Source organism: Gobius niger, assembly GCF_951799975.1.
Source record: "Gobius niger genome assembly, chromosome: 11".
In the NCBI taxonomy this organism is placed as follows: domain Eukaryota; kingdom Metazoa; phylum Chordata; class Actinopteri; order Gobiiformes; family Gobiidae; genus Gobius; species Gobius niger.
In genome coordinates this window covers 27,208,337-27,785,052 of record NC_136862.1, presented here as the reverse complement: position 1 = coordinate 27,785,052, position 576,716 = coordinate 27,208,337, and the positions used below count along the sequence as shown (strand labels likewise).

General features: G+C 42.7%; 3 protein-coding genes across 4 annotated transcripts; 1 reads left to right on the top strand and 2 right to left on the bottom strand.

Annotated features, from left to right (window-relative positions):
- Positions 1-2,774: 2,774 nt before the first annotated feature.
- Positions 2,775-19,496, top strand: rars1 (arginyl-tRNA synthetase 1). Its single transcript, XM_079565965.1, has 15 exons — positions 2,775-2,935; positions 3,962-4,096; positions 5,147-5,338; positions 5,482-5,590; positions 5,701-5,801; positions 5,976-6,097; positions 6,177-6,297; positions 6,578-6,707; positions 8,626-8,730; positions 9,976-10,154; positions 12,828-12,937; positions 13,341-13,446; positions 15,717-15,889; positions 16,718-16,965; positions 19,269-19,496. Exons 1-15 carry the CDS (start codon positions 2,891-2,893, stop codon positions 19,376-19,378), a joined length of 1,986 nt encoding a protein of 661 aa, XP_079422091.1. The 5' UTR covers positions 2,775-2,890; the 3' UTR covers positions 19,379-19,496.
- Positions 19,497-19,860: 364 nt separating this feature from the next.
- On the bottom strand, positions 19,861-45,352 carry LOC306970102 (rho GTPase-activating protein 7). Its single transcript, XM_079565945.1, has 17 exons — positions 45,248-45,352; positions 39,527-39,598; positions 39,352-39,433; positions 36,801-36,864; positions 34,724-35,163; positions 34,300-34,498; positions 33,076-33,384; positions 31,917-32,191; positions 30,551-30,772; positions 27,641-27,800; positions 25,230-25,428; positions 23,513-23,723; positions 23,226-23,337; positions 22,920-23,141; positions 21,122-21,351; positions 20,061-20,225; positions 19,861-19,983 (listed from the first exon to the last, which is right to left on the bottom strand). The coding sequence occupies exons 1-17, from the start codon at positions 45,258-45,260 to the stop codon at positions 19,872-19,874; spliced, it is 3,087 nt and encodes a 1,028-aa protein (XP_079422071.1). The 5' UTR covers positions 45,261-45,352; the 3' UTR covers positions 19,861-19,871.
- A 92,680-nt stretch (positions 45,353-138,032) lies between these two features.
- Positions 138,033-564,726, bottom strand: sgcd (sarcoglycan, delta (dystrophin-associated glycoprotein)). Of its 2 annotated transcripts, XM_079565997.1 has the most exons (11): positions 564,633-564,726; positions 507,599-507,627; positions 443,361-443,448; positions 353,580-353,633; positions 268,135-268,320; positions 212,651-212,752; positions 195,120-195,207; positions 189,027-189,146; positions 155,269-155,341; positions 151,007-151,130; positions 138,033-138,271 (listed from the first exon to the last, which is right to left on the bottom strand). In XM_079565997.1, the coding sequence occupies exons 5-11, from the start codon at positions 268,318-268,320 to the stop codon at positions 138,086-138,088; spliced, it is 879 nt and encodes a 292-aa protein (XP_079422123.1). In that variant the 5' UTR covers positions 353,580-353,633; positions 443,361-443,448; positions 507,599-507,627; positions 564,633-564,726; the 3' UTR covers positions 138,033-138,085. The 2 variants fall into 2 exon arrangements, with proteins under 2 accessions (XP_079422123.1, XP_079422122.1); XM_079565996.1 differs by lacking the exons at positions 353,580-353,633; positions 443,361-443,448; positions 507,599-507,627; positions 564,633-564,726 and adding an exon at positions 297,731-297,883.
- Between the last annotated feature and the right edge of the window lie 11,990 nt (positions 564,727-576,716).

Here is a 576,716-nt window from a genome sequence, read left to right as displayed (position 1 = left end):
ATGCAGTTCTTATATTTGAAGAGTTTCGTGGTGCTAGGCTAGCGCATTTCTATGGTATCAGCTAGCCTGCATTAAACAGTGTGACCCGCTCCACAGAGCACCTGAGGCAAATCACTTATAACACCAGACTAACCATATAAATGTCTGTGTCGATAGAATAATTTTCGGAATATAACTGACCTTGCATCACATGATCGCATTTTGAGGGACTATTTTCTAGCAGATCACTCCGCCGTCACGTAGCTTATAGAACCACGAAGCAAATGCTGCTCAAATATAAGGTCTTTTAAATGCAAAATTATTCTATCGACACAGACATTTATATGGTTAGTCTGGTGTTATAAGTGATTTGCCTCAGGTGCTCTGTGGAGCGGGTCAGACTGTTTTTAATGCAGGCTTGCTGATACCATAGAAATGCGCTAGCTTTGCACTAGCCTAGCGCCACGTAACTCTTCAAACACAAGAACTGCATGAATTACAAAAAAAATATCTCCAGAAAATAGCAACACTCTGGATAACGAGGAAATGAGGCCCTATGTCAAAAATCCTGAAATATCCCTTTAACTGAATTGCCATATTGCTTGGATTTGCTAGCATCCCGTTAATTAAGCTAATTTCCAGTTTCATAATATGCCGTTTCCACTACTGCCTACATGAAATATCAGTGCTGAGGTGATCCCCCAAAAAGCCGCATTCGTGCATATGTCCACTTTAACCTCTATATTTGAATTGTACAAAACCTCTATGGGAAAAATAAATGCTTTTTTTTCCCCTTCTTGAACCGTGGCAGTTTTCGAGGGGGGCGGGCATTAGGTACCAGCCGGGTTGCGAGCCCCTATTGCAAAGTCATTTCATTATAATCACCACCCAAAAATATCAAAAATCAAGTTTAAATGTGCTAATACTTTCACCCACTTTTGTGCATTGTGCCTCTTTTTTTTTTCCCCCCGCTCTAATTTTCTTTTCTCATTCGTCTTCATTTGTATCCACAGAAGCTGGAAGTGTCTGTGAAATGTGAACATTTTATCACAAAAATGTTTATCTTTACAAATTTGTTTTTTATAGATTTTTACTTGACAGAGTAACACTAAGATCTAAAGTCTAGACTCGAATGAAGGATTGTAGCTGCAAATTTGTTCAAATATCCAATGCTGTTTAGTCTCCGATGATTATTGTTTTCATTGTGTAGGATGTGATATAATTGTGATGTTTTCTTGGTCATAAAGTGCATTTTTTCTGTTTTATTTTTCTAATCTGTAAAAAAAAAAAAAAAAAAAAAAGGAGGAGTCGTGGACAAACAGGAAGCATGTATTTATTGCACTTTGTGATTTGGGTGTGCGTTTTCTCGTAATGTTTGTATTTCTTTTTCGTTTTCGAGAGTCCCGAAAGCTGTGAATTATTTTCTCCGATGTTGTACTGTCGACCAGAGTTGTAAATATTTCACCAGCACAAAGTCAAAAGCAAGACGGTATGTTTTATAGTTTCACAACAAATAAAAAAAGGTATTCTCTTCTACAGCGTGGTTGTGCCTGTGTTTTATGTGTATGTCTCCGTAGAAAATTAGAGACCAGCGCCTAACGACAGGATCGGTCTGCTGCAGTGGTTCTCAAAGACCTCAAAGACTTAATTTATTTTAGGGTGAGACACTGCAGACAAAAAAATATTAATTAATCATCCATTCATATGTGTATTGAGTCAAAACAATAAAGGTTTTGGGCCAGCTCTAATAATAAACTTTAACTTGGAAACAGATATTCACTATTCACAATAAGCTCTTTGAATATTGCACTGATTTAAAATTCTTAGAAATTGTAACTGAAAGGCCATTCTTTTGTTCTTGCATTGTGGCGGGGAAAAAAATCTCCACACAATTAGTTGCTGATTTTATATTATCTTTTTAGGGACTAACTTGTCCAAAATCCCTCCGATTTTTTTTTTTTCTTAATCAAACAATAGAATTTGTTTTTTATTCTTTCATTCTGATTCAAAGATTGTAATAAACGTTCATCATCTATAATCTGTGTCTTTGCATGGAAAACAGTGTTTGGAAATGAAATGCTATACGCAGAAGAAGCTCACACATCAAAACAAAAATAGGTCATAGGACGAAGCATGTGCTCGTTTATTCTTTTTTCCCGCTGAAAAGTCGATGGGAATTTTGAATGGGATTATCATGGATCTATTATATTAAACAGGATTATTGACTTTCAGAATTATGTGATGGGCGGGACTGAGCCCATAGAGTTCGGGAAAGTCTACAGTTACCATGGAGATCGGCCATCCGTGCAGCTGTTAGCATACATTTCCATTGACTAACATTAGCTAAAAACAGTTTATAAAGTGGAGAAAATAGCCGTGGAACAGCTCCAGTAGCTGCTGAGTTACTGCTGGTAAATACATCTAACTCACTATGGTGTCCAAGTGTTTTAAAGTGAACAATAACTCCAGTATTTTAACTTCTAAAATCTCCATTGGTTTACAATTGCTGCTAATCCCATAAGGCGTGGCGATATGACGTCACATTCCCGAAATCTACAAAATGTCACAATATTTAGAATGAAAAGTAAACGGCTAATACATTTAGCAATGCTTTCTTTGCTAAATCTATTAATATGATAAACAAATTAAATAATTTAGATATTAATATATTTGGTGAAGAAACTGTTTAAATATTAATACATTTTTACTAAAAAATAAACTTTGAATAACCTATTAAAAAAACTACAAATGGCGTCTTGATGACGTAGTGAACCCGGAAGTGCACCAAAAGTTACACGAAGCTCTTCCTCCTTTCGCCGGAGGAGTTTGTTTCATCAGCCACGCGTTTGTGCTCTCACCTCATCTACAAACTGTCCCAGACCTCCAGAGACTGTCCCCGACCCCCAGAGCCATGGGTGACCCACTGACCGAGTACCACAGCCGGCTGGAGGAGCAGGTAACGGCCCGCTGTGTCCGGGGAGCTAGCAAGCAGCCGGCGTGGCTAGTGACAGCGCGAACGTCATGGCAGAAATCACACAATTAGCCACACATCTTAACATTAAGAGGGATTGTGACGTTTTATCTTTGAACATGGATCAAAAGTACTTTCACTAGATATTGTGCTTAAATTCGGTTTGTAATAAAATCCCGTTTTTGCTGTAATTTCCCCCCAAAGTGTAGTTTGTGTCGACGGATATTGGGTTAAACTATTCCTCCCCCTTTACTGTATGTATGTCAGAACTCATATATACGCTAAGACAAAAACACGAAACCATTTGCCTCCAAAATGATAATAAAGGCAAGACAAGAGTGTTGTTGAAGTCAGAGAGAAGGCAACAAATAAACCACTAAAAATATTGTCAAAATTTGTGTCACAGTTAACTTGCTTTAACTGTATAAAGTCCATTGTCCACTCATTTCAGGTACTCTGTTTCAGCTTTTTAAAATATAATTAAGTAATACATCAGCGTAAGATTGCGTCAGTCCAACATCTGGGACCTTCCTCCCATTCATTACAAATCAAAAATCTTAAAAATTATTTGAGATGCGCCGTTTTTGAGAGAGACCTTTCCCAACAAAAGTTAATTACTCATTTATAACCACATCAAGTTATGTTTCTTTTCTGCTGGAAATTGTAAGAAGAAGCTATGTGTCAAATACGGCTGAGCATAAATAAGCAAAAGCCCTGTTAATGTGGGATAATAAATTGACAAAAATGTCCTATAATGCACATCTTTGAACTTTTTGGATTGGAGTTATATTTGAGTAATGTTGAGGACATGACCCTCTGATTACATTTCCGGTCGGTCTTGCATCACATCAACAATTTTCTTTTAGTTTCAGTCTGAGTAATAATTTACTGTTCAAAGTCCCACCCTTTCAACAAAACAGGAACCTCTTTCTATCCTCTATTGGAAAGACAAGTCAGTGACTTAGTTGTGAAGCTGTGTTGTTGAATGTAAAATTTAGTTTTTGTCTTTAGGAAAAGCAGATAAAGAGTTTGTCGGCTGAGATTGAGAGCCTAAAAAACCCTCAGAATTTGGGAGCAACGACGCGACTCGACGACCTGCGAGACGAAAACACCAAACTGAAATACCGGCTCAACATCCTCAAGAGAGTGAGTACGATGGGATCATCTCCTGCTCCTGTGAGATTCTCCTTTACTGGACTGTAGAACCGAGTAATTCATTTAGTTTCAACTGAATCGCAATCTGTACTATGATTCATCTCTATATTTTAGGATTTATTATCAAGCCAGTGTTTTTAATACCTGACAGTTTGAAGAAAACTGCAGGAAGTGAGAAGTTCAGAGTGATCACATGATGGTGATGTGGAAATGTTGACATTTCCACATCACCATCATCAACCAAATGAACCCTGAATAATGATCAGTCTTAATATAATAAAAAAACATCTCGTCTATGGTTGGTCTTATGTACAGAACATTGTCTGATTAATATTAGTTTAGCTGCTCATTCAGTCCTTTCTCAAATGTTTAACTTGTTCACAGTGAAGTGAATCTTAAATTTCTTAGAAAATATGTTTTCATGCCTCATTGTACAATTTGTACTGTGAAGTAAAGGCATAGAAAAAATAGGCAATGAATTCTTGACAATAATATTATTATTTAAATCAACAGATATTGTGTACCTTTGACTCATCAGAGTAAGGTTAAGGTATACTTTATTGTCCCCTCCGATGCTGCTGGGGCGACCTGTAAGCAGCAGTGGCTGATGGTCCGAATCACCTGTAATCACTTCAGGCAGATGTAACAACTGATGATACTTGGGGCATTCTTTCTTCAATGGAAGTTTTCCCTATGAATTTTGTACTTTAATGTGATCATTTTACAAAATTCATAGGGAATTTTGTAAAATTCAGAGAATGATCCTTTTAAAGCAGTCCTTTCACTCTGATAAATGTTTTTTTTAGATGTTTCTTTATGCCACTTCATCTAATGTATTAATCTAAAAATATGTGATGTATAATTGTACCAGCCCACGCTAACGCTTATATAATTCATGATCTCAAATTAGCACTAATATCTGCTTCATGAATAACATGAACAGCTCTTCAAACATTGAGCTGTACTTTCTCAGAGTTTTTACAGGGTAAAGAAGGAGTTGAATGCGTCGGATGATTTCATGTGTTGTTGTTTCTTGTCCAGTCCCTTCAGGAGGACCTTCCAGTCCAGGACTCCAAAGCCATGCTGAACATAAACCAGCGGCTCCAGCAGCTGTTCGGGGGCGCCATCGCCGCCTCGTACCCGGAGCTCGAGAACCCTCCTCTGGCCGTCACTCCCAGTCAGCAGGCCAAGTTTGCAGATTACCAGTGCAACAGCGCCATGTCCATGTCTCAGGTACAGACGCTGTGCTCCCAGTGGTCCGTTAAAGCTCATTGACTGAATCCACAAAAATGACAAATGCAAATAAGAATCAATCTTTGTGTAGCTATGACTTTATTATCCCCTAAATGTTAACATGTCGTTTGAACGTTTTCCAGATGCTGAAGGCTAAAGGCGCCAAAGTGAGTCCCAGAGAAATCGCTGAGAAAATCATCAAGAACCTTCCAGAGAACGAGCTCGTCGAGAAAACAGAGATCGCCGGACCAGGTTTATGCTCTTCTTCTTCTGCTCATAAACGCCTTGATTCTCTTTTCCTCAAATGTCTTTGTTGGTAAAAGTGCTTCTGAGACATAACAGACGTACCACATGTGTTTCAGGTTTCATAAACGTGCACCTGAAGCGAGCGTTTGTGTCTCAGCTGCTCAGTAACCTGTTGGTGAACGGAGTCCAGCCTCCACCGCTGGCCAAAAAGAAGAGGGTACGTGAAGCTACCCCTTCCCCTACCACTTACAACATGTACAATAGGCCAGAATGAACGAGAGAGAGTATGTCTTTGTGAGTGCTGGTGGTCGGATGGCTTCAATAGGAGCTTATCTCCGAGTAGTGAATGATTAATGACTACAGTACGGTGCTTCATGCTCTTTGTCTTCAGGTGGTGGTGGATTTCTCGTCCCCGAACATCGCCAAAGAGATGCACGTGGGTCACCTGCGCTCCACCATCATCGGGGACAGCATGTGCCGGCTGTTCGAGTTCCTGGGATACGACGTGCTCCGGTCAGGCCTCGCTCCACTCGGACCCTGGCTACTCTTGACTCTTTGTGTGATCATCAGGATTTCACTTCTCCCTCTTCAGGTTGAACCACGTGGGGGACTGGGGCACTCAGTTCGGGATGCTGATCGCTCACCTCCAGGACAAGTTCCCCAATTATCTGACGGTTTCTCCTCCCATCAGTGACCTGCAGGCTTTCTACAAGGTCGCCTTTCTCTTTTTATATCGTTATATAGTATAAGCTCTTGGATTAGAGCCACGATTTTATCATCAAAATCCTATTACAGACTCAGTAGTTTTATCTGCTGCGATAACTGAACCTCAAGGGGCTGAGGTTTTGCTTTGAGTTTGATATCGCAATAATGTGTTAAATTCAAGACTGTTATCGGATATTGCTGTTTTGTGTTTTGTTTTGTTTTGGTTTCACTTCTCGTGCATCTCCCCCTCTGAATTCCGTTGACTGACTCTGACCGTCCCGGCCGCAGGAGTCTAAGAAGCGCTTCGACAATGAGGAGGACTTCAAGAAGAGGGCGTATCAGTGCGTGGTCCGGCTCCAGAGCAAAGAGGCCGACTTCATCAAAGCCTGGAACATGATCTGCGACGTGTCCAGGAAAGGTACGCTACCCGCCCCTCTTCAGGTGATGCTTAGGGAGGGGTTAGAGAGATTCTCATTTGTGCTTTGGTTATGCTCTTTATACAAAGTGACCCAGACTCTGACATTATTGTGAAATTATCCACAAAATTATGAATCACTGTATGCACCGAAGAAGTCTTAAGGATTTTTATATATTTTTACTTTGAAACAGGCCCTCAGACAGTAAGTAACTAAATGACAACAACTCCTCATGTCTGTTGTGCCCGATATCTTTGGCCGATTTTTAAAAATGTCTCGTCTGTAATCCTGTGTATGATGCTTCTAAACCAGGGGTGTGGAACTCGTTTGGGTCGAGGGCCGAAATCCAGCCCCCACGGTGGGTCGCGGGCCACATATGTTGTAAAGGACTGTGGCCTCATAAATATAAACAGCTTATACTTATTGCGCTTCAGCCTGTGTCAGAGTCAATATTCATTTACTCCATACTCGATGGCAGGAAATTACTATTGTAGCCTCAGCCGCCCTGGGGCAGACTGACCATTTACCACATGGCTATAATATGCTGTTTATATCCTGATCTCTTATTATGTCAGTGCCCTCTGCTGGACACGAATGGGCAAGAGACTTTTTTTTTTTTTTTTTACATGCTCGGGAATTCATGCTCTACAAGGGGCCACATTAAATCACGTGTTCTAAACTCTAAAATGTGCTAGATTAGGTTGCTTTATTTTTGTCCGTAGGTGAAATTGTCTTGCAATTCTGAGAAAAACTAGTCAAACATTTCTAAACACCACATTATACAAATAATAAAATAAACATCACACACATGTTTAAATACTAAGCTTGTAAGTACTCCAGATACAAACAGGTTGTGCCTGCGCTAAAGAAACCAAGTCTAAGACGTTTGACCATAAGAAAGATGGAAATCAGTCTCACTCTCACGATTCGTATTGTATATAGGCATTAAAAACCTATGCCCTGAAGGAAGCAAACAAAGCTTTAGTCGGGGCATCGGGCTGATTTAGTCAGTACTTCAGAGGGAGCTCGTTTCCAATTGGTAGATTCCAAAACAAAAAAGTGGTAAGTCCCCTTCTCTTATGGTTACAAAGTTATATGCAAAAGTCTGCAACATAAAGTATATGAATATTAAAGCAGTACTAAGTAACGTGTTTACCTTAATAAATCCTTTCCGTAGTACCTGTGGGGGTAATACAAGTGTTTATGGGATGATTGGAGGGTCTTTCATCCCCCCCTGGTGTCTCTGGCCAGAAAACCATGTTTGCAACTTGACTGCCATCGGACCAGAGCACCAATACACACTAATGGAATCACGAAGAAAAAGCTAACAGGCTAACGGGCAAAGCTAACTGTGGGCTAACGTCACTTTAAACAGTATTTACAGCCAAGTTTGAGTGAAAAAAAAATATTTCCATTGTATATATGGATGCACAGTAACCCTCTCTCCCTTCGCCTTTCCTGTCAGCGTAGTATTTACTCTCCAGGACAATTAATAAGTTAAAAAATCGTAACTTGCTACTACTCCTGCAGTTGCGCTTATGGCCTCTAGAGGGAAGAGTTACTTAGTACTGCTTTAACAGAGGTGTACACATTTGTGACAGATATCACCTCAATGTTTCTCACCTGAGGCCTAGGAAGTTGTGGGAGGACTCATTTTAAGGCTCTGACTAAGCTCTTTCCAATGCCAAAAACTAAGCCTCTGTTCCAGAGATATCAGACTTTAATCGGCCAATAGCCGGTATTTAAATACACATGTATGTGGACCTCTACTCAAAACATTGCATCTGTATAGCCCGATTTAAATGTGACGTGCATAATGTGGCTGTTCTGAAAAAGAAATACAAATGCGTAGGGCTATGTTGACGTCGATAAAGTCCGCTACATGTTTTGCAAAGTAAAGTGTGATCCCTCTGTGTCCAGAGTTCCAGAGAGTGTACGACTGCCTGGACATTAAGCTGATCGAGAGGGGAGAGAGCTACTACCAGGACATGATGACGAAGGTGGTCAAGGAGTTCGAGGAGAGAGGTACGAAGCGCGCTAAACCAGATCTGAAAATCTCACAAAGCAATGGAGCAAACGTGGCATAAGCAGCAGAATTTTTAGCGTGATTCATTCAATTGCTCAATTAACGGGCGCAGCCTCCTGTAGCAGTAACAAAAGGATCTCTAAACCGGATAGGGAGTACTGTCCGCTCAGAGGCCACTGCTTGATACTGCAGCAGAAAATCCCACTGGGCCCAGAAAGGATTTTGATCATAGAGCCGCTCGTGTTCGGCTGACGGGGATTATTAGTTAATGTAACAGCTCATTGTTTGGAGTTTGAGTGGTTGCAATTGCCTAATCACAAAGTCTGTAATTGTTTTTATAAATACTTACCTCAGTAGGAAGTCAAATCTTTGAGTGTCTGCAGTGAACAGCACACATTACTTTTTGGTTCTGTTTTTGTATGTGCTGTAATTTAATATTCTAATAGTCAAATATTTAAACATGAAAATCACAGGAAAATTAATGTACAAATAAAACAGTTTAAGGTAAAGCTTCTCCTGCCTGAGTAGATGTTTTATCTGCAGCCCTGATGAGCAGCAGAGAGAAATGTGCTGAGTGTTGCTTGTAGGGGTTGAGTTTCGCCACATGGGGGCAGCATTGCATTATCAAATGTTCTTTTTCTGTTGTAGCCAATGCGCTCCAGGCAGAGGACAGGTGGAGGAAACGACATTCTCTTTTGTGCATTTTAAAATCTTATACTTTAGATTGAAGAACGAGTGAAGCTACAACCCTCTGGACTGAATGCCCTTCATTTGACTGTCTAATATTATCCTGACAGTCATTTGTGGCGATAATCTGGTTTAAATTGTATATAAAATGTTTAGAATATAGATACCAAAGTAATCATTTGTTTGCCTACACAGTAATCTGTTACTTGGAATTTTCAGTAATGGCACAATAAAATCCAGGAAGTCCAGATCAGAGCCCTTCAGCAGCAGAAGAAGAAATGACAGAGTGAATTCCACAATTAACCTCTTAACGGAGCACTTTTTTCTACAGTTTGATTCTATTCAAATTTAAAATCTTGAAAAAGTGTCAAAATGGCAACAAATGCAAAAAAAAAAAGCCTCAAAAGAGTAACAGAAAAGTGACAAAAGACGTGACAACAAGGCGGCAACAATGCGAGGAAAAAGATCCTTCTAGATCAGTTTTGTAACATTGTAGATTTGGGTAAAGCTGAACTAGAGAAGACGCCCTGTCGTAACGGTTTCCTGTGTGCGTTCAGGTTTTGTGGAGATGGACGAGGGCCGTAAGATCGTGTTCGCTACGGGGCAGTCCTTACCGCTCACTGTGGTCAAGTCGGACGGGGGCTACACCTACGACACGTCGGACCTGGCCGCGATCAAGAACAGGCTGTTCGACGAGAAGGCCGACATCATCATCTACGTCACCGACAGCGGACAGGTGAACATATCCCAGACTCATGGGACTTAAAGCAGTACTAAGTAACTCATGCCCCTAGAGGCCACAAGCGCCACTGCAGGTGTCATAGCATGTTACGGTTTTTACTAGTGATGCACGATGATGCCACTTTGAACCGATAACCGATAATTCCGCATGTCCCGATACCGATAACCGATAATAACACCAATAATTTATTTTGTGACAAGAACTCAATGTAACTGTTCACAGTTCTGCCCAAAATGTATTAACTCTACCAAGCAAATATACAAGTGTATAAATATAAATCAAATAATGAGTTTTACTTTGGGATTGAGTCTCCACCTTTTTCTAAAGATATGTTTTTTTACAGTTCCATCATCTGAGCAGGTCTGTCTTTGTTCATCTGTGTCACATCTTATTAAAAAAAAGAATAATGATAATATTACTACTACTACTTCCTTCCTAGTATTTTTATATACTAATATACTAATGAATTCTTAGATACAACACTGGAATATAGACAGTATTATAGTATTTCACTGAGTCTTGAGGCGTCTCTGACATGAGAGAGAAGTGATGCCAAATCTGTGACAGATTCAAGTTTGACTAATAATACAATACTACAGCACAAAAACAAGACTCTCTCCTGCATTGGGCTCATTTATGCATTTGTGCCGCGTGTGGTAAAAAAAACACGAGCAGCGGCTCATTTCATCAATGTAAAACTTCTCTCGTTCAGTCGTGTTTATTTGATCAGAAATACGAAGATAATACATGGGTGTTCAGGCCCCGCTGTGTTCCAGTAACTTACGTTAGCGGGTCTGAGGTTCACATTTCCTCGTCTTTTTCTCATGTTGTCGCGGTGCTAATGTTGAAGTGACTTCGACGTAAAAAGTCGGAAAACTCTTCCTTCACGGAGAGCGCCTGCACAGCTGTTTTGCTGGAATACTCGTCGTGTTTTTCAGCTAAAACCGTGCAGAAGTTGGCCGTGGAGAGCATATATCTGCTGCTGTAAACGTGCTGTCCTGAGTCTGCAGCAGCTCTGGGCTGCAGGACGTGCGGGCGCCGCCGCCAAGAGAAAGGCAGCGAGCGGGAGCCGCAAATTCAATGTAATTTGAGTTTATAATTATCGGGCCTAATTATCGGCCAAATTTTGTTTTATCAGCTTTATTGGGGATGGCGCCAAAATGCCGATAAATGCCGTTAATTATCGGCGGCTGATATTATCGTGCATCCCTAGTTTTTGCTCATGAATTGTCCGTGAGAGTAAATACTGCACTAACAGAAAAGACAAAAGGAGAGAGGGATATTGTACATCCAATTACATAATGGAGATAATTTGTTTCACTCAAACTTGGCTGTAAATGCTGTAAGTGGCGCCATTAGTGTGTATTGGGGCCTCTGACCCAGTGGCACAAAAGTTGCAATTGTGGTTTTCTGGACAGAGATACCAGGGGTAGATGAAAGACCCCCCAATCATCCCATTAACACTTGTATTATCCCCAGAGGAACTACGGTAAGGATTTATTAAGGCAAATAAGTTACTTTGCCTTAAAGGGCTGTATTTTTTAAATCGTAGGTTGAAACTTAAAAGGCTGTTGGATTGAAGCGTCCCAGGTGATGGCGATGTTTGTAATGAGAGAAAGTGCTGTCAAAGCAGGTCCACACTCTGAATAAAGTGTGCAGAATTATTATGCAGCCATGTTCCCTCAACAAAATGGGAAGGAAAAGGAGTCTGAAAAAGCCTCAAATCGTATATAGCTGGTCAGAGAGATGCAGTAAAGTAACAAAAATCAAGCATAAAGCCATCAGGAACCCATTATCTACCAGTGCTGCCATTTTCAGCAGCTGTAACTAACCTGAAGTGTCCAGAAGTACAATGTGGTCAGTGCTTAGAGACATCGCCAATGTAGGAAAAGTGTAAACACAACCACTATTGATCAAAACACAGAAACTGAGATGTTTAGATTGGGTCAGGAATGATCTAAAGATGATGATGATGATGAGATCAGAGCGACTCTGGGTGGACTGATGAATGGGCTCATGGCTGGAACAGTTATGTGCTCTACTCTGACTTTGTGACCAGAAAGAAATTGGAATTGAAACTCCACTCCCAAACCTCCCTCCAGTTCTTAGAGGATGTTTTTTTTTCTTCTAGTGGTTACAGGACGAGTGCAAATGACTAATAATGATAAAAGTTGTTTTGCTCTTTAAAAGCACGACTCAGACTTGGACTTGCCTCAAGCCAAATTCACGATGTCAGGATAATGTCATGCTTTTCTTGCAGTTCTTCCATTCCCAGGCGAATGTCCTGCTTTGGGCACATGTGTGAATATGGCTTCATTTACTGTAGCACTGAAAACACGCTTTTACAAGATTTTAAGCCAGGGGTGTCCAGCTCATTTGGAGCAGATGGCATTGGTCAGGGGCTCAAACGGACTAAGCCTTTTCTAATGGAGTAGATTATCATTAGACTACTTATTATGACATAGACTGCACATTTTTTAAGTTTCCAGGGGTTTTGATCTCTGCATATTTGAAGAAGAAAACAAGTATTACGAGTTTGTCCCAGCTCTTTATATAGAGCTCACCTCAGGGGTCACCGGAAATGATTTGACTCATGTGTTTTCAGTCCTTTGTGCCCCGGACTCGAGGGTGACTCGGCTGAAGTACCTTTTGTGTGTGTGTCCCCAGGGCTCTCACTTCCAGGTGGTGTTCGCCGCAGCTCAGATGATCGGCTGGTACGACCCCAAAGTGACCCGAGTGGAGCACGCCGGCTTCGGAGTGGTGCTGGGAGAGGACAAGTACGTGAGGCGAAAAATCTGCGATATTTGACCAAAAGCAAGACTAAAAGGAAAATCAAAACAGAAACTGGGCCAAAGTCAAATAGAAGAGGACATTAAACATCTTGATGTCTCTGTTGCCGGGGTAGATTTGACAGAAATATTGCTTCCAAACCGAACTCGCAGACGGTTAATGCCTCAGTGAATAAATATTATGCCAAATGAAATGGCTTTAAGACAAAGCGCAGAGGCCAAATGCTTCCGCAGTTTGGAGTCAGTTTGCTGCACCTCTGTTCTGTTCCATTCTTTGCTCTGCTGCTTAGTTTGAGGTCATTCCTTCCTGTGAATGGATTTTACACGTTTCATTTCTACGTCGCAGTCCAGGCGCCTCCTGTTTCTCACTCCGTTTGTTCCGTTTTCTCAGGAAGAAGTTTAAGACTCGATCTGGAGACACGGTGCGTCTGATGGACCTGCTGGAGGAAGGTCTGAAGAGGTCTATGGACAAACTCAAGGACAAAGAGAGGGACAAGGTCTGTGTTTATTCATTGTTTTTCTCATACAAATAAAAAGGATCCTAACTAGGGCCCGACCGATATTAATGAATGAATGAATTAATAACGTGATATTCTGGACAGCACTACTTTCGATACAAATTAGTATATAAAAGTGTCCTCTGAGCTAACTTAAGCTTTTTGTGGGGTCGGATACACATCCAATGGTCCCATAAGCATCACCTTATATGCTAATGGTAAAGAAACCACAGAAATGATATAAATGCCATTAAAAGGATAAAATGTACCTCCCCATACATTAGTATTGCGCTTGTCTTCCCTGTGCATGTGAATGGGGAGAGCATACAATTTAAATCAGGTACGGGATTCGACGGCTTAGAAAATGTGTGCATTTGTTGGAAAAGGCTCTGATAGCTAAAGGTATTTATGGGATTTCTATGTTTTTGTGTGTCTATGTGGAACGAGATGGTTCCATCAGCAGAGAAAACCTTCCAGAAATCCTAAAAACAATTGACTCTGTGGATAACTTTAGAATCAAGGTAACAGTAGCTCCACAATCCACACGGTCATTTCCAGTTACAGGCCTGCAGGCTCTTGCTACTTTACATGAAGGATATGATTAAAAACACATTTTAAGTGTCACTGTACCTCTCTACCTTTCTTCAGTGACAACAATAAAAAAAAAAGAGGGGAAAACTTGCTTACGGTAAGGACAAGTCTTCACAGGACAGATGAGCACATGTGATTTTACTTTGACTGCACAGTGTCAGAGAAGACAGAGAAGCCCAATATACATACTGTATATTGGGCCGATGGACCGATTTCTCCAGAACCGAAAGTGATAGAAACTTTGTTTTTGCATTTGCAAAAAGTCAGACCCCTAAAATGAGCCCTCTCACAACTAGGGGTGAGAACGATACTCCGATATATTGCACAAAAATAACCTGCGATACATCACGATTAAAAAAAAACATGCTACTTTTAATGATCCCTGACTTACACACTGAAAATGGGTCCATAGATCTGTCAGTGACTTCATTTACATTTAAATAAACAAGAAACCACAGTCCTATTTAAAAAGGAATAAGTCAACCCCAAATTAATCTTGTATAAAGCTGTCCATAAAAGTAAATTATTTGTGTGATAGTGTTTGCACGTCCAAGTGCTTACAACTGCAGTGCTGCCCCCTGCTGTCCTGACTGAATTCTTAATCATTATTGGCTTCTATTGTCTGTGAAAACAGTCGAGCGCTGCTGCCTCACTAATATGCACGACGTCGCTCATCAATATGCATGATGTCATCAAAAGTATCGATGTCGAAATAAGTATCGCATCGTCCCGCAAAACATCGCGATAAATCAGAAAATCTATATATTGTCACACTCCTACTCACAACTTCCTCGGCCTCAACGGAGCTCAGAAACATTGTGGTGAAAATCGGTCTCAAGTTTCTTCTTCTATATTTTATGTTGCAGAATTTCTGAGTCATAAGAGATTTTGGTTTTAAGCTCCCTCAAAAGAACCTCCTAAACATGAATGTCCTGAATAAATCAGCCCTATGAGAAGCTTTCTTTTGCCGTTATCGATCTACATTTTAAAGCTGCACTTGTATATGAGTTTAGTAAATGTAGATATAGAGGCTTTTGGATGGGCGAATGCAAAAAATCTGTCTAAATCGGTGCAATGTTTTCTGTGGCAGTCCGCCCAGTGCACCTTTCACTTCTCAACTCACTTACTTTACTTTGAGTACACATTTTGCCACTTTTTCTTCCTGTTTGTCAAACTTTTTATAAAGGAAATGCACCGTCTCTGGGGCCGCCTTACCTTTTGCCTCATTTCCTTGAGCCTTTTCGAAAATATCCCATTCTTTTGAACCCAGTAAAAGCCGTAAACACTTTAACAGTTACACATTATTCTTATCTTTTGTCTTTATCGGTACAGTACTTAATCCCAGTCCGTAATCTCCACGCCGCTTTCTGCGCGACCCCTCCTCTTCACGGCTCTGCTTAATCCGAGCCCTCTCTGTAAATGAGCTTTATTATCTGGATTAGATTCATCTCGCTGCGCTGCAGAGGGAGCTGCGAGGGGAAGCACGGCCCACAGTAATTACAAGTTTTCCCGCAAATACGGTTCTGGCAAAATCCAAAAGGTAGAAAAGTTTAGAGGCAAAATCGAGGGTAAGAAGTTGTGAAGCGGATTTGTTCACATGCAAAGTCTTTTCTAAAATGTACCTTTGCTGAACAGACGAGGCGGACGTTGGGAGTTTGTGTTTTGTTGTTGCGTCCCAGGTGTTGTCCCCTGAGGAGCTGGTGAAAGCGCAGAGGGCCGTGGCGTTCGGGTGTATCAAGTACGCCGATCTGTCCCACAACAGAATCAACGACTACGTCTTCTCCTTCGACAAGATGCTGGACGACCGGGGCAACACCGCGGCCTACCTGCTCTACGCCTTCACACGGATCAGGTAAACGTTCAGGAGCCGCTTCATTCATTTAGTTTTGAGTTGCTTAATCCACAAATAACATGGTCCTATGCTTAAATAGACGAGGACCTCAGCTATAACAGCCTGAAGCATTCCAAGTAGTGCATTAGATCTTAAAGGTCTTGAAATAGCATGATGCAAACCCTTTAATATTCAAATATACAGATTTTGACAAATTAGATGTTACTGTTTGGAAGCATACTAAAACTTTTCTTCTCATGGAGGAGTTTCTAAACACGTATCACAACTTTTAGGAAGGAGCCCTCTTAAACTTGGCCTGAGACGGTCCCTCTCTTAACTTCTGTTATCGTTGGTAAATCATGAAACCATAAAGTTAAGTCCTCGGTGACGGCCAGTTTGTGGACTCTAAAGTTAGATAGACTTGCCCGGTCCCTCCTGGTATCAGTTTCCAGATCTGGTCCAGGATTAGGGTCTGGGGGGCGGGTGGATCTCAGCGGACTGAGGTGGCTCCGAGCCCAGATCTCATCGATTTTCAGGAAAGATTCAATGTCCCCCTCGTATCAGTGCCCAAGGAGGGAGCGGAAGCAGTCAAAAGTTTGGAGGATTTCACACCGCTCAAACTCGGACATCTCTATCTTAACATCCACAGTTATACAAGGTTACAGGCGGGGTGTAGCCTGGGAACCAGTGACCTTATAATATGGATAATCCATGTATTGAACATAACATGAGAAAATACAAAACATATGATTATTAAAGAATCACATGCAAGTCTTTTGATCACCAGTGCTTTGTGAAGTAACCAAAACAAAAAAATCTTCACCCTTTCCTGTGTTGTTTTGTGTCCAGATCGATCGCTCGTCTGGCGAACATCGACGAGGCGGCGCTGCGGCAGGCGGCGCAGAACACGGAGGTGCAGCTGGACCACGAGAAGGAGTGGAAACTGGGCAAGTGCATCCTGCGCTTCCCCGAGATCCTCACCAAGATCACGGACGACCTGCTGATGCACACGCTCTGCGACTACCTGTACGAGCTCGCCACCACCTTCACAGAGTTCTACGACTGCTGCTACTGCGTGGAGAAGGACCGCCAGACCGGTACGGCACCCTCTTTTAAAAAAAAACAAACTATGCCCACATTTACAGCTGATGTCGGGCGTCTCGGTCGTCAGTGCCACGGGAAACCGTTGCGAACAGAGTCAAATAAACCAAAAATTCTCACGCTGCGCGGCCGAGTAGCTGACCTCTCCACAGAGATTGCCACTAAGTGACACACGCTCCTCATGCTTTGTGGATGTAATACAGAAAACCTACACTCCACTTCCTCCTTCGCTGGCTGTGTTCGGGGAGGGATTCCATGATCAGATTACGTGTTCTACTTTTACAAAATGAAAATTCCATGTACTTTTTAGCCATGAGGGGGCAGTACACACGTGGTTGTAGACGGCTTTAGCCTATGTAAGTGCATTATATACTTGTTTACACTAAAATGACCAAAAAAATAAGTGGGAACAGCAGATAATACTCTAAAATCATCAGATCAATCAAGCAAAGTTTATTTATAAACCCCTTATAACAACACCAGGAAGACCAAAGTGCTACACAAAAATATATAACAATATAAAAACACAAATGATTTTATCCTAGAGATAAATCGGTGAGTTCTAAGTGTTTGAAGAGATGAGTCATTAGTCTGAGTGTTCCCACAGTTTAGACTTGGCAACCACAAAACCAACAATACAATTTCAAAAGCAATCCAAAAACAGACCGGGATCCAGTGCAGGATGTGGCTGTATCTGGATGAACCCGTGAGGAGACGGGCTGCTGCATTCTGCACTAACTGTAACTGAGTGATGACTGTGGGAGGCCAGAGTAGAGAGTGGTTCAACCGTGAACTGATAAACGCGTAAGTCGCCTTCTTGAGGTCTTGGCGTGAGAGAAAGGGCTTCACCTTTGTCAAAAGGCGCAGCTGGATAACGCTGGCTTTGACAACAGCATTTATTTGTTGTTTGAAATTCAGTTCTCGGTGAAAGACAACTCCCAGGTTCCTGACTGCATTGCGGACTGGACCCACAACTCTGCACTGAATCTGAGGGACATCTCAGATTTTGTTTCATTCAGGTGGACAAAATTCTGGGCCGGCCATTGTTTAATGTTCGAAAGGCAGCTATGGAGGGAGTCAAGAGCAGAGATAGTGTTAGGGAGCACCTGTAAATAGACCTGGACATTGTCAGCAGAAAGGTGGAATGATAAATAATGTTTGGCAATGATGGACCCGAGCAGCATGTAAAGTGAGAACAGGACCGGGCCAAGGATGGAACCCTGTGGCACCCCAGATGACAGTGGGGCGGAGGAGGAGGAGGAATAGTAATCAACCATCAAAGCAAAGCTCCAGTCAGTCAGGTAGAACCTGAGCTGAGAGAGGAGAACTGCGTCGTCCACGGTGTCAAGCGCCGCAGTCGTTATCAGTCTCACTGGCTGCTTCGAATCATTGTGCACTTTCAGCAGAGCTGACTCCGATATATCAGCAGAAAAAAGTTGGTTCTGACCTTTTAGTTGTTATTTGACAGTACTCTTATCTGTACTTAGTAACAATATATGTTTTTGGTGTTTTACATTTTTACATTTACAACTAGTTTATTTCCAAATAACATTTTGATAATACATTTATTTTAAGGGATATAAAATCCAATATAAACCAAAATGTATAATAGCAAATTAAGGATTAAGTTTCCCAAGTGTGGTATGTGTTTACAAGATGGTTAAATTTGACTGTGCCTAAATGACAATGGCCCATTTTCTCTAAGTTGTCACACACAGCTTGTGTCCAGTGGGTCAGGATCGCTCTGGCCTGCACGTGGGAGCGCACACGGTCTCGCACGTTCACGTCGCCGTGTGAGCTGAATGAAGATGAGAGCGGAGGAAATCTAGTCTTTAGTTTTGCTTTTGCAAAAGCCTGTTATAGCGGGTTAGCAGCAGCAACCGCTCGGGTTTCTGAATAAGCATGCTTTGATAATGTCTTTCCCTTGTGCTTCAGAGAAGTACAGAGGGCATATTTATAGCATGCCTGTAATAAGAGACTGGAGAGGGAGGAGGCACAAAGCCGCGATGGTCTGACATTGTGTCCTCACAGGGCGGGTCGTGAGGATGAACAGATCAGACACAGGGAAAGCATCTATGAGAGGGGAGAGCATTTTCAAAGCGCTGATTTGGCCGTGTTTCATAAGGGCAACTCCTCTGCACCAATAAGAGGACCTGGGACTTATCAAAATGCTCTGTTTGATATGTCTCTCTGATTATGACAAAACACTTTTCTAAATGGGGCGGCGGTTACTGTCTCCTGCCTCTCGGTTCGTAGGTTGTAGGTCAGACTCCTGAGTGGTCTCTTTTTCTTTTCCCAGGTGAGGTGGTGAAAGTGAACATGTGGCGGATGCTGCTGTGCGAGGCCACAGCTTCCGTCATGGCCAAAGGCTTCGACATCCTCGGCCTCAACCCCGTATCCAGGATGTGACGAGACCGCTTCTGCCCAAATATCCACCTTAACAAACGGAGACCAGAGTGAACTGCAACTTTTCATTTTCTTCATAAAAAACAAATTCCACTTCTTGCTCAGATATTTTTATTAAAGAATTAAAGAAAACAAATTGGGATTGCTGTTTCATTTCATTGAAGGTAAGTTTGTAGATCTGTAGATTGCGATATTAGCTGTGAGGCGATGGCGTTCGTGTCTGATCTGTAATTGTAAATCCGTCATTTCAAATTAGGAGTAGGAAGTGAACACAACGCGATGCCAGTTTTCTGATCTTCATAATCTCCGCAAGCAAGATCCATCTTTTGGCAAGTCTTACGGAAAAACAGACGGCAAGGTTTTTTTTCCCCTCATTTTATTTGAGTCGGCAACACATCAGGAAGTCGTCTTTTAAGCGAAAAACACAGGGACGAGTATTTACAAGATTGGCAGTCGCAGAGAGCGCGGGGAAACGCTGAAACGGGAGCCTTGTCTTCTAGCAGATCCGCAGCTTCTCGTTTTCCTTTTTAAACGAGTCTCGGATCGACAGCAGCTCATTGGCCAAAAGATGTCCGCTCACTTTAACATGCCACTCCAAAGAGCGCCCCCTAAAGGAGAGACGCGATAAAAACATTAGTACAACCCTTTTCCCACAGACTTTTGAAGCGAATGTCGGACACCTTACCTGTACTCGGTGCTGCAGAGGTGGGTGAGTCTGGTCTTTTTGTCCCCTCTGGGCTCCAGTAGGTACAGACAGCAGTGGACGTGGGCCGTCTCTGGAACGTCCTGTTGAGGGATGGACACAGTGGAGACGAACAGCGGCCCAGAGCCTGGATCCGACTGCCACCATCTGTGTTAAGTCGGAGGACAAAAGGTTAAATAGACTTTATCCTTGTCCTGAAGAAAAAAGCACTTAAACAGTGGAACAGCATTGCCACCAGCTCAGTGATTTGCTGGAGTATAAGCCAGCCTTTAACCTTTGCATTCTTGGCTGCATAAATAACAAATAATGACAGCTACTTCCAGTACTTAGTAGTTAGGAAATGTAGTAAGGGCGTCAATATATCGGCTCACACAGTGCAAAGGGAAATTACTTGTCTCTTTACCTACCAGGTTTCGGAGAAAGTCAGTACTTCCAGATTCAGACAAGTCAACAGAAAAGGGGGAAAAGTGGTATGTGCAAATCTTTTTCATGTACAAACTAAACACAGTGGGTACTGTTCAGCTTTTGCTAATACAGAAGTACAGAACCACGTTAATTTATTCCATGTAATATATAATTTATCATTTATTTAAAGTGATAGTCTGTAGTCAAATGTAATAGATTGCGTATAATTGACCGCCTGGGCCTGTAATTTCACGTAACGAGTAATGGTGAAAATGAATCCCTCTCTTTGCTGATTTTGCCAACTAATCAGAATCCCTGGTGCCATCACTTTGACCAATGAGAGACGAGCTTTCCTGTGAACCGGTCCATGCCATGTCCAATCAGGAGGGATCTTTTAAATTCATTAAGGGACCTCGAGTCTCTAGACTTTGAGAATACAGTAGCTCCCACATAACGGTACCCAGTCCTAGGTATCAGGGCAAAAAAGCTATAAGATGGTTAAAAATAAAGCAACACAGAATTACTTTGTGTTCGATTTGTGCTCTTCAGTTTACGAATGAACCTCGCCCTGCCTGAAGCACTGTATCTGTCGAACCTATGCAGGCCGTAGACCGTGGGAGGAGTGTGTTTTTCTTCACCTGTGTAGGCTGTAGACCGCGGGGGGTATCGACCGCAGCTCGTGGCCCTGGCTCCACATCTGGTACTGGACCAGGTCTGAGTCCGGACTGAGGGGGCGGGGCCTGGACTCCATCCGCAGCCGTGGGTCGAACAGCGCGCGCTCAGAAAGCAGCCTCTGCAGGACCGCAGGGGGCGGGGCGTCCAGCTCCAGACTGGCTCTCCAAACGGGCAGAGGGCTGAGGTCTGAGGACTACACAGGACAGAGATGTTTTATACACAACAAAACAGAGATTATTGTACTCGCCAAATAACTGCAGTCTTTACGATTTGGTTAATGTAGCCACTGAAGACGTAGTTTTATTTTTGATTGCGAGTTCAGCCCTAAATCTTTAGATAGAGTGATAATTGGAAGCTTTGGTGGCCATATTTTTACAGTCCATCCTTAAAGGAATAGGCCACCGTTTTTACATACTGAGATATGTTCTTACCTTAGCTTTGACGAGTTCTTTAGGACCTGTCTGATCTTCACCCGTGCCTTCAGTCACGTAAACACAGCACAGACGGCGTTAGCATTTAGCCTCTCCCCCTCTCCTCTATAGCTCCAAAACAGGTCAAGATAGAAGCTACCAAATATGGTTACGTGAAGTGTTCCACTACAAAGTATAATTACACAAAATTAAACAATGTGGGTTTTCTAAGCGGATAAAAGGGGGAACTATATTGTAAGGCATAATAATACCAGGAGTAGTTCGAAATCCGCGCAGTAATCTTCACTTTACTGCGCAGTAATCTTCACTTTACTGTGCGGATGCCAAACTACTCCTGATATTATTACGCCTTACAATATAGTTCCCCCTTTTATCCGCTTAGAAAACCCACATTGTTTAATTTTGTGTAATTATACTTTGTAGTGGAACACTTCACGTAACCATATTTAAATAGGGAAAACGTGGAAGAGCTTGGTAGCTTCTATCTTGACCAGTTTTGGAGCTATAGAGGAGAGAGGGAGAGGCTAAATGCTAACGCCGTCTGCGCTGTGTTTACTGAAGGCACGGGTGAAGACCAGACGGGTCCTAAAGAACTCGTCAAAGCTAAGGTAAGAACATATCTCAGTATGTAAAAACGGTGGCCTATTCCTTTAAGAACTCGACCATTTGACTTTTCTATCTTTTCCTGATCTTACATCATGTTCAACCAGACTAATGGGAAAATATTGCTAGCAATTTGGCTGTTTTTTGGCGCTACTTCCATTATTTAGAATAGGACAATAAGTAGTGAAAGGAAAAACATGGAGGACGATGTTGCGAGTGTTAAGAAACAAATATGGAGACAAGATTGACAAGCGTGTTCAATAATGACTTAATGTCCTGGTTCTGGTTTAGTCCTGGGTTAGTCCTTATTTAGTTCTGGTTTAGTCCTGGTTTGTTCCTGGTTAAGCCCTGGTTTAAGTCCTGGTTCTTCTGGAGCCTGCCCCATTTCCTCAGGGCTTCAGGAAGGAGTTCAGTCCATACTTAATTATGGCATTATGGTTAGTATTCCCTGTTATATGTACAAATTTGCGCCTTTGGAACACTTTGCTCCTCTTCATGTCTCTGTATCTTTATTCGGTAGAGAAAATATCTATAATTCAGCATTTCATTCAAGTATTGGTGGAGGAATTGGTGATAGAGTCCTCTTTCACCCCTTTGTTTCCCCTCTCTGGTAGTTTTGACTTGACCATTTGTGGGCGTTCCCAATGGCGCCATCTGTATCTATAACATTTGACTCCGACCTGCCCTCCACCTCAGTATTGCTCTCGGGTCCTGGGTGAGTCCTGACCTTGCAGTAGTCCAGCCGTAGTCCGTCCGGTGTGGTGAAGCCGCTCCACTCCTGGTCCTGGCTCAGCTTCAGCAGTGACTCTGTGTTTCGCCGAAGCTTCAGGAGAGACTCGCTTAGCTCATCCCCCTCAGCGCTGTCCCCATGGTGACCAGGTGAGTCTGACCCCGCCCCATCTTCGGCATCAGGACGGGTGGAGGGGGGCCCGGGCCAAAACACTGGCAGCTGCAATAACAAAGTTTAAAGATTTTTGCCAGATTCTCTTGGAGTTTTTTTTCTTTTTACCCATGCCGTAGGTCAGTATAGTACCTGGAAGAGCGCGTGAGCCTCAGAGATCATGTGGGCCAGAGCCTGAGTGGCAGCCAGGTTCTCCCTCAGGTCCCTCTGATCTGGGCCAAGACCGGACTTCCTTCGGCCAGGTCTACACAACAACACATTTGTTTTTATGTCATGTAATGAATTTTAAATGTGGACGACTAGATTGAAGTATAACCAACACTAAACTGAAGTATGACTACCACCATCTGAAGAATTGGCACTGCTATCTGAAGTATCACTAACACCACATTGGAAGTATTTGTCCCGCCCCCCCTCACCTGCGCCTGTGGTTGTCCCGCCCCGCGCTGAGGTGGAACAGCGAGGGAGCCAGGCAGACGGCCATGTTGGTGTGGGTCATGTGATTCTCCTCGGAGCTGGACACGATGTCGCACAGGAAGTAGAGCAGCGTCCGCAGGGCCTCGCGCCGCTCGTCCGGGAGGAGCAAGATGGCCGCCTGCACCGCGCCCAGCTGCACCTCCTGAGGGAAGTCTGAGGACAGCAAGCGCAAACCGTAAGGGACACCAACTGTTGTTTGTTACGAGCTCTGTGCGTGAAATGTTTTTGGCTAACTTCCTGGTCAGTGTCGGGTAACGACGACCAACTGTCCACATTTTACGTTTTAGCATCATGGGAAAATGGTAAATGGACTCCACTTATATAGCGCTTTTCTACTTTTAACCCATTCACTCTCATTCATACACCAATGTACACAGGTACTGGAGGCAAGGTGGGTAAAGTGTCTTGCTCAAGGACACAACGACAGTGTGCATTTGCGGGAGCTGGGATTCAAACCCATGACCTGCTCTTCCAACTGCGCCACCGTCGCCCCACATGTTGATTTGAAACACTCCATGCACCGAGCCTATTTGCTGCATCCATGGGGTCCTCGGGAACGGGGGGAAAACTGGCAAGGGGTTGGTGGTGGTAGGGGCTGATGGCACAAATTGGCAGCCTCTCTTTAGTCCGTATGCCCCAGGGCAGCTGTGGCTACAATAGTAGCTTATCATCAATGACTATGGAGTGACTGAATAAAGCATTGTAAAGTGTCTTTGAGTGTATAGAAAAGTGCTGTATAAAACCCATTATTTTTTATAATAACAATTATATATGCCCCTGGGATCACAATACAAATAAAATAGAGAAGAAAAACATAGTGTGAAGTAATGAAAAGCAGCGTGTTGGCCATGTGCTTGTTAAGTTTCAGTTTCCATAGACACAGAGCAGCACATTTGATTTGAGACTCGTCTTTGGGCTTACGTTATGCTTGGACTTTTTTGGAATGAAAGCCTTTGAGGCAGATTTTGATCAAGATTGGATCTTATGCATTTGACAATGCGCACAGTGCACTGGATCCATCATTGACCGCAGCCTGGTCATCTGCAGGAGATTCCATGTTTTTAGAGGATGTAACTTTGCAGGTGTGGAGAGTCTGCAGACTTCAGTTTAGCGCTAAGTGATGATGACACACATGCTCCCTGTTTGGGTAAACAGGAAAACTAAAATAAAAGAGGCCTATAGACTGTGATGGTCTGCCAATTATCAGGATCTTGTGGGGGGAAGGTTTCTGCTGCTCATCCTCAAACAAAACTTCTCTCCACTCTTCAAGTTTTTTCTTATTGGTCTACCGAAAGTGACATTTTTACTTGAAGTGGGAGTCAGTAAAAACAGTAAACAATACAAAAAAAAGGAAATTACGAGAAGCAAACCACTCGCAGTGCATTTTTATGGCTTCTACAGTCTGCACATTCAGTTCATGTTGGGACAGAGGTGATTTTGTAGCGTTTGTTCTTACGCAGAGGAACCTTAAGCCTCCTCCCCCACACTGCAGCCGCTCAGACTGACAGTGAAGAACATGAGAAGAGTCGAATGAATTTACGAGTGTATCATAGTAGACTGTTCAGAAACGTCCCGCTGAGAGGTCAGAGGCTCCCCATCCCCCGCTCTCACTTAGTGACACTGAATAAACCCATGACGGCCAAATGTAGGAGTTCTTACACTGGTAGATGTTCAGGACGGTGCGGTTGAGTTTGGCGCTGAGCAGCGGCTCCGGCAGGTCGCGGAGGTACTGCTTGATCAGGTCCGCCACGTCGAAGGCGCTGAGTCCCGAGAACGAGACCCGCTCCGGACCAGACTCCAGCTGGTCCCTCAGAGCCTGGATCCTGGACTTCAGCCCAGATTTCCGGAACACCCCCATCTGTGGCATGAAAGAAAATGTTAGAGACTGTTTGTTGTACCTTTAGCAAAGACTTTAGTGTCTCCCGTGGGGGAATGTTTCATCTTAGTACACAAGTAAAAGTGCTTTAACTTATTTCACAGACCACTCCATAAGAGCTCAGAGACTGGGGCCAAATTTGACTGGAAGAAGAAGAAAAAAAAGTGACCTGTTGCCATGCAGCCATGTTATATCAATGAGAGAGAAGTGACTCAGAGGGAAAGTTCCAGAGAATTCTGTGTCACTGACTTAAAAATGTAAATAAAATTAACTTTTAATTCCAACTTTTCTTCATTAAATTGCCGCTTCACTGAAATTAAACTATGACTATAACTTCAGATATTTTCTATTAAAAAAAAATAGCATTAAAGCCTGTCATATGCACTTTAATGTCACTAATTAGTGTAAATAAAGGATAAAATAAACTAAAAACATATGGGCTCATTTACCACTGGAGCGATGCACCTCTGCACACTTAGGTATCCTATTAAAAATCACCAGTTTCCTGCTAGAATATGCATTCACAATATTAATGATGTTTATACTGTATTTCTGATTAATTAAAGTCGACTTTTTTCGAGCTTTACATCATGTTATTATGTCATTCCCTCATTAAAAACATGCCTGAAGTGTTGCCTTGGCACATTCACGTATTTTTGAGTAATCTGTAAAAACTCTGATGGCGGCCATTTTAGGGATAGGTTTGCCTGAGTCCTCCTAGGAACGCCCCAACCTCCTGGAGACGCCTCCGAGCTTTCGTCACCAGCCGAGTAACCAACCACTGCTCCTCAGCAGAACCCCCTCCCCACTGATGCCACAGACAGCGTGTGGAGGGGGCGTGTCGGAAAGGCTCAGAGGTTCTTAAAGAGACAGAGGCCTATTTCAAGACATTCACTACAGCCATTTTGAGAGAGACATTTTATACAAGGCAGTTATTCTAATTTACTGCATTTACAGACCAACAGAAGGTTTGGTCATCATTGTAGTGTGATATAGACTGGTGCTATGTGACTGAAAAAAGCATAATACCCCCTCTTTAAATGTTATCCTCATTGAAAAAGGAAAAATAAGAAAATTTGAAGTGACCCCAAACTTTTGAACAGTAGTGTATATGTAAGGATTAAACAATGAGGAGCGGTGCATTGGGCGGTTATAATGCACGACGCGGAGTCATGAACACCACGAACACACCTCTGGCTCAACAAAACAACATAAACACACAATGTATCGCCAGAATCACAACACAACAGGACTAACCCCAGCACTGGAAGTAAACACCAGAGTATGCGGCACTCCTGGGCAGGAGTTAATTCACTTTTACACTGTTTAACCTGAAGCTAGCTAGCTACCTGAAGCTCAACTGTTTATCGAAACGGCTGCGGTGGAGAATAGCGCCTTAACCGTTTTCAATAGAAATGGAAATCTCATATTTTATTAGCAGTAGGCTAACCTAGCTGCTTACTCTCCTCTACTTCACATTTATCAAAAGTTGTTTTCTGGCCAAAATGTCGAAAACAACAAGTCACTCGTCGAGTCAGACAACTTGTTACCTAACGTTAGCTAATTAAGCGTTTATCTGATTCAGCTGTGGTACACGTTGCTATGGCGATGCCCGCAGCGGAGTGATATCCCAGTGATTTATTTTTTTCAATAGGCCAGGATGAATGATGTGTGTGAGTGAATGTATGGTGGTGGTCAGAGGGTCCGTTGGCGCAGACGTGTGTAGTCGCGAAAGCGCCTCTGACAGTCTCCCCCAGGGGAACTGAAGCTACAAATGTAGTTTACCATCACCGAGTGTGGAGTGAATGTACAACTGTCTCATGTAAAGCGCTTTGTGACTATATGTCTGTGAAAGGCGCTATATAAATAAAGATCTTCTTCTTCTTCTTCTTCTTATCTTCCGGACTACGTGTGCGGTTACACGAAAATAATGCACGCTTGTTAGCCTTGGAATTCTCACTGACCGTGGTATAAACATATTAGACACTGTATATATATTTATCTTTAAAAAATGTCCCACATTGTTCTGCCTAATCCTTCTAACATTATATACATTATGATCTGGTCACTCCCTGTACCACATGGGTCAACCAGTCAAAACTTTCCTTTCAAGTCCATCACATTTAAATACTTTCTGTTACTACAGTTGAATACCTCTGAATTGTCGACGTTGAGTTTTGTGCCAGTGCCGTACCTGATCCACGCACTCGTTCCGCAGGTACACCATGGCCCTCAGGACACTAGGGGGCAGCGGCTCCCCGGTCTGCTGCATGTTCACCAGCAGAGGGACCCCGAACAGCCTGCGGCCTTTGTTCTCCGACACTTTGGGCTTCCTCTGGGGTTTGGGGACCGTCCTGCAACACAAACACACACCTTTGTTTTTCGCCTCTGCACAGGGGCGGACTGGGACTGACAAACAGCCCTGGACTCTGACCAGCCTGACCCAAATAAGCGGAATTATGCACTTCCCCAAGTACATATTTTAACCTCTCACCACCCGCCTTAACATTAACGAGTGCATTTTCCCCAGTTCGGCTATTTATTATGATTTTTTTGACTGGTATCATCAGCAAAAATAACTGGAAAGGCGGTCGTAGAAACAGAAGCAAAATCATTAATATAAATAATAAATAATAACGGTCCCAAAACTGAACCTTGTGGCACACCATACTCCACGGAATTCCTTTTAGATTCATGTTTTTTTACACCGGGCTTTACCCAAATCTAAAAGCTTCTCGACTGGAGATCAACAATGTAACGCCTCATTTGAAAGCTAAGACCAACAAAAGTGATGGAAACTTTTCGTCACGTCGCCACATTTTTGTCATATTTTTGTTTTGTTTTTTAACTATTTTTTTCTATCATTTTTTGTTGTGTTTTTCTCACGTGTTTGTAGTTTTTTTTTTGTCCGTGTTTTTCTCACGTTTTTGTAGTTTTTTTGTCCGTGTTTTTCTCATGTTTTTGTTGACTTTTCATCCTCTTTTTCTCGCTATTTTGATGCTTTTCTTTGTAGCTTTCAGATTTGGGTAAAGCTCGGTTGAGGCGGGACTGGTGGCCCTAGAGCCAGTGGCCCTTCTGTGCTCTTCCAGAATGGACATATAGATACAGACGGCATCTCCGGAATCGCCCATATATGGTCATGTTTGAAAACAGTTAAGGGGGAAAACAATTTTGAAAAAATCTAAACTTTCTCTAATTATTCAAAAACTACTTTAACAAATGCTGAATTATGAATATAGTTTTCGACTAAATAAAGATACAAAGACATGGGGAGGAGCAAAGTATTCAACAGCCCATAAATACATTAAAAAAACGGAGAATGCTAACATGATGCTACATGTTAGCATAGGGCTAATGCTAACGGTTAGCTAGCGCTTGCTACAACTGCCGTTTTTTCACTTCTACTGAACAATCTGCTGTGAGAAAATATCCATATGGACCCGATTTACACTTGACTTTATTTGTATGTGATAAATAAGTTCATGTTCCACCAGAAAATGGCTAAAAAGAGTGAAAAAGTGTGTTTCCCAAAAGATTCTATTTTCCCCCTTGGCGAGGCCACGCCCCCTTCTATGACGAGATGCCGTCTCTATCTATGGCCAGTCCGCCCCTGCCTCTCCATTTGACCCATTGAAAAAAACTTCTCCCTTCGATCCTCATTTTGTTTAATTTGGATACTGCCGACTCCCCTGTACGTGTCATTGTGATTTGTAAATGCACCAGACGACTGTAAAGCAAGCAATGTACACATTTCCCAGCGCCGTCTGCCTGTCCCTGAACGCCACACCTGCCATCAGAAGCCGCAGCGCCGGGTAAATATCTCTGCTGCCGCCTGCATAAAACACGGCCATATAAATAATGCATGCAGGTGTTTGACTGAGTAGCAGAAACAAACTCGGGCTTACAGCTGAGAGATGGAGAGGGGAGGGGGAGATGGAGAGGGGAGGGGAGTCGGCCCGGTGTGGGGTCTAGTGTTCAACCGCCGAGAACTGAAGCATCATGGGAGTTCTGTGTTTACTCTGAGCACTGAGGAATTATGGGATTTTCTGGTGTTTACCTTTTTTAAAACGGCACTGCAGGAGCGGCCTTTGAGAAGAGGCTCCAAGAGGCGTATGTGTAGGGGAACGGGACCATTTTTTTGGGAATGTGTGAGTAGGAAATGTTCATATTATGTTCATACGGGCAGAAGAAAGTCAAATTTAATGCAATTTTAATACCAAAATACTATATTACAAACATTTGAGTAAAAAATTTGGTCAATTTCAGCCAAAACTGCAACTGAATGTTTTTTTTTTTAATTTTCGATGACACGTACAGTAACAATCATTGAGTAATGTCATAATTTTCCAATAAATTTTGATTTTATGCCATTTTGAATCCAATTGAATGCTTTTTAATGACATTTAAGGCCATAATTTTGCCACAATTTATTTAAAGCAGTACTAGGTGACTTGTTTACCTTAATAAAGCCTTTTCTTAGTCCCTCTGGGGGTAATACAAGTGTTTATGGTATGATCGGGGTTCTTTCATCTCCCCCTGGTGTCTAATATACACTGATGGAATCATGAAGAAGAAGCTAACAGGCTAACGGGCAAAGCTAACTGCGGGCTAGCGCCACTTAAACAGTATTTACAGCCACGTTTGAGCGAAAAAAATAATATCGCCATTGTGTAATTGGATGTACAATCTCCCTCTCTCCCTTTGTCTTTTCTGTCAGGGTGGTATTTACTCTCACGGACAATTAATGAGTAAAAAAAACCTGCTAAACATGCTGCAACACCTGCAGTGGCGCGTATGGCCTCTAGGGGCATGAGTTACTTAGTACTGCTTTAATGCAATGCAGAAACCCAGTAAATTTTCAAATGTCAAAGAAGCATTGTAAAGGGTGAGTTTGGTCTATTTGTTACTCATTAAACTAAGATCTAAGAAAACTTGCTAAAACTCTTAATATTGACCAAGTCAATGTTTTCAACCGCCAAGTCTCGCCTAAATATAAATACATTACAATATAAATACATTTGTTGTATTTGTGGCAATAAAATGTTGTACTAACACAGCGTTCCCTGTGTGTGTCTTGTTTAGGGGAGACGGAGACAGTACTGACCAGCTCCACCGCTGTCGGCTGCTCGGGGAGAACTTGTCCATCAGAGCGGTGAGTCTGAGCAGAGACAGTTTCTGCAGAAGGGCCAGTTTAGACCAGGACAGAGCCTCCAGTCCCTGCGGATCAGAGCCGGGCTCGAAGGACCAGGGCTGAGTCCGAAGACCCTCTGGACCAGAACTTGCATCTGAGCCAGACTGAGCAGAGCAGAACAGGGAGCGTCTCACTCTGGGGGGACACAGATCAACAGAAGATGGAGGGACAAATCCACTTAATAAGAAGGTCGTTTTCAAAGTGCTGCACAAACAATAGTTGCTTTACAATAACACAAAGCATAAAACACTATTTCGATCAGAGAACAGTCTCATAACCAATTAATATATTTTTAAAAGATATTAAAACATAATATTATAAAAAAGGAGTTTCAGCAGTTGTATTATTTGGTAATGGATTAAATCCATGTTTGATGAATGAACTTGTGTTGCTCGTGCATAGTTCACACAATACCCGTCACAAGTCTGGAAACACTTATGTATCGGCTTTTCTTTATTTTCAACAATATTTACATTGTGTGATTCTCATTGAAGACATTAACTATGAATGAACGCATTCATGTAGGGATTATGTAGGAAACAAAAGAGGGTGAAATAACTCAAAAAATGTTACAACATATGCCACCCTGTCTTGTCTTTTTCTCCATGAGCTTCATAGTGTCGTCACCTGACATGGTTTTCAACAGTGTGTGAAGTCTAAACCATTTCTGGTTACTTCATCTTGAAGCTCACTGACAAAATGTCAAAAGTGTGCTAAGCAGTCATTAAAACAAAAGCTATGCTAAAGAATTCATTCACCTTTTTTGTTTATAACATTCCATTTGTGTTCATTCATAAATCAATGCCTTCAAAGAGAATCTACAAAGTAAATAGTCTTGAAATAACAGAAAAAACAATACATAAAAAGAGTGTTTCCAACCTTTTGATGGTTACTGTATGTGTCTGCCTCGCAGGGCTTTATCCTTGGGTTTGTTCCCATAAACATAAAACTGAAGATTGAACTTTATATGAGAATGTGATTGTGTAATAGACAAACAAGTTATTTTATATATTCATAAAATACTGCGTGTCCAAGGCCATTGACATTTGGTGCACATGAATAATACTAAATTGTCAATCTTCCAATGTCTGAAGCCAAAAGGTGAATCTGTATTTAATATTGGGACATAAGCACTTTTGAATGAACCACATTGATCGATCCATTTGTTAACAAAGGATTTGTGTTTTCACCATAAACAGTTTGCCTCAGACTTATTTGATCGATGAAAAATAAGAATAATGTGTTTGGCCACAATATACAAATTTCCACAGCTTCATACCTGCTGTTTTCCTCTGTCACTTGTGGATTACTTTCCGAGCTCTGCCGCTCCTCTGTTGGATCGTGGTCTATGTGCGTACACTTCTTCAGGTCTGTAGAATGTGGGTCATGGACCGTAGAGTCCTGGGTCGAGTCCTGGGTCGAGTCCTGGGTAGAGTCCTGGTCATCTGTCAGGTCCAGGGTCCACGAGGAGACCAGCTCTTGGAGGTCAGTGATCCGCTCCAACACTCGGTCCAGGGCAGAGAAGACCTCGTCGGAGTCCTGGAGACCCAAGACCTGCGGATGGAACCACAAACAACGTGAGGACGGATGACACAGGTGGCTTGTTATTAAAAGGGTCAACGTCTGAAACATACAGTGAAATTGTTTTTTTTTTTTTTTTTTTACTGTTATTTTTCTCTCAAACTCAAAACTGTGTAAAACTGAAAGTCTGTTCCTGGTGTTGGCGAAGTGTGTAATGAGAGGAAGTGTGGCCAATGCAGATCCACGCTCTGAATCAGGAGAAGAATTATTTGGCAGTTTCTTTCTCTCACACAAAATGGTAAGGAAAAGACATCTGTCAGCGGGATGCAACTTTCTGGAAATGTCAAAAATAAGGGAGCTGGACCAACTATCAAAAAATGTGTCACCAATTGCCAACAAGGTCACAAGAAGTGAGTCAAGCTATACAAATAATCTTCCGTTCTCAACAAGTTTACAGACAAAAAGTAACTGTCACAGACTGAAGAAAAATCAAGCTTGGAGCCAGCAGGAATCCATTATCCACCAGTGCTGTCATTTTCAGCAGCTGTAACTGATCTGAAGTGTCCAGAAGTACATCACCGGGGACGCTTCAGTCCAACAGCCTTTCAGTTCTGTACGATATGATTGAAAAGATGTATGTGTATGTTTGCTTTATTTAGCCCACAATAGGCAAGACACGTCACCCACCTTGACACCACAGTCTGGGACAAGAACTTTTATTATATTTACTTTAAGTTCTTATTGAAGTGGACATGATACAACTTTTCACCAAGTACCACCTTATAATATGTTTAATCTTCCAAGTACCAGCAAGTCTAAAATTGCAGATGACCCTGAACACAACCTGAAGAAGCCACTAGTGCTGTACGTATAGTTACTGTGCAAAATCATGGAAGACAGCATTTTTCCACTCTCACCTCCGTATGCACAGTCCCTGTGCTGTCTCCATCCCCAGACACCCCATCCCCCTGCACGTTGTCATAGACACTGAGGCGGGGCTCCGGAGCGGCGACGCCACAGCTCGGAGTGCTCCGATTGGCAACGGACGGGGAGGTGGCGCCCTGTCTCCTCTGGAAAGTGCTAGTCCTCCAGTTCACCGAGTCCAGGATCTCGGTCTGGTCCTGATGACTTGCACCTAGGCTGGAGAAAGTCCTGGGTTTGTTTGGTCCCAGTGGGCTCTCAGCAACCGGAGCGAGGAGGGACAGGTTCAGCTGGTTTAGGTGGCCCTGAAAGAAAACGATGATACAATCAGGTGCTATATAAGCCCCATAAACAGAGCTGTTTTTGATGGGGGATCTTCATGGCGTGGTTGAAAGTCAGTCTATCGGACACTGCAGGTATTCACTTTTTATTTGTTTTAGATTAGGCAAAAATAAATTCCCTAATCTTCACAATACGAGAAGAGAGAATCTTTCTGACTGTCCACAACAATCTCCTTGGTCTCTGCGGCATTGTGGAAGAGGTTGTTGTCCCTGCACCACTTGACCAGCAGGTTGACCTCGCTCCTGTAGCTGGCCTTGTTGGTGGTAGTAAAGCCTACTACAGTCGTGTCATCAACACATGGATAATATGGTTGTGCTGTGTTTTGTCACCCATTACTGTGGCAGTAAGTAGAATAGCAGCGGGCTGAGCACACACCCCTGTGGCACCCATCCGTTCAGAGTGATAAACTTGGAGATGCTGCTGCCAATCGGGCTTGTGGCCTGATTAGTAAATCAGTTGTACAGGAAGGTGTTGAATCCCAAATAATTGAGTTTTTGTACTTGTTCCTGACGGGTTTGTTGTGTTTAAAACTGAACTAAAGTCTAAGAACAGCATTTTTTGTGTTCATGGGTAAAGAGAAAATCCTCAATGTTGTCCACTATTCATTACACCTAAAATTTGAAAGAAAACTTGCAATATATCTATTTTTTTCTTACTGATATTTCTATATTTATCTATGTGTATACATTTTTCTATTTACCTGCAGTGTCTCACCTTAACATGACATACTGGTTGTCAGTCATAAAAGTCCAAAAACAAAATTCCAACACAGTCATACCTGCATAACAATAGTAAATGGAAACATGGAGGCCAGTGTATTCCTAAGACGTGCAACAGTTACCCACACAGTTATCATATAGTGCAGTTAGGCTACTTACCTCAATGACTTGATCATTGAGGTTTTCGGAGCTAAATCCCCTTTTACTGTTGCTTCGGACACGCGTCACTGGACTGGGCGTGCTCACCACGCTGCTGCTCTCTGATTGGCTGAGGCTGCGGCCGCTGATCTCTGACTGACTGGTGCTCTGAGGGGACGACGGACAGGAAGAGGCGGGGCTGTTGGCTGGACTCTGTGGACTGAGGAAGTTACAAATAGGTTTTGCCACTTATTGTTCAATGCTTTTGTACTTGGGTTGAAACAATGCATTTTTTTTTAAATTACCAGGAGAATGTCTAGAGGTTAGCACATGTGTGAAAATGACATGACAATTTTCCCATTGCTTTGACTCAACCAAACCATAGAACATGGAGATTTATAAAAGATATTAAGCATCTCTGATTAAAAAAAATAACACCTCTCACCTGTCGTCCTCTTCCACAGAACTCCCCAGACTCCAGAGCCTCTTCTCCGCAGACAAACCTCCGCTAGTTCTTCTGAGTTTCAATTTATCGATCTTTCTCAGCAAACTCGAGCCCCTTTTCCTCGACGATCTCTCCAAGCCTCCATCCAAGCTCACGCCGGACGACCCAGTGGAGGGGCAGCCGCTGAAGGAGGAGTCCAGGGATCGAGACTTGTTCCTGGGGGGGAACTGGGGCGAGCCCCAGGCCTGAGCACTGATGTGGTCCAGACCCTCACTGTCCGAGCTGCAAGTGCTGTTAGCATTTTGATGGTTACTGTTTGTTAAGACTTTCTTTGTGGCAGAGTTCGAACTGGATTCAATGCGATGCCACTTTTTGGTCGAACGGTCGTAAGTCCAGTTTGGGCTGAGGGCACAGAGGTCCTCCTCTTCACTGTCCACTTCCTGAAAAATACATAGTTTGCTCGGTCAGAGATTAGAGTTTGAATCAATGAAGCTTTACATAAAGGGATACAATTTCTGTACTGTAAAAAAAACTGTAAAATTCTGAGTAGCTCTCTACATAAATAATGCTATAAAAACAAGGTAAAAACTTGACTTCTGAAGTTTTACACACAGGTCAATAATCTGAGGGGAGCAAGAAGGAGTGACGAGTGGAGGATGACGCTGTAAAAGCGCGGCTACAACTCATGGCTAACCCAAGAAATTCTCAAAGTTTTGGAGAGATAAACGATGATATTTTCTCAAGCACATTGAGGAGTACACGGGGTTTATGAGGAGCTCCTTCCTCTCAAAGAAGAAAGACGCGCTGTCAGCGTGTCACCAGTTGTGCCATGGCCCATTGCCTTTTCTGGGTAAACAGTCGCCCGAGCTGCACTCAGCACTGAGGCCCTGGAGGTGTCTCCTCCAGGTGGGAAATAGTGGAGGCTTGCGTACAAACAGGCAACTCTTCTCTGAAAGTACATTTTTATAAAAGGCTCTAGAGGTGGCTGGGTACACTGAAAATGTGATAAAAAATGCTTTTAGATAAAGGTTAGCTATAGGTATAAGATGTAAAAATAGGATACATGCTCTTGTCTGCATTATCAACCCTGAATTACTGATGGTCCACACAGAGAAATTGCAAACTCATAAATGCATATACTTCCCGTAGAATCAGATTCATAACATGAATATTGTGTAAACCGGGGAATACTTCTGCCCATAAACAATGGAGGCTAATACTGTCCAAAGCCTCGCTCTCCTGAACAGATGCTTCTGATCCGAATCATTTCCTCAGACGCAGAAACACAATGAACTAATGGCTTTTCCAGAACAAACATCGACTCGGCACTTCCTTTAAGATATTTATGTCTCGGACAAAACAAGAAACAGCCCTATATGGAAATGAAAGCAACACGAATCTCACTCACCAACTAAGGTTTACTATCAATAATTGAATACTTAATCATGTCCACAGTATAAGCCTTTGAAAATATGTTACAAATTAAAGCCATGCTACAGAACCTTTCACAACATTTTCATCCTGAGTAGCAATATTGAAAGTTATAGTAGCCTAGGCTTTATGTCCACTTCCATCCTCAAAATGGTGCCATGAACTAATTTGTGATGTCATTGGAAATGCATGTACAATGATCTGATCTGCTGAACTGCTTTTTGTTAAAGCACAACTTCGCTCCAAGCGGTCGAATTAAGCATCGAGCTCAGGAATAACGCCACTACGTTCCATTTCTATCCGATTACCATGCTGATACGGGGCTGTGAAAACCCACTCACCCCCACATCCCACCAAATCTCCTGCAGCCCTTGACATGATTGTACTCGAGGGTGATTCTCTCGCACTTTCTTGCCTGATCTTTAAATGATGTCACATATAAATTCTACCGCAGCTTTGAAATTTCAATCTGTCTTTTATGTTGGAAATTGCGTCATAAAAGCCATAAGCCTTAGAAGAACCATTTGTTTAAATCAGTCTAATCCGGTTTTATGGTCGTGCTTAGCTGCTGTAAAAGCTCAGCAGTGATGTTAATGAGGCTGCCTCCGTACAGCGCCCCCTGCTGTGTTCAATCCGGGACACTCACCCTCCGTTTGGCTCTGCGCAGCTCCAGCCTCAGCTCTGCACTTTTGTTCAGTGTCTTTAATCTCCTAAATGAGCCAGAAAACAGAGGAGCAGTTAGTGATAGTTAGAACTCGAAGTAACAGATGAAAAAGATAACTCTGCCCAGCTTGAGAGCACGGTTTTCCACGGTCGTCCCCCTTCCTGATCACCCATCCCTGCTGTCACACGGCGTTCAGGTGCCAGCATGGCGTAACCACGAGAAGCAAGGCTCACTATCATAGACTGTAAAATTAAGAATGGATTTAATGTGGCTGACTTCTTCCTGAAACCGTAAAGGAAATGGTGGCTGGCTCCGGGACTTCCTGGCTCCTTTTTAAGTCTTCTGTAAGTCGGTACCTTCATGTGTTCACAATATTGGCCTAATTTTATCCTTTTACTACATTTATTTTTCCCCCTCTTCTAAATAATTGTGCTGGCTCCAAGAACCCAGTCAAATTGCTAGCATGAACGAGCTTCAGATGCACTGAACGCCCTTAGTCCATTCTTAATTTTACAGTCTGTGCTCACTATAGGGAGACAATTAGCCGCACTCCCCCCGTGTGTAGAGGCAAGCCCGGAGGCTTATCTGTAGTGTCGTGGGCATTGTAGTAGAATAATAGATAATAGATCTTTACCATGCCGCTGCGAGGCTAACGGTGTCATTTTCAGCGAACCTCAATGTTCCAGTGCCTCTCAAAAGTATTCATACACCTTGAACTTTTGCACATTTTGTCATGTTTACAACCCTAAACAGAAAGATTTTTTTTTTTTTTTTTTACTGAACGTTCACACACAAGTAGCAGACAACTGTGAAGGGAAAGCAAAATGATACATGATTCTGTTATTTTTCAAAAAATAGAAAAGTGAAAAGTGGGGCGTGCATAAGTATTCATACAGCATTTTTCTGAGTGCATTAAATTTAACATTTATAACATTCCTAATGACTGAAGAATGTTCACACCTTGGCCTAACGGTTAAACAGAGGCCACCTGTGTGTAATCTGCTCTCAGTATAATTACAGCTGTTCTGTGAGGGCCTCAGAGCTGTGGTCGGAGTGTATTGGTCACTAAACAACATCATGAAGGCCAAGGAGCACCAGAGAGGTCAGGGATAAAGCTGTGTAGAAGTTTAAAGCAGCGTTAAGTTCCCAAGATTTAAAAATCTCCCGGAGCAACTGTTCAAATATACGGGGGGGAGCATCATGCTGTGGGGCTGCTTTTCCTCAGCGGGGACTGGGGAGACTGTAAGAATAGTTGTGAAGATGGATGGAGCCAAATACAGGGACATTTTGGAGGAAAACCTGCTGGAGTCAGCAAGAGAACTGAGGCTGGGGCGGAGATTCACCTTCATTAGGACAATGACCCTAAACACAAAGATAAATCTACAATGGAATGGTTCAATAAAAACATATTAATGTGTTAGAATGGCCCAGTCTAAGTCCTGACCTAAATCCTATTGAAAATTTGTGGAAAGATCTGAAAACTGCGGTTCACAAACACTCTCCTTCTAATGTGACAGAGCTTGAGTTGTTTTGTAAAGAGGAATGGGCTAAAATGTCAGTCTCTGCATGTGCAAATCTTGTAGTCAAACCCCAAAAGACTTTCTGCTGTTATTGCAGTAAAAGGGGGTTCCACAAAGTATTCATGCATGCTGTTTGAATACTTACGCACACCCCACTTTTCACTTTTCTATTTTTTGAAAAATAACAGAATCATGTATCATTTTGCTTTCACTTCACAGCTGTCTGTTACTTGTGTGTGAATGTTCAGTAAAAAAAATCAAAATAAAATCTTTATGTTTGGGGTTGTAAAGATGACAAAATGTGCAAAAGTTCAAGGTGTATGAATACTTTCGAGAGGCACTGTACACTGGGACTCGTGTGCAGGATGTTGGGTGCGTGCGAGAAGGTTCTGCATGATTGGAGGAGCACATGGGCTCTGCAACAAGTAACACTCACAGTCGCGCCTCGTATGTCCACGGATTTTGAAGAAGAAGAAGAGCCTTATTTGTATTGCACCTTTTTGGGCGATTCTGGCTGTTGAGAACTTGGAGGCTACTGTCGGACACCCAAACTATTCTGAGAGTGGGCTGCATTGACTTGTTTTGTTGCACTGGTGCATACTTTGCCTTTTGTTGCTCCAGAGAGGGGAGGGGAGCAGTGCTACAGAGAGGAAACTGGGAGGAAGTAAGGACAGTGCTCCCTGGTTAGGGCCACAGAAGGGACCAGTCAAATGGCAATGCAGTAATGAACGGAGACAGGCATCACGGCACTTCAAACAGTTGCCACGACATCGAGCCGCGCATGAGACAAGGTTTGGGGACATTCCAGAAGTCATCGCCCACAGCTATTTCTGGATGGTGCAGTGAAACGCCGGTTTCTCGTTTAAATGCGAGTCCAGCTTCGTTTATATGTTAGACTAAAAGACTGTATAACCACCTTGATGACTGAAGACCTGCATGGCCTTACATTTCGACGAAGGAACAACATTATAATGCGGAGAAAGCTCTGAAAAGTCCATCTTGAGCATTTGTACCTGCAGAACGAATCAACAGCATCTTCGTCCAGGAAAGCATGGTCCTGTTCTGCCCACTCCACGTCAATGGGGAACTTTCCATCTGCAATCAATCCAACAATTCCTCATTTACACAAACCACATACAGTATCTATTTACCGTTGCCTTGATTTCATACTGTGCATGTGTGTAATACCTCGATAAAGCTGGACGTACTGAGGAAACCCCGCTGCTCTCAGCCAATCACAGGCCTCCCTGGCTTCGATCTCTGCAAACAGCGTCACATTTTGGTACATTTAGTGGCATATTATCGGAGAAAACCTGTATTCCTGCGGTTATTTATGACAAATACACTCCGGGAACACAAGTGTTTGCATCTAATCAGCGGCGCGTTGGCTAAGTTCATTATCTCCGCATTTGCGAGACTGAAAACATGCTCAAAGAGGGAAGAGGCTAATTAATTAAGAAGGCTCCGACGGGTTTCAATGGCAGTCGAAGCAGAGGAACAGTTGGTGAAAAGAGAACTCGAAGTAAATGTCACTCATTTGGCTGTAATTAACGGAGCGACAGATAAAAGGAGGGAAAGGAACACTGAGAGGGAGGTTTTATTCATTTAGTAAGAATGTTTTGGTTTTATAGATTTTGCTGTCCCTGAGTGGGGGAATTCTGTCCTTGTTTGACTCGTTCATCAACCAGAGCCTCGGGGCATCCCGTCAGGAGCAGTGGCCAACTATAGCGCGGCGCTAGGGGCCACTTCTCAGATCTACAGCCAGGATCCTGGTCCTCGGGAATACTTAAGCGGAGGATTATAGTTTTGCTCTGTCACTTTGGCATATCTCTCAGAGCCGAACCGAAATATTCAAACTCATTGTTCAACTTCAAGTGATTGAGCTGCTTTTGCAAGTCATGAAGATATTATCTCGGGCTACTTTACCAAAAGCAAATGATTTAGTCCATTATTTTCAAATATTTTGCATTTCTGCTGTTTTTACTCTTACTCCCAGTGACACTTTGTTGTTCCTTTGTTATACTGAGACATCATCACCAAAATGTTTATAATATGTTATATAGATTTAAACGTTTTCTCTGAGTTTTAGTGTTCCAGTTGTTCAGGCCGGAAACATTTGAGATCTTTCGTCGATCGCTTCATCTTTCATCAAAATTGCAGGATTGGTGAGCCTTCCAGTTGTAATTTCCTGATCTGGGCTTGGAATTGTACTTTTTTCCCCCACTGAGATAAGGCTTTAACAAACTCCAACACCTGCTTCAGCAAAGCAGGTGTTGGAGCTTTATAAACACTGCTGTCTTGTCTGTCTGCTTATGTTTCTGAACCACAGAATTTCACTTGTTTCAAACCCCCCCAAACAGCAACTCTCCAACCCTCCCCCAACCCAGTTTTGCCACATATTGTTCAAAACGCTGCACATTCTTTTTTCCATCTGGTCTTGTTTTGTTTTGCAATCAATACATTGTGTTTTGCTGTCTGTCTGTATGAATTGTTTTGAGATTTAATGCTATTTGTTTTGGGGAAAATGGTGGTGGTGAAGATGAGGAGATGGCGAGGATGAGGAGGCCGGAGGTTCTACTGCTGCGGTGGAGTAAATTGTGTACAACATCAGTATAGAACCCCAATAAGCATGAGTTATCCCTGCAACGTCCAACTTCTTTTCATTTCTTGTTTATCGTAGAAAAAACCTTGGAACCCTTTCATTTCTACTCTTTCATTGAACGTCGGAGTGAGCACGTATCCCAGCATCCTTCGCCCCCCCAACAAAGCCACTGTCGCGCTTCCTGTCGCACTTCCTGTCTCTGAGGCCGGGCCTTATTAAAACCTTATCTCAGAGAATCAGCCAATCAGGACGAGCGCTGAGTGGGAACAGGAAGTGGACGATAGGATCAGGAGGCAAAAGTGCCAAGCTAACCACTCTGCCACTGTGCAGCCTGTGTTGAGGTAAGACAAGTTTGTTTCCTCTTTCAACCCTGTATGCATCCGTGTATTTACACAAATGAATCACAGAGCTATAATAAAACCGTAGATTGGACATTCCAGCCGTTGCCGTGGCAAATGTGGCGGCCATCTTGCGATTAGCCAAATTGTAACCGAAATAAATTTGAAAAGAGGGTCAGAAATTACACCGTGATCGTTTGTGTCCTAAACAGGGAAGTGCATCTGTGTTTGCCAGACCATAATTTCAGTGAAGTATGAAAATTCATGTAATTATTAACCGCAAAGACACTGCACTAGCCTCTGTTTTATAAGAATAACAGTAGCTTTGCGTCAAACGTTATGGACACGTCCTTCAAGAATTTATACATTTATTTCAGACCAAACTGTAAAAATGATGACTTTAAAGGGACACTGCGTAACATTTTGGACTGTACTGTTGCCATCAGTGCAAAACATGCTCCTACTGACCAGCTCGACACAGAGAAATCCTATTACTGCAGGGAATAATCAAAGAATGGATTTGGATGAGGACCTAACATATTTTAATCTCAAATTCTACTGACTTTAGTCACATCTCCATGGAGACGAGTTGGAGACGCACCCACTTCCGATGAAGTTACAGTCACGTCTGAGGAGAGCTGAGCCGCTCAGGGCAAAAACACATGTTTGCTTGTACATTTATGAGGTCTTTTTCCAATGATGAAATGATCTATCATAAAATAAATGCTAGTATTTCAAATATATTTATAAGTAAAATTCTACACGGTGTGCCTTTAAATTAATATATTTTCCCATCAGTCTGGTAAAACAATTGTTTTAGATCAGGGACATATACAAAAGTCAAATGATCGAAGTCAATTAATAGAAAATCACAAGTACAGTCTTGAGTAGAACCATTACAGTATGGTCCCCAGAGCTGAATAAATACATGCAAACAACACGGCTAATGCTATCACAGCCCATATAATGCTAACATATATATGTAACTTTTAATGGGAATGAAGTTGATATTTCTGAGTATTTGACCTTTCAGTGACCCAGCGGCTGTATGAGTGGTTAGCATGGCGGTTTTAGTTTCCATCCCGGTGACATTTTTTCCACATAAAAAGTTACATAATGCACCTTTAAGCGCACATCTCCATGGAGACGAGCTGGAGACGTACCCGCTCTCAGGACATTCACAGTCAGGTCTGAGGGGAGGTGACTTGCTCACAATAAAGACAAGTGTTTGTTTGATTTTTTGGGTAATTTACCAGTTACTAGTTTTCTGGACCGCTGCATTAGTTCCAATCGATTACTATGGCAACGTCATCTAGTTCTCTTCATAAAAGGAAACAGAACTGGTGTTCAATCCTAACATATGCGGACAGTTAGCCAGTTGGCTAGTCCAACTGGCTAACTGGACTAGCCAACTTGCTAGGCTAACAGACTTTTCAGTCTGTTAGCCTGCTCAGTTTATTTTTCCTATAGCCATTAGCATTAGCCATCAAACAAAATCCTCTTAATACATCGCTGTTGTTCGATGTCAAATTGTTGTCATCTCTATCATATTTTACATGTTTTTTTTTTTTAATCTTCTTTATACATGCCCTTACATGCCCTTATAGCCTTATAGTTTTTATAGCTTATTTGTAAGCTAAATTCTATGCTATATGTTGCACAATTGTACCGAGAAAAATTCCTAGGTTGTGAACCTGTTCTCAAATAATGGAAATAAATACTATTCTGATTCTGAACAAAATGTGCACATTTGTAAGAACAGGCACTGATCGCTAAAAGCATTTCTACGATTTCTGTGGTTCTCTTATTCACAAAAAGTAAAGTGGTTGTGTAGAGCAGGTAGGGACACATACCCGTGCACAGGTGTTGAAAAATGCTATAGCAAAACAATGCTAAACTGTGGTTCAATCCGACAAGTTTATTCTTTCAACGTACACCTCCTCCAGGTTTTGAAACGCCGTGAGCTCTCTGCACCTCTGTCCTCTCGCATCAAAACTCGTTAGCCGCAGAGTGATTAGCTCGTTAGCCTAATTAGCCAATCAGTGTCTTAATGAAAGCCATCAGGAGCGGCGTTGTCAATTCTCATCAGCCACAGACACACGCCAGAGGAGACTCTATAGGCACTTGAACAGCATAGATCTTATAGGGCCAAACAATATGACAGCAGAGCATTACAAAGTCAGGGATGCCGTGCCCATATCGCCTCCAATTTATGTTTAATGGAATTTGTCTATGTCCTAAGATGGAGGGCAAACTCCATGTTAGAGACTGAGACTCTATGAATGTTGAACCTGGTTATTATTGAACAGTAAATGGATCCGCAAACCTGCAATGTTCATCTTTTGGTTAAACGTCCGTTCAACTGGCCAACATCAAGGAAATGTTTGTGAATATTGTCCCTGTATTCGGACTCCTTTATGAGGGTAAAACATTTAACTTTTTCCAGTTCTTTGTTTCATGTCCATGGATCCCGTAATTACAGAGAAATTAGCCATAAATCAAGTTAAATATCAGCATTTTGACAGTTATTAGTACCGTCATAGAATTTTTAGCTGTCCACCACCTCAATTTTACCCTGTTGGCTTTTTGGACTTCTGCTGGCTTCCTCCATTTTTAACCATATTCAAATCGCGGTGGCGCAGTGGTTAGCGCTCTTGCCTCACAGCTTGAGGGCTCCAGGTTCGATTCCCACCTGGACGGGGCCTTTCTGTGTGGAGTTTGCATGTTCCTCGCTCCACATCATGGAGATGGATCCCTGAGCACCAGCCCATGCTGGCAGCTCACTGCTCCTACAGGTCGCCCAGCGACATTGAGGATGGGTCAAATGCAGAGAACTAATTTCTCTACAGAGATTAATAACTTAACTTCTTACCTATGGTTTAGTCTGGTTTGGCTCTGGTTCATCTCTGCTTTGCATACTTGTATCTTTATGTTTGTTTAAGGCCAGGCTTTATACATGCCTTTCAGTCAAGTGACTTTTGTTGTTATGGCAGCCACTTTGAATAGCGAAGTAGAACAGTACTACAACATGTAACAGTATCTCTACTAAGGATATAAATGGAAGACAACTGATTGACAGTGGCATTTTTATGTACTCGTAATCATTGTTGAAGAAGATAACAGTTAAAACCCGGCCCCAGAGACGCACGTTTATGTGATATAACCAATGAGTCAGTGTTTAAGCTGCTCAAGACGTTAGCATGCTACCGGTTAGCATTTAGCTTCAACAGCTCAGCTCCGACCTCTCGGATCTGAGCTGACAGTTTATTGCAGTTTGAGCTAAATGCTAGCCAGTAGCATGCTAACATCTTAAGCAACTTAAACACTGACTCAGACTGAGACTCTGTTAATGACAAACTGTAAAAATCCCAGAGAAAGCTTTTCTGTTTCCTCTTTAATGGTTTAATTTAGTCTGAATGAAGCAGATCTTCACTAAATCCTGCTGTAGCTCGACAGACAGCGCTGCTACGTCTGTGCCACATTTGCTGGTTAAATCACATAAACGTGCGTCTCTGTGGCCGTGTTTTAACTGTTATCTACTTGAGCAATGATTACAAGTACATAAAAATGCCACTGTCAATAAATTGTCTTTCATTTTCATCCGAGTAGAGCTATTGTTACATGTTGTAGTACTGCTAAATTCTACTTCGGAATTCAAAATGGCGGCCGGAACTTGGAAACGCATGTATAAGGGAATAGATTTTGTTCAGGTTAAGTCCTGGTTTGCACCAGTTTAGTCCATTTCTAACCAGATTTTGTTTTAATTTATATATACACATGATTTCCACCTTGTTTAGACTTAATTTACTCCAATTTAGGTCTATCTTAAAATCTTTTTACATCCAGGGTAGTCCTGATTTGATCTTCATTTAGGCCAAGTGGTACTTATGAAGCAGTACTTGGTGTCAACATTTTGAGAAATAATTTAAAAAAACGCCATATATCTTTTACAAAATGTTCTGTACTCACTTTTGATCAGCATGCTCAGCAGTTTAGGAGAAAATGTAACAACTGTCCATGGTAATCCAAAGTGGATGTCCCACACTGAAGTCCGTTCGATGCTGAAACTTTGAGCGAGTGGGTTGGGGGGGGGTCAGTAGTGTTTGTGACGGGGGAAAAAAAGTTATTGTTGCGTTTCCGCCTCGGGGGCCACGCCTCTTCCTCTGCTCCAAGTATTTAAACGCAGCGAGGAGCAAAAATAACCAAAGGAAACACTTACGGCCGAGCTTCGGGAGGCTCTTTGGGAAGGAGAGGTCAGAAAACTACTGAGGAAACTTAACAAACGCCAAATAACACAAGCTTGATGATTACTGGTCTGAAAAACGAAAGCCAGTGTTGAAAGATTGTGTTCACGAGACGTTAATCAATTTGAGAAACTTACACTGTAGATTACCAACATCAATGACTAAAATGGCCAACACTAGGGACAAAATCTGAATAACAAATAGAGTTTGTTTAATGTTTAGTGGACATGTTGGATGCAAAGTTGTTATTTTCAATGTGTGTGAATTGTGGATCTCTCAGTTATTCCCTGAATGAACAAGTTACTAAAAAAAAAGCCAAAAGGTGTAGGTGCTACTTTGAGTGACTGGTTGGTTGTTGCCAAGAGAAAAATGCATTGGCTTTGAAGTAACACTTTCCCATTCCAACTGGAAAAAAACTGTTGGAATGTGTTCAGTAATAGAACAGCGTATTTTTATGTGAAACTTTTTTATGGTATTACTTGGTGTGGAAACTTAACTCATAGTACGCCAACGCGAAAAGGAGACATTATGATTTCTGAAAGATAGCTTGTTATGTTGTATTAAAGTCAAGTACAAATCAAGCCATTGTGACTGTTTTGTCTCATTCTTGCATGAGAAAAATAAACAGATTTACCAGGAGAGGTGAAACACAGGCACTCAGAGATAGCCTTTTGTATGTAGCATGAAGCTAGCGTTAGAATTGTCCGTTATTGATGTATTTCTGGGCTGTTCAATCACTTTTCTTTCTCCTCTCCATGTCGGCAGTATCTTTATTTGGTAGAAAATATATCCATATTTCAGCAGTGTTTTCCTCTGTTTTTGGAGGCAATCCCAGAGATGCCGTTTATATCTATATGTTAGTTAAGTGTGACATCACACACAATAATAAGCTACTTCCAAACTGTTGAGAGTTCTATAGAAAAACACGGCAAATAAACACAACTTTATCTGAATCTCCTGCTTAAATGACAGCAGATAAAAGGCCAACAACTGTTTTACACTTAATTACAATAATATAGCTCACCTTTTATTCAGGAAAATGAAAACATTTTAATATTCAATTCATTCATGCATATTTATTTTAATGATTGTATATGGAAAAAAGAATTTGATGGCCTGTATAATTAATGTGGAGCTCCAGCACAAACACTGCACACCAGGAAGACAGTCAGGTCAGCTGTTCTTTTGTTTAAAGTCAATGAAGCCATGCAATTGCAGTAATAATATTTAGTAAAAGTATTGACGAGTTAGTTGATGACTACATTTGCCAATCTCTCTGTTGGCAATAAACTGTGCAAGTAGAAAAAAATAACAGTTTCACAAAAATCTTTAGTTAAAAAAGGATAATAGTAAAATTATGATTTAAATAATACAAATCTTGTGGGCCTCATATCACGGTCTTCGATCTGTCGTGTCTACAGGCGTTAAACAGAAGAGGCGTTTCCTGTCCATCGGAAATGCCAGCGCTGCGTCTCAGACGTCACATTTCCACAGTGGGCACACGCAGACAGCTACTCACTCATTTCTCCTCTGCCCATTTGAAGAACAATATACTTAGTGTGTTAAGAATTTCTGCTTCTTTCTATTTTTGTTCATTATTGTGATTGTTTTTTTCTTTGGCTCATGTGGAAATGTGACAATACTTGAATTGACTCTTTGGAAAGGATCTCTATTGTGAGATTGAGATTGAGTTTTTCCTGTAACTAATGTGCACTGAATGAACACAAGAAACAGCGTAACAGCAGACAGAAAGCTTTTTGCGCTGAAAATGATTAAAGTTTGGATCAAACGGGCTTTTTATGTTGGTGACAATAACTGCAAGGTCTACTTTCTCAAAAGCTTTTTATTATTGTTTTTTTAATGGAATGTGCCAGGAATCCCAGAAAATGTAACTTAATGACACAATCCCAAAGATGGAGATAGCTTGGTAATTTAGAGTGAAGAATCATCATTATTATGTTCATACAGGTTAAGGTTGAGTTGTACTTTATTGACCCCATAGAGAAGTTTTTTGCATCTGGGCTCTGTGCGGAGCAGTGGGCGACCGAGGAGCCAGATGTGGAACCAGGCTGATGGTCAGTATCACCTGGCTGGAGGATAAACATATTGTTCTTGTTGTGAAGTACGAGCTTCACAGGTCACTCCGAGACCAACACGAGCTGCCGTATGGTCAGTGCACTTCTTTGGCAGTATGTGACGGAGAAGTTGCTTGTTTCCGTGAGTCTCTAATGGGCAGAGCTTTTCCTTCATTGGAATTGGACTCTGGGAGTGCTGGTAATTGACAAAGTCAACTCAGAATCTGGGCATTAATGCTAATGCCCTTACGGGAAGAGTTTTGAATAGATACAGACGGCATCTCTGGAATTGCCCATATATGGTCATGTTTGAAAACAGTTAAGGGGGAAAACAATTTGGAGAATAATCTAAACTACTAGACTACTTTAACAAATGCTGAATTATGGATATGGTTTTCTACTAAAAAGATACGAAGACATGGAGACGAGCAAAGTGCTTCAACAGCCCATAAATACATAAATAACGGAGAATGCTAACCTGATGCTACATGTTAGCATCGGGCTAATGCTAGCAGTTAGCTAGCGCTAGCTACAACTGCCGTTTTTTCACTTCTACGGAACAATCTGCTGTGAGAAAATATCCATATGGGCACGATTTAGACTTCACTTTATTTATGTGATAAATAAGTTGATATTCCACCAGAAAATGGCAAAAAAGAGTGAAAAATTGTGTTTCTGTAAAGATTCTATTTTCCCCCTTGGCAAAGCCACGCCCCCTTCTATGACGAGATGCCGTCTGTATCTATTCACAAGAACGGAACTGTGGGAGTCACTACACACACACACACACACACACACACACACACACACACACACACACACACACACACACACACACACACACACACACACACACACACACACACACACACACACACACACATACACACACACTGTACCAAGGGAAATTGGTTAGATCATTCCAACATCAGAGTAAGACTGTAAATAACCAGTAAATGTCTGCATTTTCCTGGTTATAGTGTGGAAACAGGGCCGCAGAATGCATCATCCCTTGTTATCCCTTACCTAAAGTAAATAAGTACAGTTTAGTCCAAAATGTTGTGGCCGGGTCGGATGTTACACACTTTCACACTCCCACACTAAACTTTTAGATTCATTTAAAATTTGACTTCTGGCCGCAAATCTGAATAAACGACACTACAGCCGAGTTTCTGCCGCATCATCAAAACTTGTTTTCAGTCCATACTTTTTCCCACTCAACAAACAAAACATTTATTCTAATTCAGTGTCCCAGTCCTGCTAAGGCAAACAGAAGAGGCTGCATAAACACAGGACAAACCGCAGCCGAATCTGTGGAGTCAAAATACTGGGGATGAAAAGTTCAACATCAGCACAAATTAACTGAATAAAACTCAACCAACTCAGTCCAGTCGACGATTTACGCTTCACGATGATGAATGCTTCCTGGACGATCGAGGACACCGCTCAGGTCTTCACAATGTCCATGGAAAGGCTTGTCCTAAGAGTTGAAAACACTGCGACTGTAAGTAAATGTTTTCGCTTTATAGATAAGTTTGAACACCTTTCTGTTTCTTACACTCTTCCCCCACAGCCAGTCGATATGCTGTCATATTGTTTGCGAACATTTAAAACTCCTCCCTTGTTCTAAATTGCTCTTTTATCCCGGGCTCAGACTTAACAAGCCGCGATGGCTGTTTGGGGATTTGTGACGGATCTCGGCGTCTCTCCTCTTGTCTTGTTACTGCCTCCGGAACTTCAGCCCTGCGCCGGTCCTTAAGTCGCTCATTTCCATATGGTCGGCCATCTTGGATTTGATGGATGGTGTTTGTGAAGTATCAGCGGCTCGAGTTTTGTTTGGAAGGACTTCCGCCTAATTACCAGGTGCAACTGTCAGAAGAACAGCCAATTGGACGGTGAAAGGATCAAGTGCGCCCGGTGCAGTCTCCCAAATCATAACAAAAAAAACAAATCAACCTTTGTCCTTGCGGGAAAGGAGATCTTCATCATTTAAAAGGTCCAGGAAACAGCTTAAGCTATCATCTGTTATTGTCTTTAGCTGGGTGGAGCCGTTTCTCTTCTCAATGCGCAGCCGATGCCGACGTTGCGCCCTCTGCTGGTGCAGTTTATTTCTGCATTTCATTGAAGTCGAGCGTGTGTGTCCTCTTCTGCAGATCGGAGGCAAAACAATAACAAAAGAGTGTAGTTGTCTGTCCGAGGTGCACTCTTGGTTTAAATGTTGAAGGTTGTTTTCAGGCAGACAACATTTTATGATATTTAAGGCGAGACACTGCAGGTGAATAGGGAAAAAATGTATATTTACAGATATCAATTTGAAAATTTTGCTGTCGATCACTGACATAAATGTGAGAAAAAAATACATTGCAAGTTTTCTGTCATTTTATCTTTACATATAAGAACAAGGTGTTTTATGCATAAAAATGACCCAAATTTCCCATTTTTTCCGCGACGAAATCTGAATAATGGATAGAGCTACATTCAAATTTATGGTTTCATTTTATTAATAAATGAGTTGTCAAGACTTTTTCAGATGGGATTTTGGATTTCTTGTTTAGTTTAAAAATAAGCTGTTTTTTAGTGGAAAAAAATTGTAAAAATGTAATTTTCACCTTATTTTTTTACATTTAAAACTCAATAAATGGGGCTTAGGGATTAGATAATAAAAAATCCCTCTGAAAAAATCTTCTAAATATTGTTCAGTCCAAGGCTGGAAAATGTGAAGTCTTTAGGTCCGACTGACGTGGACATAGTGTCGCCACAATGACAGAAAAATGTGTTTTGAGAAAAATGGCCTTGAAATTGCATTCTCCCATGTAAGTCTATGGGGGAACATCGAATCAGCGCAATATTTAAACATGTTATTGTGAAGATTAGGCATATTTTCTGTTTCCGGGTGAAAGCTTGTATGTTCAGAGACCAATTTGGCCCAAAACCTGAAAACTGAAAAAATTGAGTTTTGCCTTTAGTGTCTCCCCTTAATAGGAAAGGTCAAGGAAAAGGTGTTGAAAGTCGTTAAACACCCGACTCTTTTCCATTGGCTTCCATCATTGCGCTCCATTAAAGTGGACGCACAGTACGCTACATATAGGAGGCTTTAAAATAGGGCATAATGAAATGAATTAATGAAAAATTCATTACCCCAACTGCTCAAACTAGGCCTAAACATAAACGTTTTTTATTTTTATTCCAGCATTTTAAAATAACCACCAGCAGATTAATACAGTTAGTACAGTATTATAACTCTCACTGTGACTGGTACTTGTTCTTTGCGCGCTGTTGGCGTCTAAAAGCCTTTATTGTATCATTTTAAAAGCCTGACTCACAGCGTGCACCAGAAGCACCTTTCCACTTAATATGCGTCAACAGGACGTACTTTATTTGATCAGAGCTGTTGGACGTCTGGCTCTTCTCTAAAGGCCAAACGGAAGCACTTTAAAGGAAACAGTGCCGGGAAAAGATATTTGCCCCTTCTTACATTTGTTCCTATTTACCACCCTTGAATGTTTCTGATCATCAAGAGCATTTTTATATCACACAATTACATTCTCAGTGAATACAAAATGCAGTTTCCAAAAGATTATTATGGGAAAGAAAGATTCAAACCAAAAACATGTTTGCAGTGCTATAGGCTTTTAGACAGAGCCTCTGCAGTGAGAGTTTACTCTGCTGTGGACGTTAGCCGTAACAGCCATAGCATTTGCGGGTGTGTGTTGCAATAGGCCTAATATTACTTACTTGTTTTGGGAAATTTCCCCCCGGGCTGCCAATTGACTCTGTGCATAACTTCAAATCCTAACAACACCGCCAAAGAAGTGACTTCCTGTTTCGATCCAGCGCACCAAAATAAAAGCACCATCTCATTCACTAGTTCAGCAGTTCATTAGTTCATCTTCCTTTCTGCCAAAGTATTAACAGACAAAACTCTTGAAATGTGAGTATTTAATTATATTCTTATAATGTCACAAGTACCTGTTGAACTAATCAATTAGTCGAGCTGTGTGCTTTTATTTTGGTGTGCTGGATAAAAACAGGAAGTCACTACTTGGGCGGCGTTGTTATGATTTGAAGTGATGCACTGAGTCAATGAATCTGAAAACCTTAGTTAGAGCTGGTGAAAACTTTGCTCCTCCTACTGGCAGCCGTGGGAATGATAATAATAATAATAATAATAAGTAGCTTTCAGTTTCGATTTACGGCGCGGTTTACAGCTTCAGCACAGCGTGATAAACGCTTCAAAACCATATATTGTTGGATTATGGGTCTTAAAAATGTGGAAGACAGTTTTGGGTTTTAACAATGGCACAATTGTATCCAGAAGTGCAGAACAGAAACAGCTACAGCTTTATCTGAGGATTACTACTACTCCAACATGGCTTAAAGCTAAAAAAAAGTCGAGTTTGCATTACAGGTTCTCTTTAAAGGTAGTGTCTGTAGGATGCTCTTAGTAGTTTAAAGAAGCAATTACAATTGAATGTGGGTTAGCATAAGCATGCGTTTGTGTAGTACTTGATTGGGGACATGGGATAGTGGAAGTACATGAGAGTCCCTTTATGTTATTTTCCTAAATGTTCTTTACCAGAACAAGTAATTGATTATGAAAATAATTGATGATTATTTTAATAAACGATCAGTTGTTGATTGATCGGTTTGTTTCAGCCCTGTTGTGCTTTTTAAGATTTTAAACAATGTCTGTGTAAGGATAAGACGGTGACACTGTTCTGCTACCCGCGGGATTAGCAACTCCATGGCGGCGTGTTGGATGTGCTGCACAGATCTGCTTCAGCAGTAGAAGAAGCTTTGCTTTTGACAAGGGAACGTTATATGATTAAAAGAGGAAAAGGATGATTTTATGACTCTCCCTATCTGTCAGTATCATTTGAGTCCTGCAGTATTTCAGTTTGACTAAAGTCAGTATTAACACGGCACGGATTAACCAAGGCAGACGTCTTGATTTCAGGGCCCCACAGGCTGAAGGCAGCCATCAGGTCTGCACTGAAGAGATAGACTTTGGATCAATACGATTTGGACATCTCTCTCCTGGAGAGCTTGTGTGTGCGTGTGTGTGTGCGTGTGTGCGTGTGTGTGTGTGTGTGTGTGTGTGTGTGTGTGCGTGCGTGCGTGCGTGTGTGTGTGTGCGTGTGTATGTGTTGCTAAGTGATTCAACAAAAAGTTCAGTCTAAACTTTCCTACTTCAGCTGTACATGTTGGTCTCTGGACATTTGGGGCTTTCCTAGTGATATATTTAACGGGAACCATTGTATCTTATATCTGTATCTGAGTTTGCAGCCGAGTGTGTAGCAGCTGGGATGATGATCAACACCTCCAACTCCGAGGCCATGGTTCTCCACCGGAAAAAGATGCTTCCCCTCTCCAGGTCGGTGGGGAGTCCTTCCCTCAAGTGGAGGAGTTCAAGTATCTCGGGGTCTTGTTCACGAGTGAGGGACGGATGGAGCGTGAGATCGACAGACGGATCGGTGCGGCGTCAGCAGTGATGCGGTCGCTGTATCGGGGGCGAAGCTCTCGATTTACCGCTCGATCTACGTTCCCACCCTCACCTATGGTCATGAGATTTTGGTAATGACCGAAAGGACAAGATCGCGGGTACAAGTGGCCAAAATGAGTTTCCTTCGCAGGGTGGTTTTGCGCACCCTTGGAGATCAGGTGAGGAGGTCAGTTACCCGGGAGGAGCTTGCTGAGCCAGCGGAAGAAAATGGATGGATGGATTAGAATTCCATCACAGCAACAGCAAATTGAGTGGCAAGTAATGTTTTTCTGTGATTTGCCACTCAATTTGCAATGTTGAAGAAAGGGCTGCACAATATATCGCAAAAAATATTGCATCGTGATATTAGGTGATGCAATATTGGTATCGCAAGAAGCCACAAGATATCGCAACATCACTAAAGTCTTCATCGGACTGAGATCGACCATCTTTTTTCAAGTCAAGACCATCAAGTTTCTGCTAAACATTTCCTAATTTAGTGAAATTTTAATCTTGTTGTGGTGCTGATCGTGATGTAGTGTTTTTGGAGTCTTGTTTTGACACAATTTGCTGAGATTTCAGTTTCAATGTATAATGTGCATAGCCATTGTTCTCATTGAAATGGTGGCTGAGTAGTTAACACTCTTGCCTCCCAGCAAGGTTTGAATGGGTTTCCTCCGGTGCTCTGGTTTCTCCCATCGCCCCGAAACACACACAAAAGGTGAATCCTCCAGCATTAGATTGGCTCCACATCTGGACCAACTTCCCAACGGGAACAAGAAAGCACACCTTAACTTCATTTTTTCGGTTAGCGCTATCAATTAGCATTTTAGTTTTACATACATTCAATGAGGCTGAGTATCTGTGCCGAACTGTGCAGAGTTAAACTGTGCCATTAGGAAACAAGCCACGTATTCTCTCCTAAAGTGCTGCCCTTTGTCGCTTGTATAGATAGCCCCACAGTCTTTTGTGTTTGTTTGTTTCCTTGGTCTTAACTTTATTAAAAGCCTATATTTGCAGGCGCTTTGATCCATTAGAGATTCCCCATAATTAACTTTGGCATTAAGATAAATGTCAGAGGATTGGCCGTCGAGTGATTCAGCGACTCGGATCAATTAATGTTCTTCCTCAGACACTTTTTAAAGGACCATTTTAAGACTGGGGTCAGCTCAGTCCAGAGTGATTAATGCAGGGTATTTGAAGGACTAATGCAGTGCAGGATGACTTGACTCTGTTCGAAATGCTGCACACAGGCCCAAAGAGCAGTCTGGGCAACCAAGGCTGCGCTCAGATTCACTCTTTTCACTATTTGCACTTGTCTCGGTGCAGAAAACCAACACATTACTAGCAGAGGGCGAGTGGCTACCTAAAATTAGCCATTACTATTTTGTGAGCGTGTTGCAGCTGATTTACCATTAGAAACTGTGCGTATTTGAGTGCTGCAAATGTGAAATGTAAATGAGTTTCCCGCGACAGCAGAGGAATTGCAAAACTGCTGCTCCTCTTCACGCCTGAGCGCCTTTGAGGAAAAGAGCCACGTATACAAGTCCTCATGGATGAAGGACAAATGGCCATTGATAATAATAATCATTTTAATGAAATGCAAATAATTATTACTATAGCAAATTTTCCTGTGTTGGCTAAACGTACAGCAAACAGTGACCATTGCCACTGAATATAGGTGGGTAGGAGGTTTTGATCATAGACTAGAAAAGCAAAAGCAACGGGAATCAAGACAGCTGCAGGACACATGGCTCGCACTTTGGAGACGCCCCTGTATGAAAGGAAGGGTCTCCTCCACTGGCATCAATACGCCGTACACAGACCCTGAGCTTTTCATAAGGACTTTAAAAGGACGTGGGAAGCCGTCCTGAGGCCGTTTGATGGACAGCTGCTGTTCGCCGCTCCAGTTCCAGCTGGGCGGCACAGTAGCACAGCAGTTAGCACACGTGCTTCATAGCAAGAAGGTCCCAGGTTCAATTCCCACCTGGACGGGGCCCTTCTGTGTGGAGTTTGCATGTTCTCCACCCCATATCTGCGTAGGTTTCCTCCGGTTTCCCCTACCACAAAAAACATGTGCAATAGGTGAATCCTCCAGCCAGGTGATTCTGACCACCAGCCTGGCTCCACATCATGGAGATGGGTCTCTGGACGCAGCACTGCCGCTGCCCACTGCCCCCCACGGGTTGTCCAGTGGCGTCGAGGGATGGGTTAAATGCAGAGGACAAATTTCGTTGTACAGTTCCTGTATAGTGACAAATGAACCAACAAACAACAATAGAATACAGAAGAAAGCCAAAAGACTCGCAGGGAGTTTAACCGACTTTCTTTATAACTCCATCCATCCATCCATCCATCCATCCATCCATCCATCCATCCATCCTCTATTCCCCTCTGGGGCCAGGACTCCCCTGAAAAAGAGATTCTTAATCTCAGTGGGACTATCCTGGTTAAATAGGTCAATAATAAAATAAATAAAAAATAATTCCACTTTCTTCCGCTTTATCCGGGGCCGGGTCGCAGAGGCAGCAGTCTGAGAGATGCCCAGACTTCCCGATCCACACACACCTCCTCCAGCTGTTCTGGGGGGACCCTGAGGCGACACCAGGCCAGCTCGGAGACATAGTCCCACCACCGTGTCCTGGGCCTTCCACGAGGCCTTGTCCCACTAGGACATGCCTGGAACAGGCGACCAGGAGGCATCCGAAACTGATGCCCGAGCTCCTTTTGACGTGAAGGAGCAGCAACTCTACTCCGAGCTCCTCCCTTTATAAGTCTACATCATCAAAACAACACATTTGAGTTTATCTTTGCAAATGAGCCAGATACAAACATTTGAAAACATTTATAATCCCTTTTTGGTGTGCATTATTCTATCCTGCACAAAGGTTTACACCAGCTTCTCAAACGTACCATTTTTTCGAGCAGTTTTACTCTTCGCAGTCGTGATAAAAATGACAGCACCTGCAAACAATATCATTTGCCTTGCCTGATCTGTAGGAGCAGCACAAAATTGATTCTTGTGTGTTGTTCAACTCACAATAAACACACATAACATAAACCATGTCTCAACAAAAAAAGATAAAGATTTCGACTTAACCTGCCCTTCCAAACAAAGGCTTTTTATTTTACGCATGAAGAGTGCCTTGTTTCTTTTCTCACGGACACTAAAAAGCACCTTCACCGCAGAACAACTATTTCACCAAAAAGCGGCTGTTCTCCAAAATTAGGAGCCAAACGACAAATTAATTTCCAAAGTTCACCTCAAATTATTGTCACCTCTGTTTAAAGTTTGAGAGTTTAAAAGCTCAGATGGTGAGAAGACAGTGGAGTTTTGAACAAGCACTTCAACAGGGAAAGGTCAGTCCGGAGTGTTAGATGGAAAATCATTGTGGACTAAAGATCGTGGCATTAACAACAGGAGCACAACAGAGAAGGAGACAAAATAGTGCAGACCACAGCACAATGACCTGGGTTTTGGCGGTAACCAAACAGGGCTGAGTTGACAGTTGAATGACACGGTGCTACTTAGTGGTTGTGTTTGTGGAGAGTTCTGCAGGAGGAGCTTGGGGTAGATTGAAAAAGTATTGTATAGCTGAGCGCCGAACTGAAGATTTATTTTTCAAGGTCCGTGACCCCACCATCTACAACATCGCCAACTTTTGGACACCACTTTGGAACGGAAACCAGTCGTATCCACTACTATAATGCCCTGCTTTCCGGTCTGCACAGAACCATCAACCCCCTCAGCCCCTCCGTCTCCTCCTCCTCACCACCTTCAGTGTCACTGTGAGTGTACTTTTGAACTCTCCCTTAATCTCATCTCCGCGCCAAAGTTGAGTTTAACACATGAACAGAGCCGTGGGAAGATATTTTAGTTAGGGGGTGCTGCTGAGGGACAAAATTTACCCCCAAAATACTTTTTCTGTGCATAAATCCTATGTATTAACCTCTTAACTCCCGCCTGAACCGAGAGCATTTTCTCCAGTTCAGCTTTACCCAAATCCTGTAGGCCAGTGTAACGCCTCATTTGAAAGACCTACAAAACCAAATAGATCTTTTTCCTCACATCAGATTTTTTTTCATCACTTTTTTTGTAGGGCAGCCATCTCATTTTTGTCAAATTTTCGTCCATTTTTTCTCAATTTTCCGTAAATTTTTTGTCCATTTTTGTAATTTTTTGTAATTTTTTTGTCACTTTTTCGTCAATGTTTTCTCACTTTTTTCACATTTTCATCCTTGTTTTTGTCTCAGTTTTGTTGCTATTTTCACACCTTTTTTCCAAAAGCTTTTGGATTGGGGTAAAGCTGGAGAAAATGTACTCTGTTCAGGTGGGAGTTAAGGGTTGATATTGCCTGCAGTTCACAAACTATCCACCAGAGGGTACTGCACCGCCCTCAGCACCCTGGGTTCCCACAGCCTTGCACATGAACCAAAGTTATAATATGACTGGTTCAAATGGTGAGGGTATAGACTAGATAGAGACCACTGTCCCTCCCCTCTATTAACGGCTACTCTCACCTGCGGCTAACATCTTTGTAGTTCAAGGTCCTAACGACATGATGCCTTCTGTTGATCTGTCCTGGGCTGAGTTTCAGCCTCATCAGCATGACAGAGCTCTCCAGGCCTGGGGCGCAGAAGGCGGCTGTACAGCGGGGCCAAGCTCATTTATGGTTTTAGTCTGGTCATAGTCCATAACCAAAGCTGTTAAACTCTCAAGCACATACAGCATCCGCTCTTGAGTTCATAGAGAAACCAGGCCAGCGCTAACGGCTAACACATGCTAACAGTCGCTAACACAGACTGGGTGGAACGAAGCGATTACAGCCAGACAGGCCCCGAAGAGAGAGAGGCGGCGGAAAGTGGGTCGTTTTGGAGATAAAGCGCTGTTTGAACTACTGTAATGCACAAGTCGAGCCCGGATCCTCTCAGGTGCAAACTGGAACGGTTTGGTAGAGACTGTAAAGTGGGTCACACACACAATGTTTTAAGAACTGTTTAACTGCATGCCTATAGTATCAGAGTATATACAGTATTTAGTTTGTATGCCCGTGCGAAAAATTAACCAAGGATAATTTAGCAGCCAGGTAATTCTAGTCCTGTGCATGACTGTGTTGGAGAGTTTTTAACCCGCTTTATGAAGTCCAAGGGCAACATTGATTCTTGATGCTACTGCAAAAATACAAACCTTGAGTAAACTTGTTTATACCCTGTTAAATTAGCATAACTAACTAAAAGCACACATGGGAGGCTCATAACTGTGCTCAGGGTACAAACCCCTAAAACACCTTTTGTTTTAGGCTGAAAAATTGAACAGTGGATGGAGGAGCATCCAAATCTGGATCCTGGGTACAAACTATCTTGGTGGACCCGCACTGGGGACACAGGCTTTTTTTGCAAAGCATAATAAATGTGAGACTTTAAAACAATTGACAGGCTCCGCCCGCCCCCAAGACTGCAGGGCCTCCCGCCTTTTTGCCCTTTTAAGGAACAGGCTGCGTAGGAGGAGATTGGACGGCCATTAAGTTTCACACAGGACTCGGGACCATTACAGTGAATGGGGCTAAATGGGACCCACTCATCTCTAATTATCATATTTATGACCAAGAAGTACAGAGGGGACGCCAAAATCAAACACTTGTCTTAGCACACTAGAAAGACTTGTTTTTGTTGCCAGTCCCCCATCTTCGTCCACCACTTACTATACGACTATAAGACTGTTACACCGTGATATTTTATCGGCATGTGTGGGGTCTCCAAGGTTTAGAAAATCTGTGGACAATTTTGAAATCTACCCATGTGAACCAGGCTTAAAGGAATAGGCCACCGTTTTTACATACTGAGATATGCTCTTACCTAACCTTAGCCGAGTTAATATATCCCCGTCTGGTCTTTGTCCGTGCGCTCTGTCAGGCAAATGGAGCACATACGCAGCCACTCCCACATGTCATATAGCTCCAAAAAAGCTCACGATAGAAGCTACCAAGCTCTTCCACGTGTTCCCTATTTAAATAAAGTTACGTGAAGGGTTTTCATGCGAAGTATATTTACACAGAAATGTAACATGTCGATTTTATAAGCAGATAAAAAGGGGCACTATATTGTGAGGCGTAATGATACAGGAGCACAACACACTCCTAAAGACTTCCCCCGCTCACTTCCGTCAATAGAAAATACACTTCACGTAACTTTATTTAAATAGGGAACACGTGGAAGAGCTTGGTAGCTTCTATCGTGAGCTTTTTTGGAGCTATATGACATGTGGGAGAGGCTGCGTATGTGCTCCGTTTGCCTGGCAGAGCGCACGGACAAAGACCAGACGGGGATATATTAACTCGGCTAAGGTTAGGTAAGAACATGTCTCAGTATGTAAAAACGGTGGCCTATTCCTTTAAGGTGTACCATTTATATCCATATATATATATTGTGAAATTCTTATTCTAAAAAGCTATAACAGGTTAATAGGCACAGGCATCCCATTCATTTCAATAGAGCCATGTCAAGCTGTGCATTTATAATGAAAGAGTTTGAAAATGCATGCGGGTAATTTGCATCATTAATTCAGGCGGATAATTTGTGCAAAATTATGCCTAGCAACCATTGTATTTCATTCTGGTCGTGTTTATTTGTTATATATGAGGCATTTTAAAAATTGCAATACAGTTTTTCATAACAGCCTGTCTGAGGGCCCCAATCCTGCTCTGGGCTCTAGGTACACACTCAGTTACTCTCCCAGTCTGACGCCCCTGAGTGGCAGAGAGATTCTGTGATATCTTATGGCTACCTATGATTGCATCAGTTAACATTGCAATAATGATGCTTTGGTGAGATTTTGCACGGCCCTACACTGTTTTTTGTATTTCCTTCTCACCCTGAAGGCTCTTGTTCCGACCAGGGCACGTCTCGTCTCCTGCCGAGCTCCGAGCTTCATCCCGTCTGAGTCTGCACTGAATCTATAAAATCTATTCCTCCAAATAACTCTGTCTGTCCTGAGAAAACCTTCACCCTTTTTACCACGACCACCATGTCGGATGAAACGCCTGCCTGAGCAAGAAATCGATGCACAAGTGGGTTATGAAACAGCAGACGGTCACTACAAGAGTCTAGTTCCTGAGGTGAGTGAAGATGTTACTTTAGATGTGTTCAGGGCCAGATTGGAAGGGGAGAGAAAAAGGCGCAGATTTGTTGGAGGAAAAAGTTAAGATTTTGTACGACTTGTTCTACTTCGAGGGATTTTCAAAGTGCAGGGAAAACATTTTCGTCAAAAAGAAATCAATCTAGAGATATCAAATGATAAAAAATACTGTATTGCCAGTTTTCTGTCTAAAGAAGGTATTTTATGTGCTTACATAATCAGAGTAATGAATAGAGTCAGGTTTAAATCAATGATTTTATTTAGGATCTTGTTTAGCTTTTGAACAATCTATTTGGAAAAACCTGTAAAAGTATGGGAGTCTGTAGGAGCTAACGTGAAGATTTTGTTGTAAGAGTGCAATGAAAACTTCATTTTGCCAAAACGAGCTCTACCGTTTTGTAACGTGTGTGCATATTCATGTATATTTCTCCCGTCTTTCGCCAGCCACTGTCTCCCAGAAAGGAAATGACCATATTTGGATTACAGCGTCACCTTCGTGCTACAAGTGCGTACCAAACATGTCAATATTTGTGAATGAATAAACAAATTCCTGGAAATCTCTGGCTCACTAGCAACAAAACGTCCTAAAATAAGCACTTTAAAGGATAACTTTTGTCTTATTTTTACTCTGACATTACAGCTAAGATATTTTCCCCTTACCGTGTCTCGCCATAACATACACCGACAGCTGTTGATCACCAAAACAAGTTCTTCTTCCGTCCTCCACAGTAGACAACATGGCAGCTGTGTGACCTCTGCAGCAGCGTGGATGTTCAGGGCCGCTAAGCAAAGAAACACAAAAAACAAGTACAATAGGTGAATCCTCCAGCCAGGTGTTTCTGACCAGGCTGGCTGCACATCATGGAAATGGTTCCCCGACCTGTAGGTCGCCCCAGCTATAGCATAGGGACCTTTGGTGGTTCCTCACTGGCGATTAGGAGCAATGTGTCATCCCTTAAGCCACTGCGTAGTCCAATACTATGGGTGATGTAGTTTTTTTTTATGAAACAGCTGTTGTATCTGTTGTCTCTGCCGCTGGGTGAAGACCAATGGCCGCTGGCTGCTCTGCTTTGTGACGACGACGCTAGGAGCCGCCATTGGTCCGCCATTGCTGTAGTACCTCCATATAGCCGCTAGTCTCCCATTGGAAAGCATGTTAAAAACAACTTTAAAGCCTGGTTTCTAATTTTTTTTAAACTTTCTACAGCTAGATATTGCTCCTGTGATAGAAATCTCGCATACTAATGAGCTCTTAGCATTAGAGCTAATGGCGAGGCTACGACTGAACTACGTGCCCTGCGAGTCTACAGTGAAGATTCCGCCCTTATGCCCTTTTTAGGAACAGGCTCTGTCAGAGCAAGGTAGGAGTCTGCCATGATTTCCCCCTCGAACTTGGTCATTGTGGCAAACGGGGAGGAGTGAGGAGGAGTTGTCTATTCTTTTTAACGGTCTACGGTGAAGACGGTTGGATTGAGCAAACAGCACTGAAGCTCTAGTTCCTAACTGCATAGGGATCTAACAGTTGACCTCATCATGTCATAAGTGTTAGGATCAGGACATAGGAGCTACATATTTCAGGAATTCAGATCTGTCACCTCGCTCTAGCCCAGCTCCTGCAGCCACACTCCAAATATTACAGCCTTGACAAACTTTTATCAGGATGTTTGCACATTTTATCATGGGTTTTATGATGGGAGCCGACCTGGGAGATGGAGAGATTAATACTGTGTCCACTCTGTCTCCATCGCTGGTACTGCAGGTATAACTTATGAATACATCTCTGCTAAAACCAGGCCGATGTACATCACATGAAAGCTGGTTAAGAGTTTGTGTCCGGCAGCACCGTTACGAGAGCTGAGAGCTTTTTAGAGTAACTAATGTGGGTGCGCTTCATGCTGAAAATGCGTTGCTTGTCCACACGCTCGTCTCGCTGTAAGAGCGCACAGAGGAGTGAGGAGGGGAGTTTTCAACCTGCAAAGCTGTTGACTTGTAAATCTGAAATTCCAGACATTTTGGGGCCATTTAGAAATTCCTCTCGCTTGATATTTTTGGGTCTGAAATGAGGAGATGTTCAGGGATTATTTTGGAAAACATTTTATCACCAAAATAATTTTTGCAACAATCATATTCGTTTGCGATTTCCTGAACAAAATAGAAAAATGTACAAAATGCCATGAAATAAACATCATAAAGGGTGAGGTTCTTTTTTTTTTTACTTAGACGTTAAAACAAAGACCTGGAATTTATTTTAGTCAGAAGTGAACTGCTCTGACCCCCCCTCACCTGGCTTTCCCCCTCACCCACGCCGCTCGCTGCCCTCCACACACTGCCCTTGTAATACTTGAAAAACAGAATTCAGATTCTGTTAATAAATAAAATATGTGACAAAGTAAACATTTTGATGCTTATTTTTATTTGACTGTGTTAGTCGCCAATGCTAAACTCTTAAGGCCTATTCATACTCCACAAGACGCGAGAACTTTGTTCTCACACCCAGAGCTGCGAGAACAAAATGACGTCATTTTGTTCTCGCAGCTCCTGTTCGGCAGCTCTGGCTGACGCATCAGCTCAGCAGAACTTTGTTCGGCAGGGCTGCGAGAACTCTGGCTGTGATTGGCTGGATTTTTAGTGGGCGGGGTTATTTTTAGCGGGAAGCGAGAATCCAATGTTTTAACACCGGTGCGGAAAACGGAGACAACATGGAGAGTACTGCGGCACCGCTCGCGGCAGTAAAATACTTCGCTGAAGGATTACAAGGACACGCACATGGCAACAAAGTCCTGGAGAGAAACACACGGACATAATAAACCAGCAGGAGATGTGGCTAAACATGAAGTCAATCTTCAAAATGTTTGCAATATCGTGACTGATACATTTTATAATAGTTTAAACTCAAATAGCTCGTTTTATTTCGGTCATTCCTTGTTTGTTTTGGCTGCGGAAAAAAGGGGCGTGGCAGTTCGGCAGAAACACATCTTGTGGAGTATGAAATGTCAGAGCTCAGACGAACTTTGGTCTTGTTCTTTTTGCCTCAAGAACAAAGTTCTCGCGTCTTGTGGAGTATGAAGAGGCCTTTACTCCTCCCTCTCCTTATTTGTGTGGAGGTGAGATCGGCTGTGTCTGAAACCATCAAATTATAGCCTCAAAGAACTAACACTAGCAATTAATACTTAACCTTTCGAAGGGGGGGATTGGTGCAGTGGCTTATGGGATGGCACATAGCTCCTAATCACCGGTTAGTTGGGATCAGAGGTCCCTATACTAAAGTAGCTATGATAGTTTGCATTGAGGCTTCTTTTTGTAACTCTTTCCTAACTGACAGCCCGATTCAGACGCTTCTCATCATGGCGGATGCTGATGCACATCCGGTTTGGCATAAGACCTCTAACTAATCTGCTCATTTCGGAAGGGGCCATCGCCTGGCTTGCCTTTCCCTCACGGCTACTGGGTGTGGCTCCCCATTTGCACCCTATTTAAGAAGATTGGCTGCACCTGGTCCAGGGGTCTCAGCCCTGTTCCTTTTGCACATTTTGCTCATATTTATGAACTCTTTCAATAAAACTTGGCGCTTAACCACCCTTTTGGTTGCCATCATCGTTTGTCCTGTCACTTTGTTGAGCCGGTCGTGCAGCTATCGCCACAAATTGTAACTTAATAACCTCCACCGAGTATGTAAGGCGAGTGAAGAATGCGTCCTCGACTACGAAGCGCAATAGGAGACCCATGCGTGGTGATTATCTCCTCCGTTCAATCTGCCTCTGTCCGTACCTGCAGATTATGACAGATGAACTCACCCCTAAGATTCCTTTTTTTCCTTACTTGGTCTGAATAAAACCCCTGTAACTCCGGGCTCCTCTGACCCGAACACAATCGGATAAATGAACCCTCGCGCTGAGCTCATTAAAAAAGAGGAGCTAGACTTTGGAGAAAACAGCGGCGCTTCCCACCACAGGAAGTGCCCATTCATCTCCCTTCACATTAAAAGCCCGCAGACAGGTGAGCCGTAATGGGGAGGCATCTACATAATGTCTTTTTAAAGGCCAGCGCTGCTTATTATTCATGTTTGGTGCTTAAACGCTGTCTGGAGATGAGAATGTGCAAAACTTTACGACTTCTGGGATTGATAAGTTTCTCTCGACTCGCGCAATTGCTCCGAACTCGGCAAATGAGTTCTTAAGGCATAAACTCTGAGATAAAAGTTCATTTTATCAGAGAGTGTACGCTGTCAGTTTTGGTTTTTACGAGCAAGAATGGCACGGTCACGTTTTGTGTGTTTAATCTGTGATAAATGAAAACATTTCACGATCAAAAGTAGCTACAAAGGGTATTTTTCCTGTTGCGTGGCTTCAAGGACTTTTTCGCGAACACACAAAGGGCCAGACTTGTTCCATGGATGTTGTATTGTGTGGTTTGAGGCTCTTTTATTAAAGGAACAGTTAATTGAAACTGCTTCGGATTCAGAAAACTTCATTTTACCCCAAAGGACAATTCAGACACAAAAGCGCACAGGAATTCACAGATCAGGCTTCAGCAGCTGAGCCTCAAAATAGGAAATGCCACTAAATCCAGGTCAAACAGAAGAATAGCTGAACTCTCACCCTTCCCATCTCACACTCCCTCTTCTTCAACTTCCCCTAATAAAACAATGAACTCTAACACCTCCCTCCTTTTTCTGGGAGATTTTTTGTTTATTTATTTACCTGTATTGTGGCGCATTCTCAGCGATAAAACCTTCACAGTAAATTGTAAATTGTGCATTCATTACAAACAGTAGAATTGTCAAGAACAACCACGGCCGCCAAAACTAATTAAAAAGTAATTGTAACTTTTGTAATCAGCATTTGTTGTAGTTGACCAGAGTTTGCACAGACTCTCAAAACTGAAATGAGTTTGTTCTATCAATAGAACAAGAAAATACATTGAGCATTGAAGTTTCATTAAGGCTGTTCATTTAAGAACAACAACAACAGTCCGGATTCCGTCCGGGGTTTGTTCTTGTTTAGTCCAAGTTCAGACCCTCTTGCTGCTCTTCGGGAAACATCAGCACCTAACGATTGTTTGTGCTTATTTATTTAGATAATTACTGTCTTCTCGGTTTCATTTAGTGACCTCTGGTTTAGGTCATTATAGCGACAGCTACATTAGTGGCGCAGGTTTAGCTATGCATATTGGCCATGTGGTCTTAAGTTTCGTTAATTTCGTTATAACAGCGAGACAGTGACATTATGCACTGGCACATGATTCCTGATCTGTCCAGGTCCCCAACCTCCTCCTCTGCTGCCGACGTTTAGGTGTTGGGTGAGAGACAGAGAAAAAAAGAGGAGAGATCATGATAATCTGAGTCCATGATTACTCCTAGATTTTGAACCTGATTTTTTGGTTTTAGAAAGAGAGACTCAAGGTGACTGATGACACTCTGTCTTTGTGTCTGTGGGCCAAAAACAATGATCTCAGTTTTGTCTGAGTTTAGTCATCTGTCATCAGCATAGTTGTGGCACGACACATTGTTGCTGTTTATTAGCTGACCCCATGGAAGCAAGTTGAATAAGAGGGGTCCCAAGATTGACCCCTGGGGGACTCCACACGTCGTGGCAATTTTGTCCGAGACACAGCTGCTAATATAGACAATTTCTGCCAATTTCAACGTACGCCCTGTCCTCAAGATAGGACTTGAACCAGTTTAGAGCAGTGCCAGAGATTCCCACCCAGCTTTTTGACCTGTTAAGTAAGATCCTGTGGTCAAAGGCGGTGGATCTTACTGTAACTATAACTATCATTATTTAAAATTTTAAATTGCCGACCACAGTCAACATCGCGATCGCTTTTGTACGTTTCTGCAATGTCAAGAGATCTGCAAAAGATATGTTGCATTCAGTTTTCACCAAGTTTTGATGATGGGAGAGTGTGACCACTGCACAAAGCCTTTCTCCAGCACAGACTCTCAACGGGGGTTAAGATCTGGACTCTCTGACGAACAATCCATGTGTGAAGATGTCTCTCGCTCCCTGATCCATTCTTTCACAATGTGAGGCTGATGAATCATGGAATTGTCATCTTGGAATATGCCCGTGTCATCAGGGAAAAAAAAATCCAGTCAGTTAGTTAAATCCAGGCGTCGACTTCTGTTGTGGTCCGGCAGTTTTCGGCACTTTCTTACTAAGTTACTCTGGATGTGCGTGTCTACTCTGTTGTATGGACTGAACTCCCTCATCAAGTATTCTCTCTGCACATACACAATAGTTAAAATAACACCTAAAAGATCAATGCGGCCGTTCCCGAAAGCAGTTTTCCAAGCCACAATTATGTCCACTTTAAAATTGCTGTATGGCAAAACTGTTCGCTGCCCAAGGACCAACATAAACTCTTGACTAGAACTGTTCAGACTTCTTCACGCTGCTCCGGGCTTGGAGTTTGTATTTCCCATTAAAAGTTGTGGCTATTTCTCAGCGATATTTTTAGAGGGAAAGATTTTTGAAGTTTGAGCGGGCGAAGTGTCAGAGGGAAAATCTGAAAAGCACAATTTGAGATGAAAGAGGACAGGGGTTATAGAGTACGAATCTCCCACCGCAAATCCACTCAGACCTGGAGGAGACAGGTGCAACGATTTCCAACCCAGAAACCAATCTCTTTCCAATGTGCAGAAAAGCAACGGAAGAGGAGCAAACAAAATGCATGTTCAGTCGTTTAGTGTGCGTATTATTCAATGCGACAGTCATGGGAAAACCACTAATGTAAGCGGCTCCTTTGGTCGGGCAACTTGAGGATGAGAAACAGAACGTTGGATTTATAAAAAAAATCAGCTTGTCATAATTGAGGAGCACACAAGAGCAAACAGGCATTTAGGCATGAGTTTGAATCAATCAAAAAGTGATATGTATGTATGTTTATTATTTCTGTGCTTGATTTTATGTTTTTGTGTGTGATATAAATTTGTTAGCCACATAGCATAATTGCCTCAGTCATTTTGTATTGTTACAATAGCAATAATAAACTACCAATGTGTTTCCAATGACATCACACATAGTTCATTTATTCATTTATTTGATCTTTATTTAGTCTACAGAGAATTCCATCAATTTTGAGGACCAAAGTGGAATTATTCTGTATTACAACTAATTGACAGTAACATTTTTCATGTGATCGCAATCATTTTTCAAGAAGATAACTGCAAAAGTACAGCCCCAGAGAGCTCATGGCTTTGTGAACAAACCAGCACATGGCTATGTTTATAAGAATAAGACAAAGCAACCCAGTCAGTCCAGTCACACAACAGGATGTTGTTGAAGATCTGCTTCCACTTGTAAGACTAAAAGGTAACAAATGTGTTTTTTTACTCTCTGTATCTAGTGTCAACAGAGCCTCAGTCTGAGACAGTGTTTAAGCTGCTCGTAGTTTTCCTGAGTAGAGCGCAGGAGCGAGAAGTAACAAGTGAAAAAATGGTAGTCACTCTGCACAGCTTGAGAGCTCCCAAATCTTTTTTTAATGCTTGCACCACAAAAGTAGCGTTTCAGTGTTAGCTAACACGCCTGTGCAGGTATTACACAAAAAGCACATCTACGGCTCACATCTAACCCTCTTATATATGAGAAAACAGTAACAGCTAACTCTTTCCTCTGTCACATGTTGTATATAAGGCTTGATGTATTGACAGCGGTTAGCACATCATGGCTTCTGGAAAGCTACTGACACTAGCGTGCTTATTATTATATTCGTGGTTTAATTTACAGTGCAATCCCTACAAAGTTTGTAGGTTTACAAAGTCTACAGAAGACCAGTGCGTGTTTCTGACAGGAGGGGGCGTGGCATCACGACGGTGGCTGATGATGATGTTGCTAATCCATCACGATGGACGACCAACCCTAGTCTCCAACAACCATAACTAGGGATGCACCGATACCACTTTTTCTAAAACCGATACGAGTACGGGTACTTGGATTTAAGTACTCGCCAATACCGCTACGAGGGCATTTTCTTCAACATTCTTACTTTTTCACAGCAGATTGGTTTGTAATTAGTAACTTTACTCATTTACATTTCCTTAAGTAAAGTAGGCGACACATTTAAGAGCAGTTATATTAGAATTGTGCTGATGCCATTTATTTTATTTTCATTCAATATCATTTTTAATTTTAATTGTATTTATTTTATTTTTATTGCTCTGTCCAAAAGTTCCCCAATCTGTGCTTTATTCATTTATGTATTTTTATTTAACAATAGTATTGAGATGTTACTTAAATGATCTCTTTTCGTCTTTACTTCAGCTCCTGTAGATTTTCTCGTGTGTTTGTAGCAACTTAGCGAGTAACTACAGGGTTTTCATTGTTCTGCTGCAGCTCATTTTCGCTCAATATAAACTGTGTATGCTGCTGTATGTCTTTAGTTTGAATTTTCTGAGGCCTTTTTAGTCGCTGGGTTAGTTTTTCAGATGAATAAACCCCTGGGCATAAAACTGTGTCAGAATGGCCAAAATTGCTAGCCTCAAGTTAGCAACATTAGCCTGTATGTTGTAAACACTGCAGACGCTGCAGCACTAACAACATTTAGCTCTGGTTAAATCCAGCACAGACTCTGGTTTAGAGAGCGCAGTCTGTAATAAAGTCAGCTCTATGTGGATTATTGTATTTCCACTACAGAATTCTCTAGTTTGTTGCTTCTTCTCTCCTCAGCTGAGAGGTGCGCTGGACGCACGTCAAATGGTATCGGTTTCTGGTATTGGGACCTCATGAATGAGTACGAGTATGAGTACAAGCATGTGGTATCGGCCCGATACCCGATACTGGTATCGGTGCATCCCTAACCATAACAACAAAAGTCATGTGACTGAAAGTGGTTTGTTCAGCAGGAGACAGGCTAAACACTCTGCTACAGCAACACAGAAGATATGTGTTATACATACATGTTTATTTCTTATCCACTATCAAATAAAACAGTTAAACACAATAAGCTATAAATCACAAAATGACAAAAACTCATTGCATTCATCCCTATTGTGCCCATTTTTAATTTCGCCTCAGCAATTTTGCCTCTCCTTTGTAAAACTCCCAGCCCCAAATGGGGTCTTGCTTTGGGGTCAGGAGCACAATAGCTCGTCTTGATGCGTCCCAAAGTAGTGGCGCACGTCCCCCTTATCGCTCCTGTTTGCTTCTCCGCACATGGAGCAATGAAACTAATTTAGCCGCTAACTCCGCGGCGATGGCGTTCCAATGCGAGGTGTGCTTGGACGGATATGGAAATGAGGCGCACGTCTATTCAGGTGTTTGGGGAAAGCAATAAGAACAAGGTTAATGCTTGCGTATGGGATGTAGCCTCCTGTATTACTGTACGGAGAATAGGGAATTACAGACTCCACATCTGAAGATATTAAGATAGAGGGTTTCATAGGAGAGTGTATTTATTCATTTTCTCTGGGATTTGAAGCTCTTTACTGGAAGCCGGTGCTTTACATTCATACACTGCCAAACACTTTTAATAATATTGCTAAAATGAGCTTTAAACATATTTATATCACATTTCATATTGTGGTTAGTGACTCACATAACCTGTAAAAAGAAGAAAAGTTAATGACTTGTGTACCTCTCGCGAGTCAGTCCCTGTGTATCAGTATTGTTAATTCTATATTTGATGCTGATTGGTTAAAACAAAAGGGAAAAGGCTTGTGTTACAAAAGCATACCAGTCAAGTTATGGATGGACTCTCATTTAAAATGGACGGCTCGCACCCACTGTGAGCCGTCCCACCGCCGTACAAGCTCCAAAAAATATGGTAGTTTCTTGTGACAACTGCAACCCCATGTAAAGAAAGCGGCGTTTTCTCATCATTGCAAGAGCACATGGGCTCTGTGAACCTGTAAATTCCAGTCATGCTGTATGTCCGCGGGTTTTGGGCGGTTTTTCACATATTTTTGGGTGGGTTTGGCTGTAGAGGCCTGGCAACCCTGGCGGGGGGACCCATCCCTTCTCCAGATGTTGAGCACCCAGAGGAAACCAAGCCAGGCACGGGAAGACAACATGCAAACTCTAGACAGATTGAGCCCGCGACCTTCTTGCTGTGAGGCATGGACAAAAATTGCATTCTGGGCTCCTATGGCTCAAACCTACAGTGAGCCCTGGTTCAGTTTTAGTTAACACTGTGCTTAGTGTTTATTTTTTAGTTTAGTCCTGGACAACTACAAATAATCTGTGTGAATGTGTCTATAATTGCGGACAAATGCCCTAATATTAGCAGTATTTTGAGATGCGGCCCCAGTATTTTTTGCATAAAAGCGAAGATAAATACATTTCTTAGATTTTATGATTTGACAACAGAAATGTAGCCGGTGAAAATTGTGTTATATTTCTTCTGTAACCACAAATCCTACTCTGAAAGGTAGACATGAAAACTGAACTGAAACTCAGATACTGAACCTATTTACTCAAAATGTGAATAAATGATCCACCACAGCAGCTACTAGACAAACTGAGGATCAACACATCACTGTGCAACTGGCTGCTGGCCTTTCTGACGGGGAGACCACAGGCTGTACGTGTCGGCGGCAAGTCCTCCAGAACCATCACACTGAGCACGGGGGTTCCCCAAGGCTGTGTGCTGAGCCCCCTCCTGTTCACGCTGCACTCCAAAGTACGACTCAAACCTCTTCATCACGTCTGCAGACGACACAACAGTGGTGGGCTTCATCAGCAACAGAGACGAGTCAAACTACAGGAGTGAGGTGAGCAGTCTGACCATGTGGTGCAAAACAGAACAATCTCTAAGTGTGGAGAAGAGAAGAGATTTCTGAGAGCGCAGGTCCAGCATGTTCCTCTAACAATCAACAATGCTTATTTGTGTATTTGTTGAGGCAGCACATGTTATACACAGATATGACAAATTACATACTGTAAACTTTCATCAAGGCCACCACAATAGCATAGTAAGAAGTGGAAATAATATTGTAGTATTTAAATTTAAGCAATGTCACTGCTTTGACCTTCTGATGCTTTAATGATCTGCAGTTAATTTCAATCTAAAGTAATTTCTAACATGAATAATTCAAGATAATGGTCTCGTAAAGCGTGCCATAAAACTGAATTACATGGCACTGATGAACAAAAACGGCTGTAAAGTCCATCTGAAAGTGTTGACCTAATTTGATGTGTAATAACCTAAATATCTGACTTTTTAATGTTGACGGAGTGAAATAAGGGCGACCTCACACATGTTCCAGCTGTATTTATTTCAAAGTTAGTTAAGTCCGCACTCATATGCTCTGTCCCCCACACAAGTGAGGTCGATGGCTTTGACCAAGGACAAATGCGCCGTGTGCAAAAGTGTGCCCTCGAAACAGACAGGCTTCACTGTGCAGAGGCAGAGGGGGCACAGAAAGGTTAATCTAATTTGACTCGTCAGATGAATATTCCAAGCATCCAGTCATGTAGCGAAATAACACACTGCCCCTATTTAAGTCCCTTCTTTGCTTCAAAAATAACAAAACCCAAACTATTTTACTGAGCAGCACGGCAGCGCAGTGTCCCTGTGTCCGCCCGGTTTTCTCCTGGTACTTCGGTTTCCCCTACCACTAAAAACATGCACAATAGGATTAATGAGAGTGTGTTTGAGAGTGTGCATGGGGGACGACGGATGGAAATTAGCCCAAGACTACAATCCGGTATGGCGTGTTTACATGCATGAGAGCCATGTATGTTCATCAACATGCACTGTCGACCAAATAAACCAATGAATATTAGCTCGATGTTGGCATTTGTCCTCTACATTTGAACTATCCTTCTACCAGAGCCAACCAGTCAGGAGCAGTGGGCGACCAGAGTGCAGTGCCCGGGACCATTCTTTAGAGCTTGAGCATGGATTAGGGTGGTTCACAAATTTATTTTGCCAGATCCCTTTTTGCTTGATAGAAACTCTACACATCTGCACCAAAATGGTTTAAATTGCTGGACATTTAGGGGTGGACAGGGATGTGGGAACTTTTATTGTGAGAGTGGGGGCGGGATTCTTATGAGGGGGTTGGGCTCACCTTTCACAGTGCCTCTGTTTTGTGGAATTATTTAGTGTAGGCCTATAATAGGCTACTGTATGTGTAGTTTCTAAATAACCATCAGGATGAGGAAACCTGACGCACAGTTCAGATTCTGTCCTGAGACATGCCAGCCGTGCGCGTGCATGTGTTCTCCGTAACACTTCCAGCTCTGTCCCTACAAAAGGAAAGACATCCGTCACCCTGGTCACACTGCGATGGTCACTCTTAAAGTTTGATCAAATGATGAGAGTTTTCCAAAATGGCCCAACTCCCTGTGCAACACACCGAAACGCACGCTCTTCGGCCCATCAGTGCTCGAGTCACCGAGGGGTCGCAGAACTCTATCACTGTGCTGAGTGAGCTGAGCTCCATCTGCCAGGCTGTGGAGTCTCCCTGTGCGTACAACCAGACCCACAAAAAACATGGCCCTGGAAAGAAGCTCAAAAAACTTTGACGCCAAGTCTTACTTCAGCAAGAGCAGCACAACCACCGTCACTCGCCGCTCAGTCCACTTCTTTGATCGTTTTACTGAAGGCCAAATTAGCAGCAGAAGAAGTATAACCCTGACAATGTGAGGTCCATTCTCACAGATGAGAATTTGCAACAAAAAGTTAATTCCTTAAAGGTCATCAACGACAGAAAGAGAGAGGCATTGGCCTTTTTAAAAGCCCAAAGACCAAAAGTGTTTTTTGCACATCGAATATGGCGTTGTATCTGTTCTAATGTTCTTACGCATGTAGCATAAGTACAGGGAGACCGGGAGAGATTATTAATGACCTAACTTGTGCTGTTCAAGTTTCTGTTTCCTGCAAAAGTTATGCATTCTTAGGTCGGCCTAGAAAAATAATAATTGTGAAAAAGTGTGCCACCCTTTACTGGTGTCCTGTTGTGTCCGTTTTTAGTACAGATGTTCGAAATGTCAATAGAAGCAAGGCAACATGAAGGAAGATTATAATGTGGCTAAACTCTTTTAAACGCCTAAAGTTTCTTTTTCTCTATTCTGAACAGAGTCTCTTTTAGCTCTGGGGCAGATTGGTGTAATGAGAATTAGTTTGCAAACACTTTAAACCAAACCCATTTCAAATAGGTTGACAAGATGATAAGGAAGCCTCTGCAAAATTCAACAGCCTTTCACAATGTCAACAATTACTTTTGAAGGGAAAAAGTGAAGTTTTATTTTAGCGTGACAGGGGAAGAATGAGAGAGTTCCACTTGATGCAATTAGTCCCAGCGTTGCTGAGGGGACGACGGGACAATGGTTTGAGTTGAAACCCAAAGAAGAGCTGCCAGACCGTTCAGCCTCCTAACGACTTAATGAGTAGTAGTTAACTTCTTCATTATTAGCCTGTCCTCATTTTAGCATATCCGTTTAAAGCCCCGTGTCACAGCATTTTCTCTCATTTTTGCGACGAAATTCGATGTAACTTTTCCAAACCAACGCCAAAGACAAGGGTGTTGTGACATGGGGCCTGTTGTGTTCCCTCACGCCGGCTTGCTATGCTACGTATAATGGCCCGTTGGATTAGCTTCCTGTTCCCTGTTCTCGAGCGCTACCTTCTTTGTGCGCACCGCGGCTCCAGTCTCAGATACACACCATTGAAATCGTTTTTATCAATACAACTTGGAGATTCATATCTAATTCACTGCTCTTTAAGTGCCGGTGTATTATGTGTAGCCTAAGGTGTGGTTGGTTGCCGTAGCTGCCGTGTAACTTGTGTCGTCCAGTTTCTCCTGGTCGGACTCACCGTCAAGGTCTCTGGCCAACTTAAAAGCACCAAGCTCTGGCCTACCAAGTCAGGAAACGGTAGGTTTTGGCCACTCAGCCCCATTGGAGGTGCAGCAAAGCCTAACAAAATGCTAACCTACTCTCATGTAAAAGGTGCACTTGTGGTTTGGAGACGTTATTATAAACGTTATTAGCCCCAGAGGGGGATTTGTCTTTTTTTTTGGCGACAGTGCCGCTCATCTGCGCAAACACAATCAGACAAAACATGACAAAACAATCACACTGAACACAAAGTGCCACATCTGCAGTGTCTCTATTACATTTGTTTTAAACATAAACATGTCCCAGAGCACATGTGCATTAGGTGAATCCTCGAGCAGGTGATTCTGACCATCAGCCTGGCTCCACATCTGGAGATGGTCCCCAGATGCTCCACGCTCCTGCCCACTGCTCCTGACGGCTCACCTCAGTCGAAGGAGGGGCCACATGCAGAGACACATTTTGTAATGACACATAAATGATCTTAACCTTTAATCTGCATCATGTGTTTAGCTCTTTATGTCATGCATAGAAACACACAGGCATCAGAAGAAATGCTCTACAACAGTTTATTTCAGATTGTTTATAATATAATGATGATAATTATTAACAAATACTACTGGATATGACGTAGCTGACCCTTCAGCCAATCAGAGCGCAGGCTCACCTGCCCAAACGCCCTCTGGCTGATTCACGTGTTTTCATTGGACAGAGCGAGTTTCCGTCAAATCTAGTTCAAAAACCCGCGAGCTAAACACAGCTGTGATGTTTTATATGTTTTATCCTTAAATGACGAAACTGCAGAGAAATGAACGACATCAGTTTGATCAGGACATTTGGCAGCACGTTCTCAAGAGGAACTCTGAAAGAGACGCAGGACTTTGTGGAGAACAGCAGCGGAGCTGAGGCCCGACTTTGTCCGGGTGACGCAAGGTTTTTCCCCGCACTATATGCACTGGAACCCGGGGCGGATCCGAGGCTCACCGCGGTCACCGGACAACCGGACGTACGGGAGACACGGAGTCTGAGACACGAGGACGTTTGAGGACAGAGATAGAAGTGACAGGAGAGTTTATGGAGTTGGCAGTGACGCATATGGAGGAGAAGACACAAAGACATCAATGGTAAGTTGTGCTGTTGTTGTGAGTAAAATGGCGATAACCTAGCCTACACATATAATATAATAAATGATGAGAGTGGTGAATAGTCGCCGCTGCTGCGGTTGGGGAGGTGTGATGCGTAATAGCGCAGAGCACGCTTGGAGAGCCTTTGGCACAGCTGGACGTTCAGTTCCTCCACAGGGGTGGCGGGGGTGAAGATCTGGGACTGCTTTCCTTGTTGCGTGTGGGGCTAATTTTGCAAGTTTGTGATTTATTTCTTTGCGTTTAAGTTGCGTTCGGGTTAAATGTAATGCACATACCCTCAATGGGAGCTTGGGGGCGCTGTTTTAGCAAACGTCTTATATGGTCTAATTCAGGGATAAGACAAACGACCACTTATGTCGTTTTCTGTTGGAGGACAGTCTCGAAAAGTCTTGGAGATGCCGTAATGGTGCGTTCAGAACAAACACGTCTGAAGCGTCAGGGAGAGCATCCAAAATAGCAGTTGCTAGAGTTATGAAATCTGAACTTCTGGGGAAATTCGCGGCGTGTCAACCAGTCAGCTTTCCCAAAAGTGTGCGGAGCACCTGCAGATGTAAACACTCTTGGAGGACTAGCTTCATCTTGTGTGTTGTGAATGTGAACCTGAACTATAGCAGCTACGTTACTTTTACACAGATCAATAGTCTTTTACCTACACACCCAGGAATAAAAGCAGAGACAAGAGCTGCGGTAGTTTCAGTGGCAGGATTCCTTCAGAACCATGATGATCAGAGAAAGCTACAAGTTCCAATCACCCGCATGAAACAAGAAATAAGCACTAATAAAGTCAGTATAACCCCCAACTACATAAAGCAGCCTTTAAAATGTTCACACACTGAGCTGTGCTTGTTGAATGTGTATTTCACGCTTCAACTATGAGCCATTGCGATAGTAGCATGCTATCCTAGCCTTAAGCCACTAGCCCGCCAGTGCACAGACACAAATAATTGCCCTCTGTTTAGGAGTTTCGGCTGAACCATGGGTGTTGGTAATGATGGACTAGTTAGCTCCAAAACAGCGGTTATTTTCCAAGCGAGCTTCTTCCAAGACACATCTACGCTTCTGATCACACTTTGACACGCGTCAGGCTTTTGACGCTATCTTGATGCTTTCGATGCGTTCGGTCTGAATGCACTATTACAATGGAGCCACATAAACTTTTGAAATCTTTCCGATCTGGTTTCAAAAGATATGGCGGCCTTGTTTGGATGATCATGTACTTATTCCGTGTGGGTGCTGCCTGAATGAGCAGACTTTATTATTCTGATATTTATGACCAGAACAGCTTTACTGCAGCAAAAGATTTACCGACTTTCCTTCTAAAGTCACCGTTGACATTGTGAAAGTCTGTTGAATTTTGTAGAAGCTCAATTATGTCGTGTCAACCTATTTGTGAACTAATTCTCATTATGCCAATCCGCTCTAATGCGGAAGGAAAATATGTTAAGAATAAAACAACGCAAGTTACTTAAAAAGCCTTCTATTGCAGCAGAGTTTAGCCACATTATAGTGTTCTATATTGTTCAAGAACTCCTAACTTTTTTGATGAAACCACCCATGGGAGTCGGATCGCTCCCTCATTGTGCTGGGTTTTTGAGTTTTTCCCTCACAGAAAAAGAACATAACCATCTGCTGCTTCACTGTCGACCGTCGGACTTTTGGACGCAGCATTTGCTTGTCTTATTCACTGTTTGATATCGGCCTCATTGTTGATTTCCAAACTGTTCTTGTGGTTGATCAAATCAGCAGTATTTGGAAAGCTCTGTGAGGCAGCTGTCGTTGTGATATTGGGCTTTAGTAACTTGACTGATGATGAAAGAGGGAGGACAAACACATGAAAAGCTACAACTCCAGCTGACACAAGTTTGTATACTGTAGGTTACAAAAGACTCCGCTATTGCCTCCGTTATTCCACCAAGGGGCGCTGGAGAGGCGGAATTCCCACAAGGTCTCTCGTCTTGTGAACTTCACCTTCAGCCATTTTTCTAAGTGACTTCTAAGAGTCCAACCGTTTCAGACAGAGCTGAGTCTAAAGCTCCTCAGATCGATGCTAACTTCGTTGTGCGTCTCCATCACATTATCAGGACGTCCTTCTCTCAACGAGCAGCAGGCATCTCAACACCGCCGCCACCACAGCTGCCAGGGCTTCACCGGGTTTGAAAAGTATCCGACTGACATGTCTGGCATGCAATGTGATTAGATTTGTGATTTATTGTGTGGTTAACGTTTTAGTCCACTGCACTCTTTAAACATGTCCAGGAGCATTAGCATTTGGGAATCAGGTTTTAGACCAATTGGAATCAGACACTTATTGAAGTGTTTAGATTAAAAAGTGCAGTAACCCAACAAAATGTAGCTGGAACATGAAGTGCTGTGTAACTTCATGAAAAATAAAAAAATAGTGCAAGATGGGAATATCTTGAAACATCCAAGCCTGTAGAGCAGCCAGTTCATTGAACATTTTAAAAGTATTGAATGTATTGACCCGTCCTGGAACCGCCACCTTAACGTGGTGGAGGGGGTTGAGCACCCGAATGATCCTGGGGGCTCTGTTGTCGGAGGCTTCGTGCCCCTGGTAGGGCCTCCCATGGCAAACAGGTCCTAGGTGAGGGGTCAGACAAAGAGCGGTTCAGAAGCCCCTCATGAGAGACCAACAGGCCTGGTTAATCATGAGGCCGTCCTTCTGTGGACTCACCACCTGCAGGAGGAACCATTGGGTGCTGGTGCAATGGGATTTGGGCAGCTCCAACAGCCGCCCCCACGACCCGGCAACGGACAAGTGGAAAAAAATGGATGGATGGATGGATGGATGAATGTATTGATACTTTGATAAAGTATCGATTAGGAGTGTCCATGGTTAACCAATTACGATTACGATTAACCGTTTTAAAATAGTTAGCACGCACACTGATGGTTCACCGCTAAGGGCCTCGGGTGACAGTTAATGAAAAATTTGAAAACTTGCAGCCCTAGGATCAATATTGGTCGTACGGTGAAAATGAATTGCAAGATACAGTATTGTACAACGCTTTACAAGCCTGCGTTACCAAGTCTCTCAAAGCGCCGCACTGGAGTCATTATTAATTCACGCCGCACTCGGTGGTGGTGAGCTACTGTACCCCACAGGGTAGACTGACAGAAGCAAGGCTGCCAATCTGTGTTATCGGCCCCTCCAACCACCACCTACCACTCCCTCACACAAGCAAACATATTCTCATTCATTATGGCCTATTGTACATGCTTTTAGCAGCTAGGGCAGGGGTTTTCAAACTTTAAATCAAAAGGCCAGAAAAGTAAAGTTCACAGATGTCAAAGGTCAGAAAAATGCATTGTTTTACAAAATCAGAAGTGCTCATTGCTAGCCTGGGAGTACCCATGTTGCTGTGTGTGCTCGAATCATCTAAATAGTTTAGCCCTGAAAGTTTACAAGGGTATGTCATACGTCGTCGGATACGATTGGCTATGGCTTCGTGCAGACTCTATGATCATAGCGCCCAACAAAAGGCTATGGACGATCGCAAACCACACCACTCCTACGAGAAAATGAATTGGTGGTCCCCAGACTAAATATAACTTGTGATATGTTGTCTGGTGATAGCCAGGCTAGCTCATTGCAGGAAAAACTTAAAATTAAATGATATAATCATTTAATCATCAGAGTGCATTTTTACATGAGCAAAAATGCATAAAATTGGAATTTTAATATATATATATATATAGAAAAGAAATCTCAAGAGTAAAAAGCAGCGCTATGATTGGACGCTCAAGAGTTCTAATGGGAGACATGGCACTGCCTGTCGTCTGTAATCTTCCTAAAAGGAACTGGGACTGATTAAAATGTTCATTACTCAGCAAGCTGTGATTGGAGTTCAGTACAACATTCATGATTGAGAATGCATATTCACTATGATAAACTACATTTTTCTTTCTTTCTTCTTTTGAGCCAGATCACAGCTTCACTTTTTTAGGTATTGACTAATTTCAGGTTTTCTATTTGTTCCCCTCAAACTAAAGATCTTGCTGAGCCTTTTGCCAGTGAAGTGAGACACGGGGAGAACATGCAAACTCCACACAGAAAGATTTAACATGGGACCTTCTCGCTCAAGTCTTTTCTTCAGACGTTTTTTCAGACCTTCAAAACCTATGCATGATATGTACAATGTAATACTAAAATGGGGCTTTGTTTTTGGCTTTGATTCCTTGACCTTGTAAATGTTTCCTCCAGGTGCTTGGCTTTCTCCTGCCCGGGCACGGATTCAATCTCATGGGGACTTTCCTGATGAAATAAAAGCTAAATTGGCAGTTTGAATCATGTTGTCGTTTTTTCTGTTCTCACAAGTGCTTTCTCCAAAATCTCTCTAAATTTGTGAAGTAAACACATTCACCTTCTCCAGACCCAGAGGAGAAGTGCGCTCTTTTAAATCAAACTTAAATAACTGCGCTATTAGAGTTATGAAGACTGACAGGAGTATAACAGCCTCCGAGATCGGCGTTTGATGATTAAATGTGCCGCACTTAGACAAGACAAACACAAGCTTTGGAGGTCAGACAACTTCAAATATGACCCTGAGACTCTCAACAACTAAAGTGTTCAAAGTGAAGAGAAGAAATGAATGACAAACACGTTGGTTTAGGTGCTTGTTCTGTTCCAGGTCAGGAAGTGAACTCCTGGACAGTGTGGGGCTTTTCTGTATTTGCATGCATGTGTCTTGGTGGGCTTCCTTAGGATCAGCTGTTCTTAAAAAAATGACACAAAATACGGCCTCACATAATGTTTGACCTTCCAAATAGCACCTTATGAAATTTATGAGAAAGAAAAAACAGGACCATCTTCCTGCATCTAAATTCATGCTGTAATAAGCAAATTAAGGAAAATCTTTACAAACATTGCATGATGGAGGTTTCCTTTAAACACCATCGTCAACTCTATCCCACACATTGGTCCCATCAAGAATTAGTAATTGAAGATGTTGGAGTTCAGTCTTCTCCCTGATGGTGGGATTGAAGAGATTGTGAGATACAGGTGTATTCCTCTCCCTGATGGTGGGATTGAAGAGATTGTGAGATACAGGTGTATTCCTCTCCCTGATGGTGGGATTGAAGAGATTGTCAGATGGGTATATTCGTCTCCTGGTGGTGGGATTGAAGAGATTGTGAGATGGGTGTATTCGTCTCCTTGTGGTGGGATTGAAGAGATTGTGAGATGGTTGTAGTCTTCTCCCTGATGGTGGGATTGAAGAGATTGTGAGATGGGTGTAGTCTTCTCCCTGATGGTGGGATTGAAGAGATTGTGAGAAGGGTTTAGTCTTCTCCCTGATGGTGGGATTGAAGAGATTGTGAGATGGTTGTAACCTTCTCTCTGATGGTGGGATTGAAGAGATTGCAAGACAGGTTTAGTCTTCTCTCTGATTGTGGGATTGAAGAGATTGTGAGACGGGTTTAGTCTTCTCTCTGATTGTGGGATTGAAGAGATTGTGAGATGGTTGTAGTCTTCTCTCTGATCGTGAGATTGAAGAGATTGTCAGATAGATGTATTCTTCTCCCTGATGGTGGGATTGAAGAGATTGTGAGACGGGTTTAGTCTTCTCTCTGATGGTGAGATTGAAGAGATTGTGAGATGGTTGTAGTCTTCTCTCTGATCGTGAGATTGAAGAGATTGTCAGATAGGTGTATTCTTCTCCCTGATGGTGGGATTGAAGAGATTGTGAGACGGGCGTAGTCTTCTCCCTGATGGTGGGATTGAAGAGATTGTGAGACGGGCGTAGTCTTCTCCCGGATGGTGGGATTGAAGAGATTGTGAGACGGGCGTAGTCTTCTCCCTGATGGTGGGTTTGAAGAGATTGTGAGACGGGTTTAGTCTTCTCTCTGATGGTGGGATTGAAGAGATTGTGAGACGGGTTTAGTCTTCTCTCTGATGGTGGGATTGAAGAGATTGTGAGACGGGTTCAGTCTTTACTCTGATGGTGGGATTGAAGAGATTTCGCGGGTTTCTTGCCGGTAGACTGTCACCTTTTTCACCATTTGCAACTGTGCGGTCCTGTATTTGTGTCACAACTTGTTATCCTAGATGTGATGATGGGTCCCAACGCCATACCAGAAGCTCTAAAGCCGTATATCCCACTGTTTCCCTTCCTGTCCTCATAATATTTCACATTTCACTCACTCTACTCTGGTGAGTGTCCTCTTAACCCTCATGTCGGCTATGGATATCCTGGTATCGCTGAAAACATAGAGTAAACATCATATATAATGCTAATCACTGGTAAACTCACTGGTACGTACGTAAGCACACTCCCATCGACTGACTTCTTTAAGCAAAGCTCGGTTTTGACACCTGTGTCTGTGCTGAGCCAACAGGAAGGTAAGGTGATGGATTTCAAAGTAAAAGCGTGCTGACTCTGGAGGTGGCATGTCGGAATAAATGCAGCGGCGTATTCGTCTTCGGTGCAGCGGGGCTGAATGTCTGCTGCGATAGGAGAGCGGTGATGGGTAATGGAAAAACACAAGCAATAAACCGAGAAAAGAATGAGGTTTATTCAGTCGTCTGCGCAACTCTGTTTAAGGTGAAGGAGTCTGAAGTAAGTGTAGGTGATATCAACGATGGATGAGAAAGATTATTCCCCCAACGTCTGAAATCTGTACTTCAGTCTATGTGCAAAAAGCAGCAATAGATGGGATATCAGACAACGTGAGACTATCTTACAGTCACACACGACCTCCTGATAACCTAGAACTTGAAATATAATAATAGTAATGCTAATGGTAATAGATTTGTCTATGCCGCTTTTGCACTCATACATACAGTATGCTTTTCCAAACATTATTCTTTGGACCGGGACTTTTAACCCGTTATGTTTGAATAATTACTTGTAGAAAATGAATGTAGTTTACAAAATGTATTTCCTTGTTCTTGGACAGTTGTAGCCTGGTCTTACCATACCCTCGTACTCATTTCGTACAGAGGGTCTGGATCTTCACAATCGAGCTCCGTTTTCAGGTGGGAGGGGTGAACTTTTAAAGTTTGAAACGATTGGATCTGATTTTACCCAATCGCTAGCGTTTGGTTCGTGATGTACAGTATGTAATGCGCCCGAGTGAGTGAAGAAAGCTATCATAACTCTTGGGGCCAGCAGCCTACAATTTAAATTTCAGGATATTTGCGAGCCGAGCCAGAACGGATTGATGAGCTTCCTTTACTTTCGTATCCGCCACCATTGCCAAAGTACAACCAGCAAATCCAGCGCTCGCTGAATGGTAGAAAATTCAACCGATGTAACACGGCCACTGAGATCAGACCCAGACGAACATGTAGGGAAATGATACTTGACCTGAGTTTACGGATGGCTAAGGCCAGGCAAGGAAAGTAGTAGTAGAGGTTAATGACTTATCAACTCCAAGTATTGTCTACAGGTCAGCTAATTTTCACCATCAAACCTCTTAAAAAACAGAGCACTCTCCAATGTCTTGGATCAGAACAAACAACCCAGTCCTAGAAAAATGTGAAATAGCCCCAATGTGGTACTCAAGAAGATTCATTTCACAGTTTGACCTCTGAAACAGTGTCAATGTCTCAAATATGTATTTAATTTCTATTGGAGTCACATGACTTAAGCCGGATCACCTATCACAGCAATGATATATTTGACAGTGGACTAATCACTTCAAAATCCCAGCCTTACGCCTATTGGGAAGATTAATTCAGTGATATTTTATGTAAAAAAAAAAATAATAATCACGGTGCACTCTTTTCCTTGCACATATAATATGCTGCTCTGATGGAGCTAAAATGATATAGTGCCAACGATGATATAAAAAATGATATTGCGATAACAATTTGCGATACCACATGGCCCACCCCTAATTAATGGCTAACAAAACCACATTTCATAACATTTTGAGTGAGAAATATAGGTCTCGGTTTCATTCCGCGGTTGAAATCACAACATTTTTCATTTGTGAGTTTTGCCATTTGATCGAAAATGAAAATGTATAGGCCTAAAAGGTTTCACAAGTTAAACATGTAGAAAGATGCATATAAGCTTACAAAATGTAAGTAAGTGCTTTACTTGTCATTATACAATTGTGTTCAGGTGTTGGTTAGTCCTGAGCGGCTGCGACCGACCGCATCGCCACTGTGGGCCAACCTGACCAGCATGTTTTTGGAGGTAGTGGAAACCATAGTATCCGGAAGAAACCTGGTTGCCTGCTTTCAGTCTCCTCTGAGACGGTGCACTGCCTCCTGGGCTTGTCCCTGTTTCAGAGCGTGGTGTCCTGCACTGGTCAGCTCCTCCTCCTTCTCCTTCATTCTTTGTTTCCCGTTGCGCCACTTGTGACGCCCCCACTGTGCTGCAGGTGTGGCCTGGGGCCTCTTCAGTGTTCTGGATGAAGAAATTTGTAGGTATCAAATGTCTTTAAGCTAGCAGTTTGGCTAATATGGACTCTCTGCAGTAAATAACAACACACTCACAAAAACAAAGCACAGATGTACAAAGGTATCCAGTATAACAAAGTGGAGCACAGAAACAGCAAAGGCAGTTCGCAGCAAAAGGCAAAAAAACACTGCTGTACCAAGAAAGAGGAAGATTGCTGTTTGTTTACGCACTGCTATACCTATAACAAATATAGATTGCAACTTAATATAAGCTCGATTATTTACATTTAATCCTCATTAATCAATTACAATAGCCATAATGAACCACGGTCACCACTCCAGTAGTAACATGAGTGCAGTCTCGCCATGACTGAAGAGGGTCACAGGTCCCTTTGAACGGTTTGGTTCTGATCTGGAGTCTATGGTAATCGTACACTCTATGTTTCCAACGCGGCCTCCTTCTAATCACATCACAGTTTGTAATTGACACATCCACAAAACAGTTCCCATCTTTAATTCTCGCCTCATTATCGGCTCCTCCGCGGGTCTCTCGGTGTCGCGCGGCGTCTCGCTGGGCCGAGGCAGAGACGGGGCCTTGTGTGGAAAAAGGTCCTAAAAATAATTTCCATGTTTGATTGCCGACACGCTGCGCTCCGGGAGATGGCGGCGCAGTGGGGGGATCTTCACACAAACTCATTACAGAGTTGATACAACAGCCACATCCGAGCTGTCAGAGGGAAACCAGCTTGTGTCTTAATTATGAGAAAGACCAAAAAAGAATAAAAGAAATGGACACATCCCATTCTACTTCAACAAAACTAGCTATGCACACAGTGACGATAGGACATGGTTTTAGAAATATAAAATGTCTATGTATGAAAAAGACAGTACGGAGTTTTATAACGGCATGCTAGCGAATCGTGCTGAACACACTTTGAGCTTATAACAGGATTAAGGGCTGCAGAAATATGAAGGACAGTTTCATGTTCCCTCTTAGCCTGATAAACCACACCCACTTCTTTTCTGCGTGAAAGAAGGTGGGTCTGGCCATACACGGTAAAAAAGTAGCTGATTGGCGGCTAAGGCCGAAACAATCACGACTGTTGCAGAGAAATGACAAGGTTATGTGACCCGCTGCAGCACTATGTTGTTAGTTCAGTTAACATTAACATTAGCCAAAACTAATCATGGAAGTAGTCGAGGATTTTGCCTCTGCGTTCACAGTGTGAGTCTATATTCACTTCATATTTTGTGAATTGGACTGCAATTGTCGTCACGTCCGCTAATTGCTAATTGGTTTATTTCACCGACAATCTGTGTGCGTTACGTTCAAACTGCTCTTATTGCTCCGTGACCAGACTAATTCCCTGTGCGGAATGGACAGGGAAGAGTATGACAGAGCCAGGCAAGTTCCCTCTATGATCCAACAGAATCCAGGGAATACAGATGGAAGCGCTTCAACTGTAGAAGAAGACGTTTGACGATATGTGTCCTTCAATTTGTACGGAAAAGTTGCTTTTTCTCTCAAATTCATCAAAATATACTCTGATAAAAAGTCTGTTTTTGTTGTTTTTATTTGGCACAAGTTGGACACGCCCCGGACTATCTCACTGAACTCCTCACTCCTCCGCCCATAACCAGAACACTCAGGTCCACAGACACCAACCTTCTCTCCGTCCCCAGAACAAAACTCCGGACAATTGGTGACAGAGCGTTCCAGGCGGCTGCTCCTAAACTGTGGAACGCCCCACCACTAGACCTGAGGACCCCACAGTCTCTGGAGACTTTCAGAAGAGGACTCAAGACTTTTCTGTTCCCTTATCAACATTTTATCTTCAACTTTTGTGTGCTTTTATTATTGTCAGTTTTTACTTGTGCTGTAGCACTTTGAGATTCCCATGTAAAGTGCTTTACAAATTAAAGGTATTATTATTATCATTATTATTATTATTATTAAGTTAATTTAATTGACCTACATTTGACAATATGGCTTTCAACAATGTATTGTCAAGACATGTGTTATACACATTTTATAAAGCAATAACGTCTCTTTTATTTGTTAAAAAGTAGCTTTGTTACCATGTGAGTAATGACACACCGGCACAGCCAATCAGGTTGGCCTTTAAAAGTCAACAACATGGCCATTACTAGCTGTCTATTGGTCAAAACATGGTCAAAACACGTCGCCATTGTGGAGGGTGCTGATATTAGCCTACCAACACACACGACTGATGCCAGGCTATATCACTTGTGTGTTGATCGGCTAATATTGGCGACGTGTTGGTTTTTTTGACCAATGGCAAGATTTTTGGAAATAATCACAAAATCTTTGTTGGGAAGATATGCAGGACAAGGAAATGTGCGCAAAAGCTGTTTTTTGCCACGCTGTAACTTTGCTAGTCAATCTCTGTCTCATTTATTTATGAAGTTATTGTTTATTTAAGGGTTTATTGAATCGATATCGGGCTATTCAAAGGAAAATCGCTTCAATTGAACCCAGCCCTAGTTGACAACAGCTGAAAACATCTGGCCTCTTTCCGGAGGTAGGTCGCCATTTGTCCGTTCTATTTTTAGCTGTTTTCGTGGTAAAGCATTAAATGTAAAAACTACAAAGTCTCAAATTGGACTCTTTTTGCCGTCAATGGGGTTCTGCTCTTCTCTCACCTTGTTCCCTGTGATCACGAGGTTCGGTTCATGACTTTGTGCCGTCTTCATCAACAGTGGTCTTCTTTCACTTGGTTTTGAAATGTGCTGAAGTGGCCCTCCTGATGATGGGGGTTGCAGACAGCTGATTAAGATTGTTCATTTATTTCTGTTCCCTTGTTTGGTGTCTGTGTTAAAGCTAAATCAGTATTTTATAGGAAGCCCCATGAGGCAACTTCTGCTATGAAACCGGGCGATACAAAAACAATTTGATTTGGTTTGATTTGATATGAAAGTTAAACTCTTAAAAGTTGACTGTCTGAAACTGCCTTTCAATTTCCCAAATGTGGTGTAGAGCAAAACTTTCCAGCCGCAGACACATTAAAGTCAGTCAATCCCTTCTTTTTGGTGCCGGAGCTGTCGACCTTTGGACCTTTTCCCACTGAGTGAACCTGTTGATTACCTGCACCCCATCGGAACATGACAGGAAACTGCATTAGCCGGCGAGACGGAGCGCAGAGGTGAGCGTTTCTCAAGCTGAGGTCAGCGCCCCACAGCGGCACGGCTATAGAAGCACACGGCGGACATGGAGCAGCGGCCGCAGCGGGAGTGAAGGGGATGAATGGAGGCACGGGTTAATGACTGGGCTCCCCGAACAGCACAGAACAAAGGCCGCTCAGGTAACACGGTGTAATGGGGCTCCGAGTTTCATCTGAGGGTTCGTTTTATAACATAAGAAAAATGATCCGGACATTTCCTCTTGTCGCTCTGGCACATTTCTGAGATCTGAACCCATGTTTCCCAAACTGTGTATTTCTCATAGTATATGTTTACCAAAGTGAAACCAGAATAGACATTTTGTCACACACACATCAGCTTATTCAGTTTCCACTTACTGTATTAGCAGTGCCCTGGGAACCTGCCCCAGATCCTGTGTTCAAATATAGTTATTGCTGTACACCGTTCTGTTAACTTTGCCAGTGCATTTATAGCAACACTCATGATGACATGAGTGTGGAAAATAACCCCAATGCACAATGAAAATTGGTAAAAACAATATATGTTAAAATCAAAATCAAACTTTCAGACTTAAAGTCGCCCTCCACGACTTTGCCGGACCAGAATGGTTGCATTCCCACATTAAATCAATAGATGCACCACCTTCAAATAACACCTTCCTGCAGAAGCGGACTTGTGCCACGCTTCCCTCACCTCTCATGATGGAACACCTGGGCATCGGAAATGTTTGAAGCAGCAGAAGAAGAACAGTTAGAGTTTAGCATTATGACAGAAGTTTGTTTAATAATCCAAGATCTTTTTTTTTCTTTAAGCAAACACAGGGGCATTTGGGGGTTACGGGAATTAAAAGCCCTTTACTTGGATGGGAGACCGTTTGGGAACACCAGGAAGCCTGACAAATGTATCACGTGAGTGAGTGGCTGGTGGTGGTCGGAGGGGCCGATGGCGCAGACTGGTTGTCTCGCTTCCGTCAGTCTACCCCAGGGCAGCTGTGGCTACAATAGTAGCTTACCACCACTTAGTATGGAGTGAACAAATAATGCAATGTAAAGCATCTCTGAGTGTCCAGAAAAGCGATATATAAAACCAATTATTATTGTAGATTTAGTTCTAAATGGAACATGAGTGTTGTAAATGCCAAAAAACACAGACTTACATGAAAGTTGCAGTTCAGCAAATAAATATAAGTATCAAAATGTTTACTCTGCAACATATTTTATTTGTTCTGTTAATAATGTGTGTTGGCCACACATGTGTGTTGGATTATCATTGATATTTCCCTACTGTCTACGCATCCCAAGGGCTGCATGTGGAGGGGAGTGAGGGTTGTGGGTGAGGGGGTAAGCCTGGGGAGGGGAGAGGGGGCAGAGCAGAGTTCACTTCTGACAAAAATAAATTCCAGTATATCTGAGGTTAGCTTTAAATAAGGCATTGTTTAAAATAGTTGTATCATCGATGAAACAAAGCCGTGTGTGCCCCCCCGTCCTCCACAAACAGAGGAACAGACCAGATGACTACTCTTTATTTCACTCATTATCATTGAGCTTCAGCTCCGGTTCAACAGCATTGTGACTTCTAAGGTTTCCAGAGTAAACAAAGCACCTCACACCGCATCACATGGGGAACAGCAGTGATCTAGAGGGCAGGGCGGGAACAGATGTCACAGCCCTCTCTTCAGTCTGAATGACTTAACCACATGGACACCACTTCCTACGCACACATATAACAGGTACAATGGTTTTAACTGACCAGAAACAAACACTTTAGCAGATTTGTTTTGGGAACTGACATTGGTAACCTCTTCTAGGCCTTTAAGTACTGTGTAAAGGTGGTTCACATCACATTTTGTATCGGACATTTGTAATTGACTGTGCTGGCTTGTGTTCTGTTTGAATGGTTAATACAATTCATTTAGAAAAATCATCCTGACTACAACAACAAATGGCGATAAGTTCTCTGCACATTACACTGCGCCTCATGAGCTGCTTTTACAGCTGTTTTTTCTCCCCTTTGAGGTTAATCAAGTTCTTTTGCTTCCAAGTCCCAAATATCCCGCGCCTGATCCGCTCCTCCGGGAGACAGAATGAAGTTTGTAATGTGGTGTGTTATATTTGCCTCCTGCGGTTTATTTGATGATTGCTCTTCTCCGCATTCTCACTTTACACAGAACCACAGGATCCAATCTCACACTTCCCACTGGCGTTTTGAACAAAGACTGTGCAACAACAGTCATTATGAAAATACAAAGCCGACACGAGGGACTGGTATGCGCCAATCAGTAAACACGACGGTCCCCGGACAAACAGCCCGCCCGGCTTGGAAAGATTGTGAAGTTAAAAGTAGCCATACATTTGTTTTTCTTATCAAATTCAAAAAGTACAATTTATTGTTATTTACTCAATAATTATGGCTTTTGTTGCTTTTATAATAGACTGTTAAAAAGGAAATACAGTGTGAAAAAACCTACACATATTGTGGCATGTGTGCCATTCAATGGGCGCTGGCTGCTCTGCTTTATGACCACGACACTGGGGGCCGCCATTGCTGTAGTACCTCCATATCGCCACTAGGCCCCCATTGAAAAGCATTGGAGTTTAGACACCTTAAAAACTACTTTAACGCCTGGTTTCAATTTTTTCAACACTAGACTAGGCTAGATATTCCACCTGAGATAACGCTGGGTTAATCACAATATATGAAACCAGGCTGGTTTTCGTAAAAATATTTTTTGAAATCTCGTACTTAATGAGGCTCGGACTGTTAGCATTGGAGCAGCGCGAGCTACACGTCACGCAAGGGCCGAGTCTACGGTGAAGATCCCGCCCGTATGTCCTTTTTAGGAACATGCTTCGTCAGAGCTGAGGAGGGGGAGTCTGTAAATCCGCCATGAATTCCCCCACGACCGTGGTCATTATGGTAAACGGGGAGGAGTGAGCAGAAGACGTCCATTATTTTTTTACAGTCTATGGTTCCATTGCATTGTTACTTTTCACTCCACAAATGCAACCTAAACATGTGGCCAATTGTTGTGATTCTGTTGTTGGGATGCCAAGCTGCATATTGTATTAACACCGCATTATGTAATAACTGATCAAAATGTAATATAATGTTCAATTCTTTGTGTTATAAAACTGTTCAACTGATCAAATACATAATTCAGGGTGTCATTTTGGGTCGTGGGCCGAAGTCTGTAAACAGGAAGATATTAATAAGGAAACATTCTTTCAATAAATTAACAATAGAGTAGTATGAGCACTGTACTTTTGTAGCCACAGCTGCCCTAGAGCAGACTGACCAATTACCACGTGGCTATAATGTGTTGTTTACATCCTGATCTTTTATCATGTCTGTGTCTTCTGCGGGACAAGTGTGTAATTCTTTCCTTTTTTTATTTTTTATTTTATTTTGGCTGCTCCCTCGGGTCAGCATTCTGGTTATTTCTTTAAAAAAAAAGGTGGCGGGCTGCACATAAAACATGATTCTAATAAATGAATAATAATGAGCTGTGATTTTAAAATTGTGACAGGACTGTAATGAATAATCATAATGGCTTACACTTGTATGCGCTTTACAAGCCTGTGTCACAAGTTTCTCAAAGTACACTGTAAGTCATTATACTGTGGTCATTATTCATTCACTCCACACTGTGGTGGTAAGCTGCTATTGTAGCCACAGCCGCCCTGGGGCAGACTGACCATTTACCATGTGGCAGTAATGTGTTGTTTAATATCCTGACCTCTTATTATGTCAGTGCCCTCTGCTGGACACGTGTGGAACTCTTTCCTTCTTTTTAAATTTAAAGGAGCTAAACCTGATTTTACTTCTAGAAATGGAATGAAAATTATTTTATCCTCCTTTAGCGCATTGTAAACTCAAATGCTTGTAGGGAAAACAGTGTGCATCAAATTATAAAACATTTGTATCAATTTCATGAACTTTCAGGCATTTTTGTGAACGTGAGCCTGAAAAGTGACCCTGCAAGTTGTGAAATTTGCCTGCTATGTGCATGCTACAAATACATTAGGAAAGTTACGAATGACTTTGGACCGCAACTAACATTTTAATTTAGTGGCTCCCCCTTTCATTGTTTGCAATCAAAAAAAAAAATCAGCAATAGGACCTTTAAGTTGCCCCCTAGTGGCTGGAATGAGCACTCTGGTTATGTCCTTAAAGGGGGGGTATTATGCAAAATCGACTTTTTCAAGCTTTACATCATATTATTATGTCATTCCCTCATTAAAAACATGCCTGAAGTGTTGCCTTGGCACATTCAGGTATTTTTGAGTAATCTGTGAAAACTATGATGGCGGCCATTTTAGGGATAGCTTTGCCTGAGTCCTCCTAGGAACGCCCCCACCTCCTGGAGACGCCTCCGAGCTTTCGTCACCAGCCGAGTAACCAACCACTGCTCCTCAGCAGAACCCCCTCCCCACTGATGCCACAGACAGCGTGTGGAGGGGGCGTGTCGGAAAGGCTCAGAGGGTCTTAAAGAGACAGAGGCCTATTTCAAGACATTCGCTACAGCCATTTTGAGAGAGCAATTTTATACAAGGCAGTTATTCCAATTTACTGCATTTACAGACCAACAGAAGGTTTGGTCATCATTGTAGTGTGATATAGACTGGTGCTATGTGACTGAAAAAAGCATAATAATACCCCCTCATCAATAATGCTGCTCACACCTATTATTTTTTATTTACAAATATTTATTACAGAAGTTGTGGAGGATGGTTGGGTTAGGCGGGAAAAGCGGATAGATAAATGCAATAAGACAGTATGGGGGCTTGTCTTCAAAACAGGTACGTTGAAAAGTACGACGAAATCTACTTTATTTGTTCAAATGTAGCACTTCTAGCCAAAAACCTTCAACGCAAACCTATTTTAATGTAATATTTATTGATGATTACTCCGCACAGGAATGAGCTAGAGATGTACTCTTTTTTTTTTTTTTTTAACATTCTAACAAACGTATGCCCTTCAAATCAGGGGCCGGATTAAATCATCTCACGGAACATAATTTTGTATGAGCCGTTTAAAGCAGTACTAAGTAACGTGTTTACCTTAATACATCCTTTCCGTAGTCCCTGTGGGGGTAATACAAGTGTTTATGGGATGATTGGAGGGTCTTTCATCTCCCCCTGGTGTCTCTGGCCAGAAAACCATGTTTGCAACTTGACTGCCACCGGTCCGGAGCCACCAACGCACACTAATGGAATCACGAAGAAGAAGCTAACATGCTAACAGGCAAAGCTAACTGCGGGCTAACGTCACTTTAAACAGTATTTACAGCCAGGTTTGTGTGAAAAAAAATATTTTCATTGTATAATTGGATGCACAATATCCCTCTCTCCCTCCGCCTTTTCTGTCAGCGTAGTATTTACTCTCCAAGACATTTAATAAGTTAAAAAATCGTAACTTGCAACGACACCTGCAGTTGCGCTTATGGCCTCTAGGGGGAAGAGTTACTTAGTACTGCTTTAAGATCAAAATCGCATTTTCTCATCAACAAAGTGTAATGCAGCGACAGAGATGTGTGATTACCACCAAATACCTTTTAAAAAGCATAAAACCCGCTCTTTAACGGGAGGCCTCTGCACGCTCTTCATCTTCTCTAATCGTTTGTTGAGACTGCTTGTCAGTGAGATACAAATGATTATTTTTTATCATTACTCACGGTGCTGGGACGGCGCATCGCAACAGCGAAGTTATCAAAGCAGAGAAGTTGCTTGTCCGTATCCGCGCATTGCCTCCGTCTGCTGCATCTTTCAGTCCTGTTGCGACACAAAGCATGAAAGCGCTCATTTTCTTACAAGTCAAAATGTAAAGAACAGAAAGGAGACTGTTCAATAGCTGTCTGGGTTTTTCTGATTGAAGTTGGATCTGCGGGCCGCTGCACACTGGGCCTTTGTCATTGCAGCATAAAGTGGGCCCGCTAAAAAACTCAGTTGCAGGTCACTGTGTCGCGTGAATTCCTGATTAGCTCCTCACAGAAACACAACCGCAGTGTCTGAGTTTGTAGTTACGTCTCTAAATTAACAGTCGGAATAAAGAGCAGGCCCGATAGAACCCCCACACGGCTGCTTTTAAGTCATAGCTGAGAGAGAGGAACTCTGAAGTCGATCAAACCCTGCTCCACCAGCGTAACGGGTGCTGGTGTTGGCGTGCTGCAGTTTTGAAGTTTGACCGCGGTAAAACTTTTGCGCGTTCCATCATCAGCAGAAAACATCCCGAGTCCTTCACAGATCATTATCCCCACAGAGATATCGTAACGCGCTCATCTCTGCGAGTCTGCGCTTTCGACCGGGCGGGCCGTGAACGAGTGTGAGGCTCCCCGGCGTGAAGACAGCGGGGTGCGGGTCGCGTGATGCGTCCGGGACATCGGCAAGGGGATGAAAAGGACTTTGGTGTCAATTTTAAAGGGCTAATTCGGTTAGAGCAACTTTTTTTTTTAACAGATGTTATCTGTAATGTTCCCTTCCATGATAGGTTAAAAAATATTACATTAAAATAGGTTTGCGTTGAAGGTTTTTGACTAGAAGTGCTACTTTTGAACAAATAAATGTACATTTCCTCGTACTTTTCAACGTACCTGTTTTGAAGACAAGCCCCCTGCTGTCTTATTGCATTTATCTATCCGCTTTTCCCGTCTAACCCAACCATCCTCCACAACTTCTGTAATAAAGATTTGTAAATAAAAAATAAAAGGTGTGAGCAACACTATCAATGTGTTTTTTAAGGCACTAGATGCATGTTGTCGTTTTTACACTCGCTACTGCCACCTCAGGTCTTACGTGTAACTGCAGTTTCTATATTAAGCTCATGCATGACGGCAATTCGGACCCGAAGTAACTACTTTTGAGTGACAGTGCAGGATTATAGAGGCAGTTGTGGTGAACAGGCCTGGGCTCATTCTACACATTAGGACATGGCTGGAACATGTAGGGGGAGGAAAATACATTATTTAACATTGTAAACTCTTAACTTTTCAACTAAGCTCATCTGATAAAGTTCAAAATTCACAAGCTAATTGTGCTGTCTGAAGAGTAAAAAGTAAAAACCAACAAATCATCGATCTTTGTAGGGATGACAGTTCACACAACCTTTTTAGTTCATCCATCCATCCATCCATCCATCCATCCATATATCGATATATCCATCCATATATCCATCCATATATCCATCCATATATCCATCCATCCATATATCCATCCATCCATATATCGATATATCCATCCATATATCCATCCATATATCCATATATCCATCCATATATCCATCCATCCATATATCGATATATCCATCCATATATCCATCCATATATCCATCCATCCATATATCCATCCATCCATATATCCATATATCCATCCATATATCCATCCATCCATATATCGATATATCCATCCATATATCCATCCATATATCCATCCATCCATCCATCCATCCATCCATCCATCCATCCATCCATCCATCCATCCATCCATCCATCCATCCATCTATCCATCCATCCATATATCCATCCATCCATATATCGATATATATCCATCCATATATCCATCCATATATCCATATATCCATCCGTCCATATATCCATCCATATATCCATCCGTCCATATATCCATCCATCCATATATCGATATATCCATCCATCCATATTTCCATCCATATATCCATATATCCATATATCCATATATCCATCCATCCATCCATCCATCCATCCATCCATCCATCCATCCATTTGTCGTAGTGGCTGCTCCTCCTGCAGGTGGTGGGTCCACGGAAGGACGGCCTCACGATTCTAGCCGGGCCTGTTAGGCTTCTGAACTGCTCTTTGTCTGACTCATCAACTAGACCTGTTTGCCCTGGGAGACCAAACCAGGGGCACCGAGCCCTGACAACAGACCTCCCATCATCCCACATTAAGGAGACTGGAGTTGTCACTTGTCTAAAAATCTGTAGTCATGTCGATTAATGAGATGGCATTTGCTCAACATTAAGTATTGGGCTTAAAGTTAATTGACACAGCCAGCACAAAACAAGTTGTTTCCAAATAAAATGGTCACAGACAGATATTTTGTTGGTCCACGTTTAGCTTTGATTACAGCCACTGCTGCGCAAAGCCTTTTCCGGCACATCCTTGAGATTCTCAATGGGGTCGAGGTCTGGACCCTGTGGCGGCCGATGCATGAGTGAGACTGCTGCGACCACAGCTCCGGGTGGCGACTCTGGCTGTGTCTGACATGTGTAGTTTGATGTCTCCGCACACTTTTGAGCCACTGGCACGATGGGGCGTTGTTGTTCCTTTTGGTGTGGAGCCTCCTCAAGCCATTATCACCGTGTCTTTCCAAACACTGCCTCCTCAGAATCACAGCTGAAATCTTGTTTTGTGAAATGACGCAGCTGACTTCTGTCCACCTCCTCTCTTTGGGAGCCGTTCGAGCTGCATTAGAGACCCCTTTGTGCCGGCTAAATGCTAAACACCGGTGTTTTCAGATCAATACGACATAGGGGGATAATTAGCCTCGAAATGGAGCTTCACACCAGAAAATCACCCGAAAATGTTTGTTTTTTGTTTAGACTTTGAACGTTATCGAGCCTCCCTTGAGAGACTGCACTATTAGGCATAACTTCAAAAGGAAAGTTGCAATTGTCAATTTGACCAACTTGGAGAAGAAAGAAATCTGCTTTGTCTCTGCAAACCCAATGGCTTTGCTAGTGCACTTTGGCTAATGCTGGGCCTGGATTCCTGTGTAGAGTTTGCATGCACAGTAGGTCCTTATGTTGTAGAGCACAATTCATGTTCCCAATGTCTATTTAAAATGCTTCACAGTTTCATAAAATTAGGCAGATCAAATCAACTTGTAAAGTAAATATAAAAAAGATTCTTGCCTGGATTTGAACATTGTGTGTAGAGGTCTGTCTCACATCTTCAGGAAAACTGTTACAGATTTTAGCTGCAGTTTCAACTTGTTCAGTCCTGAACACTGAAACCAGCAGGAGACCACACCCTAAGCTTCTTAGAGCTGTGATGGCCGGTCCATGAAGAGACTTGTCCACAAGCAGAGCTGTTTTAAAGGCTATTCTACTCTGACTCACTACCAACCTTCAAATCAGTACTCAAAACCCACCTGTTCAAACTAGCTTTTTCCTACCCCCCCTTTTTGTTTTGTTTTATCCCCCATGTAAAGCGTCTTTGAGTGTCCAAAAAAGCGCTATACAAGTCTGATGTATTATTATTATTCTCTGAGCGACTGGAAGCCAGTGCACAGACCAGAGCACTGGACTAATATGGTCGTATTTCCTGGTTCTGTTCAGGACTCGAACAGTGGCGTTCTGGATGAACTGCAGCTGTCTGACAGTCAGCAAGTCGTCGCTGTATATGAACTTACTGGAGACAAAAGTATGTCTCTCTAAAGGCTTCTTTATGCTCTACATTTGAAACTCTCTATGCATGGAGCTTCTGTCTATCTTTTGAATCTGTCTGTCTGCTGCATCAGTCGCCCTATTGGTCTTGCCTGGCAAGAACAGAATGACACCACACTGTATTTTTTTATACAGCTCGGGCCCTTGTTCACCGCTTCAAGCAAACGCAAACGGATCCGCACAATCAAATTCGTTTATTTACCGTTGTGTGTTGTTAGCGATCACTCTTGTTCCTTCAATAGGATGGCGGACGGGAAAGCCGAGAGCGTTTCCCAATCCGGGAGACTGTTCAGAGTCCGTTAGCCTGCTCAATGTACTACTTTCCCCCATGGCCGTTAGCATTAGCCATCCATCATCGCAAATCATGAACGGAACGGACCCGATTTAGGCTCGACTTTATTGGTGAGTGATAAATATGTTTACAGTCCACCAGAAAACGGCTAAAAAAAAGAGTGAAAAATCGTGATTCCACGAGCAACTGAATAAAATGAGTCAAGGCGGTGGAAGCTAAAGTAGAAATATTGTGTAAAAAAACCTACAAAAATCAGGTGCTCTTCAGGTTAAGAGGTTTTAGAACAAAGGATTTAGAAATCCTTTGCAAATTCAGAGTGCTCGGCCTTTCAAAGAACAGGATAATGTTCAACAAGTCATAGTAAATAGAGGTATCATGTGTACAAAGTAAGAAAAACTTGCTGCCAATGATACTGATTTAATATGGTTGTTCAAGGTCGGGTCTCAGTCCTCTTTTTTTTAGACTTTAGAGAGAGAAACCCAAGGCGACAGACAACACTTTCTCCTCATTTCTGTGGCCAAAAGCAAGGATTTCAGTGTAGCTGGGGAAAGTTGGTTCGCATCCATACGCTGTTCTGTTACCGACCCTGGTCCAAACACATACATTGGACGTGATTCTAATTGTGGCTGCTCCATGGGTGGTTGTCCTGGGCCCAGTTCAGTGGTGAAGCACGGAGGTGTGGAATCGTAAAGGGAGAGACTGTGTGGGTGGCGAACCGCCGGGGACTCTCCGGAAACCTACAAAAAAAACAACCCAAAAAACCGCAATCAACCTCGACGTGTTCCAAATAAACTTGGAGAGACAAAGCCCGTTTTTAATTCCACACGACATTTACAAGGCTCGCATCGCTCTGTTCCTGTCAGGTATTCAAATCTCTCCGAGGTAAACAACATTAAAATTTAACGACGGCGCCCGCATAAACACAGATCCTCCCGCTTCTGCCAATGAATCAAAGAGACAAATATGTTTCCGCGTGCAATAACTTTGAACGACATCAACCGCGCAATTTTTCCACGGAAAAAAACGCGAGAGATGCCGAGTCCTCATAGAACAAAACATATCTACGAATTAGTAGATTTCCGTGAGAGCGCATCCCTTTCATTGATGCGTATTGGAGCCATGAGGTGGTGATCCTGCGTGTCACATCTTCACAAGTCTCATCTGATCTTTTTTTTTTTTGGCCCACATTTCCCCTGCCGCGCAGCATGGGCCCGATCTTCCGTCTGGCGCACAGCAGGCGGTGAACAAGGTGGGGGACGGGTTCGCCGCCTGAGACTGCGCTTAAACAGGAGGAGTGTTGGTCTCAAACTGGGGCGCTGAGCAAGAGCACGCAACAGGCAGTAGACGTGGGGCGATGTGTAGCTACATGTGGCGTTTAGCGTTTTTAAGTTTGCATGATGTTTATTCAGATCCACACAGTTCCTTAGAAGGGGTTATAATCAAAGCGAAGAAAGTGCTAAGCTAATGCAAACAACAACTACAAAATGAGGTATGGATCTGCTTGGTTAAAACACGAAATGGCTCTACAGTGGTAATTGTTTTGACCAATCTCGAGTTGTTTTTGTTCAATGTTTAAATGTACTTTTATCTAAGGACACCGACACTGTGGCCTTTTGCCATGTTTGTCCTGCTGATCAGAGTGAAACGCTGCTGCTTTGCCTTTTGGCTGACGAGACCCCCCTGGTTCTGGCTCTGATCGTGTGAAGGGACAAAGCGCGGGCAGATGAAGGGACGATACCAAACGGCCCCCGTCTCATCAGTCCGTTTCAGTAAATGTGTTTTTAGACCAAGCAAAAGAAGGAACTGCGTTTGCTTGTGTGTTTTTAAGCAACATTTCTTACACAGCTGCTTTACACTGTTCCAAATCATTATGCAAATGACACTTTTCTAAGATTTTCTAGGTTGTCAACTCAAATGACAATCAGCATCATTTTCAAGTCTTTAACTGTTAGGATAATTTGAATGTGGTTTAAAAAACCTCCCAGTGATAATAATATTCTTTTCAAAAATAAATATTGTAAAAAAACTCAAAATCTGCTGTTGAAAATTATTATAGATACAGACGGCATCTCGTCATAGAAGGGGGCGTGGCCTCACCAAGGGGGAAAATAGAATCTTTTGGGAAACGTAATTTTTCAATCTTTTTAGCCATTTTCTGGAAAAATATAAACTTATTTATCACATACAAATAAAGTCAAGCATAAATCGGGCCCAAATGGATGTTTTCTCACAGCAGATTGTTCAGTAGAAGTGAAAAAACAGCAGTTGTAGCTCGCGCTAGCTAACCGTTAGCATTAGCCCGATGCTAACATGTAGCATCTAGTTAGCATTCTCCGTTTTTTGTGTATTTATGGGCCGTTGAAGCACTTTGCTCCTCCCCATGTCTTTGTTTCTTTATTTAGTCGAAAACTATATTCATAATTCAGCATTTGTTAAAGTAGTTTTTGAATAATTAGAGAAAGTTTAGATTTTTCTCCAAATTGTTTTCCCCCTTAACTGTTTTCAAACATGACCATATATGGGCGATTCCAGAGATGCCGTCTGTATCTATGCATCTCACAGTTTTAAAAGATTTTAAAGATTGTAATTAGCTGAAAATGGTCATTTGTTGAATTTGTAGCATTAGGAGGTCATATTTACTATCCATTAAACTTGTGAGAGACTTGAGAGTTTCTGCTTGGATTTCTTTGCAGGATGTCAGAATAGCCTCCCAGAGCTGCTGTTTGGATGAAAACTGCCTCCCACCCTCATAGATGTTTTGCTTGTTGATGCTCCAGAGGTTCTCAATAGGGTTGAGGTCAGGGGAGGATGGGGTCCACATCATGAGTTTCTCGCCTTTTATGCCCAAAGCAGCCAATCATGAATCAGCTTTTAATGTAGAGGAGAGCCAGCGGCTAGGTTAGCCTACTGTTAATAATGATAATACTCCACCGCAGCCTTTTCCATAAACAATTGAGCTTCAGGTACTGTAGCTTGTTAGTGTAAAAGTTAAATAACTCCTGCCCAGGAGTGCCATATACTAGCAGTGTTTACTTCCACGGAAAAGTGCTGGGTTAGTCCTTTATTAAACCCGCAAGTACGGGGAGTGGATTGAGCTGCTGCTGATCTTACGTGATTATTTCTCCAGGTTCTCTCTGAAGAGTCGACTTTTCTCCAGCGCAGCTTCAGCAAATGATCAATAATCCCAATAATGATAACAATGATCATTATTTTGGTGTAGAGCCTTCTTGAAGGCTTATGCTGTGTCTTTCTAAACTCTCAGCGAGTTTTGTGAAACGGCACAGCTGAAAGTCTGCTCAAGTCAATTTAACCACTTTAGCCACAGTGCAACATGGTGGTTGAGTGTCTAGTGCTCTTGCCTTGTGGTCTTTCACCTTTTATGTGAAAAAAGTGGATTTTTGTATGAGTTAGCATGGCACCTTTCCTTTGTTGATCTCTATGATGCTCCAAACTAACGTAATTACTTTTTACATTTTACTTCTTGTCCACAAATTGTGGTCATTCTACCCAAAGGTAAATGCTCTGGGTAATTATGATGTTATGATGGAGATGTGCTATAATTTCCTGTTTGTCCAATCATTCTCCAGATGATTGTTGTACACTTGTTCCATTCTCTTGTGTTTTACAAAAAAAGCCCTTTTCTTTTTCAAACAAAAGCTGATAAACCCTTACAGCCCATCTGTCTCCCTCCCTGATCTCGGACTCATTTTCATCTGCTGTCTCTGCGGTGTCAGAGGCGCCGCCACTGCAAATTAAAGCCTGTTTTGGTAAATTGCTCCCCTTTTGTTGTTTGTTTGTTTGTTTTTTCTTCAGTTTTTTTTTCCTCCAGCTGCCACGGGACTAATGTGATTCTGTGAACTCAATTAGTGTCAGCGCAGAGTTCAGAGACCACAGTGGAAAGACGCCAAAGCCCAGGGGAGCGGCAGGAGCGAGTGACGGAGAAAAGCAAATCTAATGTGCACATATAGGCGAGGTTCATATGATGCTTTTTCTCTCTTCTCTGTGATGCTTTTTCTCTGGACCGCTCTCTGCTGTGGAACTGACTGACAGGAGGCGCTGTGGGGCTACGTTTGTGCCGGTTAATGCAGAGTAAGAACTACTTGCTGCTTTTTATATTCATTTCACCTCTCTGCCCCACTACTACTCATGAAGTAATGCAATGGCATTAACTAGGTTTAGAGGCTGTTGCTAAGCTAGCTTGATGCTTTTCTACGTCTTTCAGAGTCTGTTTTTGTGAGGATCGGTAGATTTTTGATTTTTGAAAAGCAACTTTTTAAAAGTAAACAAACAGCTAGCTTAGGAGCTAAAGACATTTGAGACCTACACATTTCTCCTTCTGAAACACTGAGGAGGCACCAAGAGCCCCCCACACCTACAGCCACACATGCCTCTGTCCCTAGTATTGTTGCGGCTAATGGACGCTCACTGGAGAATAACACAGAAGATGGTGAAAGACTGTTGTGGAGCGGAGGGAGCTGCACAGGAGGAAGAGGAAGGAGAGGTCCAGTGCAGGACTCTCTGAAACAGGGAAAAACCCAGGAAGTGCTGCACCGTTTCAGAGGATCAGAGGAGACTGAAGGCAGCCAGGTCTCCTCTGGGTGCCTAAGTTTCCCTGACTTCAAAAACATGCAGGTCAGGTTGACCCACATTGGCAGCGCGGCTCAGTCGCAGCGGCTCTGGACTAACACCTGAACACAGTGTTATTGTACAATGACAAATAAAGCACTTACTTACTTAATGATAGTACATAATAATCATTAAAATGCCTTCAGCTATCTGACCCTGGTCCTACAAATGTCTACATCTGTTAGCCAACGGTTTACTGGACTTGTTTGAACAGAGTGTTAACTAACATTTATATAGGAAAAATACACTGAACGGACTCTGAAAATCAAAGATAATTAGCAAGACTAATAACCCCTATAGCAACAAATGTAATATCAGGAGCAGAATATTCATTTATTTCAGTCAGAATGTGAGATACACTCATTGTTTCTTATTGGTTGTATCACTTCTCAGTCTAGTATGTCATTTCTTTGAAATGTCTCTGTTTTTAGTTGTGTTGTTTAGCCGTATTAGCATTGTTTTCTCCATTCAGTTCCCAGGGTTCAGTGGTTAGCATTCATTGTATCATTGTCCCATGTTCTATAAATATTGGTCATGTGGTGCTAAAAACAGAAATACTGTTTTAAAGTAGGAAACAAAATGTTTCATTTGAAATAAGTATACGTGGATTATTTGAAGTGTTTGACACAGAAAAAGTCTGTGCCTCCTATAAAACTAAAATAACATTTGAAAAACTGCAAGAGGTTATTTCTTGCCAGGTCTGACATAAGGTCAGTCACAATTATCTCAGACTCATGAAATAACTAAAAATAGATCAAAACATCGAGGAAATAAGTGGCGTTTCCATTTGATTACATAGCACTGGGCAGCTGAAAAGTTTCCCTGGACTAGCTGGATGGCTATCTGTCCTCATACGTTAGGATTGAACACAGCTTGTCCTTTTTTTTTCTATGACCATAGTAGCTCTACATTAACGCTGCATTCACGTGGTCCTCTGGAACTAGAGAAAAAGTTTTATTACCCCAGATGCAAAATGCACATGAGCGACTGCTCAGCTGGGGAAAAGAACTGGGAACTCGGGTCAAAACGATCTTCCTGACTTCCGCTCCTGACTGCGGAAACAATTCATTTATAATCTAATGTGAGCCTTTTAGTTAAACTCTGCTACTTTTTGACGTTAGTGTGAGCTGTTGTTGCCCTCGGAGCAACATGTCTGCGAGAGAAATGGCCAACATTGATGCTAGCAAAAAGAAAATGTACGTAAAAGATTTTATAAAATTAACAAACCAAAGTTTAGTGATGCTAACGCCAAATTTAAATAGTTAGCGAATTCTTTAAACTCTAATCAAGTGACAAAAGACCATTTAATTGGTGTCAGCATCATAATCGCCACTTTCTGACATAAAAAGCACATGAACACATCAACTGTGGCCAATGACGTCACATCTCGGGAAAACGAGCGCCCCAGTTCACATGAACGCAGCATTAGTCACCAAAACAAGTCAACACTAAATATGACAAATGCAATGTAATGTATGTGCATTTATCCCCGAGTGCATTCTCCCTCATCTCAGCATAGCGTAGCTGCACACACCGTCTCTTCCCCTGACCCAACCTCTGCGAAAATAGCAGGAAATTATTACTATTTGCGGGCATTTGACTGATGGTACTTAAACAACGGATAAAGTTTATTATGATCATGCAGCGCCAGGGGGGCTCCGGCTGGTCAGAGGCTTCAATAAATCGACCCTGAAACTCATTGTTGTGGTCTTGAACGGGTGCTTTACTGATCCCCAAGGAAATTCACTTCTTTAGCTGTTTACATTAGTCACGCATAAGAAAAGCAACAGATTAAAGAAGCAATAGAATTAGCAAGACTTATAGACCGTCCATGAATGGCACAGGGCAATGGAAAACCCCACAGCGTTCTGATCAGCCAATCACAGAGGAGGCCTTCTTTAGGGGAAGCACTGCCGGCAGATTTTGTGCCATTTTTAACATAAACTTTCACCCAGAATTGCCAAATTTTCACAATAAAGTGTTTCATTATTTTACTGAAGCACCATTTCTACATAAATTTATATTGGAAATTGTAATTTCAAAACCCGTTCTCTCTCCAAATGCATTTTCCACACATCTCTTGTAATAACTTCTGCACTTAAAAGTATTGCACCTTCAGACACTATTTTTCCAGTTTTGTACTAACAAGTGTTTTCCTTGAGGATTGTTCAATATTTGATTCCTAAACTGATTTACTGAGCAGAAAATCACAACAAAGTGAAACATTTTTTTATTTTTTATTACTAGCTTAACAAAAACTCAAGATCTTCAACCCCCACCTAATCCTCCTAGTTACAGTATATCATTCTCTATGATCATATTCTATCAGATTTGATCAACAAATTGAATAGACATTAGGCATCGGTCATGGTATTGTGGAGGTCGGCGAAAAGGAGACGAGAGATGAGCTTAAGTCTGTCAGTTTTATTTGACTCCACTCAACAATAAAACTGATGTTGGTGCCAGAAACTTTGTGATTAAACAATAGGATTAACAAATTCCGCTTTTGGTGTGACTTTACAAGGCACAAAAACAGCCTGACAAAGCAGGGATTAGTCACTCACTTCTTTGAAAGCATTTTCCACTCGAGCGCAGCCTAATCGAGCGTTGCCTTTTGATAGCGACTCTAATCCTGGACATGTTTTCTGACAGTTTTCTTCAATTCTTTACGATGGTCTGAAAACCAGAAAGTCGGTAGATCAAAAACTCTTCACCTGTACCACGTGTATGAATATGTGAGTGGGTGGAAGCGTGGGAGCTTCACTCACACGCATAGACTACTGTAATTCACTACTTCAAACTCCTGCATAAACTACATGTGGTACAGAAGTCTGTGTCACGAATAATATCCCATATCTTCAGCCCGTATCACCCCAGTTCTTCAGCGACTCCACTGGCTGCACCATCCAGACCAGAAATCCCTTTAAAGTCCTTCTGCTCACTTACAAAGCCCCCGCTCCGTCCCATCTCTGTGACCTCCTCAGACCTTACACTCCCTGTCATATATATATTATGATTGTTCCATATGACTGGAACAATCATAATCCCTCTGAAAACTCACTTATTTACACTACTTTTTTGTAGTATAACTTAAAATGATGTACGTGCCTAAATAGCATAGTTGTTTTTAATGTGCGCTTCCTCCTGAAGCACAAAAGCAAGACAGTTAAGCCACGGACAGAATCAGAACAAGTTTGGTGAAGGAGTCAACACAGTACAATAGAGGCCGATATTTGGGGATTTTACAATATCGGCTACCAGCCGATCTAGCACCGAAAAAAGCTGATATTTCCGGGAAATGATAGAGACATCCCGTTATTTGCATTGGAAAGAGCAAAGTCAGGGCTTAAAAACGAGTCCAACTCCCTAGGTCTCAGGGGAGGTGAGGAACATCACAATGAAAACTGGTTAACTTCAAGTTGTTAAACACAAGCTTCACTTGAGAGACAGATGGAGCGTGAGATCAAAAGACGGATCGGTGCGGCGTCAACAGTGATGCGGTCGCTGTATCAGACTGTTCTGGTGAAGAGGGAGCTGAGTCGGGGCAAAGCTCTCGATTTACAGATCGATCTATGTTCCCACCCTCAGCTATGGTCATGAGATCTGGGCAATGACCGAAAGGACATGATCGCGGATACAAGAGGTCAAAATGAGTTTCCTTCGCAGGGTGGCTGGGCGCACCCTTCGAGATTGAGTGAGGAGCTCAGTTACCTGGGCAGAGCTCGGAGTAGAGTCGCTGCTCCTTCACGTCGAAAGGAGCAGCTGAGGTGGCCAGGGCATCGGTTTGGATGCCTCCTGGTCGCCTCCCGCGGGAGATGTTCCAGGCATGTCCTAGTGGGACAAGGCCTCGTGGAAGGCCCAGGACACGGTGGTGGGACTATGTCTCCGAGCTGGCCTGGTGTCGCCTCGGGGTCCCCCCAGAACAGCTGGAGGAGGTGTGTGTGGACCGGGAAGTCTGGGCATCTCTGCTGAGACTGCTGCCTCCGCAACCCGGCCCCGGATAAAGCGGAAGAAAATGAATGGACGGCTGGAAATTTCACTAAACCTCTGTCAATATGGACATGCTGCATGTTATTTTGAAGTGCAAAAAAAAAAAATTGGCCTTTGAAAAACCCACATCGGTCGGCCTCCTTTGTAAAACACCTGAAATCTCCTAGTGACGTGCATCGGAGTGCGAGCCAGCTTGTTGAATGCGGAAGAGGGAGACTGACTTTGAAAGATTACTGAAAATGCAGGGATGACGCAAAACACCACTCCACGTCGGGTCTTTGTGGACGGTTTATCATTATAACATGGTTGAAACCTCGGTAAAGTTGCTTGAAATCATATTATTTCCTTCGGTCCCACTGCGTAAACCTGTCAGAAGCAGCGGGCTGCATCTGCCTGTGGGAACTCATCTCCTGAGCCACATGTTTTGATGGCGAAATCAAACTCTGGGCCTTCCAGCAATACAATGGCTCCAAGTCAATACGTGATATTTCCGAGCCCATTTCTTGGTTACTTTGTGTCTGAAGGAGTTGGAGCGACTTCGTTATGGAGCAATAACCTTTACTGCCGCTGCCTCACACTCTGCTTCACAATATCCATAAATACACCAGGTCTCGAAGGGGGAAAAAACAGCCCCCCCAAAAAACATCTCTGTCCCACTGTATCTCAATATTTATGTGCCTTCAGTTGTCGAGCCGGTAGATATCAGGGAGATTTGTAGTCCTTTGTTTGCTTCTGTTGGAGAGATGCTGGAAAACAGTGGCTTGTGTCTCCTCTCTCTGCATGAAACCGGCTTTTACTGCTCTTTTTTTTTTTTACAGCTTCAGGTGGTGTCAAAGTGTAATCAAAAGTTTTTTCCCTGCTTTAGTGCCGTTTTGAGGATCAAATGCATACGAAGAGGGATGGGGAGATTAAGAGAAATATGTTGAAATGCTCGTAGTGATATCAAAAGTCCTGTATTACATTTTAATCAAACTTTTACTGAAGAGCCCTTACCCTTGGTAGTCTTTGTAGGACAAGATAGTGCTGTTCTGATACCGAAGAGCCTTTTAAACGTCACATCTTTACATAGAGCAGGGGTGCCCAAACATTTGGTCTCCGAGGGCCAAAATGAAAAAGTGCCTGTGGGTCGCGGGCCAAATACGGCGATGTCAACCGTGAAACACATATAACTGCATATAATAATATGCAGTTATTGTGCATATTCGTGCATATTCGTGTTCTATTTTCAAACTCTTGTTCTTGTTCTATTTTCAAACTCCTGTACTTGTTCTATTTTCAAACTCCTGTTCGTGTTCCATTTTCAAACTCCTGTTCGTGTTCTATTTTCAAACTGTTGTTCGTGTTCTATTTTCAAACTGTTGTTCGTGTTCTATTTTCAAGCTTCTGTTCGTGTTCTATTTTCAAACTGTTGTTCGTGTTCTATTTTCAAACTGTTGTTTGTGTTCTATTTTCAAACTGTTGTTCGTGTTCTATTTTCAAACTGTTCGTGTTCTATTTTCAAACTCATGTTCGTGTTCTATTTTCAAACTGCTCGTTTTCTATTTTCAAACTGCTCGTGTTCTATTTTCAAACTGTTGTTCGTGTTCTATTTTCAAACTGTTGTTCGTGTTCTATTTTCAAGCTTCTGTTCGTGTTCTATTTTCAAACTGTTCGTGTTCTATTTTCAAACTGTTGTTCGTGTTCTATTTTCAAACTGTTGTTCGTGTTCTATTTTCAAACTGTTGTTCGTGTTCTATTTTCAAACTGTTCGTGTTCTATTTTCAAACTGCTCGTGTTCTATTTTCAAACTCATGTTCGTGTTCTATTTTCAAACTGCTCGTGTTCTATTTTCAAACTGCTCGTGTTCTATTTTCAAACTGTTGTTCGTGTTCTATTTTCAAGCTTCTGTTCGTGTTCTATTTTCAAACTGTTGTTCGTGTTCTATTTTCAAACTGTTGTTCGTGTTCTATTTTCAAACTGTTGTTCGTGTTCTATTTTCAAACTGTTCGTGTTCTATTTTCAAACTGCTCGTGTTCTATTTTCAAACTCATGTTCGTGTTCTATTTTCAAACTGCTCGTGTTCTATTTTCAAACTGCTCGTGTTCTATTTTCAAACTTGTGTTCGTGTTCTATTTTCAAACTGTTCTTCGTGTTCTATTTTCAAACTCCTGTTTGTGTTCTATTTTCAAACTGTTCGTGTTCTATTTTCAAACTTCTCGTGTTCTATTTTCAAACTGTTGTTTGTGTTCTATTTTCAAACTCCTGTTCGTGTTCTATTTTCAAACTGCTCGTGTTCTATTTTCAAACTGTTGTTCGTGTTCTATTTTCAAACTGTTTGTGTTCTATTTTCAAACTGTTCATGTTCTATTTTCAAACTGTTGTTCGTGTTCTATTTTCAAACTGCTCGTGTTCTATTTTCAAACTGTTGTTCGTGTTCTATTTTCAAGCTTCTGTTCGTGTTCTATTTTCAAACTGTTGTTCGTGTTCTATTTTCAAACTGTTGTTCGTGTTCTATTTTCAAACTGTTCGTGTTCTATTTTCAAACTGCTCGTGTTCTATTTTCAAACTCATGTTCGTGTTCTATTTTCAAACTGCTCGTGTTCTATTTTCAAACTGCTCGTGTTCTATTTTCAAACTGTTGTTCGTGTTCTATTTTCAAACTGTTCGTGTTCTATTTTCAAACTGCTCGTGTTCTATTTTCAAACTCATGTTCGTCTTCTATTTTCAAACTGTTTTTCGTGTTCTATTTTCAAATTGTTCGTGTTCTACTTTCAAACTGTTCATGTTCTATTTTCAAACTGTTGTTCGTGTTCTATTTTCAAACTGCTCGTGTTCTATTGCTGGGTTGCAGGTGACATCACAGCGTTCTAAAGGCCAATGCTATTGTATGGAGGAAAAATTATTTTATTTTTGAGGAAATTTTTGGTCTTGTACAGAGAGATCATGGACCCAGTGACTGATTTTAATGATCATTTTTCTAATTCATAAATTTTCTTTTGAGCTACGACTTGTGAAAGTGTAATGCTGTTAATAGGAAAAACTGGCTCCTGCCCCCCGCTGGGCCCGATGACATCATCACATTCTAGAACCTGCAACCCAGCAATTGTCAAACTGTTGTTCGTGTTCTATTTTCAAACTGTTGTTCGTGTTCTATTTTCAAACTGTTGTTCGTGTTCTGTTTTCAAACTGTTCGTGTTCTATTTTCAAACTGCTCGTGTTCTATTTTCAAACTGTTGTTCGTGTTCTATTTTCAAACTGCTCATGTTCTATTTTCAAACTCATGTTCGTGTTCTATTTTCAAACTGTTCGTGTTCTATTTTCAAACTCCTGTTTGTGTTCTATTTTCAAACTGTTCGTGTTCTATTTTCAAACTGTTGTTCGTGTTCTATTTATTGTATTTTTCGATAGCCTATACATTTGCATTTGATTCAATCTACAAAATCACATGCTATATTATAACAAATGTTAACTCTGGCAAAAGCCTAGTTTTAGTAGAACAAAATCAACAATTGTAGCAATATAGTGCAAAATGAAAAAAACAACAACACCTGTATCTACAGCACCAACAGTAACTTTACCTCATTCGTTAACTCAAAGAAAATGCCACATTAGATTATTTTGAAAGTGTCAGTTCAGCATAAATTCTTTTATAATATATTTTTAACATGTACCTTTTTAGACGTCAGCGACCTTTGCAATAAAAGTTGGAAAACTGAGAAAGTTGATGCTACAACGCTCTGTGATAAACACCAAGACACCACAAGTGTCTCCTTAACTTTTGCGAAAGAAGAGAAACAGCGCCCCCACTTTGACTCTGGTGGCCAAAAAGTGCACTGCATCCATATTTACCATTGAGGATGAATGGAAGAGAATTAGTATTAACCACAGGCAGCGCAAAAGTAGGTCACCCTCTGGCGGGCCAACAGAATTGTTTCGGTGGGCCAAATTTGGCCCACGGGCCCCACTTTGGGCACCCCTGACATAGAGTCTAGTCCGACTAGGCTAAAGATTCGACTCCAATCCGCTTTTCTGATAGAACCAGTTAAACCCGTATTGTCTCAGTTACATGACTTCCTATTTTCCTTTGGAAGCAGCAGAAGAGAAGCGCAACTCCCGGCCAACAGTGATGATATTTGCCTACTAACGGTTGTTGTTAGCTTACAGTTAGCCCCGATTAGCTCAAGATGTGTTTTGGGGTTAATTGCAATGTCCTACAGATCTTTAGCGATACACCCATGGTCTACCCCAGTATCTCTCTCAAATCCACCTAAAACTATTGAACAGTGGCCGGTTAGCACTTGTGGATAGCGGCTAAAAGCTATGACACAATGCTATGGCTCTTTGTTGATGATAATATGTAACCGATGGTTTTAATGCCTTTATTGGAACTTATTTTTTGTGTTTATCTGGTCTTGCATAGTCACTACGGGCCAATCCAATGTGCTTTGATTCGATTAGGCTGTTACATGTTGCTCTAATCTGACTTCAATCGGCCCGGGCAGGTTTCAGGGGAAATGTCGGATCAAGCTCCCTCCCAATCGTACCCGGGTTTACATAGGCTTTGGCACTCCTGTTCAAGTCAGACTAGGCGGGAGATCCGGCTTTCCCCTCAAGCCTGTTCGTCTCTTCAGTAGTGTTAGATGCTGCACAAAACAATCTCTTACTGTCCACATTAGTAGTTACTAGTTCCGCAATGACAACCGTGGTGGGAAAGCGAACTATGCCGCTGGCCCAGTATTGAAATGGGCGACCTGAGCTTGGGATCGGGCTCCATTAGATATGACTTTAGTTGAGTATGCCATGTTTTTCGTGCGACTGGACAATCTCGTCAAACAGTCTCTTCAGCCAACTCTCAGGGCTACTCACGTTGGTCTCAAGTTCCAGTTCCATTCGTGTTTGAGTTTTCCTAGGCATATTTACATGAGAAGTAAATTGTAACAGACATGGACCTGTCTTTTAAACGAGAGTCCAAGAGAGTTGCAACTGAAAACAGGGGGTCAAAGGTTTGGAATAGTTTGTTGACTGCTTCAAGAAGTGTGGTTTTCATGGTATTTAGTCCGGTATCTTCCTGGCTCTCACGGGAAATTTATCTGGAGTGAAGCTGACAGTTGATGTACTCCTACCAGCCACATGCAGATTGTGGAATGCTGTTTCGCCTATGAATTCGCAACGAGTAAAAATCCCATTTTCAACGACTGAGAGATTCTGGTCACCCAAGACGTTAAACTATTAATAATTCTATTGTGTATGCCAATAGCACTCTGGGACTCTTTGCTGTCCGCTTTTTGGTTACTGACCTTAACATTGGATCTGAACTTCGGGAAATGTTTTGGATCCGTGATTTGGTTTGTGTACTTGGTGGCACCTTAAAATTTGTCCGTATCAGCCTTAAATCAACGCTAGAATAAGGGTGACCAGATTTGGATGACCACAAAAGAGGACGCCAGATTTGTGGGGGAAAAAAGTAACACATCTGCCACTTTCTTGTCCGTGTGTCCCAATTTTGTGTATGACTCTGTATAAAATCCTGATCTGCTTGTAATAGAGACTCATGAGGACAAATCAATGGCAGATATGGGAGTAGAGGAAGTGGCTGCTGTGAAGGAGGAAATTGTTCTTCCGCTGGTGTCCTTGGCCGCTGGCTGTTCGCGGATTACGCAACACAATGAGATCTCTCAATTACGGCTTCCACATTTGATCATTAATCCGTGAGTCAGCGGCGCGCCTCTCTCTCTCTTCTCGCGACGACACAGTTTTGTTTGGGCTTATCTCCGAAACGCCCTCATTTGTCCCAACTGTTTCTTGCTCATATCCGCTCACTTTACCGATGGACTAAAATGAACACAGTGTTTAAAGGGGCAGCACATTTTATTATAATTAGAGTGACTGTCCCGTCAGCGAATTTACAAAGAGTTGTGATAATGTATTACTCTTTTTTCCCCACACCTTCAGTGGACAGGTCTTATTAAAGGTCCCAGAATATTTGAATCTGTCTGGGATGGACTAATTCTCGGACCTGGCCCCACATTCAGTATGTTGCGTTCAATTGTTTCCACTTATTTAAGACAAGTTTAAGTTCTAGTTGTTTTGTCTTGATTCACTTGTATATAATTTCTTCCAAAGCAGCAGCTGGGATGTGAATTATACGCCAAGTCCTTATGTGGCACGATGCTAATAACATTTTACCAAGGTTATTTACATATGTCAAGTTAATCCCGTTTGGTTGAGCTTTGTCTATTGGTCTGAATTCCCCGTCAGAACTTCAAATTTTAAGTTTGATATATTGTGGCCGGAAAATATCGCGATAAACCGATACTAGGGGTATTGATCTATCACAGGGGTCACAAGTTCATTTGGAGCCGGGGCCCAAAATGAAAAACACAGTGTTGGTCAGGGCCACAACAGGCTAAGACTGTTTCACCCGTTTCTTGCCGTCCCTCCGATCAGCAGGCTAGGGTTAGGGATTATGGTTATGATTATGATTTGGGTTAGGATTTAAGATTTGGAAATGCATAATTGCCAAACCTAACCCAGATGGCAGGTAAGCAAATAGGATTTACCCACTTTTTACAATTTACTATAATATTCAATTCAATTCATCTTTTTTATTCGAGCATCTGAGTTCCAGAAAGTTCTTCAGAGGAACAGAGTTCAGCACAGTAATCGAAACCAAAGAAAGGACACATGAGTAGGTGAATAGCTAAATAAACAAATAAATAACGTGGATATGATGCTCATATACAGTGGGGAAAAAAAGTATTTGGTCAGTTTCACATAGACATTGTATTGGATTTTGGCCAAATACTTTTTTTCCCCACTGTATATATATATACTTTTAAAGAGATCTGTAGATATTTGAAGCTTCCTGGGGTTTTCATCAGGCTGACTATTTGTTGTGCTTCTGATTTTTAGAAATTACAAACTGTGGCAGCAGTTATTGATGCTGTGACCTGCATGTTTTTAGTCAGTGGCTCTCTGCAGTTGCTATTAGGTTCAGGGCATCGATGAATGATGTTCCGTCCTCCGCATGAGTCATCGGTTTTGGTGCTCCTTGAGAGCGCTTTTTGTTGCTCTGTGCAGAGAGACTGAGAAAGAGAAAAGGCCACGGTCCTGAACTCCTCACTTTACTGTTGTGACATTATGCTTTTAAACACTGATTATGATGTCAGTTTTGTGCAATGTCATGTGGCTTTAACTTTCCAGCACATGATCAGCTGAGCAAGTTTCAATCCTGTATGCTGGCCTTTAGTCTGTTTCTTTGATGGCCTTTAGCTATTCCTCTGTCTGTTGTTCTCCACAGTGGTTCTATTGTATTTGTGGGCCACTTATAATATTATGAGAAGGGCCAACAAAAACTACCTCGCATTTAGCACCCAGGCCACGTGTCTGTGTGAGGCGCCGGTCCTAGATACTGTATAAAATACCACACAAGCTGCAGTGAACATGAAATATAATGTAACCCAATGTGCTTCAGTTAAAAATCTTTTTGAGTTAAAGTTTTACAAAGAAAAAATAAGGGAAAAATGCAAAAAATAAATATTGGCATTGCAGGGGGTTAATGGCAGAAGTCTTTGAAAAGTCATGAGGCGCTATTTTTCAGAGGTGGGAGACTCGAGTCACATGACTTGACTCGAGTCAGACTCCAGTCGCAATTTTCGGGACTTGAGACTTACTTGACCAAAGCTGCAAAAAGACTTGACTTGACTTGGGACTTGCTGTTTGTGACTCGAGACTTAACTTGGACTTGAGGCCAATGACTCTCAATGACTTGCTGTGAATTTATAGTTATTATTTATTTGAGTGAAACTGTGGAAAGATCAGGATTCATTGCGTAAAAGCGGCCCATCTTTGTTTACATATGGTAATTAGCCACATGCGTGTTCGGTTACCCGACACAGCGCTTCTAATTAATACAGCGTGTAAAGGCAGGAGGAAATACGACGTCGAAATACATGCATTAAAAGTTTTCTAAACAGAGTGAAGAGGTGGAGATTTACGGACAGGAAAATGTTTGAAACAATGGACTTTACCAACAGCGCAGACGGAGCCTCCAGAACGACGATGCGTAAGAGCTGGATTAATCAACAGAAATCTTGGGGCTTTTCGATGTTTTAAGGCGTTCACACAAAGTTTACAGCATTTAGTGGCTAGTTTACGTATCCACACACAGCCCAGTGACAGCGGGACTGAAGGCTACGCGGAATCTATTTTGAGCAGGGGCGAATCCGAGTATACAGGGGCTGGGGCATTACAGGGGAACCACTAACAGAAAAACTGCCAGAAACTAACAAAAATAAAAAAATATTATGTTATATTTATCTTTCAGACTGCTCATATTTAAAATACTATATTTCATATTTTTTAAGTCGCCCCCCCGGGCCCCCTTCCTTAAAATGTCCCAGCAATTTTGTACATAGACTGTTTATAATACATATATTGTGAATGTTGTGGCGTTTAAATATTAATTAGACTTTAAATCCAAATACATGAGTTTTTAAAAGTTTGATTTTAGCCTAAATTTTCAAAATTACGGTATCTTGAGAAAGCACTTGTTATTTTCAAGATTAAACACATGAAAAGTAGACACGCTGGCGTTTGTGACTTGAGGTGACTTGCCGGCTAAAGCAAGACTTGACTTGACTTGACTTGATAAAAGCTATGACTTGACTTGACTTGAGCCCATGACAGATTGACTTGGACTTACTTGAGACTTGGACCTTCACGATCTTGGACTTGACTCGAGACTTGCATTTAGTGACTTACTCCCACCTCTGCTATTTTTCCTGTTACCAAGGAGAGAATTTCTTTTTTGAAACGCACCTTTCTGCTGCGTCTCCGGCTCCTGTCAACCCCTCCTCCCCCCCACAACATTTTACCCACATTAAATCCCCGTGACGCGCCGTGTGCCACTCAACAACAACAATAACATAACCCCTGCCCCCTTGCCCCACCCACGAGAACACCATCAACGCCACTGACAAACAATCTCTCTCTCATTGCTATTCATTGGAAATGGCAGCCGATCAGGGGGTGGGGTGGGGAAAGGTTCGGGGGGTCTAGGACCAACCTGTAAGTCAGAACTGAGGGGATGGAAGAAGCAAAAAAAAAGTAAACACGCCCCGGCAGATGATGAGGTTTATGCGACTCCGTGATCCGTGTTGTTGATGGTAATGCGCAGTGTCAATCGCGCAGCAGAACGAGTCAAAAGAGCGTGAGGAAGACAACGCGATAATTACAGTGCAGCGTGGATCCTGACAGATGGAGACTGACAGCAGAATAATGCTCGTGTGTGTCTTCCAGGTGTGTTCTGACACTCGCGTGATGAGTGCAAGGGCAAAAGCAAAGAAAATACCCGTACTGTGTGCCTTGTGCAGGTCGCGCCGGTTTGAAATCAGCTACACCTCTGTCAGACTTAATGAGACTCTGCAGCTGAAGAGAAAAAAAGACAAGAGATTTGAAGTTATTCCTGTAGATTGCCGACATCAATGTGAGTGCCGGAGCATCCATAGAAATCACGGAAATGCCTTCAGCTATCTGAGCCTGCGAATGCGTACATCTGTTAGACGAAAGGAAAGAAACGACTGGAAGACATTTAATGAGGGTAAACAAACGTGACTAATGCTAAGCTAACTGGCTAATGCATAAAATCATCATATAGATACAGACGCCGTCTCATTATAGAAGGGGGCGTGGCTTTGCCAAGGGAGAAAATAGAATTTTTAGAGAAACACAATTTTCCACTCTTTTTAGCAATTTTCTGGTGGAATATGAACTTATTTATCACATAAATAAAGTCAAGTGTAAATCGGGCCCATATGGATATTTTCTCACAGCAGACTGTTCAGTAGAAGCGGAAAAAAACGGCAGTTGTAGCTAGCGCTAGCCAACCGTTAGCATTAGCCCGACGCTTATATGAAGCATCAAGCATTCTCCGTTATTTATGTATTTATGGGCTGTTAAACCACTTTGCTCCTCTCCATGTTTTTGTATCTTTATTGGGTAGAAAACTTTTGTTAAAGTAGTTTTTGAATAATTAAAGAAAGTTAAATGTTTCTCCAAATTGTTTTCCCCCTTAACTGTTTTCAAACATGACCATATATGGACGATTCCAGAGATGCCGCCTGTATCTATACTATTGGTGCATTCCAGGCAACTGGTAAATTATTTACCACTTCCCACTTGGAAAAATGCCTTGGAACGCCGCTCGAACTGGTAATTACAACTTGTAAACTCGGAAACCTGAAGACTGCTACGAGCTCGGATACGAGATGAAGACCGTAATGGCGCCCCCCAGTGTCGCAGCGCCGCTAATGTTAAAGCTGTAACAAAACCACTTCATCAGTGACATGAACGTTCCTTTTGGCCACAGCTTTCAACATAACGTTATGTTGCATGTTTGAAGAAACGTTTATATAACAAGAGCATCGTCTGAGCTAACTGTTGTAGCATTAGTCGTTTTGTTCAACTTCAATCACCTGGAACGCACTGAAGTTGTAACTGGTAACTTTCAAGTGGGAAAAACACCAGTTGCCTGGAACGCACCATATGGTTCTGAGGGCTGCCTTGTCTCTCCTCTGGCCGCCAGTCTTTACACTGCGTTCCAAATTATTATGCAAATTGGATTTTTGTGTCAAAAAGGTTAAAAAAAAAGCAATAATAATGAAACTCATGGATGGTATCGTGTCTTGGGGCTCTATGAATCACTGACATTAATCTCAGAGACCTGGGATGATTAGTTGTCAGGTTAAGCCCAGTTAAGGGAAAAACTACTGAAAAAGGGTGTTCCACTTTATTATGCAGATCATCATTTTCAAGCAATATGGTTAAGAAAAAGGGTCTGTCTACTGATGAAAAGTGTGAAATAGTTGAATGCCTTGGTCTAGGTATGAAAACCTTCGATATTTCATGAAATATTAGGCGTAATCATCATACAGATAAGAGATTTGTGGATGATTCAGAGCACACTCCGTTTTGTGCCGATAAAGGCATAATATGGACGGTTTCTGCGAGACAAACACATCAGATTATGAGAACAGATGCTACAAAGCAGCAGACAGGTATTTGAAGCTGCTGGTGCCTCTGGAGTCCCCCAAACATCAAGGTGTAGGACCCTCCAGAGGCTGCAGTTGTGCATAAACCTTCTATCCGGGCCTCCCCTAAATGGTTAATTGAATGCTGATGAACAGAAACGGCTGCAGTGGCTCAGAAATACATGAGGACTCATTTTCAAACAGTCTTGTTCACTGATGAGGCCGTATAGCCCTGGATGGTCAACTCAATGGAGTAGTGAATGGTTGGTGAATGGCCACAATGTCCCAACAAGGCTGTGACGTCAGTAAAGAGGTGGCGGAGTCATGTTTTGGGCCAGAATCATGGGGAGAGAGCTGGTCGGCCCCTTTAGGCCATTTTAGGCTCCCTGAAGGTGTGAAAATGACCTTTGAAAAATATGTGGAGTTTCTGACTGACAACTGTCTTCTATGCTACAAAAAGAAGAGCTGTGCTTTCCCTAACGAAATCCTCTTCATGCATGACAACGCACCATGTCCTGCTGTAAAGAATACCTCTGCATCACTGGCTGTTATGGGCATAAAAGGAGAGAGACTCATGATGTGGACCCCCTCCTCCCCTGACGTCAACCCTATTGAGAACCTTTGGAGGCTCAACAAAAAAAACTTCTATGAGGGTGGGAGGCAGTTTTCATCCAAACGGCAGCTCTGGGAGGCTATTCTAATATCCTGCAAAGAAATCCAAGCAGAAACTGTCCAAAAACTTACAATTTTAATGGATTTAAGAATTTTGAAGCTGCTATCACACAAGGGCTCCTATGTTAAAATATAACTTGACCTGTTAATATTTGGGTTTTTGATTGAAATAGCTTCTGATTTCAGTAAGTATGACCTCCTAATGCTACAAATACAACAAATGACCATTTTCAGTTAATTACGAGCTTTAAAATGTATTGAAACGATGAGTTGCATAATAACTTGGAACTGTGGATTTTGAGGTTTTTACTATATTTATTTTTGAAAAAAATACTGTTATCACTAGGAAATTTTTTCCACCACATTTAAATGATCCTTTACCAGTTAAAGACTTAAAAATTATGCTGACTCTTATTTGAGTTGACAATTTAGAAAATCTTAGAAAAATGTCATTTGCATAATAATTTGGAACGCAGTGTACGTCACGTTTATCATCTGCTTGGGTCGCTTTGGCCAAAACAAGACAAGAAGATTTAAAATCCTACCTGGTCCAGATTGTTAGTACAACGTTAAAGCGGTAAGCCGGGTAGATGTGCTCCAAGAGCCAAGCCGCACTGGGTTGTGAAGCACCACACATTTTCTTTAATGTCTTGTTGATAGACATTCCGTAATCTTTTCCCCCCCACAGCTTTGCCAAATGATTCAAGTAAAATTGTGCCTCTAAAGCTTGCTTGTGTCCCAGGACGAGGTGTTATTGTGAGCGACTAAAGATTTCATGAAAAGTCAGCAGTTTTTACTCTCACTTTGCCTGAGAGGAATGCCACCCGGGAGCCCTTTAAACAATAAAAATGTTCCTTCGACAAACTATGCTGTGAATGTGAAAGTGAAATGTGTTTTTTTTTACAGACTGTAACATTTGTTTAATCTCCTTTTAGAAATAATCATTTGCTCTTTGTAAAGTACTTGGCTGCTGCTAATCCTGCTGCTGTGCTACTGTAGGCTACTGTTTTTGTTATTTCTTTTTTAAAAGCTGCATAGTTTTTCTTGTAGAAATAAACTTCTTGTGTCGCCATAGATCTACATTGTGAAAGAAAAACAGACCATGTGCGCTGTCGTGTGTCAAAATATCGCGCATTTTCCTCCGGGACAAACCAGGAAGTCAGAGGCTAAATTAGAACAGCGTTAGCATTCGCGCTTCGCCCTTTATACTACCACATGTTTGTAATGTGGAGCCTGCGTTATCAAAAGCTACCACCAGAGGGCGCTGGAAAATTATTCCAAACAGGAGATGAAGAGCTCGGACCAAAACAATATGGCGCAACCCGCAATGTTTTATACACCACACTTACTGAAGAAAATGAGGTAATGTGGTTCATATCATTTATTTTACAGAAGTTTAGCCGTTTGTTCTGCTTCCCCTGTTGAGCTGTGTGCGATAGTGTCCCTAGTGGTCAGCTCATGTACTGCTTCGTTGCTTTGACTGGATAAACCAAAGTGTCTGGAGACGAGCACACAGCAACATGGAGAGCATAAATGAGGCTTTAAGTGTGACATCATCCATGACAATCAACATTCCACAGACAAACACAGAAGAAACAGCCATTTTAACTTCATCTCTTGGGCCAAGAACGGTTCTACAATGAATTACTTTGGTCGGCACATCAATCCTTTGCACCAATGACCTCTTTGACCATCACCAGTCACAAGAGGCTGGAATGGAACCCTGAACCTTATGGTTACAAGGTGACTGCTGACCTGTATAACAAACCCTAAATGGTAGCTGGTCTGCAGATATCTAGCAGCGACAGTTTGCTTGTGTCCCTTGATGTTTGTCACTAAAGTTATATTTTCAAAAGTCTGCAGTTTTTTCCGGCGCTTTCCCAGTGCGAAGCCACATGGGTGTCCTTGCAGCCAATAAATCCACAAACAAACTTTCAGACTCCTCATCTGAATGCATATAATTTTCTGTGCGGTCCGCAGAGAGGCTGAATAGCCTTGGTAGCTGAGCGTGGGTCTGGAGTTAGAGTTGGAGTGGTAATGTTCGCCCGGGGAGCTGCCTGTTGGTCCGTGCGCCGATCCCGAGGTGAACAAAATAAAACATAAAAAATCATCATTATAAGATTAAATTAAAAGCAGGGAGTGCAGAGAGATGACTTTCAGTTGTCATTACGGATAGCTATCGAATCGTTTTCAGCTTGGATATTGACAGAGGAGAGCAGACATATTTTAATCAGCTCTTTCGTTGTATGCCGTCTGCATTTAAAACATTTTTTATGTTTCAAGGGCTCCCAAAGCAGGAGTCGGGTCCCTCAGAGACAGTTGCAACATTATTTCAACATATATTATTCAAACATAATACTGTAAGTAAGTATGTTGCTATTTGAACAGTATAATTGTTGAGTTCCCCTCCTGGAACCGCCACCTTAACGTGGTGGAGGGGTTTGGGCGCCCGAAGGATCCTGGGGCTCTGTTGTCGGGGGCTTCGTGCCCCTGGTAGGGTCCTAGGTGACGGGTCAGACAAAGAGCGGTTCAGAAGCCCCTTATGAGAGACCAACAGGCCAGTTTAATCATGAGGCCGTCCTTTCTGTGGACCCACCACCTGCAGGAGGAGCCATAAGGGGCTGGTGCAATGTGATTTGGGCAGCTCCAACAGCTGCCCCCACGACCCGGAAACGGAAAAGTGGAAGAAGATGGATGGATGGATGGATGAATTGTTGAGTTGGACTAAGCCGAAAGCAGTCTTCAATCCTCAGGAGGTTCGGAGCGTTAAATAGTGGCTAAATATTCACCTTATTCTGCCCCACGCAGTTTTGCCACTTTTTGCTTTGTCTCGGCACTTCCGTTGTACAGACACTTCCGGTCGAGCGCGAAGCCCGTTCATTTAAACGGAGAACGAGGGAAAATACTCTGATGTTTAGTCGATTGATTTGTGTGAAATGGCCAATGCTTTGTTTTCATGTAGCAACTGATTTTATGTGGGCTTCTCCAGTCCCATGTTAACAGATCGGAGAAAAGGGCCGGGCACAATAGCGGCGCCCACGCGAACCTCCAGAATAAGGTGAATAGCGAGTGAATAATAGACGTGAACATTGTGTAGCTCACGATGGGGTAAATAAAGTTTATAGTTTGACCTGTGAGACTCAAGGCTTCAGGAAGAACGCAAAGGCAGTGCAATGAAAATGAATGTCAGCGGTGCTTCCATCAGTGCAGTCACCTCCTCTTGTGAATCGCACATCTAGCTCCGCCACTCGGAAAATAATTCGCCAATAGCCTGCACCCCTCCGTGTGCCACCACAAGATCTGGCCTCTTGTTGCTTTCTTTCTGCATCTCCGGGATCGACGTACTGAAACAAGTCACGTTTTCAGCACAAGGACACGTGCGTTTTCTCGCTGGAAACACGGTCACTTTTTTTGGGTCAGCATTGTTGATGTTAATAAATAATAAAGTCTGTATGAGGCTGCGCTGCTTAGGTCTTTCCAAAATGCGCGGTCATCTGGCAGTGATGCAGATGTGGACGTCTCCTGTTGTTCCCGTCGGGCTACAGTGGACATGAATAATAAACGTGCGCCTCTTCTGCGCAGAGGACCGATGTGATCTCCTTTTTTTTTCATTTCAATGCGTGAGTTTTGATCGGGAGACGTTCTGGTCATCCCTCTGCCTTTGAAAGCGTCATCAGTGAACCAAAGGCGCCCCAGGGCAAGGCTTCCCTGGCCTAAATGCAACAAACGAGCGACAAAAAAGTGACAAAAAAGCAATGAAAGAGTGACAAAAATGTGTGATGAAAACACAACAAAAAAGCCACAAAAGAGCAACAGAAAAGAGACGAAAAAGTGATGAAAAAATGTCAAAAAAGATCCATTTAGATCAGTTTTGCTGGTCTTGGCTTTCAAATGAGGTGTTGCACTGAGCTGTATATGTAGACTGCAAACTTTTTGATTTGGGTAAAGCTGAACAGGAGAAAATGCACTTGGTTCAGGCGGTGTTTTTGTTCTGGGCCATTCTTTACCCAGGTCGCCATCAATTTGTCACATTTTCAAATATAGAGACATTCCGCCATGTTTGTGGATACTGGCAAACATTTTCCATTTTCCATCGATTCAACACACTGTGGTGTCCAAGTGTTTTAATGTGAACCACTCCTGTATTTCACCTTTTAAAATCTTCAGTTTATTATTGCTGCAAATCCCATGATGCTTAGCGATATGACGTCGTGATCCTGAGCTCTATTAAGGCCAAGGTGTTTAAAAAGGAGGTGTTTAGCCCTTCATCACCAACAGGTCCTCCAAATCCATACGACACAAGTGGCCGTTTTATCCTTGCATTACGACCATATAAGACTAAAACAGCGCCCCCAAGCTCCCATTGAGGGTATGTACATTACATTTAACCCGATTCAGAAACAACTTCATTGTACGTAGTGTATCTGACCAACTGTGATGGCGATTCCAAAAGTCAAACGCAAAGAAACAAATCACAAACAGCAGTTTATTTCAGATTGTTTATAATATAATGATAATAATTATTAAGAAATATTACTGGATGTGACAAGCATTATGACCTAGCAGACCCTTCAGCCAATCAGAAGCGCAAACTCCCTGTAGCTGATACACCTGTTTTCATTGGACGGAGTGAGTTTCCGTCAAATCTAGTTCAAAAACCCGCTAGCCCGCGTTTGTCGACGTGAAAACAGGAAGTGACCTCCCTCTCTCCTGGTGCAGCTGAATTGTTTGCCTTTTTCAGCGAACCACATTGTTTTTCTGGATACTTTTGTACGTCTTTACCATGTTTTTGTGGAGGTTTGGTGGATTTGTTTACTTTGAGAGTCCAAAATGGTCCTGAAGAAAGCAGCTTTTTGAAGGTAAACAAACTGCTAGCTTATCAGCTAAACCCATTTGAGATCTACAAACATCTTCTTCTGAGACACTGAACAGTGAAGAGGCACCAAGAGCCCCCACACCTGCAGCACGGAGGAGGCGTCACAAGAGGAGCTACAGGAAACAACAAAAGGGACCAACGAGGAGATGGTGATAGACTGTGGAGGGAGCTGTGCAGGAGGAAGAGGAAGGACGAGGTGGAGCTGACCAGTGCAGGACACCACGCTCTGAGACATGGACAAGCCCAGGAGGCGGTGCACCGTTTCAGATGATCAGAGGAGACAGAGGGCAGCTACAGTTTCTCCATCCTCCAAGGTCATGTGGGTGGAGTGCAGGACAACGAGATCATCGACCCGGCTGAGGACAGGAACTTCGACATCACCGTGGACCACAACCTGATCATCAAGCAGGCGCGTCTGTCCCACACGGCCAACTACACCTGTGTGGCCAAGAACATCGTGGCCAAGCGCAAGAGCTCCACCGCCGTGGTGATCGTCTACGGATTTCCCATCAACCAGTGCTCCTCCTGTGACCAAAACAGTGAAGATGGCGGCCGCGACACAACGATCTTTCACCAAAGAAACAAAAAAAAAAGAGTGGTGCGCACTGAATGGGTGCTGCTGCCGGATGCTCTCTCATCGAATGCAATTTCTCCATCTGTGAGATCAATAAAGTATCATCTTATCTTATCTTATCTAAACACAGCTGTAACGTTTTATATTTTATCCACAATGACAACACTGCGGAGAAATGAACCACATCAGATTCATCACGGCAGCACGTTCTCAAGAGGAACTCTGAAAGACACACAGGACTTTGTGGAGAACAGCAGCGGAGCCGAGGCCCGACTTTGCCGGGCTGACGAGAGGAGTTTCCCTGCATCAGATGCACGGGAACCCGGCTCAGATCCAAGGCTCGCAGCGGTCACCAGACAACCAGACGTACGGGTGACACGGAGTCTGAGACACGAGGACGTTTGAGGACAGCGATGGGAGTGGACAGGAGAGATATGGAGTTGGCAGTGACGCATATGGCGGAGAAGGACTCACAAAGACATCAATGGTAAGTTGTGCTTTGGTGTCGCTGTTGTTGTGAGTAAAATGGCGATACCCTAGCTTACCCATATAATATAATGAGAGAGGTGGATTGTGCCCGCTGCTGCGGTTGGGGAGGTGTGATGCGTAATAGCGCAGAGTGCGCTTGGAGAGCCTTTGGCACAGCTGGACGTTCAGTTCCTCCACAGGTGTGACAGAGCTGGGACAAGCAGTCCCACATATTGCATGTGGGGCTAATTTTGCAAGTTTGTGATTCATTTCTTTGCGTTTTGGAATTGTCATCACAGTTGGTCAGATACACTACGTACAATAAAGTTGTTTCTGAATCGGGTTAAATGTAATGTACATACCCTCAATGGGAGCTTGGGAGTGTTGTTCTAGTAGACGTCTTATATGGTCGTAATTCAGGGATAAGACAATGTTGGAGGACAGTCTCTTCATCAGACATGACACTCCGGTTCATGAACTGTGGTTGATGGTTTGGGAGCACCCTATCTGTGCAGGTCCGTTATTTTATTTAGATTGCAACTTTCTGGTTGCTGCAGGCTATTTAGATCTTGCGGATGGGGCATATTTCTCTTTGAATTTAGATGGATTGTGCAGCATGCCATTCGATTTGTACAAGAGTGTCCGAATTCTGGCTTGTGGTCTGCCCTTTGTGCCCTCAGCGGCTGCCCCACTACCAGAGACACAGTCGCTTATGATGACAGTAATGGATAGAAAATTCTAAAAGTAAAAGTTAATTTCCTGTAAAGTTTCTGACAGTTTATGCAGACAGTTTGGAAAAGTGAACAAAAACACATAAACAAATCTGGCAGAAAGACGAATTTGTCAAAATTCGGGGGAAGCGGTGAAATGCACACACGACTGCGTTTCTTCCTGTCGCATCCATTTCGAAAATCATTATAAAGAATATCTCATTATTTGAAGCTGACGCACCTGTCCTTTCCCCCACAGCTCTCTGCAGATGTGTGTATTTTCTCGGATAAATCAGTCGCTTCCAGGGCTCAGGGACCAGACTGTTTGAGACGCTGCCCTCAGATCTGTGAAGTCCGACACTCGCTTATGTAAGACTCACTTATGTAACGCTTCACACCCCGTCAGATCTGACAGACGCTTGTTTTTATGACTGATCAAACTTATGACTGGACAATGCCAAGAGGACATCAAAGACAACGTAGACACAGAGAGATTAAAATGCATGGGAGGTTTTTCTAATGGATGAGATAAAGCCTGTGGTCGGTAATCACAGTGTTTACACCAGTGAAGAGGCCTTTTCATGAAGAAAGGTTGAAAAAGTTCAAAGTTTTATGTTATCTTAGGCTGCGACTGGTGAAAATAGCAAGTGTGACATACAGTAGCAAGGGCAAGGATTCCCATGAACAGGCAAGTTCATGAGTTAACAAAAATATAGATTTATTTATAATCAGTTGGAATGGTTTAGGTTAAGTTTTCATGTACAAGCTTTCAAATAGTTAATGACTGAAAAAAGATGGTATACTTCAACTTGTAGATTCTTACTGAAGGCATTTATGAATGAACACGGATGGAATTATGTTAAATAAAACAAAAAACTGTGAAATAGATGCTTCAAAAAGTTTGTGTCCTACATAAATCCATGTGTTCATTCATAGTTTCAATGAGAATGTCGCAATGTGAATAGTCTTTGGAAATAAAGAAAAGCCAATACACATGAGTGTTTTGATCAGTGCACTGTGCATAAGCAGTGCCGCTGAACCCTGCAGAAAAGGCCTAGCAGTTTTTTCGCAGTGTGAACATGAGGGATGTCAGCGTGTCTCTGGACTTCACAACGTGGGAAATGTCGGCCTTTTCTTCAGGACTTTGCTGTGAGATCTGGCTACATCTGGAACGAGCGGTGAGTTCCCTCGTGCCTGTCAGCTTCAAATGCAAATTTGGTTTGTTGTTGTGGCACAAGATGCATCCGTGGTTTGTTTATAGAGAAATGACTGTAGCGCAAATAATTTAAGCTCTAGTTTTGAGTACTGTCATTATTTTTTATCTTTATTTAAAGCAGTACTAAGTAACTTGTTAACCTTAATAAAATACAAGTGTTAATGGGATGATTGGGGGGTCTTTCATCTCCCCTGGTGTCTCTGGCCAGAAAACCACACTTGCAGCTTTCCTTGCTCTAACCCAGAGCCACCAATACACACTAATGGAATCACGAAGCAGAAGCTAACATGCTAACAGTCAAAGCTAACTGCGGGCTAGCACCATTCAAACAGTATTTACAGCCAAGTTTAAGTGAAAAAAAAAAATCTCCATTGTGTAAATCCATGTGCAATTTCCCTCTCTAACTTTGTCTTTTCTGTCAGCGTAGCATTTACTCTCACGGACAATTAATGAGTAAAAAAAACGCAACTTGCTACGACACCTGCAGTGGCACTTATGGCCTTTAGGGGCATGAGTTACTTAGCACTGCTATAAGTGTAAATATCCCCATTGACAGACGTCTTGAAATTTGACTCTCAAATGAAGGACAGAAGTACTTCATTCCAGAAATGTATTATTTCAAGATAACTTTTTGTGAAATGTGTAGTTTATGGTGATAGAATGTCGTGTCATCAGTTCTGCAAAAGATCTGTCGTATGGACAGAGAGTTTCGTATAGGGTTGGAGAAAAATCAGCATTTCTAAAAATATCAGGGCCAGCAATTAGGCGTCCTTCATAAACTAGCAGTAATTAAATATAGAAATGCCAGACTTTTAAACACACCCTAAAGATTCGTCTCTCACTGAAGACGCATAAATCCCGTCGCTGTGTTGTCCATGTTTATATTCTCGCTGTTGTCTCGTCTTTATGTAACGCTTCAAGCAGCTTCAGCCCCGACAGCCGCTCGTTTGTGAAGGATTTGATTTCACTCAAACCAAATGTGAGAAAAATAAGAACGGCTGTTATTTTCATCTTTAGAATTGGCTTTTTTGAGTTTATGGGATTCTTATTTCTGGAAAGTTTCTAAACAAATCTTAGGCATATTTTTTTAAGACAGCCTAAGCATCAGTTGCCTACCTGAGGGTCTGGTCAGAGGGTGAAGGCTAAATATTACTTGAGCAAATTCAGTGGTTAAAAGTAATCAAATATGGCTTGACTGGGTTGCGTGTTAAAGAGGGGGTATTATGCTTTTTGCATTCACATAGCACCAGTCTATATCACACTACAATGATGACCAAACCTTCTGTTGGTCTGTAAATGCAGTAAATTAAAATAACTGCCTTGTATAAAATTGCTCTCTCAAAATGGCTGTAGTGAATGTCTTGAAATAGGCCTCTGTCTCTTTAAGAACCTCTGACTCTTTCAGACACGCCCCCTCCACACGCTGTCTGTGGCATCAGTGGGGAGGGGGTTCTGCTGAGGAGCAGTGGTTGGTTACTCGGCTGGTGACGAAAGCTCGGAGGCGTCTCCAGGAGGTGGGGGCGTTCCTAGGAGGACTCAGGCAAACCTATCCCTAAAATGGCCGCCATCAGAGTTTTTAAAGATTACTCAAAAAGACTAACCTGGCTAACACCAGGCTGCTGTGTGCGCTCGAATTATTTCGAACTGCACAACAGCCTGGTGTTAGGTTTAACTAAGGAACCCCAAAGCAGAGGACAGAAGCAGGAGGCAAGTTACACAGTTTATTTTACAAACGGATCGTGGCAGGCAGTGGAGGCAGGGAGCTGGCCGACGAGGAACAGGTCACCAGGAACAAGACACCAGGAGAATCTGTACAGATGAGGACACAGCAGGTAAGTATAATCCAGGTAAGTAAAAACACAAAGTAATTCCAAGACAAGGAGCTCAGTAACGCTACCGAACAGGACGGAATTATCTGGCAGTGTGGTGCTGAGACATCCAGGCCTTCATACTGTGGTTGATTAGGTAATGACGTGCAGGTGTCCAGTCTGCAGCACCAGGAGGAGTCAGCCACACCCCCTGCCACACACTGCTCTGCTGCAAAAACAAAAAGGAGGGGGACAGCACACAAACCAAATCATAACAGTACCCCCCCCTCAAAGGGCGCCACCTGGCGACCCGCCAGGCTTATCCGGGTGTAGAACATAAAAATCCCTAATGAGATCAGGGTCCAAAATGAAAGAGCGTGGAACCCACGAGCGCTCCTCAGGCCCATACCCCTCCCAGTCCACCAAGAATTGCAGCCCACGACCCCGACGCCGGACATCCAACAGGCAGCGAACAGAGAAGGCCGGGTGGTCATCGACAACCCGGGGGGGTGGAGGGGGCTCGGCTGGAGGGCAAAGATCACTGGAGGAGACGGGCTTCAGGACGGAGACATGGAAAGAAGGGTGAATGTTCAAAGAGGAAGGCAATTTTAAACGGACGACAGTGGGATTGAGGACGCGCTCAATCACAAACGGCCCAATGAATCTGGGAGACAGCTTTCTGGACTCGCACCGCAGAGGAATGTCACGAGTGGACAACCAGACTCTCTGTCCAGGGCTGTAGTCAGGGGCTTGGACACGGTGCCGATCTGCCAGCATCTGGTTACGAGTCCTCGTTCGCGACAGAGCAGCCCGGGCCTCCCTCCATACGCGTCGGGCCCTCCTCAGGTGTCCCTGAATCGAAGGCACTGACACAGCCCTCTCCTGTGTCGGGAAGAGTGGAGGCTGATAGCCGTTAGACGCCATGAATGGAGACATACCTGTGGCCGAGGAGATCAGGGTATTGTGGGAGTATTCGATCCAGGGGAGATGAACGGACCAAGAGGCAGGGTGGCTGGCCGTAACACAACGTAAGGCAGCCTCCAGATCTTGGTTGGCCCGCTCAGTCTGGCCATTGGTTTGTGGGTGATAACCTGAAGATAAGCTCACAGTGGCTCCGATGGCATGGCAAAAAGCACGCCATACTCTCGAAATGAACTGGGGACCCCTGTCCGAAACTATGTCCTGAGGGAGTCCATGGAGCCTGAACACATGCTCAACCAAGAGATTAGCCGTCTCAAAGGCAGACGGGAGCTTGGGAAGAGGAACAAAGTGGGCTGACTTGGAAAAACGATCAACAATTGTTAAAATAACGGAGTTACCTTCTGACGGGGGAAGGCCGGTCACAAAATCAACTGCTATGTGGGACCAAGGGCGATGAGGTATGGGAAGTGGCGTTAGAGTACCCTTGTGTTGGAGGGGCTGGTAGTTCCAGCAGGTGAGGGGTCCTGGACTGGAAGGTAGGAACAAAGTGTCTGGACCTGACACTTCTTTCCCTGCGTCTCTCACGAAGGCGGTTATCCAGTCTAATAGAAAGCGAAATTAAGTCCTCTAGGTTAGCGGTCTCGTCTCTGGCCGCCAGCTCGTCCTTCACCTCCTCACTAAGACCGCGAAAAAAAATGCCTTGTAGTGCTTTATCATCCCACCCACACTCTGCAGCTAAAATGCGGAAGTCAATGGAATAAGCCGAAACTGAACCAGAGCCCTGACGTAAAGAGAGCAAACGACTACTAGCCTCCTTACCCTGCAGTGGGTGATCGAATACTCTTTGCATTTCAGATGTAAATGACTTGAGTGCGTAACAAACTGGAGAGTCACTGTTAGATAATGCTACAGCCCAAGCGGATGCCTTCCCAGAAAGTAGACTCATTATAAAAGCTACTTTAGATCTATCTGAGGAGTAGGTGAGTGGCTGCTGTTCAAACACTAACAAGCATTGATGTAGGAACTGCTTACACATCCCTATCTCTCCTGAGTACCTGCTAGGTGTGGGTATGAAAGGCTCACGAGGCTGAGATGTCAGGGGACCGGTGGGAGCTGGGACCTGGAGATTTGGATCCGCCGCTTGGTCAGAGTCTGGAGATTGTGCCTGGTTGAGAGGCTGAAGCGAGGAAAGATGAGCAGCTACTTCATTCAGACGACCACCGAGCTGATGCATTCCCGTAGTGAGTTCCTGTAGAGTTGACATAACTTCCTGAAGGGCGACGCCATGCTGCCCAACAAGCACTCCTTGTGAAACAACAGCGCGTTGGAATTTTTCAGTCTCTGCCAGGGCCTGCTTGATTTTTTCTGTCTCTGCGGGGTTCATTGTGGCCAGATAATTCTGTTAGGTTTAACTAAGGAACCCCAAAGCAGAGGACAGAAGCAGGAGGCAAGTTACACAGTTTATTTTACAAACGGATCGTGGCAGGCAGTGGAGGCAGGGAGCTGGCCGACGAGGAACAGGTCACCAGGAACAAGACACCAGGAGAATCTGTACAGATGAGGACACTAGTGATGGGTCCAGCAACACAGACGCACCGGCGCATGTGTCGAGCTCATAGAGCGAAGCCCCGTATCGACGCGCGTGTCACTTTAAGAAAAAGCCGCGTGACCGATACTGCTGCTGTGTCGCTCGTCACCGACGCACCAAACTGTGTTTAAAATGTACCGCATCTGCAAGTGTCAATGGGATGAATCGCTGTCAGTGCAACAGCTGACTCCATGACCGGTTTAGGGCGGTGCCTTTTGGTGTTGCTTGTTTAGCTCTGTGGGTAGAGCGTCGGAGTAATATGGCCAAGCTCTATAGAATCATGCTGTCAGTTCGAATCCCGGTCTTCGCTTTTTTATTTTTTTATTTTGTGGGCACCCACTGGGAAGAACATAAATCTGCGCCTATACCCCAGCTTCATCTGCACCCTGGGGTAAAAGTGTCAACAAGACGCAAAAGACCGGATGCCAAAAAATTGGACACATGTTTTTTTTTTAAATAAAAAATAAAATAAAAAGACATTTAAATTGGTCAATCACATTCACTACTTTCACTTTAATTTTCACATAACATGTAATATAATACAATAGGAAATACAGCAACATTGAATCAATGTGTTTTGTGAGTCTCAACTAAGTTGCATGCAATGTTGTATAAGATCCACCAGGTGTCAATATAGAGCAACACAGCGACACTGTACCGGCACAGCATCAATACAGTTTGGCGGATGTGCCGAAACGCTTCACGAGGCCTCATCTACCCATCACTAGAGGACACAGCAGGTAAGCATAATCCAGGTAAGTAAAAACACAAAGTACTTCCAAGACAAGGAGCTCAGTAACGCTACCGAACAGGACGGAATTATCTGGCAGTGTGGTGCTGAGACATCCAGGCCTTCATACTGTGGTTGATTAGGTAATGACGTGCAGGTGTCCAGTCTGCAGCACCAGGAGGAGTCAGCCACACCCCCTGCCACACACTGCTCTGCTGCAAAAACAAAAAGGAGGGGGACAGCACACAAACCAAATCATAACACCTGGGGACCATGGCCAAATCTCCGGTGGATTTGGGAACCAATCACAGAGCGAGGAGGGACGGCAAGACGATGACGCGCTATTCGATATATGGAAGCTTGTAGTTTATTTACGGATAATTAAAAAAAAAGTTTATTTACGGATCCAACATGACAGCAGCAAACACGATGGTATTTTTTGATCAAGCTTTAGACCTTGTTCTAAATAATTTAGCTCAAAAGTTTACAGCGGGTACGTCATACGTCATCTCATACGATGATATGATTGGCTGGGGCTACGTGCAGACGCATGAGACTTTTTTTTTTTTTTTTTCGTATCGCCCAATAAACGAGTATGGACGCTCGTAAACCACACCTCTCCTACGAGAAAATGAATTGGTGGTCCCCAGACTAAATATCACTTGTGATTTTAGTCTGGCGTTAGCCAGGCTACAAAAAGACATGAATGTGCAAAGGCAACACTTCAGGCATGTTTTTTAATGAGGGAGTGACATAATAACATGATGTAAAGCTTGAAAAAGTCGATTTTGCATTATACCCCCTCTTTAAAGGATTTTTAGCTCATTCGGACAAGACTAATGACTAGAATAATCAAAGGGAACTCTACAGTATGCAGAATGTGTTCAGGGTTTGTGAATCAGTGTGTTTGTGAGTATGTGCTGATTGTTTTCTTCATAAGGTTCCTCATGCCCCGCAGATTGCATTTGAATGTAAATATAGTAAACTGTAGAGCAGCAGTATTTCTCGCAAAACTAAGCAATTCCTTGTGTTTTCTTGTGAGAACAGCCTATTGATGTTCCTTGGATGATTGGGGCAGAAGACTGAGCCGGTTTCTTTACAGTGAAGTGCTAACAAGCTCCGGTCTGTGTTTATCTGTTGTTTACATTTTGTCAAAGGAACGAGGGAAACACAGGGTCTAAAACTATAGGAGGAAAGTTTGGATAAAGTGGAGATGTCTGTGAAGATCAGGGGGTTTTGATTAATACAAGACAACTCTATAGGCGAGACACAGTTTTTAAAAGAAATCTCCAAAAGGTGAAATGATAAATCTTGAAATTAATCATTATTTGGAAGTGATTGGATTCTCAAACCTGGCACATTCGTCTTATGGCTGAAAGTCCTTTCATCTCACTCCACTTTTGGACTCCTTTATGAGAAAATAATTGGACCTTAGTTCATTCATGCTGACAGAGAAGACACTGAACGTTGTGCCCACTTTTGTTTCATGTGTATTGTCCCAGTAATACAGACATATCAGCCAAAAACCAAGACAAAAAAATCTGCATTTTGACAGCTACCATAGCTACCATAGTTGCCATAGGCCAATACAGATATAGGACTCTTTAAAGGTCCTATATCATGCAAAATCGACTTTTTGGAGCTTTTAGCCATGTTGTTATGCTATTTCCTTATCAAAAACACCCCCAGAGTGGTTTTTGGCTTCATTCACGCAGCTCTCAGTAATCCTCCTGAATCCTGCTCTCTGAGGCTCCGCCCTCTCCTGGTGAACGACTGAGTGTTCAGTTGTGTCGTCACAGCGGAACGGAAGTGCTCGACGTCTGTAATGTAATGTCTTAATTCTATGCTTACGGCCTGATTTTAATTTGTGAACCACCCTTTTCATTATCTCTGTTGTAAGAAATAAATAGATAAAGGAAAATAAAAATAAAAAAGAAAGGATGTGCCGAGGTGCTTCCAGGTCAGCAGAGGCCAAAACAAACACATCCCTGAGGTCTGAACAGACGTCATGTTTGCGCTGCAGCTGTGAAGATGGAGCTCGTTATAACTGGACACACCTGTTCTTTATTCTTACCTAACGATCATGTCAGGGAGAAAAAGAAGCGCGTTTGGCTACGAGGACGGGACTATATACAGTCTATGATTCAACCTTCCTAAAGAAGAGGCCACTCTCTCAGAAGTTGTTTTTCTCTCCGGGATTCGGCGACTATCACCAAAATATTGTTTTTCTGTGACTGTCTCTGATGGATGTTTGGTGAACCTTCGCCAGAATCAAAGTGGATTAACTTTTATAACCAACGTCCCATAATGTAAACACCGATGGACCAGAGCGGTGAGTCAATCCAAACGCGGGTTAGCTTGTGTGTTAGCATATTAGCTTGTGTGTTAGCCATTTATGAAGCTGTGTTGCAGATGTCAACTCCGTATAACTGCATCGTGAAGTAACTTCACTTATTGCTGTTTATTTATATTACGGTAAAGTTATATGTGCGGAGAGAGGGGGCGGAGTTAACTGAATCGAAGCGTTGTGTCTTCCGGGTTTGAAAAATACCTCCAAAAAACACTTATATTTATCACAAAAATGAGTGCTCAATAGCGGTAGAGGTACAATCATTCATATAAATGCCTATACTTAACTTTGGAATGGCTAAAATAGCATGATATAGATCCTTTAAAATGTTGTGATGTTACGTGAACATTGCTATTGCTATAATTACTGCCACTTTTGTATGAGGCACGGTAGCGCAGCGGTTAGTGCTCGTGCTTCACAGCTAGAAGGTCCGGGTTCTATTCCCACCAGGGACAGGGCTTTTCTGTGTGGAGTTTGCAAGTTCTCCCCGTGTCTGTGAAAGTTTCCCCTACCACTAAAAACATGTACAATAGGCCAGGATGTATGAGAGTGAAATGATGGATGGAAATTAGTCCATGGCTACAATCCGGTGTGCCTTGTTCATTAACTTGTCCCGACCTAATAAGCCGATAAATAAATACATTTGGTGCTGGTCACAGAGATGTGTCCGTGAAGTCCCCTGGAGATAAGGCAAATTTCCAGGGAGTCTCAATGAAAGCTAACAGGTTTGATTTCAGTGGAGACTGCGCAGATGCTTTTCAAGTCTCCGCGGGGCTCAAGCAGTTTTGGCGACATCACGGACATTCCTGTGATATCCCTGAAATGTCTCAGAGACCTGTGGGATACCAAGGAGAAGTAACAGTGACGTTGCAGAGAAGTCACGGAGACATCTCCGCAATTATGAAGACATCTCAGAGACGTCACCGCGACTTAGCTGTCACATTATCTCGAGATTTCTCCGACACGTGGAGGTGATGTAATTTGGTGAGCGTACAAGCAATCCAATTCGCGGAGTGCTGTGACTGCCAGGTGTACAGCAATGCGTTCGATGTCTCCTACGGGGAGATGGGCCATCTAGAAATGGCTTCTGCCCTTAAGCTAGTCAGCGCTTGCAACACAAATCAATAAAAGGCTTGTTGTCATGATTCAGTCTGTCGTTTTCGGAAAAAGAGTCTGTGCAAATGAGCGAATTACTGATATCTTATTCTTTGCACATACAAATACCGATGTTCCCGCTTTCACGTTCGAGCTTTCATCTGCACGTACACCTTGTCAGTGTTGTTTCAGAGAACCTTCAGAAATAAAGACAGTAACATAAGCCGGGTTTAAAAATATCCACTTATTTATTAATGACAGTCACCAGGAGCCAGTCCTTAACTCCAGAGGATCCAGTCACTGTCAATGCCAACAGACTCATGTCAAGCCATAAAACAAAACTCCAATGTTCAGACCTTCGACCCTGCAGGTGACTCCTCTTTTGATTTCATTGAAAAAAAAAAAAAAGGCCGGCTAAAGTGTGGTAGATCCGATGAGAGATGTGCTTCTAGCTGCGAGTGCATCGTCGTAAGGCACAGGCTGATTCCCTCCTTTCGGAAATGAATTAAAAAAACAAAAGCCGTCATTTCCATCCGGTTTGGGTTGTCCTCCATTTTGCTATGTAAGAGTCCCAGTGGTTTGAGATTTAAAGCACTGAAGCCACAGAAATAAAATCACACCCGAAACAATGAAACCAAAACAATGCGCAAACAATTTTAGCGATTGTCAAACCAAAACGAGCAGTGGTTATGTCTTTTTGTGGCACACACACACACACATACACAAAATAATTAAAATAGGGTATGTAGGATGTAATTGTAATGTCGATTTATCCTTTACTTGAAAACAATGCACAACTTGCCTTGTGGTTCTTAAGGAGAGACAATGCAGGTGAGAGAGAGAGAGAGATCAATTTGAAACTTCTTGTAGATTTTAGACATAAATGTAAGGAAAAAATGTAATTTCATATTATGATATTAAAAAATAACTCGCACTCATGCTAAAGATTGAGAAACAGCACCATCTTCTGTCAAATCAACTGGTGAACTACTAAACTCTATTAAGTACAGGTGAGAGACGTTTTTAAGTTCATTCAGATGGATATCTCTGATATGTGATTCTGACCAGGCTATTCACCTCATTCCAGAGGCTCGCCTGGGCGCCGCCTGCAGTGTCCCTCCCCTAAGCCCCACCCACTGCCAAACGTCCAATCAGAATGCCCAGGGGGTAAGGGGGGGTACCCCAGTTATGGGGAAAGGCAACACCATTTCAAAACAGTTAGCTTGAATGCTACATACCCCAACTTTAAGCTAGATCTAAATCAAATAAATATGTTACAATCAAGTCAAATAAATGCAGAAATTGGTTTGCATAATTTTGAGCATTTTTCTTTCTTTTGGTAACAAAAGCGCAAACACTAAATCCAGCCATAATTACAGTCAGAAAAACTTTGAGTAATTCTATTTTCTAAGAAGACTCATGAACTTGTCCAGTTTACCAGTGCATATGTCGCTCCAAGACATTTTGGGGTTGTATTAAATTTTAAAGCAAGACATAAAATGGTCATTAAGTTGTGAATATGCCACGGAAAGGGCAGCCATATTTTGTTGCCTGAACTTATAGGCGTCCTAATATGGTCTGTTGTTGATATGCGCTAAGTTAAAGTGCATATGAAAGGTGAGACCTCTGCAAAGAAGCGGTTATCTAAGTAAGTTGTTTTAACTATAGTTGTGTATTAAAGCAGTACTAAGTAACTTATTTACCTTAATAAATCCGTTTCGTAGTCCCTGTGGGGGTAATACAAGTGTTTATGGGATGATTGGAGGGTCTTTCATCTCCCCCTGGTGTCTCTGGCCAGAAAACCATGTTTGCAACTTGACTGCCCCCGGTGCGGAGAAAGCAATACACACTAATGTAATCACGAAGAAGAAGCTTACATTCTAACGGGCAAAGCTAACTGCGGGCTAACGTCACTTTAAACAGTATTTACAGCCAAGTTTGAGTGAAAAAAAATATTTCCATTGTATAATTGGATGCACAGTAACCCTCTCTCCCTTCGCCTTTCCTGTCAGCGTCGTATTTACTCTCCAAGACAATTAATAAATTAAAAAATCGTAACTTGCTACTACACCTGCAGTTGCGCTTATGGCCTCTAGGGGGAAGAGTTACTTAGTACTGCTTTAACATAACATTGTTTGACCTGTTCCGGAAATATTTCTGCCTTGTTTGAACATGTTGTTTCAGATTTCAAGTCAAGATAAGTTTAAAACTTGTAGGAAGAAATGTCATAAACGAGCTGAAATATTATGGTCACATTAATATATAAATCGAAGTCATTCAAACCCCTGCATGATTTTGGTTTTCTACCCATTACCCATTTAGTAATTAAATTGAATTCAAGATTTTGAGGAAAATATTGCTGAGATTTATATGTTTTTTGGTGATGTGTTTAGTATCCTACTTCCTCATTGGAAATGAGCACAGGAAGTGACACATGCAGAGGTAAGCTTTCTATAGCTAGCTTTCCAACAAAACATCCTGCACATGAGTGAAATGAGTATGTTCTGGTTCTTTCCATGGAACATTGAGATTTCTCGAAGTTGGAAATCTTGCAGGGGTTTTTTGCAGGCAATTTTTGCCCCATAATTGGCACAAAGCTGTAACAGTGGGGTTATCCTAGTAACAACTAGAAAAACATGAAAACCAGTCATATGCACTTTAAATGATAAACTCATTTACAGCAGCCACAGCAAAAAAAAACTTTAAAAACAAAAAGAAACACATTCAAGTCAACTTAAAGACTGACTAATTCCAACCAGTAAAAGAACAAATGCACAATCCTATAGTTTTAGCCACAACAGCAGTTATGTTTGAAAAGACCATCACCTCTAGCTGTGAACAAAGTTTAACAAAATAACTTTTGTGAAATTAAATGTACGATGTGCTGTCTGAATTCCAAAAGAAATCTCAATTCATTATGTAAAAACAGTTCTTCCGATTAAAAATCTTCAAACTGAAACAATATATTCTCATTTTAACAAACAAAACACTCAGAAAGTTTGTTTACTTTTACTTTTTACCACACTCTGAAATTTGATCACAAAACCCATTAAACCAGGTCAGATATTGATATTGGGCCGGGTACCATTTTCATTTTTGTGTACTAGTCCTTGGATTATTGATGCCTGAATGACACTCGTTGCATTACCTTTGTTACATTGAATCTTTAAATTTCAATTTCAAGAGAAAAAACGATCATTTGAGCAAGTAAAAGTTTCTTTAGAGCTATCTCACAACCCTCCTGGCATCAAAACGTCTCAAAGTATCTTAAGAAAATACATTTTTTGTACCAGTTTTATCTTTTTTAAATGCAATACCTTTTAACAGAACCCAGTCCTTTCCAGATCATGTAAAAAGAAACACAAATTTGTATTAATAGAAATGTTTTTAACAACTTCACTCAATAAATAAATGAATCAATTTCTTTAAATAAACTTCTTCACTTCATGAAACTGCATTGAAAACCAAATATAAAACAAAATCTGTGGATGTGGCACATGTTAAGTAGTGGACAGGGTCTGACTAGCTCCAGCGATTCTCCATAAAGAAGTCTTTAAGTGGTAAAATCCAGGATGTTCATCGTTTAAAATGTATCTGTAAAAGTGTTGAAGTGTCCAACAGGGAGAGAGCGGTGCGTTGGAGGAAATTTATAAACATATAAAGTCCTTACGATTTCCCACAATTGTTTCTATTAATGCAGTTAGTTACATGTCAAGGGAATGGTGTGTCCACAGCAGACTTTGCACAACGATAATAAAGTTTTCTTTGACAGAAACTTTACAAAAGAAATGTTAAAACAATCTCTCTAAAATTTTGTATGTTCGACAGCAGCTGTTTATTTACTTTACCAAGTAGGAGTTTGTGTCAAGTGTAAAGTAGAGTGCAAAAGAATAAGCTTACATTTTTTTCAATATACACTAATTTGTTCATTAAATCATTTCAATTGAATTAAAATTTTAATGTAATTTCATCTGTTTTAATTACTTTATTTTATCCCCAAGCTGGTGCAAAATTGTCTTTTAGTTGATTATTTTGAATGGTTTTGTGTATTTCACAATTATTTGGAGTGTGAGATCTGACATTAAATGTAGTTACATTCATGTTAATTTAGTTCTGTTTTTCAAAACTGACAAAGTATCTAACAAAGTAAGATACTTTGTGAGATACTTTCTATCTTTAAGGTCTATCTCTATTCAAATGAATGGTAAAGACAATCCCTATATCAGACCGTATATGGCAAGTTACGGCATGTCCGTTTCATGATATTTATATCATCGATGTTTTTTCTCCATCATAAACGTATTTAAAAGAGGAGGTGTAATGGCCACTAGATGCGTATCCGACAAGGTCTGTACTGTCAGAATTTTTTTTTCCGAGTTTTGACATCACGCTTATGTGGTTAATGGGTTGACAGCAGCTGAAAAAAATCTGTAACCTTCCTAATTTGTGATGACTGATGGCTAATGCTAACGGCTATGGGAAAAATACATCGAACAGCCAACAGAATTCTGAAAGAATTGAACGTCATTTCTTTTTTTCTTTTTTCTCTCTGTTACGTAGGGCCAGGGAGGCAGATGGTATAAGCAGGAACGGTTAATGGATAACTCCAACATGCGCAAATGGCATTTTATTCACCCTTTAAGATTCAAATTGGCACTATGGATACAAATTGTGTTGTACTGTTTTGCTGTTGCCGAGGATTACAAATGTAAACGTTAAGATCCTGCATAACCTCATATCATGATTCAGTGCTCCGCCACTGCTGTAGTCCTCCTCTTTAAACTCATGTAATATTTATGGCCGATGCAGCTATTGGCTTCAGTTTGCTGTAAATGCACCATTCCTTTCCCCCTAAATGCTGTTCTCAGAGGCTTTACGAGTACAAAACGTGTGAGCTTCATTTAAATATTGGCACAAAATATCGTCCGTTGGCAGCTTCAGTGAAAAATGTATCTCCGTGTTTGTAGTGCGTAGTGATATCCTGCGTGTGACCGTCTCGTTATCGGAGGCAGCGTTCCAGTTCTTTTTTTGCCTGTTTCAGTTTGTGTTTGTCTCGTCCACGTTTTGGGAGTTCTAGAGGCAGACGCTGGAGCTGATCTGGCAGGTGGAGCCCACTCCGGCCTGGGACAGGAACAGCCGCCCGTTGGGACACACGCACACCTCGTACACCATTTGTCTTGTCCCTGATGAAGAGGAACTGCCCGAGGCCTTCCCCTCCGGCAGACGCATCAGGCGGATCCGGTGGGCATCCAGAGAAATCTACAAAACACAGGAGAAAAAAGATATATGACTCCAAAAACTTTTATTTAGTCGGTTCCATTAGGGAGGTGCCCACAGTGAACGTTCCACTCAACCCTAACCTCCACCGAACACATCTGCTACAGGCCTATAGTTAAAAAGTGCAATGTAAAAACAAACTTTCACTTCCAAGGCACCTACAACAATTTAACAAAGGACGGAGTTTGTGCAATTTTTATTTGTACAATCATTTATATAATCATACTTACATATCATAGATTTTCACCCAGAAAATTACTTTTTTAGGCCTATCCCTGATTTCTGCTGCAATGATTGGTCCAAAGCGATCACATGGCTGTGGCGTGCATGACTCGGCACTTAAAAAGCAACAGCCCGTCTGGGCCCAAAGCAACAGGCAAAAGGAAACCATTTTGAACCACTGGGACTTGAGAGAAACCAGCAAGTCAGGTCTGAAAAAGACACTGATTCTTGGGAGATATTTGTCTTTATAATGTGCAACACATTAAAATGGGGGTCACAGCTGTAATTTTATAATCTCATTGATGATCCTCTTGTTTTGAATGTGTAACAAGCCAGGGGCTTGTGTTTATCATATCACATGTACAATATACTAGTGGTGGGACTCGATTAAATTTTTTTAATTGAGTTAATTACAGGTCTGTAATTAATTAATCGCAATTAATTGCATTTTAATCGAATACCAAAAACATTTTTTTTAAACCTAATTTATTCAATAATTAGATAGAAACATGAGTTCAACAACAAAAGTATTTATTATTGTTAATCTGTATAGTTATTCAAGTAACAGAGGCAAAGTGCATTTATAGTTTTTTAGCTTGTGTTTTAGGAACTCTGATCACTCATGTAACTTGTAGAGTAAATGAAACAGTAATAATAATGCCACATTTATACAAAAGTAAAAAATAAACAAAGCAAAATGGCGTGTTTAATAATTGCTGTAAACCGAAATCAAAGAGCCATTTCTTATACTGACAAGGGTTAGGGTTATAGTGGCTCAGAGTGGGCTGGCTGGAGCGTTTGTTTGAGGCTGAACGCTAACATTAGCATCGAGGGCGTCTCTGTGTTTGAGGCTAATGCTAACATTAGCATCGAGGACGTCTCTGTGTTTGAGGCTAATGCTAACATTAGCATCGAGGGCGTCTCTGTGTTGGTCCAACATGTTTTACTTTGAGATGGCATTTTAGACTTAAGTAACTTCGGTGGAAGGTGAACTCTTTTTTGCACAAACTACACACAACGGGCCGGGTGAAGCGTCTCCGTCCATTGCTGTTGTGGGCGTATGTGTGTCAGATATACGGGCGTACCAGAAACACGCAAAAAGAAAGGTTCCGCGTTAAAATCTTGTAATTAATTAATTGAAATTGACGCGTTAAAGTCCCACCCCTACAACATACATATTAATTTCTTTTTTCTGTCTGTTACATTAACCCACTCACAAAAGATCTACAGTACAGGAAGAAAACCTTGTGGGCAAAGTTTCTTTGTTTGGTGCGCTGACTGTCTAACGATACAAAGTCAAGTGTTGTGAGAACAGAACACTGAGCTTTACAATAAAAGCATCAGATTATTTTCATACACCACTACCTGAAGGGCACGGCAGCAGTAAGTGGCAACTCTAAAAGCTTTTCTTTAAAAACACATTTTATGACTATTTCCTTGAAATCAAGACAATGAACAGGTCACAAGTCTCCGGCTCACTTTGCGCCTGCCTTGAACATTTAATTGAACCCTTCTACTTCTACTATGTCGGCTTCTAGTAATACGACTGCTCTCACTACAGTGCAATATTACGCAGCGATTTTCCAGACGCTCAAAGTCACTCGATAATATGATGCATTATTCATTCACCCTCTGTTGTCACTGGTGGCAAACTACTGCTGTCCTGGGTCTGACTGATGAATGCCTGGCTATCGATCTGCGCCTACAGTAGGCGTGGGCGATATGGCCAAAATAGAATAGCACCATTATTGAATTATAAAATCACATAATCGTGTATGCAGAAAGACCGAGGCTTGGGTTTCCCTCCCAGACCGAAGCAGGAAAAGAGCAAACTGCAGAAGTGATAAAACCATCTCACACAAATGTCAGATCGACAGTCCTAATATGGTCATATGGCCCACCCTTCGCCCTATAGCCTCTCAAACAACCACCACTTACGCCATATTCATAGAGGCATCCCGTGACTGCAGTGACTTTAATATTTACCACAGCCTCTTGACGGAAAAGGGTGAGCACACAAGGAGTAAGACTTGTTCACAGCTTGGCCTGTGCTCAATAAACCCAAGATTATTTCACCTCCCACACCGAGCTATCAGACGGAGGACCAAACTGCCTCCCCCTGATCCCAGCTCTGAGCTCTCTCTCTCTCTCTCTCTGGGCTGCGACTATCTCCTCGCATCAGCCCCACGGAGGCAGAGGACCAGCCTATCAGAGGTGGGAAAAAGAAAGAATAAGCGGTAACACAGGCCATTATGGGGACGCCCCGAGAGGACACAGCGCAAATGACCCGGAACAGGTTTGAAACGGGTCTCGGATGAGTTCCTCGAAAAAACCTCCAAAACCCTGTGGTGCAGAGGGCTTTAAACGCGATGAGACGGAGTGTGAAACTGTGAGGCGAACCATAAAACAGCAGAGGACAGAGAGACAACACGGGCTGGTAAACTGTGCCCGAACGTGTGATTGTGATTAGAAACAAAGGGGCTCCACAGGGGACTGCCCCGAGGCCTTTCCTGTTCTCTTTTTTTTTTTACGGTCTTTGCAATTTAACATTTTCAGAACTGCACTGCAACTTTTAATGTCCATAACAATGTTTGTGCGAAAGTCTTGGTCTGCTCATCCAGGGTTTTTACACTGTCGCAAAGTGTATTTTGTAGGTAGTCATCTGGATTGGATTGGTTGAAGTAAACTAGGAACAACCTTTGCAAGAATCTGCTTTTTTGGCGGTCAGATTTCATACAACAAAAATGGCATTTGACTATCACTGAAATAATCACACTCTGGCAAAAAACAAAAACAAAACGTTTAGTTAATCATGATAGTGCATTATAAAAAAAAGAGATACAATTATCAGTGTAATACGGGTTGTGCAATAAGAGTCCCATAACATGGGTTGGCAATAGGGGTCAGTGTAATGCGGGTCAGTGCAATACAGAATGGTGCAATATGGGTCAGTGCAATATCAGGTCTGTCAGGGCATGTGCATTATTGAGGTTTGTGCAATACAGTCGATGCATTTACTATTTTCTATATTCTTCTCTGTTGTCCACTCTTGTTATTGTTATTTGTTTTAACATGATGTGATCACTGTTCTCATTCCTGTCTGTACATAGTCTGTATATAATCTGTATATAGTCTGTACATAGTCTGTACATAGTCTGTATATCGTGTCTCTGTATGTTTTTACTAACTCGTGTGTAACATCAACCTGCCAGGGGGTCTGCAGATGGAAATTAGCCTAAGGCTATAATCTGGCATATTTACATTTGTAAAAATGTTCATTAATATGTATTGTCCCTCCTTTTCAAATAAATAAAAAAATAAAAAAAGCAAAACAAATAACAAGCTACCTGATGAGACCTGTGAGATACAATTGCGTCATTGTTCAAACCCAAAAAAACTGTCCTCCACATTACTATAATCCACCATTGTATCAGTTCTGAACTGATCTGCCTGTGAATTCATAGTGGACTTTGTTTTTTAATAAGTTATTCCAATAGCTCCCAGCAGGGGGAGCCCCAGGCAAGATCTTCACCAGCACCAGCACCTGTGTTTCATTGTTACTATTTCATCCTTAGAGACAGAGACATCATTTCAATCTATAAAACGTAAAGTATCAATTAGGGATGCACCGATACCGATACCTGTATCGGGTATCGGGCCGTAACCACATGCTTGTACTCATACTCATACTCATTAATGAGGTCCCGATACCAGAAACCGATACCGCTTGACGCCTGCGCTCCTACAGGACGCAGCTCTCCTCTGAGGAGAGAAAATAGCAACAAACTGGAGAATTCAAAAGTGGAAATACAACATTCCACATAGAGCTGACTATATTACAGACGACACTCCCTAAATCAGAGTCTGAGCTGGATTTAACCAGAGCTAAATGTTGTTAGTGCTGCAGCGTGGAGTCTGCAGTGTTTACAACATACAGGCTAATGTTGCTAACTAGCTGCTAACATTTCTGGCGATTCTTACGCCGTTTTATGCCCAGGGGCTTATTCATCTGAAAGACTAACCCAGCAACTAAGAAGTACTGAGAAAATCCAAATGAAAGAGATAGAGCATGTCCACACTGAGCGAAAATTAGCTTCAGCAAAAGTATCAAAATGCTGTTGGCTAAGTTGCTCTAAACTCACGAGAAAATTCACAAAGTAAAGGCGAAAAGAGACCATTTAGCTGTAGTAACAAGCAACCATCTCAATACTATTGTTAAATAAAAAATACATACTGTAAATGAACAAAGCACAGGCATTGAGGAATGCCTGTGCTTGAGGCAGAGAGGCTCTCTCTCTCTCTCTGGGCTGCGACTATCTCCTCGCATCAGCCCCACGGAGGCAGAGGACTTCCGTGGGGCTATGATGGACAGTGCAATAAAAATTAAAAATTAAATTGAATGAAAAAAATAATAATAATAAAAAGGCATCTGTTCAATTCTGATATGACTTCTCTTAAAAGTGATGCCCACTTTGCTCAAGGAAATGTAAATGAGTAAATTAACTAAATACTAACCAATCTGCTGTGTCAGTCTATAAACCGTCTTTTCACTTCAAAAAGTCTGTTGAAGAAAATGCCTTGTACTCATATCGGTATTCGGTATTCGGTATCGGCAAGTACTTAAATCAAAGTACTCGTACCCGGTTTTAGAAAAAGTGGTATTGGTGCGATAAACAATATTAATCACACTTTACTTTAGCAGCACAGACACTTTTTGAGTTTTCCTTTTTTATGGTGGTTGGTGGTTCAACAGTAAAACTCACAAAGACTGAATTTACCAAAGAACGTTACAAGTATTAGGTTAAGCCCAGCCCAGTTCTTTGTTAAGCATGTTAACATGAGTGTGCCGGGGCTGAAGTGATTTCTGCATCAGGCCACGCTCGGCTGGCGGCTAATGGCCACACTCTTTCTGTGATGACGGAGGAGCAAAGGTCTGGAGTCAATCGAGAGGAAGAAACAGACGGCAAATGGGCATTATCTGCTCTGATGAACTCAGAAGCTCCAATTCAATTTCACGTAACATTTATGAAGTCCACCAATTCAATTCGGCAACTTTTTATTGATGTGGTGTATTTGATGTGATACAAGCGCCAACATTTGTGAGAAGTGTCTTCTGGTCCTGTACTGGTCCTGTACTATTACTTTTTTGCCTGGAAAATGTCTAATGTTTGAGCAACACCGTGGTGCAGCGGTTAGCGCTTGTGCTTCACAAGACAAAAGTTCCCAGGAGGGGGGGGGGGGGGGGGGCGTATTCTCCCTGTGTCTGCACTGGTTTCCTCTGGGTGCTCCAGTTTCCCCATCCAGCTTAAATCCAGCTCGAAGGACCAGTCATTTTGGGTGTAATTCTGACTGGGCTACATGCAAGACTGCAGGGCTTAATGCTCAATTCTGATGTTTTTTTATTTTTTAAATCCAATTTTTAATATGTAATATTGTCGGTCCTTTGTATAAAATGAAAAGCATAACACTTGAAGATAAATGCATGTAACAATTTTTGTTTTGTTTTGTTTGTTTTTTTGTTATTACTATTTATTTTGTTAATTATTCCCCCCTTTCCCCTGTTTAATATATGAGGCTTTTGTGGGCAGGTGGGTTTGGGTGGGTGGGTTATTGGGTCGAGTGAGTGAGTGAGTGAGTGAGTGAGTGAGTGAGTGAGTGAGTGAGTGAGTGAGTGGTGGTCGGAGAGGCCGATGACGCAACTGGTTGCCTCGTTTTCGTCAGTCTACCCCAGGGCAGCTGTGGCTACAGTAGTAGCTTGCCACCACCAAGTATGGAGTGAATGAATAATGACAACATGGCTCTTTGAGAAACTTGGTGACACATTATTAGTATTATCAGAAAAAACAGCAGACCCAATCACTATTTAATTAACATTCTCATTATGGCTCATAAAGATACATTGGAATATAGCTAATTAGCTTTTATGAAAGACAAGGACAACATTTATGTTCCCAATAATACATTGTAGTTCAATGTGCACACTTTAAACTTTCAAGTGTAGAAAAAGTTTACAAGAATCATGTACTGCATTTTCAGAGCATGTTTGTAGAGGTGTAAACTCTACAAGCTTAGCACGTTTTAGAATGAGACCAACGAGTAGTGTGTTGCTATTTCCATTTGATTAGCTTTACTTTTTCAGGCCTATCCTGACTGTGAGGTCATCCTCTTTGGAGTAGTTTTGCCTTTTCTGTTATTTGATGATCATTTCAAACGCTTGTTCACTATCTTGCATTTGATTTGTTAGAAAATGCTATAGTAATCTAAAACACAAGATCCCTATAAATGACCCTTTCAGTTTCTTCTCCCTTCGCTCCCCTCCTAAACAAACCTCCGCTGCCTCTCGAGCTCTAAAAAGCCGATTCCTCGTGATACTTTCCCTCACCCCTTAATGCCTGTGTGAGATTCTGTGGAAACTTTTAGACACTTGTGACTTGTTAATCCTCTGTTAGTTGATGTGACCTGATCTGACTTCAGACGTACAGAAGAAAATCCCTTTATCGGCGACGAAGAGCGCGATGGGTTTGAAACGACGTGTGACCAATCAGAGATGGAGGAGTTAAAGGGTGAACTGAGGAGACAGGCCAAGGAAGAAGTTTGTGAAAGTTCATTTTGTATCAGAGTATCTCACATTATTTTGCAGTTACTAAATACTACAGCAGTGTTTTCAATAATTCTCCCCTCTGGTCCAGTGAGCTGCAGATTGTTTTCAATCAATATTTTTTATTGGACAATCCTTTTCTTAACTTTTATCAGAATGGTTTTGCAGGATAATCTTGAACATAACGTTTGTAGCTGCTTTTATTCTGAAATTCACCGGATTATTTTCCCTGGCCAGTGCCTGACTTCTTGTTTGGTTCATGGGCTTGATCGTAGACTGCTTGTGGAGGTAACCCAGGTTGCACTGCACTGGGATAATGTGCTTTTTTAAATGAAGTATTAGTCTTTCAACAAATCAATCTAAATAAGGGATGAGGGTTGACAGGCTGTACTAACCTTTTAATAATAAACAATAATAAGCTCTTGTATTCATATACATTGGCTTTTCACAAACAGATTACACCACAATAGGCTCTGGCAGAAGAGTCATTGTGACTTTTCCCAAAAGCGTCCGCTCTCCTCGTCCTCTGATCATCGCTTGGACATTTTTTATCTGCATGTATTTACAGTATTCTCTTAAACCCTTAACTCCCACCTGAACCGAGCACATTTTCTCCAGTTTGGCTTTACCCCAGTCCAAAAGCTTCTGGAAAAAAGCTGTGAAAATAGCAACAAGACTGAGACGAAAACAATGATGGAAATGTGACAAAAAAGTGAGAAAACATTGACAAAAAAGTGACAAAAAATGGATGAAAAAGTGGCAAAAATGTGTTGAATACCCAACAAAAAAATGATGGAAAAAAATCCTCTCGGTTCAGGTGGGAGTTAAGAGGTTCAAGGAATAGGTCAGCGTTTTTTCCATACTGAGATATGTTCTTACCTGAGCTTAGACGAGTTGATGCGTACCTGTCTGGTCTTTGTGCGTGCGCTCAGTCACACAAAACGACCAAAGATGTTGTTAGCAGTTGGCCTCTCTATATTGTGTATATACAGTGAAGTTAGAAGTGACCAAGCTCTTCTACGGGCATATCTTAGTCTGGAAAAACGGTGGCCTGTTCCTTTAGCCCCCACCTGAGCTGACCGGGTTTTCTCCAGTTTGGCTTAACCCAAATATAAAAGCTTCTTGAAAAAAATAAAAAAGTGACAATAAAGTAACTAAAGATCGACCAAAACGCTCGTCCTGTATGTTATCGAATAGAGTTTCATTTGTTTCAAAAGCTCTTCATCAGACGCGCTCCATGGAGGACGTACACTGACTGTAGCGCTAAGGGGAGAGAGTGGAGGTTAGATTTTAGGCCTGAGCCCGAGCCCGGCCCAACATTCGGGCATGGCCGAGATTTCACACATGACAGTCGGTTTTGGGTCGGGTCGGGCTTCAAGTTATTTCTTTTTTTCATTTTTTATTAATGTCATTATAATCTCTAATATAAATCAATGCTATAGGCATAGACTATATATAAAAAATGTGGCAATACGCAATATAAAATAGAGGAGTCCGGGGGGAGGTGGTGCAGGTGCGGGGGGCGGGCGCATGTGCTGCTGTGTTGTCACGTTTAAGCAGCATGGTCAGGCTTTTATACGGGCGCCACGCAGAGAACATCACTCTTCACTCTTTCTCTCAGGACAGCGTTTCCTTTTCAGTGGATAAATAAGCAGTTTGGTTCCTGTTGCTGCGTAAGAAGAAGCTTTTGTAAAGGCAGCGTGATGTTTATGAACAACGAGGCGGAGGAAGAGGAGAGAGAGATGGAAAAGAGGAGAGGGTAAAGAGGAGACAGAGACATTGAGCTGGCACATAACCTTCTCCGCGCCGCTTACATCTCTGCCCTACCCAGGTATGTGCGCTACTGCTGCATGCACGTATTCCGTGCGCGAAGCCGAGTACCTCGCAAACACGGTGCTGCTGCAGATGCTTCTATCCGAGCCTTAAATAAATTATTATTTACGTCAGGTTTGTTTCGGGTTTGGGCCGACAATTCAAGATAACTTATTGACTGCCAATGACGTCTCTAGACGTCAATTAGGTTTTTCAATGGGAATGACTGCAGCAAAGCCTTGAGCATGTCTGTTGTTAAAATCTTAGTTGTTGTTCTTTTATTGAGTCACTAGGTGACAGCATTGCTCTTTGGATGCAATCACAGTCACAGCTTTTTGGTCAGAAAACAGCATTTTGGGTTATTTCACCTATTTTCTATGGACAGTTACTAAAGAATGGAAAGAGGTACAAACAAACTTTTTTTTAGATGAAAGAAGAGAGTCTAATCTTTCTTTTTTGTGTTGACATAGACCTAGACGTACATTTTCTGTGGTCTTGAAAAAACAGTAAAAATCCTGAAAACCCTCTGGCTGTGGGAAGCTCTCTTGAAAATGGTTGGCAGTCAATGAGTTATTTGCTTGGGCTGGGTCGGGCTTTAGGTCCGTGGGCTCAGGTCGGCTTGTTTTTTTGGGCCCGATCTAACCTCTAGGAGAGAGGGAGAGAGGGGCGCAGCCTGCAGCATGTGAGTCCACTGAGCTGACGACGGTGCTCTCTGTCCCGTGTACCGAGTGTGTTCTCCTGCTCCGTGCACAAGCTCTGTTTGTGAACGGTCTGACGAACCACTTTCTCCCATTTTCATCTCGTCTCATTTACATGAACTCATAAAGATTTCGTCATGTTTCAGTCCCCCATCAGCTATTTTAAGCCCGTCATCGTTACGTACATCGTCATTTTAAAAAAAGGTGCATCAACGTAGCAATATCGTTACAATCTGTTGAAGAAAACAACACTGCTGGGACGAGGTAAATCAAAGAAAGGGAATTCAGTGCAATGGTTTCATGTCTATCCTGATAAAACTGTATCGCAACATAGGACAAATCAAATTGTTTTCACCAAGATAATTGTGGGAGAAAATGTCATTATCATCCCATAGTTGTCCTTCAAAGCCAGCAGTTGACAAACTGCTGGCACAATGACTGACTAGACCGTAGGCAGCGAGGAATCTATCAAAGCCTAGACTCCAAACACCAAAAAGGAAGGTGCAGAAGATGGAAAGAGACCAATCGTCTCCTCTGCCTTCTTTCTGCCAACACAACAAAATGTCTGCCGTGTTGGCCCGGGAGGAAGGGAGCTATTGTTTGGACTGGGTTCCGCCATAAAGAAAGAAAAAAAAAGAAAGAAAAAAATCTCAGTTTGGACAACATAAATATGAGAGCGAGCAGGCGGCGTGGCTCTGGGACAAGAAAAGTTAATTTCCAGAAAGTTTTCCCAGTGAATACAACCGGAGATGTTATCAGCTTTGTGGACAGACTGTAATGGGAAAATAGTTTTGGAGATCGAAAAAGATGTTCTGACCCCTGTGCGGTCGGTAAATAAAACGAGATAAAGATTTTAAGTGTCGGCAGTCGCCCAAATTGACGGTAATGTTTGAGTTCAGTCCGTGTTGAATTGGGTCATGGCCGTCCCCGTTATTGTTTAAAAACCAGGAGATGACAGTTCATCGCCGAGAATGAAAGCAATTTCCTCTTTGGCTTTTGTGACTTTGAGATACGGACGCTGGAGAAGGTCGAAGCGAATGAAGCAGATGGACAGAGAGTGCGGAATAAGTATCACGGCCATTTCGAGTAAAGAGGCTGCAACCAGTTCATTGTTTTTTAACGTTTATCTACACCAAGTTTGACAGATTTACTGAATTGTGCTTGAGTTTATCTTTGAATTTACCGTGGGTCACCGCTGGCGTAGGATTTAAAAAATAACACATTTAAAACAAAATATGTTGTTGTGCAATCGTAGTTTCTACTATTTGCAGCATTTGCTCTTCGGAGAATGTCTTCCATATCCCTGTAAAATTGGTGCCGTGTGATATCCTTAACTGAATCGAAAATCAATCAAATTAAATCGTGACGAATCGGGTCCTTGTGAAGAGAATGGAATTGATTTGGGAAATCCAAATCGACACCCAGTTGAGACATAAACAAAGTTTTTCCCAGCATTTTAAATCCCTTTAAGACCACAGCAGATGCAGTATTATAACCCTCACTATCTGCTATTTTAGTCCTATTGGCGTCTTAAGGCGATCCCAGCTCTATTGTATTACTTTGAAGGGCTGAGTCACATCCGAACCATCTGCCTCCTTATTATGCCGAAAACAAAAGGACATACAGTGGGAGGAAAATGTTTTTAACGCTTTAGAATGTCTCACATTTCTTCCTAAATTGGTCAGAAAATGAGGTCCGATCTTCATGAGAAAGAGTAAACAGTGTCTGCTTAAACTAATACCGCGCAAACATTTACATTTTATCATATTTTGAATGGCCATAACAAGTAAACATTCATAGGACAGGGAGCAATAAGTAAGTGAACCTCCAGGCTAATGATGCTCCAAGAGCTGTTTAGACAAGTTTATGACATTTACAGTCAGGTTTGAGCAAACCTGAAGTCCAGTCACTGAGGTGTGGCTTAAAGCTGCCCTGCCCACTGAAAAACTCACACTGGTTAAGAATTGTCTCTTGTTTAGAAGCATTGTCTGATGTGCGCCAAAAGACCTCTCTGAAGATCAAGAATTATTGGTTTGAATAAAGCTGGAAATGGTTATAGAACCATCTCTAAAATCCAGGGTTAGAGACATGGAGACAGTTCGGCACTGTTGCTTCACTTCCAAGGAGTCGCCGTCCTGTAAAGATGACTCCAAGGGCACAGCACAGAATATTTAATGAGGTAAAAAGAACCCTAGAGTGTCGGCTAAAGACAGACATAAATCACTGGCACATGCCAACATCTCTGACACATCTACAATACGTAAAACATTGAACAATAATGGAGTTCATGGGAGAACGCTACAGAGGAAGCCATTGCTGTTTAAGAAAATCATTTCTGCACATTTGAAGTTTGCGAAAGAGCTCTTAGATGCTCCACTGAACTACTGGCAAAATATTCCGTGGACTGATTGACCTAAAGTTGAATACGTGGAAGCACTGCAAAAGGCAAATCTTTCCTTACGATAATGATGTGTTTAACTGGAGCAGAGCCTCCTCAGTGAGTGTGGTTATAAGCTGCTGTGGACGTTGGCACTAGCGGTTATGGCTAATGCTAATGCATTAGAGAGATGGTATAGCCTTGTGGGTGGGCAATATTGACAAAAAAGGTTATTCTATCTTTTTTTTAATATTGATATTCAGTTTTTTGCGATTGTTCAAAGTTGGGTGAAAACTTGTCATGAGGATCCAGTCGCTGACTCGGACACAGGAAAGAGCACAGAGCGGCAGAGCTCGCTAAAGTTAAAGCTGAGGTGAGTGAGAGGAGGCAGGAGCAGAGGCTGCAGTCACTGCTGAACCACTGCTCCAGATGTTGAGAGACTTTGAGACCTCTCGACTGAGAACACATTTCGAAAGTGAGGAATTGAATCGTTTTTCAACACTATTTTAAGAGAATACTAATAGATATAATCTAAAAATGAACATGATGGGGCGCGCGAAAACAAAAAAAGGTTGGGAACCCTTGACCAAGCAGACTTTTGTCACTTCATGTCATTACTGTCAGGTATCAATTATTTTCCGTTGGCAATGATTCTGTATGGGTATGGGTTACCGATGAAAGTACCAATTATACCATCCCGTATCCCTGGTTTAATAACTGTTTCCCTTGAATATGGTTGTGGTGTTCTGCTTGTGGTTTGTAGTGCAACAGAAAGCGTTTTTGGTACAATTTTGTATGACGTAAACAGTGCTTTGATGCTGTGTCCACTCTCCACTATCGCCAGCAGGGGGCAGCAGACGCAAACAGAAAGCTTCCTCCAATAGCGTTTCCAAGCTTGTGCTTTGAGATACAAACAGGAAATACTAATGTTAAGAGTGTGATAAAAGGGCCCAAAGTGAATGTAACACACGGGCCCGTTAATTATGAAGAAAGTGTAAAAGCCTGATCACCTCTCCGTCCTTGGACTCCAGGCGCAGCTCGTTCCGGCAGATGGCCTGGATGTCCCCGGCCTCGGCCAGGATCTGGATGCCTTTGGGGGCCTCCATCAGCAGCGAGCGGGTGGGCGACTCCAACCTGCCACACAGCACACAGACAGATATTCACACGGGGGTTTTTCCATCGTGCAAAGGGTTTTCAAAGGGTTTTCGAGTTGTAGCCTGCTTGTTTGGGACTGGAACATGGAAAAAACATTGTGAGAAGAGGTGGCATTATGCTTTTCTAGGTATTTGTTAATGATCGCAAACACGTCTATATGATTATATGTTAAGGAAATGCAATATAAGCACAATATCCTCTGTACGGCTGTATTGTCTAATGTCCAGGGCAGGCTCTCCAGGCAGTTTAAGGGTCACATCTTAGGTTCTCAGTTTTCTTAGGCACAATTTTTGCTAAAACATAGTTCACACAATCGATTTAGCAAAAAACGTTCACCCAATTTTCATTAGCTTGACATTTTTGACAAAACACTGACACGACGTGACAAATTTTAACCTGTTGCTGCACCAACCGTGTTAAATCGATGAGTAATTTCAGAATCCAATGGAATTATCCCTCTATGTCACCAAAGCTGAGCACAGACTACTGGATTTAGTGCGATTATAGAATGACTGGGGGTTCACACATGACAACTGAGAGCGACTCACTCCAGCAGTCTCTGTTTCGAGGAGAGAAACTGACCCCAGATCAGCAAAGATCGGTGTCCCAATTGGTCCAACAATGTCATGTGATCTCTGTCATGATGCCTCAATTCTCAGGGGCTGTGGGGCCAAAATCATGAAGAATTTAAACACTAAACTGACATTAGCTAGTGCCGCTGTTATGACAGAGAAATGAAAAATATAACCTGTAATGCATTTTCTATTGTTAGTGTAAGAGCTGTATACCTGCATCCATTGTTTGGTATTTTCATAGGAAATTCCCCAAAGGAAACTCTACAAATGTTCACCCATTTCTATCAGTAACAAGGTCCATTATCCACTGCATCTATCCGACCACACCACAAGACCCGCCCCAGTCTCCGCTCCAGGATGTTTTGTTTTCCCCAGTATTGAACTGTTTGTTTACATTGCACACTGATGTGGAATCGTCTCATTGAATCAATGAAAACAATATCTTGATATCAACTTTTGGGAAAATGGGAGAAAATACACATTTTGAATGGTTAAGGTTCATGTCTTTATTTGGTCAACCCAGAAAGGCTAAATCCTTTTGCAAAAATGTTCATCGTGATTTAGTCCAGTTAATGCCTTGTGAAGCAGTGTAGAGTTTGTCAATTAATATATTTGAATTAATATATTTTTTCATAAATTTTGTCAAAGTGATTTTTTATTTCAGACTAAAACAAAATTTGAAATAGTTCCTGACGACTAAACTCTGGGGATATATTCATCGAGTGAGTTGATTAGATTGGGAGTTGCAACTTTCACACTTCAGGACCATGGACAGCGCCCCAACATTCTCTTCCAAATAACACATCGGTAGTGATTACAAATTGGCTCATTCTTTTGTAGGTTTTGTAGGTTGGAGCCAAAACTTGTGAACACAAAAAGTACAAGCAAAAAAATTATATGAAAGGAAATAGATTAACTGCAGCGTGACTGTCACATACTGAACAGCAGCCGAGAAACTGCTGCTGTTCAATCTCGGCTCCGTAATGTTCCCCGCTCAAACTGAACCCTGTAATGTCCCAACTACAGTGTCATCTGCACTTCCTATTTCACCGAACCGGACGCCTCGGAGGTCTTTGCTCCCAAACATGGCGGAGGAACTGATGATGATGAGGCTGGTTTTGGATGAATCGCTTTAGACACTTGCACCTTATTACTGACAACACATTTTCGATCAACAATAACGGTGGAGCTGCTCACGGCCGTCTTTCTACTGGTCTTAAACCTTTGATCGAGACCGTCACAGCAGAGAGAAAAAGTCTCAAGGAAATAATGTTTGTTTTGTCCGACACCAGGGTTCAAAGAGGACAGTGTTTTGTGGCCGAAACAAAGAAGAACTTTTGGAAATGGAACAGACTCTTGCCTTGTTTGTATCTATTGTGCACAATTATATTGACCGAGCGTGTGCAGTATCACAACATTATGTTGCTTTAAGAGTCTGTGTGTCAGTCTGTAGGGATCGTTCTGTAATTTCTTATTTAGTTCTGTTTACTGCAGGCCCCGCCCACTCCTCCTATTGGTTAGCGTCTGTCAGGGTCAGTGAGTTAGAGACGGGTGAATTTAACCACAGTGTGATCATGATATAAAACTTTGCTGTTAGAAAGAGTATTAAGCAGAATTGTTTTTGACATGTTGATAGGTTTCCGCAAGGCGCCCCCTAGTGGCACCAACACTGTGATCCAGGGAAAACCGGTTGAAGTAGTCTCCGAATACAAGTACCTCGGGACTATTATTGACAAGGACTTGCGCTTTGAGTCTAACACTGACGCCGTCTGCAAAAAGGTGCTGCAAAGACTCTTCTTTTTAGGAAAAATGAATTCATTTAGAGTTTGTAATGTCCTCATGACTATCTTTTACCAGTCTTTTATTGAGTCAGTTTTAACATTTTGTTTTGTATCTTGGTTTGGGGCTCTTTCTGTGACCAACAAAAATTGTTTGATGAAGTTGGTCAGAGTAGCAGGTAAAATCATTGGTGCACAGCAGACTCAGCTGCACGACCTTTACATGACCTTTACAGCCAAAGGGTTGTACGTAAAGCCCAACATATAATGGAGTGTCCGGGCCATCCGCTTTTTAAGGAGTTTAACCTACTCCCCTCCGGACGCAGGCTAAGAATGCCCTGTACTCGAACTCGTCGGGCCAGGACCTCTTTTATTCCAGAGGCTGTTGCGAAGATAAATGATCATATGTTGCTCAGTGAAGCTGCTGCAAATTAGGCTTTATTCGATCTTATGCTGATTGTCTCTCAGCTCCAGAGCCGGACTGATGATGCTGTGACTGTACGATCTTTGTCCCAAGCACAATTGTTGTCCCACTGTGTTTTTTTGTTTGTTTTTGCTTTACTATGTGTGGACTCCTGCTGCATAATAATTTCCTTTGGGACATTAATAAAGTTGAACCTTGAACCTTGAACCTTGAATTTAGCTTTAGCAAAGCTGTATGATGTTTTGACATGCTTCTATGATCCTCACAGTCCTTTGCTCTGCCCCGATCCCCTCAGAGCTCTGAAGCTAAGCAGAAGGGCCTGGTCAGTGCTTTGATGGGAGACCGTTTGGGAAACAGCAGGGGTGAATGTAGTGAGTATACATGGTGGTGGTCAGATGGCACAGACTGGTTGCCTCGCTTCCATCAGTCTACCCCAGGGCAGCTAGCGACAATAGAAGCTTACCATCCCCGAGTATGGCGAGAATGAATAATGATGACAGTGTGGCGCTTTGAGAAACTTGGTAATACAGGTACAATAAGTATCATCCTTGCATGTGTCTGAGGTGTACATTAAAATACATGTTTTATGTCTCAAAATCATAATTAATAGCTCATATGAACAAAAGCTCCCGCACACCGTCTCACTCTTTAGACATTTATTACTGCTGCTACGTTTCGGTCAAAAGGACCTTGGTCAGGCTTGAGGACAAAAATGTTATGTTTATTTAAGCGTTTTGACAGTTTCCCAGAAAATTCAAAGCCAAAGTTCCCATTAATCTGGAAATTAATCTGGGATTTTCCGCCCCTTCACAACCCTAGAAGCAAATAAAGTCGGGCAGCTGCAATATTTTCAGAGAGAAGAAATGTAGATCGAACGCCTGCTGGAATGACATTTAACGCCTTCATTTTGGCACAACTCATTTACTGACCCTGTCGGCCTGAAAGAGCAAAAAATAAATAAAAATCTGTCAAGCCAGCGCAAAGCGAATACTAAAAAAACAAGGCACTCTAACTTTTACAGCTGGCACCAAAGTTTCCACAGCATCATCTAAATCTCGTTTTTTAAGAGTCCTATAAAAAGTTGTATACGGCGGTAAAAAGCCTTAACGCTCCCCTGCCGCCATCTTTGTTTACCAAAAGGTCCGGAGATTTAAACCCGGAGTGCCCAATAAGATGGTGCTTTATAAGGAGTATCTGCTCGTACATTGTACATATTGAGCCTATTCTTTTTACCATTCTCCTTTTATTCCACTTGCTGCTGTTCTGGTACAACGCTACGACGCGTCCCGGTCCCTCGGCAACACTGGCCTGAACAGAGTAGTAGTTGTAGTGCGACTCACTTTAGCTCTTTGAAAGGCTCGGCTCGAACGTGGGGCGTCTCCACTGATTTGGCGAACACGGCTCCTTCGGCCCCTGCAAAACAGAACACACCAGGTTAGTCACGTCCTCAGAGACACGGATCCTAGTTACAGCCCGGAACAAAAGGAAAGATGCCACTTTAAGGAGGACGGCACACTGTCCTCAGTATTAAGGCTCACAAAGCACTGCTGCACTCTGTGTCAGCATCTTGGAGAGCGCAGAAACAAACTGATCTGAACGACGGCAGCGGTCAAAAGTTTGGAAACGCTTTTTAATGTATTTATATTGATCATTTACGTTGTAGATTCTCACTGAAGGCATTCAACAAATGGAATAGATTCTGTTCCTCAACGTAACAGAACAACTTCCTGTTTGTGTCAACCTCGTAAACCTGCCTGAACTCAGCACATTTTCTCCAGTTTGTCATTACCCAAATCTGAAAGCTTCTTAACACACTGAGTGCAGCGCTGTTTTGGGTTTTAGCTGTTGAGTGCCAACAATCCAGACCATTTTTTATGATATTTGTAGCAACACAGCGTATTCTATGTTATAGCTATGGACACATGCTGTAGCTCGTTTGAAAGGTGAGACTCTAAGCTCTCCGTAAGTGAAAACAGTTGAATTCTACGTGCATCAGTTCCTGAGAAATCTAAGCTAAACAGAGGCTAGTTTTTTTCTAGATTCAGAGATAATTTGTGTTTTATGAAACACTCTCCTTTCTGATTAACTCCTCTCTCCTCCTCTGTCCTCTCTGGACGGACACTGCGACACAACGTTGTGGGAAGAGGCAAATGTCTAAGTATTTCCGTTTCAAGTCAGTTCTCAACAACAACATTGTTGACACGTTTTGAAACACTGCGTGTTTCCGCAGATCGATCGCTTTATATCGTGTGTGAATTTAAACAGCCTGGTCCTCGGATTGAAGACTTTAACAGGATGTTTCTCAGCTGTCCTTGGATCAATTTTGAGTGACCATTTAAAAACTCAGAGAAATGTTAAAATCTCAACTGTTTCGATCTGTACATGTGAAGCAGCTCTGCTTTGTCAAACGTGCTCCAGAGAGCAAAAGGGAAGTGTCGGGTTTACAGCTTTGCTACGCAGCACCACACCCCCACGGACTAAAAAAAGAAAGAAAAGAAACGCAATAATATATATATATATAAAATGTCCAGATCTTGACTTTTCACAACCTGCAAAAACAAGTTTTTCCGTTTTTGGCACTCAGTGTGTTACTAGACATATTATACTCCGTGATCTTGCTACTTCCCAGTTGTCATTGCCATCACCAGTACAATATTAGTCTGTATTATATACTGTATATACATATCATAATTACAGTATATTATTTTCCCTTGTTTGTTTTTTGTGAGTTATGTATGATGTAAGCCCTACATAGTGTAGTGTGTTAAAAGCCAGGGTGTAGAGCGAAGAAGAGGTCGAGTGAAGAGGGCATCACCTCCCCATCAACAAACCCCGACCCAGCTGCCCTAACAGCTGATTTTGTGGATGAAGTTCCAATGCTGTGTGGTGCATTCAAAGACGAGGTTCATGAGCCCGTTGGGAGAGACTTGATGCCTACGCACTGTGTCTGATATAAGCATAGGGAGCGGTAGCACTGATGCTTTCGAAACACAGCTTCTTGCTATTTTTGTTACATAAACTTGGATCACAGGGGAGAAAAAAAAACGTCCTGGTTTACGCAAATATATGAAGAAACACTGCCATAGAAAGTCCAAAGAAAAATCCAACATCGAGGCGAGCAGACAGACTGGGCTTTCTTGGGTTTGGATATTCATAAAGAAAATCTCGCCCACCGTTTTGTTTCTTCCACAGATTGTTGACTTAAGCGCCGACAGTTCCTCGGGGGATTGTGTAGATAAGTGTGCATAATGACTGGAGCAGGTGCTGAACTGAAAAGCTGCCTCTGAGTGAGTTTAAACCACGGCTAAATCCATCCAGAGGGAACACAGGCTGGATCTGAAGTGTGAAAAATGCCCATAATCACTTTAAATAAGTGTTTGCTCCGACAAAAAGTAGAGCAACGCGAGAAATAACAGCACCTTTATGTAAAAATGTCATAAACGTTCAGATCTCCCTCTTGGGCTGTTGAGGATAATGCTGCTGTAGTTTGGAAAAAACGAAGAGAGTTTTTAATACCTGGAGACAGAATATAACCTGGACAGGAGTCAGGGCGGACGGAGAGCGCAGCTTAAGGCTCATTTATGGATTGTAGGCCGCCTTAAACAAAAAGTGAAGAGGCAACACATCACTCCATCACATTTCAAAATAAAAGCCTTTGTGCGTCAGAGTGGGTTTTATTCTGAAGGCTTTGAAGTCTGAGTGAAGATGAGCGTTAGAAAAGCCGCAAAGAAAAAAAGGAACCGACGGATGTGCGTTCCGGCTTCTGGAAAAAGGCTTCTAAACGCTCCGTGACTCAAGGAGAAAAGGAATGTCACAGTCGTATTTAAATATCAGCCGCGCCGGCACATGTCTTCACTCGCACAGACTGTCAAAGGCGTCGGTTGCCATGTATTCATACTTTTAAAGAGCTACCATTATTGGCCCCAAAAGCAAAAATATAACCTTGAAGAGTGAACTGGCTAAAGATGCGCTAAATTTGTAATGGGAAACACAAGGCCACATTTTGGGGAGCACAGGGAAGCTCGATAATAAATGTTAAAAGAAGAGCAAGTGTTTCCAGGCAGGATTTGAACACTGTTAAGAGTTGAGGCCTCACATCTTCAGAAAGTCTGAAACTGAAACTTAATCGTGACTCTGGGAACAAGCCGGAGAGCACTCCCTCAGGCTTTCAAAAGTCCATGATCTGTGGCAGGAGAAAGCCTGGCGGGTCAGACTCTTCATCACAACAAGTTATTCTGCTTCCCTTAAAGGAACAGGCCACTGTTTTTCCATACTGAGTTATGTTCTTACCTGAGCTCAGATGAGTTGATGCGTACCTGTCTGGTCTTTGTGCGTGCCCTCAGTCACGCTTAACGACCAAAGATGTTATTAGCATTTGGTCTCTCCCAATGCATTCCTATAGCTCCAAGCGGGGGTGAAGGTAAGACGTATGAACTCATCCAAGCTCAGGTAGAACATAATCTCAGTATGTAAAACCAGTGGCCTGTGCCTTTAAGCCACGGACACACTGGCTACTGTTAAATGATCAGAGAAAGTAGATCCATGGAGTAATCTATAATCAAAAGCCAGTGCCAAAAAGTGGGTTTCAAGCTGTGATTTGAAACTCTCCACTGAAGTATTGTATCTGCTCTTATATTTAATGTGATAAAGTTCCACAGTTTGGTGCTGGCAACCGCAAAAGCTCTGATTCATCTCCAGCATAAGAGATGAATCATGGTGGTTGCAACCACCAGAAAACAAAGCTGCTTGATCAAGTTTGAATATTCTAATCTGTGCCTGGACTATCATCTTCACCACTACTCAAACAGTTTATCAACATCTGGTCAACGATTCACAGCAGAACCGGGGTCTGGGGGGGACACAGTCACAGTCCCCTCTGGCTGTGTCATTTTAGGCACAGCCAGAGGGGACTGTGTCATTTTGGGCAAACTCCATTCTCTGTCCGAGCGTCTAAAGTAAACGATTGGAATCTCAAACCCACTACTATCAGACATATTAACACATACCGCACATTTAAAATACATCTGAAACATTCAAACTTGGCTGTAAATACTAGGGCTGGGACAAAATATCGGATCGGACTTGGATCGCAATACTTTGTGCTGCAATACCAAGAATCGATACTTTATCAAGTATCCCAATACTTAATCAATCGCAATACTTTCAATACTTTCAATACTTGTGTTTGGAGACATTTTTTATCACACACTACTTTGTTTTCCAGCAACAGTTACAGCACTTTGTGTTAATGCACTTTTCAATCTAAACACGTCAGTAAATGTCAATTGGCATTTGGTTTATAATGGGACACATTACGTTTTACACATTTTAAGGCAAACATGTCACTTGTTATAAGTATCGGATCATACCAGACCTAGTAAATACTGTTTAAGTGGCGCTGGCCCGCAGTTAGCTTTGCCTGTTAGCTTCTTCGTTATTCCATTAGTGTGTATTGGTGACTCTGACCCGGTGGCAGCGAAGTTGCAAATGCGATTTTCTGGCCAGAGACACCAGGGGGAGATGAAAGACCCCCCCAATCATCCCACAAACACTTGTATTACCTCTAGAGGGACTACAAAAAGGATTTATTAAAGTAAACAAGTTACTTAGTACTGCTTTAACAATCAGCACACACATAGCACACATAGACTGCCCCCTGCTGGCCTCTTGCCCTGTGTTTATGTCTGAATGAGGTTGTTTCTTAGGGTCTGCTGGTCGACCGTCTTGTTGCATGTAAATGTAAATGATGTAATACTTCATTTTATTGTTCTTGATTTTAGGATTTTAGACCAAACCTGGGACAACAGATGAAAAAAGCCTCGTGGGAATCTCTCCAAGCTCGCGGATTCGTGGGCTTTTGCACAAGTGACTCATGCGTCTTCCAAGCAATCCCAGCCACCAAAACCTCAAATGTACTACAACAGGTTACTTACTTCTTGTCGCCAGCGATTTGAGCGACGCTACTACGCCAGAGCTAATCAGTAGCGCCAACAGTCTAGTAACAGAGATAACTTCTGTGTCGTTGCTCCCCGTTCCGCTTCCCCGAATGTGCTGCCTCTGCGCTGACGACTGTCGACTGTAGGGTATGAATTAGCTTTGAAAAAACGCAATATTGAAATATGTCTTTAATACCCGCATTGTTCCACCACAGCCGTTCGAAAACTCCCTTATCCCAGCGTTTTCTCCGCAGCATCCATCCTGCTGCCTCATGAGTTCCAGCACACAGCGGCGCTTTGCTCCGGAGGCTGTGTGCGCTAGACTTTCTCAATCTTTTTTTTTTTTCTTCCCATACGCACAAAATAATAATACCAAAAAAAATCTCCACTTTAGGCTAGAAGTTATGAAACGCTAGTGTCTAAAGTCTGCTCCGCCGAGGGAACCCACGAGTTGAATATTAGGACATTTAGTTTCTCCGTCCCACTGCTGTTATGGGTAATATGCGGCGCTTTGGTCCGAGCCGATCCGGAGGAGTAGCCGGGAGCGCGGCACTCATGAAAAGAGCCTATTTCTCCATTGAGACTGTGGACTTGAGTTTTACAGCGCTGGAAGCACCGTGGCTGTTATTGAAGAGGCAGCGGTCGGAAAGAGAGAGAGAGGGCGGTGAGGTCGAGAGACGCAGTGTGAGCGTGTGATACATTTTAAGACCGTATTATGTCGGTGAGATCATTTGCACTGTAGTGTTTGTGCAGGTTCTCAGTCATCCAGGAAGCTTCTTCTTGTGTCTTGTGGTGAGAAAGTGTGACAACTAGACCCAAGCGAGAGAGTTCTTCAATATTGTATTATTATGATTATTATTATAACAGGCAGTGGCTACACGTTAAAGGAATAGTTCACTGTTTTTACACACTGTGTTCTTAGCTGAGCTTAGACGAGTTGATACGTAGCCTACCTGTCTGGTCTTTGTGGGTGCCCGTGGAAGAGCTTGGTCGCTTCTAACTTCACCCCGTTTGGAGCTATAGGAATACATTGGGAGAGGCCAAATGCTAACAACATCTTTCGTCTTTTTGCGTGACTGAGGGCACGCACATAGACCAGACAGGTACGCATCAACTCGTCTAAGCTCAGGTAAGAACATATCTCAGTATGGAAAAACGGTGAACTATTCCTTTAAAGGCACACCGCGTAACATTTCACCCAAAGACTAGAATAAAATACTATTTATTTATTTCATTCCAGATATTTATATTGTTGAAAAATGCCTTAAAATAATGGACAAACAAACATATGACTGTAACTTTTCTAGTTAGTGGGGACGTCTCCAGCTCGTCTCCATGGAGATGGTCACTAAAGGCAGCCAAGTGTGAGATTTAAATAGATTAGGTCGTCATCCAAATCTATTCTTTGATTATCCACTGGAAAAAAAAGGATTTTCTGCATCAAGCTGCTTATTAGGAGCATCTATTTTTTAATGTTTTTTTTTTACTGCGGGCAACTGTATACTGTATGCTTTTCTTTTACAGCATATGAACGCCATAGGCACATTTTGTTCTGCATCCTGATTGGTCGCAATCAGTCGCAGAGTGAGCCTCCTTTCGCTGCAGGGTCTTTGTGTGTCTCGTCAATACATCAGAACATCAGAGCACACACTGCTCACCACAGAGTCACAGCAATGCAGGCCGGGCATGAGACTTTACTTTCTCTGCACTTTTCCACGGAAATAAACACCGCTAGCATGAGGCGCTCGCCTGAGCTAAACACTGGCCTTCTGAAGCCGGAAACTGCTACGATAAAACTTTGTTCGTAGCTACGATTGTCTCTTTGTTTGAACCATCGCACAGCGGAGACGAGAGCAGCTCACGATTTTATCATCCCCACGTCTGTAATGTGAAACTAACAATCTTATAAGACAAAAAAAAAATCACACAGTGACACCAGGTATAAGAGAGAACCCATGTGAACTAGTGAGAAAAGTGAGTAAAGTGTGTGATGAGGGGTTTTACAGCCTTAAAACATAATATATTAATTGTAAAAAATAAAGCTGACTACTTCGCGGACTTCGTTTATTGCAGGTTATTTTGAGAACGTAACCCCGGTGATAAACGAGGGACCACTGTAGTCCAAAATGTCACATAGTTTACTTTTAAATGGTAAATGGTCTCAACTTATACAGTGCTTTCTACCTTCATGAGGCCCAAAGCGCTTTACACCCATTCACACTCTCATTCATACACCAGGGTACGCACATCACGGTAGATGTGCTGATGGCTAACACTAAATACAAATTCAAATACCGCCAAGATTTGAACGAGCCAGCATGAAAAACAATCAGCAATTATAACTCCTTGGTAAAAGCTCCGACCTTGATGAACACAGACATTACTCCCTGTCAAATATTTACATCCAGCATGATGTTTAAGTTTGCCAGTGTCCATCAGTAACTCACTATCCGTCTTCTTGAACCATTTATTGATTCTTGCGACACAACGTTAATCCCTAAAAGGGAAATAACCAGAGAGGAAGAGCAGTGGCCTCCAGAGAATTCATTTGGAAGTTACGCGTGTCATTTGTGTGCATTGGCTAATCCTCGAGTTTAATGGGAAGACTTTACCAGAACACCAGAAGAAAAATGAAAAGAAAAAGACTGGCATTAGATACAGTCGGATCGAATCCACACTGTGGGAGAAAACGGCCCATTCATTTCTACAAAGAAGGGCTGTTCCGTTGCTTCCTGGAGTGTGCCTCCTAATAATGTGTGAAAAGAATGAAAAGATAGTAAAATGGACTGGTTTTCACGTCAGACCATGCCCTGCTCTATGACGCGTTACCGGCTGTTTGCCGACATGGCACACGTACTGACTGGCCCACATTTTTCTCCATTTGGCTGACGGAGCGACAGAGCGAAACCAACAAATCAACGTGGTGGTCAAAGCCAGCATCTTCCATCTTTTTCTCCCCCTCCCCGCAATGACCTTGACAATTCCATTACCTTTATCTTCTACCCATTTACTCTGGAGCAATGGCTGTGTTTTGAAATGCTAATTTTGCAGCTTCTTGAACTTCTTTGTACTAATGACATGATGGACAATACATGCATCATCCACCCATAAACAGAGTGAGAACATCGCAGTAAAGCAGCTGCTGTCACCTAAGGTCTCGGCAGATGACACTTGATTTGTCGAGCTCGGGAGGATTCTGTCCCAAGCTCCCCTCCACGCAGAAAGGTTTCTCTCTGGTTGTCAAAGGCTGCCGGGAAAGAGACAGTCCCCCTGCATGACACTCACTGAATATAAACCTGCCAGCACGGATCGTATCGCCTGGAAAGGACAGAGTTTTCCTGTATTCTCTGGCACTTGGAGTTGACGGCATCGCACGGCAGGGGACTCTGGAGCCGCGGCTGGATCGTATCACTTAGAAGGACGGTTTTTATCCCGCTCTTTCTGCCGTTTCCAGTCGCCGAGCGCTGCTGACAGTGCGTGACATTGTGATGACAACTGGAGCAAGTAGATCGTATCCATCGCGAGGACGGCTCTGTAGTTCAGTTGGGGGTTTTGTCATTGTTGGTGTGGCAAGTGGGAAAGTGTCAAGTGTAAATTCTCTCTCTCAGAGGAACAGCTTTTTTTCACCTTTTTTTTTTTTGTTCTCGTCTGGTTGATGGTTATCGGGCTGCAGTCGGCTCCAGTAACCGCCTCATTTGGGTTGAGGATCCTCCAGTGTCTTGATGGACAGCCAATCTGATCCTCCGGCTCAGTGCTGGGGGCCTTTTTTGGGGGTCTTCCACGTAATGTTTTTGTTCCATAACCCCCTGGATCTTTTATGAAATTCTAAATGACTGTCTAACTGTGTCCCACCTCAGCAGTGATGTCAACCCGACCACGTTCAAAACCAAAACGTTTTTTTTTGTGCCTTTGCCATCAGAGCGCCATGACAGTGTGAGTACCTGACAGAAAATGACACTGAATCCACTTTTTTTTTTGCACAGATTTCGCCTTTCAAGACATGTTGTCCTAAACTTTTGATCAGCCACAAAACAGACTTTCAATGTAATTACATATTGAAGTTCTACTTGGAACGTTGTTCTACTTGTTAAGATCCATCCATGTAAATGTGAATTTTTACCATTTTTCAACTGGTCTGAAACATTTGGTCGGGACTGTATAAAACACTTAAAAATTCAGGAAACTGCATAGAACTTTGACAATTTTTTCCCAGGGGAGGACACCCATACCCCCATTATAAATAATACATGCTTATAAACAGACACAAAGTTATACTCTTATGTTGGTTCTGAATAGTGATGGGTCCGGAACTGAGTCGATTCAAAGAGACGACTCCTTTAAGTGAACAATCAGTCTCACCCATCAGCCCTTTTTAAAAAGTAAAGCTACTTGTTTATTGAGCGACGCATCTTTAACCAAACTTAATACTCAAAAACAACAAACAGGACTAGACTGGCCATCGGGACCACCCGGATTTTTCCCGTTTCGCTTTTTTACTTTTGGGCCGGTCAGACCAGATGAGTGAACAGGCCTATACTTCACCATATATCATGATATGGATGCAATCACACAACTCGTCCACTAGAGGAAACTGACGCCTTTAATACTTCTTTGTTGTCATGCTTTCTTGAGTTATGTTTCCCAGATAATCTGGTATAAAATGACTAATGGGCCTCTCGAATATAGAACATTACTCATCCCCTCACATCATATTTGTCAATATAAGTGAAAATAGTTTATTGTAACAGCCTCCAGGACCCAGAGAACCTCAGGCCTCTATTCTTATATATTTCAGACTAATGTCTGCAAAGAAGTGCATGTTGGGCGTGGTCAGGTGACTCGCCCTTCTGCCCCTCATCGTCGGTCACGCAGTTTGGAAATAGCTTCTGTTTTCCCATTGAAAAGATTTACAATGATTTTGCCTTTTTGGGATTTCTATTCTCACTCCACACCTCTCTAACTCTGATGAGAGTTTAACCATTTCATCACCCAAATCCACAGTCTATTTGCATCGTGGTCGCCAGAGATTGTTTAGTAATTTTACAAATGTCCCAGTAAGTTATAAATGACATGATTAAAGTTGCGAGTGCTCTGAGGCGATCGCTTATGTTCGGCAGAAACAACATGCCTCGGTTGTCCTCGGTTTTGTAGCTTTTACTGTTTTAGTTCAAGGGTTTATTGTATTGCTAAAGGCCTCGACTGTTACATTGAACATGATTGATTTTTTAAGAGGACCAGTCTTGCCCCAAAAGTCCCGGGCCGATATTTTATGCCAGTCCAGCCCTGGCAACAAACTATAAACCAAGTTATGGCAATGAAAAAAGAAAGTGTTTTGTCCTTGTTCATTTCTAAGCTCGACTGTAGTTGTTGTTTTGTAGAATGGCTCATTTAACAAGTCATTAATCAGAAACTCTGCTCAATTTGTCTGAAGTTGGAAATGTAAAGGTAAAAAAAAAAGAAGAGCCGTTTGAGAGCCGGCTCTTAATGGCGAGTCGATACAAATGATCCAGTTTATTAAAAAAAAAATCACATCAATAGCGCTGAACCATGATGGACGGTCGGGCTTTTTCTTGTATTGCGGTGATAATGTGCTGACGGAGCCTGGACGTGTGTTGACAGTGAGGCGCAGGTGTATTTTGAGCGGTGCGTGGATGGGATCACTCAGAAGGACGGCGCCGCACTGCCGGGCCCATTTCCCGCTGCTTTGTGCTGACAGAGCGGCGCAGGTTGCCGGTGACACAGTTTTGAGAGCGCACGGAACGTATTTTCTAGTATTTTATTTTTGCTGACAGGGCTGTGTGGCAATGACGTGGGGAGAGCGAGCGGTTTGAGTTTGTGTGTGGATCGTATATATTTTGGACGGGTGCAGCGTTTTGAAAAGAAACCGTAAAGTGTAGAAAGAACCCGTGACCTTCTTGTAACTGTATTGAGAGTGTAGGGAGAGTGAAAGAAAAATGCACAAAAAGCTTCAAGCCACTTTGAGTGTCTGTGTGAAAGAAAGTATATAAGACCGATTTCATTTCAGGAAACCGCACCCCTGGGCATCGAAAAGTATTTAAAGTCATTGAACGGTTTTCAGGTTTAGAGGGACGAGATCATTTTCAAATCTATTGCGATTTTAAAACCTCACCACACACCTCAGTTACATTGTCTCTCCTCTGTTGGCCGTAGGTGTTCCTGAAACGTGGTACGAGTCTGTTTGTGGTGGATCTGGTCAAACGCTCAGATCCAGAGCTGGGTGTTGGGACCCAAGCAGACAGTGAGGCCAATGGGCAGGTGTTCAGCAGATGGAAGTAGAGCTTAAAGGAATAGGCCGAGGATTTAAAGGAATAACCTTAGGAGCACTTCGGCTGTACTGCGTTTCTCCTATTATTACGCCTTAGAATAAAGTGCCTCTATTTATCCGCTTAGAAACTACAGCAGCTCCAGATCAAAACAATGAGCCCAAAGAATAAGATCCGCTGATGACCTGAACGTTGTATTTAAATAGGGAAAACGTGGAAGAGCTTGGTCGCTTCAAACTTCGCCCCTGTTTGGGTCCATGAGGGGAGGAGGAGAGGCTAAATGCTAATAACAGTGTTTTTACATAACTGAGCGCACGCGTAAAGACCAGACAGGTACACATCAACTCGTCTAAGCTCAGGTAAGAACATAGCTCAGTAAGGAAAAATGGTGGCCTATTCCTTTTATCCTAAGGCTCAGATCAGAGCTCTGGAAGGTCAAGGCACCGGACAGTAACAGAGCAGTGCGATGGTGCGTCCAACCATATACAGTCTTACTGCGGGTTCACGTATATTCTTTGTTGCTAGCACCCAAACTGAAAAACTACAACACAGTATAAAGAACTATTATATGTAAATACATCCTTGAGACGTATCAACGTGCCAATTCTACAACATGTAATTTCACACTTCTAAATCCATGGATGGAAAAAGACGATAGTTAAGAGAGCAATATCAAATACATACAGGGGGCAACGGAGGGAGGGAAGGGGAGAGTTCAGTTTTCTGATGGGTGAAGCTGTCCTTCAGTCAGTTGGACCTGTCACTGATGGAGACTCCACAGTCTTTTTCCTGAGGCAGGACTGAAGAGGCAGTGAGATGAGTGTGATGTCTAACTCTGAGATAACTCTGTCCACTCGGCAGCAGGAAACCCAGTCCAAAGTCCAGATCATGGCTGAGCCACAAACACAACAGTCGGACACAGTCCACAGAGAAGAGCGTCGTCCAGCTTGATCAAAAGAGCCTCGGAGTAAGTCAGGCAGCTTGTGTGGGTTAGCTGCTGGTAACCCTCTTTTTTGTGAAGATTTGAGTCACATGTGAGAGTCAACATAACTAGAGGTCTCCATTTCATGCCTTGTACCTGCAAAATGACACAAATAAACATGTGCGGGTGAAATCCTGCTTACAAAGACAGAAGCGGTTTGGATGCTGCTGTTTGAGCCAGATGGGATCATTTGGCGACTCGCATGCTTTTCTGAAAGAGTAGAACCCAGACGGCGCTCACACATAGTTTGGCGCCTGATCCACAAAATAAACACTTTTTGGTTGTAAAAGCGTTTCATAATGTCTGATTTGTCCATAGAAAAGAACCTTTTCACTAATTCTCTATTCTTCAGTTTTTGCTAAAACATATCACTGGCAGGTACGGCGCTAAACAACTCCCGAGGATGTTGTCGGGCTGAAGCTCCGTCGTTTTGAGTGGCAGTTGTGCGTGGGTCGTCTGAGGTTCGCTGACAAGTTACAAGACGTGTTTAGGACTTCACACGCGAACGAACGCCGCAGTGACAGTGATGGTGACGGCAGCAGAGACAGTCACTGACTTCAGCCCGATCCAGTCAGCAGCTGGAGGCACCTGGTGTAGAACTCTCGCCTCACCGCAAGAAGGTCAGAGGCCTGACGGCAGAACCATGTAGGGTTGACTTTGGATGAATGTTTTGTGATTATCAGCAAACTTACTTTTTGTTTCTATTTATGTTTCGACTGTTGATTCAAAGTGGATATGGGTGACGCTTATGAACGCTCTTGTGGATATCTCTGCAGTGACGTTTTACATTTTAAATGTGAAAGAATGCATATGTAAAGAGCAGACAAAGCCCTCTCCAGCACATCCCAAAGATTCTCTATGGGGTGAAAATCTGGACTCTGTGGTGGACAATCCATCTTGTGCTCCCTGAACCGCTCTTTCACAATGTTGGAATATGGCCGTGCCATCAGGAAAGAAGAAACCCATGATGGAATAACCTGGTCATTCAGGATGTTCACACAGTCAGCTTACCTCATCCTTTGGGCATATTGTGTTACAGAACCGAGAACTGACCGACTGCAGCAACAGCAGATCAGAACAGTTAGTAACATCCAGGTGGACAGTTTTTTTTTTACGCTGGAAGAGTAGGGAAATGTATTTAAAATACAATATTTGCCCTTGATTTGTGTATTTACACTTGTGCTCAAAAGTTTACATACCCTGGCAGAATCTTAGATTTTTTTGGACTATTTTTCAGAGAATATGAATGACAACACAACAAGTCAAACAACTGAGTTTATTATTATTTCAGTGCTTAAAGGAATAGGCCACTGTTTTTACTTACTAAGATATGTTCTTATCTTAGCTTAGACGGGTTGATATGTAGCTGTCTGGTCTTCACTCGTGCCTTCAGTCACGTAAACACAGCACAGACGGCGTTAGCATTTAGCCTCTCCTACTCTCGCCCAGTAATATCTTCACTTTACAGTGCGGATGTCGGACTACTGCTGGTATTATTACGCCTTACAATATTTTATTTTACAATTTTATCCGCTTAGAAAATCCACATTGTTTAATTTTGTGTAACTATACTTTATAGTGAAACACTTCACAATACCATATTTAAATAAGGAAAACGTGGAAGAACTTGGTAGCTTCTATCTTCACTTCGTCTGGAGTTATAGTGGAGAGGAGGAGAGGCTGAATGCTAACACCGTCTGTGCTGTGTTTACGTGACTGAGGGCTGAAGACCCTGACACTGACAGGCACAAATAAACTCATCTAAGCTAAAGTAAGAACATATCTCAGTATGTAAAACGGTGGCCTATTTTTTTCCACTTTTTTTTTTAACTTGGCAAATAAAAAACTCTCAAATTAAGGTCTAATAAGCTTAATTTGAGTAATTCGAAAATGCATGCCACCACACAGACGCTGTGGTGTTGGATTGTGGGCTTTAAAAACGTGGTCCCTCTATAACAAGCAATAAAATCTATAGGTACATATTGGAGCGCCTGAAAACAAGAAGAAAGGACCAACGTGAACGGAACTAGTCAAAAATACAACTCCAGGAAACATTTTTCCAAGGAAACAATGTTACAAAAAAGTTGATTTCGGAATGAAATGTCCCAACTTCATAATTTTCAAACGTCTGTGATGTTCGTGTTTCCGTCTTTCTCATAAACCACAGCCGCCATCTTGGTTCAACACGGCTCCTCCGCCAAATCCAATGTGCAGTTTCATTTCCTTCTCTGGTGCTTGAGTGTTTATTGATTTTTTTGGATGAACATTTGCAGTGGGTTTAAATGTCTCTTCTTTTCTCCCCAAAAGAGGGAAGTTTTTCCAGTTTCCGAGGTCAGAGTACGCGCCTGTACACAAGACTTTATTGGAAATCTCCGTGTAAACACCAGTAAAGTACTTTATGACGGCCTGTTCTTTCATTTCATCGAGTTTGAAAACTTTTTTTTGGTGTATTATTATTTTGACTTTGGAAACTGGAGAGCTGTTTTTGAAAGAATGTGAGTTCGTAGACTTCCTCGCTGGAAATGAACCGTCTATGTGTGCCTAATCTACAATACGACGGCTTCCCTCAAACTAACCACCCCAAAAATGTTGTCAGTTTGAGATCGTGATGGTGTCATTTACTTCATTTCATGGGGGAAAAACATGTTTTCAGTAACATCTCCGGGGAATTGATCTTGGCAACAGGCAGTAAACACACTGCTTAATAAATCAGGCGAGAAATGAAATATTCAAAATCCTTTAAAAAGACAACTGCAAAAGACCATAACAACAATGATACAACTCGACTGTAAAATTTGGTGCCTGTAGATGTTAAGAGAAAAATTGACCTTTTTGGCTTTGGAACTATGGTGCAATTGCATAAAACATGAAACCGTCCTCCACATTTTTAAAGCCCACAATCCAGCGACGGATCGGTCTTGTTCTGCTCCTAAAGTGTGCTCAACGCTGTGCCAAGGAGTTGCTAAGAACAGTGTGAAACTGGGGGGAAACTTGAGGTCTTTTCATGCACTGCCAGATGGAGAAAAAAAAGTGTCCACCTGGAACTAACAAAGTGTGTTGCTGAACCTAAACTTGACCAACTACAGCAGCTCCAGATCAAAACAATGAGCCCAAAGAATAAGATCCGCTGATGACCTGAACGTCCTGAGTGACCAGGTTTTTCCATCAATGGATTTCTTCTTCCCTGATGACACGGACATATTCCAAAATGAAAATGCAAGGATTGATAAGGTAGGGCTGCGCAGTTAATCGAAATTCGATTATTACACTAAACGATTACAAAATTAGCAAAATCGAAACTTTTTCCCCCCACATTTTTTAATTTTATTTTATTTTTTGCAAAGCAGACTTGCATTATTTCATGGCGCTGGGATTATTTTCCCTTCGCATTTCACGTGCCACGGCTCATGCTTTTGCCTGACATAAAAACAAACAGCGCTGTGTGATGATGTCATCAGGCCGCGCTGCTCAGTTTGCTTGCGCAGGTGTGAGGGCTGGCCAGCAGGGGGCAGGTGTGAAACAGAGACCTCTCCTTAATCGAGGCAAACTTGAAATGATTTGTACTTTTATGACAGAAAATATTCAGCATAGTTTTTTAATTAATAAATATATAAACAAATATATAAACAAAGACCAGACAGGTACGCATCAACTCGTCTAAGCTCAGGTACGAGCATATCTCAGTATGGAAAAACGTGGCCTGTTCCTTTAAATGATCTCCCCTGTGTCTAATAAATGTATAAATAGGTCTCAAGTCATTCCCACTGCTACCTGCAGAGGGAGCTGCGGACACACTCCTGACCAGCTCTGGCCCCTCTCTCTGTCTTTTCAAAGGAAAGAATGGAACACATCCATACCCAAAAGAATGTTTTCTATGGAGAAACATTAACTGTGTAAAAGGTAAAGTTCAAAACTACATATTTTGTTTTCACATAAAGGTTTTTATGTTATAACAGAGACAAACTGGTCCCAAAGCACAAAATTGAATAATCTGATCGTCTCCCCTTAATCTAACCCCATTTGCATCCAGAGCGTTCAGATCGATCAGCTCATCCGTCTCTGGCCTTCAAAACACTGCACTACGCCTGGAGAAAAATGACCAGAAATTACCGTAAAAAAAATATATAAAAAAATCAACGCCGTATTACGCGCCGTAAAACGATAACTCATTTGTCCGCGCTGACGACTCCGGGCCAAAGTTCACCGGCGTCTTTTGGAAGAAAAACTAAAGCGCGGCTAATGTTTCCCTTCAGCGATGATTGATGGGAACGACCCCGGACTCGAATCACCCAGGGGCCGGCCCGGATAATTTATAGACGCGTGTCAGAAAATAAAAAGAGTCGTTTCGCGGAGAGAATCGCCGCCCCCGGGAGTGAGGGGAAATCATCTAAAAAAAAAAAGAAATGAAGAGAGACATCGGGATGAGGCGAGTGACTGATTATAGTGGCATTATTGTGAGGCACAGATTATGAATGGCAGAGAAAGAAGACCTTCGCCAAGGCGCTGGCCCTTGTCAAGGCTTCTGCAGGTCCTATTACGCTGAATCAGAGCTGGATGTGTTGAGCAAAATTGGCTTTTTACACCGCGTTTTGGGGGTTTTGAGAACTCCGTCAGCACATTCTGTCCCACAGGCAAAATTCAAACGCAAGGTTTGTTAAAGAAATAGACACAAGATTGAGGCTCACCCACTTGAATTTAAGGGTAAAAAAAACAAAAAGCTTAAAGATATCAAGTTGAAACTTTAGCTGTGCAATACTGACAAAAATAGGGGGGGAAGAAAGTTTTAGTTTTATTATTATCTTTTATACTTTTTTATTTATTGACACATAAAACAAAGCTTTCATACAGCACATAGACAAAGGAAAAACATATGAGGCTAAGGGATTAAACTGACAGACAAACCGATAGACATTTGATTCTTGGGAGCATGATGGGTTGTGTATGTTGTTAGGATTTGTGGTGTGCAGGGCCACCGCTCCCTATACTCATAACGTGCTGCACGTAGGCCACCACATGTTCTGAAGGGCCCCGCATTGAGGCCGATGTGACTTAACGGCCGCAGTTTTATTAACGTAGCTGACAAAAAACGGCCAGAATTTTGTTAACTGAGCCTATGTGACCGATGATGCAGTGCACGTAGGAATCTCCATGCCGTGTGAGGAGTCTTCACCTACTGTTCATACAAACGTAGTAAATTCGCTGCAAACTTAAGTTCAGATGTCCTGACAAAACATTGGTGTCATTGGTTTTCTGGAGAGAGGGAAGGATCCTCCTGGAACCGCCACCTTAACGTGGTGGGGGGGTTTGAGCACTCGAATGATCCTGGGAGCTCTGGTGTCGGGGGCTTCGTGCCCCTGGTAGGGTCTCCCATGGCAAAAAGGTCCTAGGTGACGGGTCAGACAAAGAGCGGTTCAGAAGCCCCTTATGAGAGACCAACAGGCCTGAGAACCATGAGGCCGTCCTTCCGTGGACCCACCACCTGCAGGAGGAGACATAAGGGGCTGGTGCAATGTGATTTGGGCAACTCCAACAGCTGCCCCCATGACCCGGCAACGGACAAGTGGAAGAAAATGGATGGATGGATGGATGGATGGATGGATGGAGAGAGGGAAGGACCCGTCTGAGCTTAAGTTCACTGCAGCTGCACGGGCGGAGCAGAGAAACTCGAGGGGAAGGGGCACCAAAGTATCATATCTAATTTCAATTAATTTAATTCTACACATGTTATTGATGAAGTTTCTAAAGTGTGTTTAATCATAATGAGCTACCCCTCCACCCTGTTTTTTTTTTCTTGTTTTTTTCTTTTTGGGGGGGCTTAAACATTTTTGCTTAGGGCACCAAAATGGCTTGCAGCGGCCCAGTAGGTGCGAGATATAGATGAAAACAAATCATAATTGATTGAATGAATAAATAATCATGACAAACAAATCATAGGGTGAGAAATAAGGTGTCACTATAGCAACAAGAATGTAGTAATGATAATAAATAGTAAAATAAAATAGTAGAGGTAAAGGTAAACTGTATGGGGTAGTGTAGTACTAGAGAGTGGAGATTCAGTAGAGAATAAAAATTAAAGGAAAAAAAAAGACGTTGCCTTGTTTATAGAGAGGCTCTATTCAAAAAAAGATTAACTACAAGACTGAAATGTTTACAGTTTGTAGAAGCGAAGTGGAGATAAAGTGAAAAGAAAACCTCACATTTCTCTTGTCTGTAACCGCGAATGTCTCTCAGAAAGGAAATGACCATGTTTGGATTGCAGTGGCATCTCAATAGCCTTTCGTGCTACACGTGGATACCAAACATGTCAATATTTGTGAATGAATAGACAAGAGGGCGCCTCGCTGTTGTAATTATTCCCCAGAAAACTCTGAAGCGATATTCGACAAAACGTCACAAAACAAGCATCGTAAAGGGTGAGTTTGGTCGATCTTTTTTACTTTGACATTAAAACTAGGATGTTAAGGGAAAAACTACTTCAGCCACGCACATGTCAAGAGAACAGTACAACATTGTTAAGCGTGATGCTGTGTGTCCCTTTAACTACCGAGAGCCCAGTTATACTAAAAACATCCTCCTGACGGTCAGTGAGACTTTGTATTCCAGGGAGGGTCAGTAATTGCAGCGGTCGCTCGGGGCTCCGTGTCTGGCTTTTGTTAAATGTGTCTGAGTGGAGCATCCTGAAGCTCAGTCTGACCCTGAGTAACAACAGTCGGTGGGTTTCTGCAGAGAGATGAGAGCCGGGGAACTAAAACTGGTCCTAAATGCCCTAAATAAACTTGTCACGCCCTCTTTCACCTTCATAAAACATAATCACAGAAAATTTGATATAAAAGCCAAACAAAAACTTCAAATAATACCCCAAAAATGTCAGAGTGGCTCAATGGTACTGATGTCAGGAGTCTGAGATGGCCAGAACCTTCACTTTATTCTGCTGTAGCCAGTGAGAGGTCCACATGGCCTTGTGCTTTGCATCGTTGTCATGTTGGAACGTCCAGGTGCATCCCATGTGCAGCTTCCAGGCTGATGAGTGACACTTTCCCTCCAGTATTCTTTAAAAACATGCTGCATTCATCCTGAAATAAATCATGACCAAGTTCCCTGTAGCTCACACATCCCCAAAACATGAGTGATCCATCTCTGTGTTTCACAATGGCCACTGGCAGCTCTGCTTTGTGATGATGACACTAGACGACCGCCATTGCTGTAGTGCCTCGATGTAGCAGCTAGTCCCCCATTGGAATGCATTTCACTTTAGACACGTTAAAAAAACAACTTTATAGACTGGTTTCTAATTTTCTTAAACTTTCTACAACTAAATATTCCTCCTGAGATAACGCTGGGTTAGTTACAATTAAAGAAAAAAAAGTAGAAATCTTGTACTAATGACTGTTAAGCATTGGAGCTGCGTGGATACATGTCACACAAGGGCGGAGTCTACAGTGAAGATCCCGCCCTTTTGCCCTTTTTAGGAACATGCTTCGTCAGAGCTGGGCTGAGAGAGTCTGTAAATCCGCCATGATTTCCCCCTCTAGCGTAGCCATTGTGGCAAACGGGGAGGAGTGAGGAGGAGACGGTCTATGGTGTGTCACCTCCAAAATGTAGCGTTTATGGTTGTGGCCAAAATGGTCCTTTTTGGTTTCATCACTCCAAAGGACGTTGTTTCAGAAATGTGGAGTCTTGTCTCTGTGCTGTTTGGCATATTGTAAGTGGATACTTTGTGGCATTTGCAAAGTGATGGCTTTCTTCTGGCGACTTAACCATGCAGCCAATTTCTCATCAAGTGCCTCCTTATTGTGCATCTTAAAAACAGCTACAACACTTCTTTTTTTCTTTAAGAGTAGTGTGTTTCAGCTGAAGTTATCTCTTGTTTCTTCTTTGCATCCACAATTTTCCTGCCAGTTGTTGTTGAAACGTTTGTTGGTCGACCTGACTGTGGTTTGGTTTCAACAGAATCCTGCATTATCTGCTTGAACACTGCTGCTTCTTAGTGCCTTGGCAGTCTTTTTACATCCCGACCTGTTTTATAAGTGCCTTTTCTTGCAGATCCTCAGACAATTCTCTTGCTTTCCTCATGACTCAGAAACCTGAAACGTCAGTGCAGCACAGACACAGACCACTTACCTTTAGCGGCCATTCAAACCCCTTTGTGTCCACTGTATGTAAACCTTTGAGCACACCTGTATACTACTACACCAAAGCCTCCAGATGAAGCCCACGCAGACAGTGGGAGAACATGCAAAGTCCACACAGAACGGACAAAAAAATCGGGAATCGAATTCGTCGTCTCGCCTCTGTCCGCGGAGACTGGTGTCAGCTAAAAATGAACTAATTACGCCGAAGCACCAAGTTAACAAAACTCTGATATCCGGACGCTGTGCTCAGATTAACTCCGATAAACACCTCGGCAGCATATTTCATCTTTTGGACCCTTTCCAGTTTGACTTTTCCCCGCGTTTATTTGGAGTAAAAATGCTGAGTGTGTGGAGACGGTAATGAGAGAGCCATATGGCGGGATCCGAGCGAAATGAGGGCGGCTTCGGGGCAAGTGCCACATTTTCACAATAACAGGGGGGGGGGGGGCTGGTGTGTTTACCCATGAATAAAGGAGGAGCCCAGATGTTCACAACAAGGTCTGAACAAGATGTGGACGTGTTTCGGGCAACAACAAAGGTCAGAGTCTAAAAATGGAGAGCTAATGATTCTCGAATATGACACAGAGACAAGTGAAAAAAAAAAAAAAAAAGGACAAAAGAATAGTCAAATGCTTGCGATTCAGTGCGGGTTCTGTGCCAGAGTGGAGTGAACTCTGACAGAACGAGCGTGTTCGAGAGGCTAATGTACGTGCACTTTTGCTTTACATGCATAATGAAGTGGCCGTGTGCTTCTGCTGGTTTGCGTGGTAGGCCTTCCAAATAATACGAAACCCATCGGACTGAAATCACTTACAGTTATAATATATGCTGCTGCTGCTTTGGAGCTAAAAAAAAAAATGCTGAAAAATAAATAAAAATGTGTTTAATACTGTAATACACCATCTGGAAGAATGCATTTATATTCTCTCAAACGTGTGCATGAAAAACGTGCTCTATGGGGGTCGCAAACAGCAGTAGTTGTTATATGAGGGTCTGGCTAATGGACGTCCACTGGAGAATAAAACAGCTAAGCTCTTCCCTGATGATGGTGACAGACTGTCGTGGAGCGGAGGGAGCTGCGCAGGAGGAAGAGGAAGGAGATGGTGGAGGCTGACCAGTGCAGGACACCACGCTCTGAAACAGGGACAAACCCAGGAGGCGCTGCACCGTTTCAGAGGAGACTGTAGGGAGCCAGCCGGGTTTCCTCCGGGTGCTACAGTTTCCCCGACCTCCAAAAACATGCGGGTCAGGTTGACCCACTGTGGACCTGACACCTGAACAAATTTTTTCTCTGGGGGCCACATTATCGTTCCTGACTGTGATGGAGGGCCGGGCCGGGTTGGCAATAACACAGAATTGCATGCCCCAGACCAAAATGCAGCAGGCCTCATTGTGAAGTACAGATTACTAGCCTGGCACAGTCATCCCCACTACTATATCCACAAGATCAACACCTGAGTCCAGGCACATATTTGTTTAGCTGTAGTGCTTTGCAAAAATAGCAATCAAGTCTTCACACTTTGTTTTAGAAATGGGCATGAGACTTCCCGGCCCTAGTCTGATATTGATTAGAACATTTTTTTAATCAAATAGCAGAAGCATTTGAAAAGTGTGCCTCTTTTATTTAAAGTCAGAACATTTGTATATCTTTTTTCTTTGACTGAGTTGAGCATCAAAAGTATTGCGATACAGATTCCGATACAATTGTTACATTGCGATAGTGGAGGACGGACCCAATTGACAATACACGTGTCACAACAAAAAAGCATTGCGATCCATTGCGAAACAATATTCAATGTCCAAACCCTGATCGATAGTAATGGAGCTAGCACACAACAGCGCCATCTGCATCAGTAAGAAAACAGCGTCAAAGTGTAAAGCTGGGGACACACTCAAGGACTAGAGGATTTTGGGCCAGTTTTGAGCCCGATTTGCCTCTCCCTGTGCCTGGCTCGGAAAAAGACTTTCTCGAAAGCTATAATTTGTCTCGGTGCTCCTCGTGTGTGTTGTGTCAGTGCGACCATGCTTGTCAAGTCGGGTCCTCAAAAGCTTCAAATCGGAACTAACAAACACATTTGATACCTACAATTGTTGCTCGTGATTTGATTGATGCTGCTGTTGCAACGGCCAATCAGGAAACTCTCGCCATGGAGGGTTCTCCAGGTGGCCGACGTACATTTGGGCCGGTCAGATCTGTGATAGCCGTAAGCATCATGTAACACTTCAACACCCTGTCTAATTCAGTTCTCCCAAACTTCATACAATCTACAGGACAGTTGGCTACAATGGTCCACTCTCTGCAGCTCCATGGTCCCAGTCCGGGATCTGGTCACTCGGGGAGGCCCAGAACAGAGACAAGGGTGAGAGGGGAGCGTTGTAGCGCTGCTGATGTATGGGCCCAGCTCGCCCTCGGACACGGCTCTTGTGCTGCCTTTATTTCATTCACCCACGCCAGTCTCGCTGCAGATTGAGGCTGGGTACTATGAAACGATACCAGTATGGTTTAGTATTACTGGTATCAAAAAAATGTGTATCAAAGGCAGGTACCAAAAAATATATATATATATCTTTTGATGCTGTTGGTCCACGGACAGCATTAAAGCAAATGACTTGGTTGTTTCAGCTCAAATACATTATTTTCCCCCAGTTTTTGCCCCATTTTTGTTTTCAAATTTTATGCCCAAAGTATGCCCCTTTTTTCCTATTTTTTTTTCTAATTTTTGCTCCAATTTTTTCTTGTTTTTTTTTCAATTATTTTCCCTAATTTTATTGCTAATATTTTTCCTATTTTTCTCCAATTTTCTCCAATTTTTTCCCTATTTTCCCGCTTTTTTTTTTCCTTCTTTTTTTCCCCATTTCTTCCCAAATTATTCCCCATTTTCCAACATATATCTGGTATGTTTTTTAGGTTCTTGATCGCCCGAGCCTCACTTTAAATATCAAGTACAGACAACTACTTAAGCAACTTCTGCACGACTAAGAGCTTACGCAATCTGTTCCCAGAGCTACTTCAACTCTGCCCAGCTGCGACTTAAACCGAAAAGCAGTTTACCTAATTAGTTCTGGGATCTTTTTTTTGTTTTTTTCCCCCTTAAATCTAATTTGACCTTCTATTCCACCGTACCACTGCTCCTCTAGTAGTGGAAAACCATTGTAACAACATTAGCGCTAACTGTTTGCACACAGATGGTCCATTATGTTACACCGCTCTTCCGTATACACGCCGGCGCTAACATGCTAGTGCCGCTAATGTCTTTGGAAAACAGCGCCGGATGTGCTTTTTGACCATGGGCCGCAGATTTACGGCGATGGGGAGGCAGAATGGAGGACGCGTACTTGGGAAGATGCGAGGGTCAAAAAAACATCAGGAATGAGATCAGGAGGACGACTTGATGTATTAGGACAACAAACTTTAAGGTGAGGACGGTTTGAGGCGATGAGGGGACAGCATGATGGAGCGCGAGATGCTGGATTTTTGGGATAGAGAAGTCTCCCGAAATGGGTTAAGGGCATTTTTTTTTCCCCTCTATGTCTGTATCTCATGAAGTTACCTGACCCACAACATAAAGTATTAGCCAGAAAGTGACAAGGAAAAGACTTCAAACTACTTCAAAGTCACAAAAGTTAAGCTAGTGCCCGGGTTAAAGCTCAGCAATTGAAAGATGCCATAAGTTCTCAGTCGTCCAGGAGTTTTTGTCAAAGCAAACATTTGCAAAGTAGTCATCTATGCTGGGTTCAATATAAGAGCGCCCATACCCCCCAATAACAGTACTTTAAAGGAACAGGCCAACGTTTTTCCATACTGAGATATGTTCTTACCTGAGGTTAGACAAGTTAATGCGTACCTGTCTGGTCTTTGTGTGTGCCCTCAGTCATGCAAAAAGACCAAAGATGTTATAAGCATTTGGCCTCCCCCAGCATATTCCTATGGCACCAAACGGGGGTGAAGTTGGAAGCGACCACGCTCTTCCACGGGCGCGCACAGGTACGTATCAACTCGTCTAAACTCGGGTAAGAACATATCTCAGTGTGGAACAACTGTGTGCTCTCAGTCATGCAAAAAGACCAAAGATGTTGTTAGCATTTGGCCTCTCCCAGTATATCCCTATAGCTCCAAACGGGGATGAAGTTGGAAGCGACCAAGCTCTACCACGGGCACGCACAAAGACCAGACAGGTACGTATCAACTCGCCTAAGCTCAGGTAGGAACACATCTCACCCAAAATGGTGGCCTGTTCCTTTAAAGTCCATATGTTTTAATGCTTGAAAATATGACTTATTTAGATGGATAGCATCTGTTGTAAGTCATAATTTTCATTTTATTTCAATGAACTGGTTGCAGATAGTTTACAGTCGGACCCAGGCAGCTTTGGGACCTACACCGGGTCGGGTTATGTTTCTTGAATAGGCACATCCACATCCAAGACGTCTGACAGACAGCAGAGAGTCCAACCCGAGCTGCTGCTGGACGATGCGGTTGCTTTCCTGAGTGAGATTTCATTTGACGTAAAGCATTGAATGCTCGATTGTTTGTGCGCCTCCAGGAGAGAGAGAAGGAGAAAGAGTCAGCGCTGGGAGGAACAGAGTGGATTTACTACACGGTCTTAAGACTGAGGCTGGTTATAAACACATAGAGGAGGTCACACTCGGACAAAGAACCTCCAAAGTTTTGGACTTGTAATGTTGGCTCTACACCAATCAGTCAATCAATCAATCACATTTCATTTATACAGGCCTTTACAACACTCAAGGCGACCAAAGTGCTTTACCTTAAAATCACATAAAATCCATTAAAAACATTCATACAACCAAACATTAAAACAGTAAGATAAAACATATAAGATGTACTAAAGTGTCGTCGTGCTACTGAATGTTAAAAGCCAGTCTGAATAAATGTGTCTTAAGCCTGGATTTAAAAAGGCCAAACAAACGTAAAGAGGAATTTAAAATCAACTCTGGAAGCCAATGTAAAAAAGGACTCGGCTGACATCTGGGTGTGTTTGTTCAAAAACACGCTGCCGCAATTTGCGCAAAATGAAGACGATTAAGACAGGACTGGGGCACTCCAAAATAAATTACATTACAATAGTCAATTCTTAAACTGATAAAAGCGTGGATGGTTTGATCCAGGTCTGAGCGGTTTAAAAAAGGCTTTTTTTAAAGAAACTGGAAAACGTTTACATTTTAAGATTTTCTTGGCCAATTCAGTATTCTTTTTTGAAACAGCCGCACAGCAAAGGGGAGCCAGCCTTCACGGGAGTCAGTACTCATATTTCCCTTTCTATCAAGCAATCTGCCAGTCCCAATAGGATTTTGAGATGTTTTGGTACAACACCAAGCCGACATCTTTTGGTTCAACACATCTCTTCAACTATTCCAAAACGTTTCAACTTTTCAGCAATTGACCTTTTGCAAAAGCCGCGCCCACTTAGTTACTGTTGCTATAGGTCCATCAAACTTTCTGATGCCGAAGCTGGATTGACTTGAGTTAGTGACTATTATTGGAGAAATACCTGCGCGATATCCTCCTGATCGAGGCAAAAGGGGGTTGCAATCTGCAGCAGAGGAATACATTCAAGATATTAATCTATCTAACGAAGTTTAAAGGACAACTATTGAGACTAAAGCAAATAGGTCTCACGCAAAATCAGCGAAAACTCAGGAATCTCTTTCTTAAATGCAACCAGCACAGGTTTGTGGACCAGTCGTGCTCTTACACTGCCGGGTAGGCGCTCTCTTATTTTTGTAATATTTTTCACAATATGAGCATTGCTTCGGTTCGCTAACGTTAGCCAACGCTAGCTAAATCTACAGACGTCCCAATTATAATCAGCTGCTGCCAGTTATCGCTAGGACCGTGACAAAAAGCACAATATTTTGATCATAAAGCGTGACAGCTAAATCGGTTACTATGATTGGACAAGTACCATTTGGGGGCGGGGTTTTGTGAAAGTGATTAGTTGGTTGAATTAGCACAAAGGATGGTTGATAATGAACTCTTGCTGGCTGGCCCAAACAAAGAATTTCGATGTTATTGTTGATTTTTTTAATATCAAGAACACATTTTTCACTATCTGCTTCTTTCGATAAAAGATACAAAGACACTGCCTCCGTCCGTGTCTCCCAAAATAGCCCGTAACAAAGTCAGAATAAAACTCGCCGTGGCCCGGGAGAACGGAGTTTGTTGTGGGCAAACATTTCATCAGCGTCTGTGCACTTGACCCGCGGGGCAAAGATGTGATGTAAGGTCTGCCGCGCAGCACCAGGGGGCAATAGCGGGGCGATGGAGGTCCTGGGAGGGTCTAGGCGAGGTCTGCGGAGTCTAGAGCACAGGCCAGGGGGGGGCAGAGAGAGGGATGAGGGCGTTTTGTCTGAGGGGGTCATCGCTAACTCATTCTGAACAGGCCAGAGAGGCCAGGCCAGAAATGAACCATCACAGCGGCAGTGGAGCAGAGGTCTTTCGTTTCAATTTGAATATCTCTGCTGATTTAAAATAGTGCACCGTGTTTGAAAGTTGCAGTTTGTATGCCATAAACTCGAAAGACTTCTTGGTCAAGTCAACCGCATGCAAAGCAGAGAACTGAAAGCAAGTTGAAATGTTTTGCAAATTTAACTGATTGCGTATAACGGATCGCCTGGAACTGCAATTTGACGTAACATAGGTCATATTATATGATTGTATTTTTCTAATGTCTCGCTCTTGGTCGATCTCTGACACTAATCAGAACCGCCAGTGCCATCACTTTGACCAATGAGCTTTCCTGTGAACCGGACTGACAGGTCAAATCAGAAGGGGGAGGAGTTTGATCCTATACTTTTGAAATCTTTCTTCCTCTCCTTAGTTTTTCAATATTGAAGGGGCTTTCAGGTCCAATCAGGAGGGGAGGGAGGGGTAAGACTTCAGAGTTCACTTTTGGCTCTCTTTTGCAAGACTATCACTTTAAGTTGCGAGCAGAATTACTGAGATCTGAATTTCCTGTTTCACAATAAATCCATTGTGAAAGGCTCGAGCAGAAACGGGCTCAGATCCACAGGTGAATCGAATGATTCAGACCGACGCCATGAGCACTATTATCGGTGAAAATGAACAACAAAAAAATGTTATATTTTAGTGCACTGTTGTTGACTGATCTGTGATAAAAGGAGGTGCACTTAATCCAATCAGCAGCAAATATCCTTCCTTATGTCTGTCCTCTTCATGAATGTTTCAGACCGAGGCCTATCTGGACTGATGTTGCTGTTATATCAATCTGGCTTTTGCAAGTTATTTTTCCCCACACCTTTGGTATAAAAAACAACAATGAACAACTAACATGTAATCAACAAAGCTATACAGAGGGGAGAGTTCAGCCAAGTGGCTGAAGCTGTCCCTCAGTCAGTTGGACCTGCCACCTGCAGAACTAAAGAGGCAGTGGGATGTGGTCTCCGTCCATTCTGACGCATGAAAGCTGGGCGACCCACTGGGCGAGGACGGAGCTGTTTTATGCCCCTCATGGTGCTGGACTGGCTGTGATACCACCCCCTAGAGGCTCAGAGTGAGTCCACGAAGCAAACTATTCACCTTATACCGGAGGTTTGCATAGCCATGAATTGTGCCCGCCCCTTTTCTCCAAACAGTTAACATAGGACTGGAGAAGTCAAGATAAAATCAGTTACTACATGAAAACAAAGCCGATTTTATTCCGCACAGAGAAACGGTGCAGTGTTGACTTGTTGGTGCGAATGAACATTGGACATTTTACACACAGATCAATCTCCTTAACATCAGATTTTAGTGCTGAACATTTTCTCTCGTTCTTCTGCGCTCTACCGGAAGCGTCAATACAACAGAAATGCCAAGACAAAGCAAAAAGAGGCAAATGTGGGCGGGGTGGGACTAGGTGAATACTGGCTTCAAAGAATATTATCGTTTCTAATAATTGAGTTTCCTTGTGTGAGCACATTGAGGGGCGTACACATTTTGTCAATCATGTGGTTTCACGCGCTGCAGATTGGATCCTCTTCCAGCAGCTATTATTGACACACTGTAAATGGGGAGGCGTGACAGACAGCCCTTTATCTTTTATTAGTCTATGGGTCGAACAGGCATCGTCCAGATATCACTGTTGAGTCATGACTCCACAAACACAACCGCGCAGCAGAGAAAACATCACAGTCCAGCTTGATATCCAAAGGTCACTTCTCTTCAACTGAGCAGCCTCTAGTTTTTCATATCCCGCTAATGTCTCCTTAGGCTCCTCTGATTTTGCACGCCCAAAGCCACTGACCTGCAGTTCACTCATTCTGCTTTTAGACCCAGCACACACAGGCGCAAGGTGAGTGAAGGAGACCATATTCTGTTGCTCTTTTCCTCTTTATGGGGGGAAAAGTCCAGTCTAAATTATTCCCACGCGAGTTTCTAGCTGGACTCATTTGTCTGCGCCGAGACCATAAAGGGGCCTCCCCGATCTCTCCTTCAGCCGGCTTTATTGAAATTTAAAGTTTCTAATCCCGTTTGGAGCAGAGTTCTACGGTTTTGGCCGGATTTGCTCCATCTGTCAAAGACTCTCGAGGAGCTGAGCACTTCCAGTTTGAACAAATTGCCGAAACAGTTGAGCTCCATCGGAATAAATCAGCGGAGGCTTAAAATACTCTCTTTGGATAACAGTGCTCTCAAAGACTGGAATATACTATACTCCAGGCCGTATTAGTGGAACTGAAGTTGGTATTCAATAGGGCTGTGCAATATAAGGAAAACACTACAATGTTTGAGAACTGTCTTGGGTTCTGACAGCGTGGAGGTATGGTAAAAAAGTATCGTTCAGGTACCGGTATCATAAATCAACTACTATTATTGGGAAAAAATTTAAAGATGCTCATCCTTTCTTATTGAACCCCTAATATTGTGTTACAAATAATTTGGCAATACTGTGCAGCCCTTGTTTTCTGTATTTCTTTTGATGAGGTACCAGCTTCTCACAAAACCGGGCAGTCCAACCATTGAAACATGTCGAGAACGCTTTATCAAACTACATCCTTGAATGCTTAACATTTCTGGGGACGAAAATAGAATTCCTGGATATGGAACTAGGTTTGTTTCCACCCCATTTTTTGGAATCCAATCTGATACCGACTCATTGTGAATGGCAAACAGAGACTGCCGTGCCCAAGCGAGTGTCGCTGCTCGACTCAGTCAGAGTTCTCCCTCCGCTCTGGGGACTGAGCGAAGTCCCGAGAGCGGAGGATTAGGTAAGATGCAGCAGCTTGCATTTGTGGGTTTTTATTTAGAAAAAAGACAGCATAGTTTTCGGTGTATTGGTTTGGGTGCTGTTACTTTATTGATACTGTTTTTATTGGCGATCATTTCACTCATGCTTTAGTCATGTGTTTTTCTAGTTTAGACACATCAAAGCAATAACATCAGCAGCTTTTTATCATCTGGAAAACATTGCGAAGTTCTGAGGTAGTGTTTAAACCAGACTAATACTATATCCACATGAAGTCTGTCTGTAAAAACACTGCGATTCATCTGCCGGGCCTGTGTGAGGCGCTGTGACGCTACCACAGAGAATAGAACAAGATGTAGATAGCACATGTGCAGTACACTTTTGTGGAATGTAAACAATGTAAACAGATTCATGGATTTACGTTGTCCAGAAGTGATGAAGAGGTGCGTTTATTCTTCAGACTTAACGGGACTAAAGCAGAAAAACCTGTCAGTTTTACTGTTAGTCCCAAAACACAGACTGGAGGCCAACTCTGCCGTTGTCACCTGTGGCTCATGGACCGCAGTGAAGCAAAGAGGAGCGGAGTAAAACTCATAAGGTCAGTAGATTATGGACAATAGATACGACACTGGTGCTGTGATGTCATCGCCTGTTTCAAGTGACCAAATAGAAGCGGTATCGCTATTTGACCAGTTCAGTGCGAACGCACCTTTTGGAGACCATACATTTGTGTCCAACTGGTTAGACTACTGTAACGGCTACTCACTGGCCACAATCTACAGCTATAGTACATCCAGAACGCTGCTGCGAGTCCTGACTAGAACCAGGAAATACGACCATATTAGAGCATGTTAGAGCCATATCAACCATCTCAGCTCTCAGGGTGTGGTCTCTTACTGACCCCAGAGTAAGGACTAAACATGGTTAGATTGTGTTTCAGTTTTATGCAGCTAAAATCTGGAATGTTCTTGAAGATGTGAGACAGGCCTCGACTCTGACAAAGGCTGTAAACAGTTCTTTTTAGCTGCATATGACACTGAAAGCATATTATCCGCTTCTCTCCACTTTTAATGTAGTCAGTTAATGATTATTTTGATGTTTTTTGGATTGAATTTATAAAACTTCTTGTAATTTTATGTAACTGCGAAGCACATTGAATTGCCTTGCGCATGAATTGTGTGTGGTGAATGTATTCGTCAAGGACTCAACAACGGTATGTGCCAGGAACTGGAATTAATAGTAATAATGCATTTTATTTGTTTGGTGCCTTTCTATGCAATCAAGGTCGCCTCAGTAAAACATATTGGACATTAGCACGAACCACTGGGCCAATGTCGGCTGTGTAAACCAGAAAAAGATCTGATTCAAACCAGTGATTGTTAAAGAGCATATTCGGTTCATGGATTCCTCTGCCTTTACCCTTGTGCGTCTGTATTCTCCGTCAGCAGCAGCAGCAGCAGCAGACTTGTTCAGTATGAAGGTGACTGTGTTCGGTCCCAGCGGGTCCATGTAGCTTTAAACTTTAAATACCTCGGCCCTGTCCACTTAGGCCTGCTTTGTTGCATTTATCAGGCCGCCCTCGCTCCCTCTTTTCCCCCTGGGGGTTTCCACGCGCACACACAGCGCACGCTCGCCCTGCTCCAGCGCACCAACATTACTCCAACAGCGAGCGAGCGAGTTTGGGGTTAGTCCCGCGCACATGTCCCGGGACGCGCTTCGACCCACTGACTTACAAACGCAGAGCAGGCGCGCGACCTTCACGTTTTACTCACCGCTGAGGGAACGGAAACTTTCACAAGCAACATCTATGCTCGTACTTGTGTGGACTTTGAGTTGTGACAATGCGAAATTGCAAAAAAACTTTCACAATTGAAGGCTGAGAATACCTGACACCACGACGGTCTTTACGGATCACAAATCAAATAGCTTTATTGCCATTTATTCTGGCAGCGAAAACAAAAGCAAACGCCGTGCAGTTTTCTGACAAGGAGCAGGTGAAGCCATTGAGTTGCAACTTAAAACGGAAAATCAGACGGTAATAAAAACACAGCTGCTTAAACAGACACTTAACTCGCCTAAAGATGGGGATGTGGAGACTAGAGGAAAACATTTTGGGATCAAAACTGGCTTTGAACCGCTCATGACACGTTTCCAATTAGGAAGAAGCAAATGTGTTTACAGGCCCAAGTATTGACTTGACTTGAAGCCCTGTGGACAATCATCAAGGCAATGTTTCTGGCAACAGCTACACGATAAGACTTAAAGTGGCCACAAACGTGCACACCCAAACTTAATCCAGTGAAGTCGGCTATAGGTACCACATTATGGAACTGTATTTTGTCATACAGTTTCAAAAAATTGGCAAAGAGGCAAAGAGCACCACAATGCAAATGCTTCAAAGGGCTATGGATCTAAACCAAACCCACTCTGGTTCAGTTCCGTTCATTTTCCTATAGTTATTTAGAAATAACCTGGTAAAAGAGTTTTCCTTTGGGATTTTTAGCACTGGAGCGCTTCTGGCACGCCAAGGTCTGGATGTACTGTAGAGTTTGACGAGTGCTCTATTACTTTTGGCTTGATCCGCAAACTTTTGCTTTCAGACCATGTCCCTGAAGTTTGGGCTATCGGATTTTGCCTGGAGCAGACTGTACTGACGGCATGACATCGGGAGCGAACCCACGTGAACGCAGAGGAAAACGTGGAGAATGTTTCGTTGGGGAGCAGATTAAGAGTTCATATCCAAAAGCAGATACAGTATCTCCGTTTTGAGGGGGAAGAAATGCTTTACCGCTATGAGGATTTGATTGAGGGTTAGGGCTAGGAGTTCCAACAATCCAGGACTTACATTTTATAACACACTGGCAGGTGAACACCCTTTTCACGAGAATAGACAAAACTTATGGTTGCGTGCGTCAAACAAGAGACAAATGGTACGAAGTTGAGATCAAGAATGGAACTCCACGTCACGATTCGGATCTGCTGAATCCAGCGAGGAAATCACACAGGTTTTTTTGCACTTCTGCAGTGACACAGTCGGGTCTCTGACGCCTGACACACAAAAAGCCCTTTTCCACCAAGCTGGTGCTGGTGCTGGTTCTGGGCCAGTTCCAGTTTCAGAACCGGTTCTTTCGTTTTCCACTGAAAAAACGCTGGCTCTTAGTTCCAAAATCTGGTGCTGGTTGGGAACCAATTAAAGGCTGGACCAAGAAACGAGCACCAGTGATGTCAGCGGCTGGGGGCGTGGCTCTCTCCTCCAACAAACAATCAATATTAGTTAGTTTGTGCTTAGAACTTCCTGGAGAAGCCAAAACAGTCTCTGTGGAGGAAACTAACTGTTGCTTTGCTTTATGCTCTTCAGCTAAAACAAGAGGGAACAGTTAGAAAGAAGAAATCAAAATGTTAACGGCTGCTGTGACTGAAACATAAACTTATTTGTCTGTATTTTATAACCAGAAGTGGCTGTAGTAAGATGTTACTATCCATGTTTTATGTTGACTTCCCAAAGCGTTGCTATGACAATAGGCACAGCTCTCATTTTGGTGGAAAACCAAGTCAGTGTGGAACCAAGCCGGCACCAGAACCAGCTCTGAACCAACCCAGAACCAGCCCAGAACCAGCACCTTGGTGGAAAAGCCCTTAAAGAGACCGCAGTTAACTATGTTGGGAGGGTGCCATGTCATTGGTCCGACAGCCCATTAGTCCAACGCCTCATTATTCCGAAATTTACCATTGAGCAGAGGTGCCATTAGTCTGAAATGTTTAACCCAGTTGTGTTGTGGATGAGAGAGCCATATACGACCATTGGCCCTAACCTTAAGGTCAGTGGACTCTTGCCTGAACCTCATTTTGGGAAGGGCAATTTCAGTTTTACTTATACATTTTCAGAATAATGGGTCGTCGGACTAATGGGTCGTCGGACCAATGGGCCGACCCCAAGAGGAGCTGATAAAGAGCAACTATTGTCAGGATCCTGCTTCAGTCTGAACAAGGAAATTCCTGTCTGTTGCCAACTCACTATTAACCTGCAAAAAATGTGCCACACTTTCCCTCTCTCTGCAACAGTTTTATTTTATTTTATAGACCTAAATGTTCACCTGTACTTGAAGTGACTTTTCTTAAAAAGGCGCCGCATCCTCAGATGAAAAGCTTTCTACGCACTTTGAACTATTTTCAAGACTTCACAGCGGTTCATTCATCGCCGTTGTTCGAGCGTAACCCATGTAAACAAGTGATATGTAATATAAATAACTGATACGTGTTATTGGAAGCACTTGGTTTCTGCCCGGACCCATCAGTCAGTCATGTGTCTGATGTTCAGGTTGTCAGCAGATCTCATTCTTTGGGCTCTTAATGTTGCTGAACCGAGACCCGGCCAGCAGTTATTTACATCCAGTTGGCGACTTTTTTTTGTTCTGCAGAATCCGGCTATCACCACTCCTCCATCAGACCGACTGTGCCGAGTTTGTGAGTCTGCTTCCCATTCCCAGAGCGCAGGTGCAGCCTCTCGTGTGCCGTCTCTTTTATGAATGTGTATTTTTAGCCCGCACTGGTCACTCACCCATGACCCGGAGCCTGTCTGCGCCCACCACCACCTCGTCTTCGTCCGCCGAGAACAGCAGCTTCCCCGACGTCGACTTGACTTCAAACGCTTTCCCCCGCGCTTTGAGTCCGCTCGAACCTGAAGAGAAAAAGATAGCATCAGACTTTCGGGGCGAGACGCGGCAGGTGACGACATCGAGTTTCATGCAACGGTCATTTTTAAAAGATTTTTGGCCAGTTGTCTCCCTTCACCCTCTTAGTTTTAGGCTTTTAGAGAAAAAATGCCTTTTAGTCACATTTTAATCATTTCTGTGTGACATATGGAAATGACTAAATTGTGGCTAAGACAAATTCAACCTGAAAAGACTCAGAAGAGTCTTGACATGAATCATCTGTGGGGCTCAGACCCTGGCAGAAGTCAGTGAATGAACCTGTTACTTGCTGTCACCCCTGATCAGGAAGTTAGGGTTAGGTTTAGGGTCAAGGGTAAGACAGACAGATCTTACACATGGTTTGAGAGGCTAGAAGGTCTTGGCTTTGAAATGAGATATCACACTGGTATGAAGGCTGTTAGCTCTTCCATCAATATGCATAACTAACCCAAACCCTAACATGGTGGGAAATACACAGGCATGATGAATGATTGACGGAGTCATTTGGCCCTGGGGTCCTGAACACTGGTGGTAGAGGATGTAATCTGGGCGGCCAGTGGATATAACAAGTCTCGGTGATGAGAGGAGCGAGGCCAGGCGGTGGAGGGGCGGAGGAGGGTTGCAGCACACGAAGGGGCTTAAGAGAGGAATCCTGGGCAATGATCGGCTGAAGCAGGAACATGCAGCTGCGGTGATTTGCTGTTGCAAAGGTGTTGCTTGAGTTGGGGCTATGTTTGGATGAGTGGTGACGTAAAGAATGAGTCCTGCAGGGAGGTCTTTCAGGTTGAATCTACGCTGAAACTTCTTAACTAATTTTCGAATAAAACAAGACAGATAGTTTTGGTCTTGTTTTAGTCAACAAAAACTCCAAAAGGTTTTAGTCTAGTTTCAGTCAGATTCATTAAACCAAAAAGAACGTTTATTAAAAGCATGACTATTCAACAGATTAATTTCGGTCAACTGGTATTGGGAAATTGTGATGAAGGTTGACGTCTGATGGACCACTTTCTAACATTTCCCTCTCGTCACATTTTAGTCACCAAAGAGCCACTTTCAGTCCGTCACCGTTTCGCCGTCGTCCTGGATGAAAGGTGCGTCAACGAAATGGTTACTTTATTGTCTTCGTTGACAAAAAACCCACAACGCGGACATCTTATTTTTCTTGTTAACAAAATGCACCAGGATCGCACCTTGATTGGAAAAGAAAGTAATTTTCAAATAACCTTACAGCACATATTAGACGAAGATTCATGACAGTGAAAATAACACAATGTTTTCGTAGATAAAACTAATGATTTCATTCAGTGTGGCTGACAGCAATTACAGCCGAGCTAAAATTACTACATCCATCTGTCAAAACAAGGCCGTTAAATTGTCGTTCGCATGAATCGATGAGCACAAGCTCGCCACTTGTTCGTGAGTCCCTTGTCTTTGTAATTACTGTCTAAGCATCTTTAGCCATTCTCTAACTAATGATATAATTACTTTTTTTTTTAGAAAATACGCATATTGACATTTGCCAGTTTTATGCTTCTCACAAACTGTTGCATATTGAAAGAAAGTAAAGCAATTTAAAGTTAAGAGCATGTGACTCATAATTATAGCTTCTTGTTTAGCTGAATGGGGTGATGTCTGTGGTAAGTAGTAATCATAGTTTTACTCCAGTGAAGTGGTAATGACAATACTATATATGTGGAAAAGTTAAAGTCAAAGCTTTTATGTTCTGGAAGAGGGAAAGGCCAGGTTTGTTTGGTCGTGAGTCATGAGTCATTTTTGTCAGTTTCATTTTTTTTAAAAAGTCATAATTAGTATCTCAACAAATTCATTTTGGTTGATCAGTGCTGGAAATAAGTAGTGGAATCTGGGATGAAGGTTGACAGGCTGTACTAAGCTTCTGACAGACAGATGACACCACAATAGGCAGAAATGTCCTCTTTGCGAACACGCTCTCCTCATTCTTTGAGCGTCGCTTTGAGATTATTTATTAACAGCGCCATCTGCACATTCGTCACACATTATCGTGCTTTCTGTGTTCATACCGCGACTGCATTTAATTGACGAAAAGAGAGATAAAGTCCTAGTTTGATCAATGAGCCGCACCGAGTCCGGCTGAAACGGGTGATCTCGGACCGGCTTGACTCGAACTCTGGGTCGAAGCGGGGGTGGTGTGAAGGCGGCCGGACTCGAGCCAAACTGCTCTCGCTTTGATGCCTTTTTTTGCGTGAAGAAAGAATGCACGAGGAGCTGCATGAGGACGTTTGGAGGCAAAATGTATCAACTTTAAATCATCATGGTATGTCTCTTTTTGATCAGGAATGACCAAAAACTTACTAGATTGCAAGAAAGCAACACTGATTGTGAAATAATTAGATAAGATAATCTGACCAAACCTGCGGGCCAAGGTCAGCTTGGGAGTCTGGATGTGATATGGGAGTTTCCGCTCCAGCTTATTTGGTTCCAGAGAAACGTTGTTTATTGTTGACAAGAGATTTGTAAAAGTGTGACTCACTCATTTCACACTGGAGCAATATGGAAATTCTATATCTCAGTATGCCCAAGAGAAATTTAAATAGATAAAATAAATCAGTCATCATAGAGGACATTCATCTATGTCCCAGTCTTTATATAGTGTTTATTGACAGAGGAATGGAGCACTGAAGTTGGTGGGAAAAGATTAGGGAAAAGATTCATCAAAAAGTTTACAGTGAGATTAGTCAGGGACATACAGTGAAGCAGACTCAAATATTTCACAGACAGAAAACAATCCGTGTGCAGTGATGTACTTCCCAGACCTGCTGCAGGGGGATGAAAGAGAAGGGCTTTAACACACCAGCCCATTGATTCTGGTTGTTTTTCACGGCACAAGCCGGGCTTTAACCCTGGATCTTTAGGTTTCTAATTCTCTGAGCTTTTGTGCACAGGAGGTTTGGCGCCACAGGAACCCACGGTCTCTAAGTCCAAACATGGTCTGTTTCTCAATGGCAGATCCGTCCTTCCTAGACCACTTCAATGCCATCCTTGGAAGTGTCCTACATGTATTTAAGCGGATTTGAAACAGAAAAAGATCAATGTATCATTTGAAAAGCAAATGCTATTATAGTAGAAAGTGGCCAGAAAGTCATTTGGAAGCTTGTTTTGGATTGATAACTTCACTATTGATGATGTGAAGCTCCACGAAGCAGTGGACCTTGATTAAATATGATTATATAGAATATTATAAATGGACAGTTGACCAAATTAATCTTGAATTTAGCCGCCTCAATTCACATGCAATTTTTGTCGACAAAACTAGAAGAGAATTATTTTTAAAAATGAGTTTAGTTTAGTTTAGTTTATTTGTTTTATTTGAGCAGTATACATTCTGCTCAAAAGGAGTGGGCTGAAGTAAGAAGCTTATGAGCACCTAACCCCAAATATAAAATAAAATAAATTAAATATGTTGTCAAAATGAAAGGAACAGGCCACCGTTTTTCCATACTGTGATATGTTCTTACCTTAGCTTAGATGAGTTGATGTGTGCCTGTCTGGTCTTTGTGCATGTGCTACATGGGCACTTTTTTCAAGCATTTAGATTTGGGTAAAGCCAAACTGGAGAAAATGTGTCCGGTTCACATGGGGGTTGTGAGATTAACAGGCCTGATGTCCCGGATTTGTGTAAAGTTATTTCTCAAAATCATCTTGTGGGGCAAAGCTTCTATGCTGGAGGGCCAGGTTTTGGCCCCGGGGCCTGACGTTGCCTACTCCTGCTTTACACGATCCAAGTCTAGTTACACAAAATTAAACATTTTCTAAGCGGATAATAAGGCACTATATTATAAGGCGTAATAGTACCTTAGGAGCACTTCGCCATCCGTGCAGTAAAGTGAGATAACTTCACCCCAGGTTGGAGCTATATCTGCGCTGGGAAAGGCTGAACGCTAACAACATCTTTGGTCGTTTTGCGTGACTGAGCGCACGGACAAAGATCAGACAGTTACACTTCAACTCGTCTAAGCTCTGGTAAGAACATACCTCAGTATGGAAAAACGGTGGCCTGTTCCTTTAACACTGGTCCAGTTTGTTGCCAATTAAAATGCAGTCATGCATTAAAAACTCTACAGGCCACGGTTCTGAAGATTTTTTTCCGATTAACTTTGAATAAACCATGTTTTTTACAAAGCTTCATTATTTATTGTGTATTTCGGTGTGGCGACACATGTACACCTGCGGTTTTGGTGTATCCGATTTCTTGGGTGAAAGATTATTTCTCTGATTTCTCTGACCATGAAAGCACAGCCAGCGAGAAGTACTCAAGTACAACTTTCTCCAAATACTGTGCAGTCTCAAGAGTGCATCGGGGACGAAAACAAACTTTGAAAAGAAAACAAAAATGGCTTCAAAGTAACGTTACTCTGGGGTAAATAAGCTACTCCACCCACAAGGAAATAACCGCAACATCGGCGGGAATCAAGTCTCATCTAACACGACCGGTTTGTGCTCCGGGACAAAAGCACCAGCTCAACCCCGCGACCCCTTCTCGACTGAAGAAAATGACGAACACGGCTGCACCGACGTCGGAGCAAACGAGAAAAGTCAGAAATGGACGAGTGCGCGTGCGAGAGTGTGTTCCGGTCTCCCACGGCGACACAAGCTTGATCGATTCTGTCAGTCTTTATGTGGGAAAAGAGCGAGCGAGCGGAGGAGAAGGGAAAAGTCAGAGGTTGTTTAGTGGAGGAAAAAAAAACAAAAAAAACATCATGTCGCCTGTCTCACCGTCAGTGCTTAAGCGGAAAGACATGGACCGGAGAGATCTGCCGTCAGTTCATTCTACCAACAAAAATAAGCGCGAGGGTTCTGTTGACGTCCTCCTTTGGTGTCGTGTAAAAGCGGATGTTTGCAAAAGAAAATATGCTCCATGAAAGTTGTGAAACGTGCTGATCGTCTGTGAAGAACTGGGGTGTTAGAAATGTGTTATATTTGGAATGAGTGTTGACGAAAGGTGCCACTTCCAACACCGATGCTTAGTTTACAACTTATCCCAAGTAAGCGCAATGAGTTGGAATTTACAGTGTGGTTAAAAAAAAGGTCAAATCAAAATGACTGCAGGTTCAGAGCTACACAATGAGGTAGAGCATGTCCATGTTCACTAAAGTTGGTGGAAGTTGTGTTTATGAAATAGTGAGAACCAAATCAGGAATCACTTTAGTATTGGATATTTGGAATCAATACCCGATCCTGTGTTTTTGGCCCGATCGTATTTTTTTTTGACCACAACTTACCCCAGCCCCAGTTTAAAGAGGGGGTATTATGCTTTTTTCAGCCACATAGCACCAGTCTATATCACACTACAATGATGACCAAACCTTCTGTTGGTCTGTAAATGCAGTAAATTAAAATAACTGCCATGTATAAAATTGCTCTCTCAAAATGGCTGTAGTGAATGTCTTGAAATAGGCCTCTGTCTCTTTAAGAACCTCTGACCCTTTCCGACACGCCCCCTCCACACGCTGTCTGTGGCATCAGTGGGGAGGGGGTTCTGCTGAGGAGCAGTGGTCGGTTACTCGGCTGGTGACGAAAGCTCGGGGGCGTCTCCAGGAGGTGGGGGCGTTCCTAGGAGTTGTGCCATGGCAACACTTCAGGCATGTTTTTAATGAGGGAATGCCATAATTGGTGCAAAGCTTGAAAAAGTCGATTTTGCATAATTTAAAATGTACTCACTCCTTTTCAAAAATTTCGATTTGGCCATAGTCCATTATGAGAAACAAGCCATCGTCTGGTCCCAAGACCCACAAACCAATTTTGAAAAACTGCTTCTTCTGAAAGACTTCACTTTCATTGGGTAACAGAAGATAATAATGAGGATGATAAATAGACTGCATTAATGTGTGTGATGTTTTTTTTTCTTTGTTCATGCCACGTGAAAGATTTTGCCAGAGACTTCCTGCCTGTTTGGCACTCGCATTTGGCCGGGAGAGACCCACCTGTGACGAGCTGAGTGAGCAGCTGGTTGTTGCTGTTGTAGATATTGACGGAGACGTTTCTGGACGACTGCAGGTACAACGGACGGCCCTGGGGGGAACAAGAAACAAAACACGAAATGAGAAAGAAAACAGACACGATCACGGGCGGAGGAAACAGTGTTTTCGCAATAACAATCCGATTTGAGGTTTGGTTTAGAGCGCACACTCTCCACACACATAGAAACAGAAGAGATATTGGAATATGAAATGCTGCAACATGAGGTTTGCATGTTTGTGTAGGCTCTCGGTCGCACAGGAGTTTTTCTACTGCAGAGAAGGGTTTTTATCCAAGTCATTATCGGCCGTTAGGGAGAAAGGTGTGTGGGTGTAAGGAAACAATGGACAGACGAATTGAAATGACAATCTTTGGAGCTAAAACACCACCCACCGCCATATTGGATCTTTTTTCCAACACAAATGATGTCAAACTGAACGTGACTTGAAGTTATAAAGCTACTAACTGCTCCTGCTTTTCTCTTTTTGACTGTCACAGAGAGGAGACAGGAATGACTCAAACTGGCAGCCACACCTTAGAGTGTAAAAATAGCTATGTTACAGGGGTTTTTGCCTAAAATGTTAACACATGCTTAGCAACCGTGATCAGGTCTAACTTAATGCAGTATTAAAAGTGTTCTAGCGACTGAATGATGCTGTGTAAATGTATACAACTTTCTGTGTGTATGGAAGAGGTTCTGGACACAAAAAAGGCAATTTTTGTGTTGTTATACACTGCTCACAAAAACTTAGGGCACACTCAAAAAACACATCCTAAATGTCAATCAATTTGATTTTTCGGATGAAAATCTTTATTCATAGTGTAGGGCAATGTGTTGAGAACAAAATAACATAAGAATGATAAATGGAAATCAAATTCTCAGCCCCTGGAGGTCTGGATCCAAAATTATAGTCAAAATCAAAGTGACAAATCAGGTCACTGGTCGATCCAAATTCTGTAGAAATTTCTCCAAACGAGTCTGTATCATCCTCAGTAGTGTGTGTGGCCTCCACGTGCCTGAATGCACTCCCTACAACGCCTGGGCAGCTCCTGATGAGACCACGGATGTCCTCCTGAGGGATCTCCTCCCAGACCTGGATCAGAGCATCAGTCAGCTCCTGGACAGTCTGTGGTGCGACGTGGCGTTGATGGATGGACCGAGACATGATGTCCCAGATGTGCTCTATTGGATTTAAGTCTGGGGAACGGGCAGGCCAGTCCAGAACATCAATACCTTCATCATGCAGGACCTGCTGACACACTCTTGCCACATGTGCCCTGGCATTATCAGGCATCAGAAGGAACCCAGGGCCCACAGCACCAGCATATGGTCTTACAATAGGTCTGAGGATCTCATCCCGGTCCCCAATGCCAGTCAGGGAACCTCTGGCTCGCACATGGAGGGCTGTGCGGCCCTCCAATGAAATGCCTCCCCAGCCTCCAAACCGCTCATGCTGGATGATGTTGCAGCAGCAGAACGTTCTCCAGGGCGTCTCCAGACTCTGTCACGTCTGTCACATGTGCTCAGGGTGAACCTGCTCTCATCCGTGAAGAGCACAGGCACCATTGGCCAATCTGCCAATCGCTGTGTTCTCGGGCAAATGCCAATCGGGCTGCACGGTGTTGGGCAGTAAGCACCGGCCCAACTTGTGGACGTCGGGCCCTCATACCGCCCTCATGGAGTCGGTTTCTGACCGTTTGAGGACCAACATGCACATTTGTGGCCCTCTGGAGGTCATTTTGTAGGGCTTGGGCAGTGCTTCTCCTGTATCTCCGTGCACAAATGAGCAGATAGCGGTCCTGCTGCTGGGTTGTTGACCTCGGCCGGCCCCCCCCAGGTCTCCTGGTGTACTGGCCTGTCTCCTGGTATCTCCTCCATGCTCTGGACACTGCGCTGGGAGACACAGCAAACCTTCTTGCCACAGCACGAATGGACGTGCCATTTTGGATGAGCATCACTCCCTGAGCGACTTCTGTGGGTTGTAGATGCTCCTCATGATGCCTCTAGTGGTGAGAACACTGGACAAATGCAAAAGTGTTCCAAAAATACGGTGCAAAGGATGAAGACAGGGAAATGGTCTGAGGTCACCACCTGCAAAACCATTCCTCTTTTGGAGTGATCTTGCTAATTGCCTCTCATTTCCACCTGTGTCTGTTTAATTTCCACAACACCAAGTGAAACTGATTCACAATAAGCGTGGCTTCCTAAGTGGACAGTCTGATATCCCAGAAATTTGATTGACTTGGAGTTACATTGTGTTTTTTGAGTGTACCCTAAGTTTTTGTGAGCAGTGTATTTTCATATTCAATTATCAATTTCTGTATAGTCTCGCCAGCCAGACTCTGCTTCTTTACAGAAGAGGGTCTGGCAACACTCCATTGCGCGCTTTCAAAGGAAGTGACGCAGCGATATGGAGCCTACCGACCAATCAGAGCAGCTCCCTGAACGGGCGTCACGTTGTTGCGCCTTTGTTTTGTAGTTTTTCAACACAAGCAACCACTTCACGTAATGCTCCGGTATGCTTGTATTCTTAAGTTTTTCTGACATAAACGACAGAAGTCATTTACTGAACTCCGTGTGGCAGGAGCGCCATTGTTAATGTCCGAATGACGACAACTTTCTTGTGGCTGTTTCTGTCGTCACATCCACTATGTTCTCATTGGCTGCTCTGCGCTTCGCTTGTCCCACATTAGTCCCGCCTCCAGCAGTAGCTTTTCTACGACAGGGTCGCCAGACTAGTCTCCTGTTTATTAATTAATAAACATCGGAGATTAGTCTGGATGCCAGGCTACAATTTTTGCCTACTTTAAGTCTATGGAAAGCTGTCTGTTATCTGCCAATACTGTCCTGTGTTCCCATGGAAATCAGAGGTTGTATATCACTTTTAATAAACCGATTATGAAAAAGCCTTCATCACAAGAAGCACATGCGTTCCAAAGCATGTTTATAAAAGTCTTGCGAAAGGGAGTAACACGTTTTAAACATAAACACCAAAGGGAAACTAGAAACATATTTTTATTGATAGGGGAGACCGGGGCTATTTGTCACACGGGGTAATTTGTCACATTGCTTTTTATAGCCACACTACAGGGCGCTGCACGCTGGTACTGATATACTGTATATGTGTGTGTATTGGTATACCTCTTCTGTTCCAATAATAATTTTCCCATTTGGACTAAAGACATGAGGACAGGGCACATTTGAATTGTTTTTACCCCTTTTCCTAAACTTAAATCTATGGGATGTTTCTGTAATGAGAGCTTTCCTTTAGTTAGTGCCCTAAATCAGTGTTAATTTTGACAACATTTTTTAATTTAGTTTTGACGAAAATATCTTCAATTTTAGTCTAGTTTTAGTCGACTAAATTTAAGACGAATTTAGTCGACTTTGCATTGATAATATTCATTATAATCATATTTAATCTTGTTCCTCTGCTTCATGGAGCTGCTCCACATGAACAAAGCTCAGAGCTGATCCTTTGGCAGAGAATTTAAATGACATGAGGCTTCAGACGGTCAATAGAAGTTTGGATGATTTTAGTCTCTCCCTTTCATTTTTATTTAGTCTTATTTTAGTCGACTAAAATATCTGGACTAAAATATCTGGACATTTTAGTCATAGTTGTAGTCTCATGAAAAACTTTTAATTTAGTTTTAGTCGTCAAAAATAACACTTTGACTAAAATTAAGACTAAATATTTTAGTCGACGAAATTAACACTGCCTTAAAGGGACTATAAGGAGTTTAGAAATGTTAAAACTAAGTATTTTCCTCCCCCTACATGTTCCAGCCATGTCCTAATGTGTAGAATGAGCTCAGACCTGTTCACCACAACTGCCTCTAAAATCCTGTACGGTCACTCAAAAATGTGTCACTTCGGCCCGAATTGCCGTCATGCACGAGCTTAATATAGAAGGTGCAGTTACACATATGGCCTGAGGCGCCAGTAGTGAGTATAAAATGGCGAACTTGCTTCCAGCCCCTTTAAAAAAAAGACACTGATCTGAAAGACAGAGACGTTAGCTTCGATTTGAGTCATTTTAGAGCTCACGTGCTAAATCCGTTTGTTAGCTAGCTTACATTGTTGGTAAAGTGGACACTCGGGGCTATTTGTCACAAAAACTGAGAGGTCATTTGTCACATGGGGAATAACATGGTGGGACATTTTTTTTCTTTTGTGTCTAATATGTTTTTCTGATTTTATAGAGGCTGTATGTTGTGGGGCACATTGTCACAGTCAACTTTGCAGTGCTTGACGGCTAAAAACTATCTATTGTAACATGATGGGAAAAAAGAGCAAGGTCTCCTGCAAGTCAAGGGTTCAAACTTTCATTTAATGCAGGTCTGACTCTTGTCTGATTTCCTGTTGATGAGCGAACGAACTCTCGAGTAAAAAAAAAGTGTGACAAATAGCCCCGGTCTCCCCTATGTAGCGCTTTTCTACCATCATTCGGCCCAAAACGCTTTACAGCAAGGAACCAGTCACCCATTCTCTCTTTCTCATCCACGAATGTGTACACAGACAATGGAGGTAAGGAGGGCGAAGTGTCTTGCTCAGGGACACACCAATAGCGGTACCAAATGGAGTTTAAGCTTCGCATGAGAACCCAGGCATGAGTTCCTAATTTGAAAGCTAAGAACGTCCAGAGTTCAGTCATTGAGCTTTAACTACTGGAGGCTGCACGAGCACTAGTCAAGACTTGGGGACAGGTGCTGGGATGGACGGGAGTTGGAGGGAGTCCCTGGTTGTAGCCACAGGACCTGGCAACCGTATGTGTGGGGCGCACGCTGCTTTCTGATTGGATTATCAACCGAGACAAAAAAAAAGGAAACTTCAACAGGCTAAATGGTTTCGTAATTGTGTATAAATCAAGCGAACAATTCTGTAAAACCAATATTTATTTGCCAAAACCTCCCCTTTAACCTCTTAACTCCCACCTGAACATGCTTTCTCCTGTTCTCCAAATCTAAAAGCTTGTACAAAACAGAGGCAAAAAACGAGGAGAAAATGAGGATGTAAACACAACAAAAACGCTAAAAACAAACGCTAAATAGTGACCCAAAAAAATGACAAAAACTCAACAAAAAAGTGACAAAAATCCAGCAAAAAAGTGACAAAAATCCAGGCGAAACAAGACAAAAATCCAGCAGAAAAAAGACAAAAATCCAGCAAAAAAAAGACAAAAATCCAGCAGAAAGAAAGACAAAAATCCAGCAAAAAAGTGACAAAAATCCAGCAGAAAAAAGACAAAAATCCTGCAAAAAAGTGAAAAAAATCCAGCAAAAAAGTGAAAAAAATCCAGGCGAAAAAAGACAAAAATCCAGCAGAAAAAAGACAAAAATCCAGCAAAAAAAGTGACAAAAATCCAGCAGAAAAAAGACAAAAATCTAGCAGAAAGAAAGACAAAAATCCAGCAAAAGAGTGACAAAATTCCAGCAGAAAGAAAGACAAAAATCCGGCAAAAAAGTGACAAAAATCCAGCAGAAAAAAGACAAAAATCCAGCAGAAAAAATGACAAAATTCCAGCAGAAAGAAAGACAAAAATCCAGCAAAAAAGTGACAAAATTCCAGCAGAAAGAAAGACAAAAATCCAGCAAAAAAGTGACAAAAATCCAGCAGAAAAAAGATAAAAATCCAGCAGAAAAAAGACAAAAATCCAGCAGAAAAAAAAGACAAAATTCCAGCAGAAAAAAAGACAAAAATCCAGCAAAAAAGTGACAAAAAATCAGCAGAAAAAAGACAAAAATCCAGCAAAAAAAAAGACAAAAATCCAGCAAAAAAGTAACAATAAAGTGACAAAAACAAGGGAAAGGGAAATAAAAAGTGATGACAATGGCAAAGAGGAGAGAATGGATTTGGTTTTGGCGGGTGGTAAGAGGTGAATTTTCACAGGTATTGTCTCGCACTGTTTGCCTATTTCCATTCTCCTTTGTTCTCTGCCTCATCTGCAGCTCTCCCGGCGACTGCAGACGTTCCTTTCCGCCTTCACAAACGGACACCGGCGTGCGGCGAAGGCTTCCGCCGAGCGAAACCGCGTCTCATGCAGATCACGTAGAGCAGCGCCGCCGCCTAATCTTCGCGCCTCGGTCAACTTCTTAATTAGCGATAACGCCGGGAACTATTGTGGCTTTTCCCGCAGCTGCGAAGCGTGCGCGCTGCCGATAACATTCTGACCAGGAACCCGAACGCACCCGGCTCCCGGAATACACAACAGCGGCGGGAGGAGTTATTAGCGGCGCCCAGAGATAATGTATCGGCCGAAGCGGACAAACAAAAGTGAAGCCTCTAAACAGCGCCGGATATGAGAGAGCGGGGAAAGAGTTTGACACAAAATGGCAGCTTCTGAAAGGAGACCGTTCAGGGTCGAGTGTGGACGAATAAATCAGAGCCAAAACCAGACTACACTGTACTCTGTTACATTATTGCACCTTATGAATGTTGGATTTCGTTGGATTTTGTTGGATCTCGGAGGCTAATGGTGCTAGTCCTTCTATGTGAAAGACTGAAACTTATTTTTAAGATCAGTTGTAGCATCTTTACTTTATTTGTGGCTCGTGCTTTTATTCGCATATGCTTCCCAAAGGGTAAAAATACGTTGCATTGTAAGTTTGTGATCTTTTTCTTTTAGTTTATTTGAGCAGTTTACATTGTTTTTTTGGTTGATTGATTGATTGATCATGTGAAAAAAATATGGACTAAAAATCTACCTTTACCCATCTTTTAATAGGGGCCCCACTATAAGCCTTTTCCACTGAGCTGCCAAGCGCTAGAAACAGGCCTGTGTGATGGAAATAGACATCCACTTACGTCTAGCACATTCCTAGAGGTACAGGATGAGACTGACACAGGAGGGGAAAAAAAAAAAAAAACGATTGCGCTGTCTCCTGCGCCGCGCGGTAGAATATTATCCAAGATTTACCATATCTGAGGTTTTATTTACGTGGCAGCGCGCCGTAAACAGTGAGTACAGGGCACAGCATCAATGCAGCCGGTTTATTCCGAGTGTAAAAATCCCCAGTCGCATTTGTTTACATTTTTCAGCGGCGTGCCAAGATTGCTCACTCCCTCGCTCTCTTTCTCTCACATATGATTTTATAGAAAAGACAGTGCTTATAGTCTTTAACCGGGGATATCAAAGATGCGGCCCGCGGGCTGTTGAACCACTATGCTCCTCACTGTGTCTCTTTATCGTGTAGAAAAACACATTCATAATTCAGCATTTGTTAAGGTAAATGGTGGAGAAATGGGACATGTTTCAGTTTTGTCTCTTCATTATATTCCCCTTCTGACTGCTTCAAACATATGCCATATATGGGCAATTCTAAACATGTCGTCTGTATCACATTCACGGTTCATTAGCAAATTTGCTTTACTGTGTAGTTCCACTTGATTTGCAAACTAATTATTTAGCCATGTTTGGTCATAGATTTATAGGGCCTAAAATCGATATCACGATATAAAAAAGAAATATCACGAAAACGATATATTTGACGATATAGTTGACAATGGACAAATTTACTTGAAAATCCCAGCCTTTCGCCTATTGGTAAGATTAACTGAGAGATATGTTATTGTTTTGTTTTTTTAAGGGCATACTAATTTCCTCGCAAATATGATCTACAAAAGCAGTTTGTAACATCCTTAATTTCATTTTATTTTTAAGCTGAAATTACATAGTGTCCATAATAATATAAAAAATTACAACAATATCAAAAAATTATATTGCGATAGCGATGTGCAATACGATATGGCCCACCCCTAACTGTGCCTAATGCTTAAAGTGCATATGGTTATATGTAGAATATACATTGTTATGTTTTGGAAAATTTGATTTACTTAGATGGAAAACATTGGCTGTATTTAATTATAATTTTATTTCAGTGAAGCAGCAATTTGAATGAAGAAATGTTGGGCAGAAAAGTTATTTAAATTTGTAAGCTAGTGACAGGAAGTGACATAGATAAAGGTAGAGTTCCAGAGCAGGTTGATTCATTTCCCATAGATACAGACGGCGTCTCTGGAGTCGCCCATATATGGTCATGTCATCTAAACTTTCTCTAATTATTCTAAAACTACTTTAACAAATGTTGAATTATGAATATAGTTTTCTGCTGAATAAAGATGCAAAGACATGGAGTGGAGCAAAGTAATTCAACAGAGCCCATAAATACATAAATAAGAGATCGTGCTAATGCTAACGGCTAGCTAGCGGTAGCTACGGCTGCCGTTTTCTCACTTCTACTGAACAATCTACTGTGAGAAAATATCCATATGGACCCGATTTACACTTGACTTTACTTGTATGTGATAAATAAGTTCATATTCCACCAGAAAATGGCTAAAAAGAGTGGAAAATTGTGTTTCCCAAAAGATTATATTTTCCCCCTCGGCGAAGCCACGCCCCCTTCTATGGCGCAATGCCGTCTGTATCTATTGACACAACATGGTTGGCACGGCACTTCCTGTCAGTGCTCAATAAGGAAGTGAAACTATAAACATCACAAAAACTGTCAAACTAAAGGATTAAAGTGTTTAGTAAGATCTTAAATATAATTGTGTTAACGATGTTTTGGCAAAACATACAATAAATCATCAATCAAGATGACCTACAATTAATCCTGATTAATTAAATGTTTCTAAAGATGAATCAAATGATAGCGCTATATTTTAAAAGTAAAATATTAAAGCTGAGTTGCCCAAAGAAATATTGCTGAGCCGCCATTACGCCTGATGTTCACCTGAAAATAAATCCAATCCCAATCCTGAAAAAAAAACTTGCAATTTACACCTCCCACCCCACCCGCCCTTTCCTCCAGTCTCTGTCTACACCTCTCCCTCGCTCTCTCCATCCCTAACGCCGCTGTGGATGGCTCCCAGCGGGGTGCCTCTCAGTGAATTGCGAGACGGGGCCCCGAGTAAAAAGAGAGAGATTTATACTAAAAAACCGCAGCGCCTGGTTATAGTGGATGTGTTCTCCGGCCAGAGCTATAGAGCGGCTGAATTAAGGCTCAAGAAACGGGCTAACGGGGGTGGGAGGGAGGTGCTGTTGATGAAGTCATGGAGAGGATTTCAAAATGGAGGCTTGTTCTTAAGGCGAGACACTGCAGGGGAATAGGGAAAAAATAAATACATTTTGTGATGTGTTTTCGTGTAAAACATTTTATGCCTAAAAAGGGTCAAAATTGCCAATATTTTCAGCAACAACATATCCATAATGGACAGACCCAGGTTTAAATTTATTGTATTATTTTGTTTGCAAATTAGTTACAAAGATTTTGTTCAGAGGGGATTTTGGATATCGTCTTTAGCTTTTGCAGTTGCTATTCATAAGTGAATGAATCAGTAAAAAAAAAAATCACATTTTGCCTTGTTTTTTGGTGTTCAAAGCTCAATAAATCAGGATGGAAATTAGATACTGAAAAAGCCCTCTGAATACAACCTTCAAAACATTAAGTCCAAGGCTGGAAAGTTTGGAATCTGTAGGAGTGACTAAAGTTGTGAGGTCGTTGCACAAGTAAAGCAAAAACCTAATTTTAGGAAAAGCGGCCCTGAAGTTTTGTTAAACGTGTGGAGTATCTTTCACTGGTCTTTTGTATGAGAGGCTTCCAGAAAGGGAATTACCTTATTTGGATTATAGCGCCATCTTGGGTGGATAAAATATGCCAATATTTGTGAATGAATGCGTGAGGGAAAGCCGGCTTTGCGAAGCGTCGTAGTAGCTACTTCCGGGATATCTGTGGCTCGCGAGTGGACAAAACATCATAAAATAAGCATTGTATGTGGTAAGTTTTGTCTTTTTACTCTGACATGAAAACTAAGATGTAGGGATGGCTACCAAACCCGGTATCATAACGGCCCCGGGGCCACGTGTGCTGGTCCACCCGGAGCGATAATCTCCAGCCTTTTATGACTCTGTGGTAGCCTCTCTCCACTATGCTGAGGTGTGCTGGGCCCCGGGCAGCACAGAGCGGGACAGGAACAGACTGAACAAGCTGGTCAGGAGGGCCAGCTCGGTCCTGGGCTGCCCCCTGGACTCTGTGGAGGAGGTGAGGGACAGGAGGGTGTTAGCCAAGCTCACCTTCATCATGGACAACACCTCCCACCCACTGCACGGGACTGTAGAGGAGCTGAGCAGCTCTTTCAGTGGAAACTGAGACACCCTCAGTGCAAGAAAGAGAGCTACCGCAAAGCCTTCATCCCCACTGCTGTCAGACTGTACAATAAGACTGTAAAGTAACATGTGCAATAATCTCTTTGCAAAACTACGTGCAATAATCTCTGTATCAGCTGCACTTTACTCCCTGTACAAGCGTCACTTACTGACAACCACAGGACTGTAAACTTTGCACTTCGATATTCTACTATGTTTTGATTTTATCCTATATTCATTTATTCTTATTTCCTTATTGTTATAGTTCCACCCCTTAAGATTTTTGCTTTACTTACTGTACATAAGATTCCTCCTTCTACTATTAAACTGTTTGCACATTTCCTGTCTGTTTTGCACACCCTGAGTGATCTTATTGAAGGCCAAATGCAACAAGTTAATTTCTCCGTCGTGAGAGGATTATCTTATCTTATCTTGTCTTATCTCTTATCGGTCTTCTTTTTAACAATCACAAAAACAACCTCTCTGGTCTTGTGGATGCATTCCTGGATTGGATCTGTTTATCCCCACGACCCCGGACATTTTACAATCTTGGCCCGTCTATTGAGGGACCCATTCTCCCTGGGTCTCTACTGTATCGCCTGTCCGTCCATGGGAGTGGATCTCTCCTTCTATGCTTCTCCCCGAGGTTTCTTTTTTCTCCTATTAAATTTTTGAGTTTTTCTTCGCCATGTCAGAGGGTCTGAGGCCAGGGGACGCCCTCGCTGCTTGTCACCACCTGCTGCCGAAGTTTATTTGGTCATTATGTTTGCCTGGATAGTTTATCTGCCTGAACTCTACTGTTTTTGTTCTCTAATGTTTTGCATGTATTATTATGTCAAGGGAGAAAACTAGCAAAGCATCACTTCGACCACTGTGTGAATACTTTCACCTGTTGTGTAATGTGTGATAGTGTTTGTACACAGCAAACAGGTTCATATATCGAGTTTTTAACCTCTTAACTCCCGCCTGAACCGAGAGGATCTTTTTCCTCACGTCATCAGATTTTTTTTCCATCATTTTTTTGTTGGGTATTCAACTCATTTTTGTCACTTTTTTGTCATTTTTTTGTCATTTTTTGTCACTTTTGTCACATTTTTGTCTTTTTGTTGTTGTCATTTTTTGTATTTTTTTATTGTCAAATTTAATCACATTTTTGTAAAAAAAAAAAAGTCACATTTTGTCACATTTTTGTAATTTTTTGTCTAATTTTTGTCATTTTTTTGTCATTTTTTTATCAATTTTTTGTCATTTTTTGTCACATTTTGTCACATTTTTGTCCCATTTTTGGTCAAATTTTTGTATTTTTTTTTGTCCCATTTTGTCCCATTTTTGTCATTTTTTTGGGTCATATTTTGTCACATTTTTTTCACATTTCCATCATTGTTTTCGTCTCAGTTTTGTTGCTATTTTCACAGCTTTTTCCAGAAGCTTTTGGACTAGGCTAAAGCCAAACTGGAGAAAATGTGCTCGGTTCAGGTGGGAGTTAAGGGGTTAAGCTTTTACTGTGAGAAGAGTGACCAAAATGTTTTCTCAAGTTCAGTTTGTGGAAAGTCCCCCATACAGCTCCTATGGAAAGACGCCTATGGAGGAGCAGCCAGTTTCTCTCGTCTCTTCCCTTTCCCCCCTCAGCCCACCATGTCCTTCCCCGCGCTCTATTTTTACCCCGTCTGTGTGTTCTCTGTCCCACTTGTTCGCTCTCTCTCCTCCCCCTGCGTTTGTGGGTCAGACTCTTCTCCGGCTTCAGCCCAAATCTGCCGGCTCGCGGGACCCTCCCTCCAAGCCGCCGCTCGTGCGAACATGACTAATCAAAAATGAAGACGGCGGATATTACAGGCGCACGCCGGGCTCTCACCGCCATCGTTCAGCTCTTCATTTCGCCGCTTCGATACTGTTTGGCAGCGCGTCGCAAGTCTTCATTCGTCATCTCCATCTGCGAGCTGTTTGGACGCGCGCAATCTGCTAAAGCGGCCAAAGAATCACTGTTGGCTGGAAATAACTGGAGATTTGTGGATTTTCATTTGTGCTCTGAAATATTGGCGACATGCAGAGCCCAAATCCTTCCACGTGTAGCCGGGATAATTAGGCTGAATCCATGCAGTGTAGTTGATGATAAAATTGTCACATCATACCATATCCAGATAAACTACAGAAGCCAGGCCAGGGCCAGACCAAGTTACCATGGTTAACGGGACCAAAACCATATCCAGGTAAACCTCAGAAGTCAGATCAGACCAGGTTGCCGTAGTTACCGGAACCAAAACCATATCCGGGTAAACCTCAGAAGCCAGACCAAGTCCAGACCAGGTTACTATACGTACCGGAAGCAAAACCATATCCAGGTAAACCTCAGAAGCCAGACCAGACCAGGTTATCATAGTTACCGGAACCAAAACCATATCCAGGTAAACCTCAGAAGCCAGACCAGACCAGGTTATCATAGTTACCGGAACCAAAACCATATCTAGGTAAACCTCAGACGCCAGGCCAGACCAGGTTATCATCGATACCGGAACCAAAACCATATCCAGGTAAACCTCAGACGCCAGGCCAAGTCCAGACCAGGTTACTGTAGTCACCGGAATGGAAACCATATTCAGGTAAACCTCAGAAGCCAGACCAGACCAGGTTATCATCGTTACCGGAACCAAAACCATATCCAGGTAAACCTCAGAAGCCAGACCAGACCAGGTTATCATAGTTACCGGAACCAAAACCATATCCAGGTAAACCTCAGACACCAGGCCAAGTCCAGACCAGGTTATCATCGTTACCGGAACCAAAACCATATCCAGGTAAACCTCAGAAGTCAGACCAGACCAGGTTATCATAGTTATCGGAACCAAAACCATATCCAGGTAAACCTCAGAAGCCAGACCAAGTCCAGACCAGGTTACTATACGTACCGGAAGCAAAACCATATCCAGGTAAACCTCAGAAGCCAGACCAGACCAGGTTATCATAGTTACCGGAACCAAAACCATATCCAGGTAAACCTCAGACGCCAGGCCAGACCAGGTTATCATCGATACCGGAACCAAAACCATATCCAGGTAAACCTCAGAAGCCAGGCCAGACCAGGTTATCATAGTTACCGGAACCAAAACCATATCCAGGTAAACCTCAGAAGCCAGACCAAGTCCAGACCAGGTTACTATACGTACCGGAAGCAAAACCATATCCAGGTAAACCTCAGAAGCCAGACCAGACCAGGTTATCATAGTTACCGGAACCAAAACCATATCCAGGTAAACCTCAGAAGCCAGACCAGACCAGGTTATCATAGTTACCGGAACCAAAACCATATCCAGGTAAACCTCAGAAGCCAGACCAGACTAGGTTATCATAGTTACCGGAACCAAAACCATATCCAGGTAAACCTCAGAAGTCAGACCAGACCAGGTTATCATAGTTACCGGAACCAAAACCATATCCAGGTAAACCTCAGACGACAGGCCAAGTCCAGACCAGGTTACTGTAGTCACCGGAACCAAAACCATATCCAGGTAAACCTCAGACGACAGGCCAAGTCCAGACCAGGTTACTGTAGTCACCGGAACCGAAACCATATCCAGGTAAACCTCAGAAGCCAGGCCAGACTAGGTTATCATAGTTACCGGAACCAAAACCATATCCAGATAAACCACAGATACCAGGCCAAGTCCAGACCAGGTGTCTGTAGTTACCGGAACCAAAACAATAACCAGGTAAACCTCAGAAGCCAGACCAGACCAGGTTATCATAGTTACCGGAACCAAAACCATATCCAGGTAAACCTCAGAAGCCAGGCCAGACTAGGTTATCATAGTTACCGGAACCAAAACCATATCCAGGTAAACCTCAGAAGCCAGACCAGACTCGGTTATCATAGTTACCGGAACCAAAACCATATCCAGGTAAACCTCAGAAGCCAGGCCAGACTAGGTTATCATAGTTACAGGAACCAAAACCATATCCAGGTAAACCTCAGAAGCCAGACCAGACTAGGTTATCATAGTTACAGGAACCAAAACCATATCCAGGTAAACCTCAGAAGTCAGACCAGACCAGGTTATCATAGTTACCGGAACCAAAACCATATCCAGGTAAACCTCAGAAGCCAGACCAGACCAGGTTATCATAGTTACCGGAACCAAAACCATATCCAGGTAAACCTCAGACGACAGGCCAAGTCCAGACCAGGTTACTGTAGTCACCGGAACCAAAACCATATCCAGGTAAACCTCAGAAGCCAGGCCAGACTAGGTTATCATAGTTACCGGAACCAAAACCATATCCAGATAAACCACAGACACCAGGCCAAGTCCAGACCAGGTGACTGTAGTTACCGGAACCAAAACAATAACCAGGTAAACCTCAGAAGCCAGACCAGGTTACCGTAGTTACCGGTAACCAAAACCATATCCAGGTAGACCACAGAAGTCAGACCAGACCAGGTTATCATAGTTACCGGAACTAAATTATTTCAGCGGTGTGGGGAATTTCACCAGTTTTCCAGAGTTCAAGGACACTTTCTTTTTTTTTTGTAACTGTTATTTTAGAACATTTTAGGGCATATGAAAAATAGAATAAAAACATCTACAATGAGAGGTACAGGTACATTTCACATCTTGTCAACACTGTCATCCATTATTTGTGTGAAATAGTCCCATCTTTTCCAATATTTTTCTCCCTTATGCTTTTGTAAGCGGAGACTGAAGGTCATAAGTTCCATTGTTCTTATGTGTCTCTTTTGAGCCAGCATTTAGTGATGGCTTTTTCGCAGCTGTGAGAATAATCCCAAGTAGATATAGGTGACTTTGAGACATTTCCTCTGGTGGTGCACTAAAAAAGGTTAAATTTATCACCTTTTTTTCCAAAAATCAACTATACCTGGACATGACCAGAATATATGTACCTGATCGGCCCGGACTGATCCACACCCAAACTAGGCAGCCAGAGCTTCTGACTTCCGCACAGGTGTAATAAAAATTGGACCAAGGTTTTCCAGCAAAAGTCCCTCCAGGTTAGTTGTTAGAGTTAGTTGTACAGCTTTGAGACTTCCACCACTCCAACCAGAGTTCTTCTGGTATCTCAACTTTCAGATCTTTATCCCATTGTTTTTTCACATGAAGGTGAATTTTGTTATCAATTGAACTTAAGATTTTTCCAACAATATTCTTATTAGTACACCCTTTGTAGATATCTATAAAGATCTAAACCAGGCTTTAGGGTTTGTCAGCCAGTGCACTGTATTTCTTTAACAAAATAAAGCCGAAGCTGGAGATACCTGACAAAAATCATGTTTTCTAAGCTCAAATTTAAGCGAAAGATTTTGAAAGCTATCCATCTGGCCCTTAGACATGATTTTACTAAATGTTGTTGTGCCCAATTGTGACCATTGTGTAAATCTGAAGTCATGTTCTGCCGGTTGGAAGTGTGGATCACACACAGGCCAGCCCAGGATCTTGATTTGCCTATGGAGTTGAAACATCTTTACAACTTGTAGCCAAAGTCTGATAGATGTACACAGACAACAGTTCTCAATCTGTAGAATTGATTTGGCACAATGAATACAACCGAGTATTGACTGTAACGGAACTTTACTCAGGGAGAGCTCCAAGCCTTTCCATTTAGTCTCATAGGACTCATCACACCAAAGGATCAACGGTCTCATCTGGTCTCTATTCGTGGTTTCTTTGACTACCACACAAACCTGGATATACATTTGTCCCATTCTCCGAAATTGTTTCAGAGGGATCTCCACAGGTAGTGCATTGAATAAATATCATAGTTTAGGAGTTCAAGGACACTTTCAATGATTTCAGGAGTTAAAAATGTTTCAGGAGTATCAAGGCTTCTGGAGTTTCAAGGTTTTCAGGAGTTTCAAGGTATGTCGGACAGAGGCTGGTCACTTCCCCGGAGCCCGAAGAAATCGCGTACGTTTTACAATAGCTACAGTTTGACAAACACAGTGAGGAAACATTACGCACGGTTCTGATGTAGGCGTGACTTAAGTGGTAATGTTGATACAGGAGTGTGACGAAAACCTCATTTGGGGAAAACAGGCTCTAGCCTTTAGCCGTCGCTATGGCCAGAAAGGAAATGACCTGGATTACTGCCGTCATCTCGGTCGTACTTTATTAAAACAAAGATCTCAGGCAGTGGTCCTAAAACCTTCCACCAAAAGTATTTCACATTTCTAGTGCCACCTCACAAAATATTTGACCTTCCAACCAGTGGTCTGAAGGTATTATAATTGGTTAAGACTCAGGTTATACGCCTTTTTGTTGTTGTTGTTTTGTCGTATTGAAGGCCAGACCCAGGAGTACGGGATAAACCTGTCTTTTTGTCCTGTTTTAGTTTTCTGCAGCACGTCCGTTCAGACAGAGACGGGAGCTCCCCTGGCACCTCCGTGTTGCTTTAGCATTCACCGACGCTCCCCTCAAACACACAAACTCAAACCATAGAGCTCTGGGCCGGTGCAATGTTTCTGATGGATTTACACTGACTACATCCACCCAATACAAGATCTGTCCTTGTCAAGGTTAATCGTCATCAAATCGGAATTGCGGATTGAGCAGCTACAATTAGCAAATGGCGAGGAAGTTGGGTCTGGATATGTATTAAAAAAAATGCATATAGTAGTTGCGTTTCTTGCTCTTCTGTTTCTTTCAAAAACTGTCGCCCCCATTGAGTTGTATCGGCTCCTGCCCTCAAACTGAAAATATGACAATATCTTCTCGAATGCTATGGATGCAACCTATTTGAACACACTTTTCACTCATAGCACACATGATTTCTTTTGATTTGTAGCTTTCTATCCGTAAGACAGCAGGTGCGTTCTACTGCCATCACAGTCAGGAGCGTCATCCGATCTCAAGTCAAATATTTGTGGAAAACAACAATATAAAAAAAAAAAATCAAGGAGGCCCAAGAGATCAGGAAATGTGGCACAGAACCCCAACAGAAGGAACTTCTATGCTCTCTCACACGGAATTAACTTCTTCAGAAAGCACCAGGCGACGTCCGGGAACATCAGCTGATCCCAGCAGTCGGATGATGCTTCTGACAAAGGCGGCGTGCCAAAACTTGTAAATCTAAATGGTAACAGTTATACCAATAAACTAATGCTATCCATTGGAAAAATCGTGAAACATTAAGCCACTTATGCCTATTTCAGAGGGCTGTTTCCACTCTCCTCTGGCAAATCAGAGCTCCAATCTGCTCACGTCACCTTAGTGTCAGTACAGCTGGTTTATGCCCAGGACGGAAGGTCGGTTCCAAAATGAGCAGCGGCTGGTCTGACGTGCTAGAAGCAAGTTTAAATGCCGTGCGTGTTGTGCTGTGAAATAGTTGCGTGTACTCACTGGTTTGGACTGGATTTCTTTGGCGTAAAGCGGCTGCAGGAACTCAGAGTCTCCCTCCAGCTTCAGGCCTTTCTCTGTTATTCTCAGGTTCCCCATGCCATCCTGTGAAAGACAAACAGAAGACGCTTAGTTTAGTTGGCACAGAGCTGGAAAAAAAGCATCACAAATGGAATACTTAATTTGATCATTTATCAAAAGCGTCCACAACGTGTTCTGCGGAGCTTTTAGGAGCATTTTTTTTTAGGAACAATTTGTTGAAATGTCATCTATCAAACAGAATAAAAAAGTGTGCAAAGAGTCACAGCTGGCCAGTTTGCAATTTCAACACACCGTAGCACCTGGAAACAAAGAGATAGGTTGTGTTCATGTGGCATTACATCGTTCTAAAGTGCCAAAACTTTGAGGAGGTGGGCAGGTAACAATTCCATGATAACTGTCAAACTGTTCATCTTTTGTCTTGGTTTATGGTCAATATCTCTGTAAATCCTCTTGCCTAGCCACATAAAACAAAAAGTATGGTTAGGGTCACAATGTTCTTGTGTGTCTTCTCTGTCCACACATATGAACTAAGGCCCCATTTATTTTCTCATAAAGTTGTCCAAAAGTGGTGACGACATTCAAAAAACATTGATGTTTGTCAGGTTTGTGAATCCAATCACTTCCAAATAATTTCCACTGTCGCCAATTTTTTAAGCATAGCATTTCTGGGAAACTCCTGTTTGATAAGTCTAAAGCAGGGGTGTCCAAACTTTTTTCATGGGGGGCCACATATTGGAGCGTACATGGGGTAAAGGGCCATGGGTCGGTGGTTAGTTCCACGAAACCTTCGAGTAGCAGAGGTTTAAATTGTGCCTCATGCCTTTATTTATGCTTAAAACCTTAATGCCAGCTCTGTCTCACAATAAAATGCTTGTTGTTAGGTTAGAATTTTGTAGAATTATTACATTATTAAATAAAAAGGACCATCTCTGATGCTGTGAACCGATTCAGCAAGCAGCCCGAGGGCCACCAAACATTAGTCTGAGGGCCACATTTGGCCCGCAGGCCGTACTTTGGACACGCCTGGTCTAAAGGCTTGGTTTATCCTGTTCACCTTAAGTGTCTCGCCTTAAATTTCATAACAAAAGTCCTTTGATATATCGGTTTAAACACACATCTCAAGGGTGCACTGAGATGCATCATCAATGACGTTCCTCACGTTATCGGGCTTTCGGGTCATTCAACATCAGACCCCCTCTCCCAGGCGACCCATCCAGGAGTGATCAGTTCCCGGATTGCATCCCAGCACCACCTGTCCACGGTCTTTCCCCTCTTTAACCAAAGCTACTACTGTGATTGAATGTTGCTTTCAATTTTACGGCAAAATTACCCAAAAGTGATTTAAAAATCGTACAAACCTATAATTTGGCTCCTACAAACACGTTCATTATCATCCCTGATCGGGAACACCATCTAGTTATTTTCAAGCATTTGTAAACCTAAAAATTATGGAGAAAAAAAAAAAATCAAGTCTCACACGGTAAAATAAACAAGCCAGTTGTTTATTCAAATCACAGCCCACTCTTAAGGCAAAATGAAAAAATAAGCCATTTCCTTGGGTAGCACTGCTTTTGAGCACCTCTTCCAGCTGCCCGCCAAAAACACGATTTGCTAATTAACCAATGTGGTGAATAGTAAAATAGTAAAATTGCCTCACTGGTGGAAAAAACGACAGTGCCTGGTACAGAGAAGATGGTGTGGAATAGAGAGGAGGGAGATACCATCGGACTCCATTACAACGGGGCCGTGTCGGGCCTTATCTCTGCGTGAAGATATGAGGAGGCTGCAGCTAAACGTGGCGCCGATACAGATCTGCTCTCCCCAAGAAAACAGAACCGGCAACATTCACAGGTGCATGGGAAACAACAAAGGAACAGTCGTTTACATCCATAATCCACTTTTTTAATGGGCTGCCTTCACAAACCCGAGTTGGGTGCTTTTTCAGATTCAAACCAGAACTGGAGTCCCATCGAAGCAGAGGGGGTGGTGACACATACAGGTTTTGGAATGTCCAGATGTATCCATTAAGTGGAGCTGAGTTTGGCATTGTTTGACTTTGCAATCTTCAACACTTGTGCGCCGGAATGTGGAAACACCCCCTGTGCAGAAGAAAACTGCTTTTTCTAGAAACGTTGGCTGTGTAAACCAACATATTATCTGTCATATCATTCAAGTGGAAATGTGCCCCGTTTGCGACCTACTCAAAATGGTTCCACTACCCACTTTTGGGCCTCAGGGGCGTGGCCTAGCCGAGGAGGAAGAAAAACTCTCATGGGAATCACAAAGTTTCACTATTTTTAACAGTTACCTGGTGAACGATGAACATGCTTATCGCACCAATAAAGTCAAGCCAAAATCGGGTCCAGATGAATGTTTTTTTCACAGCAACATTTTTCAGTAGAAGCAGAAAATGGAACTCGTTGATCCACTCGTTAGCGTATGTAGCGTGAAGCTAACGCTAGTTTCCTAGTAAGCATCGTCTTATTTTTAAGTAATAACTCAGCATTTGTTATAACTACTCACAGCTACTTTTTTCCGGACCGGCATGATTGCATTCCCACATTGCATCGCTAGATGTGCCACCTCGCAACAGTTAGCGGCTAACACAGTCAGAGTTTAACATTATCACAGAAGTTTACCAAAGATTACATGCCCGGAGGCGGGACTTCCACTTGAGGGCCCGAGTCCTCATTGGTTGCTAGCGCTAGTCGGCGAACCATAAAAGTGCCTTCCTTTTTGTCGTTCCTCCTTTGACCTCACGCATGTGCCCGCCCACCGGCACTCCACTTCCGTGTTTACAGACGCCGCACGGCAGGTAAGAGGAGCTCAGTGCTTCTCTCCCCAAATTTTAGTCTTCATTTACTAATCGGACACTCTATTTTTAGCACGGACAGTCGCACATACATCCATCCCAGGTTTTGAGCACTACAGTCCCGCTGGTGGTTAGCATTAACGTAGCATTCTATTGTTATAGGCAGCCAGTGTAGCTCTCTAGCTGAGTCTCTCCCCTCATAGGAGCTGCATTTCAGCTCAAAGTGGTGAGTAATGTCTGTGTCTTTGGTGTAAGGGCTCCAATATTTCAATCTAATATTTCGTCCTCCACTTTTCACTCTAGACGCTGCTGTTTTGCTCTACCTCGCTAAGCACAATTGCTGTACTGCTCCAACTGTTAACGCTGCTATTGCTATCCTCCAAGTCCTGCTTCGCCTGTTCTTGCTGTTACAACCTGGCCGTGCCCGTTCTGCTAGCATTAATACTCTGCTATCAGTCTCCTCTCTGCGACTCCATTGCGGTTGGACCACTTTCCCTGTTCCTATTACGAACAGTGTTTTGAGCGCTGTTCGGCCTGTGCATTGACAATCGATGCCTACATCAGAAGAACTCTAACACGCGCCTAAAGCAAGGAGCGCTGCAACGATGCTGTGAACTTTGTTGCTCGGATAAGCAACTTGGGACTGTTGACTTTTGCTTCAAAACGCAATTTTAACATAGCTTTGTTCCCCTAGGAGCTGACGGCCAAGCCGGTGGTGGTGGTGGTGGATCCCCTGGTGGTGGCCCCTTTTGGTTTGTGTTGCACTATTTACTGGTTTGTTTTGTTGTGCTTTGATCTTAGTTTTAGGTTGGTCCACCCACGGTTGTCCTCGCTCAATCCACAGCTAAGCCCCCTCTCCCAGGTACTTATATTGATTGTGTATTTTAAAGAACTTGGTACCATTTTAAGAGAAAAGAAAGCAAATTTATTAAAGCTAAATTTTAATGTTTCTACTACGAATAAACATTGTCAAATTGAACTGAACAGTCTCCTGCCTCTCAGTAAAAGCGAACCTGTGTGCTGTAACTGTGGTATTCTCCAGGCGAAATTCCTGGAGTGGCGTTGTTGGCCCTTAGACACTACCGTAGACACTAAGAGCTGTACCTAGCAGTTAGTAAAATCTACACCCCCCCCTCTCACCACAATTATGAAGTGACAAACATCTGACCGACCTGCTCTGATGTCTCTATTTCGTTTGTTTAATAACCTAATAAATCTAATAACAGTCCGATTTTTCCCTCCTCATGATTATAAAGGCTGTGAGGCGCATATGGGTAATTCTAAAGATGCCATTATTCTATATTGATACAGACGGTGTCGCGTCATACAAGGGGGCGTGGCCTCGCCAAGGGAGAAGGAAGTATGTTTTGGGCCCATATGGATGTTTTATCACAGCAGATTGTTCAGTAGAATCGAAAAACTGGCAGTCATATGACAGCTTTAGCATGTAGAATCCTTCTCCGTTATTTATGTATTCATAGGCTGTTGAACCACTTTGCTCCTCTCCATGTCTTTGTATCTTTATTAGAAAGTTTTATTCACAATTCAGCATTTTGTTGTGGAGTAATAATAGAAAGTTTAGATTTTTCTCTTTGTTTTCCCCCTCTGACTGCTTCAAACATAATGATATTTGGGCGATTCCAGAGATGCCGTCTGTATCTATTGGTCAGGTTCACAACAATACAACTCAACCTCTTTTGGTAAGAAATCTCCAAACTGAAAATCTTCAAATGTTTCCCTGAACATTATTTCAGAAGCGATTCATAAACCTGCCTTAGCATTTCTCAATATTTTCTTAAAGCGGCTTAATTACTCAAACAGATGTGAAAGACTTGTGAAAGAAGAAGACTTTCTGAATGGACATTTCTATCAAAACTAGTGAGTTCCTCATAGAGTTGAACATACTTTTATTTTACTCAGCTCTCTCCATCCACTGTCCATAGGCCTGATTCTGTAGTCTCTTAAAGGCAGAATCCTCCCCTCAGCTCCGCGCCTCAAAGTGACAGAAATGCAGTTGAAGCGAGGTCTGCCGCTCCCACCTGCGGATAATTCTCTCCCGCGTCACGTCCGAACGGGGGAAACGCTCGGAATCTTAACATCCCCACCGACTCCGCGGGGGCACGGATTACAAGACGAGAGGCAGCGCAGGAACGGCGCAGCGCTTCGTTTGGGATTTCAAGAGGTCCCGATCCCTATTTACTTGTCAAAACCTCCGGGATCAAGCTCTGACTTTGGGGGGGAAGGGGGAAGGGAGGGGGTGGAGAAAGTACAGAGAGGGAGGTTAAAAAAAAAGGGACTCTTTCCAAGCTGCGATCACACGGACTGATAGGTTTGGCTGTGGTTATCTTTGAAACAGAATCATTTCATGAAGAGATAAAGAGGGAGAGGGGTCAGGCAGTTGGATTTGAAGTCTGGAGCGAGCGGTGTTTCATCATCGCGGGCTAATATCCTCTGTTTCAAAGGAACAATGGAGCCTCTCTGACAGCGCGACTTCCTCTGCTGTTGCTACGAGCTTTGATTTTGAACATAAAGGGCATTCGAGGATTCATGTCAGTCTCTGAGAGAAATTTAAAAGTCTGCAAACACTTCTTACACGGCGGAGGCCCGTGGCGCGAGCGTGAGACCTGCGGGCGGCGCTGGAGGCTAGAGTTGTGCGGTGATGGCTTTCCGAAAAACTAGCTTCACGGTTTCATCAACTTTAAGCATGAATGAGACCCACAACAAATCCAATCTCATTAATGGATAAAAGCAGGAATGGAAAAGAGAAGCAACGTTCGATCTCGCGGATAGTTAGCGTGCACGCTAGTCCGGGAAAATCATCATAAGCCAAGAAATCATTCATGAACGTACAGACATTTTGCAATTTCATTGGCGTATAAAAGTGTCCTCTGAGCTAAAAGCTAACTCATCAAGATATTAATGTCCTCAGTATACTTTAAGATAGGGACTGGCTTCACCATTCATTTGTATGGGGATAGAACGCTCCATTCAAACAGGTCAGGGAAGCCGTTGGCAAACAGATGCACACATTTGAAGGAGCAGGCCCAGATACGTAGCTAAGGGCGTTTCCGTGATTTTTTACGGATAAAACAGACTACATTTTGTTGCTGTGTTACAAACATTTTAGTAACACAGCTGATAGCTAATATTTATTACAACGCGAGACGGACCAAGTAGCCAAACATAGGTAGTTTCTTATTTTGGCTAGCAACACGTTTAGCTCTCCTAACCTCTAACCCCTCATTCATTTTTACTGACTTTTTTCTGCGTGGCAAACCGATAATAAGCCTTCCCTTCGTCCTTGTTATGTAACGGAGACTTTGCTCGTCTCATGAAAACAGCAGCTTTCCCCTTGAATCCATTCGCTCTGGTGGACTTTGCATCATGTCGCTTGGTCTGTCTGACATTGCCTTAACAAAGGGGCCGTGCTTCTGGGGCGTCTAATATTATTGTAGTTTGTTTTCTCTTTTATACTTTACAAGTGGATAAAATACAGAATTGGGTTGGTGTAATAATAGTCTTGCTTAAACGAACAGGCCACCGTTTTTACATACTGAAATATGTTCTTCACTGAGCTTAGATGAGTTGATGTGTACTTGTCTGATCTTTGTGCATGCCCTCCATCACGCAAAACGACCAAAGATGTTGTTAGCATTTGGCCTCTACCAATGCATTTCTATAGCTCCAAACGGGTTGAAGTTAGAAGTGACCAAGCTCTTCCACTTGCACACACAAAGACCAGTGTGCAACACTGTTGATAAGTAGTTGATAAGTATCAACAGTGTTGCACCTGAACGCGTTTATTGAACGAAAGTTCATGAACGCGTTCATATTTTGGGCGAGCGTGAACTGAACGCACAGTGTTACTGCCTGATGAACGAAACCATGAACACGTTCATTCTGGTGTCTATGAACGGCATTCCCATTCTATTTACGTTCGTTCATTATGGTGCCAGATTTCTTATATCAGTGAATATAAAACCCCGCTGCGCCGTCAGAGTTTCCCAGCGGTTCTAAACTCTGGCGGGTCCACGGTGTAGCTGCGCTAGCTCCGCTCCGCCCCAGCGCCGACTGTCCAAGTCTGTGGCGGTGAACTCTGCTGTTTATGGCCCTGGCACAGGCCCTGGCACACCGGTAACCAGCGGGTCCACACGGTGCCCGCGAGCAGCCAGTGTGAGGTTACAAAGCGAGTTCCCCTTGTGTAACTTCTGTCGCTCCAAACTCCTCTCTGCTCCGCGGTGCCACTCATTTGCATAAAGACACAATGTGGAGTTTTTAAACTACAAATTAGCTCCTAAAACAATCTTATTCTCATAATTAATTTACCAATTAAACTTAAAAAATATATTATAAAATAAAATATGATTAGCAAAGATATCAAAAATCCACTCATAAAACAGTGACAGGCTGACATGAAATAGCTGCATAACATTAAGTGAGGAGGCCATAATATTTTTGACTTATGGCTGAAGTCAACTTTCTCCAGCTCTCCCAAGGTTGACAAAAATGCATCTCAAAATACATCATTGTTGCTTGAAGATATGGAATTTAAAATATTTCCCTGAGAGGGGAAACTTACTTCTCACCTTTTTCACCCCTGATCCGTTTTCATCCCTGAATAATAGCTCGCAGCAAAAAAAAAGGAAAAAAAAAAGAACTATGAACTAGTTCATTTTTGGAACTATGAACGAACTACTAACTATAAACAATTATGAACTATGAACGAACTAGTTCATTTTGAAATTTGTAAACTGAACTTTGAACTAGTTCATGTAGAAAATGAACTTTCCCAACACTGCGTATCAACACGTTGAAGCTCAGGTAAGAACATATCTCAGTATGGAAAACCGGTGGCCTGTTCCTTTAAATACGGAGATACATATACGGTTAAAAAAACACCTTTTGAATCAATTTAGCCTTCATTAGACTTCATTACAAAGGTTAAAAAACATTCAAAGCTCCGAGTTAGTCAAACGTACCTTCAGGAAATTTTTAAAACTCTGGGGACGTCAGTCATTTTTACTTTTGAACTTGAGGTCCTGAAGTAAATCTAATCCAATGTGAAATGCTGATTTCAAAAATTAGAAGCTCTACATTTACTGTATACTTTTGATATATCAACAAGTCCGACCAAGTAGCCAAGTAGTAGAAATAATTCCTTACAGACTGTGGTTGGTAAATCTCGGCGACTGCAGGAGAACAAGCAAACTCTGCAAAGAAAGGCCCCACATGGTCAGGTAATTGGAACCTTCTTGTTGAGGCGGCACCGACCCCTCAACCAACAAAGGTCTACGTAACACAAAGCATCCTAATTACAGCGTTATTAGGATACGTTCGCTTCTCTTTCCGACAGAAGGCCCTGAGTATTTGTTGTCGAGGCTGCGGCGGCGACGGAGCCACGGACGGACTCCAAACAACTGTGTTCAGACACTTTTCACCGAGCCTCGCGGAGTGGAAGGAGCAGATTAAAAATGAGAAGAGGCCGCGCTGTGAGCTGAATGACAAACCCTCCGCGCTTCAAACAGGAAATTAACCGCGAGAGCCGGGGCTGTAACTGCTGCAGCGGAGAGATACCGCAGCCATGACGGTCCTGCGAGGCCGACCGCGAGAGCTCTCCGACGATACTCTCCACCAGAACCATCCTTGGGCCGCTTTGAACACCTGCTGACCATGGGGAACACACAAGAGCAGGACTACAGCGGGACTAAACAGGGGTCTTTCCACAGGAGCTGTAGAGGGCGAGACAGAGCAGTATGCGGGTGTGTCCACAACCTAAAGTTAAGTTAAGTTATACTTTATTAATCCCTATGGAGAAATCTCTGTAGAGAAATTACTTAAACGGAACTGCTCCACCTCCAAAGGGCCCAAACCTAATCTGGGGCCTCAAATAAACATACATTTGTCATATTTAGTCTGATGAAAGTTAAAAAATAAAATGAAAAAAATCACATTGTCCCTGTTGAAACTAAACATACTACTGGAACATAAGGTGCTCTTCCCAAACCACATGTCTCCATGGGCTTCTTCCATGGGCGTAGGTTTGCGTGGGGACCATAGGGACCCACCATGTCCCCACCAATATTTCAGGCCAAGTTGTCCCCACCAACTTAAAGTGGAGATCTTCACATGGTGAGGACGATCGGCATCTCAGCACTTTTTGTTTCGCGTTGATTGGTCATATATTCGCGGAGATGCAACTGAGCTTCTGTCTGTTTATGGAGCCTTATTACGTGAGGCGCATTTACGAGTCCGACGGAAACACTCAATGCTTCTCGCTTATTTATGTCGGATGTTTCACTCAGCAGCGATCAGAAAATGGTTGGTAATTCTCTTTCCATAACTTATTTTATGAACAAGTTAAGTGGGAGAGGAGAGCGGCTTCTGTTCTGTGAGTGCAGCAGTGAGGGGAGGGGCAGACTGGGGGAGACTGATTTCCAGTGACAAAAAGTGTCTTATGTCAAATATAAAGTGTCCTCACCAATAGTAACACCAAACCTACGCCCTTGGCTTCTTCTAGGCCTGAATAAGATAACGTCTCATCTGATGCAATGTAACTGAATCGGGACACTTAGGGCCAGATCTAGGGTGCGCAGGCTTCTAGCGAATTGAGATTTTCCGAGTGGCAGAACTATTGTGCTTTGCGCCTTTGCCACTTGTGAGAGGGCGACGCAAGAGGAGTGACTGCTCTGATGGGAGCACCGCTGACATTCATTTCCTCACTTACTGCCTTGTGTTCTTCCTTAAAGGAATAGGCCACCGTTTTTACATACTGAGATATGTTCTTACCTTAGCTTTGACGAGTTCTTTAGGACCTGTCTGATCTTCCCCCGTGCCTTCAATCACGTAAACACAGCGCAGACGGCGTTAGCATTTAGCCTCTCCCTCTCTCCACTATAGCTCCAAAACAGGTCAAGATAGAAGCTACCAAGCTCTTCCACGTTTTCCCTATTTAAATATGGTTACGTGAATTGTTACACTACAAAGTATAATTACACAAAATTAAACAATGCGGATAAAAGGGGGAACTATATTGTAAGGCGTAATAATACCAGGAGTAACTTGGCATCCGCACAGTAAAGTGAAGATTACTGCGCAGTAAAGTGAAGATTACTGCGCGGATTTCGATCTACTCCTGGTTTTATTACGCCTAACAATATAGTCCCCCCTTTTATCCGCTTAGAAAATCCACATTGTTTAATTTTGTGTAATTATACTTTGTAGTGTAACACTTCACGTAACCATATTTAAATAGGGAAAACGTGGAAGAGCTTGGTAGCTTCTATCTTGACCTGTTTTGGAGCTATAGTGGAGAGAGGGAGAGGCTAAATGCTAACGCCGTCTGCGCTGTGTTTACGTGACTGAAGGCACGGGTGAAGACCAGACAGGTCCTAAAGAACTCGTCAAAGCCAAGGTAAGAACATATCTCAGTATGTAAAAACGGTGGCCTATTCCTTTAAGCATGATAGGCTCTCACAGGTAAAACTAAAAACTTCATCAACCCCATCGTGAGCTAAACAATGTTTGTGTCCCGCTGTGGTGCGGATCAGCCCTCGCTTGGCCGTAAAACATGAAACAAAACAAAAGCACATGTTCACCCCCCACTCCCCCACAACACCCTGCCCGGCAGTGGAGTCTGGTTGGAGGAAAAAGTGTGTCTCCGGCCCACGTACTTCCCACTTAAAGCAGTACTAAGTAACTCTTCCCCCTAGAGGCCATAAGCGCAACTGCAGATGTAGTAGCAAGTTACGATTGTTTAACTTATTAATCGTCTTGGAGAGTAAATACTACGCTGACAGGAAAGGCGAAGGGAGAGAGGGATATTGTACATCCAATTATACAATGGAAATATTTTTTATCACTCAAACTTGGCTGTAAATACTGTTTAAAGTGACGTTAGCCCGCAGTTAGCTTTACCCGTTAGCATGTTAGCTTCTTCTTCGTGATTCCATAAGTGTGTATTGCTTTCTCCGGTCCGGTGGCAAGTTGCAAACATGGTTTTCTGTCCAGAGACACCAGGGGGAGATGAAAGGCCCTCCAATCATCCCATAAACACTTGTATTACCCCCACAGGGACTATACGGAAGGATTTATTAAGGTAAACACGTTACTTAGTACTGCTTTAAATGCAATAAGTCTAGGAGCTGCAAGATCACAAAGTGCTCTCCAACTCAGCGCAAAATGTTACGCTCCAGTCTGCATTTTGAAACACAAGATCCGGCCCTTATAGAGAGTCAATCAGGGCAGAAACAAGTTGTCCGCCCGTAACACCATTTACACTGGGCATCCCCTCTGTGCAGACTTTTGCTGCACTCGTTCTCGGAGCTGACCTGACACGAGTTCATGCTGCTTATGGTAATTAAAAGTGACTTCAAACCTGGAGTGATCCGAGTCTTCGTCGGCCCCTCCCAAAGATGTGTTTTAAATATTAAAAACACGAAGGTGGACTAATGTCACTTATCTGCCTATTTTTCCCCCAGTGTGTCATGTGTCATCTTCCTTTCACACTTTGAACAGCGCCGAAAGTCAAAGAAAGACCAAATGTTGGAAAGGGGAGCGTGTGCAGCCAGGAGGAAAGCTATGGGTGACGGGGCAGAAGTCCTTTACATAATCCATGAACCGACTCGGAGAATGAGGAGACTAAAGATTTAGAGCAGGTAGAGGAGAGAGGGAGCAGAGTCCGTTTTGGAGTATATTTATTGCCGTATTAAAGTATGGCGAGGCATGACATGTCCGTTTCATATCATTTCTATGGATTCTCAGTTGTCAACATGTTATAAGATGATGAAATGTTGTCTTAGTGTCTCAAAAGCTAAATATTTGTTTGTTAGTTTTACAGAAAATCATGTAAATTAAATGTTTTTCCGAGCATCAATGTAGGTAAATTCTCCCACAATTTAGTCACTTCGAGGACAACAACAGCTCACAACAACATCCATCCATCCATCCATCCATCCATCCATCCATCCATCCATCCATCCATCCATCCATCCATCCATCCATCCATTTTCTTCCACTTTTCCGTTTCCGGGTCGTGGGGGCAGCCGTTGGAGTTGCCCAAATCACATTGCACCAGCCCCTATGGCTCCTCCTGCAGGTGGTGGGTCCACAGGAGGACAGCCACATGATTAAAAGGGCCTGTTGGTCTCTCATATGGGTCTTCTGAACCGCTCTTTGTCTGACCCGTCACCTAGGACCTGTTTGCCATGGGAGAAGCCCCCGACACCAGAGCTCCCAGGATCATTCGCATGCTCAAACCCCCCCACCACGTTAAGGTGGCGGTTCCAGGAGGGGACAACAGCTCACAACAACAGCTGATGCTAAAAAAAAACCTCTCAATAAACGATAAATTAACAAATCAGCTGATTTCCTTATCAGGTGCAGAAGTCAGGAATCTTGCTTTGACTCGTGTTCATCAGTCAGTTTATCAGCGGCATAACGAGTGTGAACAATTTGTGTCTGCTTAAGTTTTGGTACAAGTCAAGATTGGTTAATTTTCCTCTCTATTAGCATATTAACTGTCACCTGAAAGTGAAAATAAATTCCCTGAATTCTGAATTCTAACAAAACCACAAAATTAATCCAATTTGTCATCACAAGAAAATATCAAATGAAAGAAAACGTATTCATATTTTTCCAGCAAAGATATCAAAGTGACATATAAAGTGGGAACCATACGTTTACATACACGTCATAAAAATACACATTTGCATTTTTTTTCTCACTGTCTGACATGAACCTGACGTTCATCCAAGGTTCATTGGTTAAATCAGTGACAGAAATGACCAGTCATCAAACAGATCAGAAAGACCCTCTCATGATCAGAAGGTCAATGGTTTGAATCCCCCCCCCTTTTTTCCACTTCCATTAGGCACTCAAAGCGCTTTCCAGCAAGGATCCTCTCACCCATTCAGACACTCATTCATACACCAATGTACGCAGACGCTGGGGGCAAGGCAGGTGAAGTGTCTTGCCCAAGGACACAACGACAGTGTGCCCCTGCAGGATTTGAACCGCCAATCCTCCGGTCACAACACTACTATCTGTGCCACTGTCAATAGACTGAGCTCATGTTTGGCAGTGTCTATGCTGGATAAGGCGTCTGAAATCAGTCTGTGTGCATGAAGAAAGATTAACCAATGAGCTTACAGCAGCGGCATCCAGACCCACCCCGTCATTTGCATGCATTAAGAGAAATACAGAAATAAATACATAAATAAATACAGAAATAAATAAATACAGAAATAAATTAATACAAAATAAATAAATACAGAAAAAATAAATAAAAAAATAAAATGAATACAGAAATAAATAAATACAAAAATATATAAATATATGATTAAATAAATAAATAAATATATTAATAAATGCACTTCTTTGCAAGTTTGATCTTTATTTTATTTATTTATTTATATATTTGTTTATAGATATATTTATTGTTTTGGCAGCCACGGTCCTCCATAATATCCTGTGGTCTGACAAAAAAATAATAAAAATAAATATTGGCCATAATGACCATCATCAAGTATGGAGGAAAAAGAGGGAATCTTGTAAGGTATTCCAACTGTGAAATACAGGGGTGGCAGCATCATGCTGTGGGGTTGTTTTGCTGCGGGAGGGACTGGTTCACTTCACAAAATAGATGACATCATGAAGAAAGAACAATATGTGGAAATATTGGAGCAACATCTCAAGACATCAGCCAGGAAGTTAAAGCTTGGGCGCAGACGGGTCTTCCAAATGGACAATTCTCAAAGCACATGGCCAATACTGGCTACAACGTGGCTTAAGAATAACAAAGTACATTTTTCTTTTTCCAAAGGGCGCTAAACATATTCCATCACAAAGGTCAGAGGAACAATGGGAATCACTATGTACGTAGGTGCTTATAAGTTATTAACAAATAACTAGGAAGGTTCCCTCCGCTGCTGTAGTCCAACCTAAGAGCAGCAGCATCAGCCGAAATGTCAAACGCAGAGGTCAAATTCTCATGGACGACAAAGGAACCTTGAAAAACAAGGTCTAAGACTGGTCCTCTGCTTCAGTCTCATCCTCTGCTCCTTCTCTTTCTCCCGTTGCACAGAAATAAAATGCAAAGTAACCACTTTTATTACAAATCCTTGAACAAATCCGGGCGCAGCGGCGTGAGCTTAAGATGTACCTTTTCAATTTCACCACTGGCAGCTCTCATTCCGAACGCCATTTATCATAAAAGTCTCATTTAACCGAGCCGCTCGCTTTCCTCCAAACCAAGGGCTCGAAATGCTCCATCTTATGCAATCTTTTTCACCTCAAAACCTGCCTAAATTACTGGACATTTTTCTTGGATAGGCGCTGAACAAGGCGTATTATGTGTCCACTTTAGCGCTGATAGCAGTCTGACGGTAAAAGCCGGTCTCATGGCCCCTGCTGGTGGACAATTGGAGTTTGAATTGTTGGCCCTGAGAGAAAGACGGTCATTTTGAGCCTGATTGCAGCGCAGCGTTTTGGCAGCGATCTGTGATCTGCTCACAGCTTGTCTCGCGTTTGGAAAAAAGAGGGTTTAATACTAATTTACTGGCTGGATGTGTCTGCAGGGGTTAACTTGCGCTCTTTTGCTCGCTGACTACCCGTCATTTTCAAAGTTGTCAAAACTATCCAGGTCAAAACAAGACAAAAACGTCACAAAACAAGGGTAAAATGGAATGGAGTCAGAAAAAACGTGACTAAAACAGAACTTTTGCAAAAATACTATGTATAAAGCTTTGTTAAGGATAAAGAATGTGTGCTTTGTCAGATGGTAGACCTCGGCAACATTGCATTATGTTGTGTCTTCTGGAAATATTCTGGAGATACAGCATCACCTAGCAATAACAGTCATGATCAATCAATAATGATCAAAACTCTGAGAAAATATTGCATTTTGATGAAATAAAGGGTAAGACTGCATATGATAATGATAATTCCTCCTCACCCTCCGCGGTCTCGTTTTCCCTCTAAGCTCAGGTCTGGGAGATGAAGGACCTGCGCAGTATACTTTTCTGGATTGAGATGTGTTTCCTGGGATCTGCTGGAGCCACTCCTCCAGTTTGGGGGTCACTGCCCCGACTGCCCCAATGACCACGCGCACAGCTGATGCCTTCACCCTCCAGACCTTCTCCAGCTCTTCTCTGAGCCCCTGGTATTTTTTTAGTTTCTTGTGTTCATTTATCCTGATGTTGAAATCGCTTGGTGTTGCTATGTCGACCACAACGGGTTTCCTCTGCTCTCCGTCCACCACCACAATGTCCGGTTAATTCACTACCATTCTGTCCATCTGTATCTGGAAGTCCCACAGGACTGTGCAAAGAGGCCAATGAGACAATCCAGCACATAACTGCAGGGTGTAAGATGCTGGCAGGACAAGCTTACATAGAGCGCCATAACCAAGTGGCTGGTTTAGTGAACAGGAACATCTGAGCAGAGTATGGGCTGGAAACCCCAAGATCAAAGTGGGAAACACCTCCAAAGGTGGTAGAGCATGACCGAGCTAAGATATGGTAGATCTGGGCCTCTCTTGCTCTGGTTCTTGGTCAGTACATTTTTGAGCATGTCCAGAAACATTGCATATGCCTTAATTACTTCAATATGTAGCAAACGGGCGGCACGGTAGCGCAGCGGTTAGTGCTCTCGCTTCACAGCTAGAAGGTCCGGGTTTGATTCCCACCAGGGACGGGGCCTTTCTGTGTGGAGTTTGCATGTTCTCCCCGTGTCTGCGCAGGTTTCCTCCGGGCACTCCGGTTTCCCCTACCACTAAAAACATGCACAATAGGCCAGAATGAACGATGTGTGTGAGTGAATGTATGGTGGTGGTCAGAGGGTCCGTTGGCGCAGATGTGTGTAGTCGCGAAAGCGCCTCTGACAGTCTCCCCCAGGGAAACTGAAGCTACAAACGTAGTTTACCACCACCGAGTATGGAGTGAATGTACAACTGTCTCATGTAAAGCGCTTTGTGACCATGTCTGTGAAAGGCGCTATATAAATAAAGATCTTCTTCTTCTTCAAATGTGTATAAATAAATTGAACATTTTCTGTATTGTCCTCCCATGCAGCTTTGATCCAGTTCACCCCCATGTGAGTTAAGATGGCCCTAATCGCCTTCTTTTGCCTCTAGCCCACTCACTTGCCTTGAGTGAACTGTTCCCTGGGCGGCCCCAAAACTCCCTCTGTTCAAACGGATCTGATTTCGAGCTGAAACGCAGTGCTCGCTGAGGGCGCAATTAAAGCTGCCCCCCCCCCCAACCTCCGTAATGCAAAATCTACCAAAAAGGTCAAACAAGGGGAAACGGAAGAGCTCAAGATATCGTGACGTTTTAATTTCACTTTAGGCCTCAGTGCAGTCAAATGAAAGCTTTGGAATGAAAGCCTGGTGTTCACTGAACGATTTTTTTAAGTCACTTTGCAAGACTTGAAGCTTTTAAAATATTAGACACTGCTTAGTAACTGTTGCAGCTTGTCTTTAGTCGTACGATGGTTCTATCTGTGATTGTTGAGGAAAGGTACATACACACTACTTTTATTGGGTCGCTCACATGTGTTCACTTCAGGATGAGCCACTGCTGTAAAATAAGAACAAAAACTCTGCGCTGTTGTGAATGATTTCTCTGACACTGTAGGCAAATCTCAGCTCTTTCCTCCCTCCTGGCTCTCCCGGATATTATTTCAATATGTGTGGTTGGAGTGTGCAGTAACTACCCAGCTGTCCAGCCTCATGTCCAGTGTGTTCTTTATTGCGTCCTTGTCCGTGTTTTCATAAGTTTATTGAAGCATATAATTCTTCTGAATCTGAATGCCTGGGCTAGGGAAAGGCATTTTAAACCATAGCTGCTGCTTGTCAGTAAGCAGGGCTGGACTGGCCATTGGGAGATTCGGGAGTTTTCCTGGTGGGCCGACGTACTTTTTTACAATTAGCCATTCGAATCTCTATCATTACATAGATGCAATTACACAATTCCGCCAATAGAGGGATGTGACGCCTTTTATACCCTTCTGGTGGCGCTTTCTTGAGTTATGGTTCACAAATAATCTCGTATAATGAGCAATGGGCCTCTAGATAGTTTATTGTAACTCCCTCCGGGACCCACAGAACCTTAGACCTCTATTTTTTATACATTTTAGACAAATGTTTGCAAAGAAGTGCATGCTGGGAGTTGTCAGCTGACTCTGCCTTGCCCTCGTCGTCAGTGCGCACAGTTTAGAAATCTTCTAGTTTCCATTGAAAGGATTTACAATGTTTGGCCTTTTTGGGACTTCTATTCTCACTCCACACCTGGTGAGTTTTACCATTTTATCTTCAATCTACACTGGGATCATTTGGTTGGTTTTGAGAAGTTTATTTGTGTTGCAGTCGCGAGAGGAACTTCATTAACGGAACTCACATTTTAAGATTGTTAAGTAAATCTACAAAAGTTCCTTCGAGTTGAAAATGATAAGATTAAAGTGTTGAGGGGTTAGCTTGAATTCAGCAGGAACATCATGCAACTATTGTCCTCGATTCGTAGCTTATACTGTTTTAGTTCAAGCCAAGGACTTATTGTTTTGCTCATCACCTCGACTATTGCATTGAATATGACTTCTGCCAGTCCAGCCCTGTCAGTAAGCTTTCCCTCCTCTCTCAGACTTGTGTCTTTATGATGTAGTAGAGGTGGTTATGTTGCTCCAAATTCAGATGATCTTTTTCTGAATGTGCGTTTGGACTCCACTCCCACCTCACGCTGTGTTCACCTGCTCTGAACAGCTGCGTGTAGTGCAATACACAGTATCACCCGCGTCTGCTGCAGGATCCACGTTCGATGTGTATGTACCTTAAACTTGAGGACCTGAGGGATCTCTCTATGACCTGCGTTTTAGAGGTACAACTTATGAGTGAGTGATCTTGCGTCTCAAGATCACTCGAGACATAAGATCACAAGTTTGTTTTTAGTTGCCACAGAAATCATCCACAAATGTCACGATTCACCCTCGATTTGTGGAGTTTGCATTTGAGCATGTTGTTTTGCAGTGATTCCTAACAGAGCATGACAGAATTTGCAGTGTACAAATCACTACTTTCTCTCATGTAAGCACTCATAGTTGATAGAAACCCACACTGCCAAGGCTTGGAAGGCCGATGGATAGGGGGCACTCAGCAGCAGCCCATGGACATGGAGCGCGCTACGCTGAGCGAGCAGCGTGTCTGTATCAAAAGGCTGGTTTGTCACTTTTGAAAGAATTAGGATTGCACTGAGAAAAAGGCAGTGGTTACCTTTTTGAGAAGTGGACGCTGAAGCAAGATGGTGCCGGGCTTACGGCGTTAGAAACAGTCACTTATGTGATTAGAATTTGGACATTTTATTTTATTTAGATTGGCATAAAGTAGGATATACCTGGAGGTAGAGGTCAAAGCGTCACCACAAAGGACCCGAAAGAATGAGTGGGCAAAAAGGAGCCTTTTTAGTCCAACTAGCTAGCATGGCGGAGCAGTTGCTGGCCTCACAAACAGTATACTATACTGTACTTCTACTACACACAGATGTAATCTTTACATTTGGACGATTCACAATGGCCTGCAGCAGCACAGGAATGCTTGTGACCATGCACAATGATTAGTGCAATTAATCGTATAAGTGGTTAGAGGTCGTGGCTTCCGCAGAGTAAATTGGAGAAGCCCTTAGGGCAGTTACTCTAAAGCATGTTCAAAGCTACAATGATGCACGATGTTCCCTTCAAACTCATTCCTCCTCCCTCTGTGGACTTCCTCTTCCACCCAAATGGATTTGGCTCGGAAGAATGCACAAAACTGACCAGATAGGTCAAAAGAAGAAGACAAAGAAAATACTACAACGACATTCCAATGCAACTTTAGCGATTGGTTTAGCTTTAGCGAACCGAAACACTTAACGAGCATCGAGCGGTGGGCGTGTGGAGCGTTCGAGCGCTGTGAAATGATGTTACAGCCGCAGACGCTAACTACATCTGACATAGAGTGAGCTAACATCCACAATCCGCCGCTCGCAGGGTGACTAATAGAATACACTGTCCCTAATGGGGGAATTAGCATGCGGCAAAGGCTTCTATTAGGAGCGCGACGTGGGGAGCTCGAGTGGCGAGATGACTGACAATAGGTGGCGGCGCACGGCTCGGAGCGATCTGGGAAGAGAAGAGGAAATATTTACATGTGGCCCCGCTGTTTATGGGAGGTTTTAATCAAGGAGCGCTCCCGGAGAACCGCGACGAGGGCCCAGCGCGGAGAGGCTACAGCAGATGCGGGAACTAATGGAGTTACTGTGTTTTCAGGGGCAGTAAACGTCTGCGTTTGGACGTCATGTGGTGAGGATACATGACACATTTCAAAACAGCTGGATTTGCTAACTAAACGCAGCATTTCTCCAAAAAACATGGAATAATTGGAGCTTCTCCAGGGCTCAAGTGGTGACAGAGGTGGTCAGCAAAAAAGTAGTAGACTTTTTGAGGATCTGTACTTTACTAAAGGTAGTATTTTTATGAAGAACTTTCATTCCACTACATTTCACAGATCAATTTATTACTTATTGTGTAAAAACGTAAAAATGTCACTGACTTACAAGGAAGGAATTTGGTCTCCGTCGTGTTGCCGTACAGAGGGGCAATTTGGGCACCATTTATATTTTTAGAGGCTGCAAAGTTATTTTTCACAACAGTTTAAACTGATTTGTTATTTCTACTTTAGCGTCGTCTACATCAAATACTTCACTACTTTCACTGAATAATGATTGGACAGAGCAACTTTTACTTGAATTGTAGTAATATTTGGCCTGTAGTGGTAGTAGTCCTCTTTCAAAGTGTGACTCGATCCAACGAAGGATATTTGAAGGCAACACACTGATTCAGATTTTGAGGTAGTTTGCTCTTAACGCATAAACAAAACGCAATTAGAAATAAAACCAAGATTCATTTCCCAGTGTACCTTTTGGAAATGTCCAGCAGCATTGACGACAGTGGGTAAAGCACTAAAACATCCACCTTGTCAGACACTGGAGTATGAATGAGAGCGTTTTCTGTGCCTAATGAAGGGAGAAAAGTGCTATACAAATGGGACCATTTGCCATTGACATTTGAAAGAAGACTGAAATAAATATGAACTGCTATAGGAATCCCTTATCCAGCTGAGAACATGTTTGAGTTAGCTTTGGAATAAGCCAGTTATTCTAGTCTGTTCAAAGTCTGTAAATATTAAAATGCTGCTGTATTATTTTCAGTAAATCCTGCAAGGAATTCAATTTGAAAAATCCCTTGAAAACAACTTCATTGTGTTGTTAAAGGGACTATACTGAGTTTAAAAAATGGTAAAATAGTATTTTCCTCCCCCTACACGTTCCAGCAATGTCCTAAGAGATGTGTAGAATGAGCTCAGACCTGTTCACCACAACTACCTCTAAAATACTGCACTGTCACTCAATATATTGTTACTTTGGGTCTGAAGTGCCGTCATGCACCAGCTTAATATAGAAGGTGCAGTTACATGTATGGCCTTCGGTGGCAGTAGTGAGTATAAAATGGCCTACTTGTATCTAGCCCCTTTAAGTACAAGGATGGAAAATCTGGTGTCTGCAGGTGCTACTCAAGTGGAAATGCTGTAGCAAGAGTATAATGAAAACCGAATCTGGCTTTAAAGGGACTATACAGAGTTTAAAATGTTAAAACTAAGTATTTTCCTCCCCCTACATGTTCCAGCAATGCCCTAATGTGTTAAATGAGCTCAGACCTGTTCACCACAACTGCCTCTAAAATCCTGCACTGTCACTCAAAAGGTTGTTACTTCGGGTCCGATGGCCGTCATGCACGAGCCTAATAGAACCTGCAGTTACGCATAAGACCTGAGATGGCAGTAGTGAGTATAAAATGACAAACTTGAATCTAGTCTCGAGATTACTCTCAACATTTGCATTTTCCATGAAAGAAATGACCGCATTTGGGTCACATAGCATTGCAGGAGAAGGGACATAATTTTCACTCGTTATTTTTGGTCGTCACAACCCGAGTCCAAACCCATTGAGAATCACTGACCTTTGTTTTGTAAAACGTATATTGAGCACAAGACAACAGCAAGTAAATCCTCCCTCCATCGATCTCCTCCCCCAGTGGCACTCATCGGGCCAGGGGTTTCACGGATGGCGCAGAAATCCATTTAGAAGGAAAAAATAACACATCATCACCGAAGCCACAGGAAGGACAAGACCAGCCTGATTTCAGTTCAAAACCACCCCGGTGATGACGCTATTCAGACGGTGATGAGGTGCAGAAGACGATTCCTGATTCGCTGAAAGACTCGCGCCCATCATCGCCTTCACGGGGGGGGTTCAAAGCTCAATACATCAGTGAAGGAATTAGATAATGAAAGAAAAAATGAAACCCCTTCAATGTCTTGTAAAGTGCAGGACCGGAAAAGTTGGTGTTTGTAGCTGGCACAAAAGTATCTCTGCCTTGAATCCGGCACTTCGACCTTTTTACTTCCGTACTTTCCCGCCCCTGGTTAATATTTGAGAGCCAAACAGGAGAGAAGTTGAAGCAGTTTATAGAAAGTGCAGAGCTTGAATGCTGGTGTCCACAGCGATCTACCTCAGAGTGGGCAGCCGTAGCCCCGAGTGGAACAGTAGATCCACCTTAGTCAGCGCCTGTCCACTTCTGCGATCAATGGGCTGCGAACATGCACCTGCAAACTTTACGTTTCTCCGACGCGAACTGGCCCTGAACTTTTTTGACTTTTCGCTAATGGGAGTCGTCAGCCGAGCCGGGAGGGGGGGAGGGCTTCATAAACAATCACAGAGCGGCGCGCCAGAGAGAAATCCGCCCCAAAAGAACGAGAAAAGAAGACGTACGTCAGCGGATTTTCAGAGTTGGGTCTTTATTACAATGAGCAGCAAACGCGGCGCCCGTCGGAACGTAGCAGTGGAGGAATTATCTTTGAGAGAAAGAGAGAGAGAGATCGAGAGAGAGAGAGAGATAAGGCACGCACACAAATTCAATCATCAACTAGTGGAGGAGAATTCACTGTGTGCCCCGAAATCCAAGCTATTCACTTGGCACCCCTGATAACATCACGGAAGTGGAGCTAACTTTGTTGTAGTTTTGGGAGACTTTCGGAACCCCTTGATGAGAGCTGAATAGCAATATGTTGAATTTACCAGTAAGACTCTGGATTTACAAAGACGGCCAACAACGCCATCAGGGAAAAGCTTACAAATACACTTACAAGTTTACACATTACGGCATGCATTCACGGTGGCATTGTTTCAACAAGCTTCTGCAATGTCAAAAGATATTCACAGGCGCATTGAGTTGCCTTGTGAACGTAATGCGCGATATGAATATGCCTTGTCTTGCCTTCAACTTATTACGGAAGCTCGCGTGGGCGGCGCCATGCATTGTGCCCGCCCCTTTTCTCCTGTTACATTACAGAATTGGAGAAATCCAGAGAAAATCAGTAACTACATGAATGCAAAGCAGATTTCAGGCAGTGTTGACTTGCAAATGAACATTGGACATTTTACACAAATCAATCTACTAAACGTCAGATTGTAGCGGAGAACAGAATATCCCTCGTTCTCTGTTTAAATGAACGGGCTTCGCGTTCGACCGGAAGAGTCAAGACAGCGGAAGTACCGAGACAAGGCAAAAGGAGGCATAAGTGTGTGGGGAGGACGATGGTGAATTGGACCTGATGTTCCACCTGGTGTGTTGCTCAAGGAGAACTTGGAATCTTTACATTAACATCTTATTAAGCTTGCAGGACAAACTACAAACGATCTCTCCCACTGTGAGTTAAACACTGTCCGGAATTTATCGATGGTCCCGCTCCATCCCCAGTATTAAAGACTTGCTTAAGGGCCTGTCACAATTGGCACATTGACCGCAGCGATTTTGTCCCCCATTTGTTCTGCGCCAAAATTGAAATTGCCATCAGCCGCAAAGATCGCAAAGTAGACTTTTAAGAAATCGCAGTCACGGTCACAATAGAGTACGGGCTGCGACTGGATGCGGTTGATTTGGATAGTGTCCAAATGCGGCTGGTGAGAGGCTGGTGAGAGGCTGGTGAGAGGCTGGTTCACGGGCAACAGACACTGATTGCGGACAGTGCTGCAGACTAGAGTGAACTTATTTTCGGGCTCGTACGGATCAGCGCGTTTACAAATGAAACTGGTGTAAAATTAAAATGGGCCTGTTTAGTTGAGCGACTTAGCATTCGTTTTTGTGGAAAAAAAATCAATAAGTAAACTGGGCCTGCGGTGCACGATGTTGGCCGCCCCATCACGGCTTTTACGCACCAAGCTCAGCAAGACCCTGAGCTCAGGCCCTGCTCCGGGGAAGTGACCAGCTTCTGTCTGACTTATTCCTTACATATTCCCTGATTTTGTTCATGTACCTATGTACCTATTCGCCTTTATTCTATAATTGTTCTATTTTTTTCATTAAAAAGTATAATGTCTTATCCATTATACTGCAAATATGTTACATCAGCACACGTTCTCTAAAGAAATGAATCAGACTAATCAAACACCATGACAGGGCTTGTCCTATGAATCAAACAAAGTGGCATAAGGCAACTTTTACAATCAAATGCAGCGCCTTCTAAAACTCGGGACAACTTATCCAACCCAGAAGTCCTTGGTCTTCTGCGTCTGCCGCCTGTGAAACTGAAGGTGATTGTTTATCTGTCCAATTAGTGCTGGTCTGTGTGCGTTTGAATACGGTATTGATCAATGATCAGCGGCACATCGGCGTCCGAGAAGAGACTTCGACAAACTACAGCTGCTCGGTCTCTCTCTTCCTCTGTGTCTTTCTACTTGACAAAAGGTACAGATCTCACATGAAGACACGGCTTTATTTGAATGTGGCGTCACGGTGATTACAAAACGCAGAGTGAACTAATCAGAGACACTACTGCCTTCACTTTTGGCAATTATAAATTAAAATAAAAATCATTTGGGTTCATTTCAGAAGAGGTTGAACTTTCTGTCAGTTTCTGTTTAATGGGAAATGAGTTACACAAACATTGTTTTCATGTAAATCTATCGAATAATGACCAAGAAGAGAGGAAGAACATTGGCGTTGCATTTCTCTTGGGAGATTTGAGAACAGCCTCTTTGTCACCATGAAGTAAATTCCCCTTAACAGTGAAAAGAGACGTCTTGAAACACTAAAATGAATGTGCAGACACCAGCTGAGAATCAATTTGTGTTTTAGGACGTAGAGAATTAGAGAATAGGCCTATAACTAAGCGCATCTAACCAGGCCGAATATTTAGTCATTATAACTGTCATGAAGACTTACGTTTTAATTATAAAGCATGGTCACTCTGTGGAGCCCTTTGCATAATGATGACTTGTGACAGAGAAGCCACTGACGATCAAAACACAGCACTGATTGTCCACTGGCAGTGAAAATTTGACAGCAAGATTTGCCATTTTCCCATAGTTATGACTGCTGGTTTGGAATATTTTAAGGCTTATGAGAAAATATCAGAGAATTTGTATCGACTGCCATTGAATAAAATTAGTTAGTTTCACCAAAAACATCCGCCTGAAGTGCCTGGATGTGGCTCCCATTCATAGTTGTGAAGCTTAAACCGTCGAATGTACTGGGTCTAGTTAGCTTTTATTCACAGAAGCTTTGAGGTCAGAATGAGACAGCTCATTTCGACCTTAAGAGCTAAGAAGAAGCTACTGTGAAAAGAAACGAAACATCATCAACTCCCATTGGTACACTTTCCCATTCACAGTTAAAATTGAGGTGGTGTGCAGCTAAGAATTCTATGGGAGCCGTGATAATTGTCAAAAAAGGTGATGGTTTTAGTTCTCTCTGTCACTCCTGGGCCTACCCATCCACCCAGATATCACATTGCACAATGTGGGGATTGTATAGTCATGAGCTGCACTTGTCTCCAATCTGCGATGGTTCAAAGAGACAATAGTAGCCATGATCAAAGTTTTGTCATAGCAGCTTCAAGCTTATGAAGGCGTGTGTTTAGCTGAGTAAAGTGCTGCATGCCATTGACACTTCTTTGCCCCTCTTTAAAGGCCTTGTATTTGTCCTGATACTTGTCCTGGAATGATTTTTTTTTGTCCTCCTCCAGTAAGCTATTGATGTAGACATATAGCGGGGTTTATTTTTGCAAAAAGTGTAGAGAAAGTCCTGGAAATGCGTAGTCAGACCCGCCTCTGTTGCTTTGACCCTGGCGGTTTGCGCTGATGTGTTGACGGGACACTGACAGAGATCCTCTCTGCAGCGAGCGGATGGCTCACTCTACGACTAGTATTCCAAAATATCAGACACTTCCTGATATCGGTCGTAGCTTATCTTTGGTCGTGCAATAGGTCTATTTTAAAGCTGTCTCACTGTACAACCAAAGATCTGCAATTTTCAGCTAGATTTTTCTCACGACTAGTGATCGTACGTCGTAGGCGGCCAAAATCGCTCAGTCTACACCTGCCATAAGAGACAGTCCCTCCAACGTGTCCTGGGTCTTCCCCAATGATGGACTTTAAGGGAGCGCCCAGCCACCCCACAAAGGAAACTCATTTCTGCTGCCTGTGTCCGCAATCTTGCCCTTTCCATCATGACCCAGATCTCATGACCATAGGTGAGGGTAGGAATGTAGATCGACCGGCAAATCGAGAGCTTTTGGGCCTATCCACATGAAACCAAAACCAAAGTCCAACATCTTCTCTGTCAACACAAATGACCAAAGTTAAATTACTTTCTCATGAAGGTACTTAAAGGTGGTGTCAAACCCCGCCCCAATTTTCAAGCTGTGAAATCTGGTCTCTGTAGCTTCTGCAGGAGAGAAAAGAAACAACCAAAGTGAACCTAATTACTCAGAAGTGTGTGGAATGAAGCTGTTGAACTGTTACTCGGCAAAGTGATGGCGAATGTCACGTTAATCTATGAACTTCTCTGGCTGTTGTGTCGCTACTTGAATGTCACCTATTGTCTAACTCACTGTTTCAGCCCTGACATTGTGATTGGGACCTACAGCGCTCTGCGAAAGTCACGACCACACGGGCTGATTTGAAAGCTTATTATGTTGTGTGTCATTGCCGGTGGAGGGAATGCATAATACATAAGCTGCGCGCAGTTCTCCCGCTATAGGCCCACGCTCCGAGTTATGGACTGCTGTTACTGATGACATTGTACAAAGTCAAGTTAATAGGGTGGAATACACGCCGTGGGCTTGTCTTGTGTTAAAGAGAAATAAACGTATGGATCGCATTATGAGCTCCTGGGGGGCAGACGACATGAAATAGAGATTTACATTATATTTCCGACTTTCAACTGTTTACAAAGAGCTGTGGCGGCGGTGATAGGAGCGTGTTGGAGCAATCAGGGCGGAATAGAGTCTTATAAATGACATGGAAATCTAACAAATGATTAAGGTGTTGAAATTAGAAAGTAAAAAAAAACAACACTTTCATATTGTGCTGCTATTTGTGTCGGGAATAGGGAGAAATATTTTTTTCACATTTCAATAGAAGGTGTTTTGAAGGTATGCATGTGGTGGTCCATGTGAAAACCAAAAGGGACAACCTGCAAACTCGAGCCATCTGGCACTGAGTCAAGCATTTACCCAGGCGGGCTATAGTGAAGCGGCTGGTTCAAAACCCAAGGCTCTAAAAATCAGGGTCATTGTCAGCTTATTCATCATACTGAACCTTGACGTGACCGGGTGTGAGTGCCTGTAGGATCCAAGAGGTGTTGTCAAGGGGTTCCGGTCCATGTTAGCGTTCCCATGGCACAGGTCCTAGGTGAGGGGTTTGACCATAGAAATCACAGAAATGCCTTTAGCTATCTGAGCCTGTTCCTACTAATGTGCACATTTTGTTTGCCGTCAAATCCCGGATCCGACAGAAATTGAACGTTACATCCCCATACAAATCAGAATCAGAATCATTTATTAAACGTATACAGGAAGATTTTCCCGAATTTTAGGAAAGAACCGCCCTCTCCACTTTTTAAAAAAAATGTGCATGCGCAACGCTCGACCTGCCTCCGAGGAGGAAGAATCTCCCAAAAACACTCTGGTCTTCTGAAGCCTTTCTCTTCTTCTGATACACTTTGAAGACACTTTTTCTCTTGCGATCCTCTGCCATTTTCAAACGACTCGGTGCGTTCTGCGAGCAGCAATGAATGGCTAACAGCGTAACTCACATAGGCCTGAAAGTGCGCATGCGCAGAAATTAACAAGGGGCGAGCGCGCACGACGGCCTTACGTAGGCATATCACCAGAATGATTGACAATTAGGAGGACCAATCGTCTTGATGATCCACCCGGAAATAGAACATCCTCCGCTATACCTTTAACCTGGGTCTCTATAGCCTGTCCGTCCATGGGAGTGGATCTCTCCTTCTGTGGTTCTCCCCAAGGTTTCTCTTTTCTCCTGCCGGGTTTTTGAGTTTTTCCTTGCCGTACTGGAGAGTCTAAGGACGGGGGACACCTGCGCCGCTCGTCGCTACCTTTGGACATTATATTTGCCTGGATTCACCTGAACTTTTAATTGTCATATTTATTGCTGTGTTTTATTGCCTTGATGTTTGTTGCAGCCCTTTGAGGCGACTTCTGTTGTGATATTGGGCTATACAAAACCATTAAACTTGAAACTTGAAACTTAATGGCCACACAACAGAGTTGGTGGAATTTGTTTTCGGTACAGCACATCATGCTCACATCTCAATGAATAGGGAAGACAGGTGCAATACTAATGCATGGTTTGTCCTTTTCATGGTATTCATGTAATTTCTGTGGTTTCTTTATCATTGACATATTATAAGAAGAAGCCACCGGATGTGTATCCAACAACACAAAAAGCAAAAAAAAAAAAGCATTTAGCTCAGAGGCCACTTCTATACGCTAATTTGTATCTAAAGTAACATCTCAAAAGGTCTGTACATTCATTAATGACTTCCAACAAGGCTTTGGTTTCACCTAAATGTGGTCCTATGGGTCTGACCAGAGACTGTATATCAGTGGACTAATTATGGCCTCCTGCTTCCTGACGCCCTAAGGGAATGGGGGCAGGCTCCAGAGGTTACTTGCTGCTGTACTTTCCATTGACACTTCTTTGCCCCTCTTTAAAGGCCTTGTATTTGTCCTGATAGTGGAATGATTTTTTTTCCGTCCTCCTCCAGTAAGCTATTGATGTTGACATTTGTGAAAAGACACTATGCATCTAATTATCAAGCATTTTTTCCACTCAAGAACTTGCTGATAAATAGTTGTAAGGATTATTGAAAAGTGGCCCCGAAAACATTGTTACTTAAACCGGGTGTACCCTGCACTTTTTTAAGATTTTATGTCACATTGCAAGGTGTGAGGACCAGAAAAAAGTGAATAGCTACGATCAAAAGTGACAACGAGTTTCAGGCTCTGGATGGCGTGTGCTTATCTGAGGCTAGAGGTGTTTAATTCTATGGAAAAGTGCAGGGAACGTAAAATGCAGACCCATTGTGCCTGGGCTCTGCGATAATGATGTGCTTTGTTGACAACACACTTGACAGAGATTCTTGTTGCAGCGAGAGAAGGCTGGCTGTGTGACTGGCGTTCCAAAATATCAGACACTGCTTGATGTCGGTCACAGCTCGTCTTTGGTCGTACAACGGTTCTATTTAAAATCGTTGTCCCCGTCTGACTTGTACTACCAGTGACCTGCGGTGTTTGAGCTACAGCTTTAAATTTTCCCCACGACCAGGGATCGTTTGTTGGAGACGGCCAAAATCGTGGCAAAGAGAAGTGCAACTGTTCCCTTGTCGAAGGCTTCGGTCCCACATCCAAACCTTAACCCGACCAAATGCTCCATTCATGGTTCCGACATCAACCCTCCGATCCTGACCCATAACCGTAAAACTCAGACCCCTAAAGGTCAGCACACACTACACTTTTTCTAGTCTTAAACAATTTTATATTGAATGGGGGGTCCACACTACAGGACTGGATTCAGTGCGATTATAGAACGTCTGGGGGTTCACACTTAACGACTGAGAATCGTAAGAGCGAACACACTGCACGATTCTGAACAGCTGATGTTTTATAACACAGCGCGTCTATCCTCTCCACCGTATTTATTCATTTCTCCTCCGGCTTCGAAAACTGACCCCAAATCCGCAAAGATAGGCCTTTGTTTGTGAGTGTGGGATAACGTGTGTGTCCCGATTGGTCAACGGTGTCAACAATGTCACAACACCGCAGTGCGAGGCTACTGCTACTACGAAGCCTTCAACTTGGCTATAGTTCTGTCAAATGGAGATAAAAGTTGGCGACAGGAAGAAGCGGGACGTATTTCAGTGGATTTAATAAGAAAAGGAGACGGGCGTCAGCCTCGAGATGGAGGAGACGAAGGAGGAGACAGCGGAGAAAGCGGGGAGGCGAGCCGCCATTAGCGGCGAATTGAAGCTGAACAGTTCGTCTCCAAACACAGTAAGTGCCGCTAAACTGTGTTCGTGGTTGAAATGTAGCTGGAAAAGGTGGTTGTCGTGAACTTTTGGTGATATAAAGTTGTGCTGTTTCGTGTGTGGGGCTGTCGCCATGAAATGAGTTGTTTGTGCCGCTGGTTTAACAGAGAAGTGAAAAAAGGAGGCGCGGCGGTGTTTTTCTGTCTTTATATCACTCTGTCATTCACATTTGTGTCGGTAAAATCACCCACGTTTCTCCCGTGCGTCCAAAATCGGGCTTAAAAATGAAACATCACAACATTTCCTACGACTGGAGTCTAGTCGCGTCTTTCTACCGCCCAAACTACACGATTCGAACGTCAGTCCAGTCGTGACCCCCCCACACTACGTGACCCGACTCTGTGTGACTGCCTTCGACTAGACGCGACTCGAGAAGACTCAGAACGACAGAGAATTAGAGCAAAATCGGGCATAAAAGTCACGCAGTGTGTGCTGACCTTAAGTCAGTGCAGCACATTGTGATGGTGCCCTGAGCTACGATGATATTTTTTGCCTCAAAATCAGACGTTGAGCCTGACTTCTTCCATTGACTGCATCTTATTCTCACACACTTCAATCAGACCTCACTCATTCGCGATAATGAAGCAGGCTCCTGTTTGAAACCTGCAGAAAGCGGCGCGTCACATCGCCACCGCAGCGTCGCAGCATAATGTTAAAGAACTCAGACAGTCTGAGTTGAGCCTAGAAGTCAAACACGAAATTAGACTGAGAACCTCGTGTGAACTGTGGCCATTACGTAAAACTATACACCACAGAAAATAAAACAAGTCAATGATAGAATAAAGTTCCAGTAAATCAGATTAAAATGCACACACCGTTTTGAGCAGTTTGTAGTTATTCAGTATAAGGGGTCCCGGGATGTTATTTGTAAATGTAAATATTACTTTTTGAAGTGAGGTGTTGAACCAAGAAAGTCCCACCGAGGTTTTCACAATTTCCACTTCCTCCTCTCTTTGTTTTTGTGAGGATTTATAGCAGTAAAGTACGAATAAACAAAGCTAAATAAAAGGTCAGAGTCTCATGGGAGCGTCACGGCTCAGACGCCAGCTTCAATTGATATTTAAAACACAAGAAAATGGGAAGTTGGCGTCAGGGAAAACACTGCTTTTTCTTGGAAATTCAAAACCATTTGTCTCTCTCACCAGAGACAGACAAATGAGAGAGGGTGCAATAGCTCAAGAGACGTGGTGGTAGTGAAGAGCAGACTAAGGAGGCTGGTGTTTTTGCTGCTGCCGTGGAGATGGTACAGAAGCACCAGCCCCAGCCTGCGGTGGGGTCTGGAGCGGTTTGCCTGAAGCCAGTTTGAAAAAGGGAGGAGCTACATCTGTAACTACAAACTGATTGGTTTAAGAAGAATGCATGGTTTACGGTCGACCAATGGCTGCTGGCTCTGCTTTTAGACCAGTGGTTCTCAACCTTTTGCAGCCGCGACCCCATTATAACAGTTAAAGGGGTTCGTGACCCCCCCGCTCGGGTCACACCGCGAGAAATCGGAACATTAGCCTACATAATTCTTAAAAAACAAAGAAAAAAACAAATGGCTAATATAAAAATTAATCAAATTACGAACATATAATGGCACTCTGGTAAAATAGCACACACATGCGACAATAAAATATTCTAACATACGCTAACAAAAATATGTATATTTTATCTACATGATCTGGCGACCCCCCCAAATTTGTCTCGCGACCCCCTTACGGGTCCCGACCCCCAGGTTGAGAACCACTGTTTTAGACGACACTAGTACCTCCATGTGGCTTCTAGTACCCCATTGGAAAGCATTGGACTTAGACACGTTAAAAACAACTTTAAAGAGGGGGTATTGTGCTTTTTTCAGCCACATAGCACCAGTCTATTGCACACTACAATGATGACGAAACCTTCTGTTGGTCTGTCAATGCAGTAAATTAGAATAACTGCCTTGTATAAAATTGCTCTTTCAAAATGGCGGTAGCAAATGGCTTGAAATAGGCCTCTGTCTCTTTAAGAACCTCTGACCCTTTCCGACACGCCCCCTCCACACGCTGTCTGTGGCATCACAACACTACGCTCGTTTTCTCCACAGTATTGAAACTACGATCGGTGCATTTTAATTTTTATTGTTGGAAAGGAGCTACTGTTTATCACTTTGGGAACAATGACCACACAGGATATGATTTGAAGACGAACTTTCCACACCGGACGCTTGGAAGAGGCTCTTGCCTGAAAAATAACTGCTGTTTGGAGGCTCTCTCTTTGCTCCTGCCATGCCCTATGGATCTCTAACTATACCCCCATGGACGACACCAGGATCTGCAGGAGCCCATACGATTCAAAAGACGGACATTATCTCCGCAGGTGGACAATGGTTTTTCGAGGTTACCCCGTTAGCTTGTTATAACCGACTACAGCTCATTGTTGATGAAAAGTCTGCAATAAACCACAAATGTGTAAAGCCAGGCTCATTGTGTGATCATCGTAAAGGCTGCTTCAAGTAGTTGCCTGCTTTATTGAAGTTAAATGAATGTGAGCAATAAACTTCCAAATCAACAAGCCAGGCTCCGTGTGTGATCATTGTCAAACGGTTCTTTATGTGTGTGGTGGTTTTATTGACTTTATTTGTGCATATTTCTCGTTTTCACGTGATGACTCGAGGTTTAGCTTAGCATTAGCTTTCTCCGGAGGCTCTGGGCATCATCAAGGCCCTAAGACATTCCCAGCGCAGAACCAGCCGCTGAAATAAGCGTTCTTGTCACCGGTTTTAATCCTGGGTGTTTCAGTAACAGAAACACTGATGTGTTTCTTTGTAAAAGTCTGCTGTGGCTCCGGTTCACAACACATGAAGCTAATCCTCCATGATGACTCTGTTTACATCTTAGGGCTAGACATTGCGGGGAAGGGGTTCTGCTGAGGAGCAGTGGTTGGTTACTCGGCTGGTGACGAAAGGTCGGAGGCGTATCCTGGAGGTCGAGGGCGTTCCCTGAAGGAATCAGGCGTTTTATCCCTAAAATGGCCGCCATCAGAGTTTTTACAGACTACTCGAAAATTCGTGAATGTGCCAAGGCAACAATTCAGGCATGTTTTTAATGAGGGAATGACATCATAACATGATGTAAAGCTTGAAAAAGTCGATTTTGCATAATACCCCCCCTTTAAAGCCTGGTCCCAATGTTTTTGTAACTATCTAGAGCTAGATATTCCTCCTGTGATAACGCTGAGTTAGCTACAATTAAAGAGACCAGGCTGGTTTTTGTAAGAAAAAACTATATCTACCACATAGACTTATATTTACAGTCTATGTGGTAGACGCATGGTTGTCATGGTCATAGTATTTAACCTATAGCTAAAATGTTTAGCAAAACCAACAAAAAAAGCATTTCTGGTTTGTAAAATATTTAGAAAGATAAAAGGGACATTATTAGTTTTTAACCACTTTTCCATTGTGGTTTTCTGTGCCTTGTCGTTGGCGACATGCTAGGGAACGCTAGGAAGCTACTCGACTTGACGGAGTTCACCCAAGATACAAAGCCAAAGCTGATTCTAGATGACGATGTAGCAATAGTCTCCACAGTCGGTGTTTATGTCGCTCTCTGTGAAGCAGAGCATAGCATTAGCTGCAGTCAAAATCAGCTGTATTGCACATGCCAATTATATTGCGTCTACAGCGGTATTACAATTTACACCAGTGTCCAAAAAATACACTGGTTTAACCCTGCACAATATGATATGGCTCAGCCCTTCTTGGTGATATACAGGAAGTTGTTTCGGTATAGACATTAGCTTGACCCTCCCAAGACCCACCAGTCACTCCCACAGTGGTCTAGACTGGTTTGGTCGATCCATGCTCTATCCTGACCCTCTCCCTCCCCTGCTCCGTCTGACTCTCTCTCCTCTCGCCTCGTTGCCAGGTCTGATAAACAGTGTCTCTACCCTCTCCCGCTGAGAGGATCGATAGGGGCTTTGACTGAGGCTGTCCACAGCCTTTTGTACCGCTCCCAGGGGGGCCGCACCACACAAAGGCTACCTCCGGGGAGCGCTGTGCCTGTCACTACCCACACCCCCCCTCCCCGCTCTCAGATGTACACAGAGAACTGTAGTACTGGATGTGGCAGCGCTGTAGTACGCTCACAGTGAGAGGCCTTTGAGGTGGTGATAGGAGTGGTCTCAGCATGGTGTGATATGTTATGGATACAGGAGTCAAACGGCTGTGTCTGAACATCCATACTATTCTCCCTACCATAATCCTGCACTATTTCACCTGTACTTTGTGCATTCATGCCGTAAACTCTATGGGTGAGGCCTGAACATTTCAGGGCGTTTCTCTAGCATATGATCAATAGCACAGTCTTTAAGATTTGAGCTGATACCACCACAGGAGCTTGAACTACTCGAGGCAGCACTAGCTCTATGTATGGATTAAGGTAAGGACCTGAGACCTTTGGTTGTGAGAGAGAGTCCTTTCATGTTCATTGCCAAACCTAATCCACACGAAGCGGGGTATCTCACAAGGCTATAGTGAGGATGTGGTCAAACTCTGGAAATCACTGTAGGAGGTAGAGCCTTCAGCTACCAGGCTCTGGTTTTATGGAATAAACTCCCAGCTCACGTTAAAGAAGCAGACACAGTCTCTACATTTAAGACTAGGCTTCGAATTAGCTAATGATCAGGCCAGATGATCTTCAGGCTCTAACCCACAGCCTGAAGTAAAGCTGCCTTAGGAGAAACACTGCTGTGGGAAGTACAGTACACTGAGCGCAATCCTCGAGTTCTTCTTACTGCTATTATTATGGTATCTGTTCATTACTATTCACATCGTGTCCCCGTGGAAGTGCCTGTTTCAGATTGAACGGAGGAACCCCGCCTACAGGGATTGGACAAGAAGAACTGAAGCTCCAACAAGGACTGGACGCTCTGTAATCTTGGCCCGTCTGCTGAGGGACTCCTTCGGCCCTGGGTCTCTATAGCCTGTCCATCCATCTGTGGTTCTCCCCAAGGTTTCTCTTTTCTCTCTTTTTGGTTTTTCCTCGCCGTGCTGGAGAGTCTAAAGACAGGGGACACTCATGCGGCTCATCACCACCTGCTTCTGACACTTAATTGGACTTTATGTTTATGTTTCCCACTATGTCTGATACTTCATTTGCCTGAACTTTACATTGTCTTATTTTCTGTTCTGTTTTATTGCCTTCATGTTTGGTGCCACCCTGTGAGGCAACTCCTGTTGTGTTATACAAAACCACTGATTGATCGAATGTGCTTAACAAGAGTGCACTTTTTTGGTTAGGTGTGGATGGATTTCTCTCTTAAAATGAGGTGGTAGAGATATTCTGTTTTACAATAACCCAACTACGTGTGGACATGGATCTCCCAACACCTGGAGCTCACAGTGTTTTCTGACTTGATGATTGACCCCAGAACCCAACCCAAAAAATACAAACATAAACATCTTTCAGGATGTTTCTTTTGGAACGGTTCAAGTCGACGTCAAAATTGTGAGCGGTGAAAGGACTTGGAGCATGTGTTTTGAGGTTAATGCCGACGTCAGGGCGGGGCGTGTAGAACATTCATCTGACGAGGCAAACTGGTTCAACTTTCTATCAGCGATGTACGTCTCCTTCTGCCTCTGTCTGTGCAGCAAAGCCTTTGTCTCGGCGTAAGGTGTGTTTCCCTTTGATCACGCACATCTCCCTACATGTTATTTGGCAAGTGAGAGAAATGGTGCAGCGCTTGGACCCCTTGGTGGACAGTCCATGTGAATGTGGACTGAGTTAACAAAAGAAGCATCCATCCATCCATCCATCCATCCATCCATCCATCCATCCATCCATCCATCCACATCCATCCATCCATTTTCTTCCACTTGTCCGTTGCCGGGTCGTGGGGGCAGCTGTTGGAGCTGCCCAAATCACATTGCACCAGCCCCCAATGGCTCCTCCTGCAGGTGGTGGGTCCACGGGAGGATGGCCTCACGATTCCAACCAGGCCTGTTGGTCTCTCATAAGGGGTTTCTGAACCGCTCTTTGTCTGACCCGTCATCTCGGACCTGTTTGCCCTGGGAGACCCTACCAGGGACACGAAGCCCCCGACAACAGAGCTCCTAGGATCATTTGGGCGCTCAAACCCCTCCACCACGTTAAGGTGGCGGTTCTAGGAGGGGAACAAAAGAAGCATACATCTGAAACTGGTGAGCTCTCGGGCCGACCCACAAAGCGCGTCAACATGTGTGAAATGCCAAATATTTGCTTTGTAATTGAGACAAATCAACATGTTTACTCCAGATCGGGGACTCTGAAAGGTCATGTCTATGAAATATCTAGTAAAAACTCCACCCACCTTTAAACTTATTCAGCTCAGCAGCAGAGTAAATAAAGGTTTATTTTCTTTAAATGTCATCCCAGTCGCTTTCCTCTGCTCTTCACTCGCTGTGGCCCGAGTCACTTCTTTATTCCCCCCCCCCATCCGAAAAGGCCCTTTAGCTAAAGATCAGAAAGCTGGGGTTTGATAAAGCTGACAACCGCCCGCCTCCGTGCCCCGCTCTCCCTTCAAACGCAGATAAAACGTACGCACAACTCCCCGACCCGGCTCCCGCGCCGGCAGAGAGATTTCCCCGCCACTTCCCATGGATAAAAAGACGCAGTTTAAAGAAACATGAAAGCGGATCACGGTGCCGCCCCGTGCACACTGCGCCGCGAATGAATACATTTGAATTGGCGAGCGGGTTGGCAGAGTGGGACTCGCGTCTTGCTTTGAGGGAAAGATTGCCTCTCGATTGCCCGCGAGACGGAGAGCGCAGGCGATAAGAGAGTTAGATAAGACCTAGTCAAATCTTTATATCTCTCTATGGGTCTTTCCTATTAACCTCCGTCCCAGAGCAGAGACGACAGTGGAAGGCGGTAATGTGGTTTTTATTCACACTCTCCACTCCCCTGACCACGTCGTTCGGAGCCACTGCCAAGAACGCCACTTTTGTAAAGAGGCACATAAAAGACCCGGAGTGCGCTGGAAAAAGGGGTTCGTTCTGAACCGTGAAAGCTCCGAATAAAGGGCTTTCTCTATTTTTGAAAGATTTTGAAGGATTGGCCAGAGAATGGGCGAACGAGCTGTGGGACTGTCTGGCAGAAGAGTCAGCGGAGGATGTAGAGCAGGGGTATGGGGCAAGTTTGCTCGGTGGAGGGCTGGATGGCTTCATCGTCGGAACAAGGGCTGAACCTTCCACTTCTAACACGAAGTGACGCGACACCTTCAACAAATGCCAGTGTTGCACATCTTATATGACCAAGAGTGTATTATATATTAGGACTAAGTAAATAGATGTCAGTTAAAAGCTAAAAAGGTGGGTCTTGAGCCTGTTCTGAACGTTCTCTGCAGCCCTGAGCTCCTCATCAGGTCGTTCCAGAGGCGAGGTTGGAAAGACGCCATGAGTCTTTTTGTTGACTTTAGGAATAACTAGGAGACCCCTGCCAGAGGAGCGAAGGGGCCGGGAAGGTTCATAAGGTAAAAGCAGTTCTGAAAGATAAGAAGGACCAAGACCATTAAGACATTTAAAAACCATTTGAAGAACTTTAAAATTGATCCTGAAACACGCGGGGAGCCAATGCAGCGATTCTAAAACCGGTGTAATGTGGTCCCGCCTCCTGGTCTTCGTCAGGACACGGGCTGCTGAATTTTGTAAAAGTTGGAAACCGTTGTCGATGGTGATTAAAGCATGCATTAGCGTCTCCGTGTTGGCCCAAGAGAGAATGTCACATTTTTGTTGCTTTTTCATCATTCTTTAATTGTGTTGCTTTTTCTATTGTATCATTGTTGCTTATCGGGCACGTTTAAGACGCTCTTTTGCCACTTTTTTGCTTTTAGATTTGGGATTTCATGTCATGAAGTCAAAAAATTGCTTATATTTGTGTTATTTACTTTGGTTTAATCATTTACTGCCTCATATAAAATGCATTAACCTTTAAAAGTGGGGGTCCCGAGCAGTTTACGTAGCAAGTTTGGGATAGTGAGGATAGTGATGGGTGGGTGGAGACTCGACTGGAGCGTTCTGTATGCATGCCATTTGAAAGCTAAGACCTGCAAACCTCATCTTAAGGGGAGCTTGTTCCTCTCTTTGTTGCCATGCTGTTTCACAATCTTTTTCCATCCCATTTTTGCCACCGTTTTGTTTTGCTTTCTTTGCGTTTGTTGTCACTTTTTGTGCTGCTTCTTTGTTGAGTTTTCGTCCCCTTTTTAGACGCACTTTCATCGGTTCATTTTGACGCTTTCATCCTCGTTTTTGTCGCTATTTTGATGATTTCTTTTAGATTGGGGTGAATCCATACTAGTTCAGGTGGGGGTTAAGAGGTTAAAGGGTTTGTATTTTCAAACTTTAGCTGTTAGCTTACAAACGTACTGCGTGGGCCTGCAATTTGACTTGTCTAATCAGAATCCCCGGTGTCCTCACTTTGACCAATGAGAGACAAGCTTTCCAGAGAGCCGGCCTGTCAGGTCCAATCAGGAGCTGAGGGGGAGGGAGCTTGATCGATGATGACTTTTGAAAGTTTGTTTTGGCTCTCCTCATTTTGCAAACTAGGAGTGGCCCCTGGGTACAATCATGCTTTACTCACACAACAGGTTAAAGCACAATCTACTGAACTTACTAGGTAAAAAAGGAAAAGGCATCAAAAGAACTGAAACTCCCATCAGAAGGAGGTCAGATGGAGCAGAGGATACACAGTCGACAGTAGGGCTGCATGCTCAGAGAAAAACGGGCAAAACTCAATTATTGTCTTGAAATAAGTCTGATGAAATGGGAAAACTTCAAAAGAAATTGCCGTGAAAAATCTACAAAGAAGGAACAATTCTGAAGAGCAAAGTGGGCACCTCTGAAGCTTTTTCCTTTGTACTGTATTTAGGTGGACGTGGCTGTGACAGTGACCGAACTTCAATCTTCAAACGCGCAAAAACAAAAAGCGCCTCACAATCACGTCTAAGTAATGACTAGATAATCAGAAAATAATTAGACCATTTTACCTCCCGTCACTGCTCTGTCACGATTCTCCCTCAAAGTTGTTCAAAGTTAAGACGCTGAAGGACGAGCTGTTTGTTTATCTACGACGGAGTGAAATCGAGTCAAACTTTTCCGACGGCAGAAACGAAGCGAAAACAGAAGGATTGCCACCATAGGCCTGTGATAAAACTGTAGAAGTTGTTTGTCCACACACTGTAGGGATGGACTATTGACTATTAACCAGTTTATCTTGCAATAATTATGACTTTGATGGTAATAATAATCATAATAATGCATTGGTTTTATATAGCGCTTTTCTGGACACTCAAAGACGCTTTACATTGCACTATTTGTTCACTCCATAGGTAGTCTGCGCCATCGGCCTCTCCGACCACCACCAACCACTCACTCACACGCTACATTCGCTACTTCCTGGTGTTCCCAAACGGTCTCCCATCCAAGTCCTGCCAGGCCCTTCCCTGCTTAGATTCCGAGGTCCGAGGGCGGAGCAAAGGCGGTATGGCCACTGGTACTCCTTTAGAGTTACATACTGTATTCTTTGAAAAGAAGCTAATAGAAAATATTTCATGTTTGCATAATTAAACACTTGTTGTGATAAAGCAGATAACATACACTGCGTTCCAAATTATTCTGCAAATTGTATTTTTGAGTCAAAAAGGTAAAAAAAAAAAAAAAAAAAAATCAAACTTGTGGATGGTATCGTGGATGGTATCGTGTATGGGAATGGCAATATGGGAAAGAAAAAGGGTCTCTCTGCTGATGAAAAGCGTGAAATAGTTGAATGCCTTGGTCTAGGTTTGAAAACCTTCGATATTTCATGAAAGATTAAGTGTAATCATCATACTGATAAGAGATGTGTGGATGATTCAGAGCGCACTCCGGTTTGTGCAGATAAAGGCACAGTATGGATGGTTTCTGCCAGACAAACTTGACCTGTTAATATTTTTTTTATTGAAATAGCTTTTGATTTCAGTAAATATGACCTCCTAATGCTGCAAATTCAACAAATTACCATTTTCAGTTAATTACAAGCTTTAAAATGTATTGAAACGATGAGTTGCATAAAAATTTGGAACAGTGGATTTTGAGCTTTTTACTATATTTATTTTTGAAAAAAATACTGTTATCACTGGTAGATTTTTAAACCACATTTAATTCAACCTGAAAAGACTCACAGAAACGGAATGACAGTATGAGTGTTTTATTAACGAACATGAATTATTATTGGGGCTCAGACACCGGCGGAAGCCTGAACGAACGATATGGAATCCATGGCTTTGACGAGTGATAGCCATGATCTTCCCCGGAGCCTGGACCCTGGTGGTGGTGGAAGAGACCTGGGTTGGCCACTTGATGAGCGGAGCCGAGGAGGAGCCAGGCGGAGAAAGGGGTGGAGGAGGGTCGCAGCACGGCTGGCAAATGGCTGAGTGATTGACCAGGAAGCTTAAAAAGGGGATCCTGGGCGATGACGGGCTGCTGAGGGGATGAGCAGCTGCGGTGATTGGCTGTTGTGAAGGTGCGGCTTGATCGGAGTCCGTGATTGGATGATTGGAGTGCGCTGCCGGTGATGAGGTGATGAATGAATGCAGCTGGAAGGTCTTCCAGGTTGAATTTGCGCATAAGCTTCATTTGATAGAAAAATGTCATTTGCATAATAATTTGGAACGCAGTGTACAGTAAGTGAAAGAGGCAAGTTATAGTTTGAAGACGAAAAAACAATGAAAAAAAAAAAACAAAATAGCAGGTCAAAAATGGAACCCGCATGATATGAATTTTGTGAATGGGCCCGTTGTTGGCCGTTGTTTATTCCGCCGTCCCCCCGCGTTTATTTCCAGCCCCTGCTCCTGGCCTGGAGTTGATGGGGCGATAGTCGTGTCCTGCTGATGGATGGCGCGCCGCTTCCCGGTGAGGACAGCGCTCTCAGAACCAATTTCTCTGATAACCATCTGAGCCTTCGAGAGCGAGCCCCGGGGCTGCACAGCTCCTCAGCCTCACGCCCCTCGGCACGCAGCTTTACATTCCGCATATTCCGTACTTCACTCACTCACCTCACGGAAACAAGGTCCCGAGTTCGATTCCACATCCGAGGCGTAGCGCTGTCTTTGTGAAGTTTGCATGTCCTATACGTTTATCCGTCATGTTTTTTTGCTGGGTGCTTTCAGGTTTTCAAAGTCCATACTCCAACAGGATTAAAATGTAAATTTAAGAATAAAAAATGTACTTACAGGTGCACTATGCAACTTTTTATGTGAAAAAAAGAGTTGATATTAGTGCATATTTGACCTTTCAGTGACCCTAGGGCTGTATGGGAGGTTAGCTTGGCGCCTTTGCTTTCCATCCCGGTGACCTCTAGGACGCTCCAGGACCAATTTAATTTCATTTTTTTTCGGGTTTCTAGTGGGTTTTCTAGATAGAATGTACAGTGGGAGGCAAATGTATGTGAACGCTTTGGAATTTCTCACATTTCTGCCTAAATTGAGCATAACATTTGTTCTGATCTTCATCAAAATCATCAGAATGAATACATTGTCATGATTCTTCTTTTGTTCATCTGTTTTTGTATGTTTTCTTGTGTTTGGTCTAGTCCTGTGTTTTATTTTGACTTGTGTTCTGTCCTTGTGATTTTGCTTTACTTCCCCCGTTACCTGCCTGCCCCGCCCTTATGTGTTTCACCTGTGCCCTGTTTCTTGTATTTATACCCCTGTGTTTCCCTTGTCCTTTGTCGCGTCATTGTCTACGTCAGCCCTGGTTTGTTTGAGTTTTTGGTTACTTCTGGATTTTGTGATTTTAGTTTTCGGCCGTCATTCAACATCACCAGTTTTCTTGCAGTCCTGCATTTTGGGTCTTCTTTTCTTCACACCATCCACAACCATGACATAAATAGTGTCTGCTTAAACTAATATTGGCCATAACATGCAAACATTCACAGGACAGGGAGGAAAAAGTAAGTGAACCCGGGAATCTCGTTGAACTGCAACAGTTTTGTAAAAAGGAATGGTCCAAGATTCAGCCTGATCGTCTAATCTGCAGAAAAGCAGTTATTGCGGCAAAAGAAGGGTCAGCCCGCTATTTAATACAAGGGTTCACTTACTTATTCCATGCTGTCCTGGGAATGTTTACATGTTATGGCCGCCAAAAATGTGATAAAATGTAAATGTTTGGGTGGTATTAGTTAAAGCAGACACTGTTAATTCATTCTTATGATTTTGATGAAGATCAGACCACATTTTATGACCAATTTAGGCAGAAATGTGGGAAATTCTAAACGTTCACATACATTTTCCTCCCACTGTATATGTAACCGTAGAGATAGACCCATCAGCAGAAACCCTAAAAAACAATCGGTCCTGGAGCATCCTAGAGACCATAGGGATGGGAAGTAAAGGCGCCATGTTAAACCACCCTTACAGTCGCTAGGTCACTGAAAGGTCAAATCCACATTAATATCAACTTATTTACCCCATAAAAAGTAGCATAATAAACCTTTAAAGGGTTTTACTTCCAGCAATGTTCGAAGGTGTAGAATGAGCCCAGACCTGTTCACCACAACTGCCTCTAAAATCCTGCACTGTCACTCAAAAAGGTGTTACTGCCGTCAGTAGTAGTTGACGTATGACCTGAGGTGGCAGTAGTGAGTATAAAATGACCAACTTGCATGGGGGAGGGTGTCACGTGGTGGTGTTTGGTCACATTTCATACCAGCGCGGGACCATCTGTAAATTCTCTTTCACTCGGGACGCGGACAGTGTTTAACTCACAGTGAAATAAATAAAGTTTGTAGTTTCCCCTGTAAGAGCTTAACAATGAGGAAATCTAAAATTCTAAATGAGGCGTCTTTTGAGCTCCACAACCACTCTTCGGTCGACCTCTAAACACAGAAGTCTCATTCGGTGAAGTATTTGCATCTTTTGTAGAGTTTTAGATGATTGTTTTTTGCCAAGTGCCATCTTCAGGTCTTGAACTAGGCGTGGTTAGGAGTGCTCTGGAGATTTTTGCTTGTTGTGCATGCTTTGGGTTGATCTAGGAGCCCAGATCATCAGAAGGAAATCTATTCTGACGGAGAAAACACACAAACTCTACACAGAAAGCTCTCACCATGTTTTAGAATTAAACCTGGATCATCTTCCTGTGGAGCCACCATCATGTATGTGGATTCATCACTCGAAATAGAAACACGTTAAGACCCCTTTAAACATCGTCCGTTATCCCAGCATTAAGTGGATCCATTTATTCGATAACGTCCCCCTTTTCCCATCGTCTACTCCGCTCTATACTGCCACATCGACACCATAAAACCCCTCGCAGCTCCCTGATATATGTCCCGTGTGCGGAGCCCGCGCCTATATTTACTCTGCGCTGATACTTATCGACGCCCACGGTCAATAACGCGCCGCGAGCTGAGCTTTTATCGACGGCCGCCCCTCTAGACGGCGCCGCAAAGACCTCATATGAGAGGCACGTGTGATAGAGGCCTCGTAAATCAACAGCAACAAACACACACAATGGAAACACACACCAAAAAACAAGATGGCGGCCACTTGGGATGGATCTGAGAGAGGCCGACGTCGTGACTGATGGTCGGACAGTAGATTTATGGGGCAAACTCTCACGTGAATGGACCGCATACAGGATAACGAATGTGGTTTATGTTCTTTGCTGTGCGGCACATAAATCTGTAAAGTGACAAAAACTGAAGGTCGCAGAATTGTTTACAGACTAAATGCGACGGAAGCCCTTCGTAACTGATGTCTAAACCGTTGCAATCACAGAAGCGGCGCTATCGCTATCTGAGCCTGTACATCTGCGAATGCGTACTATGTATTAGCCAACGGTTTACGGTAGTGTTGTCATGATACTAAAATTTCAAAATTGATTTCAAAAGTCCCCTCCTGGAACCGCCACCTTAATGCGGAGGAGGGTTTTGAGCGCCCGAATGACACTGGGAGTTCTGTTGTCGGGGGCTTCGTGCCCCTGGTAGGGTCCTAGGTGACTTGTCAGACAAAAAGTGGTTCAGAACTTTTGAGAGACCAACAGGCCCGTTTAATCATGATGCTGTCCTCCCGTGGACCCACCACCTGCAGGAGGAGCCATAAGAGGCTGGTGCAATGTGATTTGGGCAGCTCCAACGGCTGCCTTCACGACCCGGCAACGGACAAGTGGAAGAAAATGGGTGGATGGAGATTCTATGGATTTATGAGTCAAGTACAGAAACATGTAACTATACAGTTAGGTATCATTTCCTTTTGTTGATATTTTTTAGAGGACAAAAGGGCTTAATAGCCAATGCTAACTGATACATGTAACCGAATGGACTCCGCCATGCTAAGCTACGCCATAGGAATGAAGGGGCCACTAAGCTAACCTGCAAATACTACAGTTTCTATAAAAACGGCTGTTCATTTAGACCTGGTAGAGCACCAGTAATCAGACTCTACATTTCGACAAAGAATGCATTTTGTTTTAGAGTTTTTTCCAGGGTTTAAGTGAGTACTTTTAGCTCTAGTTTAAGTTTTGGTACGCGGCCACAGATCCCTTCCTGAATGCGCTCGGGCTGTAGGAGGAGGGGAAACTGTGCATGCCGGGGGAAGACAGAAAGTTCCTGCTCAAATGAATATCTACCTTTGATACTTTTAGTACCGATTCAGTATCAAGGAATCGGCTCAGCTTGCTATCCGGATACATTAGGATATGTTACAATCACTTAACCTTATTTGAACGGTCCAAACCACCATTAAAGTTGTTACCATGGTTTTATTCCTGTGTCCAATTGAATTACCCTCTCTCTAGCAAACATATTCACAGCAAAAGCAATATGAAGATCCAATTTAATTTAAGATAGTGAACTTTAGTGTTCTTATGTAACTCCTGTTCTCACTTGATTACATTGTAATCAAGTGAGAAAATTTCCTTAAACACAACATTATCATTTTTTCTTGGACTGAATTCATGAAGCATAGCACCCTTAGGTCAAGCTTTATCAACAATGGAGCTTTACTATTTGCACTGAGGTCATTTCAGCAAAAAGAAAGAAGAAAAAAAAAAGTCATTTTGCAATATCAAATTCAGAATAAATATCTATGCACAAGAACTCAGGACCAGGACGTGTTAAATAATCTCAATTATTTCAGCAATTTTCCATTTATATCAGGGACAAAAAGTCTTTTTACAGAAATTGTTCAACAAGGAGCTGTTAAACTAAACTGCATCCCTTGTGTCGGCTCATAGTCACTTCTGAACAGCATCGTATTAGTTTGGTTTACTGTCAATCCCACTGAGTACAGTGTTTTGTTTGTTTGTGTACGGTGCTGTCACAAGACTACAAGTTCGCAGGGTTTTCACGAGTAGCAAGACAAGAGATTTCGCTGGCGGAATTAACAAATTGACAACACCATCATTGTTTCCGCCCACACAGAAAGTCACACAGGTTCTAAAGCTGGAAGGACAGACACCAGTACATGGCTTTTATCAAATGTACCTATCTTCTTTTTAGGGCTTATGTTAAATTCCCTAATTTCCAAACTATAAATTGCACTTTTTTTTCATAGTTTGGGTGTCTGACTTGTACTCAGGTGCGACTGATATTCGAAAATATAAAATTTTTACATGTTTGTTATCTTCACACTGACAGCTGCTAGAGGGCGCTCTAGGCTTGTGGACCAGCATCTGCTACTCTTGTACCACTGATCATTTGAAAAACGGTAATCGAGCAGGAGAAAGAAAGTGAGAAACTTCTGAGGGAAAAGTGGAGGTGACACTTACCGCAATGAAGAAAACAAAAAAAGCTAATCGCGGGCTAAAAGCTAGTTGCCCACAGCCAGAGGAACGTGTTCACAAATGGGTGCTTGAACAACGAGCTGCCGGGAGAGGCTTGTCAACGGTGTAGTTACCAAGGCTGGTGCAACATATATTCTGGAGCGACTTAAAGTCCGGAAAATACGTTTTTCTTAAAGTCCTTTAGATAACACATTCCCTGGATTCTCAACCATGGCTGGACCTTGACTTCCTGTTTAGTTTGTGTCATTTCCTTGTCTTGATCAGAGACTGCAGTGCCTGGCAAAACAGACTGCTTCAGATCCTTTACATCAGTGGTTCCCAACCTTTTTTCCTTGAAGCCCCCCTTGCACGTTCTGTAGTCGCCTCTGGGCCCTCCCTGCAATCCCAGCCGCCCAACCTAGGGGGACCCGCCCCTCAGGTTGGGGACCACCACATCACGGCGTACGGCCTAGGTAACTGGAGCTACATGCTACTTGTTAATCATTCAGCAATATGTTTGTGTTTTCTACATGATTAGTGCAAGATAGTCTGCTGAGGAGAGACGGTCTGCTGTGAAAACCTGACATTTAAGGCGAGACACTGCAGGTGAATAGGGAAAAAAAATAATGTAGAGACATCAATTTGAAACTTTTGCTGAACATTACAGATATAAATATGAGAAAAAAATGTATTCCATTTTTTCTGTCATTTTATGTTGTCACATAAAAATAAGGCATTTTGAGCATTAAAATGGCCAAAATTGCCTATATTTTGGGCAACGGAATCAAAATAATGAATAGAGCCAGATTAAAATTTATGGTTTCATTTTATTGACATAATAGTAACTAAGATTTTTTCATAGGGGATTTTGGATATTTTGTTTAGTTTTTCAATAAACTAATCATCAGTGAAAAAATCTGTAAAAACTCAAATTCCGCCTGTTTTTTGGGTTTCAAAGCTGAATAAATCAGGCTAGGAATTAGATATTAAAAAATCCGTCTGAAAAAACCTTCAAAATATTGTTAGGTCTCAGACTGTAAAGTTTAGAGTCTGTGGGAGCTTCTATAAGGGCTCAGGCTCAGCCCGTGTGCGTCTTTCTCTCATTCAGAGAAAACCAGCCCTGAAGTTTTGTAACGACTGCGCGTGCGTGGACCGTTCTTCCACATTTCCGCACCAGCGTCTCGTAGGAGGAAAAATACCATATTTGGGTGAAAGCGTCATCACGAGGACCCGTAGCAGGACACGTGGATGTAAAATCTGTCAATATTTATGAATGAATACCCGCTTGAAAGACGGACTTTCTACGCAGCGCAGCAGCTACTTCCGGGTTGCCCCCACCTCACAGACAAAACATCATAAAATAAACATCATGCGGGTGAGTTTTGTCATTTTTATATCTGACATGAAAACTAAGATGTAAAGGGAGGAAAATACATAAAAATCTCCACTTCGACCACTGCGTGAAAAATCAATACTTTCACCTGCCGTGTCTCGCCTTAATGACACAATTAAGGCTAGGAACAGGGATATGGTTTGGATTATTTATATTTTCCAACAGGCCTTCTAGCACAAGCTGTACCGCACCATGTATACCATATTGGCGCAAGTTACGGCGCATTGGTGTAGACAAACTAAAAGGCGATATCCACTATGACTATCCGCCTTGATTTGAATGAGTTTTGATTTCTTGGTAAGATAGGATAAACAAAATATACAAAAGAAAGTACCACATTCCGATACACACAGTATTTACATTGAGTGCAGTTATTTCAAGACCAGAGTCCCTAGTTTGATGGCGACTGACAGTGAAGCAGCGTGTCATTAACAGTATTTTGCTGAATGAGATTCTGCAGCTGACCAGCACATTGCGGAGCGAGTGGGAGGGCGAGTCCAGAACAGTCCTGAATCCAAAGCGTATCCTCCTGGTCTGTCCGGCGGCCGTCTCAAGGAACTTCCTTCTGTTGAGTCTGTTTTATTTCTCATTTTCCCTTCCCCATTATTTCACTGCAGCAGATCGCAAGCAATGTGTGCTGAATGTAATCTCTCATGATTGCAAATTATGGATTGATTACAGAGAAACTTGCCGCGCTCTCGCTCTCCACTGCCTCAGCTGCTTCACATTCTGAAGGTTTGCCTGACCTTGCCAAACTTCCATGTGCCTCTCCGGACCCGTCGACATGAATATACAACGCTCGCCGAGACCCTGCGAGTTCCACTGGACGGGGGGGGGGGGGGGGGGGGAGGTCAGAAGCCTCTACCCCGCCGGCGAGGGCCCTTTCTCAGGCAGACCAGTGGCGGAGCGGCCCCTCTCCGACGCCCCCTGTGGGACATGGGAGGGCTAAATCGCTGCAGGGCGCGGGATGTGTAGAGATTTACAAAGAGCAAGAGTTTCATATTTATAAGCAATAAATCAAATGGTGGAGAAAATTAAGCATTCTTTTAGATCGCTGGAGCATTAGTTACAAGTCCGGATTAATTTGGCTCAACGTTTATATTACAGTAGTGGATTGTCTTCTCTCCATTCTTCTCGATTCCTCGTGTTTCGTAATGTTGTTTCATAACAGCAGGTGGCGCTCTGCAGAGATGACTTTTCTTACAATCTATGCTGCACTATTGAGTTTCATTCACTTTAAAAATATCGCTTCACACGACAGGGGCGGACACGGAAGATAATCTGTCTGGATTCGGAGCAACATAACCTCAACCTCAATATCATAAAGACACAAGTGAAACGGAAACACCGCCTGAAAAGAGGAGGAAACGCTATATGAGAACCCAGTCTGTGGTTGACGAACATTCTTGAAGCCCAGGCATTCCGATCACAGGAACAGTACTACGCTTCAATAAACGTATGAAAACAAAAGACACGGATGCAATACAGTGTACTCCAAAAAGGTTTGTAGTGTGCCTTTAAATCAACCTCTTAACCCTCACATGAGCCGAGCACATTTTCTCCAGTTGGACTTCAGAATTAAATCTAAAAGCTTCTGGACTGGAGCTTACAGCCTATATAGTCAAGGGTAGCGCCTCATTTGAAAGCTAAGACCTACAAAATTTACTTTAAAGCGGGGGTATTATGTTTTTTTCAATCACATAGCACCAGTCTATAGCACACTACAATGATGACAAAACCTTCTGTTGGTCTGTAAATGCAGTAAATTAGAATAACTGCCTTGTATAAAATTGCTCTCTCAAAATGGCTGTAGTGAAAGTCTTGAAATAGGCCTCTGTCTCTTTAAGAACCTCTGACCCTTTCAGACACGCCCCCTCCACACGCTGTCTGTGGCATCAGTGGGGAGGGGGTTCTGCTGAGGAGCAGTGGTTGGTTACTCGGCTGGTGACGAAAGCTCGGAGGCGTCTCCAGGAGGTGGGGGCGTTCCTAGGAGGACTCAGGCAAACCTATCCCTAAAATGGCCGCCATCAGAGTTTTTACAGATTACTCAAAAATATGTGAATGTGCCAAGGCAACACTTCAGGCATGTTTTTAATGAGGGAATGACATAATAACATGAGGTAAAGCTTGAAAAAGTCGATTTTGCATAATACTCCCCTTTTAATGGATCTTATTCCTTGCTTTGTTGCCGTGTTGTCGTCACTTTTTTAACGTTCTTTTTCATCTCATTTATGTTGGTCTTTTGTGACTTTTTTGTCCCGTTTTCATTGCTTTATCATCCACGCTTTTTTCAAGAAGCTTTTCATGTGAAAATGTGCTCGGTTCAGGTGGTGGTTAAACCTGTAAAAGCAGCTGACATTATGACCAAATGTCATTTTTAAATATTCAGATCTTTCTATACTTCTGTTGAGGATAAATATTGAAAGAAGTGTCCTCTGGGATAGGCTTGTGACCCACTCTCAGGTCCCAACCCACCAGTTGAGGAAAGTACATTTATATTTGATGAATACACTGAGCATACGCTTTGCCGTCTTGGCACACATACTACAATCTTCTAAAATGGGGATTATAGTAAGACACACCTATTTTCAGGCAGGCTACTCCGGTTTCCCCTTCCACGAAAAACATGTACAACAGGAGAATCCAGAAGCCAGGTCATTCTGACCATTAGCACAGAATGAATTTCCTTGCGAGCATCAATAAAGTATTGCATAATCTTAAAAACTAAACTTATTTACTTTTTTTTCAATACCAGATACAATGCTTGGTTTTCGATACCAATACTTCAACGATACTTTTTTACGATACCTATATTAAAATCTTTGTCATCTAGAACCAGAACACAGATGACACATTGAGTGCCGCGCTGTTTTGGGGATTTAGCTGTGAGTGACAACAATCCAGACCATTTTTCATGATATTTGTAGCACCACAGCATATTCTATGTTATAGCTATGGACACATGGCTATGGCTCGTTTGAAAGACGAAACTCTAAGTTCTCTGTATGTGAAAACAGTTTAATTCTACATGCCTCGGTTCCTGAGAAATCTAAGCTAAACAGAGGCTAGTTTGATCAAAATCACTGATGTTTTTTGTTTGTTTGGAGAAAATGAGTGTTTTATCAAACACTCCTTTCTGATGAACTCCTCTCCTGCTCTCTCCTCTCTGGACTGGCACTAACGTTATGTGAAGAGGTAAATGCCTAAATATATTAATTTCAAGACAATTTTCAAGGCCAACATTGCTGACATGTTTTGAAACACCGCGTGTTATCGATCGCTTGCGCTCATTATCGCGTGTGCATTTAAACAGCCTGATTCTCCGATTGAAGACTTTAACAGGATGTTTCTCAGCCGTCCTTGGTCCGATTTTGACCATTTAAAACTCAGAGGAACATTACAATCTCAACTGTTTCGACCTGTATATGGGAATCAGCTCTGCTTTGTCAATCGCGCTCCAGAGAGCGAGAGGGAAGTGTCAGGTTTACAGCTGTTCGCTACACAACACCACGCCCCCTCGGACTAAAAAAACAGAAAAGAAATGCAACAACATATATGAAATGTCCAGATGTGACTTTTCAAGTTTTTGATCGGCATTTATTTCACTTCTGTTCATCACGGAGCTACCAAAAGCACACATAAGGTGTATTAGAGTGTCTAGTTTCACCCCCAAAATGGGGTGGAAAATTGGGAGAAATTGCGGCAAAAACAAGGAAAAGATTGTGTAAAAAAAAGAAAGAAAAAGAAGTGGGTAAAAATAGGGAAAGGATGGGGGAAGTAGGGAAAATATTAGTAATGAGTAAAAATTTGGTAAAATAAATAAATAAAAAAAGCACAAAATAAGAAAAAAAAAAGGCAACATTTGGCAAACATTTGGCAAACAAATTGGTCAAAAAGGCTTTTTTTTCACTCAAACTTGGCTGTAAATACTGTTTAAAGTTAGCCGGTTAGCGTCTTCATCCTGATTCCATTAGTGTGTATCGGTGGCCAAGTTGCAAGTGTGGTTTTCTGGCCAGAGACACCAGGGAGAGATGAAAGACCCTCCAATAATCCCATTAGCACTTGTATTACCCCCAGAGGGACTACGGAAAGGATTTATTAAGGTAAACAAGTGACTTAGCACTGCTTTAATGACAGAGGCAGTGAAGGATGTCAAATGCGCCGAAAATGACACCAAATCCATCCAGCGTTGTCCAACTTCATCCTTACTCCGATCCACAGCACAAGTGTTTCTCCAAGTGCCGCACCTCTGGGCTGTACTGTACCAGTGTGGGCTATGCAGATGTGGTCTGACAAAACAGTGTGAGCGGCTCATGTTTAATTCAGGTTCGGCGGTGGAAAGTGTATGAGTCATCACAAGCTCACCACAGAGCGAGGGAGACTGGGACGGGAGCGCCACACGCATAGAGATTTGTACCAAAAATATCCCCCCCCCCACCCGATTCTGTATTCTGAAGCCACGCCGATTCCCGAACTTTCCACGAGTCGAGTGAGGAGCGCGGCACAGTCGAAGCGGCTCATTCGTGGGGATGTTTACAGCACGTCCCTAAAGATTTGTTACCGGCAGGCTTTAGTTTGCCGTGAAGTGCTGTGACGTCGGGGCTTGTGCACATCCTTGTCTGCTTCCTCTGTCATTAACTCGCTCGCTCACGAACATTTCATTTCGTTCCCCAAAATAATCCAGCGTTATCAGCGTAAAGACGTTATTGAAAGTATATAGCCCTTGAAATACCCGCTTTTGCATGGGAATAGAAGGGACTTTATGAGAGTGGAAAGAATGAGTATAATCAACTATATAGAGGCTCCTTTCTTGAAAAATCGTATTGTATTTAGCAGTGCACCAGTCCAGCTTTATTGCTTCAGATCGGGGTTCAAGTACCAACCAATACTAGGAGCATTTCCTTTAAAGTCGATCATCTGTTGTCCATACAAGAAATTGTTTTCTGTCGAGTGACAAGCATCCAACAATCTGACTTAATGATGTGACATTTACAATATGGCCCAGTTAAAGGAACAGGCAACCGTTTTTACACACTGAGATATGTTCTTGCCTGAGCTTAGACGAGTTGATGCGTACCTGTCTGGTCTTTGTTCGTGCGCTCAGTCACGCACAACGACCAAAGAAGTTGTTAGTGTTTGGTCTCTCCCAATGTAGCTCCAAACGGATGTGAAGTTGGAAGCTACCACGCTCTTCCACGGGCTCGCACAAAGACCAGACAGGTACGTATCAACTCGTCTAACCTCAGGTAAGAACATATCACAGTATGGAAGAACTGTGTGCCCTCAGTCACGCAAAAAGACCAAAGATGTTGCTAGCATTTGGCCTCTCCCAGTATATTCCTATAGCTCCAAACGAGGTGAAGTTAGAAGCGACCAAGCTCATCCACGGGCACGCACAAAGACCAGACAGGTACGCATCAACTCGTCTAAGCTCAGGTAAGAACATATCTCAGTATGGAAAAAACAAAAAAATCCTTTAAGCCAATAGTTACTAGAAAGTGGTCGAAATAAAAACATGGAAGATCAGGTCTATTAAATATGAAAGAGGAAACAAAATTCTCACTCATTTTCACCTCTGCCACCATCCAGGACCCAAAATTGAGTCATAAGTCTATACCACTGTAATTTTGGGACTATTGAGCTCACCTGAATATAAGCCACATATAAGCCGCACTTGATATAAGCAGCAGGTGTCCACGTTCTTACATTGGCATCAGGGTACGGGAAATACCTGCCTACAGGACTTCTCTCTGTGTGTGGTCAAATATTCCAAGAAAACGGTGGCCTTCAGGTACATTTACTCTGTAGCAGAACTTAAAAGTTTACAATTCAATTATATTAATCTTTAAACCTGCGTGTGTTCAGTCAAACTGAAGCACTGCCAGCAGCTCTTCTCCAGGATGGCGGACAGGTTTAGAGCTGCCTCCTTGGCCTGACAGGACTGGTGGACAAAGCAGTGGCAGAGGTGAGTCCATGGCTGACTGTTGATCAATTTAGCCCACGCTGCGCTTTGTCCTTCCATACTATTTCAGCGGCACCCAGTCGCGGGAGGCCATTCTCCCCCACTCCGGGTTTGCCACCTGTCTGAGATGAGTGGGGGATGAGTGGGGTACGTCAGAAAGGAACTGTGTGAGCTCTCCATTGTCTCCACACGCAAAACTTTATGAAAGAACTCTATCTCACGTCAGAGTTCTTTCATTAGATATAACCGAATGTCTCTGGACCCAGGTGCATTGTTATTGATAACATGCCACAATATTCATTATGACCGTAAAATCTATAAAATTAGCCACATTGTTAAATAAGTTACAAGGTTCAAAGTGTATGAAAAAAGTATGGTAGTAGTGAAGCATACATACTTAACTGAGTCACCCAGTTTTATTCATTCAGGCTTGGAACACCAGTATTTTTTCTTCGCATCTGCAACTTTATTGTCCCGGTAGTTAAACTTGTCCTCTGCACTTGACCCATACTTCAATCCGCGCTTTTTTCAAAATCTGGAGCAAGGATCTTGGTCAGGATTATGAACCTGGAGGTTTTGAGTCTGCTGTGCATGCTCGGCCCTTGTACCAGAATCCTTCTTCTTCATTGTCAAAAATGGTAGATAACATAATGCCTCTTTGATCTATTACAGTACACCAACAGCAAGTGCAAAGCTGACAGGCTTTCTAACCACATCACAATAGCAGCAGAAAGGAAAAATGGCCGTGCTCTCTCCGCGCTGAGAACCATGTATCTCCCAGATTACTTTGAGAGACACTTTTGGCAGTGGAGAATCGTGTGTGATGTAATTGAAGGGTTTTGGACGGTCCTTTCCCATCATCCACCTCTCTCTGTCACATGACCCTGAATCAGGTCAAGCCTCTCCAATCTCCTTCACCGAGGCTGAAAGCCTTTCCTTGTCAATAGCGCCACTGCAAGCGCCAGGGGTTAGCGGCTAAACGTATTTGCCAAATTATCTGCGGAATGAATTGATTTTTCTTTTGGGAAAGGGTCCTATTGAAAGGCAAATACAGACACTCGGACGCAGACAAGAGCAGGGAAGTGTTTTTGTAAAGTGGAGAATGATGGTCCCCCGAGTGAGTCACTATCTCAGAATTATACGGACCGCATCCACTCGACTGGCATTTCCATTTCATCACGACCTTCCACCAACTCTGCTGCGCTTTGCTTCAAAACAATGTTAGCTTATTATTATTATCATTATTATTATTATTATACCCACCAGACTGCAGGCGAGGCCGTTCATGCCGAGGATAAGAGAGTTGCGCAACACCAGTGGATTTGCTTCATAATCAGTGGTTCATGAGAAAGACCTTCATGGCATGACAGAGCCAGGAAGAGAATCGCCCTGACATGAACAATGTGGAGCAGTTTTGTATCAGCACTTGTCTCTTCCTGTCCAGTCCTTGCCCTCACCGTGAATCATGGACTCCCACAAGATGCAGAAAGGAAATTGTAACATTGGCATTCATATATTTGTGAAGAGTAACTGCTCAATGACATAATCTGCATTGCTTCATGTCATTGTCACACACCTCTGTTACACCGCATTCACATGACAATGCATTCATTTGTAGAAATATTAGTTGCAAAGATTGTTTCAGAGGGGTTTTTGAATATCTTGTTTTTTAATTAAGCCATTTATAGACGAAGAAATCTGCAACATTTCAAATTTTGCCTTGTTTTAAGATTTTTCCTGTTCAAAAATGTAAATGTTTAGTTTTAACCCAAACTCGTTTCTAGCTCTCACAACACCACCCTCACACCCGAAGTGTTCAAGCAAATTAATTATATGCCCTTGCATAGCTTTGAGTGGTGGCAAACAGAAGCGGGGGACCACCCTGAAAATGAATGTCACTAATTCAGATTCCACTTATAGAATATCGCTCAATAAACATTTGGGTGAAGACAATGCAACAAGATCTGTTTTTGTTGTGTTTATAGCACACCCTGTAATGGCAAAAGTAAAAGTATTCTACAGCTCCAAAAAGTCAGGTACCCCAGCTTGTTTAGATTAAAGTGTCATCTCTGTTGCCTTTCCTGCTACACGTAGATACTAAACATGTCAATATGAAAACCACCTCAGACCACACACACTATACTAAAACCAAATTCCATCAACTCTGATGTGTGGCCATTAATAAGTGATTCTGATTTGTGAATAATTAAGCGTGAGAAAGACGAGGGAGCGCCGTGTCCAACTCAGATGTTTAGGCAGAAAACTAGCTAATAAACATTGAGCACTGCGTGAAAAATTAGCTTACGCCTGCTGTGTCTCGCCATACCGAATGCTGAATTATAGATGTAGTTTTGACCAAATAAAACAGAGAGGAATGAAGAGGGGGAAGTAGGGAAGGGTAAAAAACAGAATTCCAATGTTAACTTCATGCTACATGCTAACGGCTAGCGTCGAGTGCCCGGGTTTTCACTGCAGGTTTTTCGAATGTAACAAAATGTCATTCATACATTCACAAGTACACACTCTTGCCTAAACTTTATGTGTGTGTGCTAAATATGATAATATATTATAAAAAAAAGTGATTCTCATAACAAGCTTTATCCCTGCGCCAGGCCACGCCCCCTAGTATGACACGATGCAATTTGTATCCATCTATGGGCCCAAAGCGAAGAAGAATGTCTTCTTTTGTCTGTTCCTAAATCCAAGCGTGTGTCCAGAGGTGACCGAGCCTTCTCAGTGGCGGCCCCTAAACTTTGGAACAGCCTTCCTCTACATGTGCGCTCGGCTCAGTCTGTAGAGGAGTTTAAAACTAAATTAAAAACTCATCTTTTTGCTTTGGCCTTCGGTTCCATGTAGACCAGTTACAGTTTGTGCCTTTATATATTACCTGTGTTTAACTTTTATTGTGTTTATTGTACATATTGTTACTGTTCTTGTACAGCACTTTGGTCGACAATGGTTGTTTTTAAATGTGCTTTATAAATAAAATTGACATTGACATTGACATTGAATGACGAGGAATAGTGTCATGTCGATGAATAAAAACATAATAACATGGTGGACTTACTATGGTGAAGTTCATGACCTTTAGGATCCAGATGGTGAGGGCCAGGTTGATGAGGATGAGGATCATGAGCAGAAGGACGAAGAAGTACAGGCAGCGTTTCCTCCAGCCGTAGATCCCCACTTTGTAGATCTGAGGTTTGTCTGAGCTCTGCACATTGTTCCTGTGAGAGCACGCTTCCTGGGTCATCTGTGGAAACAACACGCGCTCCGGTCACTTTTGCACACTGAAATACCAGACTTTTTTCTGCTCTTGAAGAAGCTAAGTCAAGTCAAAAGTAAGTAAAGACTATCAAAATCAAAAGGGTGTGGAGACAGGTCCCAGCAGAGATGCAACATTTTAAGTCTTTCTACTTTTGTTTTGTATTGCTTCTTTTCCGAATCGATTTCAGGCTGAAAGAATGGTTTCCCCCTTGGAATAAGGCCGTAGCATAAAAGTGAAGGGGGTGGAATATTTGCATTCTAAAACAATGTGGCAGTGATATGTTCATTAGGTGGCGTTTCACGTTCTAGAAATTCGATGATGTCATAATCTCAGATGGGCCAATATTACTTCTACTATCGACAGGTTGACAAATATTGAAATTGATCGGTATTCGGAAGTGATTGGATTCGCAAACCTGTCATATGGCAACTACTCTATAAGAAGAAAAAGAGGGGGGTCTGAGGGCTCTCCAATGGACTTTTCATTTTATATTTCAGTAGTTTTGGGAAATCTTAAGTATTAAGCAACCCCCCTCTCTCTTGGTACAGCTGCATTTTTGGCCTTTTCCTTCAAACTGCAATTGCAACTGTGTGTTTGTTTTTGTGGTGGTTCGGTGGATTTTTTTTTTTACTGCAGAGAATCCATAATGGTCCTGAAGAAAGCAGCTTTTTAAAAGTAAACAAACAGCTAGCTTATGAGCTAAAGACATTTGAGACCTACACATTTCCTCCACCTCGACTGTTGTGGAGCGGAGGGAGCTGCGCAGGAGGAGGTGGAGCTGACCAGTGCAGGACACCACTGAAACAGGGACAAACCCAGGAAGCGCTGCACCGTTTCAGAAGATCAGAGGAGACTGAAGGCAGCCAGCCAGGTTTCCTTCGGGCGCTACAGTTTTCCCGACCTCCAAAAACATGCTGGTCAGGTTGACTCAAAGTCTTTCTTACTTACTTACTAAATTGCCGAGGACAAAACAAAACCCAGGGATGGAAGCTCTACGGTACAAGAAGTAATGACCAAAGTAAACAGTGTCAACAAAGTGAACTACTAGGTAAATGTTAAATAACAATTGACAGACAATAAAAGCTAATAAAAAGAGTCTACTTTACATGATAAGTCTCCCTTGCGTAACGTCTTGATCTGAATGGCTTTATAAACTCTTTCTCCATCCTTTTCTCCAAGTCCACAATGAGAACAAATCCTGCTATTACAAAGTCAATGACCAGCGCCGCCTTTGTCGCCGCACGCAGCCCCTGCACTCCCTCCATTTGCTCCATCTGTAACTCTCTCCATCCCCGCTAACTCATTAGACAATGGGCATTTCAAGCTCGACAATCACAGGACATGAGCATTCCTCCCACGGCACGCCATCGACTGCCATTACGGACTTTAGTTTGCCATCCCTTTTGACCGACGGCGCTATAAGTGCCCAATCTCTCCATTATGCCCCCGCGAAACATTGATGCGAAGATAGCTGGCGATTATTAATGTTGATTCTAATTGTGTGGCTGAGGAGACCGGGCCATTGTTAACTTAAATGGCGTAATAACTCCGGGAGAGCGCGAGGCAATCTGCGGCGCGGCGGATGGCGGGGCGACCGAGCAGGTTTGACCACGCCGACATTAGCGCCGAGACGGATGACAACTGTTGCTCTGAGGGAGAAATTGTGGGGTCATGCGGAATAATGCCACGTTTTTATTTTGTTTGATGTGACAATTGCAAAGAGACTGACTTTATGTCCCATGGAAATCACAAGCTGTCTGAGATAATTGACTAGTTCCAATAGAGTGATACAAACTGATTGTTAGCAAAGAAATCACAACTACCCAACATTGTCCATAGACTGACATTTGAGGTAAATTTTGAAAAGTTTTACATTGCATCAATTCTCTTAACATTCATTTTGACGTATCAGTAACAATTTGAAAGTTTTCACACCATAAAATCTTAAATTTTGCAAAATTGAGAAAATGCCAGCATCCATTTTATATGTTTCAATTGTTATGCTCTAGGGAATGAATTACTGACCCCTGGTTGATTAACCTCTGCATTATCTATCTATGTATCTGATTGTATACATCAGGTTTTTGGAGAAAAATAAATCACATTGATCATGCAGAGGGCTCAGAAGTCCATGTATCATGTATCACATGATACATGCCAGGACACACATGATACAAGGGTGTCTTGGCCCTTCATCAGTCTGACAAATGTGTAACCATGGAGATGGTTCCATCAGCAAAGAAAACCTACCAGAAACCCTAAAAACAATTAATCTGGGAGCAACACAGAGGCCACTGTCAAATATGCACTAATGTCAACCTTTTTTTATTCGCAAAAAAAAATCTGCACGGATGCCTTGTACAGATTTTTAATGTTTAGTGTTAATGTGTATCGCAAATTTTTCTTTCATTACTTCCTTCCCCTTCCAAGTTTGCACTCAAATACCAAACGTGTACAGTGACAGAAACATTATCAACATCCCATATACAGCACTAAAATAAGTTGATATGAGGTTTGGTTTCACTTCATCTTAAAAGGCCAGAGCTCTTCCAGAGTCCAATACATTAAATCTTAAATGCAAGAAAGAGCTTTGACTGAGTTTCTCCTGCTCTTTGTTTCAGGTCCATTAGTTTAGCCCTCCATCATTACACCAATATTTCATCCTCTTGGCAAAGTGTTCATCTAAAAGCTTTGCTTCATCTCTGTCCTCGTTTTGTTCATTTTGTCTTATCCCACTGCTGAACGGAAGCTCTCGGGTAAAAAGCGCTAAACAGAAAACAATATTTGTTTTTGCCCCTGTACTACATGAGTGGTTGTTTCATAAGCTCGCACTTGGACTGCGGGCAGTTCCGATGATGCATGAGTTTCTATGGGGCTCGTTAGATGAGGTCAGAGGGACCCAGTGACCTTTAAAAACACCATCCAGTAATACCCCGCTGTTTGTTGTCAGTTTTCTTTTGAAAACTAGATATCCCTGATAGCTATTAATTTAGCAGGATCAGATCCACCCAGGGTCTCAAATCCTCACATCCTACTGAGCTCAGTAATGAGGTGGAGCGCAGCTAAGGACTCGGTTTGGGCATGTTTAGTATGAGGCCATGGGGTTAGTTTGGCCTTTTCCAGACTATACTCTGTTTGTTCTACACAGGGAGTCATGGGGATGCAGACGTTGGAGCCTTTTGAAAGGACGAGCCTATATTTAACGTACAGAGAATAAAACCAATCTGCAAACATGACAACAGCACTGTCTCTCCGGAGTAAAGGTGAGGACACACTAAGCATTTTTTTTTTTTTTTTCCTGATTTTGCAATATTTCTTAGTCACAACTGAAGACAGTTGCCCAACCTAACCCCAAAAACAAACAAAAAACAAGCAACAGACTTATAGATAGAAGATAGAAGAGATAACCGGTGTTAGCCTGGCTTTAAAGCAGTTTAAATGAGGCCCAAAGCTACAGGAATCCTGTTTGCCAGGTGTCTTTTGGAGTTCCCCCGGCCACCAGGGGGTGGTATTACTGCAACGTCAGCTCCCCGCCATGAGGACCACAGAGAAGGGCTTTCCTCACGCATTGACTCAATGTTTGAAACTCCTGTGTATAAGTGATGTGCTCTGTTTGTTGAGCTAAGCGACAGTATATTGATGTAATGGACTGACGCACTCTCATGTGAGGAGACCAGAAAAGAAAGCTCTCATTATTACCATGTTATCTCTATTGAATCATTTTGTAATCCGGGCATATACGCCTGGGAGCCCAAAGATTTATGTAGGTGTTCGAGCCCAACAGCATCCATGAGATCGAGGCCTATGTTTGTAGCTGCTCTTGTGTCATAGTGGGGGAGGAACAACTGGACTCGCGTTTGAGTCGTGAAAAGTGGCCGGTACACAAGAGGCGACTTCTGCAATCGCGACAGCTAAGGACATCCCTATAGTATAATATATAGGACAGTGGCAAATTCAGCTCAGTTTTTCTTGCACAAATCACCACTATTGGCGAGGACAACTTAGCCTGGTCAGTCGGGTTGTTCTTGCTCTTTACCAAGACGTGTAGCTCCTCAGATTAAACATTTATAGTACACAAAACTTGCTGACTCAAAGAAGCACTTTTTGTTGCCTCATTGGGTTCATTCTTTCTGATAAAAGCTGAATTGACATCTCCGTCTGAGGCCAGTGGGTGACTGTTCATCTTTCACACCGATGAAAATCGCCCCAGACTACCGACTTTGCTCAAAATATCTGTCATAACGCTTAGTAGACAACACATTCATTCCAATGTGTGCTGTCTGACGCAAAGCTAAGTCAAAATGTTTCAAGATGATTGTTGATTTTGGGCTTTTGTTGTCGGCCAAAGAGATTAATATTCACCTCTAGGTATTTTTTTGTTGAGAGATTTCAAGATAGTGCCATCTGGTCCCAAAAAAAGCAGACGATGGAAATGATGGGTGGATATGAGTGGGATTAAAGACAGCTGGCAGGAGCCTCCAGAACATGTTTTGCCAACTGCAGTATTTGATGATGAGACTTATGGCTGGTTTCCCTCCCTTAACATCTTAGTTTTAATGTCAAAGTCTCCATTCCCAGGCTCCGTCTCCAGCGCAATGCCATGCAATCCAAATATGGTCATGTCCTTACTGGAACATACCAACTGCAAAAGTGTACAGGCGGATCGCATTACACAATCTTAAAGCCCAATCTCTCAAACGTTTTTCATTCCAGTCTTGCAACATTTCCACTTTAGTAGCACCTATAGACGCTGAAACTGTATTGTACGTCAATTTTTTTCAGTAATCAATCAGTGACTCCAAAACTGTATGGGTTATCCCAAAAACCACATGAAAAATTGTTGTAACAAATATCCATCCATCCATTTTCTTCCGTTGCCGGGTCGTGGGGGCAGCTGTCGGCCTCACAATTCTATCCGGGCCTGTTGGTCTCTCATGAGGGGCTTCTGAACCGTTCTTTGTCTGACCCGTCACCGGGGATCTGTTTGCCATGATATGTTCTTACCTGAGCTTAGACGAGTTGATGCGTACCTGTCTGGTCTTTGTGCGTGCGCTCAGTCACGCAAAACGACCAAAGATGTTGTTAGCATTTGGCTTCTCCCAATGTATTCCTATAGCTCCAAACAGGGTGAAGTTGGAAGCGACCAAGCTCTTCCATGGATATGCACAAAGACCAGACAGGTACGTATCAACTCGTCTAAGCTCAGGTAAGAACATATCACAGTATGGAAAAACGGTGGTCTGTTCCTTTAAAATGATTCGGTTCTTGATGTACTCGTAGTGCCAGATGCGCGGCTTTTTTCTGTGTACTTCCTCAAAAGGCAGAGCGCCGTGCTGAAAAAAATCAAAATCAAAAATCAGAGCGTGGTGCTAACTGTTTTGCCGACCTCGGAAAACATGCTGGTCAGGTTGGCCCACAGTGGCAGCATTCTCCAGCTCGTTTCCATGGAGACGTGACTAAAGTCAGCAGAATTTGAGATTCAAACAGGTATGGTCCTCATCCAAATCCATTCTTTGATTACCCACTGCAGAAATAGCATTTTCTGTGTCGAGCTGGTCATTAGAAAAATGTTTTGTACTGATGGCAACAGTATAGTCCAAAATGTTACACAGTGTGCCTTTAATCTACTCATCACGGATTAAAAACACTCACCATAGCTTCTCTGTGATTATTGAGGTTATTTCCAAATATCTGCAAAAAGCAAAATACACCCAATTCACCCACGCATTCAAAATAATGTTTTTTTTTGGAGAAATGACAGAAAGGAAAGTAAGTCTGGGCTGTTCAGGATATACATAGAATTGGTTTCAGCAGAAGAAGAAGAAGAAATGACCAAATATTACTGTACATTTTACTTTACATGGTTTGTTTTGTCTCCCTGTTGGCTCACCCTGTATAATATCTTTCTTAGGTTGTATGAGCATATGGATGAAACAAAACAATCTCTCCAAAGTAGTCCAGAAAGTGCACAGGTTATGTGGGCCGTGAGATCAGAAAGTCTCCCGAAACTGAACCCCAAAGTTTCCCTCCACATCGCCACGGACTGTATTAAAGGGAACATTGCTCGCGCGGTGGTCCACTGCTGCCTTTGTTTTCGAGGGGCTTTTAAAAGCAGCTCATATAACTCAAGTTAATGATCGCTTTTCACAACACAGTAAACCGCGTACAACGCCAAGGCCCGTCTTTAAACAATGTCACTCCGCCGCAACAACAAAGCAAGTACGGTACAAATCTAATACGTTCTTTTTTTTTTCCTTTTTACGGAGAAGAATAGGAAATCAGAACACATGCGAGTGTCAAATGATTTTTTTACCGTGATTGGAATTGACTGAACGCTGACGAACAGAACGGAACATAATACAATGCGCGAAGCCACACGAAGCGGTCAATGTTGAAATCAATAGTCATTTTGAACTTATGGAGTCTCATAAAGCTAGCGCAGAACGATCATGCAGTACACAGACACAAAAGGGGCTTTGTTCGGCTTCAGCAACATAGTATCGACGGTGTGTGCGATTCTCAGGCAGACTGGTTTCAATGGGTTCGGTTGCTTCTGGTTTCCGGGCAGAGAAAACTAAGGATTGACTAAGAAGTGTTGTTAAATTGTACTTTGCACTATTAGTCAAAAGACAGGAATCCTCCTACATCTGATTCTGGATAGATTTAATGTCTCGGTGTCCCAAGTCGAGACAGCTGGATCTTCATGTCAGGTCCATATACTGGGGCACGTTTGTCACATTTTTGCGATACGCTACGGCTACAAGAAGACAAACGATACATCTGCCAGGCCTTTGTGTGGCGCTGTGACGCTACAACAGACAGTAGAACAAGACTGTGGGTAGGACATGAGCTGTGAACTTTTCTGGAAGGAAAAACAGTACCATTGCTGTGAATATGAAACTGCTCCATGGATTTTACGATCCACAGAAGAGAGGCAAGGAGGTGATTTTACACTTCAGACCTCGCGGGAGATCACCGATACAACATACAAGCCCGAAATGAGCTTCCTTCGCAGGGTGGCTGGGCGCACCCTTCGAGATCGGGTGAGGAGCTCAGTTACCCGGGAGGAGCTCGGAGTAGAGTCGCTGCTCCTTCACGTCGAAAGGAGCAGCTGAGGTGGCTAGGGCATCTGTTTCGGTTGCCTCCTGGTCGCCTCCTGCGGGAGGTGTTCCAGGCATGTCCTATTGGGAGGAGGCCTTGTAGAAGGCCCAGGACACGCTGGTGGGACTATGTCTCCGAGCTGGCCTGGTGTCGCCTCGGGGTCCCCCCAGAACAGCTGGAGGAGGTGTGCGTGGATCGGAAAGTCTGGGCATCTCTGCTGAGACTGCTGCCCCCGCGACCCGGCCGCGGATAGAGCGGAAGAAAATGGATGGATGGACTTGACGGGACTTACGCCGTGATGCTGTCAGTGAACGGACTTTAAAGCACAGACTAAGTGAGAGCTATAACTCTGTGGTGTTTTCCTCCTCATCACCTGTGGCTCGCGGTTCAGCAGAGGAGCAGAGGATTGTGCAGTAAAAGTCATTATAAGGTCAGTAGATGATGGTTAACTTACACAACGATGGCACAGTGATGTCGTTTTAGCCAAAGTTGCAGAGATGCCGTAGAGATGGAGACACGTAAACAGAGTTTTCTTATCTTTTCACTCTGTCCCTAGTTTGGAAAATGATTGTTTACAGACTCCCAAAACAACGGTTTTGTGTGGATGTTCCTCATGGTTCCTCGGGGTAAATAAGGGGTCTGGGTGCCCCCCCCCCCAGGAAATTTTAAGAATTTTACCACATTTTCTACATTTGTGCAATATTTCAATGGATGTTAGGATGTTCGTTGTATTGTAATCACGGGCCTGAGGCAGCCTACTCTTACTCTGAGCGAACTAATATACTGTACACAGAGTAAATTAAAAACGGAAGCACAGGTTAAATTCTGAAAAGTTAGAAAACAGTCTGGCATTGAATACAAGTTAAAAAGTGCAAAGGCATATTAATTAAATGGCTTGGTAATGTGACAGCAAAGTAATTGGGCATTTTACAGAAAGCCTGAAACGGCGAGGCAAAGTAGGAAATTCAATTACAATGTATTATGTATAATTCTGTAGAATGCTACTGTTTTATGAATTATTCAGGCTTTTTTAAATACATTTATATACTTTAGCATTGATAGTTAATGTTTGTAGTAGTGTAGCCTATAAGGCAGGGGAGAACATTACGTCGATCGCGGAGTCCTATCCCTCCAAAACGGTGTTACATTTGGTCCTGGATCAGTACACGGAAGTTGGAACCACCACCTGATACAATCTGTTTACACACGGGAGCGCACCCAAAGCACGAGGGACCTGCGAGCTACAAACAGCATAATGACTGTCACCGGCAAAACTCCCGCAGCATTTCAGACGCATTCCTTTCAATTAGGAGACAGGAAGAGTCATATAATGCATCCCTCACCCGTTGTTCACTCAGTTTCAGTCTTTCCCGTAGTTTGTTGTTGTTAGATATGAGCCAAAAGAGCTTTGTTCAAGTCTCAAGTCCCGCCCCTGAGCGTTACCATGGAGCTCCTGTCACTCACCAAAACCACTCAAATCTTATTCGAAGAGCAGGAAATGAAGAGATAATAAGCCTCAAATGACATTTATTTTGGGAAAACTATTTTGGGTCATCTTTGATATTTAGTCCAGGTCCAACAATCCATAAGAAAAAAGAGCTGCATTGACAGAACATTGCACCAAGTTAAATAATGTTCTCTCTTGGTTTATTATGCAGTATTATACATTATAGTTACATTTTATTGAAGTAAATTCAAAAGGTTTTAATTTTAAATCAATAATATTCCTGATTAAAAAAAACTCACCTTGTGACCTTCCGAGAAATCCATAGGAATATATGACACAACATTTCAACCCTAATTTCTGAACATACACAAATTAAGGACTCATTTTCTATCGGCAGACAGGTGAGAGAAGCATTTAAAGCTAAAAATAATAGTGGCCATCTTTTGGAGCGAGGTCCTACCACAATGTAATAACTTGGCTACAAAAAACTCCGTTTAGTGGAAGTCATTGCCTTTAATTGCGTCCGCTTCCGTAATGCTCTTCTTGGATCCCACCACACAGTCATTGCTCCTCCCGCCGCTCTGCTCACCCACCAGCTGCTCCCGCTCATAAAGCCTCTGTGGCTGGCGGCCATTTTGTTAGCTCGTACATTAGCGCCACGGTGCTAACGCCGCTCACTGGCACAGGCTCCGGTTCTCGACCACGCGCCAGTGCACCGCTAACAGGACCTGGCTTTAGTCCCTCATTTGCGAGAGAAACAATTAGGCCTCATTTGGACTATACTTGTTTGCCGTTTTTCTGAATTTTCTTGTGCTCCGATGACAGAGGGGGGGAACGCTCCGCTAATGCAAACTCCAGAAATGAATGGTTACTGCAAGATAGTAGGCTCGAGGGGGACAGTCTGTTTTGATTTGTTTGGCTTGGCAACGACTGTTAAGATCCTTGATTTGCTGATGGATTTCTAAAGCCTGTTTCACACTAGAAGGTTTTAAAATGTTAAGATTTTGATATATGCAAGACTAGACACTTGCCGTTTATGCCTATTTATGTTTATTAGCTACTGCAGTCCCATTCGGTCTGACTGGCCCAAAAGTACAACAGCCTCTGGGAAACTCCTGGTCTCCCATTGGCCAGTCCAGCTCTGGGTGGATGTGAGTGGACTCGGCAAACAATGACTTTCCTTATTGGTTCATGGCCAATTTGGCGCACGAGGCAAGACTGACCTGAACTGAATTTTCAGGTTTTGGGCCAAATTGGTCTCTGAACATACAAGCTTTCACCCGGAAACAGAAAATATGCCTAATCTTCACAATAACATGTTTAAATATTGCGCTGATTCAATGTTCCCCCATAGACTTATATGGGACAATGCAATTTCAAGGGCCTTTTTCTCAAAACACATTTTTCTGTCATTGTGGCGACTCTATGTCCACGTCAGTCGGACCTAAAGACTTCAAATTTTCCAGCCTTGGACTGAACGATATTTGGAAGATTTTTTCAGAGGGATTTTTTATTATCTAATCCCGAGCCTGATTTATTGAGTTTTGAATGTCAAAAAATAAGGCGAAAATTACATTTTTACAAATTTTTCCACTAAAAAACAGCTTATTTTAAAACTAAACAAGAAATCCTAAATCCCCTCTGAAAAAGTCTTGGCAACTCATTCATCAATAAAATGAAACCATAAATTTGAATGTAGCTCTATCCATTATTCAGATTTCGTCGCCGAAAAGATGGGATAAAAGGCATAAAACACCTTGTTCTTATATGAAAAGATGGGAAATTTGGGGCATTTTTAGGCATAAAACACATTGTTCTTATATGAAAAGATAAAATGACAGAAAACCTGTCACGTATTTTTTTCTCACATTTATGCCAGTGATCTACAGCAAAAGTTTCAAATTGATATCTGTAAAAAAAAAAACATTTTCCTGTTCACCTGCAGTGTCTCGCCTTAATGGAGGTGTAGAAGGACCAGTATCCAACCCAAAAGACAAGTCTCTATCACCTACTGTTCCAAAGTTATGTCCGGATATCGGCGATGTTGTTGATGGCGGGAGCATGGACCTCATGGGGTTCCAAAACTAAAGTGCAATTCGGCACCCCCTCCAGCGGATGGCGCCCAAGGTTGTTGCTATACAGTAGAGTCACTCAATTAAAAAAAAACGTGTTTGCTTCTTACAATCAAGCCTCCAAAGGGGCCCTGAGAAAAATGTAACTTGCCTTGGCTCTCATGCACCACGCAAATATGTAGCTGCCCTGTCCTGCCTGTTTCATGAATGTTGTGCCGCTGTAGTTGCACGTCAATTGTAAAACAATATTTTAATTTTAATTGTGGAAAAAAACAACAACAGGTGGCCGATGGGCCCTGAGCAGGCACATATGTCGCTTCTGCCCTTTGAGGTTATTGCGGCTCTGACTTAACAAAGAGTCTGACAACACAAACATAAGGAGCGCCACGTCAAGTTAAACTCTTTTTGGGCCACGCCTCTCCAAACTTGGGAAAGTCAAATTGGGCTCAATATCTGGCTAAAAATCTTAATCTAAATGAGTTACATTTAAAGTTTTTTAATGATGACTCTTTTAGTCTGAACGTTGTGTACTGTTCTGTGGGTGAACCATATTGGTAGTGTATAGTTCGACCTCAGAATGTACCCAAGTCCAATGGGAAAACAAATGGAATAACCTTTGCCAACATACATTTATTACATTTTGTTAAAAGCTCTTCTCGGGGATGATGCTATGAATTAGCCGAAGCTTGTCATAGCAGAATAAGATTGCTCATTTAGTGTATAATCTATGTTCACACATATAATAATGCATTTACCTGATATAATCTATGTGAATAGGGCTGTCACCATAATTACTATATCGATTAATGACGATACATTTGTGGGCTCGATATTTATCGTCGGTACATCTTTTAGCACATTTTGTCTGAAGCATTATGCACCATAGCTTATGCACCTTATATGGTGTATTTATTTGTTTACGACTGTAAATGATAAATCCTTTATTTTCATTTTTTGGTAGACTGTAAATGATGAAATTCTTCTTTGACATTTTGTACGATCATAAACGATTTATATCAATATGTAAGCTCAGACTCATGCATCGGTCTCTTGCATGAGTATAGCGGAAAGTTTATGTGATGATTACTTGAATGAGAGATAAGGGGTAGGTTTACTATAAGTTCTTGAACTTCTTCCAACTCCTTTTGAGCACAAAGTCTTGTTTTGTATTTTTTTTTCTTTCTGTAAAATGTTGACACTTTTTTCTGCTCAAATGAATAAATAAATGAAAAAAAAAATGAAATGAAAGAAAATTGAGTTACATTATATTTCATGTTTATTGCAGCTTGTGTGGTATTTTAGGATATTCATTTTTAGAACAAAGGTTTACTGTCATTTTTATGCCTGAGAGTTGACAGTATCGAGTATCATTAGAGTCAATAATATCGTTTATCGCGATACTTTCCTGCCTCAATATGTCGAACTTCAAGTTTGTTATCGTGACAGGCCTATGAGTGAATCAGGTGAATACATACAATAAATTACTGTAACCTGTCTTTTAATATTTCAGAAATGTTTTTTAACATTTTGTTTTGGAAATAGGGCACTCTCTTATGCGTTTAGTTGCGGCTTCATGGATCATTAGATAAAGCCTGGATTCGACTTTAAGGAGGATCAAGAAGGTATTAAATGGTCCCACTGTTGATTCAGATCAGAGGACTGAAATTAGACAAAAGGAAGTAAGCCTCACCAAAGCATGGGGCAAATTTAAATTTAAGCCTGCCAATATTTAGCCCTCTACTCTTTTTCTCGATGGTTACTGGGGGATGAAGCACAATTTCCACAGGTTAAACACTTTGCTTCCACTCAACGAACATATCAAAGATGATGGCTACCGAGAAGCGTTCAACTAAATTCAGTGTTTGGTGATCGTGTGTCGCCTAATACCAGACCCCAAACACTTTCACCTCGGGGACATTGAAAAGTTTACATTATAATAGACTTCTTTATATTATGCAAACACGTTCAGCGTCAGCCCCTATTACTCACGCGCTGTCAGCCTTTTTTTGCACAGAATATCCAGACTGCGTTCTCTTGAGGCACTTTTGACAGCAGTGTGCATCTGGGCCCTCATTAACAAATGTAAAACAAGTAAATTACAGAGAAGCAGCCTGTTCGGAGCTCAAATGTGACTCTGGATCATTACTGCGCAGATGGAAAAGAAACCAAATTGAGCTAATATGCACTGTGTACAAAAAGATTAACAGGTGAGAGATGGGTCAAATGTCAAGAAACATACCTTGGCCATACCGCCTTTTGCTCCGCCCGATCCCGTCAGATCTGGGAAGCTAAGCAGCAAAGGGCCTGGCTGGTACTTGGATGGGGGAACCGTTTGGGAAGGACAATGCATAGAGGTGCGCAGACTTTAATTTGTGATGAAGTGAAAATGCGTGGATCTGCAGTCAGGGATCTGCAGGTTTAATACAGACAGCATCGATAAGAGGCATTGCTAATAAGGAGACATGGTTTCTGGTGGATTGCACTTGCTCCCATCCCCATTCATCATTCACCCGGCCAACAGTTCGACATCAAGGTTTATATATTTATTGGATATAATTTGTCCATAGTAGTGATAAACAGTTTCCAGTCACTGTTGGTTTTCAGCCTGGAACGCGGTAATAGCAACTGATCACACGACCCCAAGTCTCTTGAGCGACGATCGAGGCGCTCACCCTGTTCGGAGCGATGAATGCACTCGCCTGACCCGCAGTTACTGGAGAAACTCAGTGGAATTACACACTCGATTCCAGGCTAAAGACCAACGGCGAGGAGGTGGACATGTAAACGTTTCTTTCCATCGATCATCACGGGTAATGTCGACTCCTCTTACTGACACGTGTGAGGAGATGGAAGCCCAACGTGACAGCAGCGACCATCTTTCGATCAAGCTTTAGACCGTGTTCTAAATAGTTTAGCTCGAAGGTTTACAGGTTTACAGGTTTATAGTTTTCCATCTCCGGAACATCACCCGCCTCCGCCCCTCCCTCACCCCCAATACAGCTGCCATTCTGGTCCACAGTCTTGTCACATCCCGGTTAGATTACTGTAACTCACTCCTCTTTGGTCTCCCCCAAAAATCACTCCACAGACTCCAGCTCGTCCAAAACTCCGCCGACCGAATTATCACCAGAATTCCATCCACTCATCACATCACCCCAGTTCTTCAGCAGCTCCACTGGCTCCCCATCAAACATCGCATTCAATACAAGATCCTTCTCCTCACCTTCAAATCTCTCAATAACCTGGCCCCTCCTTATCTCACTGAGCTCCTTCATGTGCCTCCTCCCTCCCGCACCCTCCGGTCCTCCTCTGCCCCTCAGCTGTCTGTACCTACTGCCCACTTAGCCACCATGGGTGCTCGAGCTTTTAGCCGCTCAGCCCCAAACCTCTGGAACTCACTCCCCGCTGAACTCCGACAAATGACCTCTCTGCCCCTTTTTAAATCGCATCTCAAAACCCACCTATTTAAATTTAGCTACTTACTTTGATGTGTTTCATTTTGTTATGATTTTATCATTGGAGCTCATGTAAGGTGACCTTGGGTGTTTTGAAAGGCGCCGACAAATAAAATGTATTATTATTATTATTATTATTACAGCGGGTACGTCATATGTCATCGGATACAATTGATACGATTGGCTATGGCTACTGCAGACGCATATGATAGACATTCGTAGCGCCCAATAAACGGCTATGGGCGATCGTAAACCACACCTCTCCTACGAGAGAATGAATAAGCCAAATCAGCATTGTCATTACAGTGTCAAATTAAAACCTGACTATCATAGTAGAACAACCGGCTATTTAGTGACTATTATTTCGCTTAAAGTGGTTTTACGGCGATATGCCAGGTTCGCATTCATTCCTCAGTGCAGTGCGACTGTCCACATGGGCTTAATCAGTCTATGAAAGAGTTTTGCTCTATTCACAAGTGCAATAAAGGAACCTCACAGTGTTGTATATGGAGCCACCATACGTACTCATCACATTTCCAATTGTGGGATCCAGAACGTCGTGACGCGAATGGATTAAATTAGTAAGTTTGACATATAGCTAGCTAGTAATGCTATTTGTAACCGATACGTCTATTTACTATTTATCTATTGGTTTAGCAAGAGCCACGAATTATTTTTCTCTCTTCCCGGTACCACTGTGTCCCCGTTTCTTACAGAACTCTTTTAAAACATCGATTTTTAACGCTCAAAATATTCAATATCTGCGTCACACTCGGTCATGTTAACAGTTTGGGATACGATCTGGGTAGTCCTGACCTTTAACCTGGACCAGCACGCTGTGCACTCGCCGAGATGCCGAATCCGCTTATTGGTGGTCCCCAGACTAAATATCATGAGCCAGGCTACATCGTCGCCAGTACTAAAGATGAAATTTCGTCCAGCTTGTCATCAGCTTGAAAATTGTGTCAAAAATCACAGTAGAAACAGCAGACGAAAAGTTAAATGTCTGAAAAACAAGCCATCGACTTTTCAGACAGTGGCATCGGAGTGATGTGATTCAAAAGGCCTTCTCCGAGACTGTGACACAAAGAGCTGTTTAGATTCTACCAGTTTTTCACTTCTTCATGACGGCAAGTTAATTATGCTTAATATATCCACTTCGAGATTTGTAAAAGGGCAGCGAGTAAATAAGCATCTTTTCACAGTCTTTTCTGTGTCCCTTGCCATTCTTCTCCTCATTTCTCTGCTTCTCCACCTTTTGTGTTTATTTTTTTGAGTTATTTCAAGTCCACCTCGCCTTCCTCGCCGCGCGTATAGCGTCAGCGATCGTCTCGTCGGGTGTAAATTGTTGTGCTTAATGCGGCCGGTCTCCCAAACAAAAGCACGCCTGGAATACAAATGAGAGTCAATGTGAATCTCCAAAGATGGACAAGTCGAAACTGAACTGAAATAATGACCAAACTGGGAAACGCGGCTCGGATTCTATTGTGCTGCTGCCGCTGGAGTGAGCGCCGGGAGTGAAACGTGATGAGCATTCTCGCCTCAAAGCTGGATAATCACAGACAATGTGTGGACATTCTGTGCGCTGCAATATCGGAATACCCATTGCATCCAATTTTCTTTTAAATACCCAAATTTATCCTCGACCCTCAACTTCGGAGGAATTGTTACAAATCATAAGATATTGATTTAATTTAATTGTACACTATCCTGAAATACATTGCACATTTACTTTCTATTTGCCCATTTCTCTATTGTGAGATCAACAAAGGCTTATCTTATCTCTTGAAACAGCGTTAAAAACATTCATTTGGAGTTGTTGCTCCTCTCAGGCGCAGTTTACTGAACATGGCGACAAAATGGCAGTACTTTGGTATTGGACGCACGTTTCTTTTACACAACATCGCACATCGTTTTGTTTGACACCCGGCCTCACTGAAAACTATTGCACTAAAACTACTACAGTTGAAACAGGGCGCTCATGAAAAAGAGAGACTTGTACTCTCATTGGGCCTTCCCTGTATAAATATAGATTAAATAAATTTTAAAAAGGCATTAGTTTCGTGTCTCAGTGTGAAGCCATTCTCAGCCGCTCTGCCTCATGTGAACTGGAGAAAATGAGAACAAACTCATGGTCACGTCACAGCCCTGTTTGTCATTTATTGGCTAAACTCACAATCTCATTATGTTGTGTTGCGAAGCTTCTTACGTTGATATTTGCTCAAACAACTGACTGAAAATAATTTGTAATGACTCACTTTTACTTTAGAAAGCTCCAGAGTTGCCTTAAACAGTCATATTCATCCCAGGAAGTACAAACAGATAAGTTGTCTTCCTCTGTGCACTCGCGGCGCATATAAAAGCGTGTGTAAGGAACACAGCGCCATTTGCTGGACAAAGACGTGCACTGCACTTTCAGTGGTTTTGTTGACACGTCCTCGTTTTCATATAAAAGCAGATTGAGAGAGGACGAGGATGCTGCGTTTCCTTCACACTTTCCCACTGCAAATGCTCATAAAGCAGCTCTGCTCCTGACCAAGATCCTTAGATCCTTTCTATTTTATGTTATATTTGTTTATTTGTTCGCTATAGTGCATCTGTTCAATATTCTTCTTGCTGTTCCGGTTTTCAGTCCATCTAAAAACATGTACAATAGGGCCAGGACTCCCCTGAAAAAGAGATTCTGTATCTCTGCGGGACTTTGCTGGTGATATAAATAAATAAATGCACTTCTACTACTATTACTACTACTACTACTACTACTACTATAATTACTACAGCTACTACAAATCAGAACTGGTCTTTGCACTGGATTTCATTACTACAGTAAAAGTAGAAGTATTGAAAGAACAAACAACTGTAACACTTTTTAAACCTACACCTTAATAAGCCTTAATAAATGATGAATTACACTTTATTCATCATGAACAATTCATTAATTAAGTGTGACTGACACTTAATAACTACTTTACTACAGTTAGTGCCTAACTCATAATGAATAGTTCTTCACATACTTCATTGTTCAGTAGTTATTAAGGGTCTGTCACACTTAAGTAATGAATTGTGTGAGTGTTAACTCATCATTTATAAAGGCAAATAAGGTGTAGTTATTATAAAGTATCACCAACAACAACTTTGCAGTTTCTAAAACACAAAAGTTGCGGCAAAATTCTGTGACAGATCTTCCATTGACAGCACATGTGCACATCGCCACCTACTGTTCTGGAGTGTGCATTACAAGGTATTTAAAATAAACAAAACACATGTGCTCACCCCTTTGTACGGCCAACCTCGTCTGGTAAAAGTCTGCCTGTTGCTTACTGGGGTTTACAACCTTTATTTCCTTCCTTTTGTACTTAAGTATAAACTGAGCCTCTGAAAGCCCCATCCACAGAGACAATACCGCTCTGAAGTCTGAAGAAAGGAAAATGAATGAGCACGAGTGGACAATAGGGCTTTAACCTTCACAAAGGGACTTGACAATTGTCCCTTAATACAAAAAGTCATACATAAGTCCAAAAATAATTATTTTCCTTTGTGTTGCACAGGCAGTCCATTATTTTAGTCCACCGTTCAATGTTTAATCGGGTGGTGCGAGATGAAGTAGTGCCTCATCGAATAAATTTGTGTTCAATGTTAATGTTTGAGCCATCACGTCTTTCTTCTGGAACAAAATTTCCGAAATGGTCTGAATCCATTGACCGCCTCCATTGACGGCCTAATATTTGGGGTCAAATGTAGTATTCCTACATCAGCAACTAAACCAGGTCTTCTTATCCCACAAAAGTACATTCTTTTGAAAGCTTCCAGAAGTATCCATGACTGAATAAAGTCCATCCCTGTCATGTTGGTCTCAACAGCTTCAGTTTTCCTCTTGTAGCTTCACAATGACAGCAGTTCATGCTAATGCTAATGCTACTCCCACAGACACAGAGCGGGAAGATCAGGAGGAGGAGCAAAAGCTGTCAGTCAAAGCTTTTTTCTCTCCTTTGAGCTGAGGCAGCCAATCAGCATTCAGCTGGTGGGTGTTACATCGCCCCCTTGCTTTGAAGTGGAGCTTCACAACAATTAAGAGTCAGCCAATCAGAGGCTGTATTCTAAAAAGAGAGCTTCAATGGGAGGCCCATAGAGCTTCTGCACTTCTGATGGACAGGGAAGACCTCACTGAGACACCTGATTAACAAATAGCATTCTCACAACATTCATCACACACTAGTGCAGGGGTACTCAAAGTGCGGCCCGGGGGCCAAATGTGGCCCTCAGACCAATTTTTGGTGGCGCCCCCACTTCTTGTTGAATTGGCGCACATTTCCAGAGATCGTACTTTTTACAGCAAGTTTAATTTTTCCACACATTTAAACTTCAAAAACGAGGGGGGGGGGGGGGGGGGGGCACACGCTTATCAACACGTGCGTAATTAGACTATGGCTCACGTTTTTAAAGAATGGAGCGCAACCCTTTGATCACAGCACGCTACAGCGGGACCATGGCATGTTCTCTATTCTCTCAGGAGGACTGTTCACTTCTCAGGGCGATACATACAGCTCTCTGTCCTGTGAGAGCATGAAAGGTAAATGCACATAAAGTTGTGAGGCCGCAGCGCAATGAAGTTTTACAAAAACGTGCACGAGCTGACGGGGAATGCGAAATGGAGAGAATGGAGAGGCTGCACTGATTCTGTCTGTAATAAAACCAGAAGAACTCGAGTACAAAAATGAATATGGCGACTTCTATCTATCAGTATATCTATGGATGAGCTAATTGGCGAGTCAAGAGGGCAAAGATAAAATGAGAAAATGCAGTCGTTTATAAATTATTTACTATTTCTCTGCGGCCCGGTAGCAAATGTTTCACGGCCCGGTGGTTGAGGACCACTGTTCTAGTCAATGAGGAGCCGCCAGTGCTGAAAACACTGAACAATGAGAAATGTAGACTCCAAATTTGGTATCCAAGAACAATCGCTGTATTTGGTAGAAAGCCCACTCATTGAGTGTAATGGTTTTGGATCTGTGCGGGAAGGAAAGTGGATATATGGCGGTTTACGCTGGTTTGTTTAACGCCTATAGGAATGCTACTTTTTAATTATATGCAGAGGCGAGGGTAAGGTGGAGCCAAGGATTCACTGTAGATATTTCTGACATTTCTGTTTCTGAACAGATCAGATGAAAAAAGGGAAATATTTTAAACTTTCTCATACTGGTAGCACTAATTGGCAGCGAAGGCATGTGACCAACCAATTACCGGGTCCAAGCTGCGATATCGGGTCCATGCCAAGAGCGACTTTCCAAAGACAACATTTCTTTGCTTTTCTGATTAAGTTTGTCTCGGATAGAAGTTTGTAGATGATTTGGACGACTGCCGTTCAAAACTTCAAATCTCCCGTGATCTCCGCAAACAACACGGACATCGATTGTGAAAAATTGATCTTGTTTTTGACCAAAGCGTTAAGGTAGCGTCCAGACAGTCGATGTTTCTCTTGATGCCTGCAGAGACGATGATCGCGCCGAGGATGGTAATTACATGGTGTGCAAGGCGAGGAGGGTCTAACGATGTATTTCGGCGCGCCAGAGGTTTGCCGCGTATTCAGCCGCCGGAGAGTTCCAATGAAGACAAACTGCTCAGAAGCTCAGTCATGCATAGAGCGGTGGTATTTCTGATAACATTCCGTAAAAAAAAAAGGGAGATAAAAATAATCATTTATCATTTCTATGCCTTTATGCAAGACAGAATACATTTTGCAACTGTTTTTAGGAGATGATAATGAAAAATAACACTACAACAACACTTCATTATATATGTATATATAAAAAATGGAATGACTTTTCATGGTTCGAAATACGCTTTTACATTAAATCGTTCATCACTTTCTTCAATTGGCAGCAAAAGTCTTTGATTCTAGCATTACTTCCTCATTTTGTTTCCGCGTTCTTGTGCCCACTATGGCTCTGTTTGGCACATGTCCGCCTGCACCACGAGATCGTATCTGACCAACTGCTGCAGAAAATAGAGCAGGGCTAGGTCGGAAAAAGTGGGGGTGCCGCCCTATAAGCGCCATAAAAACAAACTCTTAGCATGTCGTCCAGAGGCACACATTTTGATCACTTTTCACGGTGGAAAATTCATAGTAACGTGAGAAAGACAGTGTGCAATGAGGAGGCTGTTGGAGATTACAGAATTTTTTTTTACTGCTTCTCCGTGCCCAAAGCTAAAAGGAGCAGAGGCAGAGTCTAATTGGCTTAAAGAAAAATAGCATCTGCTTTGTGCATTTCACATAATTATTTTAAGATAATTGCCAACTGCAGTGATGTACTTGTTTGCCCCTTCTGAAAGAGGTCCAACGCCAAAGCGGATGTGTGTCAGCGTCCGCCATGATAAGAAGCCTCCGAATTGGGCTGTCGGTTAGGAAGGAGTTAGGAAAAGGAGCCTGTATGCTAGCTATCAGAGACACTTTAGCATAGTGACCTCTTGTGGTCCCTTACTGGCGATTGGGAGCTATGTGCCATCCCATAAGCCACTGCGCCGCCCATTCCCCCACCCCCCTCGCCCCCACCCTCGAGTGATTCATGCCCAACCACTGTTGATTGGCAGGCGCACATTTAATATACAAAAAAATATAGATGTGTATATATATATATATATAAGATTCTGCACGAACAAAACTTTATAAAAGTGACAAAATACATATTAGAGTTAACAGAGCACAGACACGTGTCAGTTTTAATCATCGTTTGTTTTCTGTGTAACTTCACATCGTTATTTTGGTTCATGTTTGAGTCATTAAAGTCAGCGGCTGCAGTGTATTTTGTAGTCCAATATGGGTGATGTAACTTTATGAAATAACGCTAAATGGAAATGTGATGGATCATTTAGATTTTCTCTTTTTCTCTCCTTAAATATCTTTGTTTGGACCCAATGTTGTTGCATACGAAATACAGTACGTGGCGGCATGCGCTTTTGTTTGGCCTGCGGTTCGCCAGTAACCTTAAAGGAACAGGCCACTGTTTTTACACACTGACATATGTTCTTACCTGAGCTTAGACAAGTTGACACGTACCTGTCTGGTCTTTGTGCGTGCACTCAATCACGCAAAACGAGATGTTGCTAGCATGTGGCCTCTCCCAATGTATTCCTATAGCTCCAAACGGGGGTGAAGTGGGAAGCTACCACGCTCTTCCACGGGCACGCACAAAGACCACACAGGTACGTATCAACTCGTCTAAGCCCAGGTAAGAACATATCACAGTATGGAAAAATGGTGGCCTGTTTCTTTAAAGAGGAAGAAGTAAAATAGTAGGGATGGTCGAATTGGGCAAATGGTGCTGAAGCTCTAGTTCACTAACTGCATAGAGATCAAACAGTTGACCCCATGAAAGGTTAAGGATTAGAGGCTAGGTTTAGGACATGGCTATAATTTGATGGTTTCAGACGCAGTCGTTGTCTTTCATACACAACCATGTCGCCAAAAACTCTCCTCAAAAAGGTTGTCAAAGATCAGTCAAATGCGGAAGATACTCTTTCATCCTGTATCATTCACAATAAGGACAAGCATGATGTCCAGCTGGCCAGGCAGCAAAATTGCTTCTCACAGGATGGTGGGGAAATTCCCCTTATTCTAACCCTACCCTTAAAGATGGTTATCAAATGATCTTCTTACTAGAAAAACAGACCAAGTGTGCTGTTTTGTGTCAAAACATAGCGAAAACCAGGCGGTCAGAGGCTAAATTAGCACAGCTTTAGCACAGCTTCAGCATTAGCGGTCTCGCTGTGAACTCCGGCTGAGACGAGCTTCTGATTCACTCAAGCAAACAAAATCGGGATGTGCAGGAGGGTTTGTGAGAGCTACTAATGCTTTTAGGCAACAGCTGAGAGATTTTACTCAATACCTAATTCACCTTATTTCGGAGGCTCCGAGAGAAACAGTGCAGCGTTGACATGTTGATGCAAATGAACATTGGCCATTTTACACAAATCAATCGCCTAAACATCAGATTTGAGCGGAGAATATTTTCCCTCGTTCTCCGTTTAAATGAACGGGCTTCGCGCTCGACCGGAAGTGTCTGTACAACGGAAGTGCTGAGACAGCGCAAAAAGTGGTAAATGTGGGCCGGGCGGAATAAGGTGAATAGCCAGCGTTTGATCCTATGTGGACAGTTAGCTACTTTGGGAGACTTTTCAGAGCCCGTTCGTTTGCTAGTAATTTCCCTATAGCAGTTAGCATTATCCATCAAACATAGCAAATTATGCATGATCCAGATGTTTTCAGCTGTTGTCAACCATCAATCACGTTAAGGTAAAGTCAAAGCCAAGTTAGAAATCATTAATGAATGTACAGATGTTTTGACATTTTACTTTATATACAGATTACCGTCTATAAGTGGTCTTTGAGCTAAATGCTAAGTAAAATTCAATGAAGTTTCTGCTTTTTGTGGGGTTGGATGCACAACCAATGAGCAAAAAAATCATCTTGTAAGATGTTAATGATGAAGAAACCACAGAAATAATACTAGAAATGCTACAAAAAGGACAACACATACTTCCCCATTCATGAATATTGCATCTGTCTTCCCTATTCATTTGTATGGGGATAGAACAGGCTCAGAGCTAAAGGCAATTCTGTGATTTCTATGCCTACGACTCATGGTTTGATTCGGGTAGTGCAGCTTTAAACACAGTGCCAGAAGCTCTCTCCTCAACGCCGACTTCTCCCACCATCCTGTAAAATTCACATTCATGGCCAAACAAGGCATGTACTATGGTTTATAAACGACATTACAGCACCCGCAGGTATAAATATCCAGTCATTCTTTTTCCTGAATCATGGGTTGTACAAAAACATGATTACATCCGGACCGTATTATCCCCCAGCGTGTGCTTTGGCCCAGTATAGTTCCATTCTCTGTAATGATAGAGCGCTTGCCGAGATTTGACGTACGTGGCGGCAGTACTGAGGCCCCATGCTGCGCCCACGATCGACCACTCCGGGGGAGCGAGGAGGGAGCGGCAGTGGTGCTCAGAACCAGTGCAGAGGCATAATCTAAAGGATTAGGAGCTGAGCCAGGCCATCCTCATTTCCAAATAGTCGATGATTGTGTTCATTTCAGAAGGAGGCTAAAAACACAGAAATCTCCACAAACAGACAGAGTAACACAAATGAGAACAAGGGGCTTGGTGGAGCCACTATTCTTTCATGGTGTTTTCAAAAGAAATACTGTACCCGGACGGAAAATCAGACTCTGTGCCCACCTGGCCTTTACTGTGGATTATTATAAGCATTTAGATCAGGGGTGTCAAACTCATTTTGGGTCGCGGGCCGAAATTCAGCTCCCACGGCGGGTCACGGGCCACATATAATAGAGAAAATGTTTCCAATAAATGAATAATAATAAGCTGTGATTTGATCAAAGCCCCAACTTAACTGTAGGTTCATTAATAACAACGGCTCACACTTGTATTGCACTTTACAAGCCGGTGTCACAAGTTCCTGAAAGTGCAGTAGTCATTATTCATTCACTTGGTTGTGGTAAACTGTTATTGACGCCACAGTCGCCCTGGGGCAGACTGTCCATTTACCACATGGCTATATAATGTGTTGTTCATATCCTGAGCTCTTATTTTGTCAGTGCCCTCTGCTGGACACGTGTGGAACTCTATCCTTTTTTTTTTAATTTAATGCCCCCTAGTGGCTAGAATGAGCATTCTGGTTATTCTTTAAAAAATCATAACTCCGCACAGGAATGGGCTAGAGACTTACTTTTTTTTTGGACATACTCTGGAATTTATGCTCTACAGGGCAGGGGCCCGCGGGCCGTATGTTTGACACCCCTGATTTAGATAGAAAGTCTATTTAGGTTTCTTGCATTCCGGTATTTTTTTTAGCATCACAACATTTTAATGAGACTCTAGAGTTCAGTATTGTGATGTCTTATTGCTATGCATCATGGGATTTGCAGCTGGCTTTTTCCATAATAGAGTTTTTAAAGGTAAAATACTGGAATTACATTGTTGTGTTAGAGGTATTTACCAGTAGTGACTCAGCTGCTAAGGGGGTTGTTCCACTACTTTTTTTACTACTTTTTTTAGCCAGTTGATAAAAAATGTTTGCTAGTACCCACAAACATGGTAGATCTCCATGGTAACAGTGGATTTATAACATTCCATCCCAAACTGTATTGGATTGTTAAGTGATTTTAGGAAATTTTAAATTTTAAAATTTAGGAAGAGTTTAGGAAAAAAATCTTTGATGAGTTTTGTCGGTCTTCGCTTTCAAATGAGGCGTCACATAGCCTATAGGCTGTAAGAAGTTTTTAGATTTGGGTAAAGATGAACTGGGGAAAACGTGGGGGTTGAGAGGTTCTGATCACACCGTAATATTACATTTACTCTGGATTCTCTTTAATGCTTTTCTGATTTCTAATTATCAGTTATTTTTCCATACACAATGAAGAATTGTTTTAAAAATAAAAAGATCGTAATTTTGCCTGGAGAAATGGTGAGATATGACGCTAATTAAATGTTAAGCAGTTTTTGGCCTTTTATCTGCTGTTATTTCAGCAGGAGATTCAGATAAAGTTGCAGGTTTTGCTGTGTTTGTCTGTGGAACTCTCAACAGTTTGGACCCGGAAGCGATGGCCGCGGGTAGCAGAGTTCCATGACCACCACACAGGGCGCCGCCATTGTTGCAATACCTCCATCTGGCGGTTGCCGCTAAAGCTAGTTTTCCATTAGAAAGCATTGCTCTTCACACGTTTTAAACCACTGTAAAGCCTGGTTTCTATTTTTTATTTTACTTTCTACAGCTAGATATTCCTCCTGTGATAAAGCTTTTCGTAAGGAACATTTTAGAAATCTTGTATATTAATGAGGGCCTGACTTTGATTGACAGGCCATTAGCATTAGAGCTAAAAGTGCGGGTGCGGTAACGACCGAACTATGCGCCCCGTGAGGGCTGAGTCTACAGAGAATATCCTGTCCTTATGCTTATGCTTTTATTATTTTTTACAGTCTATGCCTGGAAGTAGTTTAGTGAACAGACTCATAGAGCTCAAGAGGCGAAGCTCCGTCCCTGGTGCTGGAAGTAAAAATCCTACTAAAAATAGCTATTGACAAAAAAAAATGGCAAAAAAAATTATATATATAATAATGATAATAATATCAAGAGTTTAAAGATCAGCAGCCAATCAGCTATGTTTTACACAGCATGTAAATACTTGACCGAAAGAGATCTGTTTATACGTTTTTTAGCCTTGAAGCTAAAGGCTAACATTTGATGCTAACAAATGGTGAAACAGGTGAAACCACCATCTGAATCTTTTTTTTATGAAACACACTTGGCCAATCCACATGAAGCAAAAACTGGCACAAAGTTCATGCTAATCTCTTTAAGCAAAAAAATAACTAATGTCAGATTAATTATTAGTATTATCAAATAATAACATGGCAGGTTTTGTTCACTAATCACAAATAACGATCAGGATCAACATTGTTCCATTTTCTGTTTGGAAGTGTTGTAACACAGAGACAGAAATATGAGCCGAGAAGCTGAGACTGTTTTCGAACGTACCGAATATTCCAGTATGATGAAAGTATTTTCAAAGGTGAGATGAGAAAAATGCACAATATGGGAGCAGAGAGCAGAGCAGGAGGAGACAGTCAGGCACTTCAGGTTAAACTCAGTTCTATTCTGAGATATATATAACTCTAAATATAGCTCTAAATCCCTGTGATACATGAGCAGAGGGAGGTCACAGGACACAGGCGTCTGGGCTCTGAGTTTAGGCTCCAACAGTCCAGAGTGACAGCTGCAACAGGCGTGTAGCCCCCCACTCACTGACCACCCAAAAGGTCCTTGCCTTCTGTATTTGGCTGCCTGCATCTTTCCTTGCTGCAAGTACTAACATTAAGAAAACAAACAAACACACTAAATAATGAAGTTAACAGTACGGTAAGGAGAAGAAGAGGATTTCCTATTTCCCGAGGTTCAAAAACAGTGAGTTGCTCATACAGCTTAAGTCCTCATCATGTTATGAAACCTTCTAAAACACTGTGAATGCAATCTATTTCTTATACACACACACTGCAGTTTAATAAGTAAAAAAGGAACAATGCTAATGCGTTATCAACCAATAGCAACCAAACTTTGCTAACTTTAGTGACGATGGCGATATGTTCAGAGAGACATTATCATTCTGGCTTTGCTGTTCCTACTCACCTCTCTGCTCTCAGTACATTCAGGGCCTTTTGTTTACATCTAATGATCTGCTGAGGAAACTTCAAAAAAGTGTAGACTTATCAGGAAACAAAGCAGAAACTCGCCACATCACGCAGAGAATGCTCTGTGCACAGAGCACTGGGGGCAACGGCTACTTCCTGTCTACATTAGACATAAATGACAAGCAAATTAGTTCAGATAGTGACACTATTTTAGCATTTGTTAGCATAAAATGAAAGAAGCTTTTAGCTTTCGAGGCAAAATTTATTTAGTTTGGTTTAGTTTAAGTTTATTTTCAGCTAAAACATAAAATTACATAATACGGCTTCATAATTTAAAAATGTAGCTGAGTCACACTACTTTACTTTTGGCAAAATATGAACTGAAAATAGTAATAATGCCACTGAGCAAAAGGGCAGGTCAAAGATGTCCTTTCCCAACTCTTTCCCCATTCTCTCGTGGTTGGTGCTGCATTTTATATTGGGGGAGTTTGGGGGATTTTTTTCTTTCATACCTTTACTTGAATTGTGTTGACTAACATATTAGTTTATTTTGTTTAAGTACTATGTTATGTTCCTTAGTTACTGATAAAAGTAGCATATTTTTGTATCTTGTTACTTTTGCAATATGTTACCCCCAACACTGGTGTACGTGTTGCCCCCACACGATCCCCACAACTATGCTTCTCACGAGCAAGTAAAAAAAAACGTGCATACACAAACTGCCGTAGGACCGTCAACTGTCTAACTTCCTCAAGTCAACTCTTCATCAAAGCCACATAAAGCGTATACTGTGCACACATATCCTCTTGCGATTACGACTGAAGCACACAAACAAACATCAGCTGTTTACCCTCCACTTAAGCCTAACTCCCCCCAGACGGCTCCCCCACCTCAGTGAGGCATGTCCACAGTGGCCGGGTCTGTCTGAAGTGGGGTATTTATAGTAGCTGCCTCTGAAGGAATGAGGTAATGCAAACCACATGGGCCCAAAAAAAAAACAGGAGCGTAACAACCCGGGGACAGGAAGTGACATCAGGAAACTCCATTCAGACCGGGACACAGCAGAGGCAAGAGGCAAAAAGGAAAGAAGCTGCTGTGGCAAAGTAGAAAGGAATGATATGAAGTTAAATCTGTGCACATAGTGTTGCTGAACCTAAACCTGACCCACTCCAGCAACCCCAGATCACAACAGTTTTCTTTGGTTTGGCAGTGGTTTGTTTGGAGCCTTTTTGAAGTTTTATAGGAGAACGTGTTATATTTATCTGTTTGCAGTGGAGTGGAAATCTAAAGTTCTCAACAAAGACGCACACAGATCCTCAAAAAAAGCCGTTCTTTGGCCAGTTTACTTTGTTTCCGACCGCCTCTGCTGATCTCTTTAACTGGCAAAGTTCAGCAGAAAGATCGCTTCAGATCCCACACACATACGCGCAAGTTCAGCAGATGGAATTCCAAACTTCCCACTTCCACGCCAAAGAAGGAATTTTAAGTCTCTCCATGTTGTTTATCTCAGACACACAGTGTAGGACCTTCGTGACATTTACGACGGCTTCTTATTCACCAAATTGATGCAAAACGCCGGCCTTCAGAATGCTTGCCCTGGTTGGATGAACTGAGCAGATGCCAACGATTTCTTGCAACCACAAACGCTTAATTGCTCTCCAGTGCTGTGGTTTTATATTCAGGGGGTCTCGAGGTGTTCCCAGTGAGCATTTCTTTCCAAATTTAGTTGAAAAGTACCGCCTGAGTCTACTAAAACATCTAGCATTGCATTGTCTTTGAACAACAATCTGTGGGAAATACATTATTTGACATTTTATTACATAGATTCGTATAACTATTTTTAATCGGTTTGTAGCTTGGAAACACAGCTAGCAAGCCAGTTAACAAGCCAGCTAGTCCCGCAAACTGTTCAGCGTTCGTTAGCCTGCTATATTTACATTAGCATTTGACCCTCAAACAACCCAAATGATGAAGGATGCAAATGTTTTCAGCATTAAGGTGATGTCAAAGCCTAGTGAGAAATGATTGAGTGTACAGATCTTTTCACATTGTACTTTTAGATAAGCTTAAAGGAACAGGCCACCGTTTTTCCACACTGAAATATGTTCTTACCTGAGCTTAGACAAGTTGACACGTACCTGTCTGGTCTTTGTGTGTGCCCTCAGTCACACAAAACGACCAAAGATGTTGTTAGCACTTGGCCTCTCCCAGTATATTCCTATAGCTCCAAACGGGCGTGAAGTTGGAAGCTACCGCGCTCTTCCACGGGCACGCGCAAAGACCAGACAGGTACGCATGAACTCGTCTAAGCTCAGGTAAGAACATATCTCAGTATGGAAGAACTGTGTGCCCTCAGTCATGCAAAAAGACCAACGATGTTGCTAGCATTTGGCCTCTCCCAGTATATTCCTATAGCTCCAAACGGGGTGAAGTTAGAAGCGACCGAGCTCTTCCATGGACGCGCAAATAGACCAGGCAGGTATGTATCAACTCATCTAAGCTCAGGTAAGAACATATCTGAAACAGTGGCCTGTTCCTTTAATGCTAAATCATATTCAGTTTAGTTTCTGTTTTTTTTTGTGGGATCAGATAGACGTCCAACATCACCCTGTAATGTGTCAACGACAGAGAAACTGCAGAGATTATATTAATGCCATGAGACATGTCATGCCTCGCCATACTATAATATAGGGACTTCACCATTCATTTATATGGGGATGGAACGCTCAATTCAAACAGGTCTAGGAGGTAGTACACTTTTGCAGGTACAGGCTGAGATCGCTCAAGGGATTTCTGCTATTATTTTGGGAAGGGGATTTTCAGATTTATAAAAAAGGAGCAATCAAATATCAAAACAAACTATTAAAATACACATTGTTCAACAAAAATTGCCAATGTTTTGCAGCTTGAAATGACTGTACGCGACAATTACTTTCTGCAGTCTAGGTTCCAGAGTTTGTGAGTTGAAAAGTTTGAGAACCGCTGCTCCGGTGTGTGCCAGTCAAAAGGTTCCTCTCCACACACATCTGCATGACTTCAGCAGCTGCCAACCCCACGCTCCGCCCCCTCCTTCCCTGTGCCCAAACATGGCCGAACTCGTGTAAACTCACCATCGTGGCTGTGCTCCTCTTCCTCCCTTCAGCAAAACTAAATCCCTTGTCGTCAGTTTTGTCAAAGATTGCAAGCCCGGAACTCCAGACTTCATTCAGCTCTAGCCTCCACTGCCGCTTCAACTGCTGCTGCTTCTGCTGTCAACTTTTCCAACAACACACTCCCTCCAAGACACTCCCACTTTGAGTCTAGGCCCCGCCCAGTGTGGCCCTCCTCCCTTGACCCCGACTTCCTGCTACTTTTAGCTCAGGACAGAAGGCACACACCAGCAGTTGACTACGAGGGATCAGTTGTAGATGGGAAGGAAAAAAGAAACTGGAGGAGTGGCTACAGCAGATCCCCGGGAAAACATCAGACATCTCAGTCCTGAAAATGAAACCTACACAGACAGGGGGAGAACATGGAAACTCCACACAGGAAGGCTCTGTCAAACTCGGGAATAAGTTTAAGAACCAATTCCTAGCCTGATTTAGTGGGTAACACTTTATGTTTAGGGTCGGTAAGTCCTTGGTACCTACTTATTGTGGTACTTACAGAGGTACTTACAGAGGTACTTACAGTGGTACTTACAGTGGTACATACAGTGGTACTTACAGAGGTGCTTACAGAGGTACTTACAGAGGTACTTACAGAGGTACTTACAGTGGTACTTACAGTGGTACATACAGTGGTACTTCTTGGTGCTTATTGTGGTTCTTAAAGGATACTATAGTGACAATTACAAGGTATGTACTTCTAGATAAAGTGGTAAGTCTAAGTAATGAAGGTTGTACTTCTTGTTTTCCCTAATGCTGATTTATGCTGTTTTATAGTCACACAATCCTAGAAATTACTTCTGTATGTAAATGTAACATATTTACTACCTATGAATTGCTGCTGTAGTATCCTTGAATTACCAATAAGTACCAAAGATGTATCACAGTAACTACTAGAAACCATCACTTAAAGTACCAAAGTAAATAGAAGTACAACCTTCATTACTAAGAGTTAACACTGTGGGCCAGATCTTGTGGCGGCGCACGGGGCGGCGCAGGCTCTTGGCGAATTATTTTCCGAGTGGCGGCGCTATATGTGCCATTCGCCTCCGCCACCTGTGAGGGGGCGTCACAAGAGGAGGTGACTGCACTGATGGAAACACGGCTGACATTCACTTCCTCATTTACATTGCGCTGTCTTGCGTTCTTTCTTAAGCCTTAGGCTCTCACAGGTCAAACTAAAAACTTTATTTACCGCATCGTGAGCTAAACAATCTCGAGAGAAAAAGAGCTCAGCGTCCGCTGTGGTGCGGATCGGCCCGCGCTTGGCGTGAACGCGAAGCAAAACAAAAGCACATGTTCACCCCCCACTCCCACACAACCACTCTCCTGGACGCGGAGTCGATCTGGTTGGAGGAAAATGTGTGTTTCTCAACCCACTTAAATGCGCTAAGTCTGGAGTGGCAAGATCACAAAGTGCGCTCCTACTGAGCGCAAAATGTCACGCTATCATCTCCGTTTTGATGCACAAGATCGGGCCCTGTATCTCTTAGTAATGAGAGATACAGTGGTAACTCTGTGTCTCCCTAGCCCTAACACTAATTACTAGTAATTGCCACTTTTAGTACCACAATAAGAACCTACCACTGTAAGTACCACTGTAAGTACTACAATTACCAAGAAGTACCACTGTAATTACCACTATAAGTACCACAATAAGTACCACTGTCATTACTAGTAATTACCACTATAAGTGACTTACCGGCTCCTAATGTAAAGTGTTACCATTTAGGGAGTCTTGAAACAACACACTTATGAATATAAGCTATTTAATATTCCTTCTGAACGTGCAGTTTCTCGCCTTAACTCTGTCCAATAGACAAGCTTTACAATGATTGACTGATGATAATGTTCTCTACTTGTAGTTCGATTCCTAGGAAGGGTTTTTCACTCTTCCGCCTACACGTAAGACAAACTTTTTTTTCTTCTCCTACAGCAAAACACCAGCTACTCAACTGGATTTGCTAAAACATAATTCCACTCTACTCAGCTCAGCACCAGTTGAACAGAGCAGTGGGGCCGGGTCCTCAAGCCTCAATCCTCCCATGTTTTTTTTTGGGAGTGTTTTCCTGAAATAAAGCGAAGGATCTGTCGAAGTGAGCGCTTTGGGCAAATACGGCTTTCTGATGGAGTTCGTGACGATGTATCTAATGTAAGACGAGAGGAAAGCAGCACACATAACGGTAAACTAATGCTCGCGGTCAGCAGTCAGTGGAAATCTGGCTAATCAAATGAGCAACAGTCTGTAAGCATCTTCTTTAGTTCCTACTCGGCTCGCTTTGGCCGAGGGGGAAGAATATTCCAAACTACTAACCGTTCCGAAATGCTCGAGAGCCAGGGAGATGTGGGTAGTGACATTGGGGGAAAAGTTTCCATGCGGGATAGCGGTCTCTGGGCGTGTGCTGTGAGCGCTTTTTTCCGCATGTGTGTGAAGATGTGTTTGGCAGCAGTTGGGATCTGTGTAAAATAGGTCGAAAAAATAACAAGAAGGAAAATGGGACTGGAGTTTGTAGGTGCAACCAGCAGACATGCACACCAGAAGGTCTCCAGCCCATCAAGTAGAATAAATCACTACTTTTTGTCAGTGCCTGGACAAAAAAAGTTCCTTTTGCAAAAACAGTCAATCAGTGAAATGAGTCTCTTGAATCCTTATTTCCATTCCACACATATAGATCTTTTATGAATACTTGCATCCACCTGAGCATGTACACTCTTTGTAATAATTATGCATTCTAGTGCTTTGTCGTCACTGTCCACTCCCATTCAAAGATGGCTCCTCACGACTCCACATCCACTTGCCTGACGAAAGCCTAGTGGATGATTTGTGGTTGAAAGAGATGCGTGACTTAGAAGTAAATAGAAGCAGTGCTGTAGAGTCCATTGTTCCGAAATCAGCAGTTATAGAGAATTTGGTGCATTCAATTGTCAACTGGACTTATAAGCCAAACCACCTTCCATACCTTCTTCATGCTCATGTAGTCAAATTTAAGGTCACATTCAAACCTGATGGTCGAGTGTACCCGGTTTGATGGTGGACGAAACTGGCAACATTGTTTCTTTGTGTTCTCTCCCCTCGCTGCAATGGGAATCAGTCAAATAATTCACAGGGTTGGACAGCAAAAAGGCTGCCTGATCTGTCACTACTAACACAGAGCGGGACTTTAACTTTCTGCTTTTGTATTAAACCCTAACTATAATAATATCCAACATTACTCTGGCCTTAGTGGGCGCGGCGGACGAGGCAGGGCGACTCGGGCAATGTTGTATCCCTTGAGAAAGTAGAGGAGTACGAGCCAGTTGGAATACCTACTGTTTTGCTCTTAGGTTATAGACCATGTCCAGCGATGAACCACTGGGGTCTGGGTTAAACAGGCGCTGAAAGGTCCGTGATCACGTTTACTTAGCTAGCTTCTTACTGCTAAAATAAAGTCTGTTTCCCTAATGAATGTCAACTTTAAGCGATTTCTCGATTGTTTTTGGAACTTTGTTATTTTTGTAAGTTGACACCTAGACAGTGTTATATTTTGGTGCGAAGATATGTCGCTCCTTATTCCATTTGTTTTGATTTGTCATGTGGCCTCGTGGCGTCGATGACTGCCCGGGTTTGTCTCTGTCTGGTCCTGTTGCTTTCACAGGTAAAACGATTCAAAACACAGTTTGTTTTATTCGGACAGAGACCCACATTTTCAGCTGGACCGGGATTCTCTTTTTTTTAGCCTGGATCAGAATTCGTTTGCACATTCACAACACCTCTTAAGCCAAGGCCTCGATAGCCTGTTAACCAGTCTTACATTTCACCACAAGAACGAGCAGACACTTCAGGAGATAGAAAACAGTCATATTTGAAAATCTCTAGCACGAGAGAAAATTCCTGAAAGACAATGAATGTTTTGGAAAGTGCGATATGAAGAAGAGAGTCTTCTTAAGTCCATGTGCGTGAATCTGAACCGAGGGAGAATGAAAACGGAATTTGAAGTATGTCTCTGGCGTTTTCTGTGTGTCGGGATTGTGCGTTTGCTTTTGAAGTTGTGTCCAGCTGGTTTGGAGTGCCGTTCCCTTGATGGAAAACTGTCTCTTTCATTATTCAAACAGGTCAACCCTCTACCCATGCTCTCGACAGGACCGAATGGGGCCTGAACAGTGAGGTTCTTTTCATTTCGCGGTTTGAAGAACTACTGTACTCCATGAATCAAGAGCCGTTCTCTTTCAGGCAGACTAAAGCCATTTTCCAGCTCACATTGGTCGGAAGTCAACTGCGGAATGTAGTGCAGATTTCCAGTCACTGACTCGAAGAGAGAGAGAGCTCAAGTCGAACAGAATCTGTTTTGGTCATGGCCATTTGGGCCTCCAAGTCCCATAACCATGACAAATGAATCAAAAACATAAAAAGAACCATTTCGACAATAGCAATCAGGAATGTTCAGGAAGTGTGGGAATCCTACAATATAATGTTCATACACATGTAGACAAACACAGACTATGGGTCTTATACAGGATCTTAGGCGTTAGATAGATAGATAGATAGATAGATAGATAGATAGATAGATAGATAGATAGATAGATAGATAGATAGATAGATAGATAGATAGATAGATAGATAGATAGATAGATAGATAGATAGATAGATAGGACAGGGAGACGACAGGGAAGACCACACTGAAACTCCTGATTAACAACTGACTTTCTCACACAATTTAAAACACTCTTATGAATTCAGTAAGAAAAAATGTAGGTATTAAATGACATTTAATACCTACATTTATAGAATAGAGTGGATGGATGGATGGATGGATGGATGGATGGATGGATGGCGCGGTTTACGAGCATGAGTCCCATCTTCATTAACATGCACTGTCCCGACCAAATAAACCAATGAATACTTGCTCCACCCCAGAAGGTCTGCAGTGGTGTGACGCCTGTTTTTCCCAGTGTTTTTCAGCCACTCGTACAGCTCTGATGTAATGTGCTCCTCCGCCTCGTCATCGAAATGCCCTGCTCCTCATAACTCTGTCTGAGAGGATAATGGCAGCCATTGTCCGCGAGGCGTTCGAGTGCTGCATGTGAAACGCTGCGGGGGAAAGCTCTGAAGATGGATTCATCAGTAAATAACAGGGGGGCCTTGAACGCGGCATTTTAATGGCACACTCCAGTCAGACAGATCAGAAGTCTAACCCAAAACCTGCATGTCTAGCTAATAGCTCTGCCACAGACATGTAGGAATCTGATGCCTCAAATGATTGAACCTTAAAGGAGCAGGCCACCGTTTTTACACACTAAGATAATGTTCTTACCTTAGCTGTAGTTTTGTAACGCAGACCTTTGTGGTTAGTAGCTTCCACAAATGAAGTCACCATATTTGGATGAAAGAGTCTTGTCAGGGACATTACGTGCATCACGTGGCTACCAAACATGCCAGTATTTGTGAATGGACATGCATAGGAAACACAGTGGAAAACGGCAAAGTTGATGTTGTTTTCTGACAAAAACCCGAGCGCATGGCGAGTGCCTTTGCCATTTTTTTTGTCTTAGAAGATTTTTTAGATGTTGTACGATGTGGGAATTGTGAGCCTGCCCTAGTCTCCACTGTGCATTAATTCAAAGAGAGAATCGTAGCTACGACCACAGTTCATTGTAGTGAATATCAGACGGCGTGTATTTAGCTGAGGCAACTGCTGCATGCTGGCGAGGTTTATTTCCGCGGAAAAGTGCAGGGAAAGTCCTGTAAAATGTGGAAACCCGCTCATGCCCGACCTCTGTTGCTTATGACTCTGGCTGTGTGCGGTGTTGACTAGGGCTGCTACTAACGATTATTTTGGTAATCGATTAATCTACCGATTATTTTTACGATTAATCGATTAATCGCTTGGCTGTGAAAGGTGCATGGAAATTGTATTTCTTCATTTTTTTTAATCACATAGAGCTAAAGTGGCGCCGCTTGAGGACATGTTGATGGAGTAGACTAAAAGTAGACGTTTGTAGGAGGCTCTTTGTTCTAATTCTGCTTTCTGATTGGACGAGACAAAGACAGATATTAATGAAATTTATAATGCACAAAACACTACAGACCCTAACTTTAAAAACAAAGTAGGTTTTCATCCAAAATACATAATTGTCATGTCTTTTTTGCTCTATTTTAGTCTGTGTTTGCTAGAAAACGATTAATCGGTTACTGAAATAGTTGACAACTTTTTGAGTAATCGACTAGTTGTTTCACCCCTGGTGTTGACACTGCCTGATGCTGTTCATAGCTCGTCTTTGGTCGTACGACGGTTATCTTTTAAATCTTTGTCCCTGTCTCACTGTACGACCTATGACCTGTGATTTTGAGCGACTTAAGATTTTCCCCACGACGAGTGAACGTTCGTCGCAGACGGTCAGAATCGCACTCTGTATACCCGGCTTTAAAGGGTGTGGTCAGTATTTTACTTTGACATTCAAACTAAGTGGTTACATTCTCAAAAGTGACTAGCTGTAAATGGGACAAATCAACCGTTTTAGATTCATCGTGTTCTTCCTGGCCAATTCTAAACCGTGGCCAGCCCAGTTTTCTTACTCCTTACTGCCTTCTCTTTCCATAGACATCATTTCATTAAAACGTAACATTACAATGCAGAGGTATTCAGAAGGATTCAAGCCTCAGTTAGGCAGGATGTGTGTGTTTTTACCTTGAGCTGAGAATGTCCCTTTGTGATTTAGGCTTACTGTTAAAAAGCGACATAGTGAAAGCCAAATTGGAACTCTCGGGGCTGAAAGAATTGAAAGCACTTAACACATCATTATTTGGAAATTTGCTGCGACATGTCTAAGGCTTTTGGGGGTGGGGAACAATGGTCCAAGTCACAAATGTTTTCTCGCCGTGAGACCAGCCACAAAAGCGCCAGAGGAGAAAGGAAGAAAAAGAGTTACTTTGAAAAATTGTGAAAAGGAAAGAAATGCTGGCAACATCCACAACTTACAAACGTTCGTTGTTCATATTCCTTGTAATTCACTTTGAAAAATTCTGTTTTGGGAACCAATGTTATAGAGCAGTGGTTCGCAGCTGGTGAGGCATCGGGATTGTCATCACCTTGACAATATGTATTACAACCTATAAAATATTTTACAGCTTGACTCTTATACATATAATGTATAATATTGGTTTGCTTCCCGTAGATTGTTAATTTGAGAATTGAATAAGTCTATACAGAGTTGAAATAATGAGCAACAAGATAATTCTAGCACTCTCTAGTACTGTAATCTCCAGACTATAAGCCACTACTCTTTTCCCCACGCTTTGAACCTTGCGGTTGATGCAACGATGCGGCTGATTTATAGATTTTTATAGTCAAACCGAATATATTTGGTCATGTTATCAACAACAATTCTATGTCAACACGAAACCCACCAAAAAAAAAAAGATTAGACTCTCTTCTTTCATCTAAAAAAAAGTTTGTTTATACCTCTTTCCATTCTTTAGTAATCGTCTGTAGAAAATAGGTGAAATCACCCAAACTGCTGTTTTCTGACCAAAAAGCTGAGAAAACAAGCTTTTTTTAATCAAGCAAAACAGTGACTGTGATCGCACACAAAGAGCAACGCTGCCACCTATTGACTATATAAAAGAACTACAACTAAGATTTTAACACCAGACATGCTCAAGGCTTTGCTGCAGCCATTCCCATTGAAAAACCAAATTGACATCTATAGACGTCATTGGCAGTCAATGAGTTAAACACGGCCACACTGCCGAGGAGGAGTTGTTGTGCGCGGTGGGGGGGGGGGGCGTTTCAGTTTTGAAACGCGGGTTTAAAGAATAATACAATCGAATTAATAAATGTCAAGTACGTGTAGTCCACCATTCTCATGAAATATTTGACCATGCACGGAGAGAAAAGTCCTGTATTTCCAGTGGACAGCTGCGGCTTATGAAAGTAAAAAATGTTGGTGCGGCTTATATTCAGGTTCACTCAGTCTGAAAATTACGGCAGTTTTTACACCTTTATCATTGAAATAACATATTGTTTTCTACGAAACCCACTGAAAAAGGTACTGTGACCCACTTTCTGTTCCCGACCCAGCAGTTGGAAACCACCGTTATCAATATCTCCATTAGCTCTTTTCTCTAATGCCTTTGTTTGGGTAATCTGCAGTCACTGTGACTTGTGGACTTGGAGGTCCGAGTTGTCTGGACAGAGCAGAGCTGGACATTTTTAACACATAGCCTACATATTTTCCAAGGACAGTAACGTGTCTGGTTACCGAAAGGGCATCACAGCACAAACGGCCTCTGATGGAGCCTCTTATCATCATTATTCTTAGTGTCTCTTCTTATACTCAGTATTTTTACACTTTTGGACCAAAGTTACCACCTGCTAGATGTGCTATATATATTTTTTTTATTCCGTGCCGTGCCGATGGTATGTGCGCTACTAAAGCAACTTCATGCTTCAATTGAAGCCGCCCGAAGCTAAACATCTCAGCGGAGCGTCTTTTATCGCCGCCACTGCACCCGTCACCCGCGGACATTTTTCTTTCCCCCCAGCATGCATCGCGCTCACATGAGCCGTGTAACATCATCACAGATAGTCCCTGTGTAAGCATTAAACACGACACGATCCTTATCTCCGCAGCAAAGACACGCTCGTCTGCGGGGAAGTCACGGTAAAGTCACGTTATTTCTGAACAAACCGTGGAGATTGGTTTGAGGCGACGATACGACTTCAGAGGTTAAAATGGAGCCCTGCAGTGAGATGAACTCACAGGGCTCACTACGTTACGTAATGTTATATTGAATTTACATTTTTCCTTAACTCTTAACCCCCCCCCCCCCAGATCTGCATTACCCAAATAGAAAAGCTTCTTGACTGGAGTGCTTACAGCTTATAGGCCAGTGTAACACATCATTTGAAAGCTAAGACCTACAAAACTGATCTAAACTTTTTTTGTTGCATTTTTGACATCCTTTTGCAGCTTTTTCATCGCTGTTTTATCACATTTTTTTCATGTTAATAAACTATAACTTTATGGCTGACCTTTTTCTTTTCAATAATTGTATTAGATTTAATGGTTTTACTCCTCACCAAGATTGAAATAAATTTATACTAATTAGACTTTTTTTTTTTTTTTATGCTGGAGTGTTTTTGTGTGGGGGGCCCTGCCCACTGAGCCCCCTCCTCTGATTCGCCCATGGCCTGTGCGCTCAGTGCTTGCAGCTTGGTTCTGACTGGACTGTGCAGAGAACGCACTCGAGGCAGCACAAAGTTCATAAACTTTCATCAGGAGCCTCTGGAGGACGTCTGAGATTCTGTTTTATTCTGCATTTGTTACAGTTACAGCACATGTGAACGAAAAGTCAATGACTTTGCGTATTTTTGGCTCTAGAGCCGCGTGTTCGCCAGCCCTTATTTGAAAGCTAATGCCTTGTAGTTTCCGAAAATATGTGTAAGATCTGTTGAGTAAAACACAACTCACAGGTGGTGGATGCTTCGGGTTAGGTTTAGGGCCCGAGTCAGGGTTAGCGATTCCACATATCCAAATATCTCAAAGCGTATTGACAGGAGAGCTTACAGCCCATCTGCCAGTGTGATCCCTCACTAAAAAGCCACTTCAGTACGGAAGAAGGAGACCGACTAAAGGTGTGGAGGTTTCATGCACGGAAAAATAAATCAAAAGCCGTGCAGCCATGTGGAGATGTGGGCGAAATATAGTAGAATCCACAAATTCCCGCATTTACCCACAATTTTAGTTTCCATAACAACGCCACTTCTTAGATCTAGACGGCATCTTTGGGAACACCCACAATGGTCATGTTTGACGCTGCCACGGGGGGAAACAAAGAGGGAAGAGAACAAGTCTTTCACCTGCTGCTGCACCACAACTTCAATAAATGCTGAAACATGGATGTATTTTCTATCAAATGAAAACACAGGGACATGGAGAGGAGCAAAGGAATCAAAAGGCAGCTTTCGATCCTCATGTAAGCGGACAATCAGTGAGAGTTTGTTAGCCTTTTCGATGTATTTTCCTGTAGCCGTTAACAATAGCCATCGAACATTGCACATGACATATGATCCAGGTGTTTCCAGCAACCACATTTTAGATTGAAGATAGGAATTAGTGTAGAAATGTGGCCTCTGAGCTAGATGCTAAATCATATTCAGTCAAGTTTCTGCTTTTCGTGGCATTGGGATCACATTCAGTGGCCATCATCTTATAAAATGTTTATGTTAAAGAAACAAAATACAATATATAAATGCCATGAAATGGACAAATCATGCCTCACCATACTTTTACATAGGGACTGGCTTCTCCGTTCATTTCAGTGAGGACAGGAACGCTCAGATCAAATAGGTCCGGGAAGTCGTTAGATAACAGATGTATGCATTTGTAGGAACAGGTTCAGATAGCGAATGCATTGATAATGGAGAATGCTAACCATGATCCTAACGGTAGCTTTATGCTACACGCTAACAGCTAGCTTTGAGTGCCGTTTTTTCACTTTTACTTGACAATCTGCTTAATTTTCTAATGCAAAAATGAGACATAAGTTGCCCTTTGTAACTATTAGGGTTGGGACAAAATATGGGATCGCCAAAGTATACTTTCAATACTTGTGTTTGGAGGCATTTCATCGTGCAACTCCTATTTCCCCCCAATAACTGTTACACAGCACTTAATGTACTTAAAAGTCCCTATATCTGATATTTTTATTACAAAAAAATTAAAGAACATGCCACTATATACAAATGTTAGTTGTGGTCCAAATAACTCATTCCTAACATATTTGCAACATCCCAATTCTTCACTGTTTGTTGGCATATTACACAACTTGCAGGGTCACTTTTCATGGTCACTGTCACAGAAAGGCCAGAAAACTAACCTGAAACTTCATGAAATGGATACAAATATTTTTTTTCCCCACAAAAATGTCTGAGTTTACAATATACTAAAAGACAACAAAACTAATTACTACCACTAATTACTACCACTTTTCAATCTGAACACTTTATAAACTCTGGACAAATGACTTTTACACATTTTACGCTTAAACATATCATAATAATTACTTACTGTATTGCCATACGTAGAATTAGAAATAACAAAATAGAAAATGAAATTAAAACTATATACAAGACAAATAGTGACGCAGGAGCTAAACTTTACTTAACAATGTTCAGAGACATTAAACTCACTGAGACGGGGATGCACCAGACAATAGCGAATCAGTAGTCGCTGGTTGCACAGCCTGAAGTTAGCTTTATGCAGATTAGGATCAAGGTCCGGATCTACAGGGGTGCAAAAGTTTGCATTTCAACCTCATTAAAAAATGTTTGCACCCTCAGTTTTAGTAGCATCATAATGTATTTTAATGGCAAGAATCTCTGTTTGCACCCCTTTGAAAACGGATGCATCCTCATTCTGTTTGTTCTGGAGCCGCTGGCGCAACTCTCGTCCCTGAATGAATGAACGTTGAATGTTTCCGTCACCAGGCTCAATGCTCTTCTGAGTGGCAGGACGCATTAGTTAAATCAGTGTCGGCTCGCAGCGGCCATGGTAGGCTTTTATATAAGTCACGAAGACACGCGACACCCGTGCCAGAACAAACCACTCCAGGTATGTTTATATTAATATGGTCTTATAGCCGGACGTGTGTTGTTTCGTACCTGACAGTTTCGGCTACAACTGTGGCCTTCCTCTGAGGATGTCACGTGATGTTGCGGTGTCACGCCTCGTCAGCTGATTTTAACAGTTTTTTGGCTCTGTCGTCCTGCAGACAGCGCCATCTGCAGTCCGACTTCTTCAGAACCGTGTCTCATGCAGGTGTGGGAGAGTCGGTACGCCCCCTCGTCCCGGTTCACAGTCTCAGGGGCGCGCTTCCGGACCTCGATGGCTTCTCTGATCTGGTATTTGTTGCTCTCGGTGACAACGTGGGCATTGTCCTGATCCATGAGGTGGTTCTCTCTCTTGCAGGGGTCTGATATGGCAGACTGTTCTTATTCTGCTTGTCGTCTGGTCTAGCTAAAAGAACATATTGTCATTGCTAGAAGAGCTAATGAGGTAATTGGATCACTCCAGGTATGTTTTGATGAGGATATAATATAAGCTTACAAGGTCAAACAAGGTTAATTGCATGATAAATATAATCTAAAAGCACTCATCTGAAACTCATCCTTCGTCAAGGTTAGAGAAAAGAACAAAAAGTGAAGAAAAATAGCTCACATTTACTAAAGATGTAAATAGCTTGTAAGACTATAGAACACGCCTGGACCGCTGGGACAATACGCAGCCATGGTTGCTGATAAGATCTAACATTTTCCGTTTCTTTACATTATAAAGCTGTTTCCATTGCACTATTGGTGGCCTTGATCGACGGCTAAACCCGGCTTTGTCTCTTTAAACCAGGTCAACATAGCCGGCCTCTTCTTTCTCGTTCCCCAATCAAAGCGCTTTGATTGGGAATGATTTTGGACTTAAGAGCGTTCAGTCCAAAAAACAGTCGCCTTAAAGCAGCACTTCCTTCAAAGGCGGCGTGTTCCAGTGAAATACAAGGTCTTCATCGACGCGGCTTTGAAGTCCGTCCGCGCCTCTATCCCTTGTTCAGACCCAAATCCAGGCCTAATCCATGGCTGCGGGCCCCGCTCAGCTCCTCATGCAAATGGAGCTTTGTTCTGCGAACCAGGTCTCAGCAGGTAACGGCACATGTTCTTCTGAAGGGGAATTGTACGAGGAGAGGTTTAACTTTTAAAAACACTGCTAGACAGCTTAGCCTCGGATTGTCATGTTTTGTAAAAGGAATTTGAAAAGGCCATTGTTTCCAGCAGAGGGCATATGAACAGGAAGGAATTAAGTATCTGGACACAGTTACATTCGAGCCCCAGGTTTGTGCTGTTTCGCCAGAGGATGCAAGCGAAAGAGTTTCAAAGTTCACTGCGTTTTTATGAACATTTTACAATTGTTTTATGGAGTTGGTACTCCCCTTCTCTTTTCCCTGCTGGATCGGCATGTGAGATAAATTTAAAAAAAAAAGCTGAAATTGCCAGCACAGCGTTGTAAAGGAGTGTGGCAAAATCACTAGCACACATTTAAGTGATTTATTAGACCTTTACAGGTACAGGTCAATAAACAAGGCAAAGGAATCCCTTACAGACCCCCCACACACCCCCTGTATAGGCAGTTCAAGCCTCTGCTCTCAAGAAGGAGATCTTGTGTGCCCAGGTTTAGAACTAATACAGTACAAAACTCCTTTATTCTCACAGTTATTTAATTTTTAAAGACCGCATAGAGCAGCATCTCAATGTATCATGTTGGGTTATGCTGTAAGGAAATGCCATCTTTGTAGTACAGTCATGATTCCATAATAGATGAACAGGCTAATCGCAACACATTCGCTAATGCTAACGAATGAATGAATCGTTTTTTATTATTGTGTCTTGCATTCGCACTGTATGCCCTGTCCGAATGGGCTTATAACACACCAACAACACCAACAAAAGGACCAGTTGCCAGACAGTAGGCACAAAATCCAATACTTAAACTTATCTGAACGCTTCATCCAGGCTTTACAAACAAAAGACATTAGAATTAAGCAACCACTTCATCCATATCATCACTGATCCAAAACATTAAGTGGCCACGTGAGCTCCCGATAACGGTTCTTTGACTCAGTTATACCAAAGGTCTGACTAAGTTTCTTCTACTACAGGCAACATGGGACGTCACACAAATATCTCTACAGTTCTGGCTCATGTACACTTGCCACAAACATGTCCCAACTTCCAGCTGTTCACACTTGTTTGAGGCTTGCTTGTTTTTTGTACAGTGCAGAAGTTATTTGGTGTTTTTTTTGCTGCACCTTTTGACAAATGTCTAATCAGAATGTCGATGGAGCCCCAACAGCTTTTCTCTTCGTAAGACCTTTATTTTATTTTACTGGCTTGGCACATTTCTGCAACAGTCTGAAGTTTTTCCAACGATTGAAAGTAAAACAATATATATTTCTGACCAGTTACGGAAACCCAGCTTGTCATGCTAGCTGTTAGCCGTCAACTGATCAGATGAAGTGCAATATACTCTGTGTGTCTGAGAACAGGAAACATACTCTGTCTGAACTCGCTCAAGTTAAAGGCGCTGAGGGTTTTCTGGGTCCTCCGTGAATCACTGCTGGGGAACTGCACTAGCTAGTTTGGTCTTGGGGTCGGAGAGTCACCAACACAACGTTCATCAGTTTTATCAGGGGCAACAACATTGGAAAAGGCAACCATTTTCTTTAGTGCCCTACATTTCAAGTGGTTTAGTTTAAAATCTCTCCCCAAAGTCGTTGGTTTTCCGAGGCTGGGGTCCCGTCGTGGGTTATAGCTGCGGTTATTGGTTCAGACCGGGCTCCAATGACATTTCCTGCACAAATGGAGTTCCTCGGAGTCGGTAAAGCGCACAGACCCTTTTCTTTCTGGCCCGGGTGTAATTACTGTGTTCGGCTCCGTCCAAGCAAATCGCCAGGAGAGAAAAACAAGAAGAGCAGAGGCTGAAGGGTAATGACAAAGACGACATGAACAATAAGTCGGCGAGATGCCAAATCGTTACAAGCAGCGCAGCCTCAGACGATCAAAAAGAGCCATGTTTGGTTCCTGGACTGTGTTTTTAAATGCATTTCCTAAAGTCAGGCCATGTTAGGTTTTTGAATTTGCCAGGGACAGGTCATAGTTTGGGGAGTTTTTCAGTGCCAGTACTTCAACAACATCAGTTTACGATACTGATACCTGAACTTTTTGCAATACCTGGATTAAAATATTTGTCACCTAGAACCAGAAAACAGAACAATAACGCAGATTAAGAAAACGGACGGTTTCTTTTACATTTTTTATTTGAGCTGAAACAACCAAGTACCTTTCTGTCATGTATTAACAGGCATCAACACTTGGTCTCTAAAGAATAAAGTTTAGTTCGGTATCTGCTTTCCATATTTTTGATACCACACTTAAATAGACTGCAGCACATAAAGTAATATTTAAAAAAAAAAGGAACCTTTTCTTCTTAAAGAAACAGGCCATAAAGTCAGGTATGTATCAACTCGTCTAAGCTCAAGCAAGAACATATTTCAGTATGGAAAAACGGTGACCTATTCCTTTAAAAAAAATAAAAAATGGATATGTTTGTATCACATATTACTGTTTCAAAAATGTAGCCGAGTTACACTACTCTGAGTTACTTTTGAGTTACTTTAGTCAAAATATAAACTGAAAATAGTAATAATGCCACTGAACAAAAGTGCAGTCGAAGATTTCCTTTTCCTTCGCTTTCCCCCATTCTCTTGTCGTCGTTCCTTTGTATTGACGTTAGCTACACCAAACTGCAGATCTCACACACCAGTGTCCAACTTGATTTGGTGCTGCATTTTCTTCCATTCATGCATCAAACCAAACCAAACCAAACCAAACCATTTGAATGCACTTGTAACTTGAGTAACTTCAATTGTAATCACTAACATATTACCGTAGTACGTTGTATTCCTTAGTTACTGAAAAAGGTTAGTTGGTTAATTTTCTAATACGTCACCCCCCAACACTGTATGTATGAAAGCCACAGGTAGGACGAGCAAGGTCTGCGCTAATTCTACTGACTAAACTCTGGATACGATGAGGTAAAAAAGAAAAATAGCACACGGACTGAGCTCATATGGTTTGGGTCTCGATTGGGTTTGGACAGGTCGGGGGTTGGCTGAATCTTTTTGTCCGATGTCAGTAACAATCACCGTTTTTCGCCAATGCTTTTGATGCTTGGCCATGTCTGCGGGTCGCACCTGTGACCCAACAGACGGTGAAATATGTTCATTCTCCTGCTAGGCACTCCCAACCACAAACATATTTCCCTTTTGATCCTGTTCCTTAATGTTTTTCACCAAATCTCATTGAATTGCAAATCGAATCACAATCATGCTTGAGAAATTTGAGCAATTCTGTTCGATATTGTTCACCCCTTATACCGAATGCAGGAGCAGCTCACACCCTCAACACTAAACAGTAGTCAGTTCTAATTTGCATATTGTCGCCCAAGGAGTAAAATATGTTTGTGAGGAATGCAACATGCTCCTTTCATGTTTATTCAAAGCCAATTCGGGGGCCAATCGGGTAAATAAATATTGGCTGGAGTTTGGGTCCAGATGGCTCCGAGTGAATTTGAAGGAGCGGAGTGTTTCCCCATCTGCACGCCCAGACTGTGATCCCAACTCAATTCATCAAATACAAATGAAAACAATTTACCAAAGTAATAACCGAGAATCGTCCGAACCCAGCAGACAGAGCGATAGATTCTTGAATTAGAAACGATGATTGAAAGACTGCGAGGATTTTGCAGACGCAGTGAAAGCAAACAACGAGATCACCGTGAACTTTTCATATTCTTTTGGGTGCGTTTTGTTCTTGGGTAAATGGTGTGTGATTGACGTTAAAAGTAGGCCGTGCAGCGTGCGAGTTCTATTTGTCCTCGGATGTCAAAGCCCGGTCTGGGAAAGATGTTTTAATCCGAGTTGTCGTGTTCCAGTTGTCAAGTGGGAAACGAACTGACAGTGAGAAAAATACAATTACGCTCCAAGTCAATAAGACAGCGGAGTTGGCTCTCGTTGTCATTAGCCCGTGGTGGTTTGAGTAACTGTGCAAGCAAGGGATGAGTCTGAAGCACAACTAACCATTTCAAGTGATCCCTTCCCCCTCTTTCATTGCTTGTGAACGTCTTCCATTTTCGAAATTTTGCTGCTGTAAGAAAACTGGGATCCAGTTAGGGTTATGGCTAGGGACGGCAAGTGGGATTTAAGTGGTGTTTCACTGACACAGATCTTACACAGATTTGTAGAAACTAGAAGGTCTTGGCTTTCTAATGAGGTATCACACTGGGATATCGGCTGCTAGCTATCCAGTCAATATGCATAGTTGGAGAAAATGGCCCTAACCCTAAACCTAACATGGTAGTTTAAGGGTTAGATAGATTACTACTCCCACTTGGAATTCCAACCTGGAATCAAGGTAGGGCACCAACGAGGAAGGATCTTTCAAGCTGTGTGTCATAAATTACACAGAAGTACATATCTTTCCATATCAACAAAAGCATTTAGTATAGGACTCTTCTAGTATCTGGGTAATTTCAGAGCGCCGCAGATGTGGCGGTGAAAACAATGGTGGTATTAGACTGCGTTTTTGCCTGTGAATGACAGATTGTGTTTGTTAAATTGAGTTTTTCTCAGTAAATCCAATCTAAAAGCTGTTGTGCTGTTGGATGTTCCATTTTGTCGGAACTGCAGCAATCAGTCTTGTAAACTGAGTAAGTTAATGATTAGAATCGACGTCTGCAGATCTAAACAAATTGTGTGGATTATGTTTTTAAAGTTTAACGTAACTGTGCCGAACACATCAGGCTCCAAATGTTACGATTAACTTTGCTTTAAACATAAAATTAATGTGTTAATCAAATGTTTAAAGTCATGACACGCGTTAGCTAAATCATGCTTTAGCTAAATCTAATCTGAATAAACTAGAAAGAACGTCGCCTCTGAGCTTCTGAAACATTGTCTAGTCCGCATTACGTTTCACTTAGATCATGATTATTTAGGTCAGTGGTTCTCAACCTTTTGTTTACCATTATAACAGGTAAAGGGATTCGTGACCCCCCGCCCAGGTCACACCATGAGAAATACGAACATTGGCCTACATAATTCTTAAAAAACAAAGAAAAAAAACAAATGGCTGAAATAGAATTCATGAAACTGCGAACAAATAATGGCACGCTGGTAAAATAGCAAACACATGCTAAAACATTTGATTATATGCTAATGAAAATATGTACATTTTATCTAAAGGATCTGGCGACCCCCCTGGGGGTCCCGACCCCAGGTTGAGAACCACTGATTTAGGTGAACGTAAATGTGTGAAATTCAGCACAAAGTTAAGATGGATTATTGAAGCGTACTAGGCATTCATCGAGACCAATTAAGTCCAATTTCTGTGAATCTGTGATCGGACTTTTGCCACAATAGGCAGGTTATCATGGTAATAACGTTTCATCACAATCTCACAATTATTCACCTTAATCAACCTCAAATCCAATGACGACCACCCAATGCCAAGGATCTCCCATTGTTTTAATGAAGCCAAGAGCGTTGTATTCACCACCAACACTGTAGAGCCCTGTTAGTGTTGAAATTGGCGATACTGGGTCGAATATTTACTTGGTATTTCGATGCTAAAAGGGATCGCACAACAATCCTGTGCATCATGGGAAATGCCGTTTTAACCTGTTCAATGCAATTAATCTGCGGTTCGCTTATAATTTGAGAAATCATCTTACGGGGCAACAAATATGACCTCGTGGGCTGCATTTGGGCCCAGGCTGCGTGTCTGAGACGCCTGATGTAACCCTTTAGTTGTCCATTACTGCTCACCCTGTTCCACAGCGGATTAGAATCCATTCAGGGAGGGCCCTGGGCATAGACAACCTAAGTGCCCTCCTAGTGCACAATCGGCTGTAGGGGTGTAGGGGGTGCCAAATTACATCTTTTTAAGGTCAATGCCCCGCCCTCTACAACATTGCTGGCTCTCGCTCATAACATTGGAACTGAGTGTGACAGAGACTTGCCGTCTTTTGTGTCTGAAACAAAAGATGTCAAACATCACGGTGAAAACGTTTAAATGTTCATCTCAGAAGTGGAGGCACATGCTCCCATTTAAAACTAATAGAATTCGACTTTACCATCTTTAAAGTGTGTCCAAGCTTTGTGTTTAAAGCCCAAACTTGTCCTGAGCACTAAATTGGCCGACTCTGTTTCTGGTGGACTAAAGGCCTCTTTGCTCACTCAAATAAAGTGTTCTCGTAAATGTCTTGACTTTTTCTTACAGCAGCATTCAGCTAACATAAGCATCATGGTAAGCATTAGCCACTATCCATGTCCTCATTTGGGCCGTTGAACCACTATGTTCCTCTCCATGTCTCCGTATCTGTTTTTGCTAGACAATTCTGTCATTCTACCCCACACTGCAGCTCCAATTGTGGCCATTTGTGAGCATTCCCTGAAAGCACCAAACGTCAAAACAGGGAAAACGTCATATGTACTTAAAGTTGCGAGCACTGTAAGAAAGGGCATCAAGGTTGGATCAGCAAACAGCAGTGACTAAATGGTTCTGTCTGATCGTAGGAAAGGCTTTGTGCGGACACATGGAGCGGAAAGCCAGCAGAGAAAACACAAGTCCATTTACTACAAAGTGCAATTTCACTTAATTCCCGAGGATTACTTTAATTAATCTCTTCTAAGGCAATGCGCTTCCAACATTCTTCTGAGTAAACAACATTAATCAGGGTCAGAGGAAACGCAGAAGCAAGACAAGCAAGAGTTCCACTTCAAATTGTTTTTTGTTGTTTTTTTTGTTTTTTAAGTTTTCAGTTTCTAATTCAAATGGTGATAAGAAATGTGGGTTTTGTCTTTCAAGCAAAAAGTAAGCCCAAAATAGTTTGTTTTCTTTCGCCATCTTCATTCTCATCAAGCTCTTTGATGAAAAGGAGGTGAAAAAAGGAGGTGAAAAAAACGAAAAACACACACACACACACGTGTACGTAGCTGGAGCTATACCTACCCTGAGCGACGCCTGCGCCCCTTTTCTCATAACGTTTATGGGTAATCAAGTCTCAGCGGGAAGAAGTAGCGAGTGATGAGCGGCAGACAAGGCGGCGGCGGAGTGAGGAACGATTAAACGCAAAACTTTCGACTTTTTCTTTTACTTTTTACCAGGTTACAGTGTTGTTCGCTCATTAAAAACAGACCTGGAGCTGTGTTTCGACCCACTTGTGCATCTTTGAGTAATCTTCGAATCTTCTCCAGTGGATATTCTTAGCTGCTCCTGAGGGCATAACTAAAACTACACATAAGTATCCAGGAAAAAGCTTCTCTTCTGAGCTCAATGGACTGAAAGAACAAATTAACTACAGTCACGACAACACAAACAAGTCTAACAAAAAAACCCAAAACATAGTGGACATTCGTTCGGTCTAGGTTACCTTTAGGAAATAGCTTTTTGGAGTCGAGGACGCTTGGTTATTTGTTGAGGCGAACATTACTTTTCTGCATGCCCAGACATTTTTTTCAGAGATAAGATGAAACAGCAACTTTTCTGCAGAACGACCCGGCTGTAGGATTCAACAAAAGCTGACCGTCCAAAGCACCAACAACTCACTATTGCGAACGGAAGATAAAGTTAGTGTGTTTGAATGTATAGAACCTGCTGCGGTAAACAGCTTTGGTCCATATTGAACTAAGGGGGAGGGCAGAATGGGCCTGGTCAGTCCGATAAGAGGAAAGCGGTGTGATGTTGGAGTTGTGAATGAGCGGAAATCTGTTTGATCACGCCGGGGCTGTGGCTGCAGCCGTCCGAGCTGTCGGTCCACCGGCTCCCAATGTAAACACGGGCATTAGCCAACGCAGAATCACGGGCCGGGCTCACACAGGCGCAGACACAGCGGAAAGTACATGATAAGGAAGCAAGTTGTGGGGGTGGCTACAAAATGTTTGAAAAGGTAAAAACACCGGACCCCAATAATGGTATTCACATATAGGGGAGACTGGGGCTGTGCAATTAATCGAAATTCGATTACGATTTCTATTATTACACTAGACGATCACAAAAATAGCATAATCGAGAAAAAACGATTATTAAGGATGCCCTCACGCTCGTCCATCCGAAGCGCAAGAAGTCCGTCCTGCGCGGTTTGTCTGATCAGCTGAAACACCAGCGCAGCGTGACAGAACTGTAAATAATATTGTACAATATTTTTTATACCTAACTCTTGAGATAACGCCACTGTTAAGTGCTCACCTTGTGCTGAAAGGAGAACAGCTGTTTTAGAAGCTTCAATATCCTTCGCTCAGGCCCTGGTTTTGTTTAGTAGAAAAGTCTAAAACTCTTCTTCAGGAGCAGATCAACGGAGCTCAAACAAACTCTTAATATTTCATGCTGCTGTGATTATTGTTTCTGTTCCCTTCGCATTTCACAAGCTAACGGCTCAGGCTTTGGTTTGACATAAAAACATTAGCGCTGTGTGATGATGTCATCAGGCCGCGCGGCTCTGTTGGACAGGTGTGAGGGCTGGCCAGCAGGGGGCAGGTATAGGATTAGTTTAGAAACGTGAGCATATTAAAAAAAAAAAAAAAAAAAAGGTTTTATTTTCCAAAGAAAATCTAGTCCATAGTTGTTTTAAAAAAAATAAAAATAAAAATGTTTTTTTTGTTTTGTTTTGTTTTAAAGCAACAAATAATCGTTTGAATAATCGTGATTTCAATTATTACTAAAATAATCGTGATTATTATTTTTTCTATAATCGAGCAGCCCTAGGTGAGACTGGGGCTATTTGTCATACGGGGTAATTTATCACATTGCTTTTTATAGCCAGACTAGAGGGCGCTGGTACTGATACATAACATGTGTATTGGTATTCCTCTTTTCTTCCAATAATAATTTTCTCATTTGCACTGAAGACATGAGGAGAGGACACATTTGAACTGTTTTTATGCCTTTTCCCAAACTTTGATGTCTGGGTTATTTCTGCAGGGAGAGCTTTCCTTTAGTTAGCGCCATTAACGAAAGACACTGATCTGAAAGACACCGATGCTAGCTTCGATTTGAGCCGTTTTAGAGCTCACATGCTAAATCCGTTTGTTAGCTAGTTTATATTGTTAGTAAAGTAGACACTCGGGGTTATTTGTCACAAAAACTGAGGGGTTATTTGTCACATGGGATATAACATGGTGGGACTTTTTTCTTTTGTGTCTAATATGTTTTTCTGACACTTTATCTCAAGAGTAGCTTTTCTAGAGGCTGTATGTTTGGGTCATTTCTGCAAATTTGTACAGTTTACTCCTCAGAGCATTTTGCAAAAAAAATCAACAGTTGGTTCAAATGAGAGTCATCTGGCTTTGCATTGCGACTGTTTTAAAACATACTTTGTCCTTTTATCTCAAAAAGCAGAAAAGTTACAAAGGTTTAATGCATTTCAATTTAACATAAAAAAGTCCATAAAAATAGTGACAACCAACCCCAAACATTGTGACAACTTGCCCCGCACATGGGGCACATTGTCACTATTTATTGCAATATGATAGAAAAAAGAGAGCGAGGTCATCTTCAAGTCAAGGGTTCAAGCTTTCATTTAATGCAGATCTGACTCTAGAAACAAAAGTGTGACAAATAGCCTCGGCCTCCCCTAAGCTTCGTCCTGTTGGGATTTTTTGTACCAAATTTGGGACACAAGGTAGATAGATGTGTGTCACAGTCTTTCAAATGGAGCAAAAAAAAAAAAGAGCTTTGTGGGCTCTGGGGCCAAACAGAGGCAAGTTTGTACAAAAGATGTTGACCTGCTCCTCTACACACTTTTTGGTGGTTATTGTCTTCTCATTTAACACTACACTTTCCATGAGTTGTGGTTAGCTACATCTGTTTTGCCACAGCAGGTAGAAGTGTGAACTAAAATGTGTGTCTATGGCTCTTCTAAGCAGTCACGACAAACCCAGATTACTTTATTAGTGTGGTGAAAGACATGAATATACCGTCTTTTGTTGACGGTAGAAAGCACAGAGATAGCATATTTGCATTGTGATGTTATTCAGTGCGTCAAGGTCCTATTTCTGTTTAAATAGAAGCGGAATCTGTCTATTATCTACTGTCTACTGTGACTCCAGTAACCATCGCTCAGTACAATACACACTTCAGGGCCGTCCGGAACCTTAAGAAGATCATTTAGTCGGTTTTATGGCATTAATAACCGGTTAAAAGTTCGAGGCCTCTTCCGAGTGCATTCATTTAGATTCCACTTACGTTTCACCTTCCTAAAGAATGCTATTCACAGTAGCAGAGTAGCAGTCAGGAGGAGGGGGTGCAACATACAGGTGTGAGGAGGGGCGCTGGCGGCTGAGTCCAAGAGCTATAACTTTTGCTAAAAGTAAGAAACGCCACTCCATGTCTCCACCATGCAGTGAATATTTTACGAAAATATCCAGGACACGTCTTGGTCAGAGGACGTTTTGGTGTTCTGCTGTGAGTTATGGCTCGAGTGCAGCCGGCAGACAGGTACAGTAATAGGGAAATACCGAGCTGCAGATATTAACTTAGTAATTAATCATCTGCTCAGTCTGAGCAGCCACACTCGAGAGCAGTGTGTGAGGAGGAACGTTGGAGGGAAATATTCTAAAACCATCAAGGTAGAACCCACTTTGCATCAGCAATAAACTGATGCTATCCAGTGCTTGCTTTTTCATACAGTTGTGAGAAAAATAATTCCATACTTTAATTTGTGCTGGCAGAGAAGATATTTGTAAGTAATATTTCTCTCAAAAACAGAGACCTGTCCGCAATCTGGAATCATTGAATCAAATTCCTGAATGCCGTGAACAGTGCAAATGCTTTAGGGCAGGGGCCCGGAGTCCGAAGGCTCCGTGTTGCACTTTATACTTATGCGCAACATTCAAGAAGAGTTCTATCGCACCTTTTCATGATGCAGAAAAAACAAAAAGGATGTGAGTGTAGCTTGGTGTGGAGTGGCTTGAAATGTTCTTTTGGAATGTGTGTTTTTAATAAATATGTACAGATACCAGCCAAATGCAGCAATTCAACAAAAAGTTCTTGGTCTGACTAGAAGGTACTAATAGTAGTAAGTACTAGCTTAAAAGGTTCCTCCAAAGGCGGGCCAGTACCCCAGCAGTCCCCTGTTGGGGAGCAATCAAAGTGGGGGCTGGTACTTAAAAAGCACCAAGTACTGCAAACAGTTCCTGACGTTTTTGTCAGGTCTCTCTGAACTAGGACTGTGGTTGTTAAGTGGTGACTTACACTTTGAAGTGCTTAATCAACTTCAGAGACAGAGGAGAGAGGAGAGAGCAAACTTTTAATTCTTGTGCTTCTTTGAATACAGGTTAACACGTGATTTGAATTGATCTGACGCCTGGGTTGCCATCAAAGACTGCACTGATTGGTTTTATATGTAATTGTGTTCAGGGGTTAGTCCTTCAGACAGACCCTTTGCTCCATGTTTCCCAGGTGCCAAGGATTCATCTAACCAGCCTTCATCTCCAATTTAACCTTTATTTTTGAATGTTTTGTAGAATGTTGTTTCCGGGGTTGACCTAGAACACGCTGGAGGGACTTTGGCGGAATCCAAATTCCTACAGTAATAGCTCGTATGTCCTGATCCTAGCTCCTATCGCCTTGTCACGTGATAAGGTCAACCGTTAGTTCCCTATGCCGTTAGGAACTAGAGCTTCTACGTTTGCACAATCTAAGTGTCCTCACGCAGCGGTGGAAACAACCAGAGAAGTCACATCACCAACTGTTGTTTCATAAAACTACATCAGCTATTAAAGTCAGTGACCAGCAGCAGGATGTTTTTTTGTAAGCTAATACTTTCTTATTGGCTTACAAAAAATATCCTGCTGCTGGTCACTGACTTTAATAACGCAAACATGACCCACCGTTATGATGTGAAGCCACACGGAAAACAGACGATGATAAAAAGCTGCATCAATATTTACCTTCCACAGCTACAGCTTCATCACAGAAATAAAAAATGCTCTGGTTAAATATTCCACCAAATCTTGTCTTTTGGTTCATCCTCAGAGAAAACTGTGGCATCAACACACAGTGAGGTCTGCTCCTTCGTTGCCAATGTCTGCTAATGATCCATGCGGCTAAAGTTTCCTCTAAATAAAAGCAAAAGCACAAACTGCATTCATTTGGGCCATTTGCTGAGGCGGCTTTTTGAAACAGTGACATGTGACAGTGGTGTGGTGACTCTAACATCGACTTGGTCACTTATGGGGCTCAAGGGATGGCACATAGCTCCTAATCGCTGGTGAGGAACCTCCAGGGGTCCCTCTGCTAAAGGAGATACAGTATGATAGGACGTACACAGGTTCCTTTCTCGACCTCCTTCCTCACTGACTATTCTGGACGCTTCTTATCATGGCAGACGCTGACGCCAAGGCCTGGGTACGACTTTGGATTCCCCCAAAGGAACCGGTGGAGGTATGTGTTGATGCGTCTGAGCGGATCTTCTCAGCCTGCTGCCTCCGCAACCTGACCCCACCAGATAAAGCAGAAGGTGGATGGATGTTTCTCTCGAGCGCATAGCCGTTATTGCCTCGAGGGTTTGGGGTGTATCAAAGCACCAGCCAGTAAAGCCATCCTCTGGGCACTTGGAAGTTCCGGCCTGTCCAGTCCCAGGGTCGTGTTACAGATGATAGAGACAGAACTGGTCTGTGCGAGCAGCAGCGTAGTAGTAACCTCCAGTGGCTTCATTATCAACGCCATGTTTGCTCTCTGAAATCCATCGTCCCCCGAACCCGAAAGCGCTCAATAATTTAGCGCAGCCCAAGGCGACAGCAAAGGGGATTAACGTGCGGTTCTAGCTTCATACATGATAAGAAATAACAGAACAAAAAGATGGTTCATGGAGATGAGGGTTGTTAGAATAAAGAGGATGCACAAATCAGATTATACAGCACCCACATCGTCGTCCATCCAGGCACACGCTGCAAGATTTTATTTGTGTGCCAGATTTTGCTTCAGTTTTCTGTCATGTCGGGTCTTGACCAGTCTAAATCAGTCGCAGAGAATCGTGTGTCATAGTGTGGGGGGTTCACAACTCGCCTCTTTTTTGAATGGTGTAATGTTTGCAGCAGAAAGAAGCGACTGAACCCCTAGCCGTAGTAAATCAAACATGTTTGAATTTAAAAGCAGATTTTGGACGCACAGGAGAAGCGAGGGCTTTTTTCTCAACCCAAATGTAAATGCTTCGAAAAAAAACAAAAAAACACTATAGCGTAGGTCCCCTCTTATTTCCCTTTCATAACATCAACATAAACAACTGGACAACAGCCAAAGTGAGCCCCTTGCAAACCGCACAATACATTTATTTCTTGCCAGAGCTTTACTGCTAACAAAATTAGAAATAGTTACACATGACCATCAGGCCGAAGCTACTTCTCTCTGATGCCACGGGGTGGATGTCTGTCCAGCATTGTGTTTGTTCTACCCAAATCCACTGGAAGTGTGAGTAACGGAACGCGTAATGCCTGGCGTACCCTATTTTCTTTGTCTTATTGGATTATTAGATGTCACATTGCACGACGTGGGGATTGTAAAATCTTGAGCTGCTCTCGTCTCCACTGTGCGATTGTTCAAAGAGACAATGGTAATGGCAGCTATGATCAAAGTTATGTCGTAGCAGTTTCAGGCTTCAGATGGCGTGTGTTTAGCCGAGGCAAGTGCCACATGCAGAGCCGGTGCTGGCCCTTCATGGGCCCTAAGCAAAAATCCACTCAGGGGCCCCCAACAGTACACATCCCATGGCTATTCGATGAAGAGCAAACCCATTTACGGTCAAAAACTGTTTCCCTGTGCAGTAGTGCAGGCCAGAAGTGGAACATAATGACCTCATTTCGGGCCCTGTCCCTCAGTGTGAGAACCACTAACCACTAAGCCACTGTCAGACTGGGATTTAGGACTACTACTAGTATTTTCACCTACTTTTTTAAAATAGCAGATGGTCACATTCTCTCACCTCTGGTTCCTGGCCCACAGTTTGGGAACCACTGATTTAAAACTAATTGAAACCTGCTCCTGACAGTTATTTTTGTCTTACCACTGAGAGTTAGACAGAAATGTGTTTTAGACAGTGCACATTCAGAGAACCAGAGTAACTGAAAGTAACTGCTCTCACTCATTTGAGGCAAACAGGTCACAGACAATGGCTTTACTCTGGACTATTCATCAAACTACTGTCCTGATGCTCTTCTGGAGAGAACAAGAATATTGTTTAAGTAAGGGCTCCCCTTTTTCCTGCTAGAGACCTGTACAGGACCCGTTGTGGTGAGGCTGCAGTGAAGTTTTGGAAAAATTAGCACGAGCTGAGGGGCAATGCGAAAGAGAGCAGGTGCTCTGCGGTGCTGGTGACAGAAAGAGGAACTACGCTGAACACATTGAGCTGCAGCAGGCTGTCTGTAATAAAACCAGTTGAACTGGAGTCCGCGCACAGAACACATGTGACGAGCAGCGCCGGGGAGACAGGATGCGAGCGGGGAAGCACTCGCACCTTGGGAGTGACAGGGGGAAGGTCTTTCCTGCTCATTCACTTCAGCAGACTGCTCCGTTTTGGTGTAATATTTGGTTTAATAGGCGGAGAGTGATTTAGAGCTGTCAGAGAGCCTGTCGCCGTAACTTGTTAATGAATAAGTGAAACAACACCGTAATTTGACTAAAATGCGGGGCCCTTGCGGCTGCGGGGGCCTTACGCAACTTGCGTAGTCTGCGTATGGGAGAAAACAGCTCTGGCCGCATCCTAGCATGGTTTATTTAGCAGAAAAGTGCAGGGAAAGTCCTGTAAAATGTGGAGTCGGACTCATGCCTGGCCTCTGTCGCTTTGACTCTTCAGCGTGCAATGATGTGTTGACGAGACGCTTGACAGAGATCATTGTTGCAGCGAGAGAATGTCTCACTCTGCGACTAGCCTTCCAAAATATCAGACACTGCTATTGGTCGTAGCTCATCTTTGGTCGTACGACGGTTCTATTTTAAGTCTTTGTCTTTATCTCACAGCACAACGACCTGCGATTTTGAGCTATGACCTTAGATTTTTCCCACGACGAGTGAGTATTAGAGTATTTCAACATTACTATTAGTATAAAATAAAAAGTATTGTGTGAAAATCTTTCAAAGAACTAAGCAAAGCTGTGGATAGTTCGAATTTGTGACCTATTTTGGGGAACCTGGACCTCGAACTCGCACACACGACACCTTGAAAGCAACTGCTCATTTTTGCCTGAAGATCCAGTCAATGTGTCGGTAACAGTGTTTTGTGCGCTCATAGACTTGGGCTGAATTAGTTTTGCCTGTTTCCCAAATGTACACTATGGAATTCGGTGCTCACATATCGTGTAATAAGGCTGAATAATACATGAACTTTAACAGTACGCATAATGTATAATTTATGATCTCACACACCTTATCTTCATGAAAACAACATTCCAACACTCATTTCACATTTCCCCACATTTCACAATTGTGTGCAACAAACTGTTTGGGAAAATATTTATGAACCAATAATGGTTAACTTAGAAGTCAACAAGGGAGCGGGACTTGTATTACGCATTTTCTCATAGTTTCTACCTCCTGTGATATTTAAATGACGCCTGTCTCGGGTTGGTTTCAAAGTGAGACATTCACCGAAGCTCCGGCGGCGTTTGAAAATGAAGTCGTCATGCAGCTGTGCGTCTGTTTTTCCGGGCGAACACAATCGGCGCTTGTACTTTTAAGAATTCACGCGATGTTTTATAATTAAAGCAAACAGCATGAGTTTCTGTCCGCAGAGAGAGAGAGAGAGAGAGAGAGAGAGAGATTGCTTTTTTATAATTATTCAAGATTTCATTACGGTGGTATAAAGAAAACATTTGCACCGAACGGCATTGACATGTTTCCAATTAGTTGTACAGAGAGACGTCTATGCATCTGTAATGTACATTTAGTAAGCCTCTACAGTCAAGGATGTTTACTGGAGCAGAGTAATGTAGCTTCTCTCGTCTAACACAGAAGCTCGGACTTGAATTGAATTTGAATACTCAATGTAGCCGTTATTACATGTGGCTACTTGTGTTAAGCATAGAACATGGTAATTGCCTTTTTTTCCCCAGTATGTTAGTTACCACTGCTTTAAAGGGGGGGGTATTATGCAAAATCGACTTTTTCAAGCTTTACATCATGTTATTATGTCATTCCCTCATTAAAAACATGCCTGAAGTGTTGCCTTGGCACATTCACGTATTTTTGAGTAATCTGTAAAAACTCTGATGGCGGCCATTTTAGGGATAGCTTTGCCTGAGTCCTCCTAGGAACGCCCCCACCTCCTGGAGACGCCTCCAAGCTTTCGTCACCAGCCGAGTAACCAACCACTGCTCCTCAGCAGAACCCCCTCCCCACTGATGCCACAGACAGCGTGTGGAGGAGGCGTGTCGGAAAGGGTCAGAGGTTCTTAAAGAGACAGAGGCCTATTTCAAGACATTCACTACAGCCATTTTGAGAGAGACATTTTATACAAGGCAGTTATTCTAATTTACTGCATTTACAGACCAACAGAAGGTTTGGTCATCATTGTAGTGTGATATAGACTGGTGCTATGTGATTGAAAAAAGCATAATACCCCCTCTTTAAAGGAACAGTCCACCATTTTTCCATACTGAGATATGTTCTTAGACGAGTTGATGCGTACCTGCCTGGTCTTTGTGCGTGCGCTCAGTCACGCACAACAACCAAAGATGTTGTTAGCATTTGGCCTCTCCCAGCATATTCCTATAACTCGGTTGGTCCCGGGTTCGATTCCCACCAGGACGGGGCCTTTCTGTGTGGAGTTTGTATGTTCTCCCCATGTCTGCGTAGGTTTTCCTCCGGGTACTCCGGTTTCCCCTACCACTAAAAACATGAGCAATAGGTGAATCCTCCAGCCAGGTGATTCTGACCATCAGCCTGGCTCCACATCATGGAGATGGGTCCCCGGGGGCGGCACTGCCGTCGACCACTGCTCCTTACGGGTCGCCCCAACGGCATCGGAGGATGTATATCGGAAACAAAACGGGGGTGAAGTTGGAAGCCGCCATGCTCTTCCACGGGTACAAAGACCAGACAGGTACGCATCAACTCGTCTAAGCTCAGGTAAGAACATGTCTCAGTATGGAAGAACTGTGTGCCCTCCGTTACTTAAAACGACAAAAGATGTTGTTAGCATTTGACCTCTCCCAACATATTCCTATAGCTTCAAACGGGGGTTAAGTTGGAAGCTACCACGCTCGTTCATGGGCACGCACAAAGACCTGACAGGTACATATCAACTCGTCTAAGCTCAGGTAAGAACATCTCACAGCATGGAAAAACAGTGGCCTGTCCCTTTAACAAGAAAGCTTGACTAATACAAGAAGAGCAAAGCCTTGCGTCTGGAGTTTGCTTTATAGGTTGGCTGATTGTCGAACAGCACACAAACAAGTGTTGGTAAAGGTGCATTATGCAACTTTCTATGTGGGGAAAAAAGTTGATATTTGTATGAGTGGTTAGCAAGGTGACATTACTTTCTGTCTTTAGGACGCCACTTGTTTGGAAGGTTTTCACTGCTGACTCTAACCAGAAAACCTGCAAAACGATTGATTCTGGAGCGCTGTAGAGACCACCAGGATTGAAAGCAAAGGTGCCATGCTGACCACTCACACAGCCGCTCACTACAAGGTCAAAAATGTGCAAATGTCAACTTTTTTGTCGCATAAAAAGTTGCATAATGCACCTTTAAGACAGCACACAATTGTCTTCAGAGCTTTACTTTTTCCAGCTTCAAAGCCACTATCCTTATTATTATTTTTTTTTTTTTTAGAATAACCAAAATGGTCATCTGTCGCTATATCCATATACCTAAAAATGAGTGACCAATGTCCTGGGGTAGTTTCAGTGTTACCGAGGTCTCAATAGGTAATTCTTATTCTCAGTGAATAGGGCTTTATGCTCCCCATAGTCCTCTGACGGCGGCCTCTCCTCAGCCCCTTCAAATCCCCACAGCGCAACGGCTCTAATCGTGCAACAAAAGGCGTCGCTATCTTCAGGGAGAAGGTCAAACTGCTCAGTAATCCACCTCCCGCAAAACGCCTGCCCCCCCAAGTCTGTAGGACACTGTACTGCTCTGCTACTGCGCCGTGTAGCAATTAATTATGCTCCTCCATATGGGCCTATTATCGTATGGACCCACAGGACGCTAGCTTCCCTGGCACTTATTGGGAGGTAAGTGACACGGAGCGCTTTAAAAATTCCAAGTAACTTTTCTTCATTTGGTCGATTTGTCACACTTTTAGTCAACATCATACTTTTGCTGATTATATACAACAATTGCTAATTATACACAACATTTTGCTCAAGAGTGAGAAAATGTGTGGCCTGAGTGAGAGAGTTGATAGGTCCTCAGCAATTGCTGGCTAGCTCCGGCAAGAAGTGGAGTTTAACACGTGTCATAATGGGGGAACAGTGCACGGTGTAATACAGTACCAGCCTGATATCCTCCATATTAAGGCAAAATGGGTTACAGTGGAGAAAATATGCAACGAAAGAGACTCTATCAGGGACAACTATCGAGGCTAAAGCATCATTCTGCACTGAAATCGAAAAGAAAATCCCTGGAGCTACCTTAAATGCAACCAGCACAGTTTTGTGGACTAGCTATTCTCTTGCACTACTAACTTCTCATCTTAGTGTAGCATGGAAAAAAGTCTGACCAAGTCTGACTTAACGGTTTCCTCATTCTTTGGACAAGTCAACACTCGAGCGTTAACTTTCACGACCAGTCTGGAGTAGTTTCAAGTCCCAGATTTATCATGGGACGTGCGGGGAGTGGCTCACAGACGCCCGAGCAGACGGTCTTTCACTTAAAAGTTAAATGTGCCACATATTCCAGCAGCAGAATCAGCTTTTGTTTACGATGTCCAGCAACTACAGCTCATGAAGCTCTTGGCAAACGGCAAGACGGATGGTAAATGAGTCTCATGTAAACCCATGTCTCCATAAAGAGACTAGATGCAAGTTGGTCATTTTATGCTCACTACTGCCACCTCAGGTCTTGTGCGTAACTGCAGTCTCTATATTAAGCTCGTGCATGACGGCACTTCTGACCTGAAGTAACAACTTTTTGAGTGACAGTGCAGGATTTTAGAGGCAGTTGTGGTGAACAGGTTTGAGCTCATTCTGCACATGAAGACATGGCTGGAACATGTAGGGGGAAGAAAATACTTAGTTTGAACATTTTTAAACTCCGTATAGTCCCTTTAAAGTGCCTGACGCCCGTCACTTCCTGTTAGCAACACACTGCTCCTGCTGTGATCATGCACTGCCGAACTAAAAAACTAACCTGAGGGAACCGTGACAAACTTCATGCAAACTTGAAACTCGACGGAATGGTTTTTTTTTTGCCCCAGAAATCCTCTGTTAGAGGTGGCGAGCTCAACCGGTAGGATCTTGATTTATTCCAACTAGTCAGAGACCAAGAGCCAACATTTTCAACCTTGATCCTGTGAAGAGCCACAAAGGCACCAGCCATTTGCGAGATCCAGGGGCGGTAGTTTATTGTGATTAAATATAATGTGATTGTTTTATTTAATCACAATAAACTAAAACTTTATGCCCGGCCCTTTTCTTTTCTTTTTTTTCTTTTTTATAATTGTATTAGATGTAATGGTTTTACTCCTCACCAAGATTGAAATAACTTTATATTAAATTCTGACATATTGTGCTGTTTTGCGCTTAGATTTTTTTATTTTTAATGCTCGAGTGTGTTTGTTTGTGGGGTCCTGCCCACTGAGGCCCCCTCCTCTGATTCGCCCCTGGCCTGTGCGCTCAGTGTCTACAGCTCGGTCCTGACTGGACTGTGCAGAGAACGCACTCTAGGCTGCACAAAGTTTATGAACTTTGTGCACAGGAGCCTCAGGAAGACGTCTGAGATTTGGTTTAGTGTTGCATTTGCTACAGTCATAAGAAAAGTCAATGACTTTATGTATTTCCGCGTTACGATTCGCATCATATGCTACATAAGAGCTCCGCTTTTTCCATTCTCTAATTTTTTTTTTTTTTCTGTGAATATGAGGCCAACTTTCATCAAATAAAGAGTAGGCTAATCAGAAACCTGAAGAACACAGAAGCTGATCCCAGAGCCACTGTTGTTTAAGCTACAACCCGTTTTGAGTAAGGCTGCACGGGCACCTTTTACACACCGCCTCGAAAAGGAGGGAGACACAGACTCTCATTCATGTGTGTAGAGATGGGAAACAGGGTCTGAGTATGGCTGGAGTTTTGATCAAAATTCTTAAAGACTGTTGTTGTTTATGGGAAATATGTACAAATTCTTTTGCAAAGAGCCGCATTGTATTAAACATATCCAGTCATGAAAAGAGCCGCACTCTGATTGGCCAAGAGGCGCATGCGGCTCGAGAATCACCCCTGATTTATTCCTTTTCCCCCTCCAACGGACACCTTACGTTGGATTATTGTTTTTTCCCATTGTTGAACTTTTGAACTGAACTTTGCGGTTTCGAAAAAGGATCGTACCGGTACACTGAACTGCACTGTGTTTTTGGAAAAGGATCGTACAAACTACACTCTGAAAATGAACCAAAATTTTGGTTTGTTAAATTTTCCCTTATTGTTGTTGTGTGCACTTTAAATAATAATATAATTCACTTTAAAACATATTTCTGTGTCTCCTGCCTTTCATTCACCCCAATCGTCCATAACAAATCTGTTTTATCTGCTCAGTCACATCCCATTGCAGTAATAAGTCCTAACCTTAAACACATTAATTAAGCGTTGCACTAACCTCACTCTAAGGTTAGCAGGTGGTGTTTTTGGCTCTGAAACCAGAGAGACAGGTCCCGCTCCATTAGTTTCTTGGGAGGATAGCCGGGGAAATATCTGATTGCAACGCTTGCTTTGAGGTATGATTTGTACAATGACCGTTTTGGGGCGGAAAGGTCAATTGGCAGCCACATTTCTGTCCATCTATACTCCAGGACAGCATTGGCAACAAACTCTGCCGTCATCGGGCTCACATCGTGAATGAGTGGTTCAGGGAGCATGACATTTTTCATTTTCACCCATGGATTGGCCACCGCAGAGTCTAGATCTGAACCCCATAGGGAATCGTCCTCACCGATACAAGATCTCAGTGAAAAATAATGCAACACAGGATCTTTTGACGTTGCAGAAGCTTACTGAACAGGAAGAAAATCCTGCACACTACCAAACCTGGAAAAAGTGTATTCTATTCACAAGGACTGTGTAATGACTGAAGAGCTCCATGGAAACCTTAAACACCCTAGTATTTGTGGATGCGACCTGGAGCTCTTGTCTTCAGTCATTTGCCTAAGTTAAGTTGACTTTATTTGTATTGCACTTTTCACAGACACAGAGTCACAAAGTTCTTCACAGTAATGAAACATATTTATAAAACAACATATTCAAATTGCAAAAATTCAAAACATAGTACAATTTGTGTCTCTAATGTGTCAGCCAGACTCGAATGCTTTCTCAAACAAAATAGTTTTTAGGTGTTTCTTAAAGGTAGCTGCTGACTAAAAGGAGCGCAAGTCAAGAGGACGTTCATTCCTAAGTCGGAAAGCTACGGCATTGAGGAAGCGCTCAAAGGAACCGTTGGATGATCCGCCCGAGATGAAGAACATACAGAAGAAAGAGGAGGGGTCCTAGAACAGAGCCCTGGGGCACCCCACGAGCAGATTGCCTGGGTCAGACATTATGTGCTTGGCTGACACAGAAGCTCCTCCGACTCAGGTATGAGGAGAACCACTTTAACAATGAGTTTCTCCCTCGTCTCCGACGCACCATCCCCAAGTATTTGATGTGCAAAGTCTTTTTCTCTGTTTAGAAGCTTATTAAAACAATGCCACAGCGATTACATAAAGCTAAAGGCGGTTAAAGCAAATATTAGAGTGTGTTTGTTTCAGGCAGAGTAAGTAGTTTTCCACAACAGCATATGGACAGAACATATTTTTTGTCTCTTTTGAAGTGATCTAAGTGTCTTGTGAAAAGCGCTGTACAAATAAAACCAATTAATTTCTCCATTTCACCAAAACAGTCACATTTAAGGAATTAGGAAGAAAAATGATCTAACTCAAACTGATTTCATTTAACTCTAACTTGAGCCTTTGTTTGCGATGTCAATGAATTCACAATATTGAGTATGACACACTGGATGCCACATACAACCAGGTACATTTTCCCCTAGCACTGACCGCGTTACGAAAAGGTGCATCCATGCTGTACAAAAGGATCCATGAGAGGATGCTCGGTCTATGAAACCGTGTCACAAATGAACCTACGTAAACACACTTTTCTTCAACTTTTCTTCACAAAATCTCAACTTACTTTTGTTTGGGAATATCACATCAACAAAAGACGGAAAATATTAAAACCTGTCACTTCAACAGATCCGTTTGAAGTCACAGCAGATCCACGTCAGGTTTGTTGGTTATTTTTAACAGTGAAACGTGGGAGGCAGCCTGATGCAAACAGACCCATGCTTTCGGTATAGAACAACAGACGTAAATGTTTCAGACTCCCACACTCTTCACCTTCGAGCACCCAGAGGATTCATTTCTCGGAGACAATCTTTGATCCGACTTGCGCGGGTGAAAAAGTGTGGGATTTGCGCGACTGTCCGGAGCAGAATTTACATCAGTTTAAAAAAAAAAAACTGTCTGGAAAAGTTAAAGTAAAGACAAAGTCATAGGCCAGTTTGCTCTGCTGTCACGGATTTCTCTCAAAACCATGAAGAAGCAAAAGAAAATGTCAAAACTAGACAAAGGTGCACAGGTAAATTACATGCTATCAACTTCCAACCGCGGAGGAGGAAATGTTCTTTCAAATACGGTCTTCTCAAAATGCTTTTGTCACATTTCAGGTCCTCATGACATCAGCAGAGGGGCAAACGTTTTGTGTTTCCCATGCCATTATCAAGACCTCTGATCCATCGACAGACCTGTTCAGAGCAGTTCTGAGCTCAGTGTGTGTGCATTTTGGAGCCACTGTTTTGGTAACACGCCTGTTTATGTGTCTTTTATGTCATTCCCACTGCTCCCTGCATACAGGACTATTGAAAATCCTAACCAGCTTGCAATCTTTTTCATATTATTTCACATTATTAAAGGCAAAATGTCAATGATGTGCCAAAAGAACTCTTAGAGAATGCTTAAGAATGCTTAAAGGAACAGGCCACTGTATTTCCATACTGAGATATGTTCTTGCCTGAGCTTAGACGAGTTGATCCGTACCTGTGTGGTCTTTGTTTGTTTGGAGCTATTGGAATATGCTGGGAGAGGCCAAATGCTACCAACATCTTTGGTCGTTTTGTGTGACTGAGCGCACGCGCAAAGACCAGACAGGTACGCATCAACTCGTCTAAGCTCAGTAAGAACATATCACAGTATGGAAGAACGGTGGCCTGTTCCTTTAAGTCATTAATATGCAAATTGTCCACTTAAAGGGGAGGGGTTATGATGGAAAATCAACTTTTTAGAACTTTTGACCACGTTTCAATGTTGTTCTCTCATCATAAACATAGCTGGAGCCGTGTTTCGGCCCACTCGCACAGCTTTGAGTCATCTTTGGATCTTCACCGCAGAGGCTATTCCCAAAAAACTACTGGTACTATGTATACAGGAAATGCCTTCCTCGCCTTTCCATCGAAGATTAAGGTTAATCCTCTCATCACAAAGTAAAAACACTTGCCGAGCACTGTGTTTTTCATACGGTATAACGTAGCAAATGAGGAGCTATAGGGGCGAGAGTGTACGATTAAAAACAGTTTACCAGGGCCCAACCATTATGGATTTTTGAGATTCAATACAGATATGAAGGGGGTTGGCATGGCCGATATATAGTCCGATATTTTAAGAAAAATAGTTTGAAAAAAAAAAGTTAACATTTCTTACTATAGTAAAGGTTTCAGTAATAGAAATATAAAGGACTATACCTAATAGAGGTCGACTGATGAGGGTTTTTCTAAGGCCAATGCCGATTATTGGGGATTTTGCGTGGCCGATGCCGATTTTTCCAAATGTCTCATCTATAATCCTGTGAATGAAGCTTCGATACGTGTCAGTGCTGAACTGTGGCAGCAGGGGGCGCTGTATGAGGGGCATAAAGCTGACTTATCCAGGACATCCAGGTCTTGTAGGCATTTCAGAGAGAGCTTGTTTATAAGACAAAGCTCAGCAGATTCCGAAACACAAAACAAAGTCTCTATCTCTTATGAATATGAAATGATTCGCTAAAGTCAACAACATGTACAAACTTGTGACTGATTTTCACCTCAATAAAGGAAAGTGTGTGACAGTGATCAGGGTGTGTTGCAGCGATTGCCAAATACTTGCAAAAAGCACACCGCCCTTTCCCTGTTTTGAAACTATCCAGGCTCTCACCGGCGGACACTTTAGCCGTTTGTTGCCTGCAGCTTTATTCGGGGACATCTCGAGCACTGTGCGATATTGAGCAGTCTGTATTTCCCCTCAGTCGGCGTCTCCTGCTCTGTTTTCTGTTTTTTGGCTCCGAGTCCCACTTCCCTTTGTAAGTCGCAGCAGAAAACGCTGGACGCTTTGGAAAAACGCCAGTCCTCATCTGTAACACTCCATTCGCATCACGCTCAGCCACTTCACAGCGCTGTTATGTCTATAAAGAAGCGACGGAGGGAAAGAAACGTCGCAGTCTCGCTCGCGCTGAGATGTTTTGAATCGGCTGCATTCTAATCTTTTCTCTTCAGGCTTTGGTGGTGTTTATGTTTGTTTGTAAAAAAGTCATCCGACTGAGCAGTTTTGGTCCTGTGTTTTTGGGAGATTTTTTATCAAAACGTAACTTTTAATCGGAAATGATATTAAGGGAGACATCTTGCATAGCAGACTGTGCATTAGTTTCCATTATCTCTCTTCAAAAACATATGTGGAGTAGTAATTGACTTCATTCACGCAGTTTGTGAGTAATCCTGTCCACTTTGGTTGTTTCTTCTTTTACTGCTTCCGCGCCCCGATCTGTACTTCCTGGATTTTATTGCGTCATAGAGGGAGCACAATTCTGTCCCCCTTTGTTTCTGGGCGCAAAGTGGGTCATTTACCAAACGTTTGCTCATGTGCAAAAGAAAAATGTTAACAAATATTTACATACACATATCGCCTTGTCTCTGGAGATACGATTAGTATCCCGATTCTTAGGTGACAATACGATACGATTATCCCCATATTATTAGTATGAGACAATTATTGTGATGTGTTTTCATTACTTTGGAAACAACTTATCAATGAACTAGAGTACACCTATGGTACACATCTAAATGCTTTCATTAATGTGCACTTGTGACTGAGCTGTGGTGTTGCATGGTGATTGTGTAACTTAGAAGTTACATGTAAGAAGTCTAGTAAATAAAACCAACTAGACGCACGTTTTCTAGTATTTCTATAGTTGGGTTGCGATCATTAATAACAGAACTGTTTCATCCACGCACAGAAACCTTACCCTGTGTTTAGACATGCGATCGTTCAGACGGGGCATTTAAAACCTCGTCTACTCCACAACCAGCGTCACTAGTCTCTGTGTGACCCATCTGTGCATTATACCGGTGACATCAAGACAACATACACTGCATTCCAAATTATTATGAAAATTGTATTTCAGTGTCAAAAAAGGTACAAAAAAAAAGTTTTTCACTGAAACTGATTGGTATTGTGTGTCAGGGCTCTTTGAATCACTGACATCAATCTCAGATTAGTTTTTATGTAAGCCCAGTCAAGGGAAAAACTACTGAAAATTGTTCAAGCAATATGGGAAAGAAAAAGGATCTCTCTGATGATGAAAAGCGTGAAATAGTTGAATGCCTTGGTCTAGGTATGAAAACATTCAATATTTTATGAAAGATTAAGCTTAATCATCGTACTGAAAAGAAATTTGTGGCTGATTCAGAGCACACATGGGTTTGTGCAGATAAAGGCACAATAAGGACGGTTTCTGACAGACAAATCAGATTAAGAGAACAGCTGCTACAAAGCAGCAAAAGGGTATTTGAAGCTGCTGGTGCCTCTCCCGAACAGAAATACATGAAGACTCAAACAGTCTTGTTCACTGATGAGTGCCGTGTAACCCTGGATGGTCAGATGGATGGAGTTGTGGATGGTTGGTGAATGGATGTTTTTGATTGAAATAGCTTTTGATTTCAGTAAATATGACCTCCTAATGCTACAAATTCAACAAATGACCATTTTCATTTTCATCTATCCCTGGCAGATTTTTTCAACCACATTCAAATGATCCTCTACCAGCTAAAGACTTGAAAATTATGGTGACTGTTATTTGTGTTGACAACTTAGAAAACCAGAGAAAGATGTCATTTGCATAATAGTTTGGAACGCAGTGTAGACATTTATATCACTGTGACTAAGAAGTATAGAGCTCATCTCTTCGTTATCTTTATGTATTTGAAAGCCCTTCTCTTTGGTCCAAGGGGGTGGAGCAGTCATAGCTGAAATACCACCCCCTAGTTGCCCGGGATGACTCCAAAATACACTTTGTAAACTGCTTACCAGCTTGGCTCCAAAGAGTTTTCCTTTTTCTGGAAATTGCTATGACCCATGTAACAACGCTGGGCTTGGTTTCATATTTTGAACCATACTGTTTTTTGGATTTTAGAAATAAAAAGTGGAAGTCTATGAATGACAGGCTCTGGAGCTCTGTGGAGGCTCGAAGGGGTCCAACTTCCTTTTTGCCCTTTTAAGGAACAGGCTTCGCAGGAGGAGATTGAGCAGCCATGTTGATTTCACAGACCTGCTCTATTCAGTTTCCCCGCGGCTTCGTTTTATCCTGTAGTAAAATGCAACGATGATGAATCCATTTTGCTGTGTTGTGTGGTAAAAACATCAGCAGATCTATACATGCATTGAGATAATGTATTTAGAATGCTCATTTAGAGTAAACATATTCCAGTACGGCTCTTTGAAGATATTACATCAGAGAACTCAATCATTCAATTTCAGCTTCAGCAATGCACCGTGCGCCCTATAATGTGCTGTGATCTGCTGCGCTCCTGGAGTGCATTTGCAAAGTGCTCTTTAGCATTTCTATTTAGTGGTAAATAAATTCACAACGGGCGTTCCAACAAGCGTAGCCTACGTGTTTTAATTATATGCCACATTTAGACGTAAATATAATGCTAATCAACGTGAAAGTGTTAACAAAACAAACAAAACCATTATGTCATCACAGCAGTAGTGCAGTATTCTATATATATATATGTATGTGTACATATACTGTATATATATTTATTTATTTATTTATTTTACTTCAAGACCATTTGCATTGTAGATTCTCATTTATGAATGAACACACATGGAATTAGGTTTTAAACAAAAACAAACGTGACAAATTCTTCAAAATAGTTTTCTCTGATCACTGCTTTGAGTTTCATGATGTTGAGAACATTTTCAGGTGGCGACCTTATGACGCCCATTGAGAAAATGCCAAGAACAAAGGGTGAGTTAATTTACCCTTTTTTGTTTCCTATATCATCCCATAGTTTAATGTCTTCAATGAGAATCACCCAATGTAAAAAGCTAAAACCATAGTTACTTGAGTATGAAACTTCTATAGCCTACACAACCATTAATGTCTTCTATATTCTCCTGCTGCTGTCAGTGTAATGTCATTGTTCATGGTGTTTAGTGCTTGTGCTGAGTGTTGTGTGTGAGATTTTTATCGTTTTGTTTATTTGACAGGGGCAAGATCATGTTAATGCATTATTTTAGGGCTGTATGAATTATTTTGGTAATTGATTAATCTACAGATTGTTTTATGATTAATCAATGACTGGCTTGGCTGTGAATGGTTTGTAATAAAAACATATTTTTTCTAACTTTCCCACATAAAGCTTAAGTGACACCAGTTGAGAACATGTTGATGGGGTAAACTTAAAAGGAACGGTAGGAGGCTCTTAGGGCTAATTCTGCTTTCTAATTGGATGAAACACAGACAGATATGTATTAAATTTACAATGTACAAAACACTGCATATTCTAACTTTTCATTTTTGCTCTGTTTGAGTCAGTGTTGACCAGAAATAGTCTCTATCTCTCACACATCTGCGGACTTCCGGGTCCGCAGATGTGTGAGAAACTACAAAAAATGACTAAAATAGTTGTCAACTCGTTCAATAATCGATTACTTGTTTCAGCCCTAATTGTTTTATTGTTTTTAGGTAATATATTAAAGATTGTAGTTATTATTGTGTATTGTTTGCTGTCTCCATCTTATCCAGAGACAACGATTAAAGTATTCAGCATACAATCCTGTGATTGGACCAAGTAATGCAATACGTGACGAAACACATTCACTGTTCTATAACTTAATACACTTCAGAGTATTTTCCTCATCACTGGATACATAACCGATTGGGGCTCTAAAACAAAACAGCCAATTTAAAATGGGAAATCTGGTGCAACATAGCCACATATGCCATTTTTTTTGCTTGCAATCGCAATTAAAGGAATAGGCCACCGTTTTTACATACTGAGATATGTTCTTACCTAACCTTAGCCGAGTTAATATATCCCCGTCTGGTCTTTGTCCGTGCGCTCTGTCACGCAAACGGAGCACATGCGCAGCCTCTCCCACATGTCATATAGCTCCAAAAAAGCTCACGATAGAAGCTACCAAGCTCTTCCACGTGTTCCCTATTTAAATAAAGTTACGTGAAGTGTTTTCATGCGAAGTATATTTACACAGAAATGTAACATGTCGATTTAATAAGCAGATAAAAAGGGGAACTATATTGTGAGGCGTATTGATACAGGAGCACAGCGTCTGCGCAGTAACTCCTAAAGACTTCCCCCGCTCACTTCCGTCAATAGAAGCTGCGTGACTTGTAGAGAGCCTTTTACAACAAGCAGAAAATATATTTTCGGAAAGTGCTGCGCATTCCTACCTCATGGTCGAGGTCCTGAGTCCTGTGCCGTCGTCCGGGGTGAGTTGGAAATGTGTGAAACATTACTACACTATATACTTTCTGCTTGTTATCACAGCCCGGCACGATGCACGTAAAAGGCATTGTTCACAAGTTATCCACGCTTCTTCAACTGTTCTCTGCGAGCTCTCTACAAGTCACGCAGCTTCTACTGACGGAAGTGAGCGGGGGAAGTCTTTAGGAGTTACTGAGCGGACGTTGTGCTCCTGTATCATTACGCCTCACAATATAGTCCCCCTTTTTATCTGCTTATAAAATCGACACGTTACATTTCTGTGTAAATATACTTCGCATGAAAACACTTCACGTAACTTTATTAAATAGGGAACACGTGGAAGAGCTTGGTAGCTTCTATCGTGAGCTTTTTTGGCGCTATATGACATGTGGGAGAGGCTGCGTATGTGCTCCGTTTGCGTGACAGAGCGCACGGACAAAGACCAGACGGGTGTATATTAACTCGACTAAGGTTAGGTAAGAACATATATCAGTATGTAAAAACGGTGGCCTATTCCTTTAAACTGTGTTCATCACAACGCCATCAATTAGCATGCCGTTAGCTGAAAGTGAAAGCTTGCCATTCCCAGAGGATGCTCCGGTCCACTTAGAAATCCCTCCCAACACGGTCTCACTGCCCTCACTGTCTCTTCATTAGATAGACTTACAATTAAAAACATGGGTCCTAAAGTGCCACATAATAGTCGTGTTTTAAACCAGAGTGATTATGAAATGTACACTAAACACATGGACTTGTTTGAACCATGTTTTGCCCGATCCCCCACCCCCACCCCACCCCCCGCTGCAGCGTTCTGGAAAGCGAGGCACGTACCCCTGGACTAAACTGAGCCTTTTGTCGGGCTGGTCATTATCGAGCTGAGCCGCTGTGTCCTCTGTTATCTTCTCCTCCCATCGGCGAATCTGCCCTCCCCCGACACTCAGCGCCGCTCTGGAATCACGGCTCAATCTGGCGCTCACATTATTCTGTCAAAAAGTAAATTGGGATTTCATGAAACTAAACAGTAATAGCGTCTCGCCGAGCCCGTTTCCCTGACAGAGCGTTTCTCGGAGCCGCCTCCCGGCTTCAGGGGGAGGAGAAGTGGGTCCGTTTGAGTTTTATAATGTCCCTCTATCAGCGGACCGAGCGCACTGCCCCGTGATCACAGCGGATCCACGCCGGGGTCGGGTTTTGCGGACCCAGTGAAGTGGTGATAGATTACCACGCGTCTTTAGCGCCGTAGCAATGCGACTGTGCCTCTCCTTGTCTATACGTTTGGGTTTGCGATTCTCAGGAGCATCAATGGCAGAGTAAAATATGAACTGTTGTTTAATGCAAGAATCATATGCACTTCAGAACTTGTTAACCTCTTAACCCCTGAGCGCCTTTTCTACAGTTTGGCTTTGCCCAAAACTAAAAGCTTCTTGAAATAAAGTACCAAAATAGAGACAAAAAACGAGATGTAAATGAGGATGGAACGCAGCCACAAAAAAAAAGAATCAAAAGGGGTGACACTAACAGGTGACAAAAAAAAGTGATAAAAAAGCCACAAAAAGCGTAAAAAAAAAGAAAAAGAAACGTGACTGTAGCAACAAAAATACAACAAAAAAGTGATGACAACGCAAGCAAAAGCCTTAGATGAGTTTTGTTGGTCTCAGCTTTCAAACGAGGCATTACTCCGGCGTATATACGTTTGTTAAGTGGTGATGTCACAGCTCTACTTCCGGGTCCGCAGATGTGCGAGAAACTACAAAAAACTCTTAAAAAACAACAATCAATATTTCTGAAACTCAACGGAGAGTTTCTGAACATACTTATTTATCAGGAGCATTAGCCAAAAATGCTGTACCTACTGCTATAAAAGTAATATTTACCAAAATTGGTGCATCCGGGTTAGCGGAGATAAATGCTAATGGCGCAGTAGCTATGCTAACCTTTGACTTTAGTAAATAATACCTTTTTACAGCAGTATGTGCGGCATTTTTGGCTAATGAGTCTGAGAAATAAGTAGGTTCAGTAACTCTCCATTGAGTTTCATAAATATTGAATGTTGTTTTTAAAGCAGTACTAAGTAACTCTTGCCCCTAGAGGCCATAAGCACAACTGCAGGTGTCGTAGCAAGAGTGTCTTGGAGAGTAAATACTACGCTAACAGAAAAAGGGAGAGAGGGATATTGTACATCCAATTATAAAATGGAAATATTTTTTTTTCACTTAAACTTGGCTGTACATACTGTTAAAAGTGACGCTACCGCGCAGTAGTTAATTCTAGTAGTGTGTATTGGTGGCTCTGGTCCGGTGGCAGTCAAGTTGCAAGCATGGTTTTCTGGCCAGAGACACCAGGGGGAGATGAAATACCCTCCAATAATCCCATAAACACTTGTATTTCCCCCACAGGGCCGACGAAAAGGATTTATAAATAAAATATATAAAAGTAAACGCGTTACTTAGTACTGCTTTAAGAGTTTTTTTCTCTCTCACATATTTACCGGTGCTACATAATGTCAATATTAATTCACAAACCGGATCTCAATTGTGAAACGAGCCGGATCTTTTTTTCCAGACAATTTTAACTCCCCCCGAACGAACAGAAGAATCAGAGAAACACTGGAGCAGGCGACTCAAGTGACAGCTTTTTGCACTAAAGTGGAAGCTAAATGCACTAAAAATGAGTTGTCAGACAGTTCCAGCTCCTCTTTATTGGATTTTATCCACAAACCTGTTTTTCAAAGCTTAAATATCAGTCCCATTGTAGTTTTAGATTGTTTAAGTCAAAGTGAGCCTCTTATCGATTGTGTCTTAGATATTGTGAGTTATCTGGCTGGTGTTATGAAAATGTCATTTTAAAAAGAGCCAGTCTTTTGAACGGCTCTTTGGAATCACTCCAAAGACTCGGCTCCCAAAGAGCCGTAAATCCCATCACCACCATCCATATCATGTCAGCTGCAAGTTTAGGTATTTTATACGATACTTTAAAACAAAAAGACCAATTAATTTCACATTGACAAAATTAAATAACCAGTTTTAGAAATGTGTATTGATTTAAAAATGAAAATGACAGCTGTACGGAAGCAAAATCGCAAATTAGCAGTCATAGTATTTTTCTTTTGTATTGTAAGCTTTGCAAGGTTTTTTACTCCCTTAGTTTACTTAGTAGAGAACGCAGAAAGGACTAAAGAAAGAGCTTAAAAAGACCCTGCGTAACATTTTCATAACATAATTATTTTCTACGGACGATTACTAAAGAATGGAAAGAGGTACAAACAAACTGTTTGTTTTAGATGAAAGAAGAGTGTCTAATCTTTCTTTTGGTGGGCTTCATGTTGACATAGACCTAGACCTACATTTTCTGTGGGTCTTGAAAAAACAGTAAAAATCCTGAAAAACCTCTGGCAGTGGGGAGCTCTCTGATTTGAAAATGTCTGGCAGTCAATGAGTTAATATAAAGCGCATTCCCACAGCAGTCCCAATAAGGAGCAAGTAAGTGGACGCGTGACATTATTGATCATCAATTTGATAAAAATGGCAAGAACGTAAACATAATTAACCGACAAATTCAAAACTTCTGAAACACTGAAGAGGCACCAAGAGGCCGCCCACAGCTGCAGCACAGCGGAGGCATCACAAGAGGCGCTACAGGAAACAAGGAAGGGACGAACGAGGAGCAGATAGTGGAAGACTGTTGTGGAGCGGAGGGAGCTGCGCAGGGGGAAGAGGAAGGATGAGGCGGAGGAGCTGACTGGGACGCCACGCTCTGAAACTGGGACAAAACCAGGAGGCGGTGCAGTTTTAGAGGATTAAAGGAGCACTGAAAGGCAGTACTTCGGTTTCCCCGACCTCCAAAACCGTGCTGGTCAGGTCGGTCCACAGTCGCACAGTTGTTGTACCGGTTGTACAATGACAAATATAGCACTTACTTACTTACTCACTTGCAGTAAACACATGGGTTGAAAATTGTACCTACAAAATGTTGACAAATTACCCACGACTGATCAAATCATGCTTTGAAATTGGACGGCGGCCTGCATCATTTATGAGCAGCAAATCCGTCTCCGCTCTCTGTGTCTGCACTGCCGGAGCGCTCATCCCTCTGCTGTCTGCGCGTCACAAAATAAGACGTCATGTAAACACCGCAAGCTGCTCCGTCCGGGGGCCCGCTCTGACACGCGAGCGGCTGCTTAAAAACCTGCTGCAATCTCCCTCCGCCGAGCCTCTCACCGACGCAACATTCGGCAATCCTCCGTGTCTCCGGGCGAAAACGCGCCGGGCCCGTCACTCCGTCAGCGTCTGCAGGCTTTTTCCCGCTCCGACATCTCCCCTTCCTGTCGGGCTTTCTCAGGCATGCTAATCTTTGAGCTGTCGACGTGCGGCTTTTTGGAGGAAGCTTGAGGCAAAACTTATTCTTCGTGTAGGGCTGTTTTGAACATATAGCTACGGTGGTAGAGGGGGAAGGTATTGCTGGCTCGCCCGTCAGAGAAAGCGTTTGTGGAGAGGCTATATGGAAAGTCTATTTTATAAGCGAAGCTAACTTTATGCTCCATCTGTTCCTCCTACACACAGTATGTGGGGATATGAAGTAGTGTGAACGTGAAGTCTTAACTTGGACTGGGCGAGGATATCACGTGCTAATGGATAGGCGCGATTCCAGATAGTTCTCTGCAAAATGGAACCATGTACAGACATTGATGATTTTTTCTGCCAAGCGCAATTTCAGCTGGTTCATCCAAAACCCATGTAAACCCGAGGGAGTCATTCAACTTTTCCTCAAATGATTGGCCTGGGCCGATTGTTGGGGTGCTGGGCTGTAGGTGTAATAACAGCTTTACAACAATCAAGAGTTAGCCAATCAGAGACTGCTTTGTAAAGAAAGAGCTTCCATTGAGAGACTACAGGGAAGACCAAATGTCTGCGTCTGTGACAGAGGTTGGTTAAAATTATATATTTACAGTCAATTCATATTCTCGGTGTAGTTTTCAGATGATATTTAGTTATTTGTTTCTGGCTATATTTATTGTAATTTATACTAAGCTAACTTAAAAGGTTGTTTAAAAGGATGTTTGAAACTTCCTATACTGCCCTTTGTGTCCGATATCGATGTGTTGAGTGGATGAAGAATTCCAAAATCACTATACAATCCTACAATCCCCAACATTGGTCCATTGTGCGGATACAATCCCGAATATTGTGGTCCTTCGAGCTGGATCAATCATATTGCATAATACTGGTATTATATACAGTATATGTTGATGTATTTTGTTTTTCTAACAACACTGTTTCATTGTTTTACTTATTTTATGCAATACATGTGTTTTTTTGATTCATCCATATTCTTCAGAACCAATAAATAAACTAAAACTAAACACATAATCTGAAAGATATCATTGTGACGTCATTATGATGTCATCGTAATCTCAAAAATGGTGTTTTCAGACACACGCCATTTTGGCCTAAACATGAAGGTAATGGATTGGTGAATATAATCAAACATGAATGAATTCAGGGGAAAGATAGAAGTAATAGGGTTGAACATAATTAATGTATAATAATAATGATAATAATGAGCTCAGAGATGCTTCACATTGCATTATTTATTCATTGAGTAGCCACAGCTGCCCTGGGATAGACTGCAGTCTGCGCACATCGGCCCCTCTGACCACCACCAATCACTCACTCACTACATTCACACGAGGCTTCCTGGTGTCACCAAACGGTCTCCCATCCAAGTCCCGACCAGGCCCTTCCTCCTGAGCTTCCCAGTTCTGACGGGATCGGGCAGAGCAAAGGCGATTTCATGTAAAGCTATGTAAAAACGAATACAAAACAGTACTATTGTCGGCGCTTCTTTGTTTGAGGAACCGTCTACTCACATCCTCTCCGGCTTCTCTCCGTTGCACGCTAACTCTGCACTTGCTTTTGCATCAGAGGCGCCTCGCAGCAAACCTTTTAACGTGTTCCTGTTAAAACATTGATGGCCTTTGTCAGAAGACTCCTGCCTCTGCGAACAACAAGGCGAGCGCGTGCTGCAGCTGATGAAACCGGATGCACCGCGTTGCTGGAGCTCCACGCGGTCGGCTTCCACAAACTCATGTAGACAGACGGCAGAAATGCAAAGGCTCCGAGGCATGTCCAGTCTCCTCTTTCTGTCCGAAATCACAAACAGACAACAAACCTATATGGACAAGTGGCCTAACAATGGTGCAGCAGTTGTCCCCCGGGATACAACTTCTGGACAACTTTGGGTACTTTTTTTTTTTATTGCCGACAAGTGAGAGAAAGCCAGACAGTGTCTTGACAAGGCAGACATACAGGTGAGCGAAGTGTGTGAAATGAAATAGTGGAAGCAGACTTTTGCCTCAAGAAAATCTTTGTTTTGCAATTTTATGGACTTCTACAGGTCATGACCGAAAAAGGATACAGGCAAGTTTAATTCACCCAAATCCTGGATGGCAGACAACTTTCTCCAGCTTAACCAGGACAAAACTGATGTTTTAATCATCGGTCCTGAGGCCCAGAGAGGTGAAGGACCTGGCCGCGATTTTTGACTCTGAGCTGACTTTTATTCCACACATTATGAATATCACAAAGAAAGGTTTTTACCATCTAAAGAACATAGCCAGAGTCCGCCCCATTCTCTCTCAGGCCAACATCTTTAAGTACCTGGGCCTCGCCTCTCTCTACAGGTGTGGGGTGGAGGGCGTAATGACCCAGTCCACCACGGTGTGGTACGGTCGCTGTACAGCCCGGGACAAGAAGGCACTGCAGCGTGTGGTCAAAGTGGCAGGGAAGATCACTGGACGCACTTTTACAACATTCAGTGACATTTCCAATGAGCGCTGCAGAAGACGGGTCACAAGGATCATGGGGGAACCCCTCACACCCCTCCAACGAACTGTTTGTCCCTCTTCCCTCAGGAAGAAGACCTCTCGCCTACGGTCCAGCTTCTTTCCTGAGGAGAATAGTGACCAAGCCACACTAAATGCCTCTTATGTCCATGCATTGTTTTTTTTTTTAAGTGAGTATTTATTCTATTTCTATTCTTAGGTTTGATTTGTGCACATTACTGGGCCTTGGGACCAAAATTCGTTCTGTTGTGTTTTTTGGCATGTTGGAATGCCATAAATATGTACCTTGAACCTTGAACCTTGAAGATCTCGTGAGATTAAAAAGAGACTTGGTGATGGGTCGGTCACTAATGAGTTGGTACTCTTTTAAGTGAACGATGGGCTACTTTTTTTTATCAAGCACCAAACGCATGTCTCTCACCTCCACAAACAAACTGTCCGCTTCTTAAGTATTTACTGTGGCGAAACATCGCAAAATCAGCTATTTTCAGACCGTCTTTACTCTGCATCAGTGCGTTACAAAAGCAACAAAAGCAGAAGTACTGGCAAAAGTTTTGACTTTAGTTTCATATGGAGTGCATTCCACTAACACGAACATAGGATTCTGACTGTAAATCAATAAGATAATAAAAGTAATACTAGCTTTAAAAGTGTGGGTGTTGCAATTATATATGCTGGTCCCACCACCTGCAAAAGTCAACTTTAGCACCTGAGAATAACAAACAACACAGAAGAAGAAAAAGAAGAAAAATCTTCTGTTCTTTTTAATTTCTTTGCTTGATTATGGTCGTCATTTTTTGCAGGGAACAGAAGAATGGTTCATTCAATAAGTCATCAGTCAATATCTCTGCTATATTTGTCTAAAATCTAAACTGTGTTGGTAAAAAGGAAAAACTCTTCTTGTACCGTTTCCTCGAGTATTGTCTTGTCTCGTGGGATTTGTGTGGCTAATTGTTGTTTTCAGATTCAACTTTTTGGAACTTTTCCCCAGATCATTGCCACTTCACTGACGTAAAACCACAGCCATCGTCCCATCAAACATGACCCGGGTTTTAATGTTGTTCCTTCATTGAAAACTGACCCAGAGAAGTGATTTCCGAGTAATCCTGCTTCCTCAATCCTTCTCTGATCTTGCAGTCATTGCCTACAGCCTTTACAATGTCAGCTTTTGCGACGTCGTGGGGAAATTGCGTGTCTTGTGCTACTTTAAGTGCAGAGATTGAGAAAAACCTTTCACAACAATAAACTGCTTCATTGTTTCGTAAATTGGCAGCATTTACCTGTCAAGACTCTTGGGGGAGGTCTCCGAAAAAAATTGACCCACAAAGAACTCGTACGTTGATTGAGAGCCAAAACAACACAGTCTTTTGTGAAAGTCGGCTGTGGTGACAGGTTGGCATTGAAGTCATTTATTTCCCCTTGTTTGTTCTGGCACCAAAAACACGCCGCGATCGGTCGCTCGTCGGGCCCAGCAGCGGCGTCGGCCCATTGTTCCTGCTGGCGCTGCCTGTCCTCGGTTTGCCGCAGTTTGATTTTTAAAAGATGTTTTTGTGTTTTCGCCGGGCCTTTCGGAATTCACCTGTGCGTCCAGTGGAGAGGCAAGGCGCAGCTCTGGGCACGGCGGTGGAAGCCGGTCCGTGCCAAACAGGAAGCACGGAGAGCATCCCCCCCCGTGACAGATGCTGCGCCATCTTTGGCTTCCGCACAAAACGCTCGGAGGTTTTGCCCAGATGCCTCTCACTTAAAACGCAGGCGGTGCCAAAGAAGATAACTCAATTCAACGCTCTCCGGAGCCGTATGCCAGTTGGTAGCTCGGGGTAAGGGAAATATTTGAAAAAAATGTGATGAAGTAATCAACTTTGGCAAACCATGCTTTTGGTAATGTCCCCAGTGGACCTAAGACTCTCACTTTTGGTGATCTTTGCTGTACAAGTAAACCATACTCTTGGCCTGGCTCAAAGATCACAGACACAAAAGCTGCAATTATTAAGAGCTCTATGGGGAAAAAAAGGCAGTTACCTCTGTAGTTTAGACATCCGCAAACTCCATGCTCTGAAGGAAATTAATGTTTTTCATATAGCAGAGCAAACTTTGGTCTTCGCTCAAATGTTAAAGTGCATATGACACATTAGATACATTCAGTTAACACAATTATATTTAAGATTTTGACTAAAAATGTAACCAGTTTCCTTTAGTTTGACCATTTTTGCGATGTTTATAGTTTCACTTCCTTGTATCTCCGGAATTGCCCATATATGGTCATGTTTGAAGCAGTCAGAGGGGGAAAACAAAGAGGAGATAAATCGAAACTTTCTATAATAACTCCAAAACTACTGAATTATGAATATAGTTTTCTACACAATATAGATACAAAGACATAGAGGAGAGGAGCAAAGTAGTTCAACAGCCCATAATTACCTAAGTAACGGAGAATGCTAACATGATGCTTCACCTTAGCATGTGCCCGTGCCCCTGATTTGGTAAGATTACGTGAAATACATCTGCCAGTGGAGCAAGTTTACACTTAAAATGAAAAAGCTAAAGATAAAAGTTTAATTTCCGGAATTAAAATGTTTTTTGTTGGCTTCATCAAATCAGGACCTTCAGCGTGCACTGGGGAAGGAAGCAGCCGAATGTGAAGTGGCCCGGGATGAGGATCGGCGCCTCCAAATCCGAGGCCATGGTTCTCCACCGGAAAAAGGTGGCTTCCTCTCTTCAGGTCGGTGGGGAGTCTTTGCCTCAAGTGGAGGAGTTCAAGTATCTCGGGTCATGTTCACGAGTGAGGGACGGATGGAGCGTGAGATCGACAGACGGATCGGGGAAGCGTCTTGTATCGGTCGTGGTGAAGAGGGAGCTGAGTCGGGGGGCAAAGCCCTCGATTTACCGATCGACCTACGTTCCCACTCTCACCTATGGTGATGAGATTTGGGTCATGACCGAAAGGACCAGATCACGGATACAAGCGGCCGAAATGAGTTTCCTTCGCAGGGAGGCTGGGTGCACCCTTCGAAATAGTATGAGGAGCTCAGTTACCCGGGAGGAGCTCGGAGTAGAGTCGCTGCTCCTTCATGTCTAAAGGAGCCGGCTGTTCCAGATGCCTCCTGGCCGCCTCCCTCAGGAGGTGTTTCAGGCATGTCCTATTGGGAATAGGCCTCATGGAAGACCCAGGACACGCTGGTGGGACTATGTCTCCGAGCTGGCCTGGTGTCGCCTCGGGGTCCCCCCAAAACATCTGGAGGAGGTGTCGTGGATCAGGAAGTCTGGGCATCTCTGCTGACACTGCTGCGTCCACGACCCGGCCCCGGATACAGCGGAAGAAAATGGGTGAATGGATATTTTTTCCACTTTTACGTGTCAAAGTGACTCACATTGAGGTCCGATATCTCTAATTTCAGTACTTACTTAACTTATCAAGACACCGTTCATTGGCTGTGTTTCTTGAGTTCAATCTGTGTAAAATCTAATGAATCTTTTCACTATAATAACCTGCTTTGAACCATTAAAGTCATGTCAGTCCAATTCTTTATGACTCACAGATACTAGAAATACAAAGTGACGGCAGATCTGCCTCCTCCACCAAAGAAAAGATAAAATCAACAAAGAGCTGCTTGAAATCGCGCGGGTACAGTGCATCAATTTACAGTAATGGATTGTGTTTCAACCTGAAGAGTCTGGTAACGACGTGAGAGTAATGGTGCTGAGATGACGGGAAAATACCGCAACAGCAAGTAAAGAAGAGAGAATGGAGAGGCTGACGATGATAAAACCACCGCCAAAAGTCATCAAAAGTTATACATTGTTTCTGTTTATTTTCAGAGCAAAAAATCCGGATTCCGTGGGCGGCTTTGTTTATTTGGCAGGTCCCTGCAGAAACACAGACTTTCACAACTGTTTGTCTCCCTCAGTTCGCTCTCTCCACTGGGCTGTGGCTGACAACAGGGGCTTAGGAAAAGCACATCGACCATTGAGAATGTCTGGGCACGGGTTAAGCGAACATCGGGCTGAATTGTCATAAATACGTCACGGGGATTCGGCAGTACAAGTCACTCGCGCCCGACACGCTAGGTTTATTTTGAGATCATACAAAACTATCTGCTTGTTCATCTCGTTGGCACAAGATTATGAGGCAGAGTGACAAAAAATAAAGAGCGATCTATCCATAGAACATATTTCAGTCCTCACATTTTATTAATGAAAGTGCTACCTTCACCCAATTGTGCATTTTGCAATCTTAAAACGCAAGGCACATTTATGGTTTGGGACTGTCAAAATGTTAAAGGGGGGGTATTATGCAAAATCGACTTTTTCAAGCTTTACAATATGTTATTATGTCACTCCCTCATTAAAAACATGCCTGAAGTATTGCCTTGGCACATTAAGTTATTTTTGAGTAATCTGTAAAAACTGATAGCGGCCATTGTAGGGACAGGTTTGCATGAGTCCTCCTAGGAACGCCCCCACCTCCTGGAGACGCCTCCGAGCTTTCGTCACCAGCCGAGTAACCAACCACTGCTCCTCAGCAGAGCCCCCTCCCCACTGATGCCACAGACAGCGTGTGGAGGGGGCGTGTCGGAAAGGCTCAGAGGTTCTTAAAGAGACAGAGGCCTATTTCAAGACATTCACTACAGCCATTTTGAGAGAGACATTTTATACAAGGCAGTTATTCTAATTTACTGCATTTACAGACCAACAGAAGGTTTGGTCATCATTGTAGTGTGATATAGACTGGTGCTATATGATTGAAAAAAGCATAATACCCCCTCTTTAAAACTTTCTGGACGGGTGTTTCAAAAACACTAACTGACCTGTTACTAAAGGAAAATCCCTGCACTCCTGAAGTTTTACTCCTCAATGATAGCTCCACTCTAGACCTCAATGTAATGGAGAAGTTAGCTGTATGGTTAGCTGGTCTTACAGCAGCCAAACAAATACTTGCCTGTAGATGGAAGACACCACACTTGGTCACCATGCAAACATGGCTGAGTGATTTCTTGGACAAAGTACTTAAATCCTGTGATGTTTCATTGAATATCCATATCCTTGATGTCACCGCTGTAATTTTACTATTTTATTTCTGTATCTGTGTGTCTGTTTAATCCTGGTTCAATCAATGAAAGGTAAGAAATTGACAGTACAAATAACCATCTAATGTCAACTCTGAATTTTCTCAATAGAAGATACCATGGGGTCAGGGTCCAGGGGTGGTGGGGATGGGGGCAGGAGTTGGGTCACAATGGTTGGGGTGGGACAGCACGCAGTATGTACCTGTGCTATATATATATGTTTTTTTTGCGTGCATCTCTCGCTGTTCTATACATACTAAACATGATATCTGGATCCTCACCCCCATATTTTAAATGGAAAATCAATTTTAAAAAATGGATCACAAAAAAATTAAAAACAAATAAAGAGCAATCTGAAGCACGAGATGTGGAAAGTGGTTGTTCTGTGTCCCTTCTGCACGTGCCTGGCTTTGTTATCTGCCAGCTTTAGGTTATAGGGTTAGGTTTAGGGTTAGGATATCCAAATGTCATAGCGACTGTAGCGCTCATGCCTGTGTTATGCCTCATTTGAAAGATGCCAAGACCTTGTAGTTTCTTAAAATATGTGCGTGTGCTGTGTGGGTGAATCACAACTTACATCACACTTGCAGTTCCTAATCATCAAGGAACAGGCTAGCAATTTATCATCCAGGGTCTTTTCTAGACAACTCCACACAAAGCTTGTATTTGAACGGTGGCATATATTGTGAACAGGCAAATTTTTTGAGCTTCTGTCCGAGCTATAACAATGGCTCTCATCAAAAACACACCTGATGTAGCATTTTTTCTTGCAGATTTGAGGAATAGCTCGACAGACCGTGCATGTGTGCATATCTCATTATAGTCAGACAAACTCTGTCCAACTCCATTGATTTCCACTGTGCTCGCTACAATCAACTAGCATTTCCGTGTTAATTTCGACTGAATAGGCCCCCAAATGGTGACAACAAAGCACGGTAGCTACGGTTTGTGTCGGAGCGATTCATTTTCTTTTCTAAAGCGTCCGTTCGTGGTTGAAAATGAGGTAAATGCGCCAGTACATGTGCAGGATTATTGTTGATTCGGCTGCAGAGTTTGTCAGTCGCTGTTGTTAATCTCTTAGTCCTCATCTGAACCGAGTACATCTAGTCCAGTTTGGCTTTACCCAAATCTAAAAGTGTCAACATAGCGACAAAAATGAGATGAAAACAAGGATGAAAACACAACAAAAGAGCAGGAAAAAGTGACAAAAATGTGACCATAAAGCAACAAAAACGCCACACAAGACCCCCCAACAGGAACCTTTCTATTTGTGTGTTTCTGGTACGCCCGTATATCTGATGCACATCCGCCCAAAACCGCGGTGGACGGAGACACTTCACTCAGTCCACTGGGGACTCAGTTTTGTTTTAAAACACATCCTGATGGGACGATAGACTGCTGTACTGCTGTGTGCAAGTTGTACAAAAAAGAGTTCACCTTCCACCGTTGTTACTCAAGTCTGAAACACCATCTCAATGCAAAACATGTTGGGCCAAACACAGAGATGCTAATGTTAGCATACAGCCTCAATACTCTGTTACATGAGTGATCAAAGTTCCTAAAACACTTTAAAGCTTAATAGCTATAAATGCACTTTGCCTCTGTTACTTGAACAACTATACAGATCAACAACAATAAATACATTTGTTGTTCAACTAATGTTTCTAATTATTGAATAATTTAGGTGCAAAAAAAACATTTTGTTTGATTAAAATGCGATTAATTGTGATTCATTAATTAAAGACCTGTAAAAAATGTAATCGAGACCCACCACTAGTTTAGCTTGGCTATAGGCTGTAATGGAGGAAATGCACTTGCGGGGGTTAAGAGGTTAAGAGGTCAGCACAGTTAGAAATGTTCTGTCGATTGTGATTTCACATTGATGCGGCCGATCTTTAGGACTGTCGATCATGTGTGAGAGAAACCTTTTAAAAGTTCCCTTTGAGAAGAATTCTGCAGGAATGTTGTTGTAGTAATCAGTGGTATACGTCTCGTGGCCATTCTTTGTACAAAGCATATGGGACTTTTGCGTCATTCAGATACTGTGCGATATGATGTGTTTTCTGATTTTTGTTGTAAATGAGATTCTGAGGCACCGTCCATTTGCCCGCATGCCACTGGCTCAAAATGGTGGCTTGTATCTTGTGTTTGCTGGGAGCTGTCTTTACTCATCAAGTGGCTTTTCTATGCTCACGTACACATATATTCACATTTTAAATGATTCCGAATGTGATCAGGCAAAGATCATACTCAGTAGACTCAGAGACTTGACAGACGACATCACAACCAGCTCAAAAACAAAAAGGACAAACAACAAATAAAGATAAATGGTTCTGACCTCAGAGTTGATGCTGATCCCGAGTTCCTGACGTCCGGGGATTTCTCTAATCACCTGCGAAAGAGGGGAAAACGGAAATCTGTGGTCAGCCTGGCACATCCACGGTCCTCATTAGCCCCTCTCAAACACACATTATCAGAAACATTTCCCCAGCGTCCCCCGCGCCGAGCCGCTGACCAGCGCTCACGGTCAGCAGAAAAAAAAACACACCCATTTGTACCAAAGATTACACATACAGCTCTCAATGCGCTGGTGCTGGTGTGGATTATGCGGGTTATATCCAGAGGTGGGGGGAAAAAACAGGATACAAAAAGAGAAATGTGCATAAATTAGATCTATTTAGAGGTACCATCATAAGTGCTGACTTCTTTGTAAGTTAGGCAGCCCCATGTAAAGAGACAATGCACAAATGCAAACTCTGCGCGAGAAAAAAGTCGAGAAATTATCCAGGTGAGCTAAAGCAATAGAGAGTAAAAAAGTGATTGCAGAAAACACAAAGATTGTGCGGCTATGTTGAATAAATAGGAAAGGCAAGGTTATGTGTCGGGGGATAATTCGTACACAAGGCAATTCAAAGTGCTTCACTTGCATACAATTACAAGAAGGCAGATCAAATCAAAGCACAGAGTGCAGTGAATAACCTTTCAGCGTGCACAGCTAAAAACAACTGTTTTCAGCCTGGATTTGAACATTGTCAAGAGTCAAGGCCGGCCTCACATCTTCAGGAAGACTGTTCCAGATTTTAACTGCATAAAACTGAAACTGATTTGGGGACCACCAGGAGACAGCCTGAGATGGTTCATGTATAGCACCTCTGCTTCGCGTCGGACGGTTCACGCCTCTGTGTCATCAAGTTACTTCTGATAATGGACACCTCGGAGTGTATTATCCCGCTTATACCACGGTCCCACAAGCTGAAACTGTTCATTTTGTTCCATCCATCCATTTCCTTCCGCTTTTTCCGGGACCGGGTCGCAGGGCATCAGTCTCAGCAGAGATGCCCAGACTTCCCGATCCACGCACACCCCCTCCAGCTGTTCTGGGGGGACCCCGAGGCGACACCCCGCCAGCTCGGAGACATAGTCCCACCCGTGTGCCCTGGGTCTTCCACGTGGCCTTGTTCCAATAGGACATGCCTGGAACACCTCCCGAGAGAGGCGACCAGGAGGCATCCGAGACAGATGCCCGAGCCACCTCAGCTGCTCCTTTCGACGCAAAGTGTTCTATTCCCAGCTGGACGGGGCCTTTCGGTGTGGGGTTTGCATGTTCTCCCCGTGTCTGTGCAGAATTCCTTCGGGTACTCCAGTTTCTCCTACCATAAAAAACATGTGCAATAGGTGAATCCTCCAGCCAGGTGATTCTGACCATCAGCCTGGCTCCACATCATGGAGATGGGTCCCCGGGTGCGGCACTGCCGTCGACCACAGCTCAAGGATGGGTTAAATGCAGAAGACAAATTTCCCTACGGGGACAATAAAGTATAAGGAGCAGCGACTCTACTCCGAGCTCCTCCCGGGTAACTGAGCTCCTCACCCGATCTCGAAGGGTGCGGCCAGCCACCCTGCGAACGAAACTCATTTCGGCCGCTTGTATCCGCGATAATTTTGTTCCTGTTTTCTTTTTTTTAAGTCCCGGGAAGGGGTTATTTTACTTTTTAAGCTGTGATATAGAACGTGATGTAACTGTTGCCGAACTATTTGTACATCATCACTTTAAACAGACACCCTCCAGCCAATCAGAATCGAGTGTTTACCCAGACCATGGTAGAAATGGATATAACATGTCAGAGATCTACTTCGATCCTTGACCATTTAGAAAAAAAGCAGAGCGATTTTAAAGTCTATATAGTGACTGGAAGCCATTGCAGAGACCTGAGCACTGGACTAATATGGACATTTTTCCCGGTTCTTGTCAGGACTCGAGCTGCAGCGTTCTGGGTGTGAGCAGTCCAACCTCTAATGCATGGATTATTTTGACAATGTTATTTTAGATAGTAAAAAGCTGCTGATGTTATTGACTGTTAAAGGTCAGGTCTGAGTCTCTCATTAGTGCTGACAAACTCTGACGGACAAAACATAGAATAAACCATCGATCCTTGCGAAAGCTTTTGATAAATTGAAATGAAGTTTGGGGATGAGGGCTTTTTGGTATATGCCAACCTTTATCTTCCCGTCTGAATGGTAAAGCTATTATTGATGTGGCTGGGGGGGGGGAAATTACAACAACAAAAAATCTTGGCAAAGGAGATGAGCTTGGAAAAAAGTGTCTCAAGCACAATATAAATGGACCCTTGACTTCGTAGGAGTAAGCGAAAGACTTTGAGAGCAATTAGCCATAGCCCACAGACCCTCCTCAACGACAGGAGTAAAGCTAACCATGTGTTAAATGATATTGTGTCCAGCCTCTGCAATTACCGTCACCTTCGCCGCCGTTTAATTCGATCCGGGCTCTACCTGTGGTGTATAATGGCCTCCTCCCCGCGTCAAGTACCACAAACACAAACTCATTATTATCCCACAGAGAATTAATGAACGGTCCCGGCCAGTTAACGCGGGGCGGCCTTTGATTCAATTAAAAACTATGCGTACTCCTGAATCATGCCCACGTTAACGGCATGTTCATGTATTCCATAATAAATAGGTCACGCTGAAGTTTCGCAAATCTTGCGGCAATGCCTGAACCTATCAATCCAAAATGTGCACAGTGCGGTAATTATCCAGCGTATGAACGAAACCGAGAGAATAGTCCACATACTCGGTGTTTGACCAGAAAAGTTTGCTGAAGATTTGGTGAAATGCAGAGAATAGAAATCTATTTCCAAGTTCAAATCATGCAAGTCTTGAACATATTAAAACTAATCTTGTTAAATAGAAGTCTCTATGCCGGATTAATGGCTACAATTTCAAGATGAATGCCATTGCAATAACCTGGCTTTAATTGTCTTTAAAAGTTTAAAAGTCTTTTATTGAACATGACAAGCTTGCGTTGAAAAGTTTCTCAAAGTGCTACAATAGGAAGTGTCTGTAGCGTTTTGTGGGTGTTTCTACAGCTCCAAAGCGCTGCTACCCCAGACCAGTTCCACCCTGGGCTCTGGAGTAGTTTGATCATTGGACCGGACTGGACCTGGAACAGACGTGACCAGTGGTTAAAGTAGACAGTTTGGGATGTGGTGGAACTCTAATCCAGAAGACTCATCGCGCTACATTAGGTCGATATATGAAAGGCTGTGTATAGATTACATGTAGCAGAAGGGGCCAGATCTTGTAGCTGGCGCAGTCCATGCGCTACTCTAAACGCAACATAGTACACGCGCGATCTTGCACTATAGGGAGAGGGCGTTTTTTTAAGAAAAAGAGGCCGACTGAGGCGTGGTTCATGAGAAGCAGCACTCGTGCTACTCTTCTATGGCAACCTTCGCAATTGCCTTGAAAAGTCTGTTTGAGCGTAGGTTACGCACGGGTTTACTGCTGCCTCTCTGTCCCCGCCCGCTCATCTTGGATCTGCAGCGAGTGGCTGCAGCCGCGGAGGGACACTTTTATTAAACATTGCGCGCTGCATCACGCATGTTGCGTGTTTACAAGAGAACTCCTCCCTGCAAACCACCGCCTTCCGCAGGTCTGGGGAAAGCATGGGGCACCACAACATCGCAATGCGAGTCTGTCCTGCCCACTTTTTGCGCCAGGTATGACACTGAAGATTGCAAGGAGCGCCACCCGTCTGCGTATTCGTCTTCTCTACAGCCTGCGCCAAGAACCACAAGATCTGGCCCATGGTGTTTTATACTTTGAATTGCTTTATTTTTCCAAATAAATTTAAACCATTTAACAGAAAAACTCATGTTTATGTGTGCTCTTGTTTAAGATACTCTCAGAAAGTTAGAACAACAGTCAGTCCTCCCCGGGAAATGTTTTAATTAATCAGATAACATTTTGTGCAATCTGATGCTGTTTAAATCAGCTTTATACAGTGATGATAATCAGAGCTGTCTACATTATGATTACTCTCTTTAAATAAGTAAAAGCAACACTGATTTTTATAGCTGCAATTAGGCAACTGTTATTATTTATTCTTTTTATTTATTGTTTTTTTTTATGTACTGTCAAAATCCTGTAAGTGTCTCCAGTCCCTCTGCTGCCTGTGTCAGCTCCGCCCCGGTTCTTCGTCAGTAGCTGCTTCTCTCTGAGCTGTGAGGAGCAGACACAGGCTCCAGACAAGTCTAAAGCTTTAGTCAAGATTCATGACTTTTTTTTTGTTGCTTTTATACCGGGCAGATTCAAAGGATGGAAAGATTGTGGAAAGATTGCGCGAAAAAGGACGACATTTTTCTCTTCATTATGCATCCTAAAATAATCTCTAAATCCTAAAATATAAGGCTGAAATAGAAAGTGGGCGAAAGTTTGGGAAGAGTAGACTGTTTATGGATTAGTTTATATAAAGTCCATAATTTCATGATAAATGCTGTTAGATTGAGGCACATCAAACCGGTGCACACGGGGAGTGGACTGAGCCGCAAATGATCTTGCGTGATTATTCCTCCAGTTTCTCTCTGAAGAGTGGACGTCTCTCCAGTGCAGCTTCAGCAAATTAACAATAATCTCCATGCGGTCTTCTTCTTCTTTGTTTATTTGGTGTTGGTGATTGTCTGTCAGACGCAATTAAAAAACAAACAACAACATTTCACTTCCCAAGGTGGCGAATCTCCGGGTCCCGGCCCACTTTAATCCCTGAACACACAGCTACACTATGATTTGGATGACGGGGAAAGCACTCGAGCCAGTACCACAAGCCTAAAAGGGCACATCCACATCCATCAGTCATATCTAACCAAGTGCTGACTTGTTTGGGTGATCAGTGTCATATTCTGTGAGAATGTAGAGTTAATGTTGAGCTAAATGTTTAGCGTTTTCCGTTCTGAGAGTCCAATGAGACGAGGCATCTCTTGTTTGGAAACTTTTCGAAAGCAGCTAACACTTGTAAAACCCTGAAAGACCCACAGTTGAATATGCATATGCAGTCGTTGTACTGGACCATTGTGGTGCGGAAGGAGTCGAAATGCCACGTTCCCAATTTACCGGTCAGTCAACTCTCATATGGTTCGCGTTGGATCAGGGCCCAAAAGATCTGGATATCAGTGGCTGGAATGAGTTTCCTCTCCAGGCTGGATGTGGGGAAAGGTTGAGAGCTCAGTCACCCAAGAGGAGCTCGGGGTAGAACTGCTGCTCTTCCATGTGGAGCCTGCTGTTTCAGATACCCCCCAAGATTTTTTTTGTAAAGGATTGAACTAAAAAACTTTTGAATATTCAAGAAAAGTGACAAGATCAAAATGTTTCAAAGACCTACATCTTGTCACTTTCATTCATCCATTCCAAGTTAAACTTTCCTTCTCAAAACGGTTCTGCAGTTCTACAAATGACACATATGGCAGGAAAAAGCCATGTGACTGAACGCCATGACGATTCTCAATGACAAATGATACAGTAAACCCCGGCGTTAAATCGATCCTTCGAAGCAGCACTAGAGTTCGTTCGTCCACGCCAACAGCCTCATCCATATTCATGGGGCTGTAGTGGTGTCTCACAAATTGGACCGCTCTGAGGAGAGAGTGCCAGGCGCCCGACTCTAAAGAACCGCTTTCACACGTCGCCGTTAAAGTGCTGACAGAATCTCTTTTTTTTACAGCCCCATATGCGCCACTGAGCCGCTAATTCCTCCGACGCGCGGCGCATCGCACCTCAAAGGCAGTCGTTATGGGCTTAAAGAAAAGGTGGGGAGAGATTTAGGGCCGGGTATACGGTAACAGGCAGTGTGTACGGTGGAGAGGCATCAAGGCGTAGCGTCATGGGAGGTGTCATGTACCGTCAGCTGCTAAAATAAAGATTAGAGGTTTTGTCAGCTCTAGTGCCCTGATGGTGGCGGGATTCGTTGGGCTTATACCCTGTATATTCAAAATCCTTCAACAATTGATACCCATGACACGTCATCTCCAAAACATCACACAAGGACCGAAGAAGGATTACGGTCAGATGGTAAAGTGATAGCGGCGAGGTCAGTGGTTCAATCCCCAGCTTTGAGCAGTGTTGTCTCCTTGGGGGATATACTTGACTCATGCCTTTCCCAAGTCCAAATGTGGAGGATGATTTTACGTGGCAGTATTACCATGAGCAGGTAGGTTTTGCAATTGCAACAGCAAGCGCTTTTATTAATTCTTTTTAACAACAGGACGATGCCTGAAAAAGCAAGGTCTGCTCCTAAAGACTTAAAGATATAAATAATAGTCGTAAATTTGAAAGTGCAGCCAGGCAATCTGCTGCACATATGGTAGAACGCTGCTCTGTCCACAGCCACATGAGGTCAAGTCATGGTTCTTGCCATTTGCTGGATGTTTCTCACCGCTCTTCAAGCCCTTTCACTCTGAGCACTAAAGCCAACGGGCCAAAAACATCCTTAAACAAACCCAGCAGAAAACACTACATATTTAAGATTGATATCATGGCAGTTCAGCAGCAAAACCTCCCCTTAAAATTTATCCTCCTCTCTAAAGATTTAATCCTGACTGATATTGCTGTGCTGATGGCATGTGCACTGTAATATTAGTAGTTTATGATTACACTTTTTAGATTAGCACAATTTATGCAAAATTATTTAATTCCCGCCTCCTCATCCCTACCGCCCCGGGTGTGCCTGGATTCCATACATACTTTCGCCCCTGGATACTTTCACCTGGATGCCATACATTCATTACACACCCACGTGACCTGCTTGGGCACCCCCAGCTGTCATGACAACGACAGGCAACGCCAAAACATGTCAGGGCGTCCCCTGGTTGTCATGACAGTGATAGACAGCAGCAGTGCAAGTCTGTAAAATAAAACCCACTTTTTAAAAAAAAGTTTCCTTTTTTCTATAAAACCGCAGCAGTGAATGTTTCATTGCTATTTAAGTGGGCTCTTTTTTTGGGCGCTTTAGTTTAGCTTAGTTTAAAAGCTAGTTCAAAAGACATAAAAAACATAATTACAATACCCTGCTGTTTCACATTGCGAAGTGTCCTGGCTACTCAGACCCAAGACGTGAGCATTTTTCTTTGTTTCTTTGAAGTGCAGTCCTGGCTAAAGTTTCCAGTTGCGTCTGTGAGTTGCTGTAGCAGCACTGGGGTGGAGGAAACTGCAGTCTACACATCTAAAAGCATTAAAACGTATTGGGTGCATAAAACAGTTTTCCTCCACGCCTCACACGAGCCCCTGCACGAGCCAGGTCTCTCACTCTATGCAGGTGCAGAGCGTGATTACAATACCGTGTAACCTGCATTGCAAAGGGGCCAACATTGCACCATCTAGGAGGTGCGATGCTGAAGGCACTTTATGTAAATCTCCAGCTCGCTAGTTGAACAAACGTCATAAAGGTAAAGCTTCACCTTTCTTGATTGTACATAAGATACCACTATTTTACTGTTTAATTGTTTTTTGTTTATTTACTCACATTTTCTGCACACCCTGAGTGTTTCTAAGAGCTGTATGTGACAAGTAAATTTCTCCATTGTGAGATCAATAAAGGCTTATTTTATCTTATTTTAATCTGACATTGAAAGTAACGGATGAAAATTGGCTAAAGTCTGAACATTTGACCGCTGTGTGACAAATCAATGTTTTCACCTGTCAAATGAGATACTAAGTTAATAAACAATGTGACTCTTACTAAATGTGTTTAACAGTCACAAATAATATAATTATTGTCTGTACAAACACACTCACCCTGTTTCAGTTTTTACAAAGGTGGCTCTGTTCAACTTAAACCTTGTTGCCTTGAGAAAAAGAAAAAAACTAGGGCTCCAGCTGTGAACAGTGAGCAGCATGAAACAAGCATCATCATTGTTGTAAAATACATTCAAGATCAAGCATTTAGCACATTATAACAACCCCAGTTAACCATGGCCTTGGAGTCTGGGGCCCTGAGGAAACACACAGGACTCTGTGATCAAAACGTCAGGGCCACATAATGGGATTAATGGCATTTGTGCGTCTGTTTAGTGGTGTCAAAGCAATAGTTTGTGGATTTTAATGAAACACCCATTGTAGGAATGTCAAGATTCACAGGTTTTACAAATACTGGGACACACTTTAAACTTCAATATCCAATGTACAGAGTTAAAATCGTATCCATTTTTGTTATAATTGCATAATGTTGCCAAAGGAAGAGTCCCAAAAGAACCATGTACAGCTTTGTTACGTGTTATGCGATAAAAACAAAAGTGAAAATGTGCAAGTGCATGGAGATCAGCTGACAGGTTCATTTGTTTAAGAACTCTTTTGTGAATGTGTGAATTCATGAGACACAGATCTGAGGGAATAACTAATTATAGAAGATCATTCACATCAGTTTGTTTCCTTTAGATATGGCGAATAAAGTTGTCAGGTTCTACATACCTGCTCCCCTTTGTATGACGTACTCTGTGTGGTGTGGAAATATGTGTCTTCTTGCAGTTTTCTAAATATAATATGTTCTTAGCTTAAAGTGAAATAACAGGTGTTTCTTTGCTATCTCCTGTGACCTACTGTTGGTCATTATTAAACAAGCCCTTGCAGTGCAGTACAAAGTACTTTGAACCGTCCTGCTGGTAATTTTCACAGTTGTTGACCCCTGTATTTATATCCACATTTAGACTCAGAGAGCCAGATCTTGTGGCGGTGCACGGGGCGGCGCACGGGGCGGCGCAGGCTCGAATTATTTTCTGGGTGGCGGCACTATATGTGCCATTCGCCTCCGCCGCCTGTGAGGGGGCGTCACAAGAGGAGGTGACTGCACTGATGGAAACACGGCTGACATTCACGTCCTCATTTACATTGCGCTGTCTTGAGTTCTTCCTTAAGCCTTAGGCTCTCACAGGTCAAACTAACAACTTTATTTACCCCATCGTGAGCTAAACAATGTTCACGTCTGGAGGAAAATGTGTGTCTCCACCCACTTAAATGCGCTAAGTATGGAGTGGCCAGATCACAAAGTGATCGGGCCCACAATGCTAAATGGTAAGTCAAGAAAAAGTACTGGCAAATTAAGTTTGACATTCTAACAGTCGCTTATGCTTCTTTGTGAGCCGGAAATTGATCTTTAGAAGCCTATAATCATTTAGTCCCCACGGTGATTCCCGGGGGATGCAAATGACATGTTAAGAGTTTCCTATATTCTGTAAAGCTGCTGTGGTCATGGCAACACTTCTCTAACTAAAATATAATGGCTTTAGCTGATGTCGTCTGCAGTACATTCAGGGATTTTTCTTTATAAATATACAGTATCTGGCAATATACAATGCGATCAAATAATTATGGGCTTCTAAAACTAATTAGGCTTCTGTTAGAATGTCAGATTTAATGTCACTGTTAAATAAAGTTAAATAAATAAACATTTCTCTAAATCAATCTTCTTGACTTAATTAAACAGACTGATTATACCGTATTTAACTTAATGACCTGTAAAAACGTAACCACTGTTCACTTGACAAAAAAGGCTCTAAAAGAATACATAATATTAGAGATCCAAAGGGTCCTCTCACTTAAATGCTAAATCAGGTTTAAGTTTCTGCTTTTTGTGAGTCGGATACACAAACACACATCCAATGGACATTATCATCATCCTATGATATTCACATGAGAAATAAACTACACAAAAGTGTCTGAATACTGTGAAGTGGACATGTCATACTTCGTACGGTGACATAGCGGCCGTCTTCATCTTTCACATGATGGGATTGAGGTCCAGCATTGGCTCACGACCAGAGCAAAGATTCCTGTGCAGCTGGGGTCTTCTAATTATATATAGCTTGGCTAATAGTCCTATATAGTTAATCTATTCTATCTGTTTAAAACTATGATGAATAGCTATCCTTACGATTAGCCTCATGATTGTACTTGCATTTGTTATTATGATGGATTTTATTAGAAAATGCCATTACATTACATGGACCTAATGTACGATTATATTTTTCCCTCCTTCTTAGATTCATACAGTATCACATAATGAATGGGATTATCTGATGAAGCAGTAGTGGATAATGCATGCTTGCAATGCTTAGATGACATTTAACCAGTTACATTTACTATTCTTCATATCCAGACTGTTGTGCAGCTTGATTAATACAGCAATGTAATGAACCTAACTATTTATGCTGTAATTATTCAAGTTCCTAATTTATTTTTGTGACAATACTATCGAAACGACACCTTGAAGGCAGTTTAGAAATCCAAGAAGGTTTACCAATGTATGGAAAATGAGCAAAGAGACAAATAAGGTCCAGAAACACAGCCTTTACATTTTGAAATCAAAATATTGGGATTTTGCGAAACTATGGAACAAAATACAGAGAATTTCTCAAGTTCTTTACAGTAGTGTCCAAATGTTCACAAAAAAGAAACAAGAGACTCTTTTATGTAAGGTTTGTTTCAATAGAAAACCTATTGAACAATCAGCCTGTTATCTTTTTGATCAGCGTCCTGTGTGTTTCCTCAGAGACACCTTTGGAAAAACTGAAACAGGGCTGCAGGGGTGCTTGAGCTTAATTCCAACTAAAGGACGGGGCTTTGTCCGAGGCCCAGTGTGGTGTTAATGCGGCCGTGCGTTAGAGCGCACTCTCGGCCACAGCAGGAGTCAGGCTGAGCATGAGGGTCATTATTACAGTCATTCACTAAATTTGAACAATGAGCTGACGTCAGACTGATGTTATAAACTCTGCTCCTCTGGCTCTGAACAGAAATCAGAGGTTTTTATTGTGCACTTTTGATGCAGCGACGTGCACAAGAACAGAGCGAGGACAAAGCCTGGACGAGGAACTAACGCACAAAAGCGGAAGAAAAAGTTAAGGTTAAGCATTTGATAGAATCAATCACAAATCAGAGGTCAAGTGGATTGAAAGCTATTCTATAAACGACAGCAGTTTGTTTGTTCTTTAAAGAAAAACATTGTTTTTGATGTTCCACAAGGCTTGGTCCTGGGACCAAAGCTGTTTTCATCTTTTAGTAACGATATCTGTAAAGTATGTCCGAAAATGTGTAAGTCAATAATAATAATGCATTAGTCTTACATAGCGCTTTACCACACACTCAAAGTCACTTTACAATTTCGTACATTATTCATTCACTCCATACTCGGTGATGATAAGCGAGGCAACCAGTCTGCGCACATTAGCCAACACCACCAACCACACACTCACTACATTAACCAGGCTTCCTGGTGTTCCCAAACGGTCTCCCGTCCAAGTCCTGCCAGGCCCTTCCCTGCTTAGCTTCCGAAGTCAGTTGAAGGCACAAAATAAGTGACTAAATTGAAAAGATGGAATACTAGAAAAAAGGTTATTTGGAAATTATAGATATAATGAACAGGAACAGTTACTAATAGAATGTAAAATATAAAAAATACATTCCTATAAGTTACAGTATAATAGATGATCAAATTAGTTGGAAGCCACATATTAAATATGTATAATTAAATCAAGAAGCATATCATAAATAAAGCAAAACTGATTAAATTAGCGATTACCTCTGTGGAAATACAATAGAACAAGAAATCACCACTCTGCTTTTTAAGAGGACTAATCCACAACCTGCTTCCTGAGAGGCAGGAGCCAGGATAACCACTCTGCTACTGCAACACACATACAGTTGGCTCGGAGAATAACCACAATATATACGTATATTTGCACGTATAGCTTTTGGACATGTCTCGTCTCCCCAAAAATAAAGCAGGAAATGCATTGCTTCGTGCAGCGCGGCAGCCCCTCTCACCCACTCTCTCCTCTGTCAGAGTCGGTTCCTCTCCAGCAGCAGGTAGAGCAGCCCGGGGACAAAAGTCAAACCGGGGTCGCCGAATTTTGAAAGCGTCGCAGAACTCCCAGAATCCTCGGAGCCGGCTTCAGACCACGGCGCGCAGACGCTGATGAGCCAAGAGGGGAAAGTTTCCGAACGATAGGCACTTCCTGACGCGGGACACGATTGGAACGGACAGCTCGGTGTTTGGGACAAAACTGCGGAAAACTCGAGTAGACACCGCGACACGGGAGGAGATTTGCAAATCTGATAGAAAATGCTGAGTCCAATTCCATCGTGTGATATGAATAATGTGTTATAATTCTTCTTCTTTTATGTTGTTTCTTTACACACAGGCTTTCTTTTAGAATCTGTGATGTGCTCATGGTCAGGCTTTATGCGGTCATCAATACATGATCTTGGTGAAAAAGCCTAGAATATTTGATCTTTTGACATCGCAGAAGCTCAATGAAACAATGCCACAGTGTGCTGTAATCGAAGCTAAAGGTGCGCCAAACCAAAGAGCGCGTGACTTTTTTTCAGATGACTTTATATTTTCTCAGGCAATGTATATTTGCTGAACTGATGGAGTAATAAAATCAAGCAGTGCCATTACTTTTCAAATACATATTGCTTTAATGCCTGCTGGAATCCAACTGACCTTTCGCAAAAAACCCTGCGCTAGGACGGTCATTGTCCAATCATGCATCCTAGCAACCGTTACTATGAAGCTATGTCCGTCAAGCCGCAGACCTCCAATGCCAAACAATGGTACATTCCAGCACTGGGCACTGAGCAGATTACCACCAAAAACCCTACCAAAGTGAAGTGATCTGCCTATGGAGGATGTAAATCAGACACTTGGTACCACAAGAGAGTGACTGGGGGAGTCGAGTTCTTTCCCTTCCTAAAGCCGAAAACACAAATGGAGCACTGCCTACAATGGACGAAACAATGTGGACGGCCCTACGCTCAGCTAAATGTCTAAAAAATAAACAAGCATACTAGCTAGCATTATTATGAACAAGCTGGTCAGGAGGGCCAGCTCCGTCCTGGGCTGCCCCCTGGACTCTGTGGAGCAGGTGAGGGACAGGAGTGTGTTAGCCAAGCTCACCTCCATCATGGACAACACCTCCCACCCACTGCACGGGACTGTAGAAGAGCTGTGCAGCTCTCTCAGTGGCAGACTGACACCCTCAGTGCAGGACGGAGCGCTACCGCAAAGCCTTCATCCCCACTGCTGTCAGACTGTACAATAAGACTGTGAAGCAACATGTGCAATAATCTCTGTTTCAGCTGCACTTTATTAACTCTGAGTGATCTTCTTGAATGCCGACTGTAACAAGTGAATTTCTCCTTTGTGAGATCAATAAAGGATTATCTTATCTTATCTTATCTTATTAGCTAGCGTTAGCTAATTGACGCAATGCTCATATTTTGAACAATACTTCAAAAATAAGTTATTGCTTACCAGGCAGTGAAAGAGCACGACTGATCAACAAAGCTGTATTTAAGGAAGAGATCATGAGGTTTCTCTGATTTCGCTTGAGACTTGTTGGCTTTAGTCTCAATAGTTGTCCTTTACCCTTTGTGGTATACTTTCATATCTTGAATATATTCCTTTGCAGCATTTTGCAGCACTTTTCTGCCTAAATCTGGAGGATATCGTGCAGGTATTGCTCCAATAAGAGTCACTAACACGAGTCACTCCAGCATCGGCATCAGGAAGTGTGACGGACCAATAGCAATTGGGTGTCACTTTATTTCACCCGACCTTGATCCATTGTACCTAAATAAATTTAGCACAATATAATGAGCTTTGTAACAATCTGTAATATCTTGTACCTACGGGTTAGATACACAATGGAATAACTTTGTAGGTATATAATGTAATAGGACACGAGACCCTTAGTGTTAGGGCTTAAGGTTCGGGTTAGAGTTGTACCTACAAACTACAAATACATATTATTCCATTGTGTATCTAACCCATAGGTACAAGTTATTGCTAGGGAAATAACAATGGTGTTCGAGAGGATAGATGAATGACAGGCAGCAGTCTGGATGTCTTATGCAGGAGAAGTTTATTTACCATCGGTGCGGGACCCGGAGACATGAACTCGAGACATTGCGCTAGTCCTACCATTCAAGTCTGTCTATGCTTCCACAGAAGAGGGATAAATACCCTCTCAGAGCGTCATACTGATACGCAAGCATTCAGTGGCAGAGAGTGGGCGCCTGAGCACCACAGTCAAGGCTATGACAGAGATAGTACGACTGTACAGCCTGACCCAGTATGATAAATAGCGATTTAATGTTATCCTCTAACAGGTATAATGTATCAAGGGTAATGTAAAATAAAGTGCTATCAGATAGGGTAACTAAGTGGGCGTGGCTTTTGCGAAAGGCCAATTAAACGATTTTTGTGTGTGTTTTTTTTACACTTATACCTGTACAACCTGAACCGTTAAAGTCGTACGTAGTTGAGTAAACTCCTGGCCTAAATGAGTTTCTAGCTCTCACGGAGTTGAGACATGAATAAGACGGTAATGCTAACGCTGTGCTAGTTTAGCCTCTGACTTCCTTGTTCGCGCTGCAGGAGAACGTGCTATATATAAACATAAAACAATGCACATGATCTATTTTTTTCTTTACGTCTACTACAAAAGCAAAGTTATAAAGTTATATACTGTTGTTGTGTCCTTGGGCAAGACACTTCACCCACATTGCCCCCGGTGCGTACATTGGTGTATGAATGAGAGTGTGAATGGGTGAGTGGATCCTTTGAGTGCCTAATGTAGGTGGGAAAGCGCTATATAAGTTGAGACCATTTACCAGTACTTTTTTTTTACTTTTTTTTTTTTTTTTTGGCACAATTCATTCTGCAAAAAACTACATCTTCCAAAGGTCTCATTATGTATAAATGCTGCCAATCCCTGTGGTTTAGAACTCAACAAGGATGTTCTGTGATGGATGTGTATTTAGTTTGAGTTCAAAATATCCACTGCCAGCACAATATTGATTTTAAAGGAAGGATGACATGCAAAATCCACATTTTTTGAGCAACTTCTCAAGTTCCCACGTCAAAAACATACCCGGGGTAAGTCCTATTTTGCGTTCTCTTGATCTTAAATCTTAAAAATGTAAAATATCAAAACTGAAAAAATGGTTTTAAGCCTCAATCATGCAGGATATGTCCACTTTAAAACGGCTTGCAATCACAATACATGTCAGAAACATTGCATACTTATTTTTGAGAGCAACCCGTAACACCGTGTTCGCAAGTTTGGTCAAAAGTTTCCATTTTTCCTATTCCTATGTTTGATCTAAACTATTAAAAGTAACAGAACAGTTGTTTTTTTTTCTAAATAAGTACGCGGCTTCAGTGCGGACTCTGATTTGAATATTGGAAGTTATGCCGTGTGATTCCCGAGGCGTCGAGGGCGTTCCGTAATTAGTCCGCTGAGTTCTGGGAACGCTCGCTAACAGCAGACCTCACGCTAACACGCATTTAATGAGGAACTTACTCTCGGTGTGTGAGCAAATCTCAGTTTGTGATGTTTCTCCACTGACAGGGTGAGCGTTTATGCCTGAAAAAAGGACCCAATATTATGCTCTTCTCAGGCTTTTGCAACGGGTTTGGCTTTCGTAATTTAACTTGCAATCTTGTCTAGAAAATCATATGAATGTAGTTCTACAGCGCCCTGAAGAAACATTGCCACCCCCTATTATTTTATTATTTCCAGTTGCTTTCAACCAACCACTTTCTTGTGCCCTGATGAAGACTCGGTGAGGCGGTCCATATCTGCAAGTGGCTATTTGTGAGTTACGTATTGTATTTGGATAGTAATAGGTGAGAATGACATTGTGCTAATGATGATTAACAAGGCAAATCCACACAGGTTACTACAGTGTCATAGTCTCTTCCTGTTCATTTATACAGTCCTGTATTTACATTTAGTTTAGTATAACTGTAATAGGGTGTTGTTTAGTAATTAATATTTTCTACTGATATTCATTTTCCTTTGTGTTTCCACTTATAGAACCACACACATAGGTTACACCCTCTGGATGTTCAATAAACCTTCTTTAAAGAAATCTGGCTCATTCTTATGAGGACACCCTGCAGTGGGTCAATACAGACAGCGCCCCCTAGCCTTTACTTTCTGTACAATAGACAGTTAGGGAGAATGGGTAGGTTTTTAATGCGTATAAGCCATATGAACCGTTTTAAGCAAAGCTTTGTTCCCGCTGCCATTTCTTTGATGAATAAGTCGGGATTGAATCATCCCATACACTGCTTTTTATCTTTGTTAACGTCTTTAGCAAAGGCACATCCTGTTAGTATCTGGAGCATCTACAAGCTTTATATTTAAACATGTGAGTGATGTTTATCTTGACATAATATGTTTTAATATTTATATTATATATTAGTTTTTCTTGGAATTTACCTATGAGTACAAATAAAGCAACCAAACCTTACCTGTCTCATTATAATGGCATTTACAGTCCAAACTACAGCTGAACATAACTACTAAATACTGAATGATCTATGTTAAGTTGCGCACTTTGTTCAAATTTGAGCCTCAAGGGTTATACATGGAACCAAAAGTGTTGGGACCCATTTCTGACATTGAATTTGATGTATTTTTTTGTGTGGAAAACAGCATATTTTAGTGAAACTAAGCCAAACATCAAAATTCCGTATCCAAACTAACGCGATTAAGCCTGACTTTAAATGTTTTGTTATATCAATACTAATAACCTTTTACAGCAGGGGGTCCCGGGTTGTTTGGGGGATTGCGGCCCAAAAAGGTTTGGGAACCCCTGATGTATATGATCGAAACAGACAATGAGGCCAATAAACATGGAGGTGGGAAGTTCTCAAATGTTGTATTTTAAATGTTAGCTTGATCAACTTTTGGGGCAGCAGTGGCGCAGCTTGTAGAGCGGGTCGTCTTGTGACCAGAGGGTCTGAGGTTCGAATCCCACAGGTGTACGCTGCCTTTGTGTCCTTGGGCAAGATGCTTCACCTGGTGAAGGGTGAAGCTTCACTGGTGTATGAATGAGTGACTGGTTCCTTGATGTAAAGCACTTTGAGTGCCTAAAGCAGACCATTTATCACAGACTGTAAGTGTGCATTATGCTGTGCTGCAGCTCCCAAACTTCCGAATAAGTGCCAAACTTTCGGTTTTACATGTGTTGCTAAGCCAGATCTGACATTTTAGAACTTATACCTGTGGTTGCCTACATTGAATTTGATCTTTTCTGATCAAAAACAGCATATTGCAGTGAAATGAAGCCAAATATCAAAATGCAGTGTCCAAACTAAACCTGATTTTAAATGTTTTGCACCTTTAATTATTATAAATGCAAATTACATTACGGGTTGATTTTGGGGTCACGGATTGAAAAGTTTGGGAACCCCTGCTTTAGACCATAGTTTTTGTATGACGAATGTAACCTGGCTAACGCCAGACTGCTGTGTGCGCTCGAATCATTTCGAACTGCACAGCAGCCTGGGGACCATGGCCGAAATTTTCGCATGGATTTGGGAACCAATCACAGAACGAGGAGGGACGGCAAGATGATGACGAGCTATTGGATATACGGAAGCTTGTAGTTTATTTAAGGATATTAAAAAAAACACGTTTATTTACGGGTCAAACATGACAGCAGCAGACACGATGGTATTTTTCGATCAAGTTTTAGGCCGTGTTCTAAATAGTTTATCCGAACGTTTACATCGGATACGATGATACGATTGGCTGTGGCTACTGCAGACGCATGATAGACATTCGTAGCAGCCAATAAACGGCTATGGACGATCGTAAACCACACCTCTCCTACGAGAAAATGAATTGGTGGTCCCCAGGCTAAATATCACTTGTGATTTTAGTCTGGCGTTAGCCAGGCTATGACGAATGTGCGCCGTAAAATGAAATAGTTGAGCAATGTCATTGCGCCGGCTCTGCCGTTTTATTAAAGGGGCTTGATGCAAGTTGGTCATTTTTATACTCACTACTGCCACCTCAGGTCTTATGCGTAACTACTCCTTCTATATTAAGCTCGTGCATGACGGCACTTCGGACCTGAAGTAACGCCTTTTTGAGGGACAGTGCAGGATTTAGATGCAGTTGTGGTGAACAGGTCTGAGCTCATTCTATACATTTGGACATAGGTGGAACATGTAGGGGGAGGAAAATAACATAATTTTAACATTTTTAAACTCCATTTAGTCCCTTTAAGAAAAAATACATTTCCGAAGACATTTATATTGAATTCGTTTGAATCCAATCGAATGATTAAGGCCTTCATTGGCATTGAATTGTCAATGCTTTTTAATGCCTGTGGAAACCTTGAGTAATGCCTTTTTGAAAAACTGACCACTGCGACACGCTGTATAGCCTATTGTGCGACTCTATAATACGTCACCTTTCCATGGTAACTGGTTTGATTTGTACATTACGCACTCAAAGCGTCAAAAGGGAATTTTTCTGTTCATCTCTGCAGTCAGAGCCACTTCCTCTCTCTACCTCCCTCCCCAGTGTCTTCTCTGTTTCTCTCCACCTACACTACTCCCAGAGAAACAACAGAGCGGGCGCGGGAACCATAACCCGCCTGACCTTTCCCCGTCTAAAAACAGCTCTCGTCACCTCTGTCTGTGTCTCTCTCGCTCTCTCTCCCTCTTCAGAGTCGCATCTGCTGCTGCGGCTGGAGAAGGCAGAGAGAAGCCGTGCTGAGTAAACCCACCTGAGGGTCTAAACGCAGACGTGGAGAGGAAAAAAAAAAAAAAAAGGGCTGAGATTTCTAAAGTTACTCAGCCTTCAAGAAAACCTGGCAGTATCGCGTCCGTGAAAGAATACCTCTGCATTCATGCACAATTCACAATTCATGCTGCCGGTTATTTTCATTAAACCTTTCGATCCGTCATCTAACTTTCATTATACGCATTCTGAAAGATGTTTAAGCATATACCGTTATTGTTTTAGTTCAGGAGGAGGACACTAAACTAAACCTGGTTTCCATGTAGAGTTATGGAACATGAATTGAAACAAAAATGGGTTAAAACTTGTGTCTGAATTCTGCAGGGATGTGTATGGGCAAAGCCATTGTTCACATTACGGCTCATATTTCACTGTTAGAAATGCAAATGGGAGTTTGTTTTTGTGCATTTCCTCAAGATTAGTCAGTTTTCATCTTAACCCCCGCCTTAACCGGGCATATTTTCTCCAGTTGGGCTTTACCCAAATCTAAAAGCTTCTCCATGGAGTTTACAGTGTAAATCAGTTGTTTGGGTCAATGGCCGAAATTCAGCCCCCATGGCGGGTCGCTGGCCGCATGTAAAGGACTGTGGCCTCATCAATAACAACAGCTTATACTTATTGCGCTTTATCAGCCTGTGTAATAAAGTCATTATTCATTCGCATGCCTATAATATGCTGTTTATATCCTGATCTCTTCTTATGTCAGTGCCCTCTGCTGGACACGTGTGGAATTCTTCCCTTTTTTTAATTTATGCTGCCCCCTAGTGGCTGGAGCGAGCAAACTAATGTTTGCTAAAAATCCATAACTCCGCACAGGAATGGGCTAGAGACGTTTTTTGCTCAGGAATTCATGCTCCTCAAAGGGCCACATTAAATCATGTCACGGGCCGCATGTGGCCCACGGGCCGTGACCTTGACACTAGTGACCTAAATTATAGGCCAGTGTAATGCCTCACTACAAAACTGATCTAAGTTTCATCCTCGTTATGATTGTCCCATTTTCGTCCTTTCTGTGTGTGATGAAAACATCTTTTACATACATGTTGACAGTTATGTTACACACACACAACATGTGGCAAAATGGTGACAAAAACAAGGATGAAGCTTAGATGAGTTTTCAGGTCTTAGCTTTCAAATGAGATGTTACAGTGGACGGTAGGCTGTAAACTCTCCAGTCAAAAAGCTTTTAGATTTGGGTAAAACTGGAGAAAATGTGCTCGATTATGGCTGGGGTTAAGGGGTTAAGAAACACTGTGGACAAACACTGTGGCTAGCTTCCTGTTGGCCAGTGTCGGGTAAATACTACTTCCTGTCCACAAGCAGATTTTAACAAAGATTTCAAAATATTAAAAAAATACTGAAGACAAGTTAAATAAACCTCAAGTGTGTTTCATCATCATCATCATCATAAAAAAAAAAAAAAGAAAATCAGATGGTGGTGCTATTTTAACATTTGTTAGCGTTAGCCTTTAGCTACAAGGTTAAAACCCTGTTACAAACACAGAAGTCTCCTCCGGTCATGATCCACTTGAGTTAAGTCTCCAACGTATTTGTAAGTGATTATCCAACAGCTGCTTGTTTTCTGAATAAGTACTAGCCTATTTAAATATTCATCTCATTCAACAAGACACGGCTAAGAATTAAACACAGAAAGGAAACAGTTTTATCCCCGAGTTAGCATCATGTCGCTTTGCTTTATTCCGTGCACAGAGCCGGGATGGAATGTAATAAATTCACTGTTACCATGAAAATCTGTCTTGTTTGTGGGTTCTAGCAAACATTTTCCACAGACTTTACCTATAAGCAGTATAACAAGTGGAGAAAAAAGACACTACTGTGTCTACTGGAAAATATATCTAACATATGTGATCTTGTGTCTCAAAACGCAGACAATAGCGTGATATTTTGCTCTCAGTTGGAACGCACTTTGTGATCTTGCCACTCCAGACTTGGTGCATCGACTCCAGTAGAGGGGTTGTGGGGGAGTGGGGGGTGAACATGTGCATTTGTTTTGCTTCGCGTTGACGCCAAGCGTGGGCCGATCCACGCCACAGCAACGCTATAGCTCTTTTTCTCTCCAGACGTGAACATTGTTTAGCTCACAATGGGGTAAATAAAGATTTTAGTTTGACCTGTGAGAGCCGAAAGCTTAAGAAAGAACGCAAGGCAGCGCAATGTAAACAAGGAAATGAATGGTGTTCCCATCAGTGCAGTCGCCTCCTCTTGTGACACCCCCTCACAAGTGGGGGAGGCGAATAGCACATATAGCTCCGCCACTCCGAAAATAATTCGCCAAGGGCCCAAGATCTGGCCCATAGAGTCCAAGTGTTTTAATGTAAGCAATAACTCCAGTATTATACCTTTTAAAATGTACATTAGTTTAATATGGGAAAAGCGTGCAGCAAATCACATGCTATGCGAAATGACATCACAATCCTGAACATCTCCCCTTACCTCCGTGCACCACACCTCTCTTCCCTCTGTCTTTGGGGTTTTCAAGACCCGAGTCAAAGCTCTCTTTGCCGTTGTATGTCGCGTGGGAGCCATCGCAGAAGAAAAAGGCTGCTTAGTTGCAGTGATGAAAATGAAACCATCAGGTGAAACCATGTGTGAGCTCCACAGTGGTGTAACTGTGGCACTTTGCAGAGAGTTCAGAAGGCCGCTCAGACAAAGGCCGCCAGCGCTGGATTTGAAATTTGAATCACAGCTTAATTTAAAATAATAATAACGGACAGCCTTCAAAATTTTCCATCAAAGCTTAAAAATGTGATAAATGATGAAGAATTTTCAGTTAATGTAACCTCTGCTCAGAGATCAAAGTGCCAATGACCACGACCAAACTGAGAACATTTGGATGGAATTCTTTTCCATGCAGTGATACAGCTCGCAGAGCCAGCCACTACTTTCTTTTCTATGTGGCATAGGAAAATCTGGAATAGAAGCAATAGGAAGAGTTTCACCATATACCTTTTGTTTCCAATCAATAAAAGAGCATTAGGTCTGCACACGGCCGAAACGCAGTCCAAACAAAAGCATGCGTTCACCCCAACCAACTGCCTCTTCCCGCAGAAAGAGTCTGGCTTCAGTGATAACCTTACCAATCAGACTAAAGGATCGCAGTCTTCAGGCCTATCTGCGGAGGAACCTCTATCCAACAAGGACTGGACAACAAGAACTGAAGCTCCAACAAAGATTCGACATTCTTCCATGGTCTTTGGCCCATCTGCTGAGGGACTCCCATCAGCCCTGGGTCCTTCTATAGCCTGTCCGTCCATGGGGGTAGATCTGTCCTTCTGTGGTTCTCCCTGAGGTTTCTCTTCTCTCTCCACTGGATATTATGAGTTTTTGGACATTCGTTTGCCTGGACACTACATTTGTTTGGACATTAAATTTGTTTTGCTTCACTGTTGGGTGCAGACCTGTGAGGCAACTCAAACAATTGAACCTGTTCACTGGCGATGGCAATAAAACCTATTCTGATTCGGATTGGATTGATTGGGTGGAAGATGGAAGATTTCACAGTGCACCCTTCGTCAGCGGCAAAGTCTACTCTACAGTCTGCGCCTAGAAACACAAGATTGGACCTGATGTGTTAATCTGATCGGTTAAGCAAGACAATGCAGGTGAATATGGGAAAAGAACCAAATCTAAATACAGCAATGGTTTAGCTGGGTTTAAATTCATGTATTTTGCTCACATAGTAGCTACAATTATTGGTTCAGAGGGGATTTTGGATATCTTGGTTATTAGTGAAAAAAAATTGCGTTTGCTTAACTAAACGCCGACTTGTTTTGATCAGGCACTGCACAAAACTTTACAAATTGAATTGAGCGTGCCATCAATAATGCACGTTGGGGCGGCTCACTCCGAAAACAGCTGTTGAATTTTTGAGCGGCCCGCAGCTCCGCATTTTAAACCTGCCGTACATGAAAACTTCGCTCCGCTGCCGAGGCGGTGTTTGCCGAGAGCCTGTTTGTTTTGCCGCGTCGATACTGTGGACCCGAGCCGCGGTGCAAAATGACTGCTCATCACAACTCAAAGGTCAGACTGGAGAGGAGAGGGGCAGCCTGCCGATGCCTCAAACCCCGAGCAGCGCCTCTCTGGAGCGCCGCAAAATCAAGCACACTAATGCAGCGAGGAATACGTTCTGGGAATGTAGGTGTTATTGGTTCCCGCAGCTCATTCTAAGCACATCCAGGAGTAAATATGGTTACTTTCAGAATATGTGAGATGGAACTGGCACAATGGAAGGGAATCTCATTTGTATTTAGCATTGCACATAATACAAGTCAGCGATTTTTCATTCCCTCCATACTCAATAGTGGTAAGCTACAGTAAATATGTAGCCACAACTGCCCTGAGGTGGACTGACGGCAGCTAATAGCCATTTCCACACCATAGGAAGCTTTGGCCATTCCAGCTGCTGTTTCAGCACATTCGGACTAGAGAGAACTGAGGTTGAAGCTAGCAGTTAGCATGTAGCATGAAGCTAAAGTTAGATTTATGGAAATCACAGAAACGCCGTGCGCTATCTGAGCCTGTTCCTACAAATGCGTACTTGTGTTAGCCTACAACTTCCCAGACCTTTTTTAATTGAGCGTTCTGTCCCCATACAAATGAAGGTCAGGCCCCATTAAAGTAGAGCGGGGTATGAAATATACGTTTGATGGCATTTTTATAATTCCTGTGGTTTCTCTATCGTCAGTAATAATAATGGTTTACAACTTACAAACTTGTATTACCAAGTTTCTCAAAGCGCCGTCATCAACAGTTTAGTGTCCATTGGATGCACTTCCAACCCCACAAAACGAAATATTCAGCCCAGATACCACGTTACTCTTGCTAATTTGTATCTTGAGTAAAATCTCAGAAGGTCTATATACTCATTGATGATTTCTAACAAGGCTTTGACCTTGAACTGAATATGATCCAGGGACGGCTGCTATTAATGGCCCCTCCTTTTTTTTTTTTTATAAGGGCAAGAAGAAATTATATTTTTCATGTTTATAGTTTACATTATATCATAACTAGTTGACTAATGTCATTACTGTGCATAATCATTGCAGTTTTACACAGCAAAAAAAGGACAGAGAACGCACACGAATATGACATTGATCGATAGATGGCAGTGCCACACGAGCCTGGCATCTCATCAGAATGATCCCCCTCTGTATATTTTATACACATGAACATCAGTCTGGGCAGAGAGCTGGTGCTGTTGCCACTTCTGCCAAACTCAAATGGATCTGTGCAATCAGAATTGTTTACTTGCAGTCACATGTTGTCCGTGAGCAGCGCCACGCTTGGGATAAGGAGTCCCCTCGATAACAATCTATGGGCGGCGCCCGGGAGATCAATGGTAAACTAACAAAAACACATCGGCAGTATGTGAGTTCTGTGATTCATAATTCTGTTTTAATCTTAACGCTAAACTGCTCTTCTTCCAGGCGAGTGCCACACGGTCCCGCCTCCAGCACAAAAACACACAAAGACTCTTCATTGGTCACTTTCACATGCACGCGGCCTCTGTAAACACTATGAGAAATTAGCAAACACCGACGGATTATAAGTATATTCTTAATTTTTTTTACGACTCTTTGCAACGGGACCTTTCGCTGGCGACACAAGATGAAGTGGGGAAGCTGCCGTGTGTTTATGGACTTTTAATGAGGCTAAACAGACGTTAGAACATGATGCTCCTCAATGCTACGGGTGAGTCCATGTTTACACCACGGTTCACATCTGTCCGGGTTCAATGCTGTTGTTAACTTTAGTAGGACATAAACAACTCGATTATGCTCTCATATCATTGTGCTGAGGGTAAATGCATTGTTAGGTAATAGTCTGCTGTTCAAAGTAGGTTATGTAGCTGTTTGCTGTTCATAGGGTAAACGTTTGCCTTGTTGTGGCATGTGTAGCCACGTGTCTCTGTGCTCTGGGAGTAAGAGTTGTCTGTAATGCTTATTCCGTATGTATTTGCTGATATGTGGTTTCATGCGTCTTTTTAGTCTCACAAGCAGCAGTAAATGCGTTTAAATAGATCTGATAGTAATTCTTTTGAATGAGCTAACGAATGTTGAAAATGTTCCCGAACTAGCCGCCATGGTAACTCTCCTCACACATTAGGATCTAATGCCGCTTCTCCTTTTTATTTCTATGGCTAGCATTATGGTTAGCATTCTCCACTACTTATACTTATGGGCTGCTGAACCACTTGCATCTCTCCATGTCTCTATATCTTTATTTGGTATAAAATACCTCCGGAATTCAAGGTAATCCTTTAAGACTTTACTTTACTGATGGAGCGCAACCCACTCAACTTTAATGAATGAAAGCCTGTAAAGTGTGTGTGCTCTCAACTCCTCTGGCTAAAATATTCATGAAAAGCAAGCGAGGAGTAGTTCATTTTGAATAGAGCAGTTGTACAGCATAATTATACACCGGTTGAACATGAAGGTAAATATTTTGTCACATTTGTAAACACACAAGCGGACGTCGTGGCGAGGATTGGCAGGTCTGTATTAAAAAGTAAATTACGATGCCATTTAAGCACATTTGTTTGTTTGTTCCCCGACAGCAAACAATTGTTTCTGCCAGCTCAGTGCGAGAAAGCCGCCTTAAAATGTTCCTATCCCCCGTACAAGGTAACCTCAGCATTTTAGTTCTGCTTGTGATCTTGCTTCCCCAGGGTCGGCGATCAGGGGTGCCTGAAGTGTTGGCGTCAGGAGCCACATGTGTGTACGGAGTTGGAACGCAATGGACATTGCTACAAGTTTAATAAGTCTACACAATTGTAAGCTCAATAAAATAAAATTAAAGCCATTGCACTTTAGCAGTCTTTAAAACTCCACAAACCTTTCAGATTTCTTTACTGAACGTTCACACACTAGTAACAGACAAATGCAAAGTGAAAGCAAAATGATACATGATTCTGTTATTTTTCCAAAAATAGAAAAGTGAAAAGTGGGGCGTGCATAAGTATTCATACAGCATTTTTCTGAGTGCATTAAATTGCCTTTAAAACATTCCTAATGACTCCAGAATGTTCACACCTTGGCCTAACGGTTAAATAGAGATCACCTGTGTGTAATCGAGTCACTGTATAATTACAGCTGTTCTGTGAGGGCCTCAGAGCTATGGTCGGAGTGTACTGGTCACTAAACAACATCATGAAGGCCAAGGAGCACCAGAGAGGTCAGGGACAAAGCTGGGGGAATCTGTACATGGGACAACTATAAGTCGTATCCACACAAATCTGGCCTTGGAGTGGTAAGAAGAAAGCCATTATTGAAAGGAGGCCATAAGAAATCCCGTTTGAAGTTTGCCAGAAGTCATATGGAGGACACAGCTCCATGTGGAAGAAGGAGCTTTGGTCAGATGAGATAAAAATTTAACTTTTTGGCCCAAATGCAAAACGTTATGTATGGAGCAAACCTAACACTGCTCATGGTCCTGAGTGCACCATCCCCAGTGTCAAATATACGGGGGGAGCATCATGCGGTGGGGCTGCTTTTCCTCAGCGGGGACTGGGGAGACTGTAAGAATAGTTGGGAAGATGGATGGAGCCAAATACAGGGACATTTTGGAGGAAAACCTGCTGGAGTCAGCAAGAGAACTGAGGCTGGGGCGGAGATTCACCTTCCAGCAGGACATTGACCCTCAACACAAAGCTAAATTTACAATGGAATGGTAAAAAAAAAAAAGACATATTAATGTGAATACATCAGCTATAAAACTCAAACAATCCAACTTTCAACGCAATGTTAAACAAATAAATCTACTGATGGAATAACCAGGTCATTCATTCATCTCAGATTATCAACCCTCTCGGCACAAATATCCCACCAGCAGGTTCTTACCCATTTGCTTGGTTAATTGTATGGATCGTTCATTGTCTGGGAGGTATAATTGGAGAAAGAAATGACGGACTTGCTCTGTTGCCTGGCGAAGTTATTGACACATGGCACATTTTTACTCTCGACATGTACAAAGGCTGTGCAACACGCTGTAACGCTTGTAGTAGCTGCTGCCCAAACCGCTGCAGTATGAAGTGCCAGTCAGTTCCCTTTTAAAAGGAGCTGGCACCAGAGTCAGAGAGCGGGAGAGACTTCGATCGGTCTGACAGGCGCCGCGGCTCCGTACGGTCACAAATCAAAGTACTAACAATGTCCAAATACAGCAAGAAGCATGGCTATATGGAGCAAAGTGCTGGTGGAACACATCCGGCAGCATCCGTGATGTGATGAAGTTGAGTACAAGGAGGGTCGGGGGGCTGCTGCCGGTGGGGAAGAGAAGATGTAGAGGCTGAGGAGGCTGACAGTTTTGCTGACATGGGGTGGTTAATTTACCCTGCCAGCAAGCTGAATTCTTGCGTTATTTGTGAGTTTACAAACACACGAGAATCCATCTTGAATCGCTCCCGCCTCCACCATTCAGATGGAACTAAAATTGGTTCTGACAACTAAAAAGACACAAATTAATGGCGATCACAAAAAAATATAAGGTATGCTGCAACACACAACACAAACACACTAACTAAACATAGAATGGATTTGTGGTGTTCTAAAGGTGCGCCCTCTACCCGAACGATTCAAGCTGGGGCAGTCCCAGATTGATGTCAGTGCACATTTTATTGGCACTGGAATATCAATCTGGCTTCTGCCAGGTTGGTGGTTAATGGCCGCATGTTGCAACAGAAAAAAGGCCCCAGTTTTGTTTTGTTTTTCCTATAATTTACAATACACTAGAGTACAGGAAATTCTTAATTTTTTAAGCCTTTTTGAGCCTCAATAAATGGCTATTTAAGTGAAGGATTTGGGTCTAGGCTGTGGCTCTCAAACCTTTCACGCTAAGTATCACCTCATATATTATTTGCTCTTCCTACTGGGCCAAGACAAAGATCAAATTAGGACAAAGCCTGGTCTGACAGAGATCTGAAATAGGCCCAAGTGCACTACTGCATTTAAACCATGTCTAAACTAACCTAACATGAATGCATTACTTCAGCACAAATGAAATTCTCTGGTTAAAATGAGGCTGAAGGGCCAATCTCAGCGGAGGGAATTGTGGAGACGTTGCGTCTCCACAACGGAGATTGATTGCATGAATACAAAGGTCATGGAGACGTCTCCGAGACATCCCCTGGAGATAAGGCGAGTCTCCGCGTAGTCTCAGTGAAAACAAAAAGACTAAATAGACTCCATATGTCTCCTACTATAGGTATCCGACAGGTCTTGGAGTCATTGCAGGGACGTCACAGAAATGTCTCACAGGTTGAGGACAACAAATACTGTTCACGACACAACTGCTTGAGACCGCGCAGACGGAGACCGCATGGAACCTGTTCGTTTTCACAGGGATTTCCTGGAGACTCGCCGAATCTCCAGGGGACGTCTCGGAGACATCTCTGTGACCAGCTGCAACTCAAGTCTCCAACTGGTCTCCAGGCCGGTGGGACAGGCCCTTCGTACCTGAAGAGAGTAAGTACTTTATAGTTCATCAAAAAGCTATAACAATTTTCCAGTGAACTATAATAAAATCAAAACTTTGGCAATAGCTTAGGTTTGTAATGTGCATCCAAGTCATGTTTGTGGAAGAAACTGTTGTTGTGGCAGCAGTAGAGCGATGGAAACGGTTTCAGATAATTCACTGCAGCTCGTGCGGCATGTATCAGTGCAGCCCAGCGCCTTTCAACGGCACTGGTATAACGGCCAGTCAACACTTATCTGTGGTCAGAAAGCACCAGAGGCTCGCACATGTGTGGGCAGTACGATATATCCGCCTTCAGTCCATCCCAGACGGAGGAAAACAGCCGAGTCAAACGCCTCTGAGGATATTATGTTAAAAGGGCGAATATTTTATTTTTTATTGAATTTAGTCAGAAAAGACCAAATGTTTCCAGTCTGGCAGAGTTCAGAGTATGAGCACAGCCGTCACACAACCACACCGACATCTGACTTAGCTGAGGGCGCACACACAAAAAGCAAACATTTATTAAAAAATAAAGAGGATACAAGGGCAAAGAAACCAATTCAAAAAGCTTTTATAAAACACTAAAGGAGACATTTATCAAAATAGGGGCCAAATAGAGATTACAGCTCCTGATTTACCATCTGAAAGTGTGACAAATCTAATATTTCAAGAGAAAATGCTGTGTCAGTGAAAGATGCGCAAATGACTTTACTGCTGCTCCTTGGACGGAAGGACTGACAGGAACAGTTCCCATCTTTCAGGAACAGGAACCCTTCTCTCCACAATTCCTAGACATGGCATAGTTGAGCAGTACTCTTCCTGTAGGTCATCCAGATCTATTTTACTTTTCAACGGAAGGACTTCCTGGCTCTTTGAAGACAGGCTGACAGCATGTGATCATTTCCATCCGAAAAGTCATACCATTTCTCAAGAGAAGCCCCATGTGTTGACGTTTGCTAGATCGGTCTTTTATTTGTCTTCAAGTTGACCACGATGTCATACAACTCACAGACAGTGCCCTCTTCTCCCTCCAGCACAAGCGCAACTTCATGAGATACTTTTAGGGCGTGATTGAGAAATGACAGGTACACTTGGAGTGCGAGTGTGTCCCTCTCCATCAATGTCCTTTACAAACGGCTCCCACAGTGACTCTGGGCACTGGACAAAAAGTAGCTCTTGATGGCACTCCAGGAATCATGAAGCCGTGCTCCAGCAGGCCACGAGCTCAGCCTTCCGATAGTCACATAATCTTCTTCCACAAAAGCAAACACTGCTTCTAATTCTTCAGTTCGTTTGGCAGATGATGAAAAGTGATGAAAAGTCAGTCTTAACGATACCACTGTTGTTTGCTTTGAGTTTGTTTTTCCCATAATTTACACTTGCATTATAAGCACATGATGCTGAAACCATGTCCGACAAAAGCCATTGATCTTGTTATTTGTTCTGCCACATCACTGTCTTTCCACAGTGGGAAGAGTTCTGTACTCCCGTGGTTAGAAGCACCTGAGGCCACTGAGAAACATGGCGAGAATGTAGTCTTTTCAGTCTGTCAATGATGCACAATAGGTGTTCTTTTGAAGATGTTTCGACTGATGCAGGAGTGAAGAAACCTGCTGTTTTGCCATCTCAGAATCTTAATCTTACAGTCTGCACTTCTGTATCAGTGGGAATGCCGAACTGTGTGGCGCACGAGTGCTAATTCGGGTACAGTTTACCTTTTGTAAATATTTGCCTTTTCTGAAGAAAATCATTCATAGACCTGGAAGTGTCTTGTAAGCTGATTTTTCTTTTCGGTCTCTGATTTCTTGTGCCTCTTTACCTTGAATTCCCCACCATGGGCAACAGAAAATTTACTTTGGCATAACTTGCAAAAAACAGAGAATCTCCCTGAACTGCTTTTACCCAAGAATATACTTTTGCCCTGTCTCGGTTATAGGAGCACCTGCATTTTCTTTGCATTTTTGCTTTTCTCCAAAACGCTGCCATTTCTTCTGTCACTGACCGGCTGACGTTCGTTTGCGGCTTTGTTTGGAAGGGCGTGGCATGCAGATGTTGTGGGGAAGAAGACCAGCGGCATGTGCTGGCGAGCAGCTGTTAATCAAACCAAGCCTCCTTGACTCTCACTTTTTGATTCTACCAATCAGAAAGCCGTTTAGAAGAGCCAATCCGAAATGATTTTGCCCCTGCAGCAGCGCAACTGGCTGGGTTTAGGGCAGAGAGAGACAAGAGGAGCAACACCAAATCGCAGTCATGTCAAGCAAACTCCGTGCTTGAGTATTAAGAAAAATACTGTGCAGATGACATTAAAATGTGGGACACACCATCAGTTTGCGTGATGTGGGATTTGAGATGAAAATGCTGTGCAGTCCAGCACAATGTGGGACAAATGGTCACCCTAAGTGCGACTGACAGCGATGTCACAGGGACTTTATCTTTTCTCTGGCTAGTCTTTTTCCCCCCAATTAAATACTGTAGCGTATGAACGCAGAGAGCGTGTTGATGAACGAAAGTGCAGACGGCGCTGTTGATTAAAGGAGCAGGCCACCGTTTTTACATTCTGAGATATGTTCTTACCTGAGCTTAGACGAGCTGATGAGTACTTTTCTGGTCTTTACGCGTGCGCTCAGTCACACAAAAACACTGAAAATATTGTTTGCATTTAGCCTCTCCTCCTCTCCTCATGGAACCAAACGGGGATGAAGTTAGAAGCGACCAAGCTCTTCTATGTTTTCCCTATTTAAATACGTTTACATGGTTCGATTTTCTAGTGTAGATTCGATTGTTTCTCTTGTTTCGGGATGACAGTTTATATGTTAAAGGGATGTTTCAGGATTGTTCACCTCATTTCCTAGTTATCCAGAGTGTTGCTGATTTCTGGAGATATTTTTTTTTGAAATTCATGCAGTTCTTTATATTTGAAGAGTTTTGTGGTGCTAGGCTAGTGCAAGGCTAGCACATTTCTACGATGTCAGCTAGCCTGCATTAAAAACAGTCTGACCCGCTCCACAGAGCACCTGAGGCAAATCACTTATAACGCCAGACTAACCATATAAATGTTTGTGTCGATAGAATCATTTTTGGAATATAACTGACCTTGCATCACATGAATGATCGCATTTTGAAGGACTATTTTCTAGCAGATCACTCCGCCGCCGCGTAGCTTATACAACCACGAAGCTGATGCTTCTCAAATATAAGTTATTTTAAATGTAAAATGGTTAAAATGACTCTATGGACACAGACATTTATATGGTTAGTCTGGTGTTATAAGTGATTTGCCTCAGGTGCATTGTGGAGCGGGTCAGACTGTTTTTAATGCAGGCTAGCTGACATCGTAGAAATGTGCTAGCCTTGCATTAGCCTAGCGCCACGAAACTCTTCAAACATAAGAACTGCATGAATTACAAAAAAAATATCTCCAGAGATCAGCAACACTCTGGATAACTAGGAAATGAGGCCCTGTGTCAAAAATCCTGAAATATTCCTTTAAAGACAACGAACTGGCCTTTAACAACAACAAAAAAAGGAGTGTTGCCTGCAGTGTCTCACATGCACTACTTTCAAAGGAGAATTCTAGAGTTTGATAAACGTGATCGTTTCGGACACCGTTGGCCACACGAGTCAGTGAATTTACAAAAACCAAACAGCCAGAGACAAGTGAACTCGCGGAGAAAGGAGAAAGAGTGGACCGGAGCATCATCGATTTGATCCGAGATGAAAGATCGGGGCGAAGCGCTGAGTGATGGAGGGGAAAGATCGGCCGAGACAGCCGCGGGAGCAGCAACAGCAGAGATCGCGACCCGCTGCAAGGCATTCTGGGGGAGAGAAACGCATCCATAATCGGCTCCTCGTACGATTCTTTCTAGCAGCCGCGGGTTGTTGTTGTTGCCTGTTTTTTTTTCTTCTTTTTCTTTTCTTTTCCCAGGCTGGGATCTGGGATGTTTTCATCACAGCGGGTCCTGGAGGGGTTTCGGGATCGTTGATAGAGATTACCGTGGGGCCCCCGCGCAATCGATTTGTCTGATTCATGAGCGGAGCGCGAGAGCCCCGGTGTCGTGTAGAGCGGAGGACATTTGTTACGGCGGCTCCTTGTCCTGACAAACACCAACTGTAGCTCGAAAATAAATTCAGTACAGGGAAAGAATTAGAGTTGACGCCTGTGAGTGGAAAAACCGTACTCTTCCCACGTCTCAAGGCCAGGTCCAAATGATCAGACCAGGAACAAAGTAGGTCAACGAAACTAAGTCAGGTTTGAGACTAGGGATGCAATTACTGAAGAGGGCATATGTAAAATCTACTTGAAAAAACAAGTTTCTTGGAGCAGTGGTTCTGAACTGGTGGGCGGGTCACGGGGCCATTTATATTGGGATCTGTCCCAATTTTCCTTTTGATCAAGACCAACAATGACAAAACTCTGCATGGGAATGTGGAATGTGTATATTTTACACTCAATTTGTATTTTTATTTGGGTCGCATTTTTTATTTCTATAGCACTTTACATCAACACTTCAAATCAAATCAAATCAAACTTTATTTATAAAGCGCTTTTCATACCGAAAGGTATCACAAAGTGCTTTACAGATTACATCATTTAAAACAATGCGCCTGGGACAACTTCCCATATATATACATTTTATATATTAAGATTAAATAAATAGATTAGTCAGTTAAAGGCTAACCTAAAAAAGGTGGGTCTTGAGCTGCTCTTAAAAACATGAACGTTCTCTGCAGCCCTGAGCTCCTCCTCAGGTGGTTCCAGAGGCGAGGGTCGTAATATTGGAAAGACGCCTCACCATGAGTCTTTTTGTTGACTTTAGGAATAACTAGGAGACCCCTGCCGGAGGAACGAAGGGGCCGTGAAGGTTCGTAAGTTAAAAGCAGTTCTGAAAGATAAGAAGGACCAAGACTATAAAGACATTTAAAAACCATTAAAAGAACTTTAAAATCGATACTGAAACACACGGGGAGCCAATGCAGCGATTCTAAAACCGGTGTAATGTGGTCCCGCCTCCTTGTCTTCGTCAGGACACGAGCTGCTGAATTTTGTAAAAGTTGTAAACCTGAGATCCTCTTTTTGGGAAGACCAGAAAGCAGGGCATGACAGTAGTCGATACGACTGGTGATAAAAGCATGCATTAGCGTCTCCGTGTTGGCCCGAGAGAGAATGGGGCGACTCTGGCTATGTTCTTTAGATGGTAAAAACCTATCTTTGTGATATTCTTAATGTGTGGAATAAACGCCAACTCAGAGTCAAAGATCACACCCAGGTTCTTCACCTGTGAGGAAGGATTAATAGACAGTGACTGTAGTTTGGGTAAAAGTCTCTCTCTCAGGGCCGATGATCAACATTTCAGTTTTGTCCTGGTTAAGCTGGAGAAAGTTTTCTGCCATCCAGAATTTGATATCTAAAATGCAGTTAAAAAGTGCATCTATTGGCAGACCAAAGTGCTTCACATAAAAACACTGAAGAAAAACATTGTGTATAAAATGACACAAAATATAAAAACAGCGGCAGAATATATCAGTGCTAGGGGTTCTGGAAGGCCTGTCTAAATAAGTGAGTCTTTAGTCTGGACTTGAACAGTGGCAGGTCAGGGATGACTCGCAGCTCGACTGGGAGCGAGCTCCACAGTTCAGGCCCTGCCACGGCAAACGCACGATCGCCCAACTACCTGGACCGAGACCAGGGCACATCCAAAACCATGTGAGAGGAGGAGCGCAGGGCAGAGGCTCGGACAGATATGGGGGGAGGGCAACTTTTCAAACTCAATCCGATAGCGTACCGGAAGCCAGTGGAGGGAGGAGAGAGGATTGGGGTTATGTTTGTCAAAAGGTGGCAGCTGCGTTTTGCACAACTGAATGTATTGAGAACTGCTTGATACAAAAATAGAGTGCGTTACAGTAATCGATGCATGAACTGATGAAAGCATGTAGGCCTCTTTGGCGTCACCACGGGATAAAAAGGGTCCTGGAGCAAGACCCACTTTACTTAGAGCTTTTTGAACTTGAAAATGTCAAAAATAATTAAACACTTTCATGCATGTTTGAATATTGACATGCTGTATGTCAGTTTGAAGCTCAGAACCTGCATAATTCAATCCCCGAGTTTGTTTTAACCGCCGCAAATGTATTTTTGATCGCGGCGCAAAATGCCGTGGCTAGCGACAGCTTGCTAAAGCTAGCAGGAGCATGCTAATGCTAACAGCAACTAATCAAGGCCTGGTCAGAAACTATGATAGAAATACCCTAAGTAGCCTAATAAAAATAAAAGCGGTCACTGCTGAAGAAGCCACATGTTTGTATTTGAGTTTATGAAATGTTGTTGAAGAATAACTCATCAACATATTTTTATAAGTCTTAATTATCCGATCACTTTATGTGTTTTTTATTGTAAACTAAACATGCTGCCATGTGCTCAAGGATAGTGTAGAAAATCCAGTGATCCCATGTTTTTTCATGAGTTAACTGATAGCTTTAATTGATCATTGATCTGTAACATCATGACAAGGAAAGTTAAAATAGAGAAAAAAGGAACATTCCTTTTTCACTCAGAGAAAGACACTTTTAAGAAAGTCTCTAGGTATCTGTAAATATCGTATATCGGCAGATACTCAATCCCCCAGTATCGGTATCGGAAGCAGAAAAGCTGGATCAGTGCATCACTGTTATAAATCAACTTTTGAATACAAAAATCCCTCACAAACAGTGTCCTAGTGCCGTGGGAGTCCGTGTGGAAGCAATCAGCCCCGCGCTGAAACATTCTATTATTTGGATTATTCATTCGTTCCCGGGTGCTTGCTCTGAACTCCAGTGACCCTGCTAACAGCCACCACAACATTATTAGTCTGCTTGTTGTGTTGTGCTAATGCTAAGGCTAATGCAATACAGTCTATGTGAGGGGGGGCATGGGAGAAGTTCTCTCGGGAGCGAGCAGCACAGCGGGCTGAATCTGAAATGAGCCCGAGGAACAAACTGGGCGGCCGAAAGGTGCACGTAACAGGGCAAAAGAGAGAGAGAGAGAAGCGAGATGGTGAGAATGAATCAGCAGAGAAGGATGGAGCTGAACAAGTGGTGTTGGGGATGGTTTCCTTTTGAACTTGCTTTGCTGCAAAGAAAGAAACTGGTGGTCCACCTTTAACGAACACGTGATGAAACTGAATAGAAAGATCGAAAATTGTGTGGTTTCGCTTGATGGCGACAGATACAAAATCTCTGATCTTTCCTCGTTTTGGGCATAAAATAGTCCAAGCCAGAGCCAGAACCACTGACATTTTTTATCAATTGCAGAGGTTGTGTATCTTTTCACATTTCAGACGTGAATTACAAGTTCTCAGACGATCTCAGGTTCCTTTTAATGAATACGAGCTTCTGTGTCACCTTCACGCTTCCACGTAAGCTCTCCCTTCTCATCTCTCACGGACTGATTGTTGTCGTGGGTTAGGTAAATGCAAGTTTCAGTCGAAGCTCAGAGTGAGACTATGTTGAGAAGCGAACAGGACAGTGCACTTTAAGCTGAGCACACACTTCACTATTTTTTTTTTCTCCAGGACAAATGTGGGTTGATTTACCGTCTCAAAAGTGAACGTGCGGAATGCAGCGGCCAATAACAGAGCGGAATACGCACAGAAAAGCACCTCAGCTACAGCTCCCTTTTCATTTCTCTGTCATAACGGCGGCACAAATAACAAAATAATGGCCACAGCGAGTCCCACGCAGACCACGCCAAACACCACTTTTTCCAGCCGCATTTCTACTGCAAGGAGACTTTAGCAGCTCTCACTGTGTTGGAACAATGGAGCAACTTCTCTCTGCCGTCACAGGCCTGATGTCTGTCCACCTCCTTTTCTTATTAAAAAACACTGGAAATACATCCAGCTTCTTCACGTCGCATTTCATTTCCAATTGAGAGAAGGGAGAGAAGGCAAAGACCCTGGACACAGTACTGTAGAGTCGTTCTATATACGGCTGGGAACCATTACATTTACCGTTATGATACTGATACCTGAACAATACTTTTTATCAATACCATCCATCCATCCAATTTCTTCTGCTTTATCCGGGGCCGGGTCGCGGAGGCAGCAGTCTCAGCAGAGATGCCCAGACTTCCCGATCCACGCCCACCTCCTCTAGCTGTTCTGGTGGGACCCCGAGGCGACACCAGGCCAGCTCGGAGACAGAGTCCCACCAGAGTCCCCAGCAAGGCCTTCCACGAGGCCTTGTCCCACTAGGACATGCCTGGAACACCTCCTGCAGGAGGCAACCAGGAGGCATCCGAAACAGATGCCCTAGCCACCTAAGCTGGTTCCTTTTCGACGTGAAGGAGCAGCGACTCTACTCCGAGCTCCTCCCGGGTAACTGAGCTCCTCACCTGATCTCGAAGGGTGTACCCAGCCACCATGCGAAGGAAGCTCATTTCGGCTGTAGATTGATCGGTAAATCAAGAGCTTTGCCCCGACTCAGCTCCCTCTTCACCACAACAGTCCGATACAGCGACCGCATCACTGCTGACAACGCACCGATCCGTCTATCGATCTCACGCTCCATCCGTCTCTCACTCGTGAACAAGACCCCGAGATACCTATATCATTTATTTGAGGTGAAACAACCAAGAAAACACATTTTTTTTACCATTTCCCTCCGCTCCTCTGCTCCACCGCGAGCCACAGGTTGAGAAGTAGAAAAACACTGCAGAGTCAGCCTCCACTCAGTCTGTTTATGGACTAACAGTAAAAGTCCGGTCACTGACCGTTTTTTCTGCTTTCGTCCCGTCACGTCTGAAGAATGAACTCGCTTCCTCCTCTCCTCTGTAGATTTGGTAAATCCATGAATCTGTTTCATTTTCACTGTTTACATTGCACAAAAGTTAACTGCACACGCACTATCTACATTCTATTACCTGTGGCAGCGTCACAGCGCCTCACACAGGCCTGGCAGATGAATGGCAGCGGTTTTACACACATGACTGGCTTCATGTGGATATAGCCTCAGTTGTGTTGCGTGGACTCCCCCATTCTTCACATCTTTTCAGACTGAAAATATCGTGCATTCTGTCCTCAGCCTTAGCAAACACTGCATCTTAGACTCTCATGCGTTTGGTAAAACATGCACATTTAGACACATGACAGTGCCCACGTCTGTTTTTCTTTCACAAATGCTTTTTTAAGGTAACGAATATTATAATTTTTTGACTATCATGGCATAAAAAAATCTGTGGTTTCTTTTTCTTCCCTGTAATCGTGCGTCCCCAGTCGTACATCCCTAACCCAGGCATTTGAACCAAAGTGCCAGCCTCAGCATTACTGCGCAACACTCAAAGCCCTAATTATGAACTTTTTTTTATTTTTTTTAATGTGCCCCCATTTAGACCCCGTGCCGTTTGGAATCAGCTAATTACACTTTTTTTTTTTTTTTTTCCTGCTGTACTCGAATCGATGCTCAGTTCATTAGTGCGTTAATGGAGCTGTCTCTTCGCGTGGGGCCTACAGTACGTGGTGACAAACACAACATCGGTTTGAGCGCGTTCATAATTGATACTGATGGCCTCGTTAGGCGCCGAGGCCAGCGCAGGTCAATGAGATCGATTATCAAAGTCCGAAGGTGCATCTCTGCCACCCGGGCACTTACAGGGGGGACGATACGCACTCGGAACAGGGAAGATTGAGGACATTCAAGAGCCTGGGATATCCGCATGAAACAGAATCGCAACTCCAGGCAGACCTCAGGCCATTTGGTTGACGCCAGTGTTTCTTATACATACTGTGTGAATCTGCTACGTCCAGAACAGGGGGGCCCAAACGTTTTGTCCCCGAGGGCCAAAAACACGATTTCAAGCGTGAAACACATATAACTGCGAATAATAATAGTTATTTATTAGCAGTTTTTTGGTAGCAAGTTGGAAAACTGGGAAAGTCGATGTGCTACGATGCTCTGTGATCGATAAACACCGAGCAACAACAGTGTTTCCTTAACATCCATACTGTAAGGGCTTACCATTGAGAATGAATGGGAAAAGTGACTGTTCGGCCCTGTGCGTGGTATGTTTTTGGCTAACTTCCTATAGGCCAGAATGGGGCAACCACTACTTCCTGTCCACATTTTAAACATAAATTCAAAGCCAACCGAGATTTTTTTTGTTTTGTTTTAAGTCAAGCCAAGAAAGACAACAATTCAAGAAAATCTGTTCACAGTGGTGTTATTGTAGCCTCAAATGAATGTTAGCCTTTAGCTTCAACGCTGAAACGACTGCATCTGTAGCCACTGAAGTGTCCTCTGGGGAGGCGCGTGAATCCTGTGGACTGTTTTTAACATGCAGTTGTAAGCGGGTGTTTTCTGCCCTGTACCGTTGACATATTTATTGATTTCAATGAGACACGGCTAACTCCCCATAGGAATAAACAGGGAAAGGAAACAGTCGTCACCCCAGGAAGTCAGCGTCACAAATACACAGATAAACTTCACACTTGCTCTTTACACATTTGCATTTCAAATTGTCTGCCTAATGTTCGTGAAAGCAAGACAAAAACACAAAGTTGATTCATTTCAGGTCAGTATTTAAGTCGATTGGTGGTTACAGCAGGTATTACCTTTCACGTGCAACCTGCTCTTCCAACTTTATTAACCTTATACTGTCTCACTGTGTGGGGCCAAGCTAACCAGTCCACTATGAAAGGTGTGATCTCTCTGTACAAACAAGCTTTAAAAGTGCTTGACAAAAAGCCCATGATGTGGCACTATTGCAGAATTCAAGAGAAGCATAATCTTTTAAGTTTTGAAAATTTTAAGAAGTACTCTTTTGTTAAATTTGTTTTTAAATGTGTCAATAACCTCACTCCCGATATTGCTGCAGGAAGGAGTCAGTGGAGACCAGCCAAATGCAAAACAGCTCTTGGACAGACAGCGTTTGCGGTACAAGGGCCACAGATCTGGAACACTTTACCTGCTGATCTGAAAACTTTAACAGACCTGAGCGATTTAAAAGTAAAGTTAAACAGTGGCTCAAAGTGAATCAAACTTGTGGACACAACAGAAGTTTACAATATTTTATTGCAAACATTTTCTAAATTGTATTATTTGTAATGATTTATGTAAATGTTACTATTTTATGTCTTAGGGACCAGGTCTGCGAACTAGCTTTTAGCTATACGGCCTATGAACATGGCATCGGTTATTGTAACAATGCTTCTTGTTCTGTCCCTATCAAATAAACATATAAATAAATAATAAATGGATAACAAATTAAAGCAACGACCAATAGAGAACCCTTTTACAGACAAAACAGATTTTGGCCTTTTACTTAATGTTGTTTCACAAGGAGATTAAGGTAAAGCTTTGCCATGTTTGTTTGGACACAGAGGTCGCTTCATTGTCGTCTGTGGTCACACTTAAAGGAACAGGCCACCGTTTTTACATACTGAGATATGTTCTTACCTTAGCTTAGACAAGTTAAGTTTTGTACCTGTCTGGTCTTCACTCGTGCCTTCAGTCACGTAAACACAGCACAGACGGCGTTAGCATTTAGCCTCTCCTTCTCTCCACTATAGCTCCAAACAAGGTGAAGATAGAAGCTACCGAGCTCTTCCACGTTTTTCCTATTTAAATATGGTTACGTGAAGTGTTACATGATAAAGGATAGTTACACAAAATCAGAGATTTTCTAAGCGGATAAAAAGGGGAACTATATTGTAAGGAGTATAACATACCAGGAGTACTTCGACATCCGAACAGTATATCTTCACTTTACTGTGCGGACGCTGAAGTACTCCTGGTATTTTTACACCTATGGCTTCTATTACTGTGCTGGAATTTCATCTGTATAAGCTCTATTGTGTTCGATTGATATTTATTGGAAATAGTGGTGCCTGGCGCTCGGCTGTATCACTCAGTTGCTGTCCATGGTCCTGAAATCTGATAAAAAATACTTTTCAGTCCAGCTTGTGTTCCTGTATTTGTGTTGTTATGTATTTGTGCTATGTATTTGTGTTGTTATGTATGCCCCACTGAAATGCTCTCCAAACACCACTGCAGATCTGCTCCTGGATGAGGACGTATGACGTGGTTTGAAGAGAGTAAAAAGACAGTTTAGCTTCATTGAAGACCTCTCCAGAGATCTCCTGTTTGTTCATAAAGGTCCTTTCCGTTTTCTCCGCACTCCACCGAAGCGCGTAGTTGACACGTACATTTGTCATCCCGCGGACCGGACAGACGCGCTCCCCTGGCCTCTGCCTCCGCTGTCTGTGGCTTTTAGCTTTGGCCGTTTCAGATCCCGGGATAAAAGCGGGACGTTGGGAGTGATTTGTGGCTGCTCTTCAGGTTCCGACAGCTCTGAACAAGAGCCGACGCGTTCGCAGCCGAGTTCTTTATTTTTTTATGACTGACTTTTAAAAGCAGTCGCAACATTATTAATCTTTATCTCACGGAATGATTCATAAGTGTACGGCGTAACATCAGGGGCAGTAATGGATTTCAATAATCCAATGTGCGATGTTTAAAACACGGGGATACAATTTACCGTGCTGGGAGTATAAAATGTATAAATAACACAAAGCTATTATGCTTTTTGGAGGTATTTGTGAATCTTTATTACTTTATTACACTTTTTTGGTTAGAAAATGCCACATTGACCGACATCAAAGCGAAACAAAAATATCCTGCTGTCATTTTCTGATTATTCAATGAACTGACTCCAAGCTCCTCCTCCTCTGCTTCAATAAAGATGAAATAAAGATTCAAAATAGACTGTGCGCCCGGTGTGGCTGCTGTAGTGAAGCTAGTGTCGGAGTGTTTTACTCCACAATGAAAGGATCGGGTCAAGAGGAAAACATGCCGAAGTAGGAGCTCATGAGGAGCTTTCTCTGAGCTATCGCTACGGTTTGAAGAATGGCCACTGACCCAACGATGCATGAGTGGCCAGACAAAAACAACTCCAGGTCTGTTTTTGATGAGCACTGCAACAGTGTAAAATAATAAAAGAAAAACCTAATATTCCCCCAAGTTTGGCCCACAGACCCTACTTTCAGCACTGTTTCATGTGGATTCTCCCGGTAATGACTGAAATACCAAAAAAGCTAAGATAACTTTTTTTTTTGCAGGTCACCAGTTACCATAGTTACGCCATAGAATTTTCAGTTGCCCTCCGCCTTTAGGCTCTATTACACAACCTATTGAGGGTATGCACATGCGTTCTTTTCATTCTAAACAGAGCTCTCAACATTCTGGTCATAGCAAATAATGACATCGTTTGGCTTCTGCTGCCATGCTGCAATTTCATCTTGTACTCGATTCGTTCATTAATTTACTTGGAATATTTGTGTGTATAGTGTATAAAGAAAAGAAAAAAAACTCCTAAGTATCTGCTGTATGACTCAGGCGCTGTCCGTGGTGCTGAAATTCCCAGGAAACTATCTCAAGAAACGTTATGCTCAATATTCCCCCTTTAAAGTGCCAAGCTTGGCCCGCAGACCCTTTGAGCTCTCTTTGCACATACTTTCTTCTTCTTCTTCTTTTTTTTTTTTTACATCTAAATCTCAAGCTAGTTTTATCTTTGGAAGCAAATGCTGCAGATTTTAACGTGTGTTTATCAGTGCAATTTACCAAACAGCACTGCATTGTACTGTGCTGAGATTTTTTCCCTTTCCACCTAGAGGGGAGAGTCTTTCATATCACTCTTTTTTCTTGAGAATTATTATTATATATATTTTTTTTTACACCAAAAAATACTATCTCTTCATTCATCTCCATACTCATTGACGGAAAACTGTTCAGTGTCCTGCTGCAGTTTCTTACTTCTACTCTATCTTTGTAAGTTTAGTTTAGGTTTTTTTCTTAGCAGCAGGGTCAATCGTGACGCAGCTGGTACAAGGGGTCATCTTATAGATACAGACGGCATCTCGTCATAGAAGGGGCGTGGCTTCGCCGAGGGGGAAAATAGAATCTTTACAGAAACACAATTTTTCACTCTTTTTAGCCATTTTCTGTTGGAATATGAACTTATGTATCGCACATAAATAAAGTCATGTGTAAATCGGGCCCATATGGATATTTTCTCACAGCAGATTGTTCAGTAGAAGTGAAAAAACGGCAGTTGTAGCCAGCGCTAGCTAACCATTAGCATTAGCCCGATGCTAACATGTAGCATCAGGTTAGCATTCTCCGTTATTCATGTTTTTATGGGCTGTTGAACCACTTTGCTCCTCCCCATGTCTTTGTTTCTTTATTTAGTAGAAACTATATTTATATTTCAGCGTTTGTTACAGTCGTTTTTGAATAATTAGAGAAAATTTACATTTTTTCAAAATTGTTTTCCCCGTAACTGTTTTCAAAAATGACCATATATGGGCAATTCCAGAGATGCCGTCTGTATCTATGAAGGTTGGGGGTTCGAATCCCAGCTCCTGAAGATGCACACTGTGGTTGTGTCTTTGGGCAAGACACTTAACCCACCTTGCCTCCAGTGTCTGTGTACATTGGTGTATGAATGAGAGTGTGAATGGGTGACTGGTTCCATCCTTTGGGCCTGAAGGGCTATATATAAGTTGAGCCCATGTACCATTTACCATGTAAATAAGACATATCTTTAGAACAGGAACAAATGCAGTTGCTCAAAAGGAGGACGTTAACATAAGTATCAGTTTGATACTTCCTCCAACAATAAGGGCTAAATGAATGAATCAATCTTATATCTAGTGTTGAGATGACAACAGAACCACACATGCACTCATGCATAACGAGGCTTGAGCCCAGGCTATCAACAAAGTTCACATTTTGATATCAAAGAGCACTCTGAGTCCTAAAAAGACAGTGTTTCCAGAGGTAAGTGCGATGTGTCAGAAACAGTGACTCATCAATTTAGGACAAACTGGAAGGATCAAACTTCCTGAGTTATTGCACTGGAGAGTGCATTTCTTAGATCCTTCGTTCCCGCGCGAGTCTCCAGCTTGGACTACTTTCCCTCGGAGTGGAACGAATGGTTGAATCTGCAGTTACCGAAACCTTTAGCTTTGTTCAGTGTCCCGGAGCTTTGAAAACCCGCTTGCTCAAATAGAAAAGGTACAGCCGGCTCTCTGATCTCTAATGCATTTTTTACATCTCCAGGCTTGAACACATGCCTGCTGTGAATTGTATCCACGCGAGTGTTCGGAGGCTTTCAAAGGAAAAAAAAAAAAGTCAAATTGTTATTGGTTCTTTCCAAAGAGGGACATTTTGTTGTGATGTGATAAGTTTCTTTTCATCCACGGTATTGACCTCAAATAACACACGGCGCCTCCGAACGCTAAGTAGGGATGTGTGAATCCAACTCTCTGTTCACGTGGCATCACAGCACTCCAATGAGTTTGAAGCTGAGGTGGTGTATTTTGACTGTTAATATGGTAACTGTCAAAATACATATTTTTTTTGTTTTGTCTTGGTTTTGGCTCATGTCTCCGCCATTACTGGGACAATCCACAGGAAACAAAAATGTCTTCTCTGTCAACACGTTTAAACCAGGGTCCAATTATTTTCTCATAAAGATGTGGTGGTGATATTCAAAAACATTTGTGTGATGTTGGTCCGTACAAAAAGCATTTGTGAATCCAATCACTGCCAAAGGCTGATCAAATTCAACATTTGTCAATTTTCTTTTTGGAGATTATGACATCATCAAATTGTAGAACATGAATGCATCTCTGGAGTCTCCCATATATGGTCATGTTTTAAAATAGTTAAGGGGGAAAACAATTTGGAGAAAACATTCTCTAATTATTCACAAACTGCTTTAAAAGGGACTATACAGAGTTTAAAAATGTAAAAATTAAGTATTTTCCTCCCCCTACATGTTACAGCCATGTCCTAATGTGCAGAATGAGCTCAGACCTGCCTCTAAAATCCTGCACTGTCACTCAAAAAGTTGTTACTTCAGGTCCAAAGTGCCGTCATGCACGAGCTTAATATAGAACATGCAGTTACACGTATGACCTGAGGTGGCAGTAGTGAGTATTAAAATGATCAACTTCCATCTAGTCTCTTTAACAAATGCTAAATGATGAATATAGTTTTCTGCTAAATAAAGATACAAAGACATGGAGAGGAGCAAAGTGGTTCAACAGCCCATAATTAAATAAATAACAGAGAATGCTAGCGTGATGCTTTATGTTAGCATCGTGATAATGCTAACGCTAGCTAACGCAAGCTACGACTGCCGTTTTTTCGCTTCTACTGAACAATCTGCTGTGAATAAACATCCATAAGGACCCGATTTATATGTGATAAATAAGTTTCTATTTTGCCAGAAAATGGCTAAAAAGAGCGAAAAATTGTGTTTCCCAAAATATTCTATTTTCCCCTTCGACGAGGCCACGCCCCCGTCTTTGACGCGATGCCGTCTGTATCTATTGCAGCCTAATGGCCTTCCCTGTTCTTTTTTATTACTTTGAATGAATGAATTCCACCCGGAGCACATGACTACTTAATATGCATACTTTATGCTCCCAATTACAGCTGTTGAGCTCAATTCCACCAGAGATTTAACTCAATTCTAAAGCTGCAAAGGTCTTTCCTTACAATAATGATGTTTTTAGCAGAACCTCCTCCATTAGTGTATATAAAAGCTATCCATTAGCTCTCGCCGCTTTGCGATTAGCGAGTGCGTTTATCTCTTCTGAAAACTGTTCAGTGGTTTTAAGTGCGTGACGGGGAAATAGGGTGCAGATTGGCAAAGTTCTTCAAACACCAACATTTCCAGTCTTACACTTAACATTTTTTTTCAATTTTTGCAGAAGGATTTTTTGTTTGTCTATCACCTGCCTCCCTCTCTCCTTCCACTCGGGTGCAGAGATCCCTCAGTAAATCCGCCTGCTCGTCTGAGTGGGTCCAGGCCTGGTCCAGGTTAAACGCTGCTGGGCCGGTCGGTCTTTCTGCCTGGATGCACCGCTTTGGTGCAGCCGAGTGGAAAACAGACAAACCAAACAGCACACCAAACATGGCCCTGCATGAGTGTGTGTGTGTGGGTGTGTGTGTGTGGGTGTGTGTGTGTGTGGGCTGCCGGGTCTTCACCAAAACGCCCACAGCAGCCGAAGCTAGCTTGTGGCCGTTGGAGAAAAAAAAGGTTAATTTTTTTCACTTTGTAGACCATGATACGCAAAACAAAGCTCCAAAGCTCCCTGGACAAGCTTTGGAGGTTCACCAAAAACTGTGTTCTGGTCAATACATGACTTTTGATTTGTATTATTTAGGGGCTCCCATAGAATCGTAGGATCAATAATGGAGGCCCTGAAGGTTCGTACTTTGGGAATGGCTTTTCTAGAACATTGTGTAGTGTTGGCGGTAACATGTTAGTTAGTGAGTACTCAGATTACTCTTTTATATAGTAATGAAGTAAGTGCTTTATGTGTCATTGTACAGTTGTACAACAAAATTCCGTTCAGGTGTTAGTCCTGAGCCGCTGCGACTGAGCGTGCTGCCATTGTGGGTCAAAGTGATCAGCACGTTTTTTGGAGATAGGGGAAACGGTTAAAAAAAATCCACTGAACCTCACAAAAAACACAGCAAAGATGTACAAAAGTATCTAGTAAGACAATGTAGAACACAGAAACTACACCGCGTTCCAAAATATTGTGCAAATGATACTTCAGTGTCATAAAGGTAAAAAAAAAAGTTTTCCAAATGAAACACATGGATGGTATTGTGTCTCAGGGCTCTTTGAATCACTGATATCAATCTCAGATGCTTTTATATAGTAAGGAAGTAAGTGCTTTATTTGTCATTGTACAATTGTACAACAAAATTGCGTTCAGGTGTTAGTCCTGAGCCGCTGCGACTGAGCGTGATCGGCACATGGACACATTGGCCTTTTATTTATCTTGTAAACTAGTAGTGCTGGTCCTACATGACTCTGCACCCCTCGAAACTAACTTTTGTTCCAGTATGTAAGAAGCACTATTTTTCCAAACACAACGTCTACTCTCCATTCATAAAGCCCACACACCCATTTCAGCACTCAAATTGCCCCATACTGCAAGAGGGGAAGCAAACTACAAACATAAGTACTGCCCTTTCAGCTTCAAACTAAGCTACTGGCTTAATGTCACCCTTCTCTCTCCGTCTCCACTCAAAGGTCAGTAAACTCAAACACTCCACTGAATTTGCACAAAATCACAGGGGTTTGGAGCCACAGAGTGAAACGCTTAAATTTAGGAGGGCCCCCCGAACGCGGCGCATGCAGGAGACCATTATTTATCGGCTTTGGGCTGGGCGTAATTGTTCTGCAGGGGGTTTAAATTCCAAGAGGGACCCGCAAAGTGGAAGACGGAGAAAAAAAAGTCAAAGAACTGCACCACATGGAGACTTTACCGAAGGAAAGGAAAGGGTTTTTTTTAGCTAATTTTGTACCTTAGCATTTTAGTTTTAATGTCAGCATAAGAAATGTGTTTATTTTATGGCCTTTTGTTTCATTCTTCTCATGCAGCAACAGCTTCACTTTACTAGCTCTTACAGACTCCAAGTTTACTGGTCATATTTTGAATGTTCTTTCTAATTCCTAGCCTGGTTTCATTGAGCTTTGAACACGCGCTTTTAACTAGCTTATTTAAAAACAAGGGTTCCAACATTCCCTCTGAAAAATCTTCTAAAACAAAATACAGCTATAAATTTAAACCTGGTGCAATCCATTACTTGTTTACTACAATGTTTCAAATTGAGCAGAATTAAAATTTTCCCCCATATTCACCTGCAGCGTCTTAACAAATGTTGGTAAAAATGCATCTTATTCTCTTGGTAATTACAGTATAAAGTGTCCATTAAGACATTTTGTCACTCCTGGTAAATACCACATGAAGAAGAAATGGATAAAAATGTATTCTTGTCATTTTGGCATTGTAGTATTTCCCTCATTTGACCACAGACTCAGATAAGTTGGTTTGGTAAGTGAAAAAAGCTGCTATCATCAGGTGTTGGCCTGGTGTTTGTTGCTGGGTGGATTTCCATCAGGGGGCCAAACCTCTTAATCGAAACCATAAGTAAAAGACTGCTTTTTACAAATTCCAGTATTGCTTGGGTTGCCCCGCAAAACAAATTTTATAGATTTTAAAATGCTTTTTTTTCACGGCAAAAAGTTTTGAAGCCCACCCGACCGGCTGCGAGCCTCCACAGAGCTCCAAAGCCACTTTTTTATTTCTAATATAAAAAAAACTGAGTGGTAAAAATATGACAGCTAGCCCAGTGTTGTCACCTGAGTCATAGCATTTTTTAGAAAAAGAAAAACTCTTTGGAGCCAGGCATTTAAGCAGTGCAAACGAGATCCGAAGCTACATAGGAACACTGTTTACCAAGTGTTTTTGGAGTCACCCCTGGCCACCAGGGGGTGGTATTACAGCAATGTCAGCTCCCACGCTGTTGGATAGAAAATGCTATATTGGTCTCAGAACAGCTAGTAGTTTCAATTCCTGGTTCTCAAGACCAAAGCCCCTCCCACACCCTCCTCTTGCTCCCCTTTGCAGCGCAGCTGTTTCATTAAAGGTGCACTATGCAACTTTTTCTGTAAAAAAAAAAAAAGTGCGTATTTGATCTTTCAGTGGCCCAGCGGCTGTGTGGATGGTTAGCTTTGCGCCTTTACTTTCCGTCCCAGTGGCCCCTGAGACGCTCCATGATCAATTGTTTTTTAGGGTTCCTGGTAGGTTTTCGTTGCTGATTGAACCGTCTCCATGGTTACGTACACAATCCATTTAGAAAACTACCAGAAACCTTAATACCGTAAGCCTGAAATAAAATGTATCCTGAAGCATCACAGGGTCACCGGGATGTAAAGTAAAGATGCTAAGCTAACCACCCATACAGCTGCTGTGCCACTGAAAGCTCAAATAGGCACTAATATCAACTGTTTTTTTACACAAAAAGTTGCACAGTGCATCTTTAAAGAATTAAAAAAAGTAAAGGAAAAAAAAAAATAGACCGTGCAGCCCATACAGTTGTTGTGAAGCTACAGCGTGTGATGTTACTTTGCGATGAAAGGATTTTCCCGGATATATCCCTGGATTACTCAAAGATGCGAGTCGAAACACAGCTCCAGGTATATGTTTGTGATGTGGGAACAACATTGCAACATGGTAAAAAGTTGATTTTGCATAATACCTGTCTTTGAATGAGCTGGCAGTGGATCTGTTACAACTCCATGACATACGAGGTAGACTACACATCTGTGCAGGTAGGCTCGTTTTCACACAAACCATTTTTTGTTTGCGTTTGTGTGGGGTTCGTATAAGGATACGCCGCATGTTTTCCTTCTTCAGCAGCAGTTTCAGATCCGCGAGCGTTGCCTTCCGTGGATCCCGGATGACATTGTGAGTAGACACCGAGCGGCGAAAGGCTCTGCTCAGAGCTTTGAAGGCGCGTTTTAGACCACTGACCTTAAGTGCAGGTCTAGACGGAGCAGCTTTTATTCGCGGCTACGCCAAAAAAAAAAAAAAAAAAAAAAGTCTAGACAAAGCAGGGAAGGCCAATTACGTTTCCAGACACGTTTCGAGACAACAGTGTTCAAAGACACAAAAAAGGCCGGGGGAAAAGAATCTGGCAAATCTCTGCAGCATGGAAAAGAGACGGAGGGGACTTTTTGAAGGGGAAACCTAAAATGATCATAGAGCGTCCGTGTCCTCCCTGTGTTAATGCGGCACAGTGGACAGCCTGTCTCCAGCGTCTCACTCTCGATAACAACAATCTGCATTTGAAACATCCTTCAGAGGAGAAACTATCCTTAATAAAAAGTATCCACGAAAGAAGAAACCTATTCAATGGCGACAGCACAGACGACCACGTCACCGGGCTACCTAATTAAAACGGGACAATCCGTGGGCTGTTTAGGCACCATTTTTTAAAGTCGGGACCAATTTCAGCTTCACCACGCGACTGTCACGCAGTGGATAAGGAGTTATGAGCGGCAATTATCTCCTTTAAGCTACTGGCAAAGTGCGTCTGCAGGTGCCAGGCGGTAGGAAACCAGGATGGACAGAGAGCACAGAGGTGAGCTCATTATAATGTCAGAACATATCACCGTGGATACAAAAGCCGGCAGTGGAGTGTTTGTAGGCTCTAATTTAACGGGCATCACGCAAAATCTGCTTTTTGGAGCTTTTAACCATGTTGCATTGTTGTTCCCTCATTAGGGCCGTCCACGTTGTTTGATCCATCATAGGCAGTGCTCCAGTTGTGTTTTCGGCTTTAGGAAGGGAAAGAATTTGACTCCCCCCAGACACACTCTTGTGTTACCATAGTGTCTGATATACATACTCCATAGGCAGATCGCGTCACCATTTTGCTTCTTCTTCCTGGCCTGGTAGGGTTTTTGGTGGTTTTCTGCTCAGTGCCCAGTGCTGGTTTGTACCACTGTTTTGCAGCAGAGGTCCTATAGCTTCATATTAATGGTTGCTAGGATGTGTGATTGGACAATAACCATTTTGGGGCGGGGTTTTGCGAAAGGTCAATTGCATCATTGTCATAACCCAAAACTGTCCAACACATACAAAGAAAAAGTTCTGAGCCGTTCTGCGCTCATAGTGTGTTTATCATGTCATGCTATAGTTGCTAGCCGGGCTGTATCCTTGGAAAAATATTTTTCCTAGGATACTTGGTAAACGATGGACATCATACAATCAGATGTATTAAAATTAGGCACCAGCCCACTATCCTTAAGGTCAGTGGCAGCTGAGGAAAGTCAAGTTGCCGACCAAGATGCTGGTGCAGTTCTACACAGCGATCATCGAGTCCATCCTCACCTCCTCCATCACCGTGTGGTTCCCCGGCGCTACGGACCCGAACAAGCATCAACTGCAACGCACTGTGTGTGCCGCTGAGAAGGTGATTGGCTGCGAGCTCCCATCTCTCGAGCACACTGTTCACCTTAAGGACCCGTAGGTGTGTGGGTCGGATCACAGCTGACCCTTCTCACCCTGGACACAGATAATTGGAAACAGATTTTAAATACCTTGGATTGGTCCTTGGTCAATTAAAATTTGACAAACATGTAAAGAAAATCTATACAAAGCAACCTAAATTGTTTCAAACAAATTAGACATTACATTCCAGACCAGGCCGCCTTCCTGTACATGCATGCTCTGATATTCTCACATATATCATACAGCATGACAGGCATAGGCCCAGGCCGATCCCTCAGCCTCTAAACACATCAGGTCATTATCAAACTATAGAGGACAAGAAGCTAACCCGCTACCAACACTGGAATATTCTCAATTGTTGAGCTTTGAAAGCTTTAGTGATTTATGTTTTCTCAAACTAACATTCAAACCTGAGCCCCTGCACCTGAGCCACTCAGTCCATTTATACAGAGACAAAACAGCAACAGTCACAGAGGCTCCATCAGTATTAACTGCACAGTTCCTCACCGCAAGACTGCATCTGGTCAGTCTGCTTCTGTGGTGGAAAATTAGCACTAGCGATAAACTCTTTCTGCATCAGCAACAAGCTTGTTTTGTACTATGTTGAATTGCAATGTCCCTGTCAAATGAATGAATGAATGAATAAATAAATAAATATAGAAATGGAGTATGTCCACACCCAGATCTAATGCTAACACCTAATTTTTTGTCATATTTTATTCTAATCAACTTCATAATAATAATAATAATAATAATAATAATAATAATAATAATAATAATAATAATAATAATAATAATAATAATAATAATGATAATAATAATAATAATGCATTGGTTTTATCTAGCGCTTTTCTGGACACTCAAAGACGCTTTACATTGCACTATTCGTTCACTCCATACTCGGTGGTGGTAAGCTACTAGCCACAGCTGCCCTGGGGTAGACTGATGGAAGCGAGGCAACCAATCTGCGCCATCGGCCCCTCCGACCACCACCCACCACTCACTCACACATTGCATTCGCTAGGCCTCCTGGTGTTCCCAAACGGTCTCCCATCCAAGCACCGACCAGGCCCTTCCCTGCTTAGCTTCCAAGGTCTGACGGGATTGGGCAGAGCAAAGGCGGGATGACCTTCATGACTTCAGACTCCCTTATAGTCTTATAGTTTTTATCGATTGGTTGTGAACCTGTTCACTGACAATGGCAATAAAAGTAGTTCTGATTCTGAATGGTTACAGTGAACAGGTTAAACATTCGCTCCTTCTGCCATTGTTGTAATATATAATGTATAAGGTCAAACATAGTATAGTTATGATCCAATACTAAAGACACGCCATCAACTTTTTCTGTATGAATGTGGTGAGGGAGTGGATGGTGGTCTTCGGAGTGGGCTGATGGCGCAGATTGGCAGCCTCACTTTCATCCGTCTAACCTGGGGCAGATAGGAGATAACTACCACAGCGGATAAATAACATGAAGGGTCTTCTAGCATAAAAACATTCAAAAGATCATTATCTAAAGCTCATGCACAATATTTGATACAATAATTATCTTGCACTAGACCAGCTTTTTTGTTTGTTTGGGCTCATGCCGCATGTAGCGGTGTTCACTGTCGCAGTCTAATGTCACAACAAGTCAAACAGACTTCACTCTGTTTCAAAACAAAATTCAGTTTGAAAATTGGAATAATCAAGTCCAGTGTCTAAAAGCTTTATTCTAATTTTGTTTTAATGTGTGAAGTGACCTTTAAGCTATAACCGCTCAAACGTGTGTTTCATCTCATTCTCCGCTGACTTCATGAATATTCAGCGGAGGAGCCGCACGGCACGCTCTGTCCGTTAAACAGGAAATATCAATGTTCTTTAGCACAAATTAATTGCTTTGACGCCTTTGTCGAGCTGCCCGGCCCCATTCTCCGCCTTTTTATCATCGTAAAAAAAAAAGAGCAATCCATTTCTGCTCGACACAATGAGATTTTTAACAAGTCGTGTCATTAGCGCCCCTTGTTAGCGCGGCTGGGCCATCTCCGCCATTGTATCCCGGTTGGTAATTGCTCCTTTAAGGCCGTGTGATCCGAATGCATAAAGCGGTTTTATTGTAATTACGTTGGCGGCGCATAAAGACGGGAGACAACGCGCTTTTGATTCTCTTTCTTGTTCACGGGTTGGTTAAGATCGAAGCTGACTCTGAGCTGCTAATAGTGCAAGGTGCGGTCGATGCTTCAGATTTGTTGCCGGGTCGAAAAATAGCACAGCAAAGGCTTCCTCCACTGCGTCGGCTATGGAATTTCAGTGACATATTTTGGCTAGGGGTCATCAGTCCTGAGATGAAAGCGAACTGATGACCATTGTCTGTTTGTTTGGCCACCTTACTGTCAAAAGAGTAGTAAAACAAGGCAGTGAAATCACAGGCCAATCACAAACTCTACTGTTTCAGCATCACGGCAAAAAAGTCTCAATTATAAGATATAGATAAGGGATGTCAAAGTCATTTTGAGTCGTGGGCCGAAATTCAGCCCCCACAGCGGGTCGCGGGCCACATGTAATGTCTCTGGAAGTGCTACATTATAGTCATTATTCATTCACTCCACACTCGGTGGTGGTAAGCTACGACTGTACTCATCACAGACTGACCATTTACCACGTGGCTATAATGTGCTGTTTATGTCCTGATCTCATATTACGTCAGTGCCCTCTGCTGGACACGTGTGGAATTCTTTTTGTTTTTAAATTCTGGATGCCCCCTAGTGGCTGCAGTGAGCATTCTGATTATTCCTTTAAAAATGCATAACCCCACAAAATAATATGGGCTAGAGCGGGGGGTGAGGCGAGATGATTCAATCCGGCCCCCTACACAGTATGTGTAGTCTCTAGCCTATTCCTTCAAGAAATAACTAGAATGCTCACTCCAACCACTAGGGGGCAGCTTAAATGTAAAACAAAAAGGAAAGAATCCCACAGGTGTCCAGCAGAGGGAACTGACATATCGTAAATTGTCTAATACTGGCCTGTATTCCATTAGCGGCCGGGTCTCTAACAGTGGCCGGGTTTGCGGCTGGCGGAGGCAAATTAAAGCCGGTCTCTAAAACAGGCCGGGGCTTTTAGAAACTATAGCGGTAGAAATATTTCCCATGTTAGGAATTTGTCTCATACTAGTGTAAAAGATAACTCACGTGCAGGAAGTAAACAAACGGGAACCCGGGCCGAGGGGGACGCTGCGGAGGAGCTGATCTGAGTGTAACTTTGCCACAGATTTAGCCACTTTTCAAACCTCCCGTGACTATATTTGGAAACAGGGGGAGAGTTGTGTGACCCTCCAGGGTTTTAATAAAGTCACCATCGGGTCTTCAAAGCACGTCCAGCTGCTCCGTGTGCAGGTCAGTCCCACGCCTCAAAATAACTCCTCCCATCAGCGTGAGCATCTCGTCTTCTCTCGGGTCTGTTATGATCGATCACAAACACAAACGCTCCGTCTAAACTCGCCTTTTACACAAGATAACAACAAATAATCCAGTCCACGGGAAAAACGAAAAAGGCGTCAAAGTTCCAGCCGCTGGGAGATGGTTTGAAATGTTAATTAATAAATGAACCTAATATTTTAGGTGCAAATGGACACAAATGTCGTTTTTCTTCATTTTCCTGGACGTCCGTTTTGCTCAAAGAGAAATAAAGGCCTGTCTCTAATTGTGGCCTGGTTCCAATAAAGGCCTGGTCCTCGATGCCCTTGAGTAATTAAAAGCCCGGGCCTATATTAGAGCATTTACCGTAATAAGAGATCAGCACATGAACAACACATTATAGCCATGTGGCAAATGGTGATTCTGCCCCAGGGCGACAAAGGCTACAATAGCAGCATACCACCACCGAGTGTGTTTGCTCTACAAGTCATGGACCGGATTACCGGATTGACAAATGTGTCGTAGATGATGCCACCCACTGTCCCACCACTGGGCACTCCTGCCAACGGGGAACAGACACAGACTTGTACTGGAATTCATCAGAACCTGAATCAATCTTAAACCTCCAAATGTCGCTCAGTCTGTGCCATTTATCCTTTTTTTCTGCTGAGGTGAATCTGCTGTTGTTGCCCATGCGCTGCAAATGTCTACAATCGCTGTGTTTGTCTGAAAGTTACAGTAAAGTCGTTCTATTCCGATCTAAAGCCAGGCCAAGTCACTGCATCTTTTTTTCTCTGCAGCCGCTCCATAACACTGCAACTTCCCCGCGATCAAAAGTGACAGCTTCTGATCAGCGCACTCTGCTCTACTTGTTAAAATTGCGCATAGCTGTGATGTCCAGCGCCTCAGCAGGGTTGAATTATTCAGACTGAGGTGAGAGCAGGTTGCCTCACTGTCCCCGAGTCCCCTCATGGTGGCTTCTGCTCTAACTTTACAGCGAGCGAATGCCCTGCGCTCCTCCCTGCCTCTTTCCGAGTCTCATTACTCCACTAACCAAACACTAATTTGGCGATACAAGGCATATGTGACGGATAAAAGGCTTATTTTGTTCATTTTCTTATCTTCCCCTGAGCCTCTTTTATTAAAAGAAAGAAAAAAAAACTGTATATGTGAAATCAATGGCCTGCGGGGTCATCGGGAGAGTCGGGAGTCGGCGCTTTTGAACCAGCAGAGGGAAAAAATATTAACGACGGACTCACAGTTGTACTTTTATAGGCTTTAGCTGCAGCAGGAGCCTGGGCGGCTGTTTGAGACATGAATAAAGCTACACTAACGGTTTGAACACTATCGGGCTTTTCATTCATACTCTCTAACAGGAAATACCATTAAATACCCCTGCGAGGAAAAGTTCAAGTTAATATGATCCATGGTTAGCGCTCGTTCTTCACAGTAAGAAGGTCCCGGGTTCAATTCCCATCTGGACGGGGCCTCTATGGCCATTATGACGTGGCGGCCCAATTGGAAAGAGAACTGAGGGATACGGCAACCTCGGACTTAACATAACGCCTTATTATAGTGGCCCGGGGGCTATAGCAGGGCTCTAATTGACAACCACTGCCCCCCGAGATAAATTTCCATGATCTGATTGCACACAACAGAGGTTAAAACAGTAGTAAATAACTCAAAAAATACAAAAAATATTTACTATTTCGGTAACGCTTTATATGGTGCTGGTTAAGTATTAATAAGGTATTAACAAGCATTAGTAATTAATAGGCCATAAATAATATACTCATTCATAGCTTTACCCTATCACTAATCCTAACCCGGACCCAACTCTTCAGTTTATTTGGACAAGAAAACTACTGTTAACTGCATATGTGGTTTCTGTGTTCCATATTGTTTTACTGGATACTTTTGTACGGCTTTGTGGTGTTTTTTGGGTTTGGTGGATTTTTTTTTTTTTTTTTACTCCAGAGAGTCCATAACGGTCCTGAAGAAAGCAGCTTTTTTTTAAAGTAAACAAACAGCTAGCTTATGAGCTAACCCCATTTGAAACTTACAAATGTCCTCTTCTGAAACACTGAAAAGCACCAAGAGCCCTTGCACCTGCAGCACAGTGGAGGCGTCACAAGCGGAGCCACAGGAAACAATAAAAGGGACAAACGAGGAGGTATACGGGCAAGACTCGCTAAGCCACACATGCCTTCTATTGTTCTGGCTAATGGACGTTCACTGGAGAATAAAACAGATGATCTGCTAAGCTCTTCCCAGAAGATGGTGAACGACTGTTGTGGGGCGGAGGGAGCTGCGCAGGAGGAAGAGGAAGGAGGAGGTGGAGCTGAGCAGTGCAGGACACCACACACTGAAACAAGGACTAACTCAGGAGGCGCTGCACCATTTCAGAAGATCAGAGGAGACTGAAGGCAGCCAGGTTTCCTCCGGGTGCTACAGTTTCCCCGACCTCCAAAAACATGCGGGTCAGGTTGGCCCACAGTGACGGCGCGGCTCAGTCGACTTTACTTACTATTTGTACAAAGCAATGCTTGAGGCTGAGCCACAGTGGGGAGTCTCAGCCCTCCATCTTTTGGGAAAAAAACGACCAATGACAAAGTAAAGCTGCTCTTCCTGATTTTCTGGTACACCACTGCATTCCCTATAGGACAAAGCAAAAATCTCAAATTCAACAGATCAAAATATATATATAAAAACGTATCACTGTCCTGCTAGACTTTGTAACCAAAGACTCACTCGGCGGTTGTAACCCTTCTTCATACTGTCGCTCCGCTGCATGTGCTTTAGGAGATTGTGAAGCGTGTAAATGACAGGATAGCTGGTGTGGAGGGAGGCGTTTTCAGATACTTGTGGCGTAGGGGTTGGCCAGACCTCTGATGATGCCGGTGCCTTGGGGGGCTACTTCACAGCAACTAAACAGTGTCCTCTCTACAACACTCATAGGATAACCAAAGCTGAAGTGACGTTAAGCAATTATTTAGTCACTCCTGGGGCGCACAAGCACTTTTTGAAGCCCTTATGCTATGCTTTATTCAGGCTGTATGAATACTGCAGGACACCTTTGCTCTAGCATTGGATGATTTATAACTTAAAATAATCAATGCATTTGTGGACACTGCAGGGGGATAGGGAAGAATTTAAAACATCGCTTTAAAAGTTTTGCTGTAGATTGCCGTCATAAATCTGAGGGGAAATGTATCGGACATTTTCTTTCATTGAAGGCGAGACGCAGCAGGTGAAACAGTATCTTTGCGATGCTTATTTTATGCCGTTTTGTTCGAGATTTTCTGGAAATAACATTCCTCTCTTGCCAGAAAATCTCAAATTTAGTTGCTCCTACAGACTTCCCAGTCTTTGAAAACAATATTTTGAAGGGTTTTTTTTCCTTCTTCTTTTTATTATCTAATTCCTAGCCTTATTTATTGAACTTTAAACCCAAAATATGAGGCAGATTTTGAATTTTAACAGATTTGTACATTCATTCAAAAACTAAAAATAACAACAAAATAAAACCATACATTTAAACCTGACTCTATCCATTATTTAGATTTCGTTGGTGAAAATAAAGACAATTTGTGTGCATATGAAAAACATGAAATGACAGAAAACAATAGATTTCCCCCCCCCCCCATATCTATATCAGTAACCTGCAGCAAAAGTTTTAAATTAATATCACCCATTTTTCCCATTCCTGAAATCATTGATGAATGCACACACCTTTTGAGTGTCTAAGCTAAATGCTCCCTCATCAAGAAGGCCCAGCAGAGGATATTCTTCCTGCAACAGCGGAGGAAACTTTAGCTGCCGACCAGGATGCTGGTGCAGTTCTACATCATCGAGTCCATCCTCACCTCCTCCATCACCGTGTGGATCCCCGGCGCTACAAACCGGGACAAGCATCGACTGCAGCGCATTGTGCTGCTGCTGAGAAGGCGATTGGCTGTGAGATCCCATCTCTCGAGCACACTGTTCACCTCCAGGACCCGGAGGCGTGTGCAGAGCCGGTTCTTCCTATACGCAAACTACGCAAGGTGCGTAGGGCCCCCGCAGCCGCAAGGGCCCTGCATCTCAGTCAAACTACGGTGTTGTTTCACTGATTAATCAACGCGTTGTTACGGGGACAGGCTCTTCCAGCGCGCACTCACTCTCCGCCTACTTCGCCACATATAACACCAAAACGGAGCAGTCTGCAAGTGAATGAGCAGGAGAGACCGACCGCCTTCCCCCTGTCTCTTCCAAAGCGCGAGTGCTTCTCTGCTCGTGTCCCGCTCGGCCGTCTGTCTCCCGGTGCTTCGCCTCATGCGCGGCTCCTCCGCGGCTGCATCATGTCACCCGTGTCCCGGGCGCTGCTCTCAAGTTTTCTCTGCGCGGACTCTGGGCTGCAACTCTGGGCCTCACTCTCATTTAAACTCTCTTCTTATTGTGTCTGGTGAGTCTGGAGCATCAGGACAGTAGTTTGGCGAGTAGACGAGAGTAAAAAGCCGTTCTTGGCCTTTTTGTTGAGTTGAATCCACATGGTTCTCATGAGCACAGTAACTTACAGTAACTCTGGTTCTCTGAATGTGCACAGTCTAAAACGGGTTGGGCGACTCACAGGCTAATTCTCAGCAGTAAGACAGAAACAACCGTCAGGAGCAGGTTTCAGTTAGTTTTAAATCAGCAGTTCCCAATCTGTGGGTCAGGGACCAGAGGTGAGAGAATGGGGCCATTTGCCATTTACTATTTTAAAAAGGGAAATAGACTAGTAGTCCTAAATACCAGTCTCACAGTGGTTTAGTGGTTAGTGGTTCTCACACAGGGGGCAGGGCCTGAATTGAGGTCTGTATGTTCTGCTTCTGCCCTGGAACAATGGAACTGTTTTTACCATAAATGGATTCGCTCTTCGTCGAATAGCCATGGGACGCTACTGTAGGGCCCCCGTGTGGATTTTTGCTTAGGGCCCCAGAAGGGCCAGCACCGGCTCTGGGCCTGTGGGTCGGATCACAGCTGACCCTTCTCACCCTGGACATGGACTATTCACCACTCTCCCCCCAGGCAGGAGGCTACGGTCTATGACTCACTTTATATACCTACACATCTGTAAATACAATCCCGCTTACCATATTTTACCTTCTTCACTAAAATTAGATTATAATTATTACTTACAACTGATGTTATCCATCTAAATAAATCATATTTCCAAAAGCATTAAAACTGTTCCTTCAAGCGCAAATGTGAATGATGGTGACTCAGAGGAATCATTAAACACCTTATTGCTAAAATTAGGCAATTCAATGTTATCCTTTAAGGTCAAATACTGGCTTAAACTGTGAAAAATGATACAATTTAGAAAAAAGGTTTTGTGTCTCCTTAGAAAAAAGCAAAAGAAATTCATGCCAGAAATGACTGGCTCGTTGCTGTTTATTTTTACCAGTCTTATTACTCATTATGTGATAGCTAATCATTTAGTGGCACAGAGATGAGAATTTTTTTTTTAAATTATTAAAAGTTTGACAGATTTAAGTTTTGTTCAAACAAAGTCAACCTGCTACATAAAAACAAGTTTAAAAATACAGAATCATTTCAATTAAGGACCTCTTAAGAGTAATACTTTGATAAAAACATGACAAAAAAAAACACACACACACACTCAATTTAATATGAGAAATGTAACTAAGTTTGCGGTGGACTCTGTGGAACGGTGAAGGCTGCTGATGAGACGCGCAGATGAAAGGATGGGGCCGAGTACAGCAGCCGGCGGTGGCGCAGTCCCAATCCACAGCTGTTTGGATTGAGCCGAGATGAGAGCAGCGAGGGGTGTAAGAGCACGAGAGCGGCGAGAGCGGCGAGAGCGCGGTGCGACTGTGCAACTGCCGCCATGCTATAGAAACTCACACCAGCAAGTCCCGAAAGCTGAGAGAAGAGACTCTTGTGTTTGGGGGTGTGATCATTTTTTTTTTTTTTTACTACGGAACGTTTTGAAAATATGCTTATCTGGTCTTAGATCTTTTTTTTTTTTTATAGGAAGTGAACAGGAACAGGAAGTACCGGTTCGCGCAACTTAAGTCATCGGAGCTAGCGTAGACACTTTGTGCAACGAGTCAATTGACCTTTCGCAAAACCCCGCGGACATTGATACCAGACATTCCACAGATCTTCATAGAAAAATGGTGAAGTGCTGCTTGTTTTCCGTTCACAGCTGAGAAAAAAAACACTGACAACTGCGCCTGCTGACTTGTAGCCCAAGGTAAGACTCGTTTACCCTCCGTCTTGTCGTTTGCCAAGAGTTTCATGAGCGGTCGTTGCTTGAAAATTGCGGCTGGAGAATCATTATTAATAATATGTTGCCTCTCTGAACAAGAATCCAGCTGTCTGATCTGGCTCCTTTAGGCTTAGCAAGCTAGCTACGTTAGCAAGAACACAACATTTATTTAGACCTTGGAAGCTAAGCAGGGAAGGGCCTGGTCGGTACTTGGATTGGAGACTGTTTGGGAACACCAGGAAGCCTAGCGAATGTAATGCGTGAGTGAGTGAGTGGTGGTGGTCAGAGGGGCCGATGGCGCAGACTGGTTGCCTCGCTTCTGTCAGTCTACCCCAGGGCAGCTGTGGCTACAATAGTAGCTTACCACCACCAAGTATGGAGTGAATGAATAGTGCAATGTAAAGCGTCTTTGAGTGTCCAGAAAAGCGCTATATAAAACCAATGCATTATTCAATTCTAGATTAATATGAGAAGAGAAGTTACACAGTAGTGCATATAACTATATTTTAAATAGAGTATATTAATCCACTGCATGTTGCAACCCATTTTTCCTCGATCTGGACATCGCTCTGGCATTGAACCTAAAAAAGAGTCACTTCTCCATACTTTTCTTATGATATGTGTTAAACTCCACTTCTTCACGGAGTTAGTGAACAGTTGCTAAGGCGCTTTTGCAAAAAGTCAAATGTTGTCTCATTATGTCTTTACATTTTGACCCCAAAACAGAAAGGGTGTGGTGAAGCAATAAGACTGGACATTTCTTGACAACAAATGGCTGACATTTTTACTATTTATTCAAATTCCATCACCAGACCCAATGGCTATGTCCACACGAAGACAAAATGCATTTAAATTACAAAAAAAAAAGAAAAAAATGTGGCTCTGGAGAAGGGATTTGGATGAACCTCAAAACGTTAGTCAGTGTCAAGAAATGCCCAGCAGTATTGATTCACCGGGCTCTGATTATTGGATGGATTACTGGATGCTTGTGCCTTCTTGTTTGATTTTGTGACGAATCCCGCAGTGCACGCCGGGCCAAAGTTCTGAACAGCACCTGGGCACGATTTGGTTGCACCAAAGAACAATTATGGAGTTTATATTTCAGTGTCAAATGTTAATGCTCCTGGAGGCGTTTCAAAAGTGCACACTGTGAACAAATCTTGATTGAAGGACGGATCACAAGTGCAATAACTTTCAGAAGTAATGCATTTACTGCCACGAACGCGAGGATCTGTGATACACCCATTATGGCACTACAGGGGAATTGGATTGGCAGATCGATGTGTGAAGTGCATTGGAGCTAGAAGTGATTAGCACCGAGGGAAGAACATATTGGTTTAGTTAGTGGGTCATTTGTAAGGCTGCATTCAGAATGCAGGTGTTTTTGAATATCCCAATCCGGCAGGTACTTCAGAGGGCTGCACAAGTATCGCTGATTTGATCAAACAGAAGAACAGTTTGGGAATCTGCAAAAGCACAGACATCTAACAGTAAAGCTGACAAATCGTGAAGCTGGTCTTTTTGTTGCCATACTATTGCCATTACTAGAACCCCGAGATTGCATTAGTTTATTTGTAAGGGGACAATGCGATATCAAGAAACACATAACTAGACATCATAATATTATGTTCTGCTGAAGTGGATCTGGTTTTTCAAGCGAACAAGCATCAAGAGCACTGGACGAACCTGCTAAAGCCGGACGCATGGCTTGGTCTCTAAGGGTAGACTCGCACTTGACATCCGAACCGTGCCGCGGCCCATTACGCACAAGGAGTTGTTTTTTCACACTTGTAAACCCATGGATTCAAGGAGCAAACACAGCCTTGAACACAGAAGTGATGGCGCTCAATTTATGACATTTATGACATCCAGTAGCAGAAAAATGAGATGGATAGAGGACAGAAGGAGCACAGGCCGCTTGCTGACAGAGAGGCACCCTGCGGAGGCATTGGATACCACTCGTATGTGCACATATGAACTCTGTTCATACAATGTGGTCGGGCTTTGAACTAAGCCATAGACCGTGGCTTTTTCTACACAGCTTTTTCTCCCTTTTTTACAGTGACAAATGCAGTCGCTCGTATGAATCACACTAAAGGGTCTTTCTGCAGCTGAGCACGGTTCGGATGGACAAGTGCAAGTGTTTTTAGATTATTATTAAAAGCTGCTGATGTTATTGATTTAATGTGGCTGTTGAAGATCAGGTCCATTGCTACCCCTTGATTACTGACCTGATTTTTAGGTTTTACAAGAGAAAGGAACAAAAGCCACTGCTTGTTCTGACTATATGTGACAAGAAACACTGCCCGGGTAAGCCTCTCTTGACTGTACACGATGCTAAATGATCCGACTCAGTCCACAATAAGCCCTGCGTGCTCCACTGGGACGGCTGCACACTTGGCCCTGACAGGGGACACTGTACAAACACTGCGTCCGACTGGAGCGGCTCTGGTGTCGGTGTTTCCTGCCTCGCCTGTCCGCAGCCTGTAGGATCGGCGCGGGTGATGAATGAGCTGCTTCAGACCATGCAATGATACAATTATTCCCACGCTCCATCTCTGTCAGCGCCGCGGCTCTGTTCGCCGCCAAACGGACCATAACTCAAACCTGGAGATCATTTCAATAAAACCAGCTGCGTAATACAGTCCGGCGGTGAGGGAAAGGCGAGGCAGGCGGCGCTGCGGGGGAAGGGCAGTTAGTGTTTCCAGCCCCACAGCGACAGGGTGCAAAGTTTGATTCCAGAGTTATGAGAAATTCACCATGCACCATTCTTGATACAAGTCGGTAGGGGGGTCCTTCCCCAGAATTGTTTTAGGAATTCAGATGCGATAAGCCTGCAAAGCTTAAAAGACACAGTGTGCTGTATTAGTTTATAGCTGAATGAACTACTGGATCAAAATAATGTAATAAGTCCCATAAGTGACAAGTGGACATGGTACATAAGTAAAAGTTAACAACACTTTGAAGTTTTTTGGAGGGCCAGAAGCACTTTTTAATATTTAATTCCTAGCCATATTTAAGCTTTGAACCGCACAAAAAATTGAAACAAAATAAAACCATACATTTAAGCCCCATGAACTGTTACCTTAACGTGGTGGGGTTGTTTGAGTGCCCGAATGATCCAGGAGCTATGTTGTCTGGGGCATTATGCCCCTGGTTGGGTCTCCCATGGCAAACAGGTCTTCGGTGACGGGTTAGAAAAAGAGCAGTTCAGAAGATGCTTATGGACGGCAGGGGGGATTGGGAAGAACGGCCTCCCCAATCTGAACCCGAGTGGTGTTCTGTTTTTGTACTTCTGTGCAAGTTACAAACGTGTTGTGAGGATCTGTTGGGAACGTCTGATGGATCCCTCTGTTAGTGGGGTCTTCAACTCCAACCTCCAGAAGAGCTTCACCCAGATTCCGAGGGAGGTAGGGGACAAGGAGTCCGTGTGGACCATGTGCTCCTCCTCCATTGTCGATGCCACAACTGCTTGCAGTTGCCTGTCACAGCGGCAATCCCCAAATCTGGTGATGGCGCCCATGAGTAAGAGATGCCGTCCAGCTGAAGAAGGAGTCCTTCCTGGCCTTGTTGGCTTGTGGGACTCCAGAGGCAGCCGAGAAGTAAGTGTGCTGCACCTCGTGCGGTCACAGAGGCAAAAACTCGGGTTTAGGAGGAGTTCGGAGAAGCCAGGCAGGAGGACTATTGGTCGGCCTCAAAGACATTCTGGCAAACTATCCGGCACCACAGGAGGGGGAAGCAGTGCTTCACCAACACTGTTTACAGTGCGGGTGGGGAGCTGCTGACCTTGACAGAGTTTCCTTCGCAGGGTGGGTGAGCGCACCATTCGAGATAGGGTGAGGAGCTCAGTTATCCCGGAGGAACTCGGAGTGGAAACTGAGCATCTCTGCTGAGACTGCTGCCTCCGCGACTCGGCCCCGGATAAAGCAGAAGAAAATGGATGGATGGATGGACATTTACACATGGCTCAATCCATTATTTAGATTTCATTGCTGAAAACTTAATTTTTGGGCTATTTTTATGCATTTTATTTTTAAATGAATTCCTAAAATTACAGATTTATATCAGTAATCTACAGCAAGAGTTAAAATGAATAAGAGTTAAAATGAATATCTCTAAGTAAACAAAACAAAAAATCCTATTCACCTGCAGTGTCTGACCTTAATACTCTCAAGGAAAAATAATGCCAATGGCAGAAATGTCACATATGGAAATAGCAGTGGGAGTCGTCAACACCAGCCATGGACCGGATTAGAAACAAAAGTTAAAAAAAAAAGCTGGTTTCTTCACTAACCACCGCATCACAACATGGTGGTCAAAGAGTTTGTTTCTCTGGGTCCCCGAGGGAAATGTGAGCATCTGTTTAGGTGACAATAAACAAATCAAGGTTGAAGTAGAGCTAATTGTTCCCATTGGGAGATTCTTTTTTTTTTTTTTGCGTTAAAACAGGTTTCGTTGCATGAATGAACCTGTCTATGACTCATAATTAGCACCGGTTTCCCCACGGCTGCAGGCCGCTGGAGAATGAACGGGACAGTGTTTTCAAGTGTTTCGTACAGTATATCTTTCAACTTGTTTTTTATAATGGTGTCCGGTATGATCATTTATTGCAATATTTTCATCCTCTTATATGTCAAACTTTATTTCTTTTTGTGACAGGCCTAAGTGCACCTGAACCACTCTCAAATTGTGCCTAATGAATCCTGGCATTTTCATTTCAAAACACTTGCACCTCCCGGCTCTTAGCTTTTCTTATGTTTTAAGCAAGAAATTTAATAATGTACTATCTCTACTTTGGCAGGCAGGAAGACTTTCTCTGCTTCCTAATGGATTCTATAGTGACCGAATCCAGCTGGAATAAAAGAGTGATAATAAAAGGTATGATGTCTCGAGCCTAAAACAGAGGGAAATGATGAGTTGTGAATTCACCGAAAGTAGTGGCTGCAGAGAAACGCTGTGTGCACATTCCTGTGCCTTAATGATGTTAGCGACCGCGACTCGCTTTGATTATAGGGACGTTATCAAGCTGTTGCCGGTGGAAAATATGTGCAGAGATAGTGTTTCTATTCTACTCGACAGACTGGTGTAAGGTGTGTGCATAAACTGCTGGAGTCATGTCAGGCATACAGACAATAGGGAGAATGCAGTCTCCGAAGGGCCAGTGCTGTGTCATTACGGATCGTGCTCAAAGTGGAGGAAGTGTGGAGCATGATGCTACACATGACTGGACTCTTTTTTTTTGACATAGGGAAACACAGAAGCATCAGGGTCGGAGCAATGCTTTTGTTGCATCATAGAGCAGGTAGACAGTAGGGATGGGCAGATCGATAACACAGTATCGATATATCGATACCAAACGGCTACTTTTTAAGTATTGATATTGGGCAAAAAGTATCAATGCTAATTTGTATATGTCAAAACAAGGCGTGGCAGCAATTTTAAACATAAAAGGACGATTTATATCTTTGTTCTGAGCCAAAACAGTCCACAGCACCAGGGGATTGAACTAAGCCAGCCATATCATTCTGGTGTAGATTCTGTTTGCCCTTTAAGTATTAATTTTACTCTTTGTTTATGTATTTAATTTCACATTAACATTGTTTGATGAACCAGTTAAAGTAATATAATTTTAATTTACCTATTAATTATATAAAATAACCAGTTTTAGAAATGTATATTGATTGAAATACATTCACCCATATAAAATGAATAGTATCGGTATCAAGAAAAATGACCCCAAAAGTATTGGTATCGTATGGATTCCAAAAATGTGGTATCGCCCATCCCTAGTAGATAGACAGTCAAAGAGGATGTTGTCCCTGCTAAGTAAAAGCTTTATTTGTCATTTATTATTTGTACAAGCGGGGGAAAAAATGGTGTTGTTCAGGTGTTTTCTGAATAGTCCTGAGCCGCGCTGCCATTGTGGTCCGACCTGACCAACATGTTTCCAGAGGAAGCCTGGCTGGCTGTCTTCAGTGCTCCTCTGATCCTCTCAAATGGTGCACCGCTTCCTGGGTTTGTCTCTGTTTCAGAGCGGGATGTCCTGCACTGGTCGGCTCCTCCACCTCCTCCTTGCTCTTCCTCCTGTGCAGCTCCCTCCGCTCCACAACAGTCTTTCACCATCTCCTCGTTTGTCCCTTCCTTGTTTGTCGCTCTCCTGTGCAGGTGTGGGGGGCTCTTAGTGCCTCTTCAGTGTCTCAGCAGAAGTAATTTGTAGGTCTCAAATGGGTTTAGCTGATAAGCTGCTGTTTACTTTTAAAAAGCTGCTTTCTTTAGAACCATTATAGACTCAATCCACTGAACCTCACAAAAATACGGCAAAGACGTACAAAAGCGTTCAGTAAAACATTGTGTAACACAGAAAGCACAAATGCAGATCACAGAAAAAGGCAAAACAAATGCAGCTGTGCTGAGAGAGAGGGAGGTTGCCGCCTGTTTTGACATTGATGTTAGAATTCATGACTGATTAAAAACTTTCAGAACACTGACTCGATTAGCATGGGTCTAGAATAACCTAAGGACTTTGGAGTTTGTTGTAATACCCTAAATGTACAAAAATCTGAGTAGTTTTTCCCTTCCAAATGACCAGCATTACAGATTTTCATGAGAAAAAAGACCCCCAAGGACATCAGTAACCTTTCTCTTTTACCTGAGGTCCTTGTGTGTAATTCTAATCCTGTATAAACAGGTCTTTAGGAACCAAAAGACAATTCCCCGCATCGGTTGGTAAACTTGGTGATTTACCGTTCTTGGTCATACTAGCTAAGCTCTTGAAGCCATCAAGTCAAACAACATTTATTTACATACAGCTAGCCTGAAGGAAGGACATTTACATTTACAGGCTTAATACAGTAGTCGGCAATTGGATTTCCTAGCTTTTCAAGTTCACACTCTAGGTTACTGGGAACTTAAAAAAGTGCTTACTTGTGCAATCCACAGATGTTTATTCAGCTAAATGAATCCACCACATCTGCACTGGTCCTAATTGGTTCTGCTGGGGTCTCATTAGGAACACTGCCCATGACCGTCACAGACCGGAGCGAGAGAGACACGAGAAACATAATCCGAAACGCCACGAGTTCCTGAAGATGCCAGGATGTAGGAGCAGCGGTGGCCTTAATGACAGAGGGTTTGCCTTCAAAAGCAAATGCTGGGCATAATACATAATCGCTATCCAACGAGGAAGCCAAGGTCCCAATCTTCTAATTATGGACGTTTCAAAAATGGCGTCTTCAGATGATGAACCAGGGGAAATTGCGCAATCAAAGAAAGGAGCAAACGGATGGATGTGGGACTATTTAAAGAGAGTTTTTTTTTTTTGCAACATGAATGGTGTGGAAGAAACGAGCCAAAAACGCAAAAGGAAGTTGACGTGGACGAGTTGACGGCGTTGGTCCAGGAGGCAAATAAAGACTCTCTGGAACTAAACCACTGCAATCTGACAGTATCGAGAGGTAATGCGATCCGGCAAAATCATTAGAAGAACCACAGACAAAGGATTGAGAACATGGCGAGGCTTAAACGTCACCAGACAAAGGAAAAGATAGACATCAACAACCTTAGCCATCCGTAAAGATCCAGACCTGGCTAAATCAATGATATCAATAGGATTGATTCCATGATCTTGTAACAAGGTATAGTCTACACGATTTATAAAAAGAAAAAAAAACTTGGCACCACTTGTGTCGCGGGGGCTCACACTGAGGGAAGGAAATGAATAAATCACAATGAAACTTTGACCGCTGTTTGTTTTGCATATTTATCTTCTCTTGTGTTTAATAAAGAATGACACGTACTCTGTCTATGAGAAATGACTTTGGATTACAGCGTTTCGTGCCTGCAGTCCTGCTGCATTATACTGATGATGCACAACCTCTGCCTCATCCGTTTGTCCATCATCCTCGACCCGATTGTTATGCATGCCGCGCCTTTTGGCAATATTGTGCGAAATGCAGCACAATTCTCGCAACCTTTCTCAGCCCAGCCAGTGCAACTGAGAGGTTGAAGCCGACCAAACAGGACCAGTCATTTTAGAGACGATTTATTGAATATGAAAAAGTCAAAGTGCTATGGCAGGGGTGGTGTTTAGGATCGAGGGCCGAAATTCAGCTCCCACAGTGGGTCGCGAGCCACATAGTAGAGAACATGTTTCCAATAAATGAATAATAATAAGCTGTGATTTGGTCAAAGCCACAACTTGACTGAAGCTTCATTAATAACAACGGCTTACACTTGTATTGCACTTTACAAGCCTGTGTCAAAGTACTACCATAGTCCATATCTATTCACTCCACACTCGGTGGCGGTAAGCTGTTATTGAAGCCACAGCCATATCCTGAGCTCTTATTATGTCAGCGCCCTCTGCTGGACACGTGTGGAACCCTTTTTTTTTTTTTTTTTTTTAATTTAATGCCCCCTAGTGGCCAAAATTAGCTTTCCGGTTATTCTTTAAAAATGCATAACTTCGCACAGGAATGGGCTAGAGACTTACTTTTTTTTTTACATACTCTGGAATTTATGCTCTACGGGGCAAGGGCCGGCTTAAATCATCTCGCGGGCTGGATCAGGCCCCCCACACACCCCTGTGCTAAGGAGTTAACCCCTTAACTCCCACCTGAACCGAGCACATTTTCTCCAGTTTGGCTTTAAGGACAAAAATGTGATAGAAATTTGACAAAAAAATGACAAAAAATTTGCAAAAAATGTACATAAAAATGACAAAACATGACAAAAATGTACATAAAAATGACAAAACATGACAAAAATGTACATAAAAATGACAAAAAATGTCACAAAAATGTTACAAAAAAATGGACAAAAAATGACAAAAAATTGACAAAAAACGATGAAAAAGTGGCAAAAAATTCACAAAATGTCACAAAAAATTGACAAAAAAATAACAAAAAATTGTTGAATACCCCCCCCCAAAAAAAAGATGGGGAAAAAATCTGATGACGTGAGGAAAAAGATCCATTTAGATGAGTTTTGTAGATCTTAGCTTTCAAATGAGGCGTTACACTGGCCTACAGGATTTGGGTAAAGCTGAACTGGAGAAAATGTGCTCGGTTCAGGTGGGAGTTAAGGGGTTAAGGAGCTACGGTACTGCAAAACCAGTGATCAGGACATTTCCATCTCCCCTCTCCTGCTCGTTCCTGAAGTGGCTACATTATACAGTCTGATGGCACGGGGGACAAAAGAGTTGGTCACCCTCTCAGTGGATCCTCCCGGAGCTCCTCTGGCAGGGGAAGTGTGGGTTCAAGGGTTAGCTCAGATTGTCCTCTGGTGGGAAGCCAGCCTCTCCTGATTTCTGTTCAAAGGCAGGAGTGTCTGGGAAAGTTCCCCCGCAGTCACTCCCAAAACCAATCAACTTTGTATCTCTCTAATCACAGATCCAAATGTGTCGACAATCATATTGAATCATTATGTTTTCAAACTTGGGTAAGTTGCCGTGTTGGACGGACCAGGTGTGCCTCTGTCAATCACGCCTCTCAGCAGGCTACAAAATAAAAATGGAGGTAAGGTGTAAATCTGATACCGTGTACTCTCAGTAAACTCGGAGATGGGTCCATGATCCCTGTTCTGTGGTCTCCTGACAGGTTGCCCCAGCGGCGCTGAAGGACGGGCAAAGGACAGATCTCCTTATATACGTGAACAATAATGCGTTTAAACAGGTTTGCACCAAAGTTCAGAAACCCCCTCAAGCCGTGGAAACATTGTACACAAAACTTCTTCCCCTCAAGGCTCACCCAAATCCCAAACCGATTTTGATTTGTTGTAATCTGTTTGCGGCGTACATCTCTGCGCGTTCCTGACATCGCCCCCCGCGGACAATTTTGATGTAAAACAAATTAATAACAAACCGTTTCAACCCGAGGTGGGACCAGGCACAATCCCGGCAGCTTTATATAAAATCCCTGCTAATATTTACCAAGTGGAGTTGAAACGCTTGTCTCGAAGAACATGATGACTTCAAGGTAGTCTTCCTATACAACTAACGCCTTTGTCTTTTTGACTGACACAAATGAACCGGGCGACAAAACGGCCATCGCTGAGGGACCCGGCTGTCAAAGTGTGAAGGGAAGTGTTTGCTAAATCTTTGAAATAGCCATCAAACCTGCGCATAGTGATGTGTTTGCTGCTACGCACGCAGGAAGGATTTAAGAGGCCTGTCGAGCCGCATTATGTAACACAAAACACAAAAAAGAATCATTGTTTAATAAAACTACACTAACACTAAACATAATACTTCAAAATGACTACACACGATTTGTATTTATCTTTGTGAAGCATAGATCAGAGGTGGGTAGAGTAGCCAAAATATTTTACTCAAGGTTACTTTGAAATAATTTTACCCAAGTAGAAGTAAAAAGTAGTGCACCAAATAATTACTCCAGTTGGATTCATGTTTCAGTCTTGACATAAGTGATGAGAAACAAAACATGAAATGATTTGAAAAGAACATACCGAAGTAACAACGTTTTGAGTGACAGTGCAGGATTTTAGAGGCCGTTGTGGTGAACAGGTCTGAGCTCATTCTACACATTAGGACATGGCTGGAACATGTAAGGGGAGGAAAATACTTTGTTTTTAAACTCTGTATAGTCCCTTTAAATGTTTCTGATCATCAAGACAATTTTTATATCACACAAGGACATTATCAGTGAATACAAAATGCAGTTTCAAAATACTTTTTCTCGGCACTCTACATCTATTTTATGTCAAAATGATTTGCGACTTAAAGATTTACTCATAGTGGCATGAGCTACTTTTTTAGAGTGCAGATATTTAATTTTAATATTGCTCAAGTACAAGTAAAAAGTGCTCGATAAAAAGTACTTAAATACTTAAGTACTACCCACCTCATAGATCTACAGATGACATCTTAATGCCCGTTCACACCAACGTGATAATCTCCAGCCGGTCCTGGTCGGGCAGGTTTTGGCCGATGTCGGGACGAGGGTGTTTGGTATGGACAGCACCGGCGGTCGTAGACGACGTCTGTGGAGGTCACTGAGGCCAGTTTTGACTGATTGCATTTATCAAATTGGCGTCTCCCTGTCGCAGCACTAGGAGCGCTGTGATTGGCCGAGTGTTAACGGCTGGGGTTCAGGTCGCTTCAGTGCACTGTCGCTGCCCCCAAACAGTGACAGTGTGTGTGAATCCTCCTTCAGGGAACGCCCACACATGGCCACAGTCGAGGGGGAAAACTAAGAAAAACTCTCATGTATTACTTTTTCAAGTGCTGAAATATGGATGTATTTTCTATTAAATAAAGATACAGGGACATGAAGGGGAACAAAGTGGTTCAACAGTCCATAAATACATAAATAGCAGAGAATGCTAACCATCATTCAAACGTTAGCTAAATGCTACAAGCTATCGGCTAACTGTGAGTGCTGTTTTCTTGAACTGCTCTGTAAAAAACATTCATAATGACTCAATTATGACTTTATTTGTGTGTGCTAAATATGCCTATAGTCTGCCAGTCCAACGTCTTAAAACAGAGAGTAAAAAAAACAATGCTTTCCATAATATACTTCCTTCCCTCTCGCCACTAACTGTCGCCCTCTTGGTGTGGACATCACTTTGATGATTGGTTTTGAATGACGTTGTATTCATGCAGCTGTTTCATTAATGCAGTTTAAGGCGAGACACAGCAGGTGAAACTCTCAATTTTTTACGCAGTAGTCAATGTTGAGATTTTTAGCTCGTTTTCTCCTTTAAAGGGACTATACAGTTTAAAAATGTCAAAATTATGTGTTTTCCTCCCCTACATGTTCCAACAGTGTCCTAATGTGTAGAATGAGTCCAGAACTATTCACCACAACTGCCTCTAAAATCCTGCACTGTCACTCAAAAAGGTGTTAATTCGGGTCCGAAGCGCCGTCACGCACGAGCTTAATATAGAAGGTGCAGTTACACGTATGACCTGAGGTGGCAGTAGTGCGTATAAAATGGCTAACTTGCATCTAGCCCCTTTAACATATTCGTTCCAATGTGAGAGTAAAGAAATAAATGAAACACACTCTTTATGATGCTTACTTTATGACTTTTTGTTATAAAGTCACCGTAGTTTTTCAGGAAGTCAGTACCGCATCTCGACAGACTTTCCCACGCTGATTCGCTCAAGCAAGTTTGGTATCCACGTGTAGCACGAAAGGCAACATTGAGGACACTATCATCCAAATGTGGTCATTTTCTTTCCGGGAAACCGCAGCGGCAAAAAATGCACAGATATAAATGAGCAAAATTTGTTGTTTTTTTTTCTTTTTTTTTTCTATATCTATTCTACATCATCTATATCTTGCACATTATTTTAATATCCAATTCCAAGCCTGACGTTTTTGAAAATACATTTCACTAAAGACAACCATATCCAAAAACTAAATCTAGCTAATTAGGCAAGTCTTTGTAACTACAGTATATCAACAAAATAATAACATCAATTCACCTGGCTCCACCCATTTATCACTGAAATATTGGTAATTTTGGCCATTTCTTTTTTTTTCATAGTAATCTACAGCATCCCCAACATCACTTATTAGAACGCCTTACTTAAGTAGTGTACACAAAAGCTGCATCTGGTGGTGTGAAAACAGCATTGCAGCTCGTAATATTGTCATTACAGTAATAATGGGCACTATTACCCATGCACAATGCCTCACAAAACTTTCTAAATCTCAGTGGGTGCTTCTAGTTCAAAAGATTAAAGAAGAAAAGCTAAACAAAAACAAAAGAAAGTCAAATATCGGAGCTGGGCGCGGCCTCTTCCATTATCATTGCCTCCAACTGTCTTCGTGCGTCGTGGTTCAAAGCCCTGGAGCCCGTTTCTCCTATGGCGGGGTGAGATCTAACATTTCCAAAAATAAGCTACAAAGCAGGACTGCGGTGGTGGTCTCCATGCAAACCGGAGTCAAACACGAGCTGCACAGTGGGATGATCAGAGCCCACAAACAAACAAACAGAGATGTCAACTTTTCACTGAAGTTTGATCAGATAGATCGGTCAATCCTGAGCTGAGAGGCCTTTTTTTCATATAGCTACAGTAGTCTCGTATGAAATTATATGCTAGGAACAAGTTACATCAGGGGTTGGCAAGTTTGCTTGGTGATATGCTGATATTCTTCTCTGTAAACAGACCAACAGCCAAACAAACCTGCCAATTTTAGCCCAAAGTAAAGCACCACTTTCTAAAAAATGCCTGTGTCGTACATGATATGTGACCTAATTGGGTGTTTTCTTTGGACATTTGAAAGCATTGACTATATTCACATTTTTAGAGTACTTAAACTGAAAATGTTAAACTACCCTGATTTGTGTAAAAATATTTCTCAAAATCTTTGCTGCATGAGAGCAGATATTGCAATGATCTGATGTGTTGACATTCACTTGAGAAATTGGACAATCCAATAGTCCAGGTTTATGTGTGTCCAAATGAACCTCCCATTTGTACGACCATAGACCGCTAAAAAGAATAACCAAGTCCTCCTCACGCCAGCGTTATCACAGGAGGAATATCTAGCTGTAGAAAGTTTAGGAGAATTAGAAACCAGGCTGTAAAGTTGTTTTTAACATGTCTGAAGAGCAATGCATTCCAGTGGGAGACTAGCGGCTATATGGAGGTATTACAGAAATGGCGGCCCCTGGTGTCGTCGTCACAAAGCAGAGCAGCCAGCGGCCATTGGTTTACAACCCAGTTCAGCTAGGATGAAAGAGGAAGCAACAGATACCATGATGGGAAAAGGTAAAACTAACTGTATTATTCATTTCAAAAGGAGCGTAAAGGTAAAAATTAACATGATATAGCTTCAAAACAGCTTTAATCTCTTAACCTGAACCGATCCCATTTTCTCCAGTTTGGCAAAATCCAAATCTATAAGCTTCTTGAAAAAAAGTGTGAAAAACAGCAACAACAACGAGACAACAAAGGGATGAAAACGAAACAAAAAGGGACAGCAAAATGTGACCATAAAAGTGATGAAACAACAGTGACAAAAAGTAACGAAAAAAGCAACAAACGGGCAGCGTAAGAATGACAAAAACGTGACAAAAGAGTGACCAAAATGTGACAAAAAGGTGATGAGAAAGTGACAAAAAATCCCAGCAAAAGACCAATAATAATGTGACGAAAAAGTGACCAAAAAAAGCAACAAACGAGCAACAAAATAGCAACAACAACGTGACAATAAAAAAAAGCAACAAAACAAATGCAACAACACAAGGAAACATACACAGCTAGGCTAAGCGTCAGACACATAAAGACACAGCAGAATGAAGTCCAAGCATCCATAAACAACAGGAAGGCAGGTCCTTACAAGGGCATGGCAGCTCAAGTGGACTTCCTGGGCCAGACTCTGGGGCTGTGTCTGAAACCAAGCCTCTAAGTACTAACACTAGCAACTAGTCCTTAACCTTTCATGGGGTCAACTGTTAGATCTCTGTGCAGTTAGTGAACTGGAGCTTCAGAGCTATTTGCCCAATTCGACCGTCCTTACCCAGGGGAAGGTGCTGTTCTTCTTTTTTAAAGTTAATGGTGGAGTGCAGGCCAAAGAAAAGCGCATGTCGCCCCCTACTGTATAATGTCCAACAACAACAACATAGTGTCCCAACTAAGCTTTACATCATGTTATTATGTCATTCCCTCATTAAAAACATGCCTGAAGTGTTGCCTTGGCACATTCACGTATTTTTGAGTAATCTGTAAAAACTGATGGCAGCCATTTTAGATATAGGTTTGCCTGAGTCCTCCTAGGAACGCCCCCACCTCCTGGAGACGCCTCCGAGCTTTCGTCACCAGCCAAGTAACCAACCACTGCTCCACAGCAGAGCCCCCTCCCCACTGATGCCACAGACAGCGTGTGGAGGGGGCGTGTCGGAAAGGGTCAGAGAGACAGAGTTAAAGAGACAGAGGCCTATTTCAAGACATTCACTACGGCCATTTTGAGAGAGCAATTTTATACAAGGCAGTTATTCTAATTTACTGCATTTACAGACATATAGACTGTTTCTATGTGAGTGAAAAAAGCATAATACCCCCTCTTTAAGGAGAGAAAAAATGATAATTAGCATTGAGGCTTCTCCTAACTCCTTCCTAGCTGACAGCCCAATTCGGACGCTTCTTATCATGGCGGACGCTGATGCACATCCGGTTTGGCGTTGGACCTCTTACCAATCTGCTTGTTTCGGAAGGGGCCTGGGGCACGGCACCAATCACAGGAAAGGGAAGCAAAGAGCCGTCCACCAATCAGGAGCAAACAAACAAGGGTGAAGCACACAAGAGGCGGTGAAGATTGTTGTTTGCAAATTTTGTTCATTATGACATACTTTGCGGAGTTTGCGATTTGCTAAGTGTGACTGTTAGAAGAATCATTTTGATCGCTTAGCCGTGCCATTCTTCTGCCATATCATGCATTTCAAAACATCATTAAATAAAACATCTTTAAAATAATAAGTCAGCTGAGCACATCCTCGGGCCTTTCATCACCAATGTAAACATCACAGTATGTAAGTGTATTCATTAAGTCTTATCTGTGGAATTACCACTCAGTCAGGTCATATTTGCTTTCCTCCAGGCTTATCATTTTTATTTGTATTTTATGAAGCTGCATATTTCGATTTGAAACCCCCAGGTAATGATCACGCTCAAGGATCTGCAGCCGTGAATCTCAAGGTGATGGTAATGTTAAAATATGGAAATGATATTAATAAACCTGAACAAACAAATGCAAATCGCCTCCGTCTGGATAAAGACCAGTGGCTCGGCCTTGGCCCCGCCCCTAATCTGCCAACAGGGCGAGGACGCCGCAATCAGGATTCGTGAATGTTAGCGGGGGGGAATGAAGCCAGGAAGAAACTTTTAGCAAATAGGTTAATATATTCATCGTTATTTAGATTTGTAAAAGTGGACATATCATGCATAATTCAGGCCATCTTTATCTTTGATGGATACAAGCCTCCCTGTATAGCTAACAGCATGCTAACGAATCAAAAATAAATGCAGTGTGGGTGCAGAGTTTACAAAGAGTTTACAAAGGCAGAGGATATTTCAGTGTTTTACTATCTATCACGCATCTGTCTGTCTACCTGTTATGATATGAAGTCAAATAAAAAGCACACATTATAGCACTGCTCAAATTGCCCTCACTCCAAAGCACACCTTTCCGATAGATAATCAAATATTTTACATTTTATTCTTTTGTACAGGGATTACCTCTCCTGTTCAATACTTTTTTTTAATTTATTTGAACAATGTTTTTGTTTTGCTTTATAGGCTGCACACATTGTGAATGTGATAATGTCCTAATCTCAGATGGAGGGCAGGTGCCAGTTCAAATTTATGAGAGATGCATAGTTTTTGAAAGCTATATCAAAACAGAAGATGTACACATGCTGAAGCTGATCATTATTTATTAGATTAGGTCAAAAGGTTTTGGCTGAAAGCCAGTTTAACTGTCTAATATCAGGCACATGTTTGTGAATGGTGTCACCACCACCCAGTGATTGACTTTGTGCCATGTTTCATTCCATATGGACAGACTTAAGAATAACAGATATATAATCTGTACACCAAGGTGACCGCTAGAGAAGAGCTGCCCAGTGCAATTTCAACGTTTCATGTCTTTTTCCTGTTGTTCCGCCCATAGTTTGAAATTGATGCAATGCAGCTAAAAATTCCATGGTGGTAACTATGGTAACAGATTTCTAGTTTTGGTTTATTGCTAATTTCTCTGTCATTCCTCGGCCAATTCACATGAAACAAAAACTGTCACAAAGTTCAAAATGTTCTCTTCCAGCTCTGCTCTGATTATTTCCTCATAAAGGCATCCAAAAGTGGTGAAAAAATTCTAAATCATGGGTCTGATGTTGGCCTGTAGAAAGGATTTTCAGCCATAAGGACAATGTGGCAGAATTGTGAATCCAGTCACTATCAAATCATGATCAGGGAAAACATTTGGACATTTTCTTTTTGCAAATTTCTTAAAAAAAGAAACGTTTCTCTCCCGTATAGTTGAATTGGCACCTGCCCTCCAGCTGAAATATAATTCTTATAACTATTCCCAAGACTTTTTACCATTCAAAATATAGAATATTTAGTAGTACTCTGAAGTCCAAGGTGAGAAACTGCAGTTCTATGTCGAGATTTTTGACGAGCTTTTGCCCATAAAATCATAGTTTTAATGCCAGAGTAAAACAAAAAAGACCAGACTCTCCCTTCGTGATGCTTATTTTATGATGTTTTGTCTGCTGGTGAGTTCTATTCTAACTACCACAGAGCAGTGCACCTTCGTCTTTTTTGCACATATTTATCCTCAAATATTGATGATTTGGTATCCATGTGTAGTACGAAAGGCAACTGAGATGACGCTTTATTCCAAATATGGTCATCTCCGTTCTCGGAGACAGCTAAAGACGAGAGAAACAAACAGGTACATACACAGACGTAACAAAACTTCAAGCCCGGTTTCCTTTACACTCTTGCAACATCTTTACTCACTTTACTCCTACAGACTCCAAACTTTCCCGTCTCTAGTCTTATTAATCCAAATTAAAACATCTGTTGCTCATCTCTTGACAGACAGCGAAGCCTCGAGACGTCTATAAATGCTCCAGCGCCGTTCAGGTTTCAGAGTTTCACTCCGCCCGGACTCGGTGGGAGTTTGGAGACTCCGGTTGTTGTGTATGTCGTGCATATGTTCGAGCGGAGCGGCGGGCCGGCCACGAGAACCTCTTTAAAACATCAGTCAAAAGAAAACCTCTGTCGCTGCCCGCTGCGCTTTTAATAAACCCCCGCCGTGAGACAATTAGATCCGGCTCCTTCTCACAACAACACGCGGCGCACGTTCCACCGGCGCAGAGCGAGCAGCAGTTAAGGACTGTTTCACACCTTTAAAAATCAGGGTAATTCTGGTGTCATTATTGTACACACGAAAACAATGGAAGTCTGTCGGCAAGTCAGACACCAAACTTCTCTGACATGGCCTCATTTTTAGACCCCAAAAAACCGGACAGGAATTTCTAAATGACCCCAATATGTTCGGAATTTATAATGTACCAGTCGACGGATATGTGCCGGACAACTTCTGTTACTCTTGGCAAGAATTCTGGCTGATTTTGGTCAGTTATTCAGAACAAGTAGGGCAAGTCTTCGGGCCCGTTTTTTTTTTTTTTCTCATTAGATTTTTAGATGTCACATTGCAAGACGTGGGGATTGTAAAATCGTGAGCCTGCTCTCGCCTCCACTGTGCGATAGTTCAAAGAGGGAATTGGCTACGACAAAAGTTTATCGTAGTGACTTTCAGGCTTCAGACAGTGTGTGTTTAGCTGAGGCAAGTGAGGCGGTGTTTATTTCCACATAGTGCGGAGTCCGTTCATCCCTGGCCTGTGTGGTTTGTCACTCTGGCGGCGGTATTTTGTTGACGAGACACATGAGATCATCGTTGCAGCAAGAGGATGGCTCCCAATGCGACTGATAATCCAGCTACGACCTAGCCTGGTTTTTCCATACCCTCATACTCATTTTGTACAGAGGGTCTGGATCTTTACAACTGAGCTCCGTTTTGAGGTGAGAGGTGAACTCCTTTCAAAATGTGAAACGATTGGATCTGATTTTTGCCAGTGTTTGGTCGTGACACATGTAATATGCCCGATTGAGTGAAGCAGCAATCATAACTCTTGGGGCCATTCCTTGAGCATTCCAAGGCTTCAATTTCAATATCTGGATATTTAGGAGCAGGAGCCGAGCTAGAACGGATTGAAGAGCTTCCCTTACTTTCGTATCCGCCGCCATTGCCAAACTACAACCAGCAAATCTGGTGCAAATGCTTGACATCACCTACAGCACCCGCATCCCTGCTCGCTGGATGGTAGGTTGAAATTCAACCGATGTAACACGGCCACTGAGATCAGACCCAGAGGTACATGTAGGGAAATGATAGTTGACCGGAGTTTACGGATGGCTAAGGCCGGGCTAGCAACGACCTAATATAAGATAAGATTTTCCTCATGACGAGTGATCATCTTTGCATAGTGGACACCCAGCTTGAGAAAGCCCTAAAGGGCGGCCGGGTGTCCACAGGCAGAGGGTTGCTAACCCCTGAGCCAGGGACTTTGTAAAGCCACAGATTACAAGCGAAATAAGGTCCATCCATCCATCCATTTTCTTCCGCTTTATCCAGGGCCGGGTCGCGGGGGCAGCAGTCTCAGCAGAGATGCCCAGATTTCCTGATCCACGCACACCTCCCCTAGCTGTTCTAGGGGGACCCTCAGGCGATCTCGAAGGGTGCGCCCAGCCACCCTCCGAAGGAAACTCACTTCAGCCACTTGTATAAGGTGAATATCCTATTTTTATGTCATAAAGACGCTCACTGAAGCCTGTTATAAAGTGGAAAAACGATGGTGGCCAGGCACATTACGTTGAACCACTTGGGCCACCGTGCTAGTAACCTCCCTTTATTATTGTCCTCATTTTTAGACCCAAACACAGGAGAGGAATTTGTAAATGACCCCAATATGTCTGGAATTTATAACTTACCAGTCAACGGATATGTGCCGGACAACTTGCTGCTGCTTTTGGCAAGAATTCTGGCTGATTTTATGGTCAGCCATTCAAAAAGTCAGGTTGCGAGAGAGTGAACTGTTTTCCTATGTAAAGCCACAGATCACAGGCGAAATGCGACATAAAGATGCTCACTAAAGCCTCTGATGTCGCGAAGTTGAATAAAAGATGCTTTCCCAGGCCCATTACGGTGTCCACGACTTGGGCTCTACTTTGCCACTAGCTTCACAACACCACCCTAACACTGCCCACCACTTTCTAGAGGTAGTAATGGTCATTATTCAACACTTACCACAGTAGTGAATTCTGTGATCAGGAAGGCCCAGGGCATCTTAAGTAGTAAGAGTGAAGCAATAATGGATTTCTCACTGGTTTTGATCAGGTTAAAGAGTGCAATAAATTAAACTCATAATAAATGTTTGACAAGAGCATGCAGGGTTTGAAGCTTGTTATCTTTTCTAAAAATGGCCCCGACTTTGCTTTAAGAAGGACTTTTGCACTTAAAGAAAAATACAGGTTTGAGCCTAAATAGAGAAAAGAGAACAGCAGCGTAAGGTTATACAGATAAGAAAAACAAAGTGTGCAAGTTTGTGCTATCCTAAAGTCGCATAATCAATTTGTTAATGCCGCGGTGGTAAAAGACCCAGAGCCATGCATCACGCCCGCTTTCTGTTTACCGCTACATCACCGGGGGAAAAGGCAGCCGGAAGGGCGAGATACGGCGAGAAAAATGGTGCGAAACACAAAGGAAAGAGAGCGAAAGTGAGAAGGGAAGAGTCTTTATTTACTGCGAGAGAACGATTTATGGTGCGCTCCGTCCGGTGTTGAGGCTGGTTGGGACCCTCCACCGGGGCATGACTCCAGAGTTCCAAGCACATACGAAGGGGATAAATTAGTATTAATTGCTAATGCTACATTCGGCAATAGGTTATACTTTGACCCCAGCTCCCTCCAGTGCAAATATCAGACTTTCTTCAGAGCGTTTTGGAGGTATTTGGCAGCACCTTACACTTTTTGGGGGGTTGGAAAATGCAATATTGATCTAAGACAGCTCGAACTGAATACCTAGTAGTTTCTGTTTCTGATTTTCAAACCCTCTCCTTGTGCTCCCCTTCGCTGTGCAGCTGTTTCAATAAAGTTTTTTTTTTTTTTTCACTGTTTTTTGTTTCATTTTGGTCGTTTGGCTGCGTTTTTTTGCTGCTTTTTTTGTTGCTCTTCTGTTGCACTTTCTTTGTTTCTGTCTCATTTTTGTTGCTATTTTGACACATTTTTCAAGAAGCTTTTAGATTTGGGTAAAGCCAAACTGGACAAAATGAGCCCGGTTCAGGCGGGGCTTAGCATAACATAGGACCTCAGAAACAGGAGAAGCTACCGCTGCGGGGCTAAAAATGGCTTATGGAGAAGATTCAAAGATTACTCCAAGATGAGTCGAGTGGGTCAGAACACAGCTCCATGTCAGTTTTTGATGAAAGAACAACATTATAATGTGATAAAGAAAGAAAAGGCTCTAAATAATTTAATAATCGATTAATACCTGTTCTTCGAAGTATCCACCAGGCCTAGATCAAGGTCAAATCAAGACAGTGATGTTTATAAAATATTTGTAAAATGTTAAAACTGTTATTTTGTTTGGCCTGGTAATTTTTGGTCTGTTTCTGGTGAGACGATGAAGCTAGTTGCACATCACTTCCTCAGCTGTACAATGTGTTTACATCCTCTACTCAGAATATCCATGTTGTTAGTAATTATAAAGCATAGATCAATCATAAATATTAAAATATCACTCTTTATTTCATGTAAATGTTTTATAATTTATGTTTAAAAAAACGATGCTAATCGCAGTTCAGCTAATTGAGGCTGCATTAAGTTATACATTGTCATGTTAAAAAGCCTCCAGGCACTTCATGTTTAGTCATATTCTTTATTTTTCTGTAGTTTTTGACAGTTTTCACTCTGTGCCTTGGTGAATGGGTCTAGCAAAGGTCCTGACTCTACAATGATGGCTCATGTCGTCATTATTGATAATGTTAAGTGTGATTTTTAGTCTCCAGAGATGAGAACAATATAAGGACTAAAATAAACTATAATGGGTGTAAACCATATTTAAAACACAAAAAAACTACATCTGTACATGAAATAATCTCTTATAAAAATAAAGTTTAAAGGACCTATATTATGCTAAATCAACTCTTTTTTTCGCTTTTAGCCATGTTGTTATGCTATTTCCTTATCAAAAACACCCCCTGAGTGGTTTGTGGCTTCATTCATGCATTTCGCAGCAATCCTTCTGGATCCTGCTCTCTGAGCAGCTGCTCCGCCCTCTCCTGGTAAACGACTGACTTGTGACACTCTGACGTTTTTTACGTCATAGTGTCAAACAGGAAGAGCCCGACGTCTGTAATGTGATGCCTTACGGCCTGATTTTGATTTGTAAACAGTTTTTTCATTATTTCTGTTGTAAGAAATTTAAAAAAAGGAAAAAAGGAAGTGTCCAAGGTGTCAGCACCGCCCCTGCAGAGAAAATGCAGTGTTTTTCTGTGATTGTCTCAGATGGTTGTTTGGTGAACCTTCGCCAGAATCAAAGTGGATTAACTTTTGTAACCAAAGCGAGTCCCGTGATGGAGCGGCCAGGACAGAGTGGTGGTGAGTCAAAACGCGTCTTAGTGTGTGTGTTAGCCATTTATGAAGCTGTGTTGCAGATGTCAACTCCTCTAGCTGCATCGTGAAATTGGGCGAATTAGCTCGGAGAGAGGAGGCGGAGTTAACTGAATCAAAGCGTTGGGTCTTCCGGGTTTGCAAAATACCCCAGAAAATACTTATGTTTCTCACAAAAAATAGTGCTCCATAGTGGTAGAGGTACAATATATCATAAAAATGCCTATAGTTTACTCTGGGATGGCTAAAATAGCATGATACAGATCCTTACCCGATACCCAAAACAAACATTAACCCAGCACAGATGACAGCTGAAGAACTTAAATTTAAATACAGTTAAAAATTCAAAACAAAACGTATTTCAAAGAGATTGCGGCAGAATTGTGGACCAAAGACAAAGCAGGATTGCCTTTGCACTCTTTGCCACAAACTATTGCTACAACCAAATGTTGCCACGGATTCAATTGAAAAACCTTATGGTGCAAAGAGATATTTCAAGGAAAGGAGGAAAAAAAAAAAAGTTAAAGAAGAGGCGCTGAAGCAAGGACCGTTTTTATTTCCGCAGCAGGATTTACGGTGCACAGCGCGTGGAGAGTGGCGGGATCTCTGTGCGCCGCAGGAGCGCTCGAGTCGCGGCTCAAAGCATCAACATCATTTCAGGCGTGATTGCCCGCTGCGCCGCGGAGAGCTCTGCGGTGAAATGCCAACAGCCGCCCTGACCTTTGAAACCAAGCAGAGGGGTAATGTTTGCTCGCGGCACCCGAGGGGAGCAGAGACGCCGACGGGGAACTGTCCAGGGAGGTTCACGGACCCAAGCGAGGATGGGACATAATAAGGAAAAATAATGTTTGAATCCAAAAAATGTTTGTGTCGTGTTCAGATTTTCTTTTTCTGTTGGGTTTTATTTATCTGACTACTCCCACTGCTTCTACTGCTACAATTTATACAGCTGATAAGTTCGGGGTGTGCAAAATGATTCACATCCTGCTTTTTGACACATCTTTTGTTCTCCTTTTTTCAAGAGGCAACTATTTTGATGGACAACATTAACATGGTTAGAGGAATATAGGTTTGTCTGGAGGTGCGGATGCCATTAAGGTCATGCCATATTCATGTTTGTTGGTCCAGCAGACTCGGTCCACCCGGTTCATCCGCGCCACATTCACAGTTCGCAGTCACAGCGCTACCCAAAAAGGGGCGATATGGCAATGTTTCATGCAAACACAGAAGTGGACCCATGGAAGGGGCTGGATGGTTGAGGAAGCGGCATATTTTATCCCATTGGTTGTTGGTTTGGATTTTGATGCGCACCACAGTCAGCGTGTGTTCACCAGCTGCACAAATAAAGCACATTTCCGCGCACCAAGTCGCATCAGCTCTGCCTCCTAAGGTCCAGACGCACCGAGGAGGCTCACCAGGGGAAGCTGGGTTTTCGGTTCAAACATTCAGCCTTATGTTGCACCACCAAAATGTTCACTTTCAATGGAATGTCAACATCAACCGGGCATTGCTTTTGTTTTGGTCGTGTTAATGCAATTACGGCCAAGCGAGTGCCGACCCGCACCACAGTGGGACTGGCTGTAGCTACATCTCTTTCTCTCAGGACACAAACATTGTTTAGCTCACGATGGGATTCATAAAGTTTTTAGTTTGACCAGTGAAAGCCTAAAATGTTTCAGGAAGAACACAAGGCAGCGCAAACGAGGAAATGAATGTGAGGCAGACATCAGAGAACCGCTCTCAGTGCTCCATCCATCCATCCATCCATCCATCCATCTTCTTCCACTTTTCCGCTTCTGGGTTGTGGGGGCAGCCGTCCGAGCTGCCTAAATCACATTGTACCAGCCCCTTATGGCTCCTCCTACAGGTGGTGGGTCGACAACAGAGCTCCTAGGATCATTCAGGTGTTCAAACCCATCCACCACAAGGGTGGCGGTTCCAGGAGGGGAACCAATGGAAGGGGCTGGATGGTCGAGGAAGTGCTGCTTCTAATTAACCACGCGTTAGTCGACCTCTTTTCATAAGTGACGCCCTCTCGCAAATGGCTCAGGCTTGCGCTGTCCCTGCGCCAGGCACAAGAGTCCTTAGAGTCTAATGACATTAACTCACGAGACTACAACAGTCAGGGTGCAGTTTTAGCATGACATGACGTTTTAAAACAACTCATTACATTATTCATGTTTGCAGATTACAGTTTGTTTTTTCATTGGTCGAAGTTTGCCACAGTTGACCTGTCTTTGCTTTGCCAACCATGTTTATTTAAAAAAATAATGTTGACATCACAATCTGGACTTTTGACACACAGTCCTCCCTTTAGGTGAAGCCAGGTGAATTTTCATTACTTTCGTTTGACTTCCAAAAGTCCGCAAGAAAAGGAAAAGTCAAAAAGCCATTAATTTGTTTTAATTATCTGGCATGCAAGAAATAGATTAGTCCAAAATAAGGATGTAAAATCATGTACTTTAAGAATATTTCTGCTCTACCTATGTACATTTGGCGACGGCAGACGCTCCATAGAGTAATTTTAGTGCATTTAAATGTTCACTCATTCGAATAAAATGAGCTGACATTAAGTCGCATCAAGCTAGTCCTACACAACACGACTGGTCCCTCGCAGCATCGCCGACAAGAGTTTGTGAAAAAAAAAAGCGAATCTCAGAAGAGTGTCAGATGATTCTTTGCGGTGCCGTCCCAGAAGACGACCACAGAGTTTCGCTTCAAACAGTGCAGTACTTTGGATGAAATATTCACAAGGATGAAACATATAAGTGCAGAACCACAGCTATAAATGGAGCTGGTGTGCGACAAAAACACCACTTTAGAATTGCACGAGCAGTCACTTTGAATAATGGAGAGAAGGGGAAAAAAACTATGAATGCGCACCAACAAGAATGACATAAATGCTTGCTTTGTTCGCGATGAAGATGGGCGAGATTGGTTTCAGAGTCCATCATTTTAGAGAGCTTTTTTTTTTTATACTGCATCAGAAAATCCCACTGGGCCCGGCCATTTTTTGTCATAAAGTTGCCATAAAGCAAACTGCTGATGTTCGGATGTCAGGGCGCCAACAACTTCCAAAAGGGTTGGATTTTGTGGCGATTATTATCCTTTTTCCTATGTTTTTTCATTGCTTGAGAATGAACTTCTTTACCCCATACCCGGTTGGTCAGATTGACGGAGACAAATGCAGAAGTGACACGGAAGCAATGATTTATTTCTGCAGGCCACTGAATTTCGATACACGGCAAACTTGGATCGCGGAGACCAGAGGCACCGTCTGGTCAGGCTGAGGAGGCACTTCGTGATTTAACTGCCTGAGTTTGCTATGATTTTAGCCTCACCAGCTCGTCTCATTTGGAGGGATTAACAACTCGACTTGCATTTGAATGGATTAGAAAAATGCGACTAAATCAGTAGATCAAACAGGAGAGGCATGAGCTGTTTTACCAACAACATAGTGTGGCCTCGCTCCATAATCATTTCCTTATCAATGGCACAAACAACTCATCAATGGCCACAGCGAGCATTACCTACAAAACGCTCAACAGCACAAAATGACATCACCAAAAGGTCACAAGAACCATATTTCCCAGCCAGACCCGAGCCGCACATTTTACAGCAAGCACTTACGGTTTTCAGGCAATAGCTAGGACCTCACCTCCATTGTCGGTCCAGTCCTCTATTATTACTATTTATTTGTTTAAAATCCACGAGAAATAGATCCCACTTCTTCACCGTCTTTCACTGCGAGAACTATGAACAAACGCCGTTGATCCGCGTTGGAGCTGGTTTGACCAAGGTAGCAATTGTGGTTTTGCATGGAGCACATAATGTTCCACAATCTTCCACTCACTCCGTCACACGTAGAGTTAAGTGCTTCACGGGGTGCAAAAATCTCTGCTCCTGCACCACTTATAAAAGTCCCTTAAAGCTAAAGCTCATGCTAAGTTAGCGATTATTGAGAATAGAAAAGAGTTAAAAACTAGAGTCAGTTCTCATTTTAAAGGCTTAACATTTCTTGGGGCAAAGGAATGACAGTTGGAGTAAAGAGTCAGGGGCTGTTTCCCAAGTAAGCAAGACAATTGATGCTTTTTTGGCCTTGGAATGGCAGGAAATGCGGTAGTCGCCAGAAAATCTGTACTCTGTGTTTGTGAAAGGCGCTCACAATGTAGAAATAAATCCATGACAATAGGACAGGAATCAGTGTTTAAGAAACCATTTAATGAAACTGTTTATTTACACTATGCCATCTCTATTATGAGCACCAGTACTTCTTGTCCTTGTAATTTCTTATGGGGATTTACTGAGATTCTTTTGGATAGACATTTTCTAAAGATGGGGAACAGTACTGCGTGTTGAAAATCTGATGAAGGATGCAAATACTTCCCCGGTGGAGACGTCTGTGTTCATAACAGTGGGCAATTTTGTATTGAAGCTAATGGCTAATGGCCCTGGACATCTTGATTAAGTTGTAACTGTTGACAGTGGTCAAAACTCTATCCTAACTTTCCTGGCACACTCCTAGCATCGGGGACAATAAAGTTAACAAACAAACAAACAAACAAACAAACAAACAAACATTCTTCATGGGGACGAGTTCATAAACACACAATCTTGGCTCAAAGGAGCCAAGTGAAGCTGCACAGGCACGTAGTGCTAACACCAACAACTAGCCCGCTAAGAGTGCATGCAAGCAACCAGAGGTGGTTTTGTGAGAACAGAGTTCCCGTTTCCTCACTAATGGAAGTAACAGGCTCGGAGAAAAACTGCGTCCCTCAGACCCAGCTTTTCCTGAAGTGGCTGACAGACAGTGACTGACTGTTTAGGGAACCAGAGAAGGTGTTGGGCGGTGAAAGTGTGTCCTGATATGTTTATTGGTTTTAGCACCACACGGCTTGTTCTGTCTCCAAAACTGAAACGCTTCCTGTTACATGAGTGGATTTTACGAATATATTTCATCGTTTGATGGCTTGTTTTGATTGTACTTAAAGCTGCCAACGACAAACGTGAATTGCGGGTGCTGCCGTGTGTTTGTGGAGTTTGTAGACAGCCGCAGGGATATTGCGAGAGTGCAGCCATGTTTTCTTTGCGCTTCATCTGTTTACTAGCAGCTGGTAAATGTATTGTTTGGCGGGTTGTCTTCTGCTTTAAGATGTCGTGTCAGTACTGCAGTGCGTTGTAACTTCTGCCTTGTATTGTTGCTGTAGAATTGTTGTGTGTTGTGGCTGAGCTCTAGTTGGTCATCGACTGAAGGGAAACACTGATTCTGAGAGCTTTGGTGATCATGTTTCTAAAACAGGCTTATGTTCCAAGCAGCAATAGGTTTTTGTGCAGATTTGGTTGAAGCTTGGTCACTACTTTGTCTAGTAACTAGTTGCGTTTGTCATACTGTCGCACAATTACTAACACAGCTACTTTTGGAGAGAGGTAACGAGAAACAATAACCAATTAGTTTTTGAAGTTGTTCCAAACACTGCAAACTACTTTGTGATTGCTAAAAATGGTTCTGAACAAAATGGTCTCTGTATTTCTCTCTTTGTGAATACAAAAGATTGCCACGAGAATAAACAACAACAAAGAAACATGTGCGGCCCTTTTAAATTGTGTGTCCCCACTTTCAACACTCTCATAGTTCAAGTTTACATTCATTAACTCTTGTGTCAGATTTGGAAGAACTCTGTCCTCTACAACAAATCCCAGCGAACCCACGGCGGGACATCTCTAATTCACCTCCACATTCAGTCCCATTAGTTCCACCTGCACCTGACAGTTACCACAGCCAGCGCGGAGCCGTGTTGGCGAAAGGAGCTGTGGTTTGATGGATGTGCAGATTCGCCTGATAATGAGGTCGGTCAGGGCTCGTAATTGTCCCGACGCACTCAATAACATCACGTCTGACACGGTCTCTGCCGCGTTCGCTTTGTCTTTGGGTGGTTCATCGTAAAGTCGACAAAACAGGCCAACTACAAACAGTCAAGAATAAAATGAAAAGATGTGTGTGACGTTAGTATGACTGATTTTGAAAGTTTTCACGCTGCAGCACGTTGCGAACCAAGTCTGGTTAAAGGTGTCTCGACTTTGCTACAAAGCTCAGGGGTGTTTCCTCTGTACAATGTTTACCTGAGTGTGGGTAAGAAAGAACAAGAGGAACTGAATATACAGGATGACTGAAACATGCACAAATGAAAGCACCATCTCAGGTATGTTTTTGATGAGTAACTTTATACTGTGGTGAAAAGCTTGGAAAAAAAGGTCAGGACCCGAGACTGTAGAATAGCGATGGACTAAGTGAAGGTGGCTTCCCCGACTGAAGCTCGTTCATGCTAACAGTTTGGCAGGGTCCTTGGAGCCAGCTCAACAAAGGCTCCTGTAAAGGCATGGTGTCCCTTAGTTTTTAGTCTGGACCTATACAGTCTACAGTCTAGGACAAAGTTACAGATTGCCACTGCAGAGAGGATAGCAGGAGATTAACATGTTTTCCACCCATTGAACTAAAAGATAAGGTATGCAGAGACAGCAAGACAGCGACCTTTTTTCCCCGACAGCCTAGCATTAGCATTTAGCCATTAAGCATCTCAGATCTTTTCAACATTTAGGTGACATCTAAGCCTAGTTATACATCACTAATGTGCTGACCTTTTGACATTTTACCTAAAGCAATACAAAGTAATTTGTTTACCCTAATAAATCCTTTCCGTAGCCACTCTGGGGGTAATACAATTGTTAATGGGATGATTGGAGGGTCTTTCATCTTCGCCTGGTGTTTCTAGCCAGAAAACCACAATTGCAACTTGACTGCCACCGGACCGATGCTATCAATATGCACTAATAGAATCACAAAGAAGAAGCTAACAAGCTAACAGGCAAAGCTAACTGCGGGCTAGCACCACTTAAAACCGTATTTACAGCCAAGTTTGAGTGAAAAAAAATATTTCCATTGTGTAATTGGATGTACAATATCCCTCTCTCCCTTCGCCTTTTCTGTCACCGTAGTATTTACTCTCACGGACAATTAATAGGTTGAAAAATCGCGACTTACTACAACACCTGCAGTTGCGCTGATGGCCTCTAGGGGCAGGAGTTACTTAGTACTTTACTGTGTAAAAGTAGCCTCTAAGCTAAATGGCTTCACCATTCATTTGAAATGGGACAGAACAATCAATGACACAAGTTGGGGACAGTTCAGGAAGAGGTATTGCTAAACGAACTTCACATTTGTTGGAACAGGCTCAGATAGCTAACGCCATTTCTGTGATTTTGTTTTTTCCAAGTTGGCTGGGAGGCAAGTTGGGCTTGACCTTCCCCAAAAGTTTCCGCTGGACAAATTTCCAAATAAAAACTGCAAATAATGTAAGATAAGCTTTATGAATAACTTTGTGGCTTGATACAAAGTACGCAACACAAATCCAACTCAAGTGCGGTGCAGAAATTGACTTTGTTGGTGACTACCTCTGGACAAAGGTATAAATCAGGACACAATGAGAACATTTAGATCCGAGCCAGGACAAAACCAAGTGCCAAAACAGGTCCAAACAATTATGTAATTACACGTTGACGAGCTTTGAGGAGTGCTCCGTGTTGTCCTTGGGTAAACCGATTTTCCAATGAGTTGCTTTGGTGCCGAGAGCCAAAGAAACAGACTGTGTAATAGAGCTAACAGTCAGAGAGGGCTTTATTTTTGGCCCATAATTCATGCAAATTTGCCCTGGGACGCAGACAAACTCCTGCCCCGCTCGCTCCCGGGCCCTCTCCAACAATCGACTTTGCGCTTGACTTTGCCCACGCTCGCTGCCGATTATGCTTTGACGAATTAGATCTCGTTAGATGATTTTTGTTTGTTCCGTTTGTCGGGAATTTGTAAAGCAAGCGAATGGGAGGGAGATAGACAACTCTGCGCGGTGAATGGCTAAGTGGTCGAAATTAGGGAGTGGATTGCGGAGGCTGGGAAAGAAGGCTATTAAAAGTCTGTGCGGAGGAGCGAGGTCTTTGGGAGGCAATTTGCCAGAGAATAAATGTGAAAACAGCCGCTCGGTCCTTACCTGCAAATGAAACACTCTCTGGTCAGAACGAAGCTCCTCCTCCGCGCTTCACACGGCCGACCATTTCCACTCCTGATCCCGGCGAATCCTGAATTAGAGGGAGACAAGAGAAGACACCATTAACCCATGTTCATGAAGTACTTACTTTGATGGATAATGTAAACTAAATGTGGGTATGTGTTTATAACAGTTTTACACAAGGGGAGAGGCAATGCTATGAAAAGGTAAAGTTGCTTCTTTGATGTAGGAAGATGGACAGTTCCTTATTCCAAGGGTAGTACTGGGACTCGCTCATGACCCTTATGTACAGTATGGCAGTGGAACATAATCAAGAGGAAAACCCATATCTTTTGGGCCAGAAAAAAAAGGTAACTTTCCCTCACAGTTGAGCCATTAGTTAAAAGGCATAATCTGGGCTTCAACCTGTTATCTGCCAGCTTAGGTTTAGTGTAACCTATAAGTTATTATATTAATAAATGAGTATCAAATACTAAGAAACTGGGCTAGATCAGAAGTACTAAATTCGGCTCTAGGAATGGAGTAGTGAAAACGGAACACCAAGCTTTAACCAAGTTTAAGTGGTACCAAATGATATATTGTGATAAGTCAAAAAATAAACAAACATGTATAACAACAATATTCGAATGGCCATTCACACATTTCACAGTGCATAGAACTGTCAATATGTACACTATTTACATTCTCCAAATTCTTCTTTTCTACCAACAATGGTATTATTGCAACAGATGGAAAAGTTCATATGGCCCCATAACTTCCACGTTGGGGTGGCAAAATCCAGGGGGTTTGGTGAGGGGACAGGGCAAGGAACAGTTCACAAAAGGGACCGCGATGAACGGGTTGCGTTGTTGGGAACCAAAAGAAACAAAAATAGTTAGAGTTAGAGTTAGCAATTATTCACACACAAATCTCAAAACATATTGACTGCAGAGCTTACAGCCCATATGCCAGTGTGATACCCCATTTGAAAGCCAAGACCTTCTAGTTTCTAAAACTATGTGTAAGATCTGTTTGAAACACAAATCACATCACATTTTCCGTTCCTAACCCTTGTCATAACCCCTGACCGTAACCCTAACCCCTGATCAGGGGGCACAGCAAGTAACAGGTTGGTTCCAAACCTGGAATTAGAAGGTATTCTGCACAAAAGGCCGGATCATACGGCTTATTATTTTAATTAACAAAATGGGAAAACATCCCATGACTAAGAAACATGTGCAAAAAACAACCCAGTTCTGTTGGCAAAAAAATGCTCATTTTTATTATTGGCAGCACTGGCTCCAGCTTGAGCGCGGGGGCTTTGAAGGGAAAAAGTTTGAAAACCACTTCTTTCAACATTGACAATCTATCAATAGTAATAACAAAAGTATTAAAATGAGGAAAAATATAGCCCAGCCAGACGACATGCTTTTGTTATTATTGACAAAGATGTGTCTGGGACCGGGAGAGATTGACAAGCATATTAACCAATCAGAGAAAAGCCAGATGACACAAGCAGCATGCTGTATGTTTTCTAAATGAGGAAGTTTGTGGTTGTACGATGGCATTGGCCAGTAGAGCGTTTTTGGTAACAAGGGGTCATTAGCAACGTCACATTTTTAACTGCAGAAGCAATCGTCCCCACAGGTCAAACCAATGTGCAACGGCTTCAATGTACATTTGGAACAGGACAACAGTAAGAGAAGATGAAGCATCAACATACTTCTTCACTGTCCTGGTGTTTTTGACCGTGTTAAACGTTCTCTTTTATCACTCTCAGAAGACGATTTGTCGTCACACGTCACCCTCTAAGTTCACCACATGAAAAAAGCATTACACAGGCACATACAGGTACAGGACTGGCTGGCTTGCCAGGCTAGGATCACCCTAGAGACAGCCTCATTAATGTGAACTTTTGCTTGTAGTTCACAATTACTACAGTAGATTCTAGCATTGCTTTAGCATTTCAGTAGCTAGCAGTTTTTAACTGTGTTGTTTACCTACAAGTTTATTTAGCTGGAACCACAGAAATAAAAAATCGATCCTAACGTATACGGACAGTTAGTCTGTTAGCCTGCTCAAAGTATCTTCTTATTGCCGTTAAACATCACAAAAAACGAACAAGCCAAATGTCAACCCATCGACCACATTTAGGTCAAAACCTCGTGAGAAATCATTAATGAATGTACAGACCTTTTCAGATTTTACTATAGAAACAACTTAGTGTATAAAATGGCCTCTGTGCTCAATGCTAACTCAATTTCAGTTAAGCTTTTGCACACACCTGGTGGCCTTCCAACCTTATATTATGTTATCCATGGAGAATCCACAGAAACTACATGAATGCCATGAAAAGGACAAAATGTACCTCGCCATGATTCAGTATTGTGCTTGTCCCCATTCATTTGTATGGGGACGGGCCCGGGATTCGACGGCTAACAAAGTGTGGGCATTTGTTGGAACAGGCTCAGATAGATATAAGCATTTCTATGATTTCTATGGGACTATGTGAGGTGGGAACCTGTTGGCTGTAACCAAGCTCAGTTGTTTGGAATTTGCAGTTTTTATGATATGGTGAAAATGTGTCTAGCCTGTTATATAGGAACTTGGAAAAAGTCTAACGCTAAATATGATCATTCAAGGCTATAAAACCAACGTAGAAGTGCAGTACCGGCCTCGAAGCGAAAATATCCCAGTCAATAAGCGGCAGTTCGGAATAAAAATCACTCATGCTTTCTGTGGTGCTGTGTGCGGAGCGAGGAAATTGAAATTCCGGGAAAGTTAGTGATAATACAGTGATGGAGAAGTCTCCGTTCAAAAGCCATGGGTTGTTTTTTTCCCTCTCTTTCCTGGAGAAAGTCTGTTCACGCACAGAGCCGAGCCGAGGTAGCAGAGGCGCGACGTGACACAGGGAAATTGAGGGAAAGACGGAGAGCTCCCGGACACATGCATGAGTGGGAACGGAGAAATGAATCAACGGGAGAAAGGCGGACGGGAGGCGAGGCAGTTGTTAGAAAGGAGCGCGAAGAGGTCACAGGGATCCCTATGCGAAGTACACATTTCTATTACGTTATGGCAATAAACTAATACTGCTTTCACCTGGAAACCTTGGAATACCGTTGCCACATTTGGACATGTTTTTGAGTAAATAGGTGGACCGGTAGTGACAGAAATATTAGCCAAAAACTAAGACAAATGAAAATGTGCATTTCGACAGTTACCGAAGTGACCAAAGAATTTTCATCCGCCCACCGTCTCATTTTCCAATAATAGAGTTTAACTCAATTCTAGTTCCGTGTTTTTAAAGCGGGGGTATTATGCTTTTTTCAATCACATGGCACCAGTCTATATCACACTACAATGATGACGAAACCTTCTGTTGGTCTGTAAATGCAGTAAATTAGAATAACTGCCTTGTATAAAATTGCTCTCTCAAAATGGCTGTAGTGAATGTCTTGAAATAGGCCTCTGTCTCTTTAAGAACCTCTGACCCTTTCCGACACGCCCCCTCCGCACGCTGTCTGTGGCATCAGTGGGTCTGCGTCTGCACGTGGCCATAGCCAATCGTATCATCGTATCCGATGACGTATGACGTACCCACTTTAAACTTTCGAGCTAAACTATTTAGAACACGGCCTAAAACTTGATTGAAAAATAGCGTCGCGTCTGCTGCTGTCATGTTTGATCCGATTGTTTTTTTTTAAATCCATAAATAAACTACAAGCTTCCATATATCCAATAGCGTGTCATCATCTTGCCGTCCCTTCTCGTTCTGTGATAGGTTCCCAATTCAATGCGAAAATTTCGGCCATGGTCCCCAGGCTGTTGTGCAGTTCCAAATGATTTGAGCGCACACAGCAGCATGGCGTTAGCCAGGTTACCCGCGATGACAAACCGCTCAGAACACGTCTGGTGAGGGAATATCATGCTTGGGTTATGTTTCTGTGACACGATATTATCTGGAAAGTGCAGATTGAAACACTTCTGTAGAAGTAGAAGACGATGGTGAAGGAAGCAAACTATTTTTCCAGGTGAATTTTTTTTTTTTTTTACAAGAGAACACAGTTGTGAATAGTAGCTCAAAAGGAATTGTGTGATATCTCTCCTTTAACAAATGCTGCTAATTTCATATTTCTATTTAATTGTACTTAATCAAGCAGCTCTACTTGTTTTCAAAGAGTTTTTTTTTTAGCGACAAGATCGATCGCAGATTTGAGGAAGAAACCTTTATTTTTGTGAGCGAGCTGCTGAAGGAAGAGGATTTGCTCTGTTCTGCCCGGGTTCAGAGGCCCAGCTGTAAGCCCTGGATTTGTCCCAGTCTTGAGGGAGCCTTACTGGGGTTTACTGTAGTCGCGTGGAAAGACCCACCGGAGGAGCCAGGTGCGCTAATCCAATCGGACCGCCATAAAGGGCCATTACCGAACACATCTACACATGCACAGCTGCAGCCTCGCCCCGGCAGCTGTTGCCGAGGCGAGTGACGCTGCAGAATCCTCAAGTTACCGCAAGGTCTCGGCAAAGAACTGCAGAAATGGAAATTTTGATTTCCCCAAACTCCTCACACCTGCCGCAATTTCTTTTCTGGATATTGTATTTTGATATGAATAGAGCAGTGGTTTTGCAAACTTTTACACCAAGAACCATCTCATAAAATACTGTATATCCAAGTACCAGCAGGCCTGCATCAGGATCAAATCAGGACAGAATTTGGGCGTGTTTCCACAGCCTAAACCAGGGATCTCCAACCAGTGGTTCAGCAGCTACCAGTAGCTCTCCAGCCCTTTCTTAGTAGCTCGCCAATAACTTTCTTAATTTCTATATTACGCTTACTACATCACATTTTAGCAGGATTTTCTGTTTGTTTTGAATATGTTAAACAGAATCTGCAATCGTTTAGGTAAATAAATATGGACAGAATTCATTCATTCATATATTTTCTTTGGCCATGCTCAATAACTAGAATCTACTACACAAAGGCTGCCTGATATAAAATCCTCCTAAGTCGTATACACAAGTATGTTCGAGACATAAGTAGCTCCTTGACGTTTTTGCTCACGAGGTAAAATAGGTTGGAGACGTCTGACCTAAATAAGCACACATTTATCATATTTAACTGAGCACACTGCGCCATAGTCTGTGTTAATGGCAAGTTGCCAAAAACGGTAAAACTAGTTTTTTTGTTTCAATTACGAAACCAGACACTCTAATGAACCTTATGTATGATTTTGGTAGCTCTGTGACGAACAGAAGTGAAATACATGACGATCAAAAACGTGTGAAATGTCACAAACTGGACATTTAATTTATATTATTCAGTTTAAGATAAGATAAGATAAGATGATACTTTATTGATCTCACAGATGGAGAAATTGCATTCGATGAGAGAGCATCCGGCAGCAGCACCCATTCTTTTTTTTAGTCCGAGGGGGTGTGGTGTTGACAAAGCAGAGGCTTCCCAGAATCCCAAAGATCGAAACAGTTGAGATTTTAACATAACTCTGCCTTTTTAAATGGTCAAAATTGGTTCAAGGACGGCTGAGAAACATCCTGTTAAAGTCTTCAATCCGAGAACCAGACTGTTTAAATGCACACAATCGGGAAAAAAATATTGATCTGTGGCAACACACAGTGTTTCAAAACGTGTCAACAATGCTGTTGTTGAAAATTTACTTTAAATGGAAATATTTAGGCATTTGCCTCTTCCCATAAGGTTAGTGCCTATCCAGAGAGGAGAGAGGAGTTAATCAGAAAGGAGAGCGTTGCATAAAACCCCCGTCATCTCCGTTTCTAGAAAAAAAAAAAAAGGGATTTTCTCTGTAGATTTCTCAGGAACCGAGGTACGTGGAATTAAACTGTTTTCACCTACGGAGAGCTTAGAGTCTCTTTCAAAAGGGCCATAGCATGTGTCCATAGCTATAACATAGAATATGCTGTGGTGCTACAAATATCATGAAAAATCATCTGGATTGTTGGCACTCAACAGCTAAATCCCCAAAAACAGCGCGGCACACAATGTGTTTAAGTAAAATGTTGAGCAAAACTACGATTTCTTATCAACAACAGTTATTTCCGGCTGGGCACTCAATACAAGAATAAAAACCATACAGCTCCTGTTTGGAAAGCTTCTAGCACTTATCAAATCCATCACATTCCATGATGAGTCTTTAAAGAGGGGTGTTTTGCTTTTTGTAGGTATTTGGTCATCTCAAACACATCTTTATCACAATCTGACGCTTTGATGGTTAGAAAATTCAACACCGCACTCTCCCAAAACAACTCCCTTCGCTTCACAATAAAAAAAAAAACTGTGTAGCTACTGTCAATTTAAGAAAACAAAAAGTCTCAGAGTGGGCTGCCGCGTCTTGCCGTCGTGAAAGGCTGGAAGTTTTTGCTTATCGGTGCCTTGCGATGGAAAAAAACGTTTTTCAAGAAGTAAGGAAAGCATATGGCTAACCTTTTCATGGTTCTGTCTGGAATGCTCCAATGGCCTTACACTTTCCAATAGTGAATCATCGACTTAGACCTGATTAACAGGTTTAATGAACAAAATCCCATTGAAATGTACTAGAGATTACAAGTGCAAAGGACAAAGCGAATGACAACATTTCCAAACACCCCCTTCCACCCATGTGTCACTGTAGGTTTTGCTCCGCCGTGTGTGGCCACTGCCTCTCTGTGCTCTAAGCTGCTGCAGTATCTGTGCGAGCTGTGAGTCGCTTACAGCCGACGCCACGACGGGATTACGGCGGATTAGACTTATTTCAAATATCCTTTCCACTGGTCCGTGAACCTGCAGCACAGCACAGGAGTCGCATCCAAAGGCATATCTGCTGTCGCTCACGGGCTGCGGAGGTGGCGGTCTTCCCGGGCCAGAAAAGACTAAGCCACTGTCTGGATGTAAAACTTAAGCCAAGGGTCACCAACCTGTGGCACGGAAGAGGACCCGGTTTTAACAAAAGGAGCACTTTAAAATCTTAATCAAGCAACGCGAAAGAAATCTGTTTGGTGCAAATTACAACTAAATTGCATCCAACAAGTCTTACAAACATTTCATTTTCAGCTGCCAACAACTTCCAGGAAACGATCCGAGGCCAGAGGGAATGAAACAATTTGTGAGTCAAATGTGAGCCACGGAAGGATCAAGGCGGAAGAGTCACCCTGAAATTACACCCCGCACGTATATACACGCAGCACCATGCATCAGAGCGGATCCCTGCAGCGCCGTATCCTGTCGGAGCAGATGCAATGAAAGGATAACGCAGATGTAAGATGGTAGATATAACTCATGGATATAAAGACGCTGACGTTAGAGCTGCTGGGAAACAGGAGGGCCAAGAGGAAGACCGAAGAAGAGATGTATGGATGACGTGAAAGACTAAAAAAAAAACGGTGCACAGCAGGCAACTCCCAAAGCTCAGCGCTCCTGGGCACGAAACTAGTTCAAAATCTGGAGAAAGGTTTGTTCCATATTCCAAGATGACGATGCCAGGATTCATCGGGCTCACATTGTGAAAGAATGTTTCAGGGAGCGTGAGATGGACTGGCCGGATCTCAACCCCATTGAGAATCTTTGGGATGTGCTGGAGGAGGCTTTGCGCAGTGGTCATACTCTCCCATCATCAATACAAGATCTGGGTGAAAAATGACAGCTATACTAGATCTTTTGACATTGCAGAAGCTTATTGAAGCAATGCCACAGCGAATGTGTGCTGTAACCAAAGCTAAAGGCAGTCCAACCAAATGTTAGAGCGTGTGACTTTCTTTTTTTCTGGTCAGGTAGAGTATTTCTGTCAGTGAAACTGCCAGAGCAACAATAATGCAACACTCTGATGCGGCGTTTAGAAGATCAGCATCAAAATGCTTCAACTTGTCAGGTTTTAAGGCCCCCTCCACAAATCACTGCACTCTTGGGTAAAAACAAAAAAGTAAACTTTGTTCCCACACAGAGCATACATATCACTGTGCAGCTGATCACCCAACAGCGTTTAATCATGGACGTTTACATGCAGTCAATAACCCTTTCAAAACCAGTATAGCAGCAATAACCACATGCATGCACACACACACACACACACACACACACACACACACACACACACACACACACACACACACACACACACACACACACACACACACACACACACACACACACACACACACACACACACACACACACACACACACACAATCTTGTACTTCTATCTTAGTGAGACATAATGTATTGCCCAGACCCTAACCCTAAAGCTAGGGCCCCTACACCTAACCTTAACCCTAACCCTCATCGAAACCTAATTCTAACCCTAACCCTTAGTTTAGTTTAGTTTAGTTTATTTATTTATTTGAACAGGGACAGTGTACAATATACATTAACCTCAAAGGGAGAGATGCATTGTACCAGGTTATAGCACTTGTGCTAATTTCCACCTGTAGTCCCTGGGCAGACTGATGTCAACAAAGTCATAAAAATACTAATACAGAATAATACATTTCCCCAAAAACAGCATTAAAATCAACACACACTTCATTCATTCAAAGCATTAGATTTCACGCCCTTGCATACACACCAATTACAGGACATTATGGGAACAAGTTTGTTTTAAAATAAGCCATTTTTTAGCCTGGTGTGAAAAAGTGTTAAAATTTACACATGTGGTCAGCTCTGTTGGCAACATATTCCACTGTTTGATGGCCACACTGGAGAAAGCGGAGCTGCGGAGTGCGGATTTACACTGGGGCATCCTACACTCGCCCCGAACAGTCGACCCCTAAAACCACACCTTGACCCTCAAACAGTCCTTCAAATAAGCGAGGAAAGCCCAAAATGTCCTCACTTTACAAACATGTCCTCACTCTGGTGGTTAAAAACTCAAACTGGTCCTCACAATGTCATAAGTACAAGAACACACACACACACACGGATTTCGAGCTTAATGTGTCTATCGTATTATTTAAAAATGACCCCTGGGTTGCTCCTTTTTCAACCCAAATATTTAGTCATAAATGTATATATCGGAATATCCACATCAAAAGAAACATTTGTTTTTGTTCTGCGCATGTTCTATCCGCAAGGAATCTTGGAAGTACTTGAACGTGCAGCCTACCGGAAATACAGATGCAGCAGTGTCGCACTTTGAGAGCGAGGAAAAAAACAACTTTGTTAGTGTGTTGTTGTTGGCGATAGAAAGCACCCGAGATAGCATATTCATGTCATGATGCTCTCCGTGCGTCGAGACGTCCGTCCGACGCGGTTCTTCCCAATCGATTACAATTACCATGTATACAGGAGCAACTCTGTCAGCTCACACGTGCCCCTGTTTCAGATAGGGAGTCGTTGGTGTCGTGGTCTTCAGCCCTGTCCACGGAGGAACAGAAGAACCCCGCCTACAGGGACTGGACAAGAAGAACTGAAGCTCCAACAAGGACTGGACGTTCTGCGATCTTGGCCCGTCAGCTGAAGGACTCCCATCGGCCCTGTGTCTCTATAGCCTGTCCTTCTGTGGTTCTCCCCGAGGTTTTTCTTTTCTACCACTGGGTTTTTGAGTTTTTCCTCACCGTGTCAAAGAGTCTAAGGACGGGAGACACCCACATGGCTCGTCACAACCAACTTCGGTGCTTAGTTGGACATTATGTTTGCCTGGATGCTTCATTTGCCTGAACTTTACATTGTCTTGCTTATTGTTCTTTAACGTTTGTGCATCGTACTTTAAATGTGTTTCCATTATGTAAGGCGACCTTGAGTGCTTGAACAAATAAAATGTATTATTATTATTGAAACCGGTTAGTCCAAATGTTTCAGAAACCGAAATATTAACCTGAATCATGATGCCATGTAAGCGTAGTCGATGGGTTTTCAGAAACTGCAATTGCAAAATGATCCATCAACCCTTCGCTTCATGTGTACCATCAATGACAAATGTTCAAAAGAGCGAAAATGTTCCTAGAGCGTCAGTGAGAAAAACGTTAGCAGCCCCATACAGGACAGCACGTATTTGATATCCACATGTTTCACAAACCGCCATTTGCATTTAACTGCAACCATTACATCGACTTGAATATTCCTTTTTTTTTTTTTTTTCTCCTCACGGATTTCCAGATTAATGTGTCTATTGTATTAAAAATGCCAGTGGCTGCTTACAAACGCCCTCCATTTCTCACAGCGATTTGGAAAGAGCCATTTGTCACAAAACAATACGCGACAGATTACTGAAAATAAACAACAGCGGCGCGTTTAGTCGGCGCCGCGCCCGAGTCATACATTTCCAGGAGATTGCGCTGTCAAAAGTCGGGTTTGGGCCCAAATGCTTCGCACGATTAGCATTTATAACCATCAGACAGTAAGCGTATTTCCACCGCGCAGTGATCCCGGCCCAAAGGGATTCGGTTATTCATGATTGCTGTTTGCGTTGCACCCAAAACGTTGCCGGCACCGATCGGAAACAACACTGAGGAATGTGCAGAATTAGCCAGAATGGTCGGAAACGTGTGCCATTTGAAATTATGGACATTTGAATGATTGATCGCAGCTAAAGCGTCCAATCCGTCATCTGAACTGGGCCGTTTTTACTGTTTTCACCTCTCACCTTGAGGTTTTGTCAGCAACTAATGTTCTTGGAACAGATTGGATTTATACTGATCTCGTAGATGCCAGGGCTATATTGAAAAAAAAAAAGCAATGTGTGTGCAATCTCGCAATAGGCATATTATTGGGATATTTCACTAAACTCTTAAAGGGGGAGTATTATGCAAAATCGACTTTTTCAAGCTTTACATCATGTTATTATGTCATTCCCTCATTAAAAACATGCCTGAAGTGTTTCCTTGGCTCATTCACGTATTTTTGAGTAATCTGTAAAAACTGATGGCGGCCATTTTAGGGATAGGTTTGCCTGAGTCCTCCTAGGAACGCCCCCACCTCCTGGAGACGGCTATTTCAAAACATTCGCTACAGCCATTTTGAGAGAGCAATTTTATACAAGGCAGTTATTTTAATTTACTGCATTTACAGACCAACAGAAGGTTTGGTCATCATTGTAGTGTGATATGGACTGGTGCTATGTCATTGAAAAAAGCAGAATACGCCCTCTTTAACAGAGCACATTTCGCGTCAAAATAGCGACTAAAAAACGAGACGTAAATGAGGATGAAAACGCAGAAAACAGCCGCCAAAAAGGGGATGATCAAAACGCAACAAAACAAGTGAAAACCAGGCCATAAAAAAGTAAAAAAGCAACAAAAAAGGACCAAATTTACGATGAAAGAGTGACGACAACGCAAGAAAAAAAATCTTTCCACTTTCAAATGAGGTGTTACACTGACCCATAGTGCTGTAAGCTTTTAGAATTGGGTAAGAATAAAATAAATTCCAAATAAACAATCCTCACAAAGACACACAAACAAAGCATAAATGAGTCTGTATGTCTTTCTCTTGGCAGCCAGCACAAGACGAGCAACCATCTGTGTTAGTCAGCAGAGAGAGATTAGATGTGGTAGAACAATTTGATCATCGTGGAGTAGTTTTTGATCAGAATAACACTCTGCTATTTGTAGCCCAAAAATGTAAAGCTATTATTAACAGCCAAGACAATCTTGCGGCCTCCCATAAGCAATGGCCTCCTGTAACGAAGGATACAGTTCATGGACAGCTTCCTAGATTTCAGAATCTTGGTCCGAGCAAGACCAATGTTGGGCTTTGGGCCTGGATTTCACCGTTTTGTCCTTGTGCAGAGCCGGGGTTTAACAAGCTTGTGGTGTGCGCGTGAAGGACAAGCAATTAGGCAGGCAATGTTAAAGGACGACGAGGGAGGAAGAGATGAGGCGAGGCTGTAAAGGGGAAGAGCTCACAGGTGCTCCTGGTACGGGTCCAGTCAAAGACACAAGTAGGACAAGCACGGAACCGGGTCTGAAGGGTTTTCGCAGTCATTCGGACGACTTCCGAACGTCAGCGGGAATCACGGAGGAGTTCGAAGACAGCATCCGCAAGAGTTAAAAAGAAGTCAGTGCGAGGAGTATTTCCGGATGTTGTCGGCGTCCTCTTTCCTGTTTGGTACAATCTGAACCGGAGCGTGAACAGAAAATCGACTCGATCTGTGTTTCTGTTGGAGAGTCCCGACTCAACTGTGAGACGAAGTTTCTCAGGTGAATAATGGAGGCATGGGTGACGGAGGACAAAGATGAAGATGAGATGGAGCGAGAGGAGGCGGTGAGGAGGAAGAGGAAGGAGGGGGTGGAAGAGCTGGATGCCACGCTCTGAAACAGGGACAAACCCAGGAGACAGTGCACCCAAGGATCTTTAATAAAACTAGGACATCGCCGTAGTAATATGCTGGAACGATTCTGGCGGCCATCTTGTGCCTGGCCCTTCTAACTCAGTGCAATGTAGTCAAATGGAAACCACCACTTATTTCCTTAATACTGTTTTGATCTATTTTGAGTGATTTCATGACTATGATGATTATGACTGACCTTGTGTCCTATCTAGCAAGAAAGTAATGTTTTTACAGTTTTTCAAATGTTATTTCAGTTTCAAAGGCCTCAGCTACATTTGTTCATGGCGGGTTGTCTCGTGATCAGAAGGTCAGGGTTTCAAATCCCAGCTCCTGCAAATGCACACTGTCGCTGTGTCATTGGGCAAGACGCTTCACCCTACTTGCCTCCAGTGTCTGCATACATTGTTGTATGGATGAGACAGTGAATGGGTGACTGGTTCCTTTCCTGTAAAGCGCTTTGGGCCTGATGAGGTAAGAAAAGCACTATATAAACAGTATTTCTGTACATTTTAACACAACATAACCAATATTGAACACGGGACAGTGATACATTGAACCATGACTGAACCACTGAACCATGACTGACTGACCATCCTGACTGAGATACCTAGACTAAGAAGTAATACAACCAATCACAAACAATGACTGTATCTCACATTCTGCCGTTGAATCAACGTTTTTTTTTTTGCATAGGATGCTATAGATACAGACGGCATCTCTGGAATCGCCCATATATGGTCATTTTTGAAAACAGTTAAGGGGAAAACAATTTGGAAAAAATTTACATTTTCTCTAATTATTCAAAAACTACTGTAACAAACGCTGAATTATGAATATAGTTTCTACTAAATAATGATACAAAGACATGGGGAGGAGCAAAGTAGTTCAACAGCCCACAAATACATGAATAACGGAGAATGCTAACTTGATGCTACATGTTAGCATCGGGCTAATGCTAACGGTTAGCTAGTGCTTGCTACAACTGCCGTTTTTTCACTTCTACTGAACAATCTGTTGCGACAAAATATCCATATGGGCCCGATTTACACCTGACTTTATTTCTGTGTGATATATAAGTTGATATTCCACCAGAAAATGGCTAAAAAGAGTGAAAAATTGTGTTTCTCTAAAGATTCTATTTACTTTGTTGTACAATTGCACAATGATAAATAAAGCACTTACTGACTTAAGCTCACGGCTGCACTGATTCTGTCGATCAAACACTGGTTCTAATAAAAACTACAACCTCCTTATGTCACTCAGAGGTACAGGGAGACTTTTATGGTCTCTCAGATGGTCCTCAGAAAAGAGTAATTTGGATGCCTTTCACAAAACATGCCACCCTCTTCTAAAACGATTTATTTTTAAGGCCACAACGCGCAACATTTCACCCGATAAATAGAATGAAGTCAAAACTCAAATTAGATTCAATTGGAACCAGTGAAGCAAGTAAATAAACAGCAACACAAAAAGCCTGAACGTCTAGAAAATGACACTTGAAATTGGTTTATTCTGGCCTGTCGTCTGTTTCCATTTTGAACTAAGAGGTTCTTTAGCGTTCTGACTTTTCGAGAGAACTGTGTGATTTTTGCGTTGAGTAAACCTTCAGCAGCTGAGCAGCTCGTCAGGTGAAACTCCCGAGAAATCCATAAAACTCACAGATGCTCACCGGCCTCTGGTAAAAACGTGCTCCAAATTCTAAACATAGACACCGACTCTGGGTAGGAGTTCAAAGGGAAAAGGGAGAAAACAAAATGCTCATGCAAAATGTATAGGGCTCGGATTACATCATTTTCAAACCCAAAAAGTGGCGTTTATATTCGACATTACAAAGGAAAATCCATGACATGTTTTGTACAGGATATGTGTATGTCCCTCCTAAGGGTTAGTCTGCCTCCTGTTTCTTGGCTGAATTGAACACAGACGACACGTGGTCAGGAGTAGCTTAGCTGGAGGAATGAAGCCTAGGCGTTAGTTCAACCTGGGAGACTAATTTCAGCACCACATACCTCCAGCCAATGACCGCTTCCGAGAGGGCCACACCTCCACCTCAGCCATCAGAGCCGCACCTACGTAGCAGCCAATCATCGCCCTCGGTCCCGCTTTTAAGCCCAAGCAATTATGGTTGGTTTGCTTCCCAGTTGTGCTGCAACCCACCTCCGCCCCATCTCTGCCTCTTCCGTCCACGGCTTCTACCTGCTGCATCTTCACGGGTCTTCCAAAACACCACCAGTGTCCAGGCTCCGGGGGAAGACATCCCTAACTCCAACCTGTTCATCCATACTGACTTTCATACATCGATGTTGCCGCCGGGGTCTGATCACCAAAACTAATATACATGTCAATAAATCTTCCTAATCGCTGCTTTTTCTGTTTGAGTCTATCCAGGTTGAAATACCCTGCTATGCATGTTCTCTGTAATTATTTATTTAAACATGTTTCTATTATTTTGAAAATAAGTACATACAACACACATCAATGTACACTCTATTGAAATACTGGGGAACATAGTCAAGGACAAAAATTCTTCAATAAACTTATGTTTGCCAAAGCCACCACAGGGTAATGATAACCAATCCAAAAAAAAGAGGAAAAAAAAAAAGGGCATATAAATACCTCAAATAACTTATAAGAGAAAAACAACCCTAGAACAAACAACAGTAAAAAAAAATAAAAAACAGGGGAATACTAATCTAAATTGCTAATCTAAACAGTCCGTGTCAAACACATTTTCATAATAATCCAAAAAGTGTTGCCAAATACTTGAATTTGAATTTTGGACTGTGATCCGAATCCTTTCAAGCAGAAGGAAAGACATGGTGTCCCTCACCCAGCGAGAATGTTTTGGAGGTGAGGGGGACTTCCAGTTAGAAAGGATTAAACGACGAGCCAGTAGAGAAGGCTATTAATTGTGATTGGCCCTTGAGGTTCTAACGTTAGTGCGTACCACTCCGAGTACATGGTTGTTGGATCTGGGTCAATTTGCTTTCTACAAATATGAGAAAATGAATTGAAAATTTCCAACCAAAAAGAGTGTAAACTAGGATATGACAAGAACATAATGTGCCAAAGTGGCAGGGGCTTGATTTGTTCTCGGTAATTATAAGTAAGTAAGCAAGTGCTTTATCTGTCGTTGTACAATTGTACAACAAAATTGCATTCAGGTGTTTTGTCTTGAGCCGCTGTGACTGAGCGCGCCGCCATTGTGGGGCCAACCTGACCTGCCTTCAACCTCCTCTGATCCTCTGAAACGGTGCAGCACCTCCTGGGTTTGTCACCATTTCAGAGCGTGGTGTCCTGCACTGGTCAGCCCCTCCTCCTTCCTCTTCCTCCTACGCAGCTCCCTTTGCTCCACAACACCATCTATCCATCAAAAACCTCAGTGCTCTTTTAGAAATTAATAATATAATATAAGTTAGAGAGTGAGAGATGTTTGTCATATATAACAAAAAAGGTACACAGTAAGAAAAAGGAAAAAAGTCAACCCACAACCCACCCACGTCTACTAAAAATATCAAAATAGCTTTCCAATTCTTTAGGATGTACTTGCCGTTGCTTTGTGTAGTACAAAATGTTCTCTTGTTAGAGGTCAATTTCAGTTCATAACAAGTTTCTTCTCACGTTGTAATGCAGAGGATATAGAGATACAGGATTAGTATTGGTACAGAGGAGCGGTTCTGACCTTACAACTCCCATCCTCATAAGATATTTTGAAGCAGGGGTGGGCAAGACATTGAAAGTGGCCACATGAGTGACCTGAATTGAGTCAGATTAACTTAAACTTAAAGGGGCTGGAAGCAAGTTCGCCATTTTATACTCACTACTGCCACCTCAGGCCATATGTGTAACTGCACCTTCTATATTAAGCTCGTGCATGACGGCATGTCGGGCCGAAGTGACACATTTTTGAGTGACCGTACAGGATTTTAGAGGCAGTTGTGGTGAACAGGTCTGAGCTCATTCTACACATTAGGACATGGCTGGAACATGTAGCGGGAGGAAAATACTTAATTTTAACATTTTTAAACTCCTTATAGTCCCTTTAATTCTGATCAACTTTTCCCATTGCAAAATTCACAAAATCATATAAATGGAACACGCTTGATGGTGATTGTAGGCTAAAGATTGTATAAAAAGACAAAATAACTGATTGACATAAAGTGATGGTAAAGGTGACAAATAGCACTTCTGAGATCGTTTGATCGTTGAAGTATTATTCTGAGATGCAGCAGTAGCAGTAGTAGAAATATAATTATCGCAGCAATAAGAGAAGCTGCTTTACAATGCAGTTATAAGGAGTTGCAACATACATGTGTAACAGCTTCATAAATGGCTAACACACATTATCAAAACCATTTAGCTAACGTTTTGATTTACTTAGTGCTCTGGCCTCTCCATCGGGTGTTATTCTTGTGGAAATCTCGCTGGTTATAAGTGGGTGGTACTGGCCAAGGTTTGCCAAGCAGCCATCGGTGAAGTGAAAGGAGGCCTTTTCTTCACAACTTCAGCACAAAAATGACTTTGTTCGGCCTCTTGCCGCTCGCAAATCTGGAAAAGGGGGCGTGTGTGTTTACTCAGGGGCGGCCCGGCCATGTCGGGCAAGTCCTGAATGGGGGCGGTTTGAAGATCTCACATAAGATGGCCAAAGCCAGTCTTTAAACAAGAGGGCGGAGCAGCTGCAGGATTCATGAGGATTACTCAGACCTGCGTGAATGAAGTCAAAAACCACTACAGGGTGTTTTTGATAAGGAAATAGCATCACAACATGGGTAAAGGCTCCGAAAAGTAGATTTAGCACGATATAAGACCTTTAATTTGAACTCAATAAATTTGAATAATATAGAGCCCTTTGAGCCCACTCTGGCAGGGGACAGTCATGGTGCCCCTGATACACTGCATCACAATTCGCCATGGATAATGCAAAAAAATATATATAAAGAGGGTTTGAGGGCCGGACAAAAATGTTTGGGCGGCTGGATCTGGTCCACGGGCCGCAGTTCGCCCACCTCTGTTTTAAGGCATAAAACTAAAGCTGCTCAAAACAGATTTATGAGCCACAATATCTACTTAAATTACAAAACAGATATAAACTTTTTCATAAACTGTATAAGTAATATGAATGTTTATAATGCACTGATGACTAAAGAGTCTGTCATTTGAACCAGCTTATTTCTCTTTAGGCTATATCTTATTTTCAATGCATAAAGTCTCAGTAAAAGCTTTGAAAATGCTCCTGACATTATGGTTGAACATACTGTAGTTTCGTTTTAGGTTGCCTCTGATGTATGCTCAGCAACACGGTGTAGCATAGCATCGATCGCACTCCGGGGCCTTTGTCCTGTCACTCAGCCTCATGCTCGGAGCGTGACATTACATCTGAGCTTTTACGCTGAAGGACTGTGTCTGAGAGCAGAAAACGTCCAAAAATCATCACAAAGCAAAAGATAAAAGTATCATCAGGAAGGCCACTGCAGCTTCAATCTGTCTCCTATCGATCAGTGAGACCAGCCACACTTCAGCACTAAAACACCTTCTGAAGAGACATTTCAGCCGCCGTGACTTAGGCCTACCTCCCTTAGAATTATTTACATGAAAGAAGGAAGGGTATTCTCCAAAACGGACATTTTAAAGACTTTTTCTTTTACCATGACAATGTTGTTCCCTCATGAAAAGATTTGAGTGATCCTTGACTCTTTTGTTTGCTCTCCAACCTGTAGCTCTCCAGTCCTTTCTTTGTCGCTCGCCAAAGGCTTTCTACATTTCTTCACGTGCTTCTCAAGTCACATTTTAGAGGAATTTTCTTTTTATTCTGAAGATTTCAACAGAATCTGAAAACATCAAGGTACATAAAGAGATAAAGTGTAGTAATTTTCTTTCATTTTATTGAAAAATCTAGTCTATAAACTTCTCCTAATTTGCATAGTTGCACTCAGAGCCGGTGCTGGCCCTTCTGGGGCCCTAAGCAAAAATCCACATGGGGCCCTACAGTACGCATCCCATGGTTGTTCGGCAATGGGCGGACCTATTTGCGGTCAAAAACAGTTCCACTGTACAGTAAAGCAGGGCAGAAGTGAAAAATAATTACTTCAATTCAGGCCCTGCACCTCTGTGTGAGAACAAACCACTAAGCCATTGTCCAACTGGGATTTAGGACTGCTACTACTAGTCTATTTCCCCCATTTTTTAAAATGGAAAATGGAAAATGGGCCGATTCTCTCACTTCTGGCCCTGACCCACAGTTTGGGAACCGCTGATTTAAAACTGAAACCTGCACCTGACAGTTATTTCAGTCTTACCACTGAGAATTAGCCTGTGAGTCGCCCAACTCGTTATAGACTGTGCACATTCAGAGAACCAGAGTTATTGTAAGTTACTGTGCTCGTGAGAACTCTTCTTTGAGACCAAAAGGCCACGGACACGGCTTTACTCTCGTCTATCCATCAAACTACTGTCCTGATTCTTCGCTAGACACAACAAGAAGAGAGTTTAAATGAGTGTGTGGCCGATGCCCCGAGTCCGCGCAGAGAAAACATGAGTGCAGCGTCCCGGACACGGGGACGTGATGCAGCCGCGGAGGAGCCGCGCATGAGGCGAAGTGAGAACCGGGAGACAGACGGCCGAGCGGGACACGAGCGGAGAAGCACTCGCCTGTTGGAAGTGACAGGGGGAAGGCGGTCGGTCTCTCCTGCTCATTCACTTCAGCAGACTGCTCCGTTTTGGTTTTATATGTGGCAAAGCAGGCGGAGTGTGAGTGACAACGCGTTGATTAATCAGTGAAACAACACGGTAGTTTGACTGAGATGCGGGGCCCTTGCAGCCGCCGGGGCCCTACGCACCTTGCATAGTCTGCGTATAGGAAGAACCGGCTGTGGTTGCACAAGTGTCAAAAGTAGCTCTGATGGTTTTGTTATGTAAAAGTAGCTCACTGGGGAAAAATGCTTGGAGGCCCTGGTCTGTACAGATGGTATCTTACAGTCACATCCGATGCTGCTGTGTGGGGTAAGCAATGAGGCAAAAGAACTACCCTTTCACCTACTTCTATATGTCTACTTTAATAATGTTGATACATGGGTGTATTTTCTACCCAATAATGAAACAGAGGCATAGAGGCAAGAGAAGGGAATCTCATTTGTATAGAGCTTTTCATATGACACAAGTCACAAGGGAGTCGGGTTCATTCACTCCATGCTGATGGTGGTAAGCCACAGTTTCCCCTGGGGTAGAGTGACAGAAGCGAGGCAGCTCACATCTGCGTCAACGGTCCCTCCGACCACCACCAACCACTCACACATAGGTATTTGGTGAAGTGTCTCGCCCAAGGACACAACGACGAGTCTGCACCAGCGGGATTCGAACCCCTGACCTTCCGATCATGAGACGACCCGCTCTACCATCTGCACCACTGTCGCCCAGGAGAGGAGGAAAGGGCATGGTCCAACAGCCCAAAGCCTACCATATGCTAACGCTAGCTATGTGCTAACGGCTAGCTAAGAATGAAAGAAAACATAAAGACTTGATTTAGACTTGATTGCAGCTGAAGCTCTAGTTCAGGGGTGTCCAAACTTGTCACTGAGGGCCACATACAGAACAAATATACAAACAGCTGGGCCGCACTCAGTAGAGCTCAGATATATAACTTCACCTCTATTGTAACAAAGTTAGCAAATTCAATCAAATGTTAACAATGCTTTTTAATTGAATATGCTTAAAGTAATAAAACAGCCTTCATCACAGCTTTATATTCATGGATTTCATTTATATATAAAAAAAACTGGTTCAGACTTAGATGTAGCTCACAGTAACTTAACATGAATCCCGTCAGAAAAACATTAACATCAACTGACTGAATTGATTGGGAATTGTAATTATTAACACATGAATGCTGTGTTCATTACTGCAACAGTATCACTGCAGATTAAACAAACACATCTCCCATTCACCTCTGTGAAGAAATAATCATGTTCTTGTTCAATCTTGCGTTTCTTTTTCTCTGCCAGCTTTTGTTTGTCGGGCGCCACTGCCTTGTTATAGACAGCGGCGCCACCGAGTGCTAAGACTGAGAATTACATGCAGTCAAGCGCTTGTTTCATATGTGGGACATATTCAATAAAGTAAAAACAACAACAACAAAAAAGAATTCATTCATATTTTTAGAATTTGCCGCGGGCCAATTAAAGCAGTACTAAGTAACTCTTGCCCCTAGAGGCCATAAGCGCAACTGCAGGTGCCGTAGCAAGTTATTTATTGTCCGTGAGAGTAAATGCTACGCTGACAGAAAAGACAAAGGGAGAGAGGGATACTGTTCATCCAATTACACAATGGAGATCATTTTTTTCACTCAAACTTAAACTTCAAACTGTAAATACTGTTTGAAGCGACGTTAGCTCGCAGTTAACTTTGCCCTTTAGCCTGTTAGCTTCTTCTTCGTGATTCTATTAGTGTGTGTTGGTGGCTCTGGTCCGGTGGCAGTCAAGTTGCAATTGTGGTTTTGTAAACAAAAAGTGGGCCGTAGTTTGGACACCCCTGCTCTAGTTCCTAACGCCATAAGGACCGAACTGTTCACCTTATCACGGGACAAAGGGAATAGGAACTAGGATCAGGACATAGGAGCTACAGTATTATTGTAGCCATTGTCAGCCATGGTGTTTGTTTTGCCGGGGAATGGGGAGAAGAACTGTCTACAAAAGAGACAAGACAGTGAACAAGATGTGCTTGAGATTCTTCCAAACAGCTGAGAAAAGCATATCCACTCTTTTACACCAAGCACTTCCAATGACTTTGTGTGGCTACCGGAAAACATTTGAAGAATGTTTTGGAACATACAAGCATATATATTTAAAAGCTCTTTAGTTTGCACGGGTGATTGCGACGCCAGCGGTAATCCCAGCCTCTGTAGTTAAGCTTGCAGTGTTGTAAATAAGGCTGCTGTCTCGTGGCGAGCGGAGGCAGGAGCGGATGTGTTGTGAGCCTGGACCCGGTGGAGCGTTTCCAAGGTGGCGCTCCGTAATCCCCGTCATGGGTTTGATTTTGATCCTGACCGCGCTGGAGAAAAAACAAAACATGCATTTGCGCTCACCTCCAGGAGGGTTTTCACGGTGTGGAACGATGTCATAGGCAGGTGCACAGTCGTCTGTATATGCCTCAGTTATTGTGCTCTACAAACGGTGGTTGTGGTTAGTAAGTGTTTTTCATTAAAAGTTTTCAAATTAAATCAAAATGCCACAGAGCTCAACCGGTCAATAGGAAAGCAATTTTGAGGATTTTGCATCACACCCCCCCTTTAAATAAGCCAAAATGACCAATTGTGATACGATTTTTTCAGTCCTCGGAGTTAAAGTTAACTGCTTGAACTGTTTAATCCCAAGCAGGAAAATAACTGTAATTTCATCGCCAAGTACATGTTAATGAAAATCTAATTCATTCTTGTGTATTAATTAACACGAAGACAAAACTGGAAATGCCAAGTAAAGCCAGTCGAGAGGGGACAAAAAACAACTCCCGCTTTGATTAGAACCCGCAGAATGAGTATTTACGGAGTACGTGAAATCGTTTAGCTTGACGCGGCTCTCCCCTCACCAAGGTTCACCTGAGGCGGCACTGCACTGGAAAATTAAAATGCAAATGTACAACGGCAATTTCCAGTATTTAATTGCAACATTGCTTTAATAATTCAGCTCAATAGTTATGGTCACAAACGTTTTGTACTGAGAATAATGGGGGGATTGGATTAACCCCCAAAGCCAAAAGCCAGGGAGCACTCCAGTCAAGAGAGATCAGAAATTTGACCCACAACCTCCAAACTGTCATCACGCAGCAAAGTACAGGGTGAGGCGCGGGAAGTTTCTTATTTGATGGTGTTGACTTGACAGGCTGTGGAAACAAATTTCCTGCAAGGGACAATAAAGAAACTAATATCTTATTTGAAAAGGGGCCAGTGATGGTAAGGAGAGAGTGTGGTAGAGCCCAATGGAAGGGGCTGGATGGGAAGGTTTGTGTCCACACTCGTTTCGGCGCAAACATGTTGTGGTCGAAGGAGCAACGTGCTTTTGACATTGAGGCGTATTTTTCGAACGGCCACTCTGTCATCGCAGTACAACGCGCTGACCTCGCGAGGCCATGGCCAAGCGTTCTGATGGTAAACATGTAGGAGCCCTTGTCGGAAAGCTTTCATTAGGGAATTCTTCACCATAACCTCCATCTTCACCCATACAACATGACTTCAATAGACTTTTTGTGAGAAGCCTTTCCCCGAATGATGTCCTAGAGAGGGGACGTAAACTGGCCAGTGCTCTCGCCTGATCTTGCCCACTGTGATCATTTGGGGTGATCTCAAATCTCTGGTTTAGAACGATCGTCCACAGACCCTGGAAGACCGACAGAATAACATTCTAATCCAAATTTGTGTTATATATTATATATTTGTTTATTTGGTCGGAACAGTGCCTGTTAGTGCATATACATGGGACTCATAAGATAAGATATGATAAGATAATCCTTTATTGATCTCACAATGGAGAAACACTTGTTACAATTGTTGTTCGGCGTTCAAGAAGATCACTCAGAGTTGTGCAAAAACAGACAGGAAAATGTGCAACCAGTAAAATAGAATAAAAACGAGGTATCCCATGTACAACAAGCAGCAGAAATACAACAATAGGTGAGCAACAACAATAAAATTAGGATAAAAACTAGAACAGGTCATATAAGTAAAATATCGGGGTGTAAAGTTACAGTCCTAGTGCAGGATGTCAATAAGTGATGCTGGTACAGGGAATAAAGTGCAGCTGATACAGAGATTATTGCACATGTTACTTTACTGTCTTATTGTACAGTCTGACAGCAGTGGGGATGAAGGCTTTGCGGTAGCGCTCCGTCCTGCACTGAGGGTGTCTCAGTCTGCCACTGAGAGAGCTGCTCAGCTCTTCTACAGTCCCGTGCAGTGGGTGGGAGGTGTTGTCCATGATGGAGGTGAGCTTGGCTAACACCCTCCTGTCCCTCACGTCCTCCACAGAGTCCAGGGGGCAGCCCAGGACGGAGCTGGCCCTCCTGACCAGCTTGCATGTAAACACGCAAGCTGGATTGTAGCATTGGGCTAATTCTTATCTGTTGTCCCACACTCGCACTTTCTAACACACTCTCACTCATCCTGGTCTATTGTACATGTTTTTTTGTGGTAGGGGAGACCGGAGTACCCGGATTAAACCTACACAAAGGGAGAACATGCAAACTCCACATAGAAATGCCCCGTCCGAACCCGGGATTGCTAACCGCTGCACAACCGTGCCACCAACTGAGAGAACTGCCTGCCCATTTGGTCACAGCAGTATGATCTGGGCGGAGATTGATTGAACTGATGTTCACCACTAACTTTGTCAAAGGGAGAAACAATGGGCCAGATTAGCGGAAGACGGCAACAATTGCTTCCACTTCTTCTTCTCTCCCCTTCGCGCGGCCTCATGTACTTCATTCAGCATTTCTCAAGCTATCACAAGACATCGCCGACTAGAAACTCTATCCCACTGTGAATTCAAATTCCCTCCTGGAACCGCCACCTTGACGTGGTGGATGGGTTTGAGTGCCCGAATGATCCTGGGAGCTCTGTTGTTTTTTATTTCATTATCAAAGAAGGAAGTTAACACGGCCCAAACTGTATGCAAGACAAGTGCAATGAAAGAAACGAAACTCATGAAAATCAGACAAAACATAGCCCAAATTAACGTATTTAACCAATTCAAACATAGTGTTAATATTTCTAATCAAATAATTTATGATGCAGATAAGAGTGTTGGTGAGTTAGCTCTTAGTCCAGTGTGAACATTTGCAAAACACAGAACAAATACTTTCTGCAAAAACCCAAGCGGCAGCAGCTTGCTTGTATGTTTTCTGTGGACAGTCTCTTTCACAGAGAGGGCACTCTTTGTTCCTCCTCTAGAAAAAAAGGCAACAACACTTCGCCTCTGAACATCACAGACGCCGAGCCCCCCTGAATGCACCACGCTTCCTGCTTTTCGGAGCTCTGAAGTATTGGGGAAAGATGACTTCTGCTCCTGGCTGTGGTCCGTTTGATACCGAGTGTGGAGTAAACATCTAAAAGTATAAAACTGAAGAGGAAGAGACTGCTTCAGTGGAATAGGGAAAACGGAGAATGACCACTGAAGTCCAGAGAAAAATATGAACCAGTTAAGTACAGACTGTTGTAAAAATGGTTGATATTTGTGGTTATATTTCCCTTTGGCCAAGCTTGTTAGCCAACAACTTGACATTCTTAAAACTTAGAGATATTTTGGCAGTACACATCTTTCAGTCACGTTTCTTTTGTTGTTCGGGCCGCCATGTTGGGGATGTCTGGCTAGTGTATGTCAAATAACAAATGCATCTCCACTGACTGAAGTCAACCTGCAAATCCCATGTTCATATGGTCCTCGCAAACTGCAGAAAAACGGCTTCCCCAGTTGGAAAATGCACATGAATGCACGCTCAACTCAGTTCAAAACAAGCTTCTTTTTTATTGTGAGACTTTTTGTTTAACACTTTCTTGAGTTTAGTGTGAGCTTTCGTTGCTCTGGGAAAAAATTTGAAAGGTTGCTACATGCTAAGCATTGTAGCATGCTAATATCTTGAGCAACTTAAACATCGACTCTGCCTGAGGCTCTGTTGACACTACAGAGTGAAACAAACGCAAAGAAAGGGTTTCTGTTATCAGCTCAACGCGGTTTCATTTAGTCTGAGGAGAGAGAGGGAAGCTGAACTTTGGCTAAATCCTGTTTTGTAGCTGGACTGATGGGGCCATGTCTTTGCCTCATACACATAGCCATGTGCTTTTTAGTTTACATAGCCAAGTGCTTTCTGAAGCCTCTTTTTCCAGTTATTTTTGTGACCAATGGTTCACAGTAACATATCAGCTGTCCTTTAACACATTCAGTGTTTTTAAACTGGACACTCTAATACACCTTATGTGTTAGCTTTGATGAACAGAACTGAAATAAATGACCATCAAAAACATTTCATATATATTATTGCATTTCTTTTCTTGTAGAGAGACAGAGCCATGGAAAGATCAAAAAAGTTGAGATTTTAACATTTCTCTGAGTTTTTAAATGGTCAAAATCAAAATCAAAATGTGTTTCATAAAACACACAATATCTCCGTTCTTAGAAAAAAATCTGTGATTTTGATCGAAACTAGCCTCTGTTTAGCTTAGATTTCTCAGTAACCAAGGCATGTTAAACTGTTTTCACCTACAGAGAGCTTAGATTCTCACCTTTCAAACGAGACATAGCCATGTGTCCATAGCTTTAACATAGAATATGCTGTGCTGCTACAAACATCATGAAAAATGGTCTGGATTGTTGGCACTCAACAGCTAAATCCTTAAAACAGTGCGGCACACAATGTGTTAATTTCATCCTGAGTAGTGATATTATACAGCATAATTGCACAAAAATCCTCAAAATGGCAGCATTAACTATTGTAGGCTCAATGTCATAGGGAATACTTAAATTGCTTAAAAATAAAGAATGTTAGAAAATACCCCAACAACGTAAGACAGTATGAGAGAACCATTGTGAATGAATGAAAACTGCAAACAAAGATCTTATAGTTTAAACTGAGGTGGAGGTGAATATTCCATGGCAGTAACTATGGTATGGGTCAATCCACATGAAACAAAAACAGTCACAAAGTTCAAAGTCATCGCTTCCAGCACATATAAACTATGGTCTCATTATTTCCTTAAAAAAAACTGTTTCTCTCCCATAGAGTTGTATTGGCACCCGCCCTCCAACTGAAACAGAATGAACACTATACTTCTGTAGGACTAATGCATTCCTATTATAAAGATTATAGGTTTTTATTGTATGCAGTAATCACACTTGACACTCTGCAATGTTTTTATGCAAACGTTTAGTCGTTTGCGTTTATTCAAGGTGGTTGAAATAAGTTTAACTTAAAAGCCAGAGAACACGACATGTATAAAAGTCTTCTATTTCACAAGCAGCCGGAGATTGAGCCCATTTTCTTCCATTATGACACAATTAAATCGAGATTACAGAGCGCCGGTTGCATTTCCCCATCTTTTCAGTCTATTTGGGTTGAGTTATGACATTACCATTATAATACCCCGCTATATTATTCAGTTCATAACACCGGGCTGACGTCTGAGCAGCCATTTTACGAATCCCTTTTTCATTTCGCGTCATTAGTAATTCAGCCCGAGTCCGCCTTAAATCACAATTACAAAAGGCAGCTACACGAGTGAGATGGATCCAGTTTAATACCAATTAGTGCCACTGCCGCTTTTTAAGGCGGCGCTGACTGAAAGCATTTTATGGGACTTTTCGGGCATCAAAGAAAGTTTAACTGTCAGTAATTGGAAGACGGCTTCTTGGGTACAACATGGGGAGAGACAGGCAGTTTTGTATTCACGATGGATACGGAGAGAAGTACACGTTTTGTCATTTCGTTTTCTTTTAATCCATACTTTAGTGAACAGCATCTTCACGTCTTCAAGATTTCCAGGGTGTTTCGCTGAATACTGATGCTCTTAAAGGACCGAGAAGTAGGCAATGTGTGACAACTGGTCTGTGAAACAGGCTTTAATTAATTACAGACCTGATTTCTTCGTTAAACCACGTCTAAAGATAGTGAAGACGATAACTGAAATATTTGTTCAGATGGTGACACAAAAAGTCCCCAGGATCTGCGTTCTTAAAAAAGGGCGCTGGTCATGTGAATATCCAATATCTCTGGGTGAGATGCATTGGGTGACGGCATATATTGGATAGAGTATGCGTAATTCTTTAGGTCAAACCCAGGCATTGTAAATTGTTGTAAGCAAGTGGTTTTATTCACAAAAGCTAGTAAATGAGTTATAACAAAGACGCCGTCCAAGATGGCTGCCAGAAAAAGTGAAATTACTGAATAATTCTATTGCAACAACTAATTCAGATAGGCATGATTGAAGAAGGCGTCTTCGATGGCCATCACATAAACATAACTTGCTTCCAACTCAGGAAATGGCAGACACTGTATAATGATGAGTATTATTTTTTGCATTTTTGGTGTAAAAAATGGTACAGATGTTATTTTGGCCATACCAGCTGTGGTATTAAGCATTGGGAAAATAAGGTACAGTTTACCCTCACTGTCTCACTCTGACCTTCCTCGGTCAAGCCTGATGACGGTCAGAGTGACCGAAACATTGCAGCAATAAAAGCTGCAACACACAAAGCTAAAAAAAAGTGATTTTTCCACTTTTTCCAAGTTAAGTATTCTCCTCTCTTACATACCTGTTGCCTTCTTAGGTGTGAAGAGCCTCAACTTATCAAGTATTATCTCTTTCAAACTGAGCACTCTTCTGTCATCACGTTGTCATGAGCGGTCTTTTCAAGAGATACGTTCTTTGACCCGAAATCAAGCAAATACTTTTGAATTCTCAGCTGCTTATTGTCACTGAAAGAATCCTACTAAAAAGCATTAGCAATGCTTTGACAACCGAAGATGGAAATGAGCTCCAAGAGCTAAAGTCTGGTACAAAGCATCTATTCACATGCTGATTAATGCTTCTGTACATGCCTCTGTCAAATAAATAAAATAAACTAAACTAAAGACCAGAGATTTCAACTGGAGAGACTGAAACAAAAAGAAACACGTCTATTGAAGCACTGTTCCACACTGAGCGAATACTGGAAGAGTAAAAGAAGCCTGATGAAGGTCAGAGTGACCAAAACGTTGCAGCAATTAAAGCTAAAAGTTAATTATTCTCCTCTCTTACGCAATTGTCGGCCTCTTTGGTGCGCAGAGCTTAATCCTTTTAAACAACATGTTTTAACACAACGAGGCAGCTTTGAACTGCACCACACAATGGTTCAGATCCTTGCTCGGTGTCAATCTTCTCTCTAAAAACAATTTGTTTTGATCACTGCCTCACCAGCCTCCTTTTTTTTTTTTTCAAAAGTCACCACACTAAAACACGCTCTGCCGTGTGAAAAGATCCACTTTCATTCATCCAGATTCACTTTTCACCACGATCCTGTACTGATGATGGGAGAGAGTGACCACTGCGCAAAGCCTTCTCCAGCACATCATAAGGATTAATATCTGGACTCTGTGGTGGCCGATCCGTGTGTGAAGAAGACGTGTCACTCTTTCACAATGTGAGCCCCATGAATCCAGCATTGCCATCTTGGAATATGTCTGTAAGAAGATGCAAGAAGATTGATGAAATAACCTGGTCCTGGACACCCATCTTTAACAGAACACCCGCCTTCCCATTTTTATTCCCATTGAGAAACTCTCTCTCTCCTCTTTTATTCAGTCCTTTTGAGTCCTTCCCAAGAGACATTAAAAAAAGCACACATGGTGAAAGTTAGCCTTGTTTGCTTTTATTTCTCATAACTTCATTTCCCTCAAAAGACTCTATCAAAAATAACTGTCCTGAATGTGTCTCTAAAAGCTGGAAAGTGTCGCCCTCGTAGACAAAGCGACCGAAACAAAATTGCCACCCCACAAATTTCACTCCGCCTAAGTGCTCCGGAATGAGTCCCGCACTTGAAAATAAGGTCAAATGATTGTTTTAGAGTGGGCCACCTCTGAAAAGAAAAAAAAAAAAAAAAGTCATATTTGGAAAGCAGCGAGCGTGAAGTCCATTTGCGCTTTGTGTTAGACGCTCCTATTAGCCGAGCGGAGTGAGCTAAAACGCATTACTGCTAAAACGTATCACGGCCCCAAAAGCTGAAAATACCCCAAACTGCACTTATTGCTGCTCCAATCCAGAAACACATTCCCAGGTCAAACGTTCGCTCTGTCTCCCCCCCTCGTCAAGATGGTTGGTTATAAAAGGTCACGGTAGGTTAATCGTAAGAATTTAAGAACCCAACCGCCGTCACGCCTCATGAGCCGAAGCGCGAGCGTAAGTGCCGCAAACGGAGCGAACGCACCGGTAACGGCTGGAGAAACCGGGTCCAGGTTAAAAAAAATCCACAGGGGTAAAAGCGTGCAACCCCCGCCTTAACCCAGTGCATTTTCTCCCAGTAAAGCTTCACCTAAATCTAAAAGGTTGCAGCCTACAGGCCAGTGTAGCGCCTCTTTTGAAATCAGGCTCCAGGTCTTGCTGATGTTTTTGGTTCCTTTTTTGTTCTGAATCGTGAAATGACCCCATGAGGGAACAGACCATTAAAACCTCACACCAATTTGTTTCCTTTGGATTGACCTAATAGTATGACCTTTTTTATAATTTTATTATTATTTTCTTATGTATGCGTAAGGTTCAATCAGCAGTGAAAACTACCGGGAACCTAATAACGATGGATGGATGGATGGATGGATGGATGGATCCCCTCCTGGAGCCGCCACCATAACGTGGTGGAGGGGTTTGAGTGCCCGAATGATCCTGGGAGCTCTGGTGTCGGGGACTTCGTGCCCCTGGTAGGGTCTTCCATGGCAAACATGGAAGACAGGTCGGTGGGGAGTCCTTACCTCAAGTGGAGGAGTTCAAGTATCTCGGGATCTTGTTCACGAGTGAGGGACGGAAGGAGCGTGAGATCGACAGACGGATCTGTGCGGCGTCAGCAGTGATGCGGTCGCTGTATCGGTCTGTCGTGGTGAAGAGGGAGCCGAGTCGGGGCAAAGCTCTCGATTTACCGATCGATCTACGTTCCAACCCTCACCTATGGTCATGAGATTTGGGTCATGACCGAAAGGACAAGATCGCGAATACAAGCGGCCGAAATGAGTTTCCTTCGCAGGGTGGCTGGGCGCACCCTCCGAGATCGGGTGAGGAGCTCAGTTACCCGGGAGGAGCTCGGAGTAGAGTCGCTGCTCCTTCACGTCGAAAGGAGCCAGCTGAGGTGGCTCGGGCATCTGTTCCGAATGCCTCCTGGTCGCCTCCCGCGGGAGGTGTTCCAGGCATGTCCTAGTGGGACAAGGCCTCGTGGAAGACCCAGGACACGGTGGTGGGACTATGTCTCCGAGCTGGCCTGGTGTCGCCTCGGGGTCCCCCCAGAACAGCTGGAGGAGGTGTGTGTGGATCGGGAAGTCTGGGCATCTCTGCTGAGACTGCTGCCCCCGCGACCCGGCCCCGGATAAAGCGGAAGAAAATGGATGGATGGATGGATGGATGGATGGATGGACAGGGCATTTCACAATGACATAAAAAACAATGGTCCACTCACCATGACACACTTTGATTTCATGACTTAAGCTCTATTCTGATGAACAAAGAAGTTCCTCATTAACCTGACCTTATTAAACCGTGGCACACAGTAACGCCGCCCTGATGGTAACAACACAGATCCAGAGTTCAGAACATGTCTGGGGTCTGAGGTGATCCAGGAGCTGTTCTACTATCTTTGAGCAGATTTTAATCAAGTGTCTCAGTCCAGATTTGGCAGTGACAGAGAGAAAGCTGCACCACACAGCATCACAGCACTGCAGAACACTAAGAATCACAGAGGTGAAAAACAGTAGCAGTGCCTGACGAGAGGCTCCGAAAGACCACAGGTGACGGAGGAAATATATTCTTTGTTTAGTCTTTACAGATGAAATCAATGTGGTGTTTCCAAGACAAGGAACAGTCTATCACCACAACCAGATATTTAAGGGCTCCACCGTTCGTTGTTGATTATAATGGGAGTGGTAGTTAACGGTTTAAAACTGAACCTCCTCGGTTTATTTCCAGAGTAAATGGGGGTGGCACATCTACACTGCACACCCTCTGACCACCTGGAACTACTCACACGGCCCTCATACAGGCATGCTACAAGAAAGTCTCAGATTTGATGGTCGGGTCGAGTCGGGCCTTTCTCTGCGTTTTTAATGTTGTCTGCACTATAGCAAGATTTTTGCATGATACAGGTCATTTAATTAATGACTTTATTTGTCCATTGATGGATAAAAAAATAAAATCATGGCACAATGAGTAACTTTTCCCTAGTTCCTTGCTGCTGGTGGCTGTGTTTGCGGTGCGTATTACCACTTTCAATGACATGTAAACGCAAATAATCACATCGTATTATTTTTTAAAATGCCGTAAATGCAAACCGCGCGTGCAGATCCACATCATTAAGCCGCAGTTGCAATTCGATCACACGTCCAGAGCCGCAGGAGCCGAATTTAGCGCCGAGATTAGATTTTGAGCCTCGGTGCCTCCTTCCCTGAATATTCTTTTGTACAGCCGGGGGCCAGACGTCGCTAACCGGCCTTTTCTCGCCGCATTTCAGAACCAAAGTTTAAGCAGCGCAAATTGGTCCTGATCCCTTCGGAGAGCGCACTCCTGCGGTGATATTTACTTCGCAAATTCTGGATTTCATAGTTCATCTGTTCTATCCCTCTGCTCTGCATCCTCTGCTTCCAAACTGCCAACACTATGAATACATCAGCATTGGCAAAGAGTCATTGAAACATCATTGAATTATTGATTATTCACATTCATGTTTTCTCTTCTTTTTCCTATTTTAACAATGCAGTGGGTTTACGTCTATTTTAGACACTTTTAAGGCCCTGTTTAGCCCTGATTTGATCTTGACCAAGGCAGGGCATACAGCTCTGAGAGTGCAGGCCTAGATTATAGATGGGAGCAACATCTGGACACTCTTGCTGAGCCCCCGCCCCCTGAAAACAAAAGGTGAATTACTATGAGGCGGACAGAAAATCTCTGGTCATTTCTTGTTCCGAGGATAAAATATTCAGAGCCAGTGGATACGTTTACATGGAGACCAAAAATCTGATCATGATTTCTGGAATTCGCAGATTATTGAAGAGACATGTAAGCAGCATAATCTGATATACTTTATTTGACAAAGATGTAATGTGATTTATTTCAGAGCTTTCACACTAACCAGGAAAATAAAGCAAAAAGGTCAAATTAATGTCACAAAGACTAAAAGCTATAATAAAAAGACTAAAAACAGTTTTAATAAAACATGACATAGAAAAAGGAAAATGACAAAAGTTCCTTGGAGTTGTGGGTTCAAGTCCCAGCTTGAAATATTCACTAAATTCTGCAGCTCTTCCCTTTAAAGCAGTACTAAGTAACTCTTCCCCCTAGAGGCCATAAGCGCAACTGCAGGTGTCGTAGCAAGTTACGATTTTTTCATTTATTAATTGTCTTGGAGAGTAAATACTACGCTGACAGGAAAGGCGAAGGGAGAGAGAGTTACTGTGCAACCAATTATACAATAGAAATATTTTTTTTCACTCAAACCTGGCTGTAAATACTGTTTAAAGTGACGTTAGCCCGCAGCTAGCTTTGCCCGTTAGCATGTTAGCTTCTTCTTCGTGATTACATGAGTGTGTATTGCTTTCTCCGCACCGGTGGCAGTCAAGTTGCAAACATGGTTTTCTGGCCAGAGACACCAGGGGGAGATGAAAGACCCTCCAATCATCCCATAAACACTTGTATTACCCCCATAGGGACTACGGAAAGGGTTTATTAAGGTAAATAAGTTACTTAGTACTGCTTTAATCCATATTACAAGTTAACGCACAGTTTAGGCTGTTTGTATTTAACTTTGTTGTCTCCACTGGGCTCATGCACAAGAGTGTGACGCCATATGGACCCTTTGACTCCAAGTAAAAAATGGAGGCGCAAACATTTTCAATCATCACCACCCGGTTCTGCAGGTGGAGCTGACTGAAGAGGTGGAGAGAACATTCAGTTGCTCTAAAAATCCCTCTGCTAAAAACTGCTCTGGCTCATATAGGATCGGGAGTTTTAGATAATCCGATTTCTGAAGAGAATGTTATCGCATCAGATCTTATTATTAGGTTGTCTGATTACTCCAGTCATCTAATTTTTCTGGCCATATAAACATAACTAGTGTCAGAACAATAGGGAGATGGCCCGGCTTGCTCACAAACACATCACAATCAGAAGACGATCGGAAGCCATTTTTATATTGTATGGGGAAAATATATGAGCCAGTTTATCGAGCTACAACTAGTGGCTCTGCATTATGACCTTAGAGACATTGGTAGATATGAAGCTCCAGCGCAAATTCAACCTGGAAGACGTACCTGCGGCCTTCATTCATCACCTCATCCCAGCGCAAGCCGGCACCTTCGCGTCAGCCAATCTTCGCAGCTGCTTATTCCGCTTCAGCCATTCATCGTCCAGGATCCCCGTCTTAAGCTCCCCGGTCAATCACTCGGCCGTTTCGCTGCCGTGCTGCGACCCTCCTCCCTGCTCGTCGGGTCTCGTCCTACCACCACCAGTGTCCAGGCACCGGGGAAGATTCTGGCCATCATCTATCGACGCCATGTATTCCATATCATTAATGCAATCTTCCGCCGGGGTCTGAAACCCAATCATGATTCGCGTTCAATAAAACGTTCTAATGTCTGTCTCTGTGAGTCTTTTCAGGTTGAAATGTATTCCGCATACTTAGCATTCGGCCTAAGAAAAGCTTTCTGAGTTTTAAAACGCACATTACCGTCAGCAATAGCAGCAGTAGTTAGCTGCTGAAAGAAGCATGGATAATTTGCTCTCACGATCTGCATACATTTAATTTAATAACAATATGAAAGAGACAGAAATAAAGCTGTTGCTGTTATGATATTATAAACCAACAAGGGAAAAAGTTACAAAAGCAAATGTCACTGAAGTAATGATCACAGTGTGTCTAAAAGCGTTAACCGCCTTCTCTATGAATTATCTGAAGCAGCAAATCTCTGCTGTTTGTTCTCTGTTCTATATTTGACAAATAAGTAAAACAAAACTTTTTTTTTATTTTTCAGATGTAAAACAAAGTTCTCAGCCAATCTCTGCCCATTCATTTCAATACAAGAGCTGATGTTTTCACCCAAAGGGAGCGCTAACCTTCTCAGTGACATAGTCGTTGCTCCCATATGTGAACTAAGAAAGACATCAACCAGGACGAGGCCATCCACCCATCCATCCATCCATTTTCTTCCGCTTTATCCGGGGCCGGGTCGCGGGGGCAGCAGTCTCAGCAGAGATGCCCAAACTTCCCGGTCCACACACACCTCCTCCAGCTGTTCTGGGGGGACCCCGAGGCGACACCAGGCCAGCTCGGAGACATTGTCCCACCAGCGTGTCCTGGGCCTTCCACGAGGCCTTGTCCCACTAGGACATGCCTGGAACACCTCCCGCGGGAGGCGACCAGGAGGCATCCGGAACAGATGCCCGAGCCACCTCAGCTGGCTCCTTTCGACGTGAAGGAGCAGCGACTCTACTCCGAGCTCCTCCCGGGTAACTGAGCTCCTCACCCGATCTCGGAGGGTGCGCCCAGCCACCCTGCGAAGGAAACTCATTTCGGCCGCTTGTATTCGCGATCTTGTCCTTTCGGTCATGACCCAAATCTCATGACCATAGGTGAGGGTGGGAACATAGATCGATCGGTAAATCGAGAGCTTTGCCCCGACTCAGCTCCCTCTTCACCACGACAGACCGATACAGCGACCGCATCACTGCTGACGCCGCACCGATCCGTCTGTCGATCTCACGCTCCATCCGTCCCTCACTCGTGAACAAGACCCCGAGATACTTGAACTCCTCCACTTGAGGCAAGGACTCCCCACCGACCTGAAGAGGCCAGTCTTCAATATTATTCCAGAGCAAGAAACAATTCTCTGTAAGATTGGCCAAACAGAACTGCACATGCGTCCAACCACCAACAGAACTGGTATTTGTTTGAGAAGCCACTGTCATCTTAGCAGGGCATATGGTATCCGTCACAAAAGCTCCAATTAAGTCTCATTCCCAATTCTGGAGTCTTGAGTTAAATCACTGTTTGTCTCATTGAAATCCGGTGGAACAAGCTAATGCTACAAGCTAACATTATGCAACATCTGGCGGCTGACATTTAGCTGTCGTCTGGTCGTGATTGAACGCCTCACTTTTCTGATCGAAATTCCTGTGCGGTTCAGACAAAATACTGCTGATACACAGGATTTACCGTCTCGAGACGCAGGAGGTAGAAGATAAAGATGAAAATTGGGAAAAGTTGTAGTAAATCGTCTTTCACAGCTAAAATACTACTGCTGGTATTCACAACATTAACAATGTCTAGCCTGTATTTCTAATTGATTAAACGTTATCCTCATTTAAAAAAATCTGTGCTTTTCTTTAAAAAATTAGGACATTTTTAGTGACCCCCCAACTTTTGAGCGGTAGTGTACACATTTTTTTAATCTATAGTGGCTAGTGCTAGGGCCAGAGCAGTGCCTTGGAGTTTTAGTATTTAGTATTTAGTAATCTTATAAAGTGCTTCATAAATGAAGTTGGTATGGTATGGGTATCCATCACTGTCTTCATTTTCAAATAAATTTACATTTAATGCCCACTGGAGACAGATGTAATGCCTCTCAAAGACATTCAACCCTTTCAGGGACAGTGGTCACTATAGTGGACAGCTTTTCAGTTGTGGGTTTCTCCTAAATGAGTCTTACTGTCACTACAGTGGACTCCAGCGTGTTGTACCAAACACTGCCTCTCTCTGGTCAAGGTGAAACAAAAGCACTCGAAATGGCTTAAATTTAGAGTTTTCAATCAAAATAGAAAAACAATATTTGAAAGTGCAGGCTCAGAGCGTGAGTATGCCATAAATAATCATGTATTCGTCTGCAACAGCAGAAGTTCTGTACTGACAATATTATTGTCCGGGTGCAATAGTGCAATAGCATCGATTCACAGACACTCTTCAAGGAGATTTCTATAAACACTGTCATATCGGATGTATGGACAGATAAGCAGCATTTTTATTTCTCCAAGCTGCAAGGAGCTTCTCCACAGCAGCGCGCTGGGCCCTGTAGCATGAACTGGGTCCTGGATGGAGTTCACACTTCCAGTTTCATCTGTTTACATGGGTTTGGTTTTATATGATTAATAGGCTACAGCACATCCCTTTTTCCATCCTCACCCCCAGATTCCCCACATTCTCCGTGCTCGCCCCGCTCCACTCCGTTCCGCTCCGCCCCGACCGCCGCAGCAAATGCGTTGCTATGTTGAACGTTCAGAAACATTCCACATCGTCCACTCCGCTCCGAGGGGCCTACGTCGCCTCTCCGCCACTCCGCCTCGCAACGATAAAAATACGGATCAGCTCTATTTTCAGGTCCTTCTGCGCCCCGTCAGCTCCGGCCGGATCAAGCTCCACAGTTCAGACCGCACCAAACGGGACAGAGAACGACAACAATTTCCGTATTTTCAAAGTAAATACCCTCATACCCTATCACAAAAACAATCACACGACCCGATAAAGCTTCTGTTGCTTTCGTTCACGTAACTTTTTTTTCTGCTTCTCTCTCCCTCGCGCATGAGGGGAGGGGGGGTGCAGGCTTCATGCTTCAACGCGGCATAGCTCGCATGCTCATAAATAGTTGTTTATTATTTTATTGGGAGTTTTATTTCTCAAAGTCGCTGCTTTGTGCGCAAGCTCCTCGTGGAGCTGGAGCACTGGCGGAGAGGACCGGGGCGGACTGAAGTGGAGACAGTGGGCGTTGATGTCGCAGCCGTTCGGAGTCAGGGGGGAGCGGAGTGGAGCTGAGCGCACAGGTGGATGATGTGGAACGGCAAGAGGACAAAAAGTGGAAGGAGGAGAGACTTCACCCCAGAGAAAGGTGCAGTTGCGGGCCGCGAGGTCAGAGTGCCAGGGACGGGCGCATGGACCGGGACTATGGAGAAGGTGCGGGACCGTGCAGTCCCTTGGGGCGACGAATAAAAATGATTCCTCAGAATAGAACCAATCCTATTCTTCCACGCGTGTTCCACGTATATAAAACCAAACCAAACTATACTTGAAGTGTAAACACCATCCAGTAAGCTATCCTGTTCATACAGCTGATGCCGGGTCACGTGACCCCAGCGCTCCACATAGCTTGGAGAAATGAAAATGCTGTCCGATATGACAGCGTTTATAGAAATCTCCTTGAAGAGTATAATGTGAATTGCCATGGCCCGTACTTACGCTGTCGCAGATGAATACGTGATAATTGACGACATACTTGCGCTCCGAGCCAATACTTTCAAATGTAGTTTTTCTATTTTAGCATCAGATTGAAAAACTTTGCATTTAAGCCTTTTAGAGTGATTTTGTTTCATTACATTTAACGAAAAATGCTCACAGCAGACGTTTCTGAGTGATTTCGTTTTTGATTTTAAATTTGAACATTGATTGAACGAATGATACACAGATTATCATGCATCGCTAGCTACATTTTTACAACAATTTATAGCATTGCTGCAACTTTGTGACTTTTGAACAGTAATGTTTTGGCTTTAAATGGTCCTGGAGGCACTGACCACAGATCACTGACAAAAGAAATGCAAACAGATGCCATGACTGCCTGCAGAGTCATCTACACCAGTGGTTCATAACATGGGGTTTTGGCCTCCTGGAGGGGGCAGAGCTTTGCCTGGTCAGAAGGTCAGGTGGGCAGTTGATTTTATGTCATGTTTGAGACAACGAAGTCGACAGATAGTGTAAATCTTGTGCTTGTTCAGTTTGTGCATATAAAACACAGACGAGATGTTCGACCTGTTCATGTTAAAGAGCCACTCAAAGGTCCTGTCATGAATCCCACAGCGTGTAGAAACATTCAGGTTGTTATTACCGCGCATCATCCGAACCAGCGTCTGTGCACTTCTGTTGATCGAATATAAACCTGAAGAGCGCGCTGAAAGAAAACAAGACTCTCAGACAGCACTCGCCAAGACTGAGGAACAGCAGCTCGGCAATACCAGCAGCATCACAAAAGAACGCATATCTATCTGTGTTTTTATTTTATTTTTTTATGTGAGGACTGGAGACGCTCCGAGAGGGAGATCAGCCCTCGGCAACAAAGAGCCATTGTCTGCATCTCAAAGCGAAAGAAAATGACAAGCTTCAAAGACTTTTTTTTGGTAAAGCATAACGCAGCGTAAAGGTAGGTTTGTTGGATTTGCCTTTTTCATAATAGATTCGTGTCCCCAGAAAAGACATACAGTAAGCAGGGTAAAATGTAAAATGTTCACATGATGTAAATAAGTTCAGAAATAGCTCAAGGTTGGAGACCCTGAAGGAGACTGAGCCACACTCTTTGGTTTGCCAGATCCTACTGGCTAAACCCAGTTTAGACTAAATCTGAAAGGATTCTCTTTCACATTCAAAGTCTGTGTCTCCAATAAAGTCCTATTGCGCTGGTGGAGACTAGATTAAGTCCAATAAACTGATACAGAATGGCACTGATGTAACGAGTATCGATACTATAGTCATGTCAAATAAAAGGTAACTATGAACACAAAAGGACAACTCCATTGTTCTGAGCCAACACACCCTCAGCTGACAGGAGCTGTGAGAGCTCTGAGAGAAGTGTTCATTTTATACTTTAAGTAATCAGTTAAAAAAAACATTTTAATGTAGCCCATGTATTAATAATATCAAATAACCAGTTTTAGAAATGTATATTGATTGTAATGCATTCACACGTATGAAATGACCAGTGTCGGTATCGCTAACAAATCAAATCAAATTAGCCAAGGAGTATTGGTATCCTCTCGATTCAGAACACATGGTGTCGCCCATGTGCAGACCTCCAGGTAAAGCTTAATTCAGGCTCTTCAATGGTTCACTTCACCACCTCCTCATGTCATGAGATGGTGCCTCATTTGGATCATTTGAACACCAGAGTGCCTCCAGTACAAAAAGTACATTTCCTCGGCCAGTGACACAGCGGTTAGCACTTATGCCTCACAACGAGAAGGTCCCAGGTTCGATCCCCGGCCGGACAAGGTTTCACTGTGTTGGGGTTACATGTTCTCATTGTATCAGCAAAGGTTTCCTGCGGGTGCTCTTGTTTTTGGAGCATTAATCTGACCATTGGCCTGGCATGACATCTGGAAATGGGTCTCCAGGCACCATGCTGCTGCCACTGCTCTTTAGAGTCTCCTTTACGGCTTTGAAGGATGGGTCAAACGCAGAGGAAAAACTTCCTTAGAGGAATGAATAAAGTATACCTTAACCTTCACTTCAAATTCAATTCATAGAGTTCTGCCTGTTTTCCCTGCACATTCAATTCGACTTTACTACGGACTCGAGGTCCAAAAAGACAGAGTGACATCACAAACAAACAACACCAAAAATACAAAAAATGACACAGTCACTTTAAAAAGACAGCTATACCAGTGCCTCCACATTCTCGTGACATCAACCATTGAACCAATGACTGTATTCACCGACTTGGCTTGGAGCGTGTTTATTCCAGCAGTGACAAACATCTCACTCGCACTGGTCCATCTCAGCCTCCTGAGAAGCACATGCAGAGCGTCATTATAGGCCACCTGCAGCCTTTGCAAAGTACCTTTTTTGTAGTTCGACCGGAGGTGCGCTGTGATTTGATGTATGATTTGAACAACATTATTTTCACTTTGTCCGTACAAAAAACACATTTCCGCGCCAGCGTGTTTGCCTGGGCCGACAACGCTCTACATTGTCTGTTTATGTCGGCATCATCAGAGAAGGCCTCTGTCAACATATGCCCAAGATATTTTATTTTGTTTGTGACATAAAGAGTTACATTAGACAAATAAAAATCAGAAAATGGTGTCTTTTTATCCTCCTTGGTTCTACAGATCATAACCCAACTTTTTACTGCATTATATTTGATGTCATGCTCCAGGCAGTAGCTTGAACAAAAGTTAAGTAACTGTTGCAGCCCAGCAGTGCTCGGACTGAACACAACACGATCGCCAGCACACAGCAAATGATTTAACACGGGTTAAACAAGGTCACCAGCTGTACATCCAGCATTACAAGCCTTAAGTCTTGTTGACAGTTCATCCAGATACAAGTTGAAGAGAATCAGGGATAGTACCCCCCCTGTCGGACCCCATTGCTGACCTTAAATGGAGCAGACACACTGTTCCAGCACTTAATCTGCATCTTTTGCTGAGCATACCAGTAGATCAAATTTGATCAACATTGTATTCATTCATAAACCATGAGCAAATGCTTCGATATAGAAAAGAGTTTTAAAAAGCCTAACAAAAGAAAAGTTCACAAGATATTTAAGATACATTATGGAACTTATGGAACGTCAAAACTTTTAATAAGTAAGTACAGCATGTGACCTTTTAGTGACCTAGTGGTTGCATGAGTATCACTTTTTAGGTTTGTTTTGCCAGACACTAAGGTTAGAGATGTTAAAGATCTTTTACCTTTACATGTTTCAGCCGCCATCTGCAGGCCGTCATCAGAAGTATCACCGGCGTGCGGTGACGTGTCACTTATCAGCTGTTCTTACTTCCGAGGCGTGATCAGTCTGATGGTCCCAACAGGTCCGACAGACTGGTCACGCCCCCTGCCGCCCGGTGGATTCAGGGCGACAGGGGGCGTAATCATTGGAGGAGGGTGTCCCAGGTGTGGGACAGGAGGAACGCTCCTTCGTCACGGTTGATGGTGTCGGTGCTCCGTTTCCTGATTTCTATGGCTTCTTTTATCCAGCGTTTGAATTTGTTGGTTTCCGATCCAATGACCCGAGCCTCGTTCCAGTCCATGATGTGGTTGTTTGAGTGGTTAGCATTGCGCAACACAGTGGCCTTCATGATGCTCCAGGGTCAATTGTTTGTAGGGTTTCTGGTAGGTTCCAGATCCTGGAGCTTTGAGGAGGCCATGGTGATCGAAAGTAAAGGCACCACCCATACAGCCATTGGGTCACTGACAGATCTACAGTATAAGGTAAACGCGGCATTTGTTGAAGAACTGCAAACAGCTTTTTTTTTACCTGCTTCTCATTTCATTTTTACTCTAAAAACTACGCTCAACTTGAAGATCAGGTCTTCTTGGATGAGAGACGAAATATCCAACTCTTAATCTGCCAAATACGGTCAACGGCTTTAGAACCTTGTTTTTGATGGAAGCTACTGTGCAACAGAGTTACACAAACATCAAAAAGCTTGATACAGGACATTCAATACTGTGTCTTTAAAACAGCTATCAAAAAAAAAAACATTCACTTTTTCTAATTATCTTCCCATCTGACTCGTCTCTTTGGGACGCCCGTAACGCAATGCTGCTTGATTCCGGAGTAGGCTGGAAATGAGCAACTTTGCAAGAGTTGGGAGCGCAAAAGTGCAATGTACGTCTCCAGAGAGCGGAAAGACGAATGGCGGAGTGTGGGGAGAAGCAGGTTCAATATATAAAGAAGTCACAGCGGTGCGGAAATATGCAAACCAGAGAAGCAAAGGAGCGGTCCCCGAGGCGGCCGAATCCCTGGTCTGTACTTGCACTCCGCTTGTTCTTAATGAGTTTATGGATTTTTGCATAGGACTACATAATACCTGTGTGTACTGTTCAGGGACTGCCCTATTATTGCGGTTCAAACGAAAGGCCGTGTGTGATATGACGCAGTAGGAGCAATTAGGTGGAAAAGTTTGCATGTCCTTCTCGTGTTGTAGTTCTCTCTCCTTCCCTCGGTTCAAAGACAAAGAAAAAGTGCGAATGATCGTGGGATTGTGTGGGGCGACGTGGACGTGTTCTCCCTGTGTCTTGATCGGTAGTTGTCAACAGAGAGGGTTAGGTCAATGAAAATATCAGATTAGAAAGTGAGCACATCGGCACAGAAGATGTCTGACATGCTGGTCAACTTGAAAGGTTTGACGACCCCTGGTCGAGATGACCAATTACGTGCACAGTAGAGAAGTCACAGGGCTAACATCATGTAAAATGGATATTTGCATGTTTAAGAAATCCTGTTAATTTAGCGTAGACTCAAGTCCACGTCACCTTCTTTTTTCTTTCCATGTTTCTTCCATTTGAACATCTCGTTTCTCTACAGAGGTAGGGTTGGGTTTCGCGCCCTCTGTTAGAATGTTGTATAACTATACAACTATCCTTTTTTTTGTTACATGCACATCATTTTCTATTTTACTACAAAATAGAAAAAAATCTTGAGGCAGGTGTGTAGGAGATGAGGAGAAATCCCTTAAAACGGGTCACCTGGAGCTCTTCAGTAATTTGCCCGACGAAGGTCTCTCCAAATAAACTTTGCAAGGTTGGCAGTGTGCGAGAAGAATTCATTTTATTAATGTTTTTATACAACAAATATCAAGACTAAGAGGTCCACAAGTAGTTAAAGCAGTACTAAGTAACTTGTTTACCTTAATAAATCCTTTCCACAGTCCCTCTGGGGGTAATAGAAGTGTTAATAGGATGATTGGAGGGGTCTTTCATCTCACCCTGATGTCTCTGGCCAGAAAACCACAATTGCAACTTTGTAGCCACCGGGTCGGAGGCCACAATACACACTAATGGAATCACGAAGAAGAAGCTAAAAGGCTAACGGCCAAAGCTAACTGCAGGCTAGCACCTCTTAAACATTATTTACAGCCAAGTTTGAGTAAAACAAATATCTCCATTGTGTAACTGGATGTACAATATCCCTCTCTCCCTTTGTCTTTTCTGTCAGCGTAGTATTTACTCTCACAGACAATTAATGAGTAAAAAAACACAACATGCTACGACACCTGCAGTGATGCTTATGGCTTCTAAGGGCAAAAGTTACTTCAATAAAGCAGCGCCCTATGATCAGGACCATAGACATATTTTTCGTTGACAACCATTCCTCACTCATCCAAAACAGTCAAAAAGGAACCAGGCTTTTACATTGTTTGTGACATGAGTAAAGTCCCCACAGGATTCCATATTATAGCGAGTCATCACACGGGGCGGTATCGCAGCAGTGTCAGCACTGTGACCAAGGAGAAGTGCTTTCCTCGCCCATTGGTCAGGACGACCACCAGCAGGTGCATTTAGCCATTGCAACCTCATTTTCAAACGCTTGCACTGTGCTTCAAGTGTAGAATCTCTATTTCCACCCTGTGAAACTCAAATGACCCCTCAGCCAGATTGTGCTGGAGCCGGCGCTGCTGTGAGGAGAGAGTGCGAGCCACCCACGGCGCCGAAAGATGGGTGAAGTGCAAAGGACAAATTTCCTTACACGGACAAATAAATGTGCTCCTTGTGGCTCACAAGGGAGTTAGCCACATCAAATTTGGAAAGGGTCTGACGCACATTGAAAATGCACTGGTATTAACCCTGTTTTTTTGTTTTGGAGGAGTAGATTTGGCTCCAAATGTGTATCATTTGCTGGCAGCTGTGAAAATGCTCATTACGACCAGGTGCTAGATAAACATTATCTTTCACACTGTGTTTGAAACGCTCCTGCCAAAATGCTCCAATATTTTATTTATCCATTTAAAAACCCATGCCTGGGTTGTTTATTTCTGTGCACACTGGCAGTAACACGCCCAGTGGAGTTTAAATTGGCCATTGTTTGAGTGATTACCTAAGATAATTATTTTCATGTTTTAAGTGTGGTACTGTGCTGGCAGCGTGGTTAGCATTAGGCCCATTTCCAATGCCTTATTTTAAAAACCCACCGAAAAATCAACATGGACAGCTGAGTATGTTTGTTATCTTGGACATTAGATTAGATTAGATTAGATTAGATTAGATTAGATTAGATTAGATTAGATTAGATTAGATTAGATTAGATTAGATTAGATTAGATTAGATTAGATTAGATTAGATTAGATTAGATTAGACTATTTGAAAGGGGGCAGTGCAATATCATAAAACACAAGCTCAAACATGGTTACAAAAGCCAGAATTAGTCAGAAGCCTATTTCTAATCTGTAGTCCCCTGGCCAAGATGTAAAAAAGCATTAAAATGCATTGATTGACAAATCAATAACGATATCAATGACAAACTGTCACAACACCTGTAGTCAGAGAAAAGCTACAGTGAACACATTTACAACACAGCACAAGAGGCTTGTCTTTAAAGGAACAGGCCACCGTTCTTCCATACTGAGATATGTTCTTACCTGAGTTTAGACGAGTTGATACGTACCTGTCTGGTCTTTGTGCCCGTGGAAGAGCGTGGTAGTTTCTAACTTCACCCCGTTTGGAGCTATAGGAATTTACTGGGAGTCCAAATGCTAACAACATCTTTGGTCTTTTTGCATGACTGAGGGCACACAGATCTTCCATACTGAGATATGTTCTTCCCTCATCTTAGACGAGTTGATACGTACCTGTCTGTCTTGGTCGTGTAAGAGCGTGGTAGCTTCCAACTTCACCCCCGTTTGGAGCTATAGGAATATGCTGGGAGAGGCTAAATGCTAACAACAACTTTGGTCGTTTTGCGTGACTGAGCGCACACACAAAGACCAGACAGGTACGCATCAGGAAAACGGTGGCCTGTTCCTTTAAATGTCGGCAGACTGCATGTGCAGAGCTTAACAGCGGTTTAGTCGTTGCTTTTTTCACATGTCTACATGATCTCAAATGTTGCGCAGGGTGGTTTGAATGTTCATCAATGTAGCATTTAAGAATGTCTTTGAATGAATGAATGAATGTCTTTTAAATTGCACAAGGAACGACGTACGAATGATGGATATTTATAAAGCATGTTCACAAATACGCACCACTGACCTCAAAGTCTGCTAATAAGACTCTTCTCAAGCGTAACACTTTTCATTCATTTCAAACGATTCTATGTGAGAAAAAGTTCAGCCAGCCTTTCACTTAAAGCGCTTCAAAAGCCTATCTCTTTCTTCTCTCTCCGATCATGCTCTTCGGTTCTCGCTTTTGTCATTCAAGGCCGCTGCTCCCAAACAATCCTCGGCGTTGGAACTTGTTGAACTCCCGATTAGGCCCTTTTATTAAAATGTGAAAGTTAAAGTGACACGGAAAAGTCCTTATCACATCCCCGACTTCAGATAACTCGCTCGGTACAAAGCGTTACAGTCTGTTTAGCATTCAAAAGGCCAGAGCCGCCAGATAGCTTCACCTTATCAAAAGCGGCCCCTTGTTACCGGCTCCGACGCGGAATTTAATTAGGATCCCATTTTTGAGCGGCTGGGAAGGAAATACGAGTTTTTTTTTTGTTTTTTTTTGATAAATTCTAAAACACTTTGGGCGTTTATCTCCGCTTTTGGAACCGTATTCTTTTACCGCGTAGCTTTCCCCCGTCCGGGTAATAGCGATAGAAAGGGGCTCCATAATTCAATCGGAGAGTTTTAGAACAACTTTATGATATGCTTTTCCTTTGAGGCAGCCGTCAGACGCCAAAGTGTTCGGAGTCTTTAATCAAAATTTAGCACAGTGTCCAGTTATATTGGGCGTTTTATAGCGGCATTAAAGAAGAGATGGACTTTTTTTTTTTTTCTTCCTTTTAACCCAAAGTTGATGGATAGTGGTGGGACGCAGTTGCACAAAGAGTGGATTCTGAACTTAAAAAAAAAAAAAAAAATGAATTAAATAACGTATGCCAAAAGTGGAAAATCAGCCTAATTTCCCGCTCCTTAAAAGGACCCATCTGGCAGGGCACGGAGTTAATCAATCTAAGAGGCACCCCTGTCTCGTCTCCGGGTCTTGGGGGGATCGTACGGGGAGAAGGTGCTGACTGAAAGAATGGGGGGAAAGTCTGGAGGATCATCATTCATATTTAATGTCAACAACGTCTGGCCTCGCGGTGCTTCAAAGAGATACTCGCTCCGACAGTTCGCCAATTACTGCGGTTGAGTCACCCGTCGTTTTTTTTTTTTAAGGCAATCTGAAATAACAAGCTGGCGTCGCAGTACACGCGGGTCACGGCTTGAATGGTTGGTCACAGGTATGGCTTCATTCCACTCCTTGTCTCGCAAGGTTAAAATGTAAAATATTTTCAAAGAGAGCACAGACTTCTCTTTTTCATCGGTTAATAAAAAATGTTAAGGCAGAGATGCATAATTCTACACAGCCTGAACACAATAAAGTGTCCAACTGGATGTAAAGTGCATATCGAATGCACGGTGGCACAGTGGTTAGCATTTGTGCCTCACAGCTCAAAGGCTGTTCGGGTTTGATTCCCACCTGGATGGGGCCTTTCTGTGTGGAGTTTGCATGTTCTCCCCGTCTCTGCGTAGATGAGTAGTAAAAACATGTGCAATAGGTTAATCCTCCAGCCAGGTGTTTCGGACCACCAGTCTGTCTCCCGAGCACCAGCCCACGCTGGCAGCTCACTGCTCCCACAGGTCGCCCAGTGACATTGAGGATGGGTCAAATGCAGAGATTTCTCTACAGGGATTAATTAAGAATAAAGTATAATTTATATGACAGATTAGACCAGTGGTCCCCAACCTTTTTTCCTTGGAGCCTCCCCTGTGCATGCTGTAGTCGGGCCGTGCCCCCTCAGTCCAAAACTGTGGCCTCCCACAAATGTAGCAAAACAGGAAAATACTATTTTCAAAGTAAATGTTTTGTGTTTAATAGTCCTTAGTCATATTTGATGATTTTAGACCATTTATTTTGCTCAAATAATATAATTTATAACCTGACCCTCCGACCAGGAAAAGCTGGGCCACCTTGCAATCCCAGGCTCCCCCCAGGTTGGGAACTACTGGATTAGACTACCAATTACACAAAAATATAGTTAGTATAAGTACATTCAAGATTCATGTTAACATTTTCCCTGAATTTTAATTTTGAAAAAAAAAAAATCTGCTTTGGAGAAGCCGTGGAGCACCGGAGGTGACATAGATACAAACCATGCAAATTGTTAACGGTCACTGTGAAGCCATTGTAGTCAATGGGATCATTTGTCCAATTAAACTGTAAACTGTCTCTCTCCCACAAACATACAGCGAACCACAACTATATCACCATGAACCTGAGACAAAATGTGACAGACTATGAACCAACGATAACAAGAAATGTTGAGCACTGACAGGATAACAGTCTCGCTACAATGAATGAAGGACTGCGCTGGTAAAGCAGAGAAGCTAGTAGGCAAAAGCTAACTAGCCTGTCGGCTACGGGCAGATTCATTCAGGATTAGTCCATCTATGTCACACCACTTTTATGTTGTGCTTCGTGGAAGAGATGTCAAATGACTGTCAGCTGATGACAAACTTGGCCAGATCCACAGTGGCCACGGGTGGGGTCGCGAAACACCACTGGTTGTTATCCTGGATGTGGTGACTAAAAAGGTTGAGAAACATAGGCTAAAGGCTTCTAGATTCGAACCATCAGGACAAAGTGTTTGCCCAACGATACAATGGCACCAATCAGAGCTGGAATCAAACAAAGAACCATGGAATAAGTGGGCAAACTGTGTTCTGCAGAGTCACTGTGACCCCCCACGAGCCGCTCGCACTTAATGTTGTATTTTGTTTAACTCTTGTTTGAAAGGCAGCATTTTCTTCGATTTCCCAAAGCAATGCAATCCATCAATAATACATCAAGCATAAACACCAACTCTCAAACCCCCGAAACTTTTCTCTCTCTGATATTTTTTGACTTTGATTTCCCTTTGTACCGTCCCAATCTCTGCTGATTCACTGTGATCTAGGTCTTTTGTAATCTGGAGCGAGCAGACCGTGCAGCCCCCTCTTTATCTCCGGAGAGAGGCTGCCGTTGGCCGCCGCCGTGCCTTCTCGCTCCAATACGCTTTTATTGACGGCCGTTCAGACACAAAAGACGCTGAATGCGGGCCAAAAGCAAGCCGCCGTTCCAACTGGACGTGGCAGCCCCTTTTTTCCGTGCTCCCTGATGAGAGGATATAATTAAATAAGGTAAACACGTCGGAGTTCCCCCCCTGCAGTGGGGGAAGTGGCCAAGCATAATGGCCCACGAAATGGGGTCGGGTGGGGTGGGCGGCAAACGGGTTCAGGGCCAGCTGTTAAATGGGGCTGAAGGAGTTTGGCACGGGTGGCCTCGCGGTGATGGTCAGTGGGAGAGGCAGGTGTCACCGCGGTGAAGATGCCAGTTTGGATGGATAAATGGGCGGAGGAGCAGAGAAGGAGAAGGGAAGACGCCGATGCACTGAAGGGTGAAGGTCTGCCCAGGATTTCTCCTCACAGTTAAAGGAACACTGCGTAACATTTTGAACCATACTGGTGCCATCGGTGCAAAACATGCTCCTAGTGACCAGCTCGACACAGAAAATGCTGTAACTGCAGTGGGTAATCAAAGAATGGATTTTGGATGAGAACCTAGCCTACTTAAAGTGATAGTATGGAAGTCTAAGTGTTTCACAAATTTTATAAAATGTGCAACTACCTGGTCCTGCTTTTGATGTAAAGTAATAATGATATATTTATTATTTTTTGTAAAGTCCCTCCTTCCCTCATCTCAGCAGCTAATCAGGGTCTAGTCTCCTCCTGCATCAACCAATGAGATGAGCGTTTCCTGTGAACCAGCCTATCAGGTCCAGTCAGGAGGAGGGGGAGGAGCTTGTTCCTGCCCTCCTCATTTTCCAAACTAAGAAGCGCTTTCTGATTAAAGAGGGAGGAGTTTGACTGTTTACTTTCAAATTTCACTCTCTCTTCTCACTTTGCAAACTTACAGACTCTCACTTTAAATCTCAAATTCTACTGACATGGAAACGAGCCGGAGACGTCCCCACTCCCGGTAAAGCTACACTCATGTCTGAGGGAGAGCTGAGCTGCTGAATGAGGAAAATATCGGTCATAAAATAAATGCTTGTATTTCAGTTGTATTTTTTGGGTAAACGTCTACGTGGTGTGGCTTTAAGTAATGTTTTTACTCTGAAGCACTTTGTGACTTTGTGTCTGTGAAAAGCGCTATACAAATAAAGTTTACTTACTTACTTACTCATAGTGTTGCCAGAAACAACTCAGATGTCTCAGTATTTATATTGCATAGACAGTCACGGATTGGGTTTTTGGGAAAAAAGTCACAAGGACACACTCGACATACAGCACATCCTTTTCTGAATAACAGGAATTTAGTGTAATTAAGGGCAAAACTCATTTTTTTCAGTTTTCAGGTTTTGGGCCAAATTTGTCTCTGAACATGTAAACTTTCACCCGGAAACAGAAAATATGCCTAATCTTCACAATAACATGTTTAAATATTTTGCTGATTCAATGTTCCCCCATAGACTTATATGGGACAATGCAATTTCAAGGCCCTTTTTCTCAAAACACATTTTTCTGTCATTGTGGCGACGCTATGTCCACGTCAGTCGGACCTAAAGACTTCACATTTTCCAGCCTTGGACTGAACAATATTTGGAAGATTTTTTCAGAGGGATTTTTTATTATCTAATCCCTAGCCCTATTTATTGAGTTTTGAATGTCAAAAAATGAGGCGAAAATTGCATTTTTACACAATTTTCCACTAAAAAACAGCTTATTTTAAAACTAAACAAGAAATCCAAAATCCCCTCTGAAAAAGTCTTGGCAACTCATTTATCAATAAAATGAAACCATAAATTTGAATGTAGCTCTATCCATTATTCAGATTTCGTCGCCGAAAAGATGGGAAATTTGGGGCATTTTTAGGCATAAAACACCTTGTTCTTATATGAAAAGATAAAATGACAGAAAACTTGTATTTTTTTTCTTACATTTATGTCAGTGATCCACAGCAACAGTTTCAAATTGATATCTGTAAATATACATTTTTTCCCCATTCACATGTAGTGTCTCGCCTTAATACGCGACTGTCGGAACCTGTCGTGTTTTTTTTTTTTTTTTTGCTTGTCTTTTAATCAATTTTAACTCATAGACACATTGAAACAAACACCTAATATTAGTTATAAGGTGCTGAACAGAGCGCATTTTCTCCAGTTTGGCGTTACCCAAATCTAAAAGCTTCTTGGAAAAAAAGCATCGGAATAGCGACAAAAATGAGACAACGCAACAAAAATGCAACCAAAAAACGGACAAAAAAGTGATGGCAACAATGAGGAAAAACAATGTGTTTAGATCAGTTTGAATGTCTTTCAAATAAGGTGTTAGACTGGCCTATAAGGTCCAGATGAAAAGCTTTTAGATTTGGGTAAAGCTGAACTGGAGAAAATGTGCTTGGTTAAGGAAGAGTAAGAGATTAATAATTACACTGCCTTAGAGAGAAAATGTTACTTTTAAGTTTATTTATTCACAAACCACATACGATATCCATAATCCCCCCTGAGTCACAGAGTTACCGGCCACTGCCCTCTTTTAGAATATAACATTTTGGAGCTTTGTTCAGGAAACCTATAGATCACGAGTTGTATCATGTGCCAACAGCGTTTCAACCTCTGGACACATTAGATTTTGTGTCAACAGCGCGGGTCATGAATCTTATTTCGCTTATGCAGAACATCCATCAGTGTACAGCGCTTATACATCCTTGTCCCGCGTTCACACCCACAAACACGCTCTCATTCGTACACCAGTGTCTTGCCCGAGGACACGAAAGACTGTCCGGAACTGGCATCAAACCGCCGTCTTCGGATTGGTGGACAAACGCGTGTCCTCTGAGCCACTGCCTTGTCTTTTCCGACGCTCTACAGTGACCAGTGTCTACTTGTCGATCCGTCAGTGTTGATGTTTCAGCTCTTTTAAAGATTGTTGCCGAGTTCATATTCTTGAACTCTTATCTTGAGACGAGCCTATTTTTTCAAAATGCACATGACATTTCTGACGCTGAGCTACTTTTTATTACTCCTTTTCGAGCAGGTGAGAAACATGAGGGATTATTGCTTTTGTAAATAAAGCATCTTCCTATTCATTCTGAAGTAAAACACATGGATATCAGAAATCCTATAGCCCCTGTACTACTTGGAATCAAATCGAAGCTATATTCATGGGTTTTGCCTATCTCTACTGCTGCCCGAATAAAATTAAAGGCCATGAGTTCATTTTTTGTAGATTTGGAAAAGCCGGGTATGTCTAAACTCATTCTTAACTTTCCAAACACATTTCTAATTTCCCAGTTCTTCACAGGGATGGATCTGAACATGTTTCACGTCTGGGTCACCTTTACACATTACAGGATCACTGTCACAATAATGCTAACCATTCAATTTCTAGTTTAGTAAAAAAGAAGGTTTTAATTGTATGTAATGTGTCTTTTCACAAAGGCCAGCTTTCATATTTCACTTAAAGCAGAAGTAATTAAGTAACTTTAAGCACAAGCGCCACAACAACTGTCGTGGCATGTTGTGTTTTGTAATTGTCCGTGAGAGTAAATACTACCCTGAGAAAAGACAAAGGAAGAGAGCAACACTGTTCATTGTGCCACAATACAGTGAAACAAAAGAGATTTTTCTTTTTCCGCTCAAACTTGGCGGTAAATACTGCTAAAGTGGCGCTAGCTCACAGTTAGCTTTGCTTGCTAGCCTGTTAGCTTCTTCTGATCGTGATAAAAACCAAGTAACGTTTTGCAAAATGTTCAACACACGGACAGCTGTCGACAGAACACAGTCAGCACTTATCTCTACCATGTCATTAACCTCAGAAATGCGAGTCAAAAGTGATTTTGTAAACAATTGAGAGCAGTGAGGGAGAGGTTTTCCATTAGCTTGTATTGGGGCTACTGGATCGGAGGCAGGGAATGTCGCAAGTGTGGTTTTCTGTCCGGAGACGCCAGGGGAAAATGAAAGTCAATCATCCCATTAACACTTGTATTACCGCCAGAGGGACTATGAAAATTATTTATTAAGGTAAATTTTTTGTTACAATGACTCATAATTATCCACTTTATGAGAGGAAACAAGTGGGATTTTTAGTTTCTTCTTTAAAATCCTTAAAAATTACTTGAACTTGCAAACATTCACTGGCTACAGACATGCCGAATTTCTGTTCTTAAAAATATTAACATATACTATATTTTTGGTCACCTCTCCCCTTGCAGCCGCTCACAAAGCAGTAATGGAGAGAGCATTTTCTGATACACCAAATGCACCGAAGTTAAGAAAAAAAAAATGGCACGTTCACTTTTGTCCCACCTTCGCTTCAAGCCCACTTTCAGAAAATGGCGTTGCCCGCAGCCTCTGAACTCGGCGACTTGCCGGTCAGATTGGCTCATGTCTCTGCCCACTCACACCTGGCTCCAGAGCAGTGGAGGAGGTTAATTTTATCTCTAACGACCCTCAGGCAGTCGGCTGGATATAGACGGGCAGTGGGCACACACGGACGCAGAGAGTGGAGCGGAAAAAGCAGAGACCAAAGGAAGGAAGCTTTCTACACTCTTAAGAAAGACTGGATTCCGCAGCCAGAAGTGTGTCGGCTCCAGCTGTCGATGGCTGACAGTGGCACGTAGTAAAGGAAACAATTGACTTTTCGGAGCTTTTAACCACGTGATAGCATTGTTCCCTCATCAAAACCATGTCTGTAGTTAGTATTGTCCTTCATTCATACAGATACAGACCACTCTCTGTTGGTCCGGCACCAGTGGCACCTGCTGGTCGTCTGTGCCCAGCTCTGGGGTGTGGTTAGCCTCGAGCAGCTGTTGCAGCCAGTCAGTCATGTGATCGCCATGAGATCATGAGGGAGGGGCCAAGACCTGGTGGAGAGCAAGGGCGAGTCGCCTGACAACGCCCAAAATGCACTTCTTTGCAGAAATGTGTCTAAAATCTATCAAAAAAAGAGATTCTCTGGGTCCTAGAGGGTGTTACAGTAAACTCTTTTCACTTATTTTGGCAAATATGATGTGGGGAGAATGAGTAGTATCCAAGAGAGAGGCCCTTTACTCCTTATATACAAGATTATTTTGTAACTCAAGAAAGCGCCGGTTAGGACTAGTGGATGAGTTGTGCAATTACGTCCAAATAATGGTCCGAACGTCAGGAGATTTTGCAGTTTCTATTGTGGGCCAAAAGTACATCGGCCCAACGGGAAAACCCCCGGTGCTCCCGATGACCAGTTCAGTCCTGTAGGCCTGCACTAATCGGATAACCAAATATACTATGCACCGAGACAAAGATCCAAGTTTCTACTATCGATTTGATTTAATTTTCTTGTAGGTTTGTCTGCTACGTTTTAACAGGCAAATGAACTATAGTAGTTTCCATCAAAATCAGTCCTTTTCAGGCAAAAAGGAGAAAATGACAGTCCATTTAAAGGCACACATCGTAACATTTGGACTATACTGTTTCCATCAATACATGATGCAAAACATGCTCCTACTGACCAGCTCAACACAGAAAATGCTATTACTGCAGTGAGTAATGAAACAATGGATTTGGATGAGAACCTAGTCTAATTTAAATCTCAAATTCGTCTGACTTTAGTCACATCTCCATGGAGACGAGCTGGAGACGTTTGTTTGAATCATCGTATTTTTCAATGACGAAAATATCTGTCATTAAATAAATGCTTGAAATTCATAAATCAATCATTTCATGAAGTATTTAAAGGTACGCTGCGTAACATTTTGGACTTACTGTTGCCATCAGTACAAAACATGCTATTTCTGCAGTGAAAAATCAAAGAATGGATTTGGATGGGAACCTAACCTGTTTAAATCTCAAATTCTGCTGACTTTAGTCGACATCTCCATGGAAACGAGCTGGAGACGTGCCCACTAGGGATGGGCGATACCACATTTTTTGGAATCGATACGATACCGATACTTTTGGGGTCATTTTTGTCGATACCGATACCGATACTGGTCATTTCATATGGGTGAGTGTATTTCAATCAATATACATTTCTAAAACTGGTTATTTTATATAATTAATTGGTCCATTAAAATGATATTACTTTAAGTGGTTAATTAAACAATACGAATGTGAAATTAAATACATAAACACAATTTTAAATGAATACTTCAATGACAAACAGAACCTAAACCAGAATGACTCAGTTCAATCCTTTGCTGTTGTGAACTGTTTTGGCTCAGAACAAAGAAATAAATCATCCTTGTGTGTTGATAATTGCTGCCCCGCCTTCTTTTTACATATGCAAATTAGTATCGATACTTTTTGCCCAATATCGATACTTAAAAAGTAGCCGTTTGGTATCGATATATCGATTATTTGGTATCGATCCGCCCATCCCTAGTGCCCACTCCTGGTAAAGTTATGTCATGTTTTAGGAGAGCTGAGCCGCTTACAGCAAAATCAAATGTTTGTTTGAAATATTTTTCAATGCTGAAAAATATCTGTCATAAAATAAAAGCTTGTATTTCAATTTTATTTTTTGGATGAAATTCTACGCAGTGTAGCTTTAAAACATCCAACAACAACAAAAAATAAACAATTGCAGCTTTCCACAAACACATTTTACATCTGAGAAATATTCTACACAAAAGCACCCGAAGCAAAATGTACGTCCTGAGACAGTAAAGCGAAGCGGCTGTGTGTCATCTCGCAGCGAGCCGTGAACTGAAGCGTCTGCCTCCCCCCACCCAGCGTCTCCCGCCCTGACAGTAGCGGAGAGAGACATCCTCCGACACCGTTCCTATTGTTTTCTCCGGCTTTTCCCGCCGCCGTACACGCCGCCCGAACATGACTGACGCCATTATTTATGACCTCGCGCCTCACACGACAAACAAACAAATTAGGCCCGTCTCCAGCTCCCGTGACGCGCCCATGTAAAATTAATATCACGTTTGCCATGTGGCGGCAGATAACAACGGAAGCTCATTAATATTTCAGCAAAAAAGGAAAAAAAAAAAATCCGCCCCGTACGTGTGAACACAAATGCATAGAGAGCAGGGCGCCTTGAGGAATGGCATGTACTGGGAAAGGAAGAAGAAAAATAATAATTCAATTCAATTAATGAGCGGTAGGAGTCTCCCATTGGATACAGACTTCACCAAAATGTGTAGCTCTAATGTCTATATAAACCCTTTGCCTAGTGGGTGGTGTACAACAGCATCAACAATAAATCTAATAAAAAATATATATTCAAACCAGGGTGGAATATTATTTATTGCACTAGCTACCGCCAAGAAAACAATCATAGGCGAGTCTTCACGAGTCACTGTGGAAGAATTTAATATAAGAGTAAATTGAACCAAATCAAATCCATATTTTCCTGCCTGTTCTTTTATTACATTCATTTATTCATAAACCCATCGCATTTATTTAAGTTTGTTGATACCCCCACAATCTAACTAAGTAGAGAAGCATAAAAAGACATAGACATTAGAATATCAGGCCATAATCTGTTTTGTTTTGGTTTACTTTAGTATCCGGTTGTCAAATGTAGGAGTGGTTCAACACACAAGCTGAAGGCCGAATCAGCTCATGTGGGGGAGGAGTCAAGACTGCCATGACTGGGGGAAAAATGGCACCTTGTTTTAGATGAAAATGACTGAAGGTACATACACGCCTAACTAAAAACCTGGTGCTATTGCCTTGAGCAACAGTTTGGGGCCTTCTATCTGTTGTTATTATTGCAGGAGATTGAGATAAAGTGATTTTGCTGTGTTTATCAGTGGAATCGCAACATGCAACAGTTTGGACCCGGAAGTGGATAATTACTGTGTGTGATGTCACACTCAACAAATGTATAAAAGATTGGCTCACATTTATTGAAGCACTGTAGACATTTTCCTACGTCCATTTCATGCTTTTTATTCCCCTCGATTGACTCATTTAGGGCGCACTCACACTTGTCCATCCGAACCGCGCCCAAGCGCTGGAAGCCCCTTCTGCGCGGTTTGTGTGTGCAGTGTGAGTGCAATCAATCCGTGCCCGAGTCGGACTCGGTTCCGGACTTTGGTCCGCTTAGAGGAGGTGGGCCAGAGCGCGGCTCGGTTGCTCGTGTTTGCGCACACGCACGGATACAAGCGGCTGTTATATGGGCGGATGCATTTGTCACCTTAAACAGTGAGAAAAGGCTGTATTTATCAAACAGAACAGCGGCTGCCTCGCTCTCGTCTCCCCGGCCCCCAACCGCTTTGCTCCCGGGCGGCTCCCCGGCCCCCCGGCCACATACCGACTGCTCACTCCCGACTCCCTGGCCGCTTCACGCACGTCTTGGGCTGACTTTACGGGGAGCGGCTGCGCTTCTCCCGCCCTGTGTCTGAGCTTCTCTGCTACTGTACCTGGTTTGGCCGCAGGCTTTAGTCGGACAGATAAAACCTGCGGGTGCATTTAGATCGCTTGTGATTTTGGTGCGCGTTCGTGTTAAGTGCTTTGTCGCAACGTAGCGTATACAAAGTATAGTCTATACTTCCAGGAGTTCGCCAACATAAAGCTGTTTAACCAGTGGCTGAAGCAGCAGTGAATGACATAAACTGAACATCATATCTTCTGTTCTCGTAGCCTTTTTTTGTTGGCTGTATATGACTCCAAAGAAAGGCTCAGAGCGGCAGGTGCTGCTCCACCCACCGCCTCAGCTGAGCGGGACAGAGGGACGAACACTTCTCTATTTCTCTGCTTTATTAAAATCAACTATTATATTCACCATAGCCCTTTTTGTTAAACTGTAGTAAAATGCAAAGAAAAGTGGAGTGAAGAGATTTGACAGGGCTCATAGTGGACATCATTTCATGCAGCTGTTTAGGTTTTTTTTTTCTTCCGCATTATGTTGCGCTGCTGCTGCACACGTACACTTGTAAACAACTCCTCGTGCTCCGCCACGGCTCGGTTCGTTTGTGTAAGTGTGAGCACGGGCCGTTCGGGGCATCCAGGCCTTTTCTCAAACGAGCTAGAGTGTGGCACGGTTCGGATGTCAAGTGTGAGTGCGCCCTTAGATTCAGATCTACAAAAGAATAGCAGTAATAGTGGCAGATGGAATTTAACCTCTTACCACCCGCCTAAACCAAATGCATTCTGTCCTCTTTTGGCTGTGTAACACCTCATTTGAAAGCTAAGACTCACGAAACTGAGCTTTTTCCTCGTGTTGTTGCTGTGTTGTGTCACCTTTTGTTCACCTTTTGTATGTTTTTTTTTTTTTTTCATTTTTGTCACATTCTTGTTGAGTTTTTGTCACATTTTTGTTGAATTTTTGTCACATTTTTGTCATTTTTTGTTGAATTTTTGTCACATTTTTGTTGAGTTTTTGTCATTTTTTGTTGAATTTTTGTCACATTTTTGTTGAATTTTTGTCAAATTTTTGTCATTTTTTGTTGAATTTTTGTCATTTTTTGTTGAATTTTTGTCACATTTTTGTCATTTTTTGTTGAATTTTTGTCACATTTTTGTTTAATTTTTGTCATTTGTGTTGAATTTTTCTCTCATTTTTGTTTAATTTTTGTCATTTTTTGCTGCGTTTACATCCTTGTTTTCTTCTATTTTTTTGTGGCTATTTTGGTGCTTTTTTCCCAAGAAGCTTTTTGATCAGGGTAAAGCCAAACTGGAGAAAATGGGATCCGTTCAGGTGGGAGTTAAGAGGTTAAAAGGTTATATTAGAATTGAAACCAATACAGAAAAGGAGTAGAAGGAGGACAATGGATGCAAAGAGTAAAACAAAATGGAGTTCCTGAAGTGCTGCAGTAGTAGTCGTTGAGGCAGTAAACCTGACCCCAGACTTGCACCTCAGTGTAGTTTGTCAGTTTGCGTTTTTTGAACTAAACGTATAAGTGCAAATGGATGTTTACCGGGGGCTGAATGAAAACGCCGATTTATGATTGCCAACGCACACTCGGTGTCGGAGTCGGTTAAGACTTAATTAGTTCTGTGTAGGAGAGCTGAAACTCTGCTGGAATTGTTAAGTAGAATGCGAAGCGTATCGTTATTAGAAAGATAGCGGTTCAATCCCCACTAGCAGAATTGTATAGAGTGTCCTTGGGCAAGGTTAGACAGGGAGAAAACAACCGGGAGAACATTTGGTCCAGACTGGTTCACCACAGCTAATCATTCATGTGTCAGTCACCTCCTGTCAGGACTGGAAATGATAATGATCAGGGCTTGACATGACTGTTTTTTTTTTTTGCGGGGGGGCTCAGATGCCACTGTTTTCAATGACATTGAATTGAACTTTTATATGTAGATTAATACGACATCATCATGGAACAAGAAGCTTAGAACATGTTTGATTAAAATCCGCATTTCTAAACTTGACTGCCCAAAGTGGCTTGTGTGAGTAATAGTGACTTGACAAAATAGAAATCTACCAGTACCAAGGCCTGGCCATGAGTACGAGCCAACGGACGAGGAAGGCATTTCTCTATGGTTGACTTGTCGGGCCTGACATTGCTGCGATACCACCCCCTAGTGGCTAGGGGCGACTCCTAAGGGTTTGCTCCAACATGGAAACCAATGGTGACTTTATACGTGTCAAAAACAACTTTGAAGCCTGGCTCCAAAGACGTCTGTTGTTTCTAAATAACACAGTACCCTCACGTGACAATTGTTAGACGAGTGATATATTTTTAACCATGCTGGTTTTTGTTATATTGATTTTTAAAAATGTTCACTTTGATTGACAGGCTCTGGAGCTATGTGGAGGCGTGTTGGGCGGAGTTTCCCACCGTTTGGTCCATTTTTGGAACATGTCAGCAATTGCAGTCTACTAATATAAGTCTATATGGTATGAGCTTACAAATACCAATTGGCACTTTGTGTATTGGCATTACCTTTTTAATTGTATATTGTACAATTTTAGTGTTACCAAGGTTTTAAGCCTTTGCTGTGATTGTGATTGTAATGATAATAATAATGCATTTGTTTTATACAGCACTTTTCTGGACACTCAAAGACGCTTTACATTACATTGTTCATTAACTCCATACTTGATGACTTTGTAGTTTGGTCGGAGGGTCCATTGGCACAGATGACTGTTCCATTCATTACTTTAGATTAAAAATAAAATAAAGATAAAACTGAGAAGGATTTGAATATTACTTTCAAAGAAAAGTTCATTTTGTCCTAATTTTGACCACAATACTGTGATATTTTAAAAGGATCCTCAAGTTTAGAGCAATGTTTTTCAACAACTGTGCCGTGGCACTAGTACTAGTGTGCTGTGATATGTTGTCTGGTGTGCCTTTATTATCCAATTTCACCAAGTTGTATCTTTTTTTTAAACAAATACATTATTATCCACAATTATTATACGGCTCTTCACAACGTTCTACCCATCATTATTTTCTGATAAAGGACCTGTGGCAACGGAGTTCGTGCTTTTATATCACTCTGCACGTACGTAGTAGCGACACTATCTGTCCCCGTCACTGCGAGAGAAGTTGGGGGAATTGCTTGTGATGTTAGCGTGAGTCTGACTTTCAACTTACCCATAGATTCACCACCATTCCTCCTCTCCAACTGCGCCTTCAACTAAGTAGCTAGGCTAGCTACTAGCCTTGCTGCTTCTAGCCTAGCCAAACGTTGCAGAGCAATGCACACACTTTTGGGAACTATTTGTCGCGGAAGTCATTAAATAAACCTTTCGGCCTTCATAACAGTGTACGAAGTTTATGTTGTGTGTGTTCAGTTGGCAAATGGCCGTATAATAAGCGGGATAATGTATAGAACGCTGGTCATTATCGGGAAAATAAGCACCGACAGGGCGAACCGGACTTGTTTCACCCTGAAGGTACTTATTTTCCCGTACATAATGTACCGTTTTCGAGTGTCTGTGCTGTCTAGTGATCGGCAGAGTAACCATATAATACTCTTCCATATCAGGTAGTTAATTTCTTTGAGACAAGAGAATTAGTGATGCATTGAGGCATTGTGACTAGCGAGTCTATACAGTGTTCCTATTCAAGACACTTGAGAACGACTGAATATAGGCTACAGAGTTACATTTTTTTAAACATTTTCTGCTGGTGGTGTGCCTTGGCTCAAAAAAGGTTAAAAACACTGGTTTAGAGGGTACTCTGAGTCTGAATAAACACCACAAGGGGGTGCACGAGGAATAAAAAGTTGGGGTAGGTCGGGAGGGTGGCTTCTTCCATAGCATTGCGCGGGCTAACTGATGCTCGTTCACGCTCGCACAGCAGTTTGGATGGAGTTTTGGAGCCAGCGCCTATTTAGAACACAGCAATATAATAAAGATAAAGGAAGGGAATAAAACAAATGGATAGTGTTGATCTTGTTAAGACAAACACGTGGAGATAAGAATCACAAGCCGGTGTTTGGACATTAAGAGGATAACAAAAGTTACAATATAAAGACCATTACATTTATTAGACTTTCCACAGCGAGCAATGCTGTGGTTACCGAACAGGCCTATGTAAAAATGGCCCCTGTGAATTGCTAACAATATCGCTAAATAAGATTCCCTTCCCCTGACCATCAAGCCAACACCAAACAATAACGGCTTCATGATCCCATTGGTAACGTAATATAAGTGCGTTTATGAGCAAACCCACAGGTGCTGGTGATGTTTATCCCCAACTTTCTGCACTTATTTAATCCAGAACACTTAATCCGATCTTCGCTTTGACTTTCAACAGAGCTGCTCGCTTTTCAGTCCGCACTAATTGCGTCGGGTAAATCTTCCTCTCGGCCTGTAGAGACACGGGCGAAACAATGCATTCTTGAAAAACAGAAGCGGCAGCGATCCGGGACTTGGGTTTTCATTGTTGTGCTTTTTTTTTTTTTTTAAAGAACCTCTCATTTCTCTGATGAGGACGAGCCGGTTCAAGGGAGGCTAGTTTTTCCAATCGCTTTATTTTGCTCCGTCGGGAATGACAGAACATTATTCCTTTTGCAAAACGCTGTTGCGTGAATACAAAAACCGCGCTCCACTTCACCTCAACAGTTCATTTGATGTTGTTATTAACTGTCTTTCATGCTGGGGATGGCATGTATTATTGATGTGACCGCGGGTTCACAATGAATAATTAGTGTTCGCGACCGCTGAGAATTGCTCAAGTTTCTGGTCTGCCTGCTCCCATTGTTTCGCGGGACGCAGGACATGCTGTTCGGAGCCGACCCAGAAGCCTGTATTCCGAGAGTGGGGAATATATTGTAGATATTGCCTCAGAGCTGGAGTTTGCGTTTACTTTCCATTTCTGAAAAGCCTGTTAGCTGCCCAGAAATCTCCGCCAACCAAGTTCAACCAACAGATAAATGCTGTTGTCAAAGTCCACTTTTTCCAGCTGCGCCTTTTGACCGAGCCTTTCCTCTCACGCCAAGAACTCGAGAGGGTGAATCGCGAGTTTATCAGATCTCAGTTGGACTATTGCAGCGCTCTCTACTCTGGCCTCCCGCAGTCGTCACTCCACCGGTTACAGTTAGTGCAGAATGCAGCAGCCCGTCTCCTCACTGGTCCTCCTGGTTCTGGACGTGTCCAGGTCCTGGTACAAACAGTGGGGGCGATCGTTCCTTTGCTGTTGCTGCGCCTCAGACCAGTTTGGACCATAGACTGTAAAAAATAATGGACGTCTTATGCTCACTCCTCCCCGTTTACCATAATGACCACGGGGGAATTCATGGCGGATTTACAGACTCCCCCTCCCCAGCTCTGACGAACCATGTTCCTAAAAAGGACATACGGGCGGGATTTTCACCGTAGACTCCGCCCTTGCGTGACGTGTAGCTCGCGCAGCTCCAATGCTAACAGTCCGACCCTCATTAAGTACGAGATTTCAAAAATTATTTTTTACGAAAACCAGCCTAGTTTCATATATTGTGATTAACCCAGCGTTATCTCAGGAGGAATATCTAGCTCTAGTCTAGTGTTGAAAAAATTGAAAACAGGCGTTAAAGTTGTTTTTAAGGTGTCTAAACTCCAATGCTTTTCAATGGGGGCCTAGTGGTGATATGGAGGTACTACAGCAATGGCGGCCCCCAGTGTCGTGGTCATAAAGCAGAGCAGCCAGCGCCCATTGGTTTGGACTTTCTGCATTATAAACAGATAGAGAGGATGGCACGAAGCATCAGAAAAGATACTGAGCATCCTTTGCATTCAGAGCTTCGATCGCTTCCATCTGGGTGTAGGTTTTTGATGCCATCCATCCATCTTCTTCCACTTGTCTGTTTCCGGGTCGTGGGGGCCCTTATGGCTCCTCCTGCAGGTGGTGGGTCCAGAGAAGGACGGCCTCACGATTAACCGGGCCTCTCATAAGGGGCTTCTGAACCGCTCTTTGTCTGACCTGTCACCTAGGACCTGTTTGACATGGGAGACCCTACCAGGGGCAACATAGCTCCCAGGATCATTCGAGTGCTCAAACCCCTCCACCACGTCAAGGTGGCGGTTCCAGGGGGGGAGGTTTTTGATGCCAATAAGCCATACGAACCGCTTTAAGAAAAGTTTTGTTCCCGCCGCCATTTCCTTGATGAACAAGTAAGGATCTAATTGCCCCTGACACGGCTTTTTATCTTTGTTCCTGTCCGGAGGCTTAAAGGGGCTAGATGCAAGTTAGCCATTTTATACTCACTACTGCCACCTCAGGTCATAAGTGTAACTGCAGCTTCTATATAAAGCCCGTGCATGACGGCACTTCAGACCCGAATGAACACCCTTTTGAGTGACAGTGCAGGATTTTATAGGCAGCTGTGGTGAACAGGTCTGAGCTCATTCTATACCTTAGAACATTGTTGGAACATGAAGGGGGACGAAAATACTTAATTTTAACATTTTTAAACTCTGTATAGTCCCTTTAAATTTCAGTTGTATCTGCACCAAAGGCACATCCTCTTTTCTAGAGCACTTACAAGCTTTATATTTAAATATGTGTGATGTTTTATCTTGTATAATGTGCTTTAATCACTACAAAAAGTAAATATCAAGCATTGGCTTAAATGACCTAAATTGAAGAAATGCATCTTGTTTTGAGGGGTTTTCACTCATTCAGACCTTTTTCCTGATCTGACCAAGATTATTTTGCTAGTTTGATAACATTTCAGACTGGTTCTATGGTAAATATCACTTGAAATAAGAAAGTAAAACTGCCAATGGGACAAGACCATTTTTCTTACCCCATTGGCAGAGAAACTGCTTGAAATAACGGCGAAATATAATGAAATGAGTCAGAAACATCTCAGAACAAGTGAAATAATGTAGATCAAATGCCCAACTAAATCTTAACTAGTCAAAATAACTGAAATTTGGATTATTATGCTCAAATTGAGATGTTTATACTGATCTAGCTAAATACTTTTTGCAGTGATGTTTTGACAAGTTCTCAGAATTGCAAGACGAATTCACCCACGGGTATAAATAAAGTGACCTGACCTAAACGGAGGAACAGCCTGTTCTCGGTCTGCGTGTTCTCACAGATCTGTCCCTTTTTAGTCCAGATTAACAACTCATCTCCTCAAACTGTCTTTTAACAACTAGAACTCACTGAATTATGTCTAGGATGTAATCATTTTCTGTGTTTAAGTTGTTTTATCTGTCTGTGAAGCGCTTGGGTCTTCCTGGTGTTGTCCTGGTGCAAAGCGCGATATAAACAATACTTTGATTGATTGATTGAAAAACGCTTCTAATCACGGTCCTCATCACTTCTGGATATCTGGCTGATCGTACGATGTGTCCATGATCAGTTGCAAGCGCCGTGACTTACTGTTTCATTAATTTTTTTCGGGGGATTAGCTCAGACTCGTTCGGATGATCAAATTACACGGTGAACAGTGAGTTCCTGGGTAGATGATGATGAACACTTAGCGCGTGTTAAGAACTTCGGCGAACTTCGTGTTAAAGGGACAGGCCACCGTTTTTCCATACTGAGATATGTTCTTACCTGAGCTTAGACGAGTTGATGCGTACCTGTCTGGTCTTTGTGCCCATGGAAGGGCATGGTCACTTCCAACTTCACCCCCGTTTGGAGCTACAGGAATATACTAGGAGAGGTCAAATGCTAACAACATCTTTGGTCGTTTTGCGTGACTGAGAGCACACACAAAGACCAGACAGGTACACATCAACTCGTCTAAGCTCAGGTAAGAACATATTTCAGTATGTAAAAACGGTGGTCTGTTCCTTTAAAGGAGGAGAAGGCTGTGTTTACGAAAAAAGGACAGTTTGTCTTGAAGATTAAGGCTAACATGCACGAAGAAGAACATTTGCAAGAATAAATGTTTAACCAAATAAAACTAAAGAGATAGACAAGGACACTGTATTTCTCAAATTCATTCACACAACCTGTAAAGCTATGCCTGGGCTGTGCTTTTGTCAAAGGATGCTGCTGTTCTTAAATACTTCTTTCAAGAAGAAAAGGGTTGCGGAATGTGGTCCTCGGATGACATGAGGTCTTGTCTTGTCCTTCCCAGACTATTACAAATGTGTTTATTTTTCTTCATTTCTCCAACACATACAACAACAAAATCCTCTTACCACAAAGGTGCAACCATGACATTTGCAAACCAGGCCATGAACATTAACCAACAGGAACATCTTGAAATTTTACTCACAATTATGTAGCAGCGATACAGACATCACCCTACAGAAACACAAAGACAGAAAAAAAACAATATTGAAATGTATTCAGATTAGTGCCGGGCATAAGGTTTAATGTAATTCAAAATATGAATCAAAACTAATCACACTTTACTTTTGCGGCAAAGACACTTTTTCAGTTTCCTTTTTCCAGGGATGAACGCCACGTTTAGCCAAAAAACAATTTTAATTCATTTCAATTACTGACACTTTACTTATTTAAGAAGATCATTCTCCAAAATATATCAAACTTCTATTGTCCTTGAAGTGTTTGAAATGATCACACAGGCCTCAAATGTAGAAAAATACAAAGGAGCAACCAAAAATGATAAATGATGATTAAAAGCGATTCATTAATTACAAATAGTTGACTTTTTAATCGAGTCCCAACAGCAGCATCGCTCTCAATCTCTCATTCTTATACTGTTTTTAAACGTTCAACAAAGTGTCATATTAGGTCCATTCTTTGCCTGTGATCCGGAAAAGCAAATTCTCTATGTTGGCCGACACTTGTATTGCGCTTTACAAGCCACCAACCGCATTTACTGAAAATGATGAATATAAGATACGAGGAGGAAACAATGCAAGTTTTATGTCAGTTCATGTTTTCATATAGAAATAAGGCACTTAATGTACAAAAATGTATCTTGCTTAATTTTTGAATAATGGAATTTAAAATTTTAAGTTTCTCCTTGTTTTTGTATGCGTTTAAAAGTTCAACAAATCAAGCTGGGAATTAGATATTTAAAAACTGAAAAATGTCAACATTGATCACTGTGTGAAAAATCGACGTGCCTAGACTTGAAGATATCCACATAAGGATAAAGGGGTTTACTTCCTGATCGAAAACTGACGGCCGTTTCTTTAAGGCATGTGTCGGACTGAAAACTACTCGACGCCATGAGGCCGTAACTGATTATGAAGAGGAGCGGGTCACCTTCAGCGCGCAGCGGGCTCCCCTCTCTCTGCGCACACGCTCATCATCTCATCTCCACGGGAACTCCACGTGTTCCAGACAGGACTCGAACATGACGCTTTGACAGGGAGGAGATACTTCACTCACAGAGACTAATCAAACCTGAGAGGTGATGGACAGGAGACCACAACAGCGTCTGCCACTGCAAGGAGCTGCAGTTTGTGTCCGGCATGTGATTACAATCCACACATCCTGCATATCGGAGGCTGAAAATCAATCTTTCGTGTGCCACAGCATTGATGTGTTACATCTATGTAACATATCAATGTAACGAATATGACAGAGTGAGACTGGGCTGGTCGGGATTTTAAATCCGCCTGGAGCTCAGTCATGTTAGAGTGTGCTCAGATCGGCCCAGAACGGATTTGATGAAGGATGAGAGTAATGGGTTATATATATATAGTATATACAGTATATATCTTTTAAATTGGTCACGGTGGTGCATGTTAAAGGGATATTTCAGGATTTTTGACATACGGCCTCATTTCCTAGTTATCCAGAGTGTTGCTGATCTCGGGAGATATTTTTTTTTGTAATTCATGCAGTTCTTATGTTTGAAGAGTTACGTTACACTGCATTAAAAACAGTCTGACCCGCTCCACAGAGCACCTGAGGCAAATCACTTATAACGCCAGACCAAAACGTGTTAGCGTATACTCTCTGTACTCTATGTACTCTACTTCTGTCTGGATATATGAACTACTGATGTGCTACCCTTTACATGTTTTCTAAAATGTATCATTTTTTGGGCTTTAGCACTCGGAACATTTGAAGACGCGCAACTTCCCTTCCTGGATACATATTTTCAATACTTATTGACCTCAATTAATTTGTTGAAATAATAAGTCATGGTTAAGTATTCTTTTTTATTTTTAAGTAAAATGTTTTAAGTAACTGGATTAATGGAAAGGTCTAAAACTAATGTGTGTTTATCTATATGTGTACAATGGGAAATAAACAGGTATGTTGGGACAGTCCAGTACACCCCTCAGCCTCTCAAGAAGATAAATAAGGCTGAAGAGCGGGTCACCTTTAGCGCGCAGCGGGCGCCCATCTCCTTGCCCACACGCTCATCATCTCATCTCCACGTGAACTCTACACCTTCCAGACGAGGGTCCGACATGACGGTTTGACAAGGAGGGGAGACCTGCGGCGGAGACGCTTCGGCACTAACTAAACCGCCCAGACTGAAGGTAAAAATAACACAGGTTTTGAAGACAGAAAGGAACTCATCACCCGTCAGCGGGGAGAGAGCGGGGCATGGCACCGTGTTGTTTTAATTAGAACTAGTGTGACATATTTTTGGGCAATGAGCAAGATGTGACGGCACTGCTGAAGTTTGGAAGAGTCTGGAAGACTCAAGGGAGCAGAAAGTCACTTGTGATAGACAAGAGCGAGAGCCTTTCACAAAGTCATGAGGACTTTGGTAGTAACTGCTGGATATTTACCATACTAGTTTACAGTACTGTCTGTGTACATTAGTGTTTTGTTTATTTCAGTGGATTTTGTGTACCTTGGTGTCCAACAGCACTGCAAGAAAAGGCTGCGATGGTTCTGCTATACTCTCAACTTACGAACGCCCAAGGCCGACAATTCCTCACTTACAAAATACATGCTAGGTCAAAGTTGAGGCGAGGGACAGAACGCAGAAGTGCGGGACAGAGGAATGACAGTAAAGAAAGTAAAGTAGGATTGAAAACCTAGAAGCTGAAAAGAGACATTTTGAGATCAAGCCTGAGGAACACACCCACAAAGTGAAGAAAAAGTGACGGTAGGCCTGATAGTTGGTTAGCTGCACTAAAGTCACTGTGACTGTATCACTTGGTCACTAGTTTAAATCGCTATTTATCATAATGGGTCATGATGAACGACTACACCATGTCTGTTGACCAGCCTTGGTTCTATAATGAATAAATAATCACAACACACTCGCTAATGCTAACGCGGCTAGTGCTAACGTCCACAGCAGCTTATTCACCTTCAGGAAGTTGCATTTTGTTTTTCACGGCCAAACTGCAATTGTTACTAAAGCAAATATTGGCCTTAATGTACATTATTTATATAACATGTGACATTTCCAACAAACCGCAGTGTAAATGTATTGTTTGTCTTCGGTTCTTTACAGATCCTCAAAGCCAAACCATCAATGCCGAGTCACAAAAGAAAGCACGCGAAAATATTACTAGGAAAATGTTCTTTCTGCTCGGTGACAAGCCTGAAGCCACGCAAGCGTATTCCCTTTGAGCTTTTTTGCCCATTTCTGTTTATTCCAATTGTATTCTCATTCACACTCTCTGTGATTGACAACAACTGAAATTCCCGCTCACCAGAAGCGCTCACTGACGGTCAGTGAGCGGAAATGCTTGCACCAGAAAAGTGGGTGGAGCTTCATAAACAGTTTTTTGACAAATACAGTGCTTGTAGTGTCGTGTGTCTTGTGTGTGTCATTATTCAATTCCACACTATCCGGTTGCTTTTTCATTTCATCATGCGTCTGCTGGAAGCCTTTGCACTAAACCAATGAATTGTGAGGTTTTAAAATATTCCAAATCTGGCATAAATGTTACCTTGGACTTTCAGTGTGAATAAAAAGTCCTTTAGCCACCAAAAAGAAGACCTCATGTAAGTCCTGCAAATGAAGCAGCTCAAAAAGAAGATGTTTTTTGGGGGGACCATGGCATCACATGACAATGGAAAAATGAGTCGAAACAGACAGAAAGTCCAAGGCAACATTAAGAGCAAAGTTGGCGCTCAAATGATTTGGCCTTGCTCCGCTCTGTCACGTTAATGTCACGACCGACATTACGCCGCCTCATTGTTCTCCGTGCGGTGTCTGACAGTGACCCGCTCGTTTGTTGGGGCGCGAGTTAATGCTTCCACGCTCGTCGTTTCAGCGGGGTACCAACGCTCCTGCCAGAGAGCGGCCTGCTCCCTTCCTCTCAAAGGGATCTGATCGGATCATTACCCCAAATAATTGATTATTTACGGCCCCGATCGGAGATGCCCTTGATGGCCCGCTCCGTGATGGCCAAACCGTGCCGAGGCGGGGCATAAATCACTCTCTGTTTTTCTTGAGATTTTTTTTTTTAATCAGGGCAGTCGAGGAGCGAGCGGAATGAGGAAGCGGGATGTTAATGGCGAGGGTTAAGCCGACAGAAGGTTGGATTTACTGCTGCTCTTTCGACGTACCAATTAGTCACCTCCTGCTCCCAGCGCTGCATGAAATACTCATCTCCGAATGCATCCGCTCGGGACGTCCGAGTGACCGACTCCAGCCGAAAGGACCTCTGGCACCGCTGTATAACTCCAACATTAGCGTGCTTTGCGTGAAGTTGTTAAAGCCGAACAATAACGTTTCATAAAGGATATTACTTCAATTAGTGTCTCGTTTGTCTTTTGTTCATAAGGAACTTTATCTTATGGAACTTTGTAGAAAGCAACAGGGCAGAATATTTCGGAGGAAATTCTCTAGGCTGGTGGTTCTCGAGGTTGTAATGATATCACCTCAAACTACACTGCCGAACAAGTGTCCACATGGATTTCACTAAACAGCTTGAACATCCTGAATGACCAGGATGTTTTATCAGTGGATTTCTTCTTCCTCGATGGCATGGGCATATTCTAGGATGACAATGTCAAGATCCACCGGGCTCACATTATGAAAGAGTGGCTCGAGGAGCATGAGGCAGCATCTTCACACATGGCTTGGCCTCCACAGAGTCCAGATCTTAACCCCATTGAGAATCTTTAGGATGTGCTGGAGAAGGCTTTGCACAGTGGGCACACTCTTCCATAATCAATACAATCCATCCATCCATCCATCCATCCATCCATCTTCTTCCACTTGTCCGTTTCCGGGTCGTGGGGGCAGCTGTTGGAGCTGCCCAAATCACACTGCACCAGCCCCTTATGGCTCCTCCTGCAGGTGGTGGGTCCACAGAAGGAATCAATACAAGATCTTGGTGGAAAAATGTATGTGACGCTGGATCTTTTGACACTGCAGAAGCTTTTTGAAACAATAACAAAGCGAGCACTGCTGTAATCAAAGCTAAAGCCACCAAAGTGACTTTTTTTGGTGCTGACAAGGAATCTCTTCAATCCGTTCTGACTCGACCCCCAGATATCCAGAAAATTAAATTGAAGCCTTGGAATGCTCAAGGAATGACCCAAGAGTTATGATAGCTGCTTCACTCACTCGGGTGCATTACATATCTGAACCAAACGCTAGCGAAAATCAGATCCAATCGTTTCAAAGGAGTTCACCCCTCCCACCTGATAACGGAGCTCAATTGTGAAGATCCAGACCCTTGTACGAAACGCAATGAGTACGAGGACATGGTAACACCAGGCTAGGACTAAACCCAATAACCTGGGGGGAAAAAAACCTTTGAAAGAACATAAGGACTATATCCAATAACAGGCACAGGAAAGACGCAGCGATAATAATACAATTCAGAGAAAAAACATCTCTTTTCTTCTTCTGTGAATGTGCAGCAGCGGACCTTATGTTTCGTCGGTGTTGCCATGTGTTTAAAATGTATCAACATGAGTCACTGTTGTTGTCAAATGAAAGCCTCTGAGCAATTCTGCAAAGCGATTGGCTTGAACCCCACTAGAGTGGATTTAATCGCATCAGTGGGTGTTGCACAGAATGGCTCAATTCTGGTTCAAAACTGGAGATTTTTAAGCGGCCAATAGCTGTAAACCGAGATAAACCAGATGTAAAAGACTTATTATTTCATGGCTGACTGTCAACATCCATCAAATCAGTATTGTCTTCACCACTTTTAGTTTTTGACACATAATGAAAACTACTGGACCAGACGTTGTGTCCAAATTCAAAGAGATAAAAAATTGACGACCCCGAGTATCACAGTCTAAAAACCACTGGAACATGTTTCCTGAATCGAGCCACTAAAGAGAAAACTGTGGTCACTCTAATGTGGGAAAGTGAGTTTTGACTCCAACAGTCCCAAGGCAGTGGCCCACCACCAAAGGCTCCAGCCCTGTGTGTGTCTGTGTGTGACATAGCTTACATCTATTCCATCCGTTCACCGGGGGAGATTTCGATTCCGACTCCATACATGCCTGTGGACGGTGATAAAAGCCCGGAGACAGATTACAACTTCCCAGCCGTGTATCGATCTGTTGACCTTTTAGCTGTGAAGAAGCGTGCACGATTCCACAACCGGCCCCAAAACATTAACAACGTGATAAAGTGAGAGCAAATAACCATGTGTCTGTGGAGAACATGGAGGCTGCTACCTTAACCTTAAATGTGCTTGTGGTTCAGGTGTGGGTTAAGAGGTTAACATTCTGTAATGTCATAGTGCTGGTATACGCAAACTATTTATTCACACAGTTTTGAGGAATGTGGTTGTCTCTTCTACTACATCTGAAGCGCTCCAATCTGCATTTCCTTGATTTTGTCGGACAAACAAACCTGGTCTGCGCTCAAAGTGTGTTCATCACGGCACTGATTTGCTCAAATGCCATCCATCCATCCATCCATCCATCCATCCATCCATCCATCCATCCATCCATCCATCCATCCATCCATCCATCCATCCATCCATCCATCCATCCATCCATCCATCCATCCATCCATCCATCCATCCATCCATCCATCCACAGGTCCACAGAAGGAAGGCCTCACACTTCTCAGGCCTGTTGGTCTCTCATAAGGGTTTCTGAACCGCTCTTTGTCTGACCTGTCACCTAGAACCTTTTTGCCATGGGAGACCCTACCAGAGGCACGAAGCCCCCGACCTACAGAGCTTCCAGGATCATTCGGGCGCTCAAACCCCTCCACCACGTTACGGTGGCGGTTCCAGGAGGGGTGCTCAAATGCCATTAGAGGAAAACCAAGGCTTGTTTTCACAGTTGGTCGATCCATTATTTAGAGTTAGATTTCCACGCTAATACATCCCCCCAAATTGATAACTTTATATATAGCTTTCCTTTTCCTGCCACGCATAATCTTTTTGTCTCCTTGTAGTACGTTCCTGTAATCACTGAAAGCAGATTATAGGAACTACACATTATGCCTACAGTTCAAACCGAATCAATGTTAGGCTTGTGAACATTGACCATTCGATCAAAATGGACAGAATATCGCCGGGAAGCCTAATGTTGCTGATCAGGGATTCCTCCTCTGTCGGATGTTTGCGATCAGAGAAGGCCGCTGTAAATGTCAAAGATCTATCACCGCGGACACATATGAGGTGAACTCAGACGACTCCTGCATCACAAACAGCAGGCCAGGCTTGTACAGTCCGGCTAATGCCAGTCCTTTCTCTGTTCTAATAAACACCCCCAACGTGACTTCAGGTTCAGACACAGGATCCATCTGTGCAAAGCGGTTAAAGGCAATTGCGATCAAAGCTTCATGAATTTATTTGGTTCTGTAAAAAAATATCAAATGTGTTTCTATTGAACTGGAGACATAGCCTTTAATTAATTTGTGTTTATGTGCTAGCCTACACCTGGCTCTCTTCCATTAATCTTTCCTTACTCTTAATTTTTAGCCAAATACAAAATCGACTTTTTCACTGCATACCCACTGGTTTGAGTGATGTTTACTCATTCTTTGCAGTTTTGCTCACAAGCTGCTTGTTGCAGCGTCATCAATGTGTTGGCATGCCAATGGCAAAACATGGCATTTACAGTTTGATTACTTGTCCTTCCCGTGGCTGCCTGCAGAGGGTGCTCCGCGCCTACACCTCAACCTATCACACTTTGCACACCAACCACTCTTGCTTTCACCTAACCACGCCTCTAATTAATTAAGAGCCATTATATGCCAAGCCAAGCCTCGTGATCTCAGTTTGTTTGAAACTGTCGACCCCACCCTCCGTCCCTTCATGTCTGTTCCATTTCAGCAATGATTCTCCTGCTTAGAGGGGGGGTCCTGAATAGCTGGGTTCATCCGAGACGGAGCCCCCACCCACAGTCTCGCCAGTTTCACTCTACACTATAATCTTGTGAATAAAATCTTAATTGCACTTTGTTGTGCCGTGGTCCTTGCTAGTGAATACAACAATATGATTAAACACATTTTAAGTGTTCTCTGTTAATAGTTTGGCAGAAAGAAAGTTGAACTAATGAACTGCAGAACTAATGAATAAGATTGTGCTTTTATTTTGGTGTGCTGGATCGCAACAGAAAGTCACTTCTTTGGCGTTGTTATGATTTGAAGTTATGCACAGAGTCAATTCTAAACTAAAAAAAATAGCAGTGTTTAACTAAAAAGCTCACATTAGACGATAAAAGTACAAATCAGCTGATTTCTGCAGTCAGGTGCAGAAGTCGGGAAGCTCGTTTTGACCCGAGTTCACGTGCATTCCCCAACTGGGGAAGTCGTTCGCCCGAGTTCCCGAGGACCACATGAACGCACCATAAACACATTAAAAAAGCAACAACATAGCAAGAGTTATGCTTCATCTTTCTTTATGTCAATGAAAACATTGGTGCTTCCCTCCCCTTTTTAGGCATTGCATATCAGGCGTGATCATGTTTTGTGGGCCGGATTGTGGGGCTAGGCGGCCACATTTGGCCTCCGGGCCTTTGTTTGCCCACCCCTATGTCTAAGCCTCCAGGCCGACGCCCTCTTCATGTAAAACCATCTTCCCGGTTTCCGTCCGAGCAGCTGGAGTCACAGCTCCATGTTGTACACATCAAAGGCAGAAAATAACAACTGTAACGCACTGTTGCTGCGTCCTGCGGCGAGATTATCATTTCAGCCTCAAACTCGGGGAAATGTCAGAGAAAAGACGGAGCGATACCCCGGCCCCAGCGTGTTCTTAATGACACGTTTAAACGGGGGTCGAGCAGCTCATTCCGCCTCCTGTAGGATGTGATGCCTTCCTGCGGTGGACCGGACTCTCCTCCAGCGGGGGGTCTGCAGATTAATGCCAACGCTAACGCAGGCGGTTATTAGAGGGGGGTGATCGGAGGTGAAAACCCCCCACGAGGAGCGCGCCGACCGCACTAAAAGATGAATAACGCATGAGGCGGACTCCGCTGAGAAGCTGATGATCACTCCAGTCCAAAGTCCAATAATGTTGGAGAGGCTAAGTCAACAGAGATTACCAGCAGCAGGTCAATGGGCCGTTCAGCCGCATTACAAAGCAAGATAGACTGAAAGATTGATGGATGAGATTGCCTTCTTCTGATTCTGCTCTGCACAAGTAGCTTGCAATACTACCTACATTTTGAAATTGAACTGTGTAACTGTTAACCAAGGATCAGCTCCACAAGCTTCTGAGACCAATAACTGTCAGCCATTAAAATTTAAAATATGTTCTGATCGCATTGTTTCTTGCTTTCCTGAGAAGCTGTTTGAGAATGTGAACTTTACCTTTCAAAACAGACGTGCAATTATGTGAACACTTCCACCTCCTCCTCCTTTTTGTCCTTTTCACGCACTACATCTTGTGAACTTATGTCATGGACGGAGCACATATATTTAACTACTGACCTTTACGCTCCACAGTTAATACGACAGCCAGTGATATATAAAAGAATATCTAAACCACGTAAACCTAAACCTACGGCACACTGCTGAAAATAAAGACTGTTGGAAAGGAACAGAATGTTGATAAGAATGTTATTATAGTACTTTTGACCAACGCTGAACTTTTAAATGCTTGGCAAGAAAAATCCTCACACTGCAAATGCACTGTCAAATTTGTCACAATTTTACATGTTTTACTTACTTTACATACTTGAGTGTGTTTGTGTTGATGTAATCTGTAATTGTGCTGCATCTTGACCAGGACACTCTAGAAAAGGAGACTCATAATCAAAGTGCTCATCAGCTCTGTATGGCATTGTGATTATCTTCATTAATGAAGATGAAAAAAGGCCATGATCCTTTGCTGTGCCTTCTTTTCCTCTCGATTAGCAATATTGTTGCGTATTGTCCCACCCCTGCAACATGACAGCTAAACACTGGGCTTTAAAGCACCAAGAAGAGTAAGCTGTCCTCATAGAGTTGACCTTGCGGCAAACCCCGCCCCAAAACGGTCATTGTCCAGTCATACCCAGAGCCGTGGGAAGATATTTTAGTTAGGGGGTGCTGAGGGACAAAATTTACCCCCAAAATACTTTTTCTGTGCATAAATCCTATTTATTAACCTCTTAACTCCCACCTGAACCGAGAGCATTTTCTCCAGTTCAGCTTTACCCAAATCCTGTAGGTTAGTGTAACACCTCATTTGAAAGACCTACAAAACTAAATTGATCTTTTTCCTCACATCAGATTTTTTTTCATCACTTTTTTTGTTGGGCAGTCATCTCATTTTTGTCAAATTTTCATGACTTTTTTTGTCACTTTTTCGTCAAATTATTCACATTTTTTGTCAAATTCGTATCACTTTTTCGTCCATTTTTTCGTCAAATTTTTTGCTTTTTTGTCAAATTGTTATAACTTTTTCGTCCATTTTTTCTCAATTTTTCGTCAAATTTCTGTCCATTTTTGTCATTTTTTGTACATTTTTTGTCACTTTTTCGTCATTGTTTTCTCACTTTTTTCACATTTTCATCCTTATTTTCGTCTCAGTTTTGTTGCTATTTTCACACCATTTTTCCAGAAGCTTTTGGACTGGGGTAAAGCTGGAGAAAATGTGCTCGGTTAAGGTGGGAGTTAAGGGGTTAATATTGACATCTGCAACACAGCTTCATAAATGGCTAACACACACATGCTAATATGCTAACTCACAAGCTAACACGCGTTTGGACTGACTCACCCTCTGCTCCATCGCTGTTTACATTGTGGGACTCGCGTTGGTTATAAAAGTTAATCCACTTTGGTTCTGGCGAAGGTTCACCAAACATCCATCAGTGACAATCACAGAAAAACAATATTTTGGTGATAGTAGCCGAGAAAAAAACAGCTGAGTGGCCTCTTCCTGAAAAAGGTTGAATAAACTCCCGTCCTCGTAGCCAAACGCGCTTCTTTTTCTCCGTCCGTGACATTATCGTTAGGTAAGAATAAAGAACAGGTGTGTCCAGTTATAACGAGCTCCATCTTCACAGCTGCAGCGCAAACATGACTGATCTGTTCAGACGCGATGTGTTTGTTTTGGCCACAGCTGACCTGGAAGCACCTCGGGCACATCCTTTTTTATTTTTTAAATTATTTTTTTTATTTATTTTTTCTCTTTGTTTCTCTCTTACGACAGAAATAATGAAAATGCTGTTTTACAAATAAAAATCAGGCCGTAAGCATAGAATTAAGACATTACATTACAGACGTCGAGCACTTCCGTTCCGCTGTTACGACACAACTGAACAGGTCAGTCGTTCACCAGGAGAGGGAGGAGCAGCTGCTCAGAGAGCAGGATTCAGGAGGATTACTGAGAGCTGTGTGAATGAAGCCACAAACCACTCTGGGGGTGTTTTTGATAAGGAAATAGCATAACAACATGGCTAAAAGCTCCAAAAAGTCGATTTTGCATGATATAGGACCTTTAAATATATTATTCCACTACACATTGCAACCCTTTTTTTCTCGACCAGGAGGACATCATGCTGGTATTACACCAAAACGAGTCACCAACACAAACTCGGGTATGACATTTGTTAAGTTAGCAAACAAGCTTTTGCAAAAGGTCAATTATATCACCAACAAAATGATTAGTAACCACGAGGTGTTTAAAACTAGGACCAAATACACGAAAAAAGCAAAAAAAATGATGCCCAAGATTCCCATGTTATTACTGTGCTCTTGAAGGCGTACAAGGCGGGCTTGTTATATCCGACAGAAAGAGACGTTTGCTAAGGCACGACTTCACCATGTCTTCCCCATACCTTTATTGTTCTTTTATTTCTGTAGTCTAGTTCGTGTTTTTGTGGATTTTTGTGGCCAGTGTCTCCAGCGTGGCATAAGTCAGGGCTTAGTTACACAACTGGGCATCCTTCTCAGACAAAAACGACATAAGTCAACACGGAAGCTGCAGAAAGGTGAGGCGGAATGTGGCAGAGGGGATTCATTAGAAGAGGATGTATTGTCCCGGTGAAAAACAAGGAGTTGAAGTTGGAAAAGCAATAATTGGGAGCAAGTCAGGACTGTATGGGGCTTACACAAAGAATCACCGAATGTCCAAGAAGACAACATGTCATGCATAATTGTGGCTTTTAAACCTGCTATTTTTTAATGGAATTTCAGCATTGATCTGTTATGTTTTACAAGGTGAAATAATTCAGTAGAGGGATACCATCTTTCTACTCAATATAATGCCTAATTCTACTGCAGTGATAGTACTGCAGTTAATGTGGTAATAAGTCTGTGGGACAGATATAGTGAGCCTCTCAGTTTTATCGAAGGCCTTAATTTGCAGTTGTTTACATTTACTGTTCACAGATTTAGAGCTGAAACGGTTTTCCAGAACAATCAGTTATGCTCACATCCCTGGAAGGACAATAGACTATGGAGGGATGGAACAATATGGTGTCACTTAAAGAAACAAGGCACATAAAGGAAAGATAGTGATGGGCAAACAAAGACTCTTAGCCTATGATTCGTCTGATCATTCAAACATTAATAGCAGATTGTTTATGGAAAGAATTAAAACACACCAGTTTGCAACTTCTATTGCACACGTCCATTTGATAACCTTGGCGCTGCAGTCGAGTTTATGAAAAGTAGCAATAATAGAGTTTTGTCCATGAGATGTTAGTGCTCAAAACTGAATGAAGCAGCTTTGAAGCTCCGGATCTTCAGTGAGCCTTTTGCAAGGAAAGCAAATCTGAAATATGTCCAATTACTCAAATGTGCTTCAACTCTTAATATCCATCCATCCATTTTCTTCCATTTGTCCGTTGCCGGGTCACATTGCACCAGCCCTTATGGCTCCTCCTGCACGTGGTGGGTCCACAAAAGGGTCTCATAAGGGTCTTCTGACCAGCTCTTTGTCTGACCCGTCACCTAGGACCTGTTTGCCATGGGAGACCCTACCAGGGGTACGAAGTCCCCGACAACAGAGCCCCCAGGATCATTCGGGTGCTCAAACCCCTCCACCACGTTAAGGTGGCGGTTCCAGGAGGGGAACTTTTAACATCTTATATAATAATGTGGTAAAATTTGTCTCTTTTAAAGGACCAGGCCACCGTGTTTACATACTGTGATATGTTCTTACCTGAGCTTAGAGAGTTGATCCGTACCTGTCTGGTCTTTGTGCGTGTCCGTGGAAGAGCGTGGTCGCTTCCAACTTCACCCCCGTTTGGAGCTATAGGAATATACTGGGAGAGGCCAAATGCCAACAACACCTTTGGTCGTTTTGCGTGACACAAAGACGAGACAGGTACGCATCAACTCGTCTAAGCTCAGGTAAGAACATATGTCAGTATGTAAAAATGGTGGCCTGTTCCTTTAATATAAAAGATTACTTCAAATCATTCACATAACAGCGTTTTTACCTTTGTTCATCAGATTCTGAGTTAAAAATACTTGCTAAAAACACAGTACCAACAAAATGTGTATACCACATACATTGACAATCTGAATGTATCGGTGAATCATAATACTATATGACTCACTCAGCACACATGGTTTGTATTTTCGTCACATATTCCTCTCTCAGGTATAAAGATCTCAGGTCCTTAAAGAGCTGTTAAAAAGTTTCGATTGGGTTATGAAAGTCACAACTCTGTCCGAATCAACCATCTCTATTTAACAGTAGCTGAACAGAGGGAGACCTAAATGGTGCATATTGGAAGCAGAGTGTGTCCAAAAAGAGAAAAAGCATACGGCAGAAAAGCAGCGGTGTTAAAGGATGTGAGGCACGATGCCGAATAGAGGTTAATGAAACGTAAATCTGCCCGAGTTACTGTTTTCTGGAGGGAGCTGTGTGTGTGATATACTCCCATCGTAAACGCCGCCGCAGCCTCTCCAGACCCACCTTGCACTGGCTCTCGGACAAAGCCGCTTCTGTACACTACATGGGCCTTAGGCAAAGGGGGCATCGGGGACCCGAGACCCTTTAATTAATGCACATTACACATCAATCTCTAAACGTGGCACGCATACAGTAACTCCAACCATTGGAAAATGAGTACAGATGCAGAAAACACTTCACGTTTGGCTAACGATGCTATAAAGACTATAATATACCTTTTTATGCATGTGTATTATCTTTCCAACTAAAATTATATTACCGGTTATGTTGCAACTATCTGTTTTGTGTTTTTTTTTTCTGTGTTTCTCATTTTCCATTCTTTCTAATGTTCACTACCTCATGCAGTTTACCTTTACCTCTACTATTATTGCTTCTTTGCTATCTTCATCTCATCATCATTACTATTTTCTTGTTGCTATTATCATTTTACTCACCTTATGATTTGTTTCTCATGATTTTTTTTTGTTTCATTTCAATCACTTATGATTTGTTTTTTATCACATGAGCAGATGTGTTGGAACAACTTTGGTCATGCTTTCATTTTCTCACAACGATCAGCTTCATTTAAAAGGAACAGGCCACCGTTTTTCCTTGCTGAGATATGTTCTTGCCAGAGCTTAGACGAGTTGATGCGTAACTGTCTGGTCTTTGCGCGTGCGCTCAGTCACGCAAATGTATTTAGCATTGATCTTCTCCTAGCATAGGTACAGTGCCAAACTGAACTGGGGTGAAGTTAGAAGCTACCAAGCTGCTCTACGTTTCCTCTATTTAAATACAGTTATGTGAGCCTTTGCACGAAGTGTAGTTACACAAAATCAAACATGTCAACTTCATGTCAAACATGGCACGTGGGTAAAAAGTACTGTATGTGTAAGGCGTAATAATACCTTAGGAGCACTTTGACGTCCGCGCAGTGAAGATAGATATTACTGCAAAGACGTTGAAGTGCTCCTAAGGTATTATTATGCCTTGCACATACAGTATTACCTATTTCGAAACTCAATTGTCCATTGATGGGTGTGGATTCAAGCTTCACGGAGCTGCTAAGAGTGTCTGGTGGACTTCGGGTGCATGCTCGGTTTATGTGAATAACCCGGCTGCCAATGGCCACATAGCCGGCTACCTGTTGCTATAACCGTGTTTATTTCACCCTGTAGAACCGGGCCTACGGTGGGAACAAGGCTTCGGGGTCTAGACTTCACATACATGAACTGTTTATGGACTATACAACGCAGCCTTAATGTGTAGTGTTGTGTTTGATGTACATGGGTTTTTGCTCGAGAGTTTGAGTGGGTTACGTGTAAGACTGTGTACTGAAAAATACGGCCAATAACTATAAGCCAAAGCTATTATATTTATATTTATATATTACAGATCCGCCCATTACCAAAAAGTGAGTAGTAGCTTTATCGCCTATATGTGCGGAAAGGCAATGGTGATGGGTCTGTCTATCAGAGGGGGGTGAAATATTTCGTGGCTCGATTCAAAGTTGGCAGGGACAGGTCTAAACTTCTCTCACCTCTGATCAACTGCGATTGATGCTTTACCTATTGATTCAGCATTTTCCTTGAATTCGCACGCTAGCCACGACGCTCGATCCCTTCTCTTGATTGGTTTATCCGTCTGTCAGTCAAGCCCACCACCGGAGCTCAGGGGAACTGGGAGGAGAAGGGTTTCCAGAGCATTTGCAGAGAACAGTAAAAGAGTTGGCCACCTTCCCCGACCCGTCTCGCCTCTTGCGGCTGTCATTCGTAATACCCGGGTGGTCCGTCTGTCGTAGGGCCTGTCCTCCCAGCATGCACCGGGGCGTGGAGGATGGTCTCGTTCAGCTCGGAGCAGCATCTGTCAGAGTAATGGTGGCATCCTCGGCATGTGGGCCACAGTGAGAAGAAGAAACTACTCATTTGTTTACGGCCGACTGTAATCCGACAGACGGCTGAGCAATGCTATGGCTCACCGGGCACCATCGAATGAGTCATCAATGGATTCCTTTGTTTTCATGTTGAAGTTAAAACTGAAAAAGTTATCCAATTATTATTTGTGTTAAAAGATCCATTTGTACCATTATGCAACATGGGCAAACTATGTATGTAGATCGCCTTCTGACTGTGAGAATTTCAAGGACCTGTGCACAATCATGTGTCTAACCGCCTACAGTTTAGTCTGGAGGGACAAAGTCAGACAATCAGGCCTGTCATGATAACAAAATTTGAGGTTCGATATATTGAGACAGGAAAATATCGCGATAAACGGTATTATTGAGGAACTCTTGATGCCACTGAAACCAACTTCAAAATGGAAAGTACATATTATTATAGTACAACATAAAAAAGTGGTGAAAGAATGTAAATGAATGTACTGGCGATAATTATTGAGCCTAATAATATATTGTTTATCTGTCATTTATCGGATGATGAGTCAATGTAGTATCGCTCTAGGCTACACAAACAAAGGAAGGAGAGGTGCATAAAGTAAAGTAGGATGAGACTGAATAACTGTCCCATGATTGAATTTGCCCAGTACACGTTACTGGAGGTAAGAAAATGAATATGCAAAGACACAAAAAAGTCATCAAGTGACTTGTGCCTAGAACAGGGGTCCTCAAACTGCGGACCCGGCCCCTGACTTGTAGAGCACAAATCCCTGAGTATGTAAAAAAAAACAAAAGTTAGTCTCTAGCCCGTTCCTATGCAGAATTATGATTTTTTTTTTTTACTAAATAACCAGTATACTCATTCCAGCCAACCTAAATAAATAAAAAAGAATTCCACACGTGTCCTGTGGGGCCACTGACATAAGAGATCAGGATATAAACAACACATTATAGCCGCCACGTGGTAAATGAAGCTTACCACCACAGAGTGTGGAGTGAATGAATAATGACTACAGTACTTTGAGAAACTTGTGACACAGGCTCTTAAAGCACAATGCAAGTGTAAACAGTTATTACTTTGGTCACATTACGCAATTATGTTTTATTTGAAAATTAAAATAAATGGAACACCTGGGGTAAATATGTGTCTGGAATCAAGTGTTGATCTTGTGGATATAGTCGTGGGGACGACTGTACCAGGCTAGTAATCTCTGCTTCATAATGAGGCCTGCTGCAATTTGGTCTGGGGCATGCAATTCCAACCCGGCCCGGCCCCCCCATCACAGTCAGGAACGGTAATGTGGTCCCCAGAGAAAAAAGTTTGAGGACCCCTAGGAGATCGTGTAAAGCTAGCAGTCTATTAAATAGTATTCGATGAGATGATGATAGTCTAGCCACGAATCAGGTTTATGAAACGTTTCAATGTAAATCATGGCGTTTTGTCCAAAGTGTGGGGATGGGTGGCAGCTGGAGGTTGCTTTGGATTCTTTGGTGTACCTTGGTGATTTTAGTAATGTTCAAGTATTGAGAAGGACAAGAAATAATTGTTAGACTGGAAGGCAAAAATGTAGACTTAAAGGTGCATTATGCAACTTTTTATTTGGAAAAAAAGTTGATATTTGTGCGCGTCTCACCTTGTAGTGACCCAGCGGCTGTATGAGTGGTCAGCATGACGCCTTTACTTTCTTTTTACTCATGAGAGGCTCCGTCAGCAGGGAAGACCTTCAAAACTGTTGATCCTGAAGCGTCCTAAAGACCACTGTGATGGAAAGTAAAGGCGCCACGTGACCAGTCCTACAGCCGCTGGGTCACTCCAAGGTCAAATACACCCAAATATTACTTTTTTTCCCCCACATATAAAACTGCATAATGCACATTGAAGTACAGTATTATAAGAATAGGTTTGGATGAGTAGGCCCTTTAAGTAGTTGTGACTATTTTGATTTTGCAGTGCTATTTGGCTTCTTTTCTTGTAAAATCTCCCTGTTTTCATGTCATTTTTGCTTTTTGTCTCCCACATTTCCCGCCATCACGATGCAGACAGTAGGAAGACGCACCATATTCTATTTGACTTTTTTCGCTTTTCAATACGGTCCATATGCAAGGAGCAGTAAAGTGCTAAACACAGCAATTTACGTGCAGCGCCGGAGGAAATTGCTCTTTTAAAAAAAATAACACATTTTCAAACGTTTGTGCCTGTAATAGTTAAGGCTTGAGTGAAGTTGAAAGCCCGTCTGAAGTAAAACATTAGTGGCCTGCTGGTCTAAATGTCTAGTAATTTCTCAGTGCTGGATATGCAGCCTTATAAGAGCTGCATTGTGTACTTTGTTACTATGACACTTAAACCACTTCAGATACAAAACTCAAAGAAAGAGCAAGGTATTCGCAACTTGAAACAGCATTGCTCAGACGTGCTAGACTTGGTTTTTATACTTACCGCATACTATCTGTCGCACTTTTTCTGCACGGAGCGACTAATATGTGATTTTTTTTTTCCTTTTAATTAAAATAGCTAGAGGGCACTGCAGGCTAATCGAGCAGCAGAAAGAACGTTTGGAGTGAGTGAGGAGCGGGCTAAAAGCTCTATGGCCACATTTAGAGGAACGATTTCGCAAATGAGAGCTTGAAAAACGTGCTGCCAGGAGAGGCTTGTCAACGGTGCAGTTACGCCTCCGTGGCCAGGTCGTTGCCAAAGGGGATTGTTCAGAAGCGACACAGAGGATGAGGATCTCAATGAATTTAGTGATCTGGAGTGAGATGGAGAGTTTGGTATGTTCTTTATGCTACAGGTGCCTTCCGCATGACGTCACGCCAACCAAGTGACTCCATCTTGACGGGATACAAGCTAATGAACTCCAGATAAACTCACACCAACGTTTCATTTAAAATCTTCCTTTCCAAACCCGCTGAAATGCCTGAAACTTGTTGCGCAGTTGGATGCAAATTAGTGGTGTCAGAATTTCTCATGTCTTTACTCTTTTAATGGAGTCCCATTGTACTTTTCAATCGGATATCTCATCAAATTATAAGGCCTATTGAAAACTGCTGTAGCATAGAAGGATTTACTGTCAATGTGAGATTTACTGTTCGTTCATCTGTGAAAGATGACTATCTATACAACAAGCTGGGGGTCCAATTCAATGCAGGTATGATATGTAAATATCGCCAAACTCCAGTGAAGGTATGTTGACCGAGAACTTCACGTCTGTAAATAACTCGGCCGGAAGCGTGTCTGGGTCTGCAATATCCAACAATGACAGTTTGTTTGCATATCGAAGTGCCGCATTTCCTTGTAAGTGAGTTGTAACAGATGTAGGTGAAAAAACGCCGCATAATTGTGTGGAATCGCGATCGTTTTCTGTTGCATTCGCCATTTTTGTTTCCCTTCAAAATGTTGCGCGCTCGCATTTCTAGTCACGTGACTGGGAGACACCTATACTTATCTGAACTGTTTATGAGACGTTGACATACCAGACACTTATTCAGTTCGTTGTTTATGCTTTATGTAGCTAACCATCAATGTGCTACGTTAGCATATCGTACGTCATTTTTTGGCTAGTGCGCCTTACACTCTGAAGAAACTTATAGTCCTGAAAAAAAGGTCATTAAATTATGGTTTTCTTCAGTCTAGCCTGAGATTTGACCTACCTTTGGTTTAGTCCTGCATTTGGCCTATAGTTTAGACCTACTTGGACCTACTTACACCGCTACACATAGTACATTAGTATCCAATGCACAAATGTTTTACACTACAACGCACATCGTGTCCTCGTCAAAAAACATACTTAGTTTTACTTCAGAATGCGTCAGAGAAACCAAAGACAGCCACAACATCCAAATGTTTTCAGGAAGTTGAAACAGTCCCAACGTCGGATATTTCTAGGAAATGCACCAGGAGTCACATGTTGCTGTCCATTGAGGGAAATATAAACTTGAATTGCCAGTAACCTTGAGAATGGACCCCTGCATCAAAGTCAATGGCTCATGATGTATAGTTACGTAAGTTTTCAGACGCCCTGTCAAGACGACTCAGATGTGCCAACTTGTATACGTATATGACTTATATATAACTTGTATAACTGGCTAACGTATATAATATATTACAGAATTAATTTGCAAAAGCAGAATTTTTTCAGAACCGTTTTGGATATTTGTTACTGTGCTCTACAGATTGGGACACTTGGGAAACTACAATTGTGCAAAATTGATTAAGAACTAGTGCCTTTATATTTTAATGGCACCGAAACAGACCTGGTAATGAAAAAGACTTCTATTAAGAGTTTTTTCAATGGCACTTACAGTATCTGTTTGTGCAAATGAACTTTATTATGCTCTTGGTGCAGCAGTGGAGCAGATAAAGCTCATTATTGGCCTTCACTTTGTAATACACTGGAAGATGTTATAATTAATGTTGAAGATAACTTTGTTTTTTTTTTAAAAAGAGAAAATCCCTAAAGGGGGTTTTCAATGATGCTTGTAGGTCAGGTCAAACTTCAGCCCAGTTTCATAATCGTTTGTTCCGACTTGGCCCTGTTTGATCCCAAGACCTGAATACGTTATTTTTGAGACATGCTCCAGTCATTGGACGATGCTGAGGTCTTACTGGAGGTTACATTATGAATTCTCCGCTTTTACTGATTTAACATAACATCTTCAAGGTTGATGGTTTGCAAATCAAGCCGTATCTCAGTTCTGACCACGGCCCATGGACTTGAGCTCACACCAAAGCCCTGCAGCCCTTTTATTTTCCTATTCAGAAGTCATATTAAATTGTAAAACAAATCGAAAAAGCCACTTATATTTTTTTTGTAAAAGACACCGTGATATACAATATGTTTAAACATTTAGATGCATATCATGACTTCTATAGACCCTGTTGGTCAAAATGAAGGAGAGAACAGAACTCTAGCAAAAACCATTGGGTCTTACACACAAACACAGACTCGGTGACAGGGTGGTTTGAAATGCAAATTTCTGGCAGTGAGTAATGCACAGACATCTTTGAATGCCGAGGTTTTAAAATTCGCCGGATGACAAGTGGAGGGTTTTGTTGAGGCGAGGAAAAGTAAAGACAAGACGGACTAATGTGAGAGTCAACAGACAGCGAGCAACAAACTCTGTCAGATGTGACGATGTAATTGGAGACGGAGGAGCAGTTTTACTCCCGAGACAAGACACAGAAAAGTCGAGCGGGAGGAGGAGGCCAGGGAGAATGCGGAGAGAGGAAGAGTGGAAGATAATGCGGCGGTATTACAAAATGCATCTTAACACACGGCCCTCGCTGAACACAAATCTGAAAAAAGTGTAATAATGTCGCACGTTTCCAGCCCACACACATGCTGCGCTTTGTGGAGCTGGCCATTCAATCTGCATCGCTCCAAAACGGCCTTTTTCCTCTTTAAATGTACTTGTTTTTTTCTTCCCATGACTGCCTCACAAAGGCCCGATAGCAGCAACATTAAAAGCAGCGCCTCATAGTTCAACAGATCAATCCCTCTCTCCTTTGAAGCCATCTCGGGTCCTTTTCAGCTCGGCTATCTGATACCAAGACTACTTTTGTCAGCGATTAACCTCATTTTTGGTTCAAATCAATCAACCTTGCTTCAAAATCCCTCTTTTGTTGAGCGCGTTTCTAAAGCTTTTCAGATTTCATTTAGAAAAACGCCAACAGGTGCGCTCCGAATGCGCGCCGCGGCTACGGAGGACGAGTGAAAGTCATGAGCCTGACAATATTTTCGACTTTTTACTCTTTTGTTCTTGTTTTGGAGGTTTTTTTTTGTGTTTTTTTCCCCTCCTGAAACCCGCGAGACACAGGCGCCGCGCTGCATTCAAATGTAGCCCCTTTAGTGGGAGAAGCGAGCGCTCTGAAGCACCCGCGTCCTTTCTACAACCGGAGCGGTTTCTTATCGTTTCTAACATCAGTCTGCAGCAGATGGAACAGGCTAATCGTTCAGGCTTTAACCCCGGTGGGAGAGAAGGGAAGTTTCTTTTTCAAACTATAATTTCATATGCCCCTCCTGGAACCGCCCCCTTAACGTGGTGGAGGGGTTTGAGCATCTGAATGATCCTGGGAGCTCTGTTGTCGGGGGCTTCGTGCCTCTGGTAGGGTCTCCCAGGGCAAACAGGTCCTATAGGTGACGGGTCAGACAAAGAGCGGTTCAGAAGCTCCTTATGAGAGACCAACAGGCCCAGTTAATCGTGAATCCGTCCTTCCGTGGACCCACCACCTGCAGGAGGAGCCATAAGGAGCTGGTGTAATGTGATTTGGGCAGCTCCAACATCTGCCCCCACGACCCGGCAACGGACAAGTGGAAGAAAATGGATGGATGGATAATTCAAAGAGCCCTGAGACACAATGCCATCTATGAGTTTCATTGAAAATTAATTCATTGAATTCATTGAATTGAGGCGACCAGGAACATCCGAAACAGATGCCCTGGCCCCCTCAGCTGGCTCCTTTCGACGTGAAGGAGCAACGACTCTATTCCAAGCTCCTCCCGGGTAACTGGGCTCCTCACCCGATCTCAAAGGGTCCACCCAGCCACCCTGCGAAGGAAACTCATTTCGGCTGCTCGTATCTGCGATCTTGTCCTTTCGGTCATTACCCAGATCTCATGCCCATAGGTGAGAGTGGGAACGTAGATCGATCGGTAAATCGAGAGCTTCGCCTCCCGGCTCAGCTCCCTCTTCACCACGACAGACCGATACAGCGACCGCATCACTGCTGACGCCGCACCGATCCGTCTATCGATCTCACGCTCCATCCGTCCCTCACTCGTGAACAAGACCCCGAGATACTACTATATATTTATAGATATAAATATATATCTGTATTTAGTATAAAACTACATTCATAATTCAGCATTTGTTAAAGTCAATTATGAATAATTGGTGAAAGATTTTTCTCCTCTTTGTTTTCCCTCTTAACTGCTTCAAACATGACCATATATGGGCAATTCCAGAGATGCCGTCTGTTGCATTTTCCCACCAATCGATCCATCTCCTGCTCGCTACAAACAAAACTTAAATTAGAGCTAAAAAGTACTCATTTAATAAATAATAATAAATCACAATAATAAAATAAATACAATTCTAAAACTAAATGCATCCATTCTCGAAGTGTAGGATCTGATTACTGCAGTACCAGGTTGGAAAGTACTGCAGTATTCATAGAAACTGGAGAATTTACGATTGTGGCTAATGTTAGCTTACCGACGTCCATTGGTTTACATGTATCAGTTAGCATTGGCTATTAAGGTTGTTTTTTTTGTTTTTTTTACTAAAACAACATGAAATTGTACCACTGTCAACTATATAGTTACATGTTATCTATCTGTACTTAACTCAGGAATATATTTAGAGGAATTTAAAAGGCCAGTTTTAACATTGGACTTTGAATGAATGCACTGTTCTGCTCCTAAATGTGACAGCAGTGACTGTTACTGTTCATAAAGGCAGAAACAGACAGTGTTTAACCTGATGGTCATAGGCAGGGCCAAATCCAGTCTGTAAAGTAAATATTGTTGGTTAAATCTCCAAAAGCATTTGACTATCCTATTATGTTTTTCCAAAGCAAAGAAATAGCTTGAATTTTTTTTCTCCAAGATCAAGCCATCTAGATAATAGAGGCTCCTTTTGCCAACTCGATAAATATGTTATCCATTTCCATTTGTAATTGATTAGAGTACTTTCTTTATCATTTAGAGAGGTTTTGGACAGTAAAATATTCAACTCATCCATCAATTTAGCTTCTTTCATTGTCTTTGACTTTTTTATTTCTTTGCTTCGTTTGACAGCATTTTCCCTTACTTTAAACTTGAAGTACTCCCATTGTAATACATTGTCCATTTCAGTATTATAAAATATCTCATTCAATAAACTCTTCACATTATCACAAAAATTGACATCTTCCAGTGAGGAGTTATTCAATTTCCAGTATCCGCGTACATGTTTATTATATGGCACTTTCCCAATAAAATTCAACAAACAATTGATTTATGGTCCGTTAATGGAGAATAGTTATGATTTGTATCTGCCACATGCTCGAGGCAAACTGGGGATACAAACCATAAATCTATTTATGGTTTGTTATAATTTGACCAGGTAAATTCAGATGTATGAGTGTGTGAAATCCACAAGAGTAAGCTGGTCAGAGATATATGAGGTACGTTTGAACCTTGAGTTTGGCCTAGGTCTGTCAGCAGCATCATCAGGAGCATCGTTGACGTCGACTCCAACAAATAACACAGCGTCGCTGTCTTTGGTTTGAATGCTTTTTAGTTTTTCACATAGCTCTATGAACATTGTTTTTGCCTGTGTTGTGGTGTTGTAACTGTAAAGATTACAAATAAAACATTTAGCATGATCCATTTTAACAGTTAAGACGATCCATCTACCATCGTCGGATCTAATGAATTAGGAAAGAAATTAGACATGGACTATCGAAAAAAATGAAATTAAAATTAAAAAGATAATTGGATGGATGTCTCGAATGAACCTAAAATAAAACTATTGAAGTACTGTAGTTCAATACTATAGTTCCGTTGAATGGACAGTCAACAGATGTGACAAAGCAAAAGGAGGTAAATTCACCTTATTCCGCCCCGCCCACTTTTGCCTCTTTTTGCTTTGTCTCAGCACTTCCGTTGTCCAGACACTTCCGGTCGAGAGCGAAGCCCGTTCATTTAAACGGAGAACGAGGGGAAATGTTCGCCGCTAAAATCTGATGTTTAGTAGATCGAGTTGTGTAAAATGTCCAATGTTCGTTTGCACCAACAAGTCAACACTGCACCGTATCTCTGTGCGGCCTAAATATCGGCTTTGTTTTCATGTAGTAACTGATTTTATCTTGACTTCACCAGCCCTATGTTAACTGATTGGTGAAAAGGGGTGGGCACAATTCATGGCCGCGCCCACGCGAACTTCCGGAATGAGGTGAATAGGTACAGACGGCATCTCTGGAATCGCCCATATATGGTCATGTTTGAAGCAGCTGAGGCGAGGCAGCGGAGAAGGAGAGAGAAGAGGACAAACCATAGACTGTAAAATTAATACACAGCGTCTGCTCTCTCCTCCTCATTTCCCATAATGACCACGTTCGAAAGGGAATCCATGGCGGATCTACCCTGCTCCTAAAGCGGGCATAAGGGCGGCATCTTCAGTGTAGCCTCGGCCCTCACGGGATGTCTCTTGAGGCGCAGGTAAATGAACAAACACTGAACACAAACACTGAACATAGAATTAATTCAAAACCTACAAAAAAATGGAAATACTATATTGTATTTTTTTAACTTAGAAAATAAGCTGGCATTACTTGCTTACCTTGCAGCCTGCATTAATACAACAGGCCATGGACATAAAATACTCAATGTGAATGAGGCGTCATTTCTCTGCCGTCAATATGATGACATCATTATATGTCTAGTCGACTTTATTGTATCTATAGCAACGTGCTGGTCCAAACAACGGCAGTCCAGCTTGAATCACAAGGCACACAAACACCAGCTATTGAATTAAAAACAAAATGCCACATCTGAAGAGATTTGAGAAGAACCCAGCCTATTCTCTAAATAAATAATGACAAAAAACCTGACAAAACTCTCAAACTTTTTTTTTTCTTTTTACTTCCCGTGCGATGCTTCACAAAAGTCAGTTCCTGCGTTTCCCCCTTTTCGAGCACCTCCACGCGGGCCTGTCATTCGGCGCGGCGCTAATCTGCCTCCAAAACCCCATTCGTATAAATCCTACATGAGAATGATGAAAAATGCACCACCAAGCTCATAGCCTTAACGCGGAGACGCCGGCGTTATATCAGCATTTCATGTGTGGGCCGGATTATGCGGACGCCTTTTGAAGCAGGTAAATCACACACCTGTCCGTGTAAAAGGAGCGGAGATATCGAATCCACCGCGCCCGCCGCCTTCGGGTGCCTCTTTTCATCACTGCCTTTTGACGGGATTTGGATATTTACAGTTACAGTCTGAAAGGGACTCCATCTGTTTGCTCCAAATTTGTTTGAGGGATTAGATGGAGAGGTGGCAGGTCTACTGTATTGCGTGGGAAAGGGTTTTGCAAATGCTATTAACCGGGACACATCACGCAAAAGTCAACTCCTTTGAGCAGTTAACCGCGTTACAACATTGTTTCCTTGTCAAAAACATACCTTGAGTTGTGTTCCGCTTCATCTAATCTCTGATCGTTTATCCTTGTACTGCAAAAGCCATCCGATTGGACCCTGCATTCTGGAATCTGAGGACTGGACGGTCTGTGATCTTGGCCCGTCTGCTGAGGGATCCTTGGGCCCTGGGTCTCTACAGCCTGTCCGTCCATGGGAGTGGATCTCTCCTTCTGTGGTTCTCCCCAAGGTTTCTCTTTTCTCCTGCCGGGTTTTTGAGTGTTTCCTTGCCGTGCTGGAGAGTCTAAGGACGGGGGACGCCCACGCCGCTCGTCGCTACCTCCCATTGGACATTATATTTGCCTGGATTCACCTGAACTTTTAATTGTCATATTTATTGCTCTGTTTTATTGCCTTAATGTTTGGTGCAGCCCTGTGAGGCGACTTCTGTTGTGATATTGGGCTATACAAAACCATTAAACTTGAACTTGATTTGTATTTCCTGAATTTTGTTTCATAATGGCCGGAATCTGGGAATGTCTTAAGCATATCTGAAGTTTAAACACAATTCCGAGCACTCAAACTGCGTTCATCACGATGCCATTGCTTTGTTAGCACACTGTTGACTTAAAAATTGGGGTCTTGAGCTGTGTTTTACAAAATACAGTGTTTCTAACAGACTTCAAAGAGACTATGACTGCAACAAGGGTGGGGCTGTTTCTTTTTTAAGTCTTTCCGCAGGGTGAAAAAAGCTGTCCACTGTTTTTTACCATGCTGTTTGCTTTGTGAAATTTTGGCTTATTACTTGGTAAAAATCACTCTTGCGTGACACATTGTCCATTCCAAGGCTCTCAGACCTGGGCTTTTCCAGAGAGTGAGGAAGGAAGGGGCGGTTCTGCATCATCGGGGGGGGGGACACATTGGCTCTGAGAACGAGTACAAAACACTGGAAATTCCAGTCACGCCATATGTCCGCAGATTTTGGCTGGCATTTCAGATAGTCTTGGACAGGCTTGGCTGGTGAAACCTGGCACCCCTGGCGCTGCCGGGTCAGCGCAAAGATCACATCCGTGTTCGGTCTCTTTCTACAGCCGAGTCAGCCCCAGCGCCTGAGTAGAAAACGCGCACTTTCAATGGTCATGACGTGTCAGTGCTGTGTAGTAAAATATAGATGGTATGTTGTGGCCTTTGCTCAAAGGTAACTTACAGACCGCCACAGAAGGAGGGAAGAACTGCGACCCGTATAGAGGAGTCAAATGAGGACTCTGAGCGCATCTATTGCCTGTTCTCTGAGCCGTTCAAGCGCATGGCGTGAGACATAAACTAAAAGATTAATGGGAAATGGTTAAATATCAATGAGGTGTCCAAAAGCATGGATTACAAGCCATAGTTATGCATGATGCGTCTCTCAAAACAAATAAATTATTCGTATTTTATGTTTGTTTTTTTTTCTAGTAAATTTTATAGACAAGTAACATAACTCAGACCTTTGTGCTGAAACAGTTCAATTTAGAGATGTCAATTTGAAGCATTTGCTGAACATTACTGATATGTGGAGAGGGTGACCAGCACTAAGTTCCTGGGTGTGCACATCACAGAGAACCTTTCCTGGACCATGCACACTACATCACTGGTCAACGTCTCACGTTCTTGCTTAGAAAGTAGAGTCCCAGCCTCCGTCATGTGCGACTTCTGTAGCGGGACTATAGAGCATCCTGACCAGCTCCATCACTGTGTGGCACCGCACCAGCACTGTGTCCTGCTGAAGGAGCCTCCAGGGCGGAGAAGATCTGCAGAGCCCCTCTCCCTCCATTAAGGACATGTACTCTACCCTACGCATCCATCACACAGTCTCTTAAGGCGAGACCCTGCAGGTGAATAGGGGGAAAAAATAAATGTAGAGATATCAATTTGAAACTTTTGCTGAACATCACAGATATAAATATGAGAAAAAAATGTATTGCATTTTTTCTGTCATTTTTATGTTTTCACATAAAAATAAGGCATTTTGAGCATTAAAATGGCCAAAGTTGCCTATATTTTGGGCAACGAAATCAAAATAATGAATTGAGCCAGATTACATTTTATGGTTATATTTTATTGATATATTAGTAACTAATATTTTTTCAGAGGGGATTTTGGATATTTTGTTTAGTTTTTCAATAAACTAATCATCAGTGAAAAAATCTCTAAAAACTCAAATTCCGCCTGTTTTTTTGGTTTCAAAGCTGAATTAATCAGGCTAGGAATTAGATATTAAAAAATCCCTCTGAAAAAAACTTCAAAATATTACTAAGTCCAAGACTGGAAAGTTTTGAGTTTGTGGGAGCTGCTATAAGGGCTCAGGTGCTGTCCGAGTGCGGCTTCTCTCATTCTGAGAAAACCAGCCCTGAAGTAAGTTTTGTAGCGAGTGCGCGGCCCGTTCTTCGACTCTTCCGCACCAGGCATCTCATAGGAGGAAAAATACCATATTTGGGTGAAAGCGTCATCACGAGGACCCTTAGCAGGACACGTGGATGTAAAATCGGCCTTTCTACGCGGCGCAGCAGCTACTTCCGGGTTGCCCCCACCTCGCAGACAAAACATCATAAAATAAACATCATGCGGGGTGAGTTTTGTCATTTTTATTCTCTGACATGAAAACTAAGATGTAAAGGGAGGAAAATAGATAAAAATCTCCACTTCGACCACTGCGTGAAAAATCAATACTTCCACCTGCCGTGTCTCGCCTTAAAGGCAATGCCTTCAGGGAGGAGACTGCGGAATCCACGGGCCAAGTCCTGTCGACTGGAGAACAGTTTCATACACCAGGTCATCAGGAAGCTGAACCCTCTCCCTTCCCTGCCCTCCTATCCTGGTTTTACCATACCCTTGTACTCATTTTGTTTCGTACAAGGGTATGGATCTTCGTTATCAGGTAGGAAGGGTGAACTCCTTTAAAACGATTGGATCTGATTTTCGCTCGCGTTTGATCGTGACGTATGTGACGAGTGAGTAAAGCAGCTATCATGACTCTTGGGGGCATTCCTTGCACATTCCAAGGCTTCAGTTTCAATTTCTGGATATTTGGGAGTCGAGCCAATTTTAAGAGCTTCCAATGCTTTCGTATCCGCCGCCATGGTCCAACTACCCCCGCTCGTTGAATGGTAGGTTGAAATTCAACCGATGTAACACGGCCACTCAGATCTGGCCCAGACGTACATGTAGGGAAATGTTTACAGATGGCTATGGCCAGGCTACTGCCCTCCCAGTCCTTCCAGGGTATTTGTGAATGAATACATGTGGGAACACGGATTTGTGATGTTGGAGTTACTTCCGAGATACTGTAGCTCCACCTCCCTCGCGGACAAAAGGTAAAAAATGAGGCATCGTACATGGTAAGTGTTGTCTCTTATACTCGGACATGAAAACTAAGATGTTAGGGGAAAAACGAGCAAACTTCACTTTGATGAAAAATCTGTTTTTTCACCTGCCGTGACTCGCCTCTGAGCTGTGGTTCAGAAACTTTTCACACCACCACATTAAATGAATATTTGACTTCCCAAGCCTCGATCGAGATCAAATCAGGACTCAAATAGGCGTCATTTTTGCAGGGCAGCTGTACCGTCTTTTCATTTATTGTGACACAAAAGTTTCATTCTTCTCCACGCTTTTCAAAAGGCAAGACATCAGCCCCTCTGTAAGTTTGGCTGATTTGAATCAAAGGCAGTTAGATCTCAGATAAAACACGCTCTCTGGCTGGCGTCTTTAAAAACAGCTATATTAAAAAAGGAGCTCTTTTGAAAGGCTCTTTGAAATGTGCGGATCCCAAAGATTCGGCTCCCAGAAGAGTCATAAATCCCATCATTATTTCTGGCACATTCCTCCCATCTGAAATGAGTCTCTTGACAGCAAATTCAAGAAAGCCAAAAGTCATGGGAGGCTTACAGCTCATCAGACAATGCTAGAAGTCGAAAACAACTTTGGAAGACGATGCAACTTGTACTCCCTGATAACTGTGATACGTCTTTACAATCAAATAAAACTCACATTTGCCAAAAAAAAGGAAAAAGCTGCGCCTTACCTTCCAATCATGCCCCGTCTCACTACAATCCGACAAATCAAGCTACAAATCAATGTACATAAAGAGTTGATGATTTGCTGTTACGACCAAAAGAAAGACTGACTGTGTGGTATTTTGATTCCCATATTTAGACGTCACAAATTGCCCAGCGCAGCACTCTTTGCCCCTGCGCTGGAGCCGTGTCGGAGAGCAGCCAGCGTTCGCCCCTTCTCGGTGCATTATTAGCGTTTATGGATGCCGTGCGGCGCTCGTAACTCTCCCCCATAAATCTGCTCTGCCCCTGGGCTGCCGCGGCTCCGCACGCGGCCCGGGACTAGCATTAGCGCGCGGCCTGCTTGTTAAAACCACTTCATTCTCCGCAATCATCTCTCCCCCAGATACACAAAGACTCCTAATGAGACTCCCACACACTTGGCTTGGGCCGCCGACCGTCTTTCAAACTCCCAGTCAAAGTTGGGCAACGCGAAGTATGAAATGAAGGAATCGTTTTGTAGTTCCTAAATGGAAGCGAATGGGAGGGTGCTAGAAACGGCCATAAACTTATCATTATTTACTTTTTACTAGCAAGCGACACAGGCTTACTTATTTAATTATTAGTTATTTAATTTATTTATTCAATTGTGGGGTCCACAGTTCTGGACTGAGGGTGTGGCCCGACTACAGATTGCACGGGGGGGACTTCAAGGAAAAAACGTTGGGAACCACTGCCCTAGACAGCTCAATAAGGTTTCATGGAATGGGTGTTCTTCCATGGTAGCTGGTAAGCTGGGTACTGCAGAAGTCGCTAGGGCCCGGAGCAGAGGTGGGCAAACTAAGATTGATGGGCCAAATGCAGCCCGTCTACCGAATTAGGATAATGCACAGGTGTGCCTTAGGCTGTCTACAATAAAAGGACAGTCGGTTTGGCTTTATTGGGAGGGTCGGGGCAGTATCTGGTGTCTTTGTCTCATGCAGTGCAGTTCATTCGCATAGAGGTGATCAGGTTGTCGGTTTTGGCCTGTGGAATGTTGGTCCAGTCCTCTTCAATGGCTGTGGATTTTGGCAGGAACTGGAACACGCTGTTGTGCTTTATTCTCCAATTCAGAGCATCCGAAACATGCTCATGAATGTTATTGATGTCATTCAAAATGCCATCAATAACACGCACCTCTGTTTGTTGTCCAGATAACCTGCTGCACTGCATGAGGCAAATGGTGGACACCACAGATGTCGACTGGTTTTCTGACCCCTCCAATAAAGCAAAGCTGAACAACTCAGAGTGTCCTTTTATTGTAGACAGCCTTAGTATAATCATACGTTTTTGTTTGTTTGTTTGTATGCTTTACTGTCCCCGTAGGGAAATTTGTCCTCTGCATTTAACCCATCCTTCGATGCCGCTGGGGCGAACCGTAAGGAGCAGTGGTCGACGGCCGTGCCGCGCCCGGGGACCCATCTCCATGATGTGGAGCCAGGCTGATGGTCAGAATCACCTGACTGGAGGATTCACCTATTGCACATGTTTTTAGTGTAGGGGAAACCGGAGTACCCGGAGGAAACCTACGCAGACACGGGGAGAACATGCAAACTCCACACAGAAAGGCCCCGTCCTGGTGGGAATTGAACCCGGGACCGCCCTCATAGCATCTTGATATGCCAGACCTGCGGGGTGGGATGGATTCTCTGGACAAAGGAGAAGCGATTTGTGAAGAATATTAGACAGAAATGGGTCTATTAACGTTTGTGTTCGAGTTCACCCCATGAAAAGCGAGAGCAAGACCAAAAGTGTTGCGTTTAGATTTTCGCTCTAACTATTACACCTGCAGCCGCTGAACAAGAGACGGCTTGTGTAAACAGGATTACTCAAACTTGTGTGGATAAAGTGAAACACTTTTTTATGATGCAACTGTGTATCTTGTGCTCCTTTGAGGTGGTCGAAATTGGACGGGCAGAGTAAAAAAGTCCAGCCCCGGCTTTACCTTGTGTCTTATTGGACTGTGGACATTACCTGCAGCAGTATCTTGTTCCTAACTCGGCTTTATGGGTTGTAAAGGACAGTTTATTGGAACTTCATTGTTTCCAGTACAACAGAACAACGCTGAGCCACCAGTCCACAAAGGCTTTTCTGTTTTTTTCATTTTTCCCCCTTTAAATGGCTTTGGCGCAGCTCAGAATTACATGGAGTGAGCAGCTAATATAGCATATGATGCCCCAGTCAAACAAGCTATTAAGCCAATTTCAATACATTTGGACATTTTAGGGGTAACGTCCTCACGCGAAGTACTAACAATCAACTCGTTTGAATGGAGAATATTTCAATAAATACATTGTTAGCTTCTAAATTAAGATATAATAAGCTTCCTAGTATAATTCCTTCAGTATTAAAAGTGTTATTTTGTGGGTAAACATGGCTCACCCGCTGTCACCCCTTTAAACCGTGTCAGGCTTGTAGCAGCATGTTGCTCCGAAGCACAACTGGGGCACTTAGATTGTCAAACCGTCGCAGCAGAGGTGAAGTGTGCACCGATGCAACATGATTCGCCCCAATTCTCTTCAACCCATTTCGCAAACACTGGACATGTTTCTGACAAATCTGAGGGATCCCAAACACATTGTAAACCAGATATGCACAATCGATCGCGAGTGTTCACTTCTGCGGATAGTACAGAGCATCCTGTTTGCATGCTGTGTGAAGAACACGCACATCTGCAATAAAATGGGATATTTTCAAATTGTATTGACAGTGTTTTGAGATAGCCGATGATATTTGTGAAAGTTTCTCTGCAATACCTTTTTTCCATAGAGCGTGATAAATATTTCAACATCAAATTTCTCAATATTTGAGGTTACATGGTCATAAATTACCTGTGATTTGTCCCATCCTCCCGTGCATTTGGAGTTAAACCTACATATCATGAACATTTAACCGCTCATGGTCACTTCTCAGCAGGATAATTCGCCCTTTGACTCTTTTAAAATCAGGAAACTCACGTTATATAGATTCTCGACTTAGGCAGATCTTATTGTACATGTTGTTGGTGGTGGGGATATCGGAGCAAGAGAAAATGGCAAAGTATGGAACACAAATGTTTCACGGCTGGCAACGAGTCTTTTCAAAGTGTAGAAATCAGCCCCAGTGTAAGTTTTCTAACTGTAAATAATTATTAAGTTTTAAGGCGAGACACTGCAGGTGAATAGGGAAAACATGTATATTTACAGATATCAATTTGAAACTGTTGCTGTCGATCACTGGCATAAATGTGAGAAAAAAATACATTGCAAGTTTTCTGTCATTTTATCTTTTCATATAAGAACAAGGTGTTTTATGCCTAAAAATGCCCCAAATTTCCCATCTTTTCGGCGACAAAATCTGAATAATGGATAGAGCTACATTCAAATTTATGGTTTCATTTTATTGACGGATGAGTTACCAAGACTTTCTCAGAGGGGATTTTGGATTTCTTGTTTAGTTTTAAAATAAGCTGTTTTTTAGTGGAAAAATGTTGTATTAATTAAATGTTTGCCTTATTTTTTGACATTCAAAACTCAATAAATGGGGCTCGGGATTAAATAATAAAAAATCCCTCTGAAAAAATCTTCCAAATATCGTTCAGTCCAAGGCTGGAATATTTGAAGTCTTTAGGTCCTAGTGATGTGGACATAGAGTCGCCACAATGACAGAAAAATGTGTTTTGAGAAAAAGGCCCTTGAAATTGCATTGTCCCATATAAGTCTATGGGGGAACATTGAATCAGTGCAATATTTAAACATGTTGTTGTGAAGATTAGTCATATTTTCTGTTTCCGGGTGAAAGCTTGTATGTTCAGAGACCAATTTGGCCCAAAACCTGAAAACTGAAAAAATTAGTTTTGCCTGTAGTGTCTCCCCTTAAGTAAAAAACACTACTTTGGTCATGACACTGGTGAAACAACGGGACACCTGGGACAGAGCTTGATTAAAACTGGGACAAATGAAAGGCTTTGGATGAAATCATGGGAAAACTGGAACGTCTGGTCACCCTAACATCAATTTCAGTGGAGTCATTTGAATTTGACTTTCATTTTCTGTGTTCAGAGAAACAAAATAACATGCTGATGGTATAGTTTTTGTTTTGTTTTTTCGACTTTGACCTCCCCACCCTCGGGAAGTGTTCCAGGTATGTCCTATTGGGAGGAGGCCTTGTGGATTGCCCCAGGACACGCTGGTGGGACTATGTCTCCGAGCTGGCCTGGTGTCGCCTTGAGGTCCCCCCAGAACAGCTGGAGGAGGTGTGTGTGGACCGGGAAGTCTGGGCATCTCTGCTGAGACTGCTGCCTCTGCGACCCGGAGCCGGATAAAGCGGAAGAAAATGGATGGATGGCATTTTGAAGAAAAATCACCCTACACCCATTCGGTTTGATTCTGTTGCTTTGTCAAGCTCCGATTGGCTACTAGTCATAAATCCCGCCTCTGCTTGATGCCTCTTCACGAGCTTGTCCAGACAACTCTCCTGCTTAGAATAAATAATGGAGAGCAGTCTGACTGGCCGGGCTGATACTATATAAATCCCATCTCTAGACACTGGTAGAACATGCAAACTCCACACAGGTATAAACCCTCACGATTCAGGAATAGAACCTGGGTAATGTCTGTTATGAGGTGAAGCGCGTTCAGAATGCTGGAGGATTTTCATTTTCAATTCTGCGTTAGTCCTGTAGCGTCTAAAATCAGCTGACTGAGGCCCTCCCCTCTGTCCACGCAGCAACACTTCATATTGACCGCCTGAGCGATGATTACATTCACCAATCGAACCCGCGGCAGCTCTGAGTAATGACATTCGCCGCACGTTCGGTTTTCATATCTCACATTCAAAGGCGTTTTGTATAAATTAGCAAACACCGACAGGCGCTGAAGAAAAGCAGGGTGGGAAGATGTACGAGTAATTATTAAAAAGCTAATCCCCCGTGTCGTTTTGCCGGGCGTTCGTCAGGGTAAATGGCTTTGTTTTGCGAAGGAAATCCACACCTCTCCGTCTTTATGACTCATGTAACGTTTGGGTGAAGAGGCAGTTTAATTTGCAGTTTCAGCCCATTCTTTTGTGGAGACAAACAAAGGCGCCACGCTCGGAAGCATGTCTCCAGTTCTGCTGTTCAGATATTTATATAATGGTATTCAAACACATCACTTCTCCTTTAGCCAGAGGTGGTCACTTATGAGTTAAATTTACTGCATATTACTTTTACTTCACTACATTTTACACTATTCTACACTGCACTACATTTTATTTTAGATTTGAAGCTAGTTCTTTCCCTTAACATAGAGTAAAAAATAGACCGAACTCACCCTTCAGGATGCTTGTAATATGAAGTACATCACATCAGATTTGTCAGAAAGTCATTACGACACTGTAGCGCTCCCGGTATGTTTCTCATCTATTCATAGATATTGTGTAATGATGTTTGGTATCCACATGCAGCACAAAAGGTGAAACTCTGAGATCCAAAGACTCTGAGATCCCAAATCCGAGAAGAAATATACATGCACATGCGCAGACTGCAACTCAATTTCAAATTCACAATTCTTTATGATATTTGTAGCACCACAGCGTATTCTATGTTGAAAGGTGAGACACTCTAAGCTTTTCGTAGGTGAAACCATTTAATTCCACGTGCCTCGGTCCCTGATAAATCCTAAGCTAAACAGAGGCTAGTTTTGATCAAAATCACAGATTTTGTTCTAGAAATGGAGATATCTGCTTTCCGATTAACACCTCTCTCCTCCTCTCTCCTCTCTGGACAGGCACTAACATTATGGGAAGAGACAAATGCCTAAATACGTCCGTTTGAAGTACATTTTCAATGACGACATTGTTGACATGTTTTGAAACACAGCGTGTTGCCGCTGATCGATCGCCTTCGTTAATCGCGTGTGCATTTACACAGCCTGGTTCTCGGGTTGAAGACTTTAACCAGTGTTGTTTTTGGCAGCCCTTTTAGTTTTAGTCTTAGACTTAGTCTTTGGGACGAAAATGCTTTTAGGTTTAGTCACATTTTAGTCATTTCAAAATGTGATCGTTTTAGTCGCGTCTTAGTCAGACGAAAATTAAAAGGTTTTTGTCAAGTTTTCGTCTTTTCCATTATAAGAAGTTATAATTATTTCGTTGAGAAATTGGGATAAATAAAAGCTTCTATTGGCTTTCTATAGCTTTTGACAAACAGATGACACCACGATAGGCACTGGCAGAAGTGGTCGGCCCACTGTGAACAGGACTTTTCCCAAAAGCGCCCGCTCTGCTCGTCCTCTGATCATCGCTTCGAGATTTTTAAATTTTTATTTTACCAACAGCGCTGTCTGCACATACGTAGCCTACCTCAACATGCTTTCTGCGTTCACACGCCACAGTACTGAAAACTGTCCTGAGAAACAATAAAGTCCCAGTGACCTGGATGTCAGACGCTCTGAGGAGGATGTGCGCTGACAGTGACCACACGCCATGGGGAGAGAGAGAGAGAAAGAGGCGCCGCTGCCCGGACGCTTCATAAGCAGCACGGCGCCGCTCTGGGTCACGTTTACCGTGTGTTCTCTCACTCCGCGCACAAACTCTATTTGTAAACGATGGGACGAAAAACGTTCTCCCATTTTTGTCTCGTAAACGTCTCATCATGTACTAGTCCCCAAAGAGCTAATTTTAGCTCGTCATCGTTACGTTATCGTCATTAAAAAAGGGGTGTCAACGAAAAGATATCGTTATCGTCTTCGTTGACGAAAACAACACTGACTTTAACAGGATGTTTCTCAGCCGTCCTTGGACCGATAACCATTTAAAAACTCAGAGAAATGTTAAAATCTCAACTGTTTCGATCTTTCCATGTGAAGCCGCTCTGCTTTGTCAATCATGCTCCAGAGAGCGAGACAGAAGTGTCAGCTCTACAGCTGTTCACTACGCAACTCCACGCCCCCAAAAAGAAACGCAGTAATATATATGAAATGTCCAGATCGTGACTTTTCACAAGTTTTTGATCGTCATTTATTTCAGTTAAGTTCATCACAGAGCTACCAAAACCACACATATGGTGTATTTGTGGGTCTAGTTTCGTAATAATAAACCCCCACAAAAACAAGTTTTTACGTTTATGGCACTCAATGTGTTAACTCCAGAGCGGGAAAATGTGGCGTCTGTGGGGGATGTGTGCAGATGTCGCAGTAGTAATAAAAAACTCATTTTGAGAAAACAGGCTCTGAAGTTTAATGTGCTATTGGATGAAGCTCCTCCTGTGGAATGTAATGCTGGTATTTTCCTCAAAGAACATGACCACATTTAGATTACATCAGGTCCGAAGGTGAAGCGCCCCCGTCAATGCCCGGGTCTAGTCTTAGAAAAACAAGATCAGGCCCAGAATGTTGACGTAAATGAACACGGCGAAGAGACAGCAGACCGCGGCACACTTTGCGAGTTTAATCCGAAAGCTTAAATTGACAAAGTGCCATAAAATGTGTATCTTAAACATATAAGACTAAGATGTTAAGGGAGAAAACAAACAAACAAAGAAAATGAAACCACGGCCTGTAAAAAAAAATCTGTTTTCGCCTGCCGTGTCTGGCCATTTACTGTACGATAAATGTCTCTTAAAAGGGAAAAAAAAACATCACCAATCATAACATTTAAAAAGAATACTTCTGATAAGATAATTTCAGTTCTGCACAGCTGAATCCTGATCCGCGACAAGAAAAAGGTGGGGAATATGAGCTGTTCGTTCAGAAAAGAAAAAAAAAGATTGGATTGAGGTTTCTGTTAAAAAGAATATGAAAGTAATGACATGCCTCGCGGCGTGGATTACACTTATGGCGGTGTGTAAACAAACGGAGCAGCCTCGACGCGGCGTTCCGGCGAATAAACAGCTTATTATGAAGATATCAGGCTTAATCCGTGAGGAAAATAATAAAAAACCGGGCCCTATCTGCAGTGAGTGACAAAGCAAACGTGGGCTTTTCCAAACCTGCATCTCCGGTTTACGCGCGTGCATCCTGGAGATACAGGCGCGGACCCTTCCTTCCACGCGAGACGCCTGGGCCCGAGCGCCAGATGGAAATCATATAATGAACACATTTTACATCCAGAGTCATTTAATTTAGCGCCGAGGCTGGAGGAGCTGAGCCGTGCCGAGGAGGAGGGGGAAAGTGTTTTTTTTTTTTTCTCTTTCATCTCGGGCCGCAAAGGCAGAGTATCCAAACAGAAACGAGGCGTCTGGTCTGATGAGCTGTTCAGTGAAAAGAGAGAGGAGCGGAGAGCGGCGCGTCTCCGAGGCGGTGTCATGTTTGCGAAAGCAGTCCCGGCACTACACGCGCGCTCGGAAATACCTTCAAAGTGGATTTAGTTAAAAGTGACTGGGTAAAACGGTTAACTAACGCGGGGGCCTGAGTGAAGCATAAAAGCGTGTTAGGATGAGGGGAGGATATCAAAAGACACGAGTGAACATCTGATAACAAAGAGAGGAAAAAGGGCCTGATTAGGACATTCAGCATGTGCTCTTCCAGGACAGAACCTCTGGCCCCCAAGATGATATTGAGATGTATTGTTATGTTATTGTTAAATACTTGTTAAAGTACTCTGAAATACAAGACGTAGGGTCAGTGTTTTTGAAATGTCCTGGCAGAACATCCCACTTGGTCGTAATGTAAAACAGTCATTCTCAAGGGGAGTGTTGGGACCCAAAAGTGGGTTACGGAACCAATTCCAGTGGGTCACGAGCCTAATAGGGAACCTATTTTTTTGGCTGGCTTGTTATCCGAGGGTAATGTTGAGTCCCAAAGCCAAAACCATGTTTTGGCTTCAAACAGAACACTTGTTTTTTCTGCATTTGCAGAAAAAAGGTTCTTCAATTTAGGCCGCAATGGTGAGGTACACAAAGGGCGGACCCTTTGTGTTTTGGCAATGATGAAATCGGCCCTCCACGACGCAGACTTGCACCATAGCGCAGGGACAGGCACCATAGAAGTTCCTTCGGGTTCCCCTACTACTAAAATCATGTACAATCGGTGAATCCTCCAGCCAGGTGATTCTGACCATCAGCCTGGCTCCACAAGGGTCCCCGGGGGCTGCACTGCGGTCGCCCACTGCTCCTTATGGGCTGCCATGGCGGCATCGGAGGATGGGTCAAAGACAAATTTTGTTGTACAGTTTTTATAATGGCAAATAAAGCACCTTAATCTCAATGTTTAGCTATGACAGGAAGTGACATCGATAGAGGTAAAGTTCCATAGCAGTTTGACTCGCCCATTTCCCATACGTTCGTTAAAGGGACTATACGGAGTTTAAAAATGTTAAAATTATGTATTTTCCTCCCCCTACATGTTCCAGCCATGTCCTAATGTGTAGAATGAGCTCAGACCTGTTCACCACAACTGCCTCTAAAATCCTGCACTGTCACTCAAAAACGTGTTACTTCGGGTCCGAAGTGCCGTCATGCATGAGCTTAATATATAAGGTGCAGTTACATGTATGACCTGAGGTGGCAGTAATGAGTATAAAATGGCGAACTTGCATCTAGCCCCTTTAAGTGTGACATCACAGACAATAGCAAAATCTTAAATATCATTTTTTTCAGCAAAAATTGTGTGTAATGTGCCATATGCATTTTAAATATAAACCGTCAGCTGTGAAATGATCGATAGCGTCCCCTCCCAAGAAAAAAGTCAACAATCGAAGCCGTTTCTCCATAAATATTCCACTGTCTCTTGAATTTGGTCGGCGTTTATTGCAGAAATACATGATTCTCAGAGTTTAGCGAACCAAGAGCGGATGAAGTCACCTCACTCTGCTGGCCTTTCAGACACGGGGCACACAAGTTTCCCAACATGCAGCGAGGAGAAACCAGTGGGTAGTGTGTCTGAAGTGTCAACACAATCAGCGCACTACATAGTCGACTAAACAGTGAAACGAGGGGTTAGCCACAGTTTGTCACCCCTTCACAATGCATTCCTCACTTCCTGTTTCCTGTGTGTGATCCTGGAGCCGGGTTGGATTATTGTGAAAATCTATCAGACCGGGCCGAGAGCATGTTCATCCAATCTAACATTTGAAATGCTCGGGACGACAGACAAATAATTCAAACAGAACACTTGTTTCCATCGCGGGTGTGGGAGGAGAGGAAGAGAGAGCGAGGCTGGGATGAGCTTGGCCCCGGGTCCTGAACATGCGGCTCGGTCCAGTTGGCTGCAGTCTGCTCTGAGCCACATTTAACCAGATCAGCCGCCGCTCCATCTGCCCCTCTCATTAATTACCCCTCTGTTTGTCTCTCTCACAGCACACACACACACACACACACACACACACGCCTTTGGGCCTGGGACGCTCTTCACAACAAACTTTGCAACATTTTATTTTTCTTATCGTCCACTCTTACATGGACTCTTGTTTATTGTCCCAAATATCCCCAAAATAGAACCGTACAATCAAATCTTTTCCAGCTCACACAGAAGCAGAAGCTAGAGACCTTGCAGGTGAACAGGATTGACAACTGCACAGTGCTCCTACTGTATAGCTGTAGTACATGCATTTATACCGTCCCATGTGAACATGTCCCAGCGGCACATCGATAAAGCCGCTCAAATGTGTTGGGTACGAGGGGTCTGCGGTCATTCCTCATGGCCTTGTTTTAAGCTCCAATAATCCCACATGGACCTGTCCCGCTCTCGTACCCAAGGTGACTTAAGGGCTGATTTAGAGCAATCAATACTCTATGACCCAACTATTTATCCTCAAACAAACAAATCCACTCATGTTCATCCATAAGTCGTCTTTCTTGAAGGACCCACTGTAAAGAGCCTTTACTTTACTTGGAGACCAACAGAGAGTACACTTTCAAATATTTTTGTTTCTATGTAACAGTAGGCGCCTTCTGTAGTATTACTCCACCCGTCAGCTGGGGGTGCAGCCTACCTGCGTTCGACCTCTGACCCCTTGTTCTTCCGTCTGTTTGCCATGGTGTGGAGGTGGTGTAGCCTCGGGCTCTCGTGAACAGGTAAAAGCAAAGTCCCGTAGTACAACTTAAGCTATGGGTCTGGGGTGCACTTTAGGCGCAGTGCGAGATGGCGGTGCTGTAGGTGGGAGGTGTGGTTCCCCACGGGCCAGTATGCGAAGCACGACATCCCCGTGTGTATGATGACTCCAAAAGCGGTATGCGCTCTGCACATGCACTAAGTAAACCAGTGTATGTTTAGAAGCTAACCTTTTGATGTATTTTTATAAGACGACCTTATCCACCTGGAACCTGTGAGACGTAACCACCACTGCTGCTCTGTTTGTGTTAAACACTGAACTGTCAACGAGATACCTGGGAATCGGTCACTGACAAAAAGACATTGCCAAACTTGTGTTTGTAGCGAAACAAACAGTAGACCTTACGATCAGTAGATGATAAAAATGTTCATTCTTATTTATGTTGGGGATTTTTTTTTTGTTCCTTAGAATTTAACAATATTGCTGCTTTGTTATTTAACGTAACATTTAGAAATATACGTATACTGTATATACCATAAGAAACCTATCGAAAAAATCTATAGGTGTCTTACTGTATATGTCCTCGTTTTTGATCATTTGCTCTAACTTTTGAAGCTGAAGTTTCCTGCTTTTCCCTGTCATAGAACTGGTCACTCTTGTTGCCTATGGCTAAAACTAGTTAGCAATAAACCTCTCTGATCAACATACTTACGATCGAATTCCCAGCGCACACCCCTGATTCAGTCCTAATTACTGCTGCAGGCCCCTATTACTCTCAGATCAGCAACTTGATCCTCGAGAGTCTTAGCTTTCAAACTAGTGCTTGTGTCCTGCAGCTTGAGGGTTGAGTTGTGATTGTAATGCCTTTTATTAAAAGAGCACAGTAGTATTCAGTAATTCTTTTGACAAGACAATAGATATAGCCGATGCTAGCTGTACTTTAACATGTTTCAGTGGTCGGACCACAAAAATTAAAAGGAGATGCGGCGATCAATCCTAACATGTGTGGACAGTTAGCAAGCCGGCTAGTAAGGCTAGTCCATCTTTGTTAGCCTGCTCAATATATTTCTCCTACGGCCGTTAGCATTTAGCCATCAAACATCCCAAATTATAAAGGATTGTTCTCAGATGTTGTCAACCCATCAACCACATTTAAGTGAGGTCAAAGCCAAGCTATAAATCTTAAATGAAGTGCAGACCTTTTGAAAAGATTCATCTCGTAAAAGTGATCTCTGAGTGAAATGCTAAATCATATTCAGTGAAGATTCTGCTTTTTGTGGGGTCGGATCATAGATTTAATAAATAGAGATTAGTGGGTCCAATTCAGCCCCATTCATCGTAATGGTCCCGAGTAAACTGTGAAAATATGGCCCTACGAAGCCTGTTCCTTAAAAGGGCAAAAAGGCGGGAAGCCCTGCACTCGTGGGATGGGCATGAGCCTCCACAAAGCTCCAGAGCCTGTCAATCAGACTTCCACTTTTCAGTGCTGATGAATAAAAACCATTGTGGTTAAAAATATGTCACCCACCCCAGCGTTGTTACATGGGTCATAGCGATTTTTAGACAAACAAAATCTCTTCAGAGCCAGGCTTTTAAACAGGGAAGGTCAGTGCACATTGAAACGCTGTTTACCAAGTGTCTTTTGGAGTTGCCCCTGGCCACCAGGGGGTGGTACAACAGCAATGTCAGCTCCTCGCCATGAGGATGAGGATAGAGAACCGCATTCTTCGCCCATTGGGTCGGATTCACATCCCATGGCCACTAAACATCATCTTATGGCTTCACCATTCATTTGTATGGGGATAGAGCACTCCATTCAAACAGGTCCGGGAAGCTGTTTGCTCACAGAACACATTTGTAGGAACAGGCTCAGATAGCCAACACTGTTTCTGTGATTTCTTTGTGTCAGCCTTTCGTCGTCATCAGAAGCATCACCTGACATGTGTGACGTGTCTTTCATCAGCTGTTAGAGGATGGATGTCTCTGAAGAGGTGCGTCCCAAGTATGTGAAAGTGTAAAAACTCCCACATCTCTGTTGACTCGATGCGCATTCAAGACAATACAAGAGCAAAGACCACATACATAGTTTTGTTGGTTATCGTCCATTTTTCTTCAGGCATTTCTAACATCACAATTCTTCACAGGGATGAGTGTATGAGCATATTTTATAATATTCAGGGAGCAATACTGTCACATGGCTGTTTAAAAACTTGTATTAAAGTTCACTGTAACATTAACGATGTGCATTAAAGCAGTACTAAGTAACTCTTCCCCCTAGAGGCCATAAGTGCAACTGCAGGTGTAGTAGCAAGTTACGATTTTTTTAACTTATTAATTGTCTTGGAGAGTAGACAGGAAAGGTGAAGGGAGAGAGGGTTACTGTGCATCCAATTATACAATGGAAATATTTTTTTTCACTCAAACTTGGCTGTAAATACTGTTTAAAGTGACGTTAGCCCGCAGTTAGCTTTGCACGTTAGCATGTTAGCTTCTTCTCCGTGATTCCATTAGTGTGTATTGCTTTCTCCGGACCGGTGGCAGTCAAGTTGCAAACATGGTTTTCTGGCCAGAGACACCAGGGGGAGATGAAAGACCCTCCAATCATCCCATAAACACTTGTATTACCCCCCACAGGGACTACGAAAAGGATTTATTAAGGTAAACAAGTTACTTAGTACTGCTTTAAAATGCAGAATAAAAAACATTGCAAGCCACAAGCATCAACACATAACTGCATAGAGAGAGACGAAATGATGTCGAATAATGCCACAGACGTCGACTAGTTTGTTAAAGCTTTAGTTTAGGTCTTTTTCCCCCCACAAATATTTGCTTTTAGTCTTTACTGAAGAACAACATTACATTCATTTATCAAGACACGTGCTGAATAGCACGTGCAAGGTGGAAAATTGGCATGAATCTTTTTGTCATGGCATCCCTGTTGAAATCGCCCGTATTACAGGATTAGGGTTCAACAACGTCGAGCATTTTGCAAAGGAGCAAATGCTTGGTGTATACATTTATTCGTCAGCCCAACCGCTGTGACAATATTATCAAGAGCTTGAGTAACAAAACAAAAAAAAATAGTGCCATGCGCTATCAGTGTGAGCTGGTACTGTTGTCTGCTCTAAACTTCGCTCATGTGTGCCATCTTTTATTCATATGGACTTTGAGTCTGCATTATGGTTTGATGGGCGGCACGGTAGCGCAGCGGTTAGTGCTCTCGCTTCACAGCTAGAAGGTCCAGGTTTGATTCCCACCTGCACGGGGGCCTTTCTGTGTGGAGTTTGCATGTTCTCCCCGTGTCTGCGTAGGTTTCCTCCGGGCACTCCGGTTTCCCCTACCACAAAAACATGAACAATAGGCCAGGATGAATGCTGTGTGTGAGTGATTGTATGGTGGTGGTCAGAGGGTCCGTTGGCGCAGACGTGTGTACTCGCGAAAGCGCTTCTGACAGTCTCCCCCAGGGGAAACTGAAGCTACAAACGTAGTTTACCACCACCGAGTATGGAGTGAATGTACAATTGTCTCTTTTAAAGCGCTTTGTGACCATGTCTGTGAAAGGCGCTATATAAATAAAGATCTTCTTCTTGATGATACTGTTGATGATGATGAATGAGAACCACATTTTCTGATTTCAAAAGCCTCTCGAATCTAGCATTGTGACCGCTGAAACAAGATACAGCTACCATCAAATGCATTTATAATCTTGTCAAAGGAACAATAGACGGATTTCAATGCTGACAAACATGAGCCATGTGACAGATGTGCGCGCACATACTCAAAGCAGAAACCAGGTGCAACATCGCGTATCAGTCATTTATATTAGATATCAGTTGTGTTACGCTCCAATAATGGAAATGAATGTACCGCTGTTACGACTCGAAGATAGTTAAAAGTATGTAGAAAGCAAAGGAAACTCACTTTAAAGAATCTATATCATGCTATTTTAGCCATTCGAAAGTATAGGCATTTATATGATATGTTGTACCTCTACCACTATAAAGTTCTCATTTTTGTCGGGGTATTTTTCTAACCCGGAAGACACAACGCTTCGATTCAGTTAACTCCGCCCCTCTCTCCGAGTTAATGTTGCTCGTGTAGTAGAAATATAAATAAGTGAACTTATTTCATAATGCAGTTATAAGGAGTTTGCAACAGAGCTTCATAAATGGCGAACACACAAGCTAACACGCGTTACTTAAATCTAAAGGCCAACGTGTCCATGCGCCGTGTCAACACATGCTTGAGCGCGGGTGCATGACGAAACTTCAAAGGCTTTTCTTAAACCGTATGACGATTGTTGCAAGAGAGAGGGAGAGTGTGCTCAGTTTTTTGTATGTTAATCGTAAATTGGCAACAGACGGAGTCTCCCTGCTCAGACTGAAGCAATATTTCTCTTCATCAGCTGCTCCTCTCGTCCCTCCCAACAAAGTTTACCTGGAGTCTCTTTGTGCGTCAGCCATCAGACCCGACTGTGTCACTGCAGACGCGCAAAAGAACATGTGTTTTCCTCGCTGGATTCAGCAGATCTGAATCTGAGGTATACATTTAAGTCCTGGATTGTTGGTATTTGTGCAGTCAACAATGCAACACAATGGCGTGTCAATCGTGTGGCGGTGCTACTACAATATAGTTTTTTGCACGCTTAACATTTCTTTTTAATGATAATTGGGAATCCATGGTGACACCTAAATACTTGTATTCTTGCACCACTTGTAGTGCTTGCCCATCCACCAGAACTATTGGGTCGCTCTCTTTGGTTGCCGACTTAGAAAAGAACATACACATAGATTTGCTAGCATTTAGGTGGAATTTTGAATTTTTTAGATGCTGTTGTGCTGATCCAGTTTTCCTCCACACATGACATTGTGTGTTCCTCCCAAACTATTCAACTTTGGGTTAATCAGTCCACTGAATATTTTGCCAATACTGCAGTGGAGCATCCAAGTGCTCTTTCGCAAACCAAAGTGAATAGTTTATACATTACACATTCTTGTGATTGAAGACCACATTTTATGACCAAGTTAGGCAGAAATGTGAGAAATTCCAAAGCGCTCACGTACAGTTTCCTCCCACAGTATGTGCCGCTGCTGGCATTAGAAGTGTTTTGTTTCTGCACTGAAATGTAAACAGAATTTCTATTGACCCTGTTCTCCACACATTATTTTGAGTTATAAAGCGCGAAATTCCAATGCCAAGTTGTCCGAAAGCAGATTAAAATAATGAGCAAGGAGGTACAACTTTAAAGGGGGGTATTATGCAAAATCGACTTTTTCAAGCTTTACATCATGTTATTATGTCACTCCCTCATTAAAAACATGCCTGAAGTGTTGCCTTGGCACATTCACGTATTTTTGAGTAATCTGTAAAAACTCTGATGGCAGCCATTTTAGGGATAGCTTTGCCTGAGTCCTCCTAGGAACGCCCCCACCTCCTGGAGACGCCTCCGAGCTTTCGTCACCAGCCGAGTAACCAACCACTGCTCCTCAGCAGAACCCCCTCCCCACTGATGCCGCCGACACATAGACTGTAGAAAAAAAGGGACGTCTTCTGCTCACTCCTCCCCGTTTACCAGAATGAGAGTCAGAGGTTCTTAAAGAGACAGAGGCCTATTTCAAGACATTTGCTTCAGCCATTTTGAGAGAGACATTTTATACAAGGCAGTTATTCTAATTTACTGCATTTACAGACCAACAGAAGGTTTGGTCATCATTGTAGTGTGATATAGACTGGTGCTATGTGATTGAAAAAAGCATAATACCCCCTCTTTAAGAGCGCAACATGAACCGTGAGGATGATGCATATTTGATGAGGTCCATCAATAGAGCACATTGTTTAAGATCTTTGCATATTCATAGATTTGGTGTTAGGTCAGGGATAATTATTTCTCTTCAATGTTAATGAAAAGCAAGCATATGTATATGTGCGCTACAGAGAACCTCTTATGTGCTCTATTTATCTTAATTAAGATACTACAGTATAAAAAAGATAAAAAGTCCTAGGGGCGAAATTAAATAGCAGAGAACTGCACATTAAAGCAACATTAGCAAACAAGTTTCGGAAAACAAAAACGATATCGCTGAAGAATCAAGTAAAGTGAAAATTAATTTAACTAATTCAAATAAACTGTTGCTTCTATTAAGGGGAGATTATTGTTAATATTGATAAGTATTGATAACCATTAGTTATCTCTTTAGGGTTAGGATTAGGGTTTGGGTGGGCCATTAATAAGTATATTATTCATGGCCCATTATTTACTAATGCTTATTTATACCTTATTTATACTTAATAGTAATTTAAAGATACTATAATTAGTTAAACTTTCTTTATGCCTAACTATTAACAGACAAAACACATGTAATCTCTGAAAGAAAGAAAGAAAATCCTTTATGGGAGATTCGACGGAGTGAAGTCGCTGCGATGATACAAGTCTAAGGAGGTTCATGGGCATGTTTTGCCCCATGGATTGGTGACATAACTTTTCTCAGGGATGTTGTTTTTGTACAACAGATTAAAGCAGTACTAAGTAACTCATGCCCCCAGAGGCCATAAGCGCCACTGCAGGTGTCGTAGCATGTCACGTTTTTTACTCATTAATTGTCCGTCAGTAAATACTACGCTGACAGAAAAGACATAATTGGCTGTAAATACTGCTTAAGTGGCACTAGCCTGTGGTGCTTAGCCTGTTAGCTTCTTCTTTGTGATCCTATTAGTGTGTATTGCGCCACCGACCCGTAGGCAGCGAAGTTGCAATTGTGGTTTTCTGCCCAGAGACACCAGGGGGAGATGAAAGACCCCCCAATCATCCCATTTACACTTTTATTACCCCCAGAGGGACTACGGAAAGGATTTATTAGGTAAACAAGTTACATAGTACTGCTTTAAATGCTAACTTTAGCTCTGCTGCTAGCGCAAATGTCTCGAGCTGTTGCTGTAGTGGCCTACTGGTTTATTTGTGCGTCTTTTTAATCATTAAAGTGCTTATCGGGCGATGTAGTCTTTTTAAAATGCTCTGTTTATCATTCTCATGCTGCAACAAGTGGGAACTTGGCTTTAAAAAGACTGGAAAATCGTAACCATGCTGCTTAGCTTCCCCTCCTTTTTATTGTTCTCACTGAATAAAGTCAGATTGGACATGTGCTGTTAGCATGACCGTGGCACTTAAATGTGTGTGTTTAATTATATTCTTGTAATGCAGCAAGTACCTGCTGAACTGTGTGGGCAGTGGAAACACCGTTAGCTTGATTTTAACGTTGTGCACAAAGTCAATTAGGGAAACTCTTCTAAAAGCTTTGATTTGGAAAACCAAGCGCCAAAAAAGGGTCTTGTCTGTCATTTTGTATCCGAGCTGCAGCTTCACAAACTTCTGTCTCAAAGGTTTGACGTACACAAGCCATGTCTTTTCCCCCCATGTCACGCTTTTGAGTAAATTAAGGGAGCGAAGTCACTGTACATCTTGTGAAAAAGTCCCGTCCCCTCTGCCTAAGTCAGCGTTCATAATTAGCTTCCCTGTTTTTTACGCTGTAAGTGATTCTTCGTTAGTGTCTAGACTTAATCCCAAAGTAATTAAGAATTTAAATACAAGCAGTAACTACAGAGCAGTGGCTGGGGTCTTTCACTGCACGTCTGAGCCCTCGTTTTAATTTATAATCACATTCATTAGAGTATAATGCGGCAATTTAACCTCAGGGAACTCACAACTTTTGTCATTTTAATTTTAAAGGCTTTTGAAGTTGTTTGTCCTCTGCATTTGACCCATCTTTCAAGCATGAGAGAAGATGCTGATGTTGTGCTCGGGGAAGCGGAATTGGAAATTCTAGAGTATACCTTGTTTGTTTTACTGCACAAAAAAAGGTCACACACTATCTAGTTGGACGCCTTCGCTGTAACATTGTTTCAATAAGCTTCTGCGATGTGGAAAGATCCAGTGTTGCGTTCAATTTTCTCCAAACTCTTGTATTGTTGATGGGCGGGTGCAACCACTGCGTGAAGCCTTCTCCGCAGCACATCCCAAAGATTCTCCCTGAACCACTCTTTCACAACGTGAGCCCGATGAATCCTGGCATTGCCATCTTGGAATATGCCCGTGCCACCATCGACTGATGAAATAACATCCATTCAGGCCTCTTCTACTGCTAATGCGCTTGTATCTGTTATTCCTGGATTTTAGTCATGTCTTACCAGGTGCCCATTCTTTGACTAACCAGACTTTTATCATAGATATGTAAGTGTGGACTGTAACATTAACATGGCTGCACAATCTCCTACGACGCCTGCTCCATAAAAGGGCAAAAAGGCGGGGCAGACGGACCGCCTACGAGCCTCAACTGTGCTCCAGAGCTTGTCAATAGATTTAGGCTTCAGCTTTTTATTGCTGTACAAAAAACAGCGTGATTAAAAATGTGACACCAAAAGTGAAGCTTATTTTCAGAATTATACAAGGTGACATTCCCACTACTGCATTCAGAGGGCACTCCAGGCCAATTTGAAATCATCACCTAACTTGATTTTATTTTTTTGTCTTTTATTTTATCTGTGATATTAATTTATATACGTAATTTTTTGTATAGGATGCATTTTGCATTGCAAAAGACTCCTCTCCTTCCCACACAGCGGTCCACATAGCTTACAGGCCCTTCATGTATCCCCCCCGGCCTACGGTTTCGTCCGCCTTTTGATTCGGGGACATAACAATGCCTCACATGTCCCGACTGTAAACCCTCTCCGCCATTTTTGCCGCTTTCCCACAAGAAATCCACATAAACCTTTGGCAGATCGGGCTCCCATCGGGTCCCGGACTGTCTGTGTTTGCCCTGTCCCCCTCATTACCGCCGCTATCCGCTGCTCCGGTGTCTAACAAAATGCCAGGAGATCTCCAGAGAAGCGGCTGTTTGTTCTTCTGTCTACAGCCCAGAGCTCTAACCTTCGCGCGGACCTTTGTGTTGGCTTCTGTTCACGTCGACAAGACAAATCAATGCTACGGAGGACCGCGGGCTCCGCGCAGCGTTAGCGGCTAAGTGTCGGGATAACCATATGGCAGCAGCTGATATTGCACACTATGTTCCCGGAACTTTCACCCAACACATAGAACGAGATTCAAGCTTCTTTTATTTTTTTTTCGCTTTAATTATCCCAGTCCCAGTCGAAAAATGGCAAAAATTCCAATTTTGCATGGTTGGATCTAAAAAGGTTCCAAGTCGAACATCAGTATGCAGAGAAGAAATGAGGGGGGTCAAACTAAAAATGTTGTTTACGTTTTATTGAAAACAGCAAATAACCAGAAATAGGCTGTTTTTGCCGCTGTTCAAAATAACCACATGCCTTTAAAGGAATAGGCCATTCCTTTAAAGGCCAAATCTGTGTCAAAATGTGTATTCAGTGTCATTTTCTGGCAAGTAACTGTCATGACGTCCTGATGGAAAAGGCAAAAAAAAAAACAGCAACTTTGTTTTGAACGTGGTTGGGTTGTTGAGCTCCATGGGCCTTTCGCAGTGAAAAATAACGTCTCCAGCACTGACCCGGAGGATCCGATTGGCCGTCCGTCAAGACACTGGACGATCCTGGACCCAAAGGAAGGCTGTTACAGGAGCCGACTGGCCTGTGCAGATGTTGCAGAGAGCTCATGACTGAGGGCCCTCGTCTGTGTGGGACCCACCGGGTTCTTTATCTGGGGAATGCTACAGTTCACAATGCCCGTAGGACGAAGAACTTCTTCAGAAGAATAGCGTCACTCTTTTGGACCATCCTGCGTGATCCAACTGAGAACTTTTGGGGATGGATGGTACAAAAATGTTCCAGACACTAAAGGCCCTTCGTGAGGCCCTTCCTGGAAAGTCACAATGCTAATTCAATTTCGATTCTTTCTTCTCTCCATCAGAATGTTATCACTGCGAAACAAACACAAGTCACCACTTTCCTTGGTTAAACATTCTCACCTGCACAGAGTTTTCCGTTAAACACCTCCCTCGTTGTTGTTTTTTTTTTTGATGCTGTTTGGCCTCATTAGCAGTGTTAAAAGCTGCTTTCACGCACTTTACTTCGATTACATTTTCGAGGTGCTAACGGCCGCGGCTAGTAAACATTCAGGTCCTAAAGTGGAGCGGTACTTGTTTTCATTTGCAGTTACCAAGAGCGGGAAAAGCTGTTTTTTTTAGCGATGCACCAATTTCCACCTTGTTTAATTAGCCAGAGACGAGGCGATGTGTTGAAGGCCGATCCTCGACTAAATTGTCTATTTTCTCTGCTGGATTTAATATGGAAGTCATTTCTGGGCAAACAATAAATACGCCTGGGTGCCTACGGTTGAGTGAAGCTGATAATCACGAAAAAAACAAACAATAGGTGCCTTTGAAAACGTAGAACCTCGAAACCCAAAGAATGGGCCAAAATTCTCTTTTCAAACTTTTCGACTTCAAGGTTACGCTCTAAAGGTGCACTTTTGCCTCGCGTTTGGCGTCTGGCAGAGTGCGCGGTACGTTTTTTTCCCCTGTTTAATTTGAGTGCTACACTTTGGAGCTTTTTTGGCAGGGAACGTCTCGACTAAGAGCATCCAACAGGACATTAGCAGCAAACAGTGGCAAAACATATTTATCAAAGCTAATTCTGCAGATGAAAATGTACCCGCCGTGTTTCTCTCCGGCCTCAGAGGAGTTTAACTTAAGTCTGAAGTGAAATATGACGCAACAAGCTAAAAGTACGACTATGATTGGTCATTTTTTTCGCGTGTAGCACTTTCAGATTACTTTTGGAGATATGAGTTTTTAAGATTAATGCCGGATAAAGGCTGGTGCTGCTTTTTTTTCCCCCTCACGCGTATGCAATTCTAAATGACTTTATTGCTTGTTATGACTATTCGCCCAATTAATTTTAAAAGGCCTATATTATTCAGGATATTTAGTTTATAAAGCCCCCGAGCTTTAAAGTCCTTCACCAAACGCTATTTACGCGGGTTTTAGGCAGGTAGAAGCAACTCCGACTTAATGCTTTGTAATGGAATCTAAACACCTTCAAACTATATGTGTTTAGAATGCCACAAATGTAAAAACAAAGAAAAGAGGAGCAGGTTGTGTTCACGACATTCTAGAATGTCGTATCTTCAGGTGGATCGGGGGCCGATGCAACTCAAAGGGAGAGGAGACCAACATCAATCACCAATATTGTCACCGCTTTTGGACACCTTTTAGGAGGCAGTCATTTGACCTTGGTTCATATGTGCTGAGAGAGAAGACCTTGAACTTTGTGACAGTTTTTGTTTCATGTGGATATGTCACAAATTCTGCCTTTTGACAGTTAGCATAGTTACAATAGATATCTTAGCTGAACCAACTCCATTTTAAATAGGTCAGAACATCAGAACAGCCCATTGGTGGGTTGCAGTTTCTAGAATGTGATGATGTCACCGGACCCAGCGGGGGGCAGGGGCCAGTTTTTCCTATTAACAGCATTACACGTTACAAGTCGTAACTAAAAAGAAAATGTATGAATTATAAAAAATATCATTAATATCAGTCACTGGGTCCATGAGCTCTCTGTACATGACCAAAAATGTCCTAAAAAACCCAGCAATAGAAACAAACGACATCTCTGGAATTGCCCATATATGGTCATGTTTGAAACAGTTAAGGGGAAAACAAAGAAGAGAAAAATCTTCACTTTCTCCAATTATTCAAAAACAACTTGCAAAATGCAGAATTATTGATAAAGTTTTCTACCCAACAAAGATACAAAGACATGGAGACGAGCAAAGTGGTTTGAAAAACCCTTAATTACATAAATAAAGGAGAATGCTAAAGGCTCCTTCATGCTTCACAAGACGCAAGAAGTTCTTGTTCTTGCACCCTGAGCCACAGAACAAAATGAAGTCACTTTTGTAACTGATGACAGTTCCATGACGACCAGGCAAAAGGGACTTCATTTTGTTCAGCGGCTCAGGGTGCAAGAACAAGAACTTCTTGTGTCTTGTGAAGTATGAATGAGCCTTAATGCTACATGAACAGTCTGCTGTGAGAAAATATCCACATAGACCCGATTTAGACTTGACTTTATTTGTATGTGATACACATACATATGTCGCCATAAAATGGCTAAAAAAGAGTGAAAAATTGTGTTTCCCAAAGGATTATGTTTTCCCCCTCGGCGAGGCCACGCCCCCTTCTATGACCCAATACCGTGTATCTATGGTTTAACATCGAGGTGGTGATAAGGTAATAATTCCATGGAGGAAACTATGGTAACTGTCAAAATGCAGATTTTTAGTTGAGGTTTTTGGTTTATATCTCCTGTCATTGCTGGGACAATCCACATGAAACAGAACGGTCTCAATGCTCGTCGTCTCTGTCTGTACATATGGTCCAAATATATTTCTCATAAAGGTGTCCAAAAGCAATATTCAAAATGAGGTGCTTGATCGTGGTCTGATGAAAGGACTTTCAGGCAAAAGATGAATGCGGCAGGTTTGTGAATCCAATCACTTCCCTCCCAAAAAAGATTGAAATAAATGAAAACATTGTGACTCCTATGGCTGGGTTGCAGGTGACATCACAGCATTCTAAAGACCTATATACTATTATATAGAGGAAAAATAATTTTGTTTTTGAGGACGTTTTTGGTCTTGTACAGAGAGATCATGGACCCAGTGACTGATATTAATGATAGTTTTTTTTTATTCATATATTTTCTTTTTAGCTCCGACTTGCTACTTGTGAAAGTGTAATGCTGTTAATAGGAAAAACTGGCTCCTAGGTCCGATGACATCATATTCTAGAACCAGCAACCCAGAATAGAGTTGAATAGATACAGACGGCATCTCGTCATAGAAGGGGGCGTGGCTTTGCCGAGGGGGAAAATAGAATCTTTAGAGAAACACAATTTTCCACTCAGATATTTTCTGGTGGAACATTAACTTATTTATCACACATAAATAAAGTCAAGTGTAAATCGGGCCCATATGGATATGTTCTCACTGCAGATTGTTCAGTAGAAGTGAAAAAACGGCAGTTGTAGCAAGCGCTCGCTAACCATTAGCATTAGCCAGATGCCAACATGGAGCATCGTGTTAGCATTCTCTGTTATTTATGTATTTATGGGCTGTTGAACCACTTTGCTCCTCCCCATGTCTTTGTATCTTTATTTAATAGAAAACTATTTTCATAATTCAGCGTTTGCTAAAGTAATTTTTTAATAATTAGATAAAGTTTAGGTATTTCTCAAAATTGTTTTCCCCCTTAACTGTTTTCCAATATGACCATATATGGGCGATTCCAGAAATGCCGTCTGTTTCTATTGCTGGGTTGCAGGTGACATCACAGCGTTCTAAAGGAAAAATTATTTTGTTTTTGAGGAAATTTTTGGTCTTGTACAGAGAGATCTTTGACCCAGTGACTGATATTAAAGATCATTTTTTAAATTCATATATTTTCTTTTTAGCTACGACTTGTGAAAGTGTAATGTTATTAATAGGAAAAACTGGCTCCTGCCCCCCGCTGGGTCCGATGACATCATCACATTCTAGAACCTGCAACCCAGCATATTGCATTCACATGACATCACTACATTCTAAAAAGTGAAGGAAGTGAAGTGAAGGTGAAGGAAATCTGAACATTCCTTGACAGCAACTATGGCAACTGTCAAAATGTAGATTTTTTTTTATCTTAGTTTTTGGCTAATACATCTGTCGTTGCAGGAAACATGAAACAAAAACCGCCACAATGTTCAGTGTCTGCTCTGTCAGCATGCATAAACTGAGGCCCAATTACTGTCTCATAAAGGTGTCAAAAAAATGTGCGTTATGTTTGTCAGAAGAAAGAACTTTCAGGGATAAGATGAATGTGGCAGGTTTGTGGATCCAATCACTTTCACGTAATGATACATTTCAACATTTGTCAAATTTTCTTTTTGGAGATGTTCTTTTTGTCTCTCCCATAGAAGGGGGCGTGGCCTCGCCGAGGGGGAAAACACAATCTTTTGGTAAACAAATTCTTTTTTCTTTTATCACTCTTTTTAGCCATTTTCTGGTGGTATGAACTTATTTATCACATACAAATAAAGTAAAGTCTAAATCGGGTCCATATGGATTTTTATTCACAGCAGATTGTTCAGTAGAAGCAAAAAAAACTGCAGTCATAGCGTTAGCATTAGCACATTCTCCGTTATTTATGTATTTATGGGCTGTTGAACCACTTTGCTCATCTCCATGTCTTTGTATCTTTATTTAGTAGAAAACTATAATCATAATTTAGCATTAGTTAAAGTCGTGTGACTGTTTCCAAACATGACCATATATGGGCGATTCCAGAGATGCCTTCTGTATTCACCTTATTTCGCTCCGCCCACTTTTGCCTCTTTTTGCTTTGCACTTCCGTTGTACAGACACTTCCGGTCGAGCGCGAAGCCTTCATTTAAACGGAGAAAGAGGGAAAATATTCTCTCAATGGTCACTTGCACCAACATGTCAACACTGCCCCGTTTTTCGGCCGCGCTGAGAAACGGGGCAGTGTTGACATGTTGTTGCTTTGTTTTCGTGTAGTAACTGATTTTATGTGGACTTCTCCGGTCCCATGTTAACAGATAGGAGAAAAGGGGCGGGCACAATTCATGGCAGAGCCCACACGGACGTCCGGAATAAGGTCACTGCCCTTCTTCTGAAATTATGACGTCATCAAATTCTAGAATGTGAGCTCAACCTCTGAGGGAAAATAGTCACGATCAAATGCAGATTGGATAGATAGATACAGACGGCATCGCGTCATAGAAGGGGGCGTGGCTTCGCCGAGGGGGAAAATAGAATCTTTTGGGAAACACCATTTTCCACTCTTTTTAGACATTTTCTGGTGGAATATGCAAGCGTCAGTTGTAGCTAGCGCTAGCTAGCCCTTAGCATTAGCACAATGCTAACATGATGCATCATGTTAGCATAGAATCTCTGGAATCGCCCATATATGGTCATGTTTGAAAACAGTTACGGGGGAAAACAATTTGGAGGAAAATCTAAACTTTCTCTAATTATTCATAAAATACTTGAACAAATGCTGAATTATGAATATAGTTTTCTACTAAATAAAGATACAAAGACATGGAGAGGAGCAAAGTGGTTCAACAGCCCATGAATACATAAAAAAACGAAGAATGCTAATATGACGCTTCATGTTAGCATCGTGCTAGTTCTAATGCTAGCTACGATTGCTGTTTTTTTCCCCGTTTTTTTTTCAGCTCCTACGGAACAATCATTTGTGAATAAACATATGGACCCGATTTAGACTTGACTTTATTTGTAGGTGATAAAAAACTATACACCAGAAAATGTCTAAAAAGAGTGAAAATTTCAGCTATTTCTGGAGTTGAATGTGTTTTTTAAACATAATGTATGTATTTTTCAACAAATCCACCAGATACAGACTGGTATGTCAATATTTTCAATGAAGTTCAGCTTGAATGCAGTTGGAATCCAGTTTAATACTTTTTAAAGGGACTAGATCGAGGCTAGCATTTTTATACTCGCTACTGCCACCTCAGGTCTTAACCGCAGTTTCTATATTAATATTATGTATTATAATATCTATATTAAGCTCGCGCATGACGGTTCTTTGGCTCCTAATTAACACCTGCAGTGACAGTGCAGGGTTTTAGCAGCAGTTGTGGTGACTAGGTCTGGGCTCATTTTACTCATTGGGACATTGCTGGAGCAAGTAGGGGGTAGAAAATACATATTCTTTAAATATTTTGAAGGTACACTGCGTAACAATTTGGATTCTACTTTTACCAATACAAAACTTGCTCCAAATGAGCAGTTATAAAGAAAGTACAGAAAGAATGGATTTGAATGAGGACCTAGCCCGTTTAAATCTCATGTTTGGCTACCTTTAGTCGACATCTGCCATCTTCTCCATAACCCTCATTGTTTTATGACCTGGACAAAATATCACGGAACAATGAATCTTTTACTCCAGACTGAGTAACCTCTAATTCAAATCATGCCCTTCCCCTATTTGCATTTCAAACCCATATTTTTTCTTTTCTTTCTTTCCCCTTTTGTCTCGCCATCTGTCAGCTCCCGCCCACGGGACGCACTCAAGATCCAGCCCAAATTCAAAAATAACATCTTAGGAGGCTGGAGTAGACATGCACGCACTCACCCGTACAGTATAGTCAAGATATGTGAAAACAGAGAGCGATCGGCGGCTCCGTGGCCCAACAGTCCAACGGTTGTCGGCCAAATCCCAGCTCTGAGCAGTGCATAGTGACCTGTTGTGACCTGTAAACTGGAAAGAACAACTGGGAGAAGAAGGAGGGCACTGCGACATGACATCAGTGGGTGGGACAGAGAGGAGGAAACAGGCCAAATGAAGGAGTACGCCAACTTTGTAAATGGAACAACTAGGGCTGCAACTAATGAACTTATTGTTATGATTACCAAGAGTGTTTTCTATGTGAAGAGATGATTCACAAATGGATCCATGATTAATTTTGTCTTAATTGCGCCAGAACAGACTTGCTTAGACTCTCTGCCAAGTGCAACAACTCACCATGGGGCTTGGTAAATTGAATCAACTTGGTCGATTGTTTCCAAGTGAAACGTTTGCGTCTTTCTAAAAGTGAGTCCAGTTGTTTTGCTTCATTCTGACGGGATCAATTTCACTGATCAAAAACTGACTAGAAGTTCTTGAAATCGTAAAATCGAGATCCCTCACTTGCACAGACATTCCGGAGCCCATTTTCTTATATTTGCCCCATTTTTTGAATCTTTTACCTGTGGCCCAGTTTCCCCACATACATTTAGCCAGTATTGGCTGCACTTACTGTGCCATCACATTCACCTTAGTGTTATAACTACAACTATAAAACCATTCATCTCTCTATGGCATGTGAAGTGTAGTTTGTCTAAGCAGCCAGCGCTCATCTATTGACTTAAACAAGCGGGTAATGAATGCTATAATGTCATGGGCTTTCCTTGATTTGAAGACCAACTGTCACGAGTCACGTTCTGTCCTTCCTTGGTTTTGTTTAGTGTTCTTGGTCCAGTGTCTGTTTATGTTCTTTGTGTTTTATGTTGACATGTTTGTTCTGCCCTCATGGCTGTGTTTTACCTCCCCTGTGTTGAGTACCTGCCCCGCCCGAATGTGTTTCACATGTTTCTTGTTCCTTGTGTATTTTTAGACCTCTGTGTTTTCCCTTGTATTCGTTAGTTCCCTGTGCTCTGTGTGTGTCCTGTTCTGCTTTCTGTTCCTACCAGTAAGTTTTTGGTTTTTGCCTTTCCTGAAAAAACCTGACACCAACACTGTTGGTAAATAGTCTTAACTTTTCTCCCTTCATTAGGCACAAAGCGCTTTACAGCAAGGAACCAGTCACCCATTCACTCTCTCATTCATACACCAATGTACGCAGACACTGAAGGCAAGGTGGGTGAAGTGTCTTGTCTAAGAACACAACAACAGTGGGCACCTGCAAGAGCTGGGATTTTGAACCACCGACCTTCCAATCATGAGACAACCCCTTGTACCAACTGCGCCACCGTCACCCCAAATTTTGAGAAAAAAGGTTGGTCGGCCCTGCTGTATATGCTGTATGAGAGGAAATGACAATATTCGGATGACGGCGTCATCTCGATTGATTATTTCAATAACAGATTCGCCTACACCCGCGCCATCGTGACGCGGTTAATGGACCTTTTAACTCATCATGAAACCACTGTTGTGTTGCGCAGTTTTAAAGCCATGCTGTCCCGGAGGACCAGCGCTGGCTTCAGGTTACAGGCTTCCACTTCAAAGCGGCCATGACCCGCTCCGTGCTGCCCCTTCTTCCTGCGCCTTCGCCGATATTTATAGACTTCAAATGGAAATGCGCTCTGACAATTAGCGGGGACGGTCGGTGCGTAATTAGCGGAGGAAAAAGTGGAAGTGCAACACCACATGCCCCCGAGAGAAAGAAGGAGTGGGAGGAAGCTTAATGAAGCCAAGTGTAAACATTGTATAGAAGAGGATGCGCAAGGCTAATTGATGTGATGGTGCATTCACTCTAGTATTATTAGTTAGAAAATGACAGTAAATTAATAAATTCAAGTTCTCAAGACCGCATGAAACGTGTTGATCCTAGCAGTAACAAACGAGTGGCTTGCATTCTGGAAAGGACTTCAAAACATCGCTCAAAGATCCATAAACATTAATATGACCTGTAAAAGAGTTGGAGAAACGATGAGCTTCCTGTGCTGGCACATCAAAACAGTAGATATCTGCGAATACTCTGAGGAGAGAGCGCGCAGAGGCTGACCAAGCGTACTTTTGCTGCCTTCTTTAGCACCCGCTCCTCCCACACACAATACAAGTTTCTTTGTTTGACTCCAATAAATTTGGAACAGGTTTTGGCCATGCTTTCCAGTTTGTTTCGCATCTTTCCCAGACAAACTAGCCTGGTTTGACCAGTCCCTCGTCCTTACTGCGTTTCGTACAAGGGTCTGGAACTTCACAATTGAGCTCCGTCACCAGGTGGGAGGGGGTGAACTCCTTTGAAACGATTGGATCTGATTTTCGCTAGCGTTTGGTCGTGACGTATGTAATGCGCCCGAGTGAGTGAAGTGAGCCATCATAACTCTTGGGAGCATTCCTCGCACATTCCAAGGCTTCAATTTTAATTTCTGGATATTTGTTGAGCCAGGACGGATTAAAGAGCTTCCATTTCTTTCGTATCCGCCGCCATTACCAAACCATCCATCCATCCATTTTCTTCCGCTTTATCCGGGGCTGGGTCGCGGGGGCAGCAGTCTCAGCAGAGATGCCCAGACCTCCCGATCCACACACACCTCCTCCAGCTGTTCTGGGGGGACCCCGAGACGACACAAGGCCAGCAAGGAGACATAGACCCACCACCGTGTCCTGGGTCTTCCACGAGGCCTTGTCCCACTAGGACATGCCTGGAACACCTCCCGCGGGAGGCGACCAGGAGGCATCCGAAACAGATGCCCTAGCCACCTCGGCTGGCTCCTTTCCACCAAACTACAACCAGCAAATCAGCACAAATGCTTGACGTCACCTACAACACCCGCCTCCCCAGCTCGCTGAATGGTAGGTAGAAAGTCAACCGATGGAACACAGCCACTGAGATCAGACCCAGACGTACATGTAGGGAACTGATAATTGACGGATGGCTAAGGCCAGGCTACAGACAAACCATTTGAAGCAACAAAAATTGAAAGATTAAGAGGCTCTCCATAAAAGAGCAATAAACGTTGGTGAGCGTCTTTAAGTTTAAATCAAGAGTTCTTGTTTCCAGCAGTGAATGTCCAGCCTTCGGTGAACACAAGCCGAGCCATTCCAGATCGCCCTTACTGCGCTCCCGTTTCTTTCTCTGTGATGTCAGTCTAGCTTTTGCAGGGTTAGAACGTACACATCCCCCTTGTCTGTGAACCCTGTGCAGTCCCCACAGAAGTGACAGCTGTGCCTTAAGTGACGAGTCGGTGTCGGGATCAGGAAGATTGACAAGCAGAGCAAACGCTGCCGCTGACAGAGAGGACTCAATCAGGAGAAGACGCTCGCCGATGTTTAAACGATTTGCACACCGGGCGGGATTCTTCAACAACCTGGGCTTAGACGAGAAAACAACACAAAACACGAGCGGTGGGCAACACGAAGAAGCGGGACTTACTTCCAGTGGATTTAGTAAGAAAAGGAGATGGGCTGACTGGTAGAAAAGTAGCTGGAAAAAGTTGTTCTTGTGAGCTGTTGGTGATGTAATGTTGTGCTGTTTGGCGTGGTCTTCGCGGGGCTCACTGTGGCCAATAATGAGTTGTTTGTGCCGCTGTTATGATAGAGAAATGAAAAGGTTTTTTATGTGTGTATTCCACTCACTTATTCGCCGCTGGTCTCTGTGCGTTCACTTTTGGGATGGTAAAAATCAACCACGCTTTTCCTGTGTCTACAAAATCAGCCTTGCAATTCAAACATGTTTGATTTACGGATTATCTTAGTCAGGTCTTTCTCAAGCCCACATTACACGATTCGAACACGAGTCCAGTCGTTGACCCGCCACGCGACAAGACACAACTCTCTGCGACAGCCTTTAACTAGTCACGACTCGGGAAGACTCACCACAACTGACAATTATAGCAGAATCGGAAAAAGTGTATTGTGTGCTCAGCTTTAGGGTTAGGGTGGAGCTGATGTAAACGCTCACCTATAGATAGATTTCCATTGACGTCACACTTCTCGCACAGTTCCATATGGCGCTATTGGCAAGGGTCTAACTGGATCCTTGATAATATTGTGAAGAAATTGTTCTCACACCTGTGTTATGTGGGGCTGATCCCGACACGTCGAAGAGAAAACGTCTCAATATCCCAAAAGTAATTCATCACTAAGGAACAGAAACAGAAAAACTTTCGTACGAGAGATTTAAACTATGGCCACCTACCGCTCGTCCCACTTTACGGTGCAGCCTGTGCTTATTCCGCCCTGTGTCTGTCTTAGTCTCATGTCTTGGCTGATGCACCCTGGGTTTCGCCAGGGTCTGTCAGCTTTTATCTGACAGATATAAAATGCTGGTGCATTTAGATCGCTTGTGATTTCGGTGCAAATTCATGCCAAAGTGCTTTCTTGCAACGTAGATTTCAAGGAGTTACAAAGCTGTCGAACTGGTGGCCGAAGCAGCAATGAATGGCAAAAAAAGGTGACTTTTTTTTATAAAATAAAGCAACTCTTCTATGAGCTCATAGTAGATTTGTATTATTTCATGCTGCTGCCAAACAAAAAACAGGGTACAGCAGAGAAATGAGACTCAGACAAATCACGGGGGAAGCACAGGCCGTCCCTGTAAAGCGAAACCCGGTGAGAGCGAGAGGTACTCTGATACACGTTATAAATACAGCCTTTTCTCATTGTTTAACCGCTTTTACTTTTATTACCATGCATGTGTGCATTACGATGATTATGTTGGCCTACCCATGACTCATTGTGAGTGAAAAAAAACACACTAGCGACTACAGAACGCCAGGAGTAGACACAATTATTCATTAAATGTGCATGCGAGTCATGACACACAACATGGCAGCCGCTGCTGTGGATTGAGAAACGGAAACCCATCTATACACCCCTGTATCTGCTTTACATGTGGTGGAATTCGGGCATTCTGCTCTCCCAAAAATTCATCCACTGAGCGGCGCTGTGATAAAAAATGGCACCGTTCGCACTTCCTGCTGCTATTATACTGCATTCAGACTGAACGCGATGGAGACTTTTCTGTTCTGTTTTATTGCCTTAATGGTTTGTGCAGCCCTGTGAGGCAACTCCTGTTGTGATATTGGGCTGTACAAAACCACTGATTGATTTAGACGTCAGGGGTGAGTGATTTTGAATGTTCTGAAGCGTAGGAAGGAGTTCTTGACTGAAAAAGAGCTGCTGTTTTGGTTCTAACTAGTCCCTCTTTGTTACTGCCATGTCCTATGAATCTTCAACTATAGCTTTACACACGATCTACGCAAAGATCTCCCTAGTATTTAAGCACATATCCAGCCCATACGTCAGGGGTGTCCAAACTTTTTTCATGGGGGGCCGCATACTGAAGCGTACGCAGGGTGGCTAAAAGTGTCCCCTGAAGGCAGGAGGGGAGGCGGGAGGTACGAGCCCCAAATGTAGATAGTCGGAACAGTCGAAGTCTGCATCACAAAATATCAGCTACAGAATTGTATTCCTTTTTTAAAAGAAGATGAAGCAAGCAGAACCGGAACTTGCGAAGACTATTGTTACCCATAATGCACCGCAAAATTCAGTCACTCCCTCGCCCATCGGATGACATTTTGGGAGAGCAGAACGCCCGAATTGACTATAGAGTTGGCTGGACTGAATAAAAGCAACAATTCGTAGCACTGGACTGACTAAATCCATTTAAATCACAAATTCTATTGGGCATTTATTGAGAAAGGTGTGTCTCCGCAGCCAATATCAAGATCCATCATTCTATAAGCAAGTCAGGTTTCTTTGGGGAGCATCACAGAAGGTGGTTGTTAGCTGTAGATCAATGGCATCAATAATGTACAAAGCAAGATTTTTTTTTGACTAAGACCAAGTGTAAAACCTGCTAACCCTTTAGTCTGCGCCTCCCAGGATTCTTGTTGCAGTTCATACCGTAAATTCAACATTGGGGTAGGTTCTGAGCAGTCCTGCGCTAGTACATACCGCGCATTAGCTGCAATATTAGCAGCAGGGGTAAGAAGTTAACCCACACTATTTGGACATGTTCAAACACTTTCTAAATCAGGCTTCAAGCATGTGTTCATAGCGGTGCCAGAGTTTTTACTAACCTCTTTCCGACTAATATTCCCAAGAGGGTCTGAATGCAGCCGATGGAGAGTCGCGTGGGCAGTGGAGCTCCATTTCTCCAGAGGAAATGACTTCACCTTCCCTTTTTTTCCCGCAACATTTATTTCAATTAATCTCAATAAACCACCTTTAGTAAACTATCCTTAAAGATGCATTATGCAACATTTTTACCTGTGATGGAACCTTTATTTTCCATCACAGAATGCTCCAGGTTCAATTGTTTGGAAGGTTTTCACTGCAACCTCTCACCAGAAAACCTACGAAAACAATTGATCCTGGAGCGTTGTAGAGACCACCGTGATCGAAAGTAAAGGCGCCATGATGTTCACTTAAACAGCCACTGTGTCGCTACAAGATCAAATACGTACAAATATAAACTTTTATTTTTTGCATAAAATGTTGCAGAATGCATTTTTAAAGGAATATTTCAGTATTTTTGACATAGGGCCTCATTTCCTAGTTATCCACAGTGTTGCTGATTTCTGCAGATATTTTTTTTATATTTTTGGTAATTCATGCAGCTCTTGTATTTGAAGAGTTTCGTGGCGCTAGGCTAGTGCAAGGTTAGCACATTTCTACAGCATCAGCTAGCCTGCATTAAAAACAGTCTGACCCGCTCCACAGAGCACCTGAGGCAAATAATTTATAACGCCATATAAATGTTTGTGTCGATAGAATAATTTTTGGAATAAAACTGGCCTTGCATCACATGAATGATCGCATTTTGAAGGACTATTTTCTAGCAGATCACTCCGCCGCTGCGTAGCTCATACAACCACGAAGCTGATGCTGCTCAAATATAAATTATTTTAAATGCAAAATGTTTAAAATTATTCTAGGTGCACTGTGTGTCAGACTGTTTTTAATGTAGGCTAGCTGATACCATAGAAATGTGCTAGCCTTGCACTAGCCTAGCGCCACGTAACTCTTCAAATATAAGAACTGCATGAATGAAGGCTTACAGTTTAGTTCGGATTAGTTTAAGCTAGTCCTGCGGGGGTGACGTCATTTCCTGTGAAGGAGTGGAGCTCCACTGATCACGTGCCCCTCCATCGGCTGCATTCAGACCCTTCTCAATATTTCAACAAAATAAAAAAATAAAAACATTGATTTAAACTTGGCTCCATCCATTTTTCAGACATTTTTCAAACAAAGCCTGTGACTTTTTAATTTGTTTGGCAGTTTATATTTCATCAGAAGCTCCGGGACATGTTCTGAACTGAATCTTGCATTTATCATTTTTAGAATTAACAGGAAATCTTAGCGCAAATGCAAATACCTGCCAGAAAAAAACAAAGCGATCGGATACAATGATCTGGAAAAACATATTTAAAAACTTCTGTTAATATTTATAAGGAAAAAACTGGTAATCGGTGCTCCAGCCAGAGTAATCATGCCTCCGAACTGTTGTAAATGCCAGAAACTATTAACGCGGCGCCGAGGAAATATTTGTTTTTCTCTAACCGATAGTCATAAAACAAGTTTTAATCCGGTTTGTAGCCTTTGCAAAATTAAAAATCCTGTTAAATGGGGCGTAAAGCGGCACTCCCCAAATGCTAATTTCCCTTCATTTTATTGTTTGGAAAATTAAAATTCATTGCCGCCAAATTTAATGCCTTTCATCAACGGAGAACACTTCTGGCAAATGTGCAGAGAAATCCATTTAACAAAAAAATAAAACAATAAAAAGTGCTTTGTTCCACATAAAACCTGATTATTTATCCATCTGTCTCATTAAAAGTGCGCGACTCCGGGCCAGACAAGGACAAATCGCTAAACTGAAATGGCAGTGGAAGTGTTTAATCGTGGCTTTCTGAAAGGCACTGTTTGACCGCTGGCTCCAGATCAACTCCCAGGTGAGGGTAATGCGGTTACAGCCCGAAGGGGGGCGCGAGAGGGGACGCCGGGCCGCGGTTTCAGGCCCGCGAGTGCCCGGCCAGACGTGCTTGTTTCATATTTTGGTGGAGGTAAATTCATTATTCATGTTTCCGTGCGAGCGGGCGACAGTTGGCGGTGGCAGCGGACGTGTTTTTGTGACACTTGTCCTTCTGCCTGCCCTTGTTCGTCGCTGTTGTCTGTGCAATTTAATTAAAGGTGACAGCACCCTTAGCATGTTTTAAAGGGATAGGGCTTATTTTCTATGTGTCTATATGAGTGCTTTCAGCAGGTTCATTGAGGCCTTTTTTTCCTCCTTTAACAATTTAGTTTCGAATCACACATTAAGACAGGGGTGTCAAACATACGACCCGTTAATCCGGCCCGTGCCCTGTTCCAGAGTATGAAAAAAAAAAAAAAAAAGTAAGTCTCTAGCCCAATCCTGTGGGGAATTAGGAATTTTTAAAGCCACACCGTGTAGAATTTTACCCAATAAATTCAATTGAAATACAAGCAGTTATTTTATGGCAGATATTTCATAATTGAAAAATACTGAATAAATGTACGAACAAACATGTGCCTTTGCAGTGAGCGGCGCAATTCTCCAAAGACATGACTGTAACATTACCAGGAGTGGGTGGAGATGAGATTTAAGTAGGGTCAGGTCCTCATCCAAATCCATTATTTGATTACCCAATGCAGTAATAGCATTTTCTGTGTCTAGCGGGTCATTAGGAGCATGTTTTTTACTAATGGCAACAGTATAGTCCAGAACGTTACGCAGTGTCCTTTTAAAGAATAACCAGAATGCTCAATTATAGCCACTAGGGGTCATTACATTAAAAAAAAGGAAAGAGTTGTGTCACACGTGTCCAGCAGAGGGCACTGACACAATAAGAGCTCGGGATATGACAAACACAATATATAGCCACGTGGTGAATGGACAGTCTGCCCCAGGGCGGCTGTGGCTTCAGTAACAGCTTACCACGATCGAGTGTGGAGTCAATGAATAATGACTACTATGTAGTACTTTGACTAATTTGTGACACAGGCTTGTAAAAGTGCAATATAAGTGTCAGCCGTTGGTATTAATGAAGCTGCAGTCAAGTTGGGGCTTTGACCAAATCACAGCTTATTATACATTTTTTTGAAAATATTTCTCTATTATATGCGGCCCGCGACCCGCCGTGGGAGCTGAATTTCGGCCCGCAACCCAAAATGAGTTTGACACCCCTGCATTAAGATATTTATCCTATGACATTGCGCCTTGTGATTTTGTCACTAAAACTTTGGAACATTTCACCAACTCCCATGCCATTTCCATTCACAAAGTGACTTGCCAGGATGCACTGATTCCACTTGTTCTACTTTCATTTGAGTACTCGCTGATATAAAGCAATACGAGTACAAGGCATTTTCTTCAAACATCCTTGGACTGACTTGTTCATAGCAGATAGGTTAGTAATTAGTTACTTTAAAAAATGTTTTTAAACTACTTTAAAAACGGTATTAAAGCAAAACTTGTTACATTAATAAATACTTTTCATAGTCCCTGTAGGGGTAATACAAGTGTTGGAATGGGTGAGGGTCTTTCATCTCCCCCTGGTGTCTCTGGCCAGAAAACAACAATTGCAACTTGACTGCCACCGGACCGGATCAACAAATACACACTAATGGAATCAAGAAGAAGAAGCTAACAGGCTAACAGGCATAGCTAGCTGCGGGCTAGCGCCACTTACACAGTATTTACAGCAATGTTTGAGTGAAAAATATTATTGCCATTGGGTCTCCAACCTTTTTTACCCGACGAGCTACTTTTACACAATATGAACATTGGAGAGCTACTTATGTTCAAAAACATGCGGCTTAGGTGGAGTTCACCCTACTGTTCAGACCAAACAGAAAATGCATCTTTGAGTTATCAAGCGTGAAGAGATGCAGAAAGTCTCTGGTGAGCTACCTGGAGAGGCTTGGCGAGCTACTGGTAGTTCCCGAGCTACTGGTTGGAGATCCCTGGTGTAATTGGATATACAATATCCCTCTCTCCCTTCGTCTTTTCTGTCAGCGTAGCATTTACTCTCACGGACAATTAATAAGTAAAAAAAAACAAAACTTGCTACGACACCTGCAGTTGTGCTTATGGCCTCTAAGGACAAGAGTTACTGCTTTAAATACACATGAATGTGTTGAATTTTGTGACAGTGTAATTTGTTATTCAAGTGTCTCCATGATGCGGGGAAATTACGCTCTGACTGACAGCTCTGGCTCCTCCCCCTGATGCTCCTGCCATGTGTGTGAGAGCAGTTTTAGCATTAGCTGCTCTCGAATTGAATGGATGGACTTTATTTCAGTCATGGACGACATGTGTTATGGAAGCTTTCAAAACAATGTGCTTTGTGCAATATGAAGACTTTTGTGGAGAGTAAAAAAAAGGGTTAACTGGTGTTAGCTCCTCCTACTTTATGCTGCTATTAGCCATATACAGCTACACCATGGCACAAGCAAAAATCACATGTTAGCATTGTAGCCACTGTTTGGACTTGGTTTAGTTGCTGATGTAGAAATGGTGCATTTTATCCCAAATATTAGGCTTGATTCAATTGTTCCATTTTAACATTATGATTTTAACTATGATTTAAAAGTCTAAATAAATCCTGTATTGCAGAAAAGGCTGTGTGTAAAATGCAGCACACAATATTGGTACCAGTATGCAGGTCCAAGATCACGAATTGAATTACATTTCTATTGGATTGGCCTCATTTTGCACTGGGTTTGATATGTCATCTGTTGCACTTGATGGCCAACATTTTAGAGATTTTTCAAGGTCCTCCCATTTGATGAAATTAAACTTTTGCAGACAATTGTCTTTTTTCAGAGTCTTCATTTGGAGATCGACACCCCCCCTCCCACCTCCTGAACAGCGTCAGTTCAGAGCGAAGCGACAGGGCTCTCGGTGCTTATTACGACTCTTCCGCAGGGACACAGCTTTCATTACAGAGAACAAAACACCAGCTGCGATCGAGAAGACGACTACGGGAACAACCATTTCAAATAAACACCGCTCCGAACTATGCATGCATTAGTCAATTGTAATGTGTGGCTAATATTCCAAATAAATGAACGAATGATGCCGTTTTCCTCACCCAGGAAGACTTAAGACTGAGCAAGTTTAGCCGGAGCGAACACAAGACCGCACATGGACGTTTGTTTTACGCGCTGAACGTCTCACTTGTGCTCTCAGATCCACAGTTCAAATCAATTCCATTTTCATTCCCCGCAGAGTGTCTCTGACGCAGCAGATCGGCCAACTGCAAAACTCATTCTGGCTCGGGACCAGATTTGATTTCAGGATTTGCCTCTTTCACTTTTTTTTTTTTGTGTGAAATGTGAAATCCTCGTCACACAAAAAGGGAAGCATCCTTGGCCACTATGTAAAGAATGTGTGACTTTGCTGTTTGGAAATGCAGTTATACAAACGGCAGGCAGAGGGTTTTGGTCTGTACTAGCATTAGCAATCCAGTGAAAGCCATTTGGAACGGTTGCTAACTGACTAAGTTACGAGCATGGCCAAGATGTAGTGCTGGAAATGTGAGCACTGGGATGATCAGAACAAACTTTGAACCGTCACCTTAACGTGGTGGAGGGGTTTGAGCGCCCGAATGATCCTGGAGCTCTGTTGCCGGGGGATTCATGCCCCTGGTTAGGGCTGGGTACCGTTCGTTTTTTTTTCCGATACCGCTACTTTAACGATACCTGCTTTTCGGTACCGGTGCCTTAACGGTACTTTTTTCGATACCTATGTTATTTTAATTGAGTTAAAATAATGTGCATAGGAAAAGCATCGTTCAGGAGAAAGTCCAAACGCAACACATCCAGAAAACAGGCTGCAGCAGCGTCACCTGGAACTTCATGTTTTGAGCAGAATTCCCACTAAAGCAGTGATAAAAAGAGAGAAAGGACATTATTACCTTCTGAGCTGCAGGAACGGACCAGATCCACATCAGGCACCGTTTTCTTTCAGATAAACTTTTCTAAACA

Excerpts from the sequence above, each read along its gene's own strand:
- rars1 (XM_079565965.1), top strand. The coding sequence starts at position 2,891 with ATGGGTGACCCACTGACCGAGTACCACAGCCGGCTGGAGGAGCAG. Across the intron at positions 5,339-5,481 it reads GCGCCATGTCCATGTCTCAG|ATGCTGAAGGCTAAAGGCGC; the intron begins GTACAGACGCTG and ends AACGTTTTCCAG. Across the intron at positions 12,938-13,340 it reads GTGGTGCTGGGAGAGGACAA|GAAGAAGTTTAAGACTCGAT; the intron begins GTACGTGAGGCG and ends CCGTTTTCTCAG.
- LOC306970102 (XM_079565945.1), bottom strand. Across the intron at positions 35,164-36,800 it reads TGCGCAGAGCCAAACGGAGG|GAAGTGGACAGTGAAGAGGA; the intron begins GTGAGTGTCCCG and ends TGTATTTTTCAG. Across the intron at positions 21,352-22,919 it reads TACGGCTGGACTACTGCAAG|TCCTCAGACCTCAGCCCTCT; the intron begins GTCAGGACTCAC and ends TGTCCTGTGTAG.
- sgcd (XM_079565996.1), bottom strand. Across the intron at positions 212,753-268,134 it reads AGGTCATGAACTTCACCATA|GATGGCATGGGGAACCTGAG; the intron begins GTAAGTCCACCA and ends TGTCTTTCACAG. Across the intron at positions 151,131-155,268 it reads GAGCCTTTCAAAGAGCTAAA|GTTGGAGTCGCCCACCCGCT; the intron begins GTGAGTCGCACT and ends GCTGTGTGGCAG.